The sequence below is a fragment of the Sorex araneus genome, chromosome 3 (genome assembly GCF_027595985.1).
Source record: "Sorex araneus isolate mSorAra2 chromosome 3, mSorAra2.pri, whole genome shotgun sequence".
NCBI classification, from domain to species: domain Eukaryota; kingdom Metazoa; phylum Chordata; class Mammalia; order Eulipotyphla; family Soricidae; genus Sorex; species Sorex araneus.
In genome coordinates, this window is record NC_073304.1 from 157,756,768 (window position 1) to 158,254,273 (window position 497,506).

General features: G+C 48.5%; 5 protein-coding genes and 1 long non-coding RNA gene across 11 annotated transcripts; 2 read left to right on the plus strand and 4 right to left on the minus strand.

Moving 5' to 3' along the window:
* Nucleotides 1-7,655: 7,655 nt before the first annotated feature.
* Nucleotides 7,656-72,884, minus strand: BARX2 (BARX homeobox 2). The gene is made up of 4 exons (XM_004614156.2): nt 72,411-72,884; nt 20,933-21,236; nt 16,432-16,516; nt 7,656-8,383 (listed from the first exon to the last, which is right to left on the minus strand). Exons 1-4 carry the CDS (start codon nt 72,595-72,597, stop codon nt 8,120-8,122), a joined length of 840 nt encoding a protein of 279 aa, XP_004614213.2. The 5' UTR covers nt 72,598-72,884; the 3' UTR covers nt 7,656-8,119.
* Nucleotides 72,885-135,987: 63,103 nt separating this feature from the next.
* On the plus strand, nt 135,988-395,732 carry ARHGAP32 (Rho GTPase activating protein 32). Of its 6 annotated transcripts, XM_055133619.1 has the most exons (24): nt 135,988-136,158; nt 142,039-142,183; nt 264,533-264,641; nt 272,144-272,235; nt 272,834-272,875; nt 273,270-273,354; nt 298,476-298,562; nt 312,224-312,361; nt 315,408-315,500; nt 316,377-316,499; nt 318,169-318,246; nt 332,479-332,560; nt 362,431-362,580; nt 373,047-373,149; nt 374,596-374,740; nt 375,133-375,215; nt 379,415-379,522; nt 379,997-380,142; nt 380,722-380,917; nt 381,571-381,716; nt 383,803-383,874; nt 386,206-387,114; nt 387,903-388,867; nt 390,136-395,732. In XM_055133619.1, the coding sequence occupies exons 3-24, from the start codon at nt 264,537-264,539 to the stop codon at nt 392,395-392,397; spliced, it is 6,210 nt and encodes a 2,069-aa protein (XP_054989594.1). In that variant the 5' UTR covers nt 135,988-136,158; nt 142,039-142,183; nt 264,533-264,536; the 3' UTR covers nt 392,398-395,732. The 6 variants fall into 6 exon arrangements, with proteins under 6 accessions (XP_054989594.1, XP_054989592.1, XP_054989596.1 ...); XM_055133617.1 differs by lacking the exons at nt 135,988-136,158; nt 142,039-142,183 and adding an exon at nt 153,731-153,814; XM_055133620.1 differs by lacking the exons at nt 135,988-136,158; nt 142,039-142,183 and adding an exon at nt 195,994-196,196.
* Nucleotides 395,733-395,829: 97 nt separating this feature from the next.
* On the minus strand, nt 395,830-401,524 carry LOC129403662 (uncharacterized). The gene is made up of 2 exons (XR_008629360.1): nt 400,205-401,524; nt 395,830-400,134 (listed from the first exon to the last, which is right to left on the minus strand). It is a non-coding gene; the product is annotated as an uncharacterized LOC129403662 (long non-coding RNA).
* Nucleotides 401,525-402,092: 568 nt separating this feature from the next.
* Nucleotides 402,093-402,827, minus strand: LOC101542154 (ferritin heavy chain-like). The gene has a single exon (XM_055132753.1). The coding sequence runs from the start codon at nt 402,793-402,795 to the stop codon at nt 402,247-402,249; it is 549 nt and encodes a 182-aa protein (XP_054988728.1). The 5' UTR covers nt 402,796-402,827; the 3' UTR covers nt 402,093-402,246.
* Nucleotides 402,828-415,006: 12,179 nt separating this feature from the next.
* On the minus strand, nt 415,007-432,349 carry KCNJ5 (potassium inwardly rectifying channel subfamily J member 5). Its single transcript, XM_055132592.1, has 3 exons — nt 432,155-432,349; nt 420,701-421,749; nt 415,007-417,133 (listed from the first exon to the last, which is right to left on the minus strand). The coding sequence occupies exons 2-3, from the start codon at nt 421,635-421,637 to the stop codon at nt 416,820-416,822; spliced, it is 1,251 nt and encodes a 416-aa protein (XP_054988567.1). The 5' UTR covers nt 421,638-421,749; nt 432,155-432,349; the 3' UTR covers nt 415,007-416,819.
* A 38,491-nt stretch (nt 432,350-470,840) lies between these two features.
* KCNJ1 (potassium inwardly rectifying channel subfamily J member 1) lies at nt 470,841-471,929 on the plus strand. Its single transcript, XM_004614115.2, has one exon. It carries the CDS (start codon nt 470,841-470,843, stop codon nt 471,927-471,929), a length of 1,089 nt encoding a protein of 362 aa, XP_004614172.2.
* Nucleotides 471,930-497,506: the final 25,577 nt, after the last annotated feature.

Here is a 497,506-nt window from a genome sequence, read left to right on the forward strand (position 1 = left end):
AGAAGAGGGGTGTGGGCCAGAAGACAGAGGGTTAGGTCACTCGCCTTCAGGGGAGGCCGAGGCCGTGAACCACACCCGGCTGGGCAGACTCGCTGAGAGGGACAACCTGAGGAGAGACGTGTGAAGGTGGCAGGGGCTGCTGAGGGACATATGTCTGCCCACCTCAATGTGTGTCTGGGGTTAGCCTCTGTCCACTTGGCCTCCTGCCCCACGGGCTCCTGGGATGCGAGTGGATGGTGGTCAGTGCCTGAGTTACCTCAGCACCTGCCCTTGGAGGTGGCATTGCGCATCCTGGGCTTCCGGGATGGCAGAGAGCTTCAAGTGATGGCGGGAAAAGGCTGTTACAGGCTCTGGCCTTAGTCAGAGGGGGACAGAGACTTGCTACTGCAGCAGAGCTGTGTATATCCCTGTGTGTCCTTGTGTGTCTCTGTATGTACCTGTGTCCTTGTGTGTATCTCTATGTGTGTCCATGTTTGTGTCTATATGTCTGTGCATGTGTCTGTGAGTGCTTGTGTCCGTGTGAGTCCATGGTGTCTATGTGTGTCTGTGAGTATCTGTCTGCATATGCGTCTCTGTGTGACTGTGTATCTGTGCATATGTGTCTCTGTGTGTCTGTGTATCTGTCTTTGTGTGTGTGTGCCTATGTCTGTGTCTATTTGTGTGTCTGTGAAGTTATGTCTTTGTGTGTATGCTCTGTCTGTGTGTCTGCCTGTGTTTCTATGTCTTTGTGTGTGTATATGTCTTTGTGTATCTCTGTGTTGTGTGTCTGTGTGCTACGTCTGCGTCCGTGTGTATATCTAAGTTTTTATGTGTCTGTGTGTGTCTCTGTGCGGGTGTCTTTACAGAGCAAGGCCTGGGGACACGGGCTTAGCTGTCGGCCTGCACCCCAAGAGTAGGATGTCCCAGGTTGGACCACCCAGAACCGCTGCAGAAGGGGAGCAGGGCAGGAGGAAAATCTGCGCAGGGCCGCGACGGAAGAGCAGGTGCAGGGCAGGCTGGATGCCTGCAGGTGCTGAGACAAAGGCCTGAACCGTAGAGCCCGTGTCCTGCATTGCTGACCCCGCCGGGCGACCGCTCTGAGGTCTGAGGGCACTTGCTCCCGGCTGCAGGAGGCGCAGGAGGCGGCCGCTGGTTTCCCTGTCCTTGGCCTCCTCGCTGACCCAGAGAGCTGTTTCCTCCTCCCCCCTCTTCCCCACGCCTCCCCACCTCCTTTGTAAAAAATGTTTAAAGGGTTTTGTCCATGAATGATCTTATTCATCAAGCGGGCGTGATGACAGTTTGCAGAGCTAAATGGGCACTTAACTGTGTGTTGAATAAATCTGCAACAAAAATAAACAGACGAGAAGAGGCTTGGGAAAGAGCGGCAGGCACGTCTGCCAGGGCCTGTCCCGGAGACTGGCTTTGGGGCCCTGCTGCCAGGCTGACCCCTAGCAGAGGGTGACAAACTCCCCGGGAGCTGGCTGGGCACAGGTGTTGGAAGGGGTTGTGAGGGGAGCCCGCAGGGGGCCGGGGCAGCCCAGCAGTGAGGCAAGTGCAAAATACAAGGAGGAGAAAAAAAAAAAGTTGGGCTGTTGTTGCCGAAACAGCTCCAGGGTCCGCGCCCAGATTACCGGTGGCTTCTCGGGGATCCCTCTGCCCGCCCCACCCCCCACACCACCCTCGCCCAGGATTTGGGTGACAGTCTGGGATTAGCATAGCCATTCAGGTGAATTCAGTGAACACCTGTTGCCTCTGTGTTAATCACCTCCCCATGGGCCTTGGTTAACCCTCTCGCAGTGGCCTGGCCTGATGGGGGAGGGCATGCCGGGGGGACACCCTTGCCACAAATCACCACCCTCACCCTGAGAGGACATCACCTCCCAGGACAGAGCAGGTGGCAGAGCTCCCAGAACCGGGCTGGACCCCCTGGCCCTGGGCACTGATGCCCCCCACTGCAGCTCTAACACTGTTGCTGGTTTGAGGGAAGAAACGAGTGTGGGCCCAGATAGGATGGGGAGAAACTGGGGTCTTGAGATATGACTAGTGGCCGAGGATGGCTCTGGCCTCGCACCCTGTCTGACTTGGGCCCCTCCCAAGGTCACAGTTTCCCCCAGATGCCCCAGACGCCCATCTGCCGGTGGGAAGGGCCACTCTTGGCGACACCCTATCCAAGGTACTAATTTGGGTCCCGGTCCTCAGGGCTGATGCCTGGGTCAGCTGCCCCTTCCTGTGCCGGCCTTCCAGAAGGAATTCCTCCCCCGTGGCCACGTCCCGCTGTGGCCCCTTGAGCGGGTCCAGCAGCCTCGCCTAACACCCACCAGCTACCAGATTTGACTGGGGTCGGCGATGACTTTCATTTCTGGTTTCTACAGAGGCCTCGGTGGGGCTCTCCTCGGCCAACCGACTTCCTGAGAGCCCCCCTGACACAGAGACGCTGGCAAGGGGGCACACAGGGAGCGAGCTGGGCCTCGGCAGAAGAGGCTGCGGGCTTTGTCCCCGAGGGAATTTCTAGCATGCCTTACTCCCTCCCACCCCTACCTTCTCCCACTGACCCCCGGTGTCTGCAGAGGACAAAATGCTTCCCTCCGGTCTCTAGGAGTGTCAGCCCTGCAGCCCGTGGTCAGCCGCAAAGTGATCGTGAGCTGGGCCTGCAGATCCCCGGGAACCACAGAACCTCAGGGCGCCCCAGCAGGGGCGAGAGGAGGAGGAGACCCAAAGTCTCCAGATGCTTCAAGTACCAATTCGGGGCCTGTGCCCCATCCCTCCCGGGCTCAGCTCCAGCAGGGAGACCAGGCAGGCCCAGGGGTTCTTGGGATATATGGCAGCAGCCCCCCTGTGAGGACAGCGAAAGGCAGTGGAAGAGGATGAGGGGAGAGAGAATTCACGACTTGGACCTGGGCAAGCAGTTAATTCAGGAGCAGAAAGAGGTGGGTGCCAACTGTGGGGCTGAGAAGGGTGAGGGAGGGGGGCTTCTGTGCCAGGAGCAGAGTTCGGAAGGGTCTTCGCGCAAATAGAGGTAGTGCCAGCTCCTCCTCGGGGCTTGTGGCAGACATAATTCAGGGCATTCAAATCCTGAGAAACAAGTTTGGGCTGTGTGTGTGCGTGCACACAGCACATGTCAGCACTCTAATCTCAATCCTTCCTTCCTGCCCTTCAGAGAGAAGGAGTGCAGATTTGGGGGGCACTTCTAGGAAATCCCCGAGGCAGCTGAGATGTCAGGGAGAAGCCTCGGACATCGTCGCCAACACTATCTGCGTCCCTGCTTGACTTCTGCCCTCCGCGGCTGATGAGGCAGGGCCTGAGGGAATGAGAGCCGGGGCCCCTGGTCCAGCAGCAGTGCAGGCCCGGCCCAGGGCGTGGGTTCGGGGGTGGAATGAAGTTGAAAGGTCGTGAGCAGGGCAGGGTGTGTGAAGCAGACAGTGGAGGCAGGGAAGCCTTGAGGAAGGCATTTGTGGGGCTGACCACCTCTATGGGGGCCAGCAGCTCACTGCCCAGTGCCCAGGGGGCTCCTGCTGTAGGCCGGCAAGGTCTGACAGTGGCCATCTCTGCTCCAAGCTGTGCAGACTGTGGAGAAGCCGATCCAAGTTCAGAGGGACACAGAACCCTAGCTCTGTTGGGTGAACACTCAGACCCAGACTGAGGCTCAGGGCCTGGCCTGTAGGTCCCTAACTTTCTAAAACAGAGGTGGTGGCACAGCTGCCTGACCCTGGACAGAGAGGAAAGATCCATCCCCTCCCGCTCCTGCCAAAAAATGCCTGCACTGGGACAGAGGACAGTGAAGGGGACAAACCGGAAGTTTCTCCTGAGAGTTTCTCCTTCACACCAGCCTCCCCAGGTCCCTAACCTGAAGTGAGATGCTCAAATGACAAAGGCTTGGGGGCTCCCTGCAGGGGCCTGCACCCTGGGCTTGGCTGGCAGACCAGCTCAGTGACCTCTCTCTGCCCTACAATAGAAACAAAGAACCGTGTGGAGCGTCACCTGGAAGTGTTTGTGAAAGGGCAGGGCCGGGGGAGGCAGCTGGCAGGACTGGGGTCCTGCCTTCCCGAGGCCCAGGTTTGATCCCTGGCACTGCCTGCCCCCCCCCATATAGTGGGGTACAACCGAATCCCAGCTGCAGCACACCAGCACGGCCACTGCATCTCACCTTGGTCTGCTGAGCCTCTGAGTCCTGCTGGGGAGCCCCTCCCCACACCCCCAGATAGTGTTGTCCACAGTGGGCACATGGCGAGAAAGGAACCGACAGCCACTGTTGGTGGTAATGTCATCTGATTAAGCGTCTATGGAAAGCAACATGGAGACTCTCAAAAATTAGGACTAGAACTTCCATGTGACCCAATGATACCACTTCTTGGCATCTATCCCCCAAACACAAAAGCATCCAAAGGGATGTATACACACCTACACTCATTGCTGCACTTAGTACAACAACCAAGACATGGAAACAACCCAAATGCCCACCTACAGGGGAATGGGATCAAGAAGTTGTGGTCTATATACACAGTGGAAGACTCTGCAGCTCCAAGAATGAATGAAACCATGCACTTCGCAGTAACATAGATGGGACTAGAGCAGATCGCGTGAAGTCAGTCAGAAGGAAAGAGATACATCCAGAATGATCTCGCCTATATGTGGGACTTAAATATACACAGCAAGGCAGCAGCAGAGGGTCAGACAGGGGGAGAACTGCTCCAACAGCAGAGTTGGTGGGACGGGTTATAAGGGAGGGGCCTTGGGGTCCATAGGGGAGGGAGGTGGGTACACGGGCATAGGGTGTGGGGTTGGAATTATGTGCATGAAAAACCCATAATTAACAGTATTATAAATCACAGAAGCTCAATTGAAAACAAAAAAGTTTTGTTTTTTTGACCCTCAGTGGCCAGGATCACCAGGGTGGGTGAGGTCAGTGTCTGTTAGCAGCTCTTTCAGAGTGTGGTGTGTCTGAGTGTCCCCTTCCCTCTGGAAATGTCAGAGCAGCAGGCCACTGGCCTACAATCGACCCTTGAACTGGGGGTCCCCAGCTTGGAAGCTTGGGAGATGTGGTTCTGCTATGCAAGGCCAGTCAAGGGGAACGGGCAGACGCCAGCACCCAGGACCCTCTGAAGATGCTGAGAAGCTGAAGAAATGGTGACACCTCCCCTCCCATGGGGCTCAGGAATCACCAAACAACCCTGCTCAAGATGCATACAATGACCTCCTGGCCATCTTATCCCACAGTTTCTGGGTGTTTCCCTAAGCGAATGTTGTGGCAGGAGGGTGGGAACCCCTGGGGGTACTCAGGGGCTACTCCTGGCTCAGAGCTTGGGAGTTTGCTCCCAGGGAGGCTAGGGGGACCCAGTTATGGGAATGCGAACTATGCCTAAAGCACGCACTGCTGTCCATGGCGCCCTCTCCCCTGCCCCGGCCAGTGCTGGACTTGGCTTCTAACCAGAGCCCACACTCATCTCTGAGCAGCCTTGACCCAGCTTGGAGTCACAGAGCAAAGCTCCAGAGAACCACATCACAGTTCACGTTCTGGATCCACCTGTGTTCCCATCTCATGATGCAACAGCTGTCATCATCAGATACGCCGAAAAGACTGGCAAGATACGGAAAACCAGGAAGGCCACGTTGGAACAGTGCCGGGAAGCCAGAAGCCTGGCCTGGCTGGGGTAGGGTGACAGATGGGGCAGGACCGAGCAGAAAGCCACGCCAGGGGCTGGGTGGGCTGCAGAATTCTCACCAGAAGGAAGCCGGGGATAGCCAACGTGTGGAGCCTATACGGATGGGACCTCCAGGACAATTAGTCCCTCCTCTGTCCCGGGAGGAATGAAACACCCGACCCTCATGTCGAGTCTTCGTGGGCTGGCTCCTGCTCTGAGCGTGCTTATGTGCAGGGAAAGCTGGGGGCCAGGTCCTTACAAGCAGACTCGGACTGTTCCCCCTGAACTCGGACGCGGCAACCCTGGTGTGGGTCACAGGGCTGGGAATGGTCTTGCTTCCTTGCAGAGGCCACGGTGAGGAAGTACTAGGAACAGGAACATCAAGAACTCGTGTAGGGCCCAGGACAGGACCCCACCCCCTTCCCAAGAACACAGAGCCACGGATATTCAAAGACCTCAGCATCCCTTGGCCCAGGCAGCACGGTCCAGCAAGCAGGAGCCGTCCAGCGCCCGAGGGCCCAGCGGCAGGAGAGTGGACAGAGACTGGTCCACACGCGGTTGGAATACTCCTCAGCTCTTAGGTGAGGGCTCACTCTGCTTCGGCGTGGATGCTGCAAGATGGGGCGATACTAGTCTGAGGGAGAATGGCGCCCAGTGGGGAGCTCACCTTGCATGGCGGAAAGTGAAGCAGAGCAACGGGCAACGTCCAGGGGAAACAAACCCTGAGACTGGCACAGAGCTGAGGGGCCCGAGGCTGCGGGGAGGGGACCAGGGGGCGCAGGAGGGTCGGGGCAGACAACACTACTGCAAACAGAACTGGAGAGAGCAGAGTGCCGGCTTGGGATGCAGAGGGCTGGGGGGTGCTCCGGGAGCACTACCAGAAGTGACCCTGTGGAAAACGGCCTCCTCTCCCCCCGCCATGAGTGACCGGAAGGAGCAGGTGGGGGTGGACAGTGCCCAGCTACTGGGCTCCGCACCCCTTCATTCACACTCTACCTGACACATTGGAGCCCCGCCCCCTCTTCCTTGCCAGCAAAGGGAATTAGAAGTCTGGTGAGCAGACTGGATAAACTATGGCATGTTTACACAATGGAATACTATGCAGCTGTGAGGAAAAAATGAAGTCATGAAATTTGCTTATAAATGGACGGATTTGGAGAGTACCATGCTGAGTGAAATGAGTCAGAAGAGGGACAGACACAGGATGCTTGCACTTATTTGTGGGCTGTAAAACACACAGTACGAGACTATTACCCATGGACAAAGGAAACGAGGCCCACGGCTGGAAGCTTATCACAAGTGGTGGGCGGGGGAGAGGGCAGTTAGGACAGAGAAGGGACCACTATGACAAAGACAGTTGGAAATGATCACTCTGGACAAGAAATGATGCTGAAAGTAGGTAAGGGGATATACATGATAACCTGACAGAACCTGCACCACAAACCATAATGACCAAGGAGGGGGGGGAGAGAGAGAGAGAGAGAGAGAGAGAGAGAGAGAGAGAGAGAGAGAGAGAGAGAGAAGGAAAGTGTAAGAAGCGGGCTGGGGTGGGGATGGGAAGAGGGTAATTAGGAGTCTTGGTGGTGGGAAATGTACACTGGTGAAGGAATGGGTGTTGGAAAATTGTATGACTGAAACCCCTTTGTAACTTTATCTCACGGTGATTTAATAAGATAATAATTAAAAAGTCCAGCGAGCCTGGGGCCTCCTCTGAGCTCTCTTCTCCAAAGGATGTTTATTCAGAAATGAGACACTCCCTCCTTCGAAAAGATTTATTTCTTCGTTAGAAAATAAAAGTCATCTCCACATATCTGCCTGGAAGCTCCGGAGACCGTGGCCTCGGCAAGCAGGGACCAGGCGGGGAGGCCTCCGCTGGCCTCCGCCGCTCGGACGGTACAAAGGCACGCCTGTCTCCACACCAACCAACTTTATTCAGAAACAACGCTCAGAACTCTGAACTCCCCTGGCCCCAACGCTCTCCTGCCCGCCCTCACCAACCCACCCCTTCCAAAAAACAAAAAGCAACAACCCCAAACATTAAATTCTCTCTTTAAAACTACAGAAATAAGTGCTGAGTCAGCTGGGAACGGGAAGGGGGGGGTGTGCTATGGGCTGCCCCTACTCCCCCATCTCTGCTTCTGCTTCGAGGACCAGTGCCTGGGGGCTCACAGGGAGGGAAACAGCTGGAGAGAGCCCCTGGTCCTCCACCCCCCCAACTCAGTGGAGGCCGAGGAAGGGCTTTGCTCCGTGGGCAGTCTCAAGCCCACGTCCCAGCTGTGTCCCCAGTTCCAAGGCACTACACCCCTTAATCCAAGGGATCGTGTGGCGAAAGCAAAGAGGGGCCAGAGGCAGAGTCTTCCACACGGGCAGGTGGTCAGAGGCCGGGGAGGGGGTGCTGGGGAGTCTCTCCCCACCCCCCACCAGTCTGGATGCTTCTCTCTCCCTTTTCTCCCTGCCTCCTCTCGTCGCCTTCTCCCCTGTCCCCCGCGAAAGCTTTTTCTTTAGCTGGACGGTGGGGGCTCTGCCGACAGGGCTGTGGGCAGCTCCGGGGGCTGGCCGGGGGGCTCCGCTGCCTCCAGGGGCTCTGCGCAGACTGGGGGCTCCTGAGGGTCGCAAGGCTCCTCCTGACCCGGGCAGGGCTCTGGGGACACCTGGGTCTGCCTGTTCATCTTCTCTTCCGCTTCAATCTCCTCCGAGGTGGGGATGGAGTTCTTCTTGGGGCGGCCTTTGGGCTTGGTGGGTGCCTCCTGTCCACCTTTGAGGACCTACGGGGAGAACAAGGGTGATGAAGTCTAGGCGAGGACCCCTCCTTTCACACTCACATGCCCATGCTCAGCCCACCTTCCCAGCATGTTGGCCAAAAGCATTCAGAGCCCTTCCCCTCCCCCGCTGCATCGTTCAAGGCTCCTGGGGCCCAATGCCACCCCACAGTGAAGCAGCAGAGGAACCTCGGCCTGCTCACAGGGGCCCAGCTCCACCGCTGTGGCCTGCAAGGAGAAACAACCCACAGACCGTGCACGTGGGCCCACGCCACTGGTCTGGCATTCAGTAAAATGATCAGAAACAAAGAAATTCCAACTTCAACTGCAAGAAATAAAGGAAAAGAGAGTTATGTGAGATACGTTGACCAGGGTTTGACTGACCCCTGGGCTCCATCCCTGGGGCCAAACGGTCCCCCAACAACCCAGGGAATGGAGCTGCAGATGAGTACAGGCAAAAGAATAGCACCCCAAATGTCCTCGACCCAACCGCAAAGGATCATCAGGAAAGAAACGTGCACTCATGTGTGTACGTAAATGCTCAAGTGTGTGTGTATGTGTGTGTGTGTGGGGGGGAGGTACAAATGAATGGTGCAAAAGACTGGGACACAGGCTGTGCAGCACTGCGTGGTGCCCTAAGCCCCGATGGGAGTGACTCCCTGCCCCACACCAGCACGAAACAAGAAGAGATTCTGCACACGGCTGGGTGTGGCCTCGAACCCCAGTATGTGTGTCTATCTGTGTGCACAATTACAAGAGACCCCAAGCAAGTGTGTGATGTGCCTGTGTGTGTGTGTGTGTGGGTGCATGTGTGGTTCTGCGATACAACACATCCACCCTCCTCCCTGGCTGTTAGTCCCCCGTGGTGGAGGAGGCGCGCTGCCTTTCTGGGCAGGTCAAGGGGATGTGGTGTCCCTCGGGCCTCAGGGTGCTGGGTGACCTGGGCCGCCCTGGCATTGCTCGGGGGCCTGTAGGCCCATCCCAGGGGGTGCTGGGGGGTCTCAGGGTATGTGCCCTGTGATGCGCGGGGGAGACAGGATGTCGGAAACCAACCAGGCACATTTACCCCTGCGCCGTCTCCAGTCACCACGTGGACCGTTGGCGAAGTGACCCCCCACTGCTGCTCACTGGTCACACCCGCCACAAGCCCTGGTGTCTCTGTGCTTCCCAGCAGTGCTTGGGACCCCACCTCCTGGTGGAAGCCCTTCTCAGGGTTTCCGTCTGCCTATCCCCCCAAAGCTGTGCGGCTGAGCCTCTGCCAGCCAGGAGCTGCCCATACAACTTTCCCCGGAGATCTGTGTTCAGATCCTTCGCCCACTCTTCAACATTCTGTCGCCTCTTCACTAGGCACTGGAACGAGTTCTTGTTTGGGGGGAAGCACGCTCAGCGGCGCTGGCCCCTGGCGGTGCTGGGGTGGGGTGGGGGGCTAGGCAGTGCCAGGGGACTGAACCGAGGAACTCGCATGCGAAGCCTGCGCTCTGGTCCCCTGCGCTCTCTCCCTGGCCCTATGAGCAGTGATGTCCTCCCAGGTTCTGAGTCCCGGCCCCACTGCGGGCCGTGAGACGGGCCACTCGGTCTCCTGGCCTCGGCTGGCTGCTCCGGCTTCCCACAGCACGAGGCTTCACCTCCGCCCAGTCTCACCTAGTTTCCATTTTAATGATGATGCTTTGGGGGCCCCATCTGAGAAAGCCTGCCCAGTGCAGAGTCATGAATTTGGACTCTTTCGTGTTCTTCAAAGAAGCAGGTTTGCCTGGAGGAAGTCAAAAAGCTCCCGTCTCCAGCGTCAGCTTTTCTATGTACTGACCCCATCCCCCGCTCCTGGCTGTCACTCACGGCTGTGCAATGACAGAAGGCCACGCGGCTGGCTGGGGTGCTCGTGGGGCTTATCCACTCACCATGGTGCTCCCTGAGTCTTAAACGATTTTGGTGCTGTCATATGTGTTCACCAGGGGCCACACCTCCTGGCCTTGGAGCACACCTGGTTTTTCATTCTGTACCCTCTTTTTGTGGAGCTCACACCCCCTTTTTTAATGGTGCAGCCAGAAATGACTCTCGGTGAAGGGGAATCACAGAGATTAGAACCCCAGGAGAGTATTCAGCTCACGTGGGCACCCGGGATTTGAACTTGTGACCTGAGATTTAAACTTGTAAACCAGTGCTCCAGGCTACTGATCCATTCATCTGGGCTAGCTTTTTCTTTTTTTTTTTCTTTTTGTGTCACACCCGGCCATGCACAGGGGTTACTCCTGGCTCATGCACTCAGGAATTACTTCTGGCAGTGCTCAGGGGACCATATGGGATGCTGGGAATTGAACCCGGGTTGGCCGCGTGCAAGGCAAATGCCCTACACGCTGTGCTATCACTCTAGGACCCTCCTCTGGGCTAGTTTTTGCATTGAGACCCATGACTGGTTTTGATCTGTCTGTCTGTCTGTCTGTCTGTCTGTCTCTGTCTCTGTCTCTGTCTCTGGCCTTAGGGAGGAAGCAAACCCTAAGTTGTCAACAAACACCCCCTCTGAGCTGGGGATGGCTCAGCCGCTACCAGGGCCGCGAGGGGACTCTAACAAGGCTCTGGCACTGACAGAATCGACCTGGGGCAGGGAGGCACTGCGGGGGTCCTGCTCCTTCCCCGGCGTCCTATCTGATCCTGCTGGCTGCTGAAAGCACACAGGGGCACCCCAGGGAGACACACGTTGAAAGCGGCCCCCGCTAGGCGGGAGAAGGGGGAGACCAAGCCAGGCGCCCTGGCAGAGCGATCAATCGCTGGCGGAGGGCAGGTCTCAGGAAGCCACAACTGGCAAAAGAAAGTCTCGGGTCCAGCAATTAGCGAGCACCACCCACACGGCCGCGCCGGGCCACTCCCCTACAGCACAGAGACAGAGGAAAAATCACCCCAACAATCAGAGCATTTTCTAAGTGGAATAAAACATTCCAGCGTGAGCAGTAATTAGGGGATAACTAGCCTCCTGCTGGCTCCCTGCCCCCCCAGCACACCTGAGCCACCAGTGACGTGGCTCAGGCGCACGCAACCCAGTGACCCTTCTCCCGGGGCCCCCAGAGCCAACACGGTCCCCAGGGCCCGGGGAGGGCCCTAACCCTGGTGCACCCAAGGCCACACGGCAGCGCCCCCTGCTCTGAGTGCCATGTCTGCCCACCACTGCCCCAGCCCAGCGCCAGCGCCCCACAGTCCCCTCTGCTGGGGTTCAAGGCGTCTCCTTGCGGTGCACCGGGAGGGGACGGGCAGCCGGGCTGTGAACCATCGGGGAGGACTTTTCTACTAGGCCTGATTCTGCCTCGAACCCACAGGAGGGACTGGTTAAGGGCTCGGCCAAGGGCAGAGGCACAGCCCCAGCCCTGAGCCAGGCAAATCTAATCCCCTCCACCAGGACTTCGCTGCTCACGGGGCCCCAGGGAGACTCCGAACGAGCCACTAGCTGTTTCAGGCCTCGAGTGACTCCTCAGCACCCCTCAGTCAGCCGTTCCCTCAGGTGGAGCTATTTGCCCCCTGCTCAGAATCCACCCGGGGCTCTATCAGAGCAAGAGCCAGGCAGAGACGGTCGGTTTTTCATGTTTGGGGGCCACACCCTGCGAGGGTCACAGGCTAGTCCTGACTCTGTACACAGGAATCACTCCTGGGGGTATTCGGAAACCTTAGGGGGTGCCGGGGATCGGACCCAGGTCTGCCGTGTGCGAGGGAAGTCCTATCGCCCCAGCAACCGTTTCCCCTAACCCACCGTAAGTTGGGGTTCTCTGGCGTGAGAGGCGACTTTCCCCGCTGCAGGGGGGCGGGGGCTCACAGTGGGAGGAGAAAGAGGACAGACGCGACTCTGTCACTGGGGCCCCCCTCCCCCCAGAACAGACGAGTATCTGAGGATCCGGAAAAGGCCAGCGGCTCGTGAGACGCTGGTCATGGTGGGTGTCCGCTAAGGCCACGCAGGTCTGGGTTGGCGGGTGAGCGCCTGCCCACCGCTACAGGGCACAGGCTGGCCGGTAGGGACTAGTCGGAGATGTTATCTCATACCTGGCAGAGACAGCCTTGGCGGCGTGTGAATAGCTCTGAGAATCGAGTGCTAATCTTTTTCCAGTTCCAATTAGGTTACTAGCCTTGAGACATCTTTATTACCCAATTACCCTTTTCTTTTTCCTCCCCATTCCCTGCAGAGAGCACCTGGGAGTGGGTGACTCCACCAGCACAAGCTCTGAAGCAATGGGGAGCTCATTTGTTTGGGGGGGAAGCCAGACGCTCAGTGTAACCACGTGGCACCCATGTGAGCTCTGGGTCCCTTGCAGGAACTTCAAAGAGCCCCTCCGACTTCTGCCCCTTCCTTCTGCCTGGGATCCTTTCCCCCATCCTCGCCCCTTGGCACGCTTCTATTCATTCATTGCAACTGCCACTTAATGACACTTCTTCCAGGAAGCCCTCCCTGACTGACATTGTCCCTGCACCCTTGGCGTTCTTCCACCGCTCCTCTGCACACTCATCCAGGTCCTCCCCCACCTGATCTTTACTAAATTTTAGTTCAGATGTGGGCGGGCAGATCTGGTCCTACCTTAACATCCCCTTTCACTGCCTAGTAAAAGGCTCTGTGAGCTGAGCTTTCCTAAGGGGACTTGATTTGGGGAGGTGGGGGTGTCCCCCAGGGTTTGATGTGTGAAGTGACTCTGATCAGCGCCCCCACAGCCTCCACCGCCGTGTGCCAGCAGCTCCGGAGCTGGTGAAAAACAAGTGACATCAGAGGCCGGGGCGCTGGCGGTCCCACGGGCCCTGGGCGGGCTGGCGCGTGAATCCTCTGAGTCAGGGAGAGAGATGGCTGATAAGCGACGCAGACAATGCCCCTGCCACTCGGAGACGGCGCTGCCGGTGATGGATGAGGAAGGAGGTGGGTGTGTGGCGAAGGGACTTGCCCCAGATGGGCCCGGGAGGAGCGAGCCTGTCGGCACAGCCCAGCACAGCCCACTCCCAGGTCTGACTCCCACGGCCATGCGGTCCCCCAGCAGGCACCTTCCGCCCCAGGACTCAGGGGCGTCTCAGCTGCTGGCACCTCTGTTCTGGGCCTGGGGACCCAGCAGTGTGCTCCCCGCATCTGCACACTCAGTGCACTGCGCTCCCTCCTGGCCCCCACACACACGTCTGGAAGTGACCACAGGCTTGAGTGAATTCCTTTTGTTTGGGGGTCTGTGCTCAGGGATGACTCCTGGCAGTGCTCAGGGGTGGAACCTGGGTTGGCTGCGTGCAGGGCGAGTGCCCTCCCCATGGCACTGTGCCTGCAGCCCCCGGCCTGAACTCCTTGCGTCCTCCTACCCCTCCTTCTCCCTGCGGCCCTCCCCATATGCTTCTCTTCCAGATTTTGAGGGGTTCATTGATCCACAAGGCTCACCCAGCACCCAGTGACCCTCGCAGCTTCCCGAAACTCAACTGCCTGACAGGATCCTCAGTGCCGTGGATGCCTGGATTTCATTATCGGCTACAGCCTAGGACTAGGTGCGCGTCAGAGAGGCATGGAACGCACACATTGCTTCATGCATGGTCTCTGTGTTGGGGCACGCACCAGGCTTCGCTATCTAGCTCTGCGTGTGCTGGCAGAGACAAACCGCCTTCATCTCCAAACCTCCCCTGTCAGGGCTGGGGGTCCCCCAAGGAAACTAGGAGGTCTGCCCAGGAATTCCTTTCGAGGACAGAACAGATGCTGCCTGGCTGACTTTTTCCACTCGTGGTCACTAGAAGTTTATTTCTTTCATGCTTAACAGGCAGGAGCAAGAAATTAAGTTTTTAGGCAGGAAAAGTAACAATGGGCTAAAACTACAAAAGAGAGTGGAAGGGAGCCAGGAGTGGCAGGCTGAGGGGTGGCCATCTGACCGTGGTGGATGGGGCTAGACCTTGGGGGTGGGCAAGGAACAGGATGGGCCAGGGGCTTTCCACCTTTCTCTCTTTGGGCTGGAGGGCTCCCAAGCCGTGCTCAGGGGGCCTGGATGGGAGGGGCGGCTGTCGTGTTGATTCTCAGCCCAGTCCAAGGCTCAGGGATGTGGTCTGCCGGGCTCTGGTGCCAGGGATTATCCGGTCTGCACTGCCAGAGCTCAGAGACTGGGACCAAACCGGGCAAGCCCACAGGGGCTTAACCCCCGACTGTCTCTGCACCCCGGTTCTGAACCTATTCACCCTGCGGGTCTGCGGGGGAGTGGCTGGGGACAGGAGGCTGAGCAAGCAGGAATTCCTGCAGTCAAAGCTGTGTATCTGAGACAGAGACGAAAATCTAGGCCAGGGGCAAATTGTGTTTGTGTGAGTGCGTGAGCATGCCTATGTGTGTGCACGTGTGTATGTATGAGTGCATGTATGACTGTGTGCATGTATGCACATGTGTGTGTGCATGTGTCTGCATGTATATGTATGAGTGTGTATGAGCGTGTGTGTGTGCATGAGTGCATGTGTGTACTTGCATGTGTATGAGTGCATGTATGAATGCATGTGCATATATACATGTGTATGAGTGTGCATGTGTGTGTGCATGTGTCTGCGTGTATGAATATGTATTGTGAGAAACAGAGACAATAGGTATGGTGATTTGTGACCAGGTGGGTTCCCAGCTGGCCTGGCCAGACACGAAGAGAAGAGGGCAGTGGGATCTGGGAGCACCAAGGAAGGTCGTGTCAGAGTGTTGAAGTGTTTAAAGCCAAGGTTTCCAAGGCCTGGACCAAGGGCCTCTGCTGGCCTGCAGGCAGGAAAAGGCTGTGAAGTCCAGGCTCCCAGGGGCTAGTAGCTCCCTCCCAGGCCTTGGAGAAATGCCGCAGGGGTGAACCTGCTGAAAGCCACTGGTCTAGAGCGTGGTCTCTTCTAGAAGGTGCTGGAGGGGGTTGAGGCCACTCTGGCAGTGCTCAGGGCTTCCTCCTCGATCCATACTCGGGGCTCACTCCTAGCGGTGCTGGGGAACTATCTGTGGTACTGGGTTTGAAGGAGAGTCAGTCACGTGCAGGCAAGCACCCTCCTGCTGTCCTAGAGCTTCTTTAACTCTGGGTTTAAACCCTACAAGCGGTTGTGAAAATCCTGGCAACAGTGAAGATTTCCGAAAGCACCACGACCACCTGGGGCTCCCTGTCCACCCCATCAGCAGCCCAGGAGCTCCTGGCAGCAGCGGGGCTGCGTTTCTTGGGTGAGGGGGGTCACGGGTAGAAACTGGAACAAGATCCCATTTCCCACCCTCGCAGCATCCCTCCTCTTCTCTGTGGCCTTTGCAGAGCCTGGGAAACCTTGTGGCTTATAAATCCAGAAGTAAAGTGCTCCACTGCTTTGCAAATTTGGGTTTAACAGTGGCTTTTTTTTTCTTAAAAAGAAAGAAACTTTTAAGATATTGAATTCCTCGAGATGCTCATTCTAGGAAGCTCATTCGAAAAGCAAAACTATAGTGATTCATGACTTCCATCACTTACCCATCTGCATGGGGGAACGTGGGGGGGGCCGCTGCTGTTCCCATGAACCTCCCAGCCCTGCAGGGACAGAGGAGAGCGGGGGGGGGGGGAGAGCCCTGGGGTGCTGCTGCTTTGGGGAGCAGGAAAGGACATAAGACCACCAGAACAGACAGACACACATGTGTTCATATGAACAACAAGAAACACCTTCTATTCTGGGCTCCTGGTGGGAGGGCAAGGAAGTTCTTTGAAAAGGTTGACAGGTGGGCTAAGGGGGCAACCGGGCAGCTTGAGGGCCTCCCCCCCTTTTTTGTCTTTTGGTTTACACCCAGTAATGCTCAAATATTACTCCTGGCTCTGCACTCAGGAATCATTCCTGGTGCTGCGTGGGGAACCATAAAGGGATGCTGGGGATCAAACTCGAGTCACTGCATGAAAGACAAAGCCTCCCCTCTGTTATTGCCCAGCTCAGGGCCTTTTCATTTCTAAGGAAACTGGTGTGTGGACATGGGTGGAGGGCACGAGAATGGGTTCCCCTGCTTGGGAAATCCAGGTCAGGGGAAACTGTTCAAACTTCCAGCCATCACCTTCAGTGTCCCGGGTCCCAACCAGCCAACGGCAGGCATGGGGGGAAACGCCACGCCTCCCACTTACCATTTTCTTCCACTTCATCCTGCGGTTCTGGTACCACGTCTTCACCTGCAGCTGAGTGAGGCCCAGGGACTGGGCCAAGTCCAACCTATAAGGCAGCGAGACAAGGAGGGAGGTATGAATGAGGAGGGTGAGGGTCACTGCAGGGATGGGGCCCTGAGGACTGCAGACCAAATCAGGGACTCCAGTTAAACTCTTTCTGCACCCCTGAAGAGCATGGCCCTCCTCCCAAGAACCTAGCAGGGGAAACCCTAGGGCACTGAGCAACACCGGGGTGCCCACACGGCACAGGGAAGGATTCCAGGACTTCCCTTCCAAGTCCTTTACCTAGGGCTCGCTGACAGTACAGCAGGGAGGGTGCCTGCTTTGCATGGGGCTTTGATCCCAGACACCTATGTGGTCCCCAAGTGCTCTCTGAGCCCCTCACAACCCCCACCCCATCTGTGCTGCTGCCTGCCACTGCTGTTCTAGAAGTTTCTCTTCCCATTCCTCACTCCACCTTCATATTGCTTCCTTAACTTTGCACAAGGCTGGCCTAGGTCTGCACCAGCCAAGCTGTCTACTGTTTGTTGGATATTATTTAAATTTTCTACTAAATTATTGGAATAAAAATGTTTTTTTTATGGTGCAAAAGATATTTAGTCACATACGCAATGATGACATAAGGGTACTAGGTAGTAAGAAAAGCAATCCAGCTCAAAATTCTTCTGCAGACTTTGGAGCCGGCTGCAAAGACTTGAGTTTTCTTCAGATGTTAAGCCTCTCTCCAGGAGAGGTCAGCCGGCTTTCAGAAGAGCCTCGCTACAAATGCCGAGCTTTGGCCTTCTCCTGGCCTACCTTCTCTAACCTGCTTCTGATAAAAAAAAATTCTGATAGAAAAAAGAGCCAGGAGTGAGCCCTGAGCACAGAGCCAGGAGTGAGCCCTGAGCACAGAGCCAGGAGTGAGCCCTGAGCACAGAGACAGGAGTGAGCCCTGAGCACAGACTGTGTGTGGACACCCTCCAACCAAAAATCCAAAGTCCTTTTCCTGACTGTTTTGGCACAAAACGAATCTTCATCTTGCACAAAATGAAGATGGATCCAGCCTCTCCCTGGAGTTAAGAGGAGAGCCTCCGTTTTCTTCAGTGTACCCCCTCAAAACCCTAGATCCAACGTCACCTTCTGTGGGGGCAGGGGGGAGAGGGAAGGTTCTCTGATCCCAACTTGCCACAGAGCTGGTCACCTCTATGCCCTCCCACCGGTAAGCGCCACCTTGATGGTCCTAAGGTGTCAAAACCTAGCTTCCGCTTGTGCCCGGAGTTGTGTCTGCCCCCTGACCCACCTTCAGCTTCTCTCGAAGCCCCAAATGTGCCTTCCGGGTTCTTTTTTTTTTTAATTTTAAAATTTATTTTTTTTAAATTTTTATTAGTGAATCACCGTGAGGTACAGTTACAAACTTATGAACTTTCATGTTTGCATTTCGTTTACATCCCTCCGGGTTCTCAGTCCAGAACAAAGACCCTCCCAAATGCTTTTCCATGCACGATGCACTCAGGCCTCAGCTGAGACACTATCGGATTCCTGAAGGAACCTTAGCTCCGCAGCCTCCCCTCCTGCTGTCCGTTCTCGGCGGCCACCATGGCTCTGCATTCGGGGACATCAAAGCCATTCCTGAGACAGGGCAGCTGGCGCTGATTCCCAGCACGCTGCCACCCTACCCTGAGTGCCACAGTGCCCCAGGTCACAGGCCAGGCCTCTCCCTGGGCTTCTGTTTACACCTTTCCCAGAGCTGGAAAGCAAGCAGACCCCCTTATCTCCTCTAACAGAGAAGACAGCCAATGAGAGCCCTTCTGGCAAGGATGGCCAAATCATGGCCACTTCCTGTTTTGTCAATAAAGTTTTATTGGAACACAGAGACACACTTGTGACAGTTACTGTCTATGGCTACTTCTCAGCTTCAGAGTCGATAGCTGTGGCAGAGATCACAGGCTGCCTGACTGTCGGCCCGCTGTGAAAAACCTCTGATGGAGCCAGGACTCAAGCCCACTGTATTCTGACAGCCCCCTGCATTATCTTTGTATACGCGAGAGGCTGCAAAGCGGAGCTGAGCGCCAGCTGCAGGGATGATGCGTGGATAGCGGCCCCTGCAGAGCACCCAGGTGGGAGAAGGAGCCAGACTCACAGCCTCCGACCGAGAATTGTGCTGAGAGAACCCTAGTTCCCTTGTGCCCCCACTGCACCCAGCTCCTGCCCACCTTGCCGCCTCCGGGGGGACCTGCAGCCGTGGGCATTCCCAGCCTCGTGGCCGGGCATCTGAGTAGCGTGTGGGCTGGCTACGACTGCCCCTTTGGAGGAAGCCCAGGTTTCTGCGGTCTGCAGAATGGGGACGCAGGTGCGTGCTCTCAGCCCGGCTATGCTGAGTCACGGCTCTGCGTGTGCAGGGCACTGAGGAATCCGGGGCCCCGTCTCCCCCATGGGGAAGTCTTGGGGTGCAGGCAAGGAAGGAGGGCTCTAGGTGGGGCTGCCTGCCGACCCTGCACACACCCTACACCTGCCCCTATCCCCAATCTTCACTCCAAGGACTCCAGCCCCCACCCCACCCCACCCCCTCTGTCTGCATCCTCTGACCTCGGGAGAGGAAAGGGCTCCCGCGAGCCTGACAGTTTTACTGAAAGTGATTCACAGGCTGGAGCCAACAACTCCCAGTGCCAAAGGCGCTGAGCCGAGTTCCCGTTCTGCTTCCTTCCAGAGCAGTACCCTCGGGAGGCGCAGAGCTGGGGCGGGGGGGCAGGTGAGGGGCGCCCACCTCATGCTCCCCCGGTGCCTGCTGGCAGGTTCACCTGAGGCCATCAGGTGCATCAGCATCCTGGAAGCTTGGCACCCGGCGTTAACTCCCTTGGGAAAAATGCATCCTTGACTCACTCTGGCTGGGGAGCCCACTTCCTGTCAGCAGCGCGCTCATTACCTGCCACCGTTACAAATTCCCACTCCTGGGAAACGGGAGAAACAAACAGAACTGCCAGGGCTTCGCGGCACGTAGGGAGGCGGCGCGGAGCACGTGGGAGGGCGGGGAGACGTGGCAGCGCCCCTCCAGCCCAGGCCGCCCTTCTCCTCCCCAGGGAGGTGATTCAGGCCTGGGTAGGTCACCCCGGAGGTGCCTGGGCAGGCAGCAGGGTGGCGCGGATGGACTGAGTCTGCAGGAGGACAGGCAGACGGCGTGGAGACGGTGCCGCTGCCCTCTGGAGGAAGAGGCAGTCCCTGAGCCATGGTGCCTATCCGCTTCCATCAATGCCCACCCATCAATCCCCAATCCGCCCCACAGTGCTCAGGGCCCAGGGGCCACCAGAAGCTCACTGGAGACGCCTGGGGGCTTCCAGGACTGCACCCGGAGATGCTCAAAGGACCATGCAATGCCAGAGAGAGTGCCGGGGAGAGGCACAAGAAGGGCAAGGGCTCTAACCTGGGGGCTCATCTCTCTGGCCCTCTGAGGTTTAACCCAACAGCCCACAGGACTGGGACAAGGCTGGGAGCAGAGCAGAAGTGGCTGGGCACAGGGTCTAGGAGCGGCTCTTGCTGGCCAGCAGCCCCGTCCTTGGAGCAAGGGGGAGGCGCAGGGCCCAGGGTTGAGGGGAAGGAGAGGAAAGCCCCGCCCCCTCGCAGGTCCTGGGAGGAAGAAGAGGCTCCCACCCTTTTTTTTGGTTTTCTTTTGTTTTCAGGCCACACCCTCTGATTCTTAGGGCTCACTCCTGGCTCCGAGGTCCGGGATCAATCCTGGCTGGCTTGGGGGACCACATGGGATTCTGGGGATCAAACCTGGCCAGCCAGGTGCAAGGCAAGCACCCTGCCCGCTGCACCTCTCTCTGGTGTCTCTCTTTTGGGCTCCCTCCCTTGATCACCCCATCCTGTCCTGGCAACTGAGAACGGCAGCAAGTGGGCTCAGAGGAAGGGGGAGATGGGGGAGAGGGTGGGAGGGGGTGTTTCTGGCGCAGCCACTGCCTCTGCACCTCCCTCTCGGAGGCTGAGAATACCAGCCTGGGGCCAGGGACAGGGTACAGGGGTTATGGGGTCTGCCCTGCATGGCCCACTCTGGTTCCATCCCTGGCTCCCTGGCACCACACAGTACCCCAAGGCCAGCTGGCTGGGGATTACCAGGAGGGTCCCCTGGATGGGGTCCCGGACAGTGCTCGGAGGACCCCCAATTCTCCAAAAATAAGAAACATAGCCAAGGGGGCAGGGAGATAGGATTGCTGGTGCACAGGCAAGGGCCAAGTTCAACCCCCTGGAAACCCCCAAGCAGCCCGCCTGCTCTGAATCCCCAGTTTAAATGGCTCTGTACCCCCAGGAGTGAGCACCGCTCGGCAGGGCCCCCCCTCCCCTCCCAGAAACCAGCCACTTCCCAGCCAAGGGGGGGCCTCAACTGTTAGAGGGGACAGTCCAGTTCCAGGGTGGGGACCCGGTGAGGAGCAGACCCCTCCCCCACCCACAGGCAGGGACTGGGCTGAGGGTGCCGCGCCCCGGGCCTCACCTGTCCGGGGTGGACAAGTACTTCTGCTTCTGGAACTTCTTCTCCAGGCCCATGAGCTGCAGCTCCGTGAAGATGGTGCGGCTCCGCCGGGGCTTCTTCTGCCGCGGCGCCGGCTGCTCCGTCTCCGACTCGCTGCTGCCCGGGGCCTCGCCGGCGCCCGGGGCCTCTGCGCCTGCAGCCTCGGGGGCCACGTGGCGGGGCAAGGCCGGGGCGATCCCGGTGGTGGCGGGCACCAGGTGAGAGATGACCGAGGGCTGCCGGGCCACCACCGAGAGGAGGGGGTACGCGCGGAGGGAAGCGGAGCCTGGAAGACAGCGAGAGGGGCCGGTCAGTAGGGGCCGGGGGAGGGGCCAGAGGCAGCCACCCACCTCCCAGGCCCGCAGGAGCTGTGACCCCAAGAAGGGCGAGCAGCCAGGGCTCTGCCCAGCGCGGGGGCTGGGCCACGTGACCCAGAGCGGTGTGCCTCGCCCCTCTGCTCCAGCCCAATCTCTTCGGCTCAGGACCAAGTGCCTTGTATGTGTCAGCCCCCACAAAAGTTGGGGGAGGGGGGTGGAGAGCAGAGAGGGGGAAAAGGATGGCAAAGGAAAGAAAAGGGAGGGGACTGGACGGCAGGGGAGGGGAGGGAAGGGAAGGAAGAAGAGGGGTGGGGAGGAGGGAAGGGGAGAAAAGGAGGGAGGAGGGGAAGGGGAAGGAGAGGAGGGAAGAGAGTGGGGAGGGGAGGGGAGGGGAGAGGATAGGAGGGGAGAGAGGGGAAGAAGGTTGAGGAGGGGAGGGGAGGGGAGGGGAAGGCAGCACACATCTGGTCTTCATGAAACCCACGGTGGTCCCCCCAGAGGCCTGGACCCCTATAATCATCATGCCGAAGAGCTGAACAGGCTTTAATTCAAGGTCTTCACTTCCAGACAAACAGTCCCAGAAAGGCCATGTGACTTGACCGATACTCGGAACTTGGGACAAAGGGAGTCCCGGGGTCCTCCAGCCCAGTGCTCAGCACGTGGCGAATCACCCGGGCCCTCCATGGAGGTGTGCAGGCAGGCAGACGTAGACTCTGGGGAGAGCACCTCCCCGTGCCCTGCCAAGGGCCTGTCCCCTCTTCTCTGGCGGGGTGAGGCCTGGCCCGGGAGAGAGCTGAGTTTGAGGAACAGTGTCTGCCTGGGGCTGGGGGGGGCACACGGACCAACTATGTGCCACTCCTGCTGCAGGAATTCAAGGCAAGGGTAAGTACGTTTCTGCCCAAGAATCTGTCTGTCACTCAAGTTCAAGTAGAAGAGTGCTTCCCTTTCATTATTCAACGGTCCCAGCTGAAAGGGACGGGGTCATTACCTGTGTAAATAATTCTTTCTCCTGCACCTGCTGGGCTCTGAGTCAGTGTGGCCCCTTTCAAAGAATCCATCAGCCTGAACAGACTCTGCTGCCACAGAAGCACGTCCTGTCCCCCCCACCCCCCACCCCCCGCTGATGGCAAGAGGAGGCGCGGGTGTGTGCCCTTCAGGCTCGACTAGGGGATCCGAGCCCCAGGCCTGCAATGCACCCGAGAAGCACAGGGCTAAGGGAGGCCAGCTCTGTGCTCTGTCTCTCTCCCTCTCTCCTCCCTGGGGGGTCTGTCTCTTCACTCACCCCCCAGATTTCGGATGCTACTACGGCTGATGACCCCTTTCATTCTTGAAAGCTTAGTCCAACTCAGGAAGCACCACGGGGCCAATGCAGAACTCCCCAGGCTGCTAACTCCCCCGCCCCTCTCCAGCCAACACTAAAACTTGAGACTTTGTACTGGGAATTATTAGTATCTTTTGTTTAGAGGGGCCACCCAGGACAGGGCTTAGTGCTTACTCCTGCCTCTGTGCCCAGGGATCATTCCTGGCAGGCTTAGGGGACTTCCTGGGGTGCCCCTGATCAAACCTGGTTGGTCCCATGCAGAACAAGTGCCCTACCCACTGCACTACTGTGGATTCTTTTCAAGAAAAAAGAAATTGCCAAGAAGATGATTTCAGAGCAAGGAAATTGGAGCCTTATTTTCAAAGCCTGTGCCCTTGGAAGAAGCAGAATCATTAGTAAATGCTGATGACTGGGGATGGGGCAGAGAGGTTTCACGTCTCAGATCCCTTTCCTCCCTCCATCCTGCCACTCCTTTCCGAGAAAGCAGCATTCTCTCCAGAGCAGGCAGCTGGGTGAGCGGGCCTGGCATTAGAGGAGTCACGCATCCTCCAGCTCACTGAGAGAGAGACTCTGGCTCATGAGCATTTGTGTTCTTCCTCTCCCTTGCAAGTTCTTATTATTTCTTTTCTGGGGCTAACCTTGGAAAACATGTCGGAGATGGGGCCTTACTGAGTGCTGACCGAGCCCCGGGGGTACGGACTCTTCTGTGGATGTGGAGTGTGAAAACCAGTGGGGTGCCTTAGGACACACTTTATGGCACCTACCACGTCACCCAGCACGCAGCTCGCACTCGGATGGCCAAAGGCCCACATGGTAGAGGCTCCCGCCAGGCTGCTCGCTGCAGCTGTGTACAGCAGTGAAAAGGGAGGTCGGGACTTCCTGTCTAGCAACAGGAAATGATGCAAATCTGAACGTCTCTAAGGTGGGCATTGGTAAAGAGAAGGACTCCAAGACACAGTCGGGCACAGCAAGGCCCAAAAGCAATGGAGATTCTCTCCCACTCCACACTATCAATACCGCCAAGGCACGTCTTTGGTTCTGAGACTTACATAGGAAAAAGGCTAAGGGAGCCTGATGTTTTACTCTAACTCTGTGCATATCCATGTTCACGGCAGCATTGAGCACAAGAGCCTGGATAAAAGAAAGAGCCCAAATGTCCAACGACAGACGGATGAAGACGCTGTGGGAGATAGATACCAAGGAATACTATGCATCTGTCACAAAGGACAAATTGTCGGGATGCTGTATGACTGAAATCTAATCATGAACAACTTGGTAAGGCTCTCTCTCACAACGATTCAATAAAAAGGCAAAAAATTAAAAAATAATAATAATAAATAGATATCCTTATAGCCTGAGCTACTTGGATGAACTGGAGGGTGTCATGTGAAGCAGAATTAGCCAGAGGGAGAAGGATAAATCCTGGATGGTCCCAGTCACCTGTGGTCCTGAGAGAAGCCACACAAGAATGGACAGTATCACACACTACAGTGCTTTGGCCCTGGATTATAGGGCTGTGATGACCAGGTGACCGGGAAAGGCAGGGGATGAAGAGGCCAATTGGACGTCACAGGGGACACTGGGGCAGGTGGTGGGGCTTGGGCACTTTGGCAGTGTGTGCCTCAAAAGCTGAAAGATTTCTAGGTTTATTGGTTTCTGTTTTGTTTCGGTTTTACTGTAAGCATGTGACCTAAACTGTCATTAATTCCCCCCCCACACACACCCGATTCTCAAGTCTGAGTATCTGTTCGTATTTTTGCAATAATGCTCAGGTGTTTGGATTTATGATTCCCTAGCCCCTTAGCCCCTCCAGGGTCCTTCCTGTGAGGCAGAAGGCAGCTGATGTAGGTTGCATCATGTGTAAGGATGTCTTGATCTTTTCCTGAGAGTTCTCTCTAGGGGGGAAAGAGGACAGAAGGCTGGCTCATTTACATACGCCTGTGAAAGGCAAGCATCTTAGCAGCTCTAGGAGAGCCAGGCAGGGCTGTAATACCCCAAAGGCATTACTAAATAAACCCATTTGTGTTGACAAAGGAGTGTAAACCAGGCCCTCTAACTGCGCTTCTCTAACTGTTCTTTCTCCAGCCTTGCTCTGGGCTGGTGTTCCTTCCCTACCTAGAAATAGCTCCCGGCCAAATGTCTGACCCTTAGGAGAATGTGTTTGTGGGCTGAGATGTCTGAGAGTCTGGAATAGGCTCCAGCCAGCGACACCCCAGGGAGCTGGGGACAGTGGAGCCTGGGGTGGGCTGGGGCAGGAGGATGGCCTTTTGAAACCGTCTGCAGACTTCTGCCTGGCTCACGTACGGGCTGGGCCCAGCAGCCGGCCAGAGCCAGACCCTCCTCTGAAATCAAACTCTTTCTTCTGCCGGGCAATCGCCAGCCCCTCCAACCAGGGGGCACCCCAGCGTCCATCCACACAGCAGCCCGGAGCACCCCGGCTCGCCTGCCTCTTCCCTGCCCCCTCCAACACGCCCATCCACACCCTACATTCCGGGGCCCCAGCCAGAGCCAAAGGTAAGAATCTCACCTGCCTGCTAGATTGATGTGCCAGGGATGTGGGGCACATTTGCCCACAAGGAAGGCTCAGAGGAAGGAGGGCTGTGTTGCAGGCAGAGCTCAGGGACCCTCCCTGGAAACAATGTGGATTGGGGAGAACTCTGGAACCTAAACCAGCCCAGACACACAAGAGCACCTTTGAGAGTCGGATCCAGCCAAGGAACCTGGGAAACCTGCAAGGTGCAGAATTCCAGGCCCGGGGCACAGCTGGACCCTGGAACAAAGGCCAAGCGACGAATATCAAAGACCGGCAAAGGTGCCAAACTCCCCCTTGGCAATGCCCAGTTCCAGGCTTTGGAGGGCAGTTTGGGAAGACAGTTCAAGCAGGAACTTGGCAGAGGAGACGGCACACACTTCCCTTTCTGAAGGAGTGCCCACCCCTGCCTGTGATGTGTGCTTTCTTATTTGATGGCACCATTCTCCATCTTGGGGAGCTGGAGAGTCCCCTTCCCCCATCTTGGGGAGCTGAGAAACGCCCCCCAGCCCCGTCTTAGGAGCCTTCTGCAGCTCTCCTTGGGACATGTGCTTGGCTCTGTCACTCTGGGCAAATCCATACTCTCTTGAGAAGAAAAACTCTCCTTACCTCTCTTATTTTTCAAATAAACTTACTTTATTGTCCATCTCCTTCCCCCTCTCCTCTCTTCTCCCCTCGTTTTTGGGCCACACTATGTGGTGTTCATGGCTTACTCCTGGATCACTCCTAGCTGGACTTGGGGAGGCCATATGGGATGCCAGGCATCTAACCCAGGTTGGTTGGCAGCATGGAAGGCAAATGCCCTACTCCCAGCTGTATGATCTCTCTGCCCCCCTGGAAATTCTTTCCTGACAGGGAAGACAAGATGACAGATGTGAAACACCTGGGTCACTGTCATCCCGTTGCTCATCAATTTGCTCGAGCGGGCACCAGTAATGTCTCCATTGTGAGACTTGTTTCTACTTTTGGTATATTGAACACGCCACGGGTAGCTTGCCAGGCTATGCTGTGCAGGCAGGATACTCTCGGTAGCAAGCCTGGCTCTCCGAGAGGGGCAAAGGAATCAAATCCAGGTCAGTGGGGTGCAAGGCAAATGCCCTACTGCCATGCTAACACCTGGATAAGAATTTTTTTCTTTTTCTTTTTTTTACTTTTTGGATTATACCCGATGATGCACAGGGGTTACTCCTGGCTCTGCACTCAGGAATCACTCCTGGCGGTGCTCAGGGAACCATATGGGATGCTGGGAATCGAACTCGGGTCGGCCGCGTGCAAGGCAAACGCCCTAAAGTGCATGCTCTGCTTGTCAGAAGTCCACAGTGCTATTGCTCCAGCTCCCATCTGGGTAAGAATTTAAAACTGACTTTCCTCTCCTGCAAAGAGCAATTCCTCACTTACTTAAAAGCCTGGATTCTAGGCTTTCCGAGGAACTGGAAGCAGGGATCGATTCCCACACCAGACAGAACAAGACGGCTTCCTCACGGGGTCACGGCGGATTCTCATCGGTCCTATACTTCACCAGGGACCGGGATGGGCAGAGAGGGAGGTGACAGCCCACAGCCTCTCTCCTCCCTGCTTCACAAAATTCACCTCCAGCAGAACCACCCACTCACACAAACATCTCACTGCTGGAGTGACCAGCTAACCCCAGGGGCCCCTGGGGACTTCCAGATGAGTTTGCTGGTGGCAAGCCTTTCCCATCAATAATTTCTCCAAATTATGCCTGCGGGTGCCCATCCCAACCTGGGTGTATAATGGGAGGGTAAATGGGATCCCTTCCCCTGAGCAGCTCCCCCAAATTCTCCTCACGGCATCTCCCTCCTTTTCTTTTGTTCTGGGGTCATATCCGGAGGTGCTTGGGGCTTACTCCTGGCTCTGCACTTAGAAATCACTACTGGTGGTGCTTGGGGGAGCCATCTGGGATACTGGGGATCAAACCCAGGCCAGATGCATGCAAAACAGATGCCCTCCCTGCTAGACTATCACTCCAGCCTCTGCATTTTCCTTTTTTTCTTGTCCCTTGTAGGTGACTGTGGGGAGTAAATGCATTTATGGAGGCGCAGTCCCAGAGTACCTTGAATGGGAAGTGCATCAAGTGGATGTGACCCCTTTCCTTCCCCCCTCTCAGCTGCAGGAAGTTCTGAGGGGACCCAATTGGAGGGGGGAGGTATCTGCTTCTCAGGAAAGCAACCCTAGAACTGGGTACGGGGCTGCAACCAGACCAGTAGTGGCAGGTGTGATACAGCCTTTCACCGAGGGGTGTCAAGTCGTCATCTTGAAACATGTTTTGTAAGCCAATGTTGCCTTTAGCAGCAGTAATAACAAGAATAACAATATCAAAAATCACTGCCCTTCTCCGAGTTAGTCATGAGCGAAGAGGGACAGAGCTGGCGGGACAAGCCCAGAACCAGAGGGTCTGGAGCCTGAGTGGGAAGCGCATGCCGGCAGGCTGAGGAAGAGCAGACCCCGCACTGAGAGTGTGGGCGAGCAGTGCCTGTGCGGGTGACCTGTAGACGCCGGGGAAGACACAGAGGAGGCTGGGATCGGCCTCTTAACCTTGTAAGGCACCCTGCTCCCAGCCCCGTAAAACAAATGCACCTTTTATAGGTTATGGCTGTGCATGACTAAAGAAAAGAGAACCGCCTTGTGAGGCCGGCTCAAGGACTAACAAAATGCCTTAGCCATTAGCTACCTCCTTTTCAAAAGGGAGGGGCCCAGTTTGACGAGTTAAGTGCAAATGAGTCAGAAACAGAGGAATTGATTTATTCCCAAAGCCCCAGGAGACGGCCATCAAGTAGGCTCTGGACTAAGCCTTCAATTAAACACTAACTTAATGGGGCCCGAGACAGCTCAGGGGTTAAGCTGCTTGTCTTGCAGGCAGCCCACCTGGGTTTGATCCCTGGTGCGGCCCACAGTCCCTGAAACTAGGGGGAGCCAGGTGTGGCCCAACCCGCCAATAAATTAAGTAATTAAAAATAAGTAAATAAAAGCTGAAGGGAGGAGGGAGATGTCTCAAAGGAGGAAAGTATATGCTCTGCTTGTCGGGAGTCCGGGGGTTCGATCTAGGTACCACGGGCTCCCACCAGCACCGAGCCCAGAGTAGCTGAGCACTGCCGGGCGTGGCCCCCAGACAAAGTCAGCAACGTTAAGAGGCTCCATAAAGGTTTGAAGAGAACATCTGGGGGCCTCGGGGGTGTTTAAAATATAAAGCCAGTCTAGAACAAACAGGGCCCATGTGAGCGACCACAGTGGGGTGCCCACAGCTCGTGCTGGCTTGGCAGAACCCCCGAGGTAAGTGTAGGCACCCGTAGCCACTCAGGCACGTTTATGCGCCTCTCCTGCATCTGTCTACCCCCAAAGGAGCGTCTCCTCCCCATATACCTCCCTCCCACCCTCCACCCCAACCCCCCAATCTCACCCCTGCATAACTTCATTCCTCATTGCTCCCCTTTTTCTCTCCCTTCCCCAGCTCCCTCTCAGCCTCACCCCTCCATAACTTCCCTCATATCTCTGCCTTCTTCCCCCCATCAGCCTCACCCCTCCGTATCTTCCCCTCTACCTCCCTGCCCCCCCCACCAGCTCCCAATTACTCTCCCTGCTCCCTCCCCCACCCTCACTCCTCCATGATGCCCTCCTGCCCTCATCTCTCCCCAGCTCCCTCCCTTCCTCACCCCTGCATGGCCCTCTCCACCAGAGAACACACTGGAAATAGCATTGTCTTCCTCCCCCCCCATTCTGCTCCTGCCGCCCCCACACCTGCTTTCATCCCCACCTCACCCTCGCAGCTGTTGTTTGGTACAAAGACAGCGCTAATCCCCCTCCCTGCACGCACTCTGGCCTCACTGTGTCCTTCTCACCCCGTGTCCTTCCTCGCCCAGAGCCAGGCTTGTTCCCCTGTCCACTGGTCCCCGCCATGGGAGCCTTCAGGTCTAGAGTCCAGCGCGCCTCACCAGGGATCCCCTCCATTCCCACCCGCGGCCTTCCCTGCATGTCCTCTGGGGCCATCCCTGACCACACACTAGCGCCCACATCCCACTGTCCGCCCCACGAAGGGGCCGTGGGCCCAAACCATAAGCTCACTGAAGGGCCACTTTGTGTGGGGATGTAGTAAATCTGTGTTGGGGTCTTTGTTTTAAATTTGGGGGGTCAGAGACAAAGGAGCTTGGCGGACCTTGCAGTGTCCGGGATCAACCTCTGGCTTCCTGGGCAGAAGGTCGCTCTGCCTTTCCGGTCATCTCTCAACCCCCCTCCCAGCACCCCCAACTGTTACTTCTTTTCTCTTTTTTGACTTTTGGATCACACCTGGCGATGCTCAGGTCTTGCTTAGGGCTACAACCTAGTGGTGCTCAGGGGACCATATAAGGTGCCAGGGACTGAACCTGGGTCTGCCACGTGCAAGTTCTCTCCCTGCTATGCTAAGGCTTCAGACCCATGTTTCTTTTCTTTTTCCTTTTGGTATTTGATTATATTTAATATTCAAATACCAATCCCACCTCCATACACCTTCCCACCACCATATTTCAGGTGTTTTCATCCTGTACCCCCATCCCTGCCCCAAATCAGAACCGAAATAATATAGTACACTTCCCTCTAAGGTTGGTTGCGTCCTACTTTGAATCCCATCAAATGTGGTGCGGTACTCTTGGAATATGGGTAGGGTGTGTCCTATGAAGTGTCGAATTCGAGGCTGGCAGTCCAGGAAAAGGTTCACTCATGGGTGAGGCTCGGCCCGAGCGTGTGGGGAGCGGCCATGAGCATGGCAGTGGTTGAGTTCTGGAGGTTTTCGGATGCTGGGGCTGGGTCTCTTGGGGCAGGGAGGGGTCTCACCACCCCCTTGGGGGCGCCCGAGTGAAACAGCCTGGCATGGGGTCCGGCAGCTCCTCAGCTCTGCCTACAGGAGGAAAGTCACGGGAAGGCACTCCAGACATGGCAAGTGCGATGGCCAGGCGGCAAGGGACGATGGCCAAGTAGCCGGGAACACGGGACTGCCAGGAGCCCACTGATTCCCAGGAAGCCCCCGTCCCATGTGGAAGAGGAAGAACCTCACTCCGGTTCTGGAGGTGATGGGAGAGAGGGAAAGGGGGCCCAGAGGCCCAGCCAAGGAGATGCAGAGACTCTTGGCGACTCCTCAGGCCACCTGTGCCCAAGGACAGACCCCGAGAGCAGAGTGTCACCCATGCCCATGGGTCAGTCCCTAGGAGGGGGCTGGAGTGGAACTTGGTCTCACAACCAGAGCGAGCCAGTGGAGACAGAGTCCAAGAAGAGAGACCTAAGTGCCACAGAAGTGGGAGGTAGGTGGGGGTGGGGGCACCTCTGTCTGCAAGAGGAAACGGAAGCCACAAGGCTTGAGACAATGTAGCTAAGAATCAGCAGCCAGAGAGCAGGGGATCCAGGAGGATGACAAAACCAGAGAGAGCTTCCAGGAGGAGGGACCGTCACACCTTCCACCACCACCTATCACCACCCACAAAGCTTCTCAGCGTCATTTGGGAGCTTCCTCCCTTCCCCAATGCTTCTGGCCGGCCAAGCCAGGCTCTGGGCGAGTGGTGGGTTGCTGATTCCCAACAGGGCACTGGGAAACGTGCCCTGGGCAGAGCTTCAGGGAGAGGCCCGGGGGCGTCCTCACCTTGTCCACCGGCAACCTCTAGATTCCCCAGAAGGAGAGTCACCAGCCAAATGCAGAACCTCCAGTGCCAAGCTGTAATTTGCTAAATCCAATTTAATTTCCTTCTTCCAGGCCCTGCTAATCCTGGCTTAGAGTCTCAACAGCTTGCCTGCAGTCGCAAAGAGGCGGGAACAAAGTGGGAGACAAGAAGCTGAAATTTGTTCAATTAGGGACCGACTGCTACAACTCCAAGCCAAGCCCGGGGGTAGGAGCTGTGAGGCCCAGGCTGCTGGCGCCCAGCCCTGCTCCAGCCCCAACAGCGGATGGAGAAGTGTGCGTCCACTGGGGTAAGGACGGGCAGCTGGCAAGAGGCTGTCACCAGAAAGAGGCATGCAGTGTCCCTCTGAAGAAGGCCAAGTAGGGGCTGAGCAATAGGGCTGGAGCGATAGCACAGCAGGTAGGCGTTTGCCTTGCACGCAGCTGACCTGGGTTTGATTCCTCTGTCCCTCTTGGAGAACCCAGCAAGCTACCGAGAGTATCCTACCCGCACGGCAGAGCCTGGCAAGCTCCCCGTGGCATATTCGATATGCCAAAAACAGTAACAAGAAGTCTCACAATGGAAACATTACTGGTGCCCGCTCGAGCAAATCGATAAGGAACAGGATAACAGTGGTAACAGTGATACAAGGTCTGAGTGATAGGAGAGCACAGTGACCCAACTTACCTTGCACGTAGCCCAACTGGATTCGAGCCCTGAATCCCTGGCACTCCTGATGGTCCCCCAAGGCTCACCAGGAATGAGCACAGTTGGGTGTGGCCCCCAAAGAACCAAACCACAAAAGAGCTGGTGAGAAGGGCCAGTCCACTTGAGGTTTGAAGAGGAAGGGAATGAGGAGAATGAAAAGGAACAGACACGACGACGACATGCATCTGTGAAAGGCCAAATGTCCTTTTTATGTCTTTCTTAGTTTTTGCTGATGGGCCACACCTGGCGGTGCTCAGGGCTCACTCCTGGTGGGACTTGGGGGGCCCTTGGAGATGCCAGGATGGAACCCCTGGGATGGCTGCATGCAAGGCAAGAGCCCTCCCCACTGTCCTATATTTCCAATCCACCAAATGTCCTTCTTAAAAGACATACGGGGGCGGGGAGATAGTACAGGGGTCAGATGTTTCTGCCTTGCACGCAGTCGACACAGGTTCAATCCTTGGCAACCGAGATGGTCCCCTGAGCCCTTCCAGGAGCAATCCCTGAATGCAGAGCCAGAAGTAAAACCTGACAACCCCTCAGGTGTGGCCCCCAAACAAACAAAAATAAAAGGGAAAAATAAAACATTTAAAAATATGTCATCCACCCAAGGACAGTAGATACAAGGGCCAGGAAGATTGCCCCATAGCTGGAAGACTGCTTCATGAGTGGAGGGGAGAAGGCAGATGGAATAGAGAAGGGATCACTAAGAAAATGATGGCTGGAGGAACCAGTTGGGATGGGAGATGCATGCCGAAAGTAGATAATGGACCAAACATGATGACCTCTCAGTGTCTGTGTTGCAAGCCATAATGCCCAAAAGTAGAGAGAGAGTATGGGGAATATTGTCTGCCATAGAGGCAGGGGGAGGGTGGGGAAGGGGGGGTAGACTGGGGATATTGGTGGTGGGGAATGTGCACTGGTGGAGGGATGGCTGTTTAATCGCTGTGAGATTGCAACCCAAACATGAAAGCTTGTAACTATCTCACGGTGATTCAGTAAATTTAGAATAAATAAATAAATAAATAAATAAATAAATAAATAAATAAATAAATAAACCCCAAATATTTTTTAAAATTTTAGAATTCCAGGAGCACTTGACATCTCATACTATTCATAACAAGCAACACAAAATAAATTATCCCGCACCTGCCTATGGGACAGGCTTGGGTGGTGGTGGGAAAATTCAAAATAATGGTATTGGGAAGATGTAATCGTGGTAGAATTGTCGTTGAAATGCTGAATATAAACAATTATTGTGAACAACTGTATGAAAATAAAATTTTAACTTGTTTTTTTTGCTTTTTTGGGTCACACCCAGCAATGCACAGGGGTCACTCCTGGCTCATGCATTCAGGAATCACCCCTGGCGGTGCTCAGGGGACCATATGGGATGCTGGGATTTGAACCCGGGTCGGCCGCATGCAAGGCAAACGCCCTACCCGCTGTGCTATCACTCCAGCCCCAAAATTTTAACTTTTAAAAAAAAAACAAAAATAAAAGTATGTCATCACTGTCATCACTGTTGCTCATCAATTTGTTCAAGTGGGCACCAGTAATGTCTCCTTTGTGAGACTTGTTGTGACTGTTTCTGGCATATCAAATACGCCACAGATAGCTTGCCAGGCTCTGCCATGGGGGTGAGATACTCTTAGTAGCTTGCTGGGCTCTCCGAGAGGGACGGAGGAATCAAATCCAGGTCGGTCGCGTGCAAGGCAAATGCCCTACCCGCTGTGCTATCACTCTAGCAAAAAGCAAAATTTTTTAAATGTAGGAATTAATAATTTTTTTTTTTTTTTGCTTTTTGGGTCACACCTGGCGATGCACAGGGGTTACTCCTGGCTCCTGGCTCTGCACTCAGGAATTACCCCTGGCCGTGCTCAGGGGACCATATGGGATGCTGGGATTTGAACCCGGGTCGGCTGCATGCAAGGCAAACGCCCTACCCGCTGTGCTATCTCTCCAGCCCCCAATAATTTTTTTCTTTTAAAAAGGCATTTGGACGGCCAGAGAGAGAGGTAGGGCATTTGCCATGCAAACAGCTGACCCCACTTGGATCCCCAGCACCCTACATAGTTCCCCAGGCCTGCCAGGAGTAAGCTCTGAGCACCATCAAAAGTGGCCCCCAAACCAAACAAACATACAAGAGGCATTTTGGGGTTTTATGAAGAAAATATCCAAAGAGCTCCTGAGACGAAAATTGATTTCAGTGACTGTGAGGGAAAACGGGAAGCGTCCAGTTTCCTGCTGGGACGCAATGGCAGCAATGGCCTAGCCCCTAGCCCCCAGGACAGAGCAGGACACTCCCCACTGTGGTGGCGGCTGGTGTCCCAGAGGTGAAGCCCCTAGAGGGCCTTGAGATGATGCAGTCAGGGATCTCTGTGGCCATTGCTCTGTGGCCTGCGGACCTGGGGCTCTGGTAGGTGCCCCCTGAAAGGCTGTGCTGCAAACACTTCGCAGACACGGACTCTGGAGGAACCAAGCCTGTCGGAGCAGGAAGAGAGGGCAGGAGTTCCCTTGCTCTCTCACACTCACAGGGACCTAATGGGAGCCAGCGTGTGTTCCTAGACATTATCAGGGAAATTATACAACAGATGCCAACTCCCTCCCTCCCAGGCCATGAGAGGGTAGAGGAGAAGGAACAGCAGAGAGTGTCTGCAGAGCAAGGGCTGTGACTCCTGTGACCAGAGCATCCCCCATCCCCCAACAGGACGTAAGAACAATATAGCACGGCCCGCCCTTCCCGGCCCTGAGCTGAAGGCTGCCCCCTAAGACCAGCTCTACCCTCTGCAATGCCACGAAGCTCACTTGGCCTCTCGTTCTCCATGTGAGGCCTGTCTCTGAATTCTCTCACCTAGGGATGCAGATGGCGTTGCCAGTTCCCCAATAGGTTCCAAGATGCCATGACTATATGATCGACATCCTAACTGGAGACAGTGTCTCTCTCCTACCTGTCTCGACTCTCAGAGGTCAAGTCTTTGCCTTGTGTCTCCATCCCCCATGGAAGCCCATGACGCATTCCCCAGAAGGGCACACACAGAGGCTTGACTGAGCAAATACCACACAGTGGGGCTGCTGGATCCTCTACTTTCAATGTTTTGAAGAAACTCCCAACTGTTTTCCATCCTGACTGCAATCAAAATGGTCAATTTTAAAAGACGTTTGAGTGTATCCTGATACACTGCCAGCCAACCTGCAGGAGTTTTGCATGGAAATTTCTCCTAAATCTGGTGAATACATGTTCAGAACGAGAGGAGAAAAGCGTAGTAGACCTTTGAATCTATGACTAACTCGATGGTTTGCAAAATGGGCACTGGCATATTTTTTTTAAATAAAAAAAAATCTAACTTGCGCTGTGCACCTTAGCAAGAGTCAGTTCCTCTAAAATCAGGTATGTCAATGAGCCACTAAGCCCACTGTAGGCCCCTTCCGTGTACCCACAATCTCGGGGTAACAGAAGGAAAGGTTCCCACACACCCCAAGTTAAAGACTTGCCTCACGGTAATTAAACCACATAATCTGGTAACAAGGACAGAAGCCTGGGATCTGCACAGTAATCACTCTGATTCTCGATCATTCTCTTTCCATGCTATCATCCTGCCTTCCGAAATTCTGAAATCCAAGTTTCAGAGTTACTCCTTACCAACGCCTGAATGTTCTAGATGGCACATGCACACCCATCCACCCACCAACCCCCTGCTTTTCCAGACCATAAATTATGCCCAGGATTGGCACAGAGTACAGAAGAACAGATTATAGATTATAGTACTTATTGCGAAGCGCCGTACTTTTCATGACCTTGCTAAATTGCCAAAGAGGCACGCAAATAGTATATGCAACTTCACATTCTTCTTCAGTCCCCTGAACCTTTTCCCTGTGGGAAGAATTGTTACAATGTAGAAATGTTAAATCTACAGAAGCTGAGACCAAAAACACCCCATCAAAACAAAAACAAACCTAGGGAACTGCTTGGGTGGCCATGAAAGCCTTCTAAAATTCGTCTAATGGAGAATGAAATGACTATCCCTAAGCCCAAAGTACAAAACCAATGCACACACACACGCACACACATGCACACGCACACACACACACACGGCAGATGCACACACGCATCAAAAAATCCCAACTTAACCAGATGTCTAGGTATTTTCCATGCACGGTTTCCCTCACTGACCATGTGACAAGAGATCTTTTCCGAGAACTTGCAGCCATGACTCCTAGAGAGATTCTTGACATTGCTCGGGGGTTCCCTTCATGAGTCAAATATCTCTACAGTTGGAGAGCAGGGCAGAGGGTATGCATGGAGGCAACCAGACACGGCCCCTGTGTGGCGGATACTGAGCTCCGGCTGGGAGGCTCAGAACAGTAAAATAGCACTAGCAGTGCTTTACACAGTTTTCCTTTAAACCTTTAGATTCTTTAGGAAGGATGGATGCTTTCCAATACTGGATCCTGTCAGCCCACTTAATAAAATGGGGATCCCAAGGTGAGTTAGAAATGTAATTAAAAAGTGGGAGATTTACACTCATCGAACAATGGACATTGCCTTATGTGTGCGAGGCCCCGGTTTGGTTCCCGCCACCACCTGGTGTTCTGAGCACCACCAAGACCATCTCTGAAAGAGCCTTAAGGACCCCCAGCACATCCAGGCGTGGTCCTCAAACCAAATAAAATATAAACTAAGCAGAGCATGATGACTAATGTCATTTTTAGATCCTTAACAAGAGGGCCCAATGGTCACTCTGCTCTGTGGACCTTAGTTCCATAATTACTGAGGGCTCTGCTGGGCCCCACCCGAGTGCCAGCAGCCAGCATCCCCCTTGTGCCCCCTCAGACCAGATGCAGCCCGCCCTCCCCCCATCCAAGAGCTGGAGAGGAAGCAGCTTCCCTGGGGCCTGGAAGTGCAGCCGGCAGAGGGAGGGGATCACACACTGTCCCGCTCAGGTCCCACGATATCCCCCCTATTGCTCTCACCACTCAAGGGAGCACTCGGAGGTGGGGTGCTGCCATGGAATTGAAAGTACAGAGAAGGGACTAGAGAGAGCTCAGAGGCTGAGGCACTTCCCTTCCATGAAGCCGACGTTGGATTAATCTGGCTCCTGGATATCATCCCCAAGCACTGCCAGGAACGACTGCAGAGCCAGGAACAACTCCTGAGCAGGCCAGGCATGCCAAAAAAGCAAAACAAACAAACAAGCAAACAAGTAAATAAATAAAATTAATATGGGATGCACCTTCAGTCTTTACCTAGCACCCGTGACCCTGAGTCCACCCACAGACCAAATGTGGGAAGTGGGATATTTTGAGTGACCCCTGTGCAACCAGCTAGCCTGCTTATCCTCTACCTTCTTGCAAGGGATAATGACAAAAGCCAGGCCCAGGGGACTTCCTGACAAACCCACTATTCTGAAACAAGGTGCATTTTCCTGGCGGTGGATTCTGAACCCGAGACTATAATTGGAAGTTGACACTGGGGGCAGGATTGGTATTGGAACATTGAATGCCCCCAATCTAACTTTGTAATTCACGGGGCTTTAACAAAATAGCATTTTGGGAACAGCAACAACAACAACAAAAACCCAGGTGGGGTCCCGGAGGAACTTGCAGCTGGCTAAGTGCAAACCTTGTCTGGGGCAGATCCTGGTTCCATCCCCTAAGGCACAGTGGTTTGGGATCACAAAGTGTTCTCCCATCATCCCATCCTGCCAACCTCCCCCGCCCTCCCAACACTGGAAGGAAACCCTGAGCATGGTGGACTGTGGCCCCAAATTTAAAAACGGGAATGTTAATTCAAGATGTTACATCGCTGTACCAGTTGGCATTCCCGCCAACAGTGAATGAGGGTCCCTCTGGCCCACATCTATGCCAGCACTAATTGTTTTTGTTCCCTGTGATAATGTGCCAGACCATTTGGACACTTCTCAGAAAGCTAGGAACTGAACTTCCATGGGATCCAGCAATTCCTATGGAATTCCTTCTTGGCCTCTACCCCAAAGGGCCCCAACACTTTATTCAGAAAAGACATCTGTACTATTGCAAAACTCTTCACAGGAGCCCAAGTCTGGAAACGACCCAAATGTTCAAGAATAGATGATGGGATAAGGAAACTATGGGATACAATGAAACAGTGCTCGCTCTAGGCTCTAAAGAGTATCCTGCGAGTGAAGTTAGAAGGAAAAAGACAGACACTGTGTGGGACAGGAAGAGTATTTAGGGAATAACAAACGTGCAAAGGCAACAGAAAGTAATAACTGGGTTCCTCTGGGGAGCTCTCCAGAGTGAAGAACGGGGGTGCAGGGCGAGGAGACACTTTGACAACGGTGGAGGGATATGGATGCTCTGGAAAAGGGATTTTTAGGTATGAAATCCTACCAATAATTGTGTAAACCTCTGGTGCTTAAAATAAAGTGAAAAGGAAAAAAAGTTAAATCACAAAGCAAAGAGCATTAGACAAAGGTGTAACATGATCTTAGGATGGTTGGGAAGTCAATGCCCTGGGGCCGTAGAGCAACTCCTTTTATCCACGGCTATCTCACTTTGGGGGTGCTTTCCTGACAGCCCCATTGCTCACTCTTAATTATTTTTGGCCTAAACTTTGTGAGTGATTATGAAAATCATTAGTAATAATGATTCGATTGCTAGCACCTTGCTGGGGTAGTATTTCCACATACCTACAGCGGGGGCAGGGTCTGTCTTGGCCAGCACAGGACAACAGTGACTGCAGAAAACAAGGGGCGCGATTCAACCCCTGATGCCCCCTTTCAGGAGCCTGACATCAAGGGGTGAAGGGACATGCCCTCCAGGGGCGGGGGGAGGCGGCCCAGCCTGAATCACTGGGCGAGCACTCAATGGAGGAAACGGTCTCGGGCAGTGCACGAAGCGTGGACCCCACGCAGGCAGCGGTGACTGGAAAAGAGAGAAGAACGCAGGGCGAGAAGCAAGGCTTCGAGGCACGACGGGAAGCAGAGCCAGCTTCCCAGCAGAGCACCCAAGACCAGGTACTTGTGCAAGTCCTGGATGTCAGAGGCTCTTAAGGAAGCCAAGGCAAACAGCTCCGTTGCAGAACTGAACCGAAAGAAAGGCCAGGAGGGGAGAACATCAAGGTCAGGCCCTCCTTCCTTCCAGCCTTGGGAGAGAGAACGTTGCTTTAGGAACAGGCCCGGGACGTCTGGGAAGAACTGGCATCCCGGCACCCAGAGCACCAGCAAACTCACACCACTCTGCAACCCAAACAACTGCCCGAGGTCTCGCTCAGGCCTCGCCATGCCCCGTGGCCTCCAGACCTAGATATGAATATGCTCCAGCTCTTGTTCACTGCGCGCATTTTACCAGCACCCCTGACCTTGCTCTGAGACCACCGACGTCTTCTGACCTGGATTCCATGTCTCCAGGCTTCTGGCCTTTCTAAAACGTCCCTTCATCATTGCCCCTCTACCTCTGCCCATCATCCCACCCCCACCCCCACCCCAGCCCCCAGAGTGCTCCAGGGCCTGGAAAAAAACGTTAAATTCCACAAAAAAGGCCATCAGACCCCCCCCACCCAGGTACACAAACTGGGTTCTCAAACCTTTCTAGCCATCATCCAATCCCACCTCTCTCACTCAACAGTACAAGAAGACGTAGTGTAAGCCCTCTAGCCTACTGAGAAGCTCGGCTCCGGAGGAAGCGTCCGGTTCTGAGTCTAACTCCACCCCACTGGAACACGTGTGAATGCTGACAAATTCCTCTCACCTCGGAGAGCTTGGCTTTTTCCACCCTCGGAGTAATACAGAGGTCACCGGTTGTGAAAATTAAATGAGATAACCTGTATACATGCTAAACAAGAGCTGTAAAAGATAAAACAGCAGGGAGAGTGCTTGTGTTGCACGTGGCCAACCCCGGTTGCATCCCCAGTGCCACCTAGGGGTTCCTGTGCCCCGCCAGGAATGGTCCCCGAGCACAGAGCCCAGGAGGAAGCCCTGAGCACTATTGGGTGTTGGGCCCAAAACAAGTCAAAAATAAATAAATAATCAAGCGATGTGGGATGCTTGTGGAAATAGTACTTCACAGTTTCTTTCCAAAGTATGAAATGAAACCTTTGCTCATACGGATGCCATGCAGTTTGCCACCGTGCTGAAGTCTGGCGCCCTTTCCCTACTGTCCAGAGGTTCGTTCTCTGCAAATAAACTAACACCTCGGGTTGCTTCCAGATCTTGGCCATTTTTTAGGGTAAAACTCCAAGTCTATCTGCAACTAGAAATTTTCCCCAGCCATACCTAACGATAGCTGATTTCATCTCTATGCACACTTAAATTTCCCAGCATCACTTTGCAGCAACGAATTCCAGAGTTTAGTTTTGATTTTTTTCCCCCAAGCAATGCTATTTTTATTTTCTTTGATCAGAAATAGGAATTTTGTGGGTGCTTACTCTCCTCTGCATCCCCCAATTCCCAAGCACAAACATCCCTCCTTATTCCAAACTTGTCTAGGTTAATTTGCTCAAGAGCTTATTTGAAACACCTTCTATTGTCCCTCGATGCCATCAGCATTGGGGCTCAAGCTCCAATCAGACCTGGAAGGACAGGAATTTGATTTTGTATCTGCGTCTCTTCCATCCAGATTCCATCCAACAGGTCTCAAACCCAGCTGCAACCGAAACTGACCTTGGAAACTTTGCCAAGTTTTACTCTCTAAGCCCCACTCCTGCGTTCTGGTTTGGGTGGGGCCGGGGTCCTATGCTGGGCTGAGAAGTAAGTAACTCAACGCCAAGTACAAACCACAGGCCAACAAATTCTTGAGGTCCTGGTGCCAAGCTTGCGGGTACCCATGACACTGGCCAGTCTTCCTGTTTCCAGGTTAATAAAGATCCCCAAACCCTTCCCCTGCACTTCATCTCCACTCTCCTGGGTGCTCACTGGAGGCAAACGGCCCCTGCCTCCCCACGCTGAGACACGCAGCCACAGACCATGGTGTGGGATAATGACACTTGGGCGCCCTGTACACTGCACCCTGGGACACAGAAACAGATGCATTCTCAGAAGCCAATGCTACCCCAATTATTTTTTTAATAAAAGAAAAATAAATGGTAGTATGTGAACCATTAAATAAGATAAAAGGAAAAACAGAAAAAGAAGGAGAATTTAAGTGGATCAACCCAGGACTTCCCATGAGAAGTTAGAAAGAAAAAGGAGGATGTGATAAAAGAAAAGAAGTAGAGTATGTTTTCTAGACCAAAGATTAAGTAGAAGAACCTAAAAAAAAAAATTCCCTTAACAATTCATGAGCAAAGACTCCCCAAGTCACCTGATTCTCTGACTGACCAGAAACCCTAGGGAGGAAACAGTCTGGGAGTTCCCAGAGGGGCCAGAAGCGGGCCTAGCTGTGTGCACCTCTTATCAATGTCAGGCAGAAGGGCGGAGGCCGAGGAGATGCTCAAAGGACCGGAACACATCCCAGCGTGCTCGAGGCCCTGGGTTAGGTCCTCGGCTCTGCATGGCTCCCAGAGCACAGCGGGTGTGGTCCTCTGGTGCCCAGCAGAACTGGAGCGCTGGACTGGGCACTGAACTATCCAGCCCATGTGGCCACACAGTCACCCCGCAAGAAAGCCACACATAGCAAGAAGGCACCAGGATGGTTAACACAGCGTTTCTCAACAGGGACACAGCTGAAAAGTCAAGGAACAGGGGCCATGGCATGAGACTCGGTAGAAACAAGTGGGGCAGAGGAACCACAGAAAGTGAAAAAAAAATCTGATGTGATGCAGGGGGCAGGGCATGGTCAGAAAAGGATTGGGCTGGGGAAATAGTACAATGGGGAGAGCACTTGCCTTGCATGTGACCAACCTGGGGTCTATCCCCAGCATCCCATATGGTCCCCTGCGTCCACCAGGAGTGATCCATGAGTGCAGAGCCAGGAGTAACCCCTGAACACTGCTGGGTGTGGCCGGGAAGAAAAAGAAGGGAAAGGAAGGGAGGGAAGGGGAGAGAAGAGGAGACGGAGAAGGGGAAGGGAGGGGAGGGGGAGGGAAGAAAAGGAAAAAGGGAAGAGCAGGGAAGGAAAGGGAAGGGCTGAGATACACCAGACTCAACACAGGAGGTCTAAATAGATCCTTGGGGCACAATTCAACCGCCTTAGCATGATGTGCCAAGCCCAGTCCACCTCCTCACCTTCCCCTTCTCCAGAAAACAGACTGTTACAGACGGGCTTCCAAACACCCCCGGCTTTTCACCCCACACTCCCTCCTACTTCTCTCCTTCCCACTGTGCTTCAAGCCTGCACTGCACTACCAGCGCCGGAGAGCTTGAAGCCAAGCTCATGCCAAGGAAGGGTGAGAAACCCCTCTGGACATTCATTCCCTCATGGCACCGGAGGGGGTGGGGCATGTGGTAATTTCCACTTATTGAGGTATTTCCCCCAAAACTCAACCTCATACAAGACCGAACCTGTATATTAAAAAGTACCCTGTCACAATGGAATACTACGCAGCTGTTGAAAGATGAAGTCATGAAATTTGCATATAAGTGGTTCGACATGGAGAGTATCATGTTAAATGAAATTAGTCAGAAAGAGAAGGACATGCAGAAAAGGACTGCACTCACTTGTGGAAGATAAAGTAACATAATGGGAGATTAACACTCAAGGATAGTAGTGATAAGGAGCAGGAAGATTCCTCCATGGCTTGGAAGCCGGCCTCACATGCTTGGGGGGAAAGGCAGCTGAGATAGAGAAGGGACCACCAAGCAAAGGATGCTTGGAGGGCTCGCTCGGGACAGGAGATGCATGCTGAAAGTAGACTATAGACCGAACATGATGGCCACTTAATACCTGTACTGCAAACCATAACACCCAAAAGGAGAGAGGGAGTAAAAGGGAATGTGCCTCCGGAAGGGGAGGGGGGAGAGAGGGAAGGGATACTGGGAACTCTGGGGGTGGAGAATGGGCACTGGGGGAGGGATGGGTACTCGACCACTGTGTGACTGAAAAGTAATCACAGTAGTGTGTAAGTCTGTAATTGGATCTCACAGTGCTTCATTAAAAAAAAAATTAAAAGAAATAAAAAGTGCCCTAGGGGAGGGGAGGTGGCTCCGGGGCTGAACAAAGACTGGCACATAGGAGCCCCAGGTTCGATCCCTGTGTGCCCCCTCCCCCAGCATGGCCACTGAGCACAGATCTGGACAGAGCCCCTGAGCACTGCTGGGCATGGAGCGCAATAATAAGCAAGCCTGGGGCCAGAGAGACAGTCTAGCGGGCAAGACCCTCATTTTGCATGTGGCTGACCCAGGTTGGATCCCCGGCACCCCACTGGGTCCATATAGCCCACCAGAAGTGGTCCCTGAGCAGAGAGCCAGGAGTAAGCCCTGAACACCGCCAGGTGTGGCTTCCAAACCAAAATAATATTAATAAATTATTTATAGTAATAATAATAGTGGGACAGTGCCCATGCTACACTAAGCAGGTGGTTTCTCCCAAGCTCGTACCACGTGAATAAATGAACTGGACAAGTACAGGCTGCAGCACATCTGCTTGGACAGCAGCCTGGGCCAGAGGGAGAGGCCGCAGCCCCTCCTTGCTCCCTGCCACCGCCACTGCCCTTTCCAGGCCCTCCTCGTTCCTGGGTTCTCTGGAGGCCTCAGAGCACGTCTGAGCCACCCAGCCTTCTCAGAGTCACCCATTCGAGACCTTTAGTCCTTCCGACCTGGGCCTGATACGCTGAACTCGGGCGCCCGAGAAGAGACAGACACAAAGGAAAGGCAAGTGTTTGGAAACCAGCAGGGGGTGAGGGGGTGCAGTCAGGAGCTGCACCCTAGGGTGCGGGGGGGGGGGGGCTGCACCCCAGCTTCATGCCGGCAAGTGGCGATGCCATAGAACGAAAGAGCCATTCAAAGAAAGGGTGTCTCTGGAGGGCAGGGCCCGGGCTGGAAGATGAATTGGGGTCTAAGTGTGACCCCATCCCTGCTACCAACCAACTCACTCGGGGTGACGGCGTGTCAGCTGCTGGCTGGGAGGGCCAGTCTACACTAGAACTGGAGGGTTCAGGACCCGTCTGGGTGAGGGGACACAAGAGTGCTTCAGGGCACTCCTGGGGTGAGGCAGCGTCGCCTCCCGTGGGAATCTCTGGGATGGAGCGACGGCCACAGGGCAGCAGGGCACAGACGGAGAGACTCCACGGATGCAGGCCGGCCGAGCGTCCCGCCTGCATATTCGGGACATGCTTCCCTGCTGCCTTGTTTATGCAGCTGTTCCCAAACTCCGCTTCTCTGTTTATTTTTGTCCTTAGAGGAAGCGGAGAAGAGGGTTCTGCCTATTAGGCAGTGGGGAGATCAAAGGGTCGCCAGCCCCCGGCCTGAGGGGGGATCCCACTAAAGCCTTCCATCTGAGCCAAGATCAAAACAGCCCGGGGGCCCTCGGACCCACTCCTGGCCCGCAAGCCCCCCGGGGCACCTGTTGGAATCTTCCTTTCACTGCGCGCACCAAATGGGCCGGCCCGGCGGGCCCCCTGGGAATGGCCGCGGCAGCCAGGCTCTCTCCGAAGAGGGAAGTGATGAGGCCGACGTGCCTCGCACTGAGCACTGGTGCCTACAGGGGGGCAAGAGCCCCAAAGGGCCCACAAGGCCACCCAAGGGAGCCACGGCGCAGGCTGGCTGGGGGCGGCCATGCCTTCTCTGCCCACCAAGGGGCCAGCCTGAGAAGGTCCTCCTGGGGGTCTGCTCTTCTCTCTCCATCATGCCACCAGCTTCTCGGACTCTCTCGCCCCAGCCCAGGCCGGGAGTGACAGCTACTCCCAGCGCCATTTGCGTTGGCACCAGACACAGGCCTGCCCTTGTCAGCCATGAATGGAGCCTTGTTCTCTGCAGCTCCTGCGCTGCCCTGTCCGGTGCACCCGGGGTTTCTTCAGGATGTGGCAATCACAATTGTCACCCAAGGGGCCGGGTGGCAGCAAGGCTGCTGGCAGTGGCTCTCTGTGGAGGAAATTTCAAGGTGAGATGGAGGCCAGGAGATGCGGATCAAATCCTAATCCCAAAGCGGTTCCAGGCTCAGCCCCAGCTCCTGGCTTCCTCTCCCTGTTCGGTGCCTTCAGAAAAGCCCAACTTGGCACCTGTCCCCAATCCACCTGCAGAGACTGCACCTCCAAATTCAGCAGGAAATGTGTGCATGTGCATGTATGTAAGAAAAGGCTACATTTCTGCTTTTGCAAATCGACTTCAGATCTGCAGCTGGAAATGCCAATCAGTTCTATGGGCAACATCAAAAAAACAGTGAGAGACAGTTGTGGGGGTGTGCCTGGCAGCCGACCACAGTCCTGGGGAAGGGGGCACAGAGCCTGGAGGCGGAGAGAGCAGGAGCACTGGGAGTAACACCCAGACCAGAAGCAAACTTCAAACAGCTCCTGGGGCCGAGATAGCTCAAAGGGCTGCAGCACACGCCTTGTCTACATGAGGTCATGAGTTCAATTCCCAGAATAATAAACCATCCATCCAATACCACTGGGCTCGCCCTGGTGGCCTGCAGCACCTGTGTGTCCAAGAAGCACCACCTCGCTCGCTACTAGCACCAAACCACCTGGCCCCATTAGTGGAGGGTCATCAAGAGTGGCCCCAGGTCCCCAGAGCACTGCTTGAGAGACAGGTGTGAATGAGTAAATGAACATAATCACTTTCCAAGAACAAGAAGCAAGGAGTACTAAGTCCACGAGAAAAATCAAGTTTGCAAGGCTGCAGAGACAGCACAGGGTTTATTAAGGCATTTGCCTTATTCGGAGCCATCCCTGGTTCGATCCCCAGCACTGCATATAGTCCCCCAAGCACTACCAGCTCTGACCCCTGAGCACTGCTGGGGTCAAATTTAAGTTGGCAGCACTGCTCTGCTCTTTGACATCATTTAATCATCTGTTCAGTCAGTGGTCGAGAGCTGGCCGTGTCCACGCTTGCACAGGCCACCCACGAGCTGACTGACAGTTCCACTTGGTCCTATCACTGCCATTGCCAGCTTGGACAGAGAACATGAGCTGCCTTCTGTAGGGACGCTCCGGGTGCCTGGATAGTTGGTCCCAATTTACACACTCGCTGATGAGGAACTTAGCACTCAGCCCGGGCCTGTGTTTCACCAAGATGCCGTGATTAATGAGAGGCTGCTTCTCACGGAGCCCTGGAGGAACGGCCAGGACTGAGAGCCAAGCCTCCTGACCCCAGGGCAGCCGTCATTTCATCCCGCAGGCCTCCATACAAGGAAAACCACGTCTTCTAAATCCGCTGGCTTCCATCGTGGACCACAATCTTTCCACCCTCGGCCTCCTCCTAAAGCCGGGAAGCAGGCACTCCGGCCTCTGCCATGCAAAAATGTGTCTGCTGACCCTCACCCTTCTCCGTTAACTCCTCTCTTCCCGTGCTCCAACTTTCCCGCCAGATCGTATTATTCACATTTTTCCTGCTAACTCCCAGACGGACGGGCTGGCTCCTACTCGGCCATGCTGAAGGGCCTGGGCACACCCCATTGCTATCCCACGCCCTCGTCTCAGAAGGCCTCTTCCCTCCACTCTGCAAGCACCCGGCCTGGTCCTCAGCATCTTACTCCCCGGCTAAGTCTTTTTGGGTGTTGTTAAGAAGCAGGATTTACTGTGGTAGGGTGGGCTCAGGGACAGGGGTCGGGCTGAGGGGCAGCCCCGAGGTTCTCCGGAGAGCAGTGCCTGCCATCTGTCGGAGGCCCAGGATCTGGGACGCACCTGACCCCACAGCATCCGGGAGGAGCCGCTTCTCAGCCCTGCAGCTGCGGTAAACTCAGTCACGTTCTGCTTCTGGGAGAGGAGGATCTTCTGGGGCCCGAGGAGGGAGCTTGAACTTGGCCTGGCGCAGTCTCAGTTACATGTTCCTTTTTCTGCAGGTTGGTGCAGATGGACACCATGACTTGGCCAATGCAGGCCCTGGCCACTGTGCCCTGAAGCTCTCCAAAGCCGCCCCTGCCCCCATCTGGAGCTGACTGAGGGCAGCCAGCAAGGTCCACTGCAAAGGGCCATCTCCACGGTCCCTGAGAATGGCTCGTACAAGCCACAGGCTGTGGATAGGACCAAGGAGGCTGCTGGCTCTGTTGGTCATGACACAGGAGTACAGAGCTCCCCTGGCTAATTCTGAGGTTCTCTCACCCAGAAACACCCCCCACCCCAGCCCTTTCCTGTTGCTTCCTACACAGACTGTGCTAACTCCTTTTCTCCGTGCTTCCAGTAGCCAACACTGAGCCCCGGACTGTGACTTACAACTGGCTCTCCGGGTTCCATTTAATCAGTTCTTTGATGAATCAATTCATCCTTGTAGTTGCTCCCTCCACCTGGTGACAGACAGGCAGTGGATGAACGTGCCTGCGCTGACCTCAGCCTCTGTTTCTCCTCCCCAGGACAAGGCTTATACGGTGACCAGCCAGAAGCATCATCCTGGCGTAGGTGCTGTGTGTGATGCAGGCCACGCTGGACAGCTGACCTCAGGGGCATCCAGGGGCAGATCCAGGGCCACTCTGTGGATCATCTGCTATTTTACAGACCTTGGTCAGCTACTGCAAAGGAAGTGATGCTTTTTCAAACTCTTTCTGAAACATTCCCAAAGCTGAGAGGTGAAGGTGTCTCCAGACCTTTCTGGAAGCCTTGGGAGGACATGAAGACTCTGACACCTCCTTGCACCCCCTCCCCCTCATGCTCTCTTACTCAGACCCATCACCATCACCTGGTTCCACTGAGGCTTCATCAATCAAGTCTCTGAACAGGAGTGAAACTAGGCCTCTGCCAACAGCACAGATGCACACGGAGCATCCCTGACCTTCCACATGGAGTCACATGAAGTCAGTGACCAAATGATGGACCGAACAGAGTACAAAATGCTCCTGCACTCTGAAACTCCAAATGGAGCAGCAAATATCCACCTGCTGCTTCGAGGATTTTAACATCTTGCAATGTGAGGGGAGTGGGGCTGGAGAGGCAACGGTAAGACTCCCCATTAGATTAACTTCAGCGAACTCTGACCGACCCTCTGTTTAGGAAAGGCTATAATCTGTACATTAAATATTTGCCTCAATTAGCCATCTCCTAAACTCCTTACTGAAAATCTCCAACTGGGGGGCCAGAGCACTAGTAAAGCAGGTTAGGGTGTTTGTTTACCTTGCAGGCAGCCCACCCGGATTGTACCTCTGGAATCCCCTATGGCCCCGAGCAGTGCCAGGAGTGATCCCTGACTGCAGAGCCAGGAGTAACCCCAGAGCATCACTGGGGGTGGGAGGGAGAGAAAGAGAGGCAGAGGTGAGGGAGGGAGGGGAGAGGGAGAGAGAAAGAGAAAGAGAGAGGAATGAGAGGAGAGAAAGACAGAGGAGAGAGAAACAGAGAAAGAGGGGAGAGATAAAGAGAGAGGAGGACAGATAGAGAGAGGAGAAAGAGAAAGGAGAGGAGAGACAGAGGAGAGAGAGGAGAGAGAAACAGAGAAAGAGGAGAGAGAGAAAGAGAGAGGAGGAGAGACAGAGGAGAGAGGAGAGAGAAAGAGAGAGGAGAGTAGAGACAGAGGAGAGAGAGAAGAGAGAGAAACAGAAAGAGGAGAGAGAAAGAGAGAGGAGAGAGAAAGAGAAAGAGAGAGGAGAGGAGAGAGAGGAGAGAGAGGAGAGAGAAACAGAGAAAGAGGAGAGAGAGAAATAGAGAGGAGGACAGAGAGAATCTCCCGGTGGGGCTGAGCACAGGCCCTGCATGTGGCCATGGCTTCGATCCCTGATACCACATGGTCTCCAAGCTCACTGGGTACCACCTGGGAGTACCAGTGGGGCGGCTTAGGCAGCTGCCAGCACTGCAGGGCCCAACAGCACTGTATCCTCCGGGCCCTGCACTGACCCACCAGCCTTGGCCGGCCAAGAATCCCTGGGAGGGGCCTCTGTATCTCCTTAACACGAGAGGGGAAAGAGGAGAGAGCGGAGAGAGAGGGAGAGAGGAGAGAGAAAGACACACACACACACACACACACACACACACAGAGAGAGAGAGAGAGAGAGAGAGAGAGAGAATATATCTCCAAGCATGTGAGATTTCCTAGTCAAAGGAAAAAAATTCAAAAAAAGTGAAATACCTTACCCAGTTGCCCATTCCAAAATTAAAGGTCAACTTAGTCTGCCCCAAATCATAGTCATCCAGGGAATTTGCCATGCAAGCAAGCACACTGGTACTTTTATTTCCAAATGGATCAAAGCCCCTTCAAGGATGCTGCCAGGGTTTTTAGAGCATTTTCTAAGAGTCACTCGGATGCTCTGGAATCTTTCCTAAAAGATCTCTGATGCCCTTACATGCGTTCCTGACTTCCAGTTTCTTAGTACTCTTCATCTCAGAGAGACGTTTTTGCTTTAAGTGGATTTTAGGGGGTGGGGCCACACCCAGGAGTGCTCAGGAGCTACTCCCAGCAGTGTGCAGGGGACCTTGTGGTGGTGGGGACTGAACCCAGGTCTCCTGCAAGGCATGACTGGGTCAACCCTCTGTGCTCTCTTCCGCCCGTTATTCTTGAAGAAAGTAAAACAAAGAATGTTAGTTATTCCGATCGTCAATGTTCCAGCAAGTTAATGTGCTTATTTCCCCTAGAGAATAGGGGGAAACCTGTATGTTCCTGTTGAAGGGGAAAGGAGGAAAGGAAGGGATGGTGGGTATGTGTCAAGCCGCAGAACTTCCCCCGATGCCTCGGTGGAAATTCTCTGCCTTCTCGTGGGCACGTTGTGGGCGAAAGGTTCAGCCAGGCCTGGGCTTCGGAGGCAGAGTCACTGTCTACAACTGCCGATGCAAATCCCATATCCGGCAACACTCCATGTGCTCATCAGATTCCAGCAGATTCTATTACCCCAATTCCTTTGTCATGTCTAAGCCGTTATGAAGAGTTGCTAGGCACCACTTAACAGCTGCCATTCACCTCCTCTCCCCAACGCCAAGCAGCTACACTCTAGTCCTATAGATTAGCTTGAAATGAGTAATTATCCCTCCTGGTGAAGTACAATCAACAGGAACTTACGGAACTTAAAAAAAAAAAAACAGCAGACAGCTTAATATAAATATATAAGATCTCCAGTACAAGGATTCTCGCACTTGAGTGGATCATTCCAGATGATGAAGCCCATCAGTTAAGCGCAACAAGCAGCCTGGTATAAGCTCTGGGACCAAAAATAGAAGAAAGGGCGAGTGTGGGAGAAGGGGAAGCAGCGTCTGAGCCGGAGGAGACAGCTCAGTGCTCAGGAGTATAAGCCTGGCTTGCTCAAGGACCTAAGTTCCATCCTGGGTACAGTGTGTTCCCACACGTCACCTCCAGGCAAAGCCCTAGTGGCCACCCACCACTAAACTGTCCAGCCTTGGCTGGCTGCTTGGGAGTGCCTCAGGGCGCCGGGAGCATTACTGGGGAGTCCCCCATCCCTGGAAACAACACATCAGTAGCAACATCTGAAAACTGCATGTAGAGATGCCTCCTGTAAGGAAACCAGCAGACCCCACAGGCTGGAGAGAATATTTTCCCACCAATCATCTGACAAAGGCTTAATAGTCACGATATATAAAGTACTTGTACAAATTTAGCAAAGAAAAAAAAACAACCCCAACCAAAAATGGGAAGAAGAGATGAGCAGCAACTTCTCAAGGAAGATACAGAGATGGCCAAAAGGTGTATGAAGAAAATGTCCTGCCACCCTGGTCATCAGGGAAATGTGAATCAAAACACCCATGAGGGGTCATCTTCTACCCGAGAGGCCAGCCACATCAAGAATACAGTCAGTGTCGGCGTGGATGTGGGGAGAGAAACCCTTATCCAAGCTGGGGGGAATGTCGGTTGCTTCAGTGTTTTGGGAAACAATAAAGACACTTCTCAAAGTAAACTAAAAATGGAACTTTCATAAGATCCAGCAATTCCGCTTCCTGGCATCTACCTCCCACGGGCCCATGGGCTCTGTTCTGGAAAGACACTGGAACTGTGTTTCCTGCAGCCCTATTCACAAGTGTCAAGATCTGGAGTGACAGTCCTGCGGCCAGGACAGTCGCCTTACGTGCAGCCAACCCAGATATGATCCCCGGCACCAAATAAGGTCCCTTGAGCCCTCCAGGAATGACCCCTGACTGGAGAGGCAGGACTAAGGCGTAAGAATCACCAGGTGTGCTCCTCCAAAAGGGGGTAAAAAAAGATCTGTAAATAATTCAAGTGTCCCAGAACAGATGACTGGGTTTTAAAAACTATGGCTCACAGATGCAGTGGAATACTTCTAAGCTGTAAGAGAAGATGAAATCATGCAGTTTTCCCCTTTGGGCATTATGCTCAATGAAATGAGACAGAAGGAGATGGATACAGAATGATCTCTTAGATATGGGTGTCAAGAAACATAATAAGGGAATAATGGATGGCCAAAGGCAATACAACCGGAGAGCTGGTCCACAGAACTGAGTTTACCATGACCGGAGAATGACGGGGGTAAGAGGGACTAAGTGGGGGATGCTGGTGGCGGATGTGGGGTTGGAATGCTGTGTGCATAAAAACCTATCAACTGTATACAACGTAAACCATGGTGCATAAAACAAACAAACAAAAGTGGGGAGACACCTGGCTGTGTGTTTAAAATCTGCCACCTCCTAGATGCCAAAAATATGCCAGGGGCACAGAGATGAGGAAAGCAGGAATAAATGAAGTACTTTCTCACATTTCCAGCTCCGTTTTACCAAAGAAACACCAAACGAGCATGGCCATGAACGTCATGTTTGATTTTGAATGTCTGGTCGCTGGCGGCTGTGGGTAGTGTTGCCATATTTTCCACCACTCCCCACCTCCTCTAACAGAACCCGTCTAGGGGCACAGACCCCTGGGCTAAGAAGCTTGGGAATCAGGTACAGCCCCAGTGGCTTTTCCCTCTGGCTTCCTGCTGGCGGGGTTTCCAGAGCCTGACAGAAGGAGACAGGTAGGCCCCATGAGTTCCGGTCAATCCTTCGTGGGGTAGGATTCGGGCCCTTAAGCTCTTTGTATCTGTGCCTCGAGCCCAGGCACATCCAGCGCCTGTCTTGCGTTCACAGCAGGGAAACCAGAGCCCAGCAGCTCGCCTGGTCCTACGTGAGAAGCCGAGCCACACTCCCCCTCTGCACGGGACCCTGCTGCTTTCCTGCTTCCCCCTCTGCAAACAGGGTTCATGCTTCAGAGTCCCCTTAAAGGGAAGAAGGGCTCATGCACCCCTGGGTGTGGGTCAAGTGTAGCAGCTCCCAGGACTCGGCGGGGGAGGGGGGGTGCTGATGCTAGACGAGGGACAGTGGGGTGGGACAGGGGGAACAGGAAGCAAAGAGGAGATACTGGTTACAGTTTAGTTGCTGCGGTGACCGAATGAACCCAAGGGCATCACCTGGACTGAGCCACCTCCCTGGTCCTGACATGTGTCATTCTATTGGTGGGTTTGGGGGCCACATCTACCTCTGCTCAGGGGCTAGTCTCCACATGGGGCTGGGGTGGGGGTGGCCCCCAGTCACGCTGGAGGGGTCCTGACGGTGCCGGGGATCAAAGCTCCTGCAGGCAAAGGCTGTACTCCAGCCCCCTGCCCCATCTCCCGAGCCCCTACCCCTGTTATACAGTTGTTGAAAGCTGCAGCAGGGCCACACCAGTGGTGCTCGGTGGTCCAGTTCTCATGGATGCGGTGAATGTGCTCTACCAAATCTCCGAGTCGCTGAGAAACTGGTGATCTTGAACAGAGGTCAAGAAGAGTACTTCAGGAAGAAGCATTCTGTTTCCTAGACTGAGTGCAGAGGCCCCAGAACTGAGCTCACGAATATTTTATAAATATTTTTATCCACATTACTCTTATGTATTTATTTATTTTTGGTTTGGGAGCTGCACAGAGTGGTGCTCAGGGCTTACTCCTGGCTCTGTGTCCATGCCTGGTGGGGCTTGGGGGATCCTATGAGGTGTTGGGATCGAACCTAGATCAGCCACATGCAAGGCAAGCTCCCTGCTTGCCGCTCAATCTCTCTGGCCCCACAATATTCAGTTTTTTAAGATGATACAAATAAGACAAGCGATCTTTAAACCACTGTCACTGTCACTGTCATCTCGTTGCTCATCAATTTGTTCGAGTGGGCACCAATAACGTCTCTCATTGAGAGACTTATTGGTACTGCTTTTGGCATATCCAATGCGCATGGGTAGCTTGCCAGGCTCTGCCTCGTGGGCTCGATACTCTCAGTAGTTTGCTGGGCTCTCTGAAAGGGGCGGAGAAATCGAACTCGGGTCGGCCGTGTGAAAGGCGAACACCCAACTGATGTGTTATTGCTCCAGCCCCCTTTAAACCACATCCACCCCAAATAATTAAAAATAAAAGAAATGATCCACACGCTGAGACAAGATCTAGAGAACCGCTTGTATCAAGACACAATGTTGAACAGACTGTCCCTCTCTTGCTCCCTATGTGAGTCTGGATGCTAAAGCATTTAGCAGGACTTCATCTAGGTAAGGACCAGCTCTCAGGAAAAAACTTCCTCATCTTAGGAGTCCTTTGCCAGCCTGGAAATAAAGACTGAGGTCAGGAAAATCAGTCACACCCCTGCTCACGATGTGTGAACACCTATACTCTGGTTGCTTATGAGAGGTTGTACACACTTTAGCTGAAGTGCTCACACACGCCAGGCAGGCTGCTCTTGAGTTCACACACTGTCCCTCAGAGCCAAAGGCCCCAGACAGCAGAGCTTCCAGGATGGCACTGGGTGCATGTGGGTGGCACCGGGACCAAATTCGGGGCCTCACACTTGTAAGACAGGCTCTTCTAGCCACTGAACCAGCCCTGGGCCCCCAGAAAAAGAATTCTGATGCTGCTGAAGTTGTATTCAGCTCAGCACCACACTTTTTAGGGGTTAGAAATTCTTTAGTCATCTAAATTCCAGATAATAAGGTTTGGCCTTGGGTTCTTCCACCCACTAATTTTTTGGCCCTATTGTTCATTTTATTTGTTGTTATTTCTAAACCATTTTTGTTGAGGAATCAAGGTTGACCGTATTGTTAACTAAACATACTTTTCATAGAGATGTCAACACCAGAAAAAAAAAAACTCTTCCCTCTCCCAATGTCCTAAGGACCCCACCAAAATGCCCCTCACCCCCGCCAACTAAATCTCATTTCAATAGACAAAAATCTCTAGCTTACCCACAATTTCTGATCGGAGTTTTTCTGTTGTTGGTTTGTTCCCTGGATTAGCAGTGTCAAAATCAGAGATTATTCCTTACGGAGATTCATCTCCGTACACCCCAGAACACTTCCTGCTCTTCTCCCCTTCTATCCCCCACCCCCCACCCCCAGGAAGATGGTTCCTTTCCTTGATTTCCTCATCTGTCCAAGGAAAAGGGAAAAAGCATCAACTGAGGTAGGAACTAAATAAACTCATTCACAGAAGGCACTGGGCACCAAGTAAGTCAACTACAGGACCCGACTATTCATTTTCAACTTTGTTTACTTTGGTTAGTATTGTTATTGCCATTTGAAAAAGTGTCTTTTTGATGAGTAGTAAGAAAAATCAGATGTAGGGGGCTGGAGCAATAGCACAATGGGTAGAGTGTTTGCCTTGCACGTGGCTGACTCGGGTTCAATTCCCAGCATCCCATATGGTCCCCTGAGCACCACCAGAAGTAATTCCTGAGTGCATGAGCCAGGAGTAAGCCCTGAGCATCACCAGGTGTAACTCAAAAAGTGAAAAAAAAAAAGAGGAAGATCAGATGTATCTGGGGCCACCCATAATTCTCTTGGGGAGGTGAAATTTTGACTGCTCATCATCAAGAACGCTGCCTTTGAACGCATCCCTGGGTTGTGCCCTCCTAAGCTGGAAGGAAGGAGCCTGAGCCTGGTGATGGAGGGTCCCACACTGCACAGGACATCTGGGCCAAATCCGGTTCACCTCACAACCCCCTTTCCTGAGGAGCCCCAGGAACCCAAGGCATGCGTAAGAACAGGGGCCTTCCCCAAATCCCGATATTGCTGTGGAAAGGAGAGCCAGGCCTGGACCAGAGAATCTCACTTCCTTCTTCCTGAAGGCCTGGCTGCCTGGCCTCATGTCCACCTTCTATGAACACACAGCCGGGCCTCGTGACAGAGTGCTCTATCCGGCTATACCACCCCTCTGGGTGAGGCTCGAGGAATGGGATTTCACAATATTTCATTTTCATTAATTATTATTATTATTATAAATATTATTTCCAGGGACTGACAACAAGGTCATACAAAATACACACAAAATGTACCTCAACTTGACACTGAACTACAACAGGATGGTGAATCCGCTCAGCCTCAAATAATAAAGAGAACCCCACTTTAGTTTAAATCAGATGATACTACTCTGTATGGCAATACCACCCAAGATTTCATGGGGGAACTGAGTTTAGACTGACAAAAGCACCCTCACCATCACCAAACTCAGCAGAGTCCCAATGCCTTTGTTGTATTTATTTATCTTTTCTTTTTTGTTGTATTTTTGGTTTGGGGGTCCACATCAGGTGGAGCTCTGGGCTTACTCCTGGTTCTACACTCAAGGATCACTCCTGGTAGTATTTGGGGGATCATATGGGGTGCCGGGGGTCAAACAACACAAGGGCCCTGCCCACTATACTATCGCCCCAGCCCCATATTTTAAATGTTTCAAATATTTAGACATAGCCCCCCCACCTCCACCCACCCACCCACCCACAAACACACGCTCAGGGAGGAAAGATCTTGTTCTGTTTCTAGAAATGTCTGGAAATGTCTGCCTTGGAGCCAAGAATCTGATCTCAGTCTCAGAAAGTCCCTGCTAAATTCCCCATTCAATTCCCACCTTGGCACCTGTGCTACACTTCACTGGGATGACGACAGAGCTCTGGCCCAAGGGGAATCAAAGAGGGCATTTTTATTCTTACGGGGAGGGGGGTCTGGAATTACCTACAGTGACATCACAAGATGACCAACAGTCACCATCTACCTTCACAACTGAGGAATCCTGAGTCCAACTGCCTCGCTCTGGGTTCTGCACACTTTTCCCGTCAGGGGACCAGCCCATCCCCCTGAAAGGCTCTGTGAGTACAAACATCTCTGTGGAAATGACTCCCCTCTGCACAGATGGCATGCAAGTTGTCTAGACAACATGGAAGGCAATGCACATGTAGCTGTGTTCCAAGAAAACTTTATCAATACCACATGGGGATTTTATCGAACGCTCTTCACACATCCTGGAAGGCTCCTCTTCTGTTTCTTCTCTTCCATTTACTAATGTGAAACACATCTTTGGCCCGTGGCCGTAGAAAAACAGGAGGTACACCTAATTTGATCTACCTCTGGCCTACTTTTCTAGAATAAACGATGAAATTCTCTTGAGAGGAAGGAGTCGCCCTCAAACTAGAGCTCTGCATATTCCCCACAGGGAAGAAAGCTGAGGAAACTGAGGCGGGCCCACAAAGGGGGGGGATTCCTGACAGGACTTACCCCTGACACTGGCTCCCACACTGCCTCCCTCGCCTCACGCGATTTCCAGTACGGCACTGCCTCAAGTCCCATTACTGCATTACAATGCCACAGTAATGATATTCTGTGACCTGAGATGACGAAACCCTTAAATGGATCATTAATATATATGATAATTAGGCTCCATGTGTGGCTGGGCGGGCCGTTGCCCAACCAGAAGTCATTGACTGCTGTCAGTTATGAGGAACGCCTCTGAGAAGAAGCACGTACTCCCAAAGACAATCTCCAAAATGAAATGGCCCCTTCTCACCTTCGCGTTTGTTTTCCTAGGAAGGACAAGGAGTGCTGAGGGAGCCTCTCAGGAGCCTCGCTTCGACAGCATGACTGGTTTCCTTCCCCCCCCCCCAACTTTCCCTTCCCCTTTGCGACATTCCTTCTCGCCTCCCAGCCCTCACCCGAGTCTGCCTACACACCGCCCTCTGGACTAGAAGGGCAGGCAGCTGGCTTCTCTGAAGTCTCAGACTGAACAGAAGAGCCTCAGCAAGCGACCCCAGACCCACAGTTCCGACGATGCCTCCTTCAACCACAGTGAACCCGAAGGCTCTGTGGCACCAAGGCGCGTGGGTCCCCTCTGTCTTCTCTGCACTCTCTGCACGCGTCCATCATGCTTTGTGGCCGCTGTACGTCAAGGCCCGCATCTCCTCATCAGGGCCACACCCACCACTGAACCCGGATGAGGTCAGAGAGCCCGGAGGAGTCATCATTATAAACGGCTGGGACGGTGGCACCTCCCTGTTCTCTGGGACCTCCTACATTCTGGGGGTGGAGAGAACTTAGCGAGAAGATCTTTCTCACGCTGCGGAGGGTGCGCCAATTCAAGTATTTCACCAGCAGGGACCCGTCCTCTGAAAAAACCCCAGTGACAAGAAACCCACGCGGCCCCTCATCCTGGTGACCCCTCTGCACAAAGTCAGCACGAGTGCTTGGAAGACAGTCATAAACTCAATCCCCACTATGCCCCGGCAATCAGGAAGCTTGTAAAAATAGGGATTTCTGTCAGAATTCCCTCCGATTCACAGAGTCCCCTTAACCAAGAGAATGACAGCTAGCCACCCAAAATAAAGCTACCTTTTCTCATTCCCCTTCCTTCCCCTGGAGTGAAGTGGGTGATTGTTTCGTTTGTTTTTTTTAAGAGTATTTCATTTTTCTTGAGTTTAATTCCCCAAGAACCTTTCTTAGAAGAGAAGGTCTCCACTGACTTCTTTCTCCCTCTTCGTGCTCTAAAGTAAGACATTAAAAAAATAAAATAGTAGTATCTTGATGCTCTAAAGTCAGAGGACAAGAAAAATGTGGACAAGAATAAGAGTTTCTCTTCCAAGGGCACACATGTCCATTCTTGATGGAAGCAAAGCAGAGCAACTTCCTGGTGAGAAGAGCAGCCCTGATTTCTAGAACACTTTTCCACCTCCCCTGGGCGTGGGAGGAAACTTCTCCTGAGGGCCGGCCACGAACCCTGGGCCACTCTTGTAAAAAGTCAAGTGACAAAGCACGTTCTGTGCTGCTGATGCTTTTGACCTGAATTTCCAGAAGTCTGAGCTCCCAGGAACAGAAAGGGCAGGGAGGGAAACGCACCTATTCAGGCATGAACCGAAGTTGGCCCAGGACCACCCAGGGAGCAAGAGGCAGGGAGGGAGGCACTGACACAGCCCACAAGAATGCCCTGGAGTGAAGTGGGAGGTTTTTGTTTTTAACAGTATTTCGTTTTTCTTGAGTTTAATTCCCCAAGAACAGTGATCTTCCCTTCCCTAAAGGGCTGTGCTGCACGGGAGGCAGCCACCAGGAGGCTATTATCATGAGCTAATTGTTTTTTAACAGAAGCTCTCAGTTACTGAGCCCTTACCTGCCAGGAAGCTTGCTCAGAGCTCTCTGTCCATTAGCTCATGACATCGACATGACTAACCCTACCAGGTGGCGGGGATTCTTCCTTTTACAGAGGAGGAAATGGAGCGGCAGTGGGTTGAAGGCATGCCTAAGGTCACAGAGGCCAGGACAGAAGGTACACTGCACCAGGAGGGTTGTCCCCTACAGCCGACCAGGATGTCCTACTCCACTCACGAGTCCTGGGGAGAAAATTACAACCATCTCCTCTCCACGCTCTTACCTGCAGGACAGCAGTTCCCAAGAGGCCTTTTCATAAATACAGATTCCCAGAGTTGGCCTGGGCCCATTAGATATAATGTGACACAAACTGGCTTGTTTGAGAGATGCCTCCTCCCAGCCCCCCAATGGCCAGACTTTCCCCCCCCCCATTTATGACTATTTCCGGGGACAATATTCCAAGTCTTAACTTTCCAGGGGTTGCTAAAACATTTTCTCTCTGTTCCCAAAAATGAATCACTATCACTGTCACGGTCATCCCGTTGTTCATCAATTTACTCGAGCGGGCGCCAGTAACATCTCCATTCATCCCAGCCCTGAGATTTTAGCAGCCTCTCCTTACTCGTCTTTCCCAACGATTGGAGGCTCTTTCAGGATCAGAGGAATGAGACCTGTTATTGTTACTGTTTTTGGCATATTGAATACGCCACAGGGAGCTTGCCAGGCTCTGCTGTGCGGGCGGGATACTCTCAGTAGTTTGCCAGGCTCTCCAAGAGGCATATATTATTTATTTCCCTCCATGACAGAAATTTATTTATATTTATGTATGTTTATTTACTTGGAGGAGGAACCTTAAAAAGTGCTCACGGAGTCCAGGGGCCACTTCCAACAGATGCTCCCAAGAATGAATGAAATGAATAAATGAATGATCGGGTGGATGGATGAGTATGCCCTGGATTCCCTAGAGACAGAGTTTACCCAGAGTCACAGCTCAAGAAAAAACAGGATCTAAAAACCCTTGGGGTCGTCACATCCATTGGTAGTAAGACAAGTCACTGCCACACAGTCCCCCAAATGGCAGGGCAACGACCTTGCAACTCCTCCATTTCACCCCAAGACTGCCCCCTGCTTATTCGACCTCTTCTGGAATCGTTCGGGACCCTGAGTCATCATAGGTATTAAAAGACTGCCTGACCTCCTGTCGGTCATTACAAACGGAAGTAAAGGAGTTAATAGGCTCAAACAAACTCCGATGGTGCTGACTTGCATCGGACTTGTGTGGCACCTACGAAGAGAGAGGTAGGCTGGTTGTCAGCCTTCCCTCAGCTGTCCAGGAAAAAGAACCGAATCTGTGAAAGACAGAACCAGGTTCCAGCCTCAGCACTGCCACTTCCTCCAGGGACAGGCAGCCCTGAGGATGGCCGCGCTGGCTCTCTCTCTCCCCGTACACAGGCACCTTGGCTAGCATGTGGTGCCTGTTGGTGATCCCTCTGGAGTCCCCTTCGCAGCTTCCCCCACCCCCACTGTCCCAGGTGAAACCCACAGTGTTTATGCCAACAACCGTTCCAGCTGCCAGAGGCTGAGCATCTCACGGGACAAAAACCAGAGTGGGCTCTAATCGGACGCTGTGCGCTGCTGGACTCTGGGCTGGCCTGAGAATGAGGCTCCCACGATCCACAGTGTTAATTCATTAAGCACAAATGAGCTGTCGTGACATGCAGGGGTGACAAAAATGAATGACATCCTCCCCATCACTCTCCTCGGGAGTGGTTTACCAATGACTTCAATACAACTGCTCGTCACTGGGGGCAGAGACACAGTGCAGCAGGCAGGGCATTTGCCTTGCACGACGCTGACCCAGGTTCGATCCCCAACATCCCATATGGTTCCTTGAGTCCTCCAGGAGCACAGTGTCAGGAATTGGACCTGAGCACTGCAGCTATGGCCCTCAAACAAAACAAAATTTGCTAGTCATGAGGAAGAAGAGACTTGGATTAGAACTTCCTACCCCCTTTACTTCCACCTTAGCTACCACAAATATCCAAAATCTTCCCATGTCTTTTTCCAATTTTCTTCTAAAGCTCCGAGGGACTCTGCTGGGTTCAGGGTCAGTTCTCTCTCTCCTCTTCTCTCCCCCTACCCCTCTCTCTGAGGTCTCAGTAGTGGACCGCTGTGTCACTGTGTTAATTCCACATCTATGGTCTCGGGCAGCCCTTTGGATAGATGATCTTGCAGGAATAATGCTCCCTACCCCACACACGTCCCTCTTATGAGGGATCAGACTACCTGGGACATATCCAGAAGCAAGAGAGGAAGACTCAAATGCTAGTTCCCAGGGCCAGCTGCAGCTCAGGCGACTGTCTCTGTACAAGAAAGGATTTTCTCATGCAGTCTCCTGCCTAGGGGTCCTTGATTTCCAGCTGTGCCGAACACTTGGAAAGTGTGGCGGCTCTGGGTGCAGCCCATCTAGCCTGGGGTGGGCTTGCTGCTGATCCCCCCTCTGCTTCCGTCTGCACAGAAGCAGCAAGCTAAGGTCTCCGGAGATCAATGCTTTGACAAACTCAACCCGTTTCCTCATCAAGGGACCCAGAAAATCGTCTCCTTTGGTTCCACGTGCGTGCCAGCGCATCTGCAAAAGGGTCATCATCCTTTACGGGAACTATTTTGCAAAGAGGAGAAAAATGGGCTTGGCTGTAAGAGAGGCTCAAGAGAGCATCTGCCGCCACAGTTGTCACTGTGGATAAGTGGCCTGGGTTAAGTCCTCTAACCCGCCGGGCGGCCATCCATTAAACCCCCAGACAGCGCTCCACACAGCGCGATGGCCCCGCTCCCCGGCAAATTACGCTGTGATTGCAGAAGGGAGAGAACTTAGGCAGTCGCTCTGCCAACCTCACTGCTGCTCCTTCCTGCTAAGAAGCCACAATTTGACACGTCCAGATTCTGTGCTGTTTGATCTCCGCTGTCCCTAGACAACACGTTTGAAGTTAAATGATCAGTGACAATGAGCCACGCTGGCGAGGTCATATACCCTATTAGCACGATGTCATCAAAGGGAATTGTGGGGATCTCAAACATCATTTAAAAAGACGAGGGGGGAAGCGCTAACAGCCCTTGTTTGTGTGGTTATTGATGTGCATTTGGAAACAAACACCACCCCATGATTCTTTTTAGCCCAAGCAACAAGCATCCAGCTCTGGGACTCCCCTGCCAAAGAATTACTTGGGGAAACAGCACTTATCCCAGTGATACATAATGTCCCCTCCCCAGAGGAATCAAGTAACAGCCAACTTCAGAAACCACCAAGGTTTCTTCTTGTGTGGATTATGCACAAGTGGCTAATTATAGCATTCTTCCCTCCACCCTGCTGAGAGACCGGGGAGCTAAAAGACTACATTGAAAAACATCTCTGTGTAAGCAGAAGAACTGCTAAGAAAGTCATCGAAAGTTCCACAACATCAAGAGTTTCCTGAGTATGTGGGCGTTCCCGTAGTATCACTTTTCAATGTTTCTTTGATAAAAATTTCAAATAGACAGCAAATACAAAGAAAGCTGTCATGAGCATCTGTGTCCTTATGGCAAAACTTTTTCAATCCATTCTTTGGGGGTGGTGCAAGGAGTGAGCGTTTCACACCTGCCAGGCAAGGGCTGACCGCTGAGCTACATCTTCTGCACCTGGCTCTGTCAAACCTTGTGTCTGCCCACACGGCCTCGGGGAATTTTATATTCGCTCATTATGTAAAATTATTAGGCAGGAAAATAAAAATTGCTGGACTCAAGTCTTTGCTACTTTTGTGGCCTGACTGAAGGTTTCCACGATCTCACCAGACTGCATCAATGTATTGGTGTATTGGTGAAACCAATACAGTATTTCCAAAATTTTTGACAACACTACACAGATCTGGGCTGCTCCTTTTTACCACAACATTTTAAACATTGAGACACAAGAGCATGAGACTTTTTTCCTTCTCCTGTGAAAGGCAGTGAGATGGTTGTCAAGGGCTCACAGTTGTCCACAACCAAGAAGCACCCACTTTCACAGCGTCCCTTCACACACACACACACACACACACACACACACACACACACAGATTTCTCAAGGCACACGCAGAGGTGGAGCTGCTGAGTTGCAGTGTATGTGTGTGCCTGCAGCTCACTGGGCGTGACCACCTGCAATGGCACTGAGCCTCCCGAGCCCTGAGAGGCCTGGCTGCCCCGACAAGGTCAGCAGCCGCACTGCCAGGCCTGTCATTGGTGAGTAGGTGATGGGCCGGGCCTGGTACCTCCTTCTACTCTGGCCCTTCTGCTCACCATTCATCTAGTTCCACATCTATGATATGCCGCGTTTCCTCCTTCAGGCTGGCAAATTCAAGGGCTTGGGGGAAGTTACCGAACTTACTAGATTCCCATTAGAGAGAGAGAAAGAGAAAGAAAAAGAGAGCGAGCAAGAGATGGAGGGAGGGAGAGGTAAGGAACAAATAAGCGAATGAACTGAGAGAAAAGTGAAAAAGAGAAAGCAAGAAGACATAAAGGAGAAAAAGAAAGTAAAGAGAAAGAGAAGAAAAAGTGAAGAGAAACATACAGCTGAGATGCCTCCAAACCCTGTCCCAAGCTGTTTCATCTGGGGCAACCAGGAGGGGAGGAGTTGAGTTCCCCCACGCACCCCAACAGAGCCCCAGCAGCCAAAAACTTCCAGAACTCAGTAGCTGCTGTGCTCACGGCCAGTCTCCATAGGCCTGAATGAGCCTCATCTGTGAGTGAATCTGCTGAGAAACCTAGGTATGCAGGATTGTGGCCAAAATCTCCACGCTCACACAGAGTCGGGAATGGGTGACCTCCCCATCTCCCTGTGTTTCCTGTAGCCTGGCAGTCATACCCACGAACTGCCTCTTGCACATATAAGTTCATTAACAGCCATGATCCAGAGACTCACAAATAAATCTTTCAGAAGAGAGCAACACAAGAGCAACACATTGCTGACATGCCTCTAACCCCAAAGTCACCATCCAGTTTTTTAAAAAAATTAATTAACCTCAGCTGTATCACCATATTAAAAATTTTAGAATTCCTGGAGCATGCAGTCACATTTGCAGCCACACAACATTTCATACTCTATACCACTGATGTACCAGGACAAGGGCCTAATGGCTCCAGGGTGAAATACAACAATCTTCACACACTTTCCTCTAAGGAAACTTTTTTTGGATCATTTTTAGCAGATTATTAATAACAAGCAATGCAAAGTAAATTATTTAGGTCCTCGCTTGGGCAGTCTCGGGCCAGGGTCGGTGCCAGCTCGAGCTCCGCCGAGATGTGACCTGGGTGGCCATGCCTTTGCATAGCTGCTTTGCTGCTGAACAACCTGGATCCAGAGCCAGCTATATTACTTGGGGTCCCAGCGAGTGCTTGCAGCCATGTCTCCAGACTGTGAACTAAGCTTTTGCCCCATGCCGGCTAAGGGGGGAAATATCCTTCTCCCTTGGTTTTTCTTCCCTCCAGGAGGAAGCGGTATGGCATCTGCCATTTTATGGAACTTTTAAACAGGTATGAACTTGGTGGCGCGGGAGAAAAAAAATGTGTTTTGAACTTGAAACAGCGGGGCGCTTGGGCAGTCTTGGGCCAGGGCCGGTGCTGGCTCGAGCTCCACCGAGATTCGACCCACGTGGCCATGCCTTTGCACAGCTGCTTTGCTGCTGAACGACCAGCTATATTACTTGGGTCCCAGCGAGTGCTTGCAGTCATGTCTCCAGACTGTGAACTAGCTTTTGCTCCATGCTGCTCCAGGAAGGGAAATGATACAATTTCCAACTTAAATCTCCCTGGACTTAATTACTAAAATACAGAAATCCTAAAACGGCCACGCGACTTCATATCTCTTCATTCTCATTAGTGGAAAACTGATTATCAAAATGTTTCCTTGTCAATAGGGCCGTATTCTTGGGGGATAAACTCCAATAAGAATAGTGAGTTCTGTGGTGAAACGCCAACAACAATAGTGAGTTTTGTGTTAAAATATGGAATGTAATCAAGGTAAGGAGTAAAGTAAGTGAAATTTATCAGTTATGCAGGGGGGGTGCGGGCTTGGGGGTTGGGGGGTGGGAGGTATACTGAGTTTTTTTTTCTTTTTTTGGTGGTGGAATATGGACACTGGTGAAAGGATGGGTGTTTGAGCATTGTATAACTGAGACATAAGCCTGAGAACTTTGTAACTTTCCACATGGTGATTCAATAAAATAAATTTTAAAAAATTATTTAGGTCCTGTTCTGGAGTCTGGCTTTGGAGGTCAGGGTGAAAACATTCGAAATATGGTGGTGGGGGGGGGGGCTATAGCTATAGCACAGTGGGTAGGGCGTTTGCCTTGCACGCGGCCAACCCAGGTTCAATTCCCAGCATCCCATATGGTCCCCTGAGCTCCGCCAGGAGTGGTTCCTGAGTGCAGAGCCAGGAGTAACCCCTGTGCATCGCCAGGTGTGACCTAAAAAGCAAAAGAAAAAAGAAAGAAATATGGTGGTGGGAAGGTGTAATGGTGGTGGGATTGGTGTTGGAATATTAATTGTAATAAACTATTGTGAATAACTTTATAAAAATAAAATTTAAAAAGAAATAAAATCCAAAAATGGTGAAAGAGAAGAAAAGAGAAAAAGAGGAAGAGGAAAGAGAGAATGGGGGTAATGAAGAGAAAAGAGAGAGAAAGAAAGCAAAAGAAAGTGAGAAAGAGGGGCTGGAGTGATAGCACAGCGGGTAGGGCGTTTGCCTTGCACGCGGCCAACCCGGGTTGGATCCCCAACATCCCATATAGTCCCCAGGGCACTGCCAGGAGTAATTCCTGAGTGCAGAGCCAGGAGTGACCCCTGAGCATTGCCAGGTGTGACCCAAAAAGAAAAAAAGTGAGAAAGAGAAGAGTAAAGAAGAAAAAGAGAAAGAAAATTTGAGAGAGAAAAGTATAAGAAAATGAGAAAAGGAGGAAGGAAGGAAGGAAGGAAGGAAGGAAGGAAGGAAGGAAGGAAGGAAGGAAGGAAGGAAGGAAGGAAGGAAAGGAGGGAGGGAGGGAGGGAGGGAGGGAGGGAGGGAGGGAGGGAGGGAGGGAGGACGGACCAGAGACAGTGCTCACCATGCGGCAGACGGGTTCAATCCCCTACCAGGTCCCAACACTGCTTAGCAACCCCAGAACGAGCCAGAAAATAAACTTGCATATAAGAGTGAGGGCACATGATCTGCATGCATGGGACCCCCTGTTCAACCTTCCACACTATACGGATCCCTGAGCAGTGGTAGGTGTGACCCTGGTGGGTCCCAGCATGCCACGGTCCAAGCAGTGCCACAGTCTCAGGCCCAAGCATTCGACCATCCAGGCAACTGGCCAAGAATAGCTGAGAATGGCACCAGGACCCCTGAGCACTGCTTAGGACCCCCTGAGGTCCCCGCATACCCACAAATCCTTCCTTATTGGAAGGATGACAGGAAGTGGATCCAAGAACACTCAGTCTAGTGGTGGTCACATAACAGCCCCCTCCCTCATGGGCCAAATATCAATCACCATTTGTGAGGAGAAACTGCAGGGCATAAACCATTTACTTATTTCAAGTCTGCAGCTCCCTGGGAGGTGTAAAGTGCGGGGCAAAACTGTTCCCTGTCTGGCTCCTCCCCATCCTACAGAGCTTACTGTCAAGACCTCACTGCTTGCAAGTGACCATTAGGAATCCGTGTGAACAGTCAGTGAATTCCCCTAAATCTTGCTTAAGTGCAACATCCAACCCATACCGACCTCCTATCTATATGGGGCTGTGACCTTCATCCCAGCCTTCCTGTGAAAGGACCATTATCCTCAGCGGCAACCATGATTGTGTTCTGGAAGAAGCCAAACTTCAGGAAGAAGGAGGCGAGGTGCAGAGGTTAGGAGGGTAACGGGGCCGAGGAACCCAGAGAATATTCCTGGCATGGACACGCAGCCAGGACTCCCTGAGATTCCACTAGCCCCAGGTCACTCCTATCCGGACATCCCACCTGTCAGAAGTGACGCCTGAATAAGAAAAGTGAAAGCACAATTATCCTATTACTTATTACATATGTAAGTTGCTTTTAATAATCACCTAAGAACATAGACGTTACCCAGGGGACATTCGAGTTAATCGGTGTGAGTCGTGGAAAGAAAAGAATTTTCTCTCCCCATGGCCAGGAGGGTTTGTTCCTTCACAGGGACACGGGGCAAGCTGGAGACGCCATCCAACAGAACCCCGGGAACTTCGGGGCCTGGACGTGCTCTGCAGATGTGGTCTGCTGCGGCCGTCAGCCCTGGCTGTCCTCCCTCAGCTACAAGCTGTCCCTCAGACCAAGTGACTCGCTCTGACTCAGCGCCCCCTGTGACGGCAGGGACCCCTGGCAGATGGACTTACAGCACTCAGAATGATGTCACTCCGCATAGCCCGTATTCTCTTTGCCCTGGCATGAAAGAAGCCGGAGCCCTTCCTGATGAACACTGCAATTTGTGTAAATGAAGCCACATCCAAAAGTGAGTGACCGGGGGTTGGCACCTGGTGTCGATGTGTTAAAGAAAGACCACACCCCCCCCCCCACCGTCCCCAACTTCATCTTCAGAGCAACTGTGTGTAAGCACCAAGCCTGGCTCGAATATAATTAGCTCGTCCTCTGATATCTATCTAGGTGCAATGCTTTCTTCCTTAAATGTCTGCCAAGTTTCCACTTTCAAGAAGTTAAATTGCCATATAAAAATGCTCGGGTGATGATGAGTAATTAGAGCCACTGTAATGGAAAATTAACTGTGTTTTTATTTAGAGCATTCGTTTTCACAAGGCATTTCTTTGTCTAACTGTTATTAAACGGTAATTAAAAACAAATTGAAATCCTGAGCATTTGCAAAGGTTTTCTGGCTAGCAACCAAACCAAACTCCCTCCCCCTCCCGCCAAAATAAAATAAAATGAAATGAAAAATAAGCCCTCGCTTATGAAAATGCAAATAAGTATTTATTTGGTTAACCCCATCAAGTTCATCCATGGACCTGATACTAATAAATTCTCATGCTATCTGGTCCTGGTATTTAACTGGAAGGTGGAGGAAGAACTATAGGTTCCCACGAACTTGCAGGTGGACAAAGGGATTTCACTTGCGGAGGGGTGTCTGACCCCCAAATCCTCAAGTCTTCTCTATTCCTTAGGGGGGAAGTCCTTGGCTTTGGGGAGCTCTTGGTTACAAGGTCAGGGGTCTATCTTGGGTGCCACGGGGAAAAAGGAGTGACAGCATGGGCCTGGGAAACAGTTGTCCCCCGAAGAGAAACATAAATGCGATCCACCCCATTCATCACATCAAATCCTCGGAATCTGTAACTCACATTTCCCCAAGATTTCATCAGCGCCCGTCTGGGCTGTAACACCCCAACAAACCTGGCTCTGACTGGGTGAGCGGGAAGTGGGGGGGTTATGGGGGACAAGGAAGGCCCCCAACACAGAGCCCCAGATCCAGACCTGCTTGGGATTTTTCATCTCTAGTCTTCATCATCTCTGACTGAAAAAAAAATGCAAATAACACCTAAAAAATGCTTTTACCTTGATATGGGAATGCTAAGTGCTGGGAGGAAGAGTCTCATCCCCAAAGAAGCTCCCAATCACAGGCAAACTGGCTTTTGGAAGCCACTTTGGTTTTGCCAGGACAGCCACTCTGAAGGGCCCTGAGCTAGAAGTTTCCAAGAAACTGGCTCTTCCTCCCTCCTCCCCTCTTTTAATCTCTCCCAACAACGAAAAGGACCTTCCAAGATGCCCCCTGCTTCTTCCTGTATTCAACGAAAGAATCTTCTCACTTCCTCTCCTGACAGAGTTTAGAGCAGTTCGCTTCCTGCCGCACCCTCATGGGTCCCCTGTTCAGCTTTCAATCCCAAGAGACAACCACCAAGCACCCAGCAAAGTAAACCATGGCAACTGGCTCCCTCAGAGAGTCACTCAGATTTCACCATTTCCCGGGGCTCGTGTCCTTGAGATGGGACTCAAAGAGAAATTTTCTCCAGTGAGAAAATACAGGAATGGTGCTCAGGGGACGTCCCAGACCCTGGAGAACACCCCACCAAAAAGCTTCGGAGTGCTTCTCCAAGACACTCGGAAGAACCTCCTCATTATCCCAACTGTTCGTAAAGAAGTAGCAGAGAATGGAAAATGAAAACAAACTTGGCAGCATAACCATCGCCACGCAAAACAGGAACAGCAACCGAACCGAATCACCAGCGAAGGTCCCAGAGAGCACGGGCACCAGGGGGGCCTTTTAACTGGCAAATTTAATTCCTATTCAGTTTTCCATCCGGGATGAGAAAAATTATATCGGAGGAAGAAACTGCCCGTGAAAGGTTTAAGAGTCAACTCTGACTTCTCCGCCTGCCTGGGTCTATTTAACAGTAAAGTCCAGGAGTAGCGCTGAGCCCCGAGCCCCTCGGAGGAGCCCCGCGGAACTCAGCGCCAGATAAATTCTGACCCTGGGTGAGAGTTTGTATCTTCATCCTCTGATTTATTATCCCTTTGAATGGGAACAGAAGCTCGATGACTAATGGCTGATCTATCTGCCAGAGGCACAAATACAACTGCTTGTTGATAATGATCATTTTCCCAAAGACCAGTTTACATTTCTCCATTAACATTCCAGGGTCTGATTCTCCGGTTCCCAACTTCCAAGGTTTTTAAAATTTTTTAACTTTTTTTTCTTTTTTTTTGTCTCTGACTCCGAAACCCAGCTGAGGTCTAGGGAATCAGCTGAACCAAATCTAGGAAACAGAACCTGGGCAAAGCTCCCCAAAGGTGTTTCTCTTCGACCCACCAAGCGATATGATGTTCTTAGTGGCCCCTCTGAGACAGACACCCTTTCCCAAGTGCCCCTTTTAATTGGGGAGTTGACTATCACTTGGGCGTGACCACAAAGATCAATCACGGGCGTGACATGGAACCGGGCCAGATTCCTGAGCCCCCTCACAAGGACAGAGCTTGAACTCAACTCTGTGTTCAGGCCCGGCGAACTTCAGCCCCTGACATCTTCTCCATGTCAGGGAGAAGCATCTTTTCCATGGGAACTGTCTTACGGTTGCTGAGATCTCCGACACCCCTCAGTCAACTCGCCGAGACAGGTTTCTGAAGCCCACCGAGCCCAAGAGGGGGACAGGAATTAAAACGCTCTGTTTTCATGGAATCATAAAGCAGTATGGATGGTTACAGGTGGCCAAATATCCAAACACGGCCACTCAACCTTCTCCCAAGCAGGCATGTGCAAACCTGGGGTGACTGGATGTGATAAGCAGAAATAATCGTAACCAATTGTCAGTAATTAGCACCATGGCTTCATTTTCCCAGTATCCTCATGTAAACACCCTGAAGAGTAAATGGGTACATCCTTAGCAGAGAGGAAGTCAATCAGCCAGCTCTCTATTTTTTTCCCCCTTGTACCCCTCCCAATGAGAAGGCCAGCCAGTTTTCTAAAGCTCCCACTGCAAAGAGCAAACCTTCACAAACTCCTGTACTGAGTGTAAGCACTCTTCAATTCCAAGCAGCCAGGCTCCCCGCAAGACACACACGCCCCAACCAGCAAAGGGTTAAGGTGAAGGCTGTCATGAGCTGCACCAGATTCAGGCCTGTGATCACTGTCAACGTGAGCGTCTGATGAGAAATCCTCCCTAGCCTTCAGTGCCGTGTATTTCCACTGTCAAGGGGGATTACTGTTATCAGATAGGTAAGATGGAAAAATAAGACCGACTTACTCAAATCTAAATTCATGCTAAACATACTCCACACCCTACCAATGATATGAGGAACCAGCTCTTTCCTTCCTCAAAGCAAGACTCTCTAGGCTTTTTTTTTTTTCCAACTGAACATTCATTAGCCCTTTGATTTGGCTTCAAATAAAGGATTCCCTTTCTCAAAGTCTATTAAGTCATTTGGGAGATTTATTGGGAAACCATTAACGTGTAATAATGTACATTAATAACTTAATACACTCGAGAAGGCACTCTAAGGCTAAAAGAACTGCATGTTAGGTTTTAGGAACCATAAATAATACTTTTCTAAAGGTATTTAATCAAGATTGGAGTAGCAAATAATAAGCCACTGTCAAATGATGATCTGCCTGATGAAAAATGTTTCCATTTCTGGTTTACTGAATGCATGCGCTCTGTGCTGAGACTGACATATGAGTTACGATGTCTAAATCCCAGGGACTGCTTAATTAGGCAGTACTTTCAGAATGCTTTCCACCCCAATTTTATGTAGTTACTGAACAGGGAGTGAACTTTATTCACCTTAGTTTTCACTATTTTATCTGACAAAGTTCACTTTCTATTATTTAACTTTTTAGCACACATTTTGTTATGATTAGCAAACCAAAGGAGAAACTTAAATTGCAGTTTTATGCCTTTCACTTCATTTGAACCTTTTTTTGGTACTGGTTTCACCAAAACTACTAATTACCTTCAGTCAGAAAATATATACATATATGTGTGTATGTGTGTATATATATGTATATGTATATATGTACATATGCAGAAAGAGATTTTAAAACAATGCCAGCAGTGTATCACTCTTTGAAACTGATTTTTAAAAAAAAGTTCAGTTCATCCAATCTAAGATTTTTGATGCTGAACATAAACTTGAAACAACAAAAATGCTTTGAAAATATGGTATCTGCAAAACCCTTGAGAAGTCGCTAATGGGATTCCCATGACCTAATACACTGACGAGGGTTTAACTGAAACCATAAACCCCACCAGAAGCTCATGGTCTGAAAGGTTGGACCACTGTAGCCAGTTTTTTTTTATGGGTTTAATTCCACTGGCAAATCCCAGTTTTTGTATTTTAAATCTCAACTAGAGCCAAATCAGGACCCATTTCCAAAGAATAAGGAGAAGAAAGGGCTGAAATGACAGAGCAAGAAAATGATGCGAGGCGACCGTCAACAAACTTCGAACACAGGAAACGGAGCAAAACTGGGCTGTGCACGGCGGACCCTCTGAACACTCAGGATCCTCTCCTTTGCCCCTGATTTCCTTTCCACATAAGTTCAATAAAACCCAGAACTTACTCAGCCCGGGCCAATGACTAGCCCGCTGTGTGCTGAGTCTATTTATTACTTTTTCTGGCAGGTTTACCACCGTGATCCAATGTAGCGCAGGCAAGCCAGGAGCCAGGGAAACACTGCCTCATGTCACTGTGTGGCCCAAAGTTGAGAGCAATCTTACTGAGGACTATACCGGGGACCCAGGGCCTTAGGACAAGTCACTCTTCCAGATCGCTTTACACAATGCACTGAAATTTGGGATCAAAACGATCCTTTCTCACCCTCCCAGGGATGCAGAGTTACTGTAGCGAATGACTATTTATGGTCAAAACAAGGTTAAACCTGCCTCCCCTATCGTATGTAAATACACCACACACAGTGAGCCTCTGTGTTATATATGTACATAGACAGACATATTTCTGCTCGTCATCCAAGGGCTGCTCGCAGCAAAGGCACACGTAAAAATATAAACATCAAACCACCTTGCTCCTCAATTTTCCTATTTGTTTACTCTTTTTTAAAATTCAGTAGTACACGTAATTATTATGATCAGGCCTTATACTAACTTCAAACTAAAGCTGACACAAATGAAAGTAAAGGAAGTTTTCATTTAATGAATATCAGTAGGGAGCAGCAATCGTTACAAAAGCCCCTTACTGTGAGTACTCCCCACACAAACACAGATTGTGGGATGAGGTGTTCAATGCATTCTTTTACTTCGGAAAATACTATATAAGTTTTATACCTCTAGTTGAAAGCAGTCAGTCAATAATTTGTGTGCTTTGGGCAGGGGAATATCTTCTTTCTTTTTCTGCTCTATCTACGTTTAAATAGTCTAAATTCTTATAATTAATGGGGTACTTTTCCTAGCCTGAGCTGCTCTGAAAACGCCATGTTGTGTTAAAAAGAAAAAAGAAAAAGAAAGAAAGAAAGAAAGAAAGAAAGAAAGAAAGAAAGAAAGAAAGAAAGAAAGAAAGAAAACAAAAAAAGCTTATCTTTCTTTGGGAGTATTATCCTCTTAAATCGACTTTCTCAAAAGTATGTCCTAAGCGCTTTTTCTTTTTTCACTGTGCCTATTGGCCTGTGTGTTCGTAGAAAAAAAAGGAATTTTCTTTTAAATAGTTTGCACTGGGCTTTTTTCAGGCACTCCAAACAAATGGGGGTTGACTTTCTCAGGGCGCATTACAAGGTGACAGATTCCAGAACGGCATCCCCCGGGTAAGTTTAAAGTCCAGTTTTAGAGAACTTCAGGAAGCAGACCGAGTCGCGAAATTTCTGGAAGTGGGGGGGGTGTCGGGGAGGGGAGAACAATCTCACTCGGGGACAGGTAGCACCGTCACTTCCCCAAACACGGATTTTGGCACAGAAGCCGGTTGAGCATTTGACCTTCGAGAGCACAACGGTGCGGGTGAGGAGCGCGTCTGCAGCTCACCCCGCGCGCGGCCCGCGCATCATCTCCCACCCGGCCAGGGTCCACCGCTAGCCTGGCCCTTCCCAGGCTGCCCACCGCTGACGGGGGTGGGGGGCCCAGGAGAAAAATCCTGAGGTCCCTTCCCGTCGCCCTCCGTAGCACCAGTTGGAAAGCTACCGCACCCTCAGAAGTCCCCGACGGGAGCCAAGTCTTACCCGTACAGGAATGCAAGGGCTTGGGTCGCACCACCAGCGACGGGCACACCGAGTAGAGGGAAAGTTTCTCAAAGTAGTCGCAGGTCTCCTTGGACAGGATCTCGTCGATCATGAAAGTCTTGTAGCGCCGCCTGGCTGCTTTGAGCTGGCCGGGCGAGCTCAGCCTCACCTCCGCGTGGCAGTGCATGGTGAGCCGGGGCGAGCGCCCGCCGGCCCAAGCGCGGTAGCGAGAGCCTGGCCGGACGCAGCCTCGGTGGGGTGCTGGGGAGCCTGGCGCGCCGGCGGGGTCCTGCTCCGAGCTCCCGGGCCGCGCGCGAGGGGGGCGGCGGCGGGCAGGCGGCACTGCGCGGAGGGGAGCGGGCACCAGGCGCGCGGGCAGCGTGTCTACACCCACCCGCAGATCAGCATCTTCGCCGAAGCTCTTTTGGGGCCGGCGCAGCTGTCAATCAGGGCGCGCTTCCTGCAGGGCCTGGGCCGAGTCGCGCCGAGGGGCGTAGGCGCCCACCCCGCCCAGCGCGCCCGGACGAGCGGGGCGCAGACTCGCGCGCCTCGTGCTTGCCTCCTTCCGCCGCCGCGCGTCTCGGGCTCCTCTGCCGGCCTCTCTATTTTAAGACACACGCTTCGCCTCTCCTCCCCGCCCCTCTCTCGGGACGCGCTCCAGGTGTGCGTGTGCGCACGGTGCGCGCTCGTGTGTGTGCGCGCGGTGCGGGGCGCGCGCGCCGTCCCCGCCCGTCGGCCCGGGCCTGTGCGGGCTGCTCCCCGGACCCAGCCGTCCGGGCTCAGCTCCTGCGGAAGGGTCTCCGCCACCTGCCAGCCCCTCCAGCCCCCACAACCCGACCAGCCGCCACCGCCAGGACTTTTACTAGAAGTCGGGTCATGCTTGGCGCCCCTGAACCCCAAGACTAGTTGTGCTTCCCCCCTCTTCTTGGCGAGGACTCGGGGAACCCCTTCCCCCAGGACCCTCCCGAACTTCCTTCTTCCTGCCCCAGTGCTCGTGGTTGACGCTCGCCCGTGCATTCCAAACGTGGGCCATTTTTGCTCAGGCTGCAAACTTGACTGTGGCACGGAGTTCCCAAACCGCAGATGACCCTTGCCCTGTCCGTTACCCAATAATAAGCTGCAAAAAGGGGAGGGGAGGGGGGAAGTCCACAGAACCGTGCGTTCTGCTTTAATACCACAAAATTCTCTTTTAGTTTACCCCCCTCCCCCGGTCGCCTAAGAAGCAGCACTGCGCGGTGCCGCGGGATGCGGGAGGACCCTGGGGCCGGCGGCCAGCCTCGCAGCGGCTTCTCCTCCGGTCGCTCCTCGCGGCGCCGCGGCTCTCCTGGCCCCGGAGCCCCACGACCCAAGCGCTCTGGGCGCGACGAAGACGCGCGCTTGCGGGGCGCTCTGTCTTCCCGGGTCTGTTGCCATCGAGAGCTGCAGGGACTCTGGTTTCCGAAGAGAACTGTAGACGACTGGGGCGCATTCCGCCTGAGCTCCCCCAGGCCCCCCGTCCCCGCGTCCCGTCGCTGCGCTCCGGCGCTAGTTTCCCATGAGCTTTTCTCGGATTCGGTGCGCGCGGGGCCTGCGGAGAACCGCCCGATCTGGAGACGGGGAATTCTAGATGCGGACGAAACCGAGCCTGGCGAGATATTTCCTTGCTGCCAACCGGGGAGTGCGCCTCCCGCCTGCATTCGCGGCCGACGGGCCGGGGGACCCCGAGTCACCGCGGAAGCAAGTGGGTGCGCGCGTCCGGGCTGGTGATGGGACTGAGACACGTCGGGAAATTTACAAAACGGTTGGAGAAAAGCGGATTTGACCTCCCGAACCCGAGCCCAGCGTTCCGCAGAGCCCGCAACGAGACCGGCAGGTTTGCATGCGCTGGGGCTCCCCTCTCCTCCCCCTGTTCTCCGTTGAAAATTGGTAGGTTTTGGGGTGTTGGGTTCTTTTTTCTTTTTCTTTTCTTTTCTTTCTTTCTTTTTTGTTGTTGTTGTTTCGTCCCCTGCTTCATGCAGAGACAGCTCCGGGACCCCGTGAGAAGTGAAGTCCCGGGTCGCTTCTGTGCAGGGACCCGGGGGCGTGCCGCCAGGACCCGGGCTGGGCGTGCGCGCCTTGGACCCTCTGGGGGCATTGAGTTCTGTTGTCTCGCTGCAAAGACCCGGTTGCCGCCACGCTGCGGGTTGGGCGGGATTCAAGGGCGCAAGGCGTGGAGGCGACCCCAGGGCAGCGCCGAATGCGCGGCTTCTGCGCGCAGAGCGCCATGGCACCAGTCAACTCTGTTTGGACTCGGGTTCGGCCGAGCCTTGCGTTCACTGAGGGAGCCACTCAGGGTGACTGCCGTGCCTGCGGCTCTTTGCACGCCCCCTACCCTTTCCCTTTGTGTGTGTGTGTATGTGTATATATGTATGTATACTTTTTTTCTTCTCGAGAATTCCTGCCCCCTCGCCAGCTTTTCCGATTTCTTCCACCATCTCCAAGTCCCTTCCGTTCCCCTAGCCCATGTCCCCCTTTTGGCCCCCAGCTCCTTGCGCGTGTCGCGCTCATTCTGCCTGTCGCCCCATCCTTCTATCTCGTTTCTTTTTCTTTTCCCCCCCTTGCTCTGCTCTCCGCCCTCCGGGATCCCGAGCAGCGCACAGAGTCCGTGCGTCCTGGCGCGGTTGCGAGGAAGGCGGTCAGGGAGGAGGCGGTCGGGGAGTTACCGCGGGGACCCCAGGGCCTGGGGGTGGGGGAGGCGCCGGGCATACCCCACGTCCACACAGTGTCCTCCCCCAGCTTCCCTGCTACCACAGTCACAGCATCCAGACCGCAGCTCAGGGGATACAAACTGCCAATTGACTCCCGATCTTCCATATTTACCAAGGGCAAGACCTGGGGCAAGGGGGGCTGAGGACAGGACTCGGGTCTACGTGGGGGTTGGAGAGGATTCCTGCCGGAGCCCCCCTCGCCCCCAGACTGAGGCTACATCTCCGTTTTCCCGTTTGTATCTTGAAATCAGAGTACCTTCGCAGGGCTGCTCGCCAAGCCTTTCCCACGCGGGTCTTACCCCTGAGGTATCTGCACCCTCCCCTCCTGCCTTCCTGCAGAAAAACTAGTTCAGGACCCTCCTTCAAGACCCTTCTCTGCTACCAGCGTGTCCTCCGTGGAAGGTCTCTCTGCCCCCAGCTGGGTTCGCTTCCTCCCACACCCCCCAGCACCTAAGCGCTTTCTTTGCTTGGCTTTGGCGTGTTTATCTCGCCAGGGGCCAATGAGTGGGGACTCTGGATCCTTCTTCACCTTGTGTCCCCAGTCAGCAGGGGGTTTCTCAATTGGTGTGTAAGGAATAATTGAAGGCATGAAATCTGGGCTGCTCGGGGAATTTATAAATGCCCAGCGATGGGGTTCAATCTTCTCTGCCTGCCGTTCCCCTTCTGGGAATCTCTCCTGCTTCCCTGCCTTGCTTTGGGCTGTTTGTTTGTTTGTTTGTTTGTTTGTTTGATCTCAGCACTGGCCTCTCCTGCAACCTCCCACCCCCCTTTTGCTCCTTCCTGCCTCAGACCACTCTCTTCTGCTCTCTCAGCCCACAGAGGTGGGGGGGGGGCACACGCCAGTTGCCAATCACAGTGTGGTGGTGGGGGGTTTATTTCCAACATTAATGAAGTGGCTGAAACAGCAAACATCTGCCAAAGAGACTCAAACGTCTTCCAGCTGCTGGCAACCCACTGACACGGCCCAGCTTCTCCTGATGGCCACCAGGCTGGGGTACTCCGGACCTGGGGGTGCACACACACACAGGAACCACCGCGTGCCCGGAGCTTCCTTAGACAGCACAGATGGACTGATCAACACCCCTCACTACTCCCCTCCCTCCAAAATAAAAAAAGACATTTGACACCTCTAAAACAGAGCCCAGCCCAGCCAAAGGGACAGGGACACTTACAAAATTAGGAAGTTCTGCCAGCTGCTCCCTCCCCCCACCCTCCATTTCAGCTTGCACTCAGTTTCCCCACGCAACTGAAATTCACAAAATCCTGCATTGGACTCTTAGGTGACATTTAAATGGCACCAAGAGCCTAACCCTAGATGAACTCACTCGATTGTTAATGCCACTCTCCTAATCTTGAGACGTGTGTCAATATAGATCTCTGTGTCCTTATAAATCTGGGCGTGCAAGCGGCCAGGCTGTAAATCTTCTGAGCACACAAATTCATTTCCCATCACTTTTCTCTAAAGGGGTGGGGGGGTGCGGTGGAATGAAAGCCCTTTGCACACTCTGTAAAGTGCATTTAATAACTTGTATTTCAGTTGCAGCGTTTTGAAATCGCTTCAGACATGTAAAAGCAAAATAAGGGAAGCCTTGTAAGTTAATATTCCCCTGGGCCTGTCTCGGAGCCGGGAGCAGAGGTTTTGCTGAGCAAAAAGTTAAAGGCAATGTTGGCGGGGGGGAGGGGCTGCAGTTCATTTTTTAATGATGATATTCATTTACAAAAACTGCCCTGGAACATTGCAGGGCTCTTTTTTTTTTTTTTTTTTTTTTTTTTTTTTTTTTTTTTTTTTTTTTTAGCGGCTTCGCAGGCAAAAGCCACTTGACAAACGTGCTTAGAAAGGTGGGAATCGGCCCTGCAGCTGTCTCACACATCTTTCTGGAGGAAAAGTTTGAACTGGAAAAACAACCGGAGGATAAGGCAATGGTTGAACCCACTTTTCCGCTCCCTTCCTCAGCAGGAAGAAGTGAGCGTCGTCAGAGGTCAGTCATCAAGGTGCTACCAAATCTTTCTTTCTTTCTTTCTTTCTTTCTTTCTTTCTTTCTTTCTTTCTTTCTTTCTTTCTTTCTTTCTTTCTTTCTTCCTTCCTTCCTTCCTTCCTTCCTTCCTTCCTTTCTTTCTTTCTTTCTTTCTTTCTTTCTTTCTTTTGAAGCTTGGAAAACAGATTAAAACTGCTCATTTTGCTGATTATTTCTCCCCGCCCCAGTTCCATAATCCTGATACCAAACCACCCTATTTCTGCCAATAACCCCTGTGCCTCAAGTATCCCAATAAATAGATAGAGGCAGAAAAATAAAATGTGAGCCTTCCTATCTCCGCCCCAGTGTTGTGAAAGGGAACATGGGGAGGGGCCTGGTGGCTGGGCAGATTAGTGCTTCCCAGGAGGGTTCTGAGCTAATGGAGGAACGGAGAGGAGGACCCCAATCCTCTCCCAGCCCCCCTCACTCTTTAACCCTTCCCCCGAGGAGAAGCGACTCCAGCGTGGAGTGGATTGTTAGACTGGACCTTCTGCAGAGGGGCATCTACCCACTGCTCCCACTTTCAGAAAGCCAGCCTTCCCTCGGCACCTTCCCTCTGCATTCAGTAAAACAGCATTTTGCTCTCAGACCTGTTGCAGCTTGGGGCTGAAGAGACATAGCACCTGGGGTTAAGGTGTTTTTGCCTTGCGTGCCACCAACCTGGGTTCAATCCCAGCACCACGGATGGCCCCCTGAGCACCACCAGGAGTGATCCCTGAGCACAGAGCCAGGAGGGAGCTCTGAAACCTGTTAGGTGTGGCCCCAAAACAAAAATAGTAGGAACAACCGATAAATAGGACGAGGAGGAGAGGTCTGACTGTTAACTCCAGGCTGGGCCCTGGCCTGGCCACCAAGGGTCCCGAAGGGCTCCTTAATGGCCTCTCAATGCGGACGTCCAGCATCTCCTGCTCTGCACCCGAAGTGGCTCAGTTTGAGCTGTTCTGTTCGTGGGCAGCAAAGCCCTGGAAGGTTGGGTGGGTCCCCCAGGGGACCTCTCCTCCCAGTGGCCTCAGGAAAGGTTTGACTTTCCTGTCTGCAGCAGCCTGGGTGAGGGTCATGCCCAAGTCCTTCCCTCACTCCTGGCCAGCATCGCCGAGCACGCTGGACAGGATTTCAAAGAACCCAAGCAGTGGGCAGTCATCGGCGGGGCCTGTGATCGGCTTGAAGCTTCCAGTGTCAGCCAGCGCAGAGCATGGCCAGTGGGGCCCAGAGGAGGACGTCACGTGCTGGGCTCTGGGGGGCTTTGAGCCATGCCCTGGCAAGGCTGACCCAGAGCATAGCTCGCTGGTGCCTGGCAGGTGGTCTCAGCCCTCCAGCCCATCAGAGAGAAGAGATTTGTCCAAACTTCTGGGCTCAGATTCTATGACCAGGGTTAAGTGGACAGCATGTGTGTGTGTGTGTGTGTGTGTGTGTGCATGTGCTTCTTCCCGGGGGTGGGTCTTGGGCTCCCACCAGAAGCTCTCAGCAAACCACACCAGACAGGGGTTCCAGGCTGGGGATCCCTGGGTTATCCCCAGCAGTATCAGGAGGCCTCTGTGGCACCAGATGTTGCTCAGGTACCACGTAGTGCCATGGGTCCAACCCAGCTGAGCACTTGTCTACCATGCATCCTAACTGTTGTACCATCTCCCAGTGCCCTATGGGGAGAGGAGACACATTTGAAAATCTTGCTTCCTAAACAATTTCAAGAGAAAAGAGAGATATCTGGACTCAATTTTCCCAGTTGCGGCATCTCTCTGTCCCGGGCACAATCGTACAGACTCGTATTCCTTACAGAAGTGGAGAAGGTTCCCTTTGCCACGACGAGAAGACTATTTCTGGCCCTGCATGGGCTTTTATGAGAAAATCAACTTCTCAGAGTGATGGATAAGGAATGTTTCTCACTTTCTACAGGGGTGAACACCCAGCAGATATGCTTAAGCGAAATGTGGCATTGAAAAATACTAGGAAAATTGCAGGTATTAAACATCCTATAAAACACTCCCCAACTGAAAAAAAAATGCAAATGTATCATTTGACTCGTAATCTCTGAGTCAAGTGACTTCTTTTTTTCTCACTTCTTTTTCAACTGTAGGTTTTTAGGCAGAGAAATGGCCTGTTCTAAGAGCTCTCTGATGTCTACACTCGCTCTTATTCTCTTGCAAAAGTAATAGAGAGAGCTCCAGACCCAAACAGGCTATAAATTACCAAAGTAAATGAATGAGCTGGTGCCAGGCTCTCTGTGTTCAATTACACAAGTGGCCGTTCCTTTGAAATGGGATTTGAAGTCATCACAGACTGGAGAATCCCCAATTCTATTGCTGGTCTACATCCTGCTACGTTGACTTAAGTCAATTATTGAGTTGCTTGGAGTGTGTCCGCAGGAGCGGCCCAAACAGCTGGTCACTTCAATCAGTTCAGGGCCAGCTTCTGCCAAGCCAGGCAAAAAAAAAAAAAAAGAGTCCAATTAGTCATTTGTGGAGGCAGAACAATGCAGGGCATTCTTGGGGCCGGTGAGTAGATTGAGTGCAAACTGTTTGGGTTTTCTGTTCTAAGACCGTCTGCAGTTTCCCAAGGAGGGGGCAGTTTGTCACCAGTCACTGTTGGGAAGCTGTTGGAACCGCCTTGCGTCCAAACTGTCACGGGGTGTCAAGGACTTAGCCAGGCCTCCTGGACGATCCTGTGCTCGTTTGAAGTCTGTTCCCCAGGCTGGGGCCGGGCCAGGATCAAGTCAGACTGGTGTGTGTGTTCAGTGCTGACGAGGCAGTGGGGCAGTGAGCAATCCCAGAGCAGGGTCTGCTCCCCGCTAGGCCTGGGCACTTGGACCCTGTGTATTTATTTTATATTATGGTTTGGGGGCTCTGCCTGGTTTATTCCTGGCTCTGCGCCCAAACCAGGGATCACTCCTGGTGGTGCTGGGGGACAGTCTGGGGTGCTGGAGATTGAACCAGAGTTGGCCACGTGCAAGGTCAGTGCCTAAACTTCGGTATTCGCTCTCCCAACGTACCCTCACTTTGAGAAAGTTTGGTGTGTGATTTGCCTGACCAGATAGAGATGAACACGGCTTTTTTTGTTTGAACTGCTACACACAAAGCTTCTCTGTCACAGAGTACGGATGAGCCAAGCCCTGTGCCTGGGTCGTCCCTGAGGAGGGCCCACGGATAGCTGGAAAGTCAAATCGTTTCCTTGCAGGATTGTGTCTGGCCATCTCCAAGGAGAGTAGAAGCTCCCCCCACACTGCTCACTCCTATTTCCGTTCTCACCTGCAGGCAGAAAATGCTCAGCTTAAGATGGTCTAGAAAGTGATTGACTTCAACAGTCTGCCTTTGGGAAGTAGCTCTCGCTGCAGTAAAGGCAGGGGAAGGAGGTTGTGTTGATCCAGGGCGGTGTTGCGCCAGATCGCCCAGCCAGAGTTTATGTGGCTCTGTTCTCTGCGCAGTGAAGAGAAGGGGCTCTTTTCTTTAAGCCATAGACAATTAGCCCTCATTATTGCTGTAAGTGACTAATGTAAACTTTATGTTGAGGGCTGAGATGACTCAGCCTCCCACTGAATATTCCAGAGGACATGATCCCTTCGGCTAATGTCTGCGTCTTACTTGCTAAATGTCTATACCATCATTGTTCGAGATTAATTGCCAACAAATTCATTTTTTAAAAAGTCCTTGAGAAGGGAAATAATCCTTGTTTTTCTTCAAGAAGGAATATGGACTGGGGCGAGAGCAGTAAAACAGCAGGTAGGACAGTTTTCTTGCATGTTGCCGGCCTGGGTTCAATCCCCGGCACCCCAGATGGGTCCCCGAGCCATGCCAGGAGTGATCCCTGAGTGTAGAGCCAGGAGTCAGTTCTGAGCATAACGGGGTGTGGCCCCCAAAAAAGAAAAGAAAAGGAACATATGAAAAGAAATGCAGTGTTTTCAGTTAGAGAAGGCATGTTTTTTTTCTGTTTGTTGGGTCATACCTGGCAGTGCTCAGGGAATAACTCCCTGGTCAGTGCTCAGGGGTCACTATCTGTGCAGGAGAGGTCACTCAGTGCTGGTCACTAATTCTGGGCCTTCTGCACTCCAGAGCATTGAGCTGGAAGGTAATTTTGTTGGTGTTGTTCAGGGGATTTTTTTCCCCCAGGGGGCTATACTTGATGATACTCAGGCTTCTCCTGGCTCTGTGCTCAAGGATCACTCCTGGCAGAACCCAGGTGAGCCGGGGATTAAACCAGAGGCAGCCAGGTACAAGGCAAGTGCTCTCGACCCACAGTGCTCTCTCCAGACCTAGAAGATAAGTTTTGGAAGAGTTTTGTTCAGAAAGGCTACAGGGTGCAAAGGGCAATTGCAGAGCCAAGGGAGGGATTTTAGTCTTGGCAGAGGAGAGCAGACCTGGGGATCACTCCTAGTGGTGTTCAGAGGAAGATACGGGTGCTGGGGATCGAACCTGGATCTGCCTTGTGCAAGGCAAGCACCCTACCCACTGTACTATTGCTTTGGGCCCTGACATTTTCTTTGAATTTTTATTTAAATTATTTTCAGTTTACAATACTATTAATAATGTCTTCTCATGGACATGATCCCAACACCACACCCATCACCTTTTGCCCCAAACAACCCCACCCCCGTCTCTCTCACCCCTACTCCCAACTCAGTTGTGTGGATCACCCCCATCCCCTACTCCTGTTATGAGGCATGTGGCCCTTTGTTCCTTCCTGGCTGTGTATCTTTAAGTCCTACATACGAGAGATCATTCTAGAACTGTCCCTTTGCTCCTCAGCCTCCTTCACTCCCTGCTGACATCTTGTGGAAAGAACTAGAATTGGTTTTCTATCCATAGGACTAATGAGTCCGAGTTCAATTGATCTAGTATAAGATTAGAAAATAGGTTATGGGTTATAGAGCTTGGAAGACACTGGCCTGGAGTAGAGAGAGGGGGAGGCAGTGAACGAGGGCATTCAGAGCTAAGGAAGGGGCTCCCTCACACGGCTCTCCTCCTAGAGGTCAGCAGTCAACCTCAAGGTCAGTGCCTAAGACACAGGTCCACCCCCAGCCGGCGAGCGGCCAGGAGCCTGAGCTCAGGCTTGGCACGTGGGCAGCTGGGTTCACCCCCCTGCACCTCATCGTCCCCTGAGCACCAGCAGGAGTGGGTTCTTCCGGTCAGAGCTCGGAGTAATCCCCAAGCACTTTGGGTGTGCCCAAACAAAGTGAAATGGAATGAACACACACACACACACACACAGAGGCTAAATAGGCACCACGTAGGTCACTGCCCATCAGAATGATTTCAAGGCTATAATTGAGAGAATGGAGAGACACGAACAAGAGAGCAAAATTAAAATTAATCAGCCTATGACGTGTAAAACTGCCGGGTCACATCTGTTTGGTTTTATGCCCCAAATCAAAATCAACCCAGCACCCCCACCCCTGTCTAGGATTTAGGCTGAGTTGGTGGTCCTCACACATCTTCGTGCTCAAACGCACTCCCCGACCTGCACGTCGAGAATCAGCCTTTCTCGAGAAGAAGCAGCCCCTGGATGGTGGCTGCTCTTTAAAGACCCGGTGTCACAGAAGAGGGAGACAGACGGAGACACAGAGACAGAGGTTGTGGTTTTGATGAAGGGAAGCTGGGGACACTGGTGCTAGGTAATGTACACTGGTGGAGGGATGGGTGTTGGAACACTGTATGACTGGAACCTAGTCATAAACAGATTTGTAAAGGATTATCTCAATGACATTGTAAAGGATGATCTCAATAACATGTTATTCAATAACATTTTTTAATTATAAAGTACAAAAAATAAGAATTATAAAGTACAAAAAATTAAAAAATAAAATAAAAACCCAGTGCTAAACTCAGCATCATCAAATCAGAGAATGGTGAGCAAAAGGACATGAGTTCACAATAGTGGAAAGGCTTCCCAAGATTGGACACGCTCTTCCTTCAGCTCTCTCGGCCCCAGTTGCTAGCCTTCACACTAAAAGCGCGTTTAAGATGCCACCGAAGATTTGCAGAAACAGCTCAGAGAAAGGCTGGCACAGCAGGAGACTCAACTGTGTTCCCTGGTGTCACCACAAGGCACAGGGGAAGAGGCATTTAAGTCGTGGAACATGGGGCTTGGAGTGACAGTACAGCGGGGACGGTGCTTGTCCAGGTCCAACCCCCAGCATCCCATATGGTCCCCCAAGCACTGTCAGGAATGCAGTTACTCCTGAGTGCAGAGCCAGTAGTAACCCTGAGCAACTCCAGGTATGGTCCAAAACCAAAACCAAACCATAGAATGTCTGAGACAATTCTATGGTTTGTCTGAGACAAGTCTGAGAATGTCTGAGACAATTCTATGAGACAATTCAGTTGCACCCCTCACTTACATGTGCATCTATGCAGGCAGGGATGTCTTCAGATCTGCTGAACCACAGCCCCGTCCTAACGGTGATCCACTCTAGATAGTAGAATTTTACAGGACTTAACTTTCGCCTCTGTGGCTTCGGGTATTGTTCTGACTCTTGTTCCATGAACACTCACTGCTTGCTCCTAAATCCTATATTTCCGGAAGTTCAAAACTCGAAAGAGGGTTTTTCTTAACATCTCGCATTCGCACAGTGCTCCCACTTACGGGAAATTTTCAAATCCCATACTTGGAGCAAGGCTCAGGGTGTGGTGAATGACTAGGGGTTTCCTTTCTGGTTTCACAGAGGAAGGTACCGAGACGGTTCACGGGAAGACACACCAGGCAGGGAAGCGAGTGGCACGGCCCTCAAACCAGCCTCTCGTTCCCGCTGCCCGTTCTTCCCTTCTGGGCCGCAGTGTGTGGGAGGGGGAGAGGGTTTGGCGACTTCGGACTAGTAACTGCCTGCTTTTCACTTACCTCGCCATTGAAAACATTACCAGGTGCCTGAGAGATGCTCATTCGGGAAGGTGCTTGCCTTACACGCGGCTGACTCCGATTCAGTCTCAGGCTCCGCATGTGGTTCCATCAGCACCAACAGGAGTAGGCCCTCAAGCACTGCTGCCGCAAAACCAAAATAAATCAATTTACCAAAAAAAAGACAGCTGGGGGCTCTAGGTCAGGGGCTCGAAGGGCTGGGGGATTGGCTTTGCAGGGCGAGGGGGCAGTTTTAATCCTCAGTAGTGTAAGGAAATGATCCAGCATCCCACGTGTGGCTCAAAAATCCCACAAATTAAAACAATAATAATAAAAAAAAGACGGGTGTAAATGCAGACTTAGGCCGGGAAATAGCCCGGCCGGGTTCTCCGTGAGGAAACCATGCTAGACCATCTTTAAGCAGCAGTCCTATCTCATTTTAATTTTTGAAATTAATTTAAAAACTTTTAAATTCCCACTAGCTTTTAATTCACCCCGTAAAAAATTAACGGACATTTCATGAGCACGGACACCGGGAGAGCAGTCGTGTGCATGAGGCTCTGTGGCCGCTCTGCTCTGGGCCCCGACCGGGCTCGCACTCCTAGCCCGCGGCTGGGCTGAGCCTGAGGCACCCACGGCTTTCGCTCCCACGCCGGCTGGAGTCAGGACCCAGGCCAGGGCCTCCGGGCGGCGGGGCGGCCGTCAGCGCCCTCTGCCGGAGGGAAAGGAAGGCGCGTGCCCGTGCTGTGGAGTCATGTCTCCCTCTGGTGGCAGGAAGAAGTACAGCGTCGGAGTTTGAGCTGTGACTGTCCTCAGAACATCTTCAGACCATCGGGAAAGGTGGGACTCTTGACTCGGTGTATCAGAGCGTGGCGAATTGTTACCCCTCTCTAAAGGAGAGAAGCAAATACTCCGGGAACACTATATGTAGGAAACACCTAACTGCACTCCAGGCTCTGTGTTCAGGATTTATTCCTGTCAGAGTCGGGGACATTGTGGGATGCTGGGGATTGAACCCAGCCACGTTTAGGGCAAATGACAGAGCCTCATGCACACAACTGCTATCTATCTATCTATCTATCTTGCTATCTATCTATCTATCTATCTATCTATCTATCTATCTATCTATCTATCTACCTACCTACCTAGCTACCTAGCTATCTAGTTAGCTATCAATCATCTATCTATCTCTCTATCTAATCTATCTAGTCAGTGCCGATTCTTATCCAATTTTAGTCTGAATGAACTCACCATCAAGGATTTAAATTCTCCATCTAAACATTTTATGCTGGGGCTGGAGTGATAGCACAGCGGGTAGGGTGTTTGCCTTGCATGCGGCCGACCCGGGTTCGATTCCCAGCATCCCATGTGGTTCCCTGAGCACCGCCAGGGGTAATTCCTGAGTGCAGAGCCAGGAGTGACCCCTGTGCATAGCCAGGTGTGACCCAAAAAGAAAAAAAATAAACATTTTATACTGTCTGGGGGTGGAGTTTGGTGGGACAGTGCTTGTCTTGCACATGTGAGCCGTGCTGGATGTGATCCCTGACACTGTGGTAATAATTACAATAATGATAGGGGCTGGAGAGATAGTACAGTGAGGAGGGCATTTGCCTTGAATGTGACTGGCCCTGATTCGATCCCTAGCATCCCACATGGCCCACTGAGTCTGTCAGGAGTAATTCTTGAGCATAGAACCCGGAGTGAGCCCTGAACACAGCTGGGTGTGTCCCCCAAACCAAAATAATAATAATGATAATAATGATAATTTTGCCCTCCATTCTACTCCTGAATGAGGACATTTAACCAGAGGGCCTGTGAAAGCCACATAATAGGAGCCGGAAGTCTGTGGCACGTAATGACAGAATCCCGCCTTTGTCCCCTCATCAAGGTATGAAAGAGAAAGCAGCGAGAGTGAGGAGTCCAGAGCCCGAGAGCCCCGTGAGCTATCTCTGCCTCTTCTCTTCCATCTGGGGGTGATTTCCCTCTAGGGAGGGATCTCCTCACAGCACCTGCATGCTGAGTCTGGGGTCAGTCCTCCCTGCCGCCCTTCCAACCTCCCCGAGAAGAATCCAGCATGACCAGGTGCTGGCTCTGCCTGCGGGTTCACTTATGACCCCTAACAGTGGCTTTCTGGTTCCCCCACGGCTCAGCTTCCAATCTCCCTTAGACAAAGCTGCCTCTTGCAGGAAGCCCCTCCGCCGCGTTTGCATCAGGAGATCACCTCATCTGACTCCTGTCTTTTCCAGGAACTCTGAGTGATGATGGCCGTGGGTCCGGAGCAAGTCTGCCCCATGGACATCTTCCTTCGTAGAAAATAGCACACGTCTATTTGTTGGTTTGGGTTTTGGAGCCATATCCAGCAGAGCTAGGGCCTACTCCTGACTCTCTTCAGGGGTGACTCCTGGCAGTGCTGGGGGACTCTGTGCAGTACCAGGCATTGAATTCAGGTGAGCTGAGTGCAAGGCAAGTGCTTTCACTCGTGTACTAGTGCTCTGAACTGTCAGCTAACATCTTTTTTGTTCACAGTAATCTATTATATTTAATATTTCCACAACAATCCCACCACCATTACACCTTCCCACCACCATTATTTCGAATTTTCCCACCACCATCCAACCCTGTCCCCATGGTAGATGCTAAATAATTTATTTTGTATTGCTTGTTATGAATGATTGACTAAAAATAATTCGAAAAGGTTTCCTTAGAGGAAAGCGTGTGTGAAAATTGTTGCATCTCACCTTGGAGCCGTTAATCCTCTGTATAAGAGATCACTAACATGCTGTTACAGGTTCACTGTATCACTGTCATCCCATTGCTCATCGATTTGCTTGAGCGGGCACCAGTAATGTCTCCATTGTGAGACTTGTTACTGTTTTTAGCTTATCAAATATGCCACGGGGAACTTGCCAGGCTCTGCCGTGTGGGTGAGATACTCTCGGTAGCTTGCCAGGCTCTCGAGAGAGGCAGAGGAATTGAACCCAGGTTGGCCGCGTGCAAGGCAAACACCTTACCCACTATACACATTTTATGTATATATATATTTTTTTTTTTCAAGATCGGTTGCCTTCTACCTTCACCCCATCAAATATGGCGTGCTATTCTTGGTATATCAGTGGTATAAAGTATGAGATGTCTCGTGGCCACAAAAGCAACTTTGCACTCCAGAAATTCTAAAATTTTAAATAGGGTGCTAGAGCTGGAGTTAAATTTTTAACTGGATGGTGATTTTGGGTCCAGAGGCATCTCTGCAGCATGTTGCTCTCTTTGAAGGTTTATTTGTGAGTTTCTGGATCATGGCCATTAATGTGCTTATATGGCTTCCATGAGCAGTTTGTGGGTATGACTGCCAGGGACTTGGAAACACAGAGAGATGGGGGGAGGGGACCCATCCTGACTCCGCAAGAGCCTGGAGATTTCAGCCACAAGTCTCTCCTACTTGGGTTTTTAAGCAGATCCAGTTTTATGCGTGGGGGTCTCAGGATAAGCCGGTGAAGGTCGGTTGTGAGCATGGCAGCGATTGGGTCCTAGAGGTTTGTGGCTACCAGGGTTCTTTTGGAACTGGTGGAGGGACACACCTGTCCCCCACTGAGGTACTTGGAGGAAGAGCTGACATCTTTTAAAAAAATTTTTTTTAATTGAATCACCATGTGGAAAGTTACAGAGCTTTCAGGCTTAAGTCTCAGTTATACAAAGCTCAACACCCATCCTTCACCAGTGCACATATTCCATCACCAGGAGCCCCAGTATACCTCCCCCCACCCCCACCCCCAGCCTGTGTAGCTGATAGATTTCACTTTACTTTGATTACATTCAATATTTCAACAAAAAACTCACTATTATTGTTTGGAGTTTCCCCCCAGAATCATACCTGTTGAAAAGGAATCATTTGATAATGTTTTCCATTGCTGACAATTAAGAGATATGAGGTCGCGCGGGCACTGGTTGTGGCTGTGCAGTTTTGGATTTCTGTATTTTAGTAACTAAGTCCAGAAAAATTTCTGCCAGAAATTGCATCACTGCAAGCTTTTACTTCCCTTTTGTGGTGCTCATAAAATGGAAAAGCCGAGAGAGGAAAAACCCTTCCCCTCCTGGTGCAGCATGGGGCAGTGGCTTAGTTCACAGTCTAGAGATATTTCTGCAAGAAGCTGCTGGTACCCAGAGTAGTTTAGCTGGCCTCTGGGATCATGCTCGTGCAGCAGCAGGAAGCCTGACATCTTTTTTAAAGAAGTTTTTCTTACTTTTTTTTTTTTTTTTTTGCTTTTTTGGGTCACACCCGGTGATGCACAGGGGTTACTCCTGGCTCTGCACTCAGGAATTACCCCTGGCGGTGCTCAGGGGACCATATGGGATGCTGGGAATCAAACCTGGGTCGGCCGCGTGCAAGGCAAACGCCCTTTTCATTAAACATATTTAACAGTAGAACATTTGCAAAACGTGTGAGAGACCTTGGGTTCAATCCCCTGTGGCAACAACAGCAATAACGTTTTTTTATGAATCCCTAAACCTTAGCTTAAAGCCCAGCGCTAGGCTTCTGTGCTCAGTAAATGGCGGGGGGGGGGGGCTGCTCTTCCCTGCGCTGTGCCCCCAGTTCTCAGTCTGGCCACAGACCGCACTGAATCCGATGCTGTTGGATTTTAGACCAGCAGACTCAGAAAAGGTGCCTCAGCATCAGCAAGCGGTTTCCCGAGCCATTTCCGAATTGGGGAGTGGGGCAGAAAGATGTGAACCGGGGGGCTGGAATTCAAGAGGCCATTCAGAGGGCAGGGCACAGGGGCTGAACAGCAAGGCAGGAGAAGATCAAAGTCGCTTTCTGTCTCCTGCAGGACCTGGCAAAGGCTGCATCTGCCTGACCGGTGCTCGCCCCAGGGTTTGGACGAGGGTCAGGAAATCAGCAGGAAAGCACCACTAACATGTCCAGACCCAGGCGACGGCCCAATGTGACAACGATGCACAGGTCTTGCCAGCAGGTGGCGGTGTGGCCCAGGGTCGCTGCATGTAGTGCGGCTCTATCCTTGGTTTGCTGCCCTTGGCCATCCATACTCTTGAGCTAATGAGAATTAGTTTTGGTTTTTGTTCTTGTTTGGGTTTTGTTTGTTTGTTTGTTTGTTTGTTTGTTTGTTTGTTTGTTTGTTTGTGGGCCACACCCGGTGATGCTCAATGGCTATTCCTGGCTCTGCATTCAGGAATTACTCCAGGCATTTCCCCGGGGAGACTCTCTTGTCCTTACGCCTGGCTGTCTTCCCTGGGGCCCCTCGGAGGGGATGGGCTCCAGCTTCCCTCCCCACCCCGACCAGAGCTCCTGGCCGCCGAAGACCTCCAGAACCTAGCCACAACCGTGCTCAAGGCCCCTCTCCACACGTTCGGACAAACCTGACGCATGAAGGTACTGGCAGAGGAACCCAGGTGTGTGTAATCCCATCAACGGCCAACATCCAGAGACTTAAAAGCAAGCTCCCGGATATCTTATAACCTACTTCTCCCTCTGGGAAAAACTCGCAAGCTACTGAGAGTTTCCTGCCCACATGGAAGAGCCTCGCAAGCTTCCCATGGTGTATTCATATGCCAAAGCCAATAACAAGCTGGGTCTCATTTTCCTGACCCTGAAAGAGCCTCCAATGCGGCATCACTGGGAAGGCTGAGTAGAGAGAGGCTTCTAAATCTCAGGGATAGGACGAATGGAGATGTGACTGAGACCGCTTGAGAAATTCAATGATCAACAGGATTTCATGATTTGTGATTCATGATTTCCCGGGGGATCATATGGAGAGCTCATTATGATCCAGGTCTGACACCTGCAAGACAAACTCCTTTCCCCCCTCCTCCCCCAAGCCCCCTTTTCACTCCAATCCTAATGAGAAGTGTTTGAACCACAGTCACACATACAAACAAAATTTGTTTTCATTCTTCTCTCTGAAAAGACTACAATGAAGAAGGCACAAACAGACAAGCCCACCTGCCCCGGGCAGGGGGAGGGGTCTCCTACACAAATCAATGGCCATCATCACCGTAAAGGTGGTGCCTTTGGCCATCCATACTCTTGAGTTAATGACAATTAGTTTTGGGTTTTGTTCTTGTTTGCTTGTTTGGGTTTTTTGGGGGGTGGGGGAGTTGGGAGACACCACACCTGGAGATGCTCAAGGGTTACTCCTGGCTCTGCATTCAGGAATTACTCCAAGCATTTCCCGGGGACCATATGGAGTGTTGGGGATCAACCCAGGCCGGCCTTGGTAAGAGAGACAGTACAGCTGATAAGCGATTGCCGTGCACGCAGCCAACCTAGGTTCAATCCCTGAGACCCTCTATGGTCCCTCATGCCCCCCCGGAACCATCTCTGACTGCAGAGCCAGGAGCAAGGCCTGAGCACCACCAAGTGTGTCCCCACCCACCTACCCACCCCAAAACTCTATGTGGGAGGGTGTACTTAGCTCTCGTGCCCACCCTTTGTATATTGTTTTTGCAGAAACGTCTGCTTAGATTTCTTGCCTACTTACTATTTTATTATGGGAGAAGGCACACCCAGCAGTGCTCAGGGGTCACGCCTAGTGGTGGTTAAGCCCTGTACTGTCTCACTGGCTCTCAAGCACAGTGGCCTCCCCTTGCCCCCACTCCTCTGTCCCTCGTGCACGTGTAGACCGATGTCCTGGAGGCCAGCCAGGCACAACCAGTACACACAGACCCTGGATTCCACAGCTGGTGGAAACACTCTCGAGCTTCCCACCAGACACCGACGGTGTGTTTGAGAAAGGTCCTGAATCCAGATCCCAGGTGGAACAGTCTCGGCATCTGGAGAGCAGGGGCCGGCTGCGGTTTGCCCTGAGCCTGTGCGTGTGTTCCTGTGGGCGGAGTCTCGGGACTCCCCAGGAGGGAGGAAGGGCTCTGAGTTCTGGCCAGGACACTGGGCACCCAGGCCCAAAGGCTGAAAGTCCATGAACGCACAGGAGAACATTCTCAAGCCGTGCAGCTAGGAAAACCCCAGCACCTTCCCTCTGGGTCTCTCTCTCTCTCTCTCTCTCTCTCTCTCTTTTTCCGGGTGCTGGGGGTTGAACCCCGGGCCTCAGATGCAAGGTAAGTGCTCTCCCTCTGGGCTCCAACCCACTGCTTTCATCTGCTGTGAAATAAAGGCTGGGCTCTGTGGCTCCGAGACCCTCTCCTAGCAATGGGAGCTTTGGGTCTGCTAAGCCCACCCAGAGGAGCTTTCTCCAACGGAAGGAAACTTCCTAAAGAGAGGAAAGCACCTGAGACAGGAAATGGCAGCCAAGTGGCTTTCTTTGATGAAAGACTCCAAACACGTCCCAAAGTCACCTACCAGCAGACCTTAAAAGAACCCAAGCTGTGAAATGGGTTATTTTGATCTCAGCCTTTTGCTAGTAAAAATTCTTATTTTAATTTGATGGAGGGCTGGGTTTTCTGGACCTCTCAGTTTGCCTGGTAGAACGCCAGCAGACGGGACGATCTAAGTGTCCTACAGAAGTCATCATTTGCATTCCGAACAGAATCACGTCCTGTAGCAGTGCAAGTATACAACACTGGGATCCACAATTCATCAGAGTAGGCGCCTATTAAGATAAAATTAAAGTGAAATATGTCTCCTTCAATGGCTTAATTCAATCATGTGAGTGTCTCATTTAGCACAGAGCTGCTGTTTACAAGGAACCGTTTTGGGGGTGGGGGAGGGTGTGCTGAGGAAGGACGAGCCAGCAAACTGCCATAACTGTGCCGCTTTCCCTACCTCCCCGTCCCTCCCTCCCTCCTTTCCTCTTCCTTCCTTCCTTCCTTCCTTCCTTCCTTCCTTCCTTCCTTCCTTCCTCCTTCTATTCTTCCTTTCTCTTTCTTTCTCTCTTTCTCTCTTTCATCAATCTTTAATATTTAAAAAAAATTTTTGGTAGTGATTGAGGTACTTCGATATACAATCGTGCTAATGATAGTTTCTCGTGCACATATTCCAACACCACGCCTATGACCAGAGAACCCTCGTCCCTCTCCCAAGGACCTCAACACCCCTGCCTTACACACACCCACACCCAAACACAATTGAGTGGATCAATTTGTGTTGCCTTTGACCCTTTGTTGCTACTTTGCCATGTCTTTAGAATGTGAGCTCATTCTGGATCTGTCCCTTTGCTTCTGCCTGACTTCACTCACATGATCTCCTCTGCTTCCCTCCATGTTGCTGCAGATGGCATGATTTTGTTCTTCCTTAGAGCTGCAGAGTATCCCATTGTGTATATAGACCACAATTTCTCAGCCCATTCATCCATAGTTGGGCATTTGGTTGTCTCTGTATCTTGGCGTTTCTGCTGCCCACTGTGATGGACGCAGGTGTGCATAGATCCTTTTAAATTCTGTTTCTGTATTTGAGGATAGATGCTGAGAAGTGGTCCACATGGGCTGAGCCATATGGGAGTTGGATTCCTAACTTTTGTAGGTCTCTTCATGTTACTTTCCATGGAGGCTGGACCACCAACAGTGGATGAGGGTTCCTTTCTCACCACAATCCTGCCAACACGAGTCGTCTCCTGACTTTTTGATAGGTGCCATTCTCACTGGTATGCCCCTCACTTTCAAGATCCCTCTAGGGGCCAGGGAGATGGTGCAAAGGACTGGAAGGATGGCATGGAGTTTGAGGAGCTTGGAGCACCACTGGGAGCACCACATCCTCAGACTCTTGCACTAACCTTCCCCGTCCAGTTGGTTGTGTTTTATTGGGACCAGAAACACCCCTCCAGGTCTCCCTAGCACTGCTCAGGAGATCTCCACCCCAAATAAGAAAGAACCAGGTGCCCCATGCTCATTTTGCCCTGGGATTTCACAAGATCTGCCTTTCTCCCGTCCACCTATTACGGCTCTGAAGGCAGCTTGCCTTTCCCCAAACGTCCAGCCTCCATGGATTCCTCCACTGAATGTCATCAGCTGAGGCTGCTCAGTTTCCCACATTTGAAGACCCTGGGATGCATTGTTGGGGGCAGAAGTGTCTTCAAATCATTCAAATGCATCAATAGAGTGGAGAACAGTGTCCAAGGCACGGATTGTTTGGCTTTCTACTGCTCCTGGGGAGACAGCCCTCAGACGTGGAGGGGCTCTTAAAGCAGAACTTTAGAGGGAGAGGAAGGAACAGGAGCACTCCGGGGCAGAGTCCTGATGTGCCAACAATATGAACCATGGGGAGGTACTGGGCCTGGGTCTTATCTGGCGAGCTCAGGGGCTGCTTCCAACTCAGTACTTGAAAGCTGCTTCTGGGGATCGTGTGGTGGCAGGGATGGAACCTGGGGGCCCCAGCATGCAGAGTCCCCTGAGCTGCCCCTGAAGAATATTTAAAGGGCTCCACCCAGTTTTCATGCAAGAATTATGTGGAAGAGTCTCATGTGGGAAAAAAGGGACATCGGACACCAAATATCATGCAAAGGGGACAATTGGTCTGTAGTGTTTCTATTGGCTGGGAGTTGGGGGGTCTCTAGCAGGGATTGGAGGGCCTGTGGCTGGATATATTCATCTGGATTTTGAGAGCATAAAGTTTCAGTACTTGTCCCAGAGATGAGGTGCTCAGCCCAGGGGTGCAGGGGGCCACCAGCGCTATCCCGAGCACTGCTCTAGGGAGCCTGAGGTGCAGGGGATGAGCCTGGGGTCGTGCTTCTCAGCACCATGTACAAAACTAGAGCTCTGGCCCTTTGCATTGCCTTCCCAGCAAGCCTTGGATGTAATTTTGACCCTATAAAGTAGGTTAAATACTGGAAAGTGGGCCGGGGAGAGAGCTCAGTGGCCAGGAGTGCATGGTGTTTCGTGTGCAGGAAAGCCCCAGAGATCACACTCTGTCACGGAGCTCAGTGTACCAACAGCAGAGTTGCTGGGTTTGTGCCCTACGCATGAGGGTGGCACCAGGCATCCAACTCTGGCCTCACACGTCAACCAGGCTGCCATGTCCCGGATCACCCAGTGGATTATTTTTAAGGAGAGAAGATCATTTAGTAATTGTCCATTGATCACTTTCTATGGTCAAGCCGTGGGCTAGATTCTGGGCACATATAGTCGAGTAACATATGGCGTGTCAGGTAGGAAAACAATGTCAGGAAGTAGCATTGCGAGTGTCTCGCATGCCACTGGCCTTGCCAGTTTCCAACTACAAAGAAGATTCAACTCGGCTTTGTTTGATTTGATTTTGGTGGGTCCTCCAGGGGCGCCTGGTCTTGGCTGTGGGGCAGCTTGGCCCCGAGTGCCCTGCCCAGCCCACCTTCTCTCCTGCTGCGATGTCTGGAAGCACCCGATTGACTGTGGGAATATGCGGGCATTTGTGCAGACGTCGGGGCCACAGCGGGCACTGGAGCGGGGATGTCCCTTCCGCACTGCTCACCGATCGGACGCCTCCTTCTCCCTAAGCAGAAATGTGCAAGCACTGAGTTCTCCAGGCGCTTGGTCGCTCGAGGACTGAAGTCAGCCCAGGTGTGCTGGTCCTGGGTGGACAGCGACGGACTCAGATCTTGAGGGGGCAGCTCCAGTGAGGGCTGGGGGGCAGGGAGGCAACCCCCTTCTGAGACTGCCCAGCCTCCTGGGGATGCAGCTGAATGTCCGGGGGCCTCTCTGGATGCCTGAGTGATTGTCCGCAGAGAAGAGAGGCCAGTCTGTGATTCCTGCCTTGGGCTCTGCTAGTCCAGCCTTGCTCTGAGCTCATCCTGCCTTGCCCCCGACTCCTGCTGGCCTGTGCATGGGCTCAGGGGTCAGTGTCAAAGATCCAAGTCATCCCTGCCGGGCCCAGAGCCCCCGATCCCTGCAGGGCCCACGGTCAGGATTCCTAGAGCAGAAGCGACTCTGCAGCCCTGTGGTGGTCCTGAGGAGGTGACCATTGTGTGCGGGACAGACAAGATGCCATCCTGCCTGTCCAGCAGATCAGACCTGGCGGGAAAGCCTCGGCCCTGCGGGGAAACTGCAGAGTTGATGGCGAGAGCAGGGGACCTGGGGGTCTACCCCACAGGGTGGGTCACGAGGTCTACCCCACAGGGGAAGGCGGGGTCACAAGGTCTACCCCACGGGGGAACCTATGGGGTCATGAGGTTTACTCCCAAAGGAACCCCTTTGAGAGGTCAGGAGAAGAAAAGTGCAGTGAATCAGAATGCACGGGGAAGGGGGTTCCTAGCCCAGGAGGACGTGACAGTGCTCACAGCCAGAGATGCTCACGGCTGTCTGCAGGGCTCCAGGCTCCACTGCCCGCTGCCAGCCCTGAGCTGCTGCAGGAGGAAGTGGGCAGGAGGTGGGAGTGGCCGGGCACAGAAAAGAGTCGAGCATTTGCCTTCACACCCAGCTCCTACATGCCCCCTGCCCGGGCCACCTCCCACTGCCCCAAGATGTGCCCGGGAGTGTCTTGTCCCAACTCTCTTTAAGCTGGGGGGACCTCTAAGGGGGGGGTCTTCCGGGCCACCTGCTCTTCTGTTCTTGCTGGGAGAGTGGATGTGGCACAGCTTGAGATCAAGCCCTTGCAGGAGGCCTGTGGGTTCTGGAATATTTCCACTCCAAAGATCCATGAGCCTTTCCCCGTGGGAAATTCTGCGGCATGAGCTAGGTTGTGATGAATCTCTGCATCTTGGGGAGAGCTTTCTGCGCCCGGAATTCTTGAAGATGTTGGCCAGGCGGTGTCTTTTGCTCTTGCCTCTAACCTAGCTATCCTGTCTTGAATCTCGTCTGAGGTTTTTCTTTTCTTCCAGAACCACCTCCCCACCCCACCCCTCGGCCCCAATCTGGTTCTAGAGTCGCCACCGAGCTTCCCGGAACAGATTTTCCACCCAGAGATAACTCCGCACACTTGCAGACCTACAGCACTGCCCGAGCCCGCGCTAGCTCCCCTGCCCCTTGGTGATCCCCGACCCCCCTCCAATATGCCTCTACCCGAACCCCAATGACACCGGGCTTTCCTGAGGGAAAGCAGCGTGCACAGAGATGCTCCAGCTCTTTACTCCTTCAATCCTCAGTCACCTCCTTCATCAGCCCCTTCATCAACTCCTTCACTCCTCTACTCGACCCCGTTGGGCATCTCTTAAAACTGTACAAATAGGGCCAAAGAGATAGTACAGGGCTTAAGGCACTTGCCTTGTACAGAGCTGACCCAGGTTCTATCCATTTGGTCCCCTGAGCACTGCTGGGAGTGATCCCTGAGCACAGAGCAAGGAGTAAGTTCTGAGCACAGCCAGATGCGGTTCCTAAACAAACCAACCAACAGAAAGCCCACAACAAAAACCCAATACAATCATACAGGTGGGAGGTGGGGGGATAGCTCAGAAGGCCGAGCATATCCCTAGAATGCACGAGGCCCTGAGCCCGGCCCCGGCAGTGCCTGGCATCTGAGCCACGCTCTGCTGCCAGTGCCCCTGGGCCCCTAAGCTTGCCGGGTATGGTCCCGATTTAAAATATCACAATTTAAACTGTAGGAATAGGAAAGCTGAGATGTGGGAGTGGAGTTCGGGGAGGGAGCCGCCTTCTGAGGCTGCCCAGACGCAGGGGCCCCTAACTGACCACTGGGAGGCCGGTGAGCTCTGCTGAGCTAGGCTGTGACGCGCGCGCGGGGCTCCTGCAATCCCACCTCTTTTCTCCCCGCAGACCTGGTGCATGAAGCCGGCTCAGCCCGGGTGCAGAGTGGGCTCGGGGAGATCTTGCAGCCCCGCAGGTCCTGGAGTTTGCCCTCTGAGCTGCTCAGACAAAGCAGAGGGTTCCAGAAGCTGTGGGGCAGGTCATCTGGTCGTGGGTGACTGGAGAAATGAGATTAAACGTGTCCCAGCCAGAGGAGGGAATAAGGTTAACACAGATAGCACACAGGTGAATAAATTCATGGGATTCTCAACCAGTGAGGCCCAGGAAGCTCAAAGACCTCTATTTTATTCAGGGGTGTGGGGAGCGTGCTTGGGGTCACCTGGCTGTGCTCAGGCATCACTCCTGGTGGTGCTTGGCGGGGGGCCATGTGCAGGCCAAGGATCAGGCGGGCCACTGCAAGGCCAGGCCTTACCCACTGCTCTATCCCTCCACTTTAAGGAGCGGAAGCATGGTGGGAGAGGACGCTCAAGGAGGAGCATAGGCCGCAGTGATGTCATGGGTAGGACGTTGACCTTGCAATGGTTGACCCAGGGTTAGATCCCTGTCACCCCATATGGTTCCCTGAGCCCTGCCAGGAATGATCCCTGAGCTCAGAGCCAGGAAAAGCCATGGACACCATACACCATCAGGAGTGGCCCCCAAACAAAGATATCTATATATAGATATATATAGATATATCTCTCTCTATATATATCACGGTATCACATATATATATATATATATATATATATATATATATATATATCTGTCACTGTATCACTGTCATTCCGTTGCTCATCGATTTGCTCAAGCGGACACCAGTAGCATCTCCATTGTGAGACTTGTTACTGTTTTGGGCACATCAAATCTGCCATGGGTAGCTTGCCAGGCTCTTGCCGTGTGGGCAAGATACTCTCGGTAGCTTGCCAGGCTCTCCGAGAGGGACAGGGGAATCGAACCCGGGTCGGCTGCAGGCAAGACAAACGCCCTACTCGCTGTGCTATCGCTCCAGCCTATATATATATATACATATATAAATATGCATATATATGTATATATATATACACACACACATATATATATCACTGTATCACTGTCATCCTGTTGCTCATTGATTTGCTCGAGCGGGCACCAGTAACGTCTCTATTGTGAGACTTGTTGTTACTGTTTTTGCCATATCGAATATGCTACGGGTAGCTTGCCAGGCTCTGCCATATGGACTCTCTGAGAGGGACGGAGGAATTGAACCCAAGTTGGCCTCGTGCAAGACAAACACCCTACCCACTGTGCTATCACTCAGTGATATGTATGTGCTATACATATATATACACATATGCATATATGTATGTGCTACACATATACACATATATACATATATGTATGCATATATATATATCACTGTATCATTGTATCACCGTCATCCCATTGCTCGTCGATTTGCTCGAGCAGGCACCAGTAATGACTCCACTGTGAGACTTTTTGTTATTGTTTTGGGGACATCGAATACGCCATGGGTAGCTTGCCAGACTCTGCCGTGTGGGCAAGATACTTGCTGGTCAAGGTAGCTTGCTGGGCTCTCCGAGAGGGGCGGAGGAATCAAATCTGGGTCGGCTGTGTGCAAGGCAAATGCCCTATGTCCTGTGCTATCACTCCAGCCCCCTCCCCCATATTTTAAGGATATTAAATCAAAATTGGCTGTAATAAAATATATATACATATATGTATGAGTGCACATGGGAAGCTATCCAAAGCACAACTAGGCACGATCGCCAAACACCAAGGTGGGAGAAGCCCCTAAACCCCACCTGGTCTGCCCCCCAACCTGTTATAAGTAGGTAGAGGGGATGTGGGTGCCGAGGGGCTAGAGGACCGGTTCCCTGCCTGTGCTGTCTGCACTGACGTGTTACCCAGCGTGATGTGGCAGGACCAGGAGGTGAGCTCCTGCCCCCCCCTTTCTAAAGCGGCACGCCCGCTCCACGAGTCGGGGGGAAGATGCAGCGGGTGCCATTCTGCTCTGAAGGATGCACTCCCGCCCCCTGCAGCCGCTCGCCTGGCCGGGAGGGTGCCCTGCTCGGGGGACAGGAGACAGAGCCCAAGGCCGGGGGATTTCCTGACTCAGGGGTTCATAAATACAACTGACGGATGACCTCAAGCAAAGGAAAATGAACTTTCAGACAATCAGACCCGAGGCCAGAGTGTCAGAAGGGAAGAGGGGAGGAGGGCGGGGCAATGGGGGGAGAAGAGGCAGGGTGGGGGGGGTGAAGGACAGGACCAGGCTTTTATTTTTCTTTCTTTCTCTTTTTTAATTGAGTTGTGAGATACACAGTTACAAAGCTGTTCATGATGGGGTTTCAGTCATACAGTAACCCAACACCCGTCCCTCCTCCAGGCTCCATTTCCCACCACCAATGACCCCAGTCCCCTCCCTTAACCGCCTGACTCCCTTCTCTCTGTCTCTGTCTGTCTCTCTCTTTTTCTCTGTCTCTCTTTGTCTTTCTGTCTCTGTCTCTGTCTCCCTGTCTCTATGTGTCCCTGTCTCTGTCTCTCTGTTTCTCTGTCTCTGTCTGTCTCTGTCTCTCTGTCTCTCTGTCTCTCTGTTTCTCTGTCTCTCTCTCTCTCTCTCCTTCTCGGCACTATGATCTGCAACGCAGATACTGAGAGGCTGTGTTTGCGGAATCAGGCTCTTTGTGGGGAGCAGAAAGTGCGGCGGTGCCAGAGGCTGCTTAGAACCGTGCACACCGATACTCATACCGTGCCAGGCTCCGCCAAGGCTTCAGGCGAGCACTTCTAGAGGCAGTGGCACCCTCTTAATGTTCCTGTGCCTCTGCTGTGTACTGCCCCACGTGCAAAACATTTCGGGCTTGGCCAGCAGAGGGCAGTGTGGATGCAGGGAGCCTGTGAGCCGGCCGGGGAGGCCCCAGTGCTGCAGAACTCCTGAGCAAGGAGAGACTGCACAGATCTGAGGCCCACCCAGCGGGGAGCCTCACACCCGGGGCGGGGGCGGGGGGGGGGTGGTGAGAGGGAGAGGTGAGCAGTGGGGGAGAGGGCGGCAGTAGAGCCGAGAGGCAAACCCAGTGCCCGGTTGGACAACTGGGAGCATCTCTGACAGTCCTTACCTCACAGGGATGCCCTTCCGGCTGGCCTCCCTAATCCCGTTGTACCACCAAAATTCTGCCTTAAGGGGCTGGAGCGACAGCACAGCGGGTAGGGCGTTTGCCTTGCATGTGGCCAACCCGGGTTCGATTCCCAGCATCCCATATGGTCCCCTGAGCACTGCCAGGGGTGATTCCTGAGTGAAGAGCCAGGAGTGACCCCTGTGCATTGCCGGGTGTGACCCAAAAAGAAAAATCAAAAACAAAATTCTGCCTTGACTATTGCTGACAGCCTCATCACTGCCAAAGGACGGGCAGTGGGGAACGTCCACAAAGCTTCCCATTATTATTTGCCTTTGTGATGAGAGAGAGAGAGACAGAGAGAGACAGAGACAGAGACAGAGACAGAGAGACAGAGACACAGACACAGACAGACAGAGAGACAGACACAGAAAGAGATAGAGAGCCTGTTTCTCATTGACGATGGGCACATTCGTGTGCCAGGCTCATGGCAGTGGGGACTGGGACAAGGGGGTATTAAATAATGCCCCCCCAATCTGCCCTCTGATGGCCTAGGTGTCAGTTGGAAGATGGAGACCTGCTTCTGACAGGGAGGGGAGGCCCTTCTCTCTGCCTCTGCAGTGGTCCCCTGTGGACCCCTAAAGTTCTTCATCTGGGAATCCCTGAGCCTCTAACAGATCTCGCCGCTCACGTCAGCAAACAGTCTAATTTTCCAAAAGAGGAAATTGGAAGCAGAGAGAGGCAGTGACTGTTCCATATTTAGAGTCCCCGGTCCCCCTGGTGACTCTAGAATCTTCTCTGATAACGGAAACCCCGGAGGGAAGGAGAGACAATACCTTGACATTTCTGGGACCTTGGAGTGAGTTCCTGCGACACTTCCCTCCATTCCCCGAGGCGGGGGCTTCGCAGGAAGCCGGGCTCCGAGACCACTGACAGCACCATAAAAATTCCTTTCTCTGCCCCGAGAGATTCCCTGAGGATTAAGGCGCTTGTGTCCTGCAGGCGTCTGACCCTGGTTCCATCCCTAGCACCACCAGGAGCAGAAACAGTCCTGAGCATTGCCAGGAAGGCCCACGCCCCTGTAAGGTCCACGCCCCTGGGCTGTCCAGCCCCAGCTCCTTTCTCCCCCGCAGATAGCCAGAGCCCGAGGGTCATGCCCACGTTGCAGAGGGAGCTTGTCTGCAGGGACAGTGTCGCTGCCTCTGCCCAGCCATCTGGCCTTCCAGCCTCTCGAGGCCTCTTTTCCACATCCAGGCCTCCAGCGAAGCTTTTGCCCAAGCAGATGGGCCCCAGGTTATTGAATCATAAATCTCTAGCAAGCGGCATCCCTAGCTCGCCCAGCTCACAGCCTCGAGGTTGGGTTTTCATTCTTCCTCAGTGGCCGCTAAGGAGCTGGAATCCCAGCGAGAGTAACCGACTTGCCCAAGGTCGTCGCCTCGTAATTAGAACAGGCGCTCCCGGCGGTTACCTACTTAGGACCCAGGCGGCAGTGCCGAGCGTGCTCTGATCAAGACAAGGGCCGTCTTTTCAGAACCCAAAACTGGGACATCGAGCCGCACACGCCCAGCTGCCCTGGCAGGGACAGCCGACGGAGGGCTTGCATCGGTGCTGCCCCAGAAAAGGGCGCTGGCGGCTGGCAGGCTCCGAGACGGTCCAGGCTGGTGCTCCCGGCCCAGAGCAGAAGCAACGGAAGCCCCAGGGAAGGTCCGTACTGGCCGGAGGTCGTGGGCAGAAATGTTTTCTGTTTTCTCAACTCCGAGGGTTGAGTCAACAGGGAGTGGGTGGGGGAGGACAGAAAGGGGCATTGTTCAGGCGCTGAGCCGGAGTTCACTGACCCACAGGGGCTGCTCCGCCCTGCCAGCTGCCCCGAAACCCCCAGAAGGTGTATCTGGGCCCGTTCAAGCTCAGCTCTCCGGCTTTGCAGACCTGGGTGGCAAAGAGGAGGCTCGAGGCCTACGAGCTGGAGAGACCATGTGTGGTCTGGCACATGGCTGACCCGTGTTCAGTCCCCAGCACCACGTGTGGTCCCCTGAGCACCGCCAGGGTGACCCCTGAGCACAGAGCCAGGAGCAAGCAATGGGCACTGCCAGATGAGGCCCGAAACCTTAAAAAAAAAAAAAAGTGCTTTCCTTAGGGAAGGAAGTATCCTATGGAAAATAGATGCCATTTCTAGAATCTCTCTCTCTCTCTCTCTCTCTCTCTCTCTCTCTCTCGTGTGTGTGTGTGTGTCTGTCTGTCTGTCTGTCCCCGTGTCTCTGTCTCTGTCTCTCTGTCTGTCTCTGTCTCTCTGTCTCTGTCTCACCCTCTGATGTTTGGGCTACACTTGGCTCTGCACCCAAAGGACCATTTTGTACCAGCGATAAATGTGTGCAAAACTTGTGTTCCTGCCCATCAAACTGCCTTTCTGGCCCATACGTTTTTCTTTTTTTTCCCCTCCCAGAAGTAGGATGTGAATATGACAAGATGTAAGCAGACAATATGTAAATCAAGGCAATAACAAGTCAAACTTACAAGTTCTGTATTTCAGCTGTGAAGACCAGCAGTGCTCAGGGGCTACTCCTGGCTCTGTGCTCAGGGATCACTCCTGGGGCTTGGGGGACCCTATGTGATGCTGGACTTCAAACCAGATCAGCTGCATGCAAGGCCAGCACACTCCCCGCTGTCCTATGATTCTAACCCCAACTGAAAAGTGTGTCAGTAGGATGTCCACAGACCCTGGAATGAATGAGACCAGGCCAGTTTCTCATATTAAACCCTAAGCCTGCCCTGCCCCCTGCTTTCTCTCCCATTTGGCCTCGTGTTAAACATGAGTGAGACTCAACTCAGGGAGCGTCCACTTGCAGCTGGCTCCTTCGGCCTGGAGGCCCCCAATCTTGTATCCACATTCTCTCCCATATTAAAAAGTGCATCTAGCCCAAAGGGAGAGAGAGAATAAAAGGGTATGTGCCTGCCACAGAGGCGGGGGAGATAGGGTGGGGGTGATGGGAGAGATACTGGGATCATTGGTGGTGGAGAATGGGCACTGGTGGAGGGATGGTTACTCAATCGTTGTATGACTGAAACATAAGCACAAAAGTTTGTAAGTCTGCAACTGTACCTCACAATGATTCATTTAAAAGAGATGATATTAATAAATAAATAAAAAGTGCGCCTGGGCCGGAGCAATCAGACAGCAGGTAGAGTGCCTGCCGTCGTGCAGCTGACCCGGGTTTGATCCCCAGCATTCTATATGGTCCCCCGAGCACCACTGCCAGAATGACCCCTGAGCGCCTCCAGGTGTGGTCCAACCCCTGCCCCTCCCTCCCAAAGGTGCATTTGGAGACATTCTCTCAAGCACCAGGACTCCTGACTCCGGCTGCTTCCAGCTGTCAGCTTGGGCTCAAGATGCTCACCCTGTACAGACGCCGTGTCCATCACCCCGAGCAACTGCCCTGTGTGACAGCAGTGTCCTCCTCCTTGGCCCCCGGGCTGCTGTGAATCCCCACAGTGTGGGTGGCTCTGGGCCCACACCCTCCCCCCTCCAGCACCATGCGAGACATCATGCTGAATGCCAGTGGTGTTCCCAAGCCCGGTTTAGACACCCCCCCCCACACCCCCCAGACTGTTTTCCACTGTCCACTAGCTCTGCCCCTTCCAGGCCCTGCAGCAAGTGTTCTCAAAGTCTCACTGTCCACGGTCCACCCACTATTGTCAGTGTTCAACAAGTATTTCATTCATTCCTGCCTTCATTCATTTCCTCTCAATTTGTTCCCAAAGAACCCCAAAGTGCCATTTAAGCCCCCCTCCAGTCCGCTGGCAAGGAATCAGAAAGATGGGGGATGGGATGAGTGGTGACGGGCCCAAGCTTCCACTCTCCGTTCACATCAGGCCCTCTCCTCTGTCCACCGCTCACCCCAGCCTTCAATCCCGTCTCAGATGAGAGAAAGTGACAGTGAACCCGAGAAGGGGCAATAACAACCTGATCTCCCGCTAGTGGCTTCTTTAATTATTGAAAGAAAGGGACGGTCTATTTACAAACGCTTCCTGCTCTGGTTCTTTTGTTCCGTCTCTCTGAGAGCTGGTGACAGGTTGCTGGGCTGCGAGCAGAAGGGGGCAGGCAGCACCCGGAGAGCACAGCCACCAGTCTGGGTGTCCGAAGAGGGGGGTTGCCAAGTGCCTTTGTTCAGGAGAGAGCCGAGCACGCATTTTCCCTGAAGCCAAGGGTTGAAAGCCTCGGCCGCTGACTTGGCCCCGAGAACGGCCACGTGGAATGTCTGAGGGAAGGGAGAGGCTGCTCTTGGGACTGGCTCTGGGGGCTGGGGAGGGGCTGGAGCACAGGGCTGGCGTGTGTGAGGCCCCAAGTTTGATCCCCAATACCACACGGCCTGACCAGCACAGTCCATACAGCCCTGCTGGGTGGCCCCCAGGACTACTGGGGATGGCCCTTATTTATTTAATTATTTTAAAGTAGAACTGAGATGGGTGGGGAGAGATAGTCTCTGCGTGCAACCAATCTGGGCTGGGCCCCATAGGATCCCCTGAGCACCACCAGGAGTGATCCCTGAGAGCAGAGCCAGGAGGAAGCCCTGAGTGATGGAACACTCTATGACTGAAACCCCATCATGAACACTTTGTAACTGTATCACTTGTCATCCCGTTGATCTTCGATTTGCTCGAGTGGGCCCAGTAACGTCTCCATTCATCCTAGCCCTGAGATTTTAGCAGCCTCTCTTTACTCGTCCTTCCAAATGGTGCCACATTAGAGGCTCTTTGGGGTCAGGGGAATGAGACCCATCATTGTTACTGTATTTGGAATGTGAATACGCCACAGGGAGCTTGCCAGGCTCTCCCCTGTGTGTGTAGGAAACTCTCGGTAGCTTGCCATGTTTTCCAAGAGGTAGAACTAGGCTATCTGATGAGTGCTCAACTGTATACCTCACAGAGATTAAATTAAAAAGTTTTAAAAAAGAAAAAAGTGTATGGCCCCCAAATACAAGATAACAACCTTTAACATTTTCAAACAAGGCAGATCTGAGGGAAGGGAGGTAGCTCAGCATTTACAGTGCAGCCTGGCCTATGCTCGATGCAGGTTCAGTTCCTGGTCCCAGAGCATCCCTGGGTGCATCCCTGGAGGCCCCTGAGCACCACTGGGTGTGGCCACAGTGATCCCTGGCCCCCCATGGCCGGCCTGAGCAGCATTGCATCCTGGAGTCCTTGCAGTGGAGGGTGGACTGGCTGGCAGAGAATTGCCACAGAGCTGGCTCTGCACGTGCCAGGGCTGACATGGGGGAAGCCATAAGTCTCCCACCTCCACTTTCTGCTCCAGCAAACTGGACATCCTCCGAGCTTTCCTGGAGTGACTTAGCACGGGGCTGGGGGGTTCAGTAAAGAACTGTGCAAGCACCTGTTACCTCCTGGATGCGCAGGAACGGCTACCCTAAACATGAAAACAATTATCACTCCTCGCCTACCCCACACTCCTCAGTGCAAGAACATTTCCGCAATCACCTGTGTGAGGTCTCCGGCTTGATCTCCAACACTGGAATATAAAAATTGCTGGCGGGAAGTTGCTCAATAATCGGAGCGCCTGCTTTGCTGGCAAAAGGGGGCAGGTTTGATTCCCACATGGTATGGTCTTCTAAAGCACCAAGAGTGACCCCCTAACTACTGAGTCACGAGTAGCCCTTGAGCACCAGCAGGTGTGGCCCCCAAAAGAAGAGGAGGGAGCCAGGGAGACAGTCAGGCCTGCTCAGGCCAGCCCTGGGTTGAATCTGCACCACAGCTGAGCACTGCCGGGAGTGAACCCTACGCACAGAACCAGGACAAGCCCTGATCACCCCGTGTGGCCCACCCTGCCCTGAAAATGACTAGGAGAGCTGGAGAGGGCTGGAGTGACCAGCCAGAGAGAGGCATCACTGGGTGCTGCAGAGGCCCATCCTGGGGCCCCAATAATTAGGCCTGCGCCCTCACTGGCATTTGCTCCTATCTGTGGAATGGATCCTGAGTTCTTCGCCTGGCACCAAGACCAGTGCGTGAGTTTGAACTCTCCCCTGTGACCAAAGAGCGGGAATGAAACCTCAGGGACAGGAAGTGGCCTTGTCAGTGTAGTTCACGGAGCCAGTGCTTAGCCATGCCTGTGGAGCGTTGCCTGGTCATGTGATTGCCCACCTTGAAGTCCCTGGAATTGGGTGGGACCTTGGTGAAGTTCCTGGAAGGTCCCATGTCAATGGTTACTGGACAATGAGCTGGTCATCTGGACGTGGGACACATTATGAGTCATTCCTGCACCCAAGAAGGTCAGACCAAGGCACCAAGTAGAGATGAGAAAAGAGGTGTTCATTTTTTCTTCTCTCTTTTTTTTTTCTTGCTTTATGTTCTTGTAGATGGGTGTCCCTAGGAATTCGATAGTTGAAAACCATTTCCAGTTAGCCATGGGGAAACCAGGACTAAAAAAACTCTCCCCAGCGATGCCACAGAAGGTTGCAAGACGTCTATGGACTGTGATTCTTATGGATAAAGATTCAATAGAGCAGGGCTGGAATGATATACAGAGGCCCTTGCCTTATGTGTGGCCAACCCTGGTTCAATCCCCACCACTGTATATATTTAACTGAATTGTGAAACAACAGAAATGCTTTTGTGTTGGCTTGTTTGGGGACCACACCCCTGGTTCTGTGCTCAAAGGTCATCCCTGGCAGTGCTTAGGGAACTGTAAGTGGCACCAAGGGTCAAACCTATTGGCTGTGTGCAAGGCAAGTGACTCAGCCCCTGGACTGAGTGTCCCACGTCCAGATGACCAGCCTGATGTGACCAGCCTAATGTGTCCCACGTCCAGATGACCATCTCATTGTCCAGTAACCATTGACATGGGACCTTCCAGGAACTTCACCAAGGTCCCACCCGATTCCAGGGACTTCAGGGTGGGTAAAGAGATATCTTTGGTCCCAGAAATGGTATTATTTACAACAACAAAAAGTATCTGCCACCATACAATAATGCAGTTGGTATTTTCCTAAGCTCAGTTAAGTCAATGTCATGTGCATTGAACTAAGAAATGACTTGGTCTCCGAGGAACTCAGAGGAAGGAAGGTGGACTGTGATACCCAGGAGGTCCCTGCTCAGCGTCTATTGTCTCGGTCCCTGTGGGCTTGATTTCCCTCCAGGCACCGCTGGACGCTCTCCACCCACTTCAACAAGCACTAGGTAGATTAGGGTTAAATCCCGGCATCCAGGGAACCTCTGGGCCTTCTCATGAGAGGCCAGCAAAAGGAAGCTCAGAAGGAAGTAGACTGGGGCAGAGATCCGAGCAGGGTCCGTGTAGGAGATGGAGCTGTTCTGTCCAGACCAGGGAGAGAGGGCCGAGGGCAGCGGAGCGAGCATTGGTGAAGGGGCCAGGCCGGGAATCAGTAACGGGAAGATACAGGAAGCCTGCTGCCCTGTCAATCCCAGTGTCCTGTGTCCTGTTGGCTCCCTGCCCTGCATTCACATGACATGTGCCTCTGATAGGGCAAGAGCCTGGATCTGGGCAAGGCGCATTCAGGCTGATTAATTCTACATAACCCAGGGGCCAGGCTGGCCTATGCCAGGAGCCTTCCTAAGAACATTATAACTAGTAACTGCACTGACTCTTCCAAATAAGTCCATAAAATGGATATTTTATTAACCCCATTTGACAGCCTCGGACCCCAGAGACCGACTCCTGCTAATGAAGTAGCTAGTTGGTGGCTGGTGTGGACCCCATCTGAAACAGTCTTCAGGCTATAAAATAGGGCTATGGCTTCTTTTCTGCTAAGAGAGGGGTAGGAAACCCCTCTCTCTTCTGCACCCCCAGAATCGCTTTGCATCCCCAGGAAGCAGGGCTGAGCAGTGGGATTACCCCCCAATCCAGTTGTGGGTGAGATCAAACAGAAGTGTGAAAACTGGGCCCCCAAGTGCCCTTAATCCTGAAGTCTGGATGACAAGGCACATCCTTTGCTTGGGGCCCCACTGGAACTTCCACCCCGTTGCCTCCAACCCTAAGTCTTTCTCTGCCCTTCCGCTTCCCTTGTCTCCAAGTCCATGAGATTCAGAACCATCCTGCCCTGGCCTGGGGAGAACAAATCTTGCCCAACATGGACTATCAAGCACTATCAGGAGCCCCTGAGCACTGAGCCAGGAGCAACTAAGCACTAAGCCAAGAGTGGCACCATTGGGTGCGGTCCCAATACACCCTAACTGCAACTCATGTCTGGGGAGAGAAGAGATCTCAGGGTGGGGGGCAAGGCAGAGGGAAAGAGACAGCTGGGGGTGGGAGTCAGCAGCTTCGAGAGCAGGGCTCCGAGGCCGAGAAGGGAAGGTTCCAGCTCAGACTCTAGGGGGCGCGTCGAAGACTCACGCTGGGATTGGCACCCAGCGGCGCCCCCCTCTGAGCCTGCAGTGACGGTGCAGGGAGGGCGTGAACTGCCCGGACCCCTCACCCTCTCGCTGCGTCCTGGGCAGGAGCTGGAGTCCTGGCTTTGGCCTCATTTCTTGGGAGCCTGAAAACCTTTGTGCATTGGGAAGAGGCGAACCTGATCCAGCAGGTGAGTGCTGGGTAGAGCCAGGAGCTACCCTGGCCTCGGGTTACCTGGTCCAGGTAAACTGGGTAAGCTGCCCATCACTCCTGACCAGCAGAGGGACGTGGGGGAGGGTCTGGGTAGTGCCAGGGGAGGGTGCCTTTACTGGAATCAGCACCTGGTGAGGATGGGTTCAACTGCTGGGAAAAGACGGCAGCAACAGCAGGTGGGGTGAGTAACCCGTCTGGAAGGGGTGCCCTGAGTCAACGCTATTGTCTGCCGCGGGCTTGGCGTGCCAGCCTGGACCTGCCAGGCTGACCATGCTTAAAGGGCCACCGCGGGGCTGACAGAAGCCACCGGATCAGTCCTGGAGGAGATCAAAGCCCTGAACCTGAGGGAAATGCGCCAAGCGAAGACAGGTTGGACCGGAAGGAAGGTGGGGACACGGAGAGGGATGCTTCCTTCCCACATACCTGGGGGCGTGCAGTTCCAAAGAACCAGACCTGACGGCAGACCCTGCAGCCTCTGGGTGGGATTGGAGGCTGTGCTTGCTGGACATCCTGAGCCTTCTCATGCCCTGAGATGGGCTACCTTTCCTGCCACCACCACTGCCCTAAGGTGCCCCTCATTGTCACCACCTGCAGGTTCGCTCTTCATCACAGGACACATGCATCCTTCTCTTACCAGCTGCACTCCTGAGAGCCCCCAGTTGTGAAGGCAGAGGGATTTAATCACTGGAGCAGCCACACTTTCCCTCACGCTCACTCGCTCACCTGGGCTGACTTTCACCCTCCCCTCCCCCACCCCCGCCCTCACTCTCTCCTGCCCCTTAGATGCTGAATGCAGGGGAACCATGACCTGGATTAAAGGCCTGTTGTCCAGGTGCTGGAACTGCTTGGAAGCAGATGTGTAGGAAAGGTACCGTGGGGGCTGGAATAGGACCCCATGCCCTTACTCATGGCTAAGGATGTGAGTTCAGGCACTGGGAACCCAGATGTTCCCCAGCAGAGTTAGTTTTAAGGCAGATGGGAACCCAACTGGGGGAAGATGGGGTCTTCCAAGATGCAGCTGCCACAAAAGAGAGGGCCGGAGAGATGGAGAAAAGGAATGAGGGCACAAAAACCCAGAGCTGTGGGGAGAGGGAGGAAGGAGAAAGGGAGAAGAGAGGAAGAATGAGAGAAGGGGGGGGGAGAGAAGGAAGTGAGGAAGAACGGAAGAAAGGGAATGAAAGTGGGGGAAGTCGTGGCAGGATGACATGATTATGTCTTTTCTCTCTCTTCTCAGACTGAGCTTTAGCCGGAGTCAGAGTTCTTGATGACAGGCCACGGAACGGGCAGAGCAAAGCAGGAAGGGAGGTAGTGCTTGACTTACTGCCCGTGCCAAGACGGACTGAGCAGCGCCCCTTCTCACATGGGATGACTCAGGAGGACGGACCCTCCACTTCCTCTCCAAAGCCAGCAAAAGGGCACCTGTGGCTTTGTGGGCCTTTACCTGGGGGACAAGCCTGCCTGCTGACTCATCCTTGTCAACGTAATGTCCCCCACTTTCCTAGCACCCCAACCTCTGAGATTTAATTTCACAGCAGATTCTTCTGTGACATTCCCTGGCTGGTGCTGAGGCTTACCGCGACCGCTGAACCATGGCAGAGGAAGCCAAGATGAGTTTCCTCCTTAAACCTGTCCTATCTGCCACCTGCCTGAAGCACCTCCATGCTGCATTGCACTAAGGTTCCACGCATCCAAGGAGGGACCACTGAGTTTGGCTTCTGATGCCCAAAGGGCTCTTGGCTTTTGGGTGTCAGCAAGGGGGGGGTCTTTTCTTGAGAAGAGCCCCCACCAATCAGAGGCTTCTCTGATGACGTCACATCCTGCCGCGGGGTTTCATTGGTGGGGAAGCTCTTGGATGTTGCGGCTGTAGGTTTCCACGCTGCCCCTCCGTGGTCCTTGAACCCTGCTCTGCGCACACGTCCCACCAGGCTCAGCTGCCACTTCGCGTTTGTTTACAGAGTGGGCTCTCCATAAACCTTCATCTCCTGTCGCGTCCCAAGTGTCCCCGGCCTTGCTCCAGGCAGGCTGACCAGCCGGGCCAGGGGGTGCAGAGTGGCGGGAAGGCGTGGACGGGACGCAGGGAGCAGCAGGCTGCATCTCTCTTTGCAGCTGATGAATTCGCAGGCACGCACAGGCCCTGCGTCCGCTCCGCACCGAGCCGCAGCACTAAAAATAGCCCAGAGCTTATTTCCCTCCTTCCCAGCATGTCCTGCGGCTCCAGACAGAGCCCTGCTGTCTGCCAGGCAGGCTGGAATTAGCACGCGGGCGTCTGCCGCGGGGACGCCTCGGGGGGCCGCGGGTGGGTCCCTGGGTCACCTGAGTAAGGGAGACTGAGAATCTGACCCTAGTGGCCAGCAGAGGACGGCTTCGTGGAGTGCTGGGTCAAGGGCAGCCTGCCTGTGCACCCTGAACTCCTCTGAAGAGGCCCAGCCGGCTCACGCCCCAGCCCCGCGCATCCTCCCAGCAGCCTTTCTCAGTCCAGCCTCTTCCCAAACCGGACTCTGGTCCATGGCGGGAACCCTTGCAACTGTGTATTTCCACCCCTGGGCAGAAACGACAGAGGGTGGGAATTGCCAACGAAATCACAACACTTACATGGCAGGTAAAGGAGAGGAATGTAGCTGGCACATCGGAAGAGCTTGGCAAATATTAGTCGTGTCTGAATCCTAGAATGTAAGTTCTTTAGACCTTCTCGTGCTCATGCATGTATGTGTGTGTATGCACGCATATAAATATGTTGTGTATATATGTATAGTCTTTTATGTGTATATGTTGTTATATATGTATATATTGCTATGCATGTGTGTACATTATGTGTGTACACGTATATTGCTATGTATGAGCGTGTAGTACTTGTGTGTATACATTGTTAGTATGAGCATGATATGTGTATATATGTTATGTGTATATTGCTATTTGAGTCTATATTATTATTTGCATGTATATTGATGTGTATATATTGTTCTGTGTGTGCATATTGTCATGTGTGTATAGATGTTCATGTTTCAATGTGTGTGTATATACTGTCCTGTGTATGGTGTCCCATGTGTATACGTTGTCCTGTGCATATATGTTGCTCTGTCTGTATATCTCCATCTGTTGCTGTTTGTTTTCTGCTCTGGTGCCCAGTGGCGCTGAGATTTGAAACATTTCATCAAAACCAACCGACAGCACTTGGCTTTTCAGGTGCCCCATGCCCAGGTCTCCTCAGTTGCGGGGCCATCTGGGGTACCCGAAAGTGCAGTGACAGTGGGATGAGAGAGCCACTAGCTGGGTGAGCACCCGTGGGCCTGGGTGCTGGAGGCAGGAGGGTTCTCCTCCAGGGGCACCTGAGGTCCTCATCACCAGGGCCCCCACGCCGTGCTCTTCTCTCTCCCACTTTGCTCTCCTGGCCTGCTCTTCCCCCCCAGTTGACTTCAGTTCATTAACTCCTGCTAAGGTGCTAACGGACAAGCCTTTCCTGGGATACAAAAAGCCCCAGGCTGGCTCGCTGGGTGGGCCCCTCCTTCACTGGAGCCATTGGCTCTGAACACGGGGACCAGGCACTGTGGGACCCCCTGGAAATGTTCTCCTTGGGCTCAGAGGGGAGGCAGGGGCAGCTGGGATGGTGCTTCTGGGGCAGGAGCGGGAGTGGAATGTATAGTTGGCACACGTGAGCCCCTGAGCTCCTCCCTGGGACCACACGCCCCCTCAGACTGCTGGGTGTCGCCCTGGTGGCCCGGCACCACCAGATCGAACAAGCACTGCACAGTCGTGCAGGCAGCAACCCCTCATTTCCTAACCGACCCGCCAGCCTGTCGCAGCCTGTCCTCTCTGAGCAACAAGACCCAAATGGCCCCGCGCATTTGAAGCCAATTGCTCCGCTGGCGCTTGCATTCCCCGCCCCGCATTCTTGGCTCCATGCTGACACTGATTCCTGCTTTGGCACTGCCCGGCTCTGGCAGGCTTCCTAACCTCTTCCATCCTATTTGGTCCTTGGCTTCCTTCTCTGGTTCCGGGCCAGCTCATCCTTGTGCCTGATATTTCCAGTCTCTCACATACAGACCCCTGCTGTATTTCCCAGCTCCGCTCTGGGCATCCCTGTCTTCACCCGGCAGGCCCTTCTGGTGGGACCTAGCTGGGTCTTCTTGCTCAGCCTCCCAGCTCCCTGCTGCGCCCCATGGTCTGAGGCTTAGCCGTGCACGAGGAGCTCTGGGGCCGGGGAAGGCGAGCCAGATGCCTTTGAAACTTGGCATCACCTATTCCAGTTTCCTCCTCCTTCCTCTTAGGCAAGGTGAGTGTTGACTCCACAGAAATGCTGTTGTGCTGGGTGAGCAGAGGGTCAGAGAGCTGGAGGGCGTGCCTGTGGGCCAGGGAGTGGTCACCAGTCTCATTCTTCCCGAGCATGCTCAGGTGTGGCCCAGGGAACCCCCAGCGCCGTTGGGACCGAGCAGCATTACACTGTTGGCTTCCATGTGGGCCCACGCAGCCCCCAGGCCCCTGGGAATCACTGAGGAGGTCCCCTGCCAAATAAGGGGGCCAGGGCAGGGCAGATAGATTGGAGGACTGGAACACATGGTTGGCACAGGTGAAGCACTGAGCTCCTCCCTAGGACCATGGGTCCCCGAGGACCTCTAGGTGTAGCCCCTGGTGGCCCGGCACTGCCAGATTGAATAAGTGCTGTGTTGGATCCATAGTAAGAATGGATCCGTGTGTGTGTGTGTGTGTGTGTGTGTGCGTGCGCGCGTGTGCACGCGCGCAAGTTTAAGCAGTCCTAAAATGAGTAATGTACTAGCCATACTGTAAAATTTATTGTGGGCCAAGAAGACACAATTACTACACATCTGTCCAGCAGAGATGAGGCTCAGCAGGCACCCCATGCTGCCCCCCGCCACTCTCTGCAGACCTTGCAGTCAGGTAGAGGTTCTGGGCTGCGGCTGCGAGCCCTGGGCGAGTCCCAACCCACAAGCTCTGAAAGCCAAGCCTTCTCTCTCCCTCTGTGCCCCCTCCTGGTGCTGACCTTGTCGCTCTGTGCTGAGGTGGGTGCCTGAGGCATCGGGGGAGGGGGAGGGGGCAGAATGGCTATACTGGGTTCACATGCAGAAAAGACAATATCTTTCCTCAGTGCTGGGATTGTAGGGCTGGTGCTCACAGACTTCCCCCCACTCATGCGACAGAAAAACCTGTAAGAAGCACTGGGATAATTTCTATTTTCGTCACCTCCCAAGAATTGTTTTTTATTTATTGAATTATTTTGGTTTGGGGCATTGCTCAGGGGATCCTCCTGGCTCTGTGCTCTGGAGGGACGCCTGCAGTGTGGAATTGGGGGTAGAATTACCTTTGGCCACATTTAAGGCAAGTGTCGTATCTACTATCCTAGCTCCCATCCCACCCAAGAATTGCTTTCTAAACAGCTTAGAGTGGGTTTAAAAAACAAAACAACCACAGGGCTATCACACACAATAAAATACAGATCTAAAAAACGAACAGAGTAAAACATGGTTCCTAAATTCTGTTAGCCAGAGATTAAGTACAGGTAGCGTTCTTAGTGTTAACTTCATGTTTTTTTTTTGTGGTTCTATGTATCTCTATATATACATATATACCTATATATAAGGGCTAGCGGTGAGCTCAAGTGATAGAGCACAAGTCTAGGAGTACAAAGGGTATATATGTATATATATAGATATATATGTATATTTTCCCCCAGAAGCAATTTTATTTGGGGGCTCCTGGGTCACAGCTGCCCTAGCTCCGCGTTCAAGAGTCACTCCTGGTGGTACTTGGGGGATCCTATGCAGTGCTGAGGATTGAGCTGGAACCTCAGACATGGAAAGGCCCTGAATTCCTGTGTCCTTCCTCTGAGCCCTGGAAACTGTGTTAGAGAGGCTACACCCACTGGTGCTGGGAACCCCAAGGTGGAGGGAGCTGGGTGTATAGTGTCCATTTTGTTGTTGTTGTTTGGTTGAATTCAGGCCTAGACTTGTGCTCTACCACTTGAGCTAACCCCTAGCCCCCCGAATGACTTTTCTTTTGTGTTTGAGCTACATCTGGTGGGCTATGCTCAGGATTTTCTCCTGGCTCTGTATTCAGGAATCTCTCCTGGCAGTGCTCAGGGGACCCTATTGGGAGTCAACCCTGGTCAGCCATGTGCAAGGCAAGTGCCTTACCTGCTATACTATCTCTCCAGCCCCAGAAATGACTTTTTTTTTAAAGATAATGGCAAAATATCCTGCACATTCTCCCAAAGCAGTAAATATTATTCTAGTGTACAATCTTTAATCACTGTTGCATGTTCCCTCTGACTGCCTCATCATTTCTGGCTTAGGAAAAGGCTACTGTCTTTCTGAGCCTGGATTACTTCAACATTTCTCTTCCCTTTCTACATATTTCAGCCCTTAATTTTCCTCCCACTCACGGATAGAACCTTAATCATCGACATTCAGACGATGCAAATGAGACAATCCCCAAATAATGAAAAGTCTCCGTGCAATTGACAATGTGATATTTTGGAATGGGGACGGAAGAAGAAACATCTCTGCCTCTCAGAATTCTTTGTTCTCCTAGTTATTATTATTGTTTATCATCATTCCTCTTTGCTTGGGAACCCTGAGTGTTTATTTTCTCACTAGTAACAGCAGGCTTGGAGGAGGCCAAGAGGGGTCAAGAGGGGAAACTGCAAGGAAGCTGTTGAAGTCTGTATCAGTCGTGGCTGCAAGAAGCAAAAACAAACAAGAATAAAAGTCTCACCCACCACTCCTCTGGGGTGGTCCTGATGGCCCCTGGCACTGCAGGGCATGAGCGGTACCACATTCTCCCGCCCTAGTATTGAACGGCCACGTTCTCAGGCCCTAGTATTGAACTGCTGCCCTCGGTGGCTGAGTATGCCAGAAGCAGCCCCCAGGCTAACTTCCGCACCACCCGAGAAGCAGCAGAGTCTTGTAGCATGCATCCTCCCCAGTTCTCCTTCCAAGGCTCAAATGGCTGCTTTCACTCTAACTGTTGCATCTACATTCCATCCAGAAAAAGAAAGTGAAGGAAGAGGAAAAATACATCGCATTAAAACGCACCCCACACCCCCAGGAAATGGAACGTACCACATCTGCTTAGTCACTCGACCAGCTTTAGAGGCAAGAGAAATGTAGTCTTCAAACTCAGCGTCCATTTGCCCGGACAAAAAAAGTGAGGGTGCTGCACCACGAGGAAGGGAGATGGATATCGAGACACTGCCATTTAAAACCACCTGGTCAGGGCCCGGAGTGGGATAGGGCTTCTGCCTTGCATGTGGCAGACCTACGATCAATCCCCAGCAACCTGTATGGTCCCCTGACCACTGCCAGGAGTTATTCCTGAGTGCAAAAGCCAGGAGTATCACTGAATGTGACCCAAAAATCCCCCCAAATCATCATCATCATCATCATCATCATCATCATCATCACTGTCATCACTGTCACTGTTATCCCATTGCTCATCCATTTGTTCAAGCAGGCACCAGTAACGTCTCTCAATTATGAGACTTATTTGTTACTGTTTTTGGCACATCCAATATGCCATGGGTAGCCTGCCAGGTTCTGCTGTGCGGGCGCGATACTCTCGGTAGCTTGCCGGGCTCTCTGAGAGGGGCGGAGGAATCTAACATGGGTCGGCCGCATGAAAGGCGAACGCCCTACCACTGTGCAATAATAATAATAATAATAATAATAATAATAATAATAACAACAACAACAACAATAATAATAAAACCACCAGATACTAGTAAATGTCAAAACTTTTCAAAAGTGATGTATCCAACCACAGCTAGTTTAGTTGAAGGTAACGAGATTTCTGCCCTCTTTCCTCCATGGCCAAGGAGCCAGCTGAAAGAAAATATTGATTCCATCAACCGCCAAAGGCAGTCAAGCTCTTGCAATGAACAGATGGGCAAAGGAAATACACAGCAAGGGGCAATATCCTGCTTGGATTTCTGAAATCAGCCACATTTTCCTGAATGAACAAATGTGAGCCAGAGAAAAGAACAACCGATAGCCCCATGAGGATCTCTAATTAGCACCTGGCCTCATCAGAGCAGTGTGCTATAATATATCCAAACCATGAGTGGCAGATTCCAGGGCAGGCCAAGTCTCAGCACCAAATCTCTCCAAGGAAGGCAGTGAGTGGAACAGACCAGCACACCGCGAAGAAACTCAGTTCCCTCTAGCCAGCAGTGCCTGTGTTCTTGTTGCTCTGAATGCCTAGAATCTAATGTCCGTACATGCTCTTCTTCCTCAATCTCGATGGTACTGTTGAAATATTGCCTTCTCGGGACACCTAGTTCTGTCCATGCATCCATCTGTTCACTAACTCCGGAGGGAATCACATGCCAGGGATTTTGCTGGGCATGGGGGGGGGGGGCTGGGGAGGTTCACTGTGAACTAGATGGGTCTGTGCTCTCAAACCCCACCTTACACTTAATTAATTAATTAATTAACTTATTTTGCTGTTTGTGTCACACCTGGCGATGCACAGGAGTTACTCCTGGCTCCGCACTCAGGAATTACTCCTGGCGGTGCTCAGGGGACCATATGGGATGCTGGGAATCGAACCTGGGTCAGCTGTGTGCAAGGCAAATGCCCTACCCGTTGTGCTATCGCTCCGGCCCCACCCCACCTTTCACTTAAGCAATGTCCTTCCCGGCTGTGCTGGGCTGAATGTCCAGCCAAAGAGAACTTCTATTGAGCAGAAATCTGCATTTGGGAAAGGGGCCTCTCATCTGGTACTCAGGAGGTCTTAGGACCCTCCTGTTCTTGTTGACCAACTGGGCTGCAAGTTCAATCTGAGGGCAAGCAGCCGGGTGTGGCCCCAGCTCTGCAGTGTTAGGGGTGACCTGGATAGCACCTGGCAATGCCCAGGGAACCAGATGGAGGTGGGGATTGAAACCATTGTTCAGACACAAGTCTTGCAATTTAACCTCTGTATGATCTCTCTGGCTCCCAGAAACCTGTTATTTCACGAACAAAGACCCAGAGAACTCTTTCTTTCCTGCTCTATGCACATTCTGTGCATTGTTCTCCTAGGTCTTACAACATTCCCGCGACTTAGGTTCTCATTATTGCCTTCACAGGCTGATCATAGCACTGAAGCACAAAGAAGTTTGGTGAGTGGCTCAAGGCCAAAGAGCTGGTAAGTAGCACTGTAGCACTGTCACCGTAGCACTGTCATCCCGTTGTTCATTGATTTGCTGGAGCGGGAACCAGTAACGTGTCCATTGTGAGACTTGTTACTGTTCTTGGCATATCGAAGAGGACACAGGTAGCTTGCCAGGCTCTGCCGTGCAGATGGGATACTCTCAGTAGCTAGCCAGGCTCTCCGAGAGGGATGGAGGAATAGAACCCGGGTCAGCCAAGTGCAAGGCAAATGCCCTACCCGCTGTGCTATCGCTCCAGCCGTGCTGGTAAATAGGATGTTCAAATGAACTTTAGGGAATCTGGTGTTTAACCACAGTGCCAGTGATCTACAATTCATCTCCTTCTCTATCTTCTAGTGGGTAACAGGATGTCTTGAATAGAATAGATGTTGGTACTTATGTTTTGACCGGAAGTGAGCTAGTCACTGAGCACTGGACATCTCTCTGAGATGTAATTTCTAGAAAGGTAGAAGAAAGACATTGGACTATAAGATCTCCTAAAACTCTAGATTTGTTCCTTAATTTCTATAACCAGTCTTCCTGAATTTTAGTTAGGCTTTATCTACTGTATGTTGGTTCTTTCAATTTGTCACATTCTCATTTTTTGTGTTGTTTTCCCCTTTATTTAAATGGGAAAATAAAGTTTACAAAGTTGTTCATGATGTATTTTTACAAAGTTGTTCATGATGCATTTTTTATGAATAGTCAATATTCTAACACCAATCTCACCACCAGTGTGTAAAGGTCACATTGCCTGCATTTTTCCAACCACCCCCAAGCCTGCCTCCTTAGCTTGCAAAAAAATAATTTGTTTGATGTTGTTTGTTACAAATTAATGGTGAATGTAATTATCAAAAAATTCTTCAGTAGGGGGCTGAAGCACAGCGGGTAGGGCACTTGCCTTACACGTGGCCGGCACAGGTTCAATTTCCAGCATCCCATATGGTCCCCTGAGCACCACCAGGGGTAATTCCTGAGTGCAGAGCTAGGAGTAACCCCTGTGCATTGCCGGGTGTGGCCCAAAAAAAACTTCAGTAAAGGAAAATATGTGAAAATAGAACAATGTTACATCCAACATTGTATCCTATAAAATGTCCCACCTGGAACCAGACAAAGTTCAAAGAGCTTAACCCATGCTTCACACATGAGAGGCCCAGGTTTAATACTCAGCACAACATGGTCCCCTGAGCACTGCTGAGAACAATCCTGGCTGGGTGTAGCCTAAAGAAAATCAATAAAATTCCCTTTTTTGGTTTGTTTTGAGGCCACCCCTGGCTATGTTCAGGGGTTACTCCTGGATCTGAGCTCAAGATGCTCCTGGCAGGCTTGAAGGACCATATGGGGTTCTGGGGATTGAACCTGGGTCAGCTGCATGCAAGTAGATGCAATAGTATCTAGTACTGCATGCAACAGTGCCTCGGAATCCAAAATCAATATAGAAAATAAAAGAAAATACCCCACCTGGGCCAGGGAGATAGCTCTAAGGGCTGGAACACGTGATTTGTAAGCTGGAGACCGGAGGTTCAGCCACTGGCACTGCATGGTCCCCTAAACACCAACCACTGTGACCCAAAAATAGTAATAATTAAAAATAAATAAAATCTCCCACCTTTTTTGCATCTAAGGAATTAGTGATTCACGGGTTTTATGATGAAAGAACTGGAATGGGAGAGAAAAGATAGTGAAAAAGCAGCTTCTCAGGGTGTGGAGGGAATAAGTTTATCTTACCTGGATGCTTGCTTTGTAGCAAAGAATATTTTGGTCACATTTTACTGTAATTTTAAGAAGCCTTGGACTATGTTTCCTTCCTTCCTTCCTTCCTTCCTTCCTTCCTTCCTTCCTTCCTTCCTTCCTTCCTTCCTTCCTTCCTTCCTTCTTTCCTTCTTTCCTTCCTCCCTCCCTCCCTTTTTTCTTTACTTCCTTCCTCTCTCCATTCCTCCCTTCCTTCCCTTTTCTCTTTTTGGGGTGCCAGGAATGGAACCTAGGGTTTTCATACTTATAAGGCACTCCCCCACTACAGAGTCACTTCTGGCCCTTAGATTCTGTCCTAAACTGCTCACATGCTTGTAACTGAGAGAATCCAGCAATGCTTTTCGTCTGCTCATCTTTGTAAGCTTGGCTGTGGACAGGCATTACCCAGATGGGACGCTATACTCAACTTGACATTTTTTCAGTTGAATGATGGCAAGATAGTTGGGGACAGAGTCTTTGACCTTCAAAGTCTCACCATCAGACCTATGCCATCATAGGTCACTAGACTTTGGTCAATGCTCTCTGCCCCCAGGTACCAGTTGGCTACACCTGCCTTCACTGCCCAGCTCCTGCTGCCTGTAATCATGGAGTTTCAGGACTCCGCCTCCTCTGATGAGTCATGGCTGAATCTGATGATGGGGAGAATGTTGGTGGCAAAGAACTTCCCTCAGCCTGGCCCTTTTGTCTGCAGGACAGACAGACAGACAGACAGATAGACACACACACACACACACACACACACACACACACTCACTCAAGAGAGACAAAGAATCAGGCAGACAGACAGACAGACAGACAGACAGAGACAGAAAATGACCCACCTTGCCACTGAGGAGTTGAACTCCTCCCACTTCTGACTATTGGCTTGACCCGGACAATCTTTGGCTTGGTGATTTCCCATTGGCTGAGGCAGGATCAGGACTTGGACACCATGACCTGCTCAGAATTCTTCATCCAGGACTCAGTGTGGTTCTACCTGGGCACTGAATACATGATTTCCTTCCCTTCCTTTTTTGTTTTTAAATTTCATTGACGTTCGGTATTGGGGGTTGCTCCCTAGTGCTGTGGGGGCCGTCGGGGTTACCCCCAATGTACTCAGGAGATCAGGGGTTCCAGGTGGCCCCGGGCATGCCAGCCCCTGCTCCTTTGCGCCACCTCCCTGGCCCTAGCTCCTTTAACAACGCAAGGAGCTGCTGCTTCTTATCCCAATTTTACACCCGAGACAATCATATGTTCTAGTGCTATTCACACATTTGAAAATATTTGGAGGTCTGAGGCTTGCTCCTTCCCCTGAAAGGTGAATTTGTGGGGAGGCGTGGGGCAGCAGGTGGGTAGCACAGGGCATTCAGGGCACACAGCACTTTGACCATGTGGGGAAGCGCCTCTCTCGTCTGTGGGTTTCTTTCTTCCCCTCCTTCCCAATCTCCATTTTCATTCTGTAGGGGTGTGTGTGTTTAATTCACACGAGTGTTTTGTGCTAAACTCCCACTCTCCTCCTTACTTGCTGAACTCAGAACTGTCTGTTGAATACCCATCCACATCACTAATTGTCTGTGAGGGACTTTGTTTGAACTGCAGTCGAGTATTCCGAGTATTCCTTCATACACGTTCTTTAGCCTTTCCCTTCCTCGTGTGATTTTATATGCGCTGCACACCTAGACACCATCTATAATATCTATGTGTGTGGAATTGCTGTGTCACAGCACATATGGAAACCTCACTTCCCTAAGTCTGCCAGATGGCTTTGCAAATGGTTCTACCTGTTTATACACCCACCCACCATGCATACCACATTCGAGCTATTATTCATCTAACTTTAATTTGAATTGATCAAAAAAATTGAGTTTTTGCATAGTTAGATAACCAGAAGTATTCGCAGAAGAACTTTAAGGATGAGTTGAAGGAGTGAGGACTGCCCTTCTCACCCAATGAATCACCTCTCTAGTTTGTCTCTTCTCCCTCCAGCTCCTTATTTCTTCCAGATTGTTCCAGAACATGCTGGAAGAACTCCCCCCTCTAAAAGTGCTCTCTCAAACTGAGGCCAAAAGGACTGGTCAGTGGTTGGAAGCTTGCCACAAATGTGTGTGTATGTCTGGGCGGGAGAGGGGGGTGGTGGGGAGCAGTTAAGGCAGAAAAGGGAGCAGTATTACAATGATAGTTGGCCATGATCACTCTGGACAAAACTGAGTGTTGAAAGTAGGTAAAGGGATATACACCATAAACTTTCAGTTTCTGTATTGCAAACCATAATTCCCAAAAGGAGAAAGAGAGAGAGAATGAAGAAAAGAAAATTGCCTGCCATAGAGCATAGAGGCATAGAGCATAGAGGGTGGGACAAGCCAAGCAGGAGTGAAACTGGGGGCATTGGTGGTGGGATATTGAGATATGTACACTGGTGAAGGGACAGGTGTTGAAACATTTTATGACTGAAACTCAACCATAGACAACTTTGTAACTCTGTTTCTCACAGTGATTTAGTTAAATTAATTAATTGATCAGATAAAAGTGCTCCCTGAACTGTTTCCTTCCTTTCTATCAGAACTTTTCTGCACCTTGATGAAACACTCCCCATATTATTGGCTGTGTGTTCAGATTCTTCCCATTTTCCAGTGTGACTCCATCATTCCTCCACAAAGCCCTCATCACTCTAGCTAGCCCCATTGCCTCTGCTTGTCTTTTCCTGGGGGAACTTGATTGTATCCTATTGATCACTGCATTGTGTTCTATTGGTTACCCCAAAGCAGCACAGACAAATGAAATATTTCATGTTTGGTGAGACTCATCCTTCTGGGGGCTGGGGGGGGGTGGTTCTAGGAGTCTAGGAGCACAGTCTTCATTTGATTGACAGATCCACAGCACCCAGAAAACTCAGATTTTCCTCTATGACTTAATGCCTGGCAAGTGCGAGGCTGTGAGGTCAAACCTGGCACCACTTTCTGGCCCTGCTGTTAGGGATCCCCTTGAGAAAGGGCCTGGAAGACTGCCCAGTGACTTAGGAAGCACCAGGGCAATGTCAGCTCATGAACTTAAACCCCAGGGCCACACCCGATCCAGGGCAATTCTGATGGGCCCTCTGTCTGGAATCCCCAGTAAGGAAAAAATAACCAGGTATCTCTGGGCAGACTGACCTCTTGAAATGAGTCATCCCTAAAACTCTAGGGAGATTTCATTGGTGGCAGAACCTGGTCACCAGCGTACATCTGTCTGGTACATACACAGGCAGTTTTACAAATCTCATAGTGGTTTTGCTTGTCATTCTAGACCCCAAGTTCATGCAGCTGAGAAGTGTGAGGTAGACACCCGCCCACAGCTGGGCCTTGAGTCTGTCCCCAATGGGTTCCACGATGGGGCTTTATTTTTTTTAATTTTTATTTTTTTTTTTGCTTTTTGGGTCACACCTGGCGATGCACAGGGGTTACTCCTGGCTCTGCACTCAGGAATTACTCCTGGCGGTGCTCAGGGGACCATATGGGATGCTGGGAATCGAACCTGGGTTGGCCGCGTGCAAGGCAAACGCCCTACCCGCTGTGCTATTGCTCCAGCCCCACGATGGGGCTTTAGCATCCTCTGCTCTCAGCCTCTCAACTCGTTGCCTGGTTTTGAGGACGAATGGCCTTATTCCACCTCCTTCTCAGAACCCATCAACCAAAATGAAATGAATTGACAGATGTCCCCTTCTGTTAAACTACTCCCCATTCCTTGTTTCTTGGGGGGTTATGGGGGGTCCGATGGGGTGGCGGAAATGGGGGATCAGTTTATATGTGGCAGTGTTCGGGGGCTACTTCTGACTCTGTGCTCAGGGAGTGCTCTTGGCAGTGCCAAGGATAGAGAGTGTCAGCTGTGGGCAAGGCAGCACTTAACCCCGCATTATCTCTTGGGCCCTTTCCATTCTTATACTTAATATAAAAAGCCTGCATTGTGGGGCCAGAGAGATAGTACAGCAGAGAGGGAGCTTGCCTTGCATTGAGCTGAACTTTAACCCCCAGCACCCCGAATTGTCTTCCTAAGCTCCTCCAGGAGTGATTCCTGAGCAAAGAGCCAGAGAAGAGTTCTGACCACAGCCACACGTGGACCCCAAACAAAACAGAACAAAGAAACACCCCGCATTTTAACCAGCATTATTCGCTCCTGTAACCCAAGTTCACTTTCTTCTTTCTTCAATCAGAGATGTGGACATTATTCAGGGTGGCTTGTACTTAGCTACACATCTTATCTCCCTTGTGGCTGACAGATTTTACATTATACTTATCACCATTTAAAACTAAAGAAACCTTGGGGGGGGGGATAGCAAGTGCCCAATAGCTATATAAACTAAGAGCAGGAGGAGAACCGATCTCCAGCCAGATGCTCAGTGGCACTGGGACAGGAATGAGAGTGGGGATAAGAAGGGAAGGGGACACTGTGGGCCTGGGGTGGGGTGTGGGGAGAAGGAAAGTGCCTGCCACAGAGGCAGGCTAGGGGGCGGGGCTAGGGAGAAGAGACTGAGGACACTGGTGAAGGGATTGATGTTGGAACAATATGTCCTTGAAGCTCAATCACAAATATCTTTGAAACTTTATAATGCAGTGATTCAATTAAGGGAAAAAAAGGAATCACTTTAAACTACCCTGGTGTATTGGATATGCCAAAAACAGTAACAACAAGTCTCACAATGGAGACGTTGCTGGTGCCTGCTGGAGCAAATCTATGAGCAACAGGATGACAGTGATACAGTGATACTTTAAAAAATAAAATACATAGAAACAAAAGCCAAAGTTGCTCTGTAAGACTTTCAGTGAAGTTTTTGAAAGAGAAATAGCCCAGTGGGTGCTTCCCACTGTCCCCATTTTCTTTCCTTCCTTCCGCCTTGGATGGGGTGAGGTCAGCAGGAACCACCATTCTAGCTCCTGGAGAAGGGCACAGCCGCCCTTCTCTAGTTTGGTTGGATGAGCAGACAGGAGTCCCGGCCTCTGCTAACTCTGGGGGCCAGCCAGGGCCGTCTTCGTCCAGGTACTTTCCAAAGAATAGAACCTTGAGTTCATTCAGCTGCTGGTGTGTTTACAGGGTGTGGACTCCGCCATGAGCAGGGAGGCTCAAGTTCTGACGGCTGCTGGCTTGCCTGAAACCGAACTCTTTCTATTTTCTTTTTCTTTCTTTTTTTTTTTCATTTTTGGATCATACCCAGCATTGCAGAGGGGTTACTCCTGGTTCATGCATTCAGGAATTATCCTGGCAGTGCTCAGGGGACCATATGGGATGCTGGGAATCAAACCCGGGTCATGCGTGCAAGGCAAACGCCCTACTCACTGTGCTATCACTCCAGCCCCGAGACCAAATTCTTTTTCCAAAGAAACTCGCAGTGTTCAAGGGCAGTCTGAGTGGGCAAAATTGGTTGTCTGGAAGGAGCGTCTAGTGGTGGGCACTGTTGCTCCCAAACTCTGGTGCCATGTGAACTCTGCTTCTCTCCCAGATCACGAGCTTCCTGTGGGGATACGGGGCCTTGATGATGGTTTAAAGGTTGGTGGTAGTCTCCTTGCCTGGGAACATCCTCCGACCTTAAAGCCGAGATGTCATCACTTCCATGCTTTCTGTGTCTCCTAGCATCAAGGAGCTGGGCATGAACCTCAGTCCTGTCCAGAAAGACGGACCAGAGGCAGCTGGGAAATTTGAAAAAGGCACGTGGAAACAAATGTTCTTTCTTTCTTTTTTTGGGGGGGGTCACACCCAGCAATGCACAGGGATTACTCCTGGCTCATGAACCTGGTGGTGCTTGGGGGACCATATGGGATGCTGGGAATCGAACCCAGGTCAGCCCAGTGCAAGACAAATGACCTACCTGCTGTGCTATCGCTCCAGACTCAAATGTCCTTTCTTTACTGAGACATTGCACAGAGATGCTGAGTTGTACTGTTACCAGTGACCTCAATCCTAAATGCCAACTGCCTTTAAACTGCTGGTTATTGTTGATTCTACTTTATTAGTGTCAATCATCATCTTCATCAGCTGCAGGAAGAGGACTCCAGTGTCACACAGCTGAGTCCCATTGCTGGCCTGTGCCTCCACCTTAGAACAGAGTTTGACATTGTATTGAATTTACCTTAAGTGACACAAGGTGTTGAATGGGGCTGGTTGCCCACCTCAGGTCTCTAGATCTTTCTGTAAATCAGGTTCCTCAGTTTTGGTGTCATGGGGACAGCTGGCACTGCTGGTTGACCTTCCAGCACAGACATTCCAGAATCTGCAAGGATTGGTTTGGCCTTAGTGTTGGGATTCTGCTTCCAGCGCTTGGTGAGACCCTCATTCCTTTTCAGTACTGCAAAGTTGAATGTTCTAGCCATCATGTGGGACGCTGCTATTTAAAAAAAAGTAAAACAAATGGGATGCTTTATAGAAATATTTAGAAGGAAAATCTGTGGGGGGAGGGGCACATCTGATGCGCATGCGTTATTCCTGGCCTGTATTCAGGAACTCACAGTGCTCAGGGGACCATATAGGATGCCAGGAATCAAACCCAGGTTGGCTGTGTGCAAGGCAAGCTCCCTACCAACTGTCTTATCCCACCAGCTCTATGATTTTTATATTTTAAAAAATCAGGATTGCAGGGCAGGGGAGATGGCTTACATACTTTTGCATGGAGGGTCCTGAATTATATCCCCAGCACCATAGGGTTCCCTCAGCGCTGTCAGCTGCAGCCCCAGAGCACTGATCCTGGAGTAGGCCTGAGCACTGCTGGGTGTAGTACCCCCAATAAAACATACCAAATAGGAATTATGTTTTAAAAAATTCACAAGAAATAATACAGGAGTTAAAGCAATTGCATTGCATGCAGCCAATCGCTGGTGCTGTATATGGCCCGGAGCACCATCAGGAATGACCCCCGAGCACCACAGGGAATGGCCCCCAAATGAAACTGACATGCAAACAAATCCACAAAAAGGAACGAAAATATGTGAAGTCCAACATAGGCTTTAATCGAATGAAAGATTTGAAAGTCACGCTCAGAATTTTAGGAATGAGTCATAATAAAGAAGCATGATACTAAAGGATAAATATTTTATTTGCTACAAGTGTATTGCTTATTTTTATCAGCGCATTTTAATGTATCTCTCAACGAAACAAAAAAGTTATTCCTGGGGCTGGAGTGATAGCACAGCGGGTAGGGCGCTTGCCTTGCACGCGGCCGACCCGGGTTCGATTCCCAGCATCCCATATGGTCCCCTGAGTACCGCCAGGGGTAATTCCTGAGTGCAGAGCCAGGAGTGACCCCTGTGCATCGCTGGGTGTGACCCAAAAAGCAAAAAAAAAAAGTTATTCCTAGTTAATCCAGTGATAGTAATTAATGTTTTCTAGGATAGGTAGACTGAATATTTGATATTTCTATCCAAACCACCAAGGTTCATCTACATTTGTGTGTGGTAGGGGGAGGACTTGGGGAGGGTTGTGTGCTGGGATTTGAACTCTCACATGCAAGGTCTATGTTCTACCCTCAAACCTCATCCCCAGCACCAAAATTTATTCTTTCCTTTCTTTTTTGCATTGTTCAGGTGGTCAATTCAAATATAAATACAGCTTGATCTACCTGCACCAAAGCACTTGAGTGAAAATTTCAGCCAATCCTCTGAGTATTTTCAGATTCATAGGTGAATTATACGAATGAGTGAACTTCCTGCTTTTAGAGATCTGGGAAAGTAGCAATACCGTCTGTGATTATTTTTCCCCCCTAAGAAGACACCAAATGACTAGGAGGAAAGTTCTGACTTGTTATAATTAAGGAAAATAAACCTGCAACTCAGTATTACAACCACCAGATGTTGCCAAGAATGTTACATTTCCTGAATGTTGAGGTGGTATTCCAAGAGGAAAAACTGTTAGAGATTCTGAATTGTCTTTTCTGTTTGCTTTTTGGTTTGTCTTCCAGGAGGATCATGACTAGCGTTGTTCATTCATTCTCAGCAGGGCAGCAATGCTCCGCCCAGATGGGTGGGGCTGACGATTTGGCAATTCATTTGGCTGACTCAGTGCTTCTCAGAGCCACACCCAGAAGTACTCAAGGAACCATCAGGGCTACACCCTGAGGTGTGTGCGTGCGTCCGCGCACTCGGGTGTACAGGGGGCTGTGTGACAGCAGCATTGAACCCTGGGCCTTGCTCATGCTAAACATGTGATCTGCCACAGACCTATCTCTCCAGTCTGCTAAATAATCTTTTAGTAGTGCTTAGTAATTTTTAAAAATATTTATTTATTTATTTATTATTGAAACACGGTGATCTACCGTTACAAAGCTTTCATGTTTCAGTCATACAATGATCAAACACCCATCCTTCCACCAGTGTACATTTTCTACCACCAATGTCCCCAGTATTCCTCCCACCCCGTCCCACCCTTCCACCTGCCTCTATGGCAAACAGATAATTTCCCTCTTACTCTCTCTCTACTTATGGGCATTATGGTTTACAATACAGATACTGAGAGGCCATCATGTTTAGTCCTTTATCTACTTTCAGCACACATTTTCCATCCCGAGCGATCCCTCCAACCATCATTGACTTTATGATCCCTTCTCTATCCCAGCTGCCTTTGCTTAGTAATTCTTATAAGGAAATTGAAAGTTAGACCAGAATTCTGGGTCTGACAGAAACCAACCCTGGTCTAAATAAAAATTAGAGGCCTAGGAGGTAGCTCAGAGGCTGGAGTGCCCAAGTATAGGAACCCTGGGTTTGATTCTTGGCATTGCATTATCCCTTGAACATCAAGCTGGAAAGAACCCCTGAGCGCTGCTGGGTGTGTCCCAAAAATACAAAACAAATACAATCAAACAAAGAAATAAGAATTAGATCATTTCTCTGTGTACCTATTACTATAAGAGGACTTGGAACTGTTTGGACCACAGAACCCAGGATGAATGGCTAGTATCTCCCAGCTAACCCCCAGCTGTCAAAAGTTGAACAAGTTCAAGTGAGACAGAAGAAAGAGCTTTTCAGACCGAGATGTGATCTTCTTCCCAGCAACCCTCAGACCACAGGAGAGCATGTGACAGCCCGAACAGAAAGGACTGGGAGAGCAAGGCAAATCACCTTCACTTTCATCCATGAGAAAGCACAGCCGTGGGCCACTCCAGAAGAAGCTGGATGAAGTCTGGGTTTGCTTTGGATTCATTCAGCTCTGCCTTGATCTGCTTCACTGTTTGACCAAAAGGGAAGCGGAGGTGGGGGAGAAAAGATGCTGTTCATGAATCCAGGGAATTCTCCTAAGAATCCAACGAAATAGAAAGGGATTTGCTCCAGGTCTCTGAATGCAAGTTGAAGACTTCACTTGGAGGTGCTGAAGGCCTCCCCCAAAGCAGGGGTTCGCCTGGGCGTGAAGAACTCATGTTAACGTGATTGTGATCGCTGTAAGAACTACCATTCACACCTCATCTGGGAGGGGAAACACAAGCGTGATTAGGCTTTTAGTGAGAGAAATGGTGGGACTGTGTAGAGGGAAGGGAGAGAGTCGTAGTGAAATAGACAGAGACAGACAGACCAAGGACAAGCAACCATGTGGCATTGCCTCCATATTAGCATGGGGACAGCTGGTGGCACTGAGTGTCAGACTCTTGTTAACTTCCCCAGGGAGTCTAATCTCTCTCCTCTCTCCTTATCTTAATAGGAAGGAAAATTACTCTTCACTCATTTGTTTTGTTTTTTGAAAGAAGTTACTCTGCAGTAGTTCTTTCTGTCATGCTTAGGATCTTCTGGAAAATCATGAAAATCCTGGAAATAAGATGGAAGTAATCAGAAAATTCTTTTAACATCATATCCTAACTCTGGGATTGCAGGGAAGTATATTAAGCTTATTGGATATAGTTGATTAAAGGTGTCAGGTTTGGTAAAATGACTTGCTAAATTGTAGGTTATTTTTTGGTCTGGTAGAGATGCAAATAATTTTTGTTTGTGAGGCAGCTCATCCCCCAGATTTATAGTCTGTTGGGAATTAATCTGCTTTTTGAAAAAGCCAAAGTGGCGATCTTGCTCTAACACGTCTTTGTTAAATTTCGCACACACACAATTGAATTCTGAAAATATTCTCCAAATTAATGATAACATGAAAAGTCTCATCTTGGTCTTCTCATTAATGATCTCTAATGAGTTTATTTTCAATTTACTAGGTAGGGCTGGGGACATAGTACAGGGGTCAAGGCGTTGCCTTGCATTCTGCTGTCATTGGTTTAGTCCCTGGCACTGTCTATAGTTCCCTCAGCACCATCAAGAGAGATTCCTGTGAATAAAGCCAGGAGTGGCCCCGGCCCTCACAAATTTGCTAAATAGTTATGACACTACCCATTTGCAAAGTCTCCTTTCATAGAATCATTCCCCCCCTAGTATTTCTCAAAAAAGAGTGTTGAGATCTCCTCTCCTTGCTTACTTTTTTGGTTTTGGGGCCATGTTCAGGGCTTACTCCTGACTCTGTGCTCCGGAATCACTCCTAGCAGTGCTCAGGGACCATTGGGGTGCTGGCGTTCAAACTGGGAACCGTACAACTCTCAAGGTCTTGTCTTCTACATTCTCTGCTCCCTTTGTTGAGATTTTGATTGTGATTAATTCCATTTATATATTTACTGGGGGAAAGTGACATCCTAACAAGACTGCAATTTATACCCCAAAGAAAAGTTTACTTTCATTTTTCAAACTTCTTTAGTCTTTTATAGTCCCTTTTATTTAGATATTAAAGTTGTTTTTGTTCATTTTATTCCTGAGTATTTCTGTTTCTGCTGTTGTTGAAGGGAATTGTTTCTATTTTTATTTTCTAACTGGCTATTTTTGGAATATAAGAACGATTTTTAGTATATGTCTTTATCCAATTGCCTACCATCTTAATGAAATTTTATATTATTTCTAACAGTTTTCTAGTTTTTTAAGCCATAGTATAACCAAAATGATAATGTTTCTGGCACTTTGCTCATATACTGATATATATATATGTATTTGCACAACATATGTATGTCTATATGTATTTTTCTGTGCTGAGGATTTAATGTGGTATGCACTCCATCAATAAGTCACATACCCAACCTGTAATTCTTAACTTTATTCTCATAAGATACATTAAAAATGGTGCCAAATAAGAAATATAATAGGTGGCTGCCTTGTTTTGCATAATATCCTTAGTAGGTTGTGCAATTTTCTTTCTTGTTTAGATACAATTGACACATAACAATATGTAAATTTCAGGCAGACATATGAAGATAAATTAATAGTTGTATATATTGCAACATTATTGCCACAAGTCTGTTAAAATGCGTCACCTTAAGTAATTACGCACATTTTCCTTTTATAATGGAAACTTATAGATTACTCTAAACAGCTTGCATACAAACAAAATAGTATTACTAGCGATGGTCCATGTTGAATTTCACATGCCCACGACAGCTGTCTCGGAGCTGGGACTTTGTCCATTTAACCCCTTCTCCTGCTTCTGGTGATCACCAATCTGTTCTTATTTTTTGTTTTCAGATTCCACATGAGAGATCACACAGTATTTGTCTTTCTCTAGCTTATTTCACTTACTATAGTGCCCTCAAGGTCCATCCGTGTTGCACAAATAGCAAGCTCCGTTTCTAATAATATTCCATCATATTATCATCAGCAACGAGAAAAATCATCAGCTACTAGAAATCCTACAGAAACAACTAGAATTCATATAGACAGCTAGAAATCATACATACACACAGAGGCCACTTTTACTTCACCCATTCTTGTGTACTTTGGTGCTTCCAAATCTTGAATTTTATAATCACTTTTCAAATGATTGGTTTCATTTCCTTCAGATAAATACCTGGAAGTACAATTCTTGTTAATTCTACTTTTTATGGATGCTATGGGGCTTACTCCTGGTTCTGTGCTCATAGATCATTCCTGGCGGGACTGAGGGGACCATATGGGATGCTGAGGATTGAACCTGGATCAGCAAGGTGCAAGGCCAACACCTTACCTGCTGTTTGATTTATATTTTTTCCTTGGTCCACAGTCAGTGGTGCTCAGTGCTGCTCCTTGCAGTCCTTGGAAGGCTTCAGAGTGCTGGGGACTGACCCCCAGGTTCCAATATGCAAATGTGCACTCAGGCCCCTTAAACCAACTCCCCTGGCCCTAGATACTGCAGCTGTCAGTGCACAGGGCTTCCTGTTCTCCACATTGCTGCTGACCAATGTTGTTGCTTCTCTTTTAAACAATAGGTACCTTACTTTAAGTTTTTATCTTTATAGATGTGCTATCAATAAAATCACTTATTGATTTACAATACAGTTAATGATGGTTTCATGCAGACATCATTTCAACACCACATTCATTATCAGAGTTCCTGCTTCCCTCCCTTTCAACTACCATCCTCCCATCCCCCAATCTCATTTCTGTGGATCAACTTCTTCAGTTCTGTAACTTTGGGGTCTTTATTGCTCCTTTTCTATGTATCTTCATATACCCCTTGCTTTCTGACTGACTTCATTCAGCATGGTATCCTCTAGTTCATCCATGTTATAAAAAAATTGCATGATTCTGTCCTTTATCAGAGCATCATAGTATTCCATTATGTATTTATACCACAACTTTTGATCCATTTACCCCTACTGGGGCATTTGGCTTGTTTCCACACCCTGTCTATTATACTAAGCTCTCTGGTGAATATAGAGTGCATAAACCCTTTTGAATTAATGTTTTTGTGTTTGGCGCACAGATGTCAAGAAGTCCTGTGGGAATTCTATTCCTAATTTTTTTGATATGTCTCCATACTGCATTCTACAGAGACTGAACAGATAATATTCCCACCAACTATGGATGTGGATGAGGGATCCTTTCTTGCCAAACCTCCGCCAACACTGTTTCCATTTTTTTTTTTATGTTTGCTAATCTCACTGGCACGACAGGATCTCTTTTTGCGGTTTTGGATTGCATTTTCCTAATCATGAGTGATCATAAGCACTTATTCAGACTTATGTTGGCCAGTGTATGACCCTCCTATGTTTTTATTTATTTATTTATTTACTTGTTTTTGGCTTTTTGGGTCATGGTGATGCACAGGGGTTACTCCTGGCTCATACATTCAGGAATTACTCCTGACAGTGCTTGGGTGACCATACGGATGCTGGGAATCAAACCTGAGTTGGCCGCCTGCAAGGCAAATGCCCTACCTGCTGTGCTATCGCTCCAGCCCCCAACCTCCTATATTTTTAGTAGTCACTGAAAAGATGTAAGATGTCATTGTGATTTGGGTTTTCAGTTCCCCAATGACTAGAGATGTTCAGTATCCTTCTATCAAAAGTATAAACCTCTAAACAACACTTACTCATTCACATTCTTTGGGAAAATGTCTACTCAGATGATCTTCCTGTTTTATTTTGGTGTGTGTGTGTGTGTGTGTGTGTGTGTGTTGCCAGAAATGGGAACCTAGAGTTTCAAGCCTGCAAGATAAAGTACTTCACCACCGAGCTAAACCCTCAGCCCCATATCTACCTGCTTTTTTTTTTTTTACTATTTCTTTAACTCCCCTTAATTAATATTTTATTTTAATTTTTTTAAATTTTTATTATTTTTTTTTTTAACAACACGCAGTAAAAATTTATTCATATTAATAACTCCATTTGTCATGGGGGTTGTTGCTTAGATGTATGGGATGGCACATGCATGCTGGCTCTCTGAGGTTACACAGGTGCTGGCTCTCTGAGGTTACACAGGGTTGGCTCTCTGAGGTTACACAGGTGCTGGCTCTCTGAGGTTACACAGGTGCTGGCTCTCTGAGGTTACACAGGGCTGGCTCTCCGAGGTTACTCAGGTGCTGGCTCTCCGAGGTTACACAGGGCTGGCTCTCTGAGGTTACACAGGTGCTGGCTCTCTGAGGTTACACAGGGCTGGCTCTCTGAGGTTACACAGGGCTGGCTCTCTGAGGTTACACAGGGCTGGCTCTTGGAGGTTGCACAGGTGCTGGCTCTCTGAGGTTACGCAGGTGCTGGCTCTATGAGGTTACTCAGGTGCTGGCTCTCTGAGGTTGTGCCGGTGCTGGCTCTCTGAGGTTACACAGATGCTGTCTCTCCGAGGTTACTCAGGTGCTGGCTCTCTGAGGTTGCACAGGGCTGGCTCTCTGAGGTTACACAGGGCTGGCTCTCTGAGGTTACACAGGGCTGGCTCTCTGAGGTTACACAGTGCTGGCTCTCTGAGGTTGCACAGGTGCTGGCTCTCTGAGGTTACTCTGGTGCTGGCTCTCGGAGGTTGCACAGGTGCTGGCTCTCTGAGGTTACTCAGGTGCTGGCTCTCTGAGGTTACGCAGGTGCTGGCTCTCTGAGGTTACTCAGGTGCTGGCTCTCTGAGGTTACACAGGGCTGGCTCTCTGAGGTTACACAGGGCTGGCTCTCTGAGGTTACACAGGGCTGGCTCTCTGAGGTTACACAGTGCTGGCTCTCTGAGGTTACACAGGGCTGGCTCTCTGAGGTTACACAGGGCTGGCTCTCTGAGGTTACACAGGGCTGGCTCTCTGAGGTTGCACAGGTGCTGGCTCTCTGAGGTTACTCTGGTGCTGGCTCTCTGAGGTTGCACAGGTGCTGGCTCTCTGAGGTTACTCAGGTGCTGGCTCTCTGAGGTTACGCAGGTGCTGGCTCTCTGAGGTTACTCAGGTGCTGGCTCTCTGAGGTTACACAGGGCTGGCTCTCTGAGGTTACACAGGGCTGGCTCTCTGAGGTTACACAGGGCTGGCTCTTGGAGGTTGCACAGGTGCTGGCTCTCTGAGGTTACGCAGGTGCTGGCTCTATGAGGTTACTCAGGTGCTGGCTCTCTGAGGTTGTGCCGGTGCTGGCTCTCTGAGGTTACACAGATGCTGTCTCTCCGAGGTTACTCAGGTGCTGGCTCTCTGAGGTTACACAGGGCTGGCTCTCTGAGGTTACACAGGTGCTGGCTCTCTGAGGTTACTCAGGTGCTGGCTCTCTGAGGTTACACAGGGCTGGCTCTCTGAGGTTGCGCAGGGCTGGCTCTCTGAGGTTACACAGGGCTGGCTCTCTGAGGTTACACAGGGCTGGCTCTCTGAGGTTGCACAGGGCTGGCTCTCTGAGGTTACACAGGGCTGGCTCTCTGAGGTTACACAGGGCTGGCTCTCTGAGGTTGCACAGGTGCTGGCTCTCTGAGGTTACTCTGGTGCTGGCTCTCGGAGGTTGCACAGGTGCTGGCTCTCTGAGGTTACTCAGGTGCTGGCTCTCTGAGGTTACGCAGGTGCTGGCTCTCTGAGGTTACACAGGGCTGGCTCTCTGAGGTTACACAGGGCTGGCTCTTGGAGGTTGCACAGGTGCTGGCTCTCTGAGGTTACTCTGGTGCTGGCTCTCGGAGGTTGCACAGGTGCTGGCTCTCTGAGGTTACTCAGGTGCTGGATCTCTGAGGTTACACAGGGCTGGCTTTCTGAGAGAAAAGGTTGCGCGGCCGCACTAGCGGCCGCGCGGCTCGGATCTGTCCCAGTCCTGAATCCTGGAGCCATGTTAGTTGCTGCTCAGTGTCGCCGGGGTTCCATCCGGAGAAGGTGTGCAGGCGGCACCTCCTCCCTCCGGCCCCACGGTGTTGCTGGCCCCGATTCGGGTCCGGAGCATTGTCCGGGCCGCGTTGCTCACCAGAATGCCTGCCGCTTCTCTCTACCTGCTTTTTTAATTGGATTGTTTTTATGGCTCTTGAATTGTGTGAGAACTTTATGTGTTTTGGATATTAACCTCTTAAGATATATGGTTTGCAAATGTTTTCTCCCTTTTGGTCAGTTGCCTTTCCATTTTGTTGGCATGAGGTATGGTTTTCAAAAGGTTGCAGAGAAAAGCATTATTTTTAGTAAGCTGACATAAAAAAAGGCTCTTTAGATGGCACAGCCTTTATTTTCTCCCTGTGCCCTTATCTGTTAGTGTGCCTTGATCCCCGAATCTTCTGTGTACTAGGACAGGTAAGGAAGCTCAGGAAGAAACTCAGATGCCAACATACTCATTATTTTTATATTAATTAACTTGATATATAGCAAGTGTAATGCTATTTCAATGGAGTTGTCTTCTCAAAACAAAATAAGACAGCCCCCAAACCAAGCAGGGTGGGCCTGTGGTTCAGAGACAGAGAACATACAGAGAATATACCTGTGTGAGGAACCTGGATTCAGTCCCCAATACCACAAACAACAACAGCAATGGGGGAGAGGAATAAACTAATTTGAGACTTTGAGAGGTTAAAAAAGCTGTGCCTTAAAGCTTGGACTGCAGGCCACTTGTCTTGCATGCTGCTGACATGGGTTCAATCCCTAAGCACCCCAGATAGTCCCCCCCAGTATTCCTGAGTACAGAACTAGGAGTAAACTCTGAACACAGCTGGCTGTGCCCCCCAATCCAAAATAATGATAATAATAATAAAACTTTTTGAAATACTTAGTTACATTTTACTGTTTTATTTGCACTACTCCTGGCAGTGCCCTGGGGGACCATGCGGTGCCAGGGATCAAACATGGCGTTCCCTCATGCTGAGCAAAGCGTTCCAGCCTCTGAGTCATCATCCCGTCCCAGGGCTAGATGTGCACTTAGGGGAAGTGCTTGGAACAGGATACACTGCCACTCTTTCCAACCAGGTCCCCATCTAGGTGAAGACAAGAGGGCCCAGCACACAGCATTGCCCCTTTTGCCAAACGGCCCCGTCCCGCTCCCACCCTGCCAAGGGCCCGGCCCCCACCAGCGCGCCTGTGGGGCGCTGGAAGCTGAATACAGAAGATTTTTCTGTGCCTCCGGCCTGTGGAGCAGGCTTGTCTGGCCCAGATCACACTTGAATAGATGAAAAGAATCCGTTTTTGCCTTGGCCCGAGGCCTGCAGTTGAGGCCACAAAGGCGCTCACAGACGCCCTGGAATGGACAGGCAGCGAAGCGCTGGGGAGAGACCACTTGGGAAACTGTAAGAAGACACAAACAAACCCTCCGGAACCTTTCCAGCTGAGGCAGATGATGATGAGTTCCTGGGACGGCCCCTTTGCTCTCATCTGGAGAGACGAAAACTGCAAGAAAACAAGGCACTGAGGCCGTCGGTCGCGCTGCAGTTCTGTCTCCCAAGCTCTCTCAGGAAATCGAGGTAAAAAAGCAAGTGATCAGAGGCAACGGGAGGACCCTGGGGGCCAAGGACAGAGCCGTGAGCAGGTCGAGGCAGGAGCTGCCCGAGCTGAACCAAACTGTGTGTGCCTGACCCACATGTCAAAAGACCTGGCAGGGAATTATATACAGTTAGGTTTGGGGAATCATTTTAAGCATCAGTCCCTTTGTTGAAAAGTTGTTGTGTTTGGAAATAGCTGGAGGTGAAGCCCTTGTCCTCTTTCTGCTCTGCTGGGAGCCAGTGAACTAGGATTCACACACGTGACCACAAGAATCCCCAAGTTCCTGCCCGGGCAACCTAGTGGGACCCAGGGCCTGAGAGGATGAGGTGAGAGTCTGCCCTGGCCTGAACCCGACTACACAGTGGAGGGGCTGCAGGAACCAACTCGTGAGGAAACTCGAGCCTTCCGGTCACCAGATCCGTTACTCCTGGCTTTTTCCAAGTGACAGGAAACGTATGTTTGGAAAGAAAAATAAGTAGATGATCAGAAAATCATAGATTATCAGAGGCACCTTTTCTCCCCTAAAATTGATGGCCACTACCGTTGTTTTAATCATGTTTGTCTCTTGTCTTTGTGGATGGGGAGGGTAGAATTTTGTGGGGTTGTGGGTTTGGATTTTTTTTTAATGAAGACTTTAAAATGGATTTATCATTGGTTTATCATATTATAGGATTTCAGGGTGGAGTGGAATATCTTTGCATATAGAAGCCCCCACCCCAATCACCAGTGTAACAGCACCTTTCAGCCCTCCTCCAGGGAAGCCCCCTTTTCTCATTTCTAACCCTCCCACCCCTGTTTTTGATTTTGGTATGGTTGATACAGGTCTCACAAACACCTCCTGGGGTATATGTTAAAATGCATATTCCCAAGTTCCACCCCAGAAGCCCTGAATCAGAATATCTGGGGTGCAGGGGGAATGTGCATATTTAACTCTCCACTTTGGAAAGATCTAAAGGGCAGGAATTCATCTTCAAACTGTAGTGCTGGGATACAGAGATAGTATCAGGGTTAAAGCACTTGGCCTGCACGTGGCTAACCCTGCTTGGATTCCCTGCCCTGCATGGGCCCTCCCACCACCCCCTACCCCCCCACCCCCGACCCCAAGCACTGCCAGGAGCAATCCCTGAGCACCGAGTAGGAAGTAGCCCCTGACCACTGCCAGGAGTGGCCCAAGCCCCACCCCCTCGCCCTCTAAACAATTAATAAGCCCATAACAAAGCAGTGCGGGTGGTTCTTACACGAGCTGAAGCAAACTATTTCACTTCTGACTCAGTTCCCTGGGCTGCAAATCAGGAAAGGTTCAAACTCCTTGATCTTGTTATTGCAAAGACTAAATACTCTAGTGTAAATACATGTTCACAGATTAGCACGGGCAGAAGATTTGAGATCTGCTAATGCTTGCATTTGCTTGCCTCTTGATAAGCCGTAAGGGCAGAATCTCTGAGTGGCTACCGATCCAAGGATTTGCACCTTTTTTTGCCAGCTCTCCTCTCTGCCCTTCAGTTGCCAGCTCTCTCCAAGAGCCACCTGGAGTCAGACTTGTCCTGAGTCCTTGCTCTGGACCACTTTCCTGGTGGACCCTGGGTCTTCTGTCTTCCTGTCCTTCGGCTCTGTTCTCCTGCTTCCATTCTTTGCTCTCTTGCTCACTGCAGTGGCCTCTTTAAGCATCTTTGGCTGACCCGCAAGCCTTGTCTCTCTGTAATCTGCACACTCTCTTTATTTTGGCATTCCTCCCCCTCTCTGTCAAAGCTCTTCTTCATCTGTTGCCTTTTTGTGGGTCTCCCAGCAGTGTGACGGGGTCCTCTCTCCTTTGCCAGAGGAAGGGAAGCGTGACACACCACATATGAAACCCAAGAATGAGCACACACTGCAGGAGAGAACAGGGGAGGACTGGCTTTGGCATGAGGGCCACCCGCAGGCACAGCTTTGCCTCCCCACTACTGTTTACCAACGCCTTGTGGTCCCTTTGAAAGATACTGTCTTGCCTTCCGAAACTGAAACACAGGTCTACCCAGGGCCTTTTTGGAAGGGAAGGTGCGCTCTGTGGGGTGAGAACAATGGAAGTCTCCTGGGACCAGCGACAGCTTCCGACTCAAGGAGCTGGTTATTAACTGCTCAGGCTGCCAAGTGCCAGATCCGCAGGAGTGGGTGGTTGTGATTTCTCCCTTGTGCTCTCTCTCTCTCTCTCTCTCTCTCTCTCTCTCTCTCTCTCTCTCTCTCTCTCTCTCTCTCTCTCTCTCTCCTTTCTCCTGCTTGTTCAGCTTCCCTGATTGGCTTCTCTTTCCTGAGAGCCATCCAGAAAAGAAACCTCTTCAGCCCAGCCCAAGTTATTCTTCCTCACCAGTTGAGGGAGATTATGAGCACTCTACAAGGATCATGGAGTCAATAATGTTCCTGAGATTCTCTGAATGCTCACTGTATATGGATTCATTTGTGGGTCTTTGTCAGGCTGGAGATTTTTGTCAGACTGGGCGGTTACTGTCCTCAGGAGTCAGATGTGAGATGTGTGTGGGGTGTGGGGACTGGGGGATGGGTGTGTGTGTGTGTGTGTGTGTGTGTGTGTGTGTAGAATGGAGGCATCCAGCTATTTTCCCAGGGGTGTTTATGAGTCTCTGGGGGTAACAACTTTAGTAATAGTAAAAGTTAGCATTTATTTTTGGGTGTGTGTGTGTGGAGGGGGTAGATTGGGTGGTGGTGCCACCATGATTCTTGGCCAGTATGGCAGTGATTGAAATCAAGAACCTGGGGTTGCAGAATTGAAGGGGGTTCCATGGGCTACCCACATAGTCTACACCCTGCAATGCCCAGAGGACCATGTGGTGCCAGGGATTCAACCTAGGTTGAGTGTATGCTAGTCAGGTACTTTAATGTATGCCCTAGTTAGCACTTTTTAGCCAAGGACAAGTAACAGCATCTCTGCAGATGGGAACCCCTTCTTATATTCTTACAGAGAAGGAGCACACATGACACTCTCTCCCTCTCCCTCTCTCCCGCTCTGTCACACACACACAGTTGCATAGAAACAGAACCCCTCCCCCCACTTCTCCTGAGGCCCAGCCTTTTACGGAATAAACAGTGCATTTTCATAACACATCTCAGAGACTCTCGTGGCGGGATGAAGACAGTCCCAGCCTGCGCATCTGAAGAACTCGATCATTTCTTTGGGGCTTAGTGTACATCCAATCTGAATTCTGGGTACCATCAGTGACAGTTCTGTTGCTTGGAAGGGAAATAAAAATTGAGATCTCTGTGGATTCATTCAGTGACTATATAGTGATGAAGATAGATGAAATAGCAAATATATTTTATATTTGTTTCTATAAATACAAATTTAAGAATAATCAGACTAACATCAATGAGTATCTGGACCAGGTACTGAGGGAATAAACTAAGATGGAATGTGTTTCCTGTAATAAACTAAAATTAGATAGTCATTAGTACCAAACATTCATGGTGTTTCCAATTGCTGCAGGATATTAGCCCCTTAGGAAAGGATGCTTCTAGCCATGCTTTGCCTGTGAGAATTCAAGGTTTTCTCTCTGGTCCTATATGGTCCCCTGAGCACTGAGCTGGGAGTGGCCCTCAACAAAACAGAGTTCCACTGGGACAGGTATGAGCTTTGCAACTTCCTTGGTTTCATTAGCCCAGGCCAGACTGAGCCCTGAGCACAGAACTAGCCTCTGAGACCAACTCAGAACTTCTCAAAGGAAAATGGAAAATGCTTCAGATAGTCTGAGCACTGTGTCTCCTGGGCACTTTTATTGCTTTTTCTGCTTTTTGCTTTTTTTTGGGGGGGGTCACGCCCGGTGATGCACAGGGGTTACTCCTGGCTCTGCACTCAGGAATTATTCCTGGTGGTGCTCAGGGGACCATATGGGATGCTGGGAATTGAACCCAGGTTGGCCATATGCAAGGCAAATGCCTTACCCGCTGTGCTATCACTCCAGGCCCTGGGCACTTTTTTTTAAATTTAAATTTTATTTTTATAAAGTAGTTTACAATATTTGATTCCATTTAATATTCCAACACCAATCCCATCACCATTACGCCTTCCCACCACCATATTTCGAATGTTTCCAACCCAACCCCCAAAGGTTTCCCAGAAGCAATACCTAAATAAATTATTTTGTATTGCTTATTATAAATAATCCACCAAAAATGATGCAAAAAGAGTTTCCTTAGAGGAAAGTCTGTGAAGATTTTTGTATTTCATTCATCCTGGAGCCATTAAGTCCTTGTCTAAGAGATTACTAACATGTTGTTAAAGGCTGAGACTTGTATGTTGCGTGGCTACAAATGTGGTCACATGCTCCAGAAATTCTAAAATTTTAAATACATTTATACAGTTGAAATTATTATTATTTTTTAATTGGATGTTGACTTTGGGGTCTAGAGGCATTTCTGTAGCATGTTTTTCTTATGTTGCTCTCTTCTGAGAGGTTTATTTGTTAGTATCTGGACCATGGTTGTTAATGAGCTTATATGGTACCAGAAGCAGTTCATGGGAGTGATAGCCAGGCTACCAGAAGCACAGGGAGATGGGGGGAGGTTGCCCATTCCTAACTGTGCGACCCTGGAGATTTTGGTCACAAGTCCCCTGGGCACTTTAAAAAACTTTTTTAAATTTTAATTTTTTATTTATCGAATCACCGTGAAAACAGTTGCAAAGCTTTCAAGTTTAAGTCTCAGTCATACAATGATCAAACACCCATCCCTTCACCAGCGCACATTTTTCACCACCAAGAACCCCAGTATACTCCCCACTCCACCCCTCTCCCTGCCTGTGTGGCAGATTATTTCCACTTTACTCTCTCTACTTTGATTATATTCAATATTTCGACAAAAGACCCACCATTATTATTTGGAATTTCCCCCAACAATCAGACGTGCCGAAAAGGCATCATTAGATAATTTGTTTTCTATTGCGGATTATGAAGAGCATATGATGTCGCATGGCCACAATAGCAGCTGTGCAATTTTGGATTTTTAATAATTTAGTAATAAGTCTGGAGGGATTTCTGCCAAAAGCCTCTGGGTTCTGAGATTGGTTTGTGTGCCTCTGGGATCATGGCTGTTCAGGAGCTGGAGGAGCCATTTGTGGCCTGCAACTCTGGGCCTTGTCGGGGTGGGGAGAAGGGCCGGTTCCACCCCACGACCTGTGAGGCCCTGTGTGTCTCGTCACTGCAGTCTCGTACCTGGTTGTTCAATAGCCTGGACACTTTTCTAACTAAATAAAATCTTCAGGCCAAAGTGCATAAGCTGAGCTAGGGATTCTCAGTACTACCTAGATGGTGAGGAACAATCTTAGACTCTCACTGGTCTCTGACATTGTCAATTGCTGGAAACATGCAATGGCGTGCATGGTGCTTGCCTTGCAAGAGGCAGGCCTTGTTTCGATCCCCAGTACCTCACAGAGTCCCCTGGATGCCATCAGGAGTCATCCCTGAGTGCAGAGCTGGAGTAAACACTGAGCACCACTGGGTGTGGCCTCAATTCCCCCCAATTGTTTATTATATAATTTTAGCACTTAATTTTTAAAGATAAGTTGTCAGCATGTACCAAAATATTAACAGGCATGGTCTGAATTGTTGGATTATGGATTTTTCTCATTTCACGGGTCATTTATTCTTTTTCTTTCATTTTTGAAACAAGGACCTGGAATTGTTTGAGTTTGGGAAACATTTTCCTATTTTTGCAATACAGGACACAACACATCACTCTTCCTGCCTGAAGACAAATAGCATTTTCACATAACAGAAATTGTGAACACAAAAAGACAGACTCCCTTTGCCTCCTGCAGTAAGGAGCAATTCCCAAGCAGGTTAGTAATTCATCAATCATTCATGTCTCCTCTATTCCAGGTGTCGAGTGTAGGAATCCAAGCTGAGCAGAGCCCAGCGCCTCTCCCATTTCTCCATCGTGAAGTCAGGAGAAGTTTCCATGGTGGCCAGTGACCAGGCAGAGCCTGCCAGGGCAGAAGCTACTAGCGTTTCTCCCTCAGCCCAGGTAGGATGTCAAACTGCCATCTGGGCAGGACCCTTACTGTTGCTTCTCTCAAATCACCCCTGCAGGTTCCCACTGTTGCTGGCTACCAGGGAGATGTAGCAGTTGGGCTTGATGACGGATCCAAATCCCTATAAGCTTAGTGGGGTCTTTCAGAGTCAGTGCAGAGAAGACAAGGTCCTTCCTTCAAGGCTTCTAAGGCCATGATCTCATTTTTGTTCCTCTGGCCAGATGTGACCTTTCTGTTCCTTCCTGCTGACATCAGCCCCAACCGAAAAAGTCAATCTGTTTCACCTCAGGTACCTCCTTCCCTCCTGAGCCATAGCAGAGAAAAATCACAGCAGCTGTAGGACTTGTACCTAGTGTCAAAACTTTATTTACTTTTGGAGCTAATGTATGCATCTGTCCAGTGTTTACACAGCTGTTTGATGTCTGTGTACTCGAAGGTTAGCCTTGGCTGGTGTGCTGCCTCTTCAGCTCCAAGCATTGAGATACGGAATGGACTTTCTCCATGCCCTCCTCTCTATCCAGTTTGCAGACTGGTGCCAGTCAAAGGAGACCTTAGTGATGAAAGGTGCTTCTGTGTGATGCTTCTCCTGCAGGTCACCTCTCTCTCAGGAAAAAGACCCAGGACTGGAGAGAGGGGTTAAGGCACTTGCTTTGCGTGCAGCTGACCCTGGTTTGATCTCTGGCACCACAGAGGTTCCCCAAGGACCACGAGGTTTGCTCCTGAGTACAGAGCAAGGAACAGGCCTGAGTAGTACTGGGTGTGACCCAACCTCCACCCCCCCCAAGAAAAAAGGGCCCACTTTCTGATCTGCGTATGGAAAATATGATGGCTGACTGTGTTTTTCCCTAATAAAAGGATACCATTGTCATACAAAGGTAATCTGGAAGAGCTGGTCTCTCCTCCCAAATCACACCAGAGGATTTGTGGGAGGCATATGTGCAGGCCAGGATGGAAATAAGGCTAGAAATGACGCAGTGTGTTGAGATGGGGGAAAATGGCTTTTCCTCCCAACCCTCTTCCCCACCCCTGTCTTTTAGTTGTTGCTGTTCCTTTTTGCTTTTTGGGTCACACCCAGAGATGCTCAGGGGTTACTCCTGGCTTTGCATCTCAGGAACTACTCCTGGCGGTGCTCAGGGGACCATATGGGATGCTGGAAATCGAACCTGGGTCGGCCGCGTGCAAGGCAAATGCCCTACCCACTGTGCTATTGCTCCAGCCCCTTAGTTGTTCTTCTTGCTGCTGCAATGACAAGGGGTGTGTGTGTGGGGGGATTGGTCATACACAGGCTTGGTTCCTCCTGGGGGGCACAGGCTGTTTTGGGAAGTGGGTAGCCCTGCACAAGCCAGTGCAGTGCTCTCCAGAGCCACACCCCCGGGCTGTGCTTCTCAGCCCTGTGTTCCCTGAGGGTGGGACATCATGGGGAGTGGTCACAGGTACTGAGCAGCAGCAGTATTTCTGGATCACAAGGGCTGCAGCAGGAGCAAACTCAGGGCCTCACACTTGCCAGGCACATGCCCGTGGCCACTGAAGCACCAGACCCTGGTGCTCTCAGCCTGAGGCTTACTTGCCCCCCTGCAAACCCAGAATGAGCTGCTATGCATGACAATGCTTTGACTCATCCACATCCCAGAGCTTAGCTGTACCCCAGGATGTGACATGATTTGGTCTTGAGGCTGTTGCCTTAGAGGTCGGGGAAGAGTGTGGCACTGCCATCCCAGGTCTAGCGGGAGGAGACAGCAGAGGGGATGCCAATCCAGGGATCCTGGCACCAGAGCAGAGGGTGGTGATGGCGGCAGAGCTGCCAGGGGGTCTTTCCCCTCCACGTGTGTCTCCTGGTTTCTCTGTTGCCTGGTGTCTGCGTCACATCAGCCATGCTAGGGGCTATTCCCAGCTCAGTGCTCAGGGGATCATGTATTTCCAGGGAGCCAACTCAAAGCTCCAGTCATGAAAGCATGCTCTCATGGCCAGAAAGATGCTATGGGATTGCACGAGGTCAACCCAGCTTCCATCCCCTGAGCATCGCTGAGGGATCACTCCTGAGCACAGAATGAGGGGAAGTCCCTGAGTGCTGCCAGAAGTGGCCTAAAAACAAACAAACAAAAAATTAAAAAGAAAAGAGAATGAATCAAGTCTTTTGAGCCACCTCCCCAATCTCCTATTCTGCATGTGAGGTGACCTGGCTACTGATTGCCAGTGTTGATTTGACTGGTCTGATTGGCCAGGAGGCTGTCCCCTTTCGCCTTACCGCCCCATGTGTATCACTTTTGAGTGTGTGTGCTCAGTTGAGTAGAGAAGGACCATTCTTGGGTTGAAAGTGCACAAGTAGCTATGTTCCCCCACTAGAGCCTCCAAACAAGCTCTCCAGGTCCCAACCCCCTATTCTTTTCTTGGGGGGGGGGGGGGGTTAGGCACACCAAGAGGAGCTCAGAGTTTCTCCTGGCTCTATGCTCAAGGATCACTTTTGGTAGGCTTAAGGGATGACATAGATGCCAGGAATTGAACCTAGGTAGTTGTGTACAAAGCAAGCACTTGCCCACTGTCCTATTTCTCTGGCCCAACAGTATTTTTTGCTTTTTTAAAAATATTGTTTTGTTGTTTTGGGGCCATACCCAGCAATGCTCAGGGTTTATTCCTGGCTCTGCACTCAGAAATCACTCCTGGTGGGTTCAGGGGACCATGTGGGATACTGGGGATTGAACATGGGTCAGCTGCATGCAAGACAAATAAGTGCCTTACCGATTGCACTATCTCTCCAGCAGCCCCCCAACAGGATTCTTAAAAAAATTTTTTTAAAAAATTGAGCCACCGTGAAGTACAGTTATAAAGTTGTTCATGATTGGGTTTCAATCATACAATGTTCTAACACCCATCTCGTCACCCATTTACCCATGATTCCAGTTTCCCTCCCCCTCCCCCTGCAGGCAGCTTGCCTCTATGGCAGACATTGTTCTCTCTCTCTCTCTCTCTCTCTCTCTCTCTCTCTCTCTCTCTCCACACACACACACACACACACACACACACACACACACACACACACACACACATACACCAGTATTCTTTTGTTTAAATGACAAAGAGTTCAAAGCTTCTTAGGATTGTTTTACTTATTGGCTTTTTGGGTCATGTCTGGTGATATTCAGGGGTTATTCCTGGCTCTATACTCAGGAATTACTCCTGGCATTGTTCAGAGGACCATATGGGATACCAGCGATTGAACCCGGGTCCGCTGCATGCAAGGCAAACATCCTCCTCACTGTGTCATCAGTCCAGCCCCCATACCAGTATTCTTTTATTTTTCTGCTTTTTGGGTCACACCTGGTGATGCTCAGGGGTTAAGTCCTGGCTCTGCACTCAGGAATTACTCCTGGCAGTGCTCGGGAGACCGTACGGGATGCTGGGGATGGAACTCAGGTCGACTGCATGCAAGGCAAAAGCCTTACCCGCTGTGCTATCACTCAGGCCCCCCACACCAGTATTCTTAAATGACTCTATTGTCCAGTTTTGCATGACCTTGTCATGAACATAACTTTTAAAGGTGCCATAATAAAGATCAACTGGGGATTGAATTTTAATTAGAGTCAGTGCAGCAGCTTCTGTCAAAGCCCCTAGTGTCTCTCACTTGTGAATGAAGCCTGGGTCTCTTACAAAAAGTAGCACCTCAAAGCACAGCACACTCTGCATTATCTCAGGGCTCATTCTCACCCGCCTGTTTTGAAGTTGGCCTCTTTAACTAAGGGTAGCTGCCATCAGATATTTGCAATTGCTGGTTTCTTTTTCTTTCTTTCTTTCTCTCTCTCTCTTCCTTCCTTCCTTCCTTCCTTCCTTCCTTCCTTCCTTCCTTCCTTCCTTCCTTCCTTCCTTCCTTCCTTCCTTTCTTTCTTTCTTTCTTTCTTTCTTTCTTTCTTTCTTTCTTTCTTTCTTTCTTTCTTTCTTTCTTTCTTTCTTCCTTTTGATTGTTGTTGTTAAAATCTATCATGAACTGAAGGGAAATACTTTTAAAACTAGATCATGACCCAGGAAAGAAGGCCTGGACAGTAAGTTTGAGTCTGTTATCAGTTCTGCTTTGAGACTGGCCTTTGATATCTCTCAGAGGAATAATGTTTACTTTTAGCATGAAATACATAAGAGAAAAAGAATTGAGTGGGGAGTAGGGGAATGATATTTTGAGAGGATAGTTTTATTGTTCTGTCTGATATGTAATGACCCTTTATCCCTGCTGTATCCAGGGAGCAACCAGACTTAAAGTCAAATACAAAAATCACTCCTGAAGCCAAGTGTAAGCAATTAAAAAAATTTTTTTTAAAGAATTAAATGCCACATTGAATCACGTGTGATGATTCCCAAGTTGCCTGGGAAACTGGGCGTCCCTCTCCTGCCGTGTGTTTTAGAAACCTAGGTATACATTCTCAGCCGCGTGTATTTTTAATAGAGCAGGAGAACACAGATGTTTCAGACTTTCTGAGAAGCATTAAGTTCTGGAAACGAAGCCACAAAGGACACAATCGTGGGAGGGGAACTGCAGAGAGCATCCTGGGAAAGCAGCGGGCCGGCTGTGGGATGACCTCTCTTTGATCTCCCTCTTTCCCAAGTCACTTTCCCATGCACTTCCTCAACACTGGTTTCTGTTCTTTAGATCTAATAAAAGGCTTTGGGGTTGGGAGCATCCCCAAGTATCCAAGTCGGGTGCTGATTCAGGCAGTGCTATGGTGGGACAGCAGAACACTCCACATGTTTACAGTGAGATGTGTGACTGAGGGAGTGAGAGAGTGAAAGTGAATGAGTGTGTGTGTGTGTGTGTGTGTGTGTGTGTGTGTTCCCATAGCAGTAGCCACAGCTCAGCACTGTCATAGTCACCAATGGGAGCTGCAGCTTCCTCCAAGTCAACTCAATTAAAAACACGATTTAAGAACAGCAACCTGCTTGCTAGGGAAATAAATATCCTTTGCAGAATTCTTTCTTGGGAGATCTTATTCCCCTTCCAGACATTTTAATGCCCCCCGCCTAAGGAGCCCATCTAGAGAAATGAATGTGATTATTGCATCGTTGTCTCTTAATTCTTTTATGAATCTTCACACCATCTTGCTTGACAAGAGGCAGAATGAATGCTTTAGATAAAAACCTACATTTCAAGGAGATTCTTTCCACTCCTTAATCTTTGCTTGCATCTGACTGGGAAATGGGATCTGTCTTGTTCATGATGCTGTGATATATTTGAGCCACTGTATATAAGTTGTTTTGCTACTGATCATATCTGAAATGTTGAGTCATTTTTGTTGTCTTTAATTATATTTCAAAGTGAGATTTCACCCCCTCCTTTCCAAGACAAGGAGATTTGGGAAGCACAATCATTATTCTTAATTTCCAAATTTCCTTTCTTCTTAAGTTTTGCTTTCATAATAATGAGACTACTGGGGTCTGGAAGATAGTTCAAAGGGTTGGGATATATATACTCTGCATGCAGGAGTCCTGGTTCAAACCCTGGCACTGTGTCATGTTTTGAAAACTGTGTGTGCCCAAATCATTAAACAATCCTATTTTTATGATACCTAACTAGAGAAGCAAGTTAGGAGACCTATTTTTTGGTGTTGCTTTGCTTTGGAGTCACAAGAATCGATACTAAAGGGCTATTTCCGGTTTGATACTTTGGGGTGTCTTCTGGTAGTGCTGCAGATCCAAACAGGGCTCCCACATGCAACCTGGCCTTTAGCTTTTAAAATCATCTCCCTGACTCCTGAGCAGACCCATTTCACAGATGGAAACAAAGAGATGTAAACTCTTCCAAGTATTAATCCTTCAAGGTTCCATTATAGTGCAAGGTAAAAAAAAATTAAAGGGCAAGTTATCATCTCCCAGGTGCTCTAATATTTCTTTCCATGTTGGGAGTTGCTTCAGTTGGTGTGAGAACATACTTTGGCTTCAATTTTCTGTGCTTTTTATTCCACCTATCAAAATCTAGTCACAAGATTAACCTGTGGTGTTGCTGCATAGACATTAAATTTCACCTTGAAGGTGGACTTTTCTCTGCTGAATTTTGATATTTTCTTAGAGTTTTAGGATGCCTTCTTTTAATGTGATTTTTAGTCAATTGCATAAGTTACATAATTTTATATTTAGCCATTTTCTGTGTGGCGCTTAGTGTCAGGTACTTCTGTGGTAACAGTGGAAACTAGGTGGGTGTATAGATTTCATGTCCTGCCATTTATGCATTCATTTGTCAACAAGGACATAATAGTGAATAAATGAAGTCCCTGACTTCATGGAGCTTATGAGAGGGCCATAGCCAACACAATTGCATCACTTCATGATTAAGTGCTATTTAAGAAAACCAGAAAGGGCCGGTGTGACACTATAGAAGAGAGCTTGCCTTACATGTGTGAAGACCTGGGTTTGATCCCTGACACTTAAAAAAAAGAAAAAGGAAAGGAATTGTTATTGCTTGGCATGTGGCAGGCTGGGTTTGACCCCTGGCATGTGTGATTTCCCAGCACTGCCAGGACTGGCCCCTGAGTAAAGTACTGGGAATAATCCCTGAGCACTGACTGCCAGTTATGACCCTCAAATAAAACAAAAACTCAGAGTAAGGGGCAGAGGCAGAACTATTTTAGGTAGCACTTGAGAAGCTTAGCTGAAAAGGCAGGAGGAAATGTCTCTTGATGCTTCATAAGAAGTATTACTCAGGGGTGGTAGATGTATGTTTGGCATGTCCAGGAGGTTCGACTCCTGGCAGTAAAGAAAAGAAGTGACCTATGGATTTGGGGAAGAGTGGGAGGCTAGTGTCAAAGCTGGAGCAGAGCAAATGCTAAGAGGCAAGGGCTTAGGGGAGAGTGCCTGCCTTGTGTCTCGGAGTCTGCAGATTCAGTCCCCAGCACCTTCCCACATGCCTACACAATTGGCAGCCCTGCCAACTAATCCGCAGGACTGCAACTGAGTGTGAGAACTCTAGTGCATGGCTACAACAAAAGGAAGGACAGGGGAAATGGCACCAAGGGGAAAGAAGCCCAAGAGGTCAAACGTTGGGGAGGCAAGTTGGGGTTGAAAGTCATGACAAGGCTTGAGAAAGGGCGCGGGTTTGGTGGCTTTGTGAATCCAAGGTCATGGATTTTGTGGTAGTGTGAGTCCGAGCATAGAGCACAGCAGAGTTGGGAGCAAAAAGGAATTATGTTATCTCACTAATGCTTTCAACGCTAACCCCTGGTTGCTGAGTTAAGACTAGACCACGGAGGGGAAAGAGCAGAAGCAGGAGACCATTAGTCACCCTGAGAGAGATTAGAGGGGCAGACGTGGGTATTAGTGGTTGGGAAGGAAGAAAGAAATTGCATTCACTGTATGGTTCCAAGGGCGAGCTGGAAGGACTAGGTGCTGAAATGAATATGGTGTGTGAAAGTCTTTTGTTCTGGGATGGGGAACACTGAAGGAAGCATGTTTTGGATTTGTCTTTAAGTGTGGAGAAAAAAATTAAGAGTTCTGTTGGGAGCACACGAAGTTGGAGGATCTAAGGGGGAACTGTCACGTAGGCAGCTGGATCTATGAGCCTGAAGAGCTGGGGAGAGGTCAGGGTTAAAGATATACATCCTTGGAACGAGGCTATTTCAAGCCCAGGGCTGGGAGAGGCCGCCCTACATGGGAGCAAAGAGAATGGGAAGGGCCCAAGGTCAGGGGCTAGGAGGAGTCAGCATTTAGAATTCTGCAAAAGGAAGACCCAGAGGAGAAGTCCACCAGGGAGTTCCTATCCGGCTGATGTATTCAAAAGCAGATATATAGCTACAGATGGTGCTAAGGCTTAAAGTCGGAGCAAAAAGAGATTGCAGAAATGAAAGTTCTAAATTCTCCTGCTAGAGGCTAAAGAAGAAAATAGACCCAGGGGCTGGAGTGATAGCACAGCGGGTAGGGCGTTTGCCTTGCACGCGGCCGACCCGGGTTCGATTCCCAGCATCCCATATGGTCCCCTGAGCACCGCCAGGGGTAATTCCTGAGTGCAGAGCCAGGAGTGACCCTTGTGCATCGCCAGGTGTGACCCAAAAAGCAAAAAAAAAAAAAAAAAAATTTAAAAAAAAAAAAAAAAAAAAAAAAGAAAATAGACCCAAACTGAAGAGGAGGGAGAGATTTTTTCTTCTATTTTTTGCGTCACACCCAGTGATGCACAGGGGTTACTCCTGGCTCTGCACTCAGAAATCACCCCTGGCGGTGCTTGGGGGACCAAGGGATGCTAGGAATCAAACACATGTTGGCTGTGTGCAAGGCAAATGCCCTACCCGCTGTGCTATCTCTCCAGCCCCTAGGAGGGAGAGATTTGCCATCTCCCGTGAACAGGACTCAGGATGCTTCCTGACATGTTGTTCACATCATATTTTGTCATTGTTTCGAGAGATTGCTCCCTGGGCACCCCTGGGCAGTGGAAGCATGCTTGCTACCTTCAGAAAACTCAGCTTTTTCAGCTTCTTGCAATCTGTCTTTTGCTGTCAGGTGAGGGAGGTGACTTGGGGGGAAGAATACATATATTGTCTGTGGTGAGGCCCTGAGTTCGATCCTGGGCACTGCAATAAACAAATTCTATTTAGTTGCTCACTTTTCTGGGGACCCATGATGGAGCCAGCCCCCCTGCCAGGAAACAAATGAGACATTGTCAAATGTCAGCCTGGCCCTCTCTTAGCAACTCACTTTTCTCAGACCAGCTGTAGAGCATTCGGTTGGGAGGCCCAGGGCAGTGTCGCTCTCCCATACACTCTTCCCCGGCGCTCCCTGAAGCTCAAGGTTAGGCAAGGAAGGGTGGAGACCTTGGTGCGGCCAGCCATCCTGGCTGGCTCTGCTGCTCTGCACGGTGATGCTGCTTCTGTGCCCGGAGGCCACTGCAGTGCACAACCCATGGGAGATGCCAGCAGTGAGCTCAGGTGCCACCGCCCGGAAGCTGACAGTGCCAAGGCCAGGAAAGGAGGCCAGGCTAAGGCTGGCGCCAGTTGCAGAGAGGGGGCACTTTGCCTTTTCTTTTCTAGGGAATGTGGCAATTTGGGGCCAGAGCTACTGAATCCCTAAGAGTATTTTTGGGGCTGAGGTTAACTCATTACAGACATCAAGTGCATACATACGGCCGAAGAGTTGGCCAGAAATCCCAACCTTGAGTTTCCCTGCAGGCTTAGCAAGAATGACGACTTATTCATGGGGGAATTTGGATGCTTCTTTCCAAGGACAGAGAGTGCTGACTCAGAAGGAGGGTAAAGAGCATGGGCACCCTTGAGCTCTGTTCAAACACCTCTGACATTTGGAATACACATGCAGAATCCATTTGTACTTTCTCTGTACCAGATATAATCCAAACAGGGGGAAAGTTACCAACATGTTTCCAGGCTCTGAAGTCAAGTATGTAGGTCAGTCAATGGAAAAATAGGATCCTAGCTCTTTTATTATTCACTTTCTTCACCTGCTGAGTGAAAAACATCTCATATTCAACCTCTGCAGCTGAATGGCATATTTTTTTTCCTTTTATCTTTTTTGCAGGGTTGAGGAGCATATCCAGAACTTCATACAAGTAAGATGACTCTTTATTGAGCCACATTCCTGGCCTGAATTTTAGGGTGCAATGGCCAACTTTGGGTTTGTGGGGCTTGAGTTGTGGTGTACGACGTATCAAACATTTGTGTTGCCAGGGATTGCACTGGATTCATGGAGTTGTACTGGGGATCATCTGCCTTGAGCTTGCAAGACCCTCTGCCGCCGAGCCAGCCCAGGCATGTATAAAGTCCTCTTCAAGAGAGTACAGGATGTCATTCTTGCAGTTCAAGACAGTCGAACCTTGGGAAAAACTTGCCTGGTGTTTCTCCAGCACTTAGGAAGTTCTTTTTTTTTTTTTCTTTTTTGGGTCACACCCGGCGATGCACAGGGGTTACTCCTCGCTCTGCACTCAGGAATCACTCCTCGTGGGGCTCAGGGGACCACATGGGATGCTGGGAATCGAACCCGGGTCAGCCGCGTGCAGGGCAAACGCCCTACCCGCTGTGCTATTGCTCCAGCCCCAAGCACTTAGGAAGTTCTTGCCTGACCTTTTTGGATCTTAAGTTTCCAGCACAATCACTACATTTCCTTGAAGAAATGTAGCTCCTGTAAATGTTCCCACCCCAGGTCTGTTCCTTTGTCCCCACCCCTTTCCCCGATCCCTCTCTTGTTCTCTGCTAGGAAAGATTCAGAGTCTGGTCTTTGAAGAAACTGGTGATACCGAGGCTGGTGAGAGAGTGGAATTATTGTACAAGCTCACTCCCTACTTTCTCTGCAGGAAGTAGTAAAATCCTGTCTTGTACTTGTCCTTGAAATCCAGCGAAGTGTGGTCAAGGCCATGTCACTTCTCTCCAATGGCTCCCATTGAAATGATCAAGTGCTGAGTGGACCCCAGGCACTGCAGTGACCTCAGGGGACGCACTGCTGGAGGCTTAAATTAGCTTATGTAGGTTAACCGCACCCCCTCCCCAACACTGAATTGAGTCCGGAGTGAAAGGTGCATGGGGGGGGGGGGGAAGAATGGAGATAGCAAACTACAGAGACACTGCCGACAGGCCCAAAGCCCAAAGTCCAGCGGAGCCCTGGAGGCCGAACAAAAGGAAGGGGTGGAGGGAGCAAGGTTAGAGGCATCCATAGGTCCGCATCCCCCCAGCCCACGCATGACTGACTTCTCTGCTCTGCAAAATCTTCGCACCCCAAAGGTCGCTCCCTTTCCAACCCTTCTTGTCCATCCTTCCTCACCCCTGCCTGTCCCTTCGCATCTGCCGGCCGGCCCCAAACTCCAGAAAGGAGGCACCTGAAGGAACTTTCAGGCCGATGGGGCCACTGAACAACCGAGGAGAGTTGATTTCAGAGGCGAGTTGAGTTCACGGTGGGGAGAGGCTGGGCTTACTCTCCCGGCGCTGCGCGGTGACAGTCACGAGGGGTTAGGGATGGAGGCAGGAGGTGGGGTCCGCTGGGAACCGAGAGGACCCACGGTCGCGATCTCCGAGCACGTCTTTTCCCGCTGTCCCTGCAGCGGCGGCAGGATTAAAAAAAAAAAATTATTTCTGCACCGCGGCACAATGCAGAGGGCCAAGACCCGAACTCCGCCCGAACGCGAAGCCCCGCAGGCAGCCTCCGGCGGCCCTCCTGCCCCCACCCGCGGCCCGGTGCGTGCCCCCAGAGGGGCTGGCCCCGCGCCCCGCGCCGCGCCCCCCACGCAGCGCACGTGCGCTCCCGGGACAACGGCAGGCGAGGCCCGCGCGCGCCCCCGCCCGCCGGCCGCGCGCGCGCTGCGCCCGCCCTCCCCGCGCGTGCTCGTGCCCGTGGCGGGCGCGCGCCTCTTCTCCCCGCTGCGGGCGTCGCGGGTCGCAGGAGGAGGCGGAGCGCGGGAGGCGGAGGCTGCGCCGGCGGGGGCGGCCCGGGCGGCGCGCTGCGGGGCCCGCGAGGCCCAGTCGGCCGGGGCGGCGAGGCGCGATGCGGCGCTGGCGCGGGGGGCGCCCGGCCGAGCCCCCGCGGCGGCCCCGGGCGGCGCGGCGCTAGGCGCGGCGGAGCGCGCGGCGGAGCGGGCGGGCCCGGCGCCCGCGGCCGGCAGACACGGAGCGGCGAGCGGGGCGCAGCGACGCCGCGGCGGCGCGGCGGGGCCGCGGGGCTCGGTAAGGCGCGGGCCGCGGCGGGCGGGCGGGCCGGGGGCGCCGCGGGGCCCGCGCGTGCCCGCTGCGGGGCGAGCGGCGCGCCCTGCGGCCGAGGGTCCGGCGCGCCGCCCCTCCGGGGGTCCCCTTCCCAGCCCGCCTTCCCAGCTGCGCGTCCGGATCCGCCCGGGCTGGACGGCTGGCGGCCAGGCCCGCGCGGGGGGCCGCGGGGGGCGGGGTTCGGACCCGCTGCCGGCCTGCTGCAGCCCCCGCTGCCCCCCATCCCTGGCCTGACGCTCGGGTGCAGCGCGGGCCGCGGCTCCCCAGGAAGGCGGAGGGGGGCCCCGGGAACGTCACCTTCGCAGCTGCGGAAGGGCCACCCGGCGGTGCCCGACCCCCGGGGGGCTGCGCGCGCGGACCCCCCACCCCACCCCCACCCCGCAGGCCACTTTCCCTCTGGTGCGACGGACTCAAGTGGCCTCCGGGGGGCCCCACTGGAGGCTGTCCGGGATTTCGTGTCTGTTTCTCCCCGCGCGCGCTCCCCGCCCCCTTTCCCGCCACCCCCTTATCACGCCTTTCTCATTTGGTTGACTTGAATAAATATTTGTGTTCAAGATTTCCGCAAACAGATCACACGGAGCGGGGTGGATGGGGGCGGACAGAAAAGGCGCGTTTCTCCCATTTCTTAGCCTCATGCTGCTGCTTCTTGGACCCCCCCCCACCTCCCACCATGCCCTCCGCACCCCCATAACTTCACCTTCTGGGGCTGAAGCTACGGGAAGGTGCAGGGGGAGGAGGAATCCCACGGCAGGAGGCCCGGGATGGAGTTTAATAGTTGCCTCTCCTAGGAGAGAGAATGGGGATAATTATAATTTTGATTTGCATGCAGGATCGCGCAAATCCGCTGTGAAGGCGCTCGGGGCCCCGCGTGATGCTACATGGGTCGCCGGCAGCTGGGCCACTCGGCATTGTCGTCAGCCTCTTTTTATTTTCCATTCTTCCAGAGTTTTATTTGGCACCAACTGAGACCTTTTAAGTCGCTATGAATGGGAATAACTTGGGCTACATTGCTTGCTTTGGGGAACGTGGTCCGTATTGGTGTTTCTATTGGGGGAAAAAAAGAGTGCGTGGGGTTGAAGTCCAGAGACTTCTGCAGAGTCCAGGAAAATGGGTGAAGTTTGGTACAGTCACTGGATTGGTTGTGTTCATCATTTTGGGTAGGGATGGCCCTGATTCCTTGGCCTGCTTTTTTTTTTTTTTTTTTTTTACCTGTTTGGATAAAATGCAGCCTGGGAAGCTTGACATTTGTCCATTGGAGTTGCACGTGAAGAAAATAGAAGTCTTCATGGCTGTTGGAACATGACCTGCGCGTTTCCCAGCGCTGCTAGGTGTGGAATCTCTCTCGGGCAACTGTTGGTGCGGGTCAACCATCCGGCTGGGGTGATTTCCGTTTTTTCGGACTCTCTGTAGGCTGCTTCATTTCAGAAACGGGCCATGTGAAGATGCTTTATGGAACAGGTTTCTAGAGCAGGTGCCTGGGGGGACGAAGTGTGTTCAAGCCAGTTCCCGGCCTCCCTGGCGCTGGGCAGCCCATGGAATAAAGCAGCACTTTGGACAGAGACTTGTCCACACTGAGTCTGGGTGCAGCTCTGTGAACTGTGGAACTGGGCACTCCGAGGTGGGGGGGAGGGCATGGGGGGCCAGAGGAGCCAGCGTGGGAAGGACCTTCTTAGGTTATATAACTGTTTGCTTTTCCAGGGAGAGGCTAAGAGCAGCTGGGCAGGCACGGTTGGCGTTGGAGCCTTTGATGTTGGTTTGGATCCCAGTCTTATAGCCCTTTGATTTTCCTTCGCAACCCCCACTTCATTTTCCAATCACCAAGATGCTAGTCTGTCCTTGGACTGAAGCTTTCCCTGTAGAATTTACCTCACTGTCTCCTCTCTCTCTGAGATTCGCTCTTTAGATAATTTCGTTAGCATTTTCTTTTTCTTTCCTAGCTGGCCTGAGTGTCTTGTTTTCAGGGTATATATTTATAGTCACTGTGGACTGCAGGTGATTTTAACAAATGTTAAGCCTGCTTTCTTTCTTTCCTTCTTCTTCTTCCTTCCTTCCTTCCTTCCTTCCTTCCTTCCTTCTTTCTTTCTTTCTTTCTTTCTTTCTTTCTTTCTTTCTTTCTTTCTTTCTTTCTTTCTTTCTTTCTTACTTCTATTTTGCATTTTGAGTCATACCCTGCAATGCTCAGGGGTTATTCCTGGCTCTGTACTCAGAAATTACTCCTGGCAGTGCTCGGGGGATCGAACCCGAGTTGACCGCATGCAAGGCAAATGCCCTACCTGCTGTACTGTCACCCTGGCCCCTCCTTCCCTTTACTTTCTTTTTCTTTCTCTCTTTTGTTCTTTCTTCCTTTTAGAAGAAGAAAAATGACTGAAATATTGTTTCTTAAAAATAATGTTTTCATGTCATATATTAAAGATTATGCCAGTCTCAGGAACTCTGAGGAATCGGGAGATAGCTCGAGGGGCTAGAGGGTGTGTCTTGCATAGTGATTCCTGAGTTTGACCCCGAGCTCTGCATCATTCCCTTCTGCCCAGCACCACCCGGGATAGTCTTGGAGAGCCATGAGGACTGCTGAGTGTGGATCGGTGATCCCCACCACTTGGGGGCTCAGGCGGCATTGCCTAACTGGGCTGAGTTCAAGTAAGTCTTGAACCAGTTCACCAGATGTCACCTGGGAGTTGCTGTGGGCCTCCTGAGCAATGTCTGGGATACCTCCCCACAAAAAGCCAAATAGTTTTTTTTTTTTTTTGCTTTTTGGATCATACCCGGCGATGCACAGGGGTTACTCCTGGTTCTGCACTCAGGAATTACCCCTGGCGATGCTCAGGGGACCATATGGGATGCTGGGAATTGAACCCGGGTTGGCCTCGTGCAAGGCAAATGCCCTACCCACTGTGCTATTGCTCCAGCCCCAAGCCAAATAGTTTTTAAGTGTTTTTTCCCACCTCTGTAGTATTGGGTATCGAACCCAGGACTTTACATATGCAAGGCAAGTGCTCCACCACTGAGCTACTTCTCTCACCACAAGTATTTTTTAGGATTTTACCCAGCTCCGTGTCCTGGGCACCGAGCACTGGACCGCAGGCTATGATTGCGGTTCTGCTCAGCAGCTGTGTGGGACGCCCTGAGTTTGGCGGGTGTTTGACATTTCCGAGCTTTTTTTCCGTATGGTTAAAGCAGGGACGAGAAGGGCTTGCGTTGACTTTTTGTTGTGGTTTGTTTTTACCACCACACCCGGCAGTGGTCCAGGCTGACTCCTGGCTGTGTGTTTGCAGTTTTTGGGGAACCGCATGGGGTAGTGGGTTCGAACCTGAGTCAGCCACATGCAACGTTGACTGTCTCACGCGCTCAACCTTTTGTTCCCCTTTAACCTTCATGGCCTCCAAAGAGGTGCTGGAACTAGCGGAACTGTAACTGGGAAGGCCGTGGGTGCTCCAGGGAACCCGAGTCGTGTGCATTCAGCTGTCTCCCTGCATCTCCCGGGCCCTCGCTTTGACTTCTACTTTGGGGGTGGTTGTTTTGGAGCCATGCTAGGAGGTGCTTGGGATTTACTCCTGGCTCTGCACTCAGTAATTACTCGTGGTGGGGCTGTGGAGATCACATGGGGTACTGGGGATCGAACCCTCTGCTCTGACCCCTGCATTGTCTCTGAAAGTGCTTTGTAAAGCTTTTCCTTCACATCCAGCCCTTCCTTCCCCCTGGCTGCTATTGTGGATGCCCCAGGGTCACACTGGAGGTGGTGCTGTGGCCACAGTGGTGGCGGGGCCTGGTGCTCGGGTGGCAGGTCCACCGTGTTCACCAGTTCTTTGGCACATACATGCATGTAACGGCTCTAAATATTTTAACTTTAACAAATGAAATGCTTTTAAAAATGCACATAAGTAACTAGAATGTGTTCGCTTTCTTCCAGTTCCAAAATTTTGTGATTCTCTCCCATTCTTAGAAAATCCATATGTATTGCCTATAGTTTTGGACTCTGGAATATCAACCGTTGTTGGGACAAATGTCAAGACTACGGAGGCTTTGAACTCCTTTAACACATCTCCAGAATAGCAAAGCAAATTAGAAGATGAGACTCGGGAGAAGAGCTGTTTAGTGAAATAGAGATTTCCGTTTATATCGGTTAGAACAAAAGTAGGCAGAAATTCAGTCTGTAGACCAACTCTAGTTGGCAGTCATTTATTGTATGGCCTGTGAGCTAAGAATACTTTACTTTTAAATGTTTGACAAAAATGAAAAGAACATACTTTTTCATGATATGAAAATCATATATCAGGATCCATAAATAAAGCTTTATTGAAACATGGTTGCACGTGTTGTTTTTGTATTGTCTGCGACTGTGTTGGCAGTACAAAAGCTGATCCTGAGATTTTGAGATCTTGCAACAAAATAGTTTGGCCAGTACAGCCTAAAGTATTTATACTCTCATCCTTTGCAGGAAAAAAGTTTTCTAATACCCGATTTAGGAGTTGAATGTTTTAATTTAGCACTTGCGCCCTTTTTGTCCTGGCATCACTGGGATTAAGAGCCCTGGCAGAGACGAGCCGACTTTGGTCCTGGGGCAGGTAATTGTGTTTGGATGCTGCTGTGGTATTTATAGCCTTTTCCCAGGACAAGTGAGTTCTTGTCTGTGTGTGGCAGGTACTACCTTTGTAATCTGAGAGTAACAGTAGTATCGATTTTAGAAAGTCACAGTGAAAGGGAAGTGAAATGGTACGTGGCAAGGCTTATGCCAGTATCAGCGTTTGGGGAGAACTGTAGTGAGCCCGTGTGGGAGAGGGACAGGGATGCTTATGAATCTGACCGAAATAGTGAACATTTCCTTTGACCCTCTAGCATAGAATTGTTCTCCAGAGTGGTATGCTTGGTCAAATTTTCTTCGTTATTGAAGCCATTAGTTTGGTTAACAGCTGATAATTGGAAAAACTTGAGAAATTTCACATATGTTTCACTGTGTTTTATTAATCACTCATTCCAATGCGTAAGAATGGGTGGAAAGATAGCTTTCTATTTTTAGGAAGCCCTGGTTCTTGACGGTATTCCGATACTATTCTGTTTGCAAACAGAATTTAAGTGCAAAACATATATATCTATATATATATATATATTATGTATATAAAAGGTGCCTCTCCTAGAAGCAGACTGGTGGGTGGGAAGTAAGTGGGAGTGGGTGGGTGGGTGGGGAATAGGGGCCTTGGTGGAGGGAAGTGGACACTGGTGAAGGGGTCAGTGTTGAAACATTGTGTACCTGAAACTCATTCTTGAATAACTTTGTAACTTCTCAGTGACTCAATGGGAAAAAAAAACTATTTTGATACTGGTATACTATATGTATATGCAGTATTTTCTTTTGAGAAGGCCCTGTGAGAAAGATGCTTTAATGAAGCCAGGCTTAGCTAGTTTTCCCTGCACCTGATGGCTCTCTTGTCTCTCTTCCAGTTTATATTAGAATCTCTGGAATGAAATAATATACCTGACATTTCCCTGTCCCCAGAGACTCTCTCGAGGCCTCGGTCCTGAGCCACCTCTGGAAGCATTGGTTTGAATCACCTGACATGGGGCCATGTGCTGCGCTCCGTGTGCAGTGCCGCCTCCGGAAAGAATCCCACCCCGAGATTACTGGGAAACAAAGGCCATTGTTCTGCCTCAGACCAGACAGCATCGGGGTCCTGATGCTTCTGCAGCCTCGCAGCTCTGCACCCTCATGCCTTGGTCAGTGCTTCTGTGCAGTGGGGGGTGGGAGTGGGGGACCCTGTGAAGGTGGTCATCTTCCTGCCCTCCTTGGAGCACTGGGCTGGGGCCAAAGCTACCCAGTCAAAAAGTCACAGCACAGCGGCACCTGGGGTCTGGGACTTCAGAATTTTAACTGGAGCGCTTCAGACACGGGCAGGGCCCTCAGGAGCCCCACACATGTGATAAGACAGTAAAAGCACAAAAACACTGACCCGAGATGTCCAGGCAAATATGTTGCGTGTTTTATGGTGTCTGTGGACCTGGGCTGTGTTTTAAAGACCACAGGAAAGGGGCAAGTGGTTTATTTGGTTTGATTTCTCACAAATAAGAGCCAGAATATTCCAGGTGGAGGGAGAATTCTGATTTTCAGAGAGAGGCTGTTACTTGGCGTTTATGGTCATGCATCTATTGATTCCTTCATTCTCACCGGGGATTCTAATATGCGTTAGTATTGGAGTGGGGGAGATGTAGAGCACCGGGAGGAAAAGTCTCCTGTGGCCCATGTGATTTGGACATATTAGCAAAGGGTGGATTATCTCTTAGAGAGGCATTATCTGGGAAAGGATCGGAAAGTGGATATTCTATTCGCTTGCCTTCAAAATAGTAAAATATTATCTGGGGCATAGCCTGGTGATTGTGGGCAGGGCATTTGACCACATTGTTCTTATTCCTTTATGTTGATGGAAATAGTAATTTCGTGCTCCCTTTTTTATTAGAGACTCACTGAGCAGCAGATCTTGAGCATTTTTATGCGAAGTTCAGCAATTATGCAGTATAGGAAGCACAGACAGCTTTGTCGGCACTGCCTCTGATGTGGGGGGGGAGGGCGGTGAGGGAGATTTGAATTTCAAGTCAGGGGACCTGGTTCTTCGTTCACACTGCAGCTCTTCATAATCTGTGGCTGGAATTCATTTCCATGAACCTCGTTTTGTCATGGCAAATGTGAGGGGCCAGGGTCGAGTGCTCTAAGAGTCTCTTTGCTCCAAAAATATCTAATTCTCCGAAGAGTTAAAAACGTGACCCGTGCTCACGTTTGCCTCTGTTTCCATCGACTCTCTACTCAGGAGTTTCCGTCGTTCTTCCAAGCTGCATTCTCTTCGCTGCCCTTCTGGACTGAGCAGCAGTCTGGATGCCAGCAGGATGAGGGGCTTCTCTTCCTTTCATCTGTGACTCCAAAAGGACCCACTGTGTACACATTCTGCATCTTATACCATGCTGGATGCAGTGGAAAATATATAAAAAAGAAGAGTTACATTGAGTCTCTGCCCTCACGAAGTGTTTCTTTCCCTGGGAAAGATAAACTTTATTATGGAAAAGAATATTATAAAAAAGGTCACCATGTACATGGAGACCAGTGTCAACATCATTGCCAACACATTACCTTAGCTATAAAATATATTTCTTAAAAAGACAATATTGCAAAAGAGTGGGAGAGGGGATGTGGGCTGATCCTTGTTCTTGGGGATATAATATACTTGAGATACATTTTTGCAGGGGAAACTCTGTGGCCTTAGATATTTGTGGATTTCCCATAGCCCTGAAACTTGGTCAGACCCTCTGTTTGCCAGAGAAGCAGCAGCTCTGAATCAGCCTGTTGGGAGACAGCACCAGCCAGACCCGCTGAGTCCAGGCCAGATTTTGACACTCTCTCTGGATAATAGCTTTGATTTATTAGATGGAAGGAAAGGGTTACTTTAATCTGCTGAAAATGCATTCAGGGGACAACCTCGTCTTCTGAAAAGTCAACATGTGAGAAGTTAGAGGAGACTCAATAAAATATTCCTGCTTCCGAGGCAATAAATATGTTTTGGTTCTCATTTTTTTTTTTTTTTTGCCTTCATGCTTGCGGTGATTTTCCTTCCTCAACACTCTCTTGACAGAATCATTAGTTTGAATATGCAAACCAGCCATATTACTCTTCCCTGCTCTGTCCCCTCTCCCCAGGCCCCCTGCCCTTCAGTGTCGTTGCTGCTGTAATAGCGGTGGAAGCTTTATGCACGCATGTACACACATACATACACACTCCAGCTGTGTGTTTGCTCACTCATTTGGTGGCACACTGATTGTGGTGCTTGCTGAACTTTGCCCTCCTAAAGGGCACGTGTGCTTGTAGGTGTGTCTATTCTTTTTTTTTTTTCTTTTTGGGTCACACCTGGCGATGCTCAGGGGTTACTCCTGGCTCTGCACTCAGGAATTATTCCTGGCAGTGCTTGGGCGACCATATAGGATGCTGGGAATCAAACCTGGGTTGGCTGCGTGCAAGGCAGAGGCCCTACCCGCTGTGCTATCACTCCAGTTTTACTTTGCTTTATTTTTTTGAGCCACACCCAGAGATGCTTAGGGCTCTGTACTCAGGTGTCACTCCTGGTGGGGCTCAGAGACCATTCAGGTGCCAGGGATTGACTCTCAGTCTAGATACTTACACTTTTGGTTGAACTCCACAAGTTACATTTGTCGTGTCATCATACATGTGCCTGCCTGAAGTCACACTTTTTCTTTCTTTTTTTTTTTAATTGAATCACTGTGAGATATAGTTACAAAGCTTTCATGATTGAATTTCAGTCATACAATGATCGAACACCCATCCCTCCACTGGTGCACATTTTCCACCACCAATGTCCTCCTGCCACCCAACCGCACCCCACCTCCTGCCTCTTAGACAATTTCCTTCTTACTCTCTCTCCCCTTTGGGGCATTATGGTTTGCAATACAGATACTGAGAGACCATCATATTTGGTCCTTTATCTGTTTTCAGCTCACATCTCCCATCCCGAGCGATCTCTCCAACCATCACTGACTTAGTGATCCCTTCTCTATCCTAGCTGCCTTCTCCCCCAAGCTCACGAGGCAGGCTTCCAACTGCCACACTTCTTTTTGAGGCGCTCTAGCAGCCCTGTGGCTCGGGGGCTTATAGAGCTGGCTGGACTACACTTGGTGACTCCCAACTCGAGCGTGGCTGGTGCTCTGAGACGCTCCGCTGTTCCTCCATGCCTCGGACAAGATCTGTAGCGTTTGCAGCGGTGATGATTAACTGGACATGCTGTTCTCTGGGGCTCCCTTTCAGTAACAGAGCTTTCAGATTTTATCTGGGTCGATGGCTTCCCTACTTAGCTCCATTCCCCAGCCTCAATCTTAGGCCCTCATGTCACGGCATGCTTTGGTTTTTGGCTCATGGTTTGTGAGCCGGGGTGATGTATATGCGATTTCTGCTTATGGCTTAGAAAAGACACTGGTTGCTTTCTGCTTCCTTTCTCTGGCATTTGTTTTTCCCCCAGAGGAGATTGTAGTGGTGGGGCCCGTTATTCAGCCCTCTAGGCAAGAGCTATGCCTGGGGTGGGGGTGGAGGGGAAGATGGCTTGGTAGGCTGGATCCTTCGCTGGTCCTCAGTCCAGCTATGGACTGGCTGGTCCTGAGCCCAGCTATGGATTGCTCATTTATCTCTGGGTGGTTAATTAAGACAGGCCAAACTAAATAACTAAATAAATAAAATAAATCCGTGTGAGCCATTAATACTAGGATTGATTATCTCACCTCTTGACCTATCCTCTCCTCCCCATCAGTTATTTTTCCTGTCTCTACTTCCTTACTGTTTTTTCTCTCTTTAGGGGGATCTGGTTTGAGGTCTTATTCTACCAGAGCACTGACATTATTTTCCAATCAAGGCTGTAATGACGTATATCCTGCCAGAGCCAGTGATAAGTTCAGCATCTTAGTGACCCCTTATTCGCATTTTGTATCAGCTGGCCGTTACATCGGACCTGTTCGCTGCTCGTTCTTGGCCAGTTAACCTGTTCTGCCCCACTGGCATACAGGGTTCTTTTGGGATTCTTCAAGGGGATTTCATCCATTTTCATGGTTTTAAGTAACATGCTGAGGATCAGGTTCCTATCTCTAGTACTGATTTTTTCCCCCTTTGGGCTCTAGACCTGTCTAACTGCACTTCTCATTAGGTGTCTAATACACTTCTAATGTAACACGAACACAGAAGAACTCTGACTGCCCTTTCTTCTACCCACCTTTCTTGTGCATATCAGGTCCTCACCACCTCTGCCCAGTTGTCTGCACCCCCTAAAGTCCTCCATCTTCTTCTCTTTTCATCTCAAATCCTTTTGGTCCAGATTTTAGACTATAAGCTAAATCTTACTAACTGCCTCTCTGTGTTTCCGCACTAGAAACCTTTCTTCCCTGGAACACTACCCACAGACTTCCCTGCCTCTGTTTATGCACCCCCGCCCCCATCTCATATACTGATAACAAGAATGTTCATTTCATTTTTGTGTTTCTTGGGGGCACTGTTGCTGGTGCTTAGGGGTTATTCCTGGCTCTGTGCTCCAGGATATGGAGCTGTGCTCCTGATGGGGTGTAGGGGACCCCATGCAGTTCAGGGATCTAAACGGGGTGAGTCATGTAGGCAAGACAGGCGCCTTACCCACTGTAGACTGTCTCTGGACTGTGGGATAGTTCTTTTTCTTTTCTTTTCTTTTTTTTTTCTTTTGCTTTTTGGGTCACACCCGGCGATGCACAGGGATTACTCATGCACTTAGGAATTACTCCTGGTGGTGCTCGGGGTACCATATGGGATGCTGGGAATCGAACCTAGGTTGGCCATGTGCAAGGCAAATGTACTACCCGCTGTGCTATAGCTCCAGCCCCCATGGGATAAATCTTTTTTTTTTCTTTGTTTTTGGTTTTGGGGTAACACTGGCAGTGCTCAGGAGTTACTTCCAGTTCTGTGCTCAGGGACCACCCCTTGGGGCAGTGGGGCCAGACTTGGTGCCAGGGGTGAACCTGGTTTGGCTGCTTTCAAAGCAAGCACTCTACTTGCTATCCTATCTGTCAGGCTCCAATAATGTTAATTTTTTTCTTTATTTTTTATTAAAACACCGTGATTTACAAAGTTGTTCATTAAACAGTTGTTTCAAGCATTCAGTGTTCCCACACCACCTGTGTGATCTTTCCTCCACCACTATCCTTGTTTCCCTCCCAATCCCAGCCTCCCCCCTTAGGCACAGAACAGGTTTGCTTTATAGTGCTTATTCCAGCAAAACTTTAAGAACTGGCAAATAGAATGATCAGAAAATAAATCAGTAGGAGCAATTAGTGACATATGATTGATACGATTTTGGCCTAGGTAAATAGGAAAATTAAAACCACTTAATACAACATAATAAAATGTCTGTTCTCATATGTGTTTATTTTCAGCTCTAATCTAAATCTATTACATTAAATTTTATTTTATACTTGAATCTTGTTATAATAGCAGTGCTCGGGGAGGACCATGTGATACTGTGGATTGAACCTGGGCCTCCTGCCTGCAAAGCCTGTGGGCCATCTCCACAGCAGCTGTCTCTTTTACCTATCAAGGGTTTTCTGTTTTTAGGTTTTTTTATTGATGGTGGGGGAGGGCAGGGGGCTGGAGTGATAGCACAGCGAGTAGGGCGTTTGCCTTGCATGTGGCTGACCTGGGTTTAATTCCTCTGTCCCTCTCGGAGAGCCTGGCAAGCTACCCAGAGTATCCTGCCCACATGGCAAAGCCTGGCAAGCTACGTGTGGCATATTCGATATGCCAAAAACAGTAACAAGTCTCACAATGGAGACATTACTGGTGCCCGCTCGAGTAAATCCATGAACAATGGGACGACAGTGTTACAGTGGATCTTGTTATAGTAATAATCATATCTCACCCATCATTAATAACAACTGTGTTAATATATTTTGGAGTTTACATGGAACAGGTAAGGTCTATATATGTAAATTTTGTCCTTATACTTTACAAAAACTGTGGTTTACACAGTTGTTCATGATGGTTTGTTACAGGCATTCAGTATTTCAACACTAATCCCACCACTGTTACACCTTCCCTCCACCATTGTCTCCAGTTTTCCCAACTGTCCCTTAAACCTGCCCCTACAGCAGGCCCTCAATAATTTATATTTCTTGTTACCAGTAATTTATTTTCTTAGAAGAAAGTTAGTGAAAAATGTTGTCTCAGGCATTAAGTCCTTGTATAAGAGATATGAGATTATTAAGATGTTGTTAAGTAAACATTTTTTGTTCATTCTGCTAGCAAATTATTTATAACAAGCAATATAAAATAAATTATTGAGGACCTGCTATGGGGGAATGTCTAAGGGGTGGTTGGGAAAATTGGAGACAATGGTGAGGGAAGGTGTAATGGTGGTGGGATTGGTGTTGGAATAGTGAATGTCTGTAACAAATGAAAAAGAAAAAAAATACTAAGATGTAGTTACAGGCTGTGTTTATATGTTGTTAATTGAGATTGGTTATCTTCTGTATTACTTCCAATCCAGTCTGGTGTACTACTACTGATTTATCAGTGTTGTAGAGTTTGAGGTATTGTTTTAGGAAGTCTGAAATGTTTAACAGAGTGATTCAGCTGGAGTTAAATTTTTAATAGGGCAGTGGCTTTAGGGTGAATGTGTGACTGCCGGGCTTCTGGAAGTGCAGGGAGATGGGGGTAGGTAGCCCATTCCAACTCCATGAAAGCCAGGGGATTTCAGCTATAAAATCCGCATACCTGAATTTTTCAGCAGATCAATTTCTGAGTGAGGCTCAAGTCCCGAAGCAGTGCCTGGTGGGGCCATGGTGGTGACTGTGGAATGTGGGAGCAGTTGGCTGCCAGGGCTCTGTTTGGACAGGCACTGGGCTAACCCAGCCACCCCAGAGTGCCCCGGAGTGCCCCAGATGACACAGCCATGCCCTGGTGTCCAAAACAATTTTCTGTAGCGTGTTGATCTCTTTTGAGATTACTTTGAGTCTCTAGATCATGGCTGGTAAGTGAGCTTACCAATTATGTTAAATTTTAATTGGGCCCTATTAACTGCTTGCTGACTTTTCAACATGTTTAACTCTAAAATGGAAATGTAAAATCTCACCTTGGAAATACAACCGCCCTCCTGCCTGATTATGAGTGGTTCTTATCTGGGAAGGATTTTGCCCTTAGGGGACACTGGGCATTTCTGGTTATTAGGACTGGAGCGTGGAGGTGAGGGATGGGGAAGGTTGTGCTACTGCCCATAGGTAGCCAGGGGCCAGGGATGAGGCAAAACATCCCGCCTTCATGGCGCACGTCATCTTCCTTTGTTCTTGCCTGGTGGTGCTGGGCTCGAACTCAGGGCCTAGGGCATGCAGAGCAGATATTCTGCTTGGACATACCCCTGGCCCTCGTCTCTCTCATTTTCTGGGCTGCAATATCTCTGATCTTCTGCTCATAGTAGACTTGCATTTCTTGGAGCAGTCTTTGGTTCATGGTATGAGCGAGTGGAAGGTGTCGCGGGTTTCCGTGTTCTACCTGCCTTTATCAGCCACCAGACAGTGCATCTGTGATAACTGGTGAGCTTACATGGCCTTATTGTTCTCAGATAGGGCTTCCTGTTCACACCAGCCATCAGTCTTGCCGTTGGCACTCCTGTGGCCTTAGACAGCTAGTGTAGGGGCAGGGTTCACCTTTATAGCACCATCATTTCACTTTTCTGAAAATCACCTCTGTTTGGCTTACTCAGTCCCTTTGCCGCTTTCTCAGCCCCGGTCTCCCGTTGCCAACGATCAGTTTAATGGCACCATAACTTTCCCTTTCCCAGAATGTCATACAGTTGGCATTGTACGTGGCATTTGCACCTGGGCTCCTTTCTCTTGGGCACTGAGCTCCCTCCTCGTCTTTCCTTGGCTCACCTCCTTCCTCGGTGTGGAGTCACGTTTCTCTGGACAGCCCACAGCTCCTCTCTCCGTTCACTTGCTGAAAGAGAGCTTTGTTTTGTTTGGTGGTTTTGGTTGCTGTTGTTTTTTGTGTTTCCTTTGGTGGGGGGGTGGGGGAGCGGTGGCGGCATTGGACCACAGCAGCATTGCTCTGGGGTCACTCCTGATGGTGCTGGGGATGGAATAGGGGTCAATGGCGTGCAGAGCCAGAGTCTTACCTCCTGTGCTGTCTCTCCGGGTCCCACTTGTGTACTTCCGCATTTCAGCAGTTAAGAGTAAAGTTGTGGTTAGCATCCACCTGCAGGTTATTCATTGATAATTTGGGTTTTTTGAGCTTTCAGTTCCTTCGGTAGGCCAGGAGCGTGATTGCCGTGGGGTGGGGTGGGTTTAGTTTTCCGAGGACTCATTGGCCCTTCCAGCGGCTGTTCTGTTCCTATGCAGTCCCACCGACGGTGACCTGGAGTGTCCTCCAGGGCCTCTCCCTCCCGGTCACAATTCTGCTCGGCTTGCAGGGCGTGATTTTCTGTTTTATTCCTAGAGCTGGCAGAGCCCATATCTTATCTGGGACTTGCAGAGAAGCATGTCCTTCTTTGCCTTGAGGGGTGTGTGTGTGGGGGTTGGGGGAGGTGGGGGGTGGTGTTCCAAGCAGTGTCCAGAGCGTCCAGGAGCCCCCCCGAAAGGATGTCAGGAGCCTCCCCCCCCCAATGTATCAGCCTATTAGGCTGGAAATTCAGTGCGGAGTCTAAGGAGATGGCACTGCCCAGGCTGTGTGGTGTTGGGGGATTATCGGGGCCACCCCAGTGGTGCTTGGGGACCACGCGGCACCAGGGACCATTCCAGGGTCAGCTGCACTCGGAGCCTGTGCTTTCACTGCCGCAGCATCTCGGGCCACAGAATGTTCTTTCAGACCTTAGCATGGCCACGTCCTTTTCCCACAGAGAGCCCACCAGCTTACCCTCATCCCCCTTCTGAATCAGTCCCGTGTCTGCCACTTCATATTAGTCCCGTGTATTAGCCATTTGCTTTGTGCTTGCTTTGGGATCCCTGTTCCTGTGACCCTCGGAGCCCTCCAGATAGTGGGGTCTCCCGGCCTGCCCCCAGCAGTGCCTGTGGATGAGAAGAGCTGCCGAAAATCATGGAACTGGGAGGCGAGTCCCAGTGATGAGCTGTCGGGAGCAGGAGGGGACACAGTGATATTTTGGGGGAAAGGTGGGGAAAAAAATTCTTGGGACAAGGCTGTGCCAGCCTTTATGCAGCAGTTGATGTTGTAGCGTGGAGTGATTCAGCCCCTTTCTGTGAGGCAGAGAATGACAAGCAGGGACTCCTTAAGAATAAGGTTATTTCGGGCCTTGGCTTCATGTCGCCTTCTCTTTCATGCCACTTGTCTTAGCACATAAAGGTACAGCTTCATGAATTCATTGAGTAATGCAGCCCGACAGGCCTCTGGGGAATATATGGCCTTCCCTGGTCCCCAGTAGCAGAAATTCCTTCCACGTTATTCTGGGAAGATAATCGACCCTCTGCTTCTGAATTTTCAGTGTCTTAAAAACTCAAGTTACTTACATGACAGCCCAATTATTTCTAGAGGGAGTTTTTATTGTTTAAAATTCTCTCATTCTGCTAAAATGGAATGTATCTCCCTGCATTTCCAACCTGACAGGGATCTGCCGTATTTTTCGTATGATAGCTTTTTAGCTGTCATGAAAAATGCCGGGTTCTTTTTATCTTCCTTCGAGCCTTTTTCTCCTTTCAGGCTAAAAGTACCTATTTTCTTCGGCTGTTCCTCTAGCTGGTCTTTTAGAACTTTCCCCAGGTCCATTCCTAAGATTTTTGGCACGCAAGGCAAGAGAACAAAAGGACACCCGCCTTTCCTTCGTCTAAACATTTTAAAGTTAGAATTCAGGCTAATTGATAAAGATGGTCCATTGCCTGCCTCCATCCAGAAAGCTTCATGGTGACCTGAATCAGAGTCAAACAGATAATTCTTTTCTCGGGGGGAGATGGTGGGGGTGGCAGGGAGGAGGGTTGGACCACACCCAGCAGTGCTCAGGGGCTATTCCCATTGGTGCTCAGGAGTGACCCCTGATGCTTGGGGACCTTAGTGTTGCCTGGGAACAGAGCCAGGATCTGCCACGTGTGAGGCAAGTGCCTGACCCCCCCCAACCAGCCCATGTCATCTCCCTGTCCCCACAAAGGAGTCTCCTCATGACTTCTGTTTCCGAATATGATGACGGCTGCAGGAGCACCCTCTGCCCGAGGGCCCCAACACGCCTTGCACGGACATTCAGGGACACTCCTGCCCCTCTGTCCCCACATACCTTTAGCCAGGGCTCCAGGGTGTTGATGCCCAGAGTCGGGTCACTTGCCCTTGGCAGGACCCAGAGGGAAGGAAATGGGTGGGAAATTCTGACGTATCTTGGATAGGGCGAGGCTAGGAGCAGAAGCTGTAGGTAGGTACGTCTTTCAGGCCCCGAGAACACCTGGCCCGTGGTCAAGGGTGTGACCAGAGGGAGGCCAGTGCTGAGCCTGCACAGGGATAGGCCCAGGTCAGCTTGCTTTGGTGCCTGGTAAGGCCCTTCTAACCTGGTCTCTCTCTGGTCGGGGTTTTTTGCCAAGGCTGGTCATTGGGGTTATGATCAGTTCCATCCTACAGTGCTCTAAAGCAGGTGCAGTGAACCAGGCAGGCTCTGCATGTGTTCCTGATAGGCCCGGAGCCGTCCCCTTGCCCGAGAGGGGATGGGCGTTGGTGGAGGGTCAGGAGCTGCTAGGCCGGCTGAGTCGTGTCTCCTCTAGTGGGCTGGAGCTGGTGTCCATTTCCCGTATGTGTCAGCAGTGCGAAGGGCTGGGACATGCTGTGGGCCGAGGGACTCTGTACGCTTGATTAGTAGCGAGTTTTATAGATGGTTGGCAGAGGGTTTTTAACGAACACTTATTTTTTTTGGCACTGACAGTGTTGCAGGTATCAAAATAGGTTTGTGTCCTTTCACGAGGAAATAGATCCAGGTTAAGGTGGTTTACGTAGCTTCAAAGTTGCGCCCAAGTAGGGCATTTGAAAGTAGAGCTGCACGCTTCTATTATTTTGGTATTATTCTCTCTGCTAACCCAGATTGGTTTCCTTGTGCGGGTTTTTCTCCTGTGGACCGCCTGTCCCCTCTGGTTCATGTAGGGCAGCCCCATTTCCCAGGACTTTCTATTCTAACTTCTCTGTGTCTTGCCCCTTGGTTTCACTTTTCAGCTTAGACTCAACTTTGACTCCAATCACTTGGTACTGTTTCTGTGCCAAACCGTTGATTCGGTATCTTCAAACCAGCGTCCTGGAGTTTTGATTCACTTCTCTCCCTCAGATTCGTCGTTCCGGGAATGTTTGTTTGAAGAGGCAAACCTGAGTCATTTATAAAAGTTTGACTATGTTAAGACAGGGAGGTGCGCAGCCCGTAGTAGGAATGTCTTTCTGTTCTGGCCCGTGCATGTCAGCTCACTGCCTTTATGATGTAGTGACCTTTTAGGTTGATCTTGTGAAATGTTATTTTAAGCCTCAGATAAGTCTAGTCTCTTGCTCAGGTTCCCCAGCAAAGTGGTGATTGATTCAGAATTCGAATCTCAATCAGTTTAACTTTGAAGTACCGGTGGGTGCCTTTGTACCATGCTGTGAGTAATGTGAAGTAATTCCTAGACCCCCAAGTCGGCCTGGAAAGGGGGTGTGCCCCACGTTCCTTTCTTACATTTAAGATGACTCATTTCGCCAGCTGCTCCGGCAAGGCCAGGGTCCTGCCTCCCTGCACCCCTTGCACCTGGGAAACCCAGTTTGTCCCATGTGGAATTTTGGATTGATTTACCTGATTTGATTAATTCTGTAAATGAAGTCATAAAATATTGGTCTTTTGGTGACTGATTTTGTAAAACAAAATGATGCTTACTTGGTTAAATTCATTGGTTAAATTCTTCCTCCCGCCCACCCTCCCACCCTCCTGCCCTCCCTCTATCCCTTCCTTCCTTCCTAAGCCCAGCAATGCCCAGGGCTTATGTCTGACTCCAGGGATCACTCCAAGGGGCTCTAGGGACCCTTTTTGCCAGGGATCAAACCTGGAGCTGGCCATATGCATGGCAGGCCTCCTCCCTGCGCTGTGATCTCGCCAGCCCTGTGGCTGATTTATTTAATGTAGCATGAGACCTCAGATTTGCCAATCCATGTTATAGCAGGTGACACAATTTCGGTCCTTTTAAATTAAGGCAGGAGACCATTGCTGGTATGTATGCTCCACCTGGTATGTATCCACCCGTCCGCCAGTGGGCACTTGGGTTGTGAAAGTGCTGCTCTGAGTCTGTGTGTGGGTATCTACTGCAGAGTCTTATTTCAGTTATTTTAGCTGTATGCCCAGAAATAGAATTTTTGTATCACTGGTGATTCTATGCTTAATACTCGGAGGAATTGTCTTGCTATTCTCTATAGCGGTGACATCGTTATACAATCCCACTAATGACACGCAATTTATAATTTCTCTCTACCATAGTTAACACTTGTTCTTTTCTTTTGTTGTTGTATTTTTTCCTTCTTTTTTACGAGTAGCTTCCTGATTGAGTAAGGTGATACTGTTATTTGGATTTGGATTTCCTAAGTAGTATATATTGAACATTTCTTTTCCTTATGCTTACTGGCCATCCGTGAGTCATCTTTGGGGAAATGTTTGTTCGAGTTCTTTGTCCAGGTTTTGATCAGGTGATTTTTTTTGTGGAGTTGTTTAGTTCTTCACTTACTCTGGGTGCCAATCTTTTCCCCAATAGACACGACTCTGAGATATTGTGGATTTGTTCCACAGTGAAGCAAATATCACAATGAAGTGAGTCACACGAGACCTTTTGGTCCCACGTGATGTAAGTTAGGTTTGCAGGATGGGGAGAGAGCTGACAACACACAGACCGGAGCAGATGTGCGCATGCTTGAGTCCTCGAGTTCCGTCCCGGGCACAGCTGTCTGTAGCCTCATTACCCTGTAGCACCGCTGAGGTGGCTTCAGTGACCCTCGGCGTGGTTGAGCCGCAGCACCCTGTGGACTAGAGCATCACTGGGCTGAGTGGTGCCAGGGTGGCCCCTGGAGCCCCGAGCAGTGCTGGGGAGAGCCCCCTGAAAAAATCCTGTTGCCTCAACGCTGCAGTTGGTGAAGTGTGCATTGGCATCAGTCAAAGGGCACATTTGTTTGGTGCTTCTGCACACCCACAGGCTGTGGAGGCCAGAGCCTGGAGCTCGGGTGGAGCGAGGCTGTGGTCCCTGTGTAAATCAGTGCTCCCCCCGGAGCCCCAAGACTGGATTTTAACATAAGTATGTCAGCACCATTTGTTAATTCTGTAAATCTTTCATGATCATAATTTGAGGTTTCTGCATTCTAAGCTAAATTAGGTTCTTTAAGGAAACATCACTCTACCTCCTCCTCCTCCTCCTCCTCCTCCTCCTCCTCCTCCTCCTCCTCCTCCTCCTCCTCCTCCTCTTCCTCCTCTTCCTCCTCCTCCTCCTCCTCCTCCTCCTCCCCTTCCTCTTCCTCCTCCTCTTTCTCCTCCTCCTGTCCCTTCCTCCTGTCCCCTCCTCTCTTCCCCCTGATCCCTCCTCCTCCTCCCCCTCCAATTTCTCCTCCTCCTCCTTTTCCTCCTCCTCTTCCCCCCCACCCCGCAGATGTGACACAGGTGCTCCATCACTGAATTCATCACATCTCTGGCCCAAATCCCTTTATGAAAGAACTCTTTTTCCCGTAATGGAGTGAAGCCCTGAATTTATGGTATTTATAATGAAATGCATTGTCTTTTTAAAAACTCCATATAATCATTACCTAATTACTATGCAGTGGCATTAAGTAATTTTGCAGAGCCCAAGATGCTGGTTGATATTTTAGATTTAGCTTCAGTAACAAATACTGAAGCTTACACTGAGTTTCTATGTGTTAGAAAAAGTTTGTTATTTTGGTTTTGATTTACTTTATGCTTTTTTTAAACTTCCCCCATCCCCCACCCTGGTCCATCTTAGTTTTATTGAAATACTATTGATCTATAACAGATTTGAGTTTAAGATATATAATTTGATGACCTAATACATTTATACACCATGAAATGATCACCCTCATATAGTTATCACGCCACTTTTTTCCTGTGGTGTGATAGCATTTCAGATGTCCTCACCTAGCTTTCAGGTATGGACTAGAATATTGTTAACTGAACATCAGACCTTCACAGCTTATTTATCTCATAACTGGGAGTTCACCTGCTTGGACCCACACCTCACCATCGTCCCCGCCCCACCCATCCCCAGCAACTACCATTCTGTTCTCTATTTCTGTGAGTCTGGCTTTTTTTAGATTCCACAAGTAACTGAGAACATAGAGTATTTGTTTCTGGCTGAATTGTTTCTCTTACTGCAAAGCCCTTGAAATCCATCCGTGTTCTTTTTTTCGGCCACTGAATAATGTGGCTTCCCCACATCCTACTTGTTTAGGTCTGGGATGATAATTTTGTTGTGCTCTGCTTTGCATTCCTCGTGATTAATGATGTTGAGAATCTTTTCCTAGTTCTCTCTATGCCTTCTTTGGAAGAACATCTTTTCACGTCCTCCCCTTTATTTTCAGTTTGGGTTTTGGACCACACTGTCCGTGTTTGGGGTCTGTTCCAGGGCAGTGCACAGGGCTCACTCCTGGCACTGCTTGGGGAACGTGTGGTGCCAGGGACTGGGAGCAGGGAGAAGCAGGCACGTCAGTTCTTTTGAGCTGTCTCCTTCCCAATCCCTGTCTATTTATTTTTAATCAGAACTTTTAATGTTCTCTCTCTCTCTCTCTCTCTCTCTCTCTCTTTGGCAGTGTAATTAAAAGGCAGTATATAGTAATCTACCTTTGGTGTGAGACCTGGGTTCTTTCCCCAGCACCAAAAACAAAGCAAAGGAGAACAAATAGTCGGTGCTGTTCACTCAGTTGGGAACACACACACACACACACACACACACACACACACACGCATACACACACACACGCATATATATGTCCAATTCTTCTCTCATGTGGGGACATCTTCTGACGTGACATGTTAGGCTCTGCCTAAAGTGTATAAAATTGTACTTGAGTTTTGTCATGAGTTTTGCCATGGTAGTTTTAGCCAGATTCACAGATCTATTTAGAAGCTGGGTTAGACAAACATTTCAGAATTAATTGAGTAGATATTTTCCACCTATAGTCACTGTCACTGTCATCCCATTGTTCATCGATTTGTTCAAGCGGGCACAGTAATATCTCTCAATGTGAGACTTATTGTTACTGTTTTGCCATATTGAATACGCCATGGGTAGCTTGCCAGGCTCTGCCGTGTGGGCGCGATACTCTCAGTAGCTTGCCGGGATCTTCAAGACAGGCGGAGGAATCGAACACAGGTCGGCTGCGTGAAGGACGAACGCCCTACCGCTGTGCTATCACTCCAGCCCATAGTAGGAAGTGGATTTGTTAGGGAGGAAAGTACATCCCCCCCTCCCCTTATTCATATGGTTAGCATTTAAAAGGAACAGAAGAAAGCTAGACTAAATAAAAATATAATTGTATCTCTCTCTCAGTGTCATCCTGTTGTTCATCAATTTGCTCAAGCGGGCAAACTTTGTTGCGTGCTAGTGTAGCCCGATGGCATATTGGGGGCTCTTTCAGGATCAGGGGAATGAGGACGGTCATTGTTACTTTTTTTTCTTTGGCATATTGAGTATGCCATGGGTAGCTTGCCAGGCTCTGTCGAAATAAAAATATAATAGCACTGCACTGTAGCACTGTCGTCCCATTCAGCGATTTGCTCGAGTGGGCACCAGTAACGTCTCCATTGTGAGACTTGTTGTTACTGTTTTGGCATATCAAATATGCCACAGGTAGCTTGCCAGGCTCTTGCAGGCAGGATACTCTCGGTAGTTTGCCGGGCTCCCCGAGAGGAATGGAGGAATCGAACTCGGGTCAGCTGTGTGCTAGGCAGATGCCCTACCTGCTGTGCTATCGCTCCAGTCTGAAAATATAATACATATGTGAGGGCGATCTGGCTGCGACATTGATGGCCAGGATTGATTCGGCTGACCTGGCTGGCTCGGGGGGTGTCCTCTTCCTCCCTCACTGCTCCATGCACGTCCCTCCTGAAGCCTCGCGCTCGGTCGGAGGGGATGGCCTTCCCCAGTAGAGATGGACCGGTCTTTGAGGGTATACGAGTAGCTGCCTCCCCTGCTATAACCTCCAAACAAAAATATAATGCACCACAATTTTTTTTTCAATTGAAAAATTTGAAGCTCAGGAAATACATGCTGTTTTATGTCTGGCATATTCATTTATTCCATAGATAAATATTTGTGAACTTTTTGTCAAATTTTCATATTTATTTTGTGCATAGTACAGACATCGTTTCTCTGTCACGTATAGGTTTATTTTCATTTGTCCTGTGGTTGGACCATAGTGGCTGCACACATATATACATCTGTAAATGTAATATTAAAAAGTCAGAATTTGAAGAGCTTTCTTTCTAATTATAGCACACATAATTTCTGTGTGCCATTGCGATTCCTATGTTAGTTATATAAGATGCTTTATAAACAATACTCCCTGCTGATTTTGCTTTTTTGCCTTTTGGGCCCACACTCAGCACTGCTCAGGGCTACTCCTGGGTTTAGTTGTGATGGTTCCAGGGAGTGAGCCGGGTCCTCTGCCTGTACTCCAGCCTGTTGAGCTGTGTATTTGGTTCTCTAAATCATATTCTCATGTACATAATTTGCCTTTTTTTTCTCCCTTCATGGCACCGTTGTTATTTGGGGATCCCTTAGTGAGATATTCAAAGTCTGACTGACTTTGATTAACGGAACAAGTCACTTTCTCAATTCTCTGTTCTAGGAGGAGGCAGCCCTTACGCTTGACGACTGCCTACTTTATAGATGCAGCAGTCGGTATTGGCTGCAGAGTGTCTGTCAGGCAGACTCTTCAGTGGCGGTCTCATCACTCACCAATATAGGCAAGAAGTAGAAACAGAAAAAAGCTTAGTTTCACTGGCTCTGTTTCTTGCAGTGCAGCCCTGTACTCAGAACCAGGACCCAGGCTTGAGCACTGGAGAGAACCCAACTCGTCTGTCCGGAACTGTTTTGTTATAGGAAGGGCAGGTCTGGAATGGAAGAAGCTCTTAGAAAACCTTTCTCATTAGTCTCAGGTTATGAAGGATGAGAAATAGTCTGATATTCATGGTGGGTCAGGACTATGGGCTTCTGCAGTTGTAAGAAAGAATTCATATTTAAATGAGCCTTTTAAAGCACGAGTGGTTTAGAAACATTTTAGTTACCGAATTTCATGCAGCAGAATCTAGAGTAGCTTTTACTCTTGCCATGTGGAATTCTTTTCTTCGGGTCAGGCCTGCTCAGAGCCACCTTATAATCAATTTCAACAAGATTCTGGTTTCTCATGAATTTTATTATGTGATTTGTACTTTTTGCTTCTTTCAGCTGTTTTGCTGTCCACTGTCTGCTTTTTAAAATGAATTGAAAGATGAAATTGGATCCATTTCCTTTAAGAAGTCTGGAGTGTTGGGCACGGTCGGTGGCTTGGTAAATTCAGAGTATATTTTCAGCCTTTGAGAAGCATTTGCTTTATTTTGAAACAGTTATGGAAGAGAGAGAGAGAGAGAGTGAGAGAGTGAGAGAGAGAGTGTGAGTGTGTAGGAAGGTGCCTCTTTGTACTAGCAAGTTCTTCAGGCCTTAATTGATTGTGTTGGTGTAACTCCCAGCTTTTAGGAAGGTTTACTTCATGGGTTTGATCCCCGGCACTTTATATAGTCCCCTGAGCACCACCAGGAGTAATTCCTGAGTAAGAGCCAGGAGTAACCCCTGAGCACCACCAGGTATAGCCTCAAAACAAAAAAAAGTGACAACAACAAAAGAGAATTTTACTTCCAAGATGTATGAGTAATCCCTTTTTTGATTATTCCTTAATTAATTTGGGGGTGGTCATTGCTCTTTGATTTGCAATAGCAGCAGTATTTTATTGTTCTTAGGACCAGTGAGTCACAGGGATTTATTTGAAAACTGGTGCTTTAAGTGGACAGCTGGCAGAATGAAATACTGTGCCAAGGACTGAAGCATATGCCTTGCAGGTACAGGACCCCTGAGTTTGATGCTTCAGCACTGCTGAGAGATGTTGAGATAAAATCAGATAAAATAAACGGAATATTTGACTTCCATGCTTACAGTTATTAAGGTATACTAAGCTAAGAGGACTTGTGAATTATTACATGGTTTTATATATATGTGTATATATACATATATACATGTGTGTGTGTATATTTATATATATAATATATATATATATAATGGGTTGGAGCCATAGCACAGCAGGTAGGGAGTTTGCCTTACACACAGCAGATCTGGTTTGATTCCTCCGTCCCTCTCTGAGAGCCCAGCAAGCTACTAAGAGTATCCTGCCCGCACAGCAGAGCCTGGCAAGCTACCCATGACGTATTCCATAGGCCAAAAACAGTAACAAGAAGTCTCACAATGGAGACGTTACTGGTACCTGCTTGAGCATATCGATGAGCAACTGAATGATGGTGATAGAGTGATACGTATATTTGTTTTTTGGGACATGTCTAGCAGTGCTCAGGGCTGGCTGCATGCAAGGCAAGTGCCTTATTCCCTATCCTGTCTCTTTGACCCTTAATATTTGTATTCTTTTCCCTAGTACATGTAGTTCTCTATAGCTAGACTTTTTATAAAAACTTTTAAATAAATTTTATAACTTCAAGATAACTTAGGTATGTTTATGATCACCTTTTAAGAAAGGATTTTTAAATTGAAAAACTTTTAAAATTATAATTTCACTTTTAAGTCTCTGTTATCTAAAATAAAGTCGACTCAGAATGAGGAAACCCTGATAAACAGTCAATAAGAGTTTCCTAACATAAGTCTGTAAGAAGAGTGATGCTTTGACAAGAAGACTTATCCACGACATTATGGGCCATGAGTGTTTTTGTGTTGGCCAGAATTAGCGTTCATTTATTCCCAGGTAAATAAATTATTTTATCTCACAAAAGAGATTTAATCATTTATGGAGGGAGTGTCCATGAGATTCTGTGGCCCGGCAGTTGAGGGCCTGAGATGGGAAGTTCAGCCCGTGTGGTTGTCGCAGCCCATGTCATTGAGGGAAGGCGGACAAAAGTGTGTTTGTTACTACCACAGAGCTCGGCACAAAGATGCAAGTGACCTTTGACCTTCTGTGGCTGTGTATCTGAACAAGGAATTGTTTGAAGGTGGGGAAAACTGCCAGTAGACTGGGCTGTGCTTTCTCCCTGCTTTCCATGGAACTGTTGAATGACCCTACTCCAGGGAAACAAAAAGCAGAACTCCCCAAACAGAAAGCTTAATTGGAAGAAATTCTTACCAGTTGCAGAAAAAAAATCTCCTGTCGCCCCAGCCAGATCTCATTAGGCATTCATACCGCAAAGGGATAAAATGTATAAACATAGCATCTCTGCATACAAAGGCAGCAACAGCAATTATTGATGTTTGATGCCCGGACCAACGAGTAAATGCTCCCACTCTCCCCAGGCAGCTCCGAAGTCCGCTGTATCTGGGACACACCAGCTCCTTGATTTTTTTTTTTTTCACTGTTTGAAGATTGGGCATTCAGTGAAACCTATAAGTAAGTGTCAAATGAATGAGTGAATTAATACATCTATAGGAAAAGGGGTTTTGTGGTGTGTGTGTGTGTGTGTGTGTACGTGTGTGTGTGTGTGTGTGTGTGTGTGTGAGAGAGAGAGAGAGAGAGAGAGAGAGAGAGAGAGAGAGAGAGAGAGAGAGAGAGAGAGAGAGAGAAAGAGTGAAAGTAAATGGCATTTACAATCCTCTCTTTTCCTTTTCTTCCAGTGTGGTTAATAAAAGTTTCGGAACAGCTCTCACTAGGAAAATGCCACAAATAGTTCTCTTTTTACAGATCCAGAGGAGCTCGGCCTTGGAGTTCCCTTCTCTTGCTTGTACCAGGGAGTGTCAAGTACAGCTCAGAGACCAAGGTTTTATTTCAAATATGTTATCCTTGGAAACATCCGAGGAAGCAATACTGCGCTTACGGTTTGGAGAAAAGCTGGCTTTGGCTGACTTATGTTTTCTCTCTCTTATTCATGATCAATAAAGCAAGGTGTTTGCATTTGAAATGAATGCACTGATTTGCCATTAAACAATACGTGCATTTTGAGGCGGTTATTCCTTCTCGTCACTGAAACATTGGAGCATTTCTTTCCATAATATTTATTTTCTTCTGGTTTTTTTTTTTTGTTGTTGTTGTTTGTTTTTGGGTGATGTTTTGTGCTTTTTCCTGGCTCTGGGCTCCGGGATCACTCCTGATGATGCTTGGGGAACCACATGTGCCGGGGATTTGAACCTGGGTGGGGCTGAATGCAAGGCAAGCACCGTACTTGCTGTACTAGCGCATACTCCTAGATAAATCTCTTTGTGACCAGTGGCAAGTTTAATAATTTGGTTTATAGGTTATGACAGTGGCAGGAATCCGAGATGATATTGCTTAGTGGAAACCGCTGGAGTTGAGTCTGACCTTTATGAGCAGCTTTGTTTGATGAGTAATGTGGGCAGAAATTAATATGGTAGTAGTAGGGGAAGCGTTGGACGTTCTAATAACCTTTCTGAAAACACCGACTTGTCAGAATTTTAATATAATTTTTTTTGGTTTCTGTTTCCTGCGCCACACCAACAATACAACTCCTGGTCCAGTGCTCAGGGGTCACTCTTAGCGGTGGTTGGGGATCATACAAAGCCAGGGATTGAACCTCCTGCTTTAAAGCATACGCTCCAGCCCAGCGAACTATCTCCCTGGCCCATAAAGTTAAGCTTAAATTCTTTTTGTTTTGTTTTGGAGCCATACTCCATGATGCTCAGAGGTTATTCCTGACACTGTGCTCAGGGATCACTCCTGCCCGTGCTCAGGGGACCATATAGGGTGCCAGGGATTGAACCCAGGTCAGCTGTGTTCAAGGCTTATACTGCCTCTTTGGCCTGTAACAAATTCTCAACTGGCTAGTACTTGGAGAATTTTATTCATCATACCCTCGGAAAAATTACTTAGGAAGATTATCTTGGGGTCTTGATTTATCAGCTGCTTTTATGAAATGTAACAAACAATTCACTGGCAGAAATTCTTGGACTCCTTTTAAGCCAGTCTAAAGTGCTGCAGATTCTAAGGTGTCTGGGACACCAGCTTGTTGGCAGGGAGGCAGAGACGCTCTGCAGCCAGGAATTACTCCTGGTGATGCTCAGGGAACCATATGGGATGCTGAGGATTGAACCCAGGTTAGTGCGTGCAAGGCAAAAGCCCTGCCCATTATACTATTGCTCTCGCCCTGTTAATTTAGACTTTAATGTGATTGTAGTAGAAGGGAGTAGAAGCAAATCTTTACACAAAATAGAATGTATTTATTCTTTGAAACATTGTATGCCTGAAACCCAATCATGAGTAACTTTGTAATTTCATGGTGACTAAATAAATTTTTTTAAAAAAGGTAAAAATATGCAAAAAAAAGTTACAAAAATATTTGGCAAAATCTTTTATGTAACATTCAATGAATGGAATATTTACTCTTAAAAATTTTAATTGAAGTGTGAGAATCTTCTGTTTTAGACAGTAATACTAATTTTTGTCCACTCCATTTTATTAAAGTGAATGGTTTATGGAGGGGAAAAAGCAAAAGAGGCGAATGGAAGACTCTAGGCAGCAATGGCTAGATACAGCCTTACTCAGACCCACTGGGTTGAGAGAAAAGTTTGTGTTCTGAGAGCTGTTTCATCAACACCGTATCTTCCCGGCCAAATCACTTGATTTCTATGAAACAACAAAAGCAGGTCTAGTGTAAAACAAAACAACCAGCAAATAACTCTTGTAAGGGCCTAATTTATTTCATGCAGCAATAAAATGTCATCAGTTCTTGTTCTTGGTGGTAAACTTGTTCTGGAATGCGGAGTGAATACTGACCCCCGCCTTTGTTCTGAGGTACCACATGGGCAGGGGAGGTTTCTGACAAGCCTCCGGCCACAACATCTTGGCCAAATAATCAGTGTATAGTCTTGATTTATGTGTGTCTGTTTGAAGACACCTTGTTGAAAATACACTCTTGGGTCACAAGCACTGGACTCGTGGACCTGACAAGCATTTCTTGGTCAAATGCCCTCAGTCTTTTGCGCTTGGGAACACTGGACGGGTACTTCAGCACTCAGCTTGGTCATTTTACATAGCAAAATCACCAGCGAGAACCCTAACAATGTGAAAAACACGGCCCCAAGTAGACCGTGAAAAGGACTCTTGTTTCAACCGTGAGCAGTTAATTTGGATGAACGTGTATGGTGGCTGCAGATTTGTTGCTCATTAAAAGGAAAAAAAAAGGCAGGGGGGAAAAATTGGAGTTTTAAGAGTATTCTTTTCCACTCATTTGAAACTTAGGTCTCAGGTCTGAGTATTTTAGAAAAAAGATTCCTCAGTTTTTATAAAGACGATCTTTATAGGAGATAAAACTGAACTATGAAAGGCAAATCCCCAGGCCCTGGTCTTTAGCCCGAGAAATGGTGGTGGTGTCTGGACGCCTGCCTTTCCCCCAGTGGTGAAAAATCTGAAAAAGGCTTTGGAAAAAAGTGACCAAGATTGTACCACAGAAAATTGCTTCTGGTGCCATGAACCACAAGCTTGCAAACTGCTCGATTCAGGAAATATATTCAGGGGGCCCAAGAGATAGCTCCGTGGGCCAGGGGAAGGCTTTGCATGGCGGGGGCCCCGGCTCTACCCCCAGGCACTGCATGGTTCCCTGAGCACTGCGGGGAGCAGCCTCAGCGCTGCCATATGTGACCCCCTCCAGAAACATGTATTTATTCACTGTTTGTAAACCCCTCACATGTCCGTCACAGAGGAGGACGTTCCTAAGACCTGTGCCCCCTCTTTTCGCTGCTAATGGAACCTGAATTTTGCTACAAGCTGGAGTGTGTTTGCCTAACCTAGTTCTTTGTCACCTTTCCAGCGGTCAGTTGCTGTGTGACTAAAATTGTCCTGCTCAGTGATTATAGGCAGGCCTATCTGGGTGACGCGCTGGGAAACTAATCTGCCCAGCTCCTCTCTCTCCTGCCTAGAAATTCTGGAAATTAGACACGCTCACTGGGCGCTGGCAAGTTCTCTAGGGCCCATTTGAGAAAAGCCAAGAGATTTATGTGGATTTTAGCTCACATTGTTTTTTTTTTTTTTTTTTTTTTTTTGGTGTGTGTGTGTGTGCGTGCGCGGGGGACTCACCTGGTGGTACTCAGGGCTTAGTCCTGGCTCCCTACTCAGGGATCACTCCCGGAAGTGCTGGGCATTGAACCCAGGTCAGTTTTATGCAAGACAAGCTCCTTACATCTCCCTGACCCCTTAGCCCATGTATTCTTGGGCAGCGAGTGCGTCTCTCTGGATTTCCTTTTTAACAGGACTTACTTCCTGTTACATGCATCAGAGCATTATCCCGAGCTGATAATAATAATTTACACGCCCATTATGACATATTTTTAGGAGATTTGGAATCTGCTGATTATAACTTAACAAAGGATATAATCTAACTCCAAATCCAGAAAACCCTGGGATTTGGGGGAATTATTTCTTGTAGACTTGATTGGGCTAGCCGGGGATCCAGCTGGAAGAATATTGATTGCTGCTGAGGTCTGGAGGAAATGCCAGGAAGTATTCATAAAGAGGCTAGTGTTTCCCCCTGTCTTCTCATCCTCTCATTTTAGCTCCCAGATTTCATCTGGCCACATAATCTTGAAAACCACTGGCGCTTCCTCTGAGTGGAGGGGATTTCCAGGTCTTCACAGCACAGTTGGGGGCTGCACTGAGTTAGGGATCTCCCTGCATAGCTTCGTGCCAGGCTAACTGTGATGATCACTCCGGCCGCCTTCACGGTGACTCACATGTAATATACCCGAGCACTATGATTTTACACAAAGTGAACATGACAAATGCCTGACTAGGAAATCAATTCCTTTGTTGCCTTATGGATTATTATGGAGTGTTCGGATTTTTAAGAGCATTGATTAGTTTTTTGCCTGGATTTGTTGATTATATACATGCAGGCCTATAGAACATACTCTTTTGTCTACAAAATTGGTGTAATTTGTGAAACAGTTTTGTTGAACCATCTCTTTGAGGTTTATCCACACTGTTATATATAATTATAAATCATTCTCTATGTTTGGATGGCATTCCATTGTGTCACTGACACAGTGAATTTTGTATTACAGTGAATACTGCTGCAAGGACATTCTAGCATGCATCTTCGCCTTTTTTAAATTTGTTTTTCTACACTCCTGGCCATTCCAGGATTGGTGTGTGGGGGGTGATCCTGCAGTTGCTGAGGGATCTTACATGGGATTCTTGCTCGCAAAGCATATATTCCTACCTGTTGAGTCCTCTCCTTGGTGTTGGTACAAGTTCTGTTAGCAAACATATGTAAGTACTCCATTGGGTACTTACAGTTGCTTGGAATTGCTGGATCACGAGTCTATCGGCAGTGTATGAATCTTATTTTTCTGCTTTCTCACGAATACTTAATGTTATATGTGTTTTTAACCTAGTCATTCGGCTTGGTGTGCATTTTGTAAAGAGCCTGTTCATGGCCTTTGACTATATTTTTCTCCTTTCTTCTTTCCTTCCTCCCTCCCTTCTTCCCTCTCTTCCTCCTCCTTTTTTTTTTTTTTTTGCTTTTCTGGTCACACCCAACGATGCACAGAGGTCACTCCTGGCTCTGCACTCAGGAATTACCCTTGGCGGTTCTCAGGGGACCATATAGGATGCTGGGAATCGAACCCAGGTTTGTCGCATGCGAGGCAAATGTCCTACTCACCCCCTGTACTATGGCTCCAGCCCCTCTTCTTCCCTTTATCTCTCCCTCTTCCCTTCCTTCCTTCTGTGCCGGGATCAGATTCCGTACATTACATACAACACACATGTTCTGCCACTGAGCTCCGACCCTGGCTGCCCAGTTTCCAGTTCTCTGTTGAGGTGTGTGCCTTGTATGTGTTTTCTTATTGTTTGTGAGAATCTTCCGTACAGTTTGGATTTTACCCCTTTGTCAGTTATTTCTGTTGTATTTTTTCCCTTTTCTGTGGATTATTCTTTATTCTTTTAGTGTCTTTGGAGGAATAGATCCTGATGTAATTCAATGGACCACGTTCCTAAGTATTTTTTTTTTTGACACTCAAAAATATCTGTGCTTACTCAAGGGGACAAGAAGAAAATGTATATTTTCTTCTAAGAAAAATTGATTGTGTGGCCTTTGCCTTAGATGTCCCTCCATCCAGCATTTATTTTGGGGTCGATATGAGAGGGTCACCATAACTCTGCCCATATGAGTAGTTGGGCAAGTCAGCATTGTTTATTAAAAAGTCATCCATTTCCCACCTCCTTGTGGTGTTTGCTTTGCCCTAAAGCAGGTACTCAGTACGTGGGGTGGTTGCTAGAGTTGAGTCTCTTCTGTTCTGTTCCACAGGAGGCTGGACCCCACCAACTAGCTCAGTAAATCCTCAGACAGTAACTTCAGTAACCCCATTGCGAGCTTGAGCTATAACAGTGATCACAAAGTGACTTTTATGGATTTGTCTCTTGATAATTCCACTTGCCTTTTTGTTGTAATAAAGCAATTCCAAGTAAACTTGTTTGTCCCTGCTAAGGGGGCGGACTTTTGGGGATGGAGTGGGAAACTGGAGACACTGGTGGAGGGAAGGTCATGCTGGTTGGTGGGATTGGTGTTGGAACATGGATGCCTCAAACAGTGCTGTCATGAACAACTTTGTAAATCAGTGTTGGGGGGAGGGAAATCTGTTCCTCAGTCTTCCTACCCTTTTACGAAGATGCTATCTTAATGATCACAGCTTTAAATCCTCTTTTATGTCCTCTTTCTTCTTGAAAGAGGAGGTAAGATGATGGCTTTAGTTAACTTTGGTGCTTGTTAGCTGTTTAGATGGCATTACACTGCACTGCACTGCACCATCCCGTTGTTCATCGATTTGCTCGAGTGGGCACCAGTAACGTCTCCATTGCGAGACTTGTTACTGTTTTTGGCGTATTGAATACGCCACGGGTAGCTTGCCAGGCTCTGCCGTGTGGGCAGGATAGTCATCTTAATTTGTATACCCTCTAGCTTTTACCACATGCAGCCCTTAACCAGCTGGCTGAAATACTGGTTTAATCCACTTAATTCGATTTAGTTTTTGTTATTGAGCTTGCTTCACCTGATCGTGCCTGGGGGGTTTGAGGGTGGGGAGCAGGGCCATGCATGTTATTGGTGTGGGACACGTGGTGCTAGGGAGCAAGCCCAGGACTCCATGCATGCAAGCCAGGGCTCTTCCACTTGAGTCACGCCTCCAACCCTGGCTTAATTCACTTAATCACCAAGAAAATCCAGTCAGGATCTCTGCCCTCTTAATGGATTTTCCTGTTTATTTATTGAGTAAACAGAAAATGATTTCATGGCATGCTCACAATACATCACACTTAAGATCAGTGCCTTCTTTTAGCATAAATCACTGCAGTATGCAGTAATCAAATATTTAGTTCAGATGTGTGTATTTAATTGCACTGATGTTTAATTTTCTCATTTGTAAGTAATCAGCTGTTTTGTTTATTATGACCAGTTCTGTAGATGCCACGTTTGGGAATTAGTTTGCTTCAAAACGATGAAACAGGAATAGTGAAATAAAAATAAGACAGAATCCATCTGGAAGAATGAATCATCCATGCCTGACATTTAAGGCAATGATCTTTGTAGCTAACAACTCGATATTGTCTGTTAGAAGAAATTTCTCCCCGATTACTGCTTGCCTTCCCTCTTTCATTTGATGTTGATGCAGTTAGGAGGAAATTGTAAGGTTTTAAAGTAAAATCACGACTACGTTTCTGATTAATCATTATCAGTCATAACTTCACGTATTTTCTTTGGGGAGTGGAGCACAGGCCTGGGGAGGGGAAGTGGTGAGCCTCTGGATCCAGTGACAGAGTGCCCCGTATTTCCAGAGGACACATCGTCTGACATGATGCATTATTTAAGATTGAGATGGCCCTGGGAAATTGAAAATATAGAGTCACAACAATAGCACTGGGAAACCACTTTCCTAGTTTTTAAAGTAAGATGCCAGGGGATGAATAGTATAATCTTCTTTGTTCGCAGGAGGTCTAGATTTGGTCCTTGGCATCTTAGGGTCCCCGGAGTGCCACCTCTGAGTGAGGCGAGCACTGCTCTGAGAGTAGCCCCTGAGCATAGCTGAGTGTGATCCCCCAAACCAAAAAAACTTAAAAAAAGAAAAACGAAAGTCAGATCAGGTACCAAGTGATCATTTGGATTGCATGAGTGTTTGCCCTCCCCAACCCCCAGAATTAATAAATGACCCACTGCTGAGGTGCCTGTTTGATTCAGAAACGAATTCAATGCAAATTGTGCATACAAGTTTTAATTACACCCCTTTGCTTTTAAAACTAATAAAATATGCCATCTCATTTATAATGTAATTTTATTGGAATCAAATTTGGACAGTTAAAAATTGCACAGTTCTATTCTGTGAAGTTAGAATGGCTAGTCAGATTTGCTTTGACAACTGATAGCGGTACATCTATACAACCAGTCTGAAGTTAGAAGGTCTGTGTCAGCAGACCTTGGACATTTTTGCCTGAATATCTTGGTGGCAGTACTTATTGAACAGGAAGTTATTGAATGCTTATTGATCGTCAAATGCATCATAAACAGGTATGTACAAACAGGAGGTGCTAATTCCAGGTGCCACAAAGCGTTCCCACTAGGATAGTGTGTTTGAGTCTTGTAACTCAGTATATCTGCACCCTGGCAATAACGGATGTGTTGGGTTTGCAATTGTAAGGTTTTCTCCTCTAATGAATGAATCAGTCAAGGGTAACCTCACTGGATTTAGCCTTCTGGGAACTCTGCAGGGAACATGTCCTGTCTGAAAATACTAGGGCTCTTTCCATGAGTGTTATGGAAACAAGCATCCACAGTGGATATGTGTGGAATGAATGTTCCTTTTGTCTCTTCAATTTTATTTTTTTTAAAGATAATTTAAAATAAATATTTAGTTTTTTTCTTGTGTTGGAAAGTAACATTATCTACCTATCAATGAGCTTTGATTGTATTTGGTGAAAATGAGTGTGTGTGTCTGTGTGTGTGCGTGCATGTGCGCGCACGTGCATATAGACAGAGGGACAAAAAAGACAAGAAGCTTAGGATTAGTCTTAATGTTTGGTGGCCCTTCCTTTCCTTATTTCCCCCTCCCCTCCCCTCCCCTCCCCTCCCCTCCCCTCCCCTCCCCTCTCCTCTCCTCTCCATTTCCTGCTTTCTTAATAAGTGTCAGCCTCGAGAGTCCCCTCTCAAAAGTACATTGGGCTTATTTGTGTAATTCCACTTTCATACCCCCAGCCCCTCTCTCGCCTACCACATCCACTCTTCCCCATCCCCTCCCACCCCTGTAGGTCTCAGGCACCCAAGGCAAGTGCTTCCCTGTGGAGCCGTATCCTGGTTGACCCTTCGGTTCGCTATTACATTTTAATGACTGGGGTGAGCAGGGGGTTGGGGTAGGGGTGCTCCATGTACACTTTTCCATTGTGTTTGCACACACTTGGTCATGGTGCACCAGAGGTGACACCCTTCATTGTGTCACTGGGTATCCCAGATGACAGTGCTGCTGAGAACACCCTTGCCTTAAACCTGTAAGGCAAACTCTGGACTACGAAAGTGCCCCAGGCCTCTCTGTTTTACCCCATGGTGCACCCAGATCACTTTTGGGAATCGCTCAGAACTTAGGGGTGGTTATTTCTAGTGGTTCTTAGAATGTGAACCACAGTGGTTTGATTTGGTGCCTGGATTCAAACCCAGGACCCCTGTGCACACAGTGTGCCATCAGCCCCTTGACTCTCTCAGGCCCACATGTCTTTGAAGCCATTATCAAAATAGTTTCCTTCTCTCTCTCCCTCTTTCTCGCTCCCTCACTCTCCATTGCTACTACCCTAGTGCTGGTAGATATTCCTTCTCTTGCCACATTTATGGCAGAGCCGACTTACTGCTCTTTCTGCTTAAAACTGCTTAAAATTCCATCCAGTCCACTCTTTCTTTGTTTTGAAGCCAGGAGAATTTTGCTGAGATGCAGATGAAGGAAGTCTGGGAGTATCCCTCAGCGACACTTCCTGGGAGATGTGTCACCAGCATTTGACTCAGAGCAGATGCTCTTGAGCACAACTGGCAATGCCATGGCACCGAGGTGACAGCCACCAAGAGAGGCTAAAACCCAGTTGTCATTCATGGGCAGGTACGCGTGCCTGCACAACACATCCTCTTACCTTAAACCTTGCTTTAATCCAAAGCCATTGCACCTTGCTTCTCAGACTGCTGACTTTGAAAGGCCTGTTCTGTCATTTACATTGAGCGTCTGTTCCCTCGTTTTTCCGTCACATTGGGCCGCCTCTGTTGTGCTTGCTTGGTTCATAGAAAGCTACGTTGTGATGCTGAGCGACATTTTGCCCAGTCCAGCAGTGATCTTTGACGAGTTAGAAGGTCCCACTTCATGACGGCAGTTACAGTTAAAACGTTCGTTGACAACAGTGCACTGGCCCAGGGCGCATCCTAAAGATGGCACGGGTAACACATTCTGTCTCTTTGCCAGGTTTTTGATGGCATATCCTCGTGGAGTTTGTTGTCTTTTCCCGTTGCTGATTGGTGATGAGGCATGACCACAGCTGAGAGGAAAGCTTTTAAGCTGGAAACATACCAATTAGTGTAAATGATGGTAAAGAAAGATGTGAAAAGTGGTAGTCTGTAGAAGTTTAATTTAGTGTGAGTTTAGAATTCTAGACTAGACCCTGTCTCCTTTGTCCAGAATCACACAGGCGTGTTCGTGATAAACACGCCTTTATCTTGAGCCTTTAATATTTTCTGCTCTATTTCTTAGGTGATGCTTGTTGCTAATATAGGCAATTCATTATATTCTTGGTGTGGTTCAGTAAGATTATTAGACACATTCCCATCAAATTCATAATTGAAAAAAAAGTCATTTAAACCTGAGCTTAACCATTTGGGAGCCATTTTCTGAGTTTTCATGAGTACTAACATGTCTATCCATAGAGTTCACTTTCATTGGTTGATGTTTGTCACTCGTGGTGTGTGGTGTCAAACGCAGGGCCTTGTACACACAAGGCATGGGCTCTCCCACTTGAGCCATATGCTCTGATTCCTGCCTAGTCCACTTATTTTTAAAATTACTCTTATTTATAAAAGGGCTGGAGTGATAGCACAGCGGTAGGGTGTTCGCCTTTCACGCGGCCGACCCGAGTTTGATTCCTCCGCCCCTCTCGGAGAGCCCGGCAAGCTACCGAGAGTATCGCGCCCAAAGGGCAGAGCCTGGCAAGCTACCCGTGGTGTATTCAATATGCCAAAAACAGTAACAAGTCTCACAGTGAGAGACGTTATTGGTGCCCACTCGAACCAAACAGTGAGCAATGGGATGACAGTGACAGTGACTTTTATTTATGTTTTTGTTTTTTGGGGCACACCCGGCGAAGTTCAGGGGTTCCTCCTGACTCTGAACTCAGGAATTACACCTGGTGGTGCTTGAGGTGGGGTATGGGATGCTGGGAATTAAACCTGAACTAGCCGTGTGCAAGGCAGGCACCTTACCAGCTGTATATCACTCTAGTCCCCTAAGCAGGGGTTGGAGGCTAGACCAGGTGTGTGTACTTTGATTCCTGCTTGAATTTTACAAAGAGAGTAGTTCATGTGTTAATTTTTAATTTAGGATATAGTAACCTCTCCCTGAACCTAAGGTATTATTTTTTTGTGGGGGAGAGGGTATATACCTGTCTATTCTGAGGGGCTACTCTTGGAATACTTCTGGCTTTGTGCTCAGGGATCACCTCTGGTGGGGCTTGGGGGACTATAGGCCTTGCCATGGATCAAACCCAGGTTGATTGCATGCAAGGCAAGGATGTGCCTTATCCCCTATACTGTCTCCCCAACCACATGAAACCTAAGATTCAGCCTATTCAGTTCATTTTTTTTTTCTTTTGGGTCATACCTGATGGTGCTTAGGACTTAGTTCTGGTTCTGTGCTCAGGGATCACTCCTGGCAGGCCCAGGGGACCGTATGTGGTGCTGGGGATCAAACTTGGGTTAGCCACATGCAAGACAAACACCTTACCTGCTCTATATTGCTCTGACTCAAAATTCTACCTTGCAGAGAAATCAAATTTCTTGCTTTGATTGCCTCACATGCAGCCGACCTGGATTTGATCCCTGATACCACGCATGGTGCCCCAAGTCCAGAGTGATCCCTGAGCACAGAACCAGAAGTAAGCCCAGAGCACTGGTTTGGTTGTAGCCCCAAACCAAAAATTAAAAAAAAAAAACAAAACACCCAAATTTCTAAGATACAAGCAGTTGCTCTCTCTGATCTCTGGATAGAAGATCAGATAGTTCTTCATTTTCTTGGGACTTTTCTGTGTTTCCCCCAGAATTCTTGGCAACTAGCAGTTGTTATTTTTTTTATTTTGTTTTATTTTTGCCAGCTAAGCACTTTCTGTTATTCTTATAATCAGAGCAGTAAAACTTTATTAAAGTCCAAATCCCAGCAACTGGCAGCAGAGTCTGGGGTGGACATGGCGTTGGTTCACGTCCCAGCTCTGGCTCTGAGCGCCTCGGGACTTTGCAGGAGCCCCAGGAAAGGTTTAGCAGGGTTTACATGAGGATTAAGCAAAATAGGACACATGTGGGCCTACTTTTACCACAGCAGCACACATTTGGTGTTTTAATCTACTTTCACTTCTTGCCTTTTTTCTCTCTTTTTTTTTTTTGGTGGTGGTGGGGGGGGGTGGGAAGGAGGGGACTGAGCCAAAAGTGGCTGTGTCAGGGCGTTCTCCTGGCTCTGTGCTTAGGGGTCACTCCAGGTGGTGCTTGGGGTTACAGTATACGGCAAGGGGATTCCAAACAGGGTAAGTGCCTCACGCACTGTATTATCTGGCCCACTTGCTTTTCTTTTTTAATGACAGAATAGCCAAAGAAAAAGAGGGGGGATGAGATTGGGGCATGGGAGGGATGCTGGGATCATCGGTGGTGGAGAATGGGCACTGGTGGAGGGATAGGTTCTCGGCCATTGTATGACTGAAACACAAGCACGAAAATAAGGAAATCTGTAACTGTACCCTCACAGTGATTCACTAATAAAAAATAAAAATTAAAAAAAAAAAAGAAAAAGAGAAACAAAACCCAAAGACCCAGCTACCTCCCCAAGCATTATAAATCTGTTAACAAAAAGACAAATGTAGGGAACACCAAGTAAAATGTGATTGGAAATCCCGCGCGGGGAGAGAGATGCATGCTGAAAGTAAACTAGAGACTTAACACGATGGTCACTCAATGCCCCTGTTGCAAACCACAACACCAAAAGGAGAGAGAGAGAACAAATTGGAATGCCCTGCCACAGAGGCGGAGTGGGGTGTGGGGGGATGGGATGGGGGGTGGGAGGGATACTGGGTTCATTGGTGGTGGAGAATGGACACTGGTGGAGGGATGGGCTCTCAAACATTGCATGAGGGAAAAACAAGCACGAAAAGATGTGAATCTGTAAATGTACCCTCACTGTGACTCACTAAAAAAAAAAAAAAAGACAAATGTAGGCAAGGGTTGAAAAAGTGAAAAGTTTCTGATGTGGTAGTTTTCAGACATAATTTTGCTACAGGAGAGAAAGTGAGTATTCACGAGAACAGAATGAACAGCTCCTGTCTTTTTCTCCCACTGATGGTATGTGAGTGGTGAAGACTCATGGTTCTCCATGCACCACAGTCGGAGGACACTCACGTGGTCTTGGAACCATGTCACAGACTGCTGTGGGAGGGCACTCACGTGGTCTTAGAAGTCAAGCTAATGGACAAGCCCCACAGCGTCCGCCTGACCCATCTCTCCATTAGGCGCTCTCTCTTAACAAAGAGCTTTTTTTTCAAAGGCCCTTTGGCCATCTGTATGTCTTTGCTGAGGAAGTTTCTGTCCAGCTCTTTCCCCCATTTTGTGATGGGTTGGTGGTTTCTTGTTGTTAAGTGTGTGCTTTATATTTCTATAAGTGAGTGCTTTCTATTTCCTGGAGATAAGCCCTTTTTCAGATGTGTGGTGAGCTCTTCATCACTCATCATCAGGGAAATGCAAAGCAACACAACAGGGAGATAGCACCTCACACCGGTAAGACTGGCACCCGTTAACTCAGGGAAGGGACCACCAAGTAAAATGTGGTTGGAGGTCATGTGGGGGAAGGGTGATGTGGGCCGAATACAGACTAGAGACTGAACACAATGGCCACTCAACACCTTTATTGCAAACCACAACACCTAATCAGAGAGAGAGAACAAAAGGGAATACCCTGCCATAGTGGCAGGGTGGGGTGGGGGGAGACGGGATTGGGGAGGGGGGGAGGGATGTTGGGTTTACGGGTGGTGGAGAATGGGCACTGGTGAAGGGATGGGTTATCGAACTTTGTATGGGGGAAACATGAGCACAAAGATGTATGGATCTGTAACTGTACCCTCACGATGACTCTCTAATTAAAAATAAACTAATGAAAAAAAAAGACTGGCACCTGTCAAAAAGAGGAGAAACAGACTCCGGACAAGAACCCGTCATCCACTGTGGTGAGAGTGATATCTCGTTCAGCCTCCATGGAAAACACTGGAGATTTCTAAAGCAAATAAAGACCATAGCTTCAAATGGCCCAGCAGCTCCACTTCCTGACAACTGTCTACCACAAGAGCCTGGAAAGACTGTCTTGTAAAGACCTTATACTCCTGTCTTCATGGCAACTCCTGTTTTACAACAGCCAAGATCTGGAAACAGCCTCAGTACCCAAGAACAAATGAGTGGTAAAGGAAAGGTGAAATCCTGCAGTATGCCGCACCGTGGATGGGACAGGAGAGCATCAGGCTGAGTGAAGAGGGAGAGGGACAAATACACGAGAGATTGATGTAGAAGAGAAAGAAACATAGTAAAGAACTAACATGACTGCTGCTAACAGACCCTGAGAGTGGACCCACAAAACTGAGTTTGCCAAGGATATGGGGTGACCTGTGGATGTTGTGAGGGAGGGGACCACCTTGAGATATTGGTGGAGGGACATTAGCACTCTAATAGAGGGGCTGGTATTGTGCCGTTGTCTGAAACATTACCATTAATGGCATCGTAACTCATTGTGACCAAATGAAAAATTTAAAAAATTAACAACAGCAACAAAAGACTCTTCCTTGCTTCGTGCTCGGAAGTTATTTCCCAGTGGTGGAATGTGTTGCTGGGGATTGAACCTGGGTCTCTACGTAGAAAGCTTTCTCTTCAGCCCAGCCTGGAAATCATTCTAAGGAGAATGTTTTTATTTCTTCGCTTAAATTTAAGTAACTCAACAGGAGTTACTTAAATTTAAGAGAATAAATAACTCAAAGGAACATTTGCATTAACTCAGTTTAAACTATTTTAGAAACTATAGAGCAACCATTTCGTTGTATTTTCCTCATGCAAAAGCTTCGAATTTTCTGAGTTATTTGTCCATCATTTGGAACATATCACTCGTTCTTCTGTTTGCTACTGCCAGAGTTTTTATCTCTCAGAAAGCATTCTTACTTGAATGGACTTGTGCTTATAAGTTTTTTATAAGCGGTTTTTAATGTTAAAAAATGATCTTCAAAAGATGGTTGGGCAGTTGCTGTGTCATACCTTTCATCGTTTTAAACAAATTGGTTTTTTTATTTTGTTTTTGATGTTTGGGGAACATTTCCGGTGGTACTTGGGCAACATATGATCGCACCTAAGCTCATGCAGAGCCCGTACTGCAGACGGTCCAGCTGCCTCTTGGGCCTTGCTTTTACACAGGATTGGATGATGAAATGACTTGAATTTTTGGAGGACCACACCCGATGGTGTTCAGGGCTTATTCCTGGCCCTGGACTCAGTGATCATACCTGGCAGGGCTGGGGGTACCATCCAGGTTGCTGGGGATCAAAGCCAGGTCAGCCATGTGCAAGGCAAGAGGGCCTGCCCATGGTACTATCTCTCCCCTTGAATTGAATTTTTTTTTTGGGGGGTCACACCCGACAATGTACAGGGGTTACTCCTGGCTCTGCACTCAGGAATTACTCCTGGCAGTGCTCAGGGGACCATATGGGATGCTGGGAATCGAACCCGGGTTGGCCGTGTGCAAGGCAAACGCCCTACCTGCTGTGCTATCACTCCAGCCCCCTGAATTGAAATTTTTTAAGGTACATTTCTTTGAAGATAAATTAATAAAGTTTGGCTGATTTTGTTCCTGGAGGGAATATTGTCACAATAGTGGTATTTTTCTCCTCCTTTGATGTTTGTTGTTGCTGAGTTCTCTTTAAAATCCTCCCGAAAGTCTTATAGGTTACTTTGAAGTCACCAAACAGGAAATGTGAATGCATGAGAAGATAACACTATGAATGAGTTTAATTAATCAGTTTAAAATCTTATGACCGCTGGCAGCTTGTCTCTTACCCAGCCTTGAATGATGAATAGAACCAGGTCTGTGCTTCATTGTCCATTTGTGATGTCCGACACCCTTGATCTTTAACCACAGGGTATTTACATGGAATATGATGATTTTGATTTCTGAGAATTATTGAATAAAAGCATTTTAGTGCTGTCTTTAATTGATTGAATGTACATTGTTAGCCATTTGCTAGGTGCCAGGCATTACTGAGTCAGGAGGGGAGTAGTGAGCAGAATGAAGGGAGCTGTAGCGTGTGGAAGGTTGACTTGTGGAGAAAGGAAGAGGAAGCTTTCTGGCGGGGAGTGGGGCTAGTGCTGCCTCTGTGCTGAAGTGGCCACCATCAGATTCTAGATTGAGGGCCAGGAAGATAGCTCAGGGTTTTGTTGGAGATATGCTTTGTATGTGGGAACCCTGGGTTCAATTCCCAGTACTAAATGGACCCCCAGCACCACCAGATATGGTACCCCTCCATTCACCCCCAATATATATCTTCTCTAAAAAGACCCATTTGTGCAGAGTTGATGGTAGAGATACATTAGAAGGAGGACAAGCATGAGGAGAAACTCCTTTCAGGTCCAAATCAGTGTTATGATTGATCAAAAAATGAAATGCCAACCAACAGTGTCAGAGGGTTGGAATTACAGGGGTGGATGAGCCTAAAGTTTAATTCCAGCTTTTGATTGCCACTAAGAAACTCTAGTAAAAGTCGATCAATCTCCAGGGGAGCATGATGGTCGTCATTTGGCAGTGTCTAAAAGATTAAGTTTTCATCTGTTTCTTTGAATGGTGATTTATAGTGTTGTCTTAATTTTTCCCAGAAATGCGGTTTTATACCTCCCTTCATTGCATTTTGAGGTATTGCCTTTCGTAGTTTTCCCCTATACAGTGGAAATAGATTTCATCATCAACAGAGGACTGCAGTGCTTTGAATTCAGTTTGGTCGTGTTGGTTATAAACCCAAATCAGTGTACTGTCCAGGGTTTTATCAATGGTCCCAGCCATTAACTTTTCTAATTGAAGACTTTTTTTCAGTTTTAGTTGAATTTGTTTGACCCTACTTTAGTTCTGTCACATTTGGGTGCTTCCTTGTGTGAAATCTATTGGTATTAATTTTGCAGGGGGCCGGTACACCAAGGGTGCTTTGGACTGTTTGCAGCTTGATCATTCCCTGTAATACTGAGTGGGCCATGGGGTGCCGATAATTCGTCCCAGGGCCTCACACATGCTGACAAGTGCCACACCACGGACCTGTCCCCGTGGACCCTCTGTGTGAAATCGAAACCTCTTCACTTGGAATCTGCATTCAGACTGAAATCAGAGAGACCTTTTGGTAAGTCGGCTACCTGACCCATAAACTGACTCAGGTCACCATATACCAGCCTGCAGGGGCTCTGGTGTTTAAAAACTGGTCAGTAAGATGGTCAGGGCTTTTGTGTGATCGATTTATGTCCCACGATTACTGTAGTATCTGATTCTGGTGGGCTGTCAGTAAAATTTTGTTGACTAAGTGAGTGGAATATTATTACGGATTTATTAATCTCTGACTAGATTGAATGCTTGACTTCCTTTCATCTCTGTACTTGCTATGACATAGTTCCCCTCAAACTAATCAGGTATAGAATCTCTTAAGACATGGTTTACAGGCCCCGGAGCTTCTCTGATTTGGCCCAGGTAACTCAAGCATCCATGTACCTTTGGATTGAACTGCATGCCTGACTGAAAACAAAACTTCCTTCTTTCTTTCTTTCTTTCTTTCTTTCTTTCTTTCTTTCTTTCTTTCTTTCTTTCTTTCTTTCTTTCTTTCTTTCTTTCTTTCTTTCTTTCCTTCTTTCCTTCTTCTTTCTTTCTTTCTTTCTTTCTTTCTTTCTTTCTTTCTTTCTTTCTTTCTTTCTTTCTTTCTTTCTTTCTTTCTCTCTTTCTTTCTCTCTTTCTCTCTTTCTCTCTCTTTCTCTCTTTGTCTCTTTTTTTTTCTTTTTGGGTCACACCTGGTGGTGCTCAGGGGTTACTCCTGGCTCTGCATTCAGGAATTATTCCTGGCGGTGCTCAGGGGACCATACGGGATGCTGGAAATCAAACCCGAATCTGCCGCATGCAAATGTAAGGCAAACGCTCTCCAAAAAATGTTTCATTATTGAGGATTAAAGATTATGCATATCTTTAGGCTACTTAAACAAGATGCAGTTCAGCCCTTTTACCTCCCTGGCCTCACTCAGGGCTTACTCCTGGCAGGGCACAGGGGACCATATGGGATGCCAGGGATTGAACCCAGGATGACTGTGTGCAAGGCAAATGTCAGACCTCTAGCCCACCCCCGCTGCCCCCCTGTACCACCTCTCCTTTTTTTTTAAAAAAGAAAACCTAATGGAGTTTGAAGTATGTGTAATTTACTTTGTAAATAATAAATATTTTCCCCCTAATATTCACTTATTCACTCTTCTGTTCTCTCTCCTTCATAAGTAAGTATATTTTCAAAACTGCAATCTGATCTCAATCAAAGGCTCTAAGATTAGATGGAGTTATGCAATTTGCCGGCGATGTTTGGGGGCCATAGAGATAAGCATATGGTTAAACAGGGCTAAAGCATGTGTCTGGCATATAGCCAACTCCGGTTAGATTTTTCTGTATCACGTAGTTCCCCAGCACCTTCAGGGTGGCCCAGGTAGTCCCTGGCACCACAGGGTCCACATAGCACCATATCTTCAAGCCCTCTGGGTGAACTACTGGCCTGATTGGCCAAGAATCACCCAGGGGACCCACATACTCCAGAAGAAAAGATGGATGGTTTATAATGAAGCAGTCTTCCCCCTACTTCTGACTCTTAACATTATCCTTGAGGGACAATGAATAATAACGTGGAAATCAGTTTGTAGAATCTTCTGGGAGCCTCGCAAGCTACCTGTGGCGTATTCAATGTGCCAAAAACAGTAACAAGTCTCACAATGGAGACATTACTGGGTGCCTGCTCGAGCAAATCGATGGGCAATGGGATGACAGTGACAGTGATTCACTTATTAGTATTTGATTTCATTATTTCTTCTAACGTCTAAGGTTTCACTTACCCCCACTTTACATATGAAGAAGGATTTCACTGACTCAGAGGACCTCAGTAATTTTCCCAGTGCCACAGTGGAGCCAGAATTCAAAACTCAGTATTGTCGCACTCTTAAATTCATATTCTTAATTGCTATGTTGAGCCATACTTTTGTCTTGTCTTTTTTGGCTACCCCAGATTTCTCTTTAACATTGATTTTCATGTTCTCTTTAGAAATGTTGCTATTAAAGTATAGGACTTGAAAATTAGAATTGTCCTTCACACACCCAGAGGAAAAAAATTCAATTTATATTAAAGACAGAAGAAATAGTTTAATAGTTAAGGCACTTGCCTTGCATGTGGCTGCAGCTACAGCAGTAGTTAGAATCCTGGCACTGCATATATTCCCTGAACACTGCCAGGTTTACTTCCTGAGCACAGAGCTACACGTGTCTCCTAACCAGAGCAAGCAGTGACCCCTGAATACCTTCGAATTGGCCCTTCAAAAGAAGAAAATATTTTTGCATTGATTTCTTATGATTACAATGTCTGAAAATAAAAAGAAAAAATATATGTCTCTCTCTCTCTCTCTCTCTCTCACTCTCTCATTGTGGGGCCACATCTGGTCATGTTTAAGAGCCATGCAGTGCCAGACTTCAAATCCAAGGCCACGGACATGCCAAGCATGCACTTTCCCCCCAACCCCAAAGCCTAAACCTTTTACTTAAACCTTTGGGCTTGGAAGAAGAGAGCAGTGAAGTTAATATAATCAGATTATTTACATCTTGTTTTGCTCACATATATTTAATGCTTGCTCAAGACCTCAGAGATAAATCCCATAATCTCTGCCCTCCAGGATAATCCATCTCAACGCACGACATACGGCAGTAGAAGTATCCTGTAAGAGGGGTGAGTCAGATACTGTGGGCAATGATTGAAAACATAAAGGAAACTTGCAGAACAGGAAATCAGGAAATGACTTGAGTATGTCGATGGAGCGCCGGCTCAGTTATGGAAGGGTCATTTCACCAGAAGCACAAGAGCGGCCAGGGAACTGTGGGAGCCTTGTGAGGAAAAGCAAGTGGTTTAGTCCTACTCAGGCTTAAGTTTACAGAGTGAGTGAGGCTTGAGTTGGAGTTGGAATCCTGGGCAGTTTGACTCCAGAATCTGCAGCCAGAGCTGTTTTTGCTGAATTCACACACACACACACACACACACACACACACACACACACACACACACACTCATATTTGTCTGTCTCAGAACTTTTCAGGCTAGAGCAGGGTGCACAGGGTGACAGGTGAGTGTACTGGAAAAGAAAGTTCTTAGAAAACAAAAACAAAGCCCCCGAGAGTCCCTGGAGAGAGATGAGAAGGTGGTCCGCGTCGGGTGGCCCATGGAAAGAGAAGCAGGAATGTGATCTACCATGGAAGGAGTTGACCCCAACGTTCTAAGTGGAGCTGTTTGTGTAAGCTAAGAGGTCATCACACATTGTTTGCTCCCTTCTCGGAGATATGTCAGTTACACTCTGAAAAATATTCTTCTACCTATCACTAAGAAAATATTCTTCTACCTATCACTGCTTCGTGAACTTAAGCAGTATTTCAGGTTAGCTTGTATTATTAGTGCTATAAAAGTGGTTCAGGATTGTGAAAAACTGACCCAAGCTCATCAAGATCCTTGTTTTTAAACTGTGGTGGAGAGTTATATCTTTGGGAATATGTTGGTCAGACGTGGAAAGATTAGAAAACTCAAAATTAGATCTATAAAGAAATTATTTCATGATCTCAGTGGTATCCATTTATTTCTGTTTATTTGATGCTGTTCTATGTTTTCCTAACTGAGTAGAGTTTATTTTTGCTTACTAACCTTTGTCAACTATAAAACAGGGAATGTACTTACAGTATAGAAATGAAATAACTTAGTGGAACTATTTGGTGTGTTTGGTCATCCAAAAGCCAATTTTAAGACAGGAAGTATTGTCGAACAAATAATAATTTACAACTGGGATCCATGCATTTTAAAAGCTTGAGCTTAATGCACAATTAATTCTACCAATATTTACTTATTGAAATAATTACATAGTTATTTGTGGGCCAGTGATGAAACTCAGGCCCTCGCACTTGCAAAGCATGGCTTTTTCTGCTCAGGGATACACCCAGTTCCCACCATTTTTTTATATTTAGGAAAGATGTAGGAAATGAAGATTATAAGCAGTTCCTCACTGGGAATTTATAGTCTGGAAAGTGGGAGAAAAAGAAATTTGGGTGGAATGGAGGTAGAGGGGTGCTCACCTGTGGGGGGTCCCTGGGGAACCATGTGTGCTGGGGGTTAAACTCAGGGCCTCACAAGTGCCAGGCCTGTGCTCCGGCACTATGCACTGGTGTCCCCCCAGGCCCCCAGGAGAAAGTTTTTAATCAAACAAGGTAAAAATGGCATTTGAGAAATGACAAAATGCCATGGAATCTTTAAGTGGAAGACATCTATTTAAGAAAATATATACAAACCTCACTGTCACTGTCATCCCGTTGCTCATTGATTTGCTCGAGTGGGCACCAGTAACATCTACATTGTGAGACTTGCTGTTACTGTTTTTGGCGTATTGAAAACGCCACCGGTAGCTTGCCTGGCTCTGCCGTGCAGGCGAGATACTCTTGGTAGCTTGCTGGGCTCTCTGAAAGGGGCAGAGGAATTGAACCCAGGTCGGCTGTGTGCAAGGCAGATGCCCTATCCACTGTGCTATCACTCCAGCCCATGTACAAACCTACAATGTCTTATTGGTTTGGGGGAATTTTTTTTTTTAATGAAGATTGGCTTTTGGGTTGGATTTCAGCGTGATGGCTCGGCTCCCCAGATGGAGGATGATGTGATGGGAGACCACCAGAACACATATGGCATAGTAGGGAACAGAGATGGGGAAATGGCAGTCAACTACACTGGCAGTGATGCGGGCTGTGTAGACAACTGGTGATAATGCTGAGGCACACCTGCTGGGAGTTTGGCCTCTTGTAGGGGTTCAAGGGCACATTGGAGGGCTTTGAGTGGAGCAGGACTTCGATCCATTTGAGCTTGTGCTCCAGGAAAATAGCCTGAGGTAGACCAGGAAGTGTTCACTGAAGTGGTAGCACAAGAGCTCTGCGTCAGTTCTGGGAGTCGGGCCATGGGGACTTTATGCATCTACTCTGGGATGGTTCACCCCGAGAGGAGTGTCTGGGGATGGCTTCCTGCAGGTCTGTGCAAAGACAGTGCTCACAAGCAGTAATGACAACGGCTACACGTAGGCAGACCATAAAGGAGTAAGAAAGTCCATCTGTGCTGTGTAAAAGTGTATTATGCTAATGCTCGTGTGTGTGTGTGTGTGTGTGTGTGTGTGTGTAACACACCTCCAGGTGCCTGAGGGCCCCTCCTGGCATTGCTCAGGTGCTGGGGAACAAACAGGCTCCCTTAGGGATAGAGAGATAGTACAGTGGGTAGGGCCCTTGACTTCCATGCAGCTGACCCAGGTTCAATCTCTGGCATCCCATATGGTCCCTCAAGCACTGCCAGGAGTGATCCCTGCGTGCAGAGCCAGGAGTAAGCCCTGAGCACCTCCATGTGTGGCCCTGAGACAAAACAGAAACAAGGACAACAACAATGGACAAAAACAATGACCACAGACGGAGACTTCCGCATGCAGGAGCTGCAGGCCCTGCTGGCACTTTCTTAATAAATAAGTAACATCTTACTGTGAGGTTGAAGAGCCTTCATTGCTGTGGGCATGTCTGTGGGTGTGCAGGATGATCTCTCTGGGGGCTCTGGGGATGGACACCAGGAGCCCGAAAGGCGTGAGCAGAGATTGAAGAGGATGCAGAGGCCAGCTGGGCAGTAGAGCTGCTTGTCCCCGCCTGGCTGTGGCTGCTGTTGGGGCATCGTGACTGTCCCCCGCGGTGTCCAGGGCTATCCTAGAGGGGAGGTGACACTGGTGCTGTGGCAGAGCAGTGTGGAGAGAGCAAAGAAACCACCGCAGGGTGAGCTCAGTAAAGGTGTATTGATCAATGAACTAAGGCCTCTTTTCACTCGTGATGCAAATATCCCCGCACTTAGAAAACACAGTTAAATAAAGTGAGCGCTCTGGAAAGGAAGTTGGTCAAGTTCTAAGTCGTCAGACTATCAAGAATCTCACAGGTGTGAAAGTGGCTGTCGGTGACCTTTCTAGATGTCCGTGGTGGGGCCTGGAATCATTGAAGAATCACTAGGCTGTGTCTCTTCGCTCACTGCTTCCTCACTGCGACTTCTGTTTCTTCTTGGGTCCCGAGAAATGAGAGGAGGGAGGAGGGAGTGAACAGAATAGGGAGGGCAAAGGGGACCAGTCTGGGGTTAGTCATCAGAAGTTACTCCGGAGGATATAAAGTTAGAAGACAGTGCTCTAACTTTTGTTTTTGAGCCATATACCAAGTGGTTCTCAGGGCTTATCCCTGGTTCGTTGCTCAGGGATCGCTCTTGGTGGGGGTTGGGGGACCATATGGCATGCCAGAGATTGAACCCAGGTCAGCGGCATGCCAGGCTAGCATCCTACCCACTGTACTGGTTATGGTTGGCAAAATATTGAAAACGCAGCTCTCGCCTCAGAAAAAATATTCACCGCAAAGGTGATCTGGCTGGTTTTCAGTGTGCATCGGGACTGGAACCATATTCTGTGCTTTTGGACTCCAAGATGGGAGAGGAAATGTGAATTTATTTTCACCCAGCTTCTGGGAAAGTTAGGATTAGTTGAAACTATAACCAAGAAACCTGAAAATTAACCTTGGGTCTGCAGAGACTTTGGGGTCAGCAGAGACATTGGGGTCCGCAGTGCTGCTTTTCCTCTGGATCCTACACCTGTCAGCAATCATGTTTCTTGCCTTGGAGATTCCTCTTGAGTGGGCCCTTCTCCCTTCTCCTCTGCAGTCACTCTGATCTAAGAGCCTCTCTAGAATCTTCTGGACTGGACCACAGCAACATGCCTAAGTATGTGTCTTTCCTACCATAATGTAGACTTTAAAGAGGAGGAGGATCTTGTTTTCAGAAATATACCTTCCATCTGGAACACAAGAAATGGCCAGGAAATATTTCCCTCATAGCTGATTTGAAAACAAAGAGAAATTTCTTTAAATCTGAGCGAGACTATTCTCAGTAGGATGTATTTTCATCTCTGTACTGGATCAGTCGAAATGGAGAGATGAAACATTCAGAAAGGGAACAACTATAGAACAACAGGATTATAATTTGATTTTGAAGCAACTTCTGCTTAAGATAGTACCTTCGGGACAGAGAATATATTCTCCAAAACAGCATTTCTCAGGCAGAAGCCATATGGCTCTAGTGTAAGGCACCAAATAGTCCAAGGGGGTCATGGCCCAAGACCTGGGGTCAGCTGGTAGGACAGTGTAGAAGAGGGCACACATGGGAAAAAGTTGAAAACAGCTCTAGCAGTTTTGTTCCCTTTAGTCACAAGTGCCTGTTTTTTTAATAGCATTATCTGTACTGAACTTAAAAGCTGGCAGAAATAGTTTGATTCTTATAAAATGAATTTCGTAAGGACCAGAGCCATACATAGTACAGCGGACAGGCTGCTTGCTTTGCATGCAGCTGTCTTGGGTTTGATCCTGGTATCCCATATGGTCCCCTGATCACCACCAGGAGTGATCCCTGAGTGTACAGCCAGGAATAAGCCCTGAGCACCACTGGGTGTGGCCCAAAACCCAAATAAATTTTCAAAAAGTGTATTTAGGGGGCTGGAGCAATAGCACAGCGGGTAGGGCGTTTACCTTGCACATGGCTGACCCGTGTTCGATTCCCAGCATCCCATATGGTCCCCTGAGCACTGCCCAGGGGTAATTCCTGAGTGCAGAGCCAGGAGTAACCCCTGTGCATCACCGGGTGTGACCCAAAAAGCAAAAAAAGTATTTAGTAGTTGATTTTTGTAACTCTGATTTAACAATGTGCTCCCCCCTCTCTCTTTCTCACACACACACACACACACACACACACACACACACACACACACACACACTCTCTCTCTCTCTCTCTCTCTCTCTCTCTCTCTCTCTCTCTCTTTTTCTGGAATTGTGGTGGTTTGGGCCATATCTGTTGGTATTAGGACACTCGAAGCTGATTGCTGGGAGTTGTCATCAGGTCACCAGTAATGGGGGCCGTGAAGGGCCAGGAATCAAACTGGAGCCTGCAGAGCTCATGCCCCTGTCTTTTGCGCCATCTCTCTGGCTTTTCATGTGCTTTTTTTTTGGAACTGCATTTAAAAAAAATTTTATTTCAGTATATTGATTGAAATATCTTCAATCTTAAGGTAATTGTTAGTGATTGACTAAATTTTTATAAAAGTTTTGAAATCTCAGCTTCAGATATCAGAGAATGATAGTTAATTTAGACAAGTAAAAACCAAATGCAGAAAATATATTGGAGTGACCTTGAGGATCCTTAGGAAACCCAGCATCCCTTAGCATATCAAAATAAGGATGTTGGATTTCTCATATTTTATTTTGAATACTTTGCAAAGCATATGCATTACTGTTTGGAGTTAGCATCTCAGCCCCTTGATTTTTTTAACTTTTGAATATATTTATTTATTTTTAAATTGAATCACCATGAGATATAGTTACAAAGTTATTCATGATTGGATTTCAGTCATACAACGTTCCAACACCCATCTCTTCACCAGTGTACATTTCCCACCACAGTGTCCCTAGTAACGTGCCTCCCTCCCCTCTGCCTGCCCCTGTTTTTGTATTTTGGTAGTTTAATTATTTCTGATTTTCTAATTTTCCTAAGGTATTTCACTATGACAGCTAACTTATTTTTTATTAGATTTTTTAAAAAACATGTTTTGAGTTGTTTTAGGGCCATACCCAGTGGTGCTAAGGCTTACTTCTGGCTCTGTGCTCAGGGAGCCCTGTTGTGGTGTTGGGGATTGGACCCAGGTCAGCACATGTAAGGCCAGCGCCTTACCTACTGTACTATCCCTTTGGCCACAGCTAATAAATTTTAAATCCATCCACTTTCCATGAAATCTAGTCTATTTAGCATTTTCAATTTTAAAAAGTAGGTATTTTTCATTTAATTAGTATTAATGTGTTATTGGGGAAGTGATATAATTTTTACTTTGAAAGATGGAAACATGACAAGATGTTTGTTTTTGGAGCTCACATTAGACAGAATGCACATTTTTCATGCAGGAAGCCCAGGTTTGGCACGTGGGATCACATGTTCCTGAGCGCCAGAAGGAAATAACCCCTGAGCAGAGAGAGAGCTGGGAGTAGCCCTGAGTGTAGCCAAGTGTTGTCCAAAACCAACCAAAGAACAAAAACCACCATGAAAGTGGCTGGTCTTTCATTGATTGTTTTTACTGTGGGTGCAATTAAAAAAAAAATTACATGCCGACTCAGTTAACTTGCAGATATCACATTTATTAGATAATCTTTTTCGCGTATACAGGCTATTTATGGTTGACATTTTCTGGTGCAGTTTCTCTCCTTTTATAATCTTAACATCTCTCTGGTGAGATAACTAGCTTCATTATGTGAAATACAGATTTTAATGAACCAAGAGGCAACAATAAGAAAACATTATTTCTCCCGAGTCCTCTGAATATGAGTTAAGAAGGTAATAAGATGTACAAAGTTGCTTTATAAAAAGCAATGCTGCATAATGAACGATTAAAGAATATTTTTTCAATTTATCATTTAGTTTGATAAAGCGCTTAATGACGATATTCCTGTCATTCCCTATAGAACACACTTGGAAACTTTTTTGGATTCATCCTTGACAGTGTTATTCCCCCTGCCTCCACTTGCTGTGTAGAAAAATGGACCTAAAGATGTGGTTAAGCTGAGTCAGTGGGGAAGAAAATGGAATAGACATTCTGGAAATAACTTAAGAGACAGTTAAGTTGAAAGTTGTGTGATAAGCTGAGCATGCTTTGTAAGAGTTTTGCAAACTATCATAAGGGTCAGTTGATTTAGACACACAAGGATCTATCTATAGGACGGGCCACGTTGCCCAGGGACGGAGTGCTTGCTTCTCACGCACGAGGCCTCAGTTTCAACCCCCAGCCTGGCACTCGCGTGTATATGTAAGGCGTGTTCACAGACAGAAAAAGACTTGTGTAAATACAAGTGCAGGTTCCGGGCCCTTTTGATCGTTGATTCTTTCCAGTGGTGTTCCCCGTGCCCGAGGCTGGGGCACGGCCTGTGAAGTCTAGTTTGGCACAGACACAGTGCTCGCCAGCAGGAGCAGAAAAAGCGGGCTGGCAAGTTGGAATTTGCTTAGAGGAAGTTACTTGATTCAACTCGACCACAAGAACTGAAGGGTGCAGCCACGGCTCACCACCTGGGAATGGCTTGCTCTTCTTCAGGGGCCCGTGTGCACCCATATACGGGTGACTGACCACCAGGGACTTTGTTGGGGCATTATGGACAGGGCTCTTTCTTCCTGAACACCCAAGCAGGAGTAGCCCCTGAGCATCCCCAGGTGTGACACACAAAACCGAAAAAAAAAAAAAAAAAAAGAGAAAAGCAAACAAACTAATCAGGGACGTCGTGCTGGTGTGTGTTGTGTGTAGATGCCCAAATGGAAGAGGACAGGGACATCAGCCATTACGGAACAGGTGACAGAATGAGAAAAAAAAAAAAACCAGACTGAAGCATCTTCTTTAAAGGAACTCTGAGGGGTCTCCCAAGCTGTTTGGTTTTCACGGTCTCTGTTAACATGGTGCTGAACTTGACACGTGCTGAAGTGCCCATGCATCAGTGCTCCCTTGCAACCAAGTGACCAGTCCCCAACACATTGCCTCAGGAGGCCTGAGTGCCGAATCAGGAGCCGTTTTGCAGTATGCTCAGCATCTCTTAATTGTGTGTGTGTTTTTTAAAATTATTTAAATAGTTTCCACGTATTGCAGATTTCTGGGGAACAAGAAAATTGTAGGGGCCTTCCGAGTAGAATCCTGTTTGTATGTATTTTTGCTTATCTAGAGTAAGACCAGTTGATGGTGGATCAAGTCACAGACTTTCTACTAGTTACACCTAATGTCAGATTGGTGTTTAGTAGCTCTGAGCTCTTAGGACTGTCCTATTTATCTTTTAAAAAATCTACATGAATTTTGCAGCATATATATCACAGTATATTCAAATAAATATAAATGCAAATAATGCTTAAGACTGGGCCTGGAGCAATAGCACAGCGGGTAGGGCGTTTGCCTTGCATGCAGCCGACCCGGATTCGATTCCCAGCATCCCATATGGTTCCCTGAGCACCACCAGGAGTAATTCCTGAGTGCAGAGCCAGGAGTATCCCCTGTGCATCACCAGGTGTGACCCAAAAAGCAAAAAAAAAAAAAAAAAAAAGACTGAAGTTGTGCCCCCCCCACCCTCGTACATGTGCGTGTGTGTGTGTGTGTGTGTGTGTGTGTGTGTGTGTATGCACCATTTTTTACATTCTGTTCCTTGGCATTTGCTGTAATCCTTCATTTTGTGTAATGTGAAGACGACCTGTTTTGACTGTCATTTGTTTAAAATTTAACAGTTGGAATACCACCTCCGTCCCCACCTCTGCTTAGTTTAAAGCGCTGCCAGCATTGTCCTTTGGGGCACGTGCGTGCACGGTGTGTGGTTGCATGCCCCTATACAGTTACGGGTCATTTTAGATGTCAGAACCCAGTTATCTGACACTAAGGAAAAACCACCCTGCGGCGCTTATCAAAAACCAGGCGGGGCCCATTTCCCCACAGTAACTCACCATTACCCACGGTGGAATTTGTTTTTCTTTTCTTTGGAAATCAGACCCAGTGTCCCAGTCTTCCCTGGCCCACACCCTTCGTGAGATCCACGCCCCCCTGTTATTCCCCGTCCTTGAGTTTCAGCAGATAACAGCAGGAACAGCACACACCCACTTTCGCTCTAGCCACTGCACGCTTTAGAACGGATGATGCATGTGTTGATGCACTGTGTCTCAGGAGTGTGGGAGGAGCATAGAAATGGGGGGTGAGGTCCAGGGCTGGCCGGGCTGTGCTGGCAGGCCCCATGGGGGGTGTAATACTGGAAGTGTCTAGAAAGTGAGTAGCTTGTGATCGCTGTTCCCAGTGACCACAAGCTTGATGACTTACAACTGCGTTTTTTTGGTGGCGTGGTTACACCTGGCAGTTTTCAGGCTTACTCCAGGTTCAGTGCTCAGAAGTGATGCAGATGGTGCTGGGACTCGAACTGGGGTCAGCCACATGCAAGGCCAGCACCTTAGCCACGCCCCCAGCCCCCTCCATAACTCTGGCTCCAGTTGCAGGCATTTGTTCTCTCCCAGTTTCCCAGAGAAATAAGAAGGTTCCTGGATTCTGTCTCTTCCCGATTTTGGTTGGAGCTTCTGTCCCTCAGCTTGGCCTTGCCAACTGATCATTGCCTCCCTCTCCAGGGGCACTCTGCTTGGGTGCCGACTTCTCTCCTTTCTTGCCCCAGGGATGGGCATTGGATTTAGGCCCACCTGAAGTCTCAGGTGATATTTTTTCAAGATCCAGTAAACTCGTAACATTTGAAATGGATTCTTGGAAGAACATTTACATTGCTGTCGGTCATCAAACCCTCTTGTCAAGTTGGCCAGTCACATGCAGTAATCTTCCACCCTTAATCTACTGCAGTTGCCTTACTTTGGGGGTGGGGGAGACGTGGAGATGCAGCTCCCAGGTCACGTTCAGAGGCCCAGAGGCCACTCCTGGGGTGAAACTTGACTGAGTGGTGCTTGGTGGAGGACAGAGCTACTAGGCCCCGTGTATCTCAGTGCTTGGGGCCCCCAGTGCTGTTCCCACATGGTCCTGGGGTTCGACCCAGGTCACGCGCATGCTACCATGTACTCTAGCCACTGAACTCTCTCCTGCACCCACTTTCAAATATTTTTAGCTGACATATTTTTAAAATTCAGGAGAGTATAGAGAAATCTACATCAGTTATCTGCCCTGTTCTTTAGATTTTATTGTCTTGCTTTGGAGTTCAAAAGCCAAGAACACCCCAATATTATGTATCTAACTGAATCTATAATTTTATTTTCTATTCACCTAGCAGTAACCGCTATTTTGCATTTGGTATATTAGCCCATTCATACACTGATACCTTTCTAGTAAACACAGATCTACCCACGAAGAACATGTAGAATCACTTGGTATATATTATACAATATGCTTAGTATATGCGAAGTATCATACTTTTCACTTAGTGACTTTTTTTAATTACTGTGTTTTGGTGATATTGACTCATGTTAATAGATTGTTATAATTCATTTGAACTATGATATACATATATATTTAGATTTTATTTATTTATTTATTTTGCTTTTTGGGTCATGCCCAGCAATGCTCAGGGGTTACTCCTGACTCTGCGCTCAGGAATTACTCCTGGTGGTGCTTGGAGGACCATATGGGATGCTGGGGATTGAACCCAGGTTGACCGTGTGTGTGCAAGGCAAATCCTGCTGTGCTATCGCTCTGGCCCCTCTGGTATATATTTTCATTGCATGAATATCCCTCTTCTGTGATCTGAATTAAAGACATTTGGAGTCTTGCAAATGTCTTGCTGTTGCAGACAGGCTGCACTGACAGCCTTATCTAAACTGCCCTCCTGCTTGTGTGCATGCATTCTTTAAAGCCTCTGCGTCAGGGCTGCTGGGTTGCACACTGTGTATGGCTTCATTGTTAGTGTGTATGGATAGTTGGTCCCTAATAGGGGCCTGGCCCAGGCTCTAACAAACCACCCATCTGTTACGATTCCCATTATGGACCTACTGTCAAGAGCCAGTTAGGTTAAAAATCTTTTTAGTCTGGGCACTTTAACAACGCAGAAAAGTTGATTATGTTCTCATCTACCCTTCACTTAGTATTAATAGTTTTATAGTGTCCAAGTTTACTTATCCAAAGTCTTTGCCTCCACCAAGGATTATTTCGGGTGGAAAGTTATTATCATGTTACCGTGCTGAGGATGCTGCTCTCAGACACTCGGGGTCATATTGCTGAGCTCCACGCCTGACCCTCCCCTAAAATTATTTAGAAGCAATGTTGGCCTTCATACAGTGTCATGAATAATGGTTTTCAATGCATGTCTCTGAAAGGGATGCGTTCCATTTTTTTTTTAAGCCACGTTAGTATGTATTTAGATACTTATTTTTGCAGAGGTGTAACTTACATATAGTAAGTTGTGTGTATCCTAAGTGGAGTTTAGTGTTTTGACAAATGTGTATATAGATTGGAGCACTCCATACTGCAGTGAAGAACAGTTCCATCCATCACGCTGCAAGAGTCAGCTCTCACCTCTGGAAAGAGAGGAAGGGGAGGGAGGAAAGGTGGAGAGGAAAAGCCTGGGGCTGTAGTTCTGAAAGTTTGGGCAAAGCCCCTGGGGTGGTGCGGTGTGTCTGTGTGTGTGTGTGTGTGTGTGTGTGTGTGTGTTGGGGTGGGAAGAGGGGGGATGAGCCATAATTAAGGGGCATCACATGCTTCCTGGGAATAAGCTCGCTGGCCTTCTGTCCTTTTCACCATCGATGGCTAGGAGCAGCCCAGTGAAGGGGATAGGCAGAATTCTGGCAGACTCTTCTGATTCTCTGATGCTTCTGGGCTATTCCAGCTCCAGCCCCGGTTCTGTTGTAGAGGGATTTTTGCAGATGCAGGTAAGGTTCAAGCCAGTTGATCTTAAGATAGGTGAGGTAGAAGACCCATCCTAATGACACAGGCTCATTATGGTTCTTCCCATTAGGGTTCTGGGCCACACGTGCCTGTGCTCAGGATTTACTCCTGGCTGGGGGATCACTCCTGAGGATGCTTCTGGGACCCTGTGTGGTGCCAGGGACCTGTGGTGCCGGGGTCAGCTGCATGCAAAGCAAGTGCCTTCCTGCCCCGTACACTGTCTCTCCTGACACAAGGCCTTGAACAGCATTTTCTTTTTCTTTTAATTTATTTAAAGAGTTGTGATTTGCAAAGTTATTGATAGTTGAGTTTTAGGAATATAACATTTCAATACAAATCCCATCACAAGTGTCAACTCCCTCCACCAGTGTTCCTGTATTCTGTTCTGACCCCCACCCTCCAGCCCCCTGCCTGTCACCGTGACAGGCACATTAGAGTTCTGGTGGCAGCAGTTTAGATCTCATATTTTCAGTGTTGTTGAGTCTGTGTTTTGCATCTGTGGCTGTACCACCCTGCTGCATCACCGTGTACCTGAATCCCCAACCACAGCTCACCCATTACTTCCCTTTCTCTTCTTCTTCCTTCCCCCCTTGATTTCTTTCCTACTCTCTCCGCCTCTCTAAACTCTGGGCTCAAAGGTGATCTAGGTATCTCCCACCCTTCCACAATATACCCTACGATATATTTCCTTATCCGGTTATTCTGTATACCACAGATAAGTGAGATCATCCTGTGCTTGTCTCTCTTCTCTTTGCTTATTTCACTGAACGTGATATCTTCCAGTTCCAACCAGGTTGCCGCAAATTACAATATTTCATTGTTCCTTGTAGTTGTGTAGTATTCTGTCAGCTGTATATACCACATCTTCATAATCCATTCACCTGTCGTTGGATACTTGGGTTGGCCTCCAAATCTTAGCTGTACTAAGTGCAGCAATGAATAATGGAATAATGGTGTGCATATTCCCTCTTCAATGAATGTTTTTAGGTCCCGGGGGAACAGATACCCAGTAGAATTGCTGCCTCATACGACAATTCAGATTCTAAGTTTACTGAGAACTCTTCCTGTTTCCCATAGGGGTTGTATCAGACAACATTCCCACCACCGGTGGAATTCGAGTTCCCTTTCCCCCACATCCACGGCGACACAGATTGTGCCTACTATTTCTGATTTATGCCATTCTCACTGGCGTGAGTTGGTATCTCCTTGATTTGGATTTTTCTAAGTGATGCCGAGCATCTTTTCACGTGCCTGCTGGCTATCCGCCTGTCTTATTATGAACAGTGCCTTTGACTGCCATTTTCCCGGGCTGATGGCAGCAGGGGAAGTCAGAGGGTGCAAGCAAGAGGAGGGAGAGATGCTCCTGGGCTGGTTCAGGGACAGCATCAGGATATGTGACTCAGGACATGTGTCTCCTCGCAGCTTGGCTGGCTCTGAGACGGAAACCTCATATCTACTGCGACAAGGAGCCGAATCTGCTGGAAGCTGAGCAGGCTCGAAGCCCTCCTTCCTGGAGCTGATGGATGAGTCTCAAATATGACTGACTAGCACCTTGAATTGTGACTTGGCCTTGTGACCCTATGGATGAACATGGCTCCATAGCTCATCAGAAGAACTCTCAAGGTTTTGTCTAAGTACTATTAAAAAAAAAAACCTCCTTGTAAAGTCTCAATTTGATCATTTACCACAAATAGTTGCAGTTATTACCCCTGTGACTGTTAGGTTTACTTTGTTTTTGAGAAGTATCTGCCTGATGCCAAGGTCGAGTAACCATAGTCTGTTCCTCGCGTAAAAATGGTGTTCAGTGGGAAGTGGTGCCTGTTTGTTTTTCTTCACAATACCCCTGCAGTGCGTATTGGAGTTTGCAGTGATTTTGACATCCTTATTAAAGAGATCTGTGGGTGGGGATGGGGATCAAGATAGAATAAAAATCAAATTTTACAGCCTGATTAAGTGAAAGTAGGTTTTGTTTTTTTGATTGTGAGCAGAAGCACGTGGTGGAAGAGTAATGCAACTCCAGCTGGGTGGGGGGGTGGTGACTGGAGTGATCTCGGGAGCACTTGGGGCACTCTGGGTCTGCTAAAAGAGGATCGATTTCTAGGGGTAGGGGCGATGCTGGGTGATTTTTTTTCTGCTCTGAAAAGGAATCAGTAGGCCAGATAAATTTGGGATCCTGTGGTCTTCCTGAGTTTTAAAATTCACTCCTGACAGTTACTTTTTAGGTCTCTTGGGAAGCATTTGTGCCAAGCATATAGACTGAGGGGGAAAGTCAGTAGTTCTCTTAAAGTCTGTTTTGTGAAATGCCCATGAACTGATCTTGACATCGCATCAGTTCTGATGTTAAACTTTCAGATTCATGCACTCAGCCTCTGTTGCAGGGTTACTTTTCATGAGAGAGCGAGAGAGAGTGATAGCAGGTGCCAAGTGGGAGTGAGTGAGTGAGTGAGTGAGAGGGAGTGAGAGGGAGTGAGGGGAGCACCCAGTGAGAGTGAGAGTGAGAGTGAGTGGCCACTTATGTCCTGGTTCTTTAGGGCATTGCTATGTGCATTTCAGCTTACAAATATTTTTGTTGTGGGCTAGAGAGATAGTATAGCGTTTGCCTTGAATACAGCTAATCAGGGTTTAGTCCCTGGCACCTCATACGGTCCTCTGAGCTGGTCAGGAGTGATCTCTGAGCAGAGTCAGGAGTAGGTTCTGAGCATTGCTGAGTGTGGCCCCAAAGCCCCAAACAATTTTTTTGGTTGCTTGATTTGCTACACTGATGATATGTATATCATATATCAATATGTATATGCATATATGTGTGCATACACACACACATATACATGTATCTCTCAGTCTGGAGATTGCCCTAGCCAAGGTGATGCTTTAGTCTTGATTTTTCAGAAACACTGGCTATATGGTTTTTATTGAGGGATTTGATGGATGATTCTTTGTCCATGCGCTGAGAGCCCCTCGAGCAGACCCCTTTGGCTCATCCTTCTCCAACCCCTTTGGTACCCTTGCTATCTTCCAGACATCCAGCCCCAATTGCAATGGCTGTGGCAGTCTTGGGGTCACCAGTAGTACTGGGTACATTGTTCATGATACAGTATGCAAACACTCTGAGCTCACTGTGCTAAATCAGTGTTTGATCATTGGGCCAATAAATAATGTAACATCCAGTTAGGAAAATGGTCTTCTTAAAATATTTATTCACCAAGGGCCTAGAGAGAGGGAACAGGCTGATGGTGCATGCAGCTAACCTTTCTGTGATCCTGCACCAGATGGTCACAGGTAGGAGGGGATGGGGAGCCCTGGAGGCCTGGAGCACCACTGGGGTGGCCCAGGTGATGCCCGCACCAGCCTTGGATCTTTGCTTTGAACCAGAGACCCCAGTGGCCAAGAATCTCTGGGAATGGTCTTGGGCCCCTGAGGATTTCTTTGCACATCCCCAAACTTTTACTAAGTGCTATAAAGATGATTTCATAAGTTATTTAGAGTAAATGTAATATTTCCCCAAATATCCATTTCCACATATTTATAACCTTAACTGTAAATGTTTTGCACCATTCATTTCTCAGGTCCTCCCTCTGTCAGTACACACAGCACACACTTTCTCCAAGTATGTGAATTCAGTCATTTATGAAGGCTTTTGCGAGAATGCAAAATATAAACCAACAGGACATTATCATTAAAAGTTCATTTTTGACAAAAGAATAGAACTAATAAAACTGTTAATAAATCTGTTCTTAAATGTACTTTAGTTTTGGAGTTTTCATAATACAAAAACTGGACCAGGAAGTGTGGCATTATGTAAAGCTTAATGTGGCTTAAATTTTGACCCATTTCCTGGTCCTTTGTCCTCAAGTAAATAATGGAGGAGCTCAGGCCTTTCCTTACTCTTGTGTGAATTGGGAAGAGCTGAATGTACCTCCAGAGGCAATTGTGGCTAAAATTACATGATTTGCCCAACAGTTTCTGGTTCATAGTAGCTAAAGCTTGTAACCCTACAGTAAGTCAGAGCGGCTACATACTGGTTGATTTTGCTGATCTTCTTAAAGCTTTAGCTTTTAGCTTTTTTTCCCTTCACATTTCTATTCTCTTTATTTTTCTTTGCTTTTTTTCTTTTCTACTTAAATTTTGAGTTTAGTTTGTTCCTTTCCTATTTTTTTTTTTTTCACGTTAGATTGGCACGGATGACCCCTCATCCCTGCTTACATTAAGTTTCACTACTTTTGACGATTCTGCTTTCATTTTCATTCATCCCAAAGTATTCTCTTATTTCCTTTATGAATTCTTCCAGTGTTTTGTTTGTTTGTTATTTAAGTCTGTGTTACTTTCCACTTAAATGAATTTCTCATATTTTGTTGGGTTACCAGATTCTAGTTTTATTTCCTAGTATTTGGACAGTGGGGCTGTAGCGATAGCACAGCAGGTAAACGCAGGCAAGGCAAACACAGCAAGGCAAATGCAGCCGACCCTCCGTTCCCTTCAGAGAGCCCCGGCAAGCTACCAAGAGTATCCTGCCCTCACGGCAAAGCCTGGCAAGCTACCTATGTCATATTCGATATGCCAAAAGCAGTAACAAGAAGTTTTACAATGGAGACATTACTGGTGCCTGCTCAAGCAAATCAAGGAACAATGGGACGACAGTGCTACAGTGTTAACAGTATTTGGACAGTACATGTTGAGTACTTTTAGGCTGATGAAAACTTGTTTCCTGGCCTGTCATAGTTCATATTGAGGCCTTGAGGAGAGTGTATTTGCTGTTGGTGGTTTGTGAAATAGCTTATCTGTTGTCTGTTGGTTCCAGTTGGTTTCTAATGCTGTTTCGAGTTTTCTTTACTTTGCTAATTAATTATCTATTACTGAGCACTGTGTATCAAATCCCTCACTCTGATTGCACTGTCTGCTCTCTCAGTTCTATGAGCTTTTGCAGTTTGTATTTTGGGCCTGGCTCATCATATTTGTCCTTGTTTCATTTGTGTAGACAGATTGGCCCTCGGATCAGTATAAAATACAGTCAGGCCATAGGTATTTTTAGGTAGTTTGCTTGAAGTATCTCTCCCCTCCACCCCCCTTTCACTTTGTATCTTCAAGTGTATTGCTTTGTCAATAGTGAGAAATTTATCTTTAGCTGGGGGAGAAGGCAACTGGGATAGAGAAGGAATCACTAAGTCAGTGATGGTTGGAAGGATCGCTTGGGATGCGAGATGTGTGCTGAAATAGATAAAGGACCAGACATGATGGCCTCTCATTTTCTGCACTGCAAACCATAATACCCATAAGTAGAGAGAGAGTAAGAGGGAAATTGTCTGCCATAGCGGCAGGGGGAGGGTGGGATGGGGTGTAGGGAGGGATACTGGGGACATTTCCACATTGGTGGTGGAAAATGTACACTAGTGGAGGGATAGGTGTTCGATCATTGTATGACTGAAACTCAAAACATGAAAGTTTTGTAACTGTAGCTCACGGTGATTCAATAAAAAACAAACCAAAACAGAACATTTGGCCAATATAATGTTTAGCTGAAGTATTTTATTTATTAAGTTTCTATAGGTCTTTTTTGGAGGGGTATGCACCCGGTGTGTTCAGAGGTCCCTCCCGACTGGGTGCAGGGTGGGTCACGCCTGTGTTGGGGTTTGGCGGATCATGTGGTGCCAGGGATGAACTTGTGCTTTCTGGAAGAAAGCTGGTGCTCCGGCCTGTTGAACCTTTTCTCTGGCCCCTGTTTATTAAAATCTGAGAGGATATTTATTGAAACACACAAAAGTCTCTTTCAGTAGGTTGACATTTCAGCTCTTTATAAAATCTGCCAATTGCCTTGTGATCCAAAGCGCCCGGTGCACTGTGGAGCATGTGAAACCGTCTCTCAGTCGCTGCATGCTTCGGCAGCTGCCTCGATCACAGCCACAGCATGCTACATCCCACATGCTTCAGCTTCAAGACCACAGAACTGCTGAAGGCAGGACGAAGGCCCGCCCAGAGGCCACCTGGGGGTATGGTGGTCATGGAAAAAGGTATTTGGTCATTCAGATGACCAAACTCTGTTTTCTGCACACATATTTGGTTCTTCTCTCCCACTCCCCCTGTTCCCCCCCTCCCCCGCCACTCACAGCCCCTTGGGGCTTCCTAAGTGTCGGTGGTGATGCAGGTGTCTCTGGCAAGCACCAGAGGATGTGGTCTGGTTGCCAGGGAAACCCAAGGAGTTGAAGTATTTCATCCATTTATATGTAATATGATTCTGCCCTGAGGGAGAGTTTATTTATACCTGTCACATTGCTATTTATTTTCTTTGAGTCTTACTCTTTTTTTTTTCAGTCTTTGATATGATTTTATTTATCAAATAAATAAAACCATAATAAAACAGGAAATCCAAATTTGGTCTTAACTGGAGGGCATCTAAGCCCAGCTTCCCAGACCACTTGCAAGTGGGCCAGGTGCTGCTGCTCCACTGCCGCCACCTGCCCCATGTGGCCTTCACCCAGCTTTCCGAAGCACCGTGCAGGCCGAGCCGTCATGTGGCCTCCGAGCATCCACCTCTCTGTGGCCTCCACGCCATTCCTTAGTTTTCCCATAGAACGTCTCCAGCCTTCCCTGCTTTGCCGCCACCTCTGGGACACTGTCAGCACCGCCCCTCCTGGAGACGGGTCATTCCCTCTGCCCCCCTTTCCTCAGACCACCGTTTCCTTTGGGAGGCACCTTCAGTTCTCAGTGGCTTGGTAGCCTTCCAAAGCCCACCCCCAGGCCCGTCTCGGTCCCCTTCCCTCCCTTCATTTTCTGGTATACATTTTTCAGGGCATCACTTGCCTTTCCTTAATTTGTATTTTCTGTCTTGGGGTGACAGCGTCCTCACACTTTCTGGTTCTGTAGAAACCTCCTCCGAACCCAGTTCAGATTGCAGATGTGAGCTTCCGTCTCGACAGTCACTCTTTCATCCTTAGGGCCGCTTCTTTGGAGGTTCCCTCTGTGCCTGGGTGACACTGGACTTCTTTGCATGTCTGAGAATGTTGTCATCATTCTGTTTGTTTCTCATTCTTGTCACTGTTTTTTCTTTTTCTTTTTCTTTTTTTTTTTTTTTTTGGCTTTTTGGGTCATACCCGGCCATGCTCAGGGGTTACTCCTGGCACTGCACTCAGGAATTACCCTGGTGGTTCTCAAGAGACCATTTGGGATGCTGGGAATCGAACCTGGGTCGACCGCGTGCAAGGCAAACGCCCTACCCGCCGTGCTATCGCTCCAGCCCATCACTGGTTTTTCTGTCACGACTCTGCATAGTCCTTATTCTCCGGCCTGTGGTTCTCTCATGACTGTTGTGGTTTCAGTTCACTTAGGGAAGACCCCTTAATTGGCATAAGTGTAACGCACGCCGTTGTCAGCATCCATCTGGGTAGTTTGTCTTCTTTTTCCTCTTTCTGTAGAACCTCTAATTCAGTGTCCTCTGCCTTCCTGAGCACGTACGACCCCGTGCAAGTCTGAGTTTTTCAGGAACTGAACAGCCTAAGCTGGTCAGAGCCCCTGTGGTCAGTGGTCTCCTTGTCCACTTCTTCCTTTGAAGCTTGTGAGATGGTTATTGGTCCTAGTTGCTGCCTGCTAGCTCAGATAAGTGATAAAGTTCACTGATTGTCTCTAAGTGTTGTTGATGGTCATTTTCCTGTGGTCAGATTCTGAGTCAGGTCAAATAAAGACGTGTGCGACTGGGCATGTTCTCAAGATAGAATCTCAAGATAGGTCCCATGATGAGAATTTGGGGATGAGGGTGGGAAGATGCTCTAAGAAGCTCGGCATCTGTTAGGCTACTGGTTTCCTGGGGCTCAGGTTGTTGGGGGTTTTGATTTTGGGTAGGGAGATGGTTCCTCAGCAGTATTTAAGGCTGCTCCCAGAGATACTGTTCAGTGCTCAGGCCTGACTCAGACCAGGAGTGCTCCTCAGACTTCTCTTGGTGGCACTGGGGCTGGAACATGAACTTCCCGCATGCAGAACAAGTGCTCTGGGCCAATGAGTTCTCTCTCTGCACCATTTGGAAAGAGAATGCGGACCTGACTCAGGAAGCTAAAGGTTCAGCTGTTCGGGCCACGTTGTCTGGATCGGACATGTACTTGATGCAGCGACGACATTCACACAAACAGTAACGTTCAGCCCGGTGTGTACGGGAGCATCATTTACGGTAGCTGCAGTATGTAAGCTGCCGACTGTCAAAAGACAGAGGATAAAGAGGATGAATTCCATTTATATGGTGGAGTACTATTCGGCTATTAAAAATCAGCAAAAAGGAAGGAGCTCGAGGAGGCATGCGCAGTTAAACAAATCAGAAGTATACAGGTGCTGTTCTCCAGTGTTCTTAATCAAAATTTACATAGCGGATGGATAGACAAATCTTTACAAATGAACCAGCAGATACTGAAAATAGAACTAAAGTGAAGGAAAGAGAGTCACAGGGTGGGGGAGAAGTGTGGAAAAGGAAGGTGATTTTATTTGTAAAAGGTAAAGCAAGAAAATAACATCAATAAAAAGTGAATTCACAAGAGGAGAAATTCTTTCCATTAAAAGACTTTTGCTCCTAGCATTTTCCTCACTCCCTAAACTTCTACCACTTTTCTCCCTATAAATCTGAATGTTTGACTATTATTTTTCTTGTATCTCAACACTCAGTCATGGGTTGGCACTAGGGACAAAAGGAAAATGTAAAACAAACCCACCCAATCCAAACACTCTTCTATTTCACAGAGCCCATAGATAAATGACTAGACTATATAGAGTTAACTAGTGAAATATTTTTTAGTATTTAAACATTCGGAGCAAGCTAGAGTTATGTATAAAGTACACAGATTCCCTCTATGAGGTCTAATCTGCTTAATAAGTAGCCATTTGTGGTTATGGACCCATTGGGGCCTGGTAATTCTGACTGGGGGTGTGTGTTTGAAGTCAGATCCTCATGGGATTTCCATGACAGTATTAAGTATGAATGTAAATTATGTTATTCATGTCACAGTATTGACTGCATGTTGCTAGTCATGGACCTACATTAGTATCCCCTTGTTTTTTTTTTTTTTTGCTAGAGAGACAGCCATTTCGGTCACACTGTATCATGTTTTTAATAAGATCCCCAGGTGACTTGTTTGCATATTGAGGTTTGCAGAGAAGCGTGCACTGCTGCATTAAAGGAGGCATAGAATTGCAGGGGTAAAAGCTGTTCTTCATGACGACAGTTGCCAAAAATCTTTTAGTATTAAAATACTAAAAGGGAGGTTATAAAGGGCTCCAGTGGCAATGCATCTTTCCAGCAGGCATTTCTGTTTGAACTGAGAAAAAGGACCCCTTTCCTATTTCCACATGGCCTTTTGACTTAGCAGAACACCTACTTCCTCTGAAACCATTTTCCACTGCTTGTCAGAGAATTTAGGTTGAGCCTCTTTTTGAATTGGGGATGCAGGTCCTGTGTCTTACTTAGGAATAGTATTTGGAGTTAGACGGTCCCAGTTCGATTCTGGGTCTCCAATTTAGCGGCAGCAGATGCCTGGTGAGTTTCTAGACCCCAAAGTTAAATACCAAAGGGAGGAAAGCAGCACATTGCTTTTCACATACAGGCTGGTTAAAGTGACTTCTGTTTGATCAAGGAAGTCACCTGAGGACCTGAGGCGCCCTCGTCATCTTTCTTCTGTTTTTAAGTTTGCAAGTGGGGGAAAGGTTGGACCTCAACCCTTACAGCCTAGGCGCCCTCTCTACCACCGAGCCATACTCTTGTTCCCTTCCCCCCAGTATTTCTTCTTGATGATTTAGCATGGAGGACCGTTGTGGGGGTGTAAATACAGGACGTGTGTGAAGCAAACACAGGTCCACAAGAAAGAGGCCATCCCTACTTAAAATATTTGCTCACTCAGAGTGCTTCAAAGGGGGTGTTTTTCCAGCTCAGCCTTCCTCGACAGCCTTCTCCACATTGAGGGTCCCTGCCCTGGGGAGGGGAGTGCTGGGCTGATGCCATTGGTGCTTTCTGTTGGTTTGCCCTGTGTGTGTGTGTGTGTGTGTGTGTGTGTGTGTGTGTGTGTGTGTGTGTGCTGAATTTAGGTTGTGTGAATGTGGGGGTAGGCAGGAGGTCACATGGGATTGGGTGCTTCCATTTTAGAGGAAGCATAGTGTCCACGGGCGAGCGCGTGGCTCCAGGGGCCAGTGTAGGGAAAACACTTCCCAGCAGAAAAAGGCTGGTTGGCTCACAGGGTCCCACTCTCACTGTTGGAAGAAGCCAGCTGCAGGTGTGACGGGCCGGCCCGCGTGCTCCCACCAGGTCTCCCTGCTGGCTTCCACTTCCCCTTTCGCTGCCTCTCCAGAACCACCCCCCAAATACCTGGGTTTGTCCCCCTCATCCCTACCACCTCAGTCTGTGTCTCTGGAGCACAGATACAGGTGCAACATTTCATTTTGGTATCAGTACAGTTTCAGGAGGGTGCTACGGTGTATGCGTCTGTGAATTTGAGTTTTAATGATGGATCCTTGTAAGTTTGTGATAAGTCAGCGGACATTGAAATATGGCGATTTTCTCAAGAGTGTCTCATTAGAACTGTCCTCAGTCAGACACTTTCCTTTTTTTCTTTTTCTTGTGTTTAACATCGAATCACTGTGAGATAGACCCGTACAAAGCTGTTCATGGTTAGGCTTCAGTCATACAATGTTCCAACACCCATGCTTCCACCAGTGCACATTTCCCACCACCAGGCTTCCTCCCGTCACCTCCCCTCCTCCACCTGCCTCTATGGTGGGCGCTCTCTCTCTCTCTCTCTCTCTCTCTCTCTCTCTCTCTCTCTCTCTCTCCACTCCCTCTCTCTCCTCCCTCTCCCTCTTCATCTCTCTCTTCATCTCTCTCTCCATGTCTGTCTGTCTTTGATTCAGACACTTCTCTCTTGGAAAATAAGCCTTTGAGGTTTTGCGTAGACTTTTTTTTTTGGCTAAGCTGTATAACTTGTGGGTTTTATTTGGGTTTTATTTTTATTGATTGGGAAAAGTATTGGCAACACTGGGTGTTTTCCATTTCTAGCTGTTATTTATGATGCAATGCTGGGGGCCAGGGGTGGCTCCCAAGGGTGCCTGGACCCCAGGGCCACTCTGGTTGTCCTGAGGGCTACACTCAGCCATGCTGGTGCTGGTGGGGAGCCTGTGGTGGCCGGGCGTGGTGCGGGGTCTCAGATGGCCAGCGCTTGTGCCGTGGCTGCTGTGCTAGCCCACTGACCTGGCCAGGCTGTGTATTTCACTAGGCATCCGCGATGGGCTTATTTAGGTTAGAAAAGAACTTGATTGGCAATTTTTAACTTCTAGCTTTACTTTGGTTTTCCGGTGCTGCTTTTGTGTTGAAATAAACGCCCAGCATTCTCCCTAAATATACAGTTCAAACCTTTCCTTGGACATAAAATCCATTTCTCTGTTTTTAGACAAAGCATTGAGAATATATTTGGGTTTATCTGTGCACAGTTTTGGAGTTTATAACCCCCTGAAAAAAAAAAGTGGCATTTAAAAAATTTGTGTAGAAGTAAAAGATGTTTTCTGGTTTCCTGCTTTATACCAAGGCTAAATTAATTTTCTGCCTTGCCTGTTATTTCCAGGTTTATTCCCATATCTGTATTGTTAACCTCAATCCATTTCTTTGACTCCTAGGCTCATTGCTGTGTATAGATCCTTTCTTTTGTCTTAAAAATTCAACTTCAGGGGCAGGAGCGATAGCGCAGCCACTAGGGCGTTTGCCTTGCACGCGGCCAACCTGGATTCAATTCCTAGCATCCGATATAGTCCCCTGAGCACTGCCAGGGGTGATTCCTGTGTGCAGAGCCAGGAGTGACCCCTGTGCATTGCCGGGTATGACCCAAAAAGCAAAAAAAAACCCAAACAAACAAACAAAAAAGAAACCACCAAAATTCAACTTCAGAGTTTTTATCTTTTTTCCCCTCCCTCCTACCTTACATTCTGTGCTCCCTCGAACTCTTTAGTGAATAAGCAGGGACTTAAGCCAAATTATCTCAGTTTTTCAAAAAGTTAATCTGCTCTAGAGAATGTTCTAGCTGAAGAGAAAGCGTATTCATTGTTAAATGACCTGCCCGATCTCATTTTCTTAAGCATTTTATGCAAGTGCTGTGTGTAGTTTCAGAAACTTCATTTGCTGAAGCTTAATTCCTTTTCTTTGTCCATGGAGCTTTCTGATAAAGAAGTGGGATTGGGAGATTTTGTTTCTTTTTCATGAGGTGGACCCCTCTGTCAGAGGCAAACTAAATTATGTGGGTTGCAAATGAACAGTGCGGGTAGTTACTATTAATTATCTCTGGACTTTAGATTCTTTTTACTTGTGGCAGAAAATACAGTTGTGGTTAGAACTGAGCGAGTTTGATGCAAGTCTTAGTAATTATCTCTACAAATAATAATTTAGTGCATGGAAACAGCCAAGAAAAAAATAATAAAGGAAAGTGGGAAAGTGACTGGACTTTAGAGAGGTTAGTGTCCTATAAAAGGATTGAGTACAGCAGATGGCTTGTTTGCGAAGTGGTTGAGTAAATGCCCATGGCTCTTCCACAGTGAGGGTATAAACAGTGCCACAAAGGCACAGGGAAGCCAAAAAATGGATAAATTCAGCTAAGTAGTTTTTAGATGTGGAATTCAAAGTGATAATATAAGCTTTTCCCATTGACTTTTAAGTCTTGATGGGAGAAACTATTACCATTTCTTAACTAAAATTATTTCAGACACCATGATTTATATGCTATTAATTATAGAGTTACATGCATACAACAGTCCAACAGAACACCCCCCCCCCCACACACACACATGCCCCAAACACGCTTCCCATGCTGCCATTGAGGTAAGCTCAGTTATGGTCTTGGTTCTCAGGTTCTGTTGCCTTTGTTCGCTTGTTATTTCTATTTTCATTTTTGTATCCCACATATGTGAGAGATCATTCTGTATCTGTTCCTTTCCTTTTGACTGAATTCATGCAACACGATTCCTGATCCATCTACATGTACTGCCAAATAGTGTGATTTTGTCTTTTTTTTTTTTTTTTAAATAGCCAAATAGGATTCCATTGTGTGTATCTAACAGTTTCCTTATCCAGCCATCTGTTCTTGGACACTTGAATTGTCTCCAGATCTTGGCTATTGTGAATGGTGCTGCAGAATATAGGAGCACACAGTTCTTTTCTGAATAGGGTCATTGGGCCCTTGAGGCAGATGCCTAGAAGTAGAATGGCTTGTAGATTTTGAGAAGTATCCGTATTGTTTTCCAATTTATATTCCCACCAGCAGTGAATGAGGGTTCCTTTTCCCCCACATCCACACCACCACTGGTGTTTTTTGTTCTTTGTGCTGTGTGCCTGTCTCACCGGTGGGAGGTGAGATCTCATTATTGTTTCAGTTTGCATTTTCCTTACAATAAGTGATGCAGAGCATATTTTCATACACCTATTGGCCTTTTGTGTGTCTTCTTTGAAGAAGTTTCTGTTCATCTCTTTGCCCTGTTTTTGGATAGTGTCGACTGTTTTGTTTCTTGTTAATGTGTCTTAAGTATCTGGATTGTTAACCCTTTGTCTGAGTGATGGGCAAATGTTTTCTCCCAGCCTGTGGTGTTTCTTTTTTTTTTTTAAATATTATTCTGGTCATCATTTCTTTTGTACTGCAGACGCTTCTTAATTTGATCTAGTCCCATTTGTTTATCTTTGCTTTCATTAGCTTGGCCTGTAGTATTGAATCCCTGAAGATGCTTCTGGGCAGACATCACGAAGAGTTCTGCCTGTTTTCCTCGGTATAATTTATGGATTTAGGTCTGATATCAGGATATTTAAACTGTTCTGATTTTACTTCCATGCATGGTGTGAGACAGAGGTCTGAGTTCATTTTTCTTCACAAGTGACTGAAGTTTTTCCAGTACCATTTGTCAGAGCAGTTTTCCTTGCTCCACTTCATGCTCTTTGATCCTTTGTCCAGGATTAGTTCTCCATGGACTTGAGGATCTGTCTTTGGGCTTTCAGTTCGATTCCACTGATTTCGGAGTCTGCTTTTATTCCATGAGCACACTGTCCTGATTACTAGAGTTTTATAGTATAATTTAAAGTTGGGAAAAAAGAAGCTTCCCGTCTTCTTTTTTCCCCTAGTTTTGCTTTGGCTGCTTGGAGGGTTTGGTCTGTGTCTTTAAAAATGTCCTGGATATTTTTGTCAGCACTGCATTGAATCTGTACAGCCCTTAGGAAGGACCTATTATCTTAACTGGTTGGAATGACCATATTCTTTGGAAACTGTATGATTAGAAACTTTATGGGTCTTTGGAAACTTTAGCATTCATGGATTACTTATGAAGTCATTGGGCAAAGTGAACATAATGCTTCGTTAGTGGTATCCTTGGAAACCCTGTAAATTTGCTGTACAGAATAAAAGTATACTTCTTTACTAAATTCATCATCCCTGTTATCCCCCAGGCCCCTCAGCAGTGAAACATGTGCTGGCTTTTTCAGTCAAGTGCCAGGTGAATTATAGTGAGTTAGATTTTAAGTTCTGTTATGCTAAAAATTTATGTCTTTGGACCAGGACATAGCATGACAGGCTGGAGTTCATGCTTTGCACGTAGGAGGCCCTGGTTCCATCCCCGTGGCCACCCGTGGTACCTCTTGTACTGCTGGGAGTAAGCACTGAGCTGGGAGTAGCTCACTGGAGCTACTAAGTACTGAGCACTCAGATGGGACCATAGTTCCCTTCTCCACCGAAGATAATTATGTCTCCAAGTACTTTCAAATCATTCCTGGCAGATTATTGAGTTCTAGACGATATGTCACTTGTGAGGCCATCCTACTTTATAGCTGTTGTATGCCATGGTTCCAGGAGAGAATATCTAGTTTTCTCCTGTCAGTGTCTTCCACCTCACTGCATCCCCTCAGCCCTCGGTGTTTATTTGGGAACCCCATCCTGAGTCGTTAGAGGCATCCACTATAGGGAGGAAGTTCATGTCTCAAGTCCAGGACAGTCTGCACAGTGCACTCTTGAGCACGGTGATTGGGTCAGCAGTGGCAGGAAATGGGAGCTGTCTGGGTTAAACGGAGTCGGCGGTAGCTGGTGGGCAAGTGGCCAGTGGTGGACAGAGGCCAGGCCCTGGCTAGAAGGGCTGCACTTCCTGTGTAGTGGGAGGCTGATCAGAAATCAAATTCAAAGTCTTCATCCCACGTGTGGAAGGATGTGGCCGATTGTCCTGTGAGGTTTGTGCCTTCTGCATGTTCCCAAGCAGTGGGCCCTACTGGGTGCAGGGTCCTGCCTTCTCCAGGTAGCTGGTGGACAAGCCCCATTTCTGGGTTGTAAAATGAGCACGCCTGCCCAGTGACTGTTGCTAGTGACTGCTTCTCTAAAGGTAGAGTTGGGTAGCTGTGATAGACACCATTTGCCCCACAAAACCCCAAGTATCCATCTTTTGGACTGCGGTAGAAAAAGTTTGCAGATCCCTAATCCGGCAAATGGCTTCTGGCAGTGAGATGGTGAGATGGTGTATCAGGAGCTGCAAAACCCATGCTGTGCTCCTGCACACACCCGGCAGCAAATGTGTGTTTTCAAAACAAGCGCTAGAGCAGAACTTTCTGCATATGAAACTCAAGACTAGAGCCAGCGCCTGGGAAGCAGCGTGAGGCCCCCATGTCAAGCCCGCACCCCTCCAGCTGTGCGTATAGTGAGGCCTACCCTAGGTGTTCGTGGGTGTACACAGGGTGTGCACATGTCCCATCCATTTCATTGGCATTTTCTATTGAGTACAATAAAAATAATGTTAAAAATACATAGTTTCAGCTAACTTTGAGATTTGCTGAGAAGTTGTAGATAGCACAATTCCCCATCACCCCAGCTGTGATTTGTCTTTTTGTTCACATGTTAGTGTGGTAGATCCATCACAGGGAATGTTCCAATCCTGGTACATAATTGCTACCAAGATCCACACTCTACTTGAGTCTTCAGTTCCTACCTAATGTGCTTATTCAGTTCCAGACCTCCAGGATCCCTTTAGCCATCATTTCTTCTTGGACTTTCCTTGGTTTGATCAGTTTCTCAAATGACCGTGATACTTGGGGACAGTACCAGTTAATTATTTTCTAGAATGTCTTTATTTTTTTTCTCAATATGACAGGCTGTGGGTTTGGTGGGGGCAGAACTGAACTTTGGGGCCTGGGAAGACAGCTTCAAGGGTCTGAATGCATGGTTTGCGCATGGAGCTCTGAACTGGATCCCTGGCACCACGTGATCCCCTGAACACCACGGGTTACTGCCTGACAAGCATGAGCCAGGCCTGCCTGGGAGCCCCCTCTCCCATTGATCCTGCGTCACAGTGATGAACAAGGTAGGAAAAATAAGAGATTTGGTTCTTCAGTATTTGTATTATTTAAAAAACATTCAAACACACACCATCTTTCACTCACAAAAGTCTCTTCTTCCTGTCAGGAAGTTCAGTCCTCCTAGCTGTGCCTATTAGAAAGAGAGAAATTTCTTCTTTAGTTTTTTGTATTTTGGGCCACACCAGGGTGCTTAGGGGTCACTGGCTCTGAGCTCAGGAATCATTCCTGGCGGTGCTCAGGGGACCCTGTGAGAATCAAACCTGGGTTGGCCACATGCAAAGGCAGCCCTACTTGCTTTATTATCTCTCTGACCCTCATGTTTCCTCTTAAGTGACTCAGTGGTGCATCAGGAAAATATCGCATGATTAAATATGTTATTGTTGGGCCAGAGAAACCTGTACAGGGGTTATGGCACATGCTTGCATGTGGCCAACCCCAGTTGGATACCTGGCACCATCGGATACCCCACGCACTGCTGGGTGTGGTGGTTCTGGACAGCCCCAAGCACCACCGGCATCTCTCCAGCTCTTCGGGGCCCAAGTAGCACCACACTCGGAAACACTGACTGGCCCAAGGGATGGACAGTTGTCAGAAGGGGCCCCTGGACCACAAGAGTTTTGTTTGGGAGGCTGCATGCCCATGTTATCTGAAACATAATGATGACATTGAAGATTCTTGTGTGGAGCAGTGGTCTCATGCTTTCCTTTTGATGACATTAGCTTATGTCGTGTAGCTGAGTTGGGGTTCCACACTGCTGAGGACTCCTGCAGTCTTGCTGTAGTCAGGGCGGAAGGGGTGCAGCCAGGATGCCCTGGACCCTGGCATCAGTTCTTATTACAGCGCCTACACACAGATGCCCAGGCATTTCAGCACATTAGTATTAGATGCTGTCATTTGCCCCTGGCAAGTAGTTTTGACAAATGGAAGACTAAAATTCAGCTGCTGTAGGTGGTAAGCTGCATTCTTTGTGTTGGGTAAAATACCTGCTGGGGTATTTTTCTGGTTTCACTGAAGCAGTGATTTTGTCCATTTTCAGGGAAATATGAGTTTCATTGAGCATAGCAGCATGCTCGTGCCTTGGGGATATTTCTTGATTACCCTGCATCTCAATTTACATCATTTAAATTTCAAATAGTAGAGCTATGGAGTGAAAACATTCGAGGCTTAAACAAATGCAAGCTCAGGTTCTTTATATTTTATTTGAAACGGACTGTTATGAAATGTAAACCTTTGGGGTTTGGAGGAGAAGATTAAATCATTTTTTTGGGGGGGCGAGGCTAAGTAAAATATAAACTGAGATTGATTTGAATCACATTCTGCAGCTCAGATATGCATGTTTATACTCAAAGAGAGCAATTTCGTACATTTCTATCCTGGAATTGTGTGGGAAAGTAGCTGGACTTTCAGATCACGGGATCAACGGAAGCGCTTGAACTGCGGGTGTTAGGTTGGAGTTGCTGGAGAGTGAGGTGGTCTGTATGATGTGGGAGAATCATGTTTTTATATCTTCCAAGATGGATTTGAGTCTCTGGAACAAGGCTGGTAGATGAGCTTCCATGGCAGCAGTGGTGGGCCTCGGGTGTGACTGCCAGCGGTGGGGCGGGGGAGGTCACCCATCCTGACTCCGAGAAGGCCCGAAGCTTTCAGCCACAAGGGCCGTTGTACCTGAAAGTTTCACAGATTAGGTTCCTGGGGAGGCTGTCCCGCGGCGATGGATTCTGGCGGTTTTGGGGGTGAGGTGGGGGTGGCTGCTGGGGCTGTGTCTGGGCTGGAGCTGGCCCGCCCCCTTCTGAGAGCTCCCCAGACTCCAGGGAACAGGTGTCTGAGAAACTTTTGCAGCTCAGTGATCTCTTTTGAGATTTGAGTCTCTGGAACGAGGATGGTAGTTGGGCTGTCGTGGCAGCGGTGGTGGGCCGTGGGCATGGCTGCCAGGGCTTCTGGCAGCCAAGGGTTGGGGGGAGGTTGCCGTCCTGACTCTGAGAGGAACCTGTGTGTTTTCAAATCACTTGTGGTTCTGATTCCCAAGTCTAGGAGTCCGTCACTGGTGTTTGGACTTCTCTTAGATACGTGTGACTGGGCCTTGTGACTCCTGTCTTTCATGGAAGCCTGTACTGAGTAGGGAATGAATAATCCTTCCCTTGTGTTAGGTGACCCGTAGCTCTTCTGATAGCAGTTTTGTAGTAAGACCCCAAGGATGTATGACTGGGCATAAAGAGGGGCATAATAATACTGATAATGTTTTTGTTTGTTTGTTTTTGGGCCACACCCGGCAATGCTCAGGGCTCACTCCTCGCTCTGTACCCAGGAATTATGCCTGGCAGTGCCTGGGGGACCATGTGGGGTGTGGGGAAACGAGCCCCAGTTGGCCATGTGCAAGGCAAACGCCCCATCCGCTGTGCTCTTTCTCCTGCCCCACTGATGATGTTTTTAAAAACCTGTTTTCACACGGGGCCCCAGAGTGAGGACAGAAGGGTTAGGCACTTACCTTGCATGCAGCCAACCCTGGTTTGTTCCCTGGCATAGCATATAGTTGCTGATTCTGCCAGAGATCATTCTGAGCACAGAGGCAGGCACTGCCCCTGAGTACCACTGGTTATGGTCCAAGCCCTGTTCCCTCAGCCAAGACATTTTAAAAAAAAATTAATTTTATTTTTATAAAGTAGTTCACAATATTTGATGACATTCAATATTCGAACACCAATCCCACCACCTTGACACCTTCCTACCACCATATTTCAGATGTTTTCATCACGAACACCTGCCCCAAAGCAGAATCAAAATAATTTATTTTGTATTGCGTGTTATGAATAAACTGCTGCAGTGATCCAAAAAAGTTTCCTCAGAGGAATGTGTGTAAAGATTGTTGTATTTCACCCAGGGGCCATTAAGCCCTTCTATAAGAGATTACTAACATGTTGTTAAAGGTTGAGCCTTGTGTGCTTCTGTATAGCTATAAAAATGTATTCCCCTCTAAGATTGGTTGCCTTCTACTTTAAGCCCCATCAAATGTAGTGCGCTATTCTGGGAATAATAGTGGTGTGAGGTATGAGATGTCTGAGCGTGTGGAGAGTGGCCGTGAGACTGGTGGTGGTTGAATTCTGGAGGTTCTTGGCGGCCGGGGCTGGCCCCTCCAGGTTGCCTGGAATGAAACAGCCTGGTGCGGGGTCCAGAGGCGAACCAAGACATTTTAAATACAGTTGTTTTGCTATAATGTGATAGATCATATATAAAGTATGATAAACACACTTCTGAAAAGTCTTATGGTTCTAGAAGTCAGGCCCTCCCATTCCCCCAATAAAAGGTCTGGAAAAACAGTCTTGCACAAAGGATTCAAACGCTCTACAGCTTTGTATCTAGAAGACCCATCAAAACAACAGCCAGCACCCCGGATAGAATTAATGGTGGAATATGTTTGATTGCTAATTTGAAAGATGATAAGGCCTGGGACAAAGGTCAGGCGGTGCAGCACAGACCTAGTAGGTATGAGCCCCCCTGCATGGCTTCTGTGCACTGCTGGGTGTGGTTGCAGGTGACGCCCAGGCACCATAAGGGTGGGATGGGAGGGTCTGGAAGGACTGAGCCCCTCCCTGCACTCCTGTCCTGCCTAGCCAAGCCTGGTAGCAGCCTGAGGCCTCGTGACTAGCTCTGCTGGGTATGTCCCCTGTGTTTTTTGGGAAAAAAAAAAAAAAAAGACGATGATTCCATTGTAAGGAAAGGTGGAGACTGCTGAGTCCCAGTGGCAGAGGATTCAAAAGTAGGCAAGCATGTGGCACAACACCCTCCCAGACAGGGCCTGAGACCCTCTGAGCTGCCCCACATGGCATCAGTGGGCATGGTGGATAGTCCATAGTCCTGTGCGTTTTATTGTATTCTCCCTATTTCACTGGACTTCCTGTTAAACCAGATGTACCTTATGGAAAACATCCAAGTGTGGGTCAGACTTTCTAAATGATCAGTATTTTTAATTTTTATTTATTTTATTTTATTGAGTCATCGTGAGATAGTTACAAGCTTTCATGTTTGCATTACAATCATACAATGTTCAAACACCCATCCCTCCACCAGTGCACATTCCCCACCACCAATATTCCCAGTATACACCCCTTTCACACCCTCCCTGGCAGACAGTTTCCCCCATACTCTCTCTCTGTTTTGGGGCATTAGGGTTTGCAATCCAGATCCTGAGAGGTCATCACATTTGGTCCTTTATCTACTTTCAGCACACATCTCCCTTCCCGCCCTATCCCTCCAACCATCATTTTCTTAGGATCTGTATTATTCTATTTTCACATTCTCCCTTTTTATTACTCTTGTGAGAATTCACATATGAGAAACATGTTAGGACAGAAATAATCATACCTAGTAACCATTTTGTGAATGGCTTTTTTTAAGGGTGGGGGGAGTCGGGGTTTGGAGCACATCTAGCAGAGCTTGGGGCTTCTTCCCGATTCAGAGCTCAGGGGTCACTCCTGGCTCTGTGCTTCAGGGTCCTCCCAGCGGCAGCCAAGTACATGATTGCTGGAGGTCAGCTTCCCTGGGAGAATCACGGTCTCTTTATTCCTCTTTCTCTTGAACTTGGGAAAATGTCTTGGGTAGCTTGTTTGGAACAGCTACCTAGGAAACAACTATCCTAGGAAAGCTGAAAGGATAATGCTTTTTTTCTGGGGTACAGTTTGAAAATTCTGAGGGAGGCAACATTTAAGTGCTTCTCTGCCAAGGGAGGAAAGCAGCTATGAACTGTGGGACCTTGGGCAAGCCTCAGTTTCCCCATAGTTACAGTTGTTTTCTAGACCACACCACTAAGGTGTTTATGGGAATTAAAATGAGATGCTCTGGGAAAATTGACCAGACATTCATAAGAGAAAAAGGAAGTTGGAATTCCAGAGTTTGGTTTAAAGCTGATGTAGTGAAGGAAAAACCCTTCCTTTAATAATTACCCTGCCATAAGACAAATATACTCTTATGTCAAATATATTTTCCTTGGCATATATTTATAGGAGATACATTTATAAGAGAGAACTGTATTGGATTAAATGTGTGGATGGGGTTCTCAAAATATAAAACCTTAAAGAAAAGCCAAAGTAGGTTTTGTAACCCACTCCCCTTTTATTTTTTCCAAGCCAGGAAACAGTAAATAGATGAAGAACTCACTAGTTTTGCGTTGGGGCAGGTACAGTCAGTCTTTGCTTCCACAGGGCTGGATGGTAATCCGTGAACACAGCAGTGCTGGTTGACATCCCCTTACAGCCTGCAGCACACATGGCACCGTCCCGGTCCATAACAGCTTGTCTCTCATGCATGCAGATGTACGACAAAAGGACCTTTCCCTGTTGGGGGTGTGGGGAGGTGTGGGGGGATGTTTCCGAGTGTCTGTGTGCTGGGACAGTGCCCACAGAACCTGGTATCACCGTGACCGACGCATGGCCAGGGAGGGGACATGCCAAATGCACACCCACGAATTAGAACTGTCCACTACTGGACGTTGTGTGCGGCTGAAACAGCAGAGCAAGATGTCAGAAGTTACAGTGCAATTCTGTATTGCAAAATCAGGGGAAAAGATGGGAACACACAGACAACTGAAAGGGTGGCACTGGTGGTGGGAACAGCATGTTCGTGGAGGCGGCCCGGGAAAGGGGGACTCCCCTGTCAGAAATGGCACTTCGAAGTTTTGTCTCATAGAGTACTTCTTTTTCAAGTGGGACTGGTTTTCTTCAAAGGAGAGGTTCACATTCATTTTTATTTGTGTGTTTGGGGGCCCCTCTCTGGTGATGCTCAGGGGTTGCTCCTGGCTCTGCACTCAGGAGTATCTCCTAGTGGGCTCATGGAACCATCTGGAATGCCAGGGATCAAACTCAGGCTGGCCGTGTGCAAGGCAAGCACCCTCCCCCCTGTACTGTCATCTCTCCAGCTCCAACACATTCATTTGCTAATGGCAGTTGCTGTCTTTGAAATTCTGCGATTTGTGCGCTGCAGACAGGAACATTCCTCATTAAGTTTTTTTCCATCTTCTGTGCCATATTTTTATGTTGTTTTGCCCGGGTTGGAAATTCATCCTGCACGCGCCTGGGCATGCCAGCGTGGAAACAGTCTTGGTGTGGTCGGGAATCAGAGCTCTTGTGTACGTGTCGTCTTAGCTTGCCGCTCGTCCTGCTGTGCTCAGCGTCATTAGTCAAACACTAGTCAGTACCCTTGTCGCCTTCTTCAGGTGGATGTGCGTTTATCTCCCACAAAGCCCCTGGAGTCGCACCAGGAGACAGCTGAAAGGACAGCAGTGCTTGCTTTGCCTGAGGGAGCCTTGGGTTCGAGTCCCAGCACTGCATAGCTTTCCAAACAGTGGAATTTCATTGCTTTTAAAGGAGACTTAACAGTGGTACCAGAGCCCTGCCAGGAGTGAGCCTGAGCTGAGAACCAGGAGTAAGCCCCGAGAACCACACTTGGTGGTGCCCAGGGATCACTCCTGGCAGGGTTTGGAGGGTCCTATGGGATGCCTGGTCAGCCATGTGCAAGGCAAGTGCCCTGCTGGCTGTACTAGCTCTCCAGCCCTCAAATGATGTGTTATTCTGGGGGGTGGGCCTCAACCTAGGTGCTCAGGGCTAACTCCTGGCTCTGAGCTCAGGGATCACTCCTGGCTAGTCCCAGGGGACCGTATATGGTGCCTGGGGTTGAATCTGGATTGGTCGCAAGCAAGCCTAGTGCCCTACCCACCGAACTGTCTCTCTGACCTCAAAGACACATTTTAAAACTGAAGTTTCTGTTGTTGCGGCATCGTGTGGTAAGTTCATTTATTTGGATTTCCCCCCAAAATGCTAGGCTAAATGGAAAAAACAAACTTACTGTTAACATCTTGAGATTCACTTAGAAACCTCAATCAGACCTAATGCCAAATCTCTCATCATGATGTTTGGGGCTGCAGTCAGAATCCGTTTTCTTATGCAATGTGCCTCAAATCTCCAAATATGTATTTGTAGAAGGCTTCAGGCTTTCCCCCCCTAGTCATTATTGCTTTGATGGGTGGATATGTTCTAGACTTCAATCCAGTAGGGACATGAATTATATATTGTTGATAAAAAACTGGCAGGGGAGGGCGGCTCGATATTTTTAAAATGCTATCCATTATCCACAGTGAAGCATGTAGTAGCCTGGTTGGATTTCATGCTGAATATAAGAACCCTATGTTTTTCCTGCAGTCGAGTCACTAGCCAAGAAGAGTTCTGTCAGAATGTCCTGTAGTCTCGATGTCGCCAAGGGTCTTTGGTGCAGAAGGCCCCTTAGGTTGTTGACCGGAGATTGAGCCCAGGGCCTCCTCTGTGTGCAAGGCACATACTTGGCTGTTGAGGCACATTTTTTTATAAGTAAACATGGTGCCAGCTGTGAGGGACAGAGGCGATGCACAGATCCTTCGGGGAAGAGCTCTGGTCATTACTGTTGGCATTTTCACAGTAGGATTTCAACATGCAGAATTTAAAAAAAAAAACCAAAAACCTTTCCAAACAGTAACTTTTGGGATTTTGCTTTCCCCCCTGTATCTTTATCTTTTTATTATTTTGTATTTTGTTTCTTTTTATTGAATCATCATGAGATTTCACAGTTACAAACCTATGTGTTCATGGTTGGGGTTCAGTCATATAATGTTTCAATAGCCATCCTTCCACCAGTGTCCGTTTCCCACCACCAATGTCCCCAGCTTCCCTCTACCCACTCCCACCCCTTCCTGCCTCCTTGAAAGGCACTGTTCTCTCTCTCTCTCTCTCTCTCTCTCTCTCTCTCTCATTGTCACAGTGGTCCCTTCTCTACCCCCAGTACCCTCTCGCCCAGCACTTGAGGCAGGCTTCCAATGTGGACCATTCCCCTTGGCCCCTGTTTCTACTGTCCTTGGGTATTAGTCTCATATTATGATTTTTCTTTTCCTTTTATTTTTCCTTTCCTTTTCTTTTCTTTTCTCTTTTTTTCTTTTCTTTTTTTTTTCCTTTCTTTTCTTTTCTCGTCTCTTCTTTTTTTGTAAGGGATTTTGTTCTTTTGGGATTTCTCAGCCCCTGGGTTTATGGAGGTTGGAGTTACCTTTCATGATTCTGATTTGCATTGGTTTACCCTCTGCTTTTGGCTCTGCACTCCTTGTTTTTGGTGACAACTGTCCATCCTCAGGAGGAGGTGACCTTTCACAGGCTAAATTCAACTCCTGTGTTCATGGTCGCAAAGGAGGATCAGACTGTCCAGAGGCTATTGTGTCAATAACTTTAGTTGCCAATAATTTGCCAAAACAAAAGATTTAAAACTAAAAAATATGCTTAGCTACAGGATGAAAGAAAATATTTGCATGCAGTGCACCAGATCAAGCACTCGCACCCAAAATATATAAAGCGGTCACAAAGTTTAGCAGTAGGAAAACCGAGAGCCCCGTCAGAACATGGGAGAGGTGATGAAGAGATACTTCTCCTGAGAGAATGTACCACAGGCCAGTAGCACTGCCCGAGAGCCACACCTGGCCTTGCTCAGGACTTACTCCTGGCTCTGCCTTCAGGAACTGCTCCTGGCAGGGTTTGAAGGGTCATACGGGGTACTTGGAATGAACCCTGGTCAGCCAGGTGCAAGATATATGCCCTGCTAGCTGTACTATCTCTCTAGCCCTCCAAATGATGTATTCTTTTTCTTTGGGGGGGCATGGGGTGCACACCTGGTTGTGCTCAGGGCTTACTCCCAGCTCTGAGCTCGGGGATCATTCTTGGGTAGGCTCAGGGGGACCATTGTGTGGTGCTGGGGGTTGAATCTGGGTCGGCTGATGAAGACTGATTCATTGTCACTTCTATGAGGAAAATGCAAATCAGAATAGCAATGAGAGATCACCGCTTGCCATTGAGAATGGCTCCTATCAGGAGGACTGGAAGCGGCCAGCATCAGTGGGGATGTGGTGGAAAAGGGACTCTCCATCCAGGGTTGGTGGGAGCGTTTTCTGCTCCTGCCCCAGCACCATACTGAGCGGAGCAGACTCTCATTGTTCTAGAGAGAGATACTGGTGGCGGCGTTGGCCCCATGCTGGACCCAGAGCTCGGCCTTCACAGTGCACCGTTACATTCTGACATCTTGGTGTCATTTTCAGAGTATTTTGCGCCAGGATTGCGCTCCCCCCGACATCCTGGTTCAAGATTTATGTGTATGTCAGCACTGCATTTTTTAGGAGTTAAAGTTTCTCTGTTGCCTCCCTCCATTGTTTTTTTTCCTACCTCCTATCCGCCTTTTTCATCCAGCCCTTCCCTCTGCCCCATCCCTCGCTAAAACTAACTTCTTTTGTGCTGCTGATTTCAACCAAATTAAATTCTAATTAAAATAATTTTCGCCTTAATGTTTGAATGCTCAATAAGCTTGACACTCTCAAAGACAATTTGCTTTTAAAATTGTTGTTAATCAAAATAAATCTCTAAATAGGTTATGAGTCATTGTTACTAATGAGTGTGTGTGCATATTTTTGCACTGTTTTGGGGCAGAAAAATGATTGAAAATCTGTTCTGAGCTTCACTGAAGAAGCAGCGTGGTTCTTTCCTTTGGAATGAATGCAGCAAGGGACCCCTTTCTCATGCCGCACACTCATTCCCTGGAACGCTGCACACCTGTTTTTATTATTAAAACTCCTTAATATTCAGCTTGGCAGTGCTTGTAAGTTAATAGCGAATTACATTCTCAGTGTCTTTTCTTTTAAAAGTTTAATCCCCCAAGTCTGTATTTTAGATATAACGTTCCCACCACGCCTTGGTTCAGTTTCTCTCTGTCACTTGTCATCTGCTTTGAAATACTTGAGCTCTGTCTGAGAGTGATATGCGCTGGTCCTAGTCTAAGGTGACCTTATTATTGTGTTCACGTTTATTTTGCATTTTACATTTGGGAAAGAATGAATGATGGTCACCTGCTGCTTGGTCGTGGCAGGAGAAATAGCTGCACGCGATGAATTTGTCTTTTCCACTTGTTCACTTAAAACCCTCTTGCGAGCCTGTGGCTGGAGTGCCTAGTGAAATTTTTTATGGCTCTGTTTTTTGAGTTGAGGATTCAGCTAACACAGCCAGACACTCAGTGTTTTCCTGAAGGGGGAGGAGAGAAAAATTGTCTTTTCTTGGGCAAAACTGTTACTTGGTACTAACTGGTTGTGTTTCCCAGCATGAGGGTTTATTGGCATTCATTCCTGTGTTACTGTGTTTTCTCGGAGATGCAGCCTGTCCTGGTGAAGGTTTGGCCTCTTGATTCCTGCCAGTCATTCAGTTTTAAGAGGGGTTGAGCTCAGTTTAGGGTACTCAGAATGGAGAACTCTGCATTTCAGTTGCTTTTATGGAGCTTTAATTTACTCTGGGATGTAACTGCTCCTCTTTCTGCCCAAACAGGAGGGATTCTTTTTCTCTCCTCTTTCGGGACACTCCATTGTTCTCAAAGCTTTGATGCTTTCCTTCTACCACGCTAGGAGTTAATTAGTGGTGACAAGTCTGAGCAGATTCTTAGCCATGGGTTGTTCTGATGTATGCAGGGATCACCATTGTCCTTAGCAGGGCCTCAGGGAGCACACAGAAATGTTACAGGTGGCAGCAGAGGGTGCTGAGGACCTCAGAAGTCAGAGAACGTTTGAACCTAGTTACCTTGCTGAACCCAGTTACATAGCTGTCTCATGTCTGTCAAACATGCCAATAAAAATAGCCAAGCAGCTCTTTGGCGACTTTGGTCTTTTCTCTTGTTTTATCATGTTGCTGATGATTTAATTTGGAAGATGGAAAATACCAACCTAAAGCCTTTGTTTTTTGTTATTGTTGTCTTCTGGGGTCACACCCACAGGTGCTCAGGGGTTCCTCCTGGCCCTGCACTCAAGAATCACTCCTTGTGGTGCTCGGGGATCCATATGGGATGCTTGGGTCAGCCCTATGGGTTGGCCTTGTGCAAGGCAAGTGCCCTACACACTGTACTATTGCTCCCGTCAATCCAAAATCTTTACCTTAAGAATTATTGTTGGAAGAGGGAAGTCGGGGAAGTGGAATAATCCGTGGAGCAGAACAGTTGGATCTAATCAGAATGTCAGAGATTATGCAGAATCTGGTTATACACCAGGTAGATGCTGGGAGGAAGCAACTTGAGAGTGGACTTTGTGATTCAGGCTGACTTAAAAAAATTTTTTTACAACTGGAAAATTCTGTACCCACTGCACATTTGTGACATCAGAGACTTGTTCCACACCTAAGATTAATTCACAGAAACAAAAATTTGTATCCTGGCAATTGCAGTGTAGCACTGTAGCATTGTCATCCTATTTTTCATCGATTTGCTCAAGCGGACACCATTGTGAGACTTGTTGTTACTGATTTTGGTATATCGAATATGCCACAGGTAGCTTGCCAGGCTCTGCCGTGCAGGCCCTGGCAATTGAGAATATTTTATTTTAAGGATTTTGATTTCTGTTCTAGAAGAGTTTATCATTTTTAATACTTCTAAAACTTAGATTCACAAAACATCATTCTTGCTTTATACCTTCCATTTTTTTAGCACCAAGTTAGGCTTTTTTCCTAACTAAATGTATCACACGAGCATCTTTTATATATAGTTTTAATTACTTTGATTGCAGCGTGACTGGGTTTATTTTGTTCAGGTGAGGAAACTGTGCTTCAGAAATCTTCAACACATGACCTGAATTCATGTGGGCATACGGTGAATGGAAGGAATCTGAATCAGCTTTCATTAAATTTCTAAAGGGACACCCTGGATTTTCAGAAGTGGTTCTGTTATTTTCATTGTAGTTCAGTTCATCACAACTTATGTAGTGAAACAGCTCTCTCCCTATTAGAAGGCAACAAGTTCGTGCAGCTTCTGAGCATGTCTGGCTTACCACAACGGAATGGTGCTACAACTTGAAGTTTCAGAATCGACTCTTTCAAACCAGCTTTATTGTTTTGCAGGTACTGTTTGCGATCATAAAGTGCACTTTACGTTAATTATAGCTCTCACAAACCCCAGATGAAAAACATCACAGATACTATTAATGTCTGATCCCAGCACAGTTAGGATAGGCAGATAATCATTTCCTAATTAATGTACCATTAAAAGCTAAATATTAGTTTGTATGTCTTAAAAAAGCTACCTATATTAACTTTGCTTGACGTTGCTTTATTTTACTCTTCAAGAGAGTTGCTTTATTATTATTATTACTTTTGGACTAATCATCTTTTATTGAATCACTGTGAATTACAAAGTTATGAAGTAATCCGTGATAGAGTTTCAGGTGTACAGTATGCCTCACCATTCCCGTCACCATTGTCCACTACCCTCCACCAGTGTCCCCAGTCCCCCTCCATGCACCCCCAGCTTGTGTCTGGGGCAGGCACTTTGGATGACTATATTGTTACATGATATAACAATATGATAGCACCCATATCCCTTCGACCTCTCAGCACCCCATCCTCCTCCAGGCACTTCCCTGATCCCCACCCTACCCTCCAAGGTGAGCAGCCTACTGACCCTTGATTCTCATGCCCTTCATTTCTGTAATCTTTGGCACTTGTCATCCACCGACTATGCTTTCCTGTTTTCTCACCTTTGAGAGAGATCACTCTGTGTCTGTTACTATTTTCCCTTGATAACATTTTGTGCAGACTATCTTGTCAATCCCCTTCCCACCTCATTTGTTGCTGTGATGTTTGAGGGTAGGACACAGTTGGTCTCGTGTTAGAGATCAGACTCTTGGTTGTAGTTCTGGAATCCCCAAAGGGACGCTGCTGGGATCGTACGCGGGCCTGTGACAGGGATGGAACTCATGGACTCAGGCCGGCCAGCGGGTGCTTTAGCAACTGATCTGCGCCTGGGCTCCTCGGAGAGACAGTGGGGGAGATGCGTGTCTGTGTCCTGAAGTCAGGTCAGTCAACAGATGCAGGATTAATTCTCCTCTGTAAAGAACAAGTGAAACCAAGAGTATTCCTTTTCTTGTTTATGTATGTATGTATATATGTATTTGTGTGTTTTTAAGTCGACTCACCATGAGTTACACAGTTACAAAGTTGTTCATGATTGGTTTTCAGCCTTACAGTGTTCCAACTCCTATCCATTCAGCAGCGTACATTTCCCACCACCGGTGTCCTCAGTTTCCCTCCTTTTTAATGCCCCCATCCCCAGTCTGCCTCTGTGGCAGGCACTTTCTCTCTCTCTCTCTCTCTCTCTCTCTCTCTCTCTCTCTCTCTCTCTCTCTCTCACTTTCTCCCTCCCTCCTCCCTTCCCCTCTTCCCCTTTGGGCATTATCTACAGGTACCTTTCAGTACCTTTGTTTCTCTCATTTTCAATCAAAATCATGAAGCTCAGATCAGTGTTTCTAAGTATGGATGTGACTTTTCTTCCTTGAGAACAGGATGATGGTGATTTGAGAGAAAAAGATAAAAGTTTGTAATTGTATAAGTAGTTTAATGTTTGCTAATACTTGGTGTCATTAGTTATTGCTGGCTCCCCCTTTTGTCCTTTATCTCCTTAGTGGGTAAAGGATAAAAGTGGGTACAGTGGGAAAAGAATATTTCAGGGGAGCACCAGGAGATTAAGTATCGGGCTTCTTAACCTGCTCCAGTCTCAAACCAATACATAGTTATCAAGGTAGGAGTGCTAATAAATAGGTAAGAGTATACTGAAAGCTTTGGCCATTGGCATTCCTTCAAGGAGTTTTGTGAGAGAAACTCTATTTTTATGCAATGCCTGAGTTTAGGAACTTTCCAGAGGGTGGGAGCATAGTCTTAATTTTTGCCCATTGGATGTGTATCCTGGTCCTTCCCAGGAGTCTAGTGAATTTGGTTCTTTTTTCCTCCTCTCATTATTTTTAAATTTTTGCAGAGCCCTTTTTTCTTTGCACAATCGCTAACGATCGAACAAAGTCCAGTTTAAGCAGTGGCCAGAAGTAATGAACATGCAGTTCAGTTCTTGCCAAGATCATAGTTTGCTAGAGTTCTACATTTGTCAAAGTAGTATAATTGTTCTACCTTGTATTTCATAGGCTCTGCCATACTTACTCTCAAATCCATCTCAGGATATGTCCTTTATTTCACCATTATAATAAGGAATGCTCATCCTTCATCAGTGGTCTATTGCCAAATCAATTGTGGCATAAGTAATCCCTAATTTTCCACATTATATCTTTTATTAATTAGCTGTGGTCCACTTCCTTCACTCCATGTAATCCCACTGATAGATCAGCAACATTTATTTTACTTTCCAGACGGAAACAATGGTTGTTTCTGTTAAGTTGTATTTTTTTTCTTTTTTCTTGTGTTTTGTTCTGTTTTCTATGTAAATGTATTTAGTGGCCTTTAACTTGTTAGAATAATTATAACTTGTTTCAGGCTCTAAGCTTGTCAACAATTATATAGTTTCATGTTTGCTTTTTTGCTGGTGCCTCGGATCAAACCCAGGCTTCATATTAGTTAGCAGATATTTTACCTGAGCTACATCCCTTCCCCATGTCGAAGAGTTTTTATTTTGTCAATAGTCTAAAAGCAAAACTAATAGTCTCTCGAATCAGTGAGGGGGCTGCTTAGCCAGTGAGGATTTTCTGAGATCTCCAGATTCTAACACATCTGCTGAAGTGTTGCTGTTTTTCTGTGTCTTGAGTGTGTTGATGGAATGCTAAAGATTGTGGAAGGGGATTGTTCTGTGTGTGCATGGCCAGCTTGTTGGTTCTGCATGCTTTGTCTTCTGCAGCCTTGTACCATTTTAATTTCATCTGGTAGAGTGGTGGCACCCTGTGTTACCCCTTACCCAAGAGCAAGGGGGAAAGAGCCCAACATAAGCTCTTCACCATTGAAACCAATACTCTTAGATTGGATTTTCTTCATTTTGTCTTCTGTTATTTTGTTTTGCACCTGGAGATGCCTGGGGCCTACTTCTGATTCAGTGCTCAGGGATTACTCTGGGTGGTGCTTTGGGGACCATAAGCTGTGGATCATGCTAGGGAATGAACTAGGATTCGCCACATGTGAGGCAAGTGTCTTGGCTCCTGTTCTCTCTCTCTGGTCCTCTGGGCTGGATTTTCTTAAAATTTGAAAGGGAAACAGTAAATCAAAGTGATATGATTTCAACTGTGAGGGGTTATATTTTTTTACACTTATCAACATTAGATTTCTTTAAAAAAAATTTTTGTTAATAATTTTACCACTTTTTAATTATAGTAGCCTTAATGTTGTGAAATGTGATGCAGTGCCTACCAACTTTTATGAGTGCTTTGACTATTTGACTTTTTTTGAAGTTCCATATATATTAATGTTCCATGTCCTCTTAGAATACCATTAGAGTTTTGCTAGGTGTTGCAATCTGTATAATGTTTTGCATTGGTAATCTTAAAAATATTAATTTTTCCTACTCATTAACATAAAATTTTTTTCCATTTCAAAAAAATTTTTATTGAATCAAAATAAGATACCCAGTGACAAAGTTGTTTATGGTTAGGTGTCGGTATTACAGTGTTCTTTATTAATGGGCTGTCATGGGATATTGTACAGTTTGGTTCTTCACAAGTTTGGATGAGAAACATGTGGACTAGGAATTGAATTCATAGTGACTTATGATACATACTTATTTCACGACTCTAATATTCTCATACATAAAGAACTTGTCAGGTTTTCTGATTTTGACTAGACATATGTTTTTGCCTTTGTCATTTGCTATTTTCCTTATTCTCGCTCTCCGTGTTCGATTTACCTAGGTCTGCATATAGTGTTGTATTATTTATTTTCTCTGCCTTTATTTTTCAATTTATATTCCGTAGTTGTGGGACCTAATTCCTTCCAGTCCTTCACTCCTATGCACATGTTAAAGTTTCACTGATGATTTATGTGGTTTGTAAGATGCTGAGATTTAGTGTTCAACTACTCAGGAAAAGCCCTGGAGTGAATTTTCTCGCCTTTTCCCTTCCCTTTTGTTGTTACTATTGGCTGTGACCAGATTCACACACAAGCTGGGCACTGGTGCACCCCTGGGCGTGCTCATTGTCTGGTGTGGGGGCTCACACTCCCCCCCTCCTCCCCACCCTGTGCCTGTGGGGGTCATCCACTTTAGGGTTGGTGCTTTGAGTTGCACCTTTAATTGTGGGGCTTGCAAACTTCCTAGTTGAAGAACTCGCCTGGGGTATCACACCTCAGCACTTACTGGGGGCAGAGGGGCACCCACACTCCTGACCACAGTACTTGCATATCGCTTAGTTGTCCTCTGGGCACTGCCCACTTTAGTGGGGGTATTTCCACACCTGGCTTCGTGCATAAAGAAGGTAGATTTTGGAGGATGCTGAATAATTTTTTTAATGGGGTTGCAGTAAGCTAAATAATAGCACAGTGCTGGGCACATACATGCAGCACCCAGGGTGGAATTTACGACCCCACGCCTAAAGGAAGGTGCTGAGCCCTTCTTGGCCTTCTGGAGTGGATTTTTTTTTTGTGTGTGTGGTTGTTTGGGTCACACCCAGCGATGCACAGGGGTTGCTCCTGGCTCTGTACTCAGGAATTACTCTTGGCGATGACGGTGCTCCAGGGACCATATGGGATGCTGGAATCAAACCCAGGTCGGCTGCGTGCAAGGCAAATGCCCTACCCACTGTGCTATCGCTCCAGCCCCTGGAGTGGATTTTTTAAAAATCTCATGCTGTTCACATCTTTAAAACTGAAAAATTAGATAATTAACATTGTTTACGTTAAAGAGTAAAAAGTATTACAGATAAATTTAAGTAACTTATCAAAGAAAACAAAAGGATTTGCTGTTACAGATCAGGGAGCTTGCTCACATGGGCACAATAAGGCTTGCGTTGTTCTTTTTTTTCGGTATTGTTTTGTTTTGGGGTCACACCCAGTGATGCTCCGAGGTTACTCCTGGCTCTGTGCTCAGGAGTTATTCCCGGTGTTGCTTGCGGAACTGCACGGATGCTGAGAATCAAACCTGGGTCAGCCACATGCAAGATAAATGCCCTACCCACTGTGCCGTATTATCACTCTGGCCTCCACCTGCATCCAGTTCTTGCCTCCACCTGGTTCCTGTGGTGTAGCCCAGGTGATCTCCGGTACTTGGAGGGAGACTCAACCCAGCCGAACTCAACAAACCCAAACGGATCCTGTTTCTGCTTTCATTGTAGAAACTTGGCATGGTGAGATTGTATCAGCTTTAGGTGTGCATCCCTGAGAATCACCATCTGTGAATACCAATTAAGGTCCCTGCTAAATGGACCTTAAACACAGTCGTTCTCTTTTACCTGATTTACCCACGCCTTCCTTCTATTTTGGTAACCACCTATATTGGTTCTGGCATCTCAACGCTTGTGTGTGTGTGTGTGTGTGTTTGTGTGTGTGTGTATGTTGTGTGTGTTACAGTTTCCCAAGCTTTTAAACATACATAACTGTGTCTTAAAAAATTCTTTTGGGCTAAGAGCTAGTACCCGGTTAAGGTACATGCACCACACGTGACTGGCCCTCTTTCTGTCACTGGATGCAGGACTGGACGGTCCCAGGGGCACTGCAGGGCCCACAGCTCTGTCTCCTCAGACCCTCCCATTGTACCACCAACCTGGTTGGGTGAGAATTGCTGGGAGGGCCCCAGAACACTGCTTGGGAGTTTTCTGCCCGCAAAAAAAAACCCCAAAAAACAAAAACCCAAAATCAAAACTCCAAACATTTTTATTATAATGGGTAAGAGAAACTTCTGGTACATTTGGGCGTGCTTTCTTTTTGTTTGCATAAAGAAGGTAGATTTTGGAGGACTCGGAATAATTTTTTTAATGGGGTGGTGGTAAGCTAAATAAATTTGCTTTTTTAATAATTTAAGTTTTAGAATCTTTAAATTTTGTTCTGTGATTTCCAGTACCGTTACTGGGGCTTTACCATGCACAGAATTGCAACACCACACCCGTCACCATTGTCCTCACCTCCCATCCTGTAGAGGCCAAACAAACGTGAGAGCCTTTGCTCCATACAGTGCTTTAGAAGTCTTTTTGCAATTAGTGTGTGGAAGGTTCTGATTAGGGAGACTGTCATGCCATTCTCCAATATTCATATGAGATGACGATTATAGAGTTTGTACCAATTGATGCTACCTAGTTAGTGGTCCAGTGAAAGCATGGCCAGGCATGATGTGATTATTGGGAGCAGATTCCTTCTTTGTAATAAACATTTTGCATTAGGAAAAACTTGAGTGTCTGGGAGTATGCTTTCAATCTTCACTTAGTTGGCTAAAGACAGAAACCCTCATTTGCCTACAAAACAACAGGTCCTTTCTCCATATGAAAATATGCTCTTTGTCACTAGTGATCAGGGAAATGCAAATCCAAACATGGAGATGTAATCTCAGGCCTGTGAGAAGGGAGCAGATCTAAGAGTCTGGGAACAGGCAGCGTTGGTGGGGTGTAGTGAGAAAGGGACCTTCACTTACTGTTGGATTCAGCCTCTGTGGAAAGCAGTGTGGAGATCTTTCCAAAAAAAGAGGAATAGAACTCCCATATAATCCTGTGGTGCCACTTCTTGGCATCTATCCCCCAAACACCAAAATGTTAATTCAGAAGGATCTGCACAGCTATGTTCATTGCTGCCCTTAGTACAGTAGCCAGGGTATGGAAACATCCAGGATACCAACCATGGGGGAATGGGATCAAGAAATTGTGGTCTAGGGGCCGGAGTGATAGCACAGCGGGTAGGGCGTTTGCCTTGCACGCGGCCGACCCGGGTTCGATCCCCGGCATCCCATATGGTCCCCCAAGCACCGCCAGGAGTAATTCCTGAGTGCAAAGCCAGGAGTAACCCCTGAGCATCGCTGGGTGTGACCCAAAAAGCAAAAAAAAAAAAAAGAAAAAAAAAAAGAAATTGTGGTCTATCTACACAGTGGGACACTCTGCAGTTCTAAGAAAGAACAAAATCATTCACTTTGCAGCAACATGGGTGGGACTGCAGGTTATCATGGTGAGTGAACTTAGCTAGATGAAAAGAGATAGAATGATCTCTCTCATGTGTGGGACTTAAAGATGCACAACAACAGAAACCTGAGGGCAACAAAACAGGGGAACTGTTCCACACAATTGAGTTGGGGAAGGTGCCTGAGAGCAGTGGTTGTTGGGGTTAGGGAGGAGGGGATGTGGGTATGCTGGTGATGGGTGTGGTGGTTTAATTATGTGCACGAGAAACCATTATTAACAGTAGTGTAAACCACAAAATCTCAATAAAAAAAATTCTTTTAAAGCCCAGTAGGTTATTTCAGTTTAATTCTGAGAGAGCGTATTCATACACTTATAAAATTTCCACTTAGTTTCTCACTTACTAAGAAATTGGAACTTTCACACTGAATTGTGTTCTCTTGTTTCATATGTATCCTGAGACATAGTTGTGAAGCTTTCTGTGGCCGGAGCTTGGTGTCTGAGTCAGGAGGCATTTTTTGCTCTCTCAGTCTGTTTTCCATGTACTCCACAGAACAGATCTAATAAAAGCAATTCACCCCCTCCACCCCCGCCTTTTTTTTCCATAATGGGAAAAGGCCTGCCGAGTGGCACATCGGGACCTTAGATCTGCCCCTGCTGTAACATGTGTGACTGTGGTCACAAGCCTTTCTATAGTTGTCAGGCCACAGGTATGGGGGTGCAGGTGAATGTGACTTCAGCAGTTTCATCACCAGCCTTCCCTCCCCGCTGGTGTCACCACCAGCAGCAAAGGACAAAACCGCAAGTGTGAAGAAGGGTGGGCTCATGAACAACATGAGGACCGGGACGAAAACTCTTCCCATAGAAATAATGCTTTGTATGGCGGTTAGATCTTATATGAAATCTTTATATTTTATTTTATTTTATTCTATTTTATTTTATTTTATTTTATTTTATTTTATTTTATTTTATTTTATTTTATTCTTGGGTCACACGCGGTGATGCTCAGGGTTTACTCTTGGCTCATGCACTCAGGAATTACCCTGGCGGTGCTCAGGGGACCATAAGGGATGCTGGGAATTGAATCCCAGGTCAGCTACATACAAGGCAAACGCCCTACCCGCTGTGCTATTGCTCCAGCCCCTCTCTTATATGAAATCCTTAAATAGTATTTTTAGGGGGTGGTAGAAGGCAGCTCAAAGGGCTAGTGTGTGTGCAGCGCATGCTGGGGGCCAGCTCAGCCCACACAACTGTAGGGGATCCCGAAGACCATCGGGAGCCCCTCAGCAGTGCTCTGGGAGCAGCCCCTGAGCACCAGTGTGTGTGGCCCCAGAACCAACCGAGCAAACAAAAGTATCTTTAATCCAAATCTATGACCATTGACCCTGGACAAATCACTATGCTAGCTAACTTTATTTCTCCACCTGTAATAGAAAGATCAAAATAGCACCTGCCTCAGAAGATGGCTGTGAGAATTACATAATTGTAAGTAATTATATAAAGGCCCTAAGTAGCGAGCACGATTCTTGGCTCTTAACCCAAGCACTCAGTATATATTTGCTGTTACTACTTTACAGCTGCTTATAGGGAAAGAAAGCATAAAGCATCCCTCTTGAAAACAATGTGTTCTGATTTGAGATGTTGAGTTTGCTTTTTGCTGTGCGGGGGATTGAACCTGGGGCATCACACAAGTAAGGTCAGTGCTCTAACCACTGAGACACATTCCTGGCCCTAATTTGAGATTCTTAAAACTGCTGCCAAGAATGCATTCTCTGTGCTACAGGGGGCTACCTCAGCTTCCTTGTCCTTTGAACAGTAGTTAAAGAATTAGCTGGTACTTAATCACCATTGGCGACTTCTTGGTTTGGGTCAGAAATAGGATCTATAAAAGCTCATTGGTGGGCCTGGGGGTGTGACTCAGTGGTAGACACAACAAGCTTTGCGTGCATAAGGTCTGGGGGTTGATTCTTAACACTGCAAGGGGGAAATTTTATATATATTATATATAAGATATATCTTACACTTATATATATCTTTTGTATAAGATAATATATATTACATATATATCTTATAAAACCTATTTCTTGCTGTGAAGCCTCTTGCAGCTCTAAGGCAGCCAGGAGGAAAGGGGTTAAGTCCCTGACCTGCCATTGAGGAGTGTGGAGTGCCCCCCCCGCCCCCATCACATGTGTGGGAGCCCCACGCATGACTGGTCTGTGGCATCTTCTTGCTGCCAGCTTTGCATTGGTGATGGAAGAAGAACCAGAAGACAGAAACACTGATTCTGAAGTTGAATTTTTAAAAACAGAGACGGCGAGAATGGTCTCAAAGGTCTTTCACGTACATGCCAGGTTGGTAGGATGGAACTGTGGTCTTCAGCCACCTGGACCACAGGTGTGGACTCTGCTTGTGCCTTGGTTCTAACTGCTGGTCTAGGGTGTCTTGGTGTCAGTGCTGGTCTGCTGGCATCACGGATTGAAGAACGGTGAGGTGGAGGTCTCACTGTGAGAGAGGTAGCTGGGCAGGCCGGAGTGTCAAGTGGCATCTGGACTAGCACTGTGCCATGGGGCCTTTCTAAAGACACTGTGCACAGCCCAAGGCTTCACGTTAGAAAGGGCTTGGGGGAGTGAGGAGGGTGGACCCTTAGGAATAAAAGAGCAGAAGGGATGATGAAGAGAAAAAAATCAATAGGACAACAAAAATACATGAAAGGACTTAGAGTTGTCAAGATGAAAAGACCTAGATACTCAATATTTTAAAATCAGATTCTTTTCTGCGGGATCAAGATTTTATATATATATATATATAAATATAGTCTTTTTAAGAAAAAGCAGGGAAAGGATGGTGGAGCAGAGGAAGGGCACAGGGCTGGGAGGAAGGTGCAGAGAGACCCTTTGGGTGGTGGGCTGGTGATTGGAAGTAGCAAGGTGGGGAGTGGGGACAGCCACCTACACAGAGATGGAGAGCAAAAGAAAAGCCATTTCTTTGTCTTCATTTATGACATTGAAACTTTAAAAAAATTTGAATCCCTATGAGATCCACAGTTACAAAGCTGTGATTGAGTTGCAGCCTTACAGTGTCCACCACCCACTCCTTCATCAGGGCACCTTCCCCACCATCACTGTCCCCAGTTTCCTGACCTCCTGCCCCCCCCCCAGCCTCCCCACCTTTTATTTTTCTTTTAGGCACTGTGGTTTGCAATGCTGTTACTGAAAGGGTATCGTGCCTATCTCGTTACCTCCTTTCTGCACCCAGTTCTTGTCCAGAGTGATCACTTCCAGCCATTGTGGCCATGGTGGTCCCTCCTCTGTCCTCACTGCACGCCCCCCCCCCAGTCTTCCTTGTGGCAAACTTCCAACCGTGGACCAGTCCTCCTGGGCCTCATTTCTATTGTCTTTGGGTGTCATTGCCATACGATGTAAGAAAATGCCCTTCCTGCATGGGTTATTTACCTGTGATCTCCCCATGGATCAATAGTGGTAGGCAGTCTCCCTCCCACCCTCTTCTCTGGCTGTCTCTTTTCCCTTTGGTGACAGATGCCACCGGTGCTGTCCTGCCTGCCCAAGCAGGCAAGCCGGCTTCCCTCTCCTGTCCCTGGACACAGGAGCTCCAGCACGTCACCTACGTGACATTTTGTTTTCGTCCTGTTCTTCTTTGCCTTAGGACGTATACCTCAGAGTTCCTTCCAGATCACGACCAGTCAGGCTGCCTTGCGTTTCCTTCACACTCGAGCGCTTTCCTGTCTGTGGGTATCCCAGGAGCACATTTCCTCATGTCCGGTAATGAGGAAGTTAGCTTGTTTTTGCTATTCTGTTTTGCTGAAGTGAAGTTTGCCGCACTAATTCTGTACATCTCTCTCTTTTTGTTTTTAAACCTCAGGTACTGTCTTAGAAAAGGGATTGCTATGCCAAAATAGATGTTCGTGCATTTTGAATTTTGGTAGATTTTTTCCCCCCAGGTTACCCCTCATGGGGTTTGTACCAATTTATATTCCCATATAAAGCACATGTTTATTTTTCCTGTCTTCCTCCAGTATGTTAGCAACTTTTAAAAATTTTTGTATCTAACATTGGGGGAGGTGACTGGGCACTGGTGGAGGGATATAAACAAAATGCAAACATGAAAGTTCATAAGTTTGTAACTGCAACTCATGGTGATTCACTAATAAAAAAAATCTTTGTATCTAATAGATGAAATAAAAAGTACCTTACTGTGTGTGTGTGTTTTTCTCCTGTTATGAGTGAAGTCAAATACTTTCTATAACTCTTTAAGATTCTTTCATATTTTTCTGCTATTTAACCTTTTTGTTTTTGGGTTTTGAGTCATGAGCATTTGTAGACTAGGCACTTATATTAAGAGAATGAACCATTTTTTGATGTCTTCAAGGTTTTTTTCCCCCCCCCTCAACTACTTTTGGCTTTGCGCATAGTTCTTTGTTAGGGAATATTGAGAAACTTGCATTTGTTTTATTAGCCTTTTAGTTTTAAGACTTCTTAAAATTATAAGAACGTATGCACTTTGAGATGACAGAAGCTTTCCTGGGAATTTCCTTTATGGTTTTATGTTTAAGTCTTTGATCCGTTGAAAATTAATGTTGATATGTGGAGTGAAGAAGGGATTAATTTTAATTGTCAGAATATTTGGAAGATGACTGGGTTTTGTGGCATAGAGAGACTTCAGTGACTCTTGGATGTTTTAAATGATTATTCAGATCAAGATTTGGTATAGCCTTGTCTTCAGTGGAAATTGTTAGAATAGTTTACTAGATATGTCTGTGTCCATCGTTTTCCTTATTAGCTACTATCTAGATGAACAATTTGACTTTGACCTGACTCTTGGATATGCCGTAGCCAGGCCTCCAGACCCTGTGCTAGGCTATTTCATTTGGGGTGTGGAGGGGGGTGGGTGAGGCCCCTGCACACCCAAACGAAGCCAACCACAGCAGCTGAAACCTCCAGAACCAACTACCACTGTGCTCACGGCCGCTTTCCACACGCTCAGACAAGCCTCACCCATGAGTCAATCTATTCCTGGAAACTGCGTGGCCACATTTGCAGCCACGAGACATCTCATAGTTTACATCACCAATATACCAAGAGTAGCATGCCACATTTAATTGGGTTTAAAGCAGAAGGCAAACCAGTCCTAGGGGGAAATATATTTATATAGATATATATAAGCACACAAGGCTCAACCTTTAACAACATGTTACCAATCTCTTGTAGAAGGACTTAATGGCTTCTGGGTGAAATACAACAATCTCCACACACTTTCCTTTAAGGAAACTTTTTTTGACCATTAAATTCATAATAAGCAATACAAAATAAATTACTTCGATTTGCTTTGGGGGCAGGGTTTTGGGTTCGGGATGGAAACATTTGAAATATGAAGGTGGGAAGGTGTAATAATGGTGGGATTGGTGTTCGAATATTAAATGTAATCAAATATTGTGAACAGCTTTATAAAAATAAAATAAAATTTAAAAAAATTTAAAAAATAAACTGATTTTAAAGTATGTCAACAAATTTTGGTTTCTAGTAGGAATATTTTTGGTGCCCTGCCATTCAATATAGATTGACTATATAAAAATTAAAGTGGTCAGATGAAAATAGAAGCATTTTATAAGTAGTAGTTTTATTTTTTTAAAAAATTTTTGCTTTTTGGGTCATACCCAGTGATGCACAGGGGTTACTCCTGGATTTGCACTCAGGAGTTACCCCTGGCAGTGCTCAGGGGATGGTATGGGATGCTGGGAATCGAACCCGGGTCGGCCGTGTGCAGGGCAAACGCCCTACCGCTGTACTATTGCTCCAGTCCCAGTAGTAGTTTTACTGAAAGGAAAGAAGGTATGATATAAGCAAAGTCTGCTAGCTGCTTCTTTTCGTTATTTTCAAATATGTAAATGTACAAGTAGCTCAAGTTGATATCTTCAAGTCGCTCCAATCAGACATCATAGAAAATTAGGATTTACCAGTTTGCTGCTGTTGAATCCTGAGTATCAGACACGCCTCTGGTTGTTACCCAGCAAGGTGTCTGCGCAACAGCAGTGCTGTGGTTGGTGTCACACGTGATGTACTTTTCTCCGACTTCCCAGCTAGTTCTTTTTCTTGCTGTCTGCGCCTCTGCATGGCATAAAAAGCACTTGGGGTTTTTGTCGCAGTTGTCAGAGTCTCGTAGCACTGATTTATTTATTTTTCTGTCAAAGACCTGGGTTGTTTGGCTGTCGTGTTCTCTTTGGGTGCTTGAGGGAGGCGTGGGTGGCAGTGACTGTGGAGGGAAGGAAATCCGGGTGTTTGTCAGAAGGTGTCAAGTTGGGCAGGTCTGTGCTTATCTCTTCTCTGCATCTCGATCCCCCATGTCATCTCTGATGGGTTCCCTTTCTGTGCCTGGCCCAGGAGACCCTGTCTTTGATTTATCATTACCCCCCCCCTCCTTTTTCTCATTTACCTCTCTGAAGTCTAAATTCTCTAACGTCCAGAAATCAGGGAAGCCGGGTATTTTGAAAACACCAGCTTCCCACATACTCACTGGACATTTCGAGAAGAGAACAATAACAACAAAAAAGTTAGTAACCCCCCGAGAATTGGTGAGAAAGCACCTTATTTGGGCCGCGCATTTGGCGAAGTAGGTCACGGAGCCTCGGGCAGTGGGAGGACCTGGATGGGCAGGTGGAGCCGTCAGACGGATGGACTGACAGACGCAGTGAGTGTGCTGTCAGTGATTTCCTGTCTGTGGCTGTAATTAAGACCCGGGTCTGTGGTAGCCACACACCCGAGTATGAGCCGGTAGAGCCTTCACACCCCGGCGTCGCTCCTCTGGCTCCCGGGCCCAGAGGATCCAATGTGTTAAATGCGAAATGGAGACAGAGAGCGAGAGTAGCACTTCGGGAGATGACAGCGTCTTTTGGGTGGACTCAGAAGTGACATCGCAGGGGACCGACCATGAAGAGGGGGACGGGGAAGAAGAAGAAAAAGATTCCAGGTAACTCTGGCCCTGGCACACCTCTTGCTGCCCTCCCCCTCCCCCCCCCCCCGCCTCCTTTCCCGTACCCTCTGCCCCCGTCTGTGGTCTGGGTCTCTGTTTCAGCGAGACTTGCAGTTCCCTGTGCAAGAGGACAGGTTTCTAGTTGTAGAGAGCACTCTTCATTCCACAACTTGCCCCGAGCTTGTAAAACAGATTTTAAATGACTCCTTAGAACACCAGTGAGAGAAGATGTTAAACAGGTTCTGTAGTAGCATTTCAGGAATTGCAGGTAGAGACAAAGAATGAACTACTACCCCTTCCTGTATCTGATTTGTAGCTAATAGATTTGATCTGCATGGGAATCTGAGAGATTTTTCTTCCCCTCTCTCTCTCTCTCTATATATATATATTTTTTTTTCCTTTGGTGTGGGGGGGTGATAATTCCACTGATCTTATTCATATGTATAAAATCTTTTGATTAAGTACATATTGGTTGTTTCACTGATCTTATTCATATGTATAAAGTCTTTGGATTAAGTACATATTAATTCATGACATTGAGCCTTACTCTTCTCCTGGACTTAATAACTTACTGCTCTTTCTCCCCTCCCAGTCTCTCTTGGTTTGACTCTCTAGTGTCATTTCCTAGTAGACGTGTTTAAGGCTATGCACCCCGCTGAAACACGTGCTCCATGCTCTCTGACACTGGTGAATGGAGTGGTCTCACTTGGCTTGTGGGAACGGGATACAGACCGTTTCTTAATTCGGTTGTAATGGTGCAGATTTTATGAGGCTTTATTCTGGCTTTCCTTTTTCAGACAAGGTTAGCAAATTAATATTTTTGGAGGCATTAAAAATCTCCTGAAGAAGTCTGAACTGCATGTTATCACTGCCACCCACAAGGCTAATTAAACATCTTTTATAATTTTACCTATGAGTACTTGGGTAGGTGAACATACCATTATTTTTCTTCAGATCTTGTCTTTGTGTTTAATGTTCAAAAGAGTCTCCCCCTTTCTGAAGTTAAAGAATTTCTTTACCCACAGATTTTATTTTTAAATCAGGATAAGTGACAAGGCAGCGGGGGGGGGTGACTATTAGGAACACTCAATAATATTAATTTTGCGAATCATCGGTTAAACAAACAAGTGTTTTAATTCTTAAAGAATAACTTAATGTTCAAAGGGTAAAATGAACTCTTTTATTAGTATGAAATTCTAATTTTGTCTCAACTTCCCCATTCTCCCCATAATTTTATTTATGTAAATCACTTCTCTTCCATGGCATGCTAATGTTACATACAGTTTCTAGCTTGACAAATGAACAGTGTCTTAAGAACAGTTAGAATGAAGTATTTGTTTGCATTAAAACGGTTTGTCTTATTACTGAAGTTGTCAAAGGCATTTTCCAATGTTTACCAGAGGAAACAATGTGGGTTTCGTTCTTGTAAGAGATAGGGTCTGTCAATGTTGATTTATTTATTAGGCACAGAGTTTGTATGGCATTTCCTTTACATAGTCAGATTTAAAAGTAAATCTGTGTCCCATTGAGCTTGCGTTGCCCCAAGGAGTATGTGACAGCCATTCCATCCTGAGAAACTCAGTCTGCATAGTACCAGTGCAAGGGCTTCAGGACACCCTGATCCCCCGTAGGGCATTTCTCTCCAGTATAGTATTTCGTTATTGAGTACTGGCATGGCTCTCCCAAAACAAAAATCTCTTTGAGATTTGATCTTCTTTTCTACGTAAGTTTAGTAAGGAGATTGGGGTCAGGACACGTTTCATGCGTTTCAGGCAACACTGCTCATCTGCTTGGCAGTAAGACCCAAGGAAACCCTTCAGGGCAGTGTTCCCGCCCCAGTACCTAGCAGAGCTGCCTGTGTGTGTCAGCTGAGGGGTGGGTGGCAGCTGTGACACTGCGAGAACCACATTGTAGACTCCGTGTGGGATGTGGGGATGGTTTTTGTAGAATACATGTAGAAAGTAAGAACTGTTCAGGAATGTTCTTGCGCACCTCAATCATGCCAACACACAGTAACCCAACTGACAAGACTGGTTGCATTCTGCTTAAATTACACACACACATACACACAACGACATGGATTGTGTATTCTTTTTATCTGAATAGTTTCCAAGGTGGGCTTGAACTTATGGAAAGAATAGTCCTGTGTCATCTGATGGGCCACGGCTTAGTCAAGGCTCACTGCGCCTGGGATGGATGTATCTGGTGCTCCCGGCTAGAGCTGTGTGGGGAGGAAAGACTTGTCTAAAGAGAGCATTTGTGTGTGTCCTGCGGCTTGGCATCGCACACACTTCTGGTCTCGGCTAGAGGAAAGGTTGCTTTTCTCACATACTAGCTCTGTGGAGAGTTGTCCAATCTTGTTCATATTTGTCTGTGAAGTTCAGAGTTGCCTACCACTAACTAACAAGTCTCTTGTTTTCTGATCCCATTTAGAGTGAAGGTGGTTTTCGCCATATCATTTTGGTCAAATAGTTTTTTAGACTGGCACTCAGTGATCCTGAGTCCAGAGAATAGAACTGCCTTTAGGAGGTCACATAAGCACTCTGTAAATAAGGGGGAGTTGGATGCAGAAAAGGAAAGACAAATGCTTTAATTCTTGTAAGGAAGGACATTATATTTAGAAGTTGTTATGTGTAGTATAAAAGTATATATGTAGTATGAAAAGCCAAATATGTTCAGTACTGCATGTAACCATCTTTGGTTATATTAGTACATTAGTTACCTGCAAAGTGGGTATTTCCTCCCAGTTACCAGATGTGTAAATTTTGGCTCAGAAAGCCACATAGAACACATTGTCAGTTCAGAGTGGAACGTAAGATTTAACCCAGGAGTAACTGGAGTTGAAAGTGGAAAACTTTAGCTTTATAAAATATTTCTTAAACCTATGTGCTATTAAATGTTAATTCACTGACAAAAGCAATAACTTTGAAGGGGAAATCGCTGATATCTCAGTTCTGAAATTTATTTGGATGAGTTTTTGAGTAGCTGGGCTGTATAGATTTTGCAGCCAATGTAAATGAGAGGTAATACAAAGATAGAACTGCTAAGGCACTGAGGAATTGTTACCAAATCACACTCATGAAAGGTTCTAGTATTTCGGCATGTGAGGGTAGAAATGTCTATCAAATAATCCTATTTCAGTCTTTCAAAAATTACATGAGAGGCAGATATGACGATGTATACTTTGAAACAGTTACGAGATTTAATAGTGTACACATTTTAATTTCTTACCATGTCTTTATTAGCTTATAGCATCACACGACTAATGATAGCTTATGAACTTGGTGCTAGATTGGTTGGTAGTTTTTGTTCTCTGCCTTAGTTGAAATGGTGCCATGAATTTATTGTCATAGGGCTGGAGAGATAGTACAGAGGTCAAGGCAGTTGCCTTGTTTGTGGCCACCCCCAGTTAGTCCCTGAGTTTCTCTTGCAGTGACCCCCTGAGCACAGAGCCAGGAGTTGGCCCTGGGCACCACAGCATGTGAGAGTATTGTTTCTTGTAGATTTCTTGCAGTGTTCAAATACAGAGTGATGATGTCTAAGTAGCCCCGGAAACCTGTAAACCAGTCTCATAGTTGTTTACTTTAAATACCATGCCTGTTCTTTTGTTTGCCTCACAAATTCTTGACTTTGGAAGTCACCGTCAGTTTTTATGGGCTTGGAAGGGTAGAGAGGTAGCATTAACAATTAACCATTGGCAGGTATCACACAGAAGCCCATTTTAGATCCTGTGACTTCTCACAGGCCTCTCATTCTCAGTAATGATCACTGCGGATGATGCCACAAATAGGTGTATTTTTCAGCAAAGGTGATGCTTTCATTATTCTGGAATCTGAGATTGGAGTATAGGTTAGTCCCTACACTATTTTTTTCGACATTAAATTAACTTTCAGTCAGCATCTTCCTACTAGTGTTACAAAAATAATAAATAGTTGCAATGAGAAGATTCTAGTGTGGAAATCCCTGTATCTCAGAAAACTCATGGGGCATTGGAGTCTAGCCACTAGGTTGCCTTTATAACCTGTGAAATGAGTCTGGCTTAACCATGGGGCATGCTAATACAAGACGTTCTTGGTATTTCAGTAATTAAACTCTTTGGGATGGAATCCAAGGTGAGCCTTTCTTGTATCAGTGTGACTTTTTTTGATGTTCAAGAGGAGATTTAGACATCTGACCTATATAAGATTATATATTAGCTCCTTTTTAATTGAGTTACTGCCTTAAAATAGAAAATGCCTATTTTCCATGGGGGCTGGGTCACAGGCCTTTTGGTGGTGGTGAGTGGACATGTATGGCCTTGGCGTATACAAGTCACTAAATACAGGTCACTGTGCACTCCTAGACCATAAATGTCAGTACCACTGTAAACACCTTCCCTTCAATGTAATCCCTTCAATGTAATAATTATTTTTTTAAGTTAAATGAAATTGTCAGGGAAAACCAACCTATTTTCCTTAAACTTTGCCCTCTGTGTACACATAGTTACGCATTTAAACTTTGCTAATGAAAAAATATTCCAAACTATTAAAACATTTAATAAAGAAATATGGCTCATTTCTTTTTGAAAATACTTTCAAAAGACTATAATCTTGAGAAAGCAAAAAAGAAAAAATTCAGTTCTTTAATTTGGGGAGTTGGGGGGTCTAGGCCACACCCAGCAGTGCGTGGGGGAACCATGCAGTGTCTGGGGTTGAACACGACTGTGTCATAGCAAGGTCCTTAACCCCCTGTAGTATCTCTTGGCCTTGAGGTCCTTAGTTTTACAGTTCTCCGGGCTTTTCCTTTCCATGAGTGAGTAGTTACCCATTCTGCCATTCTGTGCTCTCATACCCGGGTTTGTATTTTCTCTGTTAGCATTTGAAAACGGAATCATCTTCCCACCCATGAGTACTGTTCTTCCCTGCCACCTCTCTCTCTCTCTTTCTCTCTCTCTCTCTTTCTCTCTCTCTCTCTCTCTCTCTCTCTCTCCCCCACACCCACCCCACCTTCTCTGCTTCCCATTCTTTCATGATCTTCAGAATACATTCATGTCTCTTTCTTTCAGCCTCCTTCTCCCTGGATGACACTCTTGGTACCCGTTCACTTGCCACCATTGTACCATCTCACTCCCAATCTTGTTTTTTTGATGTTTACTTTTTTTTTTTTGGTCATTCACTCAGGTTTAATTTTATACATCATTGTTCAGTGTTTACTGTTGCATTTTATGTAGATCCCATCTAACGCACCTGCTTTGAGTCATTTATTATTAATGGATATTTTCTTGTATTTTGTTCAGATAAGTTCTATGGAGGTTGTACTCTGATTTTTAAAAAATTAATTATTTTTTAAAATTGAATCATCATGAGATACACAATTGCAAAATTGTTCAGACTGGGTTACAGTCAAACAATATTCCGGAATATCCGTCCCATCACCAGTATAAATTTCCTACCAATAGTGTGTCCCCAGTTTCCCTCCCACCCCACCCCCAGCCTGCTACCTCTAAGGCACTTTTCCTCTCTCTCTCTCTCTCTCTCTCTCTCTCTCTCTCTCTCTCTCTCACACACACACACACACACACACACGCACACACACCTTTTGGGCATTATGGTTTGCAGTACAGGAACTGAAAGGGTATCATGGATATCCCTTTACCTCCTTTAAGCACTCATTCTTGTCTAGTGTACTCTGATTTCTTGCATATACTCAAATGCTTGGACCTCAGTGAGTTTAAATTATAGATTTTAGTCTTCATGTTGGGAAATGCCTTTCTAAAATATGTTATTATCTTTCAAAAATTTTCATTCTCTATTAATTTTTGCTTACTTATGCTTTGTTTGGGGGGCCACATGTGGTGGTTTTCAGGGCTTACTCCTGGCTCTGTGTTCAGGGGTCACTCCTGGCAGGATTTGGGGGACTGTATGGGGTGCTGGAGATTGTACCAGGGCTGCTCATAGACAAGGCAAGAGCATTAACCCCTGTACTCTCTTTGGCCTGAGAGAGAAGTTTTGTGTTCTTCTATAGATATATACATATAACACACTTACATAATATATGTTCAGGTTTCTTCAGCCTTGCAGCTTCATTCAGTATGTGTATCCTGGCTGTTCTGACAGCCAAATTTATGCTGTTATTGGTTTTTTAAATGTGCCTGTCAAAGTTACGCTTTTGACTCTGAAGCGAAGTCCTTGCCCCTCGTTACCTCCCTCTGCGCTGTGTCCTGCAGAAGTTCCATGAGGTCCAGCCTCTTCCTCGATTCCCGCAGATGCAGGCACTCACGCTCCATGCCCTTCACATCGATTGTTATGTTTCTTTACATTATAGTTTTCCAGTTTCCATACATTTTTTGGGACAGGTATTTCATTTCCTGTGGTGAGAGCAGGGTTCTAGCCTTCCCCAACCAGTTTTTCTTGTGGTTTGTCTGTCTGTCTGTCTGACCCTACCTGATTTTCTATTATTTGCCTCCCAGAAGTTGACCAGGATCTCTGTAGTCTTTTCCTGGTTGTGTGACAGATTGACTTCCCTTTCTTCTCTCACAGACTTTTCAGAGTTCCATTTCCCCGTCATCACCATGCTGAAGTGGGGTCTTGCAGGCTAAATGCTCTCCCACACTCCAAATGACTAAGAAGGGTTCACAAGTGCCGTTTTTCTTATTTGAAACACAGGGCTAATGACAGTGTGTCAAATGCAGTCAGGGAGAGGTAGAATGGAAGTGAAGGTGCTATTAGCAAAACACAGGGCACCCCCAGCACAGCTCAGCCTGCTAGGGACCCATGATGGTTGGGTGCTGCTTGGGGACCACACGGACTACCCACCTTTGGTGCAGGGGTGGGGCTCGGTGGGTGGTCAGGCGGTTGGGATTGTATTCAGGGTCTTGCACAGACTATGCATGTGCTTTATCAGTTGAGGCACATCACCCCAGCCACCAGAGGCCACTCTTAGGAGCTATGCAATAACATCTGAAATAGCCAGAAATAAACTGAACAAAGAACTCTAGACCTTGGCCAATGAAATGTAAAACATTGTTGAAGAAAAGGAAGTTTATTGGAAATAAAAAGAATATATCTTGTGCATAACTGGCAATATTTTACCTCCTAAGCATGTGAGTTTATGTTTAAAAATGTGATCAGAATGCTTTTCAAACTCTACGTAAGTTCATTTTAGCTAATTTATTGTTGGGTTGGGGGCAAGGGTGGTGGCCAGAAAACCCAGCAGAAGCAGATATTATCACTCACTTTCTTGGTGAGGAAAATCTAGTGTTTCTGGCACACTTGGTATGGTAGATTGGATAGCAAATACATGGGGAGATTTGCATACAGTGGAAGGTAGCTTCTCAAAAGCCAATGGAGACAATGTGTTGTTCACTAAATACTTTGGGGGAAACTGGATATGTATCTGTGGAAAATAAAGAAAACTTGGAGTCCAGTGCAGTAATACCAGGGATAAATTCTCAACAGAGATATAAGTGTATTGAATAAAGTCATAAAAAGTTTTAGAAGGAAACATGGGAAAATAAATATCTTCTGACTTGGTTAAGGCATTTTGAACTGTGACTTAAAAAGCAAAATTCCCAAAAGGAAGAATTGTAAAATCCAGCTTTGTAGGATATAGAACTACCGGAATGGTCAAAACAATGGCAGGACAAATAACCTCAGACATATTTGGGACGAACCCACTGTCAAAGTGATGGCTGATCTCTTTAGTATAGAAAGAAAGAAAAGTAGGTAAAGAGAAGACTGACAACCTAGTTTTGAAAAAATGTCTAATGTGTATATATGTATACATACATTTCTGTAGTATATATGTATGTATATATATATAGATACTGCTCTTGAGAATTTGTTTTTCAGATGTACTTGAATGAAAACAAATATTTACCTCCATGTCACATTATTTACAATAGAAAAATAGGAAAAGTTAGGGAATTATCAAGTACCCACCGATAGGGGACTGGTTAATGAAATATACAGTAAAATACTATACATAAATACTTATACAGTTGTATAAGCAAAGCATCAGAGAACCAGAAATAAAAAGAAAGACTAGGGAAATTAAAATAAAGGGGCAAAGTTCTGTTGTTACTTACCAGTTACTCCAAAAATCAAAAAACGATCTCCCTGGCATTCAGCAGTTCCTGTGGTATATACTTCTCGGGCACTTTATCTCTCAAACGCCTCTGTGGAATTTCAAAACTGTTGAGTATTACATTTCACAAGTTACAAATAAGAACATTATGTAAATACAAAGTTGTGTCAAGGGTTTAGATAATTTTTTTTTTTTAACGAGCAAAGGCTGGTTTCCACAGTTTGAGAAAAGTATTTTTCTCTTTGTTCTTTCTTGTGATAGAAAAGAACAAGTCAAGTTCTGGAGATGTTTTACAGAAAACTCAGGATTATGGTTTTGGAGTCTTCAGGTTTTATGGCTGGCAGTTTGCTCTGGCTTTTTCATTAGTTGTGAAACGACAGTTAAACTCTCTAATGGTAAATTTGTACATCATTTAGAAAGCATCAAACACAAGAGCCAAACAAACAGATATTAAATCTTTATGGAATTGATTCATTGTTACATGATGCAAAATGTATATAAACTTATATTTATACCCTTTAAAATCATATGTTAATTTTTGCCAATTAATTTTTGCTTTGTATTTTCATTAAGGTATGACTTACATGTAATAAAATTCACACATCTTAAATACATAGCTTGAAGAATATCCATAGTGATAAGTGTATAAACTTATTAACCACAAACCCAACCAAGATACAGATTATTTCCAGTACCCGACACAACCTGGCCAGTGCCTCTCCCAAATGTTGCCATTCTGACTCCTGTCCTAATAGTTACTTTTTGTCTGTCTTTGGACTTCATGTAGTAGAATGTGTTAGTGGTGCTCTCTGTTCCCCAGGGTTATTGAGCTGTAACTGACATATATATTGGGGAACATGATATTTTTCTGTAGTTACTGAGAATAATGGTATATATTAGTTTAAATAGGAAAATTATAGTGCTCAGCTCTCCTATGTATTTGAGGTGTTTTTGTTTTTGCTTTTGGGGGCCATACTTGGCAGTGCTCAGGGCTTACTCCTGGCTCTGTGCTCAGGGATCACTCCTGGCAGGCTCGGGGAACTATTTGGAATCTTGGATATTGAATCTAGGTCACATGTATGCAAGGCAAGTGTCCTACCCACAGTATTAAAACTCTTGTCCCATGTGAGGGTTTTGTTTGTTTATTTTTACTTATTTGTTTGTTTTACTTATTCCAAGAAATGTTTGTGGAAATTTCTTACTGTGATTGTAGTTTATTTTTCTTCTTGTTCTTTCAGTTTTCTTTTTTCTTTTTTTTTTTTTCCTTTTTGGGTCACACCCATCAGTGCTCAGGGCTTACTCCTGGCTCTGAATTTAGGAGTTACTCCTGGTGGTTCTTAGGAATGGGATGCTGGGAATTGAACCTGGGTCTGCCACATGCAAGGCAAACGCCCTACCCGCTGTACTATCACTCCGGCCCTCTTTCTTGATAGATTTAAAGCCATTACATTTTGTATATAGATTTTATTGTCCTCTTGATTTGACACTTTTGTGACAGCATGTCCCTATTGAGTTGAATTGGGATTTTAAACGCCATTGCTTTCTATTGAGATGGAATTTGCTTGCCACAAAATCCATACTTTTGCAATATAAAATTCAGTGGTTTTTAGTACATTCACAAAGTTGCACATTTGTGACCACTTGTTTTTAAATATTTCAGGAGGGAGTTTTCTTTTGTGGTTTGGGCCATGCTTAGCAGTGCTCAGAAGTTGCTTCTTGGTTCTTTGCTCAGGGTTCACTCCTGGTAGTGTGTGTGTGGGGCACCATGTATGGTGCTGGGCGTCAAACTGGGTGAGCCATGTGCAATTAAAGTACCGTCCGTCCCCCACCCCCTGTAAGATGCATTTTATATATATGCTAGATGTGTATATATATATACATGTATGTATTAAAATGTTTGAAAGCATAGTTTTATGGCAGTCCTTTAGGGAAGAACCAGTATTATTTAGAATTATTGGCAAAGTTAAATGCATTTCGCATAATAAAGTTTTTAGACTGTTGAAATTAATTGGGAAAAGAGAGTGATGAGTAAATATGTAGGCTGAGATACTTTATTTCAACAAATCTTTCAAAAGCTTTTACCCACACATCACTCTGCCCTGAAAATTCTTAATTCCATTAAGAATTAAAAAGTTAATTGAAAAATTAAGAGTCACGATTAAGTGACTCTTCATCTCTCCTTGACTCCTGGCAGCCCCCAGTGTACTTCCTGCCTCTCGTAAATTGAGGGTTGCTGAGTTTTCTTGCCAGTGGAGTGATAAGGCAGGTCGTCTCCGTGCCTGACTCCTTTCCCCAGTTGGCACCGTGTTTGCATGCCCCGTGTGCCAGCGTGCGTTGGCACTCTCTTCTCTCTTCTCTCCCTCTGTGATGACGGGTGGTCATGCGCACAGGACGCTGCCCTTTCCCTGGGGCGTCCGTGTGTGCTTGTGGCTCTAGTGCTCACCGCATGCTGTGGCACTGGCGCCCTGGATGCAGTGCTCCCCGGGGTCCCACACGGTTGTGGCCCTCAAGTCCTGAGTTACAGTGCGTGCACTTCTTAGCGGTGCTCCCACACGCTGGGCTGGGGCATGCCTGGGGTCACATTCGGTGTGCTCTGGGCATCTCAGATGGCCCTGCCATGAGCCCGCGCTCTTCCCACCTCAACGGCCAAGTCACACTTATTGGATGAGTTAGGTGCATTTTATTTATTGACCTGTAGGTTGTTCCAGCTCTTTTTTGGCTATTATGAGTAACACGTGTAAGGGTTTCTTTCTTTTTTTTTTTTTTTTGGCGGGGGCGGGAGGGGGGAGGTGTCAAATCTGGTGATGTTCAAGGGTTACTCCTGGCTCTGCACTCAGGAATCACTCCTGGTGGTGCATGGGGGATCATATGGGATGCCGGGGAACCTGGGTTGGCTATGTGCAAGGCAAACCCCTTGCACATAGCCAACCCAGGTTCTGTATTATGGCGCCAGCCCCATGTGAAATTTTTTACACAGGCTCTTGGTGGATGTTTTTAGTTTCCTTGCTTAGATACCTAGGAGTCAGGTGGCTCCTTCTGGAGGTATCTGTTTGTTTATCTGTTGGAGGAAATGCCCAACTCTTTTTTTATAATGGCTAACATTGATGTTTGGAGGCTGCGGTTACATCACATGCTTGCCCTGGGGTCCATTGGTTGTGAAACTCTTAATATCCTTGGCTTGAAGTTGGAGACATTGATTTGATTTTTGCCTTTAGTTCATCATGCCTTTATCTGTTCTTGTCTTTTGAATGTAAACAAGTATGCTTTATTTTTCAAAGTTTTCCCTCTATCCGCTTTTTGCCTTGGCCAGTGAGATGGACAGTTCAATCCTTGGGCCCGGGGCTCTGGTGCTGCACAGGCCCTGTAGTGCCAGGGGTCTGCTGCGTGCACCTACACCAGCAGTGCTTCGACAAGGTCATTCAGTGCCAGAGATGGAACCAGAGTCCTATGAATGCCAGCACATCCCTGACCCCTGCTCTGCATTGCCCCAACCCCTGCTCTGCAGACCCTTAACCCTCATTTTTATCGCCTGGAATAAAGGCGGGTGTTTAATCAGTTGATAAAGACTCCGCTGTTGGAGAAATAGAGAACCAGTACAAGCCATGAAAGCTGTTGGAACCAAACATCTAATCTGACATCACTTATCTGTTCTCCAAATTGTGGCCATCGGGAAGCTTTCACCAAGGTGGGAATGCTTATCTGTCTCCTATGTCGATCCCTAGGAAGATGAAGTCCTCGGTACATTCTGAAGAGGATGATTTTGTCCCAGAATTACATCGAAACATTCACCCTCGAGAGCGGCCTGATTGGGAAGAAACGCTTAGTGCAATGGTAAGACAAAGTTATGTCTGTGCTTATATGAATATTTGAGTATGGGGCCAAGAACCAAGGAAGTGTTACTCACAGGAAGGATATTTTAGCTTTTACTCCCTCTCCCCCGTGACTCTTTATTATGTAAAGAACCTATTCTAGGCACTATTTTAGACTCTCTGAGCAGATCCCTAAACAAAACACACGTTACTTGCCTTCATGGAACTTTCATTTTTGGGGGTCAAAGGAAAAGCTAATAATTGCGTAGATAATATGCCAAGTGGTGCTAGGTGTTCCTGCAGGAAATTTGGGATGTCCTTGTTGAGTAGTGGGATTGCAGAATACTTTTGAAAATTAAAGAATATATTAAAAAAAGTCTTCAGTTTGTAGTCTGTAGGGTAAATGTTACTACTTTGTGAAAGGGTAATGATAGAAAATATTTGCCGAGCATTTGCTTAACTGTTAGGCTTAAACGGTTTAAAGGCACTTTTGCATTTTGACGATAGCGGTAGTGAACATGCTAATTAAATTCCACAAGGAAAATAAGAGGTCAAAACCTTAATGTTGAGGGCTGGAGACATAGTCCAGTGGGTAGGCTGCTTGCCTTGCATGCTCTGGGTTCCATTCCTGGCATCCCATGTGGTTTTCTGAGCCCTGTCTGGAGTAATTCCTGAGCACAGAACCAGGAATAAGCCTGAGCATTGCTGGGTGTGGCCCCAAAACAAAACACAGATTTAAAGTAGCGGTGTCCGAGAGACTCAGTTCTGACTCATGTCGTGCATACGCCCGACTCCTGTATACTCCCCCTACACCACTCAGTTCTCAGAGCCCTGGGTGCATCCTGGGATCACCTGAGCATGTCCAGGGTAGCATGACAGTCCCCGACAGCACAGGGCCCGGGCACCACTGCATCCTCAGTTCTTGCCTGGCACAGAAAGTAGGGAAGCCCCCCTTGCTCCCCCTCCCCAGCTCCGGGCCTCCTAATTGCTGCCTCCGCCCCACAAAACAGCCACCACAGCATCATGATTGGAGGGGCTTCCAATGGCTCAGGGCCCGCCTTGACAGCGTGTGGTCCTGAATTCCAACCCTGTGTCCTGCACTGCCCTTTATGCCCCAGCATGGCATGGCCAGGCGTGTGGGCAGGGAGGGACGGGGCACCACCAACCACCAAGTCCTGTGAACCCCGGTGAACCCCACAGCCCAAACCACACGCCAGGTAGTGCCCCTCTGGCCATCGAAGGTGCACACGTCGTCATCATCCACTGCCCCCCAGCACGCACTGCAGCCCTCACCTGGGAGCCCCCAGCCAGGCACGGCCCAGAGGAGCACATGTGCACCCACTAGAGCACGAAGAGCACCAGCCTCAGTGAGCACTGCACAGGAAGTGCAAGCCCCTTAGCCAGGCAGGGGAGGGCGGCTCATCGGAAACAACGGCCAGAGCAACAAAGGGAAGTGAGTGCGAAGGCCTCATGCAGGGTGGGACATGAGAGGGTGACCTGGTACTTTCCTCTCCTCTTCGTTCAGCTGGGAGTGGTGTCTGGTTGGTTTTTTTTGTTTTGTTTTTTTTTTCTTTTTGGGCCACACCTGGTGATGCTCAGGGGTCACTCCTGGTTAATGCACTCAGGAATTACTCCTGGCGGTGCTCAGGGACCATACGGGATGCTGGGAATTGAACCCAGATCAGCCTCGTGCAAGGCAAACGCCCTACCTGCTGTGCTATAGCTCCAGCCCTGAGTGGTGTCTGTTTTTATGAACTTGCCTTCTGCTGCTACTTTAGTTTGCTTATTTTAGTGTTTTCTTCTTCTTCTTTTTTTTTATTGGTGACTGATGATATTTCTGTGAAGTTTGATGTAAATTCTATTTCGGAAGCATAATTAACCGATGATTATAGCATGCATAAATTGGGAAAACTCTATTTTCTGTGAATGAATGTCAGAGGACATTTTCTGAGAGAGAAAATTGTTAAATGACTCAGATCCACACACCCTTTCAGTTGAAATTTAGAAGAGTTTAAAGACTATGTAAACTAGACTGTTAATAGACTAATGGTACTGTAATTGCTGTATTTTCTCTCATGCTGTTTTCTGGGTATTAAAAAATAAAAATGCTGCTGTTTCCAGAGTGGATAGGTAGACTGCTGGGTAGGACATTGGCCTGGGCCCCCCGACTCAGGTTTGACCCCTGATACTGCATTTGTTCTCCCAAGCCCATCCAGCAGTGATCCCTGAGCAAAGAACCAGGAGCAAGGCACCGGCTTGTTTGTGACCCCCAAACAAACAAAATACAACAACAGCAAAAAAGAAAGATAGCATTTAATTTGAGGGTTAAGTCGTATTATATTTGTTCATTTTCAAAAATGTAGCGAGTGGCCAGAATGTGGGAACTGTCTGGACTGCAGGAAGATAGTGCTGGATAAAGCACACATGCTCAAAGGACAACTGAACTACAGATTCAGGAAAGTTTCCTTCAAGTTGTGCAAGGCTCTCAGGCCGCTGTTTGGTTCACTGACTCCATGGTCGTCACTGTCTTTTTGTAAACTGTGGGTTTGTCTGGGGCCACAGTTGTCCTTGTCGTCATTCAGTCTACGGCTGTCGCTCAGAGACATGCATGCTGCTTCGCTGAGTCCGAGATACATGGCCGGAACGGCGGCTTCCCCAGTATGGGAGAACTCATTTTCAAAGGAAGTATTTTCCCTTTCAGTATCCGTGTTGCAAACCACAGTGCCCCAAAGGAAAAGAGAGCGAGACAGACAGAGACAGAGAGACAGACATATAGAGACAGAGAGAGACAGAGAGACAGAGAGAGGAAAGCAAAGCATCCTGGGGGGTAAGGGGTGGGTGGGAGATGGGAAGGAAATGGGACAGTGGTGCTGAGAAACGTACACTGGTGGAGGGATGGGTGTTGGAACACTGTATGACTGAAACCTAATCATAAACAGCTTTGTAAGGGTCTATCTCACAGTGATTAAATTAAAAAAATATTCCAATTATGGCTTGGAAGCTGGTCTCACATGCTGGGGAAAAAGACAGCTCAGATAGAAAAGGGGACACCAAATAAAATGTGGTTGGAGATCCCTCGAGGCAAGGGAGATGCGTGCTGAAAGTAGTCTAGAGACTGAACACAATGGCCACTCAATACCCCTATTGCAAACCACAACACCCAGTTGGAGAGAGAGAGAGACCCAAAGGGAATACCCTGCCACAGAGGAAGGGTGGGGTGCGGGGGAGATGGGATTGGGGGGTGGTGGGAGGGATACTGGGTTTATTGGTGGTGGAAAATGGGCACTGGTGGAGGAATGTGTTTGCGAACATTATATGAGGGAAAAATAAGCTCGAAAATGTGTGAATCTGTATCTGTACCCTCATGGTGATTCACTAATTAAAGAATAAAATTAAAATTTAAAAGAAAAAAATAAATTTTTTGTTTGTTTTGTTTTTTCTTTTTGGGTCACACCCAGCGATGCACAGGGGATACTCCTGGATCATGCACTCAGGAATTACTCCTGGTGGTGCTCGGGGGACCATATGGGATGCTGGGAATTGAAACCTGGTCAGCTGCATGCAAGGCAAACGCTGATATAGCTCCAGCCCCAATAAAATAAAAATGTTTAATTAAAAAAAAAGTTATTTCAAGCTATCAAATAGTCATCATTGCTTATCAAACTATGTCCAAAGAATTCTTTTTAATTTTTAAAATATTTTAAGTCAGTTTATGAGCAAAGAATGGATAAGTAGTAAAAAACACTTTATTAGGAATATTAAATAAGAATAAAAAATAAGCAAGCTTGTTTATATCAAGTAAATTTTGGTGCCCAAGTATCTTAGAGGATTAAAAAAAAATCACAATATTTTGGTTAGACATTGTGATTTAGGTTATTATTGTATTCTATTGTGAGAAGTACTTTCAGTTGAAAGGGAGCAAAAGACCATCTTTTTTTTGGTACTTAGGTATATATTATTTACTTTTAATTATTGGTTATCGAGCAAATCGATGAACATTGGGATGACTGTTACAGTGCTACAATTATTAGTTATCTTTGCACTTGTATTTGATATAGCTAAACATTGCAAAGTTATTTGTTTTCTATTATTATTCATGGAAAAATGAGAGTAGCAAATTCTCAAACTCACCAAAAGTCAAAAGCCTGTTAGAAACATGAGGTGCATGAGGCGATGGTGACTGGCCTTTTGGGGGACCGAGGGGTTTTGGGCAACAGCCATCTGTGCTCAGGGGATCACTCTTGTGGGGCTCAGGAAGCCAGACGTGGCACTGGGGATCGAACCTGGGTTGGCCACATACATGGCAAGAGTATTAACCTCTGTACTGTATCTCTGGCCCCTCTTGAGACTTAAAATACTTCTTTAAGGACGATGCAGCAATGAGTAATGGTTTGCATATGCCCTTGGAGAGAGTGTTTTTATGTCCCGGAGTAGTGCCCAGAAGTGGAATTGCCGGGTCATCTGATAGTTCAATTCTAAGTTTACTGAAAACTCTCCATACTGTTTTCCACAGGGGTTGCACCAGACAACATTCCCACCAACAGTGGCTGAGAGTTCCTTTTTCACCACATCAAAGGGGCATGTCTCCATCACCCTTGGCCCCAGAGTTTAGAGAGGACAAAGACCGAGAAAGAAATCAGTGGGGAGTGGGGGGTGGGGTGGTGGATAGATGAGGACGGGAAGTAATGGGTGAACTGGCATCAGGGTGTCAGTTATACCGGTGATACGGGAGAGTGGTACAGCCACAGATCCCAAATAGGGACCCAGCATCACTGAACACAGATCTAGGCTGTAACCACTGAAACTGGAGTGTGGCTGTCAGGTTGGCAGGCGAGGAGGGGGTGGGAATATGAGGACACGAATGGAGGGAGGCTGACACAGGTGGTAGGATTGGTGTTGAAATATCGTATGCCTAGCACTCAACTGTCAATAACTTTGTAAATCATAGCCCTTGAATTTAAAAACATGGGGGAAAAAATGCCAAAAAGAAAAATAGATGATGCAGCAGTTTGGACAGCAGGAAATAGAAGGTAGATGGAGACCTCTCTTGCATCATTGTTGTGGGTGAAGGGTTGACAGAATTCCACTTCCTGGCTGCTTGCTTTCACAAGTCAACTACTCACGTAGCGTGGCTGTGCCCAGACATTTACTGTCTTTTCTGCTCTGATGCCCAGTTGAGGGTGGCAAAGGCAGTGCGACCCACAACTCTTAAAATATTTACTATCAGGCCCTTTAAGAAAAAATTTGTGAACCCCACTTCTAGGTTCTAGCTTTTTAACCCAGGGCAAACAGCCACTGAGGGTCACCTCACTGAACATGGGACAGGAAAAGTTTTGCAGGAGTGAAAGATTTCAGAGTGCACAGTACCCCCAAATTCCAAATCATCTGTGCCAGAAATCCAGGCTTTGTAGCAGCACTTTCCCAAGAGGTCATGAGTGGAAAAAGTTAAAGTGGCTCTTTCTAAGCTATCCTCTCATTTTCCTTAACAAGTTATTTCTTGTTTTGTTTTTTTTTTAATTTTTTTCCCCTAGCAGGGAGGGGAAAAATTGATGATGATGAATGTGAATTTAATGGTGAAATAATACGTAGATTATGAAATAACTCTTAAGGCAGAGTATAAGTTAGATGTATAAAAAATTCTCCATACCTCTATCTGGTAATTATAAAATAGAATGGCTTTGATTCTGTCACTAAAAAAAAAAAGTCATTTTTTTCCTTCTCTTTAGAAGACTTATTTCTTCTAGAAGGAGTTGATCTTAAAATCATCTTGATTCAAGAAGAAAGAATAGCTCTTGAAAAATACTCAAGTACTCATGAACTCTTAGCAACTCTATTAACTGTTAACTGTAGCAAGTCTAACTTTGTTAAAGACAAAAGCCTTAAAACACAAAGGGGCTGCAGTGAACGCCAGTGACATATACCAACAGGCTATTTTTATGTGCTCAAGCATCATTGCCATATAGCTTTGAAAAGTCATGATATTTAACACTTATCCAACTTTTGGGGCCTTTTTTTTTTTTCAGAGATAAAGCAGCATTTAAAAAATGGTAGTTGAGAGGCTGGAGTGATAGTACAGCGGGTAGGGCGTTTGCCTTGTACGCAGTCGACCTGGGTTTGATTCCCAGTGTCTCATATGGTCCCCTGAGCACCTCCAGGAGTGACCCCTGTGCATCGCCGGGTTGTGACCCAAAGAGCAAAAAAAAAAAAAAAGGTAGTTGAAGTTGTGAATCGTCACAAACTCAGTTCAACAGCTCATCCCATCCTATGCTTCCCTCTTGTTTATTGTGACATTGGTTATAATAATTCCATTTAATTTTTGGTCACAGAGCTTAGATAATATGGCATATGTGTTTTTTAAGGAGGTATTTTAATTTCCTATATATTTGTCCAGAGTATAAAAACCCTGCTGAGTTTCCAGCTTCTGCTCTCATTTCATTTATATTTATTTTTTGGTTAGGGCCACACTCGGCACAGCTCAGGGATGCCGTGTGTTGCTAGGGATGGAACCTGGTCCTCCCACATGCAGGCTGCCAAGCTTTCTCTCTCTCTCTCTCTCTCTCCCCCCCCCCTCCAGTTTCTTGTCTTTTTTTTTAAAAAAAAATAATACAGTAAAATGTGTCACTGAAATTAAAGATCAGTATTCTGAGTTGAAAGTGTTACATATATCCCTTTGAAATTTCAGTGTGATAAATGCATGTCATAATCTCCTAATTATGTTCACATCACCATTTTCACTTTTATTAATCATTGTAAACAAGGTTATTTTATTTCCACAATTCCCAGGGAAGATTTTAGCTTGTGCCGAGATGCATCATGTATTTGTTGCTTTGAAATTTTATTGCTTATAATGCTCTTTCATGATTTCTTTCATGCATGAATTCCTGTTTTTCTTTTTTTGAGGGGGAGGCGGGGCTCACCCATCGATGCTCAGAGGTTGCTCCTGGCTCTGCACTCAGGAGTCACTCTTGGCGGTGCTCAGAGGCCCCTGTGGGATGCTGGGGATCGAACCCCAGTCAGCTGCATGCTAGGCCAGCGCCCTCCCCACCGTACTATCACTTCAGCCCTGAGTTCCTGTTTTCACAGAAGAATTTTCCCTTTATAGTAGTTAAATATTTTGGTGACTATTTTTCCTCATTCTCAACAATTAGAGTCAATTAAGTTACGACTTTCAGAAGATAATGCTAGGTGAATATATTAGATGAAAATGAACTCTAATTGTTGCTGGGTCAGTAGAATCATTTTAGCTAACTTTTACTCTGGTTTTGTTGTTGTTATTGCTGTTGTTGTTTTTGGGCCACACCCAGTGGTGCTTAGGTTTTCTACTGGCTCTCTGCTGCCCAGGGGTCACTCCTGGCCGTGCTCTGGGGACTATATAGGTGGTGCTGAGAAGGTGAGGGTTGGACTCTTGCAAGGCAGACGCCCGACTCACTGTCCTGTCTCTCCGGACTGCTCACTTGAGCCTGGGCCTTAAAGCATTCCCCTCAAGGACTGGTCATCAATCTCTTGTCCTTGATGTTTTCGAAGGCGAGAGGAGCGGACGTGCCGGAGATTCCAGGAGACCTTTCTCTGAAGACATGCAGCACCACTGCCAGCATGAAGGTCAAACACGTGAAAAAGTGAGTTGGGGTTTTGTGATGGGTCCTGCCCAAATTCTCGTCAGTACAAATCAATTCCTTAAGTCCCTTAAAAAAAAAAAAAAGAAGGCTTTTAGCTGGATCCATATTATTAGCCACATATTTGAATCGATTAAGCTTTTGATGATAATTCTGTAATTCGTGCAAGAGGCCTAGAGTTCGTTGGCGTGTCAGAAAATGTACTGCATTTTCGTTCTCAAAACAACTGTGTCGTTGTCTATTTTGTATTTGTTTCAAGTATCTGTTGAAACGGAACAGCTCAAGTCTGTTTCTTGGAACCATGACTCTGTGCTCTCCCTGCCTTTAGGAAATTCCACTTTGTCATCTGACTTAGACCCTGTAAGAAAGGTTAAAATAGATGCTAGTAGCTGACCGTTAGTGAAATATCTAAAGATGTATATATATACACACACACACACACACACACACACACACACACACACACACACACATACACACACACATTGCAGTTGTAAAGAGGAAAACATCTTTTTGTTTAATCTGGTAGAGGATAAGCTAGTTGTGGTTTATTGTGGAGAAAGAAAAGATGAGGATAAAAAATTGTTCGTTCTGCATTCAGACCCCCGAATCCAGGACTGCTGGGCTGCGACAACATCCACAGGTAACACCAGGCTCTGTATCTTGTGGTGGGAATACTGCTTCCATCTAGAAGCTGGCTGTTCACACTCAGGTTCCCTAAAAGTCACTCAAAATAGAATTTTTCTATTGCCATAGACTTGGATCAGGACTAGAAGAGTAGAATGATGCTTAAAAAATTTTTTTTTCATTTACTTATTTTTTTGGTTTTGACTTGTGCACTAAGTGTAGTATTCCTTTGGCCCAGTGTATTTGGAAAAGGTTTGTGTGCGTCAGTGTGTCCTGTGCGCATGCGCTTCTTCAGTAGTTTTGTTTGCATGAGCTTATAAACCCGCTGTGTATCCCCCCTGAGCCGCCGTAGTTTTTGACTCTGCATGTATCTCGGATCTCACGAATTAATTCCCTGTCCTGTGCTTCAGGTTGCCGTTCACCAAAGGCCATTTTCCGAAGATGGCTGAGTGTGCACATTTCCATTACGAGAACGTGGAGTTCGGCAGTATCCAGGTAGGCGCGAAATCCTTCTGACATACTGAGCAGAGATCAGTCACCTGATAGGTGACACTTAGCAGTTGTTTTGGGGTTTGTGGTGGTGGGCTTTTTCCTGTTGGTGTCTGACTGGGTAATACAAAAAATATCATTTTTTCTCTGTAGACTAGTCCCTACTTGGTGTCAAGGATTCCATTTAAGTGAAAATAGTACAGTAGAATTGGTGTAAATCTCAGATTTCCCACCAGTTTCCTAGGTCAGGTTGTCCTGTCCTATGAAATATTCTAGTTGTTACCTGGATCTTGGATGATGATAGAGAGGGGTGAGTCGGAGTCAGGGAGAAGGGAGAAATGTGAGTGGGGTTTTACTCTCAGAGTTTATATACATATATGTGTGTGTATGAAAATTGGGCTGGAGTGATAGCACTGCGAGAAGGGCGTTTGCCTTGCACGAGGCTGACCCGGGATTGGTTCCTCCGCCCCTCTCGGAGAGCCCGGCAAGCTACCGAGAGTATCTCGCCCACACAGCAGAGCCTGGCAAGCTACCCGTGGCGTATTCGATATGCCAAACACAGTAACAACAAGTGTCACAATGAAGACGTTACTGGTGCCCACTCAAGCAAATCAATGAGCAACGGGATGACAGTGATGACAATGATGATGATGAAAATTAAAACATAGTTTATATGTATAAACTAAAGAACATACACCTATACACACGTGCACCTTCCCATGTATATTTCACGCTCAGTGCAGAGAGAGAAGTTTCCTCTGTCCTGTGTGGCCTTTTCCTTCCCCGCCTCATGGACTAAGAGGTTCCTTTTGTAATTTTCATTCCATTCCATTTGTTTTTGTAGTTTTCTTATCTGATGCATCCCTAACTATGTCAGTGTTTATATAGCTTCATTACACTAACACGTTCAAGAAATATTCCCTGAGAAGGTATTATGTAGCTGGGATTGCTTCAGGTGCTCTGGCTGTGTTACTGAACAACAGCAAAAGCCAGCATAGAGCATCGCCAAGAAGATAAGAGCCTGGAAAAAGCATCAGGGGGACGGGGAGTGCAGCCCCGGTGTGTCTTGCTTTCTCCCGCCGTGTGACCTTCTGAAATGTGTTCCTATAGGTCTGCGCCGCTCACTCATTCACTTTTCTCATTTCTGTGCATTACCCCAAAGCATGATGCATCCTGGTTGTTTGAAACTTGGGTTGGTGTGTCACTTTCTGGACTGCTTGAAAGTGTCCCTGGCTTATTTGTGTGGGGGGGCTCTTCACGGGAGTGGAGTGGGATTTCAGGCTTCTGGTGCGCCCATGTGCACACTTTCACTGCTCTTAAAAAGCGATGACATGTTTGTTTTCCCACTAGCAACAGTGAAGAATGACAGTGGTTCTGCATCTTTCCCATCTCGGGATGTTGGGACACTGTCTTGCTTATTTATTTTGCAGTCTCAAGGATGGAGCCCGGAACCTAATGCAGGCAGAGCAAGTGCCCCCCACTGAGCCACATCCCCAGCTCTGACACTTGTTAATTTGTTGTTGTGCTTGACACGTGTTAATTTGTTTCATTCTGTGACCACACCTGATGGTGCTCAGCAGCCACTCAACAGCTCTGTGCTTGAGGTTGCTCCTGGTAGTGCCCTCGGGCTCCTGCTCTGCCAGCATCGAACCCAGACCTCCTGTGTGCATGCATGTACCGCTGGGCTGTCTTTTCCGCCCAACACTTGTTAATTTCTGCCAGTATGATAGAGGTGCAAATCTCTCAGTATATTTTAATTTGCAGTCTCTTGATTTTTCATGTAGCTCAACATGTGTTCAGATGCTTATTTTGTACTCCGGCCCCTATTTTTTGTAAAACTTTGGCTCATGTTGTTTTAGTAGATGTGCATGCATTTTTTTATCTATAGAAGTTTCATATGATGGGATCTTTTGATCTGACCTATTCATCTTATCTATGCCTGAGCACGCTCTCTATATTTCAATTTAGTCCTTTCATGTTATATCCAGTCTTTTTATTGTTACTGAATAGAAGCTTAAAAAAACATCTTCTCCCACATTCTGGTATGTTTTCTCACCACCTTTAGGCTGCTTTTAAAGCAAAGCATTGTTTTTTTTTAAATTTTATTTTAATGAGTCACTGTGAGATACTGTTACAGACTTACAAACTCTGATGATTATTTCAGTCATACAATGTTCCTGCACCCATCCCTCCACCAGTGCCCGTTCTCCACCACCAATGTTCCTAGAATCTCTCCCGCCACCTCCACCCCTTCCCACCCCCTGCCTCTGTGGCAGGCACATTCTCTCTTACTCTCTCTCCTTTTGGGTGTTATAGGTAAAGCAAAGCATTGTTTGTGTAGTTTATGGAGCCCTGCTGTAAACAGGCCTTCCAGCTTGAAGAGATTCTTTATTGCTCTGAGAGATGTCCTATTCCCCCTCCCCACAAAAGTTCATAATTTTGATTTTAATGTTTGGGTTGTATGGAATTCTTCAGATGGTGTGAAAAGGAGTGACATTGAGGTTTTTTAACTCCTGGAGTAACTGACTACCAGCCAGAGTACTGGAGTTTAGTCTCTTCTCTTAGACAGAGCTCTGCCAGTCTGGTCGTGCGCGCGTCAGTGGCTCAGTGCTTCAGTATTGTTATACTTCAGTTCCCATCAGTCATTCCTAAAAGGAGCTCTGCTCTATTACTTTTAAATATAACTGCTCTCTTAAGGGTCCTCCACTGAAACTGAATGTGTGTTTGTGTCGGGGGGTGAGGGGGGGTCAAGAATTCGTTCAGGGGCTGGAGTGATAGTACAGTGGTGAGTGCGTGTGCCTTGCACACAGCCTCGGCCAACCCAGGTTTTATTCCCAGCATCCCATATGGTCCCCTGAGCACCACAAGGAGCAGTTCCTGAGTTCAGAGCCAGAAATAACCCCTGGGTGTGGCTCGAAAACAAAACTTGTTCATATGACTCGGTTCTTGGTAAGACTTTACATGGGTGTTGAGTCCAGAGTAGACTGAAGACGGCGGAATGAGCTGGTGCCGGAACCTGACTCTGAAGTCAGTCTAGTTGCTGACAGAATTCCCTTTGCTTCCTGGGTGGTCCTCTCCTTTTATTTATTTTTCCTATGAAGGCTGTCAGCTGTGGGATGAGGCCTGCTCATATTGTGGCATGACACACCGACTTAGCATCTACTTAGTTAAGTTTTAACTTCATTTAAACATTATTTAAAACAATAGCACCACAGGCTTGCTCTTCAGGTCCGCGTCCTCCCTGGAACACACATCTCGCTTGCTTCTCTCTCTGTCTCTGCGCTTGCTTTTCCCACCGGGGGAAACCTGTGTTCTCCCTTAAACATGGACTTCATCTTGGGGCTGGAGTGATAGCACAGCGGGTAGGGCGTTTGCCTTGCACGCGGCCAACCCGGGTTCGAATCCCAGCATCCCATATGGTCCCCTGAGCACCGCCAGGGGTAATCCCTGAGTGCATGAGCCAGGAATGACCCCTGTGCATTGCCGGGTGTGACCCAAAAAGCAAAAACAAACAAACAAACAAACAAACATGGACTTCATCTCTTTCACTCCCCTCACATCTTTCGCAGTTTCACTAAAAACATCCTTAAAAAAAAATAGCATCACAGAATATCTAGAATAACGCTTTACCAAATCTTGACACAAAAAAAATTAACTTCCCAGTCCACCTTTTGTCTCTTCATACTCCTTAAATCATAATTAATCTCCGAATAAGGAAATAGCCGGATGGCATTTCTGCTGGACACGACGGCTTCTATTTTGTAAAACCAAAAAGCATTCAAGCGCTCCAGCACTTTTCCATTACACTGAGAGGCAGGCCGAGGTGATACTGAGAGATGCCCTGAGGACCCTCTGCGCTCAGCCGCCCAGAGGAGTAGCTGCCCACTTTCCCCTTGATGGTCAGGATCAGTCACCCAGACAGCCCCGTTCCTCACGGACACAAGAGGAGCCCACAGTGGTCGGGCAGCAGTGTTAGCGTTCAGCTCTGTGGAGGCCTTGGGCTGCCTCCTGGTGTTCCTCCCTTTGGAGCTAAGACCCGTGGGCAGCAGAGCTCACCTGGTGGTGATGGGAGGCAAAGATTTGCCAGTGAGTCACTGTGAGTAACACAGAAGAGTGCCAGTCCCACTGCCACCCCTTGATTCCTCATTCTCCATTCTGCTGAGATTTGCAGCCTCTGTTTCTACGAGTAAAGAGGTCATGGACTATTGATGGCGTAGGAAAAATACAAAATATCAACACTCAGAATATCAAAATATCAAAACTCAGAATCAAACATTTGTAAGAGGGGCTGGAGCGATAGCACAGCGGGTAGGGCTTGCACTCGGCCAACCCGGGTTTGAATCCCAGCATCCCATATGGTCCCCTGAGCACCGCCAGTAGTGATTCCTGAGTGAAGAACCAGGAGAAACCCCTGTGCATTGCTGGGTGTGACCCAAAAAGCAAAACAAAAACAAAAACAAAAAAAACACAACCATTTGTAAGAGATGACTTTCCCTCATGCCCCTTGGGGAATTTTGGTCAAACTAATGAGTACAATGAGATTTTTATTTCCCTACCGATGTGTTGAGAATCTTTTCATGTACTTAGTGTCCATTTTTATCTCTGCTTTGAAGAAATGTCTACATTATGGTCAAGTCGTTTGCCCATTTCTAGATTTGGTAATTGTTTTTGCTCAGTATTAGAAACTTTATAATTTACTTGTTCCAAATTTGATTTAGAACAAATCATTCCAAAGAGAGTGTTCTTTGAGGTAGCATGCATATAGTTGGGTTTTTAAAGTGCCTAAATCTTCCTTCCTCAGAGTTTGGTCTGTGTGACTTTAGATTGTTAAAGACATACAATTTCGTCATTATGTAAGTATGTATGTTCCTTTGTTGAGGTCTTTATTTCTTCACATGGCTTCCAGTTACTATCAAGTCCATGGTCAAAAGATACAGCCCTGATATTTGGAGGACAGGATCTCCTTTGCCCATTCTGGCTCACATCAAGTGCTCCTCGAATATCTGCACAGTTGACTCACATGCTCAGGCTTTGGTCAGGGGTAGCTGCTTCTGAGCTAAGAGCTAAAATTGATCAAAATTATCTGTACCTTACCAGGTATGCCTTCTCTCAGAAGTTGCCACTCTTTAGGTGACTCCGTAGTTATAAAATAATCACATCAGAGAGATTCTGCCAGTGCAGAATCTCCAGGTGGGAGAGGGTGGAGTCTTGGTTGGTGCTTCCTATTCTTCCATCAGTCCAGAATCTTCCCCCTTCCTGACTTTCTTCTAATTTTTTTTTTTTTTTTGCAGTGCAGGGATTGAGCCCAGGAGTCATGCATACAAAGCAAGCACTTTACCACTGAGCCACATCCTTGGCCTTCTTGTTCTTATTTTTAATTTTATTTCATGAATCACTGTGAGATACAGTTACAGACTAACAAACTTTCGTGATTACATTTCAGTCATACAGTGTTCAAGTACCCATCTCTCCACCAGTGCCCATTCTCCATCACCAATGTTCCCAGTATCCCTCCCACCACCCCCACCCCTTCCCATCCCCTGCCTCTGTGGCAGCACATTCCCTCTTACTCGATTTCTCCCTTTGGGTGTTATGGTTTGCAATACAGGTACTAAGCGGCCATCATGTTTGATCCATAGTCTACTTTCAGCACGCATCTCCCATCCTGAGCGAGCCCTCCAACCATCACTTACTTAGTGGTCCCTTTGCTATCCCATCCGCCCTTTCCCCCAGCACGTGAGACCGGCTTCCAAGCCGTGGAGCAATCCTCCTGGCCCTTATCTCTACTATCCTTGGGTGTTAGTCTCCTATTGCATTACTTTATATTCCACAAATGCTTCTCTTGTCTTTAATACATGAGTCAAAGCATGTCTTGCGAAGTAAGCAGGAAGCTTAGGTCTGGGATCTGTCACGAGCTCTGCGATTGGCATCTCTCTTCTGTCTCCGTCAGTTACTCCTGCAGTCAGTTGACTTGCTGAAGTGTTGCCTTTTGATGTTTCCTGACTGAGCATCTGGAAGTGGGAGATTTTGCAGTGACAAGTCTTCTTTATTCACTCTAGTCTTAGCAGTATTTTTTCCTTGTGTTTTTATTTGTAACATCCGTAAACATCAAAATTTTATCACCTCGGTAGGATTGTGGCCTAAAGGATATCAACCAGTCGCTAAAATTTTAAAACCTAGACAAAATTATCTTTCAAGTTATAAAATTAAATGATTATTTTTAATTCTATATGTTATAGATTCTTAATCCATTCTCAATTTTAGACTAAATGCACGCTTATAACTTAGATCTAAAAGACTTGGGCCAGTAATATCATTACTATATAATAATTGAAAGGCAGATTTTAATGTTCTTTGACTTGAGTTTTTGTGTTGTAAATCCAGCTGACTTCTTTTGCCATTGCATGCAAAGTATCGGGTACCCGGGTTCCCAATAAGGATCCCAGTTCTAGCTTGCCTAGAGCAGTTTCCCCTCAGACATGCTCCTAACATCATCTTTTCCATCTTATAAACAGCAGTTCTGTCTTTTCCATTTCTCAGATTTTGGATTATCTTGGACCTCTCCCCTCCCTCCCTCTCCCTCTATCTCTCCCTCTCTACCACCTTTCTTTCTAGAATTCATTACATTCAGGCCATCAACAAAATTCTTGATTCTGTTTTTAGAATCAGTCCAGAATCTGCCCAGACCTGTTTGCTCTCACCTGAGGCTAAGGTATTGTTATTTTAGGGGGATTTGATACAGTTGATACCACAGTAAGGATGAATGATCCTTGTCAAATGTAGGTCGTATCATGTCACTCTTCCAAAATGCTCGAGTTGCTTCTCTTCATAGTCAAAGGCCAAGCCCTTCAAACTGCCCGTAGTGATTTATAGGATCTGGCTCTAACCTGCCTGGCCTTTTTCTTCCAGTACGATTCAGTGTTCTGCACCCAGTTGCCTCTGCTAATTCTTCAGTGTAGAGGTCTCACCTCAGTAACTGGAGCTATAGCACAGCAGGTAGGGCATTTTCCTTGCATGTGGCCAACCCGGGTTCGATTCCTCCGCCCCTCTCGGAGAGCCCAGCAAGCTACCGAGAGTATTCCGCCCACATGGCAGAGCCTGGCCGGCTACCCATGGCATATTCAATATGCCAAAAACAGTAACAAGGCTCACAATGGAGACGTTACTGGTGCCCACTTGAGCAAATCAGTGAGCAACGGGATGACAGTGCTACAGTGCTAATGTTTCTTTTACTCGGAAAACTCTTATTTTTTGCCCACTGGCATAACTTGCTGCTTTACCTTTTACAGAGGCTCCAAGTGTTTCCTTTGCAAAGAGAGAACATTTATGTCTTCACATATTATTGCAGCATACACCAACAATGAGGAATTAAATTAAAAAAAAAAAAAAGATGCCAACTCCTTATCACCTATATCCCTGAGCTCACTTATAGCTTAGATATGCCTTATTTTGTTTAAATTATCTTTATTTTTTTTGGTGGGGAGTAATAGAGCTTACTCCTGACTCTATCTTTAGGGCACTCTCTCTTTTTTTTTTTTAATTGTCCAGGTGCACTTTTTGGATTAGATGGACTCAGATGTGTTTCCTGTCTTGCCGTGGTTGTGCAAGGTGGGGTGGGAAAGCCCAGGTCTCCCCGAGAGTTCCCCCTGCTATTGCACTGAGCTCTTGCTTCTCCTTCCTGCAACTCCTTGCTGCAACTCGTGGTTCCCCTTCCTGGTTCTACTTCCTTGTCCGAAGAGTAGCTGGATATTCCTGAGCTGAATGCCCAGACCCCTCCACACCACTTCCAAAGCACCTTGATGCAATGTGTGTTGGGGGGGGGCGGGGGGAGTCCCCAAGTTACCAACCATTTTGATTTCCCAACAAATTGGAAGTTCTCAAGATACCTTCCTCCAGTCAGATTAATTCTCTAGAGCCATTCTTGGAACTTAGTAAAGCACTTGGCCTTACCAGTTCATTAAAGGATCTTGACGGGACAGGAAGTGACAGGGGGGTGAAGTCTGGGAGGGCGCTGACATGGGAGCCCGTGGAATTGAGGTGTGTCACCCTCCAAGCTCGGATGTGTTCACCCACTTGCTTGTTCCCTGAACCTTGTACCACCAGGATTTGGTGGAAGCCTTCTCACTTACCCATGAGCAATCATTAACTTTGTAGCCCCTCTCCCCTCTCTGTGGTGGAGCTGAAAATTCCAAGCGTCCTGGTCTTTCTGATAACCAGCCCCCAGCTGGGAGCCACCCAGAGCCCACCCACAATCACCTCGAGAACAAAAGGTGCTCTCATCACTCAGGAATTTATGAGGGCTTTAGAACCAGGCGCAGGTTCAAAGGCAAAAGTTAGAATAAGAGTTGCTCCCCCAAGCTCTTACTTAGAACATGGCAAGAGTTTTAGGATCTTCATTTTGGGGTCTGGGAGCATCTGCCAGTATAGATCCGATGATACCACACACTTCTATTAAAATTGGATGTTTCTGTCTTATTTACTGTTTTCCACTTGGATTTATTTTGAAGCATTCTTTGGTATTCCTAAGCAATTATAAACTCCTGTGTGGGAATGGCTCATGTTTCACCTCTATGGAACTCAGCAAGTCTCTCAGTAAAAGGTTCTATAATACTGTGTGTGGGAAATCTCGAGTGTTTTCCATCATCGTTCAATGAACAGACGCTCACTGGGTATTAACTGTGTCATCCCTTCTCTGGAGATGTTCATAGTACATTGGAGAAGATTTAAATAGGATATTTGCAGCGTCACACACATTGCAAACAAGATACACTAGTTTAGTGTTAACTTCAGGTCTTTGTTTATTTGTATATTCGTAACATTTAGCAGCTACGGAGAACTCTGTTCTCAGGACTCAGACAGTGATGGAAGGAGGTCGGTGTTCCCTGAGTAGAGGTCGGGACATCAGAGGACCTTGTACTCATCACATCATTATAGATTAGAATCTGTATCTACATTTAAAGAGTAGAAATACACGGACTCTTTGAAAGTAGGTCGGGTTGTGTGAATTGCGGCTGTTTGTGCAGGGAAACTCTGTTTAAAATCTCTCAGGCTACTTGCTGGACTGGAAACAAGATTGGTGTGGATGGATTAGAAAGTGCTCCAGGAAGCAAGAATGTTTCCATGAAAGCACAAACCAGCTTAAAGTATTTGGAAGAATTTTAGGAAAAAGATAAGTTACAATTTTAAAAGGAATGGTTCGACAAGACAACATGACATTTATATGTATATATTTGGTCTGGGAACCACACCTGGTGGTGCTCAGGGCTAACTTCTGGCCCTGTGCTCAGGGATCTGGGCAGAGCCCAGGGGACAGTATGCAGTGCTGAGACTTGAGCCTCGGTCAGCCATGTATAGGCAAGCTCCTTTCCCACTGTACTCTCCCTCTGGCCTGCAACATGACTTCCATATTTAAAGATCAGAGCAAAGGGAGTAATATTTTCACATGGGGTTTTGTGAAACAGAACTTTTCCCTCTTGTTTTAAAGGACCAGGGAGTTCTTAAATCATGGATTTCACCTTTGAGAGCAGAATACGCATGGAGCATTCTCCCTTGCTTCTGGTTTAATTAGCATCTAATGAAGTGAATTATTTTGTACAGTGTGTGTGTGTGTGTGTGTGTGTGTGTGTGTGTGTGTGTGTGTGTGTTGAGTTCAAATGCTTTTTCAGTGTCCATCTGGCAGGCCAGAGGCAGATGCTGGAAGTATACCGCATTGAACTTTTCTGTTCAAATCTCATCTGAGTGTCTTCAGGGGTGTCAGGGATATAAGGGGATCCTCAAGTGAGGCGAGGTCCAGTGTGGTCCGGAGTGGGTTGGCCAGCAGGCAGTGTGCTGCCCTTGGACCACTCTAGGGGTGACCACTCCCTAGGGACACTTGTGCTGGACACAGTAGAATGAATGCTGGAAGTCAAACTGGTGTTTCACGTAGCAGAGACCTTAGGTGCAGGGGGTGGTGCTGAATCCAGTTAATTTGGCATGTGACAGAATGAAGAGGAAAAGCATAGAGGGGAAAGAGCTGATGCTCGGGCAAGCTCTTGCTCTAGTCCGTTTATTTAGCACGAATGTCATTACATTTGATGATTGAATTTAGAACAAACTCTCTTCAAAGTTTTTAATTTCTTGCCTTTTTGTGGGAAAGAGTGGTGAAAAGGGACAGCAGGGTAGTCCAGGGATTAAGCATGTACCTTGTGTGCCACCTGCTGACCCTGTTCCATCCCGGGCATAGTCCCTTGAGCATTGCTGGGTGGGGCCCTGGGCTTTGCCCTGGTGTTCTGGGCGATGTCAGACACCGCAAGACCCCAGCATTGAAGCCCTGGTCCAGGTGACCTGTACTCACTTGGGACTGGGCCTGAGCCCCCTAAGCACTGTTTGGGATGAACCCATCCCCCACCCCCGCAACCAAAAAAATAAAGAATTATTAATAGCAGACATGTACATTTCTACTTGCTGCTCAGGAAAAAAAGCTTTGTAATAAAGCAACTTTATTAAATGTTAATGTTCTGTAGAAGCAACTTTTCTTTGGGTACCATTGATTTTTTTTTGTTCATTTTTAGCTGTTGTTTTTAAAAACTTGCATTTAAGTTTGGACATTTCCCTTGAGTAGCAATTTGAAGTTTTGATCCTCTGGGTTTTGACGTGTGATTTTTGTGTTGTGTTTTGTGGAGGGATGTTCAAACCTGTGGAGGGGAGGGGAAGAGAGAAGACAAGACCTTGGCTTGAATGAACTTTTCTTAAGTAAAACCGCATGTGATTTTAAATTCTTCAAGTGTGTTTTCTTTATTGCATTTATCCCTGTGCCACCTCTGTTGCCCTGAAACAAAGGTGTATTCACCCTTCACAAAATGCTTTTCCGTAAGAAGGGGAGAGTCTGCAGTGGGCAGAGATGCCGTGTCCCTTCTGCATCCCACTCGAAGCGTCTCTTCCCCTGAAACGCCATCTTGCAGCGCCATCTAGTGAACGGGATGCCGAACTGCTTCGCAGTGCTTTCCACTTTGAGGTTCTGATCAGCTGTTCTCTTTCTCTTTATGTCTCACCATATAAGAACATAAAGTAGCCTGAATGCAAAGGCCAGGCTGTCAGCATGATACTTCACAGGAAATCGCATTTGTGTTTGTGTCTTGAGCTTTCTTTGATGAAGGCTGTCCCAGGGCTGAGAGGGTTTCCGCGGCTTCTCTCCCCCAGGAGAAATGTGGAAGGAGAGGCAGAATTAATTGTAAACGTTGAGGAGAAATCATAAAAAGCAGATCACCCCTGAATTTTCTTTGTCCTTTTTGTCATTGTTTTGGGTCCACTCCTGCCATGGTCACGGCTTACTCCCGGCTCTGCACTCAGGATCACTCCTGGTGGTGCTCAGGGGACCAGATGGGGTGCCAGGGATTGAACCTGGGTCTGCTGTGTGCTGGGCAAGCACCCTCCCACTGAGCTATCTCTCCAGTTCCATGGATTTTCATTTTTAATCAAGCAGTCAGAATTGGATTATTTTTAATGCTAATAGTTGTTGACTATTTCAGTATTTTAATTTGTCAAGTACTATACTGTATGGCTTTTGTGAACCAGACTTTCTTTGATATGTTTTTCCTATGTTGTTTTTTTTTTGTTGTTGTTCTTTCCAATGGTTTCGGATGAGGAATTGCTGTGCAAAGAGTTTCAGAGTTCACCTAAGATCACAGCTGATGGTGATGAGGTCTGTGCTCAAATGAGGCCATAGAGCTGTCTCCTGTGTTGTTTTGAGATGCTGGAAAAGGAGAAAGGGATCCGATTGCTGGTTTAATAAGACACAATAAGTTGTGGCTTCGAAACAGCCTGCATCTTGAATGTCACTTAAAATTTTAAAGTATGCTGCATAAGAGTGTATTCTAACCTGTGTGATCTTAGGTTAAGTTTCTGAATTTTACTGGACTCATTCCTCATTTATAAAGTAAGAGGAAATACATCTGCGCCTAATATGTAGTAGAGTATTTTGTGAATTAAACAAGGCATTAATTCAGCAAACCAGGTTGTGAAATACATTGTAAAATTCATTAAAGAAAGGCAAGTGTCCATGGTTTGGAAGCTGGCCTCATATGCTGGGGGAAAAGGCATTTGGAATGGAGAAGGGACCACTAAGTAACTGATGATTGCAGAGTTCACCTGGGATGGGAAATGTGTGCTGAAAGTAGACTAAGGACCAAACATGATGGCCTCTTAGTATTGGTATTGCAAATCATAACGCCCAAAATTAGAGAGAGAGAAAGAAGGAGTACCTGCCACAGGAATGGGTGGGGTGGCAGGAGGGAAACTGGGAACAGTGGTGGTAGAAATGTGCACTGGTGGAGAGATGGGTGCTTGAGCATTGTATTACTGAAGTGTAATCATGAAAAATTTGTAACTGTATCTCATGGTGATCAAATAAATAAATAGTAACAACAAAAAAGAAAGGCGAGTGTTTGCAGACCCTTTGGCATCATACCATAACATGTTAAAGGTCAGAGCAGAAATTTTCTGATATCTCGTGGTTAGTGTAGTCAGGAATGAGACAGTGGAGATATAGATAGATAGATAGATAGATAGATAGATAGATAGATAGATAGACAGATAGATAGATAGATAGATAGATAGATAGATAGATAGATATACGTACATATATACATATATATGTATCCATCACTATATCACTGCCATCCCATTGCTTATCAATTTGCTCGAGCGGGCACCAATAACTTCTCCATTGTGAGACTTGTTGTTACTGTTTTTGGCATATTGAATATGCCACGGGTAGCTTGCCAGGCTCTGCCGTGTGGGCGGTATACTCAGTAGCTTGCTGGGTATATAGCTACTGAGAGGGGTGGAGGAATCAAACTTGGGTCGGCTGCATGCAAGGCAAACACCCTACCCGCTGTGCTATCGCTCCAGCCCATATGTATGTATGTATGTATGTATGTATGTATGTATCTATCTATCTATCTATCTATCTATCTATCTGTCTATATATATATATTGCAAATTGGAAGGTTTGTTTTTTTTTATGGCAAGGAATCTCATGACAGATCATTCCTAATAAGAGACTGTACTGATGTTTTCATTGTTGATCTAGTCATCAGCTTACCTGTGTGTGGTGTATTCCTTCTTCTTTCTATGGTGCTGGGGATCGAACCCAGGGCCTCCCATATGTGAGACAAGCACCATTCCACTGAGCTGTATTGTCTCCTGCCCTATGTGATGTTTTCTCTGAACAAAGTGCTGCCTCCTATAAAATTTTAAAATGGAGAAAGCAGGTGAGAATCCCAGATGCTATCTGTGTCATTATTGAACAATTTTGTTCTGGGGTCGGATAGAGTGAAACTTCCGGCGTAGGGTATTGAAGTCCTTATGTAGAGAGAAGGTTTAGAATCAAAGAGCAGCCAGGAAACCAGAGGGAGGAAGCACATGGCCTTGCCTTGTCCCCCTTGCATGGCGAGGTACAGTCTTCTGTTCACAAGGTTGGCCGGTGAGATCAGACATGGACCTTCCACCTTTCTGTCTTGGTATTTCAAACCCTTGGTATAACACTGACCAAGGTCAGCTGACTAGAGTTGCTGCTTTGGGAGACAGTGTAGGTTTTCTTTCTGACTAAGAACACACCCGGTTGCCTTGCATGTGTCGGGCCCTCCTTGGTTTGATCCCCAACCCCAGACCAAGCTGGGTTTAAATGTTGGCATTCATGTTTATAGAAGTAGGTGCTGTGACAAGTTTTGTTTCCTAACATGGAGATTTGAAATCATTAATAAAAATGAATTGGAAAAGTTGTTTCCCCCCAATCCTATTAATGACATGGGGTGTCACTAATTGGATATTTCCTATTAAGAATAGCATATAGAAGTCCATATTATATGAGTAACCTTTTTGAATCAACAGCCATGTTAATTTTACGGTTCTCACCCAACCCCTCCATTTTTTTTCACCTCCCCTCTCCCCTCAGTGTCCCACTTACCTGCATTTTCTGTAGTGATGGCTCTGCTGTAGTTTGAGGCTCGCTGAGAGAGAATATGGAGAGCAAAGCTCACCTGGCGAACTCCAGGTGCCGCTGTCCTCTTAGTTCTGGGGTTGAATAGTCTCTCATAGGCTACACTCTCCAGTGCCAGAGTTAGGTATGTAAAACTGATTGAAAAAGGAAAAAATAATAATACATCGTATATCGGAGTCATCTCACACATGCAGTGTTTCTTCGGGAATTTGACCGAGTACTTACAAAATTTTTCTTCTTGGGTCTGAGACAGTGGGTTCTCAAATTTCAAATCTCTACAATACCCTAATTTAACAAATGAGTTTGCCCATGACAACACAAACACTCACACACCCCTCTCTCCCTCCCTCTGTGTTACTCTCTCACTTTCTTTTCTTGTTTTCCGCCCTCCCTTTTTTCCCTAAGAGAAGCATGAGAACTTTGGATCACAGATGGGACCTCACAGAGGAATTTGTGTTGGTTCCCAGAGATCCAGTTGCCCACAGTGATAGGAGGACCAGATAGGGTGTAAAAAGCTGTGGGCCTCATCTCCACAGTTCCCTGTTGCATGCATCCGGGTGAGCCGTGCTTGGTGGGGTCAGCACACCAGGTCCCTCGTCTGAGACTCACCGAGGAAACATTCTCAGTTTTGCAAGGGAAAGCTGCCCACTAGGCTTAAGTCTTAGTTTTTTCTTAAGAAATTCGAAGTGTAATTTTGTCTTCTTGATGTTTGCTTTATGAGCTGAAATGATCACTTCCCTTGCTTAGTACTTCTCCAAGGTGTAACTCAAACTAGCTGTATTCCCAGGTGGTGAAAACTCACGAGGTAGTAGTTGGAAAGTAGTATTTTCAGTGTGGAATGTTAGCCTGTGGGTGATCGGGCTAAGTGGACCACGGAACAGTACTCAGGTTCTTCTTCATCTGCCAGACGCCTCAGAAGTGGGAAGGAGATGGGTCACAGGCTCCATACATTGTCCCATTCAGATTGCAACCAGAGTAGAACTAGAAAAGACTGATAAAAGGGGAAAACTCTTTATTACTCCTCCCTTGCAATCTGTTGATTAGACTTTGATGAATGACTTTTAAAAAATGTAGGTGGATGATATATTTTTACCTTGCTTTAAGCCTCTGATTTCCATTCTCTGTGCAGAGAAAAGGACTTGAACCAAACATTTGAAGGATTGCTGAATAGAATTGTATTTTTAAAGATCCTAACAATACTAATTGAAAATTGGTTTCCATGGTGATATAAAAGTGAATTCATATAGGAAAAAATAAGTGCCAAAATAGATTTGTTAAGCAGTGGAGACATATGAGACTTGGAAATTCTCCTTTCCATTATAAACAAAAGATTAAGATATCATTAAGTTAACTGAAGGAAAATAATTTAAGGATTATACTCATTTCACAAGTTCTGTGGGCAAATGTAGCCCAATTTTTCATAGTTGTATATATTTTATATTTTATATGTGTGGTTCATTTACTATATAAAATGTATCGATTGCACAGACTTGTTTATAGGAGGTGTCAAAACCCACATAGAATTCATTCAGAATGGTTTGTTTGAATACCTCAGTACTCGTGTGGGAAGCAAGCAATATGCCAGTAACAATGGAAGAAAAATATATAATACATGTGAAAAGTAGTTATAGGTTTTCATAGGTGAGAGGTCATTTCCTGTGACCTTTACGTTCCTGCAACACAGACCTTAGTGTAGGTTAAATAGATTTGGGACATACAGAAATAGACGTGAGGAGTGTTCAGGAAAGGACAAATGGCAGAGACAAAAGAAGGAAAGGGGATAAGTGTGTTTGTGGGGTGGGGTTGGGGTGAGGGGAGATTGATCGTGAGAAAACATTGTTTAGAATAGGGCTTAAGCTGGAGTGATAGCACAGCGGGTAGGGCGTTTGCCTTGCACACTGCCGACCCGGTTTGATCCTGGCATCCCATATGGTCCCTCAAGCACCGCCAGGAGTAATTCCGAGTACAGAGCCAAGAGTAACCTCTGAGCACCACTGGGTGTTACCTAAAAACAAAACAAAACAAGACAAAAAAGAACCGGGCTTAAATTTTTTCCACTATGACCCTTTTGGCCTGAAAATTTTTTGTTACTTTTGGACCACACCTGGCTCTGTGCTTTGGGTTTCATCAAGGCAGTGCCAAGATTTGATCCCAGGTTGGCTACATACAGGGCAAGCACCTTACTGTGCTGTTCCGCCAAGCCTTTACCTGAAAAACATTTATGTGACTATAAAAACTCAAGGACTGGAGCAATAGCACAGTGGGTGGGGCATTTGCCTTGCATGCGGCCAACCCGGGTTTGATTCCTCTGTCCCTCTTGGAGAGCCCGGCAAGCTACTGAGAGTATCCTGCCCGCATGGCAGAGCCTGGCAAGCTACCCGTGTCATATTTGATATGCCAAAAACAGTAACAACAAGTCTCACGATGGAGATGTTACTGGTGCCCGCTCAAGCAAATCGATGAGCAACGGGATAACAGTGCGACAGTGCTATAGTGCTATAAAAACTCACAAAAAAATTTATATATTATATATAGATAGTTTATATATAGAGAGAAGACAGACACAGTGGGAGGGGCGTATATAATAAAGGCATACAGGGCCAGGAAAGATACAGTGGGTAGTGCATTTGCCTCGAATACAGCCTACCTGCCCAGTTGCCACCCCAGCGTTGCTCATGTTCCCTTTTGTAATCTCTGAGCTCAGAGCCAGGAGGGCTCCCTGAGCACAGTCAGGTATGTACCGATGCCCTCTCATCCCCCCCTAAAATATACAAACCAGACATTTACTGATAATAAAGCATGAAGAAAAATTTTTTAAAGCTATATAAATCCATGTGGGGTTTGAGAATATTTTAGGGCTTAGAAGGTACTTAAAAAATTCCCATCCTTCAAGCATCATAGAAAATAGATTTTTCACTTAAATTACTTCTACAAATAGAAAGAGAAAATACTCTGGTGTGTTGAGAAAAAAGTGCTCCCGTCATGGTATAATGAGCAATGGAGAGATTCCAACTAGAGGGATACTGTTATTTGGGGGACCATTGCTCATTTTAAAATCAGATTATTTGGTTTACTTTTGTTACTGAGTTGCAGGACCTCTTTGCATGTTTAGAATAATCTGATGTCATTTATATATGTTTTCTCCCATTCAGTTTTGAATGTTGTTGTTCCCTTTGCTGTGTGGAGGTCTCTGAACTTGAAGTAGTCCTAGTAGTCTGTTTTTGTTTCATTGTTGGCTTTTGGTGTTAAGTCCAAACTAAATGATTTCCAAGTACAATGTCAAGGAGATTTTTCTTTTCTTTTTTTTTTTAATTTTTATTTTTTTATTGAATCACCATGTGGAAAATTACAATGCTTTCAGGCTTAAGTCTCAGTTATACAATGCTGAAACAACCATCCCTTCACCAGTGCCCATATCCCACCACACACACAAAAAAAGTACACCTCCCATCCCACCCCCCGCCAGCCTTGTAACTGATAAATTTCACTTTACTTTCTATTTACTTTGGTTACATTCAATATTTTAACACAAACCTCACTATTATTGTTAGGAGTACCCCACTAGAGTCAGACCTGTTGTGAAGAGATACGAGGTTTTGGATTTCTGTACTTTAGCAACTAAGTCCAGGGAGATTTCTTCCAGGTATTGGATCACTGCAAGCTTGTAAACCCCATCTGTGGTCGTCATAATATGGCGGTCACCACGCCCTTCATCCCCGGCAAGGAAGAGGCAAGAGAGAGAGAGAAATACCTTTCCCCTCCTGGGCGGGCATGGGGCCTCGGCTTAGTTCTCAGTCTGGAGACATTCTGCGAGGAGCTGCCCATGCCAAAAAATTTAGCTGGCGTCTGGAGTCACGCTCGTGCAGCTGCGGAGAGGCCGCACACACGTGCGGCCCCCGGGATCACATCTTGGTGGCAGCTGTCAAGGAGATTTTTAACCTTTGTTTTCTACTTGGAGTTAAGTCTTGGTGGTTAAGCTTTGGATGAACTTCGATTGGGGGGCATGATGTAAGATAAGGGTCTAATTTCATTCCATTGCTTGTGGCTATCTGGTTTCTCTGTTATTTACGGAAGAGATGTATCAGTTGCCCATTGTGTATTTTTGGCACTTTCGATGAGAGTCGTTGACTGTATACGCACAACTTTAATTCTTGCCTGTGTGATTCATTCCCATTGTTCCATGCATCTGCTTTCATACCAGTATTATGCTATTTTAATTTACTTAGCTTTGTAATGCAGCTTAAAATCAGGATGTGGGTGCATAGATATTTGAACTTGTTGTTCCAGTTTGCTTTAGCTCTTCTGTGACTTTCATGATGGCATATAGACCTTAGGGTTGGTCTTATTACCGTGAAAAAAGTCATCAGAATATTGATAGGGATTTCAGTGAGTCGGCAGATTGCTTTGGGTTGGAAGGGATAGTTTAACAGTGTGAATTTTTTTTTTTTGCGTATTTATGTCTTTGATTTCTTTCCTCAGGTGTTTTTTTTTTTTTTTTTTTTTTTGCTTTTTGGGTCACACCCAGAGTTGCTCAGGGGTTACTCCTGGCTCTGCACTCAGGAATTACTCCTGGCAGTGCTTGGGAGACCATATGGAATGCTGGGGATTGAACCCAGGTTGGCCTCGTACAAGGCAAACGCCCTACTCACTGTGCTATCACTCTGGCCCCTGCTCAGGTTTTTTTTTATAGCAATCAATGTATAGATTATTTACCTCTTGGTTAAATGTTTTTCTATAAATTTTGTTATTTTGATGTAATTTAAATAAAATTGTGTTTTAGCTATGTTATTATTATATAGAATTGCTATCTGTTTATATGTTGATTTTGTGTTCTGTAATGATTGAATTAATATATCAGTTCTAATACTTTGAGGGCTAGTTTAGAAGATTTTCCCTCCCTCCCTCCATCCCTTCGTCCCTCCCTCCCTTCCTTCCTTTTTTCTTTTTTTTAAATTTATGGGCTGTACCTGGAGATACTCAGGGCTTGCTTCCAGCTCTGTACTCAGGGATTACTCCTGCTGTGGCTTGTAGGACCTTATGGGGTGCCAGAGATTGAGCTAGGGTCAACCCCATGCAAGGCATACTCCCTACCCATACTATTTGTGTGCAAAATCCAGCCCCAGGATTTTCTAACTGTAAGAACCTGACTTTTACAGACAGACTTTTTTGCGTCTTTCATATTTGGATGCCATTTATTCTATTTTCTTGCATAATTGCATAAATGAGGTTTTTTGATGACTTATAGTTGAATATTGTATTATATCCACTGACAACACACACTCGTGCCATTTTGTTACTTGATTTGTAGTTCCTTTTAACTCACTTATTGTCTTTCCTTGTTAGTTGATTTGTAGTTCCTTTTAACTCACTTATTGTCTTTCCTTGTTAGTTGATAACCATTTATGGCGTTAAATGTCCTGTTTTTCCAAGTTGTCTCTTTGTTCCTTGAAGGGGAGCTGTGGGCCATACCTGGTGGTGCCGAGGGGCCCCTCCTAGCTCTGTGCTGGAGGGTTGCACCGGCCGTGCCTGGGGGACCCTGTGGTGGCAGTGATAGAGCCCGGGCCTCCTGCAGGTAAAGCATCACTCGGCTCACTGGGCTCTTTCTCCAGCCCTCCACGGACTCTGATGGATGCATCATTCTGTTCTAGTTGGTAACACGTTTCATTGTAGAGACAAGTTTTTCTCTATCATTTCTTGCAGATTTTAGGTGATTGATTCTACAGTTTGCATTATTTTATTTTACTTGTTATAATTTTGTGTGGGGGGGAGCGGGGGGCATGGAGCCTCACACATGCAGGGCAGAAGCTCAACCAGAGAGTCACTTCACCAGCTGAGTGCGCGCCCTTCCACCTAGACATTACGCAGCTCCAGGTATTCCTACTGTCTCTGTGTTTTAGCCTTTATGGTAGAGTTCAGATGAACTTGGGCAGGAGTGTGGCTTAGCAGGGGGCTACGTGCCTCCCAGGTACAAGCTCGAGGCTCTAGTTTCAGTCACCAACACTGCATAGGAGAAAGCAGTGATTTTTCGCAGTTACTCTAATAATCAGAGAATTCTGAAATTGACTATATATTTCGCTCTCCATGTGAGTTTCACACTTTAGTTTTTACAATTTTAATTAATACCTTTTAATTGTAGCTTGAAGGACTCCCTTTAGAGTGTCTGTAATTCAGGCCTAGTGGCGAAATCACTTAGCTTTTATTAGTTTGGGACACTTTTAAACCTCTCATTCATTGGACAGCATAATGCTGGGTACTGTTTTCTTTTCTGGAGTGGGTGGGGTAGGGTTGGGCCATGCCCAGCCGTGCTCAGGACCTCTTCAGGGCCCTGTCTGTGCTCAGAAGCAGCTAGCTCCTAGCAGCGCTTGGGGAACGATATGTGGTGATGGGATCCGAACTGGGGTCAGTGGATGTAAGGCAAGTGCCTTAACCCTTGTGTTACCTCTCTGGCCTGGGTATAGTATTCTTGTTTGGCAGGGTTTTTCCCTCTTACTGTTCTAAATGCGTTATCCCACTCTCTGTGAAGTTTCTGTTAAGAAATCTGATGACTATCTTGTAGCAGGAGTTTCCATCATATAGGAAGTCTTTTAACTTGCCGCTCTCAGACTTTTCTTTGTTTTATTTTTGACAGTTTGATGGTAATGTGTCATAGTAAGATCTCTCTGGGATGAATATGTTTGGTACCAGTCAAGCTGTGGGTGCCTGATTAAATTTGGAGAATTTAGGGACTGGAGTGATAGTACTGTGGGGAGGGTGATTTCCTTGCATGTGGCTGACTTGGGTTAATCCCTGGCATCCCAAGCACCACCAGGAGTAATCCCTGAGTGCAGAGCCAGGAGCAACCCCTGAGTATCACCAAGTGTGACCCAAAAAGCCAAAAAAAAAAGGGGGGGGGCGAATTTCGAGCACAATTTTTTTTAAAACTTTATTTTTTATTTTTTGAGATCATACACTTTGATCTTTGGGGTGGGTGGGGAGGGGACATTCTGTTTGTTAAACTTCCTGTTCATATATTCCTTTCCTAATTTCATTTCATTGTATTGTACTGGTCTTGCGTAAGATAATCATTCTGAATTCTTTGTCAAGCATCTTGTAGATCTCCATTTTTCAAAGGCTTGATTATTGGTTCTTTATTAGTTAACTCTGGTGGTGGTGTGTCTCCCTGGCATGACTCCGGGCATCTGTGCATTGAAAGAACCAGCTCCGTCCCCAGCCCTCGGAGATCAGCGCATGGGGAGAAAGAGCCACCTCTCAGCCCGGCCTATGTGTTCAGTGGGCAGCTGTCCATCTGTGTGGCATCATTAGACTTGCCATTGGGGTTTCCAGGGAATGGAGGTGCTGCCCGCTCTCAGAAGCCAGTCAGGATGGCTGTGGAGCAGTCAGGCTGCTGGAGTCCCTCGCTGGGTCAAGCTAAACACCTGTTAATCCTGATGGTGTGGCCTGTGCACGGGGTCTGGGCAACATGCTGGGTCAGCCGTTGGTGGGGGCCGGACTCCCAGTGACCAGAAGTGCTGGTTAGACGGGAGCAGGCGCCGGGCTCCATGACGGGTCGGGTGAGGCTGTTCTGCACCTGCAGATGGGCTTGCAGACTGGCTCTGAGGTGGCAGGGCTGCTGTTCTTGCTCCGTGTTCAGCGTGACCAGGTCTTCTGCCTTCCCCCTCCCCACCTCCTGTGTCTTGGCTGCTGGCTGTACTCAGGAGTGACTGATGCCCAGTTTCCCGGGCTGGGCAGTGCACCAGAGCTGGTGTCGGCCTGGTTGTGCAGTTGAGCTGGGTCTCTGACTTAGCTCTGGGCTTGGCCTGTTGATGAGGGCGCCTCGCCAAGCCTAGCCAGTAACTGTGGCCCCTGACCCAACGTGACTGCTGTCTTGACTCCACAGTGGGCGGAGCTACTGGCCGGACTCCCTAGTCCAACAAGGGTGTGCCAGGGCCCCGGTGTCACTCTGTGGTCTGTTGCCCGGTTGCTCTGTGTCCCTCCCCCTCACCTGTGCTTGGTGACCGCAGGCAGTCTCTGGGTCCCAGCCAGTGTTCCCGTGTTCTTTGTGAGAGGAGGTGGTGTGGGCCTCTGAGGCTCGTTCCCTGGGCACTGCAGAAGCTCTGTGCTTCTCTGTTTCCTTTCGCCCACTGGACGCAGCACGCCCCTCTGACCCGCCACTCAGACCTCGCCAGGGGGCAGTGCAGTCCCGCTGGCCTCATTTCTTTTCCTTCCTTGTGAGACTTTTCTTCTCACAGGAGAGCTGGGATGTGGCCCGTGCGTCTCGCCAACTTTGAAGACATTCTGTGCTCAGACAGTATTTTGTCAGGGGAGTCTTTGCATTCCCGGAACCAAGAAAACACAGTTTCCCACCATCAGTGTCCCCAGATTCCCCCCACAGTTTCCCGCCTGTGTACGTTTCCCTGGCGGTGGGAAACATACACTAGTGAAGGGGCCGGGGACAGGTGTTGGAACTTTATATAACTGAAGCCCATCACGAAGAGACTTGTAACTGTGTATCTCACTGTGATCAACTAATAACAACAACCACAGTTAATAAGACCAGGAGGTTCCTTTCTGAAGCCTTGGCACGTTTCCTTTCTGCTGGGTTTCTCCAGCGACCCTGAGTGAGACTTACTCCGTCCTGTTGTCGCCTGCCAGTGATTCGGGTCAGAATCTCAAGTCCATGTTCAGCTCCTTCCGTCTCTGGTGTGCGCCTGTCCAACTCTGGACACTAGTTGGCGCCCTAGTCCACATGGCACTTCGGAGTGCCCTGGTTGTCCAGAGCACCTCTCGCCAGAGCTTTTCCTCCGTGGATTCAAGCTATTTCGTGTCTTGACTCTAGATGGTCGTTCCAGGTGACAGCAGTTTTTTTGGTGTTTTTTTTTTTTTAATTTCCAGTGTTTTTGAGTGATGCTGCTGCTTCGTATTCCCAAGAGAGCGCCACCATTAGGTAGACCAGGGCTGCATCAGCCCATCTGCCAGCTGCAACACTGAGCAGACACCTCTGTTTGCTAATTGTCTCTGCTCCTGGTGAAGGGACCAGGGTTCCACACACACACTTAGGAATCAGGGGCTGTCATTTTTCAGGAATGTTACTGACTCAGGCGAGGGTTTGGCATAAGGACCTATAAAGAAAAACCACAACGCTTCCTTCCAGGTTTTTTGGGGCAGATGAGAGCACAGCGGGCCGAGTGCCTGCTTTGCAGGCTGGAGAACAAGGGGCTCTATTCCTGCCACCACATGATTCCCCAAGCACTGGTAGGAGTCAGCCCTGAGCATAGAGTGTGAAGCAGCACTGGAGTAGCTTTTTTGAGAACCACACCTAGCACTGTTGGGTGTGGTCCCCAAAACAACTTAGTCGAGAGAAAAGAAAAAGTGTTCTTATTGTTTTAAAGCTGGTTTGATTTATTCCTTGATCTAGGATGGTTTTATTACTTGAGATATTTTGCTTGCTTCTTACTGTCCCTGTGAAAGAGACCAGGGTTTTGAACTCAAGTTTGATGTTCCTCCTTTGCCCCTCATGAGCTAGTCAGCTACGCAGTTTGTTTCTGAGCTTTCTTGGTTTTTTTTGTTGTTGTTGTTGATTTAAGTTTCTCCTGCCTTGTGCAGGAGTATAATGATCTCTTACCATTATTTTTGTCATCCAGTAGAAACTTGTATAGATGTAAAACTTATTTTCTGAATTCTTCATCATTAACTTCTGTTCTGATGTTGGACTTCATTTCTTTCTCCTTGAGTTCTCTTTTCTTTCTCAAGTAACATGAATTCTTTTAGGGCGGATGTGTTAGTGGGACCTCTCAGTTTTCATTGATCGAAGAAAATGCAGAGGGAAAAAAAAACCCTTTTACTTATGTCTTGTAGTTGAGGTCTGAATAAAAGCTTGGGGAAAATCTGAGAACTTTGAAAATGTCTTAATCGTATACAGATGACAATTTAAGTTGTTTATGTCAGTTTACTTATTAATTTATCCCTTGTGGCATATTTATTCCTTCATTCTGGGTTTTCACCTTGGTGCTATTTCCTTTAAACATGAAGAACTTGTTTTTAACTCCTGGCTTCATTGGTCTGTTGAAGACAAATTCTCCTCATTCTTTAACCATTTGTAAGTCAATTTCTGTTTCTTAAAGAATTTTTGAAATTTCGTGGAAATGGAGTGGATCGCCATTTCTTTCAGTTCTTTAATGATGCTTCTCATTGTCTTCTATCCTTGTTTTTGGTAAAATTTTAGCCATCTTTTATATTCACTCCTCCCTCCTCTCAGTAATTGCCCCCCCTGCCTGCTTTGAAGATTTTTTGTCTTTCATTCCATTGTTCAATATTATGATTATGACTTGCCTAGTGATTTAAACATTTTTTTTCCTTATTTGGAATTCCCTGAATTTCTTGTAACAGTCTTAAAAGGTTTTTCACCAGACATGTCTGTCCATTCCCTCCCCCATTTCCCAGTCGACGCTGTTCCCTGTATGGTCACCTGCTTGGCATTCTCAGAGATCAGAGCTGGACGTTTTTGTTGTCACTGGGTTCCTTCCTCTTTGCTCTCACTCGTGTACATTCTGTTGTCCTGTTTTTAGGTTCACTGATCCTTTCATCTACTGTGTCCAGTTCACTGTTAGTACCTGCTACATTTTAATTTCCAGAATTTTCCTTAGAATGTAGTTGTACTTTTTGCTGAAATTTCCTTGGTGTAACTATCTTTTCAACTAAAATTCTAGATTTCAAGCGGTTTCTGAGTGTTGGTTTCTCATTCAGCTTTTAAGAAATGCAGTGTGAGGCCTTCGTGGGGCGTCTGCTGTGTTGCACTGTTCCCCAGTGGCCACTTTGGGGCCCCCATCTCACATCCGTGCTGGCCAGAGTGAAGAAGTGCAGTCCTGTTTTGGTTATTTAGGATTTATTTTTTTAATAGGATTCAGTCATACAGTTGACTGCTGTTTTGTAGTTATGCTAGATGAGACATAAATTACAAATTACGCTAGACTAGTCATAAATTGCAAAGATAATGCTTAGAAACGTTTATTTTACATCCTGAATGCTCCCATTTTATCTGCCTGAAGCGATGGAGCTCAATTATGTGGCGTGTCTTACATGAATGTGCGGGTGCGGGTATTGTTGAAGGGCCCAGTTTATGCTTCCTCATTAATCATGACTTTCGCTTTCTCCCCTTTCTTCTGTGACAAAGCTGTCACTTTCAGAGGAGCAGAATGAAGTGATGAAAAATGGCTGTGACTCTAAAGAGCTGGTCTACCTCGTGCACATTGCTTGTCAGGTAATTTTGCATCTGTATTCTCTATTTTATGTAAGATGTAATGGGAATGATTTTGAGTGATTTTTACAATGTGTTTCTCACACAGTGTAATAGAATCCCCAGAAAGATGCAAAGTTACTGAAGTGAAACAGAATAACAAATGACCTATTGTTAAGAAAATGAATGATATTCCTTTAAAAAAGAAATAAACGTGTTTATACAATACAATCAAGAATGTATTTGTGTATTACAACTGGGCCTTTTTAGAAACATTTAAAGGCTTTCAACGCTTGTTAACAGTGACTTTAGTAACAAATTTAGTTAGATTTTTTTTGTCCCAAGTCAAATTGTCATTTTTTTCCACATACTCAGTACCGGAGCAATGAATAACTTTCTAGCTTTCTAGCTATTCATTTGCAAACGTAAATGGAAAGTCTTCTGAAGAGCAATATACCTACGTGTACATAAATTATTGGTGATAAGAAAGTAAGAAACTGGTCACCTTTTATTAAAGGAGCAGACTATTGAAAATACCACTTGTAGGAGGAGGGGAGGGGGGAGGGAGTGGGGGAAGGAGGGAGGGAGAGGGGAAGGAGAGGTGGGTAGGGAAGGGAGAGGGAGAGGGCGGGCTGAGATGTGGCCTGCACTTGGAGGCCTGGGTTAAGCCCCAGAACTGCCTGGTCTCCTGGGTAGTGCAGGAGCGACCCCTCGAGCACCGGTCTGGGAGGAGCTCCTGAGCACCTCTGGTGTGATTCATAAACCCCAACATACGTAATCACGCGCAGTGATATTTCTTCCACTGAGTAAGCCCTCTTGTTCCTTTATTTATTCTGTGTTCTCCAAGCCTTCTGCTTGTTTTTGAATCAGTGCCCCACGGTTAAGCAAGTATTGTTTTTTGTTTTTTCTTTTCCTCAGGTTTTTATTTATTTAGTCTTCCATTATTGGGTCAGCATGGTTTACAGCCACCCCCCGCCAGGTGCCAGCCCCCTTTCACCACTGTCCCTAAGAAACTTCTTTCTGTTGGACCCCACAGCCACCCCATATCCCCAGCTTGGAAACCTGAGTTCCGTTAGTAGGGCCTAAGGGTTTGTTTCCTCGGCCGCTGTCTGTTCCCTAAAAGCAGATGCTTGTGATGGGAGCTTCTACCCAAATATTTTACTTCTCTTTGGGGAGGGAGAATTAAGACGTTTATGGTGATTTTTTTTCCTCCCTCCAAATGTGTTTTTCATGTATTTGAAATTTTTAAAAATCGAATAATCTAGAAGGTTCTTATGCTACACTCACATGGGAAATATTGGAGACTTTTAAGAAAGTCCTCCAGAATTATTTGTTTTGGTTTCTAGGGCGTTTGAGTCTAGGACTGGAAATTGAATTTGATTTTGTTTAGAAGTAAAGAGACAAAAAGCAGGCAACTCTGGATCTTTCTTTTTTTTTTTTTTTTTTGCTTTTTGGGTCACACCCGGTCATGCACAGGGGTTACTCCTGGCTCTGCACTCAGGAATTACTGCTGGCGGTCCTCAGGGCACCATATGGGATGCTGGGAATTGAACCCGGGTCAGCCACGTGCAAGGCAAATGCCCTACCCGCTGTGCTATTGCTCCAGATCCATGGGATATCTTTTAAGATGCTGTTTAATTAATTGATTTTTAAGTGAAAATATCATCCTTTTATGAGTTATTACTAAAAATATAAACAATATCTAATTTATATAGAGTACATGGCTGATATGTCACTTATGAATTTATTAGTCCATCTACATTAATCTTTTAATAACTTATTCTTTCCAGTAATTTCCAAATGTTCCAGATTATAAGTATTTGCATTACCATAAAATGTTATGTAAAAAAATATCTCTTTTTTTGAAAAAACGGACCTTCAAAAATCTAAACTTAGTATTTTGGTATTGGATGTTAAACTGTATAATTGTGATTTGATTATACTTCTATGGATTTGTGACCTAGATAGTTAGGCAATTTCCTGGTTGTAAATACCTTGTGAGTCTGTTTAAATAATTTTAGATTACTTGGTAGCTGTTTCTTACATCCAACTAGTAATTTGCTGCATTGTAATCATGCACTTTTCTGCTGGCCTCACTGTAAATAATCATTGATGCATTCCCATGACTTACCTTTTGTATTCTTGTCATATATTTAAACATATGCCATATTAAACCAGAATCCTATTTTTTAATAACATAAGGACTCATCATTAAACTCTCTTAATTTTGCAAATGAGGAAACTGAGATCCAGATTTCTCACTGACTTTCCTGAGCAAAAGGAAATCTTAGCAGGCAGGAGCCCTATGGACCTAGTTTCCCTAGTACCAGCTTTGCTGTCTTTCCTTGGAATTCACCATCTAGAAGGGAGTGGGGGGATGGAGTAGTCTTTAGACTGGATCACACGTATTGATGTAAGCAATCCATTCCAGAAACTGCTTGTTTACAGGTATCGTACCTGATGACTTTTCATCTGCAGTATTGTGTGCTTGAAGTTTATTTTACTTATTGAGAATTATTGGTCCTTTGTTTTAACCACCCTCCCCTGTTTATTGTCATAGTAAGTGACAAAGTAAACAATTGTCATGTTTTTCCTTTCTGTAGAATTAAGTGATAATGATTTCCATACATCTTAATTTTGACTCGGAAACTAAGGTCGTTGCCTCTCCATTTAAAGTTTTTATTTCGGGGCTGGAGCAATAGTACAGTTGGTAGGGCATTTGCATTGCACACAGTCTACCCGGGTTCAACCCCCAGTATCCCATATGGTCCCCTGAGTACCGCCAGGAGTAATTCCTTAGTGCAGAGCCAGGAGTAACATTACTGTGCATTACCGGGTGTGACCCAAAAAGCAAAATATAAAGAAATACAGATTTAAAAAATTAAGAAAATAAGTCTTTATTTCATTTTAAATTGTGAACCCAGAAATGTAAACTGTCTCTTCCAAAACCACTGGGCATTTTTTTATCACCTGATATCCATATGTTAGGACATGCAGATGTTGTGTCATTTAATTCTCACAACAGCTCTGTGAGGCAAATCATCTGATTTCTATTTTTATAGATGATGAATCTAAGGCTCATGAATGTCAGTAACTTCCCCAAGCTCATAGCATTAAATTAATTAAAAAATGAAAAGCTTGGGTTTTAATTTTGTGGTTTGTGGGGTCTTTTTTTTTCTGTTCTTCAAGGAAAAAAATTCAAATATGATGTGTACTTGGTTTAGTAGTTTGAAATTCAGGCATGTCCCAAATATTAATAAAGAATCACAGAAATGTACTGGAGTTGACAATCTTGTTTCTCTGCATGGCTTCAGTAGCAGACTCTATATGGTATAAAATTCATAAATGTATCTGTGCATGCATATGTATGATAAAACAGCTGTTAGTAGAAACCTCTTGTTCAGAGCCACTGAGATGAGCATCCAGGTCAACTGGGCACCATTCCAGGCCAATTAATTGATAGCAAAAGTATGTTAACCGCTGGTAATGCACAGACCCAAAGGAATTGGAACAGATACCTGACGTACGAATCTCATGTAGGTATCTTGGTGTGGCTCTACTGACTATTAATTAGCCTTGGATCAAGTGACTATTTTGGCTGCCTTGAAGAACAGACCTTTAGTGTCTCACTTGAAGTCTCAACTCCCTCCTTTTCATATCAATCATTATTTAGAATAGTTAATGTTACCAATATACAGGCATGCTATGTCTCAGATATTTCCTCCCTTATCTTTTTATTCTGTTCTCCAAGCAGACAGAGAAAGAATTGTCAGAGTAATCAGATGAGCTGTTGTGCGTGAAGAAAATTGTTTGTATCATGACAGTGATCTAAACAGAACTTTTTCCTCTCCTGAAAATCATATTGACATTTTCCCTGTCCTGAAAATCATGCTGATATTTTCTATCTTCTGAAAAATCACACTGACATTTTCTTCTGCATAGTCTCAGTTTTTCAGGAGACAATGATTTTAATATAACATCAATAAGAATTGGTGAAACTTCTAGAAAATTCAAAAATCTGTTGAAACAGGGGAACTAAAAACTATCCTGTTGCTCTCCTAAATGTTGAAGATTCAATAATTTAAAACCAGATTTCAATAGACCCCAATGCTAATTGTTCTCAGCCCCAGTACATAGAATAAAGCACTTATAAGTGTATTGTCAGTGGTAGTCTAAGAATAACTGTATTTTAATAATAAAATGCCCAAAATTTTAATCGTCTCATAGTAAGGTTAAAAGTAAGTGAAATCGATGGTTCTTATTGGATTGAATTGTATTTTAATCAGAACTCACACATACCTGTATCATACATGTTTATTTTTCCTGAAGATCAGGTTTAGCATAAATATGTATAGTAATCTCAAGGCTCCTTCATGTCTTGGGAGTTGGGGTAAACAGTTGATTTTAAGGAAATGCTTTCTCACCTCCAAGTATTTCCTGTCCTCGGAGTTCGACTGTGCTTGAAATGCCACCATCAGAAATGTCTCCCATGACTTTCTCTTTCCCTTTGCCCTCGTTCCCTCTTGAACACTGTCACTAAGGAGGTGGTCAGGTATGAACATTTGTCGAGCCTCTGTGTAGGAACAAAGTGTATGGGGGCTGCAAACTCTGAGTGCTGCTCGTATGACACCTCACAGCTCTGACTTCTGTTGTCATCAAACAGATGAGGCGACTGCCACTCGGGGAAGATAGGTGACCTGTGTCTGGTCCTCTGGCTCAGAGAGGGTCAGGCTGGGCCCTCTCTCCTTGTGATAGCCCCCAGCATCCATTCCTTGTCAGAAAATGCTCCTGTCATAATGGGATTCGACTTGCGAGGACGTGGGTGGAGCGTGCGCCCAGAGAGAACAGCAGATCTCTAGGCCGTGCCCCTTTCTCTCCGTGCCTTGCACCAGGCCGGCCCCAGGGACTGCTGGTCGTGTGGCGTGCCGATAGCATTGTTAGCACCCAGAATCCATTAATCTGGAAGCCCTGGTGTGTATGAGTGACCTTGACAGACTGTTCAGACCCTGTCACGACAGGTCTCTCACACTCGTAGGCCCCAGTCACGCTTGCTCTCAGTCACCGCCTGAAAGCTCAGGTGTTCTTTGCAGCAGCGAGTCCGGGAGCGCTGGCGGGCCCATATGGCTGGTCGTGGTGCTCATGGTGCTTCGGCTGGTGCCTTCTCAGTGTTCACCGAGCTTATGTACCGACTGCTCCAAAGGGCTCCTCCTGCCACCCTGTCTGAAATAGGTTCTAATTTATTACTTCATACTACAAAATGATCATTTTATATTATTAAATTTTTTTAATTGAACCACCATGAGATACAGTTACAGAGTTGTTCATGATTGAGTTTCAATCTAACAGTGTTCCTGCACTCATCCCTTTACCAGTGCCTGTTCCCCACCACCAGTGTCCCCAGTCTTCCTCCCTCCACCCCCTCCCACCTCCCACCTGCCTCTATGGTAGATGCCTCTCTCTCTCTCTCTCTCTCTCTCTCTCTCTCTCTCTCTCTCTCTCTCTCTCTCTCTCTCTCTCTCTCTCCCCCCTCTCTCCCCCCCCCCTCTCTCCCCTTCTCCCTGTCCCTCTTCCTCCCTCTCTCATTTTTCCTTGTAGGCATGGTGGTTTGCAATACTGTTCTGAAAGGCTATCATGCACATCTCTTTACCTCCTTTTGGCCAAAGTGATCAAAGTATTTTCTCCACTGGAAAGAAATTTGAAGAAATCAGAGGATTTTTGTTGTTGTTGTTGTTTGGGGGGGGGGGGAGGTGATACCTATCATACTCAGGGCTTACTCCTGACTCTGTGCTCAGGGATCACTCCTGATCACTCCTGAGGCTCTGAGGACCATATGTGGTGCCAGAGATCAAACCCAGGTTGGCCACATACTGTACTATTGCTCCCATCCAGTTGTCACTAGATTTATAATAAGTCTGTCTGCCATTATAGTATCAACAGAACAATTTTACTGTCCTAAAACCTCTATTTCACCTGTTTATACCCCACCTGCCCCACACTCCTAACAAGTATTAATTTTTTTTTAATGTCTCAAAAATTTTACCTTTTCTGGTAAAGTGTCAAGTTGAAAGTAGATTATATGTAGCTTTATGAGGATGAGTTCATGTATGCATTTAAGTTTCTTCCATGTCTTTACAGGGCTCAATACTTATTTTTATTGTGAATAATGCTCTGTTCTCTGGATGTGTCTGTGTCTCATTTACCCATCTGCTGAAGGATATTGTGATTGCTTCTGCATTTTGGCAGTTATAAAGATTCTCTAAAACATCTGTTTGCAGATTCTTTTCCTCTGTAAGCCAGTTCGCACAGAGCTTATCATTGTGAACTTTTGTCTAGTAAATTGTGTTTCTCCCTGTTAATCCCTTGGTCACACCATTGTGGGGACAGAAGTCTGGCCTATTTCTCTGCTGGAAATAGAAAATTTGTTGCTTTTTTTTTTCTCAGTTTGTTTAGCCTTCTCCTTTAAGGAGAGAGTGGGAAGGCCTATACTTCTTACAAACCCAGGGGGAAACTTGGAAGTCCAGTAATTATTTTTTAAATGGACAGCAAAGATCATTTCAAAAATATGACCTAGTCAACATATTTTCCTATGGCCTGCGTTTCTGTTTGCACTTCTCACCATCATGTGGCACTTGATAAGACAAGGCTAAGTGAACTAAATGTTGAACCAGCAGAGCAAATAGCAGGAGGCAAAATACATTTTGAATACCTGTAATTACTTTCCTGTATTAATCATTGCCTGGTTTTAACTGAAAACTAATATTCCAGTATAATAATTTAATAAAGCACTTTGAAGTGCAGTCATGGATTGTTTTCCCGCAGTGTGGAGGCTCGAACCCAGGGCCTCACTCATATGAGGCAAATACTCTACCTCTGAGACCACAAATTAACTCTTGATTATAATGATCAAAAAGGCTTCCAACTCTCAAGGGGCAAATAGTTTCATCAAAGAGTTTGATTAGATCTGTACTCCAATAAGTTTTGCTAATTTTGAAGGGCTCCAACAGTTTTACCTATGTAAGTCACAACAGTAAAATTGGCAAAAATAGAATAGGTAACTCATCAAAAGTGAAAATGATCTGTGTGAAGTAATGTTTAGCTTTATTAAATACACTGAAAAAGCAAAGTGAAAGAAGATACATTTTCTCCCTACTGGAATATTTTTGATTTATTTTTAGCATTGGGGAACATGCAGTGAAATAGGCCTCGTAATTAAAAAAAAATGGTGTAGCTTTTCCATTTGGAAGGAAATGGGTGTGTGGGAAGGTTGTATTTTATCTTTTTAGTTTGAAACAAATGTAGACTTACAGGAAATTTTCAGAAGTAGTATAGAGAGTTACCACATGCCCTCACTTAGCTCATGGTGCATTTAAAATTTTTTTCAAAATTTTATTTTATTAAAGCACTATGAATTACAGTTATTCATAGTTGGGTTTTGTACATACAACATTCCATCACCAATCCCACCACCAGTGTCAGCTTCCCTCCACCAGTGTGCCCAGGCTCCCTATCCACCCCCACCCCTGCACTCTTGAGAGGCACCTTGGAAATTTGGTTATTAGAGTTTGGGTCTCGTGATTTCATTGTGGTTGACTCTGTGACTTGGATATTTAGCTCTGTCATTCCTTACAGCACCGATGGCCCTGGACCCCCGTGGCCCTGTTGTTTCTCACCTGTCTCTTCTCCCCTCCCCCTTCACTCTGTTTCTTTCCTTCTTCTCCCTATATCTGGGGCCATTTTAAAGGAATTTGTTCTAAAGCATAAGGCAGTGACACACACATTAAATATAAGTGTGTTTCTACATGTTACCATCAATATTTGTACTCTGACCTTAGAGCTCCCTGGGTATATCAAGGTATGAGTTTGAATCCCCTTCCTAAAACTGACCTCAGTTTGGGAGGAAGTCACCAATGGCAGTACAGATCATGGATTTCAGCCAAACTGTTACTTGCCTGTTGTGATCCGTGTATTTGCAGCTGCATGAGTATTAAAACATGGACAAGGGGAGTGTGTGTGTGTGCGTGCGTATGCATGCATGCATGCATGCACACACACGCATGCACACCAGAGAGAAGAATAAGAAAAATATTTGTGTCTGCCAATATTTACTGAATGGCTGCCAGACTGTATGATAAATTGCTCACCTGGATTGTTTTCATTTCATTGCCCAACAATTCCAGGTATGGCTAACCTTCTCTTTTGTAAGTAGTGACCTGAGATTTAGAAGAGTTAGACAGCAATCTCTCTCTCTCTCTCTGTTGTGTGTTTGTGTGTTTTATGAGGAAAATGGTATTCTAGGATGGTATCTTATGTCTCGTTCAGTTTGGGTTGCAGTGGGAAGCACTCGTAGGCCAGAGGAGTCAAAAACAACAGAACTTCATTTCGTATAGTTCTGAATGCTGGATTTCGGGGATCGGAGAGGCAACAGCATGAAGTTCTGTGAGAACCTTCTTTCAAATGGCAGGGTGTCCAGTTCTCTTTGTGCGCTCATGTGGCAATCTAGAGCACAGAGCTGAAGCAAGGTCTTTCAGAGCTCTTACAGGGCACTGATCCCATTTCTGAGGGCCCCACCCTCCTGGCCTTGCCCTGTGTTAAGTCTTCCGACAACCTCCTTCACATGGGAGGGCAGGGTTTCAACTAGGGAATTTGTGGGGAGTCACATTTAGTTCATGCCATCTTCCAGTCATGTCAGAACATCTCCCCGCTTGAGAGGAACGCTTGCTGAAAAGGGATTAGAAACTGAGCCAGTTTCTCTTCTAGAAAATGTCAGGCGCCAACAATAGCAGAACAGCATTGCCTTCAGATTGACTACTTAGCTTAGTCATTTGGTTCAAAAGGACCAATTAATGTGAATTTACCAAACTGTTAGGTCCTTTATCTCTTATAACTAGCTAATACAGTGGAATGATTAGACATGCGTTTGGAGTTGGTCTTGATGACTCCTCTGTCTGCCTTCAGTGTCTGCCAGCTCTATTGTTAGTCTTTTTTCCCTGCTCTGTTGTTTCATATAAAAAATACTAGTGTGAGGCTGGAGCCATAGTACAGCAGGTAGGACATTTGCCTTGCATGCAGCCCACTCAGGTTCTATCCCCGGCATCCCATATGGTCCCCTGAGCACCACCAGGAGTAATTCCTGAGTGAAGAGCCAGGAGTAACCCTTGAATATTGCCGGGTGAGACCAGCCCCACCTCAAAAAATAAAGTCCCCCCCACAAAGCTACTGCACAGAAAAACACAACAAACACAAAATGGTCCAGAGAATATGGATTTTTTAATATTGATACTGAATTTTAAGATTTTTTGCTCTCCAAAATTGAAGTGGAAAAATTAAGCCAATATGGATCTTAAAATTAATCCCTAATGCACTAAATGAATTGACAAGCTGTTCTGACTGTTCATTTGATGAACTCTTTGTGATCATTCCATGTTTTGGCTTAAAATACCTAAGGAGGCCTGGAATGATAGTCCAGTGAGTGGGGCACTTGCCTTGTACCTGGCAGTCTGATCCCCAGAATCCCATATGCTTCTCCTAGTTCAGGCAAGGAGTGAGCACAGAGTGAGGAGTAAGCCTTGAGCACAACTTGTGTCACTCAAAACAAAATTTTAAAAAACAAAAGCAAAGGGCCTGAGATTGTGTTTGGAAATTTTGTTTCTTAATCTTGGTATGTTCTTCTCGGACAGCTTCTGAATGGATCACACCGTGTCACTTAATCACACTGTGTATTAAGCTGTTTCTGTTGCATGACACGCTGCTTAGTAGTTTATTTCAACTTATTTCTTTTAGTTCTTTGGGGTTCTTAAACAGCCAGGAGTGGTCAATAAGTTTATCTCTGGGATCTGTGCAGGAATTGCTCATCAGGAAAACCACTGATGAGGTGATGCCATTGTAAAAGACCTTGCTGGGCTGGAGCTAAGCTTGCACACAGATTTTTTAAAAGACTCTAGTAACTGGGATGATGGTTCCAGTGATAGAGCACATGCTTGCCATGTGACAGGCCCCGAGTTCTGTACCTGGCATCACGTTGGGGGGGGGGGCGCCCCAAATCTCAGCTCTAATAGGTGTGACCCCTTGTAAAACAAAACAAAAGCCCGATTATAGGCCAAGTGACAGTCAGAAGATAGGATGAATTATTTTACTTATCATAGGTGATGGCTGTGAAGACCTTCTTGTTCAGAATAAAATTTAAATTATTTTATTGAACACTCATTTTAATCCCTGTTCTCTAATATGCCTACATGAGATTTTAGAGCAAATTGCACAGTCTGTGATTAGATCCATAGACAAGGAAGTAAAATCGTATGTTACTTCTTTCTGTAAACATACTCTAAGCACATCATATCTTCAGACTTGGAACAGTTGATTTCAAATTGTCAATAATAAAAGATCATTCTTTTCCCCCTAACATACTGGCAAACAGAAACAACAGTCTGTAACTGCAGAGTTGTCATTGTAATGGTGAAAATGAACAGGTTTCTGGTTGGACTGAGCCATCCACACAAGATTAATGATAGCATTTTGGAGATCAGTTTGGCAAATTTGCAGTCAGATTGATGATATATGTATGTCATGACTCGGCAGTTCCCCATCCAGAGAAGACCCTCGTCATGAGCAAAGCAAAGTACCAACACGTTCGTTGCAGCAGAGACCACAAGCCCAGGCGTGAAAGACTTAGCCCTCTCCAAGAGGGGAGTGGAAGCAAGACAGGCTTATTCCTATGATAGAATAACCTTCAGCCATTGTCTCATAGTAAGGAGTCTAGACCAGCCTCTCACCGTGGGGCTGAGAGACGGCTTAAAGGGCCCAGGTGCATGCTTTACACACAGGAACCCCAGGTTCCATCTGCAGCAACAAATAATCCACGAGCACCACTGAAAATGACTATTGAGCTCCATGCTAGCCCCCATGCTCCACTGGGATGTTATTCCCCCCACCCCCAAACAGCAGCAAGAATCTATATCAATAGAATGTTGAGTGAGAACGCCACATATCAAGTGTGTGAGGTGGGTGATGGACACTTTATATACAGGTTCAAAACAATAATTCCTTATGGACACATGCATTTATATTCAAGATGTTCTTTGTGAACACATACATATGCAGTACAGATATAAAACATGCATTTGTACCTGGTAACAGTTTTCACCTTTTAAGAGGAACATTCACTGTTGGTGGGAATGCCAACTGGTCCAGTCTTTCTGGAAAACAATATGGACAGTCCTTCAAAAACTAGAAAAAGAGCTTCCATATGACCCTGCAATACCACCTATGGGACTATATCTCGAGGATGCAAAAGAGCACAGTAGAAATGACATCTGTACCTATATATTCATTGCAGCACTGTTTACAATAGCCAAAATATGGAAACAACCCAAGTGCCCTAAAACAGATGACTGGTTAAAGAAACTTTGGTACATCTACACAATGGAATACTATTCAGCTGTTAGGAGAGATAAAGTCATGGAATTAGCTTACAAATGGATAAATATCGAGAGTATCATGCTAAGTGAAATGAGTCAGAAAGAGAGGGACAGACATAGAGGACTGCACTCATTTGTGGAGTGTAGGGTAGGGTAGCATCACATGAGGCTGACACACAAGGACAGTAGATACAAGGGCCAGGGGGATTGCCCCATAGCTGGAAGACTGCTTCATGAGCAGAGGGGAGAAGGCAGATGGAATAGAGAAGGGATCACTAAGAAAATGATGGTTGGAGGAACCAGTTGGGATGGGAGATGCATGCCGAAAGTAGATAATGGACCAGACATGATGACTTCTCAGTGTCTGTGTTGCAAGCTATAATGCCCCAAAGCCCAGAGAGTATGAGGAATATTGTCTGCCTTAGAGGCAGGGGGAAGGTGGGAAAATGGGGTTATACCCAGGATATTGGTGGTGGGGAAGGTGTACTGGTGGAGGAATGGGTGTTTGATCATTGTGAGATTGTAACCCAAACATGAAAACTTATAACTATCTCACGGTGATTCAATAAAATTTTAAAAATTGAAAAAAAACAAACTTGCTAACATGAAAAAAAAAGAGGAACATTAGAGAATGTCCTAGTACGTTGTCACTGGTGATAACTAGTTGAAGTAACTATGTGTCTCTTAAAGCATTTTAAAGGCATGGCATAAAAATAATTGTAACTGTGATTTTTTGTTTTTTTCTGTTATTATTATCATCATCTTTATCATTATTTCCTATTTTGACCCGCCCAAAGGCACAGATACTAACCCCCTTTTGTAGATCAGAGACACTTGAGAAAGAAGGACTTTCCCTTCATATATAAAACAACATTTGCAAAATAACAGGGAAGCAGCAGCTCATAAATTGAAGATATGCATGCAGTTCTGCCTAACAGAGTGAAGGAAGGGCAGGAGGAGCAGGGGATGCAGTAGGGGTGCAGATTGAAACAGGGCTCAGATGATGCAAGCCGTGCAATATGCAGATATACTTGGACCGAATCCAGCGTCTGCAAATCCAGGCTGATCAGCAAAACTAATGGAATCTGTTTCAGATTTAGAGAGTTAGCATTTCTGTAAATAGGGACCAAGATACCATTTTCTAAAAGAGATTCTTTCTTTCCCAAGTCTACTCCATCTAAGTCTCTTACTCATTCTGACATTCCTTGAGTGGAAGGGGTTGGTATCACTCTCCACCTCGGCAGTGGGAAATTGCAATCCCAAATGAGCTCGGACGAGTTTATCCTGCTGGTGTTCAACACACCTATATTTAGGCTTCACTGATCCCTGCTGCCTCAGCCTGAGGCAGATGAAGAGGACACACACACACACACACACACACACACACACACACACACACACACACACACACACACACACACACACACACACACACACACACACAGAGCTGGTTGCTCTGGAGGCTTTTTAAACTCCCAGTCCGTCCAGTTTCTTATGGACTGAAACCCATTTTATAAAACTAAATTGAGCTGCAAATCTAAGTAGTGCTCAGTCAGGATCTGTCCGTCATTGCCAAACCCTCGTGGGTGTGAAGGCTTTGTGGCACTGTTAACCTCATCATCTTTGTATTTTGTGTTGGGCGTGGCTGGGGCAGAGATGAAAGGGAAAGAGCATCATAGCACTATTTCAGGTGAGAACTGATGTCTGTCATTACTAAATTGTGGGTTGTTGGAAGTGAAGTGACAGATTTAAGAGAAAATGAGAAGGCAGTATTTAATAACTGTGGTCCATTAGTAGATTGCTTTTAGTGACCTTGTACTGCTCGACAAAGAAAGAAACTGAAAAAGTGGGCAGGGATAATGGGTCCTAGTGGGTTGTCACTTTCACCATATTTCCAGTCTCAGTACTTAAACTGTTCAATAATGGATTTTAATTTTTGGTGATCTTCTTCCTCCCAGAGTGATCACAGGGTTCATGCTGTGGGCTTATGGTCACATACTGTCTCACTTAGAGTCTCACAGTTCCCCCAAAGAGCCAGTGGACTTGGGCAAGCAAAGGGAAGGTCGGTGGAGAAATCTCTCATGTTTCTCCTTATTGAATTTTTAATGGGAGATAACTTGCTGGAGTGTTTCGGAGTTAACTATCCACTATCCGGTAATTGAAGCATTTCATGAGAAAAGATGAAGGCTGTGGTTCAGGTAGCTTTAGAACTTGATTCAAAAGCATTTCTTATTAGAGACAAAATTATATGAGTCTTTTTCTTACCTGTAGGGCAAAAGTTGGATTGTTAAAAGAAGTTATGAAGATTTCCGGGTACTTGATAAACATCTCCATCTATGTATTTATGACCGAAGGTTCTCCCAGCTTTCTGAGCTCCCCCGCTCTGACGCCCTGAGGGACAGTCCAGAGGTAAGCACTCAGTTCTCTGCAGAACCACTCATGAGGAAGCAACATGCAATTTTGCATGTACAAATAGTAGTCACGATGATTCCTGAGATTAGTTAACTACTCTGTCATAAAAATACTAGTAATGTATGTAGGGTGTTCATAAAGTAGCTTCTGTATATAAGTTTACAAGGAACGCCCCCCTCCGTTATAATATGAGTAAGATATGTGAGCAGACCGCTTTTCACAGAGAATATAAAAGAGGAAAAAATGTCGGCCTTGGGACTGCAAGGTAATACAAGTGTTAAGGTACTTGCTTTGCATATAGCGGACCCTGGTGAATCCCTGGCATTACATATGGTCCCCGAGCACTGTGAGGAGTGATCCATGAGCACAGGGCCAAGAGTTAGCCCCGAGTCCTGCAGGTGTGGCCTAAAACACCCTTCCAGCCCCACACACATATATATATAATGGATTATATATGTATATATAATTTAATATTATATAACACTATGTGATGTAATTTTATAATTGTTATTTTATATAAATTATTGCATATAAAATTATGTATACCTTGATGTTATTTTTTATAACTTTATAATATATATTTTATATATAAAAATTTAGACTTCACTCATTCAATCAAATGAATATCAAAGCAATCCTGTTTGTTAATTATGGCAGGCTATGTACTTATACTAAAACTTTATAGTAAAAATATAAAAGAATTCTTTTAATGGGAAAAGATTCTTTGTAACATCAGAAAGTGAAAAGAACCCCCAGGGAATCAAAACTTGGGTGAAATACTGAAAAGCAAATGGGCTAGAATGATGGGGCAGTCATGAAAACATATGGCATAAAAGCAGAGAAGAAAGGGTCAGAGAGCTAGAGTAGCCGGTGAGGTCAAACCCTTGCCTTTCATTCCCCCAACCTGGGTTCTGTCCCCAGCACCATGTATGGTCCCCAGAGCACCACCAGGAGTGATTCCTGATGACAGAGCCAGGAGTAAGCCCTGAGCACCAAAGCCAAAACTAACTAAGCAAGAGCACATCATAGGACATTGAGGCTAAAAGTCTTACATGCAGAATCCAAGGAAACAAAATAACTCACAGGAGCCAGCAGGGCCGTCCAAAGTCCCAAAGTCCTGTTACTGTCTTCAGAGAAAAGTGCTCCTAGCCAGAGAGTGAGAGCAGACTCTGCAGAGGAAACAGTCTGAGCTCTCAGGAGTGGCCGTTGAGGTCACTTCTGGTAATAACAGCTGTGGATCCAGAGAAAATTGACAAAGACAGAGAGAAAATTAGTAAGAGAGAGGAGTAGGCCTAGAGCATCATAAGGATACAGTCCCCAGGAGAATCGAAGGGTGACAGGCTCTAAGGAACTGTCCTAAGGGACATGGCACCTTGGTGCTGGGTATAACAAGACAATTTGCTTTTTGAAGAGGTGTGAAAAACGATATGTATAATGTATTATATATATAATTTTATATATACAGCACACTATTCACACTGTATTCTAAAACAAAGATGCTGATGTAATCCTGTTTTACCACAGTTAATATATATGTTCATGTAAGTAAATATATGAACATGTATTTATAAATATATATTTATATTATGTTTATTTCATTTATTTATTTTTGCTTTTTGGGGGTCACACCCAGCGATGCTCAGGGGTTTATTCCTGGCTTTGTACTCAGGAGTCACTCCTGGCAGTGCTGAGGGGACCAATGGGATCCTGGGGATTGAACCCAGGTTGGCCGCATGCAAGGCAAATGCCCAGCCCACTGTACTATGACTCCGGCCCCTATTTATATTATGTTTATTTTTATTTATATTGTTTCCATTTCTGTTATGAATTTATTTATATTGTAAATATATTTATTGTAAATATATGTGTATATTTTTACTGTATACATACATATATGCATATATCTTATCAAGGACTAAAGCACAGAAAAGTTGCACAGTGACATTTGGGAATCAAAGAGAAGACTGGAAGTTGCCACATCATCCCTTTCGGGGAGTAAAAGGAGGGGACGGGAGAGTAGCTGAGAATAACTTGCACCGAGCATGGAGTCTTCCCAGAAGTTAAAGGCATATTTTCAGACTAAATGGGCACACGAAGTGCTAACTGTACTGATAAAAAGACACACATCTAAAGCAGCTTAGTGACATTTCAAAATTACAGAACTAAGAAAATCCTAAAGCTTACAAGGGAACAAAAGAAATATAAATTCTTGTCCTCCAAAGAACAAGAATTGTAGTGACATTCTATATCTCACCAGCTACAGTGGTGCCTGGAATCCTGTCAGATACCCTCCACGTGCTGAGGGGAAGCCCTGGTGAATCAGTAACTGCAAGTTTCACAGCAGTTCAGGAGGGAAGTGAAGCAGGGATGTTCTCAGGCACCCAAGAACAGACTCTCCTGTCATGTCTCAATCCTGTGGGATGGAAAACCCAGAGATCTCTCCATTTCCGTTCCCCGTCTCTGCCCAGCTCTTCCATTTTTCTCTCTGGAATCGCCTTAGATCAGGGCCAACGGCCCCCCGACTTCTGGGCTCTTTGAGACAGACTGAACTGAAGCCTTTGCCTCAGTTTCCAGTCCAGTATGAACTTGGCAGGCAGGCCAGTATTTGATCACCACATTCCTGGGCCAGGTGACCGGCCCACGGTGGAAGATCAATGACCAAGAGCCTGAGAGGCTGGGAGAAAGCACTTTAGAGTAGCTGGGAGAAGCGGGCCGAAAATTCAGGTTTATCTTTGCCAGAGTGATCTTTTTATAGTTTCAGCCTGCAAACAGGAAGAAAAGGTGGGGGAGGAGCTATAAAATAGTGTGATCTCTGATGTGAAGGGTTAAATGAGAAAGTTCTCCGTCAGTCAGAGATCTCTGCGTCACTGCCCCACTGCTGCGGTCCTCAGGGGACTTTGAGCTAAGTCTCGAAAGAATCCTCTGTCAGATCTGCAGATAGTGCCCCTGCCCCCTGCCTCGAAACAACCAGTTTGTACCATTTGCCCTGACAGACAATGTCATCTGCCCTCTGAGTTACCACTGAATCTTCTTTTTCTCTTAGTCAGTCACTCAGATGCTTATGGCTTACCTGTCTCGCCTTTCATCTATTGCTGGCAACAAGATCAATTGTGGACCTGCTCTTACTTGGATGGAGGTATTAATCTAATTCAACTCTTATTTAAGTTTTTTTTTAATCATTTACTTAAGACGTTTGATACTTCATTTTGAAAACTCGATTCCTGATGAGTTTCAGGAAGTGAATGAAATTTATTCTCATCTTCCGGAAGGATAGACATGTTAAATGTCAGTATTTTTTAAATCTCAAATCTGGCTTTGTAAGAAATATCTTTACATCTCAGGAAATTAATTTTAATACATTTTCTGAATCATAATATAATTTGTTTTTTGGGTGTTTAGTGTGTTAAAATGTGTGCATCTGGGAAGGTATATACATTTTTCAGTTGACTTAATTGAATTTCAGTTGACTTAAGAATGAGAGACTTTACGTTTTAAAGGGTCTTATTTAAGAGTTAAGCCTCATCTGATGAATATGTTTAGTCCCTTCAATTGCATGTATAAAGTTTTATTCTCTTCCCAGTGGAAAATGGGAGGGCAGGATGGTAGGTTAAAAGAACGAATAATTTAGAGGCAAGACTTATATTGAAATTTGCCTTGAGATGTTGACTCTTCCATTATTGGCCATATTATCTGGGACCGATTATTTAATCTCTCATAAATTACATAATCTCTTTTAGCACTAGTATCTTCACCTGTGAACAATGGTAGTGGATTATCTTTTAGAGTCGTGAGGAATAAATTGTGCATATTGTACATATGGCAGAACGAATGGCATTTATTAAGTATTCGGTCAATGGTAGTTTGGTTAGTAATTTTTTTTTTAGAGATTTAAAAAAAACCCTTTAAAGATTCTATTTGGATTATGGTCTCTAACTCAACTTGAATTATCCTTTATATTCAAAGAAAATTTTGCAATGCCTCTATCTTCAGAGACACATTTTCCTTGTTGCAGATTGATAATAAGGGCAACCACCTTCTGGTTCATGAGGAATCGTCCATTAACACGCCTGCCGTTGGTGCTGCTCATGTCATCAAGAGGTACACTGCCCGGGCCCCGGACGAGCTGAACTTAGAGGTAAGAGGCTCCACACCACTCTCTTAGTTTCCTGCTTCCTTTCTGGGGCTGAAAAGATTGTGCGGTTGGGAGGATGTTTGCCTTGCACGCTGCTGACCCAGGTTCAGTCCCCAGCATCCCATATGGTCCCCTGAGCACCACCAGGAGTAATTCCTGACTGCAGAGCCAGGAGTAACTCCTAAGCATCACTCGGTATGCCCCTAGACAAACAAAAAAATTAAACAAAAAAAATTAAAAGCACCAGGCTTTCCTGTGTCCTGTTATCTTTCAGTCTGAAATGCTATTTTTGTTTAATTGATTGTACTCATCTTTGAAAATAGAGCTGAAATGGTCCCCGTTTATTCTAGGAGGTCATCCATGGTCTCTTTCCCCTCTGCTTTTTGCAATATGTTAATTCCCCTTCAAACCTGGTTTGAATGTCATTCTGAACTGTTTCTCAGACTTAGCACTTTTTACAGTCAATCTTCAATCAAACAAATTCTCCTGTTTGTCTCTCAGAGTTTCTTGAAGTGCAGGTCTAAGGTTTCTCTCTGTGTGTTTTAATACCTAAAAATGATGCTCAGTAGTATGTCTTTTCACTGCTCAAAAATTACAAAAAATTACAGAGCAGATAAAAAGTGAAATAAAAGTTTATTGTATCAGATGCAAAAAAAAAGAGGAATTAAGTATATTAATGTTGGTTGGGAAGATAAATGCTGAATCATTGAGCTTAAGGCAGAAACAGTATAGAATTTGTACTTCATTGAATCCAAACTTTTCCCAAACTAAATTTTATATTTTTGGACACAAAGCAATATTGGTCTTGAATGATGCCCTACCTTGTTAGCAAATATGACTCTGTGAAAATGACTTTTTCCCTAGCTTGAAAATGAGTTGTAAATGTACACAGAAAAATCTTCAAGCACTGTTGTCTATACATTAGTGCATTTGCTCTGAATTACTTTATTTTATATTCTATCACAGAACTTATCACTTGCCTTAAAGAATATAATTTCCATTGCATTATTAATACCTGTCTCTGATTTTTATATTTATGATTGACAAGTTTGTGTAAACATACTAATTTGCCTTGGAGAGTGAAAAAAGCAAGCTACTTAGTGGGCATGTATATCTTTTGCCCTGTACTAACAACAAAAAAAAGTGTAGTTGACATCAGATTCTATGTGTGAGCAGTCTAGTAGTTGAGAACTAATCCTGTTGATTAAGATTGCCAAGTTCTTAACCACTGCCCAGTGCTTGATTAGCACTCATTGAATGTGGTATTAATGGAAACCATTGTTCAAATAAGAGTATTGAAAGCCTTTCCCCCTCTTTTTCCCCATGTTTGAAACTGTTTTATACGTGAAACTGATCACCTTTAACATGACAGTAATAATAATATCACAAAATATTAATAATGGCTTGATAGCCCACATTCAAAAATCTCATAAATCTGGCTTTTTTAAATTCTTGCATGTATGTTAAATTATTCTCTTTGTACAGAAAGTCTCCGTAACAAGTAGGGCGATGACAAAAGCCTTTCAAGAAAGCAGTGTTGGGTTTCTCTTGAAATGATTCGCCAGTGAACCAGAGAGTCCTGAACCTTTCTGTTGCAGTCTCCGTTTAAGTCCTACACCGAAGCGTTGCTTTGAAATTTGACTAAGATCATTTGCTTCTGTTTCCTCACTAGGTGGGAGACATCGTGTCCGTCATCGATATGCCCCCCAAGGTGCTGAGCACGTGGTGGAGAGGGAAGCACGGATTCCAGGTAGGCAACAGAGAAAGCCACGCGGGACAGTTCAGAGAACCCCTTTCCTGTCTGCCTCAGTGGTGTGTGCTGGCGTGGGGTAGCCCAGGGGCTTCCTGAGAACCTCTCGGGGTTAGACCCAGATTTCCTCTCACTTTCTGTCCCTCTCCCTGCTTGAACGTTACTAGTGTGAGCACAAAATAAGCAGCCACCGGCTGGTTCCAGACCTGGGGACTCAGTCACACTTTTAACACTGGTGTAGAACCACGAGCCACTTTATGTGGTCTCTCCAGGATTTGACCACTGGTATTTCTGTTTGTTTGGACATGCGTTGTCACTGCCTGTGTGAATAGTGCCTTCACTGCAGAGCAACAAAATCTAAAGTCAACCCTTTTCTTTTTTCTTTTTCCCAAACCTGATAACCCCATCTTTTAGATGGACCAACACTCATTTCCATCAGTTGTGTCAGTTTTACCTTTTAAACCTACCAGTCGAAGAACATCTGCAAATGTTTTAAAATGATGCCCTCCTTCTGTAACTTCTGTTTTTGTGGTCTGTTTTTAAAGACATTCCTAAAATGCTGCTGGAATACAATGTGCATGTTGTGAAGTTAGAAATATTAATAACTGTTACGCGGAGGATTGACCGTTAAATACCTATTAAGTAAAGTCAAATATAATTCTTACATTAGCCTTTAGAAACTGTGTTTTAGTAAAGAAATTGAGTCTTACAGTTTGGAGCAGGACAGGAAGGTCATTAATGAGCATGGACTTGGGGCCGTATGGACAGAGTCAGTCTGCTTTTTCTCGAACAGTTCTTTTACTCCTCCATGTCTCGTTCCCCCATCTGTAAACAGAGATTGTAAGATAATACTGTAAGTGTACCATGAAGATTCGGTGTGAGGACAAAGTATGCCAAGTATGCAGAGCCATCCCCCTGCCATTGCCCTGCCCACTTGTGATCAGTTCTTTTGTATGGCTTCTTTTAGAAGGATAATTTGATTTTTAAATGTTTTAAATGTAAATGATTAATTCCCATTGCTTTGTGTGTTCTGGTGTAGGTTGGCATAGAACTCAGAATGAGTCTAATCTTCTGTATGACGTAGTTATTTTTGCCCCGTAATTGAACATTGCCATTTCTAAGCTCCATCTATTCTATCATTTATGAACGAGGTGCTCTGTTAACCTGCTGGGGTTGGTTAACCGCACACCATAGCGAAACAGCACACGCGGAATGACTTTTCAGAGTTGCATTGCCTCATCGTTCAGAGACAAGATCAGGGTGTTGTTCCATTTGGTTCCAGCTCCCATGTGGTTGCCTTCCTAAGGTGTCCGCACGCTCTTTCCTGTCTTGTCTCTGGATCTCTGGATCCTAATCTCTGACACCAGATTTTATAGGAATATCCTCATGGTGCTGTTGAATCATAATCCCTTCTTTGAAGATACTCCCTGCCTGGAAAAAAAAATAGTCACCTCTTAAGGCACTGGAGGCCACGGGGGCCAGCGTTAGGGATTCAGATCCTGAGTACTGGGAGGATACAGTGTGGCAGGCCCACCTCGTGGGCTGGCCTGAGGCCCTCAGACCCTCACCAGGCAAGAAGGGAACACGGAGACGGAAGCCTGAGTCCCCCTGAAGGAGATGAGGAGGGACAGGGTGTCTTCCCCAGGACCAGGGCACTGAGCACCCACTTTCAGGGGGGTAGGTAAGAGGAAACAAGAATGTGGGTTGCCTCCTTGACTCTAAGGCTGCCGGACGTGGGCCTGTGCATCACCTCTTCCAGGTCTCCAGACATGCCTTGTTCGTGAGCTCCACTTCTTCTCTTCCCTCATAGTGACAGAGAGAGAGAGAGAGAGAGGTCTAGGCTTGCGAGAGAGAGAGAGAGAGAGAGAGAGAGAGAGAGAGAGAGTGGTCTAGGCTTGAGAGTGAGAGAGAGAGAGAGAGAGAGAGAGAGAGAGAGAGAGAGAGAGGGGTCTAGGCTTGCAAGAGAGAGAGAGAGAGAGTGGTCTAGGCTTGAGAGAGAGAGAGAGAGAGAGAGAGAGAGAGAGAGAGTGGTCTAGGCTTGCACCTAGACGTTCTGTGCCCAAGTCTCTCCTTCCTGTTGCATTAACTGGTGCAGGGAACTTGCTGCATTGTGGCTGTTTTATTTCATTGTAATTTGAGAAACAAGTAGAACTTTTTTTTTCAGTATATGTTTGAGTTAAGTTGAGCAGATGTACATGGTTTCACCCAGCAATGCTCATATGCACTTAGTTTTCTTATTATTAACTCCTTGTTTTAGCGAGCACAGAGAAGAATGGGAAAAGTGCTAGTATATTTTAATCATCAAGTGACTGACAGAGCACAGACACACAGAATATTAAGTGCTATTTTTAAGGGGGGGGGGGGTTCTGAATAAAGGGCCAGAATTATATGGATTTAAAAAATGCAGCGTCAGTTGGAGCCAGAGAAACAGCACAGCGGGTAAGGTGCTTACTTGTATGCAGCTGACTCTGGCTTGAATCCTGGCACCACATGTGATTCCCTGAGCATCACCAGGGAACCATCCCTGAGCACAGCCAGTGTCACCCGAAATCAAAGAAATGCGATGCTCATTTTGTCTCCTATTGCACAATGATTGACACTGATTTGTTCTAGTTAATGAGCCCGTATTTTATTGACTATAATCTGTTTAAGTTCATGCTCTCTAATGTGGAAGTCCTTGGATTTTTGACAGAAGTATGACGTTGGTCCATCTTACATTTTCCTGCTAGTAGCATGGGTACAGCAGAAACCTGGTCTCCTGTACTCTGTCCCCTCTTCCCTGGCCACTGACAACTGGGGATCACTTGCTGCCATCCTAGTTGTGCCCTCTCCAGACTTAAGGCATGGAATTGTGCAAATAGGGAGTCTTTTCAAACTGGCTCTTTCACGTAAAAACATGCATATAGGGTTCTTCCGTGTTTTCCCCTGACTTGATAGCTTTTTTTCCAAAACACAGTTTAATATTCAGTGTTAGGGATGTCCCAGAGTTTATTTATCTTACTAAAGGACATCTTGATCACATCTAGTATTTTTTTTTGGCAATTAGGAATAAAACAGTATAAACATCACTGTGTAAATTTATGTGTCTATAAGTTCTCAGCTCTTTTGGGTAAATATCAAGGGCTGTGATCTGGATCATATGGCAAGAGTGTGTTTAGTTTTGTAGGAAACCAAACTGTCTTTCAAAGTGCTTGTACTGTTTTGCATTCCCACCAGTCGTGAGCGAGATTCCTGCTGCTCTGTGTCCTCACTGACATTGGACTGGGTGTTTCGCTGTTCTAATAGATTTTTAGTGGTATTGGATAATTTTCTTAATTTGCAAACGAAGTTGGTCCAAGCACTGACTACCATGGAATATATACTTAAGGCTGCTGTGTTGTCACCTTCATTCCTGTAGAACCATTTCTAGTCTTATAGAATCTTTCTAGTCTTCATTTTCAGATGATTCTCAAACTTGAGTGTACTTAAGAACCCAGGGAGTATCCTTTAAAATCATGCTAAAATATAAAATGCTGTGACCGAGACCCTAAGATTCTGTTTCAGTCTGTCATTGTGTGGGGGTAAGGAGTCAGCCTATGTTTTTTATCTCTGTGGTTCTGACCCAGTTGTCCCTCAGACCCCCATTTCCAAATAACACTTAGCTTGCTGCCGGCCAGTTCCACCCAGCGGGTGGTGGTTGATACGGACCAGCCTTTGCCAAGGTTCCCTCTCTGTGTTGTTTCAGCCCAGACCATAACTGAGCTGTGTTAGCATACGGGTGAGCACGTCCTGGTGTTAAAAATTGTATCATGACTCCGTTTCTTTTCTTAGACTTCTGGAGTAGGAAGTGTGAAATTATATTAGCGATAGTAATTTGAAATTCTGAAATGGTTTTCTTTATTAGTTTCTCTAAAGAATGTATTGAATCGTTTTAGCTTTATTTTTCTGAGGTGTTTTTTGTCATATAATGTACTTAGGGGAAATATTTTTTTGTTTTTTCTTTTCTTCTCTAAATGACATCAATTTTTACAACTCTTGTTTAGAAATGTGAGGTGAGGGGTTGGCTGGCCTTTTTTCCCTTAGGTAAAAGGTGTATTATATTTATACACAAATGTAAAATGCTAATAATCATTGTCTGGTTAGTGGCATTTCTCAGTCCTTTGTCTGGGAGCCACAGGTTCAACATGACATAGGAAATATGTTGAGCCTCAATACTGCCGATCAGAACCTTAGGGATGGGCAAGAGTCTGGGATTTATCTACTTCCTCAGTTGGTTATTAAGCACAAAATAGGGGAACCTGGCCCAGGCTTCTAGGTGTCCCGTGCAGAGAGAAGAGAACTTAACAGAGTTTAGCTAGTATTCCATTTCCCCTCCAGAAGAATCATCCTTCAAATGTATTGCATTTAATCTCATGTATCAATCAAATACCATTCGGAGATGGTTGAGATTTTATGCAGCTCATTTTCTTGTTGTTGCCTTTCAAGATGAACAAAGATCAGCTATTTCAATTTTCATAGTTCTCCAACAACGTGGCAAGAATTTTTTTTTAAATGAATGGGTTTATTTTTTATTTATTTGGGAGTAGGTTTGGCCCACTGCTGACAGTGCTCATGGGAACATTCGGTGTCAGGTACTGAACCAGAGCTGGCCGAGTGCAAGGCAAGTGCCTTAGCCCCCTCTCTAGCCCTGTGAGAGTGTTTGTTGCATTTGAGGGCCATACGGGGCCGTGATCAGGGCTTACTCGTAGCTCTACACTCAAAGATCACTCATAGCAGTTCTTAGGCCAGAGTTGGCTCAGGTGCAAGGCAAGTACCTGAATCCTTGTCCAGTTTGTCTGGCCCCTGCAAGCATATTTTTGAACAAGAATGTCAGAGAAGAAATCTGGAGACAATATCAGTGTTTTCAGCTCAGGGATTTAATGTGGTTTCACATAACTTAGTTTTAGAAAATATTTTAGGAAAATATACTTTTCCAAAAGAAAATCTATTCAGAAGCCTTATTCCTTATAGCAGTTTAAAAGTGAAGGAAAGAATTTTATTTACTTTTTTATATAAAGACCCATCATACTTCTAGAGATACTTCTCTGAGTGTGAAATCCAGAACTGTAACTTTTTATTACTTAAGTATTTTTATTTATCAGTTTTTGGCTTTTGGATCATATCCCAATGGGTCTCAGGGCTTACTCCTGGCTCTGGGCACTGGGATTACTCCTAGCAGGCTTGGAGGAACATATAGATGCTGGGGATCAAACCCAGAATGGCCACGTGTAAGGCTAGCACTGTACCTGCTGTACTGTCACTCCGGCCCCCTTTTACTTAAAATTTAACAGAATGGGATACAGCTTAGTGATGAAGCAGCTGCCTCACATATGTGTGGAGCCCTGGTTTGATCCCTGGCACTGCTAGTAAATGAATAAATAGAACAAAGTATTTTCTCTACACTTAAGTTATGAAAAAGTGCTGAATATAAATATTTACATGTAATTAATATTAAATTATTTCAAGGGAAGAGGGTGTTATTATACTAAAATTAGTTGTAATTTTCTTAAGTGCTTATTCTGTTTGCTGTTCTAAGTCTTCATTGATGTTTAAAGGTTAAACTGTCATTTAATTCCCACAGCTCTCTGAAGATGGTAGTGGTGTTAATCCATGTGACACATGGGGAAACTGCAGCAGAAAGGGTTTTGGTTGTGCCCATAGTTTCGATGTAATGTTAGCTTGATCTGAAATGCAGAGATTTTCTGGACGAAGTACAGATGATAAGAGTAATTTTAGTGACCAGTGAGTCTTACTTGTCTACTAATCATGGACTTCTTTAATAGAAAAGTTGGCAATGGATCATGTGATCCTATACTTTCATTTTCATTGTTCAAATCTAAAGACAAGAGAGCATAATATACATAGGTCTTTTTGATTTATCAAGACAGAAAATAGCGACACATAGCTGGGACTGTAAATCTTGGTGATTTCTAGGTCTTTAAAAAATTTTCTCCCTAGTTCACAGAATTAGGTAAATTTTTATTATATTTTTATACATTAGCAACTGCTCTTGATGTGTAAAAATCATGTTTTTCATTTGGTAATCTTTGGCTAATTTTTAAGCATCAGAATCTTTCTTACCAAGTGATGGTTATAGCATTAAGTTCAATAAAAATTATTGATAGGTTGGCTAAGAGTTGCAGTTCTTATCTCTTCATAATTTATGCCCCCTCAATATGTTTTCTAAAACCCTTCTTGATGATTATTGAATGAAGTTTACAAATTACATAACTGTACATACAAACCAAATTTCAAGAATTCTGCATATTTTTTCACAAATACAGAAAAAGAAGAAATAAGCCATTTAGATATGTAAAATATTATATATTTAAAATAGAAGTGCTTGGGACAACTTTGTACAAATCTTGTTACTTTAGGAGTTAAAGCAATAGTACAGTGGGTAAGGAGCTTGCCTTGCATGCAGATGATGCGGGTTTGATCCCTCGAACCCCAAATGGTCCCTCAAGCTGGCCAGGAATGATCCCAAGTACTGAACCAGGAGTAAGCCCTGAGCACAGCTGGCTGTGGCCCCAAAAAACAGAGAAAAAGCAAAAGCAAGTGTCATGTAAATGTAGTTTACAGAATATATGATACAAGCCTTTTATAATGGTATAAAATATGAAATATTTAATGATAAATCTGAAAAATATGTGAAAGATCTGAATACTAAAAAATACAGAACACTTCAAAAAGAAATTAAGACACTTTAAATGACTGGAAAAATACACCCTGTTTATGGCATGGAAGTTCTTTTGTTATTAAGATAAAATTTCGGTCAATATTCATCCCAATCAGACTCTCAGTGAAGCCTTTTTTGTAGAAAATGGTAAGTGGATTGAACAATTCATTTGGAAATACAAAGGATCTAGAATAACCAAAACAAACTTGAAAAAGAATAACAAAGTTAAAGAACTAATACAAATTGATTTAAAAAACAAAAAAGCTAAGCAGTGTCATTCAATTTATTATCTTCCAAAACACCTTGTACAGAATTTGAATCTTATCTAGTATTTAATTTAAATTATCCTAATGTTATTAAGTTAATAGTAGGTGATAAGTCAGGGTCAACCAAAGGAAGGCAGCATTGTTTTACAAAGTGATTTGAAGACTTGAGGAGAGTGTCATATTTATGGAAAGATAGACATCAATAGAACAGAATACGGAATCCAGAAATAGACCCTTACATACACAAAACAACAGATTCTCAACCAAGGTTCAAAGTCAATTCAGCGATGAAAACAATCTAGTTTACAAATAGTGCTAGAACAATTAGTTATCCAGATGCCTCTCAAAAACTATTTCTTGTACCATCTGCCAAAAATTCACTCAAAATGGATCTTTACTCAGATATGAAATTTAAATTGTATAGCTTCTTTTTTTTTGGGGGGGGGAGCGGTCACAACCGGCGATGCACAGGGGTTGCTCCTGGCTCTGCACTGAGGAATTACTCCTGGTGTTCAGGGGGCCATACAGGATGCTGGGAATCAAACCCTGGTTGGCCTCGTGCAAGGCAAACGCCCTATCTGCTGTGCTATCACTCCAGCCCCTACACTGTATAGCTTCTAGAAGAAAACATATACAATACATTTATGATTTTTGGTTAGGCAAGGATTACTTAAAAGCCACAAGGAAAATGTAACTCATAAAATTTTTAAAAATCAAAATGTAAAACTTTTTTCTTTGCCATTTTTATGGATGTATTGAAATTTACAATATTGCTACCTATACTTCTCATGCATATATCATTCCAGCACCACGTCCTTCACCAGAATACCTGCTTTCCCTCCATCAGCGTCCCAGGCCCCCTATTGCCATGTCAGCTCCATTGTACAGACAGAATCACCAGTTCTGATGGCCTTGGCCATTTGTTTTACCTTACTGTGTAAAACTTCTGTTTTGAAAGACATTACTAATAGAATGTAAAGTTAAGCCACACCGGGGGCAAAAATATTCGCAGTAATTAAATCCGACAAAGGACTTATATCCAGAACATTTATTGAACTCTCAAAAACTATGAAAACAGAATTTCATTTTTGAACTAGTTGGGTGAGTGGAACATACACCTCACCAAAATGTTCCATGCTAAATAAGCAACCTAAGGAGAGATGTTCCGTATCAGTCATCTTTTGAGTGGAGCAAATTAAGATGAGAAAGAGTGTTGCAGCATACATAAGAATAATGGTGAAGATGTGGAAGAATTGGAGTTCTCCCAGAGCACTGGTGGGAATAGAAGATGCGCCACTCCGCTTGGAGAGCAGTTTGTCAGTTGCTTTTTCAGGGCGAGTTATTCCATACAGAGCTGTATATTTGGTGTCTGTAGGAGGAGGTGAGTCCTTCATCACCATGAGCCACCTCCTTGAACCACCTCCGTCAGTTTCTTAAGTCAAACACCTTCTCCATGATATAACCAGCCCCCTCCTAGAAGTTCATGCAAGACCAAAGAAAGCACATATCCATAAAAAAAAAACCCAAACATGAATATTCACAGCAACTTTTCGTAAAGTAACTCCAAACTGGAAACAATCAAATATGTACAGAAGACGGATGGGTCGGCAGCCAGTGATGCTGGCTCTATAATGGAGAGCCCCAGAAACCCCAGTAGGTTGCTGAGACAGGAACTCTTGGCCCAAGATGAACGAAACATTCCACGTTTCATTTAAAATCTCAGTTGAGGTGAGAACTCAGGAATCGAAAGAATGTCAGTGAGGTAGGAAAGAGTGATTTTTGATACATACAGATCAGTATGTATCTGATTAATCATGCCAAATGGAAAAAGCTATAGCAAAAGAGCATTTATCTGTTTCTGTGTGATTCCGTTCATGTAAAATGGTAAGAAATGTCAAATACAGAAGGTGCATCCCTAGTTGCCCAGAGAAGGGGCGGGCTAAATGGGAGAGGGAGAGATCTCAAAGAGATACAAGGGTATGTCAGTGTTGGCTGTAGTTATAGTTTCAAGGATGTTAGAACTATCAACATGTTTGGCAGCTATATCTCAATAAAATTGCTTCTAATGAAGCAGTGTGTGTGTGTGTGTGTGTGATTGGAATTGGAATTTGGCCACATCTGACTATGCTTAACGGCAGTTTCTGGCAATCTTAGAGGTGCTTTGGAGTGACTCCTGTCTGTGCTCAGGGGATCATATATGGTTCTAGGGATTAGACCAGACTTCACACTTCACAGGATGCAAGACAAATGCCTTAACTCCTGTTCTCTCTCTTTCTCTTTCTCTCTCGCTCTCTCAGTTTGCTTCTAGACTTTGCTTCTTTTCAGTATCTCATTTTATTCCCACTTCCCACTTAAAAAATATTTCCCAATTCTGAAAACTCAGTATGTGTAACAACTCAGACCTGATTCCCAATTCTTCAGGAGCAGATTAATTATTTATAGTCTGATCAGTGTTCTGGGATGGTGTTGTCAGGGGTAGGAGGTCTGTCTGGGTAGAGACCCTAATAAGTTCTTTTTTAAAAAGCTAGATAAGAGAACACAGCAGGGATGGTGCTTGCCTTACACATGACTGACCCAGGTTCGGTCCTTGGCATCCCATGTGGCCCCCCCAAGCACCACCAGGAGTGATTCCTGAGAGCAGAACCAGGAGTAAGCCCTGAGCACTGTTGGCTGTGGCCCAAGAACCAAAAAAAAAAAAATTTTTTTTTCAAAGTAAGAGTGGAGAGAAAAATAGCTGATATTTCCAGAAGGGAAAGAGTGACCTTGTATTGGTTTGAATCTCCTCTGGAATATGATTTTCTCCAGTGACTGGGAAACATGCCAAATAGGGAGGTTGGTTGGTTTAATTTGGAGGGTTTGCTGGATTGGTTTGTCAGAAGATAAATATTGCGAGGAAATCAAGGTATGGGTTTTTTAAAGTCCAAATGCTCAATCCAGCAAATCCAGGGCCTTTTCTAGGGGGCCCAACATAAAATGGTAATGTGATACTTCTGAATTGAACTTCACTTGGCAAGCGAGACCTGGTGAACAGGACATTGTGCAGAGAAAATAAACACGTGGGGAGTCTTCAGGGCCAAGTAGTTTCAGTCCCTGAAAAATCTATGGTATGTATCTGGAACAGTGCTTTATGGACATGAGTTTTTAAAACATACTTCATAATGCTAACAGCACGAAGATTTCACTAACCCTAAATTAAACAAACCATTAGAATTAGAATTTTTTTTAAAGTCCCTGATAAACATGCCTGCATGTTGAAATTCCATGTCTGATTTTGATTCCCTGCCATCTCTTTCAGATTAGGGACCAGATTTTAAGCTGTAGCTTCTTTCCTTTCCCACTGCCACCAAAGCTGCAGGCTCCTTTTATTGCAGAATTTCATATCTAATATTCCCTCGGGGCTGTCCCAAAATAATGTTCGGTGCATTTACTTTTATAGCCAGCCCTGCTTTTCATTATAGTCTGGGCATATTATCATGCAGATCTAGGGAATCCGATTGCAGTCTGTCCCCTTTAATCCCTCCCTCTGTATTCTCTTAGGATCAGGAGGGGGTGTTTTCTGTCTCGCCAAGCTGCTGGCAGTCAAGCCCCTGGAGCTATGAAGGGTCCTTCTTTATTTTTATGTTATTAAAACACCGTGACTTACAAAAGTGGTCATAGCTGAGTGTCAGACATCCAGTATTCCAGCACCGATCCCACCACCAGTATCAACTTACTTCTACCAGTGGTCCCAGGTTCCCCCTCCTACCTCCTAATCCCAGCCTGCAATTTTAATAAGCACCTTTTCTTTAAGTTTGTTTGCTAAAAGTTGGGGCTCATGATTTCAGTGTTGTGGACTTTATGGTTTGGATAATTAGCTGTCACTGCTCTGTGCCACCAATGTACCTGAATCCCCTTGCCCCCTGCCCCCTATTGATTCTTATCTGTCTCTTCTCCACCCCTCACCACCCTACTCAATTTCTTTCCTTCTTCTCCCTATACTCTGGGGCCAAGGGTGATCTGGACATTCCCTCCTTTGAGCTATTGCATTCCCTCATCCAGTTATTCTAAATACCACATGTAAAGTGATATCTATCATCCTGTGTTTATTTTTATTCTTCCAATTGACTTCATTTAACATGATATCTTCCCGTTCCGTTCATCTTGTAGCAAATTGCATGACTTATCATTCTATACAGCTGCATAATATTCCATCGTCTATAGCTGCCATATCTTATGAAGGGTACTTTAAACACAGTCATGGTGAGCTGGCCACCTGCCATTATTTAACACATGGCTATCATAAAAAAAATTAAGTATACATATATATACATATATAATTGAATGGTTATGAACATCTGTTTTTAAAGAAGGTGATGAATGCAAAAACTTATTTGGTAATTTTTCTTCCATATATTCTTATCTCTGCCCCTGAGTCTATTTCCAGCTTTTGTGTACTTCCTTTTGGCAGATGAAGGCTCTGCAGAGCCAGCCTGTCATTCCCAGAAGAAAGAGGGAATAGCGTACTAGCAGGAGAGTTGTTCCTACTCAGGCTGTGGGATACCCGTGCATGCAAGGAGTCGGGAATGCTGTTTTCTTTCACTAGTACTTAGTTACACTTTTTTTTTAATCATAAAGGAAGACATACAAGTGGGCTGGGGTTAGGGTTAGATGCTAGAAGAGCTGACCACAGAACTCTGCATAGCAGTTTTTCCCTCCAGATACTGAACCTAATGCACTGAGACAAGTTTAAAAGATGGAAATGTAGCTCTTCTCTATGATGGTTGCCCAGAGATGTTCACGAAGCTTTATTCCACCAGCATGAAGATGTGGGGGAACACCCGTGCCATTGTCTGAAAAGCATTCAAGCTTAGAAACTAGCGAGGTCCACTCACACAAATGAACGATGTAGTGACAGTCATCCTCATTGTTGCCCTACTTTTCATAAATGAAGAAACTGGGACAGACATGAAGAGGTTTGCTCCAGGATATAGAACCTAGAGAATGGATGGGCCACGTTTAGACCCCGATCTTCTTTCTTTAGTGGTTTGCAGGAAAATCTTCATCAATTGAAGTGAGCTAGAAACTTACGGGAAAGGACCCATAAGACACATACAAGACAGAGCCAGGAAGGGCCCATTTTGAAGCGGTTGGCACCATGTGTGTTTGGGCATGGCCAGTCTCAGCTGGAACCCGTTGCTAAATGGCCTCTCTATGGGAGTTCGTCCTTAATTCGGGATAATGACAGCTTGATTCTAAGCAGGGGCAGTTGGGGCTTAAACATAAACTTTTAAAATTACTTTAATTTTGTTTCTCTTTTAATGGCAGATGGAAGTACTGGGGAACTGAAAAGAATGTAATATTTTTTTGGGGAAATAGCATTAAAAGAGTTTATTTGGGGGGAGAAAGGGAAATTTATGGGAAGAAAGATGTTAGACAGGGAACATATTTAAATACAGGCAATAGTGATACTGTTTCACATCCATTTGAAGGTGAGGTTGGAGTCCCTTAGGTCTGGAAGAAATTGGGACAGTGGGTTACATGAAATGAGTATTTGCTGCATGCATTTTTCTTATTCTGATCCATTTATTTATCACAAGTTCCCCAACTTTTTTTGGCCTTCTGCCAATCATTCAGTGTCTCTTCCCCACAAATCAGTCTTCTTTAACTGAACAAACCTCCCCCAAATTTCACTCAAGTCTACTTGTAACCCCCTTGGATCCTACCAGGATTCCTCACCAACCTTGCCAGGGGTAATATCACCCACTCTGGGAAACACTGAATTATTATGACAATTTTCATGAGCTAAGAATTGCCTTATGTTTAGATATTGAAACTGAGGACCTAAATTACAAATCCGCTCTCGCGGGTGCCAGAATACAGTTGAACCCAGGTGTATTCTTACTCTGAGGTGCACGCTTAACAGTGAACACTCTGCCCCACTCACGATGACTGGTTGGTCTTAGTGAGAAAGAGACCAGAGTCCATTCTCATCTGGTTCAAACCAATCTTGGAAGAATTTCTACTTGTTTAGTTAAATAGGAAGTAGAGCAGAATGTGGTATAGGATTTCACCAAGAAAACAAATACTTAAAGCATCATTTTGGAAGACAATGAGTAAAGACTTTAAGAATCCTGAATCCTGTCTCTCAAGTGAAGCAGGCATTTTTTAATAACCCCCTTTCAGTGCAGTGATAGCTGGTTATACCTACATGGAACTACCATGGAGTATTGATCCAGAAATTGAAGAAAGCAATTGAAGAAAGCAATGAAGAATATGTGAAAATACTCCCACACAGATGGAAATTATACAGCTCAGAACTTCACAATGAGTCATGCTCTTGGAAGACCACTGCTTTCTCCCCAGAGTCTGTCAACAGAGGCTTATACAAAAAGAAGCTGTTTGCATGTTTCAGCTTTAACATCTGCTGCATCGCAGCTCATTTATATTCCTTTCTAAGGAAACAGCTATCAATATTAGTAAAGACTTCATTTTTATTTTCCTTTCCAGGCTGTTTATCTCTGCACTGATTCTCTTTGCTGATCTATTGTATTTCCAGATCTCTGGGTGATCTGCATCTCAGTGTTTTTCCTAACGTAGCTTCTTAGAAATCTGTCTGACCCCAGAAACAGTTCTACCACTGAGTTAAATTGTGTCTTTCCAAATCCAGAGTCAGTCTCCACTGGTGAGCTTAGCTATTTTCTTCTCTCTTGCTTTTCCACATATCCGTACACTGCTCTCTAACAATTGGAAATACCAGGATTTTTTCAGATGAGTCATTGTTTCACCACTTAATTTTATTTCCCTCATTGCCCAGGAAACCTGAGGGGAAATGAAGAGAAAATCACAGTGTGATTTAGTGTCAATTTCTTTTAAAATCGTAGCAAAGATAATTACTCTCTAAGTTGGTAATAATGATGTCAGCACAATTAGATTGACATTTCAGTAAGTAAATTATTAGGAGGTAAGAATTATACTCACTGCATGCATAGCTTGGTGTCAAATAGAATATTTCAAACAGTGTTTAAAAAAATAATGTTTGGGAAATCCAAACCCAAAGCTAAAAAAGCAGACAGATACTTGGACAAATGAAACACATAACTCTATATACTCATAGCAACAGATTGTTCTATTATTTGTTTATGCCATTGGCATCATCTGTGACTTAGAGTCTTGGAATAACTGTGTCCTTTGGGAGGAACTGCAGAGTGCATTACTGGAATTGAGTTGGCTGTGTGCACACACTCGTCTGTCCTCTGGTTGAGATTCTTCTCTGCTGCTTTTCCTCCACAGGTTGGACTCTTCCCCGGACACTGTGTTGAATTAATCAACCAGAAAGTTCCCCAGTCAGTGACCAACTCGGTGCCCAAACCTGGTGAGTACACGTTGGTATTTATGTGGTGAAAAGATACAAATACTTTTTTTTTTCAGTCACGCACATATCTTGTTTTGCTTTTCTTGGCATTTATTGACCTCAGATGCAGTCTCAATTTTATATTGTTTTGATTTCTAATGTAGTTATGTTTAGCAGTTGATCACTTCACAAAGGTTTATGTCCTTTCAGTTTTAGACACTTGGAGGAACTGTTCTCATAGGATTTTGCAATTATCTGTTAAGAATATGTATCTGAATAATGAAAACAATGATAAAAGAAAATAGCAGGTTTAAAGAACTTATGGCGGTGCTGTGATCAGGTTTAAATAGTTGAAGGGAATGCATAATTGACCTGTGCCCCTGAACATAAAAATATTTTTCAGCAGAAATTTGTTTTACTTATGTTGTATGTTTGCAATGCGGTAGAAATATGTGGAATATTTTACAAATATGTAAAACATTGTTAAAATGATGAAAATTTGGAAAGTGGAAATTGTATTTGCGTGGAATGATTTGATCTGCATAGGAAGCTACAGAGTGCCTAGTTTGGAACTTTATGGTGTGATTTTAAATGTTTAAAAGAAACTAACAGCAGTCTGAGGAGAAGAGGGGAAGTCATCAGATTTGTACAACCCAGTTGTGTTGCATTCCTGCCATTCTTTTCTCTATTCCACAGTAAAAGGAAGACATCCCTGTCTCTCAGAATATATTTGCATCATTTTCCTTAACGTATCTTCCAGGTTTAGTATGTATATATAAAAATACACACAAAAAAAAGATTCTTTACCCTTTTAGTATTCTTCCCCCACTGTTCTCCCCCAAATCTAGCAAGCCATATTTGCTTCTAGTTTTTAAATAAAAGGGAAGGACCCCTTTCAAGGCTTATTTCTTCATAGAAGGAGTAGTGTTCTCATTTCCCCCATAAGAATTTTAATATTTTTGGAGGCACTGTTGTTTCTTGTTTGGTAGAGAGAAAAATCATGTAAAACAGAGCTTCTGGTGCCAGAGTCAGATCTCCTTCCTTCGGGGAAGCTTATTCAAATGGACTCTTCATTAGATACTTGCTTCAGTGAATGTTCATTAGTGCTTGTGATGGCTGTAGGTTTCTTTTGTTTGATGTAAGATCAGTAAAAGACACTGCCCAACCCCTTCCCACCCCACCAGACTGTCTCTTTCCCCAGTGCTCCTGATTCTGGACATTCTATATAAGTGGATTCGTATAATAAATGGTCTTTTATGATTGACTTTTTTGCACATTGCTTAATGCTTTCCTCCACGGTTCTTTTAACTCATCCTTATTTATTGCTAAATTATGCTCAGTTGCGTGGATATTATATTTAATTCCTTTTCTGTTGAATGGCGCTGGTTTACAAGCCTCTGTATGTTTTAGGCATACAGTTTTGCTTCTGAAGATGTATGTGGCCATGCCACACCACAGACAAAACACCCATACCCTGCCATGTCTTGGGGACTGCCAGTCTTTCGCTTCCTTCCTCTTGACCTTCTTGAGAACCTCAGTTATGTGGTCTTCAGTCAGAATCCAAGCCTTGGTTTATGTTTGGATTTTCTGTTCTCCTGCTTTGATTCTTCATATATCATGCCTGCATAAGATGATCTGGCATTTGGCTCTCGGGCTTATTTCACTTCACAAGACCCCCTCTAGCTCCATCCATGTGATGCAGTGCCAGGCTTTCCTCCTTTCCTGGGGTTGACTTCTGTTCCTTGTGTGTGTGTGTGTTCTCTATTCTTTATCCACTCACCAGTCACTGGGTACTTGTGCTGTTTCCATACCTTGACTATAATGAATGACATATGTCTGTTCAGATTAGTGTTTGTTTTCTGTTCTTTGTATAGATACCTAAGAGAAGAATTGCTGACTAACAACGTAGAGCTATCATTAATATTTTGGCTGCTTTATTTTACTTGTTTGGGGACCATGCCTGGTGGTGCTCAGGGCTTACTCCTGATTCTGCAGTCAGAAATTGCTCCTGATGGGCTCGGGGAACCATGCGTGATGCTGGGGATCAAACCCAGATTCCCTCATGCAAGGAAAAGGCCCTACGTACTGTGTCCTAGGAGATTTATTGTTCTCCTATAGCTTCATGACATACTGTTTTGATTCCTGTAGCTCTGTAGTATAATTTGAATTGGGGGACTTTGACACTTTCATTGTCATTTTTTTCTCAGAATTGCTCTGTCTGTTTAGGTTCTCTGTAATTCCATACAATTCCAGAATGTTTGTTCTGTTTCCTTGAAGAATGCCATAGGAATTATGGTCAGGATTACATGGAAAGGGTGTGTTGCATTGGATAGGTTGGCCATCTAACAGACAATTCTTCCAACCTGTGAGCATGGGTGATCACTCCATTTTTTATGCATCTTCTATTTTTATTACTTTGCCATCGTATTTGATGTACGTCTTTGACTTAATTTGTGTATTTTCAGTCACCTAACTATTTTTTATGTGGTTATGAAAGGATTGATTTCTTGATTTTTTTAGGACAGTGTTTGCGTACTGACACAGTAGTTTTTGTATACCATTTCGTAGCTGCACTTTACTGTATTGATTTGTTGTTTCTAACCTTTTGGATGGAGTCTTCGGAGCCCTTATATAATCTTGTAAACAGTAATAGTAATGATTTTACTTTTTTTCCCCCAGTTTGTACTTTTTTTGTTTTTGTATGACCTGTTGCCTTCCACATGGACTTTTACTGTTATTAAGTAATAGTAATGAGACTGACTTGTACCTGCTCTTAGAAAGAATTTTAGTTTTTCCACCACTGAGTTGGATGTTGGCTGTGGGTTGGTTTGAATATGCCATTATTATGTTGAGATGTGTTCCATTTGGGAGTGAGAGATTTTATCATAAATAGATATTAAATGTTGGCAGATGATTTCTCTGTGTTGAGATGTGATCATATGATTTTTTATCTTTTTGTTGCTGTGGTGATATATACAACATTTTATTCATTTAGTCATTGTTGCTTGTTTCCATTTTTACAATTATGACTAACAAATGTGGCTATAAATATTTGTGTACAAGGTATTTTTTTAGATTTTTGAAATTTATTAATTATTCTTTAAAATTTTTAATTTAGATTTACAAGAGTGCTAGCACTAATGTTTCAGGAATACAGTATTTCACATCACACCTGTTCCCTGGGCACCAGCACCCCCCCCCCCACTCCTCAGGACTGTCTCTCATACTTCTCCCGCTTCCCACCAACACACATGTGAGAAAACTCAGTTCCATAGCCAATTTTCTGGATCTGTTAGATATATGTTTTCACCTCGAAGACATGTTTTTTTTTTTAAATTTACCAAAGATGGGATATTTAGCAAATAGAAGTGCCTTTGGGACAAGGGGATAGCTCAGTGGTCAGAGACACATGCCTTGCCTGCAGAGAACCTGAGTTTGATCGGTGGCACACCCAGGCACCCCTGGGTGCCTCCCTGGTGGGTCCAGCACTTCACCAGGTAAGCATTGAGCCATCTGGCCAGATTGGCTAAGTATCACTGGGAAAGGTCCCTGGACTCTCTGAGCACTGCTTGGAGAACCTCCCCCAATGTCCCGGAAAGAAACTGAGAAAGAGGCTCCAGCAGAGCTGCAGTTTCTGTGCAGGGTATGTTCCTATGTCTATACGTGCGTTATGCATATGTAGATAGGAGCAGGATGTAAACATTTTAAATTTAGATCAATTTCAGTTTCTTTTTTTCTTTTGTCACTTACTTTTGTGGCATCTTACCCCAAAATGATTTTGCATAACCACGTCAGGGAAAACTTGCTGCTATATTTTTTTTCTAAAAAGTTTAAGTTTTAGATCTCTTACATTTTGGTGTATGACCCTTTTGAGTGAATTTTTGTGTATACTGTGGGGTTCAATTCCACTGGCTATCCAGTTTCTCCAGCACTATATGTTTTAAAGAATATTCCTTTCCTGTTGACTTTCTTTGGCTTCCTTGTAGGAAATCAATTGACCTCGGACTTAGGAACTTATAGTTGAGCTTTACGTTCTGTTTTACTTATCTACATCTCTAATGCCATTACCTGATCACTATTGCTCTGTCTTCCAAGTGGAAAGTCATCCTGCTTTATTCTTTCTCAGGATTGATTTGGCCTTTCTGGGTTTCTAAACAATTCCTTACCTACCTTAATTTTAGAATTGGCATTTCCATTTCTTCAAAGAACTGGAATTCTGATAAGGAATTGTATTGAGTCCATGTATCAATTTGTGAGATATTACCATCTTATCAATCTTCATTAATACTTCAGGTTCATGAATATACAATTTTTTCCATTGATGTATATCATCTTTTATTTTATTCAATGTATTAGAGCTTTTAGGGTATAAGTTTTACATTTATTTTGTTAAATTTAACTTTTTTTCCCTTTTGATGCTATTATAAATGGAATTGTTTTTCTTAATGCCTTTTTCTTACTGTCCTTTGCTAGTGCATTGATGTAGCACTGTTACTGTCATCCAGTTGTTCATCGATTTGCTTGAGCGAGCACCAGTAACGTCTCCATTGTGAGACTTGTTGTTACTGTTTTGGGCATATCGAATACACCATGGGTAGCTTGCCAGGCACTGCTGTGCTAGTGGAATATTCTCAGTAGCTTGCCAGACTCTCTGAGAGGGACAGAGGAATCAAACCCGGGTCAGCTGCGTGCAAGGCAAATGCCCTACCTGCTGTGCTATCACTCCAGTCCAAAAAAATGATAAAAAGAAAAAAAAGTTCTGGAGATGGGTGGCTGGTGTGATGGTGAAAGCATGTAGTGCCACTGAACAATACACTTTTAAAAGCATGGTCAATTGGTCTATCATTTACCGCAGTTAGAAAGAAGTGGGAGGCCTGGGTGTGCCTGGAAGCAGCTGCCTCACCACAGGGGCATTGCTGTGATCCCAGTGGGATTGCCTTTTGGGAGTCCTAGTGGCACGACGAAGTTGGTTTTCTCTATAGCACCATGACCAAGTACATGACCCTGGTCACCAAAGCAACTGAAATACAGGGAGAGGTGGGCAAATTAAATAGATAATTACCAAAATGTCCAAAGACCCCCATCGCCCATCTCCACCACGAAATCCAAACTGTGACACCTAAGGATCAAAAACCACATTTATTTCAGCAGGACACTTTCCTGTCTGCTGAATCCAAGGCCCCGGACACCCATGAGGGGCCGTTGTGCGGGCACAGGACCACACCACAGTAGCCGGCAGCAGGCACTAGACAGCGATGGGCCACTGAGACCAGCAAGTGAGGCCAGCACTTCTCATTCAGGGGCCGTTTCGTGTCCTAGGAGACAGTAGGAACATCTGGAGATATCTTTGAAAACTGTGGTAAAATAAGGGGCCGGGGCAGTAGTGCAGCAGATAGAGCACTTGCCTTGCGCATGACTGGCCTGGGTTCGATCCCCGGCATCCCTCGTGGTCCCCCCAAACCACTAGGAGTAATTCCTGAATGTAGAACCAGGAGTAACCGCTGAGCACTGATGGGTGTGGCCCCAAAACAAACAACAAAAAACTGTGGTAAAATACATCACTGTATCAGTCATCCCGTTGTTCATCTATTTGCTTGAGTGGGCACCAGTAATGTGTCCATTCATCCACTCCTGAGATTTTAGCAGCCTCTCTTTACTCGTCTTTCCCAACAATTGGAGGCTCTTTCAGGGTCAGGGGAATGAGACCTAGTGCATTGACATAGCATTAATATTTGTATTTTGTGCTATTAAAGTTTCTACTTGTATCCTGAAACCCTGAATTATTTACTAGCTTGAATTTTTTTAAAGTGGTTATGACATTTTAGTAGTGACAACTTCCAGAAGATTTTAGAACTTGGGAGAGTTGATCAGTTAAGAGTATTTATGGCCAGTAGGTTTTTTTCTCATACCAATGGCACTGCTAATTCTCAACGAGTAATGACATAAACTGACAGGGGACCTTAAAAACAAATGTTTTATCTTTAGTGAGAAGCACCAAGGGTCAGTAGGGAAGTGTGCACTCTCAGTACATTTTGCAAAAGATGATGCGAATTCTATCAGCCTGGGACTTGTTTCACACTTTAAAACTGTCTTTGCCTACAGTATAAACAACTTGAATGTTCTATTTATTTTTAACATTGCCATCTGTCACTGCTAGATGCCAGATCTGAAAGATGCAGCTATAGTTTGAGACGGAAAAATTTAAAGCCCCCTATATTATTACACAACCAGGGGAATAGGGAAAAGATCCCTTTGGCGCTCTTCTTAATGTTCTCAGCATGTTCAGTTATCTCTGTGTGCCAAAATAAAATTAATGAGTCACCATGTCCCAATCAACATAGCAAGTGTCCATGGTGCCCTAAGAAGAAAAAAGAGGAAGGGAGAGAGAAGGGGAAAGAAGGGAGGAAAGACTTTATATCTGTTTATTGGTATTCCTCTCTAATGCTTTCACATGTATGGTTATCCACTCTCAGAGATTTCCTCTGTCCCCTCTTCTTTTCCTGTCCCCACATGCCGGCTATTTCCTCCCTGTCTCACACCCTCACTTTCTCCTGACCCTTCCTGGCGCTCCCTCTGTGGGGGTTGTCCTCTTGGAGGCTTTTCTGAAACCCATTGGAAAGAGTTTCAACTTCAAATCATTCATTTTATGTCTAGGATCCACATTTGTTCTCTTTTTAATCTCCGTGATAGAATTTCCTCTCTTCCTCTAGTGGTGAAAAGGAAGCAGGGTGGAGCTAGAATGGGAGAGCGGGGCAAGAGGAGGAAGAGTGTGGGCCGTGAGGAAAAGCAGGAGCTCTGGAGTCTGGACAGACTTTTCCTCAGAACAGCTAGAAAAAGTGGACAGAAATTTTTTAAAAAGAGAGAGTTCTTTTTTGCTTGCTTTGTTTTGGAGGTACACCAGGCCTATACGCAAGGCCAGTTCAGAGCTCGGTACTTGGGGTCACCCCTGATGGTACTTTGGGGGACCATGTGGTGCTGAGAGAAGGGGCTGAGCCCAGGACTGCTGCATACATGCTTGCCTCAGGCCCGCTGGGCTGTCTCTCGCTTCACGCAAGAGTGGAGGGTTAACCACGCAGTGTGTGTGAGATGAGATGCAGTAGGAGGAAGTCAGTGTAAGGAAACATGATTCCCTGGGTATGTGCTCATGGGACAGAAGGGTCATCATGTCAGGGAAACAGAGATTGGCATTCAGCATCCGCCAAGACAGTCATGGAAAACACCCCCAAGCTTTGCCCCAGTCTGATGTAAAATGTATGTGGAATATAACCCCAAATACCCAAGATAATTTTGAAAAGAAGAAAGGTGGGAAACCTGACTAGCAGAGATACCAAGAATTATTCTTAAAATATCAGGAAGTCTTGTTATCTACCCCAAGGGCTGAAAAACTCAATTCGAAAAGACATTGATGCCCCTGTGACCATTGCAGTAATAATCACTTCATAACTCCTCCAGGTCCCCCAGATAAAACAACCCAAGTGTCCAAGAATAGATGATTAGATAAGGAAGTTATGATTGGATAAAGAAGTTACACACACACACACACACACACACACACACACACACACTACTCGGCTGTAACTATGAAGTCATGCAATATGCCACTACATGGATGGATCTGGAGAGCATTATGCTGAGTGAAGGAGGGAGACAGAAGGAGAGAAGCAGAGGGTCAGACACGGAATCATCTCTCATGTGTGGGATATAGAAACCTAGTAGGGGAGTAACAGATGGCTACAGGCAACAGAACCCGAAAGCTGGTCTAGACAACTGAGCTTACCATGGTGAGGGCAGCAACGGGGTTTGGTGTTTGTAGGGGGGGTGGTTGGTGAGGAGAGATGACACTGAGCCAAGGTAGGGGGAAATGGACACCCTGGTAGGGTGTGTGGTGTTAGAGCCCTATAAGCACGAAACCCTGTCATTAACATTATTGTGAACTAGGGTGCCTAAAATCAAAACCCAAACACTCTCCCACTTCAACTACTAGCTTTGATGCAAGAGGAGACAGATCAGTGGAACAGAATGGAATTCAGAAGCAGGCGGTATGTAGATTAGAAACTTGATCTATGAGGGGTGGCACTGCAGAGCGTTGTCCAAAGGGCAAGCCAGTAAATGGTGCTAGCTATCAGAAGACACTCGCGCGCGCACACACACACTCACTCACTCACTCACTCACATGCACACAGTTTTTTAATTTTAATTCTTTGTTTTATATTTTTCACCTAGAAGTGTTTTGTTTTTTTTTTTTGTTTTTTTTTTTTTTGCTTTTTTTGGGTCACACCTGGCAATGCACAGGGTTTATTCCTGGCTCTGCACTCAGGAATCATCCTCGGAGGTGCTCAGGGGACCATATGAGATGCTGGTAATCAAACCCGGGTCGACTGCATGCAAGGCAAACGCCCTACTTGCTGTGCTATTGCTCCAGCCCCTGAGCTAGAAGTGTTATGTTTACTCAAAACCTTATAGTGTAAGAGATGTAGACATTTAATCCTTCACCTAAACACTGTTAAGAGTTATACATTATATATTCTCCAAACTAATTACACGAAGCTAGTTGTAAAAGGTAATTATAAAAAGTTATATTAAAAAACAACATACAGGGCTGGAGCGATAGCACAGCGGGTAGGGCGTTTGCCTTGCACGCGGCCGACCCGGGTTCTAATCCCAGCGTCCCATATGGTCCCCTGAGCACCGCCAGGGGTAATTCCTGAGTGAAGAGCCAGGAGTAACCCCTGTGCATCGCCGGGTGTGACCCAAAAACCAAAAAAAAAAAAAAAAAAAACATACTGCAGGTAAAGTCTGTTTTAAACTATATTGGTAATTTAAATGCAAGCAAATTAGCAAAATAAAACTCCAAAGAATCTCCCTCACTCTCAGAACAATATCTGATGTGAAATTATATTCTTTAAACATTTACCTATATAAACCTTATTTACCTGCATGCAAAATCCTTACCAGGAAAATCAGACATCTGTAGGTGAAAGGTAAAACAAGCTCTTAGAAATAGTACAATAGAATATTATCATGACCTATTTTCATGATCTTGGATTATGCATAAAGCAATAATCATAACTGAAAGTTTAATAATTAAGCTTATTAAAATTCATACTTTCATCATAATTACTACTAAGATAACGAAGAGACAAATCACAAAGCGAGAAAAATAAGTTGCAACACACATACTTGACAAAGGTCAGTAGAGATCAATAAGAACAGATAGACCACACAGAGACTGGCACACATCAAAAAGAACAAGAATGACCAGTGCTGGTGCAGATTCAGGAAGAAAGAGACTCTAATTCGTTGCTGGTGGGAATGCTGATTGGTTCTTTTTTGGAAAACAGTATGGAAATTCCTCAAAAAACTGGAAATTGAGTTTCCATGGGACATAGCAGCACCACTCCTGGGATTATACTTTAGGGGGTCCAAAAACAATACAGAGAGGTGTCTACTCTCCTACGTTCATTGCAGCACTATTCACAATAGCTAGAATCTGGAAACAACCCAAGTGCCTGAGAACAGACAACTGGATAAAGAAACTATGGTATAGGTACACAGTGGAATACTATATAGAAATCAGGACAAAGTCATGAAAGATGCTTATCCATGGATGGAGATGGAGACTGTCATGCTGAGTGAGGTCAGAGGGAGAAGGACAGACATAGAATGATCACACTCATTTGCAAGATACATATTTTTTAAAATAGGATGAGAATAATAGCCAGAGACAGTAGAAACAAGGTCAGGGAGGATGGGTCCATGGTAGAATGCTTTCCACAAGTTGTGGGGAAGTATAGTTAGGACAGAGAAGGGACCACTGGGATAATGATAGTTAGAAAGGATGACTCTGGAAAAGAACTGGGTGCTGGATGGATACTAAAGGGATATGCATGGTAACAGTAACAGTATTTCAAACATTACAGTAACAGTATTTCAAACCACAGTGCCTAAAAGGAGAGAGACAGACAGAGACAGGTTGGGGGAGGGAGGGAGGGAGGGAGGGAGGGAAGGTGGGAGGTGAAGTATCTGCCATAAAGGCAGGCTGGGGGAAGGGGCAGGAGGGAAACTGGGGACACTGGTGGCCATAAATGGTGAAGAAATGGCTATTGGAATATTGTATGACTGAAACCCAATTATAAAATACAACTTTGTAACTGTGCAAAATGAAATCTTAAAAAAAAAAGAGACCATTTTTTTTAATTGAGTAGAAATTTAGTTACTTCATAAAAAAAGATCCAAAATATTTACTCTAGTGGGGCTGGAGTGATAGCATAGCGGGTAGGGCATTTGCCTTGCATGCGGCCGGCCCGGGTTCGATTCCCAGCATCCCATATGTTCCCTCCGAGCACCACCAGGAATAGTTCCTGAGTGCATGAGCCAGGAGCGACCCCTGTGCATCGCCGGGTGTGACCCAAAAGTCAAAAAAAAAAAAAAAGAGTCAGCAAAATATTTACTCTACATGTTGACAGGATGTCCAGCATTGTAAATGTTAGATCTTTGCATTTTTTAAATACACTCCTACCCAGATTAATGTTCTTTGCAGTATAACTTTACTGCATAGATGTTGGAAATCACATCTTAAAATTTTGATACTTTCATGCTGTGCTGTTACTGTTTAAAAAAGACTGAGGCAAATAGGCTAGCTAACCTTGGGGAGTTTTCTGTAATGTTAAGTGTGTTAAGTGTAAAAGCAAACCACAGAACATTCCCATTTCGTTCTGATCTACAGACCAGGCTCTGGAAGGGTACAGACATAACTGCAAAAGAGGAGTGGAGTTACAGAGATTGCAGAGCACGTGTTCTCTCTGGGCCTCTGTATTATCCAAGTTCCTAGCAGTGGGCACATTTTATCTTATATTTTATGGAAAACGGGTTATAACTCGCCTTCACGCATCCTATTTAAGCAGGTCATTTCCGAGTGCTCTTCCGTGTGGCCATCCCCTAAGGTAGATGTTTGTGGCCACAGAGTGAGTGCTGATCCTTGGTTTATGTGAATGTCCATGGGAAAGCGACACAGTCACAGGAAGAGCAGGTGCCCCACCCATGAGGCCGCCTCATTTGCTTGTCACATGGGTATAAAGGATTTCGAGCCCCTGGAAAATAACTGCCACCTGGGAATGCATGCTGATTTACGCTGACTGTGTCATCTCATTTCACGTATCAGGAGTTAGATCTGTTTGGCTCATGTTCGCCCTTGACATACGTTTCCTGGTATGAATCTGCATGCCCGTATCTCGGTATTCCACTCAGAGATTTGCATGGGCCCCCGCTGGCTCTGTGGGGTCAGACTTCCTGGGGGAGAGGAGGTCTGGGCTGCTTTGAGCAGAGCCCTGAAGGAGCCGGGGAGGGAGGTTTGCTCTCTAGGTGGGGCGCTTTTGGAGCAGGAGTTGCCAAGTCTGCAAATCTGGAGCTGTCATCCATAAAGGCAGGTTTTTCTCGCCCTTTCTCTGACCCTCGGCCTCGCCAACCTAGTTCCCTTCTTGTGCACCCTCCTCTGCCCCTACCAGCTGCCCCTGTAGTCCCAGATCCAAGTCCCACACTGACACAATCTTTGCCTCTTGGACTGTCCTGAGAACTCCCGGGGGGTGCAGTTTGGCCCCTGGTTGAGAAACACTTTTCAGGGGTGAGCCAGAAGATGGTTTGATCCGGGCAGTGAGTTAAAGCCGGAGCTGAGACCCGGAGGTGGAAGAACAGATTCCCTTTGGGGTCTGAGATGAATTTCGACTGTCATTAACGTTAGATGGGATGACATCAGTTGGTTGGCCTTTCCTTGGGGAATGACCACTTGGTTGCTGGTGAACCCTGAGCACTGCGCTGGGAATAGCCCCCAAGACAGCCCAGTGTGGCCTGAAAAACAAAGTGAGGCACTGGAACGAGGGCTTAATAGACTGGGCATATTATTTTGCATGTAAAAGGCCCGAGTTCAATTCCTGGCACCACGTGGTTCCTAGAATAACCCTGAGCACTTGACACCGAGTCAGGAGTTGGCTCTGAGCACTTTGTTGGATGAGACCCCCAAAACCGAAAGCATCAAGAGCAGTAGCAATTACACGTCTGAATAAGACAGTGACTCTTGGAATGAACTTGGCCAGAGACTGTGATAGCTTAGGGTGATGGAAGCTGTGCAGCCGTAAGAAGTGATCTGATTCTCCATCTATTTTTGGTCTCGAAGCTGGCCGGTGTTTCAGACACCCCGTGGGACCCTTGAATATTTCAGGTCATTTTTGAAATAGAAGGATTGGAAAGTAATCCTTGCCTCACCAGTGACAGCCCCAGTTCCCCTGCACCCACACGAGCACACTCCGGGCAGGCTTCAAACATTGTTGAACATGAGAGAAAAATCACAGATGACGTCAGCCGTGCCCCGGTCTTCCCGATGTGGTGTAATACTTTCCACAGCCAATCACTTTAGAGTTGGAATTAATTGGTCTCAGGAGAAGCTGTGAGCAGAAGACAGAAAGGTCCTGCATGCACAGACGACCATGTTTCCATTTCCCCTCACAACCCCCCCCCCACATACACACATTCACACACTCACACCCCACTGTATACACACACACACGTTGCCCAAAGCAGGAAGTTGACCTTGTGACAACTCAGCTATCTAGGCCTGCCTTGTTTGGATATTAGGTAAAGATACCTACCTGATTTGGCTTTCCCTAGCTTGGGCTTACACTCCTTTCTGCACTGTTGTTTTTGGCTTGCTGCTGGGCCTCAGACCCGGGGCCTCCCACATGCAAGGCGGCTGCTCTGCCTGTGAGCTGCGGCTTCCATTCATTTTCTTACCATCCATTGTGATATATCAGAGAGAAAGGAGCCTCTCGGGCTTGGGGTGAGAGCTGTTGTTTTTAATTCTCCTCTTCTCTCAGATGCAGGCAAATTGCCAAATCCAGTTATTCTGGTTCGTGCTCATTAGTTTGAGGGGTTTGTTCATGGTGCTGAGCACTGTGGAAGGGGCTCTTCTGTAGGGTGAGTTTCCTTTTCTCCTCTCTCTCCGCAGACCTTTGTCCTTCCTTAAAGCCTTTAGTTGTAAGGATCTAGTGGGACCAGGAAGGTGTCGACGGAGGGGCTATGGGGAGGGAGGTGGGGAGGTTTAAATACACAAAAGGGGAAGGAAGCCTGACTTTACTCTGTCTACAGGGAGAGCCCCAGAAGAGCCACAAAGTGCTCTTCACCAAAATCCGTAAGTGCTGTTTCACTGGCAAAAATGAGCATGTTCTGTTTTGTTCCTGCTACTTTTGAAATTTTCTACGAAATTTCATATTTTAAAACTATACCAGTTTATTTTTCTTATTGAGGCCTACCCCCTACCAACATTGTTTGTTTGCTTTTTGCTTTGAGGCCACACCTAGTGATGCTCAGGGCTTAATCCCGGTTCTGCACTAAGGAATTATACCTGCCCGTGCGCGGAGGACCGTATGGGGTGCTGGGGATGGAACCTGGGTCAGCCTCAAGCAAGGCGAGCACCCTACCCACTGTGCTACCTCTCCATCCCTTCCACCAACACTTTTACTGTCAGGGACTATGTTCAGAGGAGGATGAATAAGAAATATAACGGGAAGCTGAAGATTTACTTTTGCTGGTGCACAGTTCATGCACCCTGGGTGTGTTGAATGTCTCCGTTTCTCCTGGTTTGTCCCAGGCAGTTACCTCATCCCACCTTGGCTTCTACTCCCAGAGATAGTGACTAGTGTCAATAAAGCACTTGCAATTGTGTCTGACACGTAATAAAGCCTCATACTTTAGAAACTTATCTAAATGAGTAATAGAGATGGCATTAGTAAAAATAGTTGGAAGGAAATATAGCCTTTTCTGACTTATTTTTTCAAATAATTCTAACACCGTTATTTGGCATAAATAATGAATCTTTCATGCAGTCATGTAAGTCGAGTCACCTACTTAATACTGGGGCAGCATATGGTGGGTGGAATCCATCCTTGGGAAAACTCATCTAATTCTGACAGTAACTTAATCCCCCCTCCCCCCATGATGTTTTATGAATTGGTTTCTCAAGATTTTTTTTCACAGAGGTAGTATAAACTGATTTTTTTTAATGTGTTCATCGAAGAACAATTATAGCTCAGTTTGGAAAAGATATTTTAGAAGTTTCCCTTAGCCTTCTTGCTGCTCCTGTAATGATTCAGCCTTTCGCTGGTGCTACTTCCTGCTTGCTTATTTTTCTTACTTTATTTGGGTCCTAAAAGTGTCCTGGTTTTTATTGGCTACTCCGGCTCCCATCTGGATGGCACCATAAATAACCAAATAGCAAGGAACTTCTGAAAAGATGAAAGGAATGATTCCCTGCCTGAGTCTGCGAGCAGGAAGTGCTCACCTGGGTGCAGCTGATGGGTGGAGCCCGACTCGCAGAGCCTGTTCCGCCGGGGAGTCCTGGGCGTTGTTAGCAGCGTTTCCTAGCAGATCTTGCGGAGGAGAGGATTACGCTGGGGCAAGGCTGAGCTCTCTGGAGGAGCACAACCACCAGCCAACTCTTCCCCGGACCAAAATAAAAGGGGGGGAGGCAAGGCAAACTGCTGAACGGGGGGCCCTGGAAACAGAACTGGAACCTACAGCGCTTTGCCAGTTGGAGGCGGAGCGGCCAGTGGGAGGCTAAGACCGGAGCCAGCGTGGCTCCGATTCACCGGGCACAGATTGCAGCGTGTCCAGTGCAGTCATTGGGAGCTATCGGGACTATTGATCCGGAGCAGAGCTGTGCGGAGGCCAGAGGTAAGGGCACCGGATCCAGTGGCCCGGAAGCATTTTAGAGCCCTGGGTTTCCTTGATTGCCTGGAGCTGGGGTGGAGGCTTCGTGGGTTTTTTTTTTTTTTTTTTTTCACTTCCCAGAGAGAAGGCTTTGGAGAGAAAGGATCATGTTCAAAGTAGATTGGAGGCATTAGCTGTCAGGTCAGTTCCAGAAACTGCCTAGGGTGCAAATTTGGAATCAGCGTGTTACTGTTGTCCAGACCTTTCAATTACTGGGCAAAAGTTTTCATAATTAGAAGACTGTAACTTTGTTTCGTAAGTACCTATTCTATGCACGCAGACCAGTGTATATCATATTTAATGTTTTCTTGTGGTGAGTTGATGGCATTTTAACTTTTAACTGAAAACCTGCAGCAGTGATGGACTGTAAGGACTTTGGTTAGAACGTGCCGAAGAAACTAAGTCAGCACCAGGAAGTAGAGAGGTTTCTGCCCTCTCACCTTCACGGAGCCAGTGTTTTCCTCCTTGACATTTGTAAGAATAACCCCTCTATTCATAAAATATTTGTGTTGGCTCTGATTTTCGTCTCCAGAGATGTTTTTGCCAATAGAATAGTTTTCCAGTTCTATGAAGTGCTTCTTTACATCTTGATGATAGTTGCATGTTATTAAAGTAAGAGATCCCTCTCCGAGTCCCCAGTTGTTCTCTGATTCACAGCATATCCATCTCTGAGCATTTCTCTTGTCAGGACTGTTGAAATGATGTCAAGTTTTTAAACTTCTAAACCATAGACGGGGGAGGGAGAGGATTTGGGGATTTTAAGCTTTTCCTTGTCATCCTTTGAAATGAAAGTCTCTTGCATAGATAATAATAGTTTTTGAGACCGTATTTTATTCCCCCCCCCCCAAAATAGAGTTGCTTGGATTAGTTTGCGATTAAGGTTCTTGTTTTAGAAGTAAAAAGGCACCCTCCTCCCTGTTGCCTGCATCCTTGGCACCCCCATCCTGACACCCTCATCCTTGGCAGGCCCCACCCTGAGCTGCAGAGGTGCAGCCAGATGTGACTGAAACTGTCCTGGAAAGCTGACTCAGGTTCAAGTTGGTCCGGTACTTTGAAGGATTCACATAGTATGTAACCCAGGACAGAAGCTGGAACGGTAAATTTCTCTCCTCGGTACTGTTACCGACTGAGTACAGGGCTTGGCACGGATAATTTCTCCTAGGCATCGTAGGAACGCCACAGGGAGTCACAGATGTCACTGTTGGCATTCCCACTCTTTGTGGAGGTGAGGTAATTACGAGATTTCCATAGGCAATTTGCTCAGGCTCTTGCAAATGTATAAGTGATTAGTGAGTGGATTCTAATCCTTAAGTCTGTCTAGCGCCAAACCCATGTTCATATTACCTGTTAGTGCACAAAAGTAGGATGGCGGGACAGCCTTCTACGCCTTTAAATAAAAAGTGTTCACTCTCAGTTCTGAAAGGCCAAGTATGTAACTGTTCCCCTCCACCTCCTGTCATCAAACAAACAAAACCAAGCAGAACAAGGAGAAAACAGAGAGAACCCAAGTCACAAAAACAAGCCTAAACTGCCTAGGTTCATGATCGGTTTCTCACACGGAGCTTTATAGTTTCATAAAGTACACAGGAGTGAACTAGAGCAAGGTGAAGAGCATTCTAGGCTAATCAATATGAAATATTCAATGTAAAATAAGGAAAAGAGAATTTTCAAATGTTACAGTAGAACATCTTATCAGCCTGAGGTTTTACCTTTTATCTCTGATGTTACTGAATCCCTGAGAATTTGTGGTTACCCATTTTTTTTTTCTGTACAATTTTTATAAGGGAGACAGTGAAATAATTAACCTCCTGAAGTACTAGTTGTGTTTAAGCTTCACAAAAAAAGTTCATCCCGGGAAAAGGAAAACTCAGATTATTTCAAATTCCTTAGCAGAGAGGCCTCTGCAGTCTTACATTCTCTTCCGTGCTGGCGGTGTCAGAAGCCCTTGGTGTCAGGAATTTATATCCACCTCGCATTCCCTCCTCCTCGCCTGCGAAAATGCAAATCTTCTTGTTCCATATTTAGAAATGAACTTAGTCATCTTCTTTTTTATGTAATAACTGAGGTGGTAAATTTGCCAGTTTTAAAACACACATAAAAAAGAAGCTTTGTGTTTAGGGCACAGAATTGAGAGACAAAAAAACCACATTGGTTGTTTTCATTAGTAACGTCAATCTTCAAATAAAATGTAGATGTCAATTTTAGAAGGGAAAAACCAGTTCATTTATATCTCTCTCCCCCCCAAAAAAATCAAATAAACTAATCTGGAGCCTTTTTTGATCATTATAACTGAAATTTATTGATCCTGGGAAAGTAAATGTAAGTACAAATGGCTTGTCTTAACCTGATGAGCCTTTTCCCCAGGAAATTATGATTTTTTTAAAGGGTGTAACATATCAAGTCCTTTCTGTGTTACTACTGTTTATGTACTCTACTTCTCTGTGAAGAATACATATGATGCTGTTTGGATTTTTTTCTGAATCCTGAAAAAAAAAAAAAAGGACATTTTTATTCTAATGCCAAAATAATTCAGTGAACCACAGGTCTGCCCTCACCCCCAAGAGCTGTGCTGGGTACTTTAAAGAAGCGCTCTGTGGTCTGTTTTCCAAATTCTCTTTTGGCAAGTGGACTGTTCTTTCTCTCTTTGTCAGAGGGTTTGTTTTCTAAAATTGATAACATTTATTTTCTGCGTCCCCTGGTGTCATCTGTTTGCATTCCACATAGTGATACTTTTGGAAATGCCTTTTCTCCTAAGTAAATGACCCTGTTGGACTTAGGAAACTGGTAGTAACTTTCCAGTTTTTCATACAAGGGCCATTGCTGTCCGTGCTATTTTTAATTGGGCATTGCATGTCCATGACATTTCTTGAATGCCGGGTTTTCTCCCGCTGACGTGGAATGCACAGCTACCAAGACCTTCGGTGATCCACATTCCAAGGCTCATCCCTGGGCTGCCGGCAGATAGACTCTCGTGGCTGGCAAACAAGCCTGCAGTGTTTCTCTTGCAGCTGTTACACGAACACATTCCAGTGTGGTGTTTGTTCCCTCTGACCTCCCAAACTGTTCAAGACATATTGATGATTCTGTACCTTAATATTCCACAATTCAGGATAGTTAATACTCAGTCTATCTAAAAAGTTTCTTGTTATTATTGTTTCCAAATATATGTTGGGGCAGAAGAAGAATGAAATTAATTCAAGATTCAAGTTGCTCTATTTCTGCCTTTAAGCCTTAAAAATGTGTGCGGGGGGAGGGATGGGGTAAAAGGGAGACAGGCAGTTAGAAATAAACTTTGATTCCTAGAGAGACAATGAGGTTTTTGCATTTTGAGTAACAACCTGGTAGAATATAAGTTTACAGAAGTTTGGAACCTGTATGTCCTACAAGTCCTGAAACCTAGTTCAAAAATTAATCTTTATAAAAATATTTATTGAGCATATGGCATTTTATAGTAAAAATTGTATGATAAATGTCCATTGTACTATTTACTGAGAACTTGGAAGCAGATAAAGAAGCAAGCAATAGTGTATTAAATGGCTTGATACAAAATGAGTGCATATGAGCTATATAACTGTGAATGTGTCTAACAATTAAAGATAGACTCACCAAATTCTAGAAATTGTTATATTATATAACATATTATTTAGTAAGCACTGTAGTTACTCTTGTCAGTTGTGGGGAAAATGAAAATAATTTGAAATTAATTTTAGAAGCATTAAGCCTAATTCTCTATCATAAATATTTAGGTCAGAGTTTTTAAAGATGATTTCAAAAGTCTCATTTGGTTGTTTTTCTTTTGGGGTTTTTTTGTTTGTTTGTTTGTTTGACAGTTCTCTCATTTACTTTTAAATGATGTTGTTTTCCCTTAGGACAAATTTTCTTAAAACAAAAATCCTACAGATTTCAGAGCTATCAATGTTTTTCTGACTTTCTACCTTCTTGAGAGTATGTCATGATGCCTCAAGAATTTTGACAGAAATCTAGAATTTATAAGTTGACTGGTAACATTCATTTCTTCCTCTAAAACTCGAGCTCTAAACTGGTTAATTAACCTGTGTTAACTTTAGCGAGTTTCTGGTATTTAGAAATGGGACTCTAACTATTTCTCTATATCCTTGGTCCCATACATTTTCATTGCTTATGCCTTTCATTGCTTATAAAGATAACTTCATCCAGTTGTTTCATTATTGGAAAGCTATAAAACTTTACAAAAGGTCTTTGGCTCAAGTGTGCATTTATAAATATTTAAATAGAATTGCTAATATTTCACACTTGTTAACTATTTTCATCACATATGAAAACTCATACTTGGGTATTGAAGGTTAGTAACTTATAAATGAAAGAAATTGAAGTATTGGGTTTTTTGGCATTTACAGCTAGTCACATAGAAGAGGGGAAAGATACAAAGTATCATCAATCTTATTCCTAATTTACATTTGAAGATGTTGCAGGGACTGGGGATGTAGCTCAGCAGTAGCACATGCTTCACATGTGTGAGGTCCTCAGTTTATTTTCCAAAAAAATCACATACACACACACACACACACACACACACACACACACTAATTGCATAGAATGTAATGGCAGATTAATTAGATTATGTTTAGTGTGACTTTTCTGTTATCACCTTTGAGGAGAAAATCTTCTCGATCAGATACTTGTTTCTATTTGGAGCTTCAGTCTTTCAGAGTATAATATCAATACAAATTGAACCGGCCAGCAGGCATAAAACTAGCCTGTAGGAAGCACTTGGTAGATAAAATCTGTACAACTACTGCTGTGATGTTGCTCAGTTTCTGGACATTCTTTCATTATTTTTTAGTCAGGTATATAGTTTAGGATTCATTTTCTATGTTTTCTTTATATTGCCTTTGTAGAACTGTGAAATACTATACTGGTTAGAACTGGGAAAGAGCAGCTGTAACATAAGATACAGATTAGAAGGTTAAGAAAGATTACAAGTGGGAGTCACTGACAGAATTCCTTTGAAATGTCTTTATTTCACTAAATAAAAAGTTCATCGCTAATTAAAAAGTTCTTCATTAAAAGGTGTTTTAGGGGTAAAACCCCTCCTGAAATCCCATACCATCGCAACTACTTACGAGGTTTTTCATGTGACCACAAGTATCCCTTTGTATCATTATTCATCATCAGTTGTTTATACTAATGTTCTTTTATAGTCTATGAAAAAGGAAGTGTCATAACATGGATTTTAATTCCTGGAAAGTGGTTTCTTTCCTTGAGCCTCCTAAGCAGTGTCCACTCTCGGCACATCATTTCATGTAAGATCTAATTTTACAAATCAGAGAAAGAATTATTCAATAAAAGGTGATAAAATAAATGGCTATACATAGGAGAGACAGTAGCATGGCTGTATGTCTATCCCAGTCTAAACACATGGAAAAGTTCCATATTGACTAAAAAGAAAAAATTTCAAAAGGAGCCTGAGAGATAGTACAGCTGGGAAAGCTATCTTGGCTTGCTTGTGGCTGACCCGGGTACGATCCCCAATTCCTCTCATGGACCCCCAAGCACAGCCAAGAGTGATCCCTGAGCAGAAAGCCAGGAGTAAGCCCTGACCACTACTTAGTGTGGCCCAAAAACAAAAGCAAAGATATAGATGTATGTATATATATGTGTGTGTGTGTGTATGTATGTATATATATACACACACACATATATATAGCACTGTCATATTGTTGCTCATTAATTTGCACGAGCAGGCACCAGTAACACCTCCATTGTGAGACTTGTTGTTACTGTTTTTGGCATATCGAATACGCCACAAGTAGCTTGCCAGACTCTGCCGTGTGGGCGGGATACTCTCGGTAGCTTGCCGGCCTCTCTGGGAGGGGTGGAGGAATCGAACCTGGGTCGGCTGTGTGCAAGGCAAATGCCCTACCCGCTGTGCTATCACTCCAGTGTGTGTGTGTGTGTGTGTGTGTGTGTGTGTGTGTGTGTGCATGTGTATATCTGTATCACTGTCACTTTGGTCCTGTTGCTTACCGATTTGCTCAAGTAGGCACCAGTAATGTCTCATTCGTCCTTGTCGCGTTCAGGCTCAGGGGAATGAGGCCCATTATTGTTACTGTTTTGGGCATATCAAATACACCACAGGCAGCTTGCCAGGCTCTGCCATGTAAGATTCTGCATTGCTCTCTTCCAGGAGTTTTGTTTTATAGTCTTTGGATCTTGGCCGTTGATGAGATTACAATGGCACAGGGGCAATTTGGCAGTTTGTAGGTATGACTCCCAAGCTACTGGAAAACAGGGGATCTGGGTGGAGGAGGCCCAGTGCTTATCCAATCAGGTTTGGAGATCTGAGCCACAGGTCCTGCATACCTGGGTTCCTCTGTTGGTTCCTTCATGCGTGAGGCTCATCCGAGCATGTGTAGAATGACCTTGATAATGTCTGTGGCTGGGTTCTGGAGGTTTTCAGTTTCCAGGGCTCTGCTTGGGGCGGGGAGGAAATCTTAACCCGCCCCCCTCCAAGGGGGCCCCAGTGAAGACAGCCTGGTGCAGGGGCAGGAGATTCTGCCTCATATACATACATACATACGTACGTACATACATACATACATATATATGAACATGGCTTTTCATCATGTTATTCTGTGCAACCCTTTCTGTCCAGTCCCAGTGCTGAGTATTGTTCAAGTCAATATCCCCACAGGGCTCTCATGCTCTCTCACTTCCTTCTCTCTAATAACCATGAGCAGCCATCAGCCACAGCTTCTTTCAGTCATGTTTCAGTTAGTCAGGCCTCAAACCAGTCACTGGGCCCCAGGACTGGCTCCGTGGCAAACCACGCACAAGGCCCTGGGTGTGATCCCTGCAGCCCCCAGCCACCACCCAGGGACGGGCGCTCCACATGCACACACTGCACTCAGGCCTCTGCAGGGCTCTCGCCGCAGGCTGCCCAAGATGAAGATGCTGCCCCCACCCCACCTGGTGCACCACACAGCCAGATCCACCACCCCAGGTCCCCTCAGAGCAGCACCCCACAAGGGGATTGGGGGCTCCACCAAACTAGAGCCAGCCCTTTAAGACTCCCGTTAATCGAGAGGTTGAGAAAATCTCTCGGCTAATGATCACCTTAACGCTTAAGCAGGAAGTAATAGGCTTTGGTGCCAAATACTCTTTCTTTTTTTCAAAATTATCTTTTTATTTATATAGTCTCTGGAAGAACAGAATTTTTAAGACATTAGCCTGTCTTTCCTCTACACTTTTTAACATGAATAAATGTGTGGCTATGCTGTAACTAGGAGCAGGTGTACGGAACTTCAAATGAAGACTCAGATGCCTTCACGTTAATAGAAAGTATGTCCGAGCCTGTTCCAGGGGCTTAGAATTTGAAGAGGTCTTCAGATAGTCTGAAATACCCCTCCATCCATTTGCCTGCGTTTCTCTTGCCCTCTGTTCAGTCTCACCAAGTGGTAATCTAATCTGTGTTTCAGAGTTCTAAGCAGAAGACAGGAAGTTGTGTAAAATCGTGACAATCTATTGGACACGCTAAATAATATATTCATGCTTTATTCTCCCTCAGGTTTCATGAGCTCATTCCCTTCAGGCATAACCTGCCCCGCCACTCCCCTCGCTCATTGAAGCCTCTTGCCTTTCTGAATTTATTGTAGATCTTAAAACTTGATACATAAAATCAGATAAACCTCAGGCCATTATCTAGAGTCCATTTTCCTTCTACCTCGAGAGATTAATCCACGTGCAGATTTTCCTTAAATTGGCCCAGAAGATCTCTGAGAACCAGACTCAGAAATTGCTAGTTTAAGGTACAAAGAGAATGTGAAACTGGTTTAAAAGACCACGTCCCTGTAACTCGAGACAGCCACTACCTTGCCTCTCCGTGCCAAGGTCCAGTGTGGGTTTTAAGAGCTGGAAGTGTTTCAGTGTATCCCTATAAACTGTCTATTGGTATCATAAAGATTGAACTGGGAGATAATTAGGCTGTGTCATACTACCAAAGTGTTTGAACTTCTGGAAAGACTGGTCTGCTTGGGCCTGACTGGTGGAAAAGGTCCCAGATACACATCTGTCATGCCTAAGAAGTTGGAGAGGCCTAAGTACCAGGGTGCCTGGTGCATTGTCGCTCAAGAAAGTACTTGAGTGTAAAGTGGTGTGACTTACTTTTGCCTGGGTATTCTTTTTGTTTTATTTGCACATTTGTTTTCCTCTTGGGGGTGTGGGAAGCAGTTCCGAAGCAGTGCTGGGGGGGGGGGGGGCCTGGGGCCACGTCTAGCAAAAACAGACCAGATAGTGCTATGATTAGGGTCTGGGCCTCAAGGGCTAACCCAGCATTGCTGGTAGAGCTGTGAGTTATCTCCTCAGCCCCTGTCCTTATTCGTTTGTTTTTTGGTTTTGATCATTTTATCTCCAGAATTATCATTTCACTTTCGCTAAGTCAGTGCATTCCGTGACCCTTGACCAGCACTCTGTTGCCCCAACCTTCCAGTGGTCTTCCCCTGGGCCGGGCTCAGCCCTGAGTGAGCCCCGGGATCCCAGTTGAATTCTGATGTAGCTCTCCATGTCCCATGCTGCAGCTGCTCAGAAGTGACTCTTACTAACTGGTGCAAAGGGGAAGCCACTGAGTGAGACCCACTGTGGGTCCAAAACCCGTTCCTTTGGCCCATTTGTACTGCTTCTAGTTTATCCTCCTGGTGTTTCGCTTTGAAAAAATAAGCCCTTTTACATATATGCATATGCATTTGTGTGAATTTATGCATATGTGATGTGTTTTACCCATCTTTGTTATGCTAAATACATATACACATTATATAAAATGTACATATTATGTATAATGTATTATAATGTATAATGTATTATATAATGCAAACATCTATGGCATATGGGTAAATTATGCAATATAATATAATTATATGTGTGTATATATAATTACTATATGTGTATATTAATAAAATATATATTTCCTCTTTACTTTTTAACAATACATTCTGGTGATTAATCATATCAATTGATGCAAGACCCTTCTTTCAAGAAACTAAGTAGAAAAATAAAAAATTGAAAGAATTTACAATGATTATTTCATATCACTGTCTTCATTAGTAAATACCTAAACAAAATGCTTTAGTGCCCTATTCTCTTTCATAATATTTCTTTAATGATATTCTTTTCTTTTCCCCACATCAAATATTTTTACCACTAACCCATTTAGTAGTCCAATTAAAAAATTACTAATAAGGAAAGTGGAGGGGGCTGGAGCGATAGCACAGCGGGTAGGGCGTTTGCCTTGCACGCGGCCGACCTGGGTTCGAATCCCAGCATCCTATATGGTCCCCTGAGCACCGCCAGGGGTGATTCCAGAGTGCATGAGCCAGGAGTGACCCCTGTGCATCGCCGGGTGTGACCCAAAAAGCAAAAAAAAAAATAATAATAAGGAAAGTGGAAAGAGGGCCTGAAATTAGGTAAAATCAATCAACTATGTGGTGAAGAATGACACGAGAATTTCATGAACATGATGTACTGATGAACATGAACATTCATGCGTGAGGCTTGGCTGGAGTGTCTGGAAAGCGACCTGGAACATGGTGGCAGTTGAGTAGTGGAGGTCGGCTGCCAGGGCTGGGTCCCTTGGGGTGGGGAGGGTTCTTACCCACCCCCCTCTGGGGCACCCTGAGTGAAAATAGCCTGGCACGGAGTCCAAATACAAATAAATAATTGTATTTTTATTTACAAAAATAAAACATTTGCACTTGTTCAGTTTTAAATAATTGCAATTTACTATGCCAAAATATAGTAAATATAGTAAATTATTATAATTTACTATAATGTACAGTGGGTAGGGCAGTTGCCTTGCATGCAACCCACCTGGGTTTGATTCCTCCATCCCTCTCGGAGAGCCCGGCAAGCTACCGAGAGTGTCCCACCTGCACGGCAGAGCCTGGCAAGGTACCTGTGGTGTATTCAATATGCCAGAACCAGTAACAACAAGTCTTACAATGGAGACGTTACGGGTGCCCACTCAAGCAAATCGATGAACAACAGGACGACAGTGCTATAGTGACAGATGTACTGATAGGTGTGTACTATTGTATACCTGAAACCTACATAATGTTTCAAGTCAGTGTTTCTTCAGTTTAAAGAAGCTATGAGTAAAGCATTAGTTCTCCTTTGTGCCATACATCAGTGCTTTATTCAACCAGGTTCCTCTTTGTGTGTGTGTGTGTGTGTGTGTGTGTGTGTGTGTGTGTTTTAATTTATTTTTAATTAATGAATCACCATGAGGGTACAGTTACAGATTTATATATTTTTGTGCTGATGTTTCCCCCATACAAAGTTTGAGAACCCATCCTTTCACCAGTGCCCATTCTCCACCACCGGTAAACCCAACATCCCTCCTACCCTCCCCAATCCCATCTCCCCCCACCCCACCCTGTCACTGTGGCAGGGCATTTCCTTTTGTTCTCTCTCTCTCATTAGGTGTTGTGGTTCGCAATAGAGGTGTTGAGTGGCCACTGTGTTCAGTCTCTAGTCCACATTCAGCCCGCATCACCCTTCCCCCACATGGCCTCCGACCACATTATACTTGGTGGTCCCTTCTCCGAGTTGCCCTCTCCCCAGAATGTGAGGCCAGCTTCCAAGCCCTGGAGTCAACCTCCTGGTATTTATTTCTACTATTCTTCTATTCTTGGGTGTTAGTCTTCTACTCTGTTATTCTATATTCCACAGATGAGTGCAATCTTTCTATGTCTGTCTTTCTCTTTCTGACTCATTTCACTTAGCATGATACTTTCCATGCCGATCCACTTATACGCAAAATTCATGACCTCCTTTTTTCTAACAGCTGCATAGTATTCCATTGTATAGATGTACCAAAATTTCTTCAACCAGTCATCTGTTCTAGTGCACTCAGGTTTTTTCCAGATTCTGGCTATTGTAAACAGTGCTGCAATGAACATATAAGTGCAGATGTCATTTTGACTATACTTCTTAGCTTCTCTGGGATATATTCCCAGCAGTGTATTGCTGGGTCAAATGGGAGCTCAATATCTAATTTTTTGAGAATCGTCCATATTGTTTTCCAAAAGGGCTGAACCAGTCGGCATTCCCACCAGCAGTGTAGAAGGGTCCCTTTCTCCCCACATCCTCTCCAACAGCGGTTGGTTTTGTTCTTTTGGATGTGTGCTAGTCTCTGTGGTGTGAGGTGGTATCTCATGGTTGTTTTGATCTGCATCTCCCTGATGATTAGTGATGTAGAGCACTTTTTCATGTGCCTTTTGGCCATTCGTATCTCTTCCTTGGTAAAGTTTCTGTTCATTTCTTCACCCCATTTTCCGATGGGGTTGGATGTTTTCTTCTTGTAGAGTTCATCCAGTGCTTTGATACCATTGATATCAACCCCTTATCTGATGGGTATTGTGTGAATATCCTTTCCCCTTCTGTAGATAGTCTTTGTATTCTGGTCACTGTATCTTTTGCGGTGCAGAAGCTTTTTAGTTTAATGTAGTCCCATCTGTTGATCTCTGTTTCTACTAGATTGCTTAGTTCCGTGTCATCTTTGAAGATACCTTTATCTTCAATATCGTGGAGGGTTTTGCTGACCTTGTCTTCAATGAACCTTATGTCAACCAGGTTCCTCTTAGTTCACCTTTGACTGGGCATGTTCTATAGTGACCTTTGTAGAAAGACCGTTGATTGTATTCTCGTTGCACCAAGGTCACTCTTTGTGCTCGGGCCTCCAAGCTCTGGCCTTGCTGACCGCAGCCTCTGCATGCCTCTTTACCTGCACTGCACGCCTGCCTTTCCATCCACCACACTCTTGAATCTCCAGTACAGATCTTCCCTCTCTGCCTAGACCCTGGATTCTTGCCTCTCAAATCACTGTCACCTCATGTCCTCCCCAGCAGCTATGAGAATCTGAAGTCACCTTGCTGTCTGAAGTTAAGCAGTATCACATCGAGATGGAGAGCTTAGAACTCGAGGCTCCTGGTTTTGAATCCTGCTCAGCCTTTAATGAAAGCACTTTGCGCTCGAGTTTCTTCATTTAAAGCTGACTACAGTAATAAGATTCTCCCTCTAGGATTCTCTAAGAAATGAGTGGTGCAGAAACACGTGCATCGTTGTTAACACCAGCAGTATAATTAGTTAATTGTTCATTGTATTTCTCCTTCCTGTGGGCTCAGTGAGAGCAAGGAACGTCTCTCGTTCTTCCTTTTTCCCCACTGTAATGGCGGAGTCTGAAACAGTTCCTGAGATATGGTACACAATTAGGAATTTATGTACCTGTCATTGCATGACTAATACTTTAAATTCGGGTTCTGCTCTTCTGAGACATTTTTGGAAATCTAAAACTTAAAATTCCTTCTCATATAAATCATATGCAGTTGTCAAATTCAGTAGATTTTTTAAAAAATTAAATTTGGCATCAAAATTGGAATGCCAGAATTGTGCTTTGCAAGCCTCAGGTTTGCATCTCCAGCACCACTTGGTCCCCTTAGCACCACCAGGAGCAATTTCTGGGCCGCTGAGCCAGGGGTGGCCCCCAAACCTGGAAATATGAATGTCTACTACTAACATATAACTTGGAAGCTCTGACAGTTATCAGAATCTGATGTGAAAGTGAGAAATTATTACTAGAAAAGGGATTTAAAAAATCTCCATGATCACAATTGCGTATCTGTGAAATCTAAAGGCTTAACTGAAGACCTTCTAAAACCACTCAGTCTTCAAATTTGAGCTATACATAATTTTCCTGCTATCTAATCAGCTAAGACATAATTGAGAAGTATTATTTTCTATCTCTATTTCAAAAAACAGAAACAAATACAAAATTTCTAGCAGTATAGATGTACGCTAGCAGTGTATATGTAGAATATATTCAAAATAAAACTATATTTTAAAAAAACTAGGTAAAACTAGAAAGCCTTACTGAACAATATAAAAGTAAAAGGTCTAGGAAAATCATGATATGCCATGTTTCCTGGTGGAAATATTAGAAAAAATTTAAATTCCAGATATGTATAGTATTCTATGTCAGAATAATACAAACCAAACTCATTTGTAGTTCTTAGAAATCTTGTCGAAATTATTTTAAAGTCACATAGAAATGTTTGAAAGTGAGCAGAAATAGTTTAATGGCTGCACATTCACAAAGATCCATAATGCAATCTGCTAGCGAGTAGGAAAGAATAAAACTCCTAGAATTGCAGTTACTTTAATACATAACGACATGTATGACTTGCCTTTGAAGTTTCCCGAGTGTGCTATAAACGAATCACTGACTGATAAGAGAGCATGCCACTGAAGTTTACAGCATGGAATTTCAGATACAAGATGTAAGGAAGGTAGTTTACCCAAAGCTCCCCAATGGGTCAGAGGATCAGTACAATTAACGAGTTTATGTAAATTTTCAGTAATTTATAAGAAAACTGCTATTTCCCACATAACCTGTGCACAGGCTGCGTAGCCTTCTTACCTTCTCGTCCCAGTTTGCTAAGGACTTTCCCTGATTCTAGCACTGAAACTTTCAAGTCCCAGGATTCTCTCTGTTACGGACAAAATTTAGGGCTGGTCATTCTCAGGCAAGGATGCTGCTGTGGGAATTGGGGATAGTGCAAGGAGAGACAGGATAAGGGGAAGGGTGCTTGCCTGCATGCAGCTGACCCCCACTTTAAATCCCGGGCACCAAATGTGGAGAAGGAGGGATGGAGGAAGTGCAGGGAAGGAGGGAGGGAGGGAGGGATACAGGGAAGGAAGGAAGGAAGGAGGGAAGGAAGGAGGGAGGGAAGGAAGGAAGGAAGGAAGGAAGGAAGGAAGGAAGGAAGGAAGGAAGGAAGGAAGGAAGGAAGGAAGGAAGGAAGGAAGGAAGGAAGGAAGGAAGGAAGGAAGGAAGGAAGGAAGGAAGGAAGGACATGAGAACGGAAGGAGGGAGGGAGGGCGGGTTAGGCTTTATGTTATTCTAACACCCATAATTCCTACTTGTTTTACGAGAGTTTTAGGAATTTACATTCACTCAAACACCTATAGTAAGAGCCAGTCAGACCCTAGTAATCAGTAATCAGCTGTAAACTGCAAAGAGGGATTGAGGCCACAGGACTTAGTCTTCCAGCCTACGACTAATCTCTGAGGTCGTGATGTTTACTGCACATCCTGCTTTGGAATGATTCCCCCTAGATTGCACTTCTCCACAAACTCATTTTGCTCAGAACTCTGCTTGCTTTCAATTCTGTTATTGGTGTCTTTCTAATACCACACTCAGTGAAAATCTTTTATGAATATTTGGTTTCTCTTTCCTAGTTCTACAAATGTTTGTGGTGACATATTTAGTAGACTACCATAATCGAATACTAAATTTAGTCTCCTATGGATACTGGTAAAAGATCTGGGATGTTTTTAGTATGCATATGTTTTTTAAAATGTTCCCATTAGAAAGTTTGACAAGTGAGTTTTGTATCATAACGGATTGTCCTCTTCATGTAGTGAGAAACAAGGAGTTGTTTCTTTATTTGCTGAGTTTTAAATGCAATAAAAGGGCCAGAACGATAGTCCAATGGGTAGGGCACTTGCCTTGCATGAGGCCGACCTGGGTTCGATCCCAGCACCCCATATGGTACCCAGAGCACCTCCAGGAGTAATTGCCAAGTGCAGAGCCGGGAGTAACTCCTGAGCATTGTCATTTGTGGCCCTTAAAACAAAAACAGCTGCTATAAAAAATGTCTAACCACCAAGAAAAAACATCTTAGGAATTGACTAGAAATGGAAACACATGTGCACCTTTTAAATCTTACTTATTGGGAATGACTCTGAAGCAGTGTGTTAGAGTAAAACTCACACCCCAGGCCTGCTTCCACAGCACCGTGAGGTGTGTGTCGGGAAGGCAGAAGCTGGCTTCCCAGGCTGATTTAAAGGTCAGAGATCTCAATACTTAATTTGTTCGCCGTCTCATTAGGTAAGATCACATGCTGGTGAGCAGAAAGTACAAAATTAATGTTGTTATTTATAAAGCAAGTGTTTTCCTAAACCGCAGCTGAAAACATCCCGCTGTGAATGGGGCATGTACTTGGCACAGGCCGTGTCGTCGGCCACCCAGTCACTTCTTTCCCACGAAGCCAGGTACAGTTGCTGGCCACGGCTAAGGTCTTCTTTCCCTTCCTCCTTCCTAGTGTCCAAGAAGCACGGCAAGCTCATCACCTTCCTACGCACATTCATGAAGTCTCGCCCAACAAAGCAGAAGTTGAAGCAGCGGGGGATCTTAAAGGAGAGGGTGTTCGGCTGTGACCTGGGGGAGCACCTCCTGAATTCTGGGTTCGAAGGTAAGAACACAGTGCAGAAACTCCTGACTTCCATTTCCAACCTCCCTGTGGTGTTGTTTTCTCTTTGCACATTTATGAAGGTGATTAGGCAAACATTATCTGTTTCTGGTCTGTTCTGGGGCACGGACTGGAGTTTTTCAGGGGTTCATTTTGGCTAGGGAGAGCTGAAAAGAAAGAGAGGTGTCAGGAGGACGCACTTTGGCTCACAGACTGCTTAAAAAGATTTTTAAGGCAGTGGCACAAATATTGCTTTGTTTGTATTTTTTTTTCTTTTTGGGCCACACCTGGTGATACACAGGGGTTGCTCCTGGCTTTGCACTCAGAAATTACTCCTGGTGGTGCTCAGGGGACCATATGGGATGCTGGGGTCAGCCGAGTGCAAGGCAAATGCCCTACCCACTATGCTATTGCTCCAGCCCCTATTTTAAAGATCTAGGAAGATGAAGTTTCCCTTTGGCTTTCAAAAACAAGTGGGCCCTGGGGATTATTTCTGCAAGTGAGGAAAATAGAAACAGGGGAGCAAGACCCAGAGAACTGTGGCAGGAAGAAAATTCAGTGAGAGGATAGGAGACACCTTAGTCTTACCATATGTTAAGGTGAAATTCAAAACTCCAGTGTCTGGGGCCAGGGAGATAGCTTGGGGTCATGCTGGATCTGTACGAGGACTTGAGTTTGATCTCTGGCAGTACATGTTTGAACATGTGTGTTTGACTGCCGGCAACACTGCATGGTATAGCCTTGATTGTACAGTGTTGCTGGCCTCTAAGAACCATCAGGGTGAAGCTGGTGGCTTGAGCAGCCTTGTGTCACCAGGCCCTACCATTGTACCATCACACCTGGGGTACCCTCCTGAAAAAGCAAGCTAGAATTTTATTGCTAGAATTCTAAAGCTAGAATTCTATTCGTTCATGGCTCAGAGAATAGAGCGTTACAATGTTTAGAATGTTCAGTAGGGGGCCAGGGTGATGGGACAGCACGCAGCTGACATGGGTTTGATCCATGGCACCCTGTAGAGTTCCCTGAGCCCCACCACAAGGAGTGACCCCCTGAATACAGAACTAGGAGAGACACCTGAGCACAGAGCCAGGAGTAAGCCCTGAGCATCACCAGCTGTGGCCACAAATACCAAAAAGAAAAAAAGTTCAGAAATATTTATCTTACAGAAGAATCCTTGATAATAAAGTGTGGTTTGAAACCAGGCCATGAGGAGTATGTGGTTAATTGCAAAATATATATTGAGGTAATAAAATAATAATTTTGAAAATATCTTAATTTGTGGCATTGAGAATTTCGAAAGTATGAAAGCAGTAACTTTTATAAATGGAAATTGTCTTCTTTTCCCCCTGCTCTTTGACGTCAGTGTTGTGAATGCTGTGACTGGGGATCTCAGATGTTGGTCGTAGTGTTCACACACTGCCTCTGTTTTATGTATCCGTTCTTAATGTGTTTATTTGGTTTGGGGGCCACGTCCAGCAATTCTCAGGACTCCTTCCTGGCTCTGTGCTCAGGGATCGCTCCTGGCGGTGCTCAAGGGACCCGATGGAGTGCTGGCCATCGAAGCTGGTCGGCCACGTGCAAGGCAAGCGTCTTCCCCGCTGTACTGTCACTCGGCCCCACCCATGTCTGTGTTGGTTGCCATGTTTGCCAGCGGTTGCACACTTGCAGTGTCCTTGCACTTTGGTTGTGGTGTTTGCACATCTGGTTTTGGCTCCTCACCAAGGGTCGTGCTATTCTGGGGTCAGGGGGCACGAATAGTGCTGCTCTGGGCTTGCACTTGGTTTGTGGGCACTGCTGGGCATTCAAGGTCTCAGCCTGCAGGGCAGGTACTCTGCCACTGCGTGTGATGGGTGATCCCAGGCCCAGAGATGGAGTGTTTCAAACCCATAAAGATACTGATAGGAATTAATTTTGTTCTGAGATTTTTTTTAAAAAAGAAACTAATATTCTTGGATAAGACAATATACAGAAGAAGTGATTTCCAACATATAACTTCCACATAATGAAGATTAAAAACTTAAAACACCACAGACTGGGAAGATACTTTGGAGGTGAAGACATATTGTTGGTATGGTATATAAGAATTTATTTAGATTTATGAGACAGTCTAATCCCCGAGTAGATGGGGGGAAAGATACAAAATTTTCACAAGGACGTGGTCAACAAAATAGATGATCATTTCTAGTTGTAGAATGTGTCTTTAAACTATCTTGGGGCCCAGGAGATAGTGCAGGAGGTAAGGCGTTTGCCTTGTATGTGGCTTGATCCAGTTCAAGCCCAGCACCCATATGATCCCCTGAGTCGGCCAGGAGTGATCCCTGAGCACAGAGTCAGGAGAGCTGGACTGACCAAAAACAAAACATCAGACTATCCTGAAATAACTTTTGCATCGATAAATATTAAAACAACAAGGCTGGGGGGCTGGACCAATAGTACGGCGGGTAGGGCATTCACCTTGCATGTAGCCAACCCAGGTTCAAACCCCAGCATCCTGTATGGTTCCCCTGAACCCACCAGGAGTGATCCCTGAGCACAGAGCCAGGAACAAGCCATGAGCACTGCTGTGTGGTATGGCCCCAAAACCAAATCTAAACAAATATAAAAAAAATAGCAAGGCTGTTTTCTAACTTATGATATCTAGTGCTATTACAGTTAGCAGTGATTTTTCAGGTAGCTCTGAATTAGGAGCTTTTTGAAAACATTTGAAACATCATAGCAGGATATTGCAGTTTTTCTTTCATGTAGCAATTCTATTGGATGTAGTCAATGTTATGTTTTAATAGAAACAGTTATATGAGAGAAAAATTGCTAAACACTCAAGTTTTGGAATATTATAATATATAAAATTTTTAAAACTTAATTTCAATAAAGGATTAACTTTTGAAAAATGTCACATAAACAGTTAAGTAGATATGTCTCTTGAATATAGAACTACTTCAGTGATGTATAAAGTGATTATAATTATTGTAGAATACAAGTAAATAATATTATTATGACTCTTCCTTAGTTGTTTTGCTTTTTCTATTAAAAAGATTAAAAACTGTTCAGAGGCCAGAGTGAGAGTACAGCAGGTAGGGTGCTTGCCTTGCATGCCGCAGACCCGAATTTAATCCCTGGTACCCCGTGTGGTTCCCCAAACCTGTTAAGAGTGAGCCCTGAGTGCAGAGTCAGGAGTAAGCCCTGGGCATAGCCAGGGGTGGCCCAGACTTCCCCCTAAAAACTGTAAGAGTATTAAAAATTAATCGTTTATGAAGAGAAAAACTTGTCAAAGTCCTTTCTAGAGACAAGAGACTATTGTATCAGAAAAAGAGAAAAACTTACAGTAGAATTGTGATCTGATAAATTTTAAGAAGCAGTTACTTTGAAAACTGAGGTCAGATGCATTTTAGTTGATATGCTGAAATGCTTTTGTTTGAAATGGTGAAAATGATAACTATTTCTAAGGTATTCGACTATGCAAATGGATTAATTTGCAGGACAAGATAAATCTTTGAAGTTTCTTAACTCAAATTTTAAACTAAAAAGAAAATTAATGTTAAAGTAGACTGTTAGTTTTCTCTTTTGGTTTAATAAATATATGAGGAGCTCAAGTTTTTAGCTGGACCCGAGTGATAGCACAGCAGATAGGTTGTTTGCCTTGCACGCGGCCAATGTGGGTTCGATTCCTCTGTCCCTCTCGGAGAGCCTGGCAAGCTACCGAGAGTATCCCACCCGCACAGCAGAACCTGGCAAGCAACCCGTGGCGTGTTTGGTATGCCAAAAACAGTAACAGGTCTCACAATGAGATATTACTGGTGCCAGCTCGAGCAAATTGATAACAATGAGACAACAGTGCTACAGTACAGTGCTAAAGTTTTTAAACTTAATATATTCTGTATACAGTCTAAAACTACAGTTATATTGTATATAGTGTTCATAGTCCTTCCGCATGATGATTGTTTCAGTTCGGATTTTACACTAGTGCTCATACTTTCGTGTGAAATGGATTTTGCTTTATACTCCTTAAAAAGGAAGTTCAGAAAAATGTCTTGCTGAGTGATGCATTCTCTGATTGGTCCTCCTGATGAATAATCAACTTCATAAAGTAGATGAGCCTGTTACACTTTTTTAAACTTTGAGAACTTCCCATTCGGAGCAAGTGACAAATCCAATCCATTTCTCTCACACAGAATTGGTTGAGAAATCATAGGGAATCCTTTTGAAGCATTTTTCCGTTTAGTGTGTATGTGTGTGTGTTGGTGCGTGCATGCGTGTGCATGTGTGACTGATTCCCGGTGACCAATCTTTAAGGATGATCAGGGAGTTTTAGGGGCCACAAACCACAATGCTTGTACTTGCAATAATTAGAAATTAGGTGATAGTCTTCTCGAGCAGTGCTGCTACCCTGTTTTCCACTGTGGCTCCCTCCCAACCTTATTTGCTTCCTAGGGCCCCTCTGACCTTCCAGTTGCCCCCAAATTTTGTGCTATCCCTCCTCCCCGCCCCATTTACATGTTAGAGTAGCTTTGACCCACCAGGGCCGCGTGGGCCCCATTTGATAGATGCTGAGCGTGGCCCAGGGCTGTGACTCAGTGCTTGAGCTCTGGCTTTGCCAGTGTCAGGCCCTGGGTTAGATCCCCGGCGTCAGGAATAAGAAGGGCAAGTGAGAAATTAACACTAATCTATAGGACTGTGATTTTTTTTTTTTAATGCGCCTATATAGTACTCTCTTGTGAATGAATCAGACTCATTTGTCTCTTGTGGAGACTTCCTTAATTACTGTCAAAATGCTTTCTGCTACTATAGTCCCTTTCTCCTTTTTGAGTCTCTCTTTTTGTGTTTCTTCTGTGTCTTTTTTGTTCAGTCTGGCTTGGATTGGACATTAATCCTGGGGAGTGTTTTCTGGCCTGACCTGCCTTACTCATGAGCTTTCAAGCATCAGTTCGACTTGTAGCTGTACTTCAAATTCTTGGGGAGATCCAAGTCATATTTTTCTGGAAAAATTACAACAGTGATTAATAACTGTAGTGTTCATATATTCCCAAGCTGTGATAAAAATCTGTTTAGTGGAAGAGTGAGTTTTCAAGTGCCATTAGTATTTTTTCCATAGATTAGTTTTATTTGCTACACATCCTTAAGACCAAGTTTCCTTAAAATGAGACTTTTTTTTTTAAAGCATAAGAACTTTTTAGGAAACTTAGTAAAAAATGTATTAGATATTTTTCTAGTTTTTTTGTTTGTTTGGGGCCACACCTGGCAGTGCTTGGGGCTTACTCCTGGCTCTGTCTCAGGGATCTCTCCTGGCGATGCTCGGAGGATCATATGGGGTGCTGGGGACCAAATCCAGGTCAGGCACATGCAAGCCAGTTGCCTGCCCACTGTACTATCTATCTCTCCAGCCCATTAAATACTTCTTATTTGAAGAAAGAACTATTTACAACTGTAAAGCAGGGAAATTCTGTTGCTTGAACTGGTTTCTCCATTTGAGGTTATTTGATTTATCATCGAGATGTTTCTTTAAAAAAACTATTATATAGGAATTTTTATCATCTGAGCACAGGGTAGAGAAACAAGGCCCCAGTAACCCCAAAAGTGAATCTTTTTAGTAACTGTTTTTCGTACTTCAGAGGTAATCCCGGCCTTGAACTTCAACATGGCCCCAGCTTACCTCCTGAATTGGAGCTTCTCCTCTGTATCCCGGAGGCTCACAGGGTCCCTGTTCCACAGAAGGGGCCTGACCCAAAGTAGATGAGTGAGTGGTAGAGGGAGGGAGGGATGGAGACAGTGAAAGAAAGAGTAGACAAGAACAGAAATGAAGCAGGCACTTTTAAGAAAAACTCCTATTCTAATTCTTAATCATCGTTACATAGTTCATAGTTACCTTTTAGCCATGGCAAAATATTAATTAAAGGTACATCTGCATATATTATTTGCAGAATGTGAGAATAATTCTTAAAGTCATACCACTTTGATGAACCATTGAGGAGGTTTCTAATGGTATGTTTTGATTGGGTCGTTATTTAATGTGCGTTTGGCTGGTTTGATCAGTGGTTGAGGGGGGGAATGTAGTCAAATAATGTGACATTTTTCAGCTAGAATTTTTTCGACTAACAGATTCAGCTATCATATTGCTGTCTTAGATGTCAGTGAAAAGTGAAATCAGATCATTTCTCTCTTTATCTGCTAAAAAATCTTTCCTAAAGTCTCTACTCTCTTGTTCAGACAGCAAGTTTAGATTGTTCTTTTCAATTTTGGTATGAATTTAACTACATTTATGTGATTATTTTGTGAGCCACCAGTCCTTTTACTTAAGAAACACAAGGTAAAGACATAACTCACATTAGGGGCCAGAGAGATTGCACAGTGGTAAGGCACTTGCCTTGCACACAGCTTATCTGAGTGTGATCCCTGAGCACAGAGCCAGGAGTAAGCCCTGAACACAACCAGTATGGTCCAAATACCGAAAGAAAAAAGAAAAAAAGAAGTGACTCCCGTTTGCCATGAAGTATGCTTATGGAGGCTTAGGTCCATTATCAGGGAAAACCTAATTTCCCCCTAAAATATTTTCAAAAGCTGCCTACTTGCTTGGGAGAACATAACAAATATAAATATGATATGACGTGGATATTAGTCACGAGAAAGTTGTCTGTGCTTTTTAATAGACAGTCACTTTGATGCCAGTCTTCTAATACCGCATGTGAGCTATGCCTTCAGTACAAAAATAACATTGTGTGCTACAAGTTCTCGCTTCCAAAGCTAACCTGAGTGACTTCGCATGCTGATTTGGAGTGTACATTAAAAAAGCATTATGAATTTCTGAAATTTAGAAGAAATTCATGAAATTCTGGTGTCTTTTGTGTTTATTACTCTAATAATCTCTGTCTGTTTTCCTTAAAGTAGGTGATTAAAATATTTTCCAGCCCCAAATTTTAAGATTCAACCCCCTGGTCTGTAGAATAGGAACATAAGGCACTGCACTTCTTAGAAATGAGACTCGAGCTCATAAGGAGACTTTATACATATGCATACATATATGTATATATGTGTGTGTGTGTGTGTGTGTGTGTGTGTGTATAATTTGGGGTTGGGGGTTTTCACACCTAGCAGTCCTCATGACTCATTACTGACAGAGCCAGGGATTGAGCTAGGGGCTACAGAAGCTCTGACCTTAATCCCATGCTCTCTCTTTCTGCCTAAAACTATATTTTACATATTATTTTGACATAGTGATTGTTTTTAAGATCAGAGACAGTCCTCGAAAACCATGCAAGATTTTTATGTGCATTTTGTGTCTACCACACAAATGTGTCTCCTTTCTCGCTATTAAAATTCTTGAGTGTTTTAGTGACGAAAGCCTGCAGTTGAAAGTGATTACAGTCTCATAGGAAACTAAGATTTGCCCCCCTCTCCTGATGTGCACAGACAGCCTTACCGGGCTCTCATGAGGTGGCCAATGATTTTATTTGCTTCCTGTGGAGTTTGTCCTGGCAATGTTCCTGGTTTTCGAAGAGACAACAGAGAATCATGATTTTTACCTATGAGAAGTTTTTTGCCTCTATGAAGGGATTAATCATTGCATAAACAAAGAAGCAATTAGAAGTGCCATCCTCTGTGGGCACCTGAACACTTCTACGGGGAGATTCAGAGAGCACTTGCCTAAGAGTGACTGTTCATCTGGGTCTGAATAACAGCACAAGGTTGCCTTCAAGAAGATGGTGGCAGGGGGCAGGGGGGAGAGTTCAGGTAAATGAAACGATTGGAAGGAAGTTGTAGGACTGGTTTGTAAAGCTAAATATGAGACTTAACATGACCCAGAGTTATAAAATATGGAAATACGGTGACAGCAAGTAAATGCAAATTGTGAAGACCCTTATATTCCAGGTAGTCAGGTAGCATGTAGTCAGTGCTAAAAGTTGATTCTCAGGAGTCCTGTACTAAGTTCTTCCTAGTGGGGAAGTTTCTTTCCTTTCCTTCTACTTTCTAATAAACCTCTCTAAACCTTTCTATTTAGGGGGAGAAACCAAAAAAAAAAAAAAAATGTTGGTCCTCTCCTTGGACTATTTGAGTTAGAATCTGTTTCCTGCTATTTCTTTCCTGCTTAGCCTTGGGTAAAATACCATCTTTTTGAGACCGTTTCTGAGATCTCCATCCAGTGAGGATCAGGTGGTACTTCCCCCACAGAATTTCTTTGAGAGTCTCTCTGGTAATGCACTTACTCTAGCACTTAATATGTGTTCAATAACATAACTGCTCTTAAAACAGTATTCAAAGCTTTGGGGTTTAGCTTTTACATATGAATTATAGGACCTAACAGTTTTTTAAAAAAGACTTCTAACAGAACAACCAGAGGCAGGAGATTAAAAAACTATTGCTGTAACAAAGGAGTGATACAGACTTCAAGTGAAATACATTAGCTAAAATAATTTTATTGTTTAATTTGCTTCTATGAATATTTCATTCCTAGTACAGTGAATGTTTGTTGCAGACCAAATAATGCCCTCCCAAGCAATTCTTTTAAGGAATTTTAGTTGATGTGATCAAACGTGCATAACTATGTAAGTCTGTAAACTCATAAGGCTCAACCATAGAAGTTCTAACGGTTATAGAAAATATCCATTATATACTTGAGTTCTGCTGAGATGTCATGTGTTACTCTTCACACATTCGGACGAGCCTCAGGCATGAATGAACTGGCAAAGGAACCCAGGTGTGTGGGACCCGGGGCTGAGATCTCCAAGCCTGCTCAGATCAGGACTGGGCCTCTTCCATCCAGATCCCCCATTTTCCAGTAGCTAGGCAGTCACACCCAGAAACTGCCCCCTGCACCATGTAATCCCATCAACGGCCAATATCCAGAGACTATAAAACCAAGCTCCCAGAAGCTTGGACATCTTATAGCTTAGTTCTCCCTGTAAGAGAACCTGGCAAGCTACTGAGAATTTCGTGTCTGCATGGGAGAGCCTGGCAAACTCCCCGTGGCATATCCATACGCCAAAACCAGTAACAATGATGGGTCCCATTCCCCTGACCCTGAAAGAGCCTCTAATGCAGCACCGTTGGGAAGGACGAGTAACAAGAGGCTTCTAAAATCTCAGGGCTAGGGTGAATGGAGGCATTACTGAGACCGCTCGAGAAAATCAACAATCAACAGGATGATGATGATGATGATGATGATGATGATGATGATGATGATGATGATGATGATGATGATGATGATGATGGTGATGGTGATGGTGATGATACTTGAGGCAGAGGCCCAGGGTAGCTGACCCTTTGAGTCAGCAGCAGTGAGGCTAACAGAGCATGTGCCCTGCTTTCCTCACCACCTTTTCTTACAGCGAACTTATGGTTACTGATTCTTACAATAAACTGATACTACTAAGTAATTTTAATGCAAAGGTAGGCAGGAATTCAAAAGATCCCAATCTACTTAAAATTGCTTTGATCTTTTCATTTTGTTGACATTTTGCACACTTATTGAATATAGTGCAATTAACATTAACTGAGTAAAAGAGGCTTTAAAATGTTTTTAAAATGGCATAACTCAGAGGCAATTGTTAGGTTGGGTAAACACTAAATTCGGTATAGCCATTTGTCGTACCTGAAATTAAGTTGAACTGCTGTATTCTTTAAAAACCTGCTACTGTGTTTGGACTAAACTGTTCTCTCACGTGGTCTAGATCTACACAGCAGATCTCAGTCTTCCCTGAATGTGAGAGATGGAGTTTCTCTTGGATTTCAGGAATCAGCAATGTAGATGAGTTTAGATGTAAAAAAAAGTAAATGCATCCTCACCATCCATTATTATGTTTTAATTTCTCCCCTTTTTTCTTTCTCTTTCTTTCTTTTTTCTCCCTCTTTTTCTTCCTCTCTATATCTTTTTCTTTCTCCTTCCTTCCTTCCTTCCTTCCTTCTTTCCTTCCTTCCTTCCTTCCTTCCTTCCTTCCTTCCTTCCTTCCTTCCTTCCTTCCCTCCCTCCCTTCCTCCCTCCCTCCCTCCCTCCCTCCCTCTCTCTCTCTCTCTTTCTTTCTCTTTCTTTCTTTCTTTCTTTCTTTCTTTCTTTCTTTCTTTCTTTCTTTCTTTCTTTCTTTCTTTCTTTCTTTCTTTCTTTCTTTCTTTCTTTCTTTCCCATTTTTATACAGGTACCCAGATTGACTATACTGTTAATCATGCATCTGCTGGCATTCTAACACCATGACATCACCAGAGAGTCTGTTTCCTTCCCCCAGTGGCCCAAGGACCCCTCCCACCCCCCCCACCCCCATTAGCTCAGTTCTGTTGACCAAATGTTCAGCTGCCCTCACCATTCTTAGAGTAGATGTATTTCTGCCCCCCTTGTAACTTAAAATTACAACTTTTATTTTGCTGGTGAAAATTAGACTGTGTGTGTGTGTGTGTGTGTGTGTGTGTGTGTGTGTCTATCTGTCTATGTAACTTTGTTTCCTCAGAAGATTTTCCACTTAATCTTTGTCTTTGAAAATTCTCCCTAGTACCCCAGGTGCTTCAAAGCTGTACAGCTTTCATCGAGAGATATGGCATCGTGGATGGGATATATCGTCTCTCTGGGGTCGCCTCCAATATCCAGAGACTCCGGTAAAAATCTTTGTGGCATTTCTCTTCACTCGTGTTGTAATTAAAGTGCAATATTTCAGAATTAAGCCACTTACAGTGATCATCATAATCTTCAGGGAAATGGGTTAGGTAAACTAAGAATAGTTTTCATGGGCCAGAGCAGTAGTACAGTGGGTAGGACACTTGCCTTGCACGCACCTGACCCAGGTTCAATCCTTGGCACTGCCCCTCTCCTCATCCCCAACCACTGCCAGGAGTGACCCCTGAGTAAGCCCTGAGCATCGATGGGTGAGCCCACACCTCCGCCCCTACCCCCCCAACACAATAATGTTCATGTTGTTCCAGGTGTGTGCTTTCCTAAACACAGTATATTTATTTGTAATATCTGAAAACCATTCCCCCTTAACACGCCTGATACCTGGCCTTTGTCTCATTACAATATTTGAAGATTTTAGCAAGGTGAAAATGAGATGAAAATCTACATTGTAATAGGGTTGTTCTTTAATTGTTATTTAAAATATGGGAGTGGGGCTTTTCCCCATCTTTGTGGACCCAAGTTTTGTAGTATATGTTGAAGTATGTGTATTACATAATCCACATTCCCTCCATTATCTTCTCAGATGCAAAAATAGCAGTGCTCTTTATACCAGCAATAGAAGTTTTATTTTTGCTTGATCTTTTAGATCCTAGTCTCTTCTTAATATATAATTATCCTTTGTTTTTCATTGAGATGCATGGTAATTGCCATTATTCCGTAAAGATTTTAATATTCTAATTGACCACAGAACTCATCTCTATTTTCAGGAGCACATGTTTAGAAAATTCTGAAATTGATTCTGTGCTAAAAACAGTTGCAGATGCAGAAAATCTCTTACTCAGATTATCTGTAAACACTAATTATCTAGATTGATAAGTGCTCTGGTGCCTTTAATGCTAATTAACCTCCGAGAGTCTGCACCTAGTAGGCCTGAGTATTCAGAGCACAAATTCACTCAGTTTAATGCCTCAGGTTTTACTTGCCTATTAAAATTCGGTGTCAGCTCCCAGTCTTCGAATTAATTCTGGCTTCCTCATGTCTCTGTAGTAAGTATTCCTAAACCATATTCTTGAATAATTCTCCCGTAGAAATTCTGAGCCAGATATACAGCTGTCAACGCACAGCTTCCTAGATTCCAGAACTGCCAGAATTTGGAGTATATTATCCCAAGAGGGATTAGGAATCCTGTTTCTGGGTGTTGGTGCTAAGACTTGCTCATTGGGAAGCATGTCAGAGATCACTGTCCGTTACAGTAGTAAATCTTGGTAGCCTGAAAATAGCCCTCTCGGCTCAGACATCTCATTGCTGCTGCAGCTGGGTGGAATACAACCCTCTGAAGGAAACGTGAGCTCACGGGGGTGAGGGTTTTTGAGTCGGGTGTTTGCTTTACCCCCAGTTCAATACCTGTGTCTCTCTGCTCTGGTTTTCAGTCATGAATTTGACTCTGAGCACGTCCCCGACCTGACGAAAGAACCGTATGTGCAAGACATCCACTCGGTGGGCTCCCTCTGCAAGCTCTATTTCCGGGAGCTGCCCAACCCGCTGCTCACCTACCAGCTGTACGAGAAGTTCTCAGTGAGTACCAGGCCCTTGCCAGTCGGTGCTCTGCTGGTGCGAATCAGTCCACTCATAGAAGAGCCAGTTCGCTGAAGGAAGCAAAGAGCCATGCATCTGGAACCCGTGGGCCTAGGGCATAGATTTTGCTGTTTTCAGTATGTCCCTTTCTAGTTTCCAACTTTGATCCACTAATCTTATCGCCCTTAATAGGGGCTCACCATAAAGCCTTTTCTTAATAGATTTCAGCATCCACCTCGTGTAGACTCGAGTCCACTCCCTCAGTGCTATGTTATTCCGCATCAAAGGGCACCATGAGTTTTGCTTCTCGGAGTGAAAACGAAATTGTGAGCAGACACCTTGCACTTTCATCAGCCAGGCCAGCTCATTCCTTTTGGGTTCGGGTTTTACAGGATGCCGTTTCTGCAGCGACAGATGAAGAAAGGCTGATAAAAATTCACGATGTCATCCAGCAGCTGCCCCCACCTCACTACAGGTAAACCGTGTGCTGTGAGTGATCAGCCCCAGGAGAAGGCAGTTGTTGAGAAGTGGTGTTTTCCTGTGCATTTTTATTTGAGTGTCCTTGGAGGTCTGAGAAGCTCAGCCCCCATTGCATGCATTTATGTCTGTTTCTGTTTATTTCCTTAGCTTTGTACCCCCAGAACCCGTCCTGAGGGTTGCTCTTCAGTGGGCACTTGCTGAGTGAATGAATGAACAAGTAGATGAGCTAGTGGATAACTGACGAGTCTTTTTTTAAAAATCTTATGTTGTTATTTTGATTTTTTATTTGCATTATTTCTTTCTGAGTTCGTGGGGATCAATGTAGCAGTGCACAGCCATCTAGGGGCCAGTCCTTGCCCTAGGGGTCAGTACTGGAGCCTGGCCTGGCAGCGTCATTCCACTGAGCCCCTTCAGCTGGGTCTGAGGCCCCATAGTGTTTTGTGGCCATGTCGTGCAGACTTGGGGTCTCAGGCATGCAGAGTATGTAACCCAAGCTCTGTCTCTCTGACCCCCTATACTTTTTCTAAGCTCAGTTTATTTTTATTTTTTTTCTCTTTTTTTTTTCTTTTTAGAGAAATACATACACACACACACACACACACACACACACACACACACACATACACACACTTCGCTTCTAAAAGTGATTTTTTTTTTTTTTTTTGCTTTTTGGGTCACACCCAGCGATGCTCAGGGGTTACTCCTGGCTCTGCACTCAGGAATTACTCCTGGCGGTGCTCGGGGGACCATATGGGATGCCGGGGACCGAACCCGGGTCGGCCGCATGCAAGGCAAACGCCCTACCCGCTGTGCTATCGCTCCGGCCCCTCAGTTTATTTTTTTGAAACCATGTTTCTCAACCATTCCCAACTGGGACTCCCTTGTTCCTTCCACCTTATTCCTTCCTGCAGCCCCTCTTGTTCTGGTCTTGTACTGTGGCTCCATATTCATGAGCATTTCACTGGTGGCCCCCGTGGAACATACTGGGCATCCGTAGGGTACCATATGACCCCTGGTTGAGAAATGGTGGTGGGATTCTCCAAGATATTATTGTTAATATCTGCAAAGGCAGAAAGAATGGAAGCTACCATTTAATGAGAGAGAGAGAGAGAGAGAGAGAAGTGCCTGAATTGTGAGTGATAGTACACGTAAAATGTAGCACTGTAGCACTGTCATCCCGTTGTTCATCAATTCGCTCGAGCGGGCACCAATAACGTCTCCGTTGTGAGACTTGTTGTTACCGTTTTTGGCATATCGAATAAAACACGGGTAGCTTGCCAGGCTCTGCCATGCAGGCGGGATACTCTCGGTAGCTTGCCCGGCTCTCTGCGAGGGATGGAGGAATCGAACCCGGGTCAGCTGTGTGCAAGGCAAACGCCCTACCCACTGTGCTATGGCTCCATTCCACATAAAATGAAGATAAAAAACTTAGAATTCAATCTAGGGAGATAGCTCAGAGCACGGAGCACAGGTTTTGCATGCAGAAGGCCCAGGTTTAATGTCTAGCACACACGATCCCCTGAGCACTTCGATTGTGACCCAAAAACAAATTAAGAAACATACAGTAAAACATAAATTTTAAATTAAAACTTAGTTAAGAAGCTGGCAAGAAATTAGGTTCAGCAGATATTTTGCCATACACAACGAAGCAATTTAGAACTGTTTTAGTTTTTCAAAATTACACTGCTTATATCAGTTTAAAAAACAGCACTAAACTTAGCATTAAATCAATAATAATTTTTTTCAAATCCAGGCATGTTTTCTATCTTTTTTTTTTTGGTATTTTAATTGCCAAAAAGTATGAGGCATCATAGTCATTTAGGAAGTGATGGAATCTCTTAGACACTGATTTCTATGAAATCACACACCTTTTCCAGCCTTGCCAACCCTATAAATAGTTCACTTTCTTTCTGAAAAATCATAGTCACCATCAGCAAAATTTGTCATCTCTTCAGCCTCATCTCTGAATGCCCCTTTCACCATTTTTTTAAAAATTGAGATATCTATTTTAGGAATACAGCTTTACAGCTGACATTTTTTAATCAGCTACGTTAACATGATTTTAAAAACTATATGTGGGCCTGGAAAGATAGTATACAGCAGGCGGGGTGCTTGCCTTGCGGAAGGCCCAATCTGAGTTTAATCCCTAGTAACCCATATGGTCCCCTGAGGCCTGCCAGAAATGATCCCTAAGTTCAGAGCCAGAAGTAAGCGCTGAGCATCACTAAATGTGGCCCTCAAGCACACAAAAACAAACACCCCCCCAAAAAAAAATTAGCTGAATAAGTGCTTTGTAGACAAAACCAGAAAGTAACTTTGCTTTGACTTTGTTCTATTAATAGAACCTGTCTTTTAGGAATGGGAGGCATTCGGAGGTCTTAAGAACTCAGTGAAGAGAAGGAACATTTATTTTTGACGCAAACACAAGAAATTATGCTTATAAAAGAACAGGGAGTCATATGTACTGTTAGAAATGATTGGGCTCTGGGCTGGAGCGATAGCACAGAGGGTAGGGCATTTGCCTTGCACATGGCCAACCCAGGTTTGATTCCCAGCATCCCGTATGGTTCCCTGAGCATTGACAGGAGTAATTCCTGAGTGCAGAGCCAGGAATAACCCCTGTGCATTGCCAGGTGTGACCCCCCCCCCAAAAAAAATGATGGGTCACAGAGAGAGCTTAACAGGCTACATGTATGCAAGGCTTGCCGGAAGCCTGGATTTAGTCCTTAGCATCACACAAGCACAAAGCTGGGAGCATCCCCTGAATACCACTAGCTGTGCCCTCCAAAACAAAGCAAAAAAACTTAAAGGAGACAGGTTAGGTGTTACCCACTTCATTCAACATGTCTTGAATGGACATGAAGCCATCTTTCCTAAGAACTGCCAAATGGCTTAGAAAACAGGACACTTTCATGGGATACAGACTACAGAAAGAGGAAGAGAGAAATAGAGAATATCTGATTGCCTGGGACAACCCAGTCAACCCGGTTTGGGCGGGCGCTCAGAGTTGTCTTGGCACTGGGGAGTGGCTGACTGGATTATACTCTGTTTCCTACTACGCCGGGAAGCACCAGGACACAAACGTTTTCTGAATTTGGCTTTACTGATGGGTCTTCCCAGCCTGGAGCAGCTCTGTTTTGGGTCCAGAAAGTGGTCTTAGCAGCCTGTAGTTTTTTTTAAAAGGTCAAGTCATGTGCACAGCTGACAGACGGATAACAGCTGTCTCTTGTGTCACTTCCCATTTCTGATGTCTCTTTCCCAGAAATCATTATCCTTAACTCTTCACTCTGGAGTTTTAGCCTCTGTTTTTAAAAGCCTGGTTATATTTTTCCTTTTTAAGCTAGTATTTATTGCCTTTCATGGCAGGTAAGGTGTCTTATAAGTGTCACCCCTGCCCCCACCCCAACCAGCCCCTGCCAACCCAGATAACCCAAATATCACATAACACCACTACACCATCTCTCCTGTTTATAATCTGGTGAAGTCAGCATTCAGCCTCTGCATTGTAACAGCCGTGCAAATAGTATTCCTGGCTGCACCAAAGAATCCACTCAAGGTATATCTGCTTTCTGGGATGACTTTTTTTTTTTTTCCCATGGAAGATGGTCCAATTTTGGCTTGTGAAGCTTTTCTGGACTTGTTTATGCCCCAGACTCCAGTAGAACAATCCTTGTTCTTTCAGGGTCTCTTCACACATACCAAGTTTTCTTTCCCATGAAAGCTTCCCACGGCCCATCTGTCTCCACTCAGCCCTGGCTGTGGTTCCCCGGCCCTCAGCGTAGTTGTCAGGCCTCCCCCTTCACTGGAGCCCCATTCCTCTCTCCCTCCGAGGTCGAGCCATCCAGGTTCCATCCTCGCCTCTGAGACTCCCACTGCTGTGCACCTTCTTTATGTCATTTTAGTTATTTTGTCTTGGTTTTCTATTCTTTTTATTGTCAGTTTTTTGGTTTCCCATATCTGTATAATCAGTGAATTCTATAGAATCTAAAGTTTATCATTTTCTTCTGACAGTTTTGTGCTAATAATGTTATTTAACAAACCAAAAATACTGGCCAGGGTCTCTATGTAATTTCTTTTTTTCATTTTGTCATAGAAAACTTAACACATTAATTCATTGAACTTTATGGCTTTTTTTTGTTTGTTTGCTACTCCACAGACTTTTTGATTGTTAATAGGTCGTATTTCATTTTTCAGAACACTGGAGTTCCTAATGAGACACTTGTCTCTTCTAGCTGACTATTGCTCCATCACAAATATGCATGCCAAAAACCTCGCCATTGTCTGGGCTCCAAACCTGCTCAGGTGAGTTTGCATTTGCATTTGACCCGACACCTGAGGTGGTATCAGTCAACTTAGACGAAAGCCTGATTCATCCGTGTGCCTTCAGGATAGTTTCGGAACGTAAAACTCATCTGTGTTTTTTTTTTTTTTCATTGACGTCTCCCTGAAACAGAAAATGGGGGCACGGCCAAGAAACTATTAAAAATAGGCTGGGCTAGCGCGATAGCACAGCGGATAAGGCACTTGCCTTGTACGCGGCCGACCCGGGTTCTATCCCCAGCGCCCCATTGGGTCCTCCATCCCACCAGGAGTGATCCCTGAGCACAGAGGCAGGAATAAGCCCTGAGCACCGCCAGGTGTGGTCCCCAAACTAGTATATAGATGCTTTCTTCCTTCGCCTGGACTATCTCTGATTTTACTTATTTTAAAAAAAAAAAAAAGCTCTTTAAGATTTAACTTTGGAAGACTCTGAGGGTGACGTTGTTTGCCCCACAGATCAAAGCAGATAGAATCCGCCTGCTTCAGTGGGACAGCAGCGTTCATGGAAGTCCGAATCCAGTCTGTGGTGGTTGAATTCATCCTCAATCACGTGGATGTGCTCTTCAGTGGGAAGATCAGTGCGGTCATTCAGGAGGGAGCAGGTACCGTGTGAGGCTGCGGGTTCACAGAAAGAGCCTGGGTCTGGTCCTCGCGGGGAAACACACAGCTCTGCATCGCTGTCACGGCAGAGTGACTGCCCCGGGAGACGGCGGCTTGAGTTCAGCCTGTCATCCACAGTGCACAGACCGGCAGTCATTCGTGTGTTCCGCCATGTGCGGTGACCCAAGCTCATGACACTTTAAACCAGACTGCGTTCCCAGGTACCAGTGTCTTGAGAGATAGCCTGTGAAGAACCGTAGGGGGAAAAAACTCCTTCCCAAACAGAACCCTGGATCATAGCCAGATCCGCCTGGGTCTTAAGTAAGGGAATCGATTGAGGGATTTTTGACATTTGTGTTTAACGGCTGGACTACCTGCCATCTCACCTTTTCTCCACCCTTCGTACAAAGCACTGTTACTCTCCCCATTTAAGAGCAGAATGAAGAAGCCCCGACACCACAAAACAGGGAGCCAGGCAGATTAGACGGGTGGGCACCTACACAGCGTAGGTAAATTATTTTTACCTGCAAAAACACGTGACTCTCTTGATTGTTTTTCTCTTCTCTTTATTTTCCCCAAAGCTGCTCTGTCAAGACCCAAGTCTCTGCTGGTCTCCTCTCCGTCTACCAAGCTGCTCACGCTGGAGGAGGCCCAGGCACGGACACAAGCACAGGTCAATTCTCCGATGGTGACGGAGAATAAGTACATCGAAGTGGGAGAGGGTCCCGCCGCGCTTCAGGGGAAATTTCACACCATCATCGAGTTCCCACTGGAAAGGTAACATTTCCCTGGGTCTCCTTAAAATATGATCCTCACTGCGGGGAAGGCTTTTCTTTTACTCTCATACTTCAGTATTACTGTGCTGATTCCGGAGTAGCCCCAGGGAAGGCCATTTATTTGGGCTTGCTTGGGAGGAGGCACCTAGGGCAGACTACTGGTGGCTCTCAAAAAGCATCATGAGCATCTGCCATTTTAGATCAGAAGAAACTTAATTATAACTTGCTACGAAAAAGGATTCATGTCCACTCTGGAGATTAGAAAATAAAATTGTCAGGTCAGCTTTTTCAAAAAGTAAGGACAGGGGACTGGAGAGATAGTATAGCAGGGAGGGCCCTTGCCTTGCACACGGCCAACCCGGGTTTGATCCCTGGCATCCCATATGGTCCCCTGAGCCTGCCAGGAGTGATTCCTGAGTGCAGAGCCAGGAATCAGCCCTGATCATCTCTGGGTGTGCCCCTCTCCCCCAAGAGAGACAGGGACAGAGATAAAGTAAAGATATGAGAAGGACTTGGTGGGCCTTGGTTCCTGGTTCCATTTAGACAAGAGCTGGGTGTTCTCCCAACCTGCACGCCCACATTTACCTGAAAGTTGCTAGAAATCCCAGCAGCGCCATGGGTGTCTTAACTCAGACCACGTTCTCGCTCTCCTAGGAGGAGGCCTCAAAACAAGATGAAGAAATCTCCTGTGGGCAGCTGGCGGTCCTTCTTCAACCTGGGGAAATCCTCCTCCATGTCCAAGCGCAAGCTGCAGCGCAATGAGAGCGAGCCCTCGGAGATGAAGGCCATGGCTCTGAAAGGTGGGCGCACTTCCGGGGGTCACACTTCCGGTCCCACAGACGGGCTCTGCCCACACCCCTGTGCCCACCCAGGGCAGCTCTCCTGGCCACACGGATTGTACCGGGGAAATTGTCTCCCATTGCCATTTTTCGGCCCTAGATACCTAAGTTTCTTGTAAACATGTTGAAGCATCCCAAATCATATTGAAACTAAATAGGCTCTCTGGTGGCTGTGGAAAATGCACGGCATATTCGCAGTGGTCTCTCTGTTCTTGGTAATTGTTATCCTGCTTACAGTTATTAGCTTCTATTTTTAAAGATTTACCCGATGGCAAAATCATGTTTCCACGTGTCTCTCAGGTTTATGACCTATAACCACGCTCTAGCCGTAGTCTTTTATACGAGCTGACTTACTCATGTGTCATGCTGCATCAAATAAATCTTATTGCCAATGGGGAAGAAAAGTAAAACGCTCGTTTAAAAAGTAAATCAAAATGCACGGTATACCTTAATAGCTTCTGAATCTGGAATGGAAAATGCTGCTGTTTTTCGGTAATGTTAGAAATATAAAATAGTTTGTTGAATTCATTGGCAGCAGTAGAGGACTAAAATGGATAAAGGAAATGCAGGGGCTGGACTGTGGTGTCGGAGACAGTTGGACAGGCAGGAACTACCAGCTTTTTGGAGTGAGCAAAGGCAGAGGGAAGTGGACTCAGAGCTTCAAGTTTTGCTTCAAGGATCAGAGAAAAATGAAAAATGTGTTTGCCCTCGAGGGGGTAGCATATTTGGGAAGAATAATGCTGTTTGTTCCAGACATTCTGCATTGAGCCTTTCTGAGAAGAAATTTAGAATTCTGGGTCTAAGATTCAAAAGAGCCTTTAAGAGAACCCGAAAGGCAAATTGGGAAGCCATCAGCAGGTAGCCTAGGTTGAAACCCCCGCAGATCCATTTTATGGCCACATTTTATGGCATTTGGAGGGCTGGGAAAGGAAGTTCTGTGAGAAGAAGTAGAAATCAGAGCAGAACACACACTGCACGGTGATGCCAGACACAGCGGGAAGGTTTGGGAAGAGCAGAGCCGTGGTCATGGGCTCGGCAAAAATGAACAAGACGATGGAGGAACTGAGCAGTCAGTTGAGGTTCAGCAGACAACATACAACTATGGGCCGGCATCTGAAGGCTGCCAAGACAAAGTGCCATCAGTGGGATGGATGGCTGCAGGCGTCAGAAATGTGATTCCTCAGAGCTGTGGGGCTCTAGAAATCTGAAATCCAGGTATCAGCAGAGCCATATTCCTGCTAATGGATCCAGCAGGGACCATTTCTTTAGCTCCTTCAGCCTCTGGTGCTGCCTGGCACACCTTGGCTTTGTTGCCCTAGACATACACTTTCCACTTCTCTGTCTCTGCAAGAGAAGACTCTGTGACTCTCTCCTTAGAGGTCATTGCTTTCCGGACAGGTCTCAAGTCCAGTTACAAGAAAGTGAATCATCTTGAGCTCCGACTTCTCTCCCTCTCTGAAAGGAGAGGGAGCCATTCCTCTTTGGTGTGAGCTAGCAGGTTATTTTTGTGGTTTATAGGGTTACCCACACCCCACTCACCTTCCAGTTTCCATATAACTTACGGAAATAAAGTTCCAGGCATAGAAACGAACCTGCTGGGTCAAAGAAACAGTACAGAATCGGTAAGGGGCTGCTTGCCTTGCACATGGCTGACCCGGTTCAACCCTCAGCACCGCATATGACCTCTGAGCACAGAGCCAGGAAGTACCACAGTGTGTGGCCCCGAACAATCCCCTCCACCTGCCTCCCCCACCAAAGAAAAGACCTACCAGATCATACCGAGTAATATCCTGCTTTCAGACTGCAGGAAAGACCTCTAGCGTCTAAACAGTTAAGAAATGTAGGAGAAAGTTTTCATAATTTCTCAAGTCCACTGCAAGATAAAAGGCACGCTCATTTAGGAAACCATTCGCGAGGACGGTGCTGAATTGAGTATGGTCGTGGCATCCAGTGTTAGACGCCCAAAGCCTGAGTGGAGGGGAGAGCCCACCTCTCACTGCCCCAGAATGGTCGGCATGTTTCACTCTGTCTGGCTTTGCTTCCTCAGGAGGAAGAGCAGAAGGAACCCTCCGCTCAGCGAAAAGCGAAGAGTCGCTCACTTCTCTCCACGCCGTCGATGGTAAGGCTGGAAGCACCCACCGTGCATGTCTCTGAGCATGCGCCTTCAGAGACCCAAGTGGTCGAGTCTCTTTTGTGAGGGGGATTTGCCCAACAGACCACACACAGCCATTTCCCTGCAAGTCTCAAGCATGGCCCGTGATGGTTAAGATGCTACTTACTTGTTCTTGCTCTGTGCACTTTTTTTGCATGATTACTACTATTTATATTAAAATAACAGAAATTTCCCAAGTATAGATAGATAGATAGATAGATAGATAGATAGATAGATAGATAGATAGATAGATAGATGCCCAGTGGGAAATTAGGTTATCAGTATTTCTTCAGATTTTTTTTCTTTTTGGGGGGTCACACCCGGCGATGCACAGGGGTTACTCCTGGCTCATGCACTCAGGAATTTCTCCTGGTGGTGCTCGGGGGACTATATGGGATGCTGGAAATCGAACCCGGGTCGACTGCATGCTAGGCAAATGCCCTACCTGCTGTGCTATCACTCCATCTCTTCTTCAGATTTTTATAGTGAGAGCATGGCATAACAAAGTATAAAATTATGAGGATTTTATAAGTATAAACTTAGTTTATACTTATAAATACATTTATTTTATCATGGATTATCATGGTTTTATATCATATAACATTATACCATATATTTTAAATTCATAAATAGTCCATAAGTATAAATTTGTACTTAGAAAATTAATATTGAGACCAGTCCTCTTTTATCTTGCCATGGGTTTAACTTCAACAGTGAGTTGATTACCAGCAGTTGCCATTATTTGACAGTAGTACCAGGAGAGACAACTGAAAGTAAGTCCCCATACAAAGAGAACCCTAATTTTATACTGGACCACACAAAAATTTTTATTGCAACTCACTTGATAAACTAAAATATTTGAGTTTTTCTTTAGCAGAAGTTAGTTACAGCTGCAATTATGTGTCAATGCTTAGAAATAACAAAGGGTTGCTTTATTGTCAACTTGGAACTGTCACTGTTTTGACAGAACCAAGGCATGGCAAAAAAAGACACCTTTCACTTAGTATTTCCTTATGCAACAGAATTGTAAAGAGGATTCTTTTGGGAACTTATCTTCAATAGGAAGCTTACCACAAGGGTAGGGGACTGGGGACGGTGAGTGAGGGGCACTGGGACTCAGACCCCTGAGTGGAGGGTGAGATGCCGGGATAGTTCATGTATGAACCCCCTGAGAACAGTTTATAAACCATGGTGCACAAAATAAAAATTTTTTAAGATTATTTTTACAAAAGTAATCAAGAGCTCCATTGGTTTCCCAAAGGGTTTTGTTGACTCTGTCGGTGTGCAAGCCATGCTCTGCGTCGTTCTTAGTGTCATCATTCCAGCAAACTTTCTCATCTTCAGTTACGAGCTCCTCTGGTTGCTAACTTCTCATTGACCAATGGCACTGCTTGTGACTCAGGAAATCCTTGTCGTTTTGGCTGGGTAGCAGACCTAACGCGATTGGTGCATTTTTCAGAACTTCACATTTCCCAGCATGTACAAGTACAGGATCTGGGGAAGTGACTAAGTGGATAGAGTACATGCCTTACATGTGTGAGGCCCTGGGTTTGATCCCTGGCACTGAGGTCATAAAAATTAAAAAGGAGAATGGTTCATCGTGAAATAGTGCAGTGGTCTGGGTAGTTCCTGTACTAATAGGAAAGATAAATTAGAAATAGATTAATTCTGGGCTGGAGAAATAGCACAGCAGATAGGGCGTTTGCCTTGCACGCGGTCGACCCGGGTTCGATTCCCAGCATCCCATATGGTCCCCTGAGCACTGCCAGGGATAATTTCTGAGTGCAGAGCCAGGAGTGACCCCTGTGCATCGCCAGGTGTGACCCCCCCAAAAAAAGATTAATTCTGCAATTGGTGAATATATATGCAATTATTGTATGATATTACTGAATATATTTATGATACCATGCAATTATTGTACGGTATTACTGAATATATTGAGACCATTTTTGCCACCTTATAGTACATTTCCACTGTGGCAGTTCCAACAATTGTAGCACAGTGAGCTGGAGTTCTTTTACAGGGTGACTGTTTAGCGGTACCCAAAAATTGTGTAATTCCTTGCCAATCTCGAGACTCTGCCTGAGAAACTTAAAGGTTATTCTTACTAAAGAAAAAAAGAGAAAGAAAAGAAATTTTTGTTCAGGTGGGACCACTAGGTAAGCTCTGCGCTCTGAGAGACCATGATTAGGAACCCTGGCAGGAGGAACATGTTTGTGCCTGAAAGGGCCCCTTGACGATGCCCCCAGTGCCGTGTCCTGCCGATGCCCGTGCTCTGATACAGTCCCTTTCTCCCAGGTGACTCCAAGCTCTTCCGGCCCAGAAGGCCCCGGTCCAGCAGTGATGCTCTGAGCGCCTCCTTCAACGGGGACATGCTGGGCAACCGCTGTAACTCCTACGACAACCTGCCCCGGGACCACGAGAGCGAGGAGGAAGTGGGGCTGCTGCACATCCCCGCTCTCATCTCTCCTCACTCCGCGGACGACGTGGACCTGAGCCCCCCCGACATCGGGGTAGCCAGCCTGGATTTTGACCCCATGTCATTTCAGTGTAGCCCCCCCAAGGCCGACACCGAGTGTCTGGAGAGCGGCGCCTCCTTCTTGGACTCGCTCGGATACTCCAAGGAGGCGCCAGGCAGCGAGAGGAAGGAGGCGGAGGTGGGCGGCGGGCAGGGCCAGACCCCGGGCAGCACGGCCAGCTCCGAGCCTGTCTCCCCGCTGCAGGAGAAGCTGAGCCCCTTTTTTACCCTGGACCTGAGCCCGCCCGAGGAGAGGTCCTCGAAGCCCTCCACCTTCACGGAGAAGGTGGTCTACGCTCTCTCCCCCAAGATCGGCCGGAAGCTGAGCAAGTCCCCGTCCCTGAACATCTCGGAGCCCATCTCGGTCACCCTGCCCCCGCGGGTGTCAGAAGTGCTGGGGACCCCCTCCAGTAGCACGGCCCAGAGCGCCTCAGGAACGCCCTGGAACAGAAGCGTCGACGATGAGAGCGATGGCGCACACAGATCCTCCACCCAGCCAGGCCCCATGAGAGCCAAGGAGAGCGAGGCCCCGGCCGCCCGCGATGGGGGAGTCCAGGCCCTGGAGCCGGTGGTGGCGGCGGCGGCGGCGGTGGCCGCCGAGCCTGCAGCATCTGAGTTGCCGGGAACAGAGGAGCCGCCGACGCCCAGCACTCAGGGTCAGGCTGGACTTGGTGGAGAGAATCAGACAGGTACCATTTGCTTTCCTTCATTCTTTCTTTAAGCTGAGGGGGACCTCAATCCCTGCGTGCCGCCTTTCAGAGAGAGAGAGAGAGAGAGAGATCGGCTCCACGCCGAGCCTTGAATCCAAGAGAATGTTTTTCTGGGTGTGCTACTGGCTCAAAGCCCTAACTTAAAAGCAATCAAAACAGAAATCCCCCGCCCCCAAAGTAAAAGGGTGAGTGTCCTTGCTGTAGACCTTCATAGCACCCCTTTATCTTTTTTCTTTCTTTTTGTTTTTTTTTTGGACAGTTCAGAACTCGTGGAGAATTTCTGCACAACTTCGTAGCTCTTGATACCGTTTTTCTCTCCTAATACAAATATCTGTATTGTAGCCTTACAAGCTCACCAGCCAGCCTCCACCGTCACACGTAAAACCTGCTCTTAGTAACACTGTCCAGGCCCCCTGAAGCTTGTTTTCTGAGCAGTCTTGTCCGAGCCCAATGTGGGATGAGCTTCCTCCCCGTCTCTCTGGCCACCCAGGAGGAAATTGCAGCCTCTGAGCACTTGGTCTGACTTTTCCTACTGCACCAGACGTGTCTTCTACGGCATTGCATGCGGCATAGAAGATCGTGGATTGTCCTTTTGAAATATGGAAGGCACCTGTTTCGTTCTGTTTTGTTTTTTAAGTGATCAAATGGGGAGTGCTTTTTATTTTTTTATTTTTTTACTTTTTATTTTATTTTTTTTTTTGGCTTTCCCGATAGAATAACACAAGCTGCCTTTTCACTCTCCTCTTTTTCCCCCAATTTCCCACCAGGAGCAGTTGCCCATGACCCCCCTCAGGATCCCGTTCCCGTCAGTTCAGCCTCCATTATCCCGCCACCGCCGCCTCCGAAAAACGCAGCGCGCCTGTTGGCGTTAGCGTTAGCCGAGTCGGCGCAGCAAGCTTCCACTCAGACCCTGAGGAGACCAGGGGCCTCCCCAGCTGGCCCCCCAGACTGCGGGGCTGCGGCGGCGGCAGCAACTGCCGAGGACCGAGCGGCCGGCTCCTACCCTAGTGGTGCGCTCGATAAAGCCTATTTCCAGACGGAGCGGCCGGGGGAGCAGCCGCCCCTCCACGACGGTGGGGCGGGGCTCTGTGACCTGCCCGGGTCAGACGCAGCGCCCCCCGCGGGGGATCCCGATGCCCACTGCCAAGCCCAGGAATCCGGGGAGCCCCTCCAGCCCGCCGACCCCCCGGGGAGTCAGCCCCCTCGCGCCTCCTCCTCCTCCGGAGAGCCAGACAAGCCCAGAGCGGCCCCCGCGGCCTCGCCCGAGCCTCAGTGTGAGGACCTCCTGAGCTTCCCCGAGGAGCAGCCCGAGAAGAGGCAGCACAGCGTCTCCTTCCTGGACCTGGACCCGTCCCAGTTGCACTTCTACAACGCCGACCAGCCCCCCGCCGCCATCCTGGGCCCCGGCGGGGAGACCACGGCCCACCACCCGCCAGAACTGCTGGGCAAAGCTCTGGCGCCTTCGAGTTTCCCACGGGACAGACAACACCTGCCCTCCGGGTCCCCCGACGAGCACCCCGGCACGGCCGCCACCGCCACCCTGGGTTACCTGGCAGCCGCGGAAGCGGTCACCTGGGATGCCGTCGAGCCCCCGATGGCCACAGAGTCCGCTGCCGCCACCCTCCCACGTTCGCACAGGACTAACCGTCCCCTGCCCCCGCCTCCTTCCCAGCACCCGCGCATGGGGCACGGGCCAGCAGGCAGCAGCGTGGGGCTGGCCGCCCCCCACAAGGTAGGCAGGGGGGAGGCGGGGAGAGGAAGCGGAGGGGCTGTTTCCAAAGGTGGGTCCCTCTGCAGCAGGGTGGGACGGGACACAGGCTCCCGGGGAGAGGCAACCTGTGACCTTTCACTCCCACAGCGGGAGTTGGCGTGGACCCATTTCCTGTCGGGGGTGGGATCCACTTTGCCCTCTCTGCTGGTCTCAGAGGGAAGAGCCGTGACTTAGGGCTGCAGTTGTGCTGAATCCGCTGCCTCTCTCGCCGTCCTCACAGGGTTCCGGCCCAGCACGGAGCCGGGCACTGGGGCCAGACTGCAGGTGCTGACCTCCAGCTCCACTCCCCGTGGCATGGGGCAAGTCGTGGCAGCACCGCTGGCCGCTGTAGCCCTGCCTGCACCCTATTCCCAGGCCTCTGTGACACGTCTCGGGGCCTGTTCCCTTCAGGGGACGCCGGCACCGTTGTCCCTAGTTGCTCGCGTTCCCCAGTGCCAGCGTGAGAGAGTGTTGTCTGCAGGGCAAACCGAGGCCCCTAACTGAGGCCCTCCTTTCCCGGGATGGGTCACAGGGGTCTGTGGCCCAGCAGTGGCGGGCCCTTCTCGGGGAGCCGTTTCCCAAGTGACCTCTCCAGGGGCCGCTGGTCACGGGTTGGGGAAGGAGCAGGTCTGGCCTCTGGCGTGGCATGGAAGGGAGAAGTGGCCACACAGTGACGCATAGGGGCTGTATTTCACCCCCTCCCTAGCCGTGGGCTCTCGGCCCTTCACCCAGCCCAGTTTCCCAGCAGGAGGAGCCGTGAGTGACCTCACTCGCCGAGGTCGCTCACCAAGGGCCAGGTCAGCCATGGCTCTGGGTTCCAGTGTCCTCTCAGGGCCCGGGTCCAGGGGGCCGCTCCTGAAGGCTGGGGAGAGCGGAAAAGTGGCTGACTCATTTGCAAAGCTTGCCCACACCTCCTTCCCTCTGTACCTTCAGGCGACATCACAAGAGAAGCCGTTTGTTTTGTTTTGCTTTGTTTGGGGGCTACACCCAACAGTGCTCAGGGCCGACTCCTGGCTCTGCACTCAGGAATTGAACCTGGCTGTGCTGCGTGCAAGGCAGACGCCCTCCCCACCGTGCTGTTGCTCCGGCCCTGACCTTTAGCAAGTTCCTAGGTGGCCCCAGGATGCTCTTGTGCCTGGTGCTGACAGTGACCACCTGGCCCGTGGAGCTGAGCGGGCAACAGAGCCGGAAGCAGCGGCCCCCTAGACGAGCACCTGCACTCGAGTCACGCTCTGTTCCTCTCTCCCCAGGTTGCAGGACCAGCCCCTGCCCCTGAGAGGCCGCCGGAACCCAGAGCCATGGCTGACCCGGGCCTTGTCCTGGTCGGCGAGGTGGCCGCTGCGCCTCAGGGCCCCGTGTCTGCCGCTGGGTCGCAGCCGGGCCTCCCGGAGAAGGTGCGGGAAGGCACGAGGGCGCCCCCGCTGCAGCTGCGCGCCGAGTCGGTCCCCGTGTACTCCGCCTGCGGCTTCTCGGCGCCCATCCCACCCACCCGGACGCTGGAGAGCAAGATCGCCGCGGCCATGCACGCGGGCACTGCCGACGTGCCCGGCGCCTCTGCGTACCACCCCTTCGCCGCCGCGTGCTCGGCATCTGTGGACGACGGCCTCCCGCTGCCCCTCCCGATGCCGCAGCCCAAGCACGCGCCCCAGAAGACGGCCTACGCCGCCTTCAGCCGGCCCGACTTCCCCGCCGAGCCCTTTGGCCCAGAAAGCTGTGTGCACTTCACCATGACGCCCGGCTGCCAGTTCCGCCCCCAGAGCGTCCCCCCGCACCACAGCAAACTGGAGCAGCACGCCGTGTACGGGGCCAGGTCCGAGCCGACGGCCTCCGTGGGGCCCCACTACGGCACATACATGGCCCCGGGCAGGAGCGCGGCCGGGCTCCACTCGAAACCCTGCAGCCGGGTGGAGTATGTCCCCTCCCTGGGCTCCTCCATCCGGAACCCTTGCTACCCTGAAGACGTGCCCCCCTACCCCACCATCCGGAGGGTGCAGTCCCTCCACGCCCCGCCGGCCTCCATGATCCGCTCCGTTCCCATCTCGCGGACGGAAGTGCCCCCCGACGACGAGCCAGCCTACTGCCCCCGCCCCCTGTACCAGTACAAGCCATATCAGCCCACCCAGGCCCGCTCCGACTACCACGTCACCCAGCTGCAGCCTTACTTCGAGAACGGCCGGGTCCACTACCGCTACAGCCCCTACGCCAGCGCGTCCACCTCCTACTTCAGCCCCGACGGGGCCCTGTGTGACGTCGATGCCTACAGCACCGTGCAGCTGCGGCCCCTGCACCGCCTCCCTGCCCGGGACTTCGCGCTCTACCACCCCCGGCTGCAGGGGAAGAGCCTGTACGGCGGCTACTCGGGGCTGCCCCCGCGGCCCAGGGCCACCGCGGCCGGCTACTTCTCCAGTAACGACCACAGCATCGTCGCCCCAATGCCGCCCCCGGCCGAGGCCAAGGCCACCTACGCCTCGTGGGACCTGGAGGACATGGAGAAGTACCGGCTGCAGTCCCTGCAGAGGGAGACCCGCGCCCGGCAGAAGGCCAAGGGGCCTGTCATGTCTCAGTACGACAACATGGCGCCCGCCGGCCAGGACGACCTGGGGGGCATCTATGTCATCCACCTGCGCAGCAAGTCCGATCCTGGGAAAACTGGACTCCTCTCCGTGGCCGAGGCCAAGGAGGGCCGGGCCCCCGCCAAGGCCGTGAGTCCCCAGGGCGGCGACGAGCGCTTCTACAGGAAGCACCCGGAGCCGGAGCTGGACCGGGCCCACCCCCACGCCGGCTACGGCAACGGGCAGGCTGAGAAGCCGGCGCTGCCGCAGAAGCAGAGCAGCCTCCGGGGCCGGAAGCCGCCCGAGGTGGGCTGCGGCCTGGCCGAGCACCGGGCGCACCAGGAAGCAAGCCATAGGCAGCTGAGCGAGCCCAAGAACGGGCCCCCCTTCCCGCCGGGGCCCCTCGATTACGGGCCCAAAGGCCTCGCGGACGCCGCCGAGCCCGGCGGCTACCACAACTCCGGCGGGAAGTACGTCCCGTCGGGCCAGGAGTCGTTGACGTTGAGGCTCAACCCCAAGGAGGGCAGACTCTTCAAAGAGCCCGAGCGGGCCCGCGCCCCCCGGCCGGCCGCACGCCCGGACTGCTGCAAGGAGGAGGAGGCCCTGGCCATGGCCGCTGGGCCGCCTCCGAAGCCTGAGAGGAGCCGCAGCCTGAAACTGCACCACGGCCAGGCCGGGGAGAGGGACCCCGCCGGGCCCTACCACTACCCCCCGGCGCACGGCAAGCGGCACGGGGGTGCGGCGGTGGTGTCCCAGTACGACAACCTGGAGGGCTACCACTCCCTGCCCCAGCACCAGCACCCGCGAGCAGGCTTCGGGGGGGCCTCGGGGGGCCCCTGCCTGCCCGCCGGCTTCCCCCACCCGCAGAGCAGGACCTACGCCACGGCACTGGGCCAGGGAGCCTTCCTGCCCGCCGAGCTGGCCTTGCAGCGGCCCGAGGCACAGGTCCACGCAGAATGAGCCCCCGCCCGTCCCGCCCTGGGAGCCACAGAGTCGGTGCAGCCTCTGCTGGACAGTGGACTGTTCTATTTTTTTCAATAACCAAAAAAAAAAAAAAATTAAAAAATTTCAACAACAACAAAAAAATCAAGCTACCACCCCCCCTGACCATATTAAAATAATAATAATAATAATAATTAATAATAATACTAAGAAAGTCGCCATGCCCTCTCCTCCCCGCCTCTCTCCCATCCAGACACACACACACAGACACACACACACACATACAGGGCGGCAGGCTGGGTGCGTGTGAAACATGGGCTGGAGAAATCTGTCTCGACACTGGCCATGCAGGGCTGGTCCATGGGACCACCTGTCACAAAAAAGGCCGAGTTTGTCGTTGTCCTTCAGGGCCTATCTGCGGTTCTGAGCGGTTTGCATTTCTCCTACGGCCCCACGGCTGTCCCTGTTCTTACCCATCCCAAGGGACACACGGCCCCCCGGGAGGCACGCCCTCACCCTGCAGACAAGGCCAGGGCCGCTGGCAGCACCGCAGCTAACAGGTAAAGGCAGGGGCTTTCGACGACGGTCAGTAGCTCTCACCTGTGTCCAGCTGTTTAAACCCAGCTGGAATCATGCACTCTGCCATTCCGATTTTTTTTTTTTACACTTCACTCCTCACCATCTCATGAACGAGGCTCAGATCACAGAAGGGGGCTTTAGAGTTCAAGAGACCTTAGAGGGGACCCCGTGGGCCTTGTCAGCCCCAGAAGATGCTCTCAGTATTTCTAGTGGATTGCCTGTCTTTTGTTAGTTTATATTTCTGGCAGAATGGAGTCCCCTTAACACCCTTCACCCCATTTGTTCTCCTGAAACAGTTTCCTCTCCATTGAAAGCAGCTTCCCCCGTCCCCTCCCCCGCCCCCCCCGCATGGTTTGACTGGCTAAATGCACAAATTATCATATGCTGACTACGAGCAGCCACACTCATTTCTGCTCTGCCCGCACCGGCGGTCCCCACGGAGCCAACGCCCACTCTGATGCGTCTCTGTAGCAGATACAGGGCATCCAGCTGGAGTGGGTTGGCTTTCGGGGTGGTCAGGGGTGTGTTCCCGGCCCCCCCTTGCTGTGATCACAGTCTGACTATGCTCGCCATCGACACCAGCATTTCACACGTGGTTTGGGAAACTAGCCAACGTCCTCTGCAGATAACGCCCAGGGTCTTGCCTTGAAACTTGCATTCCTGGTGAGAGCAGGGTTGGACACTTCTGGCCCAATCCATTCCGTCTCGTCCACTCAGCCCACCACGCACACACCAGACTGGCAAGGCAGTCCCCCGGACGGCACGGAGACAGTCTCCATTTCCTCAGCCCCGAGCCCACCCCCCAGTTTCATCCAGTCACGTGTTTTAGACACCCCATTGGTGGAAGACACCAGGGATTCCCATTCCACGTGCTGGCTGCGCTGCTCCGGCCTCTGACGGCTTGGAATTCGTTTCTATTGAGAGCAAAGGGGAGAAACCTTTTGGGAGGAGAATTTATGCTGCTATTACCGCTGTGAAATTGTATAAACATGCCAGTTAACCTTTTTTTTATCATTATTATTATTAAAAGAAAAATCCTGTGATTGCATTTTAAGGGTTTATATTTAGAACAAAGAAATAAAGTTTCAAGAGCCACAGTCATTTCCACGTGGAAACCCTCCCTAAGGTTATCCCTCTGTTCCCCCAGTGAACTCACCCAAGGGATTAATAGGAACCATGGCATAAAGCAACTCTGAAACGGAGTGGTCTGTCCATCGCCAACACGGGGTCAGCCAGGCTCTGAGTGTGTCCGGAAGACACGTCTCATCAGCTCCTGTTGAACTCAGATGCTGACCCGCAGCTGGCTCTGTGGCTGCTGCCCAGCACTGCCCTCCTTCCTCATTGCCAACCAGCCCGCCCACCCCCCCCCCCCCGCCCAGACCATCACCCAAGCCTTGTGCTCGCCAGCCATGGGGGGGTGGGGAGCGGAGGAGCCGGCAGCTGCTTTCGTGGCCAAAGCGGCTGCTTTCAAGACCCTTGGGCATGTCTTCACACCCCCGGTCCAGGCCCCAAAACAAGTCCGCTTTATGACGCCCATCGTCTAGAGGACGAAGACGCTCTTCCTCCCTTTCGGAATGTCCTCCAGGGTTCAGATGATCAGGTCAGAATTTTGGATGGTGTCGGAAACGCAAATCTGAGACGAAATTCAACACTGCTTCATTCCCCACGGACCAGGCAGCCTCAGCTCCACGCTGTTCTCTGCGCTGTCGGGTGGCCATGAAGGGCGGGTCCCTGGGGCCAGGCCAGCCCAGCTGAGATCCCCAGGGGAGGCTGCATGGGGCAGAGCCTGCTGGCCTAGGAGCTGGCCGGCCTTCGGCGTTAAAGCTCGCCTGCCATTTCACTCTTAACCTTCCGAGCCTTTTTTTTTTCCAGCATTTATCTTTTTCCTTTTCTTTTCTTTCTTTCTTTTTTTTTGCAAAATTCCGGTGCCACCGTTTGGTGTGATTGAAATACCTAATTCCCGGGGTGCCTGGCCAGAGTCTGCTGACAGCCCCAGAGCTGCCATTTTCTTATTAATCAATTTTATCTGAGCCTTATTCCGACTGTATTCCACTCCAGCCCTGGGATTGCCCCCCTCTCACCCCCCCCAGGGGAGGGCCTGCATATTTTTATAATGGCAAAGCATTTTTTTTTTAACAGGGTCAGGTTAAAAGTTCTAGGACTAATTCTGTAGAGAAGAAGACCGTTCCTGTGTCAGGAGAGACGCGAGGGTGCACTTCTGAAGAGCAATAGAGACAGACTCAACTGGAAATTTTCCCTTTCGTTTAAAAAAAAAAAAGTCTGGAAAAAAAAAATTCCCTTTTCTCTGTTTCCAGCCCTGTCGTTCCCTGTTCAGCATGTTGCAAGGTCTTGTCTGAGCTGTGGGTCAGGAAATGGTCGTGAAAGCGAAGGTATGTCGGGAAGTGGCTTCCAGATGGGTTCGAGGCATGTGCCGTGCGGTGCCGTGTATGACGGAGATGTCGGGAATGGCCTGTTTGTATTATGCGACAATGTGTGTGCACAGAGGGTCTTCCTTTCCCTTCCCTTCCCTGAATAGTACTGTTAGCATCAGGAATCCAGACGGTTGTTTGACAGCTTAGATTCTAAGGTAGCAAAACCTGATTTTTTTTTTCCCAAACCATAAACTGCATGAGACAGACACCCCAGGATGTCTTAGATCCTAACCTTTTTTGAGTTCTTAACTTTTAATTTATATAGTGTTTTTTTAATGTTTTAATATTTTTTGTGAACTGGTGTAAATTGTTACTGCATATAAGCTTGTGTATTTTTGTAAATAGTTTTGTGATTTATTTCTTGACCCATATGTAAATATTTAGAGTCTCATTTCTTCAAAATTTATTCAAAGCTGAGTTGTGGGCTTGGGGTTTTTGTTTTGTTTCTTTGTTTTTTTGGCGGGGGGGCGGGGGGAAGGGTTTTGTACTCTTGAGAATCCAAATGGGAGCTGTCTTATGGTTTAAAGCAAATGTCCCACCGAAAGCAATTCAAATATCAACCGATTATTTCAGGTTCAAGCAGACTTCTGTGTATGCATTTCTTTTGTGTGTGTGTGTGTGTGTGTGTGTGTTGGGTTTGGGGTGACATCCCCTGTAAGTCAAGGATACTCTGGTTCTTTGCTCAGGAGCAGTGCTCCTTGGGGTGCAGAGGGTTCAAACCAGGGTCGGTGGGGGTGCAGGCAAGCACCTGACCCCCCTCCAACCTCTCCAGCCCTGTGTCTCCTTTTTTAAACCTCACCTGAATATTAACAAACTAAAAATGGGGGGATTGAGAGTGATGGTCCGTGTTTGTGGGACAGCTCATTCGGGCCAGGCCTGTCACTTAAGGAAGTTTCCTGCCCCGGCCTGTTTGCCACCGCGGGTCTGGGTGACACCCGCCCCTGTCGGGCCAGGTCCCCAGGTGAGACAGTGATGTCTCCTGTCGAGGAGAGGCCTCCCGATCAGGACCGTCCACAGGCTGCCCTGAGGGACTGTGTTCTGAGGCCTCCCCTGCCCCGGTCGTGAGGTGCTTCCCTCGGACGCCCCAGGGAGGATCTGGGTCAGAACCAGAGACCCACACAGCACCTTAGACCTGGCTTTTCGAGCGCGGTGCTAGAAAGGCATCACTCCTGTGCCCGCCTGGCCAGCAGGACCCTGGCAACCCCACAGGAGCCCCCAGACACATTCCCACCCCCCGTGCTCCCCCTGCAGAAATACCGCCGTGCCACGCAGAACGAATGTAAAACCACATGTTGGGGCCGGACATGGCTCAGTGGAGAGTGATGTCAGCATGTACAAAGTCCTGGGGTCCATCCCCGTCCTCCGAAGCCCCGCCATATTCTGTTTACTGAAAGGCCAGCTGTGCCCCCACCAGCCCACACTGACCCAGCCTCCTCTGTCGGCCGTCGGCCAGCACGGGGCTGCCCGACCCTGGGGAGCCCGTGGCTGGGCTGGAAGTGGACACAGCGTCACAGTTTCCCTGCCCCCACGCCACTCTGCACCACCAGTCTCCAACACGCCGGTTCATGCTCCATCCAGGTGGGGTTTGAGACCCCAGTCCCCGGGCCCCTGAGAACAGGCACCAGCACACCGAGTCCTCGTGACAGCAAAACTTGGGGCCTCTGCAGCCACCCCAAAGGAGACGTGAAGGCCAAGCTCCTCGAATGGCTGTGAATTTACCTTTCTTTGGGGGCACACCTGCTCAGGGGTTACTCCTGGCTCTGCACTCGGGAATCCCTCCTGGTGGTGCTTGGGGACGCCGAGGATCGATCCCGGGTTGGCTGAGAGCAAGGCAAGCCTCTTACTGGCTGCGCCATCACTCCGGCCCCGAGAGTTTAGCTCTCACGCAAGGAAGCCGTGAGGCTTGACGGGGAGTACTAGAGTACTCCCAGAGTTTGTTCCCAGCCCCAGCCCTCACTGCCAGGATGGCGGGGTCCTGTCCACGCCTGCAGCCAGCTGCCACAAGGCCTCCAACCATCGGCCTCAGAGGTCAGAGCAGCCTCCCCACTGCAGTCCGAGGCACTTTTTTTTACCCCCCACTTTCCTACACTCTTCTATCACCTGTCATCTATACATTACCTGTAAGCTTCCTTTCCCAAGGTTCTTCCAGAAACAAGCCTGTGAATGATGAGCACTGTGTCCAGAGTCCTGGGCCGGGGCACCCCGGGGGCCAAAGGTTTTGGTGGCTCAGACACTCCAGCTCCTTTGCGGTGCTTGGCTTGCTGAGCCTTGAGTGAGATGCTGCAAGAGAGAGAAAGGAGGGGACAAAGGCGGAAGCACTGCTGAGTACTGGGAATAAGTGCTCAGTACTTAGGTACTTGCTGAGGGTAAGCAGAATTCCACAGAAAGACCTTTTCTCCACGAAGCTCCGCTGACAACTTCCTCATCCGCAGGAGGAAGATGCTCCAAGGCCATACACGTGCCACCACCTGCAGGGCCAGGAAAGCCACAGCCCACCCACGTCGGCCGCCGTTCCATTCCTGGTGCCTTTTTTTCTTCTTTTTCATAAACATTTCTGAAAAGCATCCTGCCATTCCTAAGCCTGTGGCTCATACTTTTTTTTTATTTATATATTTTATTCGGTTTGGGGGCTACACCCACCAGTGCTCAGGGCTCACTCCTGGCTCTGTGCCCAGGGGTCACTCCTGGTGGGGCTCAGGGACCAGACGTGATGCCAGGGATTGGACCTGGGTCAGCCGCCGTCCTTTCGCTCTGGCTGATTCTCAGACTTGAGCCACCCGGAAAGCTGCCATCTCAGCAGGCCACCCATGAGCCGGGAGCAGAGAAACCCATTGTCTGTCTGTCTGGCTCTGGGATTTCAGCATGACACCCAGACTTCATCACAGGCTGATAGAAGTGGGGGCAGTGAGGGAGAAGTGTCACGCGTGCTGGTAGAAAACGGTCACCGGGGCCGAGGCTGACTCTGGTTATGGGGTTTGGTTTGGGGGGCACTGGGCTGGTTAGGGGTTAGACCAACCACTCCGACAGGGCCCCGGGCCCCAGCTCTCACAGCCCAGATTGGCCAGGATGACGACACAGGCACGAAACTGGTTGAATTGTCACAGCCACTTACTAATTCTCACCCCCTTCTGGAACCTCCCAAACCCCCAGACCCAGGTTTCGAGCTGGTGCCCAACCCGGTGCTCTCATCCCCAGAAGGGTCTAGTCCAAGGCCAGCTGCCAGCACAGGCCATTCTCACGAAGGCCATGGAGGTACCAGAGCAGCCGAGCAGGGCCCCAAAGCCATCCAGGGTTTGTGTACCCGGGCAAGACGGGGCCAGAGGCTGGAGGAAAGCAGGTTCCATCGTGCTGATGATAGTACTGTCTCATGATGAACTGAGTCACCGGGATTGATCTTCTGGTGGGGATGGTGCCAAGGGCGGGGGACAGGAGACCTGGAGAGATTCCCACCATGATTGACACCTGCTCCTGTTGGCACACCCGAAGCCCTCACTTTATCAGCTTGTGTGAAGTTTCCCAGTGGGCGAGCCTGGGTATAGACAGATGTGGTCTGGGCCAGAAGCCTGCTCTGCCCCCTACCCAGAGTCCTGCCTTTTCAGTCTCTGGAATCTGCTGCTTCTCCCCCAGAAAACTGCTCCTTCCTGGCAGCGGAACCTGCTCTCGGGCGCCACCTCTCCACGACAGGCCGCTCCGCAGCCTCGCTCACTGTCCCACTCACTGCCCAGGTGTCCACGCTGGGTCCCTGGGCAGTGGGTAGAAAGGACAGACTTGGTGTTTTCTTAGCAAAGCTGCTCACGACAGCTTCGATGATCTCTCCATGTTCTAGTGGGAAGGCTTGAGTGGCAGACGGTAGCTAGATGCATCTCGTGGGACCGGAGCGATAGCACAGCGGGTAGGGCGTTTGCCTCACACGACGTGGACCTGGTTTTGATCCCCAGCATCCCGTATGGTCCCCTGAGCCCACCATGAGTAATTTCTGAGTGCAGAGCAAGGAGTAACCCCTGAACATCATTGGGTGTGGCCCAAAAACCATAAGAAGGGGGGGAAAGTCTTACCATTATTCTCAAACACACACACACACACACACACACACACACACACACACACACACACACACGGGGCTAGGGTGATAGCACAGCAGGTAGGGTGCTTGCCATGCACGCGGCTGAGCCGGACTCAATTTCCAGCATCCCATATGGTTCTCTGAGCACCGCCAGGAGTAGTTCCAGAGTGCATGAGCCAGGAGTAACCCCTGTGCATCGCTTGTTGTGACCCAAAAAAGAAACACACACACACACACACACACACACACACACACACACACATGCCTTTAGGGCGCAGCCGAAAGAACAGACGCAGAGCCCGGAGGAGTCTGTAGAAGCAAAAGGCTTACCCAGACTGGAGAGTGCAGCGAAGTCCCGGCAGTAACCAGTAACCCTCATACTGATGGTTTGTCCGTCAGCTGCACAGGATATCTAAAGAGATTGTCACCCAGACAGGTGTCAGCTCCCACTTGACCGAGGGCGAGTGTGCGGCCACATGTGGAATGTCCAAGGCTGTTTGTGCCACTGGCGAGGGTGACCCAGTGGGCTCCAGCCCGCCACTTTCCTGGGCCCCACAGGCCACCCAGGGCGAGTCTCCGCAGACCAGGAGACACCAGGTGATTCCTCGCTGGGGGGCCAGTCCCTTGCCAGTGGGAGAGGCCGGTGTGTGCCTGGTGTGTGCTCCACCCTGAGCCCAGGACCTTGGCACCAACAATCATATATTCCCGGTCCCAGCAAAGCCTGGTGTGTGCTCCACCCTGCGCCCAGGACCTTGGCACCAACAATCATATATTCCCAGTCCCAGCAAAGCCTCCCGCAGGCTCAGGCTGCCCTGGACAACAGTCAACTGTGCCCCCGCTCCCTCCAGGCTGAGGGCAGCCCCTCCTCCAGCACCCCGTCCATCCCGGATGGGGTGGCCAGCAGGGATCACAGGAGATTCCCGTGGGTCAGGCGGCACGTTGTGGGGGATGCTGTGTGCCCAGCATCCGTAAAGTCAGCCACACCACCCCTGGGCACCCTCCTCACCCACGCGGACCCCGACCTGAAGTCCCCTGCCCACCATGAACCCCTACTCCAGGCTGGTGCCCACTGGGGAATGGGTCCTTAGCAGAGCACATGAGCAGCAAACATGGGAGGTGAGTTCGAACCCAGCATCCCCCCCACCCACACACTCTGCGCCGAGGGGGATCTGAATACAGGGTGTTGGGGTGACCCCAGCTCTACAACCAAGTGTGAGGTGTGCAGTGCCACCACAAGCACCACTGCCAGAACGGGTGAACCTGGTATGAGCGCCCCAGTCAGCAGCAGCAGGGAAGGGAGGGCCGGGACTCCTGCAAGGAACCGGAAGAGTGTCTCATGGTCCAGGATGGCAGCTGGCCACTGCGCTGATGCCTCTGGCAACCCCAGGCTGTCCCCCGCATCCCAGTGACAGGGAGGTTTGGGAGTGATAGGTCTGAGTCCATGAAGTCCGTGCAGAAGAGGACCAGGCTTGTTAGAGTCCCGCAGTGTGGGCCAGCAGCAAGGGGCGCAGGGGCCTTGGAACCCCTCCAAACCTGGGCTTCTGTGCTGATGGTGGAGGCCTGGCCTGGGGGCCGTGACCTGGAGGCCACCTGGGAGCCGCCTGCCCTGCCCTGCTCTGTCCCTCCGGCTTGCAAGGACTCGGCAGGGTGGGGCTGCTTCTCCCAGCGCTGAGGTGAGATGGAATTCAAACATCAGACCCCTCTAGCCCCTCTTCCTCTCTCCAGCTCAGAGCCAGGGCTTCTGCATTGGGGGGCGGGGGGCAGAGCCTCCCATGCGGGGCTGGGCACTGCTGGGAGAGGCCGCCATGTGTTGAAACCTTGCAACCTTGTATGCCAAGGCCTGTGTGCCCACACCTGAGCCGTCTACCGCCCTGGGTCCTTGTCACCATCTTTTTCTTTTTGTTCATTCTTTTGGTTGGTTGGTTGGGGGCACAGCTGGCAGTGCTCAGGACTTTCTCCTTGCTCTGCACGCAGGAGACCATATAAGGTGCCAGGGATCGAACCCGGGTCGGCTGCGTGCAAATGCCTTCCTTCCCTGCTATACTCTCTCCAGGCTTGTTGTTTTCTGGTTTGTTTTCTTTCTAGTTTGGGGGACACACCTGGCAGTGCCCAGGGGCTGGGGGACCATGTGGTGCCAGGGACAAAACATGAGCCTCCGACACATGAAGCATGAACCCAGCCTGTTCCTTTCCCAGCATCCCTCCTGGGGGAGGGGCTCCCATGTCTCGGGGGGCCCTGTCTTTGAGGTCCTCGCCAGAGTGGCCTTCTTGGATGGCCCACATGGAGACACCCATTTGCTCCATCACCCTCTGGGTTCCCAAATCTGCAAGATCTCTCAGAAACTAGTGGTCTAGCTATTCTGGGAGGTACCGGGGCAGGATGGTTGAATGAAGGATGGCAAGAGGGAAAACGTGAACCAAGAAATAACAGTTCAGAGAGAGAGAGAAGAGGAGAGATGTCTGCCATAGAGGCAGGCAGGGCAGGGGGTGGCTTGAAGGGGAGGGAGGGAAAAATCGGGAACACTGGTGCTGGGGGAATTACACTGATGGAGGGATGGGTGTTGGAATACTGTGTGACCAAAATGCAGTTTTGTAATGCTCTAGATCACGGTGACTCAATTTTTTTTGGGGGGGTACCAAATTACTTTATTTGAAGGACTGATACAAATCATAAGACGGAAATAGACGTTTTGGAACTTATAGAAAAAGGTCATTAGGGTAACCCCAACATGCACGTACTGCCCGAGTGGCCCGGAGGTCACCGGTAGCTCGGGGAAGCCAGCTTAGTTAAGGCTTAGCTCTCGTCACTGTGACCCAGTGTGTGCTTGTCGAAGAGATACTCCACCATGCTGGACTCGGGGGCCCCCACCTTGTGCACGTTAGTGACGTGGTCACCCAGTTCCTTGATGGCCTTCATCTGCTCGTCCAGGTAGTGAGTCTCCAGGAAGTCACACAGGTGGGGGTCGTTCTTGTCAGTGGCCAGTTTGTGCAGCTCCAGCAGTGACTGGTTCACGCTCTTCTCCAAGTGCAACGCACGCACCATCGCATTCAGTCCATTCTCCCAGTCGTCCCGATCTGGCTTCTTGATATCCTGAAGGAAAATCCGGCCGCCGCGCTGGTTCTGCAGCTCCATCAGCTTCTCCGCATATTCTCTCTCCTCATGAGATTGGTGGAGGAAGTATTTGGCAAAGTTCTTCAAAGCCACATCGTCATGGTCAAAATAATAAGACATGGACAGGTAGACGTAGGAGGCGTAGAGCTCCAGGTTGATCTGGCAGTTGATGGCGGCCTCCGAGTCCTGGTGGTAGTTCTGGCACACCTGTGAGGGGGACACGGTGGTCATGGCGGCGGCTGAGATGGGATGAGGCGGCGACAGTGGTGCAGGACAGGCTGCGAGCAGCCAGCGGGGGGCAGTGGGGTGGGACGAGAGCCGGGTTCCATCCAAGCACTGTTGAAGCGGGAAACCACGACGACTGTCTGCGAAGGCTGTGGTGACGGTGACTCAATTTTAAAAATTAAATTAAAAAATGTATCACTGTCATCCCGTTGCTCATCGATTTGCTCGAGTGGGCACCAGTGACGTCTCCATCGTGAGACTTGTTACTGTTTTTGGCATATCGAATACGCCACGGGTAGCTTGTCCAGGCTCTGCCGTGTGGGCAGGATACTCTCAGTAGCTTGCTGGTGAGAGGGGCAGAGGAATCGAACCCGGGTCGGCTGTGTGCAAGGCGAACGCCCTACCCACTGCGCTATCGCTCCAGCCTAATTTTTAAAAATGAAAAGAAATAATGTCTCGGAGAGCAGTTCTGCAAAGGAATAGGCAATACTGAGCATGGCAAGCCTGGCCTGGGTCACAAGGTCGATGACCACACAGTGAGGTGTGGATGATGGTTGGACCTAACGTGACACATGGCTGGAGGGGGGTGGGGGCAACATGGGTTCTTAGGTACCATTTACGTCACATAAATGTAGCTAACTTACAATTAAAATATTACGAGTAAAAAGATAAAAGCAATGAGGAGGGAGGAAGAAAGAGGTTCTGGAGACAAAAGCCTCTGGAGAAGTCACGGCTTTGCTCACAGTGAAGGGTCCCACCAACGTCACCGGGAGTTGCTGTCCGGGAGTGCTAGCTCAGAGCTGCCACCAGATGGCGCTGGCGGCTCGCTGGATTCACGCGTGGTTCTGGGTTTGGCGAAGCTTCTCTGGCACCTGGACCCGGTCAGGTGGGATTCGCTAGGGGGCGGCCTGCTTCCTCCTCTGCACCCCACTTTTACAAGCTGAAGGGTCGTGACTGGCCTGGCAGCGATGCTGGGAGCTGAGACAAGGACCTGCTTTGGGGGAGCGAAGCCCCTGACTTGGAGGTGAAGGTGAAATATGTCCAAGAACATAGGGTGGGCTGGACAGTAAGAGAGCAGGGGGCTCCCCCTGCCTCCCCCACCACATATGGTCCCTTGGCCCCGCCAGGAGCCAGCCCTGAGCCCAGAGCCAGGAATTAGCCTAAGCATTGCCAGGTGTGCCCCAAAACCAGAAAAAGAAGAAAAAGGCAGGCGGTAAGAAGGACACCTTCCCCCAGGAGAACCTCTGCTCTGCCCCCAAACTCCCTGTTTGCTGCTGTTTTCAGAAAACAGCCTCCAGCATCGAGCTGGTGTCTTGGCAAGGCTCTGCACCTCCACACTGTTCCCACACTGGGTCAGGTCGGGAATCCCGCAGAACTTTCTAGAAATGCACATTTCTGGGTGCCACTGTCTTGACAGGTAATGGCCAGCATTGCTGTCAGAGGGGTCCAAAAAGATGCAAAGCTATAGAAACTGTTTCTTCCAGCAGACCACCCTCATGCCTCTTCTAGAACATTCTGTTCTGCCCTCCGCAGCCCACTTTCTGGGGCTTCACCTGACCCTACTCACATATTTTGTTTGACAAGCCAGCATCTGTGTCATTGTTCATGTTTGTTGTTCATCTTTGCTTGGTTTTTAAATTTGTGGGATGGGGGAAGGAAGAGGGATAGTCCCACACCCAGTGATGCTCAGGACTTACTCCTGGCTCTGTGCTCAGAGATCACTCGGGGTGGTGATGGGGATCAACCCCAGCCCGGCCGCTTGCAAGGCAAGTGCCCCTGCCTGCTGTTTCCTCTCTGCCCTTTTTGTCTGCCTTGGGGCCTCACCAAGTGGTGCTCAGGAGGACTCAGCCGAGGGGACAAGCCCCGCCCTGCTCCAGGGCAGCTGGACTGGACAGCAGCCTTGTGTGACCCTTCTCGTCTTCTCGCCCCTCTCTTGCCCCCCCGAAGCTCAGGCCCCACCAGCAGACGCGTCCCATTTCTGCAGACATTTCTAGGGCCTCCGGGATCTGCCGGAGACACTCAAGCTGCCCCCAGGGGCCTTTGGGGACCCCTGGACGGGCCCGGCCAGCCAGTCTGGCTGGGAGAAGAGGCCGGGCCCTGGATGCTGACGGGCTCTGTTCTCGGGGGAGTGACTCGGTCCCCGACTTCTGACTGTCTCCCCGATCTCCCACGACTTCCTACTCTCCCCGTGACTCATTAGCACCATTGTCCAGGCGGGGGGGGGGGGGGGGGGCGCTGTTCCCCGCCTCTGGGCTTGGTGGGGCGTCTGGGGCTGACCTGACAGAGCTGGGGAGACGTGATGGTGATGATGGGTGGGGAGGGGGAATGTGGGGGCCAGGCCCAGGGGTGTCGGGACTAAGAGCAGACTGGGACCCAACAGGCATCACCCCAAGGTCCCCGTGAGGCGAGCACACAGCGGCCGGTGGCTGCGAGGAGGGTGCAGACCCGGCCGTCCGTGTGTCCCCAAACAGCCAACTTGCGTGTGCAGGGGAGCAAACGGGGGGCACAGGGGCAAGGAAGGTCAGGTTTGTGCCCCCATATGCCCACTCCCAAGCTTGGCCCTGCCCAGCACCCCCACACCTTCCCGAAGGCCCCTCTGCTCCCCAAACCTGCACCTGAGTGGGCCGGATCTGGGTGCGGCGGGAGGCCTGCGGGGCAGGAAGGAGGGGGCGCTGTGTGTGTCCTGCTCAGCTTCTCCCATCTCTAGCGGCCTTGAAGAGCCTTTGGGTTTCCATGGCAACGGGGAATGCATCCCCTGCTGCTAAGGTGACTCATGCCCCCCACAGGAACTAGAGACCGTGGTGGGCTTGCCTGGTGCTCCTGCCTGTCCCCAAGCCCGTCCCCTGCACGTCAGGGGTCAGTTTGTGGCCCCAAGTTCAGCAAAGCCAAAGGGGCCGCAAGCTGTTCTCTACTCATTTCTGGGACCCCGGCACCCAGACTGGGAGAGGGTGACAGTTCCAGGTGGGGCGGGGTGGGGGGGTTGTGCTGGGAGCAGGATGTTCCGTCCACCCTGGGCACATCAGCTTGCCTCAAGTTTGGACGCACGTGAGGGGCTGAGCACAGCCTTGCTAGTCAGGCCAAGGGCACTGGACATCTGGGTCATCTGCCACCGGCAGCTCTTTGTCATTCGCTCGTTTTTATTTTTTTTAATTTTTTTGCTTTTTGGGTCACACCCAGCAATGCTCAGGGGTTACTCCTGGCTCTGCACTCAGGAATTACTCCTGGCAGTGCTTGGGGGACCATATGGGATGCCGGGGATCGAACCCGGGTCAGCCACGTGCAAGGCAAACGCCCTACCCGCTGTGCTATCGCTCCGGCCCCTCGTTTTTAAATTTACCTTTGTATAAAGCCAGGGCTGGAGCAATAACGCAGCGAGTAGGGCATTCGCCTTGCATGCAGCCGACCTGGGTTGATTCCTCCGCCCCCTCTCGAAGAGCCCGGCAAGCTACTGAGAGTATCCCACCCGCACGGCAGAGCCTGACAAGCTACCCATGGTGTATTGATATGCCAAAAACAGTAACAAGTCTCACAGTGGAGACGTTACTGGTGCCCGCTCGAGCAAATCGATGAACAATGGGATGACAGTGACAGTGACAGATACAGCCAGGGCTCTGGAGCCAGGTGGTAATCTCCATCTCCAGATAGCCTCGGGGTTGAGGGTCGGTGAGCATGGAGAGAATGACTCCTCAGCCGGTGCTCCAGGAAGGCTCCAGGCGGCTGATTAGGACACCCCAGCCATGAGCTGGGGTTGTGCCTCCCCCATGATATCAGAAGTCTTCGCTGCCACCGTGACCCGGGCTCAGCGTCACAGCAGGCAGTTCTGGAGACTCTGCCACGTCGGCCCGCGGGAGGTCAGTCTCGCTGCTGAGACCATGCGGGCGACCCCCTCATCCTCCCTCACCACCCCGCAGCCCTTTCGTCTGGCTCCTCAGCGTTGGGAGGCCGTGGGCCTCACACAGCCCCCTTCTCCTTCAGCAGGGGCAGTTTCGGGCTGTCAGAGGGTGTCAGAGAAGCAGATCCCAGAGGAGGAGCACTGTTGTGTGGGTTCACAGGGCCGTTCACAGAAACATTTTGGAGGCGAAACTGATGCCATGACAAGCTTGCAGCTAACATAAGGCTCAACAAGGGGGCTGAAGGGATAGCACGGTGGATAGGGCATTTGCCTTGCACGCGGCCGACCCGGGTTCAATTCCCAGCATTCCATATGGTCCCCTGAGCATTGCCAGGAGTAATTCCTGAGTGCAGAGCCAGGAGTAATCCCTGTGCATCGCCAGGTGTGACCCAAAAAGAAAAAGAAAAAGGCTCCACAAGGCCTCAGTTTTTGTTTCCCCAGGGCAGAACTTGCCTGGGGAAACTCCCAGTTGAGCAATTTGCCAAGATAAAGGAATTGGGCAGTTGGGTCTGGCCAGTCATGAGGGGTCACTGCACCCTCCTTAGAAACTGTTACTAACCGTTGTCTAATGACCACTGTAATGGGGCTGATGCTAAAAACAGACCCGTGTATAAGCTGCTCTTAACCTGAACCCTAGATAAACCACCTGTGATTCGGAGTCGGGGTTCGTGTGAAGACTCCACTGTGTTGGATGGGACTCAGACCCTAGCTCGGGCTAACGCTGGCTCGGGCTAGTAATAAAGTTCCTTTGCTTTTGCATGACCCTGTGTGGACTTGGTCTCTCTGCAATTGGGGATCTTAAACTCTGGCACAACAATTTGTTGTCACAACCGACTCCCGAGGTCGCTGAGCGGCTGGGGGCCCAGGACGGAGGCTGTTTGTGGCCCTAAGATCATTTCCAAACCAACCATCCTCTGTTGTTTGGGGGGCTGCTTGGGGGGCCAGGTTGGCCTTCTACCAATTGGACAAGGCCCACCTCAGTACAGGCCCATCAACTGCTCCAGTCCATGGATTCCAAGGCTCTTCTCATGGAAGCATCCAGAACAGTGTTTGACCCAATATCCGGGCACTGCAGCCACAGGCACCCGGGGTGCAGACAGCTTTTACCTGGGGGAGCCCCCGTCCTTGCTCGGCAGGGAGCTTCACCACAGAACCTGTTAGGGCTCTCCACAGCCCTGCATGATGACCAAGCACAGCTTGGGCTACCCCCCTTTCCTAGACTCCCCCACAGTGCTCAGGGCGCTGGGTCACCCCCCAATACTCCGCCTGGCAGTTTGGTGCTCATTTGAGCACACCTGCACTAGTCTTGGGAATCCCCATGGTGCTAGGGATGGAATTTCGGGTTTGGGGCATACATGGCAGGAGCTGCACCCCCTTGAGTTCTCCCCCTGACCTCAAGAACACCTTTGGACATGCCAGGAACTCTGGGAAACGAAGCGGTGCATTGTTCCGGGGGAGACAGGCTGATCTGAGTGCAGCTCAGCTCGTCAGGAGCCTGACCATGATGGTGGTGGCTGCTGTCGTCCGTCCTGTGCTTTTGTTTCAGACACGCTTGAACTGCCCAACACATATTTTGGACCATACCCAGTGCGGGTGGGGGGGTCAAGGGGGCTGCTACCAGCTATGAGAGCGGGCTGGGGGAGTCACTCCCCCCATGCATGCAGAGCAGGCCCCCCAGATTCCACTTAATGAGCCTGAAACTCCAGAGACAGCTCTAAGAAGTGGCCCCTGGGGGCATGGCTGCCCACAGTGAGCACTGCCGTGGTGAGCCTCCCCTGGGGGCATCTCTGCAGCTCGTGGTGGCTCTCCCTGCTGCCAGCCCAGCTCCAGGCACTTCCCGAGAGCTGGAGATCTGTGCCTGCCACATTCCCGGGGGCTTGGCTTGTCTTTCAGCAGCACGCAACCATTGACCATCACTTCTAAGAAAGGTACCGAGGAAAATAGTACAGCACCCTGGGGTGCTGCTAACCCCTGTTTTCCTGGTTCTGGACCTTTGCTTCATTGCTGATTCTTCTGAGCCCCATGTGGTCATTAGCTGACACCTTGCAGAGGTTCCCACCGGATCACTGAGCAGTGTGGCTGGGAGGAGGGGAGATGAAAGATGAGAGCCCAGCCTTGCAAGCCAGAGGCTCTGAGAATGCCGGCGGGAGGGAGCTGGGACCAGCCCTGAACAGCCGCACCCGATGCAGGCGGGTAGGGAAGGCCCCTCCCAAGGCAACAGGGCAGTAAGTTTCCTGGGAAATCATAGCCCTGAAGTTGCGAAAACCAACCTTGCAGAAAACAGGAACCAAGGCCCGGTAAACTTTCACCTGGCCCAGAGAAGCTCCAGCAGAACCGAAGGGCCAGGAAAGGAATTTCAAAGAAGATCATCCCCACTCCCAACTCCACCCCCCAACCCCCTTAACAACAGACTTTTACCTAGGTAGAAGCCCCACATGGGGGTAGGTTGGAAAAACCCTACAGAAGCCACCTTGGACAAAGGAAGGGGGCGCAGATGCTGCCCGAGCCCATGTGCTGATTGGGCCCACGTGGCCGAGCACACGTGTCGCCCTCATCTCTCTTCTTGCATGTGTACTTTTATGCTTCCATATCCAACGCTGGTGTTTGTGTAGGAGCTCTTTCCACCCTTGGGAGAGGCCTGAGTTCTCTCTTGAGTGTTTCGCTGTCTGTCTGTCTGTCTGTCTCTCTCTCTCTCTCTCTCTCTCTCTCTCTCTCTCTCTTTTCTCTCTCTCTCCTTTCCACTTTTCTCTCCCTCCTCCCCTTCAAAAACCTCCAAGTGAAATCTGTTTTACCTCACTGCTCATCTACTCCTGAAATTCTTTTCTGTGAGGTAAAACAAGAACCTACTAAGCCTGGGTCCCAGGTGGCAGAGGCAGATCAGGAGAAAGTGGCCATCTCTCTCCTCCCCAACTCACATAAGCCACCCATGGGGTCCACCAACATCAGCACCACACCCAGGACCAGCCCAGAACAGTCTCACCACACTCGGCCCAGCCCTGAACAGCCTCGGGTTCAGCCCTGACCAGTCTCACCACACTCGGACCAGCCTCTGTACATACAGTATCTCCAAACGTGACTGAAGTTTCTGCTGCCCCCTGAGCTCATTGCACGTCATCCTTCCCAACAAGGAAAGGCTGGGAGAATTTCTGGGATTTGACCACCAGTCGAAAATGAAGCCTCGGGCTCTTGAAGTGCAAAGACCCTCCCCCCGCCCCCAGGGAGGGGTGGGGGAAAGGAACAAAGAGGAAGTACTGGGGAGGGTGAGTTAGAACTGCAACAGAGGTTGCCTCCGGAATATCTTCCAGAATAGACCATTTGAGCCACCGCAGGTATAAATAGAGAGTGGGGTGAAGCAGCAGCGTAGAAATTAAATTTTATATGACCATGATTATCTGCATTCTCCAGTCATGATTAATTTCTTTTTTCCCCTTTATATATACATATATATTTTTTTTTTACCATACCCAGTGGTACTCAGAATTTTCTCCTGGTTCTGTGCTCAGAAAAAACTCTTGACAGGTCTCAGGAGACAATCTGAGGTGCTGGGGGATGTCTCCAGGTCAGCCACATGCGTGGCAAGCGCCCTAACTCTGAACAATCCCTTTGGGCCTAAGGGTTCATTCCTTCAGTCTCCTGTTGCAAAGGCCGTTCCATTTGATCAGCCTTTCTACCACTGTTTCCTCCCAAGGACACGACTGTCTTCTCTCCAGCTGTCATCAGTGACAGACTGTGAAGATGGGAGGGGTGTGGATTGCAGGCTTTTATGCTAACTGCATGTCAGACATCACAGTAGAGACCAAGGCAGTGACACACGGAGCTGGAGGGCAGCTTCAAACACAAAAACCAGGCATTCAAAGTGGGAATCCAAGGCACAGCCAAGCTGCCACGTGGGGGAGAGCGCTCAAGGCAGATTCAGAACCAAGGCGATCCAAGGACGGACAAGCCAGCCAGCCAGAGAAACGGGCTCCTGGTTGAAGACGCTTCTTGTCTCGGCCCCTGGGGGTGCTGGTGAGCCCAAGAGCTGCAGGCTGGGAGTGGGACCACAAGGACATAATCCATGTTGGGGTGCGGATACCCTGCGGCTCCCTCTGCAGTGCTGACCCCTATTGTGTTTGCATTACACAGCTGCTGTGAGTCCTGTTCACGTCAGTTCTGAACCCCAGGGGCTCAGGGGTGGGGGGCTGTACTGTCACTGGGAGAATTGGGGGGGTCTCTGTGATGATAGACACAGATGAAGCCCACAGAGAGAGATTAAGCACACCCTGAACTTCTTTTTTTTTTCTTTTTTCTTTTTGGGTCACACCCAGCGATGCTCAGGGGTTACTCCTGGCTCTGCACTCAGGAATTACTCCTGGCGGTGCTCAAGGGACCATGTGGGATACTGGGAATCGAACCCAGGTTGGCCATGTGCAAGGCAAATGCCCTACCCGCTGTGCTATCGCTCCAGCCCCACACCCTGAACTTCTTTTGGGGGGCACACACTCTTGTGCTCAGGAATCACCCCTGGCAAGACTCAGGGGACCACTGACAGGACTGGGGCAGGGAGGCGTCTAACCTGAGGTTGATTTGCATGCCAGGCCAGCTCCCTCCTCACGGAGGCCCAACCCTGATATTCTTCCGCATTGCCAGTGGCCCAGTCTGATTCCTTTTGGGGGAAGACCTGGCGAGTGGAGAGCGGGCGGGGAGGTGGTCAGAGGGCAGGCCCTGAGGGTGCCCTGGCTGAGGGGAGGAGGAGGGAGAGAGCGTGGGGGCGGGGCTGGATTCACGGAGTCGCACCCAGCCCCCAGCTGTCCCGGAGCCTCACACGGCCCAGCAGAGACTCCAGATGAGATTTCCTTTCTGAGCTTCAAGGGCTCTGAAATGGCGCTGCTTCCTCTCTGAAGCCCTCTGGGCTTGCGGCCTCGAGGAGGGTATGTTTGAATGTCAAAGGCAGGTGGGAGGAATTCTCAAGGTCAGTCCCAAGGGCCAAGGTCACTCCCCCGACAAGTCAGCACCGGGAGCAGGTCAGCACCTGGGTCAGCACCAGGGAGCGTGGACAGCGCCCACCACTGACCCACAGCCTGGGCTGACCTTCCTCCTCCCAGCCTCAGCTCCTGTGGAGGGTTACCCGGCAGCACGGGGGGGCGCGGGTGGGCTGCTCCCAGCTCAGTGCTCAGGGGTCACTGCCCAGCAGTACTCAGGGGAAGTTGGGATGCCAGGGACTGAATGAGGCTGCTCTGGGCCCAGCCCCCTGCCCGGTCCCTTCACAGCCCTCGGTGAAAGCTGCTCCCCAAACTTGTCTCCTATTTTGTGCCTCCCAGGCTGAGCTCAGGAGGTTCAGAGTGAGGGGGTGGCTCACGCCCGGCAACACTTGGCCAACTGCATCTGAGGCCTCCGTGGAGGGACCGAGGGTGCCACCACCAGGACACAGCCAGCGGGGCTGAGGATCAAACACAGGACCTCGCACACCCACCTCGGGCCGCACACCCATGTCGCAGAACTGTGGCTCTTTCCCGTGTCCCCGCCCACCCCACCCCTGGGGACAGAGAGCTGGTTGTTAGCCCGAGATCACACAGAGGGTGCCAAGGGCGAGTGTGGAGAAACCGAGGCAATGAGCAGGCAGTGGTGGGGGCGGGGCAGGAAACAGTGGGGCTCTGTGGTGCGCCCACTGGGCATGTCTGACACAGCCCTTCCTGTCCCCACACAGGCAGAGGCCGCCAGGACCCCTGCAGACTGGGCGTGTCCGAGGACCCACATCCTTCCACCGCCTGGGCTGAAGGAGCTGGCGGTGGCTCCACCCAGTGGCCATGAGGGGAAGAACCGCATTTCTGCCCTTGGCGCTGTGGGGGCTCAGCTCAGGGTTCTGGTCACCCACCTCCCTGGACACTGTTGGCCACTAATGAGTCAGTGCAACGCTGTGGCCGGCATCCGGAGGAACATCTGGGGACACACGGGCAGATCCTCTGGCCACCTCCAGAGCAGGCTGGACATCAGATTCGCCCTCTTCATTCCAAGTGTGCCCAGAGCTTGCCCAGGGCCCCAGGCTGGCACATGTGCCCATCGGGGGCCCAACTCTGGTCCCTAAAGGCAGGTCCATTCCTCTCTCAGAGTCTGTACTGTCACCTGCGCTTTGCCACAGCCACAGCTGGACACGACCTCCCCTCCCCTCCTCTTACCCCGCACCCCTCCCCCTCCAATTTCCTCTCCTCCCCTCCTCTCTCCCTCTCTTCATTTCTCTCTCCCTCCCTCCTCTTTTCCCTCTCTCCCTCTCCTCTCCTCCCCTCCCCCTCTTCTCCTCCCTTTCTCTCTCCCTGCCCTCCTCTCTCCCTGCCCTCTTCCCTCACTCACCCTCTCTCTCTCCCCTTTTCTCTCTTCTTCCTGCCTCTCTCCCTCCTCCCCCTACCTTCCTCCTCTTCTCCCCTCCCTTTTCCCTTCCCTGCGCTCTCCCTCACCCCTCCCTTCCTCATCCTCTCTCCCCTTCTTCCCTTCTCCCCTCCTCTCCCTCCCTCCACTCCCTTCCCCGGAGTCTTTGTCAGAGCAGCTGTAAGGATGGAGACCGGGTGGTCCCTGGCCAGCCAGGGGACCCCCCACCCAACTAAGGACCGCTGACCTGTTGTTTCTTACTCGGTGGGCTGAGAGGCAGCTGCCATGCTACAGGTGGCCAGTGTCCTGCCAGGTGGCCGCACACCCAGCCCTGCTGCCCTCTGGCCACGCCCAGGGCCCTGTGGCAGCCTCTGCATCCACTGGGCCGGGCAAGCCCTGCTCCCTTGGCAGCAGCTGGAGTTCCTCGCCATCTCCTCAGGCACGGCTGGACGGCTCGTGAGGATGCTCGAGAATGCGGGGGTGAGCGGGAGGTGCTCCTCTCACCGGCTCTCCGGGGGCGGTGCTCGCGCTGTCCCCTCCTGTCCATGCTGTCCCCTCCTGTCCATGCTGTCCCCTCCTGCCCACGCTGTCCCCTCCTGCCCACCCTGCCATCCCCCACCTTGCTGTCCCTGTGCCCTGACTGATGTGGGTCCTGCACGCTCATCAGTGACTTCCGTCAGCAGTTTCTCAGTTTCCCTGCTGCCTCCTTGGGTGCTGTAGCTGTGTGATGCAGTGACTGGAGTCCATCCAAGCTGGTAGGGTGGGGTGGCTCCCCAGGGTACCACCCTGGCTGTGAGGCCCTGGGACCAGCCAGCCGAGGTCAGAGCTGTAGCCTGGTGTCTGACTCGTGTCCTCAGACATGGAGCAGGTGCTTTGGCCCCGGAGCCTGCAACTTTAGAGTGAACCCAGGGTGCGGGAGGGATCTGAGTGGGACCAGCAGCCCCCACTGGAAGAGAGTTGTGTCCGCTGGGGAGTCAAACCATTTTATTGGGTGATTTTTAGCAGGGCAGTGGCGCTCTGCCACCGACACAGGAAGAAAGCGCTTTGTTGAGGCAGCGGGAGGAGACATGCAGAGCAGAAAACAGGGGACCCCGGCTTAGAATCAGGGGGCCCTCGGCTTAGAATACAGGGGGACCCCGGCTTAGAATCAGGGGGCCCTCGGCTTAGAATCAGGGGACCCTCGGCTTAGAATACAGGGAGGACCCTGGCTTAGAATCAGGGGGACCCCGGTTTAGAGTACAGGGGGACCCCAACTTAGAATACAAGGGGACCCCCCTCCCAGGTGCTCCTGACAGCCTAGGTGGGGACAGTCTCGAGGGGTTGTGGGGGCCACCTTGGGGTCTGAGCTGCTTCAGGGCATTGGTTCCCGAAGCCCAAGACCCATGGCTGGGAGGGACCTGCTGCGGGGGGAGCCCGTGGTCCCCTTCTCTCCCCCAGCTCGGCTGCCATGTGGGGGGACCCCGTGCTGGCCTGAGGGTGCCTGAAATGGGGCCCTTCACCTGCCAAGGTCAGAGTGACGGGGCAGCTGCCCCTGAGAGGTCTGACCGGGACAAGACAGCACTGGCCGGGGAGGGGCGCCCAGGCTGGCGGGGGGGGTGGGGGGAGGCCATGGAAATGACCTGTCCCCTGTCCCCCCACCCTGTGCCGCAACACACCTCAGGAGGAACATACAGGGAGGGGTGGGGGGGGGTGGATGAGGACTCCGAGGGACGCGGTCAGACCCCCAGCAGTGGCTGACCGTCCCCAGGGCCCTCGTGCCCAGCCAGGTGCTTCTGGCGCTGGTTATGGGGCTTGGCCCGCGGCGGGCAGGAAAGGTGGCTCTGTGCTTGCCACCTGGGCTGTCGCTTGCAGCAGGGAAAGGTCCTGGAAGTGGGGTCTGAACCCACTTTCTGCCACGGGAGAAAGTGTGGGGGTCCCTGGGGGTCTTCTCTATCGCTTCCTCAGGGCCTGGGGAGTGGGAGCTGGAGGCCTCAGCCCCTGCAGTGAATGGACAGGAGGGCTTCTGGGGGAAGAGGGAGGGATCGGGTTTCAGAGTGGTAAACAGAGGCAGGCATGATCCAGCCTCAGGCCCAGGCCGGCTGCAAGCTGAGTTTCCCTGCGGCCCCTCCCTGCCCAGCGGCCTGCAGGCACGTGTGGTTTGACTAAGGCGGGTTTTAGACGCGCCTCAGGGACGGGGAGATTCCGGCTGTTTGGGGATCATGGGGACACGGGCCAGTGTCGCGGCCCACCCGGGGTCCCCCTCACCATCAAGGCGCCAGGTCTTAGGAGAGACTCCAGCCCCTGGTTCCGGGGTGGTGGGGTGCAGGAGGGCACCCCGTCCTCTCCAAGGCCGGGTCCAGCCCGGAGGGAGGCCTGCTGCTGCGGCCCAGGCCCTGCTGCCCCTCTGCTCACCTCTGACCTCTGACCGCTGTCCCTCTGCTCCTGGGCCCCTAGCAGATCTGCCAGCACAGAAGCCCCCAAGGGGCTGGTCCCTCAGCTCCCGGGGGTCTCGGCAGCCAGGCGGGGGGAACTGGCGGAGCGTCCGAGGCCGCGTGTGCTAAGGCCCTTTCTGCCCCGAGCCTGGGAGAGGCGCCTCTCGTCTCAGGCAGGACACGGTCCCTTGTCCAAAGGCCACCAGCACCTGGGAACTGCACAGAGGCCCCTCCGGCCCCAGGGCCTGCCTTGACCCACTCTGCCCTCTGCCCACCCGGGGCCTCGGGACTGGAAGACAAGCGCCCTCAGAGGTCACGGCAGCTTCTCTGGTGGGGAGCTGGCTCTCTGGCAGAGCTGGGGGTCCTGTGGCCCCCTCCTGGTGACACTTGGCCAGCTGGGCCAGGCGGCTCAGTGCTCAGGTCCAGTTCTGCGGGGCCGGGGCCAGTTGCCGGCAGCAGGCCTGGACTCTCCTCCGAAGGCTCTTTGCCTCCTCCCCACCTCACCAGACACTGCCCTGCGCCCGCTTCCTGGGGGCGTGGGGACCCGGTGGGATCACAGTCTGGCCCTTCTCAGCCCTGAGCCGCACTGGCTGCATAGAACAGCCTCTGGGGGGAGGTCGGGGGCTTCTCCCTGAGCTCCAGGCCACACACTCCTGCTCACGCACCCCCTTCCACTGAAGGCTCATGCTTCCACATTCATGACGCTTTTACCCGCCGAAGCCCAGGGCTGTGACCCGGGACCTGGTGCCCCCCAGAACCAAAGCCAGGCACCCTGGAAGCCAAAGCTCTCACCTCCCCTCACCTCCACCAATTCTCCCTGGGCCCCAGGGGGTGGGGACAAGATTGCCATAGAGGCCAAAGAACCAAAAGTCCAGGCCCTGAGTGCCGAACAGGGCGGGCTATGGGTCACCCAGGGATGGGAGGTGTGGGGTGTGGCATGGCCTGGATTCTGTCCATGGTGTGTGTGCTCAGTTGGCACCATCCAGGGGAGTGGGAGGGGACAGGCCACTGTCAGTGGCCACCTCAGGGACAGCCTGCCCGCAGGTCGGTGAGAGCCAGGCGGTCCAGCGGATCTAGCGGGCAGAAGAGCATGTGTGTGGTGTGAGGACAGAGACCCCCTGAGAGCCCTGTGGGACCCCCACCTGGGCTGGCCAGTAGCAGAGGGTGCCTCACAGCCTGTTGAGGCTGTCCCTCTGTCACTGGGACCCAGGCCAGAGTCACCTGCTGAGGGAGGCCTGGGCAGCGGGTCCTCCCATGTGCTCTGATGGCCCCTGGAACATCAGAGTATTCTCAGTTGCTTTCTGCCCCACCCCCCGCCCTGCACTGTCCATGCCTCTGAAACCTGTGGACAGTGATCGAGGGACAGGGTGACTTCACAAGGAGCTTCAGGGCTCCTGGGACCCACCCAGCCCCTCGGGATTCCCCTCGCCCTCCTCCTGCTCAGCCTCTTGGTTCAGCTTCATCTCCGCACAGCCCGAGGGCAGAGGGGGGCCGGGGAGGTCCTGGGGGAACCCGCCTTCCCGCTTCATCTGCGCCAAGTCCCTGGCACAGCAGCTGGGAGTGTTGGTCTCGTAGGTGTCGTGGAAGGTGTTGTAGTCCACCTCATAGAAGCCCTTTTCCAAGGTGAGGACTGGCGTGAACCGGTGGCCCCACAGCACCTCCGTGTCTGTGTAGGAGCTCCGTGCTTGGCAAGTCATTCCTGGGGGGACAGAGATACGTGTATTAGGGGTTGCCACAACCATCAGCCATCTAGCCACGATCCATCCATCATCCTTCACCCATCTATCCATCACCCGTCCATCACCCATTATCACATATCCATCAACCACCCACCCGACACCCATGCAACATCTATTCATCCACCACCCATCATCCACCCTTACCACCGGTCCATCACCCATCCATGACCATACATCATACATCATCCATCCATTACCCATCCATTACCCATCCATCTGTCCATCATCTGTGCATCAGTCATCCATCCATCACCCATTATCATATATCCACAACCACCCACCCATCACCCATGCAATATCTATTCATCCACCATCCACCTTTATCACCTGTCCATCACCCATCCATGATCCATCCATCATCCATGATCCATCCATTACCCACCTATTACCCGTCCATCTGTCCATCATCTGTGCATCAGTTATCCATCCATCACCCATTCATCACCTATCCATCAATCATTCACCCATCACTCATTTGTCTGGCATACATTATCATCCATCCACTGTCATCCATCCCTCACCCATCCACCACCTATCCATGATCTGTCCGTCATCCTTCTATTCATCTATCCATCATCTATCCATCACCCATCCATTACCCACCCATCTGTCCATCATCTATCCATCAGTCATCCATCCATTACCCATTCATTATCTATCCATCAATCATTTGCTCATCACTCATTTGTCCACCACATCATCATCCATCTACCATCATCCATCCATCCATCACCCATTATCATCCCTCCATCACCATCTATCCATCTATCATCCATCATCCATCTGGATCCATCCACCATCTAATATCTGTCCATCATCCAACCACCATCATTCTTCCATTCATACATCCAATCAGACCTTATTCAGTTCATCCATCCATTAGTTGTTCAGCATTTGTTTAGCATCTACTTTGTGTGACACATAGTAGCTCTGTAGAGCTGCATAGATGTGGCCTTGCTCTGGAGGTGTTCAGGGTGAACTGGAGACGTAGAACTAAACACCAACATGCAAGAATCTGGAGTACACTCCTAGGGACTGGATGGATAGTTCTGACATGAGGCTGAGAGTGAGTTTGAACAAGGATGAATTCAGAGTGAAGGACACAGGGAAGCTGACAGTCTCAGCAAACACCTGTCATGGATGGGGGCAGGTGTCTCCTCTCTCTAGAGGAGAAGGACAGAGAAGGGAAGAAATCAAGGGCAGGGGGAGAGGAGAGAACGGGAAATAAAGGGTAAACAGACGTCAGTGTGACACGGTGAGCGGTAGAGCATAGATTCAAAGCACAGACTCGACACCACTGAAGGCATGAGATCTAAGCTGCAGCCCCTGGGACTTGGTAAAGTGCCTGCTGAAGTGACAGGCAGGGATGGGGCGGGGTGGGGGTGGGGAGGGGGTGTGGGAAGGCTGGAGGAGGGAAGTTGACACTGGTGGTGGGATTGGAATATTAAATGCCTAAAATGCAACTATCAATAACTTTGTAAATCACAGTTCTTTAATTAGATTTTCAAAATTGTATGTAAAAAGGGAAGCCCCCTCATCTCTCTCCCTCCCTCCCCCTCTCTCCCTCCCCCCCCCCCAGCTCTGATGTGAGCACGCTTCAGCTCTCTCTTCCCATCCGCTCAGCCTGTGCCCGAAGATGCTATTTTTAATTGCTGCTTTTTCCCCTGAGAGGGGGACACGTTGTTTATGGATGAGGGACCCTCGGTGCTTTTGGTGACCGGAAAGCCACCTTCTGGTGTTGGTTCCTGGGTCGAGCAGGGGCCCGAGGGCACCGTTCAGCGATGGAGGAGAAGCCTGTTCCAATGCTAGTCTGGGCTCCTGCGTGGGTCCCCGAAAGGAGGCTGTGCTCCCCGACACACTCATGCGTGTTTGGTGCTGGGTCCCCCAGGACCCCCTCACCTAGAGATCCCCAGCCTGCTCCCTGGGGTGCTTCCTGGCCACACCTCTCTGTTCAGCCCTTGTCCTGGACCCCTGGGGCCCCCAGCGTGCAGAGTGCAGGGAGGGGCTCCCAGGATGGGCAACAGGGATCTCCTCGGGGGCGTGTGGGCCAGACCTGACGGGGTTCCTGCCCTGTCCCCATCTCTCCTCCTGGGCAGCAGCCTGGAGCTCCCTATCCTGCTCCTGCTGCCTGGAGGCAGTGCCCACTGGCCACCGGGGCTCTGCTGCTGCTCCAGGTGATGGCCTCAGCCCCCCGCCCCTGGGGTTCCCCACAATCCCCTTGCTGACAGGCCAGGCTGCCCTGGGTGGGGGCTAACCCAGCTCCTTCCCATCCTGCAGACACAGAGGCCAGAAACCAGCACACCTGTCTTTGACCCAAGTGCTCAAAGTGATGGGGTCACAGCAGTGGTTTCAGGGGGTCCCTGCTCCCAGGTGAGGCGCTGTGGAGCAGTTTGAAACCGCAGCCTTCTGCACCCCTCTCCCCCTCTCCCCGGCCTTGGACCCCCTTCCCCTCCCCTGCCTGTCTCCACTTCCTGCTTTCTGCCCTGCCCTGCTTACTCTCAGGACCAGACTGTGTGTATGTGCATGTATGTGATATGTGTGCTTGTGTGTATGCATGCATGTGTGTACACTTTTTCAATGAATGAGTATGCAAGTGTGTGGATATGCATATAAGTGCATGCTCTTGACATGCATGTGCATATGTGCACATGAGTACATGCAAGTGTTCCCAATGCATATTTATGCATAGTGTTGCATGTATATATATATGTGTATACACATATTTGTAGTGCATTGCCTGTGCATGCTCTCAGTAGGGGTGTGCATGGTGTGTTCATGTGTGCATACAAGCACATGTGTGTGGGGTTGTGTGTGCATATGTTGCCTGACTTGTGGATACATGTTTGTGTGTGAGCCTCCTCCACACCCCCTCAGGACCTAGGTCCTGGCGCGGCAGGACTTGAGGAAAGAGAGGGCCATGAAGACCTCAGGACACAGGGCACGTGGGTGGCAGCTGTCACCACACCATCTGCAGGAAGCTGAGCCCAGGGCAGGCCTAGGGCTTGGATTTCCACGGGGGTTCTGAGCTGCAGGACATGGTGAGTGTCTAGGAGCATTCTGAGTACTTTTTATTTTAATTTATCGCTATTCTGAGGGGCCCTCCCCATCGATATCAGCCAAGCAGGCCAGATGGGCCCGTGCTTGGGGCAGGCAACGCGGCAGGGTCACAGCTGGCCGTGCTGGGCGCAGGGGAGCAAGACAGTGCCAGACCAACTGGGCCTGGCAGCGCCTTGAGCCACTGACTGGCCAACCTGCGGCCTCTACCCAGCCCCAGGGCACCTGGGCCTTCCCTGCGGCCTCCACCCTGCCCCTAGGGTGCCTGGGCCTTCCCTGTGGCCTCCACCCGGCCCCAGGGCACCTGGGCCTCCCCTGCAGCCTCCACCCGGCCCCAGGGCACCTGGGCCTTCCCTGCAGCCTCCACCCTGCCCCCAGGGTGCCTGGGCCTTCCCTCTGGCCTCCACCCTGCCCCCAGGGTGCCTGGGCCTTCCCTGCAGCCTCCACCGGGCCCCAGGGCACCTGGGCCTTACCTGTGGCCTCTACCATGCCCTCCAGGATGACCACCACCTCGAACTCCTCCTGCTGCAGCTGGGCGCGCGACATCTCCCAGAAGGGACTCTTGTCGTTGATCTCGTGGGAGATGGTGAGCGGGGACACCAGGAAGAGGCGGTCGTCGCCCGTGTCGAAGCCCACGTTGATGTCGGTCTGGTGCAGGGGGATGAACTCGCCCTCGGCCGTGTGGCGGGACTTGATGAGCTTGGCGCGGATGGACGCCTCCACGATGTGGGAGCTGCGCAGGTCGCCCACGCGGAACATGAGGCAGAGCTGGCCGTCGCGCAGCGAGATGACGGCGTGGCTGGAGAACATGAGCGTCTCGGCGCGCTTCTTGGGCTGGCTGATCTTGACGAACATGCAGCCCACCATGAAGGCGTTGACGATGGAGCCCAGGATGGCCTGCACCAGCAGCAGCACGATGCCCTCGGGACAGTGCTCCGTGATCACCCGGAAGCCGTAGCCGATGGTGGTCTCGGTCTCGATGGAGAAGAGGAAGGCGGACACGAAGCCGCTGAGGTTCTCCACGCAGGGGATCCACTCCTGGTCGCCCACGTGCTCCAGGTCGCCCCGCAGGTAGGCGATGAGCCACCAGATGAAGCCGAAAAAGAGCCAGGTGGTGGTGTAGACCAGCGTGAAGACCAGCAGGCTGAAGCGCCACTTGAGGTCCACCAGCGTGGTGAAGAGGTCGCTCAGGTAGCGGTAGGTCTCCTGCACGTTGCCGTGGTGCACGTTGCACTTGCCGCTCTTCTCCACGTAGCGCTGCCGGGGCTTCTTGCCCTCAGCCAGCAGGCGCGTGCGGTCCGTGGCCAGGGGCGCGTCCTCACGGGCCTGCTTGGGGATCCTCTTGGCGTCCCGGGGCGCGGCCCCCATCTCCATGTCCTGGTGCATGGCGGTCCTGGAATCGCCGGCCATGGAGGGAAGTGACCCGCGTGGTGTGCGAGGTGGGTTTCGTCCCTGGGAGACTCGGGACCAGCTCGGCGTCCTCCACGCGCTCGGAGCTTCCCGGGGAGCCGACTCCGGGGCTCTAGGCAGAAAACAAGGAGGTTTCGGGTGGGGGCTTTGGGTTGGGGGTAGGGGTCACGCCTGGTGATGCTGGCTCGGGCTCAAGGATTCACAACACTCTGGGGAGTGATGCAGGGCAGTGATCCAGTCTGCGTTTGATGCAAGCGCCTGCTTTGTCCCCTGAATTTTCTCTCCGGCCCAAAAGTGGTGTTTTTCCCCCTTCCTTTATTTTAAAAAAAATTAATTCTGTGGGGGAGATTTTCTGAAACACTGCTGAGGACGCCTGGGGCCATCCCACCCAAACCATCTGGAGAGTTCCAGGCAAGGACTCCAGGCTGTGCTGTTCCATGGGCCAGTGGAACCCGGGCCCGTTAGGGCTTACTCAGCAGTGCTCTGTGGGCCACGTGTGCAGGATTTGAGCTCAGGTCCCGGTGTCCCAGCCCCTGTCTTGTGCTTTTATACTGTCACTGCCTGGAATCCAGGTGACGTAATAAACACCACACATTCTGCCCTTGCTTGAACCACAGCCCGAGGGGGGCAGGCGGGGTTTCAGCACTTGGCTGACACCCTCCAAAAGACACAAACATCATCAAAGCCAGAGGCTCGGATCATGGACTCTGCCTGTTGGGGTGCTCTCAGGCTGTTCTCCACTTGGGGTGCTGGAGCAGACACCACCTCAGGGTCAGGGCCCCTGAGACACAGCCCAGATGGTTGTCCTGGGGCCATGGCTCTGTTCTACCTTCTGGGTTTTGGGGGGAGGTTGCAGGCTGAGACAGAGACCCCGGGGGCAGCAGGAGCTGGCTGGAGTCTGGGTGGGCCAGGAAGAGTCGGGCAGACTGGGACAGGTGAAGGGGGGAGGCTGAGCCCCACTCACCTCCACGCCCGCCCGTCCTGAGAACCCACCAGGCTGCGGGGAGCCTGCTGGGGCCTGCCCTGAGTGACCCCCTTACAGACCACACAGCAGAGAGAGCCAGTGATGCACAGGGGAGCCTCCCTTACCGCCCAAATCTAGCAGCAAGGACTGTGTCTCGGCACAGCTGCCTCTGCAGCTAGGGGGCGCTGCAGCCCAGGGCTCAGGCCTGGGTCACCTGCCCCAACGCGGCTGCCCCGTCCTGTCGGGCAGTGCTGGACTCCCTCTCCCCACTTTCCCCTTTTCGGGTTCCAGCTGGACTGTGACAGACCTGGTAGTCACAATTCTCTGGACAACGTGGGCCCCTTCAAGGAGCCCCCTCCTCGGCTGCTCTCCCCCCAGAGAGGGCCAAGGTGGGCCCGAAAAGAGGGCCCACCTTGGCCAGGACTGGGGGAGGCTGCCCTGTCACCGCAGAGGTGCAGGGTTCTAGAACCTCTGAGGTGGGCATCAAAGTGTTTCCCTGGAGCAGATGAAATGGGAAGGGGAAGGGAGGGGAGAGTGGAGAGGGGGAGGGGAAGAGCAAGGAGGGCGGGAGGAAGGGGAGGGGGGAGGGGAAGGGCCTGAGAAGGGACCCCCCCCATTACTCCATCACTGCCCAGCAAAGCCTTGGCTCCTCTTGTTAACCAAATACGGGGACTCAGACTTTCATTTTCATATTTTTAAAAGAGAAAAGGACACAAAGGTAGGGAATGGCAACCAAAATGCTCTGTGGGGCTTGGAGCCTGCCCAGACACACTCACACCCTTGGGGTCCTGCTGAGGGGTGGGCATCTGGGTGGAGCCCCGCTCCCTTTCTGTGCAAATACTGAGACCTTTGGACTTTCCAGCAACCACTCATCTGCACCCACGGGGAAGCCAGAACTGCCTGCACACGGGAGTCTTCGGTAGGAAGGAACTGTGTGCACCTGGGAGTCTGCGGCGGGAAGGAACTTCCTGCACACGGGAGTCTATGGCGGGAGGGGACCTCATCCCTGGATGCTGGTCGGTGCTGACCCACCCTGGGACCTGGTGGCCCAGGGTAGGGGACGCAGGGGAGGGGGAGGGCGGGGACTGCTGGTGGTGCCAGAAGTGCTGCTGGGACCCTGAGCTGTGGCCCCCGCTGGCTCTAGCTGGGCTGCTATCTTGCAAGGGGCACTTGCCCCCCCGCAACGTCCCTGGCTTCCATGATGCCCCGTTTTGATGCTGCCCCAAGAACCTGCAGCTCCTCTAGCAAACCAGCTGTGGGGAGCAGAGCTGCCCCTGCCCGCCCATCCACAGGGGGCAGATGCTACAGAGCAAAGGTTTGGGGATGGGGGGGTGTTGTGAGCTCCATCGGGGAAGCAGTGGACTGGCAGGGCCACACTGAACAGGTTTTGGGGTCCCGGATGGGCAGCAGGTCCCGGACACTGGGGTGGATGGCCCTGACACTGGGGTGGATCTCCTGTCCTTCGGGGTCCCCACCAAAGGCTCGGGGTGCGTGCCCCTCTAACTCTGCTCCAAGCCTGGAAGACGGGGCCTCTGCCCACGGCTGCCACAGCCAGAGAGAATCTTGCAGCCCCGTCTCAGGCATGAGCAGGGTCTGGTGTGTGGGATCTGTCTCCCCAAGCCCAGATTCTTTTGTGGATGCTGCTGGAATAACCGCCGTAGGCTCTGGGCTTGAGAGAATCCTTGCCCCTTGCTCCTCCCTGCACAGCTGAATGACTGTCTGGTTGTCACCCCCAAGTCGGAGGAGACCAGACACGGGCATCCCAGAAAAGGGTAAGATTTGGCCTAACAGGTGGCCCCGGTTTCTGGATGCACCACAACGTCCCCAGGGTCCCAAAGGGGGTCCCTGTGAGTGAGCCTGGGGCCCCCAGACCCTCACCAGCCCAGAGGAGTGAAGATTCCGGGTTGCTGGTGGGAACCGTGTCCTGGAGACACCCCCAAGCTCCATTCTCAGCAAGGTCTAAGACCCCCAGACAGATGTTGTTAGAAGCATCCAGTGGATCCCAATCTCTGCGCTGGAAACCACGAGACAGCTCCCGAGAAAGAGCAAAAGGCCCGGATAGCGTTAAACACAGGTTTCCGGGAAGACGGCATGCATGGAAATCAGCGCGGACAGATCCTTCCGGCAGTGGCTCAGGGGCTCCGGTTCTTTAGGGAAAATACAAAGGCAACAGGATCCTGGTAATGGGATTTCAGAGATCTGCTGGGGTCTATTTGAGTGAGTACAAATATATTCTTCATTTTCTTTTTTTTAAAGAGTGGCATTCAACCAAATTTGAGGTCTGGGATATAGATTTATTAGGCGGAGCCGCGCTAAGAATCTTTCCAGCCATTCGATGCTCATCTAATTATTACTGAGCAGAGCACGTTGGAAACAGACGTGGCTGCCGGGGACTTGCAGTTCTCCTGCCTGGCTCGTCTGTGCTTAAGAGAGAATATTTAAGAAGCATCTGGGATGCTCGGGGGTCCTCAAAACTATTTATGCTACTATTTAGCGGTAGCTCACAGCCCCCATTAGCCTCCCCATCTGGACCTCCCTCCAAGGATGTATGAGAAATCAGGAATAAAAGGGCAGAAAGATCCGCTTGCTCCTTTTCCATTTCCCTCCCATTCGTATCTGCCTCGCCAGTTCTTTTCCCTTGCAGCTACTGTCTCTGTGTCAGTAGGATACACCCCCCTCCCTGCAACCCTGTGCTGGTAGCCTGTCTTCTGCATGAAATAATCAAGGAGATTAATAATTAAATCAATCTGAAAACCCTCTTGTTTTCTTTCTTACGCCCCAGGGACAGATTTTCTAGTCTGGTACCAATTCATCAATGACCATTTGAGGATCTGCACTCAGAGCCACTCAGGAAAAGAGGAGATGGAGAAGAGAAGGGGATGAATAATACACAGGGACATGTATAACATGCAGGTCAGGAAGGTGGATGTCCGGGCAGGGAAGGGGAGGGGAGGAAGGGAATGAAACCAGGAGCTCCTCTTCTGATAGCTGAGACCAGCTGGGGGCTTCCCTCTTGACACACAGAATCCTAAAGACATTCTATGTATTCTGGAACCATTTCAGAGAAGGTAGGAGGTGGGGTGGTTGTTCCCATTTTGTAGGTGAACAGACCGAGGCTCTGGGAGGGTGGGTGAGCAGTCACTTCACCTGGAGTCACTCTAAGTGCAACTGAAAAAAAGATGCCTCCAAGATGCTGGGACAAGAAGGATGGGGGAGAGAGAATGTCGGTGGGGGGGGCAGGGAGGGGGGTGCGTGGAAAGGAAAAGGCAGCTAGAATAGGCCAAGGAGGTGACAGGAGTCAAGTGGGGACTGGTAAGAATGCAGGTGGATCCTGCAGAGGGAAAGGAGAGATTCAATCTGGTCCCAAAGACCTTAATCTAACTCTTACATAAAAATGAACTCAGAGGGGCTGGAGCGATAGCACAGCGGGTAGGGCATTTGCCTTGCACGCGGCCAACCCGGGTTCGATTCCCAGCATCCCATAGGGTCCCCTGAGCACCACCAGGATGAATTCCTGAATGTATGAGCCAGGAGTAACCCCTGAGCATCGCCAGGTATAACCCAAAAAAAGCAAAAAAAAAAAAAAAAAAGGGGGCTGGAGTGATAGCACAGCGGGTAGGGTGTTTGCCTTGCACGCGGTCGACTCGAGTTTGATTCCCAGCATCCCATATGGTCCCCTGAGCACCGCCAGAAGTGATTCCTGAGTACATGAGCCAGGAGTAACCCCTGTGCATTGCCAGGTGTGACCCAAAAAGCAAAAAAAAAAAAAACAACTCAAAATAGATGATGGACTTGAAAGTGAAAAATACAACTACAGGTCTGGAGCGATAGTACAGCAGGCAGGATGCTTGCCTTATGTGTGGCCCACCCAAATTCGATCCTCAGCATCCCATATGGTCCCTCAAGCCCTTCCAGGAACGATCCCTGACCACTGAGCCAGGAGTAAGCCCTGAGCACCACAGGTGTGGCCAAATTAAAAACAAAAACAACTAGACAACTCTTAGGGAAAAGCACTGCAGACCTCTTTAAGACCTACGAGTCTTCAGAATTGAGAGGAGGTGCCTGGCACGGGGGGGGGGGGGCTGTCTTCCACCCTGGCTCCCCCGCCCTGAGCTGCTGTCATGACTCTATGGGCTCTGGACACTGCTGGCGTGACCTTTTCCTTCCACAAAATAAGAGTTCCTAGGCTCGATGTTCCAAGCATTTTCCTTGACGGGAAAAGAAAAAAAAACACGATAAATTGGACCATATTAAATCAAACCATTAGCTTTGAAAGGGCCTGTTAAGCCATAGGAAAGGAAAACATATTTTCGAACCATCCAGTTGACAGTTTAGAGGCTAGGACACCACTTCTTAAAGCATTTCCACTTGCAACCTCTTTCTACCTGACAGACTTTGCGTGCCCCTGAGGTCACCATGGACCTATAAGAACAGAGGGTGTGGCTGTGTTGTGCTGCACTGGCCTTGCGAATCTGCAGCACTGAGTTCAATTCTGCACACTACATAATCCCCGACTTCCTGGAGCACTTCTGGGAACACCCAGGAGCACCCAAGCAGGGAGTTGCCCCTGCATATGGTGCAGTGTGACCCCCAAACCAAACAGACCCTCTAGAAAAGTAATAGTGAGGACTCATAAAGAAAGGTATTTTAAAACAGAAGGTTTGCAACTCCACATCAAGAATTCACTCAACAATAAAACAATCCACTCAGAAAATGGATTAAAGTTTGAAATGTTGGGGGGAAACAAGGGCACCTCAAATCCCTCAGCATCATGAGGCTGTTGGGAGACGCAGACCCAAGCCCCAAGGGAAGAAAGGCCTTCACGCACACCCAGGGGCTGAAAGAAAAAGTAGCTGCAACCCCAAATGTCGATGAGGATGTGAGAATCAGAACCTTGTCTCCATTGTTGATGGAAATACAGGATGGCTTGACCCGAGGGAAATAGTTGAACATTATGGAAGGGAGTGATAGTGCAGTGGGGAGGGCATTTGTTTTGCATGTGGCAGACCCGAGTTTGATCCCGGCACCCCACATAGTCCCCAGGGCCTGCCAGGAGTGATCCTTGAGTGCGGAGCCAGGAGTGATCCCTGAGCACCACTGGGTTTCGCCTCAAAACAACAACAACACAAAGTAGTTGAACACTTTCTTAGGTGATGAAACCTACACCAGCAATCATCAACAGCCATTATGGGCACTTCTAGAAAGACTGAAGCTTATGTTTGTGTACAAACAAGGAAATCGATTTTTTCACTGGTGGGACTCTACAAAGAGGGACATAAATGATTTTTGTGAAGCTGGAAATATGCTCCCCGACAAATACCTCACTTTCCCTTCTCCCAGCTCCAATCACCACACAGTTTGTATATTTTTATATGGGTTTGGGTTCTTTGGGAGTCAGGGTATGAGATCACATAGTCTTTTATTGTTCTGTTTTTTGGGCCAAACTCAGCACAGTTCAGGGCTTACTCCTGAATCAGGGATCACTTTTGGTGAGGCTGGGGGGACCACTTGTGGTGCCAGGGATAAAATTTGGGCTGGCTGTTTGCAAGACAAGTGCCCTACTGTTTCTCCGTCCCCACTGCCCTGGTTTGACCTGCTTCTCTAGTGTCCTCCCCATCAACTATGCTCTCTCAAGACAGCAGACATCACAGCGTAATGTCACAACTCTGAGTGGCACAGTCCCTGTGCCCACACTCACACCATAGAGGCTGATCCTGTGCTTCTACAGCTGCATTCTGGGACATTGGGACCCAAGCATGATGGACCGTCCCCTGACTTTTCTCCGCATCTCTGCACTGCACTCTGCTGTGGCCGTGACTTGGCTGTGACTTGTCCGTCAGTGATACCCCCAGGAGCTGTGTGGGGCTGTCTGTCGCTCTCTGGCAGTGTTTTCATTTCCTTTGGATTTGCTCCCAGAAGTGGAACTGCTGGACTGCCCAGTGGCTCTATTTTTTAATGAATTGGGGGGTCCTTCGCTGTGTTTTCCTTAGCAGAATTCCACAATCCCATGCTCAGCATCTCAGGGCCCTGTTCTTCACAATGTTAGTTGGCATTTGCCAGCCTCTTTGGAGCATAACCACGCGGCAGCTGTGTGTGGGGCTAGTACGCTTGTAGTTTGGGTTTGCTTTTGCCTGGTGATCAGTGTTTGAACGTCTTTGATATTTCCTTTGGGGGAAGCGTCAACTCTGATTCTTTCTCCGCTCTTTAAAGTGAGTTATTATGATAGCATTGTTGTTATAACTATTAGTATTGCCACTAAGCCCAAAGAGCTCTTTTCTATTTTGGATATTGATTCCATATTAAATAAAAGATTTACAAATATGTTTCCCAATCCCAAAGGCTGTCTTTCATTATGTGGATTATCTTTTCCCACCAGGAAACTTATTTAATTGGAGATTTTGTCAGTTTTGTTGGTGGCTCTAGCTTTGCAAGTCATTACCACTGAGAAAATCTGGGTTAAGAGCTAAGCAGCTCTGCCTCTGAGTTCTTAATTATTATCCCTATTCTTTTTCAATCAACCTTCGAACATTCCCTGACATCTGGGTATGGGAAGAGAAGATGATTTAGAGAGGGAGATGGTGGGGCCAAGGGCTGGAGGTGGGCCCTGTGTTAATTCTTAGAAAACATGGGAGCCTTCAATTATGGCAAAATTAGATATTTGATAACAGTAAATAAGAATAAAACTGTGATAGGAAAAGGATTGAGCTAACAAGAGCCTGAGGGAAGGTGGGGAGGTGGGAAGAAAGAAGAGGGAGGGAGCAAAACAGGAAGTGGAATGTGTCTGCGCGTGCACTCTGAGAAATGTGGGAAATTCAGATGCCACCAAGGACTGAGCTCAGGGCCAGTGTGCCCGGCCAGCCAAGCTCAGGCCTGCCCTGCTCCCCTGGACAGGCAGGCGGCTGGGCAGATGAGCCTGATCTGCGAAGGGGGCCTGGGAATGGAACCCAGGACCTCTGTGTGTGCGGCTTGTGCTCTTCTGCTGAGACGCTCTCGGGCTCTGAGGGACCTTCCTTCTGTTTCGTATTTCGGGTCACAGCTGCTGGATATCAGAGGCTATTCCTGCCTAAGTGCTCAGGAGTGACCCCTGGCCGTACTCTGGGGCCATCTGAGGTGTGAGGCATTGAAGCCTGACGGGTCACTGTCTGCAAGGACCATTTTGAAGTCTGCTCAATAAAGGGCACTTTCCAAAGTGACTGAGGCATGGGCGCAGGGTTGTCCCCGCTCCTCCACAGCCATGGGTTCGGAGCTGTCCCCCTCCCACTCCGCGCTCTGCAGCCCCCTCTGGCACCATCTGCCTCCAAGCACGAGTGTTTACCAGAATTCCTTGCACCTCTGCCTTAGCCCCTGATGGCTACTGGACCCCAGAACCTGGCAACATTTTCAGGGGGCAGAGCTGGAGGAGCGAACTCTAAACAAATTAGTGTCACCGTGAAGGTCACCCAGGCCACACTTCTGTGGTGCCAGAATTCCTGGCCCCGGGCCACACCCGTGCAAGGCAAGTGCCCAGCGTGAGTCATATCACTGAGACTCCCTTTTCCTCCCCCCACAATGCTCAGGGGTTGCTCCACACATGGTGCTGGAAGTAGGGGTCCCCCACTGCATACAAAGTCTGTGCTTCTAGGGCCCTTTGAGCCATCACAACCCCCACCCCGCCCCCACCCCCCACCCCCGCCCAGCAGGGTCCTGACACAAGGAAAAAGATGTCGGAGAAGTGGCCTGGTCTTCCAAGGCAGAGGCAGTGAGCTTGGACTCTGAGGGAATCTAAGGATGGCGTTGGCCTCTGTTCCCCCAGTAAAAACAGTTCCAGCTGGTGAGATTAAGAGATGGAAGCGGGGCCAGAGCAATAGCACAGTGGGTAGGGTGTTTGCCTTGCATGCGACCGACCTGGGTTTGATCCCTGGCATCCCATATGGTCCCCCAAGCACCGCCAGGAGTAATTCCTGAGTGCAAAACCAGGAGTAACCCCTGAGCATTGCTGGGTGTGACCCAAAAAAAAAAAAAGAGATGGAAGCCCCCCAGGGTCTCTCCTCTCCCTCCCCTTTCCTTCCCTCTCCTGCTTCCTCAGTTGCTCTGGCCACTTATGGGCTGTCGCCACCTACTGGCTGGGTCCCTCTCCCTGACGGCTGCCCTCCAAACGGTGCTCATCTGGACCGATAAGGCGGCACCACTGGGGCTCTGCCGGGCCTGCTGACAGGCCATCCCCAAGGCGCTGGCCAGGCTCGGCTCTAGAATAGCTCCTTATCAGAAGGTCAAGGCAGGCGGGGCCAGATAAGCGAGCTGCATGCTGGCCGCCTCCCGTCCCTTGGCAGGACCTGGGAACGAGACGGGGCCAAGAAGGGCCCCTCCTCAGCCTCTTCACTCCAGAGAAGCCACCGGGCACCAAGTCCCGGGACGCACATTCAAGCGCTTTCCCCAGAAGCCTCGAAAGTCTGGTTCTTGGGCAGACCTGGACAGTTCTAGCGGGACTGACCCGGGACGCTGAAGGTGGGGCAGCTGCTGTGGCCTCCCTGGAGCCCCTCCGCAGGGCCCCTCTGAGCCCCCTTCCCATCTCTCTGCACCCCTCAATACCCACGCTTCTCCTCGGAGGCTGCAAGCGGACGGACGTCGTTCCGGGCAGGGAGCGTCCCTCAGCCCGAGGGCTCCTGTGCCTGCTTCCCTGCCACACATGGTGCCTGGCACCTGCAGGGTCCCGGGGGTCTGGTCCTGCACCCGTGGGCTAAGCAAATGCAGAGCAGACGTGCACCGGAGGGATGCTCAGAGCTCTGGGAAGCGGGGTGGAGGACCGAGCCCCTTTGGGGAATCCCAGGCGGGCCCTTGCGGGAGGGCCCCGGGGACGCTGCCCTGCCTGTGCAGGCAGGAAACCGAGAGGTGTTGGAGCCAGCGAGTGGCCTCGTTCCTGCCTCCCTGTAGCCACGGAAACCCACTAGCTCCACACCGGAGAGATGGATCCCACTTCCAGGAGCAGAGAGCACGGGCCCCGGACCCCGCGGTCCCCCGAAAGCAGCCTGTGGTTCTGTGCCTGAGGTTCCTCTGTTCCAAGGAGCGTCTCAGCACAGGTGGCCCCTGCACCCCCCTGAGAGCCGAGGGGTTCCAGGGCTCGGGGATCAGGCTGGCCCAGGAGCCGGCTCAGAAGGAGGAGAGGTTGGTAGGGGTTGGTCTGGGAGGGTGGGGCAGGTACCAGGCGCCTCCTCTCTTCCCCCCAGCCAGCAGCTTGAGCCCTGACTTCCCAGCCCGGTGGAAGGAGCCCCCCAGGAAGAGCCCAGGACAGGGCAGCCCCCCACCTCCCCATCTACCCTCCACAGCCCCATTTGGACACAGAACTGTTGCTGAGAAGAGCACATCCCCCTCACACCACTCACAGGACATCCGTCCGGGCACCCCAGGATCCTACCCAGGGTAGCCCACAGAGACCTCAGCTTCGGTGCTCAACTTTGGGCCTGCCCCAGTCCCAGCCCTGCAGTAGCCATGGGGGTCCCAGAGTGCCACCCCCCACCAACTCCCACCGCCTCCACAGGGAGCCCTGGAGACACGGAGGGGAAGGCGGCTTACTTACTTGTTGAGACAGGAGCTTCCCAGTCCCACTGACGGTCACTTGTGGGGGTCCCTTAGAGGCAGTGCAGGGGTGCAGGGGGCTGACTCGGCTCCCCAGGCCAGGACATGCAGCAGCCTCAGCCTCAGCCTCAGCCGTCAGCTTCTCCGGGTGGTCCTACAGGCAATGCCTGCGAGACTCCTGTCCCCCTGGTCACCAGCCCCGCGGCAGCCAGCGCTTCCTTCCTCTCTCTCTCTCTCTCTCTCTCTCTCTCTCTCTCTCTCTCTCTCTCTCTCTCTCTCTCTCTCTCTCTCTCTCTCTCTCTCTCTCTCTCTCTTCTCTCTGCCCTTCCCTCCTCCCTCCCCTTCCCTCCCCTTCCCTCCTCTGCTCCTCCACACACAGTCTGGGGGATCTACACCTTCTGTGTGACAATGTGTAATAACCATTTAAAGGACCCCAGGCAAAGGCAGTGGGAAGGCGGGTGCTGGGGGCGGGGTTCCCTTGGGATCAGGACGTCAGCGCTGAAAGAGTCCAGACGGGCAGGTGCAGAGAAGACCAGAGGGCGGGGACAGCCTGCTCTGCTTGGGGTGGGGGCTGTGCAGCCCTTCTGGAGGTCTCCAGGGGCGATTAGTCAAACAGCACAGGGGGGAAAAGGGGGCCCCAGAGTGGGTGTGGAGGCAGATCCTGAGCCAGGTGCTGGGGATGGGTGGGGAGAGAGGGGCAGGGACAGGGCAGGGAAAAGTCCCTCAGCTGAGCTGAAGTCGCTGGGGGGCTGCATTGGGTCAGTGCCCTGGTGGGACAGATCATGCCTCCAGTCTGGGTCCCTTCCTATCTGCTGGCGTTGCCCTGTCCTTTCCCTGGGGTCGGACACCCCATGCTTGGCCCCCAGTGTGCTTCTTTCCTGGGAACAGGCACTGGGGTCAACCACTGCCACCAGGGGGGCAGGCAACCGGGACTGTGAAGGTCTCATTCCTGGCTGCTTGTGCCCCTGGCACCTAGCTCGGGTCTCTGCCGGCTGGGCGAGGCTGATACAATCACTGGCAGACTACCGTATGTCACCGAATAACTGCCACGCCCTGCTTTTTTCAGCCCCCAAACTGGTTTTTCATCTCTTGAAGCTTCACATAATGCTCACCCCTCCCCACCACACACTTTTTTCTTTGCGGGTAGGGGTGGGAGGCGGGGGACAAAGAAAATTTGGGCAAACATACCATACTGACTATGCGGTGAAATATGGTAATGCTTGTCTGGGACCAGGAGTGCCCAAACCTCACAGCTCAGCCCAGCCGCCTCAGAGTCCTGACACCCCATCCAGCCTCCAGATACCCCTGTCCTCCCCATGTGGGCCTCTGCCCAGCCCTGCTCCCCAGTCAGGGCACCCACAGGCTCTGTGGGGTTAGCCCCCTCTATCTCCTTTGGAGGTCTGCCCCCTGCACCTCCTCCTCTGGGAGGTCAGTCCCCTGTACCTCCTCCGCTTTTCCTGGGTCCCCAGGACTGGACTAGCAGTGTGTGGGGTTCCCTGGAGGGAGCCCAGAGTTGTCTGGCTGTCTCTGTGTCAGGTGATCCGGGAATCAGGGTCTGTGTGTGTTCTCTGGGTGAAAGACAGGGGCTGGCGCGGGGGACAGGACACCAGGTCCAGTTGTCAGGGGACACCTGACAGGTGCATCCTAGCGGGGTCACAGGGGTGTGTGTTGGGGGGCTCCAGTCTGCGTGGGTATCCGCAGACTTACAAGTTTCATTTTTTCATGCCCAAGTGTCCCCCATGGAAGCCGGAGAGACGCCATGGAAGAATCTGGGGCGTGGGAGCTGGACGGCTGCAGGGGAGCAGTAGGAACAGAGGAGTCTTCACAGAGTGAGCACGGAACCCCCACCTCCACCCCCCTCTACCCCTCACACTTTCCCTGTCCTCCACAGAGGTGAATTCACAGTAAAAGTCACCTCTGAGAGGACATGTCAGAAACAGTTTTTCTCCTCTTTATAGAAATTCCATTTGCATTGATGAAGCCGATCATGTCTCATCAATATTTCTCACCTGATCAAACAGGCATTGGAAGTGTTTTTTTTTTTTTGCTTTTTTGGTCACACCCAGCGATGCTCAGGGGTTACTCTTGGCTTTGCACTCAGGAATTACTCCTGGCGGTGCTTGGGGGACCATATGGGATGCCGGGGATCGAACCCGGGTAGGCCGCATGCAAGGCAAACGCCCTACCCGCTGTGCTATCGCTCCGGCCCCTGGAAGTGTTTGTTCAGTTATACTCTGAGGTCCCAACTAAAACTCTTCCGCAGAAGACAAATATCCCTTTCCCCTCGTGCCACGAGACTCCCTCCCAGAGCAGGGCAGGTGGCTCAGGGGCCTGTCTACACCGGCGATGGGCATCAATCATTGAGTATTGATTTGTGGTACTGAAGAATTCCATGGATGAGAGAAGGGCCAGAGAGCCATGGAGTGGCCACTGCTTCACAGATTGAATCCAGGAGCCCGGGAGAAGCTTGGGTGGGGAGCACGTGCTCCAGGTCACGCCCCCCCCACACACCTCAGGCCCCCCCCCCCTTCAGCTCTGCCAGTGTGGTCCCTGGAAAAAAAAAAGTAAGCCACAGGGCATTGAGCCCCGATCTCTTCCCTAGAAGACCACAGTCACCTGAAATTGGGGTTTCCTGGCTCTACTTTTGCTTTCTTTTTTTTTTTCTGGGTTGGGTGGCATGTTGGGCCACACCCGGTGGTGCTCAGGGATCACCCCTGACTCAGTGCTCAGGGATCTCAGAGGATCGAAGATGGTGACAGGGATAGAACTGCATTCAGCTACGTCAAGAGTCTTAAACTCTGTATTTTCTCTGGCCCCGTTTGTGGTCTCTTTGTGCTAACCACATGCTCACACACACACACACACGTACATATGTGTACACACACACATGCATGCGCGCACATACGCGTACATACATGCACACACATAGTCACATGTTCAGTCAGTGACTGTTCACCGTTTCGAAGTCTTTCTCTATACATAAGTGACTTTCTGACCTTCCAAACTGCTCTGAGCACCCCTGCTCCTTCCTTGAATTCTCGGACCACTGGCTTGTGGATTTGTGTAAGTGGCGGCTCTGGGCGTTACCTGGGTCACCCAGATGCTGGAACACTAAGGGGTGCCCGGCTGGAGCCAGAGCTGGACTCTGACCCTCCCGGAGGCTTTGGGCAGTGGGTGGAGGCAGCTCTGTGGAGACTCTGTCAGCTGTGGGGGAAGCAGGAAAGACTCAGCACTGTCTGAGCAGGGGAGTTGGCAGGCAAATTAACACGCTGCAGTTTTCACTGGGAGGTGCTAATTGGCTGGGCCTGTGGTGCATTCTGGGTGCTGCTCAGAGCAAAGACCAGAGCCCAGAGCTGAGGCACAGAGGTCTGGGCGGCTTGGGGGAAGGGAGGGGGAGGGGAGGGGGCAGACAAGCATGCCCGGTGTGGGGTGCAGGCCAGGGAGCGGCCATGGGAAGGGTTGAGGAGTGGGCATCTTTGGAGCCCCCAGACACCAAGGCTTTGAGCTAAACCAGCTCAGAGGGAGGCGGACTATTGGGAGGTTCTCAGGGTGGTGTGTGTGGGGGAACTGAGGCTCTGGCTGCAGACCCCTCCACTGACACAGTTACTAATGGAGACTCTCAGAACCCAGTATTTTTTTTTAAGTTGGGTCACCATGAGATATTGCAAAGCTTTCATGTTTGAGTTTCAGTCATACAGCGATCGAGAACCCATCCCTCTACCAGTGCACATCTTCTACCACCCATGTCCCAGTATCCTCCCCCCGCCCCCGGCTCCTGCATCCGAACCCTCCCCCTGCCTCTGTGGCAGACAATTCCCCCCATACTCTACTTTTTGGAATTATGGTTGGCAATCCAGACACTGAGAGGCTATCACGTTTGGTCCTTTAGCTACTTTCAGCACACATCTCCCATCCTGAACGATCCCTCCAACCATCATTGTCTTAGTGATCCCTTCTCTATCCAGCTGCCTTCTCCCCCAGCCTATGAGGTAGCTGCCAACGATGGCCCTTGTGTCTACTGTCCTTGGATGTCAGTCTCATATTATGATATTTTATACTCCACAAATGAGTGCAGTCCTTCTATGTCTGTCCCTCTCTTTCTGACTCATTTCACTTAGCATGATACTCTCTGTGACCATCCACTTATAAGCAAATTTCATGACTTCATCCTTCCTAACAGCTGCATAGTATTCCATTGTGTAGATGTACCAAAGTTTATTTAACCAGTCATCTGTTCTCGGGCACTCAGAACCCAGTTTTGTTAGTACCAGAATCCAAGTGCTCACCGTTAGAGGCTGAAGAGCACCCCCACGTCCCAATGAAACCTTAGCCCTCTGCTCCCCAAAGCACCTCTTATGGGGTGATGAATGAAACTGAAGCAGTTTGGAGAAGCCCTGGGCCATCCTACAGATGGGTGGGTCCTTAAGGAGAGGGCATTTGGGTGCCCAGGGCTGCCTGGAGGTGCCCAGACCAATGTGAGGGCAGAGCTAGGGTGACAGAACCGAAGATTAGGGAGCAGGGGCAGGAGGCAGCGGCCCGTGCCCCTGCAGGAGAGAACCTTTCCCTACTCTTCAGGCCCCAGACCTGGGGTATGAGCTCTGGAGGCCCAGGGAGTGGACAGTCCAGTGTGATCCCTGCCTGCAGAAGGAAGCACCTGTTGAAGCATTCTGAGTTGGGAAAATGACAAAAGTCATTTTCTGTTCCATGCCAATTTTCCCAGACATGATTCGCATATCCCTTCAGTATATTCACGGCCATGAGCCATAGCTGAACCCCGAATTCTATGACCTCCAAGGTTCCAGGATCTTCACCCAAGTGGTCACCTGTGTGGCTATACCGGGCTTAGCGTTGCCCTCTAAGCTCAGGGTGAGTACAAGCAGTGAATGAAGAAAGAGAACAGGCCACGTGGGCTTCCTTTCGGCAGCACACCCCGGAGCGGCGGCTGGGCAGGGACAGAGTCAGCCACACAAAGTCGAGGTGCAGAGAGGAACCAAGCCTGCAGGGAGGGAAACGCTCTTCATCTTCTGCCAAGCGTAGCCTCTCAGTGTGGGACCTGGGCTCGTGCCTGAGGCGCGGTGGCCGCTGAACAGGCGGGATCTTAGGATCCTAGCACCGGAGAGACAGGACAGTGGCCAAGGCAAGTGGCTGGCCCGGGTTTGATCCCCAGCATCCCATAGAGTCCCCTGAGCCTGTCAGAGTGATCCCTGAGTTCAGAGCTGGGAGTCAGCCCTGAGCGTCACCAGAAGTGGCCCCTAACTCAAAACCAAGAAAGAAATGGGATCTTAGGGGTGAGGCGGGGGGGGGGGGGGGGTCGGTGCATGCGTTCAGGTGGCAAAAAGTACCTTCTTGAGAAAGTGCCTTCTTGAGAAGGTGAGGCTGTGAATTTGATCCCCGGGCTTCTGGCCAGCCTGCTACTGGGTGTTGAAACCGCATGTGCTCTTGAGCACTGCCACAGAGCCCTGCAAGCACCCCCACCCCTGCCCCGGGCACACAGCCTCGGGGCTTCTCACCACCACTGAGGCCAGGTGCTTCCCTGGCCTTCAGGCCTGACTTCATTCACAGCCGAGTGAGCGTGGGCCCGAGGCTAGGGTGCCAGGACTCTCAGCAGAGGTTCTGTTTTGAAAACTGTGCCAGGGACAGAACCCCAACTCCTGGGGTGTCACACTCACAAGGCAAGTGCTCCACCGGTGACCCACACCCCCAGTCCAGAGACAGGGGCTCTCTGTGGGTGGGCTGTGCCCTGCTAGGTGCCGCTCTGAAGTGCCACGACAAGAGTAAGAACCACACGAGACGTTGAACACAGGGCTAGGCCGGGCAGCAGTGAGACCCCCACCTGACCTTGCACGTGACGCAGACGCTTCGGCTGCACCCTAGATGTGCTCAGGGGAGCCTCACTCTAGCCAGGACCCTTGGGCCTCTGTGCCACCCGGAGTGGAGAAAGGCTGGGAAAGGAGCTCAAACGAGTGGGGAGGCTGGAGCCGCAGTGCAGTGGACAGGCTACTTGCCTTGCCCACAGCCCACCTGGGCTTGATCCCCTGCACCCCCAGATGGCCCCCCAGCAACGACCTCAGTGCTTCCTGAGAGCAGGGCCTGGACGAACTCCTGAGCATCGCTGGGTGTAGCCCCAAACCCAACCAACAAAAGAGAAGGTGAAGGGAGAGAGAGGGCGAGGCGGGGAGAGAAGGAGGGGAGGGGGTGAAGTGCTTGTTGTAAAGGCAGACTGGGGGTGGTGGTGGCTGGAGGGAAACCGGGGACACTGGTGGTGGGAAATGTGCACTGTGAAGGGACGGTGTTGGAACATTGTATGACTGAAACCCAATCCTGAACAACTTTGTTATTCGGAAGGAAGGAAGGAAGGAAGGAAGGAAGGAAGGAAGGAAGGAAGGAAGGAAGGAAGGAAGGAAGGAAGGAAGGAAGGAAGGAAGGAAGGAAGGAAGGAGAAAGAGATTCGAAAGGGGAAGGAAGGAAGGACGAAGAAAGAAAGAAAGAAAGAAAGAAAGAAAGAAAGAAAGAAAGAAAGAAAGAAAGAAAGAAAGAAAGAAAGAAAGAAAGAAAGAAAGAGAAAGAAAGAGAGAGAAAGGAAGAAAGAAAGAAAGAAAGAGAGAAAGAAAGAGAGAAAGAAAGGAAGAGAGAAAGGAAGAAAGAAAGAAAGAAAGAAAGAGAGAAAGAAAGAAAGAGAGAAAGAAAGAAAGAAAGAAAGAAAGAAAGAAAAGAAAGAAAGAAAGAAAGAAAGAAAGAAAGAAAGAAAGAAAGAAAGAAAGAAAGAAAGAAAGAAAGAAAGAAAGAAAGAAAGAAAGAAAGAAAGAAAGAAAGAAAGAAAGAAAGAAAGAAAGAAAGAAGTCATCCCACTCGGGGCCAAGAGCGCCATCTGGTGGCAGAAAGAGTTTTCTCTCCAGGTGTTCAGTTTGTTTTTCTCCTTTTGGTTTGTGGTCATTTCCCGGTGGAGGGCAGGGGCTATTCCCACTCAGTGTGGGGGACCGCGTGGTGTGGGAGAGGGTCAAGCTTTGGGCTTCCGCGTGCTTCCATGCACCCAGCCCTGCTCCTGTGTGCCAGTCTTCGTTGTTATCTTTCCTGTTTTCACTGGCAAGCTACCGAGTGTATCCCTCCCGCACGGCAGAGCCTGGCAAGCTACCTGTGGCGTATTCGATTTGCCAAAACAGTAACAAGTCTCACAATGGAGACGTTACTGGTGCCTGATTGAGAAAATCGATGACCAACGGGAGGACAGTGCTACAGTGCAACAGTTTTCACTGGAGTACTATGAGGAGGTATTCGAAGCCTCTTGGTTCTGGCAAGGCTGTAGGATCTGCCCAGCACCCAAAGCCCCGATCCACTGCCACCTCTTGGCAGCTCCATCTCCTCTTCCCATCACACAGCTGGAAACGGCACATTTGCAGTCAAACGTCTATGTGCTTCTGCCTCTAAGTCTTTGAAGAAGATGCAACCACTATACCCCCCGGGTCTCCCACCCACCACCACGCATGCCCCGTCCAAATACTTCCCTTCTCCCAGTCGTGCCACCTCCTTATTTTCACTGGCTGCATATTAAAGGTAGTATTATCGTGTCTCCAAAATCCCGCCCTGGCAGACTCAAGTTTGATCAGGTGCTGGCGTGGGCACGACCGTCAGCTTTCCCGGGGCTCATGGCTGGTCTATTCTGTTGTTGCTTTGCTCTTCTTCTTTCCCCTTCCCTCCTCCCCCCCCCTTTTTCCTCCTCCCCTCCTCCTCCTCATTCTTTTGGTTTTTGGTGCTCTTGGGATGCTGCTGGCTCTGTGTGCAGGTTCTTACAGCAGCCCCACTCAGCCCACGCTGCTCTCTCCCCGGTCCCTTGCTTAGTTTTCTTTATTTCCATCACTGCTCTCCACCCAGCTTCTTTTCCTGTTCTCTCTCTCTCATGAGTCCCCGATGGGTTGCGGGGAGCTCTACTATTAATTCTAGGGTACCCCATCCCCTGCCCCCAGGTCTGTAGCTGTTTCCTGCAAAGGGGAAGTGGCCGGAGAAATGTGAGACTCTGCACATCTGCAGATGCCCGTGGTCACTTTCCTTCAGCCTGTCCAAAGGCCGTTTCTTCTCTGAAGGGCAGCGGGCTCCTCATTCTCCATGAGCCGTCACAGCACAGGGCTTGGTTTGGATTATTTACAGCCACATGGTGGGCCTGGTGTGTCCCCGAAGCTGTTGGTAAGAGTGCCCTGTGGACTGTCTGCTGGGGATTTGTGTTATGGTGGAAAATTTATTCTATGTATTTTTGGGTTTATAACGGATTTATAGAATGCACTTTAAAGAGATGGTTTTGTTTGTGCGTGGAAAGTTTTAAAAAGATGTCCACCCTGTCTGCACTGGGGATGAACTTCCCTGTTCTAAGCTAAGAAAATGCTGATTGTAGGAAACTCCCTGATAAGGTGCCATCATGTGTGTGTGACCCCAACAACACATGGAGCAAAGTGATGATGAGGTTGCAGTTAGGGCTATAACAACAGGCTCTGGAGTGCTGAGCGTGGTCTATGGTTTCAGGTGCTTGCCTGGCCTGGACCCACCGGTCTCTTCAGCTGGTGTGATAAAGATCCTTGTGCCCCCACCATGCATTGTCTCGGGTGCTTGATTAAGCGAACACCTGTTACAACATAGCAGACCTGGCTGGAGGGGTCCAGCAGTAGGCACCCCCCGCCCCACCTGCCACTTCTGCCAAATTTAAGAGTGGTGGTCTGAGCACCGTTGTCTGGGATCTATAGCGAGATGTCCCCAGGAGAGCCACCCTACAATCTCAATGTATCTCTTACTGTCACTGTCACTGTCATTGTCGTCCCATTGCTCATCGATTTGCTCGAGCGGGCACCAGTAACGTCTCCATCGTGAGACTTGTTGTTACTGTTTTTGGCATATCAAACATGCCACAGGTAGCTTGCCAGGCTCTGCCGTGCAGGCAGGATATTCTCGTAGTTTGCCAGGCTCTCCGAGAGGGGTGGAGGAATCGAACCTGGGTGGGCCTCATGCAAGGCAAACGCCCTACCCACTGTGCTATCGCTCCAACCCATCTCATACTGTGTCCATACAAAATGACTAATACTAAGAAGTAGAATTAAGATGAGTGTTTAAATGGTTGTTGGACTAAGGAAAGGAGAAACAAACCCTAGATGGTACTTGGCCCTTGAACGGCTCTCCTGGCTGCAGGAGATCTTCAGAAGAGCATCCCTGGAAGGAAGGGCCTTTACAGATGTTGATTGTGCTGCCTCACCTGTGTGCAATTGCTACCCCCAATGCTTGGGGTTGGGTGTGAGACCAAGGCTGCGAGACGCAGTGCGGAGAGACTAGCATGGGGGACAAGAGGAGATGGGAAGGAGGGATGGTGTGAGACTGGAATGGGGCCTCTAGTGAGCTGGAACAGGCACATGGGGAGAATGGAATAAACGGCAACTGATCACCAACCAGCCTGCTGGCCCTGTTCCCTCCTTCAGGCAACTGTTGGCAGTTGATGAAGGCCGGCATGGGGGAAGTGGCTCATGGCCACTGAATGCATATGGTGGATGAGAGAGACCACCACCACCACGCCTTCACTCATTTATTTTGCGATTACACAGGGCTGCGGAGAGAGCTCATTTGCTGAGCACATGCTGTGTGTGCAAGAGGCCCTGGCTAGATCCCCTGCCTGGCATGGTCCCCTGAGCACAGCTAGCAGTGAGCCCTGAGCGTGGAGGAGCCCCTCTGGGTGTGGCCCCAAGCTGAAACCAACCCAAGCCCTAAGCATGATCTTACCGAGACCCACGAAGCTCACATTTCCAGTGCCCCCCACCGTGTTCCACCCTCCAGAATCCCCCAGGCTTTAAGTAGGGAGAAAATGCCCATAGGGACCCTCTGCCATCTTGTCCCCAGACCCTCACTGCCTCATTCACTGAGTCACCTTCTCTTCAACCAGCTCCTGCCCTTGAATCTCCCACACCCGTCTGACCCGACTGTCCCTTCCAGCTGTCAAGGGGATTCTCCGCCTGTGTCACTCTCCGCCACCCAGGCCCCCCCGGGAACCCTGGGACCCACCCCCACACCCATCTCCCCAGAGGTCCCCAGTGTTCCCAGCCAGCAGCTGCCTCTACTGGGGCTGAGTCAGAATCCTCCTCCCGCAATGCCTGAACGTTTGTGGCTCTCCCGGAGGCAGACTTGTAAGCACAGACGAGCACTGACTCTGCTCAGAGCCTGGGGCTGTGCCTCGCAGGCTGGATTTTGTCATCGTCCAAGCCTGCCCTCCCTTCAGCTCTTTTTCTTCTTGAAAGACGCCCCTTGGGCTGAGCCTGCTCCTGTCAGGATGTGCCTTCTTGTCTCTGGGCGACAGGACACTTCAGAAGCAAAGCCTTTCTCCACACCGCCTCGACCCTCCAGACTCACGAGGCCTGTCCCTGCCTGTCATCTCTGTGGGTTACCTGTTCTCTGCAGAAAACAACCTTGGACTTGGCCGCCACCCACGCCCAGACGCAGATGCCCCAGAAATCTGAGGGAAAATAGAAACTTGAATGCCTCCTAGTGGCCAGTCCTGCCCCACTTAGGAGCTGGGGTCACGTGTCTGCTTGTGACAGAACCATCGTCATTGGCCTTCCCAAACCCAAGTGGGGTGCTCCCAGGTGTGTGTGTGGGGGGGGTGGACACACAGGGAGTCTCTTCCGTCCTGCAGAGATGGGGGGTAATGTGGAGGGATGCTCGGCTGAGCCAACGTTCCAGCTCTGTCCTGCTGGGCTGAAGTAAGATGTCCAAAGGGGACAAGTTTTAATTCTCTTCTGTTCTTGGTCACATGGGCCTGTGGCCCCTTTGTGTGGAAATGCCACTGTCAGCTGTTGTATGGACACCTCTCTTTCATTGTCATTTCCCACCGAGAAAGGGAAATAGCCAGTAGAAATGTGATATTTATATAAATAACCCAAGTTATACGGTGAGAGAAAGCCCATCACTTTCTTGGTGTAGGAAGTTTCTCTATGTCCGACCTTTGGAATCACACCTACTCTGCCTAGGAACAAAACGGTCACTGTTAGGTTTTCGTGGAAAGAGTTAATATATCCTAAACGCTCAGCACCTCTAAAGTCAAGAGTAATGAGGAGTGAAACTCACTGAAGTGTCTGGAGCCAGGGAAAACAGAATGGGGGACCAGGCGATTGATGGACGGCTTCCTACGTCATTATATATAAGCTCTGGATAATACTTTTGTGTGATAAAAGTCACTCCCACCAGCGCCATGGCAGTTGGCAGTAACCATGGCAACGCCTGGATACAACCGAGTATGGTCAGGGTCCAGTGGTCCCCTGACTCTGGGAAATCTCCACCCCAGCATCCTGCTTCTTCCCTGAAAATCACAAACACCCCAGCCCTAATGCATGTGCCCTATCACCCTATGTATTCTCGAGCACACGAGGAACGTGTGCTGGCGGTACCCTGCCCTCTGCTGTGTGCACGTCCACACCAACACCGAGGCTTGTGTTCTGTGTGCTCTGAAGTCAACAGTTATGTAAGTCTGGGTGATCTTCAATCACCCTTTTCCTCTATTTCACATATCTGTCTCTGCTCGAATCCTTTCCTGGGCGGGCCACTGGAACCTGGCACCAGACCAAGACCCCGGAAACATGTGGATTTGTCAGGCCACGAAATTTTCTTCCTCAGTTTCCCATCCACGACAACTTCTGGTTCCCGGGGCGGAGAGGGGGGAAGAATCACGGATGTCTTTACCACACGACGGGGAGACTTGGCTCTTTCTCTTCATCTTTCTGTCGTAGACTCTACTCCAGGCAGGTGCCTCCTGGCATCCTGTGGGTAAGGGGAGGAGGACGCAGGTGGAACAGGAAGCTGTGGTCTGCCTGCACGTACTTCTAGGACTATCGGTGCAAATGACAGTTGCTTAATGCCAGGGGTGGTGGCCTGAGGGGTGCTGGGAACTGGGGTGCAGCTCTCCGCTCTCCATACAAACCAGAGGTGGATGACCTTGGGGTTGAGGGCAGGGGAAGGATAAAACAGGAACTGACCCTTGAGACGTGTGGTTGTCCATTGGTGTTTGCCTACTGCCAGGTGTGTGCCAAGGCCATGGCATGCATGGTCTGGCTTCTGCTGCAGAAGCAGCCACAGGGTGTGGGACACATCCTGACCCGGTGGCTCTGTGTCCGCTAGCAGTGGGGTCCCCACTCCAAAGCTCTACCTGGTGATCGATGCGTGTGACAGATGAGTGGTTCCCAGGAAGCTGGGATCGACCTGACAACTGACCCCGGAATAGGAGAAACTTCGGAGCAGCTTCTTGGGACCCCTCAGTGCATCCCACCCTGGTACTCCTCAGCATCGTGTGTCTGGACCCAGGCAGAGTGGGGCAAAGTGGCTTCCTGCACCCAAGGCCGGCTTTGTGGGCCGGGCCACTCTTCCGCTGGGTCTAGCCCACCTCACAGCCACGCCTCCTTTGTTGGAGCTGGTTCTAAAGCAAACTGTGTCCTTCGCAAGCTCTTGCATACAGATGAGTCTGCAGCCGGTCTGAGCTGACCCACAGACTCATAAAAACCAAGAGGGCTGCCAGATCCCTCCCCAGGGACACTCCAGGCTTGGACCACAAGTGCCTGGTACATGCTCATCACAGCTGTGGCTGCTTCCTGGAGACCAGGATATTGATGTTTGTCTCTCTGCTCACCCTAACAATCCATGAGGTAAGAGGGAGAAACCACATCCCACTCTGCCCCTTTGGAGAGAGGAAGCAAGGACTTTCTAGGGGGTAGGGGGGATCTGACTCTCTAGCCAACTGGTCATCCATTCACTACCGGGGAACTAAAGTGGATTCGAACTCACTTCTGCTCTGATCACCCCAGGACCTTTAGCTTCGCTGCACTGTCTCTGAGCTCCCTCATGGGAGAGGCAGGAGAGAGCTGAGGGGCAAGTCAAGGCTGGGTTCCAAACTCTTGTCTCCACGATGGGGCTTAGCCTCTGCAGCCTCTGTGATGAGACGCCTGGGAGAAAAGGCACCGACGTCCTCCAAACGCCTTTCCTTCATTTTAGGAGAGGTCGGGCATTGTGAGCTAGCAGAGGCATGCAGGCGCCTCAGTGCACCATCTCCGGCTGTGCCAAAGCTCTGGCTTCCGTGCCAGGAGCGTGGGCACCATCCCACCTGCAGCCTCTCCAACTCTGTGCCTCAAGATCCCACACTCTCTAATGAAGAGTAATGAAGAGTCTTTGACCATTGGCAAATGGAGGGAGGATATAGGAGTCTGGGTTTTCCTTTCATTGGGCAGACCACACTGGGTGGACCAGGATAAGGAGACTGGGGGCGACCAGACCTACCTGACCACAGGATGGGACCCCAAAGTCTCAGACTCTGCCATCCTCGTTGGTGCTGCTTGGGGAAAACACCCACAAGCAACTTCTGTTTGCAAGCACAATGCGGGGAGGGGGTCAGAGAAGGGGCTTTGTTTGATAGAAGGCCTGGCGGGGTTTCTGTGGGAAGACATGCAAACAGGTCACGAGGAGACAGCGGGATGGTGACAGCTCATAATAGAGCCACGATGCTGGGGGCTCGGGCTTTTGTCTACAGAGCTGTTTGCAGGTATGCAGACTCCTGTTCACTGCCGAGCACAGTTTGCAGAGCAAGGCCCGCCTCTCACCATTGCAGGCGAGGTAGCAGACTGCGGCCCTGGGCTCGTCAGAGTCTGGAGGTGTTCCGGGGAGGCAGCCTTGCCTGCCTTGCCTTGCCTTTAGCCTGGCCATGGTTCTGTGCCTGGGAGTTTCCTACGTCTTTCTGTTAGGGTGTTTGTGGAGGCGCTCAGAACCTGAACTGGACCCTCCGCCTCCTTGGTCTTGGTTCTGTGGTTCAGGATGTGAGCAAGGATGGTGGTGGTCTTTCCTCACTGCCCTGCCCGTTGATGGATTGCTGTGTTCCACCACAGAGTCTGGTGGCACAGCTACAGGGCTGGGGTTGGGCGACACTTTGCAATGCTCAGGGGCTACTCCTGGCCCTGTGCCTGGGGGTCACACTGGGTGATGCTCAGGGGATCAGGGAAGGAACTGGGGGTCAGCTGCAAGCAAGGCGAGATCCTTACCCACTGTACTATCTCTCCGGCCTGGAAATGTCTTTGTCTACAAAAGTTAGTACTGTCAGTGAGAGGGCTGGGGAGATGGAACAAGGGATGGAGTGTGTACTTTCCATCTGTCCATTCATCCATCCTCTGCCATTCATCCACCCCCTCTCCTCCCACTATTCATATATCCCTCCATTTCTACTATATAGGAATATAGAAGTCTTGAAATAGCAACTGGGGTCAAACACAGTTCCAAATATCTGGGGGAAATCAATACTTTAGAATCTGATCTGCTTACTTCAGACTAGCCACTATTAAATAATCATAGGGCTTATCAACCCCCCAAATGAAGCAAGCTTGGGTGATGACAGGGAGTTGAGGTCACTCCAGCTTAGTCTAGGTTTTTGTTTTTTGTTTTTGCAGGGGGAGGAGTGAGGGGTGGGTGGAGCACACCCAATTGTTCTCAGGGCTTACTCCTGGCTCTGCATTTAGGGATCTCTCCTGGTGGGCTCGGGGGGCCATATAGGGTGCCAGGGATTGAACCCAGGTTGGCTACAACAAGTCAAGTGCCCTACCACCTGTACTTTCTCTCCAGCCCTAGTTCAGTTTTTATAAGGTCCATAAGAATATAACAGAATATGCATTGTGTTGCTATTTCAAGTTGTTAGTGAATGGATTTACTGGCATAGAAATCAAGGTTTGCTTACTAATTGATGCTTGTTGTATATAAGAGTTACTACAACTGGCAGTGCAGAGGGCTTACTCCAGGCTCTGTGCTCACTCCTGGTGAGCTCAGGGGACTAGATGGGGTGCAGGGGATCGAACCAATGTTAACTGCGTGCTAGGCAAGACCTTTCCCTCTGTACTATTTCTCTGGCTCCCGGAATTACTTATTTTGAGACACACTCAGTGATGCTTAAGGCTAACTCCTGGCTCTGTGCTCCTGGCTCAAGGCAGGGTGGACCATACGGGGTGTTTGGGATTGGGTACGTGCAAGGCAAACACCCTGTGCACTGTACTATTGCTCTTGCCCCAGGAATTTCCTTTAAAGATCTAGTCATCACCACCTCCCACCCCGCCTTCCCCCCAGCCTCCATTTCTGGGGCATTTTTGGAGGGGGTGGGGAGAGGTGTGGGAAGCAATGGCCAGTTTAATAAAGAGGCTGAGGCCAGGATTGTCCACCTTCATCCCGAGGCCATTAGACTCACTGCCACTTGATAGAGTGGGAAGAGAAGGGTCAGGCTCTAGGCAAAAGCCAAGGTGAAAGGGCCCAGGCCTCGCCAATCTGCTCGTGTCTTGCCAGACGGGGGATTCACAACTCACATTTGCTCTGCTCTGGACCAAAAATAGTGGCGGGTTTAATTACTTCTTCCTTGGTGGACGTGTGGGAAGTGTATGGACATGGAAGGAAACCAAACAACAGGAACAAAGAAACACTGTCGTGAAAGAAAAGGGGGAAGAAAATGTGGGTGTGTAGATACAGGGGGGGCAGATTACCAGGAACTCAACAACAAATAACATCAGTGACTCACAAGCTCTCTTGTCTGCCCCAAGGACGGGCCCCCTGCCATCACCTTCTCAGCTAATGAGAGATACCCCCAGCCTGTAAGAGAGAGGGTCACCCCTCCCTGGTCAGAGCCAGGGTGGACACACAGGGATTGGCACCCTCAAAGTGGACGCCCTCAGTTCTGCTAGAACAGCAGAAGGAAGCCAGGAACAATTCACCTTCCAGACCACAGAGGATCCAAAAATGTTCAATAAGGCTCTTGTTTTTAGAAAACTCTTGTTAAGAGTTTCTTGCTGCCATCCAACCCGGGCATCAGAGAAAGAACGGCACTGAAACGCACTCCTGTCAGGCACCCCAGAATTCATCCCATCCAGCTCCCCCAGCGTGTCACGAGTCCCCAGGACCACTGATTTCTCTCCTCCCTCGAGAACCCCGACATTCCCTCACACGGTTCCTGCCGTGCAACAGCTTGTCTCTGTGCCACAGGCCCTCCCCGTGATGCAAGCCCTTCCACGGGGCATTTGTCAGAGGCAGGCCACCCGCCTTCACAGCCAAGAGAAGATTCTTTCTGTAGACTGATCTACACGCCACAGGTGTCCATTTCTCTAGAACGGCCAGTCGTTCTGGGGCCCCCTCCCTGCCAATTGCACAAACAGCATGGCTGGACCCAGAATTCTGTGTGCCAGGGTCTCCCAAGGCGCCAGGATATCCCCGGGGACCAGATTTAAATACGCAATATGACACAGCTGAGAGCCGCCGGTTAGTTTGCTCTTTGCAGGGTTAGAACAACCAAAGCGCGCTCAGGTGACTGGCCCTCGGGGAAGGCCCACGCTCCACTGCCCTCCATTAAATTCTCGGGGCTTGCTGGCTCCATCCAGATCTGCCGTTTGTCCTTGAGCTCCACAGAACTCGGACGCCATGAGCGATGGGGTCTCAGCCTCTCACAGGCTTGAAACGTGGCCCCCAGCCCAGGTGCCACGACTTGGCCTACGTGGATGGGGAAAGGGACCCCGACCGTGGCAGGAGGGGCCACAGGGGCTGTCTAAGGGGTGCCCTGTGGATGAGAGGGATTCAGGGGCACCACAGGATGTCTAGAGGGCCCCCCAGGAAAACTGCTTCAGAAGGTCCCGGGCTCTGTGACCTGGGGACACACAGTCCCACCCCACAGAAGCTTGTGTCTCACTGGAAGACAGGTGAGGATGTGGCACCCTCAGGGGAGGAGCAGACAGTGGGGGTGCAGCCACCTGCTCCATACTCCATCCCCTCAGATGAGACAGAACAACCCGTCTCAGAACTCTGACCTGGGCGGGTCCAGGGACCCCTCAGCGTGTGACTCTTGAATGTGTGTATGACTATGTGTGTGTTTGTGTGTATGAGGGTGTGTGTGTGAATCTGTGTGAGTGTGTGAATGTGTGAGTGTGTGTGTATGTGTGAGTGTGTGTATGTGTGTGTATATGAGTGTATGTGAGTGTGCATATGAAAGTGTGTGAATGTGTGTGCATGTGAATGTGTGTGAGTATGTATGTGTATATACATGAGTGTATGTGAGTATATCTGTGTGAGTGCGTGAATGTGTGTAAATGTGTGTGAGTGTGGGTGAGTGAGTGTGTGTATATATGAGTGTGTGAGTATGTCTGTTTGTGAGTGTATGAATGTGTGAGTATGTGAATGTGTGTGAGTGTGTAAGTATGTGTGTATATGAGTGAGTGTGTATGTGTGAGTGTGTATATGAGTGTATATGAGTGTGTGCATGAGTGTGTGTGAATGTCTGTATGTGACTGTGTGTGAGTATGTGTGTGCATACATGAGCGCATGTGAATATATCTGTGTGAGTGCATGAATGTGTATAAATGTGTATATGAGTGTGGGTGAGTATGTGTATATATGAGTGTGTGAGTATGTCTCTGTGTGATGTGTGAATGTGTGTGAGTGTGTGTGTGTGTCTCAGTGTGTGTGTGACCTGAGCCAAAGGAGCTGCAAGGAAGGAGTCCCGACTCAGCTCCCCGTGTTCCTTCGCTGTGTGTCTGGACACCTGTGTGGGGCTCTGGGACCCGCCCCTCTGTACCGCAGGAATCTTGGGGGCAGGAGGGCTGGGTCTGCAGAGGGCAGAGGAGAGGGTCCTCTGGCTATGGGACATCTGCAGCCGTTGCAGAGATGGACCCGAGGGTCCCTGAGGGCAGCCCCCACCCAGGAGTGTCTGTAGTTGCGGCTGAGAGGAGCTGAGATGCAGGTCCCAGAGTGGCCCTGGGGACGCAGCCTTGGGGGCGCTGGCTTCCATAACCCCAGAGATGGGGCACAGCAGCTTCAGGCGCCCGCCGAGAGTTGGGGGTAGGAGCCAGAGGAAAATGGGGGTGTTGAGGCATCAGGTATGGGTGCTGGTGTGGATGGGGGGGTAGCTTCCTTTCCGGGCACAGACCCCTGGCACTGCCTGGCCGGCAGGTGGGTCTGACTTGGCGGCCTTCTCGCAGCCCTGCAAGGGGTCTGGCCTGGAGCCCCCGACTCCTGGTCCTGAGCTCTCACGCAGCGGTGGTGAGTGCCTGGTGACCCGTCTGGGCGGGTTGGCAGGATCAGGGCTGTGGGGGGGAGGCTGCCCAGCCGTCTGCTGTACCTCCAGGCCCAGGTTCGCCGCCGGAGCCCTGGACCCTGGGGGAGAAGGAGTCAGGCTCTCCCCCTGCTCACCCGTGCCCCCTCCTTCTTCCGGCCACGCCCAGCTCTAGCTGCTCCGCCCCACGCTGCACCCACGTGACCCAGGGACCCCTTCTCCTGCCCCTGATCAGCCATGCTCAGCTCCCCGAAAGCCCCTGGCAGGAAGCAGCCCCTCACCGCCTCTGCTGGGCACGTGGCCACAGGACAGAGGCCGGGACTGCTGTAGCCACACTGCAGACGGTGGGTCCAGCTGCCGCAGGCGTCTTTTCCAGAAGCCGCAGAGCAGGTGCTGAGCTGGGCCGTGGGGCTGCGGCTGGGAGGGGCCGCCTGGGTCTCTCTGCACCCCAGAGCGAACGAGACAATCCCGAGCCTCGTGCATCTGGTACCTGAGCCTTGCGGGACCTTCAAGATGCCCCCGTGTCCACACAACAGCAAGGGGAAACGGTGGGGGAGAGCGGTGTCACCAGGTCTGTGCAAATGTCCCCCAAAGCCAGGGGTTCGGAGTCAGACATGCTTTTATCCACTCCCTCGTCTTCTTCCTCCTCTCCTCTCCTCTCACCCTACTAGCACTGGTCGGTGGTGCGACTCTTGGGGCCTTGCGTCTCCTGGTCCCTTAGTCAAGTGGACACAGCCCACAAGAACCCTCCCTGCATGGACAGTGGCTCATGTTTCTATTTCCGCACTGGCACTACCTTTCCTATCCCTCAAGAAATCTTCTGGAATGCCTGACTAAGAGCCAAGGCTTTCAGAGTCTCTTCAGCCCCCACTCCAAGTCCTTTCTATGTTTAAAACCCACTTGTGGCCAGAGTCCAGTGGGTGTGAGGCCCAAGGTCTATCCACCCATTGCTTTCTGTTTGCTTGGCTTGGTTGGTGCTCACGGCTGACTCCTGGCTCTGTGCTCAGGGATCACTCCTGGTGCTGTTCAGGGGACACTTTGAGGATCTGGGGATTAAACCTGGGTCAGCCCCGGGCTAGGCCAGTGCCCTCACTCTGGTATAGATCCAGCTCCACGATCCATCATTCAGTGCTCCCCTGAGACTTTGGCATTGTTCCAGGCAGGTGGCTCTTCCTTCTGCTTAATCCGGGAGGTGAGATCCTTCTTTGGAAATTTCCTCTGGCCTTGTTGGGTCCTGACAATCCACAGGTCCTGCAGCTCACTAAATGTCCCTCACTACCCACAGTTCCTTGCTTTGATGGGACCAGTTGGTCACTCCCTGCCAGGACTCTCCCGACACGCTGCCCCCTTATCTGTGAGAGGAAGGAGCTGCTGTGACCCCATCATGTGACGCAGGGACAAGAGAAGCTTGATTTGTGCCTTGCCAGCGAGAAGGCAAACCTCCTTCCGGGGGCCCAATACATTTCCTGTCTGCAGGAAGTTCTAGAATTCTCTGAGCAATGCCCTTGGCAGGAGCCCGCAGTTCCAGCTGCAGATAATGAAGTGGGGGACTTGGGGGGTGCTGTGTCAGAGATTGCCCCCTCCCTGTCCCCATGGCACACAGTGCCCTTTGCTGTGCTCCCCAAGGTCACCCCCCACTCCCGTGGCGCTCCCAGGGTTATCGCCGTCCGTAATTGCTGTGTTTGTTTGGCTCCTTGTTAGTGTCTGTCTAACTCTTTTTTCCACCTCCCAGAATAGTAGCTGTGGGTCCAGCTCCCGGGCTGGGAACCAGCCACGTGATGGTTATTCAGTTGTCCATGAATATGTATTGGCAGGAGGTACCTGGGAAAGCCAGGAGGGAGGAGAGCGAGAAGGGGACTAGCAGGAGGCTGTGTCTGCCTCCCCACCTAGGACCCGTGCATCCCGAGGGGAATTTCTGGTCCCCGCATAGAAGAATCTAGCCACACTGCTGTTCACTGTCCCACTTTTCTTAATCATCAGCCACCCCATCCACCCAGTGCCATGCCCAGGAAGACATACACCACCCAAACAACGGCTCATCGTAAACACAACCTAGTGGCTGGTACTAATAACATCTTCCTCAATTGCTTTCTCTCGTGCCTGTTACCTCTGCCTCCTCAGGGCTGGGGGCATCTCCTGAAGCTTCTCTTGGCTCGTTGGGTTCACATGCTTCTCTCCTTCTCTCTAGCCGCTCTCACTTGCCCATGCTTCCTGTCAGCCTCTGTTCGCCTGTCACTTCATTTGCTCTGTCCAGGCTCAACTTCCCTTTCCCTGACCTTTTGCGCATGACTCGGTGCTTCTGCACTTTCAGAAGCCTCGTTAACCTCCCCATCAAGGCAATCAATGGTAATCACGGCTAGGGAGTATCTTTTCAATCTTGTGAAAGACATTCTCAGAAGCGCATTCATTTCTCATATACGCTTTCAATGCTGAGTTCAAAGCACCTGAGATATATGTGTGCCACGACACCATATAGAAAATCTCAATGTCAAAAGACATAGGGGGAGAAGCCCAGAAATGGGAGCCCCTCTCACAGGCTGCGTTTGTGAATTCACCACATTTAGTTTCATTTACACCATCCTGGGGTGTTTATTTGGTTAATTGAGTGAGCAAGAAAACAAGGTGAAGAAAATAAGTTCTCTCTGTGTATATCTCTCTCTGTCTTTGTCTCTCTGTCTCTGTCTCTGTGTCTCTCTGTGTCTGTCTCTCTTTCTCTCTTCCCTCACCCCCCACCAATATGTGGTAGAGCACTCAGATTAAGTTCCCACATGGGTGGCCATTCTATTTCAGAGGAGGGCATGGACCTCTCACTCATTCCAGAAAGATCTATCAGCATTTCCAGGGCAGATGCCCTCGTCGAGGGGAGAGAGAACAGGACCTAACATGCAGTCTCCAGGTGAACAGACCTCTGGGTGTGAGCCGGTGAGAGCCGGTGGGGGACACAGAGGGATGGGCCACAGGCTGGGCCTGGCCGTAGACAGAGGTCGGTGGTTTGAGGAGGGGGTGAGGGTGGCACCAAGCACTGTGGGGAAGAAGCCTGGGAGCAGGCAGCGTGAGAGGGAGCCGGGAAGCAGGTGATTGTCTGAGTGTGGGGAGTCGGTGAAAACCTGGGGTTTTCAGACGGGGGGGGGGGGGCCGGGCAGTACGGGACCCTGCCGTCCCCTGGACCCTGAACGGGGCCACTGAGAGAGGCTTAAGCAGGACCCGGATCTGACCCACAGGATTAATTCTTTCCTCTGCGGCCGGGCGGGTCCAGGCGAGGGATGGAGGAGGCAGCTCTGCCACCTCTGAGCCGGGGCTTCTGCAGGTTCTCGCCCACTCAAGACAGGACAGTGGTTTGGACAAAGCCGACTGGGGCGGGCTCGGAGCTGCTCAGGGGGGCGTGGGGTGGAAGGAGGACAGCTGGAGTGTGAGCCATGGGTGGCCGGTGCCTTCCCTCACTCAGGGGGGCCGGACTTAGCCAAACACACCATGCCAAGTTGCAGTGGGCGCTGAGATGCAAAGGCAGAGAAGAAAGTGCTGGACTCCACCCTCCCACCCCACCCCCCCGCCACACCCCCCCGTAGGAATGTCCACCTGAGTTGGACAGATAGACGTGCCCTCCGATACCCTGGCACCGGGAGGGAGCATGCCGCTGCATCCCAGCTGGGGCTCAGGGGCCCCCAATCTGTCAGAGGTCAGAGGAAGCAGCCGCCACACCCTGCGCTCCAGCTGCCTTTGTATCTGGAAGGCGGCCTCCTGCTAACCTCGGAGGAAATTCAATTGGCCTGCTACAATTGATCTCCGTGATCTAATCTAACCTGCAGACTCATTCTTCTGTGGGCTCTCTCTTCCTTCCGGAGCCTCACCCCTCCTTCGTTAATCTCCCCTCAATCCCCGCTCCCCGCTGCAGCCAAATCAATAAAATCTTCTCTCTCTGGTTTCCTGAGTGAAAAATGTTCTGGACAGGTGCTTCCCCACCCCCAAGCACCGCAGGGCTGGCTGTCCTCTCCGTGCCCCCCAGGTCAGCTGGGGGGCTTCTCGGGAGCCAGCACAGCAGGGAGGGAGGCCACTGGCTGTCCAAGGTCTGACACCGCCCCCTGCAGGCCTGGTCACCTTCCTGCAATTGCCCCGGGCAGCTCTTGAGGGTGCATGTGACTAGGCGCTGCTCAGAGCCACACCTGAGCGCCCACCTCTGGGTGTCCCCATGTGGGCTCTGCAGACCCGCTAAGCCTCAAAGGAGTTCAGCATCCCTGAGACCCGGTGAGCCAACCCCGGGCTGGGGTTCCGGCTGGGTCTGGCATTTTCGGTCTCCGTCTGTGTGGAGGACCCCAGGGTGCAGAGGAGCAAAGTGACTTACGGTGTAGACAGGGGGAAGGAGAGGAGTGCAGTTGGAGCCCGGTCTACACCGCCTGACCGTCTGTCCCTCTGCTCTCTGGGCACACCTGCTGCAGCACATTTTTTTTGGGGGGGGGTCACACTTGGCGATGCACAGGGATTACTCCTGGCTCTGCACTCAATAGGAATTACACCTGGCGGTGCTCAGGGGACCATATGGGATGCTGGGATTTGAACCCGGGTTGGCCGCGTGCAAGGTAAACGCCCTACCCAATATGCTATCACTCCAGCCCCTGCTGCAGCACATTTGCTGGTCGTTAGCCACAGTGTTCTCAGCCACAGGGCCACATACTCCTCCAGGCACCAGCCCCAAGCCCAACCATCCATCTCACCGCCCACCCACACCTCGCCCTTGTCTCTCCTCATTCCTCAGCCTTCCCTCCATCTAGCCAGCACCCCGCAGAGACCCTTAACCAGAGGGCTGGTGCCTGGACCCATTACTGAGGACAGTGACAGGGAGTCAGGGAGGGCCAGAAGGACCAGGAAGGAACCAGGGAGAGGCGCCCCAGGCTAGGTGTGAACAAGCAGCACGACAGATGCAGCAAACGATGAAGAAAAGAAAGAGAAGAAAGAGGAAATGAAGAGAGGAGAGAAGAAAGTGAAGAGCAAATGTGAACCATTTAGAATAAGTTCCAGGGGCAGTGGCTCCTCAGCCCACCTTCATGAATTTTCTATTTATCACTTTTTAAAAAATATTATTATTTTAGCTTGTGGATGATCTTACTTATTAGCGCATTTTCTTTCTTTGCTTTGTTTTTGTTTGGGGACACACCAGTGGTGCTGTGAAATGGGGAGAGAAGCCACTCTTCCTTTAGGGCTTGTTCCAGCAGTGCTTGGGGGGCCATGTGGTCCTGGGGATTGAACCCAGGGCTCCCACATGTAAGAACTGAGCTCAGCCTTGAGTCATCTCATCAGTTCCTTCCTTCCTTCCTTCCTTCCTTCCTTCCTTCCTTCCTTCCTTCCTTCCTTCCTTCCTTCCTTCCTTCCTTCCTCTCTCTCTCTCTCTCTCTTTCTTTCTTTCTTTCTTTCTTTCTTTCTTTCTTTCTTTCTTTCTTTCTTTCTTTCTTTCTTTCTTCCTTTCTTTCTTTCTTTCTTTCTTTCTTTCTTTCTTTCTTTCTTTCTTTCTTTCTTTCTTTCTTTCTTTCTCTCTCTTTCTTTCTTCCTCTCTTTCTTCTTCTCTTTCTTCTTTCTCTCTCTCTTTCTTTCTTTCTCTCTCTTTCTTTCTTCCTCTCTTTCTTCTTCTCTTTCTTCTTTCTCTCTCTCTCTCTCTTTCTTTCTTTCTTTCTTTCTTTCTTTCTTTCTTTCTTTCTTTCTTTCTTTCTTGTCCCTTCTTTTGTTCTTTCTTTCATTCTCTCTCCTCCCTCTCTCCTCCCTCCTTTCCTCAAGCTTAACAAATAGCTGTGGGACGTTGTAAACATCCATCTCATGCAGCAGAGCAGGGGTTCAGGTCCGACTGGGCGTCTCTGGGCTGGAGGCAGGGGCGGCTCTGACGGGACGGAACTGTTGGTCTCTCTCTCCAGGCCCTCGAGCATGTGAGTCTGTCTAACTCTGCTTCTCCCCAGGCTCCTGGGTTTCTCTTGCTACAGGCAAGACTCTGGCAAGAAAGGGAGCCCCGGAATACTGTTTCCGGCTCTCAGCCTCCGCTCCTGTTTGGGCAGCGAGCAGAGGAGGTCCAGCCCGGCCAGACCCGTGGGTGCACAGTGGGTGTCGCCTGTCACTCCTTTGCTCTATCTTCACCCCTGCCCACCACTGGCACACAGGAGGGAGCACGATCCCCTCCCCCGTCCACTCTCGTGTGTGTCCCTTCCCTCTCCCTGGGGTGTGGGGGCACAGGGGAGGGATGGGGGGCAGTGGGGCCAGGAGCGGTCTTCAGACCCCTGTGGGCCTGGCTTGTCGGTGTGGTGCTGTTGAGTCTTCAGAGACTGAGGAAAACAAGGATCAGATTCCTTGGGGACCTCCAAAGAGATCTGGGGTGGAGGGGGCCACTCCTGGCCATTTGCATCCAACCAGGCCAGATGGTTCAGTGTAGGGGCCAGAGACTGCAGTGCTGCTCGGCCACGCAGTGCTCAGGGGCCTCTAGGCCACACCCAACGATGCCCAGAAGGCTGACCGGGGTCCTCCTTGAGCCCTGACCTTTGTACTGTCTCTCGATCTCCAGAACCAGATTCTTTGTGCTCTGGCTCCGGGGCTTGGGACAAGGGTTGGAGGCCAGGCCCAAAGGCCGGAAACCCTGATCTGGACAGGTGAGAGGGCAGGAGACAGAGGAACTGAGCTTGCAGGAGGGCAGGGGAGTGAACTGGGCCGTGGGATGCAGCCACTGTGCAGAGTAGGGACCCCCATGATTCCCCCTACCCCACCCCAGTGGGAAACTGGGTCAGCCAGGGTTGGGCTATGCTCAGAGTCTGTGCTTAAGCCGACCTCAGGCCCTGTCCTCTGTGGGCCAAGCAGGGCGAGGTTCACCCAGTTGCTGGCCCTCAGGGCTGTGGAGCCTCAGGAAGATGGGGGTGAGGGGGGAGGGACTGGGGAGGGGCTGAGACACTTCCTGTTTTGTGGCCACAAAGCCCATGGAAGGGGGAGCCTGCAACAGAGACTGGTGCCCCTTTGCGGCAGAGGGGAGTGACAAGGTCAGCGAACCGCCCCCCTGGCTGGGGCTGTAGGAGAGAAGCAGGAGAGACGAGGTGAGAAGGAGGATTGGGGTTCGGGGGTGGGGCCGTGGGCTGGGGGCTCACGAGCTCCTGCTCTAACCAGGGATCCACACGGCGCTTGTTTCCAGCCAGCTCAGTCACTTCCTGGCCATATAAGCTGCCCAGGTCAAGTGCACACAAATGGCTCTTCGGTATCTTTGCAACGTTGAATCACCATCACCGCAGCCGGTATCAGGACATTCTCCTCACCCCAGAAAGCCACCTGGGGGCCCGGGGGCTGCTGGGTGGCAAAGGCACCTGCCTTTCGAGCACCAGGCCACGAGCTGGATCCCCACATGGTCCCACATGCCCTGAACACAGTCTGGGCATCTCCGCTGCTTGGGAACCCTGGGAGCACCCCAGCTAAGTCTGCTGTCTTCCCAACCCCGGTGCGTGCAGCCAAGTGTGTGCCCCCTCCTGCACAATGCCAACTGTGGAAAGGGAAGGGGATTAAAAAGCATTTCTCTGTATCCATTATCCACTGTTCCTCAGTCCTTCTTTTCCATCCCTCACCCCCACCCCCGCCCAGGCTCTCCTAGTCTAACTTTCTTCCTGGAGAGGTCTGCTGATATCAGAACAGGATCAGACAAGCTCTGGCTTCATTCACGTAGTCTTTCCTAGACATTGTTCTCACAATGTCTTCCCTGTGGTAGAACACCCTCATTCCAGCCCTTGTCATGACTGTGCAATATTCCTTTGCATGATGGTCACATTGCCTATATCGACTCATTCATTGATTTATTATCTGAGTCATTTCTACTTGCTGGCTATTACAAATAATGCTACGATAAATGGCACTCTGGCCCCATCTGCACACATATTTTGGGCAGGTATGCATTTGCATCCAACTCTCATATCCCTAGGCAGGCCAAATCCCTCCATCACTGAGAGGCTAAGTAATGTTTGAGGTGGGGGAGGGAGATGTGAAGAAGAGGAAATAAAGTAGAAACTCCCTTTCTAGGCATTCGCCACAGCAGTGAGTAAGAAGAACTGGGGCTGTCGCTCGAGTACAGCAGGAAGGGCTCTTGCCTTGCACACAGCCAACACTGGGTCACTCCCCGGTGCCCCATACAGTCCCCTGAGCACCGTTAGCAGTGATCCCTGAATGCAGAGCCAGAGTAACCTCAGAGCATGGATGGGTGTGGCCCCAGGATAAATAATAAAAGAAGATGAAGAAGAACTGAGAAGGGAATGAGAGAAAGTGCTCAAGAATTCCACTCTAGGCTCTGGCTCCCTGGAGGGGGCGAGGGGTAGTTTTGGGGGCAGGCCTGGCTCTCAGGTGTGGGGTGGGGCATCCTTCCTTCTCCCACTCACTCTCTCTGTTCGGTGGAGACATGGACAGAGAGTTGGTGGGGAGCAGCTCCAGATCATGGCTGTGTACAGGAGAGGCGCCTATTCCCAGGAAGCCCCCAGGTGGGGCTGTGCCTTGGAATGAGACGAGACCCTTCCCGCTAACCAAGGCAGCTCTGCTGCGGGAAGCAGGTCTCCAGGCTGCTGGCCCCACCCCCGGGGCTTTCCCAGAAAGCACTTGGACTTGGAAGGCAGATGACGTGCCTCCCCATTAATGTGAGTTCCAAGGCCAGCAGAAGCCCGGCCAGAGCTGGTAATCATTGACCCGCAACAGTTCCCGCGGCACAGCCCTGGAATCTGCAGGAACGTGGCTTCTCCAGCAAATGCACAGCCCCGCGGCTGTTCCCTGGCCTTTCCCAGAACTTTTCTGAGAAGCCCGGTGCTTCACAGACCGGACCCTAGGACAGAGGAGCCCCGAGGCAAAGGCATGGTGGGGACCAGCTGGAGCAAACCTCCCCTCTGTGCTGGCGCAAGGTCAACTATGACAGTGTCATCAGGACTGTGGGGCTCCCCTGGGAGCATTGAGGAGCCCCATCACTTGCCCTTGGAGTGGGGTGTACAGCTCTCTCCAGCCACCTCTCCTTTGGAGCCCAGTGGCCCCATCTCTGCCAAGGTTCACCCCAGGGTAGCGCCAGGTTCAGCCTCAAATCCCACATACTTCTTGGTGGCTCCTGCCTGGCCGGCCATGTAATGGGGCTGGGACAGGCATCCTCGGGGAGAAACTGGGTTGAGGGTCTAGAACATGGCCAGAGTTCCCCTGACAATTCTAGAACCTGGGCTTCTGGCGCTTCATGGACCCGAGCTGGACATGACATTTGTAACACTGCTTTCGAAATGCCTCGTCTCAAGGCAGGATTGAATTCCCCCCAAGCCCATCCCGGTTTCTATACATTTTAAAGGTTTCGAATTCTATATGTTTTCTTACCAAACAAAGTGTACTTTTCTTGTTGCAAACTGTACATAAACTCAGGGTCCCGGGCCAGATGGAATCCATTCATTTCTGGTCTGAAAAAAACAAAACAAAACAAAAAAATTGAAAGTTGATGTCAGACCAACCCAAACCACAGAGAAGAAGGGTCAGAATAAGAGCAGACTCTCTGCACACATAACGCATGCGACCTTTTGGAAACCTTTAAATTCTTGTATTAAACCCCAGGCCCTTTGTGGTGGGTGCCCAAGAGAAGACATTTTACATGGTTTTGTAATAGTCTGGGTTTTAGGGAAAAAATCTTCCTGGCACCCCCACCAAAGAAAGGCATCGTCTTACAAGATTAATGAGGGAGAGGGCAATTTTATTTGCAAGAGCTTTTTTTCCCACTTCATGGAATAACTTCGTCAAGGACCCTTCGGCAGCTAATTCCCTAAGGAGTGTGTCGTATGACTCATCTTTGTCTGCTCACCCACAGACTTTGAAAACACATGTGCTGCTTTCAGTACAGCATTCAACTTCTCCAAGTGCACTGCATTTCCAACTGAATAGGCCTTCTGAACAGAACAACAAGATGTTGTGAGCTTGGAAAAGCCCTTTGGAAGACTGTGCTAACTTGATTCCCAGCCGTTAGCTCATCAGAAACTAGGTCTCCCCAGTCAGAACAATGGGGCTTGGCTAAATGCATATGGAAGCTCCAAGAGCTGGAGTTTAAGGCCACGGGGGCCAGAGGCTTCTCCTCCCCCCCGTTCCTGCTGGGAGGGTCCCCTCTGCTCCAGGACAGACCTGCGGGCTTTGCACCCCAGATTCTGTAAAGGGCGCTCTTGTGCGACAGCCACCACACCCTGATTGTATTTTACTAGGTCCGTTCCCTGCTGGGCTTCTCACCCAACCCTGACCTCTGACCCAGGCCACTTGGTGGATTCCAAGATCAACACTGGGAATTCCAGACTCAGCCGTTCTCCTTGGCACCAAGAGTATATGAAGCTGTGACATTTGTCTTCTCTCTCGCCGTACAGAGGCAAGTGGCTTCAGTCATGCTGGCTTCTCAGTCAAGGGGCAACTGGGCGGGGCACGGGGTGGAGGGTGGCGGTCCAGGCCCCGAGAAAGCCTGGGAGGGCAGGGCTGGTGATGAGGAACTGAAACCGAGTAGGTAACCCACCCATCCCCGGCCCCTTCTGGGTTATGGGGCCCAGTCTCAGCCTTAAGCTGGGTCACCCTCTGGCCTGTCTCTGCTGATAAAGAAAAAGCCCTTGGAGTCACCACACCGGTGCAGGTGTGTCTTGCCCTGTCCACTCTCATGCAGGTATGGCTTGCCCTGTCCACCCCTGCACAGGTATGGCTTACCCTGTCGACCCCTGCCGTGTGGTTTGTCTTGGTCAGTCTCTCAGGAGCACCTCTTAGTCTAGGTCAGGTGGGAACTGGAGATGCAGTAGCGAAGAAGAGTCACAGCTTCTCCACCGCCCCTCCCCACACCTGCCAGATCAGAACAAAAGCACCACCTGCCTCATGGTCACTGTGAAGCCACATGCAGGGAGGGACGGGTGTGGGAGCAAAGGAAGGCCAAGGGACCTGGGCTTATACGGATTGGTCAGGACCTCCTCTGTCTCTGAGGAACTGACTTTTCTTTCGGAGACGTGAGTTCAGTTCGGAGCACGAAGCTGGCCTGGCGACTGCAGAGGGCCGGGTGGTGGCAGCAGGTGGGGGCCTGGAGCTGGGCTGCTCAGTAAATGGGTGTCCTCTCACCTCATTGTCTGTGGCCCCCGTGAGTGTTGCTGAACTGACGCCTCCATGGCCAGGCTGTAGACCTGAGGACCAGCTCCCCAGCACTCCCCTTGGGGGGTAAGAGAGCCCCTCTTCCTGCACCCACCACCCCCACCCTGACAGCCTTCAGCTTGGGGAGCTCCATCCCTGGCACCTCACAGTCCCCTGAGGACCTCGATTGTGCCCCCCGCCCAATATCTCCACCTGTTCCATACAGTGGCTGCTCTGGAACATGACCACGGCCAGCTCCAGTGGGGACTGCATCCCTGGCCTCATCCATGCAGTTTTCTCCTAGTCCTTTTGGTGTTAGACCATTTCCGGCCAGTATTGTGAGGCCCCTCTTGGGATTTTGGAGCCTGAAAACTTCTCCAACCTGTCCCCTCCCCACCAAGCTGCCCTCCCTCCAGCTATGTCTCTCTTCTGCCCTTAAGGTCCCTTTGCTCACGTCCTCCTTGTCCCTGGACACCTCGTAACAACCCAAACGCTCCTGCCTGGTGAGCCTTGCTGTCCAGCAAGAGTTGGTCTCGTGCCAGCTCTCGCCCTCTCTGTGGTCACTTTCGTGGACCAGGAAGTGCATGGAAAGGCCCATCCAGTCCCCAACACACAGATGCCCAGTCCACACTTGGGGGGTAAGAGAGCCCCTCTTCCTGCACCCACCACCCCCACCCTAGATCCTCTTCCCTTCCTTAGAGGCTGTTTTTTGCACACGCCACTAGGCTTGAAAGCAAACCAGGCAGCTCTTGACGCCTCCGTTCTTCATTCTCTTGACTTTTGGCTTTGGGACCTCCGGCAATTTACTTCCCTTCTCTGAATTTCCGTTCTCCACTCCCTGGGGAGCAAGTACTGGACCCATAGCCCTGGCCCCTAGAGCTGCAGGGAGCCAACGTCTGCTCTGCGCTCTAGAGGGCGCTGTGGGCACAGAATGGCTGCTGAGAGCAGGGCTGAGAGCAGGGCCACCCTTATTCCCATTCTCTACTCCCTGGGCCCTGGCCTTGTCTTCACCCCTCTTGAGCAGTGCATTTCACCACTGCCTGGTGTGGCCAGTTCACCTGCACCACGTACATCTGTGAAGCCATGTTTCCCTCACTAACGAGCAGGACTCACTGAAGTTCACGGGAGAACTCCTAGGCAATCTGCTTGCACGGAAGCCCACGGGCAGCTGTGCATTGCCCATGTTTTCTCCAGCTGGCATCCTCTGGCCCCAGGTATGCACACCCCCCCCCCCTCGTTCTCGCTCTCTTTCTTTTTGGGCCACACCAGTGATGCTTATGGGTTACTCTTGGCTCTGCACTCAGGAATTACTCCTGGCGGTGCTTGGAGGACCATATGAGATGCTGGGAATTGAATGCGGGTCGGCTGCGTGCAAGGCAAATGCCCTCCCCGCTGTGCTATCACTCTGGACTGACTCTCTCTTTTAAACTCTGAGCCAGGCAGCCAGAAAAGGCCCGCGTGGGTCCTTCACATATCAGAGACCTATTAGCATTTCCAAAGTGCCTTAAGCAGGTAACGAAGAACATAAGGAGGCAGAACTGGACATATGTATAGACTAAGCCCAGTGTCCCAAAGCTCAGCCCTTTGACCCCAGAGCCCAGGAAGGCCACCACTGGGGCCACCACTGGGGCCATCTCTCCTGGGGTCCGGTCCACTACTCCCGGTGGTAGCACACTTCCGACTGCTTCCCACCAGGACCCCTCCTAGGTGTCAGGAAGAGATACAGATGTTTGTGATAAGAATACTGTTATTTTTGACTGTTCTAGAACCCTCATGGTCAGGAATTTAATACCTAAACTTGAACAGAATTTAATGCCTGAATTTGAACAACTTAACTCCTTTGAATATGTTTTTGTGTTTAACGTTGGTTGTGTTTTGGATTCTTCACATCATCCTACAAAAGCATACATGTGCACCCATACAACGTGTGCGTGCGTGTGTGTGTGTGTGTGTGCGTGCATGCCTGTGTGTGCATGTGCGTGTGTGTGTGTGTGTGTGTGTGTGTTTCTGAAGCAATGGGAAGAGGGATGGTTCTCACCCATTGGCTTGTGACCCATCTTGTACGTGACACCTGGAGTGCCTCTAATCCAGTGTTGGTGTGTGTCTTCTGTCTTCTGTTCTTTTGTGAAGTTCATCATACCCAACAGAGACTCAGCAGGCTGGGCTGGGGCTGGCGCTGCAGGGGGAGTGGGCAGGGAGCCAGAGTTGGCTCTGCGTTCAATGTTTTGCCAGGAAGTGGGGTAGATCTAGGATTGAGTGTGTGGGGAATCTCACGCTCTAAAAGGAGAGAAGGCTGGGGTGAGGTTAAGGCAGCTTTTGGCCGAGAAGAATGGTCACCCGTGATAGCCCGAGGGGAGGGCACGACTCATTTCTGTGGTTTGGACACTGCTGGTGTTTTTGTACGTGTTGAGATATGATTACACAGTGGTCACATTTGATGTTGGTATTCTCTGGAACTGTGCTTAACGGGAGGACGAAGCCCAGTTGCAGTGGAGGGGGTGCCAGGACGGCCACTGGCAACATGGAGAGCCCAGTGCCATGACTGCCACCTTTACTGCTGTTCAGCAGACACACGTCTCTGTCTGAAAGCACCAAGCTCAGTGCAGCGCGGCTCCATCTTTCTCTGACCGTGCACCCCTTCCAACCTTGCTGTGGCCCCTCTGTGACCCTCTGTTCAGTAGCCGGTGGCCTCACACAGAGGCAGTTTCCACCTGTTGCCATGTGAGATATCCTGGGGCCCAACAGGAATGGGTTGAAGGATGTTGGATTTCTGCCCCCAGGCTCCATCTTTCCATTTTCTAACTTGAACGTAAAATCCTGCCACCCAGGCCAGCCAGGAGGGAGGGCCGCAAGTGAGCTGAGTGATTTGGCTGCAGGACAGGAGACTGGAAGTTCCAGCTAGAGAAGTAAGAGCCGTGGTTCTAAGGAAGAGGGGGAGAACAGGCCAGGGTGCTTGTGCCCCTCTTTCTGACCTGGAAGTGAGCTGGGGGTGCGAGGGAGGCAGTGTGGTCAATGGGCAGGCACCTCTTTGCCCCCAACTTGTCAAGAATTTCAGATCACAGTCTTGGAACTGGCACTTTCAGTGCCCATCTGTGGGCACAGCCCATGAAGGAAGAGGCTCTGGGGGAGGTGAGCACTGCATGCATGCCAGGAAGCAGAGCAGAGGGGAAGGAGCCCTGGGAGAAAGGCATGTTTCTCGCTAAGAACAGGAAGCCTGCTCAGAGGAAGAGACTCACGTGTTCCTGAGAGTGTGTCCCAGTCGCCTCTGGGCCAGCCTGGGTTGCTGGGCTCATCCCGCTGCCCTGCACCAAGACCGTCAGCACCAGGAGCTCCAGCACACCCCAGTCACTGCCCGTGCTGCTTTCAGCCCCGTGTCTCCGGGACCCAGCACTGCGACCTAGTGATGAGGCCCTCTTGTTCTCCCAGGGGCTCTCCGGAGCAGAGCTGGGGTGGGTCAATCAGGCAGGATGACCCTACACTTAGAGCTGGAGGATGCAACCCTGCTCAAGTCGCTGCTCAGGGGTCACCTGAAGTGCCTGGAGACTCTTAGGGCCACACCCGCAGGGTTCAGGGATCAAACCAGAATCCTGTGCACGCAGAGCACATACCTCTGATTCCTCTCCTCTGCTGATTCCCCAGCCTCTTGCCTGACCATTTTATGTGTGTGGTTTTTTTTTTGGTCACACCGATGATGCTCAGGGGTTACTCCTGGCTCTGCACTCAGGAATTACTCCTGCAGTGCTCAGGGGAAAACCATATAGGGTGCCAGGGATTGGATCCGAGTCAGCCGTGTACAAAGCAAACACCCTACCCACTGCGCTATTGCTTCACCAAGGCCTGCTTTTAGCTCCGCCATGGTTTTCTCTGGGCCCTGCACGGGTCCCTCCCATGGTTCCAATATCATGTGCTCAGTGCAGGGCCCAAGGCTGCTGGTGTTCAGATGTCTCTACAAAAGGAACAGTGCTGCATGACCAAGGCACTGCTCCTAGGCAAGCCTTTCTCGGCACATGGGCTCTCTCTGGGTTCTCATTTGACGGATAATGGACATGGCTCCCCCTGTGTGCCACTTGAACTCCACATTCAGGCTTGGTGGTGAAGGTGCCACTGTGCTCTCACAGACTGTTTCCTGGAGTGCCCACCCCAGTCTGGCACATGTCTGTTCCCTGCCCCCACCCCCGGAAGTTGCTGCATTGTGGTACATGACGGCATCGACTTGGACCACTTGGTAAATGATTGCATCGTACCCACCTCATGCACAATGCATGTAGATCCCAGCACATCACTGCTGAGCGCTCACAGGTAAATCTGCAGATGAACATCCCAAGGCCAGGCCCTTTCTGCCCACTCTCGAGTATTTTTCCAGAGGGTAGAGACCCGGGGAGGGATTTCTTAGAAAAAATGTTCCTTCAGACATGAGACAAAGCACCCATGAAGTTGTGGTGGAGTTTTTAGTTCATTCCCCTGTGGGACCTGCAAATGCTTTGTACGTGAGAACAGACTTCTGCTTGTTCTTGAAATCCTACGTGGTAAGCAATCACTCAATGTGTAGAAAGTTTACCAAAAGTCTGTTCTCTGGGAATGGGCTGTTTGCAGAAAGAGAATGAATTGGGGGGAAGTTAAATAAAGAGCAACCATATAATCCCCAGTCACTCAGGTACCTTGACAAATGTTAGCTAATGTGCAACCCTTTGCTTGCTATTAAGATTTACTGATTTCAATAGAAAACAACCTAAAAAAGGTGCATGTTACATAACCTAAGCCCTGGGGCCTATCTCTACCCACCCAGCAGTTCAGAACGTCATGGTGGGTCGTCTGTGGTGAGATTAGAGGCTATTCTCGAAGCAAAGAAGGCGATGAGCTGTGTCTAATGGGGCAGTTAGTGAACGACAGGGTTGGTCAGAGGATGTATTTATCCTTTGCTCTTGCATTCTCTAGGTAGGATTCTTCCCACTCTTTGAATGAAGAAATCAACCGCATTGCCTAATCCAGTACATGGTAAAAGTACCTTCTGTAAATATCAGATTTGATCAACTAAATCCAACAAGAAAGACTCTGTTTCTTACATAACTGGGCCTCTTGTAAAGGGAGATTATTCCAGTGTCTTGTTTCTTCCCAGTGTGGGTTCACTTGCATCTCACGAATCTCCACATATCTCTGTCTCCGTATTTACCTGCACCGTGGACAACACTTGGAAATCTCGGGAGCTCATCTTGGCGTATGTCAGAAAATAAATGGGCAGGCATATCAATAATCAGATAAAGTGATTGGCACACCCCTAGGAGAAAAAGCTGGAGAGCGACAGAATGTTGCAAAGCAGGGAAGTAAGGCAGGGAGTGTGCCTGCTACCCAGGGGCCAGCTCAGTGTCTGGGCATGACAGGATTCAAGCCTGGTGAGGTTTAAAGAAATACACACACACACACACACACACACACACACACACACACACACACACACACATACACTCATACGTCCAGTATAGAACTTGGCCAGGCAACTATCCATTGATTATCTAGATTGAAACCACCCAATGCCAGGATCAAATGAAGGATTTTCAAAACTAATACAGATTAGTGTCAGCCCACTGACCAGAGCTTCGACTGGGTCTTAGAGAAATCAGTCTGTGTACACAGACACCAGCTCCTGACTCTGCTTTCCCAGGCACGGAGGCTTCGGTGGGAATGTGTTGAGTTATTGGTAAGTGGGACCACCAGCGACAGCTTTAGAGGCTGGTGGCTCTTGTTCCAGTTCTTTTCAAGGCCTGGAAAATCATCTTATATTATTATATTATATCATATTATATTATGGAGCGATAGCACAGTGGGTAAGGTGTTTGCCTTGCACGCGGCCAACCTGGGTTTGATTTCTCCATCCCTCTCGGAGAGCCTGGCAAGCTACCGAGAGTATCCCGCCTGCATGGCAGAACCTGGCAAGCTACTGTGGCATATTTGATATGCCAAAAACAGTAACAACAAGTCTCACAATGGAGACGTTACTGGTGCCCGCTCGAGCAAATCGATGAACAATGGGACGACAGTGCTACAGTGCATTATATTATATTAAAGCAGTCATGAGAATCCCAACTTAGCCAAGATAAGCCCGTGTTTGGGTGGGGGGGTGATGTGCTTGTTCATGCTACTAGAAATCACCTTTATGTTCAAACAGGCAATGCATAGCAGCAGGAAACTGACGTGTCCAGAGCTTGCTCTAGATTCCCAAGGAATGGCCAAGAGAATGTGGATTCATCGGTGCAGGCCAGCCTCAGAGTTTATGCTGTAGTAGGGGAGATCCAGTCTAGCAGGAGCTTTTGTGAACTTCCTCAAATCCAGGAAAGGGAGATGCCAACTGTGCACATAGACAAGCTTTAGGCGTGTGTGTGTGTGTGTGTGTGTGTGTGTGCGTGCGCGCGCGCATGTGAGTGTGTGCACTTGCAGAGGGGGAGAGAGACTGGGAAGGAGGTGATAGTTTTGGGCCATCCCCTGATACTTTTGAGGGACTTGGATTGGGTGGGACAAGGGCTGGCCCTCTGAGTGTTAGGTCTGTTGGCAGACAATTCCTTGTTTGATTTTTTTAAAAACAGGGGCCATACCCCACAGTCATGGGGCGTGGGGGGACGGGACCAAGTACCAGGGATCCAACTCAAGGCCCTGCATGGCTATAAGCATGTGCTCTACTATTCGGGCTATCTCCCAGCCCTCGTTTTCTTTCTTTTGATATCTTTGTGTGTCCTCAGAGCAGTCGCCATGGTGCTCGTTTTCTCTTCCCCTCATCACTCAGTGAGCATGGCTTTGGTTTCTTATGTTTTCACCTGGTTGAGAGCAAACCCATAGAACATCATCTTGGTTGAAAATGTATCAACAAGTTGGTTTCGCTTCCTAGTTTGTACGAGTAAACACTCTTTTTTGAAGGGGGATTTTGCCATCTATTTTAGAATCCTATTTGCGTACAATTGAAAAATAACACAAGACTTACACGCCATGGTGGGCACATACCTTGGAGTGGGGTGGGGTGGGGTGGGCACACCCAGGGGAGGGGGTGGTCCAGGGTTTTATGACCTCTGGGTTTCACCCCTGCTGACTGTTTAGGGGGTTTCCCCTTCACTTTCTGGGCTATGAAATGGAAGTTGCAACATGCCATTGCTAAGAAAGATTGAATGTTTTTTTTTTTATTTTTAAATTTATTTATTTTTAATTAGAGAATCACCGTGAGGGTACAGTTACAGATTTATACACTTTTGTGCTTATACTTCCCTCATACAAAGTTCGGGAACCCATCCCTTCACCAGTGCCCATTCTCCACCACCCGTAAACCCAGCGTCCCTCCCACCCTCCCCAATCCCATCTCCCCCCCACCCCACCCTGCCACTGTGGCAGGGCATTCCCTTCTGTTCTCTCTCTCTAATTAGCTGTTGTGGTTTGCAATAAAGGTGTTGAGTGGCCGCTGTGCTCAGTCTCTAGCCCTCATTCAGCCCGCAACTCCCTTCCTCCACATGGCCTTCGACTACAATGTAGTTGGTGATCGCTTCTCTGAGTTGACTTTTCCCCGGAACGTGAGGCCAGCCTCGAAGCCATGGAGTCAACCTCCTGGTACTTATTTCTACAGTTCTTGGGTGTTAGTCTCCCACTCTGTTATTCTTTATACCATAGATGAGTGCAATGAAAGATTGAATGTTTTATCCCTTGTTCCTTCACTCACAAAATCATTCCACCAGTGTGTACTGAGTATGCATCTGCAGGCAGTGCTGGCAGCTGGCAGAAAGGGATGTAGTCTAGGAATGAGTTGCACGTGGTTTTATTCTCCCACAGGCCTATTCAAATCAGAGCTCCCTGCGAGGTGGGAAGGGAGTCTGGGATATAGACACTGACCTCCGAGCTGTATTCCCTGGGGGAATCGGGACAATCCCTGGAGAGGGAGAAGGAATGGGCTGGTGTATACTTTGAGATGACTGAGGTCCTCTTGCAGGACTTGTCCAAACAGCATTGAGGAACTCTGCTCTAAACAACGGCAAGCACTGAAACAAAAAAGGAAGTGACCGATACTTGTTCAAAACATCTCTTAGGATCTGATAGAAATGGAGTAACTGGGATGCGGTGCTGTGCAGAGTCTGTTAACTGGGACAGGACTCTATGCTATTTCCTGAGTCTTGGTTGCTTCATTTGTTGAATGAAAAAGTTGAACTAGATCAGAGCAGGATTCTCTTGAGAGCTATATCAGCAACAGTCTCCAAGATGACTTAAGCCGACTACGGATATGTGTTTTCTTCTATATTTATATGCTACAGATATGTGAACAGTGCTCCATGGTTCTATGTTCACAGACATATTTTGTCCATCAATGCTAACCATGTTAAGGAAAAAAAGAAAAGTGGATTTTAAGAATCGTATCATGGGCAGAGAGATAGCATAATGGTTACGGCACATACCTCGCCTGTTTCTTCTTCCTTCCTTCCTTCCTTCCTTCCTTCCTTCCTTCCTTCCTTCCTTCCTTCCTTCCTTCCTTCCTTCCTTCCTTCCTCCCTCCCTTCCTTCCTTCCTTCCTCCTTCCTCCCTCCCTCCCTCCCTCCCTCTCTCTCTCTCTCTCTCTTTCTCTCTTTCTTTCTTTCTTTCTTTCTTTCTTTCTTTCTTTCTTTCTTTCTTTCTTTCTTTCTTTCTTTCTTTCTTTCTTTCTTTCTTTCTTTCTTTCTTTCTTTCTTTCTCTCTCTCTTTCTTTCTCTCTCTCTTTCTTTCTTTCTCTCTCTCTTTCTTTCTTTCTTTCTTTCTTTCTTTCTTTCTTTCTTTCTTTCTTTCTTTCTTTCTTTCTTTCTTTCTTTCTTTCTTTCTTTCTTTCTTTCTTTCTTTCTTTCTTTCTTTCTTTCTTTCTTTATCACACCCAGTGATGCTCAGGGTTTACTCCTGGCTCTTCACTCAGGAATTATTCCTGGCGGTGCTGGGAAACCATATTGGATGCCGGGGATCGAACCTATGTTGGCCGTGTGCAAGGCAAATGCCCTAACTTCTGTGCTATTGCTCTGGCCCCACCTCGCGTGTTTCTGACCTGGTTTTGATCCCCAATGTCACATGGTCCACTGGGCATCACTGGTTGCATCCCTGGAGGAACCTGCACACTGCTGAGGTGGACTGGAGATCACAACATTTGACTGGGGGATCTGAGTGTTCAGAGTACCAATTAGGAGATTCCCCCCTCCCCGATAATAAGACCAAGTAACTCATAGTTACTGATATTGTCACAAGCACTTTTAACGTTTAGTGTGACTAAGGTTGTATATGTGTACATTCCGTTTTGGCCTCTCTAATTGCTTGTCTTCTTTATGCTGAAGTGCTAAAGCCATCTAAAGGAAAGGTTCCATTGGAAGTAGACTCAAGGATCTGAAATAGACTCATCCATGGCCTCCAATGACAGGCACCCTAGGTGGTTTCTCGTGACATTTTCACATCTAGTTGAATCCCAAAGGGAGCCACCAGGTTCCCCACAGCTCACAACTCCTTTCTTCTTTTTCTGTATTTTCAGATCAGGGTACTGACAGAAAAGATGTTCAAACATCTCCGGAAATGGTTCATCACTCACGTTTTGGGACACTCTAGAAAAAGAGCAAGGCTGGTCTCCAAAGATGGGAGGTGCAACATCGAATTTGGTAATGTTGATGCCCAGTCGAGGTTCATCTTCTTCGTGGACATCTGGACCACAGTGCTGGACCTCAAGTGGAGGTACAAAATGACCATCTTCATTACAGCCTTCCTGGGGAGTTGGTTCCTCTTTGGCCTCCTGTGGTACGCTGTTGCGTATATCCACAAGGATCTCCCCGAGTTCCACCCTTCTGTCAATCACACCCCTTGTGTGGAAAACATTAATGGGTTGACTTCAGCCTTCCTCTTTTCTCTGGAAACACAAGTGACCATTGGGTACGGGTTCCGGTTCGTGACGGAACAATGTGGCACCGCCATTTTCCTGCTGATCTTCCAGTCCATCCTTGGCGTCATCATCAATTCTTTCATGTGTGGCGCCATTTTAGCCAAGATCTCCAGGTCCAAAAAATGTGCTAAGACCATTACCTTCAGCAAGAATGCCGTGATTAGCAAGCGAGGTGGGAAGCTTTGTCTCCTCATCCGCGTGGCTAACCTGAGGAAGAGCCTCCTCATCGGCAGCCACATATATGGGAAACTGCTGAAGACCACCGTCACACCTGAAGGGGAAACCATCATTTTGGACCAGATCAATATCAACTTTGTAGTGGACGCTGGGAATGAAAATTTGTTCTTCATCTCCCCACTGACAATTTATCACATCATCGACCACCATAGCCCCTTCTTTCACATGGCAGCAGAGACCCTGGCCCAGCAAGACTTTGAATTAGTGGTGTTTTTAGATGGTACTGTGGAATCAACCAGTGCTACCTGCCAGGTGCGGACATCCTATGTACCCGAGGAGGTGCTTTGGGGCTATCGTTTTGCTCCCATCGTTTCCAAGACCAAGGAAGGTAAATACCGAGTGGACTTCCATAACTTTAGCAAGACAGTGGAAGTGGAAACGCCACACTGTGCCATGTGCCTTTACAATGAGAAAGATGCTCGAGCCAGGACAAAGAGAGGTTACCAACTTTATCTTATCGGAAGTCAATGAAACAGATGACACCAAAATGTAACAGTGATCATTCAACACTAGCAAAGTCTCAGATACATAATGACTAGCAAGTTAGAGAGCAATCAACATTTTGGGGCATCTCAAAATGAACAAGAGCCTCCAGACTCTATAGCACCATGCCTTGTACCTCCAAACTGTGATTTTGTAAGACTTAGAGCTTGACAAAACAACTGCATTAAGATTTGTCATGCTACAGGAGCACACTTGGAATCTTGACTATGATAATTGTGCCAGGTTGATGGGAACAGACAAAGATCAGTAAACACTTCAAGGACAGGCCAGATGAGATTTCTTTAAAAGCTCTGTTGGGGGCTGGAGTGATAGTTCAGTGGTTAGGGCATTTGCCTTGCACACATTTGACTCAGATTCAATCCTTGGCATCACCTATGGTCTCCTGAGCCCTGCCAGGAGTGACCCCAGAGCACAGAGCCACAAACAAGCCTTGAGTACTGCCAGGTGTTGCCCCCCAAATAAAACAAATATTAAAGGCTTTGTTGAAGAAGTTAGGAGCTTTAGATAGAATCAGGAGGGGGAGAAAAAACCCTATTGTCATGTTAATTTCTACTGATAAGGTTGAAGTCACTTTTATTTTAATATTACCTTTTATCAGAGGGAATGGCTAAATGGTCTTCGAAATAGGGAGAAATAGACCAATCAAAAGCAATCAGAAAAGACGGTTACTCAACATACAAGAAGCTCTGGCTTTCTCAGACTGAGATCCTTAGAACTTCCACTTGGTCTGCATGAGGCTGTTTCCAGAGGAGCAAGGAGAGACCAAGATCGCTGACTCTGCATGCCTTGTGTTCAACAGGGGGAAGAGCCCAGAACCCTTCTGCCTTATGGAGCATCTGGACACCCTGGTCACACTGGACTCGGCCAAGCACTTTCATGTGGTTCACTGTGATGCAGCCACAGCCACTGTGCAAGAAAGCCTGTCGGCTGTGCCATGGTGGTGATATTGATGAGATAAACAGCCACCCCCCTGGAAGAAGAGGAATTCCTCCTCTTCCAAGAAGACAATGGAAATTTGAAGAAGTCAAGTGAGGTTAGCCGGGAAACTTCCCTGCATGCTCCTGAGAAAAAGACTACCTTAGAGGTGTTTTTGTGTGCATGTGCACCTGAAATGCAGTGTCCCAGGAAAGAAAGAAAGAAAGAAAGAAAGAAAGAAAGAAAGAAAGAAAGAAAGAAAGAAAGAAAGAAAGAAAGAAAGAAAGAAAGAAAGAAAGAAAGAAAGAAAGAAAGAAAGAAAGAAAGAAGAAGAAAAGAAAGAAAGAAAGAAAGAACAAAAATGGGATGGATCTGGGTCTGGAGAGGACAGTGCTCAGGCTCCCCTCCCCAGGAACCAGTGCTGCATCTTCTAAGAAAGAGAGCCTTTCCGTGCTGGAGGTTGGTCTGCAGGGAAGCCCTACTGTGAATATTCTTCCATGCCCCACCCCGGGTTTCTGAACGTGTTTTGGAAAGGAGGTTCCTCCAAGCTGCTTAGGAATCAAAATGTTTTCTGTGAATTGATTCGTGTATTAAATCTCGGAAACTCTGCACACACTTTCCAAAAATATCTATGTTGTGCTTTCATTGTGACAGACAGACACGGGAGGTGGGGTGGGGATACTTTTAGTGAAGGGGGACAAAGAGGACCCTTCTGTGGTTCAGCTCTCCTGGAGGAAATGCTCTCCCTCCAACACTCCCCTTCCTGTTCAGCTTGGGCAAAGATCATGCCAGCGTGAGTCTACAGTGAGAGCTGTTTGCAGGGATGGCTTTGTTTTCCTAGGCCCAGGGTTACATTTGCATAGATGCCTGCATACACCCAGACCTTTCTCACTGAGGCCAGTGAGGCTCTAATGTGGGCTTTGCTAATGGCCATGACAGCGGATACAGCTGGCCTGCATAGGAGATTACTTACGAGTGAGCAGGCATCATAATTTAATCTACCAACCGAGCTCCAGGAAATCAGGCCCCAGGATCCTGAGGGAGCCAGCCCTCTCAGCTGGGACACTGCCATGAGCTTTACTGACCCTGAAGTCCCTTTAGCAATGGGCGGGGAAACGTCCTCACTCAGGTCATGCTTATCAGAGCACATCCTTTTTGGTCTGTTCTGCTGGAAGTGAAATGACCATTTGCCATTCATTTCTGAGTATTGTTGAGGGAACTGAGCAACTGGCATCTTCCTGATGGGTGCGTGTTTCTGGGTTAATTGGCAGAGGCATGTCTGCTCCTAAGTACCCCTTTATTCCAATGATAAGACCTTCAGCTCTGAGACTCCTTTTCATTGCCAGTTGCCATTGAACCTCTAGCATCCTTTGAAATTCTTACCTCCAAAAAAAGCCCTGGGAGTCAAGATCCTAAACTTCTTTTCGATGATCCTAAATCCTAAGGGGTGACTAGAGCCCAGGAGTGAATGAATAAAGAGTAAAGTAAATCAAGAAAGAAAGGAAGAAAGAAAAGAAAGAAAGAAAGAAAGAAAGAAAGAAAGAAAGAAAGAAAGAAAGAAAGAAAGAAAGAAAGAAAGAAAGAAAGAAAGAAAGAAAGGGAGAAAGGGAGAAAGGGAGAAGGAAAGAGAGAGAGAGAGAGAGAGAGAGAGAGAGAGAGAGAGAGAGAGAGAGAGAGAGAGAGAGAGAAAGAAAGGAGAAATAGAAAGCCACTCACTCAGAGGCTAATGACAATCACTGTTGAATTCAGGCTTTCTCTTTCCAAAGCAGTGACTTATTCCCAGTAAGACCTGAGCTCATCAGATCACTCTTGCAACAGGATGGCAGGTTATTACATTTGCTGATTCTTTGTTTCAAAAACAAGTCAACATCATCTATCTCTTCCGAGGATACTGCATCCTATGACAGATTACCACGCTCAGAGTTTTCCTTGGTACCAATTTCCCTGGAGATGCCCATTTATCTCTGTGGCTCTGGGGATCGTAACCTGGAGACTGGGATCCTGACTTAGGACTGAGGTTTGAGGATTTGGATGGAGCTCAGGTTCCAATATTGAGAGTGAAGATATGAGCAATGGTCTGAAGAAAAACGCTCCCTCCAGATTCTCAACGGCCTCCACCCCAGATGACTGTTTCCAGGGCTAATGGGTGTAGACCAGGGCAGGAAAGAATTGCTGGTAGGTTGTGGGGATGGCTGAAGAGGTGCCCCCGCCCCACCAACCCTTTGGCATGGGATCTCCGAATAGGATGATTGGGAAGAACTTCAGGAAGAGCATGGAAGCTCTTCCCCACCTAGAACAAAACTTATGGAAAACACAGATGCCCAGAATGCAAATGAGCCCCTGAACCGCCCCTGGGCCACGGCCACGACAGGAAGTGTATGTCAATCAAAGCTTGAAAGGGGAGATAGAGCATTTTATTTTGGAAGCCAGAAGTTGAAGAACAATGACTGGAATTTCCTCTTTCTGTCCAGCAAGGGCTGTTTGTCACTGGGGAGATAAAAGTCCAGGGGTAGGGAACAAAGGTTATCGGGAACCGAGCCTCACAGAGGCAGGGGAAGGGGCTGCAGGAGGCGGGGAGTGGAGGAAATCTATTTCAATGCCTGTCATTAAGTTTCCATTAAAAGAACATTCAGTTAGGAATTCAAAAATAATTTAATCTCCCCAGCCACATGCACCCAGCTGGACTCCTTGGAGCGGAGCCCTCCTGAGGGGGAACTTTGCAGAGAGGGGCTAGGATCGGGTGCGGGCCACTTCTGCATCTCCATCCAATATGTGCTTTGCTGCCTTGTGTGTTCCAGGACACAACAGTATCTTTCAAGCATGGGCACAAGCCCAGGACTTGGGGGACACTCCCTCTGGAGGTTCCACTGGTCCTAGCTGTGACTCAGGGTCTCCTCTAAGCAGCCTCTATTTCGTCATTTTTCTCAGTCCTCCAACTGACGAAAGGACAGTTCTGGGCCTTTGTACGTCTTGTTCATGAGAGCGGCTCAGATAAAAAACTTGCCCATGGTCACTAGTGCGTTCGAGGCAGGGTGGGATGCAACCAGGCCTGTCTTTCCTGAAAGTCCATGGATTTAGACCCACTCGGTCTACCCTCCATGCTGGTCCAGACTCAGAAGGGACCTGTGAGGACAATTTATCTTTACTCTTACCCATGGCCAAGAGCAGTGTGTCTCTGGTCCTGGTTTATGCTTTGGGAGAATCCAAATTAGTTACTGCCTTTGCTGCCCACTGTAGAGCGCAGGACAGACCCCTAGACAGGGCTCAGGAATCATGTGTGGAGTTCCATGTTCTCAGAAGAGGTTCTGAGGTCCTATTTTATTCTGAACCATAGACCGTACTTCTGGTGGGCATCTGAGAGTCTCATGGGCAAATTTCTTAATCTTGGTGCCAACTATTTTCTATATATACAAATACACTGAGTGAACATATGAGTCCTGCATCTACTCCTCATTTCAATCTCTGGATGGTCTTATATTTGAGGTTGAGGCACGTATCCTGCCTTGGATGTGGGGAAATGGAGTCCCAGCCATCCCTGAGGAAGAGGGTTGCTTCTTGCACCCACTGAATGCTTCTCTGTCAGTGAATAGTTTTGTGAGTGAATGAATGAGTTGTAGTTGTTCAAGGACCTTAACTCATGATGCATGATGGAATTTCCCAAAGTCCCTGTGGGCCTGCAAGACAAATGAAGCTCTGACTTCAGTTCAGCAAGAAGACACTGAAGTAACTACAGAGCAATCCTTAAGATAAGATGTGGTTGGGTCATGGCTTAGAAGCCTGGGCCTGAGGGGGAGGTCCTGTCTACCTACACCTGATATGTCCTGGGCAGAGCTGGCAGAGGACTGGGCAAGGCTGTAACATGAGCCCCGGGAAATTCCAGGTGCCACAGGTGACCACGCCCCAGCTGTGTCTGATAAAAGATGGGCTGGGGCTGGAATAGTTGGAGTCAAAGGCGCCTCCTGGGCTGTATCTCAGATGCTCACAGAGGTCACGGGGGTCAGGAAGAGGCAGCCTGCTGGGTCCTCCAACTAGCACACAGGAGCCTGAAGGCTTATGCCCACCTCGGTGGTCCCGAGCAGAGCAGGAGACGTGCTGATGGCCGAGGAGTCAATGGCTCTGTCTGATGCTCCTTGGGGTTTGAGGAAACGGCCTTGACAGCACTGCGGTCACACTCTCAGAATTGTTTTGAAGACATAATGTGGACTATTGATTTTTGTCTAACCATTACTAGGTTTCTGTCTGATTGGTTTTGGGGCCATGCTCAGAGCTTACTCCTGGCTCTGTGCTCAGAGCTCGGTCCTGGCAGCACTCATGCCTGCTGTTGGGTGCTGAAAGGGGGCCGCCCACCATCTACAAAGCAAATGCCTTTATCTTGGTACTCCCTCTCCAGTATCATTATATAGGGGTACAAAATAATTTAAATATTTTTATACCAGTCAACAAACTGTCTTTTTTTTTTTTTGAGGAGTACCAGGGATCAAACGGAGGGGCTGATTCCTGGGAAGCATGTTCTACCGCCAAGCTCCCCCAGGGCCACTCCCGCTACACTCTTCAAAGGTCACTCAGAGAGTTTGTTCCCCTGGGTACCAAATATAACAAAGTGCTAGATTTCCTTGTTTGACTTCATCCCCAATGGTCAGAGCTGCCCCAAGACTCTTTTTGATTTCATGGTTCTCTTCTTAGTCACGCAAGGAACGTAGATGATGTCTAACTCATGAGAGAGGTTTCACAGACTCATTTCCACCCTAATGTGGTGGAAGTGAAGAAGTACTCATTGGTGGGGCTGGAGCCATAGCACAGCAGGTAGGGTGTTTGCCTTGCACATGTTCAACCCCGGTTCAACTCCCAGCATCCCATATGGTCCCCCAAACACTGCCAGGAGTGATTCCTGAGTGCAGAGCCAGGAGCAACCGCTGAGTATTGCTGCTGGGTGTGACCCTAAAAGCAAAATATATATATAAATACTCATTGGTTTTGTCCTACTGCTACTTTTATTATTATTATTATTATTTTATTTTATTTTTGAAAAAAATAGAAGCCATGTATATGTATTTATTACCCATCCCCCATTCTTACAAGAATTCTAGAAACCTTTTCAGGATTCTGGCCTCTGAACAACAGGTGCTACTGGAAAATGCCAGGGAAGGGTCTGGTCTTTAGGCCACACCTGTGGGCCCCCTCCGAGTTCCTGCACTGGTGTTGCTGCAGGGTTTGCTGGGATCTCACTCTTGAGCATCTGCCCTGCTGTTTGGATCGAGCATTGGTGCGTGCCCCGGTCTTGCACCCCTGAAAGCCCTGCTCCCTTTGCTGGGGGCAGGCCATGCTGGGGGCTGCTGACAAAACTGACTCTGGCGTGGTGTCTGGCGACTGGGGCTCTCAGAACGGGGCTCTGTGTGGGAGATCTGTAAGGACTGAGGCTCTCTGGAGTTGGGACTGGTTACGAAGTCAGAAGAGGGGTCCTCAAAAAATGTCCTTCCACCAGTTCCTGCCAGGGGTCCTTCTGGGGAGTGGTGGGGCCCTCTGTTTTGGGTCATCATTGTTAGTTTTTCTAATTCATTTTATCTGGGAATACTCCCAAATGTTCAGTGGGGTCTGGGCCCTTCTCACCAGTGATGCAGTGAGAAGATCCCAAGAATGTGGTGCTGGGGATCGCCTAGGACACCCTTGCTGGGCCCAGGGACCCCAGGGCTGTTCCCAGAGGTGCTCAGGGGATTGTGTGGTGCTAGGAAAGGAGCTAGGGCTGGCAGCATGGGCGTTAACCCTCTAGTCTCTCTAGAACCTGGATCTTCACCTTTTAGTTGGGGTCCGGGAGCCACTAGGGGTTGGGGAGAGGAGAGGAGAGGAGAGGAGAGGAGAGGAGAGGAGAGGAGAGGAGAGGAGAGGAGAGGAGAGGAGAGGAGAGGAGAGGAGAGGAGAGGAGAGGAGAGGAGAGGAGAGGAGAGGAGAGGAGAGGAGAGGAGAGGAGAGGAGAGGAGAGATGAAAGGAGAGGAGGGGAGAGGAGGGGAGAGGAGGGGAGAGGAGGGGAGAGGAGGGGAGAGGAGGGAAGGAGGGGAGAGGAGGGGAGAAGAGGGGAGGGGAGGGGAGAGAATTGGGAGAGGAGAGAAACGGGAGAGGAGGGGAGGGGAGGGGAGAGAATTGGGAGAGGAGAGAAACAGGGGAGAGGAGGGGAGGGGAGAGGAGGGAGGGGAGGGGAGGGGAGTGGGGGAGGAGGGGAGAGGAGGGGAGAGGAGGAGAGAGACAGGGGAGAGGAGGGGAGGGGAGAGAATTGGGAGAGGAGAGAAACAGGGGAGAGGAGGGGAGGGGAGGGGAGAGGAGGGAGGGAAGGGGAGGGGAGAGGAGGGAGGGAAGGGGAGGGGAGAGGAGGGAGGGGTGGTGAGGGGAGTGGGGGAGGAGAGGAGAGAATTGGGAGAGGAGAGAGACAGGGGAGAGGAGGGGAGGGGAGGGGTAGGGAGGGGTAGGGAGAAGAGGGGAGGGGAGGGGATTGGGAGGGGATTGGGAGAGAAGAGAGAAGAGGGAAGGGGAGGGTAAGGGAGGGTCGGGGAATGGGGGTGAGGAGGGGAGGGGCGGAGAGGAGGGGAGGGGAGAGGAGGGGAAGGGAAAGCACAGTGGAGGTGTGAGAAGTCCCGAGGGAGAGGGAGGCAGCTGGGGCCCCCAGGAGAGGGTGGTGTCTGTGGCGGGACAGGTGGCTCAGAATGAACTTGAGGCAGGAGACGGGGACACCAGACAGGCTCTGGCCCGGGGATCGGGACGCACACGGGACCAAGTGGGAGATGCGGCAGACCTGGGGCCCAATGGTCGCGAGACGGGGAGTTAGTGTCAGGCTTATGTGAACTCAGCCTCGGCCAGTGGCCCCCAGAGGTTCCGAGGGGCCTGAGGGCCTTGACAGCGTTGTGGGAGCACGCCGTGGTCCTGGGGGTTAGGGTGGGTTGGGGGAGCAGTTGGAGGTGGAACTTGCTCTCTGGGGAGGGGAAGAGGGGCCTTGTCCCAGAGCTGTTCTCACAGAGACCAGAGCTCCAAGGAGGTGCCCAGGTCACCCTGCTGTGAACAGGCAGGTCTCTGCTTTCTAGAAAGTTCTGTGCTTCTTCCGAAGGCCATCCACAAACCTCGTACCTGGGGGCACCATTCTTGAGGCCGAGTTCCCCTCAGAAGGTGGACCTGGGTGTGTGACCACCGACAAGATGCCACCTGCTGTTCCTACGCTCCCCCCCGCCCTCCTTCGTGCCTGAGGTGTGTAGAAAGGAGGCCAGAGGCAGAGGTGACTCTGGGGCAGGGGTGACCTGCCTGAGGAAGTGAGAGGACGGAGTCACCGAGGAGAGGGCTGCGGCCTCCCGCGAGGCCGTGAGAGCCCCAGACCGCGTCCATCCGACACACCCCCACAGCCCACGGTGCTTCTCATGCCCTGCTGGGGAGCAAGGAGGAAGGGAAGAGACTGGGGGGCTGGGAATGCAGGTGGGACTCGGGGCTCTGAAGAGACAGACATGGTGAACCCAGAGTCTCTTACACTGACTATGACGCCTTCTAGAACTTTCTTCCAGGTGGTGGGTGACCATGGTGCCCTAGTGAAAGGGTTCTGGAGAGAATTGCATGGAAATGCCCAGAGGACACCAGCTTAGGGCCAGGGAGATGGCTCAAGTGCGGTGGCACATGGCCGGCAAGTGCCAAGCCCTGGGTCCCACCCCGGGTTTCCCACAGGCCCCCAAACACCACTGAATGTGGGCCCCGAGGGCCCCCAAGAGCACCAGCTGTTTATTTCATAAACATGTCTGCTGATATTTCCAACGCCACCCCAGCCTCTTGAGGCATCTGGCACCAGGCAAGTGCATGGATGAGGCAGGTGTGCCCACAGGAAGCCAAGATCTCGCATCTTTAAGAGCACCGGGCCCAGAGCCGAGAGCCCCATAGGGAAGTGATGCAGTTGAGATGAAGATTCTGAGGACGGCGGGCGAAGGCCATGCGCTGGGTTTGTCCTACCCTCTGCCTCCCGGGGTTCGATGGGGTTGAAGGGGTTGAAGCGTGCATCGGGACCAACTCTCGATGCCCCGGTTCTCCCTCTGCCTCCTCTCCCGCCTGGAGCAGGAGCATCTTCCTGCTGTCTCTGCTCCCACTGCCGATGCCTGTGGTCCCAGGACCCGTGAAAGTTTCCGTCCAACTTGTTCCACAAGCAGAAACGTCTCAGAAGGCAGTGGCCTGCCCGGTGTGTCCTGTGAAGCCGCAGAAAGCGTTGGTGGCAGATGGAGCCTGTGCACCAGACTTCCCAGCCTGGGAGTGGAAACAGGGAATCCTGCTGTGCTGGCTGGAGCGGAAGGACCAGGAGAGGAGGCTGTCCACTAAAGCCAGGAGGGAACCCACCTAAGCCCCCTGCCGCTTTCCAGCTGGCTGGGTGCATTGACCAGCAGATGGCGCCATACACTTCCAGATCACAAAAAGAGAACCCTGCCGGCCGGGAAAGGAGCCCTTAGAAGGTGGCAAATATTGAAGCAGGGCGCGGACCGTCCAGGTCCTTGCATCAGAGCCGGACTGCATCAGAGCTGTGGACAGTTTTGTAAAGCTAACCCGTGTTATCCATGAGTGGTTTCTAGCGTTAGTGACAGAGACAATAGATACATTTCTATTTATCAATAGAATCCTTCTAGAAAACCTTCTAGAGTCTTCGTATTTTCCATTTCCTCTGTGCTAAAGAAATCACATTGCCTCCATCTTACATATGAGAAGACCAGGGCTTAGAGGGTGGAATGGCACACACCTACCTGTTACTATGTACAGAAACAGAGAGATTTACCCGGTCAATCCTCATAAGGGCCCCGGGCGGCTGGAACAACCCTCTAGAGGCAATGACGGTCACTCACACTGTCTCCACTCACCGGTCAGAGCCCTTGTCCCGGGGTCAGAATCCGTCCCCTCCCCCAGGCTGTCCTAAGAACCTGGCCAGTTTTCCAGGCGCTCTGAGTCTCAGCGTTCTCCGTGAGACGCAGATCCTGAGACCAGCACAGCAGGTGAGGGGGAAGACCCCGCTCCTTTCAAGCAGGTTTCCGTGTCAGGAAAGCGTTTGCTTCCCCCACACGTGCCTAACAACTTGACTCTCACGGTGCCAGATGTGGGATCTCTACAGTGGGTTCCTGGGGGGCACAAACGGGGCCCTCATAGGATGCTTAATAGGAAAGACGCTAAAGCTACTTCCAACCAGCGTAGGACCCTTGGTGCAGACCTCGAGACATACCGGACATCAATCGCCCCTGCAGGGGCTCCAAGGGGATCAATCACAGGGAACGTGACTGGACCCTCCTTGGCACAGGGACCACACAGCACCAAGGGTCCAGTCTGGTCTGAGACACCTGAGGACCCGACATCAGATGGGAGCCCAGGCTTAGGAGATGCTAGTCCAAGGTCAGGGTGCTGGGTGGGGATCCAGAGGGGCGTGCCCCAGAAAGGAGACCTCTGCACCCCAAGTCCAGGGTGCTCAGACACAGCGCTGCAGACACGTTGTCACTGGGACCTCAAGAGCGGACCCGTTGGTGCTGAGCACTGCATGTGCTGTTTGTTTGTTTGGGGCCACACCCAGAGGTGCTCAGGGGTTACGCCTGGCTCTGTACTTGAGGAGTCACTAGTGTTGGGGCTCTGGGGACCATATTGATGCCAGGGATCGAACCTGGGTCCAGCAGTGTGCACGTCAGACACTCTCCCTTCTGTCCTGTTGCTGGGTCCCTGCACGTTATTATTCTTTTTTTAATCTTTATTGAGGTGCTGTGATCGCCAGTGCTGTTAATGCTAGTTTCATGCAGACATCATTTCAACACCACACCTGCCACCAGTCCCCACTTCCCTCCACTCAGCTCCCTTCCCTGTCCCCCCAGCTCAGTCTGCGGCCCAAATCCCCGGTTCTCTTGCCTTGGGCCTCTTGTTGCTCCCTTACTATGTGTGTTTAGTCCCACATGAGAGACTGTTCTGTGCCCATCCCTCTCCTGACTCCCCTCAGCATCAAGCCCTTGAGTTCCACCCATGTGGCTGCAAACTGCAAGATTTTGTCCTTTGTGACAGCTGCATAGAGTTCCATTGTGTCTATAGCTCTCCAGGCAGAGGAAGGACAGACAGATTGTGGACTGGACAGACCCTTGTTCTGCTTCCTGATTTCCATCCAGCCCACTGTACCCCTAGTGGCCAGCAGTCTTGGCCCTAGATTATGTGACCATGACTTGTACCAACCCAGAAGACCTCTCAAACTCTGAATTTTGTTCCCACTTCTACCCTGTCCCCAATCACCCAGGTCACTGCATTTTTTTTGGCGGGGCTGGGGTTGTGTGTGGGGGGTTCAGTGATAGGAATTTACTCAGCAGTACACTTTGCATGCAGGATACCTGGGTTTGATCCCTGGCAACACACACACACACACACATACACACACATCTGCATGCACGAGCACATGCACACACACACACACAGACACACACAATTTTTTCCCAAGAGACCAAGTAACACCCGTCCTAGCCCTGAGTCGGATGCCTTTACGGTGGCAGCCTGAAATGGGTCCCGTGAGCAGAATTTCTGGTTCCACTGAAACCAGGATTTTCAGGTGCCCCTGGGCCAGCTTTTAAACTGTGGCTCTCAGCACTAATACGTCACTGAATGGGTAGGTCACCCAAAGATGTGGCCATGGTTAAAGGTTTCTAAATGCAACCACCAAAACGGAATTCAAACTCAACTGAGTCATACATCAACACCGCCTTCACCGGGGCTGCCTTTCTTGGGCGGGGGGAGAAAAGAGGGTGTCGAGTGGACGAAGCTGAAGCAGCCCAGCTCTGGGGGGCGTTTCTATAGACCCTACCCCTGACACTGGGTTTTAGTGGTGGAAATGCCGTCCCCAGTCCCAGTCCTGATCCAAGTCCTGGCCATTCCTGCCTCCTGCCACGCCACAGTCCTGCCTGCCTCTGGGCTTTGGCCACGGCTCTCGCTTCTCCTAAGGCACCCTTGCCTACATCCGGGCACTGCTGGACTGTGCAGAAGCTGCCCCTTGGCAAGACAATGCCTGTGCCTGAGTCCTCCTGGTCCTTGGTGTGGGGTCCTGAGTCATCCTGGCCGGAGTGGGCTCAGTTAGCAGGCCCAGGGCATGGGGCCACGCTCCCTTCCCAATCACTGTCTCACTCTGGCGTGGGGGCCAGAGCCTGCTGGGAAACAGAGGCGGGTGTGTGTGTGTGTGTGTGTGTGTGTGTGTGTGTGTGTGTGTGTGTGTAGTCCTCGCCCCCTGAAGCCCCGCTGCCAGCCGACAGCAGCTGCTCAAGGGCAGTGTGCAGGGGCCAGGCCTGCGGGAGGAGTTAGGCACTCAAGGTCACCAGCCTGGGTGGAACCCCCCGTCCCAACCCTGCCTTTGGGGGTGCAGCACCCCTCCCTGGGCATTACCCACATGGCTGAGTGGGTCTTTCATTTTGATGAGGGGTGTTGAGGTGCTCAGAGGTCAGTCCTGAGGTGCTCAGAGGTGCTCAGGACTGACTCCTTGATCTGTGCTCAGGATCTCTCCTGGTGGTGCTTGGGGAACCATAGGAAGTGCCACAGATGGAACCTGGCCACCCTATTCACTGCACTTTCACTCCGGCCCCTGCTTGGTTCTTCTTTGGGTGGAGGGCACACCCAAAGGTGCTCAACGATCCTAGCTCTGTACTCAGGGATCTCTGCTGGTGGTGCTTGGGTGAATCGCATGGGCCACCGGGGATAGAACCTGGGTTGGCCGCATGCAAGGCAAACACCTAATCCAGTCCCGGCCCTAGCGGGTCTCTCGCTTTGTTGAGTCCTTCTTTTCTTCCATATGCCTCCTAGATCCTTGGGGTGAAGCTTGCCTGTGCTTGAGACCACCCCCTCGCCCCAACTTTGCAGTTCTCCAAGTCTCTCCCAGACGCTGGCTTTGTCTGGACCACCCCTTCTGAAGAAGGGGATCCCTTCTGTCCTTCTCCCCCCCACCCCCATCCCACACCACCACCTCGTGGAAGAAGATGAGGTTTGGGACCTGTGGACTCAAGAGAAGATTCTCCCGCTAGCCTGGGGCGGGGGTGACCCCTTAATGAGTGACCCTCATTCTCCCTCCACACCCCCTCAAATTCTCCCTCCACGACCCCCCTGCCCTCTCCTGACCACCCCTGTTCCTTTCTGGTCCCAGGCTCAGCGGGCACAGGGCGGCGCCCCCAAGCCCTCTCTCGGGACTCCGGGACTCCGGCCGACCCCCGGCCTCGCCGCCCCCTCCCCCGCCCGCCCCGGGGTGGCCGCGGGGCTGGGCCTGGCGGCTCCGGCAGTCTGCGCGCCGCGCGCCCAGGCAGCGGGGTGAATGCTGGGCCTCCAGCCCGGCCGGCAACTTGAAAATACAAATAAAACAGGGAAAAGAAATAAATAATAAGGAGTGCGCCAGAAAGCCAAAGAAAATACAATTCCAAGGCCCCCGCCCGCAGCGGCCCCGGGCGGGCGGCAGCCCCGGCTCTGCGCGCAGCGGGGGCCTTTGTGCGCCCCCACCCGCCGCCCCCCGCGCGTTTCTGTCCTAATTGCAGAAACACAATCCGGGGTTTGCGCCGGGCCCAGCGCAGCCCCCGCCCGCAACAGGGACCCGCTTGTTCTTTGTGCCGGCAAATATTTATTTTGGTTCAAGTGGCCCCCTTACCACAAAGACCACCTGGTTGTAATCAATAACACCTATTTTCAGATAATCTGCCGCTTTCTAGGCCGACGTGGAACTCGCCCAAACAGAGAGCTTTTCAAAGGGCATTTAAATGGGCTGGATTCACAGAGGGCTGGAGGGGGGCCCGGGGAGGGGCAGGGGGACCCCCGCGGGCCTGGGTGGGCAACCCGACCAGGGGCGCTGCCAGGTGGCCAGCTCGGCCCAGACCTGGCTCTCTGCGCCCTGGCTGGGGGGCAGTGGGGAGCGGAGGAGGGGCTGTCAGGAACCTTCCTCTGAACAGAAGTTTCCTGGATTCAAAATCTTTGGTGGGCCAGAGGTTAAGACAGAGGTAGACGTCTAGAAACTTCTGGGTCCCCAGAGACCTTGCCTCTTGTCCTACGAGCATTTGGGGCGAGGCACTGCCAAGTGCAGCACCTGAGAACTTCCGGTCTTCCTTGGAAATCCGGCTTCCATCGAACCTCCCTTGTCACTTTGTCACCGAGGGCTGCGTGCGGGGGCCAACGGCAGACAGGCTGGACTCAAGGGCTGGGGGTCAGCAGGAATCACAGTGGTAGGCCCTGACGGCTGGGACCTCCCTGGTGGCCCCGAGGAGAAGGGAGAGGGAGACTCCCCAAAACACAACAGGTAACTGGCTCCGCGGTGGGTTGGTGAGGAGAGGCCTCAAGCTGAGAGTCCTTCCTGGCCCTCTCAAGAGCAAACGCCTTCCAGCCGCCCTGTGAGGGGAGAGTTCTCACAGGGGAGACCCCACAGAGTCAGAGGGTGCTGCTAGCACTCACCCGTCTCAGCGGGGGACCCGGCGGGAGACACACACATCTCTGAACCTCACTCCAGAGTCTCAGCCCTGCACCATGGCTGGTACCAGCTCACGTTGCCCCCTGCCCTGGGTTCGAGGGTGGCATGAAAGTACAAAGCCCACTTTGCACCACACTCTGCAATTCCTCCCTCTGACCCCTCCTCCCTGCCCCACCTGTGCTGTGCTTGCTCCAGACCCCGTGGACAGGCAGTGCTCAGAGCGCCCAACTTTCCAGGGTCCAGTCTGCGATTTCTGGGTGGAAGCCAGAGAGATAGTAAGGACAGTGAAGGGGTTGAACTTGCATGCAGCCATCCAGGGTTCGAATCCCAGCATGGCATATGGTGCCCCGAGTCCCGCTAGGCATGATCCATGAACACAGAACCAGGAGTAAGATCTGAGCACTGCTGGGCGTGGCCCTAACACATCCTATGCCCCTGCCCACCACTACCACCTCTTGGGCCACAAAAATAAAAAAATGAAATAAATAAACAAACAAAATAAAATAAAAGTAAAGTAAGACAATTTTTAGGTGAGGCCTGGAATGAAGTTCATCCCAGAAGCTGGGCCAGGGGCTGCCTTCATGATCTGTCCTGGTTGTCATGGTCAGGGTATCGATGAGATCCCCACCCCACCCCTAGCGCCAGGCAGGACCTGCCTCCACACACCACTTTCTTGGGGACAAGCCAGGTTTCTCTGTCACCTCGGATTCCACTGGTTCCACCACTGGCATCAGTCCTAGGACACCCCACCCAGGAAGCAGTCGTGGCATGAGGAACACCATGAACCGCCAATAGTGCTATCACCTGCAAGAAAATGAGCAGGTGGACATGTCACATGTTGTATAGGAAACAAGTGGCCTTGGCGTGGGTCCTGGGAGGGCCACTGAGAAGTGCAGATGGGGGCTTAGGGTGGGACAGGGGCACCCTTGAGTCTCCATGAGGACCTGCCCATTGTTCTGAGGTTGGCCTGGGTGTTTCAGGATACGTTGATGTTTCAGAATACGTCCCTTACCACCCGATGAAGCCATGTCCTATGCAGTGGCCCTAATACACCCTATGCCCCTGCCCACCACTACCACCTCTTGGGCCACAAAAATAAATAAATGAAATAAATAAACAAACAAAATAAACAAACAAAATGGTCTGTTGAGATCATGAAGGACATTCTTTATCCCCATGAGGGCCAGGGGAGAGGCAAGAAAGGTAGGCCCAGGGCAGGGCTGGGAGCTGGGGAAGGTGCTGCAGTCTCAGCAGATGAGCCTCCAGAGTTTTCTTCTGTTATCAGTCAGGAAGGGCCTCCAGATCATAAGAAGGTCTGGGTGAAACCCTGGAAAATGGCTGTTTGTTGCTTCCCACTGGTCTCTCCACATGGAGCTGGCCAAGAAGCAAGGGGATGGGTGGGGGGGCTGGACTTTATTGTCCCTGGAATGGCCGGGACAGGGGCTGGGTGGAGGTCACCATGGCTCGTGAAGGATATGGCTTGCCTCACAGCCATAGCCTCAGCATTGGGGTCCGGCCCTAAGCCGGCTGGGAGATGACACTTGGGCTCTGACAACCTGGAGGGGGTGGCTGGGCCAGGAAAGGGGATGATAAGGAAGGGGTGAGGGACAGGAAGGAGGGATAATTGAATTTGTGCTTGCGGCCAGTAGTTCTGACCTGGGTCACTCCCTGGATCTTTGGTCGTAAATCCACTCAGATCAGGAAATTCCATGGTGAGACCCAATCTTCCCCCCATTTTTTCCCTTTTTTTTTCTTCTCAGTGATCAAGATGGTGGAGGAATTAGGATACAATGGTTCTCACCTTCTCAAGATGAGGAAGCTAATGTAGTTTTTGCAGTAAGAGGGTTAAGTGATGTGCCGATGGCAAGTGTCAGTTCCTGTCTTTGACTCTTAGGGGCCATGTGCTGCCCAGTGCTGTTCCAGAATCACTGCTCAGGGGCCATGGGATGTCAGGGATGGAAGCAGGCCTCTCGCATGGGCCCTGGTAAGCTACGATTTCTCCTCAGCAGGGACACCCTAGAATTCTGGAGGTGGAAACAGCCCAACATCTTCTGGCCTTGTCTGTGAGCTAGGAGACCAGACCTTCATTTGGATTGAGTTTTCTCTCCTCTGCCTTCAGGGCATTTGCTAAGATGCCATTGGAGTGCCACGTGGAATAAATAAGTTCTCAACAAACTGAGATGATCTTGAAATTCAGGCATTTCTTGCACATGAACATTTCCCCATGTCTGCACAGTTTCTGGAGTGTGATTTTTAAGGTCTCTTTACAATTTTCTGGAAGCCTCAAACATGCTTAGATTAGCCTTCTTGGAATGAAACCAGCCTCGCAGAGATGAGGGGTTAGAGTCTTCTAGAAATTCAAGCTTCCAAATCATCAAGGGCCGCTTCGGGAATGCCTGTGTCCTTGGTCCTTGTGACACATCCTAGGGATAGACACCCCAACTTTCCCCTCCTACTCCCTCTTCCCTCCCACCTGCCCTGGACTCCTAAAGGAGTGATTTGGGAATTCAAGGGGCAACCCTAGGATTTGATGGCTGAGTTGAAGCCACTTGGGCAAATGAATCCACTAGATACTGAGTGGACATTCTCAGACGTTTGCAAAGATTCAGCATGAAAGGTGAGAAGTGCCAGAAGCACTCTTGAAGCCAGGTCTCAGTGACCACTTGACTTTGCTTTTCAGAGTAAGTGACCTATGTGTGCTCGTGCCCTTCACGCTCAGTGTCTCGGGATCAGGTTTGCTTGCTCCACATTTTAAAGTTCTCAGAGGGATGCTGCTCTCTGAACAGGCATACTTCTATTATGATTTTTGCTTTGTTTTATTTTGGGGCCACGTCTAGTGGTACTTGGGGGGGTCCTCCTGGCAATTTGGGGGGGGGTAAAGTTAGGAAGGGACCTTGCAGTGCTGGACATCAACCTGGGCCTTCTGCATGCAAAGCCTGTACTCCAGCCCTTTGAGCCATCTTCTTGACTGTTTTTTTTTTAATTTATTTTAACTTGTTTTTTAAAGTAATACAACTAGAGTGACTCAGGAAAACCATATCTAGGTAGAGGTTTAACAGAAAAAAAGGCTAAGGAAGAGATATTGTCTCAGAAGGGTGTGAAGAATATTCTAAGAATATTGGTGATGCTTCAGTCAACATTCCTGAAATCCTCTGGATGCGCAATAAATCAGTGGGGAAAGAAAGATTGCATGGTGGGAAAATCACTCAGCACCCACAACTAACTCGGTGACAACGGGGAGCAGATTCTGCCCTGCCTGAGCTCTGCTCGCCTAAGCTTAGCAGTAGCTCTCCCAGCGTTGCCCTCTTTCCTCTGTGTCTCACTGATGTGAACAGCAAGGCGCTCCCGGCCCTCCTCTCTGAACTGCAGGGCAGCTGGGCACTGGACATTCTCTGCTAGGCAGGTGCAGTTTGGAAAACAATAGGCATGCACTGGGCCCTTCTCTAAAGCCAGACGCTTGCTAGGTGCTAGGGATAAAAAGGAAGAAATTAGGCACACGACTTGCTCTTCATACCCTTAATAGGCTTGTGGAGGATGCAGATCTCCAGGCACAAATAGATTCTGGGGTCTTGAATGGCCGTGTCTTAGCCCTGCACACAAGGCAAAGTAATTAACAAGTGGCGCCATTGTTTGTTCAAGCCTGTGGCACAAAACATAGAGGGCAGGTCGGTGGGGAGGGTGTTTCTGCACTCATCAGTTATTTTCGGCCCTTATCCACCCCACCCAGCCTCCCCTCTGGATGCTTAGCCCAGGCTGCTTCCTTTCCTTTATCCCCCCTCTGCCTCATTTCCAGCTTGTTCTTACTCCCTTATTCTCATTTACTCTTGTTTCCCGTGTTCTCTGTGTTCTCTAGATTCTGACCCTAAAGGGTGCCAGGAGTGAGTGCATGCATGAGTGCATGTGTGTAGACATTCATTTGGATGTGAGGGGAAGCAGGAAAAATCACACATGGATAAATCTTATAGCCCCTTTCTCCCACAATAACCGACATGTGTGTGCGTGTGTGCACACACACACGCCATAACTACTACTAGACATGCCTATCATTCCCCTATTTCCCCTTCTCTTCCCTTCTCTCCTGAATCTGTTATTCTCCAAGCCTAATGGAGCAGAGTGAGGTCAGCAGATAACAGAGGTCCAGAGCAAAGTGGGAGCTGGAATTAAAGTGGTGCGGAGGGTTACCTGGGGACTGTGTGCCCCAGCGGGATAGAGAGCTCATCCTTGGGAGCAGGGATGCAGCCTGGCACAGGGTGAGGGCTGGAGCAGGGTAAGGAGGGAACCCCTGGGAGTTGCAGCCTGGAGTATACAGGGGCTCCTGTAAATGGGATGGGCATGATGGGAACTGAGAAACGATGAAAGGAACCGGAAGGGGGTACATGGGGCTCAGGGGAGGGCTGCTGGGGGTTGGGGACTATGTTGAATGGGGACTGTCTCTCATTACCCAGTAAGAAAGTTACAAAGGGGAGAGGGAAGGCACCCGGATGAATCCAGGGGTGACATGGATGATAGTGATGCATCATCACACACTATGGTTTATGGACATATCATATTGGCCTGGCTGGGGGATAGCCAAATATCTTAGTTCTGAGGGCATCTGACAAGGCATTTCTGAGAGAAGGGAACATTTGAATGAGACAGAGCAAAGAGGTGGGTGACTGTCATTCTACCCAGCAAGGACCAGAGAAGAACAGACATCCACCTTCTGCTTTCAGACACCAATGCCCTGTTCTCAGAATGAGACTTTCCCACCCCTTGCCTCAGCAATTCTCAGCCTCATGGGTTGAATCATCCCACCAACTTCCCAGTCCTGTAGCTGCTACATGGCTGTCTGCAGAGCTTCTCGGCATCCATAACTATGTGAACCTATTTCTGTAATAAATCTCTTCACAAATCCTCTTGGTTTCTTTTCTCTGGAGACTCCTAATGCAGCCTGTATCTAAGCTTATAGATCTATGTGCCCGCGGCATGTGTCTTTTCCTATATCTGCCTATGTGCACATTCACTGCCTAATTCTATGCAGAATTAGGCTGTGACACAGTGAGTCTACCTAGCATCCAGAAATGGGCTTTTAAATGCCGTTTTCCACTAAGCAAGGACCAGAAATCTTTAGAGAAATGGCCGAGTACAGGACTGGGGAACCAGGAACCCAAAATATGTTGTAAGAAAAACAAGTACCCAAAGATTAATGGGACATGTCAAGAGACACAGATACCAGAGTTGGGGACAATGTGCTTCCCTCTGGGACAATGCAACCATCAAAATAAATGATGAGAAGAACATATCATGTCCAGTGGAAATAGAAACCCTGATTTTTGGAGGTACAAATAAGTGAAAGAAAACACTGACGGTTGACAGTGAATGGGATATTTACCCAGCTCCGAAGTACTTCCTTAGAGTGAGTAATTCATTCATTGTCTGGGAAGGAGGAACTGTGTTGTGGACAAACCTAGCAGATAAGCATCTGTTGATCCAATCAATCATCAATCAAAATGAACTTCATCAATAATGGCTCCACTCACACAATAATGGTCACTTGCATGCTGCAGGGAAGGGCAGATGGCCTCACCCTGAGATATCTCAGCCCAAATGTCAGGCATGTGAAGAAATGCCAGGCAATTCCAAGTTGGGTACTAGTCTACAAAATCGGGGACTGCCAGAATCCAAGTCTCCGTAGCAAGGAAATCCAGGAGTAACCCAGGGACATTCCAATCAAAGTGACAGTTAAGGACCTCTGTGGTGCTGGAGAAGCAATAGTTGGTGGGTGATTGACCCAGAGAGAAGGGTTTGAGAAGGGAGGCTGTTACCTGCCTCTGTATCCACTTCCTGACAGTCATGCTGGTCCCGATCAGGGTAGTTGATTAGGGTAGTCTGTAGGAAACACTGACTCATTCAGGAGAGCACTGAGCATTGGGTAGCTAACATACCCTCCCTGCTTCCACAGAGAAGGTTCTTGTACTGTTCTAGTTTCCTGCACATTTGTGACTGTTCCAAGTTAAAACAGTTGATTTTTGATTTGGGGGGTCATGCTCAGGGCTCTGCACTCAGGAATCATTCTTGGTAGGGCTTGGGGGGACCATATATAATGCTGGAGATCAAACCCAGGCCAGCCGTACGCCAGGCAAACACCTTAACTGCTGTACTATCCCTCTGTCCGAGACCCTGCTTTCCTTATTGGGTGTGTGGTGTGGTGGGTATTAAACTTCCAGACTCCCCCCCACCTCACCCCCAACACTACAACCTCACATATGAAGGGCAAGTACTCTCCCACTGAGTTACATCTCTGGGCCTGTAGGTTTTACTTTTCAGTGAAAAATATATCCATAGGGCATGCAAAAGAATGGAAGGGCATGGCGTGTCTATTTAAGGATATCACAGAAGAACAGAGACCTCAGAGTTTAGGGTGATAAAGCACAGCTGTGGACTGTTCGAGACAACCTTCTGCATTTTTATAGCTCCTTCCACCCCAGAGCTAAATGTAATTGTCACTGACATTATCTTTCTGAACCCCAGGGCTAGCTTTGTGCGGCTGTGACTCTCACCCGCACGTCACATAAGCAGGAAGCAGGCTTATGGGTTCTAGTGGGGTCATGGAGATGTGGCTTCCCAGCCAGATCTCTCCCTTCTGCCCTCTCTTTCTAAATTCACTCCGGCATATCCTGTCGACCAACCACTGCGTACGGCCGCTGACACAGCAAACAAAACACAGTTTCTTCTTTCTGCTGCTTCCAGGCAGCTTCGGGTCGGAAAGAAAAAACAAAACACAGCAACAACCTGGCTCCAAGCTCCCTAGGCATAAAAATCGCAGCCCCAAACCTCTCTGTCCTTGCTGATTCAGAAACCTAGCCCAGTATTTCCGACAAAGTGCGTTTTTCTCATTCTTTCACAACAATTTCATATTCCTTGAAGTATAGAGCATCCGTGGCTGCTTATCCAACTGATTTGAGGTGTATGCCATACCTGGTGTATTCCTCCCCCTGGGACCCCCTTGGCAGAGGGACCCTGCCAAGGAGAAGTCAGGAACTCTCGGGGAAAACCCCAATTGACTCCCACTTTTCACTCATTTAGGAAAAGCCTTACTAATCGTAGCACACAAACAGTAGTGCACCAAACTCCCAATATAGAGTGCTCCCAAGTTGCCCAGGATTTAAAAGTTCTTGGAAGAACCTGGCAAATGATGAGCAGACAGATACTAGTGGTTTGAGCTGTACAGGCTTCCTGTGCTGCACTTGATTTCCAACATGTGGCATTTCACAGGAAGCTGACATGAGCTATTACTTGGCGACCAAGTTCATGGGTTCAGATGGGTTCACCCAGTAGGTGGATGGGAGAGACAGTGAACCCAGAGCAGGGCTCACTTGGTTATCTATTTAAATAGCTTCTCTCCTCCCACTAAGAAAACACATGAGGTAACACAAGTTAAAATCCAGAAGGTTAGTTTAGCAATTGTAGGTGAGTGGTCTCACTGCAAACTTTTCCGGCTTTCCCCTAGAGCTTTTAAGCTAAGTGTAAATTGACTATGAGCTTAGGAATTTACCAGCTCAGACAGACTGAAACAATTAGACAGGAGGCCAAGTAAGAGTGAGAGAGGGAGACAGACCCCAGGCATGAGGACCGACATTCCTGTGAAAAGTTTTCCCTCCATCTCCTTTCTCAATCGGCTGAAACCCTGGAGGGCTCCCTGGCTAACTCACTTCCGCTCATGAGTGTGCATCCCCCAAGGGAGCCTGGGAATTGTAGTTTGCAGTCAGCCACCTTCCCGAAGCCGGACTGTAGGAGTACAGTGTCCATTTCACTGCTTCACGATCAAGTGAGCATTGTGGTTTTTTACTGGATTCTATTTTCATTCCCCAACACACGTTTCTTCGCGGATAGGAGTTGAAACATCTGTTTACTCAATTGTCCCTAGTGCCCCAAGTTCCTTCCAGTTCTTGCCCTCTCCCACAGACACTAAGCACTTTTTCTAAATGCCTTCTCAGGAGGGAAGGATGGACAGAAGCTAGCCAGTGCTGTTGATGGTGGTGGAATCAGATCTGCTAGGTGGGGGAGCAGGCTGGTCCGTGAAGGAGTCCCACTCAAGGACTGCTTTGCTACGATGTCTTCATGATAGGAATGAATAGATACTGGAGGAAATTGAGTGTGGACTGGAGTCCCTGGACGACCTACAAAAAACTCTGCATTTTGCTTTATATAAATTGTTCATCCATCATTGCCATGATACCATAGTACTTGGGTTAGGATAGAGAGATGTTCCATTCCACTCTGGTACTCTGGAATCTCTTGATCTCCTTTGATCCACACCCCATCAAAGGGTCAGACACTGGATGCATGAACTAAATAAGTGGTTTCATACGTTCATTGTTTAATAATGAGGAGATATTATTGGCTAATAGCATAATGATCATTTAAGATATGATTTGATTTCTTGTGGTCATAGGCTTTGAAAAATGCTGGCAAACAACAGATGTCAAAGAGCTTCATTTGTGTGGGAATCAACCATCATATGTTTTTGGAGGAAGGGCACATCTGGCTATGCTCAGGGTTTCCACCTGGTTCTGTGCTTAGGCATCACTCCTGGTAAGGCTTGTGGGGGGCAATATGTGGGACCAGGGATCAAACCCTGGTCAGCTACATGCAAGACAAATGCGCTGCCCACTGTACTGTTTCAAATTCTTTGAGAATTAAAGCAATGACCTTCTTGTCAAAGAGGCTCTTGGCTCAAAACCTGGGGAAGAACCATTTTCACTAGGTCTACTCCCACACTCACCACACTCCGCTTTGGTGGAGTTTGTTAGATGAATATACTTGGGGGAATTACCAGGCCGTGAGTGTAGAGATTCTGTTCCCTGCGACTGGGCAACAGTATGCTCTTAAGTGAGCTACTAAGTTCCACTGAAAGGGTCAGTCCTTCCTCTACTCATGAGTAAGTGCTCATGGGTAGAACATGGTACACTGGTCCCATGCGTGCACGGATCATTTTTCTAATGTGGGATATGTGGAATGCATATGGGGAACCAATTCAAGGAACAAGATTTGGCTACAGGTCTAGGACTTTGTAAAGGGGACGAATCTAAGCCAGTGGTTTCGTGGAGTCAGAAATCCTCTTCTTTGGGTGAACTTGCATTGGTCCATGGCCCTTATGTGCTTCCATTTCCCCTAATGAATCCTTTGTAGATGTCAAAGCTGATAGAGTAAGTGCTGGGCTGAGACAAAGGCCTGCTAAGGGTTACAGCTTAGCGATTTCTTACACCCAGGTGGTTTTCTTCTTTCTCTAGATCTTATCCCCCAATATCAGGTTTTCATTTTCTTCCCTTTTAGAAGTCACTAGATGTCCATCCAAACTGTATTTCTTGTTTTGAGTGTTGACAGCAGGAGTTTGCAGTACAAAGGGGGTGGGGGGAACCACATGAGACTTTCAGTTTTAATTTATTCTTCTATTCTTTATTCTCTAACCCTGTTCAATTTTTCTGCTTCAGAATCCAAATAAGCTAGTAGTTTATGATTTATAAATCAGTGTAGATATTGAGAATATTTGATTGAAACATTTTTCTAATGGTGGGGTGCAAGATAGAAACATTTACGGGCCACATCTCTGAAACTCACGTCTCATTTCACTGAGGCTGGCTTGTCGTTGAGGGGATGGCCAGGGAAGATGATGATAGGATCGCCAGTACTGTGAAACTAATTTCTCACAACATCAAGGTCTTTCCAGTCCTCGTGTTTCATTATAAAATAGAGGAAACGAAAACAAGCTACCTAACCGTGACACAATTTGAAGCAAATTTCTCCCTTGGGAAGAAAAACATCTAAAAAAAATCTGCCCTCAAATCCTGGCATGGCACCAGGAGAAGGGTGGAGACACCTCCTCGAGGACACGCAGGACTGGCCACCTGCTTGTCTAGGGCTCTGCAGCTGCAGCTGTGAGGCTGAGTGAACATGGGGCCTCAGGTGGAACTTCGTGCCTGGCTCTGGTTCTGACAAAGTCTGACCTTGGCCATGGCTGACCTCTCTTTTATACTGAAAGAAGAGAAATTACATTTAAAAAAGAAAACGAACAAACCTCTGGCAACTTCCTCAACAATGGGGTAATTTATTTTGGGGAATTATTTGGGCCACACCTGGGACTTACTTCTGGCTCTGTGCTCGGGATGTATCCTGATGATGCTCAGGGATGTATCCTGATGATGCCCTGTGCCAAGGCTTGAACCAAGGTCAGCCACATGCAAGGCAGTTGTCTTAACCCTGGTGATATCTCTTGGGCACTGGGTTGGTTAATACCTCCCCAGTAGAAGGTATTGGTTAAATATAACTTTTGATGGCTAGAACTGTAGGATGTAATGTTAAGTAAAGTAATTCATAAGAATGACTTATCCGGTATATAATAACTGGATAAAAGAATGCAAGATATCAAAGGGGTTATTTCTAGACTACCCCTAACCATAGACTATGGAAATAAGAAGGACAATAAAGAAGTTAAGGTGGGATGTAAGAAGTAGATGAGGAAATAGGGGAAGGGGGCTAGGGTCTTGGGTGCACTGGTAGTATAGAAATGTGGTATATGTACATATCTAAACCACAGAACCAACAGCATTGCAAATATGAGTCTCAAACCACAATAACCAAACTTAAAAATGTTCCTACTAAGGAGATATTCTGGTGGAGGGAAGGAAAGCTGAGGATATTTGTAGAAGGAGTTGACACTAATGGTTTGATGGTGTTAGTGATATTGGAACATTGTATGCCTAAAACTGCAATATGAACTTTGTAAATAATGGTGCCTTAATAAAAAAGAAAAAGAAAAAAGAAAAAAGTCACTTTTGAGTGTGGGAGAGCCTGGCAAGCTCCCCATGGTGTATTCATATACCAAAACCAGTAACAATGATGGGTCTCATTCTCCTGACCCTAAAAGAGCCTCCAATGCAGCACTGTTGGGAAGGATGAGTAAAGGGAGGCTTCTAAAATCTCAGGGCTAGGATGAATGGAGACATTACTGAGATTGCTCCAGAAAATCGATGATCAACTGGATGATGATGATAATGATGATGATGACGAGTGTGGATAGCAGGATGTTTTTGGAACATAACAGCTTTAACAGCATTTGAATTGGTGAGCTCAGTGAAATAACTTGCCTTCTATGTACACAAGATAACTTCATCTACATTTTATAAACATAGCTATATATTTCCT

What these genes read in the sequence shown, in the direction of transcription:
- KCNJ5 (XM_055132592.1), bottom strand. Translation starts at nt 421,637, where the DNA reads ATGGCCGGCGATTCCAGGACCGCCATGCACCAGGACATGGAGATGGGG. An exon ending in GGGCATGGTAGAGGCCACAG is followed by an intron (nt 417,134 to 420,700) that starts GTAAGGCCCAGG and finishes CTGTCCCCCCAG; the next exon opens with GAATGACTTGCCAAGCACGG.
- LOC101542154 (XM_055132753.1), bottom strand. Translation starts at nt 402,795, where the DNA reads ATGACCACCGTGTCCCCCTCACAGGTGTGCCAGAACTACCACCAGGAC.
- ARHGAP32 (XM_055133619.1), top strand. Translation starts at nt 264,537, where the DNA reads ATGAAGTCCTCGGTACATTCTGAAGAGGATGATTTTGTCCCAGAATTA. An exon ending in AAGGTCAAACACGTGAAAAA is followed by an intron (nt 272,236 to 272,833) that starts GTGAGTTGGGGT and finishes TTCTGCATTCAG; the next exon opens with ACCCCCGAATCCAGGACTGC. An exon ending in CAACTCGGTGCCCAAACCTG is followed by an intron (nt 332,561 to 362,430) that starts GTGAGTACACGT and finishes CCTCCTTCCTAG; the next exon opens with TGTCCAAGAAGCACGGCAAG.
- KCNJ1 (XM_004614115.2), top strand. Translation starts at nt 470,841, where the DNA reads ATGTTCAAACATCTCCGGAAATGGTTCATCACTCACGTTTTGGGACAC.
- BARX2 (XM_004614156.2), bottom strand. Translation starts at nt 72,597, where the DNA reads ATGCACTGCCACGCGGAGGTGAGGCTGAGCTCGCCCGGCCAGCTCAAA. An exon ending in GCCCTTGCATTCCTGTACGG is followed by an intron (nt 21,237 to 72,410) that starts GTAAGACTTGGC and finishes GCTGTCTTCCAG; the next exon opens with GCTCCGCTTCCCTCCGCGCG. An exon ending in TACTTGTCCACCCCGGACAG is followed by an intron (nt 16,517 to 20,932) that starts GTGAGGCCCGGG and finishes GCTGCCTTATAG; the next exon opens with GTTGGACTTGGCCCAGTCCC.